A 576,716-nucleotide genomic window follows, 5' to 3' on the forward strand; every position below is an offset into this window, starting at 1 on the left:
CAGTGAAAATAGGGACATCCTATACAATTATATTATTTATTATTATTATTTATTATTATTATTATTATTATTATTATTATTATTATTATTATTACCCCACCCATCTGACTGGGTTGTCCCAGCCACTCTGGGCAGCTTCCAGCATAATAAAAACATAATAAAAACATTTTAAAAACTTCCCTATACAGGGCTGCCTTCAGGTGCCATACTTCAGACTCCATACTCTCCAACATTTCTCTAATTAAAATAGGGACATCTGAAGAGAAAGCAGGACATTATGGGATCAAATCAGAAACTGGGATGGCTTCTGTAAATCCGGGATTGTCCCTGGAAAATAGGAACACTTGGAGGGTCTGGGTATCTGCCTTGGTGGTCTTTGGGGAGACTGGGGGCCAAGTCATTTAGGGCTTTATACATTAGTATCAACATTTTGAATTGGGTGTAGTAGCTCACTGGCAGGCAACGCCGTGATCTCATAACTGGAGTGATGTGCTCTCCTCTGGCCATCTCCAGCCAAGCTGTTGAATTTTGCATCAGCTGCAGCTGCGTGATGGCTTCCAAGTGCAGTCCCATGCAGAGCGCATTGCAACAATCTAGGAGGCACAGACCGGGGCAGACAGTGCTTGTTTAAAATCAGTGTCAGTCCAAATCTAACTCCAAAGCTACTCAGTTTTTAGCTCTCCTTGGACACACCGCCCACGGTCAAACAGGCAATGCCAGTTTTCACTCCCTTCTGCTCAAGCTGCATGGCAAGATGTACCATTAGATAGAGTCAAAAATACTTCCAAACGCCCCATTCATTAATTGTTCCCTTATCAATGACCATCCCATTCTGAAGCTTAAAGGGAGGCTTTGTGCAATGGGATATAATTCATCATCACACCAACTGTTTGGAACTAAAAAATGAAATAAAATTGAGAGCTACATAAGCAATTGGCAATAATTCCTGCAATCTACATAAAACTTAAACCGTTCTACAAGTACAGTGGTGCCTCAGTTTATGAATTTAATCCGTTCTGAAGGCACCTTCGTAAGTCAAAAAAACCGTAAGTCAAAAAGCGCCATTGGAAACGCGATTTCCCATAGGAATGCATTGAAAACAGAAAAATTTGTAAACCGAAAAATACCTATCTAAAACCACCGCGGGTTTTTTCGATGTCGAGACATTCGTCAGTGCGTAAAATTCAGTTGTCGAGTTGTTCGTAAGGCGAGGTACCACTGTAGTGCTTTTCTGCATACCAACAAACTATCAGGAGTTTTTTACATTGTATTTCTCATTTTTACGTACTACCACCAATTCAGCCCCATTCATGTATTCCACATATGAAGAGAAGTCCATGGTTGTTGTTTGGCTTCTTCCACCTCTGACATTCAAACATTTGGCATCAACAACTGCAGGTGGGAAGCCAAATGTACAGATGTCAATTCACATAGGCTTTATCCATGCAAAGTGTGCAGTACATGTTGGGGAGGGTTAAGTCATACAACTTCAGGGGTGGGGCTAGCAGTGCAGTCTCACCAACCCTTGATTGCCAAGCATATGAGGTGGATTTCCATACTGAGGTGACTTGGAGTGGATCACAAACCAGGCAGTTTACGCTGATGATCACCGTGTTGCATGATAATCTGCCATGAATAGGAAGGCATCAGATAGTGAAGAAAAACATGGGGGAGCCATGAGCAAATTGTGTGAATCAGCTCAGTAGCAGCTCCCAAATATGTTCCAAATCAGTATTCTTATTATTCTTTAAACCCAGGGCAATCTTCCCAATATGCAATACTGGACCCATTTTTAATTGTATATAAGCTTTCCCCCTATTCTCCCTATTTTTAAATTTCTTCTGTGTCTTTCTATCTCTCTTCCTCATCTATTTCTTTCCCTTCTCTTTGACAACTTTATAAAAAGGAACAAGAAAAAAATGGCGGCAATGCCATTGCACTGGTCCAAATGAAATAGGTTGGACACGACCTATTTGTGGGTCCTGACACCAATGTTTTGAATGAATGGCTGGATCACTTTTCTACTTGGGTCAGAGGGGTAGTGATGTAAACATGCAATTGGGTGTTAAAGTTAGTTGTCTTCCTTCCAAGACTGGGATTGGCCTGGACCTTTGACAGAAAATTACAGAAAGTTAAAGAGCTTTGCCCCACAAAGGCTGCTCTGCCCTCCCTCCCAAGGTGATATGAAGAAGACTAGCAAGCAAAACAGGATGGATGTTCAGTAAAGAGGTCATATGAAGGAGCCCACAGAAGCTAAAGATATGTGCCAAACACCACTGTGATCAGAACTTGGCTGAAGGTGTGCAAAATGGTATCATTCTCAAAACTCAGGAAATGGAGCAAAGCCCCAGGAAATTGCAAATATGAAGTATCATCAACATCAGTTTATTTGTACGCTACAAAATTGTGACCAAAGTTGGCTCACAATAACCTGAAACTGTTCTTAACCTGGGGTACCACTTTAGCTAATGAAGCCTCCCGCTGCCGCCGCACGATTTCTGTTCTCATCCTGAAGCAAAGTTCTTAACCCGAGGGACAATTTCTGGGTTAGCGGAGTCTGTAACCTGAAGCATCTGTAACCCGAGGTACCCCTGTACAACCATTCGAAACCTATTAGAAACAATTATAAATATTCATAATTATGAGTACATACAAAAAAAGAGAGCCATGCAACATTGTATTTAAGCAATGCAAATAAGCTAACCTAATTTTAAAGCACACATGAAGCTTGCTTTTATTCCAGCCAGAGAATTGCAGAGAACCAAAGGAGCCTATCTGTAAGCTGAGGCACACACAAGAGGTTTCTCCTCGAAAAACCTGTAGTACCGCAGAGCTTCAATCTGCAGTTGGCACCTGCCCAAAAGGAGATAATGACGAGAAGAACTAAAAGCTGCCACGTGCGGCACTGCAGCAAAAGCTTCTCAAATCCCATTGCCAGAACTAGCTGGAGTATCCTGGCGTACAAGCACACAAGACAGCCCAAAAGCAAGGTGCCGTCAGTCCATAAAACGGAAAATCAAAAGCTGCCCTTTACACAGCTCCTTGCTGTAAAGTCAAGCTGCCAGCAATCGGTCCTGCTGCTTAGCAGAACGGGATGTAGATGCCAGATTTAGACACCCCAGAGAAGTGTGATCCAAGTGCAAATGCTGGGGAAACAGTTTTTGTCTCTATCTTGGGGCTGCCAAAATGCTGAAGTAAACAAGCTTTCCTCACCAAATGCATGAAATCGTGATGACGTCCTGGGAGAGCTTCTCTCCCACATTAGTCTCTACAGCCACAGCAGGCGCTGTAAACCTCCAGCAGCTTGACCTCACCCCCAAAGGTGCACTCCTCCATTGTCTCCCGAGACAGACGGATGCCAGCAGTACAGACTCGTTCAGAACCCTTGTATTGAGACAATTTCAAAAGAAAATGCAGGCAGAATAGGAAAAAAAGACTGAACTGGCCACATGTCTTCATTTGCAATAAACGCATTATATTAACTTACAAGAATGTACAAGCCGAAATAGAACACACAAATGAGACAGATAGATAATCAAAGCAATTAAATATACATTATAATTAAGCCAAATTAAAAACTATTTTATATCAATGTGTCACACAAACACACACTCGTTCTATTAATTATCTTACAAAGGTAAAACATCATGTGTGGAGTTTTTAATATCATTGGATGTCAACCTCAAACATAATACATGATAATGGTGACTATTAATGCGTTCATGTGTGAAGTGAGGGCAAATTGAGTAAATCCGTGTTTGAGCTCTGAAAAGGGATTAATGTAAGATGTAAGAGTATGGAATTCCCCTTAAAGGGGAACATGGATTCCTACTCCTTGAAATGATGGTTCAAGTGAAACTTTCCAGCATAGGCCCTTTCTGTGGTTGCCTCCACATGAGGAATCTTCAGAAATCTAAAGGCATTGCTAGAAGTGGAATTAAAGTGGTGTTTCCACGTTGCACACAATTGAAGGAAAGGGGACAGCATACTTTTATTTTTTAAAAAACAAACATTGGAAAGGACATTTCAGGAAGGATAATATCTATTGCATGTGATACCACTAACAGGAATTCCTTCCACTCTAGGAGCCCGTATTTAATTATTTAATTTCTCTACAGTCATACATACAAACGGAATCCATTCCGGGAGTCTGTTTGACTTCCAAAATGTTTGCAACCCAAGGCACTTTCTAATTGACTGATTGGCCCCCAAAACAATGCCAACAGCCGAAAACCGGAACACTTCCAGGTTTGCAGCATTCGGGAGCCGAAACGTCTGAGTAGCAAGGCATTCGACAACCAAGGTACGGCTGTACTGCATCCGAAGATCACAGTCAGTTTACAATATAATAACACAAAGCTACATAACATAGTAAGAAACGGAAACAATAACACCCGCTTAGTGTTGCTCAGGCATTACTTTTTCACCATCAGATAAAAGCAGAATGGTTGTTCCACACAGCACTTCATATAGTCTAATATCAGTCTGTGGTGCCAACCCCATATGGCCAAGATTCTATATTGTTCACTCACAAGTATATCCTATTCAGCCAAGATCCCTTGTAATACTGATTACCATCTTTCTCCTTGCAGATTCTACCACTTTTATCGTTTTCTGTTTGAGCAACATAGTGCTTTGTTATTCTTCTTACTTATTTGCGACATTCATAGCCCGCCTTTCCTCCCAAGAGCGCAAAGACACATACAGTACAGTAGGTGGTTCTCCCTTCTCCATTTTATCCTCAAATCTAATAACACTTTGCCAGTCCATATAGGACAGACCAGCGCTGCATTGGCATTCCATTGCAAATATATATTGCCACGTATTAGATCTTGAGAAAATATTGAAAGGAAATAATAGAAAACACCGGAACACAATGTTCTGACAAGAACATCACCTGAATCCTCTAGATTCTAGAAGAAGGGAGTGAGCAACAGATGGAAATTCCAGTGAAGGGGGAGACGGAGGGACCAACCTTCCACTACTCTCTGTTGTCATTCTGTTTGCAAGAGAGAGCCTCCTCTCTAGAAGACAAAGCATGAAAGAACAAACAAAAGAATGGTGTCTTCCTGCCAATGAAGAAGCAGGAGAAAGAATTTTGTACATAAAGCATATACAAATTTGATAATGGTAAAACACAGCCTCCTGAATATTCCTTACAGAAGGACGTAATGTTGGGTTGTTTGTTGCTTGATTCATGTAAGAGCAACCTATAGCTGCAAATCTAAGTGCATCCCCACGGTTTTGTAACACTTACTCAGAAATGTGAGTCTGCAAGACCACCACACCAGTTGTTTGACAAGGATGCAGAGGCACCATTTATCGCATCCCGAGACTTTGCCTAAATTTATAAAGCCACCCTTCCCGCACGTTTTACCACCGAGTGCTCCCTGACTAAAGGAGGCCCCAGACAAATTGTGGTTTGTTGATCTCAGTGAAATCTGGAAGAAATTCATTGCGAAAGAATTTAGCAGCATCAAAGGGGACTCTTTCTCAGACTTGGATCTTTGTTTGCCAAGACTTCTAAGAACAATTATTTAATTAGTCCCTTTCCAGCCCTTTGCTGACCCCGCAAGCAGCTGTGGAAGGGATTCCAGAGAAGAACCATAGACCACATCAGGAAACGTCCACAAAAGATGCAATAGAAAAAATCCTAGATTGCTAGGTTTGGCAGCTAAGCTGCCATCTATGAACCTCGGGTCATGAGTCACTCATATAGATGCCCTCGGCATTGGATTCCTTGTGAAGGAAAGTAAAGAAGCAGAAAGACAAGAGAGCATTGCAAGGGTGGGAAATAAATTTGCTTTAGTTTTCATATACTGTACTGGTAAAGGTGAACCCACCTAATACATGAGCCTAAACATTGCCCTTCAAAATTTGCATTTCTCTGAAGTAGGCAATGCTCAGCCAAGTAATGTGTACAAAAATGCATAAAATATGCGCAAACACTGTTTAGGGAAGTTTTTAATGTTTGATCTTTTATTGTGTTTTTAATATCCTGTTGGAAGCTGCCTAGAGTGGCTGGGGAGGCCTGGCCAGATGGGCAGGGTGTGTATGTGTGTGTGTGTTGTTGTTTGTGTGTGTGTGTGTGTGTGTGTGTGTGTGTGTGTGTGTGTGTGTGTATTGCTGAATGTCTCACCTTTTCTCGTGGTAATGACTCTGCTATTGCTTGTTTCTGTTGTTGGGTGGCTCCTCTCTAAACCCCAACTCCTGAGGAAGCTGGCTTGACTTCAAACCCTACATTTACTAATTTGGGGGATGATGTGGAGCACCTGGCATCCAGGAATTTTAGGGGACCATTGCCCCCTGAAAACCCATAACAATTCTATTTTTATTACACAGGGATAGTTCAACAAACAGAGTTGGTTCAAGTTTGGCTTAAATGTAGGTGAGATTTCAAACTTTTGCTTTATCTGGGCTTAAACAACAAGCTCCAGATTTACATAGAGTAGCTCCGATTTATCATAATTTACTTTTGGACCCATCGCTTTACCATACAGCTCCTTCACTATTTCTGACTGTGCCTGCATTGGATCTGTCAGCAGGAGAGAAGCTGTCCTTTCTAGAAGGAAACAGAGCTTTTTCCTCCCATCAGAGAGAGAGGAGGCGTTGACACTCCAAAGAGCTTTGCAAGCAACAAGGGATATACACATCCCCCGTTTTGTTGCCGTTCTAAAGTTGGAAGAGAACCATCTCAGAATTCTATTGGAAGTCTGGAGGCTCCATCGAAATGTCTCAAGATGCTCATGGTTTGATTCAAAGCCATGAAAGGGGGCTGGTGGCAGGGGCGTACCCAGGATCAAAACTAGGGGGGGGCAAGGGGTGGGCCCAAGGCATGGGAGGGGAGGGGCAAGGGGCGGGGCCAAGGCACAGGAGGGGAGGTGTCACAAAGTGGGGGTGTGGGTGGGGCTACAGAGCCCAGGTGAAACTGACTCCAGTCTAATAACACCAAAAGGGGAAATCCAGGGAAATAATAAGGAGGATCAGAGAAAGGTCAGGACAAGCAGCTATAAAAAGGGACATTCTCAATGAGCCTGCTGAGGACCAGCTGTGGTTACGCAAGAGCAAGGACAAGGCATATCCCATACTACGCACATGGGCACTCATATTATGAATGAACAGCATCCTTTGCCAGCCTGGCACCTTCCACGTGCTTTGGACCACAACTGCGCTGCCAGAGGCAGATGGGAGTTGTAGTCCAAAGCACACGGAGGGGAATCAGCTTAGCAAAGCCTGCTGTACAGAAATAAATTAAAGATTGCCTGCTTTTGCCTTATCCCATCTTTTGCCTTATCCCATTCTGGGCTGCATCAATAGGAGTATAGTATCTAGATCAAGGGAAGTAATAGTACCACTGTATTCTGCCCTGGTCAGACCTCACCTGGAGTACTGTGATTCTATGATTATATGAAAAGTATTGAGGGAATGGAGGAGGGGGGCAAACTGCAAGTTTTAATATTGTTCCATGCCACCCCAATATCCACAACAGTGAGATTCCAGGGGCCAAGGCACTTACCCAGAGTTCATATTTCCACAGTGGAGATAGTGGTGTCTTTATGATGTATTGCTTATTTACACATATTTATAAGCTGAGCCTACAATGCAGGCGCTACATAATTATACTTTGTCCATAATAATTTTCACACAACCATCTTAAGAAATCAATCCATGCCTAGGTAAGCCTGTATAGGATAGCAGCCTGAAGCACAGAAACTATCTACAGCCGCTCCTTTCACTTGAACCCCTCACAGAAATCCTGTAGAGCTGGCCTAAAAGGGACCCCCAGGGTCATCTAGTCCAACCCCCCCCCCGGTAATGCAGGAATCCTGCCCACAGCGAGACCGACCCCTTTCATACGTCCGGATTCCTGTAAGCCTAGCAAGCTGAATACACCAAGGTCCGGACTCTTCTGCCCTGCGAAATGCAACCCAATCGTCTGAATGGTGGACAATGTCAGCAAAACAAATAGGCAAGTTTGAAGACATGGCAAACAGTGGCAAAGTTCGTTATGAGAGGGAGATGGAAAGTTATATTCCTCCTAAAGGAGAGAAGAAGAAGTAAAAGGACTCCAATTCCCCCAAAAGTCCACCACCTGCTTTCTTCCTGTTTTGTTCTGAGCATCGCCCAAAGATAAAAAGCGACTGTTAGGGCAAAATTCTGGGTGCGAGAATGCTCAGCCACCCAGCTCATCAGGCAAGGGCCTGTGGTCGTTGCAGAGTATAAAAGGAAGGAGTCCAGCCACGATCCGGAGCAAACAGCAAGGTTTATTACTGCGCAGCAGGTTCAATGCCAGACTGAACACCATGAACAGGGCTGCAAGAACTTTTAAAAGTTCCCACCACCATCCCATAATGTACATCGAAAGCATCATACATACATCACTTGTGACAGGGTAAAACGTCAGAAAAGGGGAAGGGGCAAGGGGCATTAGCATACAGGTAAACAGGAGGTAAACAGGATTAACATAAGGTAACAATGCACGATGTCCCAGGACATTGTTAAGCAAGTACCAGTAAGTATCTGGGAGGGGATCCTTGAGTACCTGGCGGGGGGGGGGCAATGGGTCCAGGTGTGAGTATTGCCTCTGGCTTCGGAGGGTTGGGAATGGCAGGAGATGGTACCTGAATGGATTATGGATATGCAGAGGAGCACCACCCTGGCTACCTGACCTCTTGCTTAAAGGATTATGGCTGTTCCCTGCATCCCTGAGAGCCCTTGGCCAGAGTAGCAAAAGGGGGTTTCATTTAGAAATAAAGATACACGGTATTCATTCATAAAGAAATATGGTTACATAGAGTCTCAGGCAACAGAGAAAGGGTAGGAAAGGGAGCCTTTATTACACAGGGCTTGATCTTGAGGGGGTTCGTGTTGGTGCGATACTAGAGTGGTGTTGTAGGATCAAATGGGGTCCCCTTGAGGGCATTTGTGCCAATCTTGATTCCCAAATGAAGCCTCGTTTGGGTGCCCCCCCTATAAAATTCCCTAACAGTGACCACCCAGGTTTTTCTATTGGTGAGACAGCAAAGAAACTAAAAACCGTAATACATAACAACATTAAAAATATCTGTTGTCAATGCCAACATACCATCGCTTCCAATGAAGCTACATGCAGACTCTTTATAGCAGGGGTGGCCAACTTCCAAGAGTTAAAAACTGGCAGTGATTGATCTACCTCCTTTTGGGGGTTCAGGTTGAGGTTGTTGAGCTTTTTTTTAGGAAGGAAAGCCATCCATGTTTTAGGGGGGTCAGGTCAAAGTTTAGCTTTTTTTTTAGGAAGGAAAGCCCTGTTTTGGGGGCTTCAGGGCAAAGATGTAGAGCTTTTTTTAGGGGAGCCAAAGTTGCTGAGCTTCTTTGGGGGGAGCCAGTGATCTACCACAGACGTCCAGTGATCTATTAGTAGATCATGATCTACCTGTTGGACATGCCTGCTTTATAGCAATAAAGGGGTGCTGGCCCTTTAAGGCTGAAAGAGAAAACTGAGACATCCATGCCCACCCTTTCTAACACACATCTTTTAAGATCACATCACACAGTGGCTGCCCAAACAGCTTGGATGATAAAAGACACAAAGGAGGGAGGACAATTGGGAAAGATATAACACCATTGCATTCCCATGCCTTCCAAGCCTCCTTATGCAAAACCACCCAGTTAAAACGGAACTCCTTTCACACCTCATTATCGCTGGAGGTTTCATTAAACTGATAAAGATCCCCCCTCCCCAAGGACAAGAGTAAAAGCTGTGGTGCCGACCATTTGCTACCTGAAACAAGGAAACAAATTGTATCTTAAATACTGGCACAGGAGCTTTGGAAGGCTCGCCCTGTCCAGCCTCCTCTCTTTGCGAGAGAGAGAGAGAGAGAGAGAGAGAGAGAGAGAGAGAGAGAGAGAGAGAGAGAGAGAGAGAGAGAGAGAGAGAGAGAGAGAGAGAGAGAGACTGACTTCAATCCTTCAGCAGCCAGCTTCAAGTTCTCTCTCTCTCGCTCTCTTCCCCCCTCCCTCCCACCGCGATCCCTGGGAGGAACATCAGAGTGAGTGTGGTGTTTTACGTACAGTGTTTTAATCCACACCCCAGCTCTTCCAATTCTGGTTCTCCATTCCCCCCTCCTTGTTTGCTCTAGTAAGAGCAGCGGCAGAATGAGCTGAACGAGCGAAGGCTGTGGGGAGGCAGCCTGGGCGAGCTCCAGCAGGAGGGTGTTGCGCTCTCTCCCCTCCTCTCCCTCGCTGCGTCCTTTTGCTTCTAGAGAGGGGCAGCTGCCAGCTGGCTTCTAGAGTAGGGCAGCTGCCCTAACTTGCCCCATGGTGGGTACGCCCTTGGCTGGTGGCAATGTGCTCTTACTGGTAGTAATATAAGAATCTGCAGAACATATAGACAAGGAAAGGCTCAGACTGGAAATAAACACCCCTTTGGGCCTTCAATGGTAATTCCAGGAGAACTACTCAGATGGGTTAAATCAACAGAGCTCCAGTTAACTCCATGAAGCTCTTTGATTTATACCAGCTGAAGAGTTGGCTCCACACTCTCCACTTCCTGGTTTCTTTGTCTCTGCAGGAGCTGCTTCCAAAAGAGCAGCAGCAGTTGGAGTTCCTTTCTGTTTTTTTCTCTTTTGTAGGTGCTCTCCACTGTGATGTGAACACCTAGTCCTTTTAACAGCTCTCTGTTAGTGACTTTCAATAGGTACAGGCAGCATTGCACTTCTCATCTCTGAAGCTGAAGCTGCTTCATCAGTGATATCTTCCTACTGGCAAATGTGCTTTTTTTTCTGGCAGGGCACACCAAAGGGATACCTGCTGTGATTTTCAGCTCCCAGTGCTGGGAATGGTTGCAAACTGGAAACTTGTGGATTAGAGCCAACCATCCCTATATTAAGAGCAGCAGTGTGTCCTACTTCACAGAGGATAGTCCTCTATTTGGATAGCAGTCAGAGCTACTATGTTTGAAAGGTTGTCTAGTCCAAGTTTGTTTTAAAGATTTTAAAACTATAAAAAAAGAGACTAGGGGCCTTGGAGATGCCTGACAATAGCACCTGTATTGCAGACTGAGCAAACACACAGATCACCTGGTCACACACTATAGTGAGATTTGATTTGATTTAAGCTTTAGTAATTAATTACTCAATTTGCATTCATTCATATAGAATTGATATGTGCACATTTTTATGTAAATCTGTGCCTTCTGTCCTCTATTTTGGGGCAGCGAGGGTGATGTGTTAAATGGCCCCTCAACGCTAAAACAATTTTATTTGGCTGCTAGTAACTTTCAGTCAAGGTATTTAACAAAATTTGGTAGATCCAGAAGGCCTGTAAGGGCTACATGCAACCCACAGGCCATACAAGTACTAATGAGTGAGAGTATGAATAAAAAACATTAGCACTTTGGGCAATATAAGAAAAAAGAAATTTACCTTGATCCCTGAATCTCGCAGTGGTCCAGAGTCAGAGGTTTCAAGGGCACCAGATGGAGACCCAGGTCATGGTCAGGGCTCAGAGCTTACTGCTGGAGATTGGAATACCATTGCACCTGAGGGCTTTGGGTGTGAATTCGCAGAGGAACCTCCTTGACTACCAGGGCATGTAGGGCCAGAGCCTGTCAAGTGTAGGTGGGTTCCCACCAGGCAAGGCACAGTGATAACAGCAAGAACCTTTATTGAACTAACAGAACTGGACAACGGGGGCAAAGCAACTGCTTATATACATTTCTGAAGGCCTGGGCCACACCCACTCCCAACATGATTGGCTGTCTAAACTTCCAAGCTGCGAATCATGACTCAGATTTTAAGGGCCAATGGCAGAAGCTCAAATCCTGAAATGTTCTGTGATTGGATATCATGTATCAAATCAGAACACAGGGGCTCAGAATCCTTATTCCAGACTCAAGATCAGGCAAACACAGACCACAGACCCTTCCCTGAGCCTGAAGAACCAGATTTAGTAAGTGGTCCTAGATGTCTTGCAAGTCTATTGGATTTGGGGTCGCAGGTAGACAGGGTGCTGTTGTGTTCATGTCCAGCTTGCAGGCTTCTCACAGAATGATGGACTAGATGGGCCATTGGCATTATCCAGCAGCTCATCTTACATGTTTACTTTCTCGTAATATAGGAAGGTTCGTTTATATATTTCAGGGTCCATATGGAGGCTATCATAAAATGCATTGTATTGGGGCTGTTATCACATAGTTAGCTCTTTGCGTGCAGCAGTTCTCCACGCGGATCAGACAGCTTTCTCTACGGTGCCACGGAAAGGTCAGCGGGACAGATAAAATCATCTGATTCACAAGCAAACTGCTCAACAGTAGATGTGACAGCTTCCATTTGGAGCTATTTGAAGTAGCCTCCCCATGAATTCCAGAATGTGTAAAGCAGCTCTGACTTTCAGGATTAGGGTAAAATAAGCTGTCCCATTGAATCCGTCTAAACCACTTGGTCCATCTAAACCACTATCGCCTATTCTGATTGGCACTGCCTCGCCAGAGCCTCAAACGCAGGCCTTTCTCAACATTGCTATCTCAGATCCTTTAGCAGGAGACATCAAGGACTGAACCAGGGATGTTCAACATGCAAAGCTATGGTCTGCCACTGAATGATGGCCCTTTCCAACACTGCTCCCATCTTTTTTCACTGCAGCATGATTGGTAGCCTTAGAGCACAATACTATGCATGTTTACTCAGAAGTGTGGTAAGTCTTGTTGAGTTCAATGAGATTTACTCCCAGACCTTCGGGGATGGGGCTGCACCCTTAAGAACTATTGGAGACACTGCAATGAATACTCAGTACCATTATGTACAGAAGTAAAGGTAAAGGGATCCCTGACCATTAGGTCCAGTCGCGAACGACTCTGGGGTTGCGGTGCTCATCTCGCTTTACTGGCCGAGGGAGCCGACGTTTGTCCGCAGACAGCTTCCGGGTCATGTGGCCAGCATGACTAAGCCGCTTCTGGCAAACCAGAGCAGTGCGCGGAAACGCCGTTTACCTTCCCGACGGAGCAGTACCTATTTATCTACTTGCACTTTGACGTGCTTTCGAACTGCTAGGTTGGCAGGAGCTGGGACCAAACAACAGGAGCTCATCCCGTCGCAGGGATTCGAACCACCAACCTTCTGATCGGCAAGCCCTAGGCTCTGTGGTGTAGACCACAGTGCCACCCACATCCTATGTACAGAATTGATAGTACATTTAAGCCACAATGGCTACAGGATGTAACATTTAATTCTCGAAAATGATGGGCGCTGTACTAGACATCTGAATCTGTTTCATATTCTGAAATGTGTACCATCCATTGTGTTCTTTGAAACTGTGAGGTATTCAAAAAGAAGGAGGAAACTTTCAAATTAAGCCATGAGGCATATGAAGAAGAAGAAGAAGAAGAAGAAGAAGAAGAAGAAGAAGAAGAAGAAGAAGAAGAAGAAGAAGAAGAAGAAGAAGAAGAAGAAGAAGAAGAAGAAGGTTATATAAATTTTAGCGTGGAATGGGATATAAATTAATAAATTATAAACAATAATTCATTTTTCAAAAGTTTCTGTTGCATCAGTAACTTTATTAAACCAGACTCTGTTTTCCCATAGAATATATATATATATACATACACATACACACACACACACACACACACATGCAACTTTATGTAACTATATGTATGTAACTATTTATAGTGTTTATGAATTGCTATATGTATGTATATATGTATAACTATATGTATGTAACTATTTATAGTGTTTATAAATTGCATCTTCACTACGAAAACATGCCAGAGGCAATGTGCAATAAAAACATGAAGACCGTGTGTGTGTGTGTGTGTGTGTGTGTGTGTGTGTGTCTGGAGAGAGAGAGAGAGAGAGAGAGAGAGAGAGAGAGAGAGAGAGAGAGAGAGAGAGAGAGAGAGAGAGATTGCACTGGGCTTCTCCAACATGTTTTAAAACTATTAATTCCGCAGCTCCACATTTTTTTATCTGCTACACAAGAGCTCCTTCTACTGGCAGTATTATTCCTACACATGACCACCTACTATTAGCTCTCACTTTTTGGACAGGGATCTGCAATTACTTACTTACTTGCAGTTTCACCTAAGGATAAAGACATGCCTAGTTAAAAGCTTTAGTTTAATTTTTTTAAAAAATGTGGTTATTGACCACTGTGTGTTCTTTCTTCCCAACAGTCGTTGAGGCATCCTCACACCTACACAACACCTAAGAGAGCCTCATTTGAACTTCAAATATACCTCTGCCCACATTCTATCTTAAGTCTGAAATCAGGGCTGTGTACCCATGGCACTTAAAAGTGGATTTCATGCATTCCACATGTGCATATTTTGACATTGTCACCATGACGCTGCCCACATCCAGGTGATAGCACCACACCTCCCCCCCCCCCAGCATTTAATTAAGATTTTCCCAATCTGCAAATAATGCAGCAAAGCTGGGGAGCGGGAATCAACATAAACGTGCATGTCCACCAGCTGTGGATGTACTGAAGCCCATTCTGTGTGTGGGTTTGTGTTTTGCTTTAATGTGTAGTGTCATTTTGCTGCTGCCATCTATCGCCACACACCGGCTACTTGCACTCACAAGATGCTCTTCAGTCGGCTGCTAGTGCAGCCAGCTATGGCACACATGGCTGTTTCTCAAGATTCTTTTTTAACTCGCTGTTTTGCGGAAGTCTGATATAGAGGAACACCGGTGTCTCTATTAAAAATAATAATAATCAGCCATCCTGTGTCCATGTCCATAATAGACCCCAGTTTTCCTGGGAATGTGGAGAAGGACTGTTTGAGGGGAGGGAACAATAACACACAGTGTGGATACATCCCATCAAGGACTGTCTGTGAGTGTAGATGGGAAATACAGTGGTACCTCGGGTTACAAACACCTCGGGTTACAAACACTTCAGGTTACAGACTCTGCTAACCCAGAAGTAGTACCTCGGGTTGAAAACTTTACCTCAGGATGAAAACAGAAATTGCGCGGTGGTGGTGTGGCGGCAGTGGGAGACCCCATTAGCTAAAGTGGTATCTCAGGTTAAGAACAGTTTCAGGTTAAGAATGGACCTCCAGAACAAACTAAGTTCATAACCAGAGGTACCACTGTATTGCAATACAGTTCAACTGAAAAGACTTGTATGTAGATGTATATTCACAAAAGAACACACAGGGCAGCAATCAACTTAACTTACTTGTTAGCACAAGGATTACTGCTAATGCACACACACACACACACACACACACACACACACACACACACACCCCTGCTCTGGAGTGTTGTGGGGGGAACCGCGAACAGATTTAGGGGGTGTATGGTGGGAAGAAATTGGAGAAAACCCTCTTCTCTATTTAGAGGTCTCCTTCATAAAATGCAACCTACCTAGGACATCCTCAGTCAGCGTCTTGGCCTTTTATCATTTTCATCGAGTGCGCAAACTCTCCCAGCATATTGTTTCATAAAAAGACTCTCCAATTTAAAGAGAGATTAAAAGGTATTGTAGTGCAGAGGCAGACTTTATATATAATCATGAATCTTGCCAATTGCCATAATTAAGGTATAGCGCACGTTATTACAAATTGCAAAGGTCCGAGAAGAGGCTTGCAGCGAGACAAACGAACAGGAATGCAGATAGATGGTGGTGAAATCAGGTATGCATAATAGGCTGCGATCATCCTTAATAACAAAAACCCAGATGTCTCCGGCAAGCAGATCAAGCCACAACCCAAAGGTCGGGGGGGGGGGGAGAGAGAGATCTGCGTGTCCCCATCTCATTTGGCATATGCTTGAGTTGCCGGTTTATTCTTATGTTGGTAAATCTAAAGTAGCTTCTCGGGATTAGTTGGCAAGCCACAGGTGTTGTTTTTTCTCATTTAAGTGCTAGATGTGGCCACCCAGCAGAAAGGGCTGGGAGGAGCCCAGAGATACATCCACCCCAAAAGGTCACAGGGGATCTGGCCAATTTCTGACTGAGCACTGGATGCTGACCTGGTCATGCTCCTCCCTCACTGCATCCTTGGGAGAACCCACTTTTCTGGCCCTTGAACTAGCTGTCCTACATCAGTATTGTGGATACTCTGGCCCAATGAGCCTCCTGTTTTAATGGCTGTGTTGCTTTAATGGGGTTGTCTTATCTTATTGCACATTTTCACTGTCTATGTTTATATCTTCTTCTTATTTAAATGGGATTGTTTTATTGTGTATTTGCATTATGGATATTTACATTCCAAGGTCTGTGTAAAACTGGCTTTTATGCTTCGTAAACTGCTTAGAAGCCCATTTTAGTATTAAGAGATAAATTAAAGGTTTCAGGAGTGTTACTTTTGTGTTACATCCTGTACCGTGACGTGGGTGGCACTGTGGTCTAAACCACTGAGCCTCTTGGGCTTACTGAACAGAAGGTTGGCACGACGGGGTGAGCTCCCGTTGCTCTGTTCCAGCTCCTGCCAACCCAGCAGTTCAAAAGCACGCCAGTGCAAGTAGATAAATAAGTACCACTGTGGCAGGAAGGTAAACGGTGTTTCCGTGCGCTCTGGTTTCCATCACGGTGTCCCGTTGTGCCAGAAGCAGTTTAGTCATGATGACCTGGAAAGCTGTCTGTGGACAAACGCTGACTCCCTCAGCCTGAAAGCAAGATGAGCGTCCAGGGGCGTAGGAAGGGAGGGGCGATAGGGGCGCTCCGCCCTGGGCAGCACGATCCCGAGGGCACCATGGCAGCTGCCCGTCCCGCCCCCAGAACACACGCCAGCCCTCCCCCCGCTGCTGGAGCATGAAGCTCCGCCAGTGTGAGCATTGCAATCCCATAATAGCCTTTGATTGGACTTAACCGTCCAGGGGTCCTTTATCTTTACCTTTTACCTTACATCCTGTACACCAGCGTTTCTCAACCGCTGTTCCGCGGCACACTAGTGTGCCGCGAGACGCTGGCTGGTGTGCCGCGACGTGCGGCGACGAGAAGGGCGATTTGCATTGTCACGTGGTTGGCGGCCGCCAATAGACAGTGCTGACCCGCCGGAAAGGAAGCCGGCCGGGTCACTATGCGGAGCGAGCGCAGCTCTCAACAGCCACCACCACGGGAGGGTGGTTTTAGACAAACTTAAAGAAGCTGGCTGGATGAGCTCAACCTGAAACTTGCTGAGCAAAGGATTGTGCTGGCAGAGAAATCAGCGGCTTGTGAAGCCTTATTACAGGAGATTGCAACCAACACAGCAATTGGCAAGTGTTTCTTACAGTCATAATTATATAGTCAATATAGGGTAGCACAGAGTTAAATTTTTTAACTTTTTTAATGGTGGTGTGCCTCATACTTATGGTACTTTAATGGTGGTGTGCCTCGTACTTATGGTGATGCGGGGAGAGGGTGGGCACAGTCCCACTCTTCCCCCTCCCCTGCTGATAACTGCATTTACAAAAGCTGCTGAATGGGCCAGAGAGCATCTGACCTGCGAGAACTGTTGTTCTAAAGCAGGCATCCCCAAACTGCGGCCCTCCAGATGTTTTGGCCTACAACTTCCATGACCCCTAGCTAAGAGGACCAGTGGTCAGGGATGATGGGAATTGTAGTCCAAAACATCTGGAGGGCCGAAGTTTGGGGATGCCTGTTCTAAAGACTATTGGGGTGAACTATTGTTTATTGGACAATAAAACAAGGTTTTATTGGAAGATGCTTAACTTTTGCTATGATTGGTTTTGGTATCTTTGTTAGACCTTATTATGAATTCTTTGCGGGTTGTTGGATTTTATTGTATACTTACTGAATTGTTTTCATTTATGGTTTATGACTACTTGAATTTTGCTAGATTTTTGTAATTATGTAAATGTTTTGACCATGGGGTTTTCTTGGCAGGGATACTGGAGTGGCTTGCCAGTTCCTTCTCCAGGTGGATCACGTTTAGTCAGAACTCTCCACTATGACCTGTCCATCTTGGGTGGCCCTGCATGGCGTAGCTCATAGCTTCTCTGAGTTATTCAAGTCCCTTCGCCACGACAAGGCATTGATCCATGAAGGGGTGCTCACTGAGTGCTGACTGGAAGGACAGATTGTGAAGCTGAGGCTCCAATACTTTGGCCACCTCATGAGAAGAGAAGACTCCCTGGAAAAGACCCTGATGTTGGGAAAGATTGAGGGCAGTAGGAGAAGGGGACGACAGAGGACGAGATGGTTGGATAGTGTTCTCGAAGCTACGAACATGAGTTTGACCAAACTGCAGGAGGCAGTGCAAGACAGGAGTGCCTGCGTGCTCTGGTCCATGGGGTCACGAAGAGTCGGACATGACTAAATGACTAAACAACAACAAATGTTTTGGCGTTGCAAGCTGCCGTAAGCATGGTTCAACTATGGAAAGGTGGCATACAAATGAAGATGAACATAAGAAGCTCTGTTACACCAGACCAGTTGCCCATCTAAACCAGCATTGTTATGGTTAACCAGCTGCCTATGGGAAGCCCATAAGCAGAACCCCCACCCACCTCCGTGGGAAGTAGAACACAGGCATTATAGTTACTAGCCATTGTTAAGTCTTATCCTCCATGAATTTGTCTAATCCTCTTTTAAAGCTAGCCAACATTTTCACCATCGCTACCTCTTGCTTAAACTTGAAAAGAGGATCTGCAGGTTAAAGTGTAACCTCAGCCCAAAGGAAACTAGCTTATGGTGAGACATAATCATAACCTTTAGATGTCTAAAAGAAGGTTACCCCTCCCCCCAAAGTTTTACCTTGCTACTAAGGAAAGGGCAATGGGTTTAACTCAGAAATATTCAGTTAGATGATTTCATACCTGTTTATTACCTGAAAAGTATCAGAGTAAACTGTGAAGAAGAGTTTGAAATTTCTTCCAGTGGAAAATTCTGAATGGCTAAATAAATATTTGTAAAGAGTGGTAGAACTATAAGAAAAGGAAGACACAGGAAGATAGTGAAATCTTTTCTGTGACTACAAAGCAGTAGGCAAACTACGAGGTTTTCCCATCCATCCTCACTTTTCTGTTTGTCAAAAAAGAGGCAAATGGCAGAGATGGTTGCCTCTGTGTTTTGGGTGGGGGGAGACAAACTTCTAAGATTAGAAGTTCAAGCTAAAGAAATCAAATGTGGGCCATTCTAGAGAGAGAAATCCAATGCCTTAAAAGAAAATATTTAGCTGGGCACATGATTTGCTTTTTTAAAAAATCAGCAGTTTGTTAGTCCTCTTAATATCTTATGCAACATAAAACCTTGCCTTTATGTAATATTGCCTGCTTATCACTTCCAGATATTTAGAAACAAAAGCCATTGTTTGTGCAAGAGTTAAGCTGGAGGTACAAGGTGCACTTATGCAATCAAGTGTCCATCAAGATTAACTTTTTACTCTCATTTAGTCTTAAAACAATCTGAGACCTTGGCTTGTCCTTTGCCTTATGCCCAGCTCATACATCCTTGGAGATGAGCTCTAACAAGCTAAAAATGATTTCCATACTTTCTTGGGAGCATTCTGTAGGTGCTTGTCAAAAAAATATCAAGACATATTCCATGAATGTTAATTGATTTACAGCTAGGTCTTCGTATTACTCCATTAGCATCCCAAGCCATGGCTTTGTAGCGACGATACAAGCAGATTGACCCACATACTACCATGCCACACCTCTACCAACATGTCCCTGTTAGGTTTCTGTTCCGCTCACTGTGCAGGTCACATGCCTGTGTTATGCATTCCAGCAAAGACTGTTGGAATAACAGGAGAGGATGTTTGCTGTATTCTGTTTCCGTTTGTTTTCTTCGGACTTCTTTCAGCGAGAGGAGACATGTTTTCTTTTGTTCTGCCTTGCGCTTCATAAAGTAGCTTTTGGTACACAACCTCAGCCCGACTCCGTCTGTGTTTTATCTCTGCTGGACTCTGAATATGTGCTCAGTGTTTCCAAGACATGGGTCATAACAAATTGTGGAGAAGGGCTGTCAGAACTCCCTAGAGCAGCACGCTGAACGCTGATGGGAGAGACAGGCTGGATTCGTTCCTGCATTGTGCCTGTGGATCGTTCCTGCCCCCGGCTGACCCGACAGTCCCAACCCGCTCTAGATGATAGATAGAGAGATAGAGAGATCGAGAGATCGAGAGATCGAGAGATCGAGAGATCGAGAGATCGAGAGATCGAGAGATCGAGAGATCGAGAGATAGAGATAGATAGGATAGACATCCACTCATCTCCAACCTAGTGTGTTTACAGCTTCCACCAGCCCCAAGCAGCATGGCCATTGGCCAAGGATCATGGGAGTTGTGGTCCAACATACATTTGGAGAGCACCCAGTTGGAGAAAACTGCTAGGTTTGGTCCAGATTGGTGCAACTGTGAACAGTAATGGGACCAGCTAGTTTGGCCAAGGATGATTCTGGGGGGTGGTCTTTGGGGAACAGGATGGTCATGGTGCCAGCCACCTTGAAAGAAGTGATAGCATGGTTCCTCCTCAAAAGGAACCCCTTTGACCCTGCAGTATTTGACAAATACCTCCCAGTGGCCAATATCACCCTTTTTGGACAAAGTGGTCCTGTGGCATGGTTGATGGGTAGTGTATCTTCTGTTGCAGAGTGGGACACGGCCTTCTCTGTGGCTGTGGAACTATTGTGGGAAAATGGTTGTCCCCTCACTACTGACTTTAGCAGGTGCTAAAAGCGCATCTCATTACACAGGCATTTGGGGCAGGAAGGTGGTGCCTGAATCGCTTAATAATTGTTGCTTTTTATTGTTTTTGATTTATTTTGTTATGAATTGTGCTTTGTTTGTACAACACTGTGATTTTAAGGACTGATGGGTGGTTTGGAAGTATAAATGATCTATGTGAATACACAAATGTTTTGGTTGGTGGAGAATCTAACCCTTTTTCCTAGGCCCAAAGTCCTACTGAAATAAATAGAACTTCTGAGTATATCTCCTGGCTGAAGCAAGTTTTTGATGCTACTAATACTTTTTGTTTTGAATTATGGTGCTGGAGGAGACTCTTGAGAGTCCCATGGACTGCGAGAAGATCAAACCTATCCATTCTTAAGGAAATCAGCCCTGAGTGCTCCCTGGAAGGACAGATCGTGAAGCTGAGGCTCCAATACTTTGGCCACCTCATGAGAAGAGAAGAATCCTTGGAAAAGACCCTGATGTTGGGAAAGATTGAGGGCACTAGGAGAAGGGGAAGACAGAGGACAAGATGGTTGGACAGTGTTCTCGAAGCTACGAACATGAGTTTGACCAAACTGCGGGAGGCAGTGCAAGACAGGAGTGCCTGGCGTGCTATGGTCCATGGGGTCACGAAGAGTCGGACACGACTAAACGACTAAACGACTAAACAACAACAAAATACTTTTTGAAGTGTCACCCTCTGCGTGTCTGCTCCGAAGTAAACCCTGATGGGTTCAACAGAACCTTCTCCCGCGTAAGCGTGCAGGACTGCAGCCTTAGATCCGAATGTGTCACTGGTAAACATTGTTAATGTGAGACAGAAAGCAGAAAACAGATCATTTTAAATCAAGCGTACATCTGATTGCCTTCAAATTACAGATGTGAGAAACACAGAAACCAATTTACACATCACTTGGAAAAAACACCATTAGACCCTTTCTGGAGTGGATACCTGAGGACAGGCCTTCAAAGAGAAAGCATCAACAGAAAAATTGCCCTGCAGAAAGCTCATGCCTCCTGCAGTTACAAATAACACCTAAAATTACTATAATTGAGAGAGCTTAAAAGGGGGGATGTGGCTCTGTGGTTCAAAGTGGTGCATCTCTGCGCTTAGCAGCTCTATGCCAGCAGACACATTCATTGCTCCTCTGTATAGGCAGCACCTGGTTCTTTTTCGTCCATAGCTGCCCAAACAACAGGGGAGAGAGAAGCATTTAGGAATGTGTGGTTTTGAAAAAGCAAAAAGTGAAAAGGGCAGGCGTAGGGTTAGAGCAAAACTGAGGCTGCAAGCCTAACCGTGTCTACTCCCTGAATTCAAGTTATCCGTGACTCAATTCCAGTTGATTTTAATGAAAACAGACTTCAGCTAGCTTAGTCTGGATTCAGCCCATTGTTCCAAAGCCCACCTTTATATTTTATTTGGAAATTCTGTGTCTAAAATTGTTAGTGCCTCTATAATTACACTAGTAAAGCATGGTGGGAGTTCTTGAGTGAAATGTGCTACAAAAGAGCAAGCAGGCTATTATTAATGTAGGTGGTGAGCCTCCAACGACTCGCTTCAGCAGCTATTACTACACTTGAATAAGAGTCTCTAGAAGCAAGCAAGACTTAATTTCCAAGCCAATGTGCTTAGGACTGGGGTGGAGGAAGAGTGGCCTAGTGCCACGCAGCCTGGAGCTGTGCCCGATATATTGCCTTTGAGCACACCTGATAAAGGCTACTGCATTCCATTCTGTATTGCATTTGAGGACCCAGAAAGAACCAAGCAGAAAGTTCACTGCCACTGCTGCCACTATAGGGCCAGTGGTACAGATAGGAATGGACCCCTGGGCCAAAAATCAGAGTCACACAGTCCAGGGGACCCCCTGCTGCTACCTCCCCCACCACCACCACTCAAATGACAACTCAGAAAGTGGTCATTGAGATGGGGAGCAGTGGCAAACAGACCCAGCATCATTCTTTCCTCCTCCATTTTTTTAAAAAAAATAAAATCATAGTCGAGGGACAGCCAGGCAGCCATGTACACCATTAAGGATGCTCTTTTTATTTTGACTTAAAATCATAGAAAGGACCACGAGGATCATCTAGCCCAATGCCCTTGCAATGCAGGAATCTCAAACCCATGACCCTGAGATTAAGAGTTCTCCATCATGAGGAAATGCATTATCCATTTCCACAACAAATGGTGCTTATTCCCAAGTAAACGTGCTTAGCATCAGGGCAACAGAAGCAATCCCCAGTTTATTCCTGTATTCAAGGTTGTTATGTATTAGTGTATATAGTTTTCTCTCAGGTCCTTGACAGTTGTTTTAGGAGGGAACTTTAGGAGGGAACTTTGAATTATGTTTGATACATTGTTTGAGCTAGCCTCTATAAAAGCAGGCCAGCTCGGCAATGCAGTTCAGTTCTGTTCTGGCTTCTGAATAAAGAGCTTCTTGAAGAATCGCTGTGTTGTCTACCCACTATTTAATAAAAATGGTGCTAAGATTTAAGTGAGTTTAAAATGCACATTTTCAGGGTATTTCTTAATAATAATAATAATAATAATAACCTTAATAATAATAATAATACCTTTATTGTCATTGTGCAACCTGTGTACAATGAAATTAAATGAGCCTTCCTCCCCCCCCACACACATACACTCAATCTCTTATTGATCAACACACCACATCGCAAGTCAATTTCGCTATCTTATTTTCCGTTCAACAGCCCATGGATAGAAGCTATTTTTAAGCCTGTTGGTACGGCTGATTATACTTCTATATCTCCTGCTCGAGGGTAGAAGATTAAAAAGGTGATGGCCGGGGTGTGAGTCATCCCTTGCGATGTCATCTAGCGGACTCAAGGGACATCCCATGATATCATGTGCTGTATTCACCACCCTCTGTAGAGACTTTCTGTCCGTGGCTTTCTTCTTCCTTTATAGGGTTGGCGATCTTTTGTTTGTTTGTTGGCTTAAAGTATCATAAATGTAGAAGCAGTTGTAAAATAGGGAATGAGAGAAATGCGGAGGGAGGGGGATGTTAATTGTGTGTCTTACAATTTAAGTAATACACATGACTACCTAAAGGGGCTCCCAGAAGACCGTTTACTACTCCAGGTCCAAAATTACTTAGCTGCTCTGTGTATGTGCCTTCCCCCTCTCATCTTACTCTGGTGAAGAAGCCCGGAATACCCCTGCTGGAAGGAGAGATGGAATCACAGAACTGTGAATCAAAGAATTGTAGAGTTGGAAGGACCCACAATCCTCCACAATGCAGGAATCTTTTGCGCAATGTAGGGCTGAAACCCACAACCCTGAGATTGAAAGCCTCATGCTCTACTGACTGAGGCGGATATGGCCCATGATCTGAGTTCATTAAAGACCAGCCCTGGTTTGGACCTTTTCAGTTCTTAACTGAAACTGTGGAGAAGTAGGCTGGAGATAATATTGTTCAGGGGAAGGGAGGTTATTCCCAGAATCGTACAAAGGGCAAGCCGCCCATGTGTTTTTCTGTCTACAGTCCTCTCAGAAACACACACAGCATTATACCCAGCATTACACTTCCTATGGGAGGAAGACCTTTCATTGCCTACAGACAGCCACCCAATCTTAAACAACTCCTCACCCACAATAATACCACCACCAGACTTAACATGGACACTGGTACCAGAGCCTGCAATAAACCCAGATGCCAACTTTGCGGCCACATACACTCAGACAACACCATTACTGGCCCCAACAACATCAAACAAACCATCTCAGGACTATTTAATTGCTCATCTTCTAACACTGTGTATGCCATCAAATGTCAACAGTGCCCTTCAGCTCTCTATATTGGACAAACAGGCCAAACCCTACGCCAAAGGATAAATGGACATAAATCTGACATCAGGAATCACATGACAGAGAAACCAGTAGAAGAACACTTCAATCTCCCGGGACATTCTATACAAGATCTCAAAGTAGCTGTCTAATTACAAAAGAATTTCAGAAATAGACTGGAAAGAGAAGTTGCTGAACTGCAACTTATCACCAAACTTAAAACCATGGGGAGACCTGGTCTGAATAAAGACATTGGATTCTTATCTCATTATACATGATAAAGCTATCTTTAGCCATCTCACCCCTTGCTTTTCCCTGTAAGACCAATTGCAGTCGTTAACAGTCATCAACAGGTTTTCACACCTATCAGTCAATCACCCATTCCCACCACCCTTCTGAGTAATACCCCTCCCCACCCTCTCACTATATATAAGGGTCTGGTGACTTCTGTTTCAGTGTATCTGAAGAAGTGTGCATGCACACAGAAGCTCATACCAATGACAAACTTAGTTGGTCAAACTTAGTAAGATGCTACTGGAAGGAATTTTTTATTTTGTTTCAACTACACCAGACCAACACGGCTACCTACCTGTAGCATTATACCCAGTTCCCACAGTCTGCTTTGCATAGGGAATTTGTCAATTTCACTTGCTCTCAGAAGAAGTGGGTGAGTGGAACTGGGAATGAAGAAGTAGCCTTTGAAAAGCAAAAAAAAAAAAAAAACCCAGAAAGTTCACCAAATGACAGCACAACCCTGCAATTAATTATCTTGCTTGTATTTGCTCAGTTCCTCATCACACGCCACACAAGCAGACACACATGCAGAGCATCCAGCAGACATGAAAAAACAGAAGTTGTATGAAATGGGAACAAACCAATAGGTGCTGACTTTGCAATTAAAGTACTGCTGGGGGGTCTGAATTATGGTGAATATAGGAGAGTGATCACTAGGATTGCAGCTTTGTGGAGAGAGTAGCCCTGCTGACCCTGTGGTTTTAAGAGCAGCCTGATTCACAGGTGAAACTTTTTCTTTCACTCTTATGCCAGAAAAATGGCAGCCCATAGAATCACATTTCTCCAATGCCACAAATCCGATTAGCTCTCAGTTCGCAGGCTAGCTGCGAACCCACAACACATATATACCCACAACACACATTGAATGAGCAAGCTGGGAGAAGGACATCTGGATTCCCCACAACAGCTGAGCATTTGTCTGGAAAGTCCCTGAGATTGTACTTTCTGCGAACAAGGTGCCTTTTTCCAGATTCATTTTCCTTGAAAAGGTGCCATTTTCTCGATATTGTCCCCTAAACTAATAAAATGGTTGCACTACTCTTTTGAAGGCCAGCTAATAGCTTTGCACAGGCAGCTACCCTTTCCTTCTACCCACATTTTAGATCTCTTTATTAACAGTAAATTGCCATCCCATATTTGTAGGCAAAATGGCTGCACTCATACGTATGCCATGGTTTGTTTTAAGCATGCTGTGTTCAACAAACCATGAGTCTTTCTTATTCATTTATTCATTTATTTATTTATATGCTGCCCATCTGACTGGGTTGCCCCAGCCACTTTGGGCGGCTCCCAGCAAAATATTAAAAAACACAATAAAACATCAAGCAAAAACGTCCCTATACAGGGCTGCCTTCAGATGTCATCTAAAAGCCAAATAGTTGTTTATTCCCGAAATCTGATAGGAGGGCATTCTACAAGTTGAGTGCCACTACTGAGAAGGCCCTCTGCCTGGTCCCCTGTAATTTTACTTCTCACAGTGAGGGAACCCCAGAAGGTCCTCGGAGATGAACATCAGTGTCCAGGCTGAGCGGTGGGGGTGGAGATGCTCCTTCAGGTATACTGGGCCGGGGCCGTTTAGGGTTTTAAAGGTCAGGTCCAACACTTTGAATTGTGTTCGGAAAACATACTGGGAGCCAATGTAGGTCTTTCAGAACTAGTGTTATATGGTCCTGGCGGCTGCTCCCAGTCATCAGTCTAGCTGCTACATTCTACATAGAACACATTAGTCCAAGTGGGAGATAACCAGAGGATGTACAACTCTGGCAAGACAGTGCGCAGGCAAGTAGGGTTTCAGCCATCGCCCCAAGTGGAGCTGGTAGACAGCTGTCCTGGACACAGAATTGACCTGTGCTTCCATGGACAGCTGTGAATCCAAAATGACCCCAAGAATGCACACCTGGTTCTTTAGTGGTGCAGTTACCCCATTCAGGACCAGGGAGTCCCCCACACTTGCTTGCCCCCCGCCTCCCAGAAACAGTACTTTTCTCTTGTTGGGATTCAACCTCAGTCCTCTAGTCATGGCTTGTTTCTTGTCTCTGTAGCTTGGCAAGTGTCTGGTGTGGGGTGACAAAATAAATAATAGTTAAGCAAGTTTTGTGTTCAGCCATAACACCAAACCGCAGTTAAAAGTTTGTGAGCCAACAAGAAGCCATGGCTTTATATCATGGGCTGTTGCTAGGAAACAAACCACAGTCTGCAGGTTTGGGCAAACCATAGCTTGCATTTAATCTTAGATTAAAGAACAAAACATGACCAGTATCAGTATCAATGTAATCAAACTAAAACCCATCAACAATTTTAAAAAAAACAGCAGCGGGAGGAGCAAAAACAACAACAACCGGAGTGCTTTGTGCTCATGGCAATCATGTTGTCTGAATCTTTCCTCAAGTACAAAAACAATTTTTGCTATCGCTCAACCCACACTGAGGAAGATTGTGGCAGCATGAAAAATTGCACTGTGTGCTTGTGACAAATAGCTCAGACAACAGCTCAATCTGGGAGGACAAGAAGCATCTTGTCACAACAAACTGTCCCTAACATACATGCATATTAGGACATTTCTTAACTTTCCAGTTACCGGTATACTCATAAAACGGTGTGTTCAGTCCAAGCTCATCTGCAAAGTGCTGTGTAAATGATATTAGCAAACACTTCGCTTAGACGCCTCTCAAACCTGCAAATATTTGCACTCACAATTTATGTTTAATGTTCAGAACCCTGCTTGGTTTCAGTAGGACCACTTATGAGATGGCAGGCAAAGCAGACATATTTACAGCTTTATGCTGTCATTCCATTATGTCAAGATGAGGAGGAAACAGGGGGAGGAGGTTGGAGGAGGGGAGCTCTCCCCAGTGTGCCTTAACTTTTGATGCTTCAGAAGGGGGAGCAGGCATGCAAACACCTCCCCCTAATCTCCCAGCACAGCAGTGTCTCAATGGAGACTGGCGAGGGCTGTAGGCAGCTGAGTGGGGGAGAGAGGAGGCAGTGATCAGGAGCCTGAACAAGAGGATGCAGTAATGTCACCTAGGACCAGGTGCCATCTCTAGAGATGCGAGCAGACCCAGGCATCTCAGAGCAATGCACATTTGCAAACCTGGCATTCTTGCAAACTGAGTGAATATTGTGTGTGAGCATGCCAGTGCCTCCTCTTTGAAAGACAGACATGGGGGAAATGGAAACTGCTGAGATACCTTAGAGATGCTTCCATCCAGTTGTGACCGTCTTGCCTGATTCCTGAACTCTGTGTCTGCTGCCAAACCTATACTATTACTTGCTTGAAGAAAAATTGCTTTCTTATTTAAAAGTAAGAGTCTTTGTCTGTATGTGTTGTACATGAAAGAGGACATACTGTGACATTTTGAGGGAAGCTAATAATACAGATATGGTCCATGGGGTCACGAAGAGTCGGACATGACTAAACAACAACAAAAGAACTGCCTTACTGTATCAGTAAGATCTAAGGTCTATTTAGTTCAGCATTCTCCTGTAAATAATGGCTAGCCAGATGCCCCCGAGTGGTTCAAAAAAGCATTATGGTGATAATACTTCTTGGTTTTTGGAGGTGGTGAGTAGTTCCAGGGGCACAGTGCTTACCCAGGTTTGGCTTCCTTTGGAAGGAGTTCGTTACAGAAAATATACAGGTGGAGCACAATTGAGGCATACAGCTTAGAGCCTGTGACAGCTTAAAGTGAAGGGGGACAGCTTCCCCCCCCTAAATCAATACAAATCAATACAAATCTGATGTTCTGCCCCCACTAACCACACTAAAACAAAACATCAGAAACAATAATCTATTAATATGTCCAACCAAATATAAAATTTAGCAGCTTCCCTTGACTATTGTGATCAAATAGTGCCCCCAGGTGAGAGAATACATGGACCTCAGGTTGGCACAATGAAAATCACAGCTGAGGCACGATATAAAGCTGCGTTTCACACATTCAAGCTTATCATTACATACCCTGCATTACACCATGCCGGTTCTAGTAATAGCCGAGTATGCTGTTTAAACTGGCAATCTTGCTGTAATATGCTGTTGAATGGTATTACAAGGACATCGCAGGAAAGTTCGAGTCTTTAATGAACTGAGCAACTTACTAGCATTATTGCTTAGGGTTACTGCGACACCACAACATTTTTGTACAGTACTCAGAGTTATGAGAATGACTTCCTTTCTGACATAAATTTGCAATACGAAATACAGCGTCAGGGGATGTTTTTCTAAACGTGCCAACATTTACAGTATCGGATAACTTTCCTAAAAGCCAACTCGAGGAGCCAAATGCCTGCATGTCTTCCTGATCACAAGAAAAAGGTTACCCAAATGTATTTTAAATAGTTCAAATTGAAAAATAAAATAAAACACCACTATCGGACGGGTGAGGCATAATTTTGAAAGGTGTGAGTTCAGAGCGAAACCTTCCCTGATTTTGAAAGCATGGGAGATTGCAGTCGTGGGTCTGCCTCTGGTAAACCAGTTTCTGTCCACAGAAAGAAAGAAAAATCCCTTTTTCCGCCCTTGATCTGATACTACAATGGGCTGCGGTGGATCTTAGGACAGGCAGCAATGCAATGATAAACCGTAAGGAAAGAAACCTGCCCAGAGAAGCAACGGGTTTTTTTTATCGGAACGCCCTGTTAATCTCAAATGAGAGCACACTCAACTCCGCGAAAATTCTTCCAAAACTCGTCCACTCTTTATTTCATAAAAGGAAATAAACAGCGGAAGGAACGGAAGGCGAGAGTGTTCCCCTGCGGAACTATTTTAACGGAGGCTCGTGTTTCCAGCCGGAAACACAAAAACGCAGCCCGGTCTGCGTCTATGGCCAGGCTTTGTGGCTTCCCAGCGTGCCTTGCGAGTGCCGCTTCTCTTCCGGTTTTGGTCTGAACTGTGGCGGAGCTTCAGGTGAGCTTTCCCTTGCTCGATCCAGTGCCATCCTTCCGGAGGGATGCCCTAGAGCGGCGAATGGCCGGTGCAGGAGGGATGGGACGCCTTCCTGAGAGGCCGTTTCGTGCTCTGTGCCCGAGGGATGGGAATGAGAACAGCTTGGAGCCCCTGAAAGGTGGAGTGGGGTGGGTGGAAAGATAAAAAGATGGGAAGAAAGGGTGGCTGAAGCGCTCACAGTATCGCCCTTGGCACGGTCGGGGTCCCGTTTGGTTGTCCTGTGGAGTGTCTGGACTTTGTATCTTGGTAGGGCATTAGATCCAGCATCCAAGTTTATATGAAGTTCGCTCCTGTGTAACACTCCCTATCACATGTGATATTGTGGCCACTAGTAGAGATTATACGAATGTGTGCCATGCGAGCTCCATCTTCTGCGGCTACAGACCTGTGACAGTGTGCATGTCTACACTGAGGTCAGTGAAACCTACTGGTGTGTTTTGGATGGCAGCTGTAGTCTCAATTAATTGCCAGGTATCTGTGGAGTCTGGTTGTCTTCATGACTTCCCAGGGACATTTAACTGCCTGGATGCATAATACTGAACTAGGTGGCCTTTTGGTCTGATTCAGCAAAGCAGATCTTCTTAGAAAGGAGTTTAAGGTGTTAGATGGACATTGGTTTTAAAGTTTTTCTACAGAAACTTATTCCCGTGTAGCTGAAGAGCTTTGGGGTTTTCTGCTATTCTGTGTTTGAAAGGAACACTTCTGATTCTGATTCTTTTTCACAGGTTTAAGCCATGGCCAAGTCCAAGAACCACACCACACACAACCAATGTAAGTGTGCATAGAGGTCAGGGAGTGAATATTGCTCAGTAATTACTCATCAAGGTATAGTTGGAGGCATTTAGTTAGCAACTCTGAGCATGCAGAAGAATTTTAAGTAATGGTAACTGTAGTTGACCTCAACAGATATGTTGATTAAACTTTCAGTATTTATAAGTGAGGGGATCCACATCCCTTTACTAACAATTCCAAATAACTGGGCACTGAAAAGCTATCATGCTTTTCATTTGACTTGCATAGTGTGCCAGGAATAACTGGTCTGATCAAAAATAACTACTGTATAAGCAAACATTTATATTGTTGTCTGGTCCTTTCCCCTCCCCCGGTTGCCTTGATGGACATCCCAAGGAATCGTCAGAAAACCACTTTCATTCAGGAAAGTCAGGGAGTCTGCCATCTTCAACTGATGGAGGAAAGCTGATCATGCAACAGCTTCATCCTTGCCATGGCGATTGTAAATGTCAGTGCTTGGCCCTGAAACTGCCCACATTTCTGGTGCTGATCAGAGCATAGCCAGGATAATCCCCAGTTTAGCTCTTTCAGGGCTTCCAGATGATCCTCATTTGGAAACCATCCTTGAATGTAATGGTCTCCAACAGTGGTAGGCAAGTCTGTTTTTCTCTCACTAATACTACGTTGGTAGTATCCATTTGGAAAAATAGAAGAGCATGGACTTCATTGGCCACTGTGCTTGTGGATTTAATTCATTGTAGGTGTCAGAAGTTGGGGAAAGAATAGAAGATTTACAGTTTAGTCCTAACTGCATACACATTGGAGTGACACCCATTCATTTAAAACAGATTTTGAAGTTAAAAAGTAGGCAGGAATGCACCCTTTAAGAGTGCTGCTAGGATGGTATTTGTAAGGGTGGCAACAGAGAGCAGTTGACAGTATGTTGACATTTCCCGCCTCCCAATACAATCTCATGCCTCAAAGAGAAAGTTTTACAGAGAAAGTGTATGCTTTGAAAACAATATCCAATAGCATTTGTTTGTATGAGTGTTAAGTGCTTCACGTACTATATCAAGAACCCACCAATTTTGGCCATCCTTGATAGATAGCCAAAACTGGTGCTTACTAGTGACTGCCCAGATTCAGGATTTTAACTTGGGACTTCTACACTAGCTCACAGGACTTTAAAAGCCCACATGTGTGACAGGTAGATAAAGCTGGCCTGGAATGGTTATGCTCACTGGGGCTGATGGGAGTTGTAGCCCAAAATATTTGAAGGGCACCAAGTTGACAAAGGGTCATGGACAAGCCTTTATCCTTAATGTGAAAATGGTATCTCTTAACAGCTCGCAAGTGGCACAGAAATGGCATTAAGAAACCCAGATCAGATAGATATGAATCTCTGAAGGGGGTAAGTGCATTTCTTCTCATCAGCAACTGCTTTCACCCATTACTAGTGGGCTTGTAGAGGCCTTGCATGCTAAGATTGTATGATAACAGAGAATGACATTAAGTGTTACTTTATTTGGGAATTTTATGTCATAATTTTGCTTGCTTAACTTACGATAGTCTTGTTTAGTTATGGTCCTTTTGTATGATTTTGCACTTTCGGTATATTGATTTCTCTGTTTATTTTCATTGCGATGTTCCTCGCTGTAGAATTGAGAACACTGGAAATTCTGTAAATAGATAAAGTCAGTGTCATATTCAGTGAATCTTGCAAAATATAACCTGCACTTTGTACACTTGAGGCTCCATCTGCACTATACAGTACTTTTAAGGCAGTATCATACCACTTTGAATAGACATGTTTTCCCCCAAAGACTCCTTGGAAGTGTAGTTTCCTAAGTGCTGAGAGTTGCTGGGAGACACCTGTTCACCTCACAGAGCTACGGATCTCAGAGTGGTTTAACAATCAATACATCTTCCCAGAAATCTTTAGGGAAAGCCATGACTACATAAAATGGTATGATGATTGCTTTAAATCAGGCATCCCCAACCGCCAGCCCTCCAGATGTTTTGGACTACAATTCCCATCATCCCTGACCACTGGTTTTGTTAGCTAGGGATCATGGGAGTTGTAGGCCAAAACATCTGGAGGGCCGAAGGTTGGGGATGCCTGCTTTAAATGTATAGTGGAGAGGGGGGCTGAGTTTGAATATTACTGGTGTTTTGTTATATCCTTTTTCTTATTTGGCCATTCTTATTACGTCAACCAAGTTGGCTTTAAAATTCTTATTTGGATAGAAATACAGAATAATCTCTTGGTGCAATGGACAAGGGGTCTTTTCAAGGTGAAAGAACCAGCCTGATGACACTCCTAAATGTCTGTTTCTTCATTGCTCACAATGAATGGAAACGAACCTGCTTGGCAGTATCTAGAACCTAGAACAGTGCTTTTCTAATGCCTCTCTTGAAGCAAGTATTGTCTGCTGTCCAGAGTTTGTGAGCATATGCCTATATAGGAGATGTGTTCTTATTTGCCCTTCTTGCTAGATGGGCTGCTCACCTACCTTTTGTTTGGAAACTTTATCTTTTTGTTTGCCAGCTATTACCAATAGCCACTTAAATTATGGTCATAACCATGGTTCTTTATGTGGTTGACACAATGTCAGAGACAGAGATGCATAAGACTACTGGAAAAGCCGTCAGGTTTGAGCCAGACAAAGCAAGTTGGTGAGCCTGATGTGGACAAAGAGCTGCTTTATTGAAGAACAGTATTAGACCTCGGTCAGTTGTCCCACTGTAAGTACTAGGACTTGTACCTACCTATATGAGTTGCTAAACAAATTCTATCCTCCCCCCTCGCCTTCTAGGTTGATCCCAAGTTCCTGCGGAACATGCGTTTTGCAAAGAAGCACAACAAGAAAGGGCTGAAGAAAATGCGGGCCAACAATGCTAAGAATGCCAAGTAACCAGCTTGCCTCCAGATGGCAAAAGGGACTGACTTGCTTGGCAACTGACCAGCAGTTGTTTTCTTCTTTTCACTCAAGGCGTTTTGTATAAATAAAATTGAGTGTAACATGTGGATGTAACATGTGCTTTCTGTTTTGACCCTACAAAAGATTACACCTTCTGAAAGTGATTTTATTCCTTTGGGGGGGGGGAGTACTCAAGTGATTGTATCCCACTTTATTTTCCCTTATTAAAATTGCTCAGGGGTTGCTCCATATTGTGGGGTATGCCATGGGAAATTGGAGGCGGTGGGGTGGGGCAAAACAGAGGGGAGGAGAAAACCTCAGGCAGGGCAGGGCTTAGCACAAAGGATTGCATGTTGCCAGGAGACTGGGGTACTGGAAATCCTGAGCCCTACAAAACCATTGGGAAAGGGGAGCCCAGTTACACAGATAGTAGTGAAAGAATTTACAGTACATAGTTTCTTGGGACCTTGTGCAGTTGGTGGGAAGAGATAGGAGTGCTGAATTTCACATGGTAACAACGTCCTAGTAGCTGTATCTGTGTGCTACAGCAAAACAATGTCAATGTAGCTAGCACCTTAAAAGCTGAAGCACTTGTATACTGTAATTGACCTTCATCTGATTCATGAGCTGTTACATCTCAGTTGACAGTTGTGTACATGTATCACATATAAAAGCATACGGAGAGGGAGGCCGAGAAATGAGAGAATGCAAAAAGGACAAACTTTCTCAACAAGTGCCAGCTAAGCTTTATTATAGCTCAGTGCATTTCAGAACATTTCATGATGCTACAAAGGCAACGCCAGGCTGCTTGTGTGTCCAAACTGCTTCAGCTGCTATATGGCACTTGGAATTTTATTTTTTCATATAGGTTTATAATTTTCATTTATTACAAACATTTCAACAACAACAAAATTAAACAATTATCACATATCAAACTTCAACTTCCCTTCCCATCTTTCAGCAGTTCCAAAAACTTACCCTCTCTTTTCCATATCTGAATTAACTATTCTTTTCCTCATCTATGTTGTATATGTTTGGTACTTGGAATTTTAAGGTGGTGCCTGAAAAAGGAACCTTTGTCATGAAATACACTGACAAAAATTGTTGCTACTTTTTGAGAACACATTTGTCCTTTTTCTTTTTTTATTGAAAATGTAAACAGTTGGACCAAAATGACTATAGTGTGACAATTATATATGAAATTTAAAAGTATACAAGGTAAGTGCAGTGACCATGCATGATGTTATGAATGTCACTATTCATTTAAACTTCATGTGGAATTGTCAATTTGTACTTCTAGCATGTTTGTCCATGGAGTTTTCTTGGCAGGGATACTGGAGTGGCTTGCCAGTTTCTTCTCCAGGTGGATCACGTTTAGTCAAAACTCTCCACTATGACCTGTCCATCTTGGGTGGCCCTGCATGGCATAGCTCATAGCTTCTCTGAGTTATTCAAGCCCCTTCGCCACGACAAGGCATTGATCCATGAATTATGGTGCTGGAGGAGACTCTTGAGAGTCCCATGGACTGCAAGAAGATCAAACCTATCCATTCTGAAGGAAATCAGCTCTGAGTGCTCACTGGAAGGACAGATCGTGAAGCTGAGGCTCCAATACTTTGGCCACCTCATGAGAAGAGAAGAATCCTTGGAAAAGACCCTGATGTTGGGAAAGATTGAGGGCACTAGGAGAAGGGGACGACAGATGACGAGATGGGTGGACAGTGTTCTCGAAGCTACGAACATGAGTTTGACCAAATTGCGGGAGGCAGTGCAAGACAGGAGTGCCTGGCGTGCTATGGTCCATGGGGTCACGAAGAGTCGGACACAACTAAACAACAACAACACTTCTAGCATTTCATGCCCTTTTGGCCTGCAGTTAATTCGGTTTTTCACTGTGTGTGCACAGTGTCTAGTGCCCCCAAGTTAGTAAAACAACTATTGAGGATACAGAATTAATCTCCAGTATGAGATCCCTTTGCTCAATATGGAAGAATGTACCAACAATAAGTTGAGTAAACATTTAAATAGGATGGTCTATTCCCTAGAGATGTGCATGAACTAGAAGTAGGGTGTGTGTTGCTATAATGCCACTTGTCCAGAAGGTGGTGCTTCAGCATATGAGCAATGCCATCCAACTTAAAATGGGAATATGAGAATTTCTGACGGAAAGTCTTGACAACTAAGTATGAACTACCTTTTATGTCTGAAATATAATAAAGAAGGTTTGATTACTTGTAGCATGTAATCTAAGGCAGGCTTGGTTCCTAACTCAGGAATAAATGGGGCTTTCCTCAGCCCACTCCTGAAAATCTGCGGTTTGAAAGTAGTGGGAACAAAGGAACATTATATGGAAGGGGAGTTTAGCAGAAAGCAGCCCCCTCCCTTACATAAACAGAGGAGCCATTTAGGGACAAAGCTATATAATACTGCCTTTCATTTCTTTCTGTCTTTTGTATGCCACATTTCCATAGTTAAACCAATCCTCAAGACAGCTAACAAGATGAAACACAATTACAGAAGTAGTCTTAATAAAGCACATCATAAAGTACACAACAAAATCCATGTTTCCATATGTCATGATAAGATTTCCATATAAGTCATGATAAGAGCTAAAAAATAAAGGTCTAAAAATGAGTATCAGCGACAGCAACAAATGCCCCTAAACAATACCTCAGCCCTATCCTATCTGCCCCGGAAGTGACTATACATAGCAATCACTGCTTTATGGGATCTTCAGACACCATGTTGACTCCTAATAATCTTAGGACAAAGCTCTCAAGTTCCACCCTTTAGCTGAATGACACTAAGTAGGGTTCTAGAATTCTATACTTTTAAGGGATGTCCCACTCCTGTGATAGAAATAAACTTACGTACATGTGACCACTTCATTGTTCTCAGCTGAGCTTTGAGATAGCTGGCTTAATTCAGATGTAATGCTGTGATCTGGAATTATATCGAAGATGGTTAACTTACAGCCCTCCAGATGAAGGTGAGTTGCAACAGCATCATCTCTGAACATTGGCCCCTCCATTACATAAATGTGCCTCAAGCTTACGAACTTTCTCCTCTCCTTGTGTCACAAAAGGACCAGAGACTGGAACCTACAGCCCTCCAGATGTTAGTAGGTCAGCTCCTTTTGGTGCCAGCCAGCATGACCAATGGTCAGGGATGATGGGAGTTGAACAGTATCTGGAAGGGCAGCTTCCCCATCCATAACATAACCCCTAATCATGATGAATAGCACCTAGGCTGATATTTTTCTATCATTTAATTACTAATTATTTTTTATTATTTGCAAACTGTATGCATTATGTGGTAGCTGTCTTTGTGCCATAAATTGCTCAGCTAGTACTCTCTTATTACACTAAATAGTAACATATTAAGCTGTACATTTCAAATCCTGCGTTTTCTGCTCTGCTTTCTCTTATGTTCTTCATTTGCACATGTGCTGGGCCATTTTTAAATTATGTGATTAAAAAAAATAGGTGGCATGGGTAATAAAATGGTGGTGGAGTTTGTTAGAATTCCATTCAAGCTGGAGACAAGAGAACCCAGCTGTTAACAAGCTAAATACACATAAAGGCTCAATCTTCCTTTCCCCCTCCAATCAGTTGAGTATTTTCTATAGGTTGTTCAACTGGGAGGCTTTCTGCCGAAGGATATAAGTTCTTGAAAATTTAACAGTGACACTGAATAGCATTTTTGAAGTGAGTGCCAGTAGAGGACTCAAAAGGGCTTGTGTCCCTGCTTCCATTTGCAATTGGGAAACTGCCTTTATTGGAAGGCTTTTGTCATCATTGACCTTCTGTCCTGCCGTGCAAGACTTTCCCAAATATGGTCTCAACAGCTTCCAGCTCAAAATAGCCTCATGTGACACAATGCAACATGGAATAATGCACTCTAAAGCCAGAGCTTCATTGTGTGAAAAGAGAAGGCGGCTTGCTAGCTTTGGCAGTCCAAAGGGATCAGGTTGCCCTCTGCCCACTTGTCATTCTGGACACTTTTGACTCGTAGAATAACCCTGGCATGAGAACATCATCTAAATCCCTTTGAGCCAAAAGATGTCATGCTGTGTTTTTAAAAATATTTTATTGGTTTTAATAGAAACAATAAAACAGGTAAGACAGGATCAGTGATTGAAGATGCAACATTGACAGCAAAAACATGACCCACAGTCATAATACAGCAAGATATCAGTCATTTTTACAGAGACACACTGAAAGGTTTGAGTAGCCGGAGAGTTGTAAGTTGCACTTGACCTATGAATAAAACTTACAAAGGGAAGCCAAATGTTATCAAATTTGTTGTGCTTTGCCATGCCTTCTATTATTCTGGGATGATAAGTTAGATGTTCTGAAAGAGCAATATTCCACACTCTTCACCACCAGCTTCCAGCGACTTCCAGACATGTGACGGCCAGGAGTGGGGAAACTACACCTTGCTACTCTGGTGTACAATTATCTAACTGCAGCAATACTGAACGGAAATGTATGCATGCTTCTCCACTGTTACACTGCAAACAGAGCATCCGGTCAATCAACAGAAAAACTCAGTGCAATCAAGCTTTCAATTGCAGCCGCGTCCTGTAGAATGATTGGTCTTGGCAGTGACTTCCATTTTTGCTAAAGCCCAACTCCACCTTCCACCCAAATGTTAACCGTTATCCACATGCGGTACCCATCCAAGTGTGGCTCAGTGAAGATCGAGAGCCACTTCTTGTGCCAGATACTAGCAGCAGAACAAACAGTGGCATATGAGGCTATTCAGAGAAGGATTCGTCACTACAGTAGTTTATGTTTGGCAAGAGGAGGTTCTTGCTGATGTTCAGTCCACCCTCAGGGGCTACCCTGTTCGTGTTGCAGCTGACCTGGTTCCCTTGCAGTCTCTTCAGAGCTGTAGCCAGAGCTCTTGACCTACTGTACTTACTGATCGAACACTTCTGTAGGCATGCTAAGGAGGTCACAACTTTTTCTCGATACTGAAAGGGAGGGAGGGAGAAGACACAAGCAGAGCCTTAGATACTTCCACTGCAGCAGTTTGAAAACGTCTTGATTCAGAGCCATGAAGCTACTATATCAGTTCACCCAACCTAGATAATACTGTGATCATAAAGAGTTGTTCAGGACTGCCCACTCTCACAGAAGCAGAGAAGACATGCCAGTATTGTAGTAATAATAATAATAATAATAATAATAATAATAATAATAATAATAATAACATCCATTCCAGCGAACGTCTGCAGCAAACCCGGAAGTACCAAAATGGGTTACTTCTGGGTTTGCCACTTGCGCATGCGCAGAAGTGCTAAATCGCACTTCACGCATGCGCAGAAGCGCAAACCGCTCCGTGCGCAGGCCCAGACGCGGCGCTTTGCCCTGCATCCTTTTTGGCTAGCGGCCAGGGCTCTGGAACGGATCCCGGTCACAAAACGAGGTACGGCTGTAATAAATTTTTGTTTGTATCCCGCCCTCCCCAGCTGAGGCCGGGCTCAGAGCAGGTAACATCATGAAAACAATACAATATGCATAAAAACAGACATCAATTAATTAAAATACATCTTAAAATTAATTCAGACAAATTAAAATCTGGGCAGGTGGCAATTATCTGGTTGGAATTGAGAGTGGTTATATCCTCTAAATTGTATTTTATAGCACATGACTGTATGCAGCTGAACAACTGGCTACAACAGGCTCCTTTAATAAAAGAAAAGCAGCCTTTGGGCAAATATTATCAGTGGGGCAGCTTTAAATCTGGTTCAATGGCAATCTTGCACCTTCTCTATTCTTTCTTAATGTTCTCACAAGCACATCTTTCAAACTGAATGCTTCATCTTAAATACTGACCTAAAGCAGTGCCAATACTGTAAAGGAAACATTTGGCAGTGGCATTGGTCCACTTTGCTAAGGACAGAAATACAGTGGTACCTTGGTTCTCAAACGCCTTGGTGCTCAAACACCGCAAACCCAGAAGTAAATGTTCCGGTTTACAAACTTTCTTCGGAAGCCAAATGTGCTCCGTTTTGAGTGTTATGCTTCCGATTTGAGTGCCACACTTCTGGTTTGAGTATTATACTTCCATTTTGTTTGCCACACTTCTGTTTTGAGCATAGCTGCCAAGTTTTCCCTTTTCTCGCGAGGAAGCCTATTCAGCATAAGGGAAAATCCCTTAAAAAAAGGGATAACTTGGCAGCTATGGTTTTGAGTGTTGTGCTGAGGTCTATCTGTTTTTGCTATTTCTTCTGCGTTTTTGCGGCTTCTTGTTTTGTTTTTGTGACTGTGTGGAACCCACTTCAGCTACTGATTGATTGATGGATTGATTGATTGTGTGACTGCAGTACATTGTTTATTGCCTTCATTTTATGGATCAATGGTCTCATTAGATAGTAAAATTCATCTTAAATTGCTGTTTTAGGGGTTGTTTTGAAAGGTCTGGAGCGGATAAATTCATTTTGCCTTACTTTCTATGGGAAAGCATGCCTTGGTTTTGGAACGCTTTGGTTTTGGAACGGACTTCCGGAACGGATTAGGTTTGCGAACCAAGGTACCACTGTACAATAAACTTCCTTGAAGTTATCCTGCTTCCCAATGACAATATGGCTACCAGTTATCCTGCTTCCCAATGACAATATGGCTACTAATCCAGCCCAGGAGCTCAGATAGCAGCGTTAAAGCAATCTCAATCAGTTTAGTGCTCTTGTGAGCCATTTTCAGCATTATTCATAAAAGGGGCATGTAAATAAACTTGATTATGATTCTGTTTTAACAGGCTGGACCATCTAGAAATGCATTCACATTTCAAATTTACAAGTCATGCCATCAGATATTATCTCTGTTCTACAGCTTGGAAGGGGTAGTACCTCTGGTGGGGGACACATTGTGCTCTTCCTGGGGTAGTTTGCACTCCAGGGAGGTCACTTTGGTGCTGCTATCCCTTGTGGGATATCTTCAGGAGAAGATAAGGCTAAGAAGTACACCCTACACAAATCCGGAGTGGAGACCCTAAGATGGTTGGATGGCGCCTTGTATGCCTCCTTCCTGCAACTCCTGCGGCCAAGCTGGTGCCAAAAGTATTGCTCTGCTTTTCTTTGGACCACATCAGTGAGGCCCGGAGAGAGTTATTGTCATCTGGGCAGCCCAGGACCTCCAGACTTGCACCCTGGGGAGATCACCAGTGTTGCTAGCGCAGCGATTTGACCTCATCCCTGGATGCACACTCCGTTGTCTCTTGAGACAGACGGATACCAGCAGCAACAACAACTAGGAAAAGCAGGGCATGAGCTATTAACTGACTTGGTGAATATAACCAGTGCCATAATCAAGAACATTTTGCCTTTAAGCCAATCACAACAAGGTCATATTATTCTTCCTAGATAAACGACAAAGCACCCATGCTTAATTTGCAACACTGCAAGGTAGACTAGAGATTTACCTGCTTATTCAGACATATGTAAATGACTGGATTGTATAAGGTGCCTGTTTTAGCCATATACATAGGGATGCTCTGGATTTGGGGGCCCATGATCACTTCTGGATTCACCACTTTGGTCAGAGCAAAGGCAGCATAAGGCACCCAGCTGAGAAGAAAGGCCAGGATCATAATGACAACTGTCTTGGTCACCTGAGTCTCAGCCCGCTGAGTCGAATTGCTCTGGGCTGTGCCACTTTTTGCCACCTAAGAAGAGAGAGAATGAAATGTATTGTTATAAGATTGAGGGGCTGGTAGCAGAAGGAACTGCTGAAATGGTCAGATGAAGATTTAGGGCTACAGTTCAGGCTACGGGGCGATTTCTTCTTGTCATCTTCTGCATCTTAAGACTTTGCGGACTCTCCCAGTGGCTCACAGAAATGAATATGTTGCTTTCTCTGCTTTTTGCAACAGTTTAAATGCTTCAACTAAAACAACAGCAGCCATCCATGGATGTAAATGAGTCAAAGAGGAGGGACTCCAGAGACAACAATAAAGGACGGAATGTGGTGGCAGCTGCTAAACAATGCCTGCACTAAGTATTCCCAGCATGCCCTGAAATATAATGTGTCTATAAATAGCTGCACGTCATATTAGTGCAAAGGACATGCCGCCTTCAAATGCTTTAAGGACAGACAGTTGTTACTGGAGCCTAAGTGGCGCTGTGGGTTAAACCACAGAGCCCTAGGGCTTGCCAATCAGAAGGTGAGCTCCCATTGTTCAGTCCCAGCTCCTGTCAACCTAGCAGTTCGAAAGCACGTCAAAGTGCAAGTAGATAAATAGGTACTGCTACAGCGGGAAGGTAAACAACGTTTCTGTGAGCTGCTCTGGTTCGCCAGAAGCGGCTTAGTCATGCTGGCCACATGACCCGGAAGCTGTACGCCGGCTCCCTCGGCCAGTAAAGCAAGAACAAAAGTTATCCCAAACAAAAGCTATCCCACTCTTTGCAGTGTATTTTCCCACCGCTTGCCTTATTGCAACAAAACCAGTTTTGGGAGGGAGCGGGTTTGTTGGGCCAGAGCTCCACATCAACTTTATTTGCAGAACTTGAATTTGCCAGTATGTGACTGAACCTCACCTGAAAGTAGCAATGGCCTGCAAGCGTCCTGAGTATGGTCCAAAGCAGAAATTCTTTTGTTTTCTTCTAGGCCTCAGGCTACCCAACTGTGGAAATCAGTTGCAAGAGCCCTTTTGGAACATGCATTCTAGACCCTTAGCAGAACTAGTGAACGATTTCCTCTGCTGTGTGGAAGCAGGGTGGGTGACTCACCTGTTTGAGGACGTAAATGAGTTTGCCGTAGGACCAGAGGATGAGGGCCAAAGGAAGCAGGAAGCAGCACACGAAGAGAGACAAGTGGTAACTGCGGCTGTTCCAGTCTTCTCTGTGCCAGGCCAGAGCGCAGTTTGAGGCGATGCCTTCCACATCGTAGCTACTCCAACCAAAAAGCGGTGGCAGGGTCCACATGATACACCAGAGCCAGGTAAACAGGAGCGCCAGGAGGGCATGCTTCTTCCCAAACTGGATGCCTTTGAATGGCCTGCAAACCACCAGGTACCTCTCCACAGCACACACCACAACAGACCAAAGGGCCACCAGCCCTACAGCAGGAAGAGGAAGGGTTAATGTTATTCACACTGTTCTCAGGGTAAAGCTTCTCCAGAAACCTGGCTAGGATGCTGCCATAATGAAAGTGGCTGCAGGATGCCTTGCCAACCCTTTCCCCAGCGCGTTCCCTCGCTGGCTGTGTAAGCATACACTTAGGTCACATGCACACAGGCTACTGCAGAGGGAGGGGGCAGCCAGGTACACTTGCCCCCAGTCTCAGAGAGTTAAGTCGGCTAGGGGGCCTTCCGGACTGTCACGCCAAGAACAAGACTCTCAGCCCATTGCCTCAGACAAGCTCTGCACGGTCCTGCATCCATGCCATACTTTTAAAGCACATGGCTTGCCCCAAAGGATCCTGGGAACAGTAGTTTACCCCTCAGAGAGCTACAGTTTCCAGCACCCTTGACAAACTACAGTTCCCAGGTTTCTTTGGGGGGAAGCCACATGCTTTAAATGAATTTTATGTGTATGGTGTGGGTGCGACCCTAGCGTAGGGAATTCATGTTTAGGTCAGGTTCTTGCCTCATTTGATTCAGGAAAATTAAGTGTAAGAGGTAATGACTTTTTCCAAGGCCATCCTGACTGGTCCACAGAGAATCCTTACTATTATCATTGTTGTTGTCATTCATTTAGAACTTTCAGGGTTCAAATCACTTCACAAATATTATTTCACTAACCAGTGCAACTTCCTTATAAGACAGGCTGAGGGGGAAATACCAAGAAAGGGCCTTCCACCACCCTCAGAAGTTGGGGTGTCCTGGGGGAGGGTATTCTCTGTGGCAGCCCCTAAATTGTGGAATTCGCTTCTGGCACCTATACTATACAGCTTTCAGCAAATGTTGAAGATGCACTTTTTTACTCCGCCCTTTGACACCTGAGATTCGTGTTTTCAGGATCCACCCTGTTCCTGCGACTACAATTTGTTTTAACTGTTTTTAATACTGAATTTGAAATTGTTGCAACCCATCCTCTGTTGGTAAAGGGCGTGTAATAAAATAATAATAATAGAACTACTACTGGGTGGTGGTGGTGGTGGTGGTGATGCAGACAAAGGGCCCAGACTGAGGCCAAGAAACAATGTTGCTTGCTCAAAACCACCTAATAAGCTCACCATGGAGATGAATTTTGGAACCAGCAGTCTGCATGTACCCTATTTTACAGTGGACAATCCTTTATGCAAAGGCATCCGCTGTCCAGGGCAAGTCCAGTTTAAAGGGACCTTGAAGTTGACCATCAAGAGTTAGCCAAATGAGCAATCACACAGGTCACCCGATCACAGTCGACACCCTTTACAGTGAGATGTAATTCTATAAAGCATTGTAATTATTTCTAAATTAGCATATATGCAACTTGTATGCAAATCTGTGCCCTCTTTTCTTGTTGAAACATTTGCTGTTTCTTGGTGATGCATAAGAAGCAACCCTAACCATACAAAGTATCATGTTTCAGAAACCTGAATGAGAAAACCACGTTAGGTGGTCTTTCCTGGAGTGTCTGTAATGGTTGTAAAGCTAGCAACAGGGATGTGCCTTGGTCTTTCAAATTTAAGCAGCGCCCTGTGCACGGCCAAAATTCGCCCCTCTCACACCTCTCACCTTCCATTCTGCATGTGCACTACGTCATAGTTGTGACGCCCTGCAGCACACACACACACCCCCAGCTCGGCATCCGGTGCAGGGAAACCTGTCACGCTGCCCTAAATCTGCCTCTGCTAGCAGCTTGTCCAGAATGAGAAGAAGGTGTAAAATTCTAGGTCTCCCCACAGGAGAAACCACAGGAGTTTGAAGAATATGTGGTTGGTTGGTTGGTTGGTTGGTTGGTTAGTTAGTTGTTTGGTTTGCTTGCTCCATTGCTGTTGAATGATCACTGGGCCAGGGGTTTCCCACCCAGTTGGTGGGACTCCCTCCTCTTTCCACATCTCACACCACAGCAAGAGGACATTTTACTTCGGAGCTAGCATTCATCCACATACTAGCAGGCATGTCCAGGAGGTGGCTGCAGAAAGGAAGCAGATGGGTGCTGTGAGCTTCCCACAGCCAATACCCTGACATTATGCCCTTTCCATCTATGTGATAACTAACTTAAATCTCTCCAGGCAACCATCCAAATTTTCACTCCAGTGGTAGTTGAAGCTTATATATTGGATTCCCTTGAGATTCACAAATATGGTTCAGATGTGGGTTTCCGATTCAGATGCCTTCCCTTAATATATGATGTGCAGTTCAGGTACTGAGCTACATCTTCACTAGACGGTAGTGACTAGAGCTTAACAAAATGTTTACTTACATACTGAGAATTCCTCACATTCCACTTGCATACTGAGGATTCGTCAAATTGGAAATTGGAAATGTCAACATTAATATATATTTTTTACCATCTGAAATGTCAAATTGAAACAAGCCCCAAACTGATTGCCACCATCAATTTATTCAAGGAAAAAACCCCAAGCAATTATTATCTCGATTCTGACTTAATATTTGTTTCTTCACTATAGTTGTGCTCACATTATCCTATGTCTGACAATGATTTCCCACAGATTTCTATCTGCGCCTGCAACATGAGTTGTATAAATGCATGTATTGACTACTATGTATATAGCAAAACTTCCATTAGCAATGACCTACATAAATCTAGATAAGTAGGTAGGTGGGAATCACTTACCAAACAGAGCAACAGAAAAGCCCTGGAAGATGCAGAAAGACCTGTTTTCAAAGTAATATCCATGCAGGTTAGCATCCGTCGTGGGGCAGAGTCCAATGACTATACTGCCCATGTCTGCAACCGACAAGTTCACCACAGCGTAATTAATAGGAACCCTGAGAAATTTGTGCTTGATGGTTAGTAGAATGATGGTCCCGTTGAACCAAATACCCAGAAGCGTACCAAGGATCATAAGCACCCCAAGACCAAACTTGTATTTCCTTTCCCTGGCTTGATCCAAGCAGGTGATGGCATTACACGTCACGTTGGGTCCAAGGGATGTTGAAGCATTGGAGGAAAACAGAGAATGATTCATCTTTCCATTTTGTTTGCAAGAAGTGATCCCTGTGCAAAGGATAATGAGCTCTCGTAATTCTCCTATTATGTCTCTCACAAAAGACACTCTCTGAAAGATGCAATAATACATTATCCCTTTTGGCCTTGAATCCATTCTTGTTTTTACTCCTGGGGAATGGATATATAGCATGTTTGAAAGCCCTGGGCCCAAACTATTAGAAAAACACATCTCTTGGAAACCACTTAATTTTGTACCTGTTGTGCCTCTCTGCAGTGTAGCACTAATCTTTAGTGCTTGTTGTCATTTCGGATCTAGATAAATGCTAAATAAATGTGAGTTGTTTTGAAGTCCGTGAGAATGGTAGTTATGCAGTCTGCTGCTCTAGGTCTGGGAAATGGTTGGTAGAAGAACCTATCAGTCTTTTATGTCTGTCACCTTTTTCTCCAGAATACCAGCTCTTGCTTTGAAAGAAGGTCAACCTCTTGTGAATAGGATATGCTTTGGAAGTGATAGTGACAGACAACCCTGAAATATAGATGTTAAGATCATATGTAACTAAACACAAATATATGGCACTATGGGAGAAAAGCAATGACAAACCTAGACAGCATCTTAAAAAGCAGAGACATCACCTTGCCTACAAAGGTCCGTATAGTTAAAGCTATGGTTTTCCCAGTAGTGATGTATGGAAGTGAGAGCTGGACCATAAAGAAGGCTGATCGCCGAAGAATTGATGCTTTTGAATTATGGTGCTGGAGGAGACTCTTGAGAGTCCCATGGACTGCAAGAAGATCAAACCTATCCATTCTGAAGGAAATCAGCCCTGAATGCTCACTGGAAGGACAGATTGTGAAGCTGAGGCTCCAATACTTTGGCCACCTCATGAGAAGAGAAGAATCCTTGGAAAAGACTCTGATGTTGGGAAAGATTGAGGGCACTAGGAGAAGGGGATGACAGAGGACGAGATGGTTGGACAGTATTCTCGAAGCTACGAACATGAGTTTGACCAAACTGCGGGAGGCAGTGCAAGACAGAAGTGCCTGGTGTGCTACGGTCCATGGGGTCACGAAGAGTCGGACACGACTAAACGACTAAACAACAACATGGAGAGTTGCAGTGCTGGGAAGTATGAACTGAGTCTTTCATCTCCACTCTGCCACCAGGTCCCATTCACAGGAACGGCATTGGGGGGGGGGATCATTGGACACTTGCCTCTGAAGCGGGCCCATTGCCATTCTCTGCAGCCCCCTGCTACTCCAACCCCTTGCTATTGCTGCCTGCTCACCTGCCCTCTGAGCGTGCAATAAATGACAAGGGCGAGGTGATGGCGCAGCAACTCCCTCTGGGCAATAGTGCAGATTGTAGCTGGAAGAAGAGTGCAAGCAAGTGGGCAGGAGGAACACATGGCAGAGGAGGACAAGCCCACCAAGGACCCCTTGGCTCAGGGGCTCCTCAAAACCTAAGAGTCGAAACAACCCATGGATCAGTACCTTTTAAGCATCTGGAGAAATGCTCTCTGTTCTAATAAATAGAGGTCCTCTGGTGTTACATTTCTGAAAGTGTGTTAATAGCCAGCTTGGGTACAGAAGCTTGTAGCAGTTGAACAATTGGGCATCCTAAGAATCTCAGATCATGCAGTCCATTTCACCAGGCTGCAGAGCAGAAGGCAAAGTAGGGAAGGTGGCCTATCCAGCCAGCTCTGCTAAGAGGCCAGCTGCCTTTGATGGAGAGTCCACTGTCACTTAGCAGCAGCCTTTCATTCACTCTGACTGAACACTTCCATTCCAGCTGCTCATTATTAGAGCTATAACTTTGGTGCTTGAGACTGCTTTCCCCCCATCTTCCTTCCACATCCCTTATTCCTGTTCCTGTTTTGGATTGTAAGCCCGAGAGCAGGAATTGTCTGGTATGTGTGTGTGTTTAATTGATCAGTAAGCTGCTTTGTGAGTGTTTGTTTTTTACAGGGTGATAGTGGCAATGATGATGATACACCTTTAAGCGGTGTACATACATCAATTATCAATAGATAAAATCAGCCAATATCAAAAACAAATATGCATATAACTAAATTTTGCGCTTGCTGAAATCAGAGTTTTTCCGCAAGCATCTAAAGGAGTATAGTGAGGATGACTACCTAATGTTTTTGGCTGAAGAGCTGGGTAAAAATTATTGAAATAAACAGACCTTGACAAAAAAATATGCTCAGAGAATACACAACATGTTTGATGAGGACACTCCAGTATAAACCCAAACCTGAATAAGCATCAGGTTTCGTTGTTCCCGCAAGGGGACAATGACAATAAAGATATAGGTGGCGCTGTGGTTAAACCACTGAGCCTAGGGCTTGCTGACCAGAAGGTTGGCGGTTCGAATCCCTGTGACGGGGTGAGCTCCCGTTGCTTGGTCCCAGCTCCTGCCAACCTAGCAGTTCGAAAGCACGTCAAAATGCAAGTAGATAAATAGGGACCGCTACAGCGGGAAGGTAAACGGCGTTTCCATGTGCTGCTCTGGTTTGCCAGAAGCGGCTTTGTCATGCTGGCCACATGACCTGGAAGCTATACGCCGGCTCCCTCGGCCAATAATGCGAGATGAGCGCGCAACCCCAGAGTCGGCCACGACTGGACCTAATGGTCAGGGGTCCCTTTACCTTTACCTTTACCTTATTCCTAGCACCTTTTTGGCAGTGAAAGTCTTCTGCAAAACCACCAACAACTTTAGTTTTAAAATAATTTTATTAGCATTTCAAAAAGAATTTTTTTATTTCTGTACACACTGTACTTTCACATTCCGCTTGACACTGGTGGAGGATGAGCTGTAGCTCCACTGTTAAATCAGATTTTGTAGTGAATTATTAAATGTCTCAATAGTCATTTAAGCCTCATTTTTCATTGTCACCTGTACAGCACATTCATACATTAAGGGGCACATTATAATCATGGAAAGCAATAACAAGTAAGCAGGACCGCAACCTGACTCAATAAATATTCCATAGGATGACTATCTGAGGCACTTAAGATATGGGTCACGCTTTCCTGATGTTCACCAACTTCAGTACATGACATCATGCAAGTAGTAGGGAAAACAGAACTGGAGGCATCCGGGGCTGCTTTTCCAGAGATTGCATGCTTATTCAACGCCTTTCATAAACTCCAGAAATTCTGCAAAAGAAAGGAAATCCAAGATGTTTGTTTAATAAGGTGATGGTTGGAGAAGCAGGGGGTGTTTCTTGCCACTTCTTGCCCCCTCCCCAGCTTTTGTGTGCTGCTCCACAAGTGTGATTCCCCTTCCCCATAGACCTCCTGCCCCACATGATGAGCTGTACTTGGGCAAGGACTGTACGCAGTGCTTTTTTCGGGGGGGGGGGCAGTGGTACGCATGCCCCTAAACATTTTGTGACTCTAAGTTTGGTCTCATTGAGGGGCAGTATTGAGTAGGAAGTATGAGTAGGAGTAGGAAAATGAGAGTACCCCTAAACATTTTTTTAGGAAAAAAAGCACTGACTTTATGTAGCAATTGTTGCATATAAGGCATGCGTTCTGCCATTTGAGTTTGTCTTACCCGTTACTTTCCCCAAGGCAAAACCACCCTATTATCATTCCTCAAACATTTTTCAAGCAAACAATGCCTATAGTCCAAGACAGAGTTAAGCACACTTAGGACTATTTATTTCAATGGCCCAAAGTAAGCTTCTCTCTTCATTAGACTGTGACCATGGCTATGAGACATCTCAATTTGTCTTGTTCTTTTTTGAAGGGATAATAATAATAAAATGATTTTGTGTATGGAAAATGATACCAATAGCTTAAATATGAGCTATTAAGAATTGACAATGCAGTGGCCAGGCTGTGAATGCAAGATACAGTAATGCGTTCTGACCCAGAGACCAATGCATACTGCAATACACGCGAGGCTTTTCCTCCTGTATTTAGGTAACAGGATTTATATACCACTTAATCATCAAAACCTCTAAAGAGTTTACATAAAATGTACATTAAAATTTCTGATCACATCAAATTTTAAAAACAAGTTAGGGTAATTTTTGTTCAAAATGCTCCCTTGTCCAACCAGGGCTCCCCAGCTGGGGCAGCTGTTTTTCTCCCCCGCTCCCCCACACACCCTGAATGTGACTGCTCTGATCTGTAAGTCTTTAATGAGACATGAGAACCTTCTTCCCCACAATCCTGTGATAAGCTTGTAAATATGGGGGTTTGCTTTTTCACAATTCAGATCTCGGTCCCCTTGCTGTGTTTCGTGGGGTGGGGTTGGGGGGAGAAGAGGGAAATTAAGACACAAAGGACTAAAACCAGACAGAGAAGTAAATGACCCTGTGCTGTGGGAAAGGAAGTGAGATAATTATTTATATTACTGGGAAATGACTTGCAGTGTTAACGTTTATGCATATTTACTCATAAGTAAGGACCACTGAGTTCAGAAGTAAGCCCTAGGGACTAGTACCATGTCTAAGCATGATCTACTCAGAAGTAAGAATCACTGAGTTAAGAGGAAGTCCTAGTCCAGGCATCCCCAAACTGCAGCCCTCCAGGTGTTTTGGCCTACAACTCCCATGATCCCTAGCTAACAGGACCAGTGGTCGGGGAAGATGGGAACTGTAGTCCAAAACATCTGGAGGGCCGAAGTTTGGGGATGCCTGTCCTAGTCCGTGCAAGTGAAGCTTCTGGAATAGCCCCTGCTATAATGGGCACGATGTCAAAGAAACCCTCAGGAGCTGGAAATCGGAAGAGAGCAAAGAGGAGTGTGAGTGTGTGCATGTGTATGGAAACGCACTAGGGCTGGTCGATGTGAGCCTTCTACCCAGGTGAAAGAAAGCCTAGTTTTGCCCATGCTGCCTGTTATCAATCAGCAGGGAATTCAAAAGTGCCGGTGTGGCCACACTGAAGGATTCCTGGCAAGTGTGGAATGAACACTATGTAAACACTCCTGGTTCCACAGATCAAAGCAGTCAAGTGGGCATTTATGAGGTAAGTCAGCTGGTCCCAAGCTAGAAGGATTTAATTGAAAGGAGTACCTTTGGGCTTTAAGTAACTCTGAGTTGTTAAGATTATGTTTTGTGTGTGTGTGTGTGTGCGCGCGCACGCACGTGCGCATACACACACACCTCTTTTTCTTTATAGTGCTTGCTATCTAAGAGCACTGCAATTCTTGCTGTGATTTATATGCAAAATTACACTCAGTCATTTACCATCATAGTCAATCTTCCCATCGTTATTTTTGTCTCCATCTTTCATCAGTTCCTCAATGTCGTCTTCAGTGATCGTTTCTCCTGTAGCTTGCAACATGAGTTTTAGTTCGTCCAGGTCTATGTATCCATCTGTATTTCTGCGAAAAGATGGGAGAGCTCAAAAAAAGGAAGAATTCCATTCCTGTATATTTCCCCATTCTCACCAAGCATTGCATTGCATTGTAGCCAAGCACTTATTTGAACACTGTATTCTATGCAATACACCACGAGATCAACCAAACAACCCAAAAGGCATTGTTTGGCATTAATATTTGTACATGTGCAGTTTGTCAGGGATCTGAATTTTACAAAAGAAAAGACTCGCAAACAGCTGAGTGATAATCTAGACTAGTGGAACTGATAAATACACATGTGCAAATGCAACATTTGGACCCATCTAAATATTGACCCTGAAGTTTTGGATCTTACTTAATGGTTGGCCAATGTGAAAGAGGAAAAAAAATCCAAGCGCGTTGAATCATAGAATTGCAGAGTTGGAAGGGACCCCAAGGTGCATCTAGTCCAACTCCCTGCAATGCAGAAAACTCTGCTAAAGCATCCATGACAGATGGCCATCCAACCTGTCAAGATAATGATGACCAAGAGAAAGTTCTGGAACCTTCGTGCCCCTGGGGGTCAGATTTTTATCTAGCCTTCCCCCTGCAGGCCAACTTCGTCAGGGGGGTAGGACAACAATCACATGGTATCATTATGTTGTGACATTCTTGTAGTGTTTCTATGCCTAATTTTGCCTAATATATCCACCTTTGCAATGCACTTTCCCCTAATATAATGTAATTATGCATTTTAGGAACACTCCACCCTAGTATATATGCATTTTTCTGTGCATTACTTGGGCTGGAGGACTACAATGAATCCTAACCTGGTCGCGTCATCATTTGCAGTGGGAGCTATCACACTGAAGGAAGTCTATGAAAGCTAGTTATCCTCTTCTTGCATATTACTAGTCACCCGGGACCAGGTATAAGTGTTAGAAACGTTCTGTCTCCACTTAATCACTGTCTAGGTCCACAAGGTACTTACTTGTCAAACATTCTGAAGAGATCGGAAAGTTCTTCTTCTGATTTCCCTTTGCTGTCATCTTTCATACACCTGACCATCATAACTAGGAACTCATCAAAGTCTACAGTGCCACTGCCTGTCAAGGACAAAGAAAACAACAAAGGTAACTTATCTCTCACCTTGAGCATTTCCACATAAATATTCTGAATATGGCTAATAATAAAGGCAATTAATACTGTAAATGCTGTAGCAGTTGACAGAGGTTTGTTTTTCCTTCAAATTTAAATGGTTGAGGGTTTTTTTTTTGTAAATTGTTGTTGTTCGTGTTGTTAGCTGTTCTTCTTGTTTTATCCATCCTTCAAATCCACAAACATTCAAGGAGGTGTGATTAATTATTTCAATATAATGATTTCCATCTAGAAACCCAGCCATATGGATGGGGTATAAATAAAAATAATGTCGTTGTTAATTCATTAACTCTATATACGACCCTTCATCCAAAGATCTCTGGGCAGTTCACAAGATAAAAATGCAGGATATGTCAAGGGATATCTGGTTCAACTCCTCCTCATTCCTCCTCCACACAGCTCTCAAGGAAAAAAAATGTTTTACTATATTTAAACTTTCCTTTGCAGATCTTTATAACCACCCAGAAAAAAATAGCTCACCATCTTCGTCTACTTCATCAATCATCTCCTGCAGCTCCTCGGGGGTAGGATTTTGCCCCAGCATTCTCATCACCTTCCCCAGCTCCTTTGTGCTGATACACCCATCCTCTGCACCCAGGACAAATATATCAAAAGCAGCCTTGAATTCTGGAGGAAGAAATGAAGTCAGGGTTTACCACATCGAATTCAACAAGGAGGCTTCAAAGCCAAATCTATAGCAGACTTTCCAGCTGTGACTGACAGAAAATAGCTGGCAGCTTTCTACTCCTGCCGTCAAATTAGGGCAGATTGATTGTCTCTCATCCCTTCCCTTTCATGAATGGGACCAGCTAAGCTCAAAAAGTTAAAAGGGTTAAAAGATTTCAAGGACATTTAGCCTCCCAGTATTTCACAGATTGTACTCTGTTAGTTTGTATTTGGCACATTTTTTAATTAAAATATAATCTGTGGAGGGCCCATAACTCAGTAATAGACAACATGGTCCATGCACATACAGACTGGGGTCAATCCCCTCAAGTAGCAAGAGATCCCTGCTGGAGATTGTGGGAAGCCCCTGGTAGACAGGTTCAACAGTACTGGAATATTTGGAACCAGTACCTTGTCTTGGTACCAGGCAACTTCATGGCATATCATGGCCCAGTTGATCTCACAACATCAGGAAGCTTCATAGGTCTATAAATGATCCCTTTAAAAAACCTCTCTGGAATTTCTTTATATCCTGCATCTACCGATAAAGGGTTGGGAAGCATAAGGAGGAAATCCCCTGTTAAGATTAGAGTGAAGTGGTAGCAGGGTGAACTTCACAAATGGTCATCTTCCACCAGCTCTGGATCCAAGCTCTTTATTTTGCATATTGATTACTTGTCAGTGCTGGTGGCTAATTGGTTAGTCAATCACCCCAATTACAGGTTGACAATGGGGCAAACAGCCTTCTTGTGAAATAAATGGGAAGATAAATGGCACACACTTACCATTTTTCTGTTCTTCTGTCAACTGCTCAACCTGTTATTAAAATAGTTCAATCATACAGTGTAACTATTTGTATATATATATATCATCCTTGTAGTTCAGTCAAATATAGTCTTCCAGTAGCAAGACATTACAGGCTAACACAACAGATATATTAATTTCTTAAAATGTTTCAGTATCCTCCACCTGCTCTCTCTCTCTCTCTCTCTCTCTCTCTCTCTCTCTCTCTCTCTCTCTCTCTCTCTCTCTCTCTCTCTCTGTGTGTGTGTGTGTGTCCAAAATTAGTGGTGGCTTGATTGTGAATTCTCCTCTTGATGCATCACTTCTCATTATCAACATTGTATTTAATAGGCAACATAACTTCTTCACCTATCTTAAATATGCACATCTAATTTGCCTGGTTGTTTCCTCATGGGATTTAGCCAGCATCTCCTTTAATGATACTAAATGCTAATTTGTACCATTTAGCTGCTATGTGTGCAGGTTAATACATAATAGGATCATCCCCTCAAAATATCCATGCTTGTGATCTGGGCCTTGTACTTCTGATTTATCCTCTCTGTTGTCTTTGGTGAGCAGGCCTAAGTGCTTATGGTTTGCAGAATAGAATTCCAGGTTCTTCTGAAAGCTGGTGGTGGGGTGACAAGAGTGTTGGCTCTAAATTCAGGTTCAGACCCAGGGACACGCCCCCCCCAGCTCATTACTCTTCCAACTGGGCCATTGGACTCCAGTCCTGGACTCCAACTCTTGCTATACTCCTCCTACATACAAGCAGATACCACCTCCTTCGTGTCAGCATCTTCAAGATACACCTTCTGCCGTGTCCCCCTTACACATCTTTGTGTAAAGATGGCAGTTGAGAAACAATCCCTCACTCCCTTATTCTTGACCAGTCCTGTTTCCGTCTGGAGAATCTTTTCAGAATGAACTAACACACATGGATCAACCTGTAAAATCTTTCCCAACTACCTATGAGGTCAGAACCACCCCATAGAAATACTGGTCTCCCATCCGTCAGCCTCACTTGTATTGCGTTGGAAGGCTTCAGAAAATGAATGACAAGATGGGCGAGGGGGATAATCTATGGAAACAGATAACAATAGCAGCAAGATGCCAGTTCAAAATTTCATAGTGAAATCTGAACCTGCTTATATAAGCCTCTGTGATGGAAGTAGAGCAGCTGTGAGATGCTCTTTCATTGTGATGACCAAAAAGAAAAAAGAAAAAACACTTGACAACCCAAGATAGTTGGAGACAGGAAACAAATGCCTCCTGTCACTTTTGTGTGCTCCACATAACTTGACTATTTTGGCACGCTGGCTATTTTTATGCCCTAGTGACTGAGATGCTGTTAAGAAAGATAACCCTGCTGATTGTTCACAGAAGCTGACTGACATTGGTATTTATCACTGGAGGCTTTTATCTCAACCCATGGCCCTGAAAATGTTCTTTGTATATACTGGCATCTGGAAAGCATTCCAAACTTAGCTCTGCAGAAGAGATGTGAGCGGGCAAGGTGATAAATCCGCTGGATTCCTTTGAACAAGTGGTTGCAAAGTTACATGCGTTATATGAGCAGTTGCATGCATGTAACTGTACTTTGCAGTAAATGAAGGACTAATAGAACATTCTTTCGTTTCCAGCTCGGCACCCCAGTTGCTGCCTTTTAATGTTAAGATGTTAGAGGATTGGACAAGAGAGGCACCTGGGGTCAAATATAGCCTCAGCCATTCGGCCTCTGGCAAGTCACATCTCTCAACCAAACATCCCTGATAGGTTTGTTGTGAGCATAAAATGGGGGAAAGAAACCCGCCTTGAGCTCATTGGGCAAAGAGCAGGATACAAATGTTGTAAGATAAACATGTACAAGGCTTAAGCTAAGGCAACACATAAAGGGTCATCTTGTTGACCAGGAGCCCCAAATGGACAAGGATGAGGAACTCTCTTAAGTGGCTGTAATTCTATTCCTACAACATGGGAAAGCCAGTGACTTCCTCTATAATTGTTGTAAAGGCAAGTAAGTTAAAGGCTATGACAAGGAATGTAGAACCACTGCACTAAATGTAAAGTAAATTTTGCTATAAATAAATTTCCCTCAATGCCTTTATGAGCCTAGTCTCAACAGTGTTGCTCAGAAAGCAGACAGTGCTGTCTGGGGTTGACTACCAGCTTGCAGACTGCAGACCCTTTTATTAGGAAGAAAATGCAAAACATGCAGAATCCAGATAGCCCAGTGTTGTCCCATATTTGAAAAAGAATCTTCTGTATTTTAGACAGAAATGTGTCCACAGCCCAGATACATTCTTTTGCCTCAGTGGATTATTTATTTACAGCACATAGCAGCTGTTTAAACCTACTTGTAGGAGCTTAGCCATCACCAGGATATGCTCAGGCAGGAATCATCCCTTCTTCCATCTGTCTTATTAGGGTTTCTTATTAACAATCTTAACCACAGCAGAACATACGCCCAATTAGACTACAAATATAGCCGGAACTGTTCTTCCCCGATTAAAATGGAATTAGTGAGAGTATTTCTGTTATTGTCATTAATTTCTCTCCTTACCCCTTTGACTTACTTTCCAAGCTAAAAATAATAACTAATCTAATTCTCCTGAAATTTAGGCAATTGTGAGCTGGTGTTCATTGAACAGAGTGAGCATTTTCCTTCATAGTTCGTCTTGCAGAGCAGTGGTCAAAACCATAGATGCAAAAAATTGTAACTGCATAATTTCTCAGGCCCCCTTGTAGTTCACAATTACGAGCAGAAGGGGAAATTGTAGATGAATTCCGAATTAAACACACAAACAAAAACCCTTCAGCTTGTGAACTTCTGGAGAAAAACCTATATTTGCATATACAGTATAAATAATAAATTGTTTCACTGCTATCTGCATTTCCTGTAAAACATATTGGCTATAATAGTACAAAGACAAAGTAGTTTTGAAATTATGCTCAACAACAGCCTTATGCAGTTAGGCAGCCCTAAGCCATTAAACCAAAACCTAAAATATACTGTATACAGTACTCTATTTAGAGCTGGGCTACAATGAAAACAGGCTTTCACATAAAACACAGTAAGTTTCATTAGCACCAATGCATTTGTACAAGTTTTTTGTAAGGAACTGAAGCTGTATGGCAAATCTCTATATCATTTGAACAAGTTGAAGGATCTCCATTATTACATTTAACATTAATGATAAAAAATGAATCTAACATCATCACTAGCATTAACCAGAATATTAATATTTGCACCTTGTTAAGACATGTGGAGCATAATCCTATGTCCCAGCCTCAGCTTTATATCATCATGTATGAAAATCTTACTTACTGCTGCCTTGTAAATATCATCCATGGTTCGTTGCTGTTGGCCCGGTGCTGGATGGAGATGACAAACTGTACAGAGACAAAATAAAGGTCTCTGCCAGCTCTCTGTCCCTTGAAGCTCTGCTTATATAGTAGGCTGTCAGCCCATAATGTGTCAACCAGGGACTGCTGATCGTTACACAGCCCAGCATATAAAGCCATCCTATCCATTCTAAGCAAGACTCTTCACCTTGTCTCAATGAGAAGCATGCAAAGTTTGTTACAGCTGACATTTCTAAAACATGATACTAATTCCACTAATGCTTACTTTGTTTGCTTTATATTTCAGAACTAAAGTGCAACCTGATCTTTTGCTACACATACGCTTCTTTCAGGGATCAGATGGCACACGTACAGAATGATGGATTCACATTTGGGGGGCACTTTAGTTTTCTGCGCTCAATTTCATCCATATGACTTACAACACGGCTGACCGCAAAACCAATGCTTTGCTGATTTTCTACCAACAGAACATGAGTATCCTATTGGAAGACCTGTCCTTTCCAAAGGAACCCTTTCCCAGATTCCACATGTGTATCACAATGTCAGGGGCAAGAACATGGGCCTATGGTGGTCTAGCTGTACACTCTGTGACAATTGAGAAACATTTCAAATATAAACCTTCCACATGCAGGTTTATGGCACAGTCCTTCACTCCCCCCCCCCCCAATGGAACCACTTCTGTTTGCTTTTTAAGTAGTGAAGGAGCACCTTCCATCTGAATAACTGTACCACACAATAGTCCAAATGGTTGAACTGACTCTTACCAAATTCTCCGCAAGCATCTGTGGGGTTGTTGTTTAGTCGTTTAGTCGTGTCCGACTCTTCGTGACCCCATGGACCAGAGCATGCCAGGCACTCCTGTCTTCCACTGCCTCCCGCAGTTTGGTCAAACTCATGTTGTTAGCTTTGAGAACACTGTCCAAGCATCTTGTCCTCTGTCGTCCCCTTCTCCTAGTGCCCTCCATCTTTCCCAACATCAAGGTCTTTTCCAGGGAGTCTTCTCTTCTCATGAGGTGGCCAAAGTATTGGAGCCTCAGCTTCAGGATCTGTCCTTCCAGGGAGCACTCAGGGCTGATTTCCTTCAGAATGGATAGGTTTGATCTTCTTGCAGTCCATGGGACTCTCAAGAGTCTCCTCCAGCACCATAATTCAAAAGCATCAATTTTTCGGCGATCAACCTTCTTTATGGTCCAGCTCTCACTTCCATACATCACTACTGGGAAAACCACAGCTTTAACTATACTGTACGGACCTTTGTAGGCAAGGTGATCTGTGGGGTAAGCTGGTTAAATTCTTAATTCATGCTGACTCTTGCCAAAACAATTTGCTCCATCATTCACTTAGCTTCTTCAGGGACATGCATTGGTATTGAGATTATACATATGCTAAAGTGAACAATCTCTCTCTCAATTGATTCAGAGCTCCCCCCTCTGTCCAACTGTGTTTGCACACAGGTAAGTAGAGCTGGCTAGAAACTAATTCATCTGTAAATGGAAACTTATGTGAAGAATTTGCAAGTGGGCTTTACTTTGAATGAGTAGGGGGACGTAAGTATGGCACTACAATAGTCAGGATCACTTAACATGGATTTATTTCCTTTATTTATTTGTTCTGTCATATTGTGTTTTACCCCCACATCAGCCAACAATGCTCATGGAGCAGCTTGCATAAGATCAATAAGACTAATACAGTGGTACATTGGGTTACAAACACTTTGGGTTACAGACTCCACTTTGGGTTACAGACTGGAAGTAGTACCTTGTGTTAAGAACTTTGCCCCAGAGAACAGAAATCGTGAGCCGCCGGTGTGGCTAAAGTGGTACCTCAGGTTAAGAACAGTTTCAGGTTAAGAACGGACCTCTGGAACGAATTAAGTTCGTAACCAGAGGTACCACTGTATATAATTACTGTATAACAAATATTAAATATCCTCCTGCTCAAAGGGAGAGGTTTTTCTCCATTCTTCCAATGCAAAGAGTTGGCATTCTAAATTCTTCATCCTCTGCACTTGTATTCTCAGGTAATGGATGGCTTTGGGGCATCCTACCATCAAGCGGGCTGCCATGGGGTGGCTAAGAAAATGGCTGTGAGGTGGTGGTGAACAGAGCTGCCCTGTGCCCCCTAAACTAGCTCGCTCCCTTCCAGCACAGTGGAGAATGCTGCTCCAGCCCTGGTGTTCGCTTGCCAGTCTGGTGGGTTTCTGAACATGGAATGTGGGTAGGGAAGGGACCGTTTTGTCCTTCACCATTTACAGCAAACTGTCTTAGGCCGGTACTGGCTGGCTCTAGATGATGAATGAGCCAAAAAGGTGAACAGGCTCTGGTTCACACTGCTGCAAAGCTTGTTCTTGTAGTTCAGTGCATTTGGAAGTAAAATAATAAAGCATTTTTCAGGAGCTATAAGCCAAACAACAGACAACATTAATGCACTAATTCTTAAAGAGGTTACATAAATTATTAGAGATCTAAATCATACCATAAAGGTTAACGTAGACAAGTCCAAAAATAATCCTTAAAACACATGCCCCAGACAACTTTCATAAATTACATTTTAAAAAATGAAGTGTCGTGTTCAGAAAAGAAAGACAAAACTTGTTTGGGACTCATACAGTAGCTACAAAAGAAAAAGTAATTGAGTGCAGAACTTAAAAGCTCTTACTCTGACTATTTTTGGTAATGTCTCCCTGGAGCCACACGTGTTAAAAAATAGGCATTTCAAAGATCAAGAAAGACTGTACAGTAGTTAAGAGGCAGAGAAAAATAGTTGGTTAATGAGCCAGCTGAGAGCTAGCAAGGACAGAGAGATTGCCACATCCTTTGGGCCTTCCTGGATAATTGCTCTGGTGCAGGAGAAGGAAGGGCAAGTTTTCTATTAGCATTTCAGCTGATTACTTATTAGCTTAGCTTAGCATTCCATGAGGATTCTTCCATCTAAACCTCTTTTGTTTACCTTTGAATTTTGTAAGTGATAGCAAAGGATAACAGGATGACAAAGATTTACACGAAATAGATAACCCGTCCATGGGTGTACTCATGAGGTGAAGCCATTTGTTGCATAAACAGTATTTGCCTGGACATACGTTGCATAATGGAGGTTCTTTCCGTGCCTCACCAGGCAAAAATGGAGCCTCCTTCACAGGTGCAGGCTACCATTGTAACAGCAAAAGCCAGCTTGTAGGGGTGATTTGCAAGAAAAATGCAGTGAACACTGGCCACATTGCACTCTGCGGAGTCGCCTCTTCTTTTTTTATAGAAGGAAAACGAGGTCGAAAGTAACCCGGAAGCTCCGTCCTCCAGCTGAAGGAACTGCAACTCTACTTCTTTTGAAAGTCCGTGTTTCTTCCTCTCCCCACCCGATCTCCCGCGCTTTAGCCCCGCCCCCTACGCCCGGGGCTTCCTCGGCCCTTCCGCAGGCTGCGAATGACAGTTGTCTCTCGAGGCCTCCTCCTCCTCCCCCCGCCCCTCCGGAGCCAGCCGAGTTAGGGAGGCGGGCGGAGTGAAGCCGAACATGGCGGCTGTGACGGCGGCGGGTGCTGCGCTGGCAGCGGCCCGTGGGGAGGGGACAGCGCAGCAGCGGCCGCCACAACAACAACAACAGCAGCAGCAGCAGCAGCGGCCGGCGGAGCTCGCCTGAGGAGAGCGGCCGAGTGAGCGCAGCTCCTCCGCCCTAGCGGCGTCTTCCCTCCCCCCCCGTCCCTCGCGCCCTGCCCTGCCCTCTTCTTGCCTGAGGAGCGGTCGAGATGGAGGTGGTCGGGGCCGGGGAGGAGGGCGAGGAGCCCCCGAAAGGGGTCCGGATCCTTGGCTCGGAGCTGGTGGAGACCTACACGGTGAGGCGGCGGCAGGAGGGGCAAGGGAGGGGAGGCGAGGTCAGGGCGGTGGTGGGTTTCTTTTTCCAAAAGGGAAGGGTTCAAGTCTTTCCCCTGGGTCCCTCGGGAGATGGAGGTTCCCGTGGAGGCCATCCCTCTCTCGGGGAAAAGGACGGGATCTCCTGATCATGGTACACGTACACGTGCACACGCACTATGTATCTATATCGTGGGAAGGGGGGACAACGATGCGTGGATAAATGAGGAGCGGGTCGGAGAAATCCTGCTAAAGAGATGCCTTCCTGGTGCATCCAGATCCGATATTGCCCTGTTGGGAAAAGATTGCAGGCTTCACCGGTTCCGTGTTATGCTTGTGCGCTTCCGAGTTACACAGAACTCTTCCTTGGGCGGGAACACTTAAACTCCGAAAGCAAGGAAATAAGATGCATCTGAGAGAGCAAAGGTGTTGTTAGGGCAGGGGAGGGCACTCCAGCCATGAACCATCTTCCCCGGAGTCTCATCTTTCTAGCATTTGTAGAACCAGAGAAAGGAGGCAAAATGTGCTTATAGAGGTTTTTTTATGTGATAAATTAGCCCTCTCTTCCCCTTTTTAGTGTTTACATCCCCCCACGCCCCTCCCCCCCCGAAAAATTCATTCGGCACTAGATGTTGTTGTCTCTCTTAAGGTTGAGGTTTAAAATATTTGCCTTTGAAATGGGCATGCCAAATCAAAGACCAAGTTCTGGTATGAGCTTCAAATGAATTTTATTCTGCCCTCTCACTTCATGGTAAACAGATACAAAGTATCCTTTAGAAACTGGGCCAAACACATGACCTAACATATAATACATTTGGTATGTTGTTTTTTAAAATAATATGCAGAAGGGGTGTGGCAATGGCCAAGGGACATTTTCCCAGTCTGGATCAAATTCACTGTATCTTATGCAACTGTTAAAACTATGAAATGCTTCTCTTTTTGAATGGTGGGGTTAGAGAAAAAGAAGATGCTTTGATTTGCATTACAGTAGTTGTAGCAATGCTCTTATCAATACCAACAAACTTTTTATACAGAGCTGCCCATGTGGAAAAGTACATTACAGTTACCTAGCAGCTTTAGAAGCCAACATACCCAGAATCTTACAATTTAAACATCTCAAACTTCTTGGTTACATAAATGAAAATGGGTGTGCCTCCTAGTTTTGTTTTAGCTATGCCATTCTCTTATGAAGTCTGAGCCATTCTCATCAATGAATTTTTTAGTGTGAAAACACATTTCTAAACCTGTTTATGCCTATTTTAATAGTATGAAGGGGTAAGAATACTTGGCACCACATTGGTTTAAAAGTGATATATATGTTCCATTTCTAACGCTACATAGATGCATGCCTCATTGATTGCATTTTTAATACATAAAGTGTAAAAAATCAGGGTACAATGAAAATTATTTACATAATGTGAGATACTTGGCAGAGATAGAACTGCAGTGTGAGAGTTTTGAAAATATTTTCCCCCTTGAGTACATGGGCTAGCTAAAATAAGAGAGAAGGGGGAGAAAGCAGTCTAGATAAAGTACTTTCAAAACGTAATTCTTTCAATCTGTGTGCAGAGCAGATAATGATATTATAGTGACTAATCCAGCCAAAATTAGGCAAACAGTCCTCCTCACAGTGCTAATTTTAGCTTGTGCCTTGTTTTGTTAGTGAATGCTTTTATTTGCTGGTTATACCCAATGCAAAACAAAGAGAGTGGTAGGTCGCCTACCACAGCAACCTCATGATAATAATAAGAAAACCATAGACAAGAAATATGTTTACTGATTAAGTAGACTGTAGTCCAAAAGAGCATATGCCATAATAAACTGGTTTGCCTTTCAGGTGCTACAAGATTCCTTTGGGGTTTTGTTGTTGTTGTTGCTGCTGCTGCTGCTGCAACAGACTTAACGGCTACCCCTCTAAAAATCTTCACTCTGATAATAAGATCTCCCTCTAAAAAAGTAGTAACTATGTGGCAGCTCTCCACTTTTGTAAGATAATGGAGCTGCAGCATCCCAGGTAACTTGTGATGATGGCAGCGTTTTTATTTGTGAGAGTCACCAATGAATTTCCTTACACAACTATATAAGTTAAGCAAAGTAAGTGATACTTTCTCCTGCTTAAGAGTCAGCAGTGTCTGGCAGCCATTACATCAATCCCTACCCTCTCTCAGATCTGCTTTCATGACTAGTAACACAGTTCAGTAAGGGTGCAACCCCATGGCCCCTTGTCAGATCTACTTCTTTGACACTGGATATCCAAGAGGTCAGCTCCTCCAACTCCAGTGGCTTAGCGTGGTTTGCCAGTGCCCAAGTGAAGGCAAGTATTGAGCCTCCTAACCTGTAGGAAGAACCTTTGCCTTCATTGGCATGCACTCTGCACAACCTCTGTGGCTCCTTCCCTTTTGCACACCTTTCTCCACGCTTGGAGAAAAAGGTGGCGGTGGATTTGGTTTCGAAGAACAGCGCGTGGCAACAGAGTGCCGCGCTGTCGGGGCTGTTGTTGAGTGGGCACATGACCCTCCCTGCTGCAGGGCAGGCTGAAATGAGTGGGAGCATCTCTGCCGAGGCTCAGGGCAATGGGCGGAGGAAGCCAGCGGTGGGCAGGACAGGGCTGTTGGCCATTGCTCAGGCATCACAGTGCTTGCATGCAGTGCTGCTGCTGCTGCCAGATGGAGCAGTGCAGGATATATGTGCACACCTCTTCAGGTTGGGGCATTGCCACTGCCTCAAGTCTCTCCGTCCATTCACCTCTCCCACAAGCAGGAGACACTGTACAGCTGAGGAATACAAGGTCCCATCCTCTCCTAGCTCCTGTTTGGTGTCCTGCTCAGGTGAAGCGGGCAGGTGGGACAGGGAGTGCCTTTGGCCAGGGCAGCAGCTGCAGCCTCAGAAGGAAGGAGTATTTTGCATGTGCTCAGAAGGCACGTCCCTATAAATTTTTGAACCCAGAGCAATCGCCCTGGTGCCCCCCCCACTATGCCACTGTCCCAACACCCTGGGCCAAAAAAGGGGCAGTTCTAAAAGTCCTCCTGGTCCCCTGACATGCCTCCCTATGGGAAGTCAGGGACACATTCTCCATGCTTTGGTGCAACTGGGGATAGCCAAAACCCCATTTATATTATGCACATATATGTTCCCATCAGCCTACTTGGCAATACACATTCTCATCATTTATTGAACAACTCACTAGTATCTCTTCATAGGAATTAAGTTGCACTGATTAAAAATGTACAGTATTTTAAAGTTATGTTATATGGGGGGGCTTAATAAAAATTAAGAATTCTTAAACAGCTGAAGGTAAGCACATTTGAGTTGCACTTATTTCAGGTGAAATGACCCCCCCAAGTTTGTGCCCAAGGTTCTGCATGTATTTTTTCTTTGTTTCTGAGAATTATGAACAGCAAGAAGCCCTTAGGAGACTTTCCCACCCTTATCTCCCCACGACAGCTTCCTGCACCTAAAGGTGTGGGAGGCTGCCTGAAATCAAAGGGAGATACAATGCCTTAGTAAGGTGGACAAAGTAATTCCCCCTGTGTCCTGCCCCATCCCATTCTGGAGAGTTCCTTCATCCTCAGGAGCGGCTTTTGGTGGGCTGCAGATGAGACAATGCAAAGATTTCCTTTTCCAAACTTCCTTTTTAAGAGTCAATCTGAAAATGTGCAAAATTGTTTTTTATGAGAGATTTTATATATACTCTGTATTTAGTGCCCCTAATGAAATCTGCAAGCTCAAAACACATAGCTTATCTATCAACTTGGATAATAGCATTGCCCTTTGTAACTGCAGATCTTCCGATTATTACTAGATAATACAAAGCAATAGCAAGATTAGTGACATTGATGATGAAGTGTACATGCTTTGAAGCTTCATTTACAAAAGGATTGTGCTGTGAGAAATGTAAAAACAACTCTGTCTTCTCTCGTGTGTAAATAAATGCTGATTATTGTGATTCTAAAGACACAATCCAGTAAAGTGTGTGCACAGAGAAGAACTGAGTGCACAGCCTGAGCTTTCTTTGAAGTATTTGCTGCTGCAGCTCCTACTGCCATGGTTCAATTTGCAAAACAGCTTGCTGCCTCAACAGCCAGAGCTGCTGCAGTGAGAACTTCAAAGAAACCTCCTGCTGTGTGCATGGTTCCCCCTCCTCCAAGTGCACATGGAGCCTCTGTAGATTGCAGCCACTATTGTAGCTAGGTTGCTCCATATTATTTCATTTGTATTGTTCCATAGAAATAAGCAGTGAAAATAATTGATTTCGGGTAGTGGATTCTCATTCCAGAAATAGGCACGTATTCATCAACCTTCAGAATACAAGAGTAAACACTCTTTTCTATTCTCTATATCAGTGAAGGGACCCCTGACCATTAGGTCCAGTCGTGACCGACTCTGGGGTTGCAGGGCTCATCTCACATTATTGGCCGAGGGAGCCGGCGTATAGCTTCCAGGTCATGTGGCCAGCATGACAAAGCCGCTTCTGGCGAACCAGAGCAGCACACGGAAACGCTGTTTACCTTCCCGCTGTAGCGGTACCTATTTATCTACTTGCACTTTGACGTGCTTTCAAACTGCTAAGTTGGCAAGAGCTGGGACTGAGCAATGGGAGCTCACCCCGTCGCGGGGATTCAAACCACCGACCACCTGATCGGCAAGCCCCTAGGCTCTGTGGTTTAACCCACAGCGCCATCCGTACAACATAGTGGTATGTTAATCTGCCCCCCCCCATCAATTTGCTATATCAGTATTAAAATAGGACAAGCTGTGAATGAGATAGAGACAACCCTGAATATATGCTTAGTTCTGCATGAGATTTGAAAATGAAGCAATTTTTAACCACTCTTGTATTGTCTTGTTTGTAACATTCAATATTAAAAATACCAATGTAGAGGAAATGCCAATCATAGATCTGGTTATCATTAGTGATTCACAACCCTCTTCCTTAGTTGCTAATGCAGGGACTAATGCATGATTACCGTATATGATTATACTATAATTGAAATGAAGCATACAGGCTGCATTCAAACAATTGTATCTTGACTGCTTAAGCCATACTATGAGCAAACCTGATGAACTTAAATGCAGCTCCTTTGCCTTCCCTTCCTGTGAGCAAAGCAGGAAGTGTCCACTTAACTATACCTTCCCATAACATACAACTTGAGAAATGGTAATTAATGACTTCCCAACAAGCCAGAATGTTAAACTGACCAAAATTGCTGCTTTTAATATCATGCTCCTAGAAAAACATCAATATTGCTTGTTCTAATAGAGTAGCACCCATATAAATTTCGGGAAAGAGAGATCTGATGAGAAAGTATTGCTCAAAAACTCTGTATGTTAGGCCTAAAATTCTACTTTGTTAAAATACAGAATAAGTAATTATTAGTAACCTTTGTTATTAATACAGTACTTAGTAGTAGAACAACCCTCCATCCTAGAGACAAAAGAGGATTAGGAGTGCCTTATCTTAAATTATATTATGATGCCTTTCAACTTGCACAAATAATGCATATTATTAATGATTTGCTGGAGATCTTGTGGGTTCAAATGGAATTATTCTGCACCACCCCTTCAGTTAATGCTCCGCCTTTTAAAAAATCCTTATTGAGTGTGTATTGGGAAAATACACAATCCCTTTTTTCAATTGACTTTAGGGTATGGAAGAGATGGTGCTATTATTTAGCTCCATCCACATCCCCTTTAATTCCTATATTGGACCACCCAGCTGTCTGCCTTACAAACATATATGTACAATATATCTGAATTCTAAAGGTATCCAATATTTACAATTATTAATAAGGCCAGCTATGGGCTCCTCCCCAGGATCTTAGGATATCTTGGGAGGGTGACCTTAAATGTCAGATTCATGAACATAAATGGGATCAAATATGGGTGAATACTCTATTAAAAACTAACTTCTAGGATTCAAGAATCCACTCTAAAAACAATACTTACCGTAGATGCTATTGCTATTGGACTCTAGTGTGCCTTTCCAAAATCAATGCAAATATCTCTCCACTATGCTGGCAATGCTGTAATACTATGTGATGTTTTATATGGTTTTTGGATAAAGGTTTTTATCATTATCTCTCATATCTAAGCTCAGTCACTAACACCAGATACAGTCTTCGCCTTGTTTTCAATAGAAAGCAATACTGATCTCAGAGTATCTCATGACGCTTCCTAGTGGCTGAATAATGTCAATAGGCTGTCACTGGGCATGTGCTTTTGGTGCAAGAAGGGCTCTGAGGAGAGGGAGGTCTGCTTGTCTTACCTCTGTTCAGTTCTTTCTGTCTGCTCCTTTTGCCTTACTTGTCCTTTCAGTATTATGTCCAGTTTATCATAGAGCACAGCATAAATGTGATGGAAGCGTTGCAATTCATAACTGTGCTGGTTTCTTGTTGGCAAATCACAATGGCTTGCTTGATATAGGATATCATTTTTGCTGTAGGAAGATGTGTGTGTGTTCTTCAAATTAAACCAATAACTGGTACCTGAATATTGCTGGTAACAGGCCTCTGCTTTGTGTGACAGTCTGCTGTACTTGCACAGGTTTAGGTATTCTCGGCATGTGCAGCAGCTCAGAACTTAACTGGCAGCCTTTATTTAATGTTACACAAACACTGGAGGGATTTTGTGTCTGAATGTGTAAATATTGGCCATCTTAGGTTCCTTGATCAGCTAAGAGTTGTATTTTATTTACGGTAGGTGTACATCATTCAAGTGAGCATTGGGAACCATCAGTGGGTAGTCAAACATCGATACAGTGACTTCCATGAACTTCATGAAAAGGTAAATATCCTCATGTTTAAAATGTTTATTGTAATGACTCTGCTGCTGTTTTATTAACATTGATTTATTACTCTTCTTCTAACCCGGTGTCTCAATACATTTTATATATAAAATAATTATAAGCAGTTAAAACACAAAAAACAAAGATACCCAACATTGAGATTCTCTTTAAAAAGAAAGGAAAGCCATATGGGAGACCGCACCATGAGTGGGAGGGAGTTTCCCTCTCCCCCAGCATATGGCTTTGTGACATAGAATGCTAGAGTTGGAAGGGACCATGAAGGCCATCTACTTGAACTCCCAGATTTTCGTTGATGAGAATTTCACACAGAAAGAGCTAAAACCTCCCTCTTGCTATGTGGCAGTCAGAATCCAGACCCCTAGACACATACAATTGAGTGAGAGCTGTTGCTGAAAGGGAAAGGGAAAGAATAGTTAACATTTAATTGGCCAGTAAGCTGTTAGATACACACAGATGAGCAAATTCTATTGAACACAGTAGGGCTTACCTATGAGTAGAAATGTGTGGGATTGCACTGAAAGTAAATTATATTAGGTAAAATCTGCTTGGTTTTTTTAACCATTGCCTATGGAAAATAACTGATCTGCTTATGAAAATCCAAGCTCATTATTTACATGGTCATAGTAGGAACCTGGTCATTACTTAATTTCTGGTACCTGCTAGTTTCCTACTCTTAGTGGTGTTAGAGCCTTGTGAGTGATAATATGTCATCATTTGGTTCCTGAGCTCATTAATGAAGAACATTTGCTGACTTTAAAGTTCAGAATTGTTGAACCATAATGTAGACTATAACCTTTCCCCTACCCCCCCAAAGAGAAAGGCATTCACTTCATTAGGTTAAAAATTAGGTTGGAGTGGAACTCTGCTCATGCAGTGAAGCTTTTCTGACTTGCCCTCCTCTCCCCAAAGACCATTCCTGAAGATCAGCAGATCTTCTGGAATAGCATAGGATCGGATGCAGCAGGACAGGAAGCTGGGTGAATTCAGCAAAGCAGTCTTACACAAATGAAGTCAGTCAGTCAGTCAATTTTATTACAGCAAGAGCCAGCAATAAAAAAAACAACACAACTCCAAACAAAAGATCAGCAATATCATCATCGGAGGGCAGGACAAATTGTTATAATATGTTACTCAATAAAAGACACAAATGAAGTGCTATTTCACTACTGCAAGGTATCTCTGGATCGAAGCCAATGTTATTCATTTCATCAATATTAAGAACCTGCTCTCCTGGCACTATCTCTGTTGTTCTGCCAGACCTTTAAGGAAGTTTGTCTGTTTGGGGCATTTTTGTTGTTGCTGTTTGTATTGTACAAATCTTTATTGAGACCTTAGGGTTGTTGTTTTTTTCATTTAAAAAAAACTGGTTTGGAAGGTTTTAGGCATGCAAAGCAGTATGTAAAAGCTTTTTAAAAAGATCTCACTTTATATTACCTTGAGTTTTCAAAAACTATATTGGTAATTACTGACTAAAGAAATATTTTATTGCAATTTGGCCCTAATTTTTAGTGTAAAGCAGTGAACGTTAATTTCTGAAAATACTGATTCATTTAGGAACAATCTTAACACTTTGTCTTACAGCTTGTTTCAGAAAAGAGAATAGATAAGAACCTGTTACCTCCTAAGAAGATTATTGGCAAGAATTCCAAAAGTTTGGTAGAAAAGAGACAAAAAGAGTTGGAAGTCTATCTACAAACTCTCCTTCTTACATTTCCCTTGGCTGCACCCAAAGTATTGTCCCAGTTCTTACATTTTCATTTATACGTAAGTTGCATTCTGCCATTCTTCACTACGGTTTGTATGGTTTATTGTCAAATATTCTGAGTTCAGTTCTTATTTTGATCTTAAATGGCATGGGGCTGATGAGAATTGTAGTTCTCTATGTTGCCAACCTGTGTTCTCAGAAATATGCCTTGAAATGACCAGTGTGAAGTTAGGGTTTTTGTGCCTTTCATCTATTGCTTTTCATAGCTTGAGTTTCAGAAAACCTCTCAGCACACTTTCTCTTCTGTATTTGTAGTCATCCTTTTTTAAGAATCCTGCAGCAGAAGAATTTGTTTGTTTGTTTTAACCCCTTTTACATATTATTTGAACTGTGACCAGAGTATGTTCCATCAAAGACTAATGCACAGGTGCTAAATGATTACGTTTCATTGCCATTTATATATTAGATGCATATTTTGATGTTTAATGATTTCATATAGCATTTTCTGATTATGCATTTGTAGTTCATTCTTGCTGAATTTTCTTAATTGCATTTAGCTCCAAATATTGACTGATTAGCAGGATAATGTCACCGGGAAACAATTGTCATTCCTTACGTATTTCCCTTTCTTTTCTTTTTTATGGATTTCTTTTTTAATAGGAAGATTACCAAAAGTAATCTTCCTATTTTGAAATAGCTTCCTCTCTCAAGTTGTTCATTGATACACACCATCTGCATCTGATACAGCAGTTTTAATTATTCTACCATTGAGGAAATGACGCGGTTGTAACTTGTGCAATTAGAACTGCAGTAAAAGGAAATAGCTTCCTCCCTGTCTTGTGGATCTATTTTTCCAACAGTAGCTTAGTTCATTAAAAAGATTTTTAAAGAAAAAAAGAAAAATAAACACACAGCCTTCATCTCCACTGGGGAATAATTTCAGACACTTTTTCTCCCTTATTGGTCGAGCACCTAATGAGTTGAACTAATGTCTTCTGCAGAGTGCTGTGATGTACTGGGTATATAAGGGATAAGGTAGCCTCTCAGTTAATTGACTTAATTTCCTGAGTATAGCCAGCACTGAACAGCACTCAATGTTTGGATTATTTTAATTCTGTATTATTTTTTAAGATGTATTGAATCTTGTTTTATGGGTTTTTAAAAAAATGTTTAAGTTTGTGATTTTTCTTCCATTTGCTTGTTCTTTATAGGAAATCAATGGAATCACAGCTGCATTGGCTGAAGAACTCTTTCACAAAGGTATTTTTAATTTTTTTTTTTAAAAAAATTGTACTGGCCACCCAGTAACATATATTCACTGCATCACCCACAAAACAGAATATGGTATTAAAAGTACAAAGCAGCAAGAACAGCATTAAGAAAAGTTCATTTTTGGCATGCATACAATAAAAAACTAATCATAAAATTGAAAAGCCCAGATTATAAAAACACATGTTATTTAAAAGGCTTGAGTGAATAAATAATCTTTCATTGGTGCTGAAAAGACTGTAATTCCTCTAAACACGACATAATTATTGGCATGTGTGCTGTTTCTCTATAGCTAATTTAGGGACATACCTGGGCGTGAATCTATTGAAATCAGTATGGCTGTCATCGGAACTGTCATATATGGAACTGTGCTCTTAGATTTGAAGCTAGCCAAAGCAGATGTGCATGTTTGTATGTAACATGTCATCAAGCACATATAATATCTGTCTTCCTCAGTAACTTTTTGTGTGTTAGGTGATTCTTTTTATACAGTGGTCTGTCACATCACATCTTATATTGGTTGGTAGAGGTGGGGCTCTTGCCAAAAGTAAGGGATGTACACCAAAATCCAGTGTTGCTTCAGCAGACTTGCACTTGCTCAATGAGACTTGACCTTCCTCTCCTCTTCCCTGCAGCCCCGTGATTACCCTCAGAATCTGCTCCTGGGGGACCCTGGACAACTTTAAACACAGCTAAAATAAAATAAACTAGATGTTTTAAAAAGCTTTTTCAACTTTGTCTAAAATCACACCCCTTTGTTGGACTTCATTAAGTGCTTACATATGCAGCGGGTGCTCAGCTTGGTACTAAGCATTATGATATATAGAAATCCCATTAAACTTTGCAAATTCTGGTCAGAAATGGAAAAAAGACTTAGAAGATTGCAATCATCTATAAGGCAAATTGTAGCATTTCAGTTTTATTGTTCTCCCAGTAATATTGGTGAATGCTTGCCAAATCTCTCTATTTTTGTTTCTCAGGAGAGCAGTTACTTATGGCTGGCGAGGTCTTTAATATCAGACCCTTGCAGTTGTATGCTATTACTCAACAACTTCGTCGGGGAAAGCCAACATGTGCAAATGGAGATGCCAAAACTGATCTCGGTCACATTCTGGATTTCACATGTAGACTCAAATATTTAAAGGTAAATGTGTTCTTTTCAGTTTTTTTAAATTTTGAAATAAATTCTACATGTTGATAATTGCAATAAGCAGAGATTGAATACTGTCCTGAAGTTAGTTCCAGACCATCACAAATCATCTTTCTACTCATTCTTCTGTAATACAGTATTTTAATTTGGATAGTATTGCTATGTTCCAAATTCTGTTAAGCCATTCTGAAAATGGTGGAGTGATATTTCCCCCCTTGTTTGCTTCTTTACAAGTATTGCTAGTAGTAAGGAGATGAATTGTCATTTCCAAGTCAACATCAATAATGAATTCCTTTAAATAACCCAATAGTAACAGCTTTGGTTCTAATGGTAATATATATCATTTCCCTGTCTAGGCTCCAGATTGTAATTCAAACAATCTGGATTATAGGACAGTGCCAAAATATATTTAGAAAGTCTGCCCATGCTTCTTTATACGTCCCAACAATTTATTCATGCTGACAGACAAATCTGGCTCAATCTATATGGTGTCAAATTCCATTGGTTCTGAGTTTTAAAATACTTTTCTTTGTGTGTTGATAGTACATTTATTACATAAAATTTATATTCTGCTTGATTGTAAAAACAAACCTCAAAGTAGTTTACAAAAAGTATTTAAAAAAAACAAACTTGTAGCTTCCTTAATACAAATTCATTGCCATTTCTCAATGTCCAATTCTTGCCCTGCACATCTTGCCCATTATTTCCTTGTAAAAAGTACATGATAGATCTCTTAAACTCTAGTATCAAAATGAATAGTATTCCTGTCTGGTTGTTGATCAGTGCCTCACTGCAATTGCCTTCCCTTGATTCACTATATTTCCTATGCAGGAACAGTACCACCTGGGGATACTGAAATTTTGGTGGTCTTACCATGACTTCTGTAACTACTTCAGATGATATTATATTTTGCCCATTCATTAAATGTTTAATTATGTGCAAACCAAATAATTGTCGCTTTGATATATTTGCCCAGTTTTTCTCTTGGTATCTGCAGGTAAATATGTTCTAATATAAACATTTTAACACCAGGAATGGAGAAGAGTCCTCAAAGAGCCAGTGTGGTGTAGTGGTTAAGAGCGGTAGACTCATAATCTGGTTAACCGCTCCTCCACATGCAGCTGCTAGGTGACCTTGGGCTAGTCACACTTCTCTGAAGTCTCTCAGCCTCACTCACCTCACAGAGTGTTTGTTGTGGGGGAGGAGGGGAAAGGAGATTGTTAGCCGCTTTGAGACTCCTTCGGGTAGTGATAAAGCAGGATATCAAATCCAAACACTCCTCCCCCCTCCTCCTCCTTCTAAGAAAAATCTATTGTGAGTTATTGTATTGGCCAGCACAGGATATTGTTTTAACTACTCCTTAAAAATACTGAGTCAGTTTGCCCATGAAGAAGAGTCTTTTAACTCAAACACCATATGGTACAATATACCCTGTTTCTCCGGAAATAAGACGTAGCCATAAAATAAGCCGTAGCAGGATTTTTAAGCATTCAAGGAATATAAGCCATACCCTGAAAATAAGACATAGTGATAGGCGCAGCAGCAATGCCGGCCGTGGCAGGAGGAGGAGGAAAAAAATAAGACATCCCCTGAAAATAAACCATAGTGTGTGTGTTTTTAGGAAAAATAAATGGTATAAGCACAAGGTGGCAGTCTTGTTTTAGCTGCATATGTGTGCTGCATCTTTAGATGGTTGTCACATGATGTTACATTGAATATAGGTCCTGGGAGCAGTAAAATTCGCCTTTTTATTTTTGCCAGTAAACACTTGTGGATTATTCATCATAATTTGTACTTAACTTAGTAATATCTTAATTTTTGTCTTTAGATAACAGGCACAAGTGGACCTTTGGGAACCAGTAACATTCAGGAACATCTTTTGCCTTTTGATCTATCAATATTTAAATCTCTTCATCAGATACAGGTATAGTTGAAAAAGAGTTCGGTGAAGCCAAGGACCGAAACTGGGCCTTTGTGCATGCAATATATGTCTGAGTTTTTTGGTCCCAGATTTGAAATATTGCAGAACCTTCATTAATTGTCCTGAAAACTGATAGTTGAATATTAACCTGGAGATTGAGGGGTTTATTGCCCTACTCACTCTCAGTGCTATGGAGCCCATAAGCCTCCTTAATTTTCAGAAGATCAACAGGCCAGAAAGCAGCTGGAGTGCAGGGAGCACAAGTCACATAGTGAAGATACAACATTCACTCAACATTGTTGTTGAGAGGCAAATAAAATCTTATTTTGCTTTCTCCATTGCAGCATTTGAGATGTCATCTAGGAAAGTTGTTCCAGGTGATAAAGATCTTATTGAGATCAGGCTTAGAGAGAAGTGAAGTAGAACTTTTGATCACCTGCACTTAGAGGAGAAAGTTGCCCCTATCTGCTTAGACTATGATGTGGCACAGTCAATTGGGATCAGTTTCAGTCCGGAGATGTTTTCATCACAGACCCAGATATTTACACAAACATCTGGACTATATTAACTTCTTTTCAGTGCTTTATCTGCTTAGGTTGATGTTTGCTGTTGAATATTGGATTTTGTAGTATTGGGTTATAATTATGTGGAGTAATGTGTTTTTTATTGTTTATATGTTGTGGTGCTGATTTTATCCCAGCATGATAGATTGATACTGGGTGTGCTAGAGGTAAAGGAGTAGTTGTAGTAGTAGAGTAATAAAAAATGGAATTTTGCTTTTCTCTGATGATCTTCATTTTGCTTTATATTCCCTTTTTAATAAAAACTAACAGATAAATCACTGTGGCGCCAAGGTTATTAAAGGGCTGACCTCCTCAAAGCACACTTTGGCTACACTGAGTGTTCAGTTCTCAGCAACATCAATGATGGTAAGACTGAAACATTAACCATTTGCAATTATATCATGTGGCGGTTGTTTACAGTTTTTGACTGTTCACAAAGTAACAAAGTTATATTCAGAATTTGAATGTAGGAATGTAAGCATATTTTTGTGAGATGTCTTGTTGAGATAGTTTTGCAGCTCAGTCCTAAGCATTTATACTTGTAATCCCACCAATATCAGTGTGACTTATTAAAGTGCATACATTACTTTGGGTAAAATATCTTATAACTCAGGCTTTTAAAATGTAGGCTTAATCTATCTCTGCACATAATAATTCTTGAGGGGAAATGGTTTACAAGGCTAAAACTTCTTTGGGGGAGGGGAGGGGAAAAAGTAGAAATAAAAAGAATTTCATTCAGCTCAGCGTTCTCTGTGTTTCGAACAGGAGATCCTAGTTCCTGAGGCCTATGAATTTGACCAGTGGGAGCCAGAGGGTGCACCTTCCAGTTGTCCCGTGACCGCAGTTATTCCAACATGGAGAACTTTAACAACCTTAGATATGAGTCACAACAGCATAGCTCGAATTGATGAATCTGTGGTAAGACCATATTTTTAAAAATGTATTTAGACAAATTTTAAAAGGAAGTGAGTGGTGCATATTGTGAAATGATCAGGGATGCCCAAAAGCCTTCTTCATTTCATAGTATGCTATAAAATGATCGAGGCTTCTGAACACCTTTGCCAAAGATCATGCTTAGTTGTATTTTTCCCGTTGAACTGCAGAGAGCTATGCTATATTGCAAATTGCTTTTGAAATTTCCCTTACTTTCAAAAGAGGTTTGCCTTGTTGCTTTTGGGCTCTGCTTGAGAAATTAAACTCCTAAATTCCTTTGGGGTACATGGCACTAATCATGTTGTTGTTCTCATTCCAAACAGTGTTCAGTATCCACACTAAAAGGTTACTCTTCCTTTGTTTTAGAAACTTATGCCGAAGATAGAATTTCTTGATTTAAGCCACAACGATGTACCACTAGTGGAAAACTTACAGGTTAGCTTTGACATCTTTGATAATATTATACTATGCATTTTTGTTTAGCTCCTTAAATTTTGGCTTATGATTTGATATTGAACCTGCTTGATTACCTTTCTCTTGGTAAGTCTGTCTTCAGTGCAGTTGTGGAAGTGAGCTTTGCAATACTTTAGCACTTAAGAGATTTACAGTGAAATTGTATGCATGTCTGCTCAGAAATAAGGTCCATTAAGTTGATTGTATAGAATTACCGCTTTAATTGCTGTGTATAAATAGCAACTTTATAAAGCCTTGGGGTGTCAATTTATGGCACAAATGCTATTAAATTAACATATAATCTGCTTATGTTTTCTGTTGTAGCATCTCTACAACCTCATTCATCTGGATCTATCCTACAATAAACTTGCAACGTTAGAAGGTATTCATACCAAAATTGGGAATATCAAAACACTGAACTTAGCAGGGAATCATCTGGAAAGACTTAATGGCCTCAACAAACTATATTCTTTAGTCAACCTGGATCTTGGCAACAACAAAGTGGACCAGGTATTATGGAGCACAATCATATACATGTTTACTCAGAAGTCTTACTGAGTGAAAAAAGTAGTGTTAAGCAATATGCGCAACTATTTTGGGGGTCTACAAATTAGCATGATCTCATACTGCAAATCATGCAATCTGATTCCTGTTCATCTCCATGGAATCCTGAGCATCTTTATTTCCCCTTTTTAAATAAGACAGCAAAGTTCTAACCTTATTGTGTGGCTTCCGTCTACTAAAAAGCTCAGCTTATATCTCTCTGCAATGGCAATTTCTCCACTCATTTGTGGACTACATGATGTCAAACAGACAAGCCATTGCTTGTTTCTGTATCTTTCAAACATTTGTATTATGTAATAAAATAGGTAAGTAAAATTTATGGGAGGGAATGTTACTATCCCCAATGGAACTATTTTTTTGGGATTTTGAATAAAACTACACAAATTAGCTTTTGTATATATGTTTAATTTTAATGTTAATTCAGTTGTACTTTATTTATTTCTTTATTATTGTATTTTATTGAAATGTATGTCCTTTTTAAAAAAGCTCATTTTGTCTGGCTGGAATCTTCAGTCCTATTTCCACCCATTCTTCCAGTCTCCCTAGCCCCTCATAATCATAAATCTGCACTCTTTTGGTGCAGAACCAGCAAATGTCTTCTAAATATTATTGTCACAGAATAGGATTCTTAATAAACTGTTTTAGAGATACATTCTGCAGCCTCTCACTATAAAGAGAGCAATCAGAAAATAATATATGGAAGAATTTATTTTATATTCCTGTGCTTTTCAGATTGATGAAATAAAGAATATAGGAGGTCTTCCATGCTTGGAAAAGATTGTCTTATCCAACAATCCTTTGAGTATTATTCCCGATTACAGGACCAAAGTGCTAGCTCAGTTTGGGGACAGAGCCTCGGAGGTAAATGTTCTCATACTTAACATTTGATGGCATTTTGCTTTTGTATAATATACAGTGTGAAAACAGCAAGTTTTTTGAGAAGCAGTGTGACATGTGAATTGTTCTTGATAAAACTAGTAGGGCCCACAGCATATGAAAACGTAGTGATAGAGCCCAAGTTTTTCATGAAGAAGTTACTAAATTCAGTCCCCAGTATCTCCAATTAACTATACTATCAAGTAGCAGGGGTAGGAGAGACCTGTAGCTGAGACTTTAAAAAGGTGCTACCACTCAGGATTGACAGTACTGGGCTAGTTATTCCAGTGTTTAAAATCTGCTTTGCCAATTTTAACTAGTTCATACGATAAAGCAGCAATCTTAAGTTGAGATGTCTGTCTATATGTCCTTGAGTTCTAAAAGCTTTGTTTTAACTTTTGCATTGATTTAATATTGTCTGGGTAAGCTAATGGAATTCAAATGGTTTTTCTGTAGCATATTTATTATGGTTGGTCCCTTGGTTTTTCAGGTCTGTTTGGATTATACTGTGACCACTGAAAAAGAACTTGACACTGTGGAAGTGTTGAAGGCTATTCAAAAAGCAAAAGATGCAAAATGCAGAATGAACAACTCTGATAAAAAGGTGAGATATGGATGGATAATGAAACCTGTCCAATAGGATGCTTGTAAACTTTATTTAGGAAGAAGGCAAGTTGATGTATCAAATTATGTGGTGGCCTGTTTGAAGACATTTCTTTGTGTACTATACTGAAATTTCCATTTAGGCAATATCTTCTCCCTCATTTCGCTGGCATTCCTTGGTAGTGTTTGGACATAATGCAAAATCATGGTTCAATGTTATGAGAATGAGTCCCTGAAGGCATGCGTGTTTCCTGCCCCACTGGCACAGCTATGAGGAGATGGGAAACTTTCGTAGAATGTGATCAGCATGCAATATTGCAATTTCTAGCACAACTAGATTATAGTGGGGCTGCCCAGAATCTGATCCAGAATATGCACTGGTGCAGAACGCTACAGCAAGTTTGCTGCATGCTATTTCTAGAAGGATAAATCATAGAACATCAGTTCTGCCGCTTGTATGCTATCATGTTGCTTACATTAGTGTATAAAGCTTTGATTGGCTTGGAAGCAACATACATGAAGGAGTGCCCCTATGATCTATACAGATGAAGGTGTTTAGGAAATGAAATACAACTAAATAATAATAAAAATATTGAGCAATGGGTATTAGACATATTTCAATGGGATGTAAATCTCTAGAGGTCTGCATGTAAAGTACACAGGTTTTTTAGTTATCTGCTTAGTGGTAAATATTATTTTAAACTCTAAGAAGTATTGATCCTCCATGTGCAGCAGGCTGTGGTCTTGGTTGTATTATAAAACCCACATCAAACTACTCTCTACTGGAAAAAAATTGTGATATTGCAAGGTCGTCATTGTCATTCTCTTCCCCCCCCCCCCGCCTCCTGATTTTCCATTTCCCTCCACACAGCCATAACTGGTCTGCTTGTTATGACTGGGCTGTTGCTTATTAATATACAGTAACCATAAAACAACAATATAGAATATACAAAATGAATCTGCAGGTACAACTATAAAATCATACAGAACTTCACAGCTGCAACATGTTAGAATTCCTATGGATTGTACTGTTAGCACATCTGGATACGTTTTTTTGTTCCTCAAGGTTGTCCAAATGTTTTGTGTTTTTTGGGGAGTTGTGAAACTGCACATGCTTAGAGTATTGGTTGCTTATTTTTTGCATATTTGTATCTTGCTTTTCCTCCCAGGAGCTCATGATTGTGTACATTCCCCTCCCAACCCTTTCTATCTTTGCAATAGCCCTGCAAGGTAGTATAGGCTAAGTTTATATATGTACACACATAAGCAACAGATATTTTCAGTAGGTGGCATGCAGGGGGCCCAATCCACATCAAGTGTTCCATAAACAGGAAATCTTGTGGGCATCCCTGAATTTCACTAGGTCTGCTTTGAGTATGAGTAACGTTGGATATTGCCCATAGGAAGAAACAGTTACTGATGGGTTTCTTCTCACTCTTGGGTTTTACTTTTGAGTTTCTTGGGAAAACATTCCTAACATTTTCTTTCTGGTACTAACGTGAATTAGTCCATTGAAAGGTGGATAATTTACTTGCGTTCATACACTTGACTTTTAAAATTTATCTTAAGTGCTCTTAATGCAGTATTGCCAACATCCAGTATTATGGCGAAGAAGCTGTGTTTTAATTTATCACAGCCCTACTGCTTGCTAACAAATCTGTCTTTGTTTTCATTCAAGATAGGGATGCTTTGTGGCCTTTGTTCCCAGCCCTTCATTTTTTCTTTCTCAGATCCCTGAAGATTCCAAGCTTTCTGCTGCCAGTTCAAAATCAAACTGTTCTTCTCTTTCTGTACATCCTCCCTCCCCTTCTCTGCCTCGTCCTGTCAGCTCCAGTCAAGGTAATCATGTATGTATCATGCTGCATGGCCAGGCCTTTTGGTTCTGTCTTTCTAGGCTGCATTCATATACATGAATTTCTTTACAGGGAAATGGGATTTGGCAACATCAGTGGAAGCACAAAGGCAAATGATCAAATACTTCTGTATCCATGGATGGAGGCAGTATTGCTTCTGAATACCAGTTACTGGAAGCCACAGGGAGAAGAGTGCTCTTGTGCTCAAATCATGCTTGCTAGTTTCTCACAGACTTCTGGGTGGTCACTGTGAGAACAGAATGCTGGAGTAGATAGGCCAGGGATGTCCAACACATCAATCGCAATCTACTGGTCGATCCCTGTGAGACTTTGTGGTCGATCGCAGGTCCCCTTCCGGCCCCGGCCCCTCTCCCTGCGCTGGCCTCTATTGTTGCAGAAGGGAAGCCTGAGTTTTGAAACGGAGGCTTTTATGTTGTCAGCATTTGGAAGGTTAGTGGCTGCCTCTGTTCCTTCCCCCAATAGTGTGCTTTTCCCCTCCCTAAAAAAAGAAAAAAGCTCAACAACTTTGAGCTGAACCCCTAAAAAACGGGTAGATCACCGCCAGATTTTAAATTTGAAAGTAGATCGCAGTGTCTCTGGAGTTGGGCATCCCTGAGATAGGCCATTCACCTGATCCACCAGGCTCTTTTGTGTGTTCTCATCAGCCCATAACTCTCTACTGGTGGTGAAAAGGATGCAGGTGGCACTGTGGTCTAAACCACTCTTGGGCTTGCTGATCGGAAGGTCAGCAGTTCGAATCCCTGTGACGGGCTGAGCTCCCCTTTCTCTGTCCCAGCTCCTGGCAACCTAGAAGGTTGAAAGCATGCCAGTGCAAGTAGATAAATAGGTACCGTTGCAGCAGGAAAGTAAACAGTGTTTCCGTGCGCTCTTGTTTCCGTCACAGTATCCCGTTGTGCCAGAAGTGGTTTGATCATGCCACAGGTCATACAGACAAACGCCAGGTCCCTCGGCCTGAAAAGCGAGATGAGCACCACAACCCCATAGTCACCTTTGACTGGACTTAAACGTCCAGGCGTCCTTTACATTTACCTTACCTTTACCTTACTGGTGCTGATAATACTACATGAGCAGTAAATGAGGCATATACTTCAATTTATATAGGTTATTGCAAGCAAATAAAATTCAAAGTAGAAAACATTTTACCACATTTCTTCAAACACTAAGAAGATTGTGGTAGGAATTTGGAAACATCCAAATGTTGTATGCGCAAGTCCTTGCAATATCTTTCCTTGTTTTCTATCCTCTATCAGTGCAAGACATTTCCTCCCAAAGTATGTGTGCTTGGTTTTTTTTAATGTTGCTAGTTTTCACAGGTTCTTTTTCAAATATCAATGTAGCCAAAATTCAAAGTCATGGACATATATATATGGAATAGGTGACCTGCCTCAGCTCTGCATGCAGGAGGTCCCTGGCATCTCTAGGTGGAGCTGGGAGAGACATCTTCATGAAAACCGGAGGCCCACTGCCTTCCACTGTTGACAGTACTGAGCTTGATATCTGACTCAGTATAAGGTAGCTGCATATGTTCATGTGAAACAGGTGTTGGAGAAAACTGCTGCCTGAGATCCTGGAGAACCACTATGAGATTAGACAGTAAATGCGACTCTTCATTTATGTGGGAGTTACGTTCCGAGGCTCCCAGTATGTTTCTGAGCACAATTCAAAGTGTTGGTGCTGACCTTTAAAGCCCTAAACGGCCTCGGCCCAGTATAACTGAAGGAGCGTCTCCACCCCCAACGTTCAACCCAGACACCGAGATATAGCTCTGAGGGCCTTCTGGCAGTTCCCTCACTGCGAGAAGCGAAGTTACAGGGAACCAGGCAGAGGGCCTTCTCGGTAGTGGCGCCCGCCCTGTGGAACGCCCTCCCATCAGATGTCAAGGAAATAAACAGCTAGACTTAGAAGACATCTGAAGGCAGCCCAGTTTAGGGAAGTTTTTAATGTTTGATGTTTTATCACTTTATTATTATTATTATTATTATTATTATTATTCTGTTGGAAGCCGCCCAGAGTGGCTGGGGAAACCCAGCCAGATGGGCGGGGTATAAATTTATTATTATTATTATTATTAGCGAAATCACGTATATTTGAAGCACCATTTTAAAAGCCTGCGAACACCCTGTTCCGCCCACGCCCCATTCCACCCCTTTTCTGATGTTTTTGGGTCACTTCCAGGTTCTGCACGTGTCACACACATATCGAATGCGCCTAAATCAGTCTCTGCTGGTACTGAGCTAGATAGACAATAGTTTTACGTAGGCAGTATCGGTGCATGAAAACAACTGTATAGACAATCATAGATTTTCCATAGAAGGGTAAAAAGTGAAGGAAATAAATTAAAACGATGAACAACTGGTACTTGTTCAAAAATAAAATATTCTAATAACCTTATCTAACTTGGTAAAACCTGGACAGACATGCATGTTTGTAACAGTCTTCCGGGTTGAAACTTCCAAGGATGGACATGTGTTCTGCCATTTTATTTTCTGAAACAACTGCTGATGTTTTTGTGACACCATCTGTTTCCATAAAGTATTAATCATATCAAGTGTTACAGGAAAACTGCCTTTTTGCAGGAAATCCAAGATTTAAATATTTTTTTTACAGGAAACAGAAAAGCACAAATATTTCTTCAGCTTCCTTAGCTACTATCAGAATTCAGTAGATTGTTTTTCTTCATAATGAACAGGTAGACTGTAGGGGTCTTCTGTTGAAGAAATTATCAACGTGTGATGTTACACATTCAAAATGGTTTTTTTGGTTGCAAATTAATTGGAAATACAAAAGAAATTCTGAAACTAAATTACATGACACTTCTAGACTGCCATCCTAACCCATTTACTAGAGAAGCAGTTCAGCGGGACTTGCTTCTGAGTAAATGTGCTTAGGATAATTCTGTTAAGACAGGAGTAAGCTACCACATCCCACTAAAATAATTTGTCCTCACTTCTGAGCAAACACAGTCAGAATTGGGCTGTTAGCCTTACTTCATACCATAACCAAGGACCGTTTCACATGAATGTATGGCTAGGATTACTATAAAAACATTGACAGCTAAAAATATTTCCATTTGTCTTTGATTTTAACAATTATTGTTCTCTTGAGTGCTTGGGGTTATATATAGAAGATAGTTGCAAAGAAATATATATAATACCAAGTCCATTTAACTTTGTTCAGTACATGAATTCCTCCCCTGAGCGCACTCGCCACTCACAGCCCTCCTGGGAGTCCAGCCAGCCAGTCATGGGACAGTTGGGGGGAGGGGCAGTGATGGAAAATTCCAAACATGGGCTCACATGTGCAATAGGGAAAAGGATGAATGCAGTGGACAAATGGATGCCTCCCTAATTTTGATCTGAATGACATAAAATTATTTAAATGACTTCAAATCTGAAACAATCTGAACTGCAGTCCAAGCCTTTCACACATTTCAGCAGCCCAATTATTTCAGTGGAAGACTGCAGCTCCATTGAGATCATTTGCTTCTGTCAAGCATAAATGCAGCAGCCTGGGTGGGGAGTAATAAGAGTCCAAGCTTCTGATGAACCTGCGTATTCAGTAATTATTGTTAAATTATCAGTATGTCAAATAGGTATTGTCACAGTGGCCGGAGCGGACTACTTCAGAGTAACGACGCTACACAGCTCTGCATTTTATTCTTTTATTGGTGCTGCGTATTTACAGTGCTAAAGTCATTGCTATTTACACGGAGTGATGTGATCAGTCGGTTTCAGAACCTCCTAATGGCTTTTGGCACGTCTTTCTCCAACACAAAAGCTTTGGCAGACCCATCCTCTTTCCCCTCCTCTTTCTGCGTAGTTCTGGCGTTGGGGGGATGGGTCTCCCTCCCTTATTCGCCCCTTCCTGTCCCGCCTGGGACCCTGGCTCCTCTACCTTGCCTGAGCCTCGGACCCGACTTCCTGCTTCCCTACTGGAATCGGAACTCTCTCTGCTTTCCCCTGTGCTCGGTGATTGGCTTGAACTCAGGAGGGGAGGGACTTCGCGATATCCCCTGTCCCTCACATCCACCCCCCTCCCAAGCTCTCCTTCACCCCTCCCCAGGTCCCCCCCAGGTGTCGGTGACGACTGGAAGCCTAAGAACTCAGTGCTTTCCGAGCCCGTTGGTGTGAACACCTCCCCCCAGTCCTGCAAGCCCCCCCCTTCCGCCTGGGAGGATGGGAATCCCAAAAAGTCCGTGGCGTCAGAGCTGGTGGGGGTAAAAATGTTCTGCCAATCTGCTCCTTCCTCTGACTGGGTGGATCTCGGTGACACCCATACCTCATCCTCTGGTTCCTCAAACTCCGCTTCCCAGCGCCATGGTGAACTGCTCTCCCGTGCTTCCTCCCCCTCCCCCTCCCTTTCCATGTGCCAGGGCTTGGGTCTATGGGGAAAGAGGGCGTGAAATTCTTCTACCAGGAATTCCTCCTGTATCTGAGTGGCTGGGACCCATTCATTCTGGGACGGTGGAGCATCCTCCCATGCCATGAGGTACTCCAGTCCCCCCACCCCCCACCTTGAATCCAGGATGGCCGTGGCCTCATTGAGTTGCTCCCTGCCTTCCCTCTCCCCCCCTCCCTCAGGGGTTTGTTCGCTGTCTCGGAGCCTGCTGCTTTCCCTGTACGGCGACAGCAGCGATCTATGAAACACAGGGTGCACCCTCATGTCCTCTGGCAGTGCCAGCCTGTATGCCACCGGGTTGACCTGTTGCGTGACCGTGAAGGGGCCCAACCTTCTGGGCGCCAGCTTTTTGCATCGCCCTCTGATGGGAAGGCCCTCCGAGGACAACCACACTTTGTCCCCCACCCTAATGACCTCCCCCGGTCGCCTGTGGCGATCTGCCCCCTTCTTGTACGCTTCCTTGGCTCTCTCCAAGTGTTCTTTGAGCTGCTGGTGCACCGTCTCCAGTTCCTCTGCCCAATCCTCAGCCTGTGGGCCCTCCTCCTCCTCCTCCTCCTCCCTCTCTGGGAAAGATCTGAGGTCACGCCCGTAATTGGCCTTAAAGGGCGACACCCCTGTGGAGACGTGCACCGCATTGTTGTAGGCAAATTCTGCCAGTGGCAGGCGATCCACCCAGTCCGTTTGCCGCTGGCTGACGTAGCATCTCAGGTACTGCTGCAGAATGGCGTTGACCCTCTCCGCCTGTCCATTGGTCTGCGGGTGTCTAGCCGTCGACAAGCTGACCTCCACCTGCAGGAGGTTCATGAGCCGCCGCCAGAACCTGGAAACAAATTGGCGGCCACGATCCGAAATAACCCTTAAAGGTAATCCATGCAGTCTGAATACGTGATCCACAAACAGTTTGGCTGTCTCTTCTGCAGAGACCGCCCTGGCACACGGTATAAAGTGGCACATTTTGGACATGAGGTCCACCACCACCAACACTGCGGTCTTGCCCCTGGATGAGGGCAGGTCTGTGATGAAGTCCATGGACACTACTTCCCACGGCCTGTGCGGTGTGGCTAAGGGCTCCAGCAAACCTGCTGGTGGCACTCTGACCACCTTTGCCCGCTGGCAGGTGTCACAGCCCCTTACATAATCCCTCACATCCTCCCGCACCCCTGGCCACCAGAAGTGTCTCATGACTAGGTGAGTGGTTTTATCCCTCCCAAAATGACCCGCCGTTGGGTTGTCGTGCATCTGCTTGAGGACCGTACGTCTGAGCTGGGTGGTGGGCAGGTACAGTGCACCCTTGTAGAAAAGCAGCCCCCTGCGTTCTGCAAAGTCTTTTGCCTGCTCCCCCCCCCTTCTCAGTTCTCTGAAGATGCGGTTGGCAAATTCATCCGCTGCCGTCAGTGCTGTGAGTTCTGCCTCGCTTACCACTGCTGCTCCGCAGGACCAAGCTGACGGGGGGAAGATGTGCCTGGGTGCCGGTGGCGCCTCCTCCTCCATGTACTCTGGCTTGCGGGAGAGGGCATCCGCCCTGACATTCTGCTCTCCCGGGATGTAGTGTATGGAGAAGTTGAAGTTCGAGAAGAACTCTGCCCACCGTATCTGCCGCTGGTTGAGCACCCTGGCAGTTCTCCAGAACTCCAGGTTCTTGTGGTCTGTGCACACCTGGATGGGGTGCTTGGCGCCCACCAGGAAGTGTCTCCAGTGCTGGAACGCAGCGTGGATCGCAAGAAGTTCCCGATCAAACACCGTGTAGTTTCGCTCTGGCTGGGTCAACTTCCTGGAGAAGAAGGCACAGGGTCTCCACTCTCTGTTGGCGTCCAGTTGCAACAAAATGGCGCCCACAGCTTTATCAGAAGCATCTGTCTCCACGCGTAGGGGCGCGTCCTGAACCACGTGGAACAGGTTCTGGTCTGAGGCGAACACCCTCTTGAGGCTTTCAAACGCTGCTTGCGCCTCTGGTGTCCACCTGAACTTCTGCTTGCCTCTCAGGCAGTCAGTGATGGGAGCCGTAACGCGAGAGAAGTTCTTGATGAACTTCCTGTAGAAGTTGGCGAAGCCTAGCAGGCGTTGGGCATCTTTGCGCGTCCTGGGGCTGTGCCAGTCCAGGATGGCCTGCACCTTGTCCTTGTCCATCGCCAGCCCCTTGTCTGACAGCTTGTAGCCTAGGAAGTCCACCTCCTTGGTGTGAAACTTGCACTTCTCCAGCTTCACATACAGGTGGTTCTCCTTCAGGCGCTGCAACACCTCCCTGACATCCTTCACATGCTGCACTGGGTCATCGGAGTAGATAAGGATGTCATCCAGGAAGACCAAGCATTTCCTGAAAAGGAGGGACCCCAGGACGTGGTGCATGAAGGCCTGGAAGCATGCTGAGCCCCCTTGCAACCCGAAGGGCATCACGAGATATTCAAAGGAGCCCAGAGGCGTGAACATCGTGGTTTTCCATTCATCGCCTTCCCGGATCCTGATCAAGTTGTACGCCCCCCTCAGGTCTAGCTTGGTGAAAATCTTGCCCCTGCGTGCCGCTGTCAGGAGATCATCCACTCTGGGCATGGGGAAAGCCACTGGCTCTGTCACTGAATTCAGTCGTCTAAAATCCACCACAAGACGGCGCTGTTGCGTGTCTTTCTTGTCCACCCAGAAGACCGGGCTGCCCCCTGCTGCCTTGCTTTCTCTGATGAACCCCCGCTTGAGGTTCTTGTCGATGAAAGCGCGCAGATCCTCCAGTTCCTGGTCTGACATGGCGTACAGCTTGGCTGGGGGTATAGTTGCCCCTGGCACCAGGTTGATCTGGCAGTCAAAAGGCCTGTGTGGGGGTAGGTGGTCGGACTCCGCTTCGCTGAAGACCTCCTGCAGGTCCCAGTACGGCTTGGGTATCGCCTCACCCCCTTTGACGTGCATGGTGGCCACCGTGGCTATCGGAGGCCCCTCCCCTGGTTGGTGCTGCATGCAATGTTCCAGGCAAAAGTCCGATCCAAAAGTGATGCATCTCTGGTGCCAACTGATGGAGGGGTCGTGGCGCGCCAGCCAGCTCATGCCCAAGACGATGGGGGGGTCTGAGATGGTGGTGACGTTGAATGCCAGTGTCTCTGAGTGCCTCCCCACCGTCATTCTCATGGGGGGGGTTTGATGAGTGATGGCCCCTCCCAGCAGCTCTCTGCCGTCAATGGTTGCCACGTGCAGAGGAAAATCCAGCTGCAGAAGCTGGATCTGGTGCTCTTCTGCAAAGTTTCTCGAGAAGAAGTTCGCTGAGGCACCACTGTCAATTAGGGCGAGGACCGTCAGGGGATAGCCATTTGGGAGCGTGAGCGTCACTTCTAGAACCACTCCTGCTCTGGGAGGGGTGGGCTGGCTCTGCTCCTCTCTGTGCGGGTGGGTGGGCTGGGGCTGTTGTCTGCTGACTGTGCCTGGCTGCTGCCCCTTGTCTCCTGCAGCCAGGCTTTCCCGTTTCCCTGCTGTGGTGCTGCGTCAGTGGGGGAGGGCACAACCGTTCCCGCCTTTCCTTGCCACTCCCTGCGATGTGGGCAGTCTCTGACGAGATGCTGGGGGGAGTTGCAGAGAAAGCAATTCCCGCCCCTTCCCTCCTTGCGTCTTGGCGCCGCTGGGGTTTGAAAAGCCCGCGCGCGCGCGCTATCAATCTGCATGGGTTCCTGGTCCTGACTGGCCCCAGGCGTGGCTTGAAAGGGTTGTTGGGGGAGTGGCTTCTCCTGCGACCGTGGGAACCAAGCCCGCTTTGCGCGCGTTGCTTGCTTGTCGCTCCACCGGGATTCCTGTCTCACCCCCACCGCCAGAGCCGCTTTGCTCAGCTGATCCATATTACTGGGCTTTGGACCTCTTGAGAGCTCATCCTTCACCTCCTCATGCAACCCCAAGTAGAACGCCGCTTGCATTGGGGGTGACTCGAGTTCCCACCCCAATCTGTGCACCAGCATGGTGAATTTCGCCCAATACGCGCGAACTGTCATATTTCCTTGGCGTAAATTATGAAGTTCCTCCTTAGTCTGGTCCATATGACTATCGGACGAATACATCGTTTTCAAACCTTCTAGAAATAGTTTGACATTCTTCATGCAAGGATTCTTTGTTGCGATTAACGGTCTTAGCCACTCCCTGGCTGCCCCGGTAAGGTGCTCCACAATAAACGCTACCCTGTGCTCATCATCAGGGAACTCAGCGTGGTGCAGCTCAAGAGCATACACAATCTCAGTCTCAAAGCCCTGATATTCCCTCGGGTCTCCATTGAACTTGCTTACTAGGGTCCCGGCTCTCCTTCCTGGCAGCACTTGGACTTGGGGTGCCCCTCCCGCCTTGTTTTTCTCTGCATCCAGCTTGTTTTGGAGGTCTACCGCCACCGCCCTTAATTCCTGCTCTCTTTCCTGTAGCGCTCTCACCTGTTCCGCAAGTTGTAGCCGGTCGTCCTGGACCTTCCTAGTCTCTTCTTTAGCTGCCTTCAATTCCCCCTGCGCCTGCAGCGACAGCTGCTGCAGTTCTTGCTGGGCTTGCTCCGCGATCTGCCGCCATTTCTCCGCCTCTGACACGCTCATCCCGGCAACTCCAAAGTAGCCCAAAAAGGATTAGGAGGTTGCTGTCACAGTGGCCGGAGCGGACTACTTCAGAGTAACGACGCTACACAGCTCTGCATTTTATTCTTTTATTGGTGCTGCGTATTTACAGTGCTAAAGTCATTGCTATTTACACGGAGTGATGTGATCAGTCGGTTTCAGAACCTCCTAATGGCTTTTGGCGCGTCTTTCTCCAACACAAAAGCTTTGGCAGACCCATCCTCTTTCCCCTCCTCTTTCTGCGTAGTTCTGGCGTTGGGGGGATGGGTCTCCCTCCCTTATTCGCCCCTTCCTGTCCCGCCTGGGACCCTGGCTCCTCTACCTTGCCTGAGCCTCGGACCCGACTTCCTGCTTCCCTACTGGAATCGGAACTCTCTCTGCTTTCCCCTGTGCTCGGTGATTGGCTTGAACTCAGGAGGGGAGGGACTTCGCGATATCCCCTGTCCCTCACAGGTATGTTAGTTGATGGGTGTGCATTTCTCTAAGTAACCTCAAGCATAGGTTGACATTGTATACATGTATGCTTGAAATACAATGCATTTTCTTTCTCAGAGCATGTGAGAGTTAATACTATTTAGTATATTTCAAATCACATTTGCTTGTTTTTACATCAGTGGTGTTCAAGAACTTTTTTTTATCTGTTCTAGAAATAACTTTTAGAAAAACAATCCTAGCCAGCAGTTTCTCATCAAGTAGTTCGACTCCTACAAGCCATACAGTTACTCAAAGATGCTCTGAAACACCAGGCCTGAGAAGCAGAAATCAGGTAATGGCTCATTTTCTGAGACAGTGTTTGCAGTATCATAAACCAGCTAAGTCTGTAGCCCACTCAAACCTGGATGCCAGGTCTGAGAAAAGTGGAATAAGATTTCTGCAAGATGGCTGACTGCAAACGTATTTCAAATAGCTGTCCATATGTTAGATAATATTTCTGCTTTAGTGAATTTGTAGGTATGTGTGTGTGTGTGTAAAAGAGAGAGAGAGAGGCAGGCAGGTGGGCAGACAGAAAAGAGACAGATGCAAAAAATCACATGAGAAAACTATACCGTGGCTATTTTAAAAAAGCAAACAATTTTTCTTTTCCTGAGATTTGCTTGTAAACTCCTGATACAAGGAAATCGGCTGTATTCACGCATGACAAGAAATTCAGCAGGCATTCCCCAAGGGTGGGGAACTATATCTGCTTGGTGGGCCAGATCCTATCTTTGTTCAACTTCCCTCATAGGCAAAGTTCAATAGGTAGCCAATGCACCCAAGTTGTCAGTATCCTGGCATCACAATAACTGCAGGTTCCTAGGTGGATGATCAGCTAATTATCAGGACTTGCAAAGAGCTACCTGTTGACTTGCCATGTTGCACCAAAGAACAACAAAGCCTATACATGCCATTCTGCTTTAAAGGGGGAAAGCACTATTCAGAGCAATCACTAGCTACTTCAGATAGCCAAGTGATGCTTATTAAAGTCATTTTAAAGTTAAATGGGTTATCTAGGGTTGCCATATTTCAAGAAGTGAAAATCCAGACACAAACAAATTGACATTTTAAAAAAAAACGCCAAAGAACTTGACACATTCCCTTGGGGGGGGCACATACACACACCCAAAATATTGAAATCCCAGTAATGTTCGGGATAATCCGAACGTATGGCAACCATATGCCTGTTGTCTTTGTCCATGGAGTTTTCTTGGCAGGGATACTGGAGTGGCTTGCCAGTTCCTTCTCCAGGTGGATCACGTTTAGTCAAAACTCTCCACTATGACCTGTCCATCTTGGGTGGCCCTGCATGGCATAGCTCATAGCTTCTCTGAGTTATTCAAGCCCCTTCGCCACGACAAGGCATTGATCCATGCTTTTGAATTATGGTGCTGGAGGAGACTCTTGAGAGTCCCATGGACTGCAAGAAGATCAAACCTCTCCATTCTTAAGGAAATCAGCCCTGAGTGCTCACTGGAAGGACAGATCGTGAAGCTGAGGCTCCAATACTTTGGCCACCTCATAAGAAGAGAAGAATCCTTGGAAAAGACCCTGATGTTGGGAAAGATTGAGGGCACTAGGAGAAGGGGACGACAGAGGACAAGATGGTTGGACAGTGTTCTTGAAGCTACGGACATGAGTTTGACCAAACTGCGGGAGGCAGTGCAAGACAGGAGTGCCTGGCGTGCTATGGTCCATGGGGTCACGAAGAGTCGGACACGACTAAACGACTAAACAACAACATGGCAACCATATTATAGTCCACAGTTAGCTACTTATTGAGCCATATTAATCTTTCAAACTATTCTTAAGGTTGTTATGTGACTAGACCCACATTTTACTAGAATATCGTGTCTCTTGTATGTTTGTTTCTTCACTTTAATATTTTTCCTGCTCTTAAAGCAATCAATGATTCAGGCTTACAATCTTAAAAACACAAAAAGAAAAGTGATTGGAAGGGAGAAGCAAAGAGACCCTACTTCTTAGTTACAAAGTTCTTGTAAGTGTTCTTTCCAGCAAGCACTGGCAAAGCAAGCTCCCTGCAGCTGCAATGTATGGGGACCGTCTGATCTCTCTCTTGTCAATTACTCTCTACTTGGGAGTCAGTAGGAACAGCCTCCCAGCGGCCCTTAGTCCCCTGGGCGATGGCAAACGGAAGAATGTACAGCCCTTCAGTTGTGCAGTACCAGGGAAAAACTTGACAGATGCATCAGTGTGACTTACTTATTCTGATTCCCTTCTCTTTCAAGGTACCTGCTTCTCAGTTGGATTCCTGCAACAAATATGAAAATGCCCATCACATGTGGTGAGAGTGATGTTTCATTTTGATTTCCACTTCTACCTGTTGAACATTTACATGCATTCAAAACGTGTAGCTGCTAGAGATCATTGTAAAGAGAGGAGAAATAAAGTTGTGGAGACTTAAGGGGGTTCATCTGCTTGGGAGTTCCCTGTACTTCCTGTTTAAAGCAGAAGTGGGAAACAGGAAGTGTAGGAAGCAGCTCTACAAAATGCAGATGGGGCAAATTGAGATCAGGATGCACTCTGTACACACTTGAAATGGTTTGTAAGGATCAATGGAATGAATGCATACCTATGGTTATGTTCAGCAACCGTCTACTTTTATCTCAAATGCCATTGCCTCATTACACATAATAATAATAATAATAATAATAATAATAAATAATGCATATACTGTGTTTTAAATATTTTAGTAATGAAGAGAGTGAGACTTGGAAATAGGATGATTATTTTTGAACTTGGATTAATATAGTTTTCTATTTTTTTAATAAAGCTTGGGCCATTCAAAAGAAGAACCTGATGCCTTGCCCGACTCTCTTAATGCTGTCATCCTGCCTTTCACCTGTATGTCGTACGCTGCCACAAATCAGGATTTTGTGCAACATCTCTCTGCTTTGATAGCTGATGCTGTGGAAAGTGCACCCTCTTTCTCAGTGGAAACTCAAAATACAGGGAACCTTTTGAGTGATTCCAGAGTTGCAGATACCGAAGATGGCTATTTTGAAATGGGGCTTCATGAAGGGGACAATGTATTTGAGTTCATCCCTACATCAGATATTGTGCAAATAGCTTCTGACAGCACAAAAACAGAGCCGGATGACATAGTCAAGGTTCTCTGGAGCTTTTGTATTCAGGTTCATAAAGGACTCAAGCAGTTTGCTTCCTGTTTGGTTTTGACCAATAGTGTGGTAGCTGTATTTGAAATCCCTCAAGATCCCAAAGGAAACTGCCAGAATATTCTTTCTGCCTTGAAATTAGCACTGTGCTTTCCATATTCTGACCTTACAGAATTTGGCTTTTTAATACCAGAAATATGTTTGACACTCAAGGTGAATAATGGCGATACCTGCTTGTTTGTTGTTTCGGACTCTCAGAATCTGCAAGATTTCTATTCCTGTTTACATATGTCTTGCTCTCAGAGCTGTATGCCTGCTTTAACAAGTTCTGTATTGTACTGTGGCAAAGCAAGTTTGCAAGAATTTGTCTACCAGCTTATGGGATTTTATCACATTTCATCTGAAAACACAGAGATAAAGGGTTGTTTCCCTGCCTACCTTTTCTGCCGTAATAAAGCTGATGCTCAGAAAGTCTTGTGTCAGCTAGAATCTGCCAGTGATAGCAAAACTTCCTCTAAACACGTTGGTTGTTCTGCACTTTATTCAAGATTTCATAAATCTGCCGAAGAGGGCCACTACATGTTCCATCCTTGTTGGATATTTCTAACACCCCAACACCTACACATAGTTCAAGTTGACTTTAATGTACTGCCAGGTAAACACATAGACTCTGAGAACGCAAGGAGCATATTCAAGCTGAGCAGGATTCCACTAGCTTCTGTTCTCTTGCACCCTGCCAGCCATTCTATTCAGCAAGAGGGTTCGTTTTCAGATGGCCATGTGCTTGAATTGCTCGTTGGCTACAGATTTGTCACAGCTGTATTTGTCCTACCTCATGAAAAATTCCGTTTTCTAAGAATCTACGGTCTTCTGAGGACACTTTTACAAGACATCAAAACCATAATTATTTTCAAAGCAGAATCTGTAAGAAACCCTCTCTGGGACTCCAAGAGACCTGGCCAAACTGCAAGGTGAGGATAACTGTTTTGGATGTCACTTGTCGCAGCGTGGCTATAATTCTAGCCGTCTCCAGAAATTTAGCCATATACGTGTGTTTAAAATTGCAGCATGGGAGGATGGGAACAAACCTGTAGGCCCCAGGTTTCTGGCATATTTTTGTTTTTCAGCTGCATCCCCTTCTACATGGCAGGGTCTGGACTTCTGCTGCTCTTTCTACTCGTGCAGGTTCTTCTGTATGATTTGGACTCCTAGAAGATGAAGGTTCTAAATCACACAGGGAGCCTAATCTGATGTGGCAGACTCCCCAGTTCAGAACTTAATCCTCAAATGCGCAGAGGGCTGCAGAGCTGATTGACAGAAATGTGATGGAGGGGACAGGGCCAACAAGTTGGTCACCTTCCTCCCTGTTGTATGATTGTAATCGCATGTGCTGAAAAAGAGCTAGTGAGATCTTCTTGTTGGTGAAGAAGGCTTGTAGTGAACTGAGCAACGAGTATTCTATGAATTGCCAGTTTGATAACCTCTGCCTCTTGTGGTTTACAAAATGCTGCACAGAGGAGGTGTACATCTGGGGAAGAGTTCCAGTAAGTAAAACAGTTGGTAAAACTGCACAATTAATGTACCGTATGTTCAGTCGTACAAAAGTGCAGAAGGCAAAGGGATGGGTTTAAGGGTAAGCTTGTGATTTGCTTAGTCTTTAGCAACTGCATCATACTGTTGGCTCATGTTCAGCTGTGGTCAGCTAAGACACCTAGGACCCTTTAACATATCCTTTTCAGCTTGGATTAAGGATCATGATCCTGAGATCTTGATAGGAAGTATTTTAAGCAGAGGCTGGACAATCATCTTTCAGTGATTCTATAGTTGCATCCTGCACTAAGCAGGAGATTGGACTAGTTGACCACCAAGGTTCATTTCAAATCTGAGTCTGTAAGTTTGAATGAAATTGTGTTTCATTCATTTGGGTTTGCCTCTGACAGTGTATATTCATCTCTCTTTGTTCCCAGCTTTTGCAAGCCACATTTGCCATTCTCATCTCTGTATCCATCTGAATTTCTGATGCAGAAAATTACTGAAGAGAACCAAATACCTGTGCACCTTCCGGTCTCTTCATCTCTTCAGTATGTGGCTGGGTTAAAGGGGAAATCCATTATGGAATTTTTCCACAGCAGCATTGCTGAGGTATTGTACAATACACAGGGAAGGGACATTCCTGATGGTAGAGGTTCCAGATGTCTAGCCATGTTAGTCTGCTGCAAAAAAGCTAAATTGTCCTCGGGCACCTTAAAAACTAACTGGTTTATTGTGGCATGAATTTTCATGTTCAAGATATGTTTTGTCTTACATAATAGTTTTTTCTGGGGAGGGAGAAAAGGATAATAGAAATTGTGCTGATGCTTTCAGATTTTACTATCATTAGTATTGTAAGGTCATACGACAATAGATTGGGTTTTTTATTGCTCTAAAATCAGATAGACCAGACAACAGCAAGGACAAGAAATTTATCATATTTACAAGTTGCATTTTAAAGAACTAACTCCCACAACTCTCAACAGTTGTAAATATTCTATTATTATTATTGATTTGACCATTTGGGTTTACTCATCGCAGCAGCATCAAAATTGTTACTCCGCTTCCACCAATAGTGAGAGCTAAACTTTGGTACAGTATATGTATATGGGCACCTCAGTTACTTTAAAAGTCTGAAAATGGGAACACTCTTGGGTCCAGTGGTAAAAACTCTGGATGTTAAAGAATATTTCATAATACTGATGGGTGCAAACCAAAACCACAAACAATAGGAAAATGTGGATCCACAGGAATTCTTGCTCCACATGTTTCATCAGTCCTCAGTTTTTTATATCAATAGGGGAGATTTCCAGTGGCAAGCAGGCATTCCAACTCTACGATTCTATGATTCTATGAATTTCTTCCCGAACTGAAGCTATACTCTCCAGCAATTGAATTAAGTAAAGTGGGTTAGAAAGGACTTTCATTTTATAACTATTGAAGAAGAAACTGCATTCAGACACTTAAAATAGTTGATTATTGCATTGTCAATATTTTAGGTGGAAAACGAAGAACTGAGGCATCTCATGTGGTCATCTGTTCTGTTTTATAAAGCTCCTGATATGGAAGCAACAGCTTGTGTTCTACTCTCAACTAAAGCTATTTACTTCTTGTTAGACGATTCCGTGACTCATTCTAACGAACACCACTTCGGTAAGGCAGAATATATAATCCCTGGCTTCTAATAATGTTTTCACGGAGAAGTGATTTTAGATTGGAGCAACTTCCATATTCTTGACCTTCATTGTATGAACCATTTTGACTAATGAATTAGAATGGGTGGTATCCTTTGGAAGGATCCCCACTCCCCCAAAGTAAGCTCTGTGTGTGCCATGATTTTCCAGGAGTGCAAAATAAATGGCATTGGGGTTAGAAGATATGAAAAGGAAATTCATTACCTTTTTTCAGTGTTAAATAATTATTTAAGGCCACTCTTGGAACAGAACTGTATGCCATGAGGCAAGGAGGTTTGAGAACACTGTGTTTTTCTTGTAACGCTAATGCAGGGGGGGATAAGGAGGCATTTGCAAAAGAGAACTGGCAGGTGGAAATACAGTTCTTAAGTTTGCTGAGCTGTGAATTCTCCCCACAACCCTTCCCACAAGACTGTATTCAGCTATCTCACCACCAGCAGCAGCTAGCTGCAAGGGCAAAATATAATTGGGGAGTGGTCTGCAGAGGAGAGCAGGGAGTGCATGAATGGTTGCTGCTTGTTTATTTTCCTTTACAAATGCTATTACTCCTATTACCTCAGCAAACATGGGTAGGGAACCCATTTTTGCTAGGGCAATATGAAGTTCCACCTTTAGTTAGGGGGTTATTTCTATTTTCTGTAATAAATAAGTTACACTGACTAGTGAACCTTCTCTTCTGAGATCTTAAAATGACCCTTAAAACTTCTTCGCATAAAATTACCAAATTTCTTAAATACTATCCATACTCAATTTAATAGATTTTTGGAACAATGGACAATTGGACTATGAATTCAGTTCTTTCCATCTCTCTTACTGCTTGGTCCTAAAATTAAATGATCTCCACTCAGTGAACATTGGACTTTTTGATCAGTATTTTCGACTCGCTGGTAAGTAAATTTATTTTCCGTTTCCCTTTCTCTTTCTTCCTTCTGTCCCCCTCCCACCATTAAACTTAGCTCATTTATCCTAACCATTTGGTCTTACATACTCAGTTAATGAAATTTATCTATAGCGTGCCTGGCATTAGTTTAGCATTGGCACAGCTAAAGTTCTGCACATTTTCAAACACTGGCGTATTTTACTGAAAATGTCTAGTTTTAGTAGAGAGATCTTTCCGGTAAAAGTGTGATTTTCAAAGAATTGTTGCAGTATTGCCTGTACAGTGGGGCAGTGCTCATCAGAGGTTTGGTATTGAGTGTTTAGGAAGGAAACAGACAGGGTATAAATAATAAATTAATAACAACAACAACAACAACCACCACCACCTAAAATTTGGCCCAGTGGACATATATCCTCTGTTACACGGGAAGGAAGGAAGAAACCTACACAAAATGTTGTAAAATTGTAATAGGACTTGAAGCACATTTGATTCTGTCTTGTTTTCAGGGCGTTCAGCTGAACATATATTAACTTGTCTAACCAGAGACAGTTATAGCACTCATGCCTTTATTCAGCACCTTATGGCAGTGCTCTCACTACTGGCAAGGACACCATCCCCAGAGCCAGTGGACAAAGACTTCTACTCTGAATTTGGAAAGAAAAATACAGGTAAAATTGTTTGGAAACATTTTACTTAATAGGACCTATAAATAGATTTCGCCATACTGTCATAGCTGCCAAGTTTTCCCTTTTCTCGCGAGGAAGCCTATTCAGCATAAGGGAAAATCCCTTTAAAAAAGGGATAACTTGGCAGCTATGCATACTGTTCTAGAGTATGCAATATACATTAAATGTGTTAAGATCCTTCCTTTTATGGAAAATGCAATGTGTGTAGCACATTATTGGCCAATAATGGAACTTGTAATTTGAGACCGAGGAGGAGACAACTCTTTATCGGTAAATTTCATAGGGAAATAAATTGTGATTTTTAGGGAAATAATTTGTGATTGGGTAGAGTCTGGAGCAGGCATCCCCAAACTGTGGCCCTCCAGATGTTTTGGCCTACAACTCCCATGATCCCTAGCTAAGAGGACCAGTGGTCAGGGATGATGGGAATTGTAGTCCGAAACATCTGGAGGGCCGAAGTTTGGGGATGCCTGGTCTGGAGGTTTAGAGAAGGGAAGATGGAAAAGCAGATGGAAATGAATAGCCTTAATTGTCTGAGTTTTCTTTTTGCTGATCTAAACACTGTACCATTTAGATTTTCCTCTTTCTCTGTCCCTCCCTTGCAAAGAGCCCAACTTATTATAGACACAAAATTAACAGGATGGAAGGATTCCAGCCTTCTGACACAGTACTTTTCTATCCCCACCTGCTGGCTGAAGTAGTACAATCCCATGACTCCCACACCATGTGATTTCTTTGCATGTGTAGAGAGGGTATGAAGAGTGTTTCTGGGAATGCTAAACTAGTATAGAACTTAACTGAAAAGCACAAAAAATACTGGGGTAGAGGGGACCATATGGGATTATGCTGATAGCTGCATTTTAGCACTCTTCCCCACTCCCTCCTGAGTAAATTCCAAGAATGAAAGAGGAAGTTGAAAAGTTAGGCCAACAAAAAAGTTGACCATCAGCAGTTAACTTCTTTCAGAAAGCATTCTATACAATTTATTGATACTTGGCATGAGCCGGTGTAGTGCTTAGTTTGTCTGACTAGGCCTGGGGAAATTGTAATTCAGATCCCCACTCAGCCATGAAGCTCACACTGGATGACCTTGGACCAGTTGCTACCTTTCAGTATGATTTTACAGACTTGCTGTGAGGATACAGTGAGCAAGGGAATAACCATGTATACTACCCTAAGCATCTTGGAGAAAGGGGCAGGGACTAAACTGCAATCTTAAAAGTGATGTGATTTAGTAGGTTCAAAGTGCTTCCCATACATTATTTCAATGAACCTTAGTACGGGCCTGCTTGATGTGGTTATCATCACATTACATGTGGGGGACTGAGGCTGAGAGGGAATATATTTGACAAAGTATCCACTTATCACTCCAAGTTTCAGTTTGAAAGCCTGCTGTTAATATTGCAGATAAAAACATGCTGTGTGAATTTTAGCCTAACTTTTTAGTTGCTTCCTTGGTAGAATTATTTTAATAAGTGCAGACTATAAATTGTGTATTTCTCCTTACAGGGAAAATGGAGAATTATGAACTGATTCATTCTAGTAGAGTGAAGTTCATATATCCCAATGAAGAAGAAATTGGGGACCTTGCCTTTCTAGTAGCAGAGAAGATGAACTGTGTGATTAACTTTCAGTCTCTGAATATACTTCTCTATGTGCTAGCATTTCAAGTGAATGCTACAGAAGGGACTGCTAAATCCAACAGCTCACTTCAACCTAAAACGCTGATCTTAACCAGCTCGGATATGTTTCTTTTCAATGAGGATTACATCAGTTATCCACTTCCTGAATTTGCTAAGGAACCGCCAAAGAAAGACAAGTATCAACTTGCAGATGGAAGAAGGATTCGTGATTTAGACAGAGTGCTCATGGGATATCAGACATATCCGCAGGCGCTCACGTTTGTTTTTGATGACATTCAGAATCAAGATCTCATGCAGAATCTGACCCTTGATCACTTTGGCAATGTTCTCAGTTTTCCTAAAGGGCAGGTCACCCAGGAAGGCAGCAGCAGTCGAGAGGTCCTGTGGTGTGTCTTCATCCCAAGTCCAGAAAGCCGCGAGAAACTAATATCTCTCCTTGCTAGGCAGTGGGAGATCTTATGTGGTCGAGAGCTACCTTTGGAGCTCACTGGGTAGTTTCATCTTTTCCAAATATTTTAGTTACTGCAGAGCTGAGAGAGATCAGGCCGAAGACTATGACTTAAAGCACAGCTTTGATTGAATTAAGCAGGGATTGGCACTCTCTTCACAGCAACATATTACATTGAAGTTTCTTGTGTGTTGCTGTTATAGTTCCTTGTGCAGTGAAGAGGTTTTAATAGTACAACCAATCTGCTAAAACATTAAAACTGGAATTTTCTAAACTATATTTTTATGTAACAGTACACATTCAGATTCCTTATTAAGCATCCCAGGCAACTGTATGGAACAAAAGGAGTCAATACTTGGCATACTTTCATTAGGACTGTTATGTTTCCACTGTGGTTTTTGTACATATAAATCAGTCTTGCTATTCTATACAAGCTATGTAAATAATGGTAACTAAAAATGCTTGAGCTATGTCAACGTGCAATGTTCTTTGTTCAAGATGTATTTTATTGCCTATGCTGCTAACAATTATTTAATAATCCTTATAATTTTTACATTTCATTCTTTTATGATGTGTCAAATTTAATTTTGTTTGCTAATCATGAACATGATGGAAGAATTCACCTATAACTGAAAGTTACTGTTACATCTGATGGACACTTTTAAACAGTTGTGAAAAGTTATCAATTTCAGTTCACTAATGCAGACAAAGGTTGGCCAGGGTTGACAATAATTGCCCTGTTGCCAACAAATCAAAGGATACTTGTAGTTCAGAGCACTGTGTTTTTCTGTTGCCAAGTTTCTCAATACAAATAAACCAAAATTTGTGTTTCTGACTTTGATAAGAGACCATTATAGCAAATAATCCAAGTCATGGGCAGTTCCTTCCAGGGGAAGCTTTCATAAAAGGGACTGAGCCTATATGATTATTTTGTCTATCTGGCATACACAATAAAAACCTATTGCAAAATACTTGGACTTCACAAATTTGCATTCTTTCAAGAATGATTCCTTTGCGATCCACTTTTCTCTTGCGTAATCTGGCAGATGTATTAATTATGCCAAACATTATTAGAAGCATATTTCATAATGGGAAATAAAAGAAGGGAAATGTTCCCTTGAGTGAAATGATAGTTTTGTATAGTTGAAATGGGCAACATTAGGGACAACTAACTTCTTAAGTGTTCATTAAACTCTCTTTTATTTTGTGTGGAGAGGAATGTAGAACTTTTCTTGAAATAATGCTTACAAAAAGAATGGTTGATACCATTCTTGCACAACGGCCATTCCCTGACATCATTCTTAGGATAGCGCAACAGCTAAATACAAGTGTCTTGCAATTTTGAAAGGTGCAACACATGGCACAACTGCTGTTATGATTATACTTTGATAATTAAGCTTGCACACTATCTCCCATAATATATTTAAGGAGAATTTGGGAGTGGGGGAACTCTTCCACTCTAGATAGCAGGAAACTGGCCAATTGTTTCTAGTACACTTGAATTCTAGGGGATGAAGTATTTCTAGCCCAGATGCATGTTATCATAGAATTCCTTGTTTTATACACCATAATCACAAATCTGATGTATCTGAAACACAAAAGCTCATACCGATGACAAACTTAGTTGGTCTCTTAAGGTGCTACTGGAAGAATTTTTTTTATTTTGTTTCAACTACGGCAGAGCAACACGGCTACCTACCTGTAACCACAAATCTCCAGACGAGGTTAGCAGCTCTTTGGCCCACAGGGAACAGAAGGATATCCATGACAATTCAACATCTTTAGTTCCACATGTGCAGCCTTTGGGTGGCCCTGAATGAGTTTACTGGAACTCGGGAACAATGGAGTACAGGGTATCAGTGAATGTTGTCCATGTTAAGCCAAGCCACTTGCAAGTACTGTATAGTGTTAGTACTTTCAGTGCTTTTCAACTACTTGAAAGGATCACATTTCCCTACATCATTTGGTAATAGGTTAAAAGAATGGAGAGCTGGACTTCTCTCTCAAGCACAAATCATACCCTTTTAGAGGCTTGCTGTCCTAGATGAGTTCTGACACTACTGACTCAAGAGCTCAAAGTCACATGTAGTCATTCACACAATAACCTTCCTCACAAGGTTTTGTTTTTCGCTAATGAAGCTGAGCTATAATTTAGTTGGTTTACCCTTAATTATATCCTTTTCTCTCCCTGCCTCAGATAACTTATACAATCAGACTATTATGAACTGAATAGAAACGTTTCCTCAAATTTAAAATATGGGATTTTAAACATCTTTCTCAGCTGACCTTAGGAATTTGTAGACCTCAGAAAACCCACACAGGGTAATGTACATTTTATGGTATAGCTTAAGTCTTGGCAGTCTTTAATTTTTGTCAATACTACATAAACATGAGGTTTCAATTGTAGGAAACTGCTAAAGCTAATTGGAGATTGCAAATGCTTCACAAAATAATGGTTTTCTAGTCCAGTGCTTTCTCCAAGTACTTTAAAAATGAAAGTGCTTTTATGTTTTCTGGTATGAAGGAGGGAGAGGACCAAAATCCAACACACACACACACACACACACACACACACACACACACACACTGCATGAAGCCAGAGCTTTGCTTTCTGTTTCTACACCATTGCTGAAGAGACAAGCCACTAACATTGAACAGCGGCTTGTCTTGGGCTGTGGAAATACGGTGGTGGTAGCAGTATCAAACAACATTCCAGCTATGTGTGCAAAGTTGACACACTCCTCTGTTGCATTTCCTGCATATCTCAATCCATTCCTGTCAACCCCCTGCTCTGCTGTGCAAAGAATGACAAGCTACTGCCATTTGTCATAAATATTCAAGGACATCTTAGACCAGGGGTAGGCAACCTAAGGCCTATGGGCCAGATGCGGGCGGCCCAATAGCCTCGATCAGGCCCACAGACAGTCCGGGAATCACCGTGTTTTTACATGAGTAGAATGTGTCCTTTTATTTAAAATGCGTCTCTGGGCATAGGAATTCGTTCATTTTTCAAATATATTTATTATTTATTCCATTTCCCCCCCCCCCCAAAAAAATATAATCCGGCCCACCACATGGTCTGAGGGATGGTGGACCGGCCCACAGCTGAGAAAGGTTGCTGATCCCTGTCTTAGACCAAGGTGGAAACAATGAGACCTGGGTTCATAGAATTTATACAGCCCATAGATACACTTTGTTGTGATGAGAGAAGTGCCTGCACTTACCGTAGCAAGTACAGCATCTATCTCTTCTCATACCTTCTTTCTTTGCATGCTGATATACAAATACTGTCGTCGTTCCCCCCCCCCCGGACACAACTATACACTTTAGTGTATATACAGTAGGCAGTTTAGGTCTGTTAATCATTTAAATTCAAGGATCACACTAGAAGATTCACTGCAACAAATAGGGCTTTGACGTACTGCCCTATGCAAGTTTGTGTATATGCGAAACTGGGGTGGGAATGCGTGAACCAGATGTTATCTACTTCCTTCCATCAGCCCTATCCAACATGGTCAGGGAGGATGAAAGTTGTGGAGGGCCATAAGTTCCCCATCCATGCTGTTGAATTGTATTAAGTATTAAATAGGCTGTTGAAGTGATAACACGAACATATAAAATGAAGGCTGAAATTTAAAGCAGTGGCAAGGAACTTGTGACCTCTCAGATGTTGGTTTTCCAACTCTGGTCATCTTTGACCATTGACCATGCTGGTTGGGGTTAATGGGAGTTGGACTCCATTATCTGGAGGGCCACAGGCCACATGATCTAACACTAATGGTCCCAGAGCATGGTTGAAATGTACATGATGATGCTTGGAAACTAGTCCAAGTCTGGTCAGTGTCCAAATGGTAGATCATCTGAGAACTCTAGGCATGTACCATACCTAGAGTTACATGCTGGACGAAAGGCGGGGAACAAACTAAATACATTTTAAAAACCTATTTGATTTTCTTTTGTAGATCCCCACAGTACAGTGGTACCTCTACTTACAAATAACTCTACTTACGAATGTTTCTACTTACGAATGTAGCTCTGTCCGCCATCTTGGATGCGGTTTAGATAGGATTTTTTCTACTTACGAATTTTTAGATAGTGTTGCTTCAACTTATGAATTTTGTCTCCCAATGCATTCCTATGGAATTCGACTTACTTTTTTTTTTTACTTACGAATGCGTTCGGAACGCATTAAATTCGTAAGTAAGTAGAGGTACCACTGTATACCATAAACGGCTTCTAAAAGTCTTTCACAGAGGAGCTACTGTTCAATAAACACATCTATAGCCCCTTTGAGTGTTCAGAACTAGCTGTGAGGCTTTTTTGGACCCTGGTCATTATGTTCATGTGGTGTACATTCTAACTGTATAGTTTAAGAATATAATTCAGCCATGTTGCTTTGTAATTGTTCTATCCAATGTTATAATTATAATGCAATAGGAATATTCTATGTAGAAATCAACTAAAAAGAGGTTCAGATATATTAGGGAAGTTGAATGTGGGGGAGTCTGTATGTGTGGTGTCTTTGGCAGCAAGGTCCATTTCAAAAATCGCCCAAGATAACATATATTTTATTACTGTACTCCATATATTTGGGGAAAACACTATAGGGATTAATCTAGCTGTCACTAACATGTCTTAGAAATAGTTGAGACATTTTAGTGGGAAACTATCTTAAGATTTTTGTGACGATGATCCCAGTCATTTTTAAAATACCCCCCCCCCCCAAAAAAATTCTCAAATATGGCACGTAGTTCGTTTATATTTTGAACAGTGGAAGCCTATTAAATGGCAGTAAAAACACAGAGACCCTGAAACAATTTGATCATACTATATTAATTTCCCATCTGAATCAAGATCCCATCTAGTTCAGCCTTCAGCTTTACTTCACAAGAATATGATTAGCATACTCCTTTCCATACCGCTGAAAACGAAGGATTTCCTTCCTTCTGTTTTGAACTGATATGTGAGAGGAAATCCATAGACGTTTCTGTTTTGAGCAAACTTTCCCCCCCTCAGGATCATATTTGTACCTCCGCTTTCTCCCCACTTTAAAATATCTGCTGACTGACAATTCATGCTCAGTCAAAGCAATGCTGCTCATGTATACTTTGGAATAAGAGACTCTCAGCACGCGAAAGCTTTTTCTGTGTTTACTTTTAGCTTCTGGTTTTCTTGGATCTGATTCTTAGTAGGCGGTGTTATCTTGAAGAAACAGCATCTTCCACATCTCCCTTTAAGCACTGGGGTCTTTTCAATCAAGGCATGGCCATGAAAACATCTGGCTTCTTCTTTTTCTTCTATGCAGCATGCTTGATTTCTACAGCTGAAGAGAAAAGTCAGCAGGTAAGTTTGCTGCTGCAGCAGCCTTGGGTATTAGAAGGTGCTATTATATAGGCACTTACTTGGAAGCAAGCGCCGTTGAACTCACTGGGAAAGCTTGCCTACACAGGATCAGCCTGCAGTGAAATAGACAACAGCATGTCTAGTATATTGCTGTGAAGTTTTATAATTGAAACCATTAAGATCACCTCTGTAATAAGGCTTTGTGGCTGTGGCTGATGATTCAGTTTAAAAAGTGCCTGCCCCAAGTTAAGTTGGCTCTTAAAATAAGTTGGTTATTTTTAATTTGTATTAATCACAGCCACAGATAGAAACAGTCTTCTCTGCGACAGTGCTTGCTTTCTCACACAGGTGAGAATGCCTCCGGTAAATGCTTTCCTTAAAAACTATATTAAATTTGCATGTAATTTATTGCAATGTGATAGGTGGTAGATTAAAATTTATTTAACTTGGTGTCAACTGCTTGGGTGTTTGTGTGCGCCTGCATTCTTGTGTATGGAAAATAGTTTGATAAGTAGGGTTAGATCCAGACTAGCCATGAGCACAGTTAAGCTCATGGGATGCTCCCAGGGATGGAAGGGAGGAGAAGGCAATTTTTGCAGATTGCTCCCCATGCCTCCCTGCAGGCTCCTAAAAGCTGCTCCAGGTGGTTGGAACCATATGGGAGATGGCATGAATGGAGATTTGCAAGGGGAATTGATGGAAATTGTCTACACAAACACACCTTGTCCTCTAGCAGCACCCTTCTAGATTGGGGTCCCTTCCACAAACACAAGGAGCCCATTGATTAATGGAAGGGACACTCTGGATACAACTGAGGGGCACATAGATATGAGTGAGAGACATATTCCGGAAGGCATTTGCCTCAGCACCGATAGTGGGGAGGAAAATAAATTGAGTACATAGAACAAGAGGAATAGGAATGAAAATTATTTGGTATTTTCTGTAAGTAGGAAAAACTAATCAAGGACCTTTGCGTGCTTATCTGTACGCAGAATAGACTTTAGCTTGCCCATTGTGAAGTGAAAACCCCATAAACCTCAATTTATTTTTTTCATATCACACACTTCTGGAAATTGATTTTATACATGCAACTCAAAATAAATCATAGCTCGCCCCCAAAATAAAAAAAGAATCACCACATGAGGTGGCTGATAATTATAACAAATCAATAGCTCCATCCTCTCTATATGCCTGAATAATAATCACCTCAAGAACTGAAGCTGCCATGCTACAGATCAGCAAACGATGAGAGAAAGGGAAGGCCAGCCATTTCCAGTGACTCAAAAGAAGCGGCTTCCCTGTGTACACTAACACTGATTTCAATCTGTGGGATTTTGTAAATAACAATATTCAGTCCTGAGACTTCTCTAGCAATCTGGATATTGGGTTTTAAGGGGTAGATGGGCACGTCATTGACTTTGGGTGAATATTGTGAAGAGGTATTGCAGTCCGTTTATATCAGCCGGTGCTGAGGTATTACCTGAAATTATGAATCAATGACACACTGTGTATTTCTGATATAGGCTACTGCAAGAATCAGAAAACATAATAAAGTGAACAGTTTGGTCTCCCTGGCTGGTATGTGTATTTTGCTTAGGCGTACATACTTCCTTTGATTTCACTGGAATTGTACACTTGCACATATCTGCAGTGTATTGTACCAAAAATGAAAAAGAAAAAAAAGAATATGAAGGTTTGCCTGGACTTTGCACTTGTTGAAAAGTGAGATATAATATTCTGGCTGGTCACTGTAGGAAACAGATGGCTGAGCTAGATAGAAAACTGAACTGCTTGGTCGTAACAAGTAAGATGGTTTGCATGTGCTAAAGGATTACGTTCCTTAGCACAGTTACATTTTGTCACGAAGAAGGAGAGCCCCTGGGAATAAGCTATATGGGCAAACATGTATGAGAGACCCCTGGCATGTTTTCCTTGAAAGAAGTACCCACCATGGGTGTGGGTAATCTGGACAGGAAAAACTGCTGGCACAGTTGGGTGGGTGCCTGAAAGTTTTATGCAAGAGGTAACCTAAATTTTAAATGCCACTTTTTTGGGGGGTATAATTGAAATTGGAGAAACATCAGGCAGGAAAAGGATAAATACCACCGTTCCATCTTCAGCAGATTTCTCTGCTCCAAATAGCCACCTCCAAGTATCTGAAGAAGTGTGCATGCACACAAAAGCTCATACCAATGACAAACTTAGTTGGTCTCTAAGATGTTACTGGAAGAAAAAAAATATTATTTTGTTCCCCACCCCCAAGTGTTTTAATTGTGCTGGAGCTCTCCTGCCTGCTCTTGGACAGCACATAGTTAGCATCCCCAGCTGCAGTGTAGCTATCTGTCAGGGCAATCCTGTACATGCCTACTCCAAATTAGGCCCCACTGAGCTCAATGGGGACTACTGACATAAAAGTGATAACTGTATAGGATTGCAGGCTGAATGAAAGCACCAGCAAGTGGATAATCGGGGGCTCCTGCTATTGTCAGTGGACTTTTAATGATCTCCAGACAGAGATATAATAGCCACACTGCCTGATCCCATTGACAAGCAAACCACCATATAAAGTGCCACAGTGCAGGGACAAGTAGCCTGTGTGTTCTACCACATCTTATTTCAGGTGAGATGTTGAAGGGATAGGTAAGTGTGCCTGCATCTGTCTAACTGCTTCTATTCACACGTGTGAAAAAAAGGGAGGAAATTGTGTCTCATAAATGCTCTTCCCACTTTCCAGTTAAAGTCTAAGCGATGCGACCAGAAGTTTACATATACACGTGATACACCTTGTACTTCTTGTACCGTGGCTTCCTTACAGCCGTGCCCAAAAGGGTGGTCGAAAGTGCCAGGAAAGGAAGGGCAGAAGAACTGCAGGTGGGACCTTTGCTTCTTCTTCTTCTTTTTATTATTTTCAGGGTAACATACATGATGTCGAACCATTGCTTGCTGTTCCCCTGAAGCTTTTCTGTTCCCTGACTCGGGAAGAGCCCACCCACAACATTTCCCCCCCAAGCTCTAGTATGACAAAGAAGCATAATGCAGGGTTGGGCTATATAGTATGCAGATAGGAGGGGGAGGTTTGATGCTGACTGTCTGGTTTCATCAGGGGCAGGGAACAAATTTAGAAACTGCTCCAGTGGTGTTTCGGAGTGCACCCCTTGCTTTCTCCTCTGCCAGACTGCTGTCGTTGCTATTTCAGGTATACACTCAAGCTAGGCGAGACTACTCTTTTACTCCCTGGTTGTGCTCAAATATGTAAGCAGGAATTTGAGGAGAAACGCTGCTGTCCTGGTTTTTGGGGTCCTGCTTGCTACGGTAAGGCTTTAAATGCATTAGTTTCCAAACAGTCAGGGATCCTGGAGCTTAAACCATGGTTAGGGCAGGCACCTGGCACCGTATGTTCAAGCTTTGCATCCCTCTTCAAACACAGAAGGGAACAGGAGTGTAAAATACTGGCCCCTGTGGGTAGACTGAAGACTCTGGATTGGTCCAACCTACTACAAAAACGGGGAGCCAGACAGACCTTCTGCCCTGCCAGGTTGGGAGAACAGGGCAGGGCGGGCTGCACTCCAGGCTCCACTGCGGCCTACTTTTCCAATCCTATCCAGACACAGCTTCAAGAACAGTTGCTCACTGCCCCAAATGCTCCTGGGTAGACCCTTGTACTTGCAGGAGTGGAGGCTTCCCCTCCATTCCTGTTCACTCTATGAAGAGCTTGGCCTACATTGTTTGAATAAGCTTAAGAACTCAGTTGCTTTAATAGAAGTGGGGTGCGGGCCATAGTATACCATAAGTAATAGGCTCCATAATAGTGTAAATAATAGGGCTGCCATACATCCGGATGTTACTGGGATTTCAAAGGCAGAATTGACATCCAGGGGGAATTTCTGAAAAACCCCACCCATGAATTGTCAATTGAAAAATCGTGTTTGTTGGCGTTTTGTATAAAAGCTCAACAACTTTGGGGGGGGGTCTTTTTGGGGGGGTGACCTGGTTTTTACTTTTTGAAATATGACAACCCTAGGTAATAAAGGGGTGGGTGTTAGGAGAAGCCAACACTGATTTTAGTAACTGAAACTGGTCTGTAATTGTGTTTTTGTTTTCCAGAATGCCCTGTTGGATCTGGAAAGGTATGCAGTGGTCGGGGGACTTGTTTGGAAGGTTCAGCACAGAACGGAACTTGCACCTGTGAGGTAAAAGTGGAGCTATTTGCAATTAGTAACGGTTGGTGCGCATTTCCTGGGGATACGGTTGTAAATCCAGTCAGGATAAACCAGGGAACGATGGTCTTCTGGAAAAAGATGTTTGCAGGGTGAAAAACATTCCCTAGGAACAAAGCTAGGGCAACTACACAGAAAGCAGTTTCATCTACAAAGGCCAATAGGCAAGGGCAGGTAAGGGTCATTTTGACAAAGAAGTAGAAGTAGCAAAGTCATATAGGGACCCAAGGGCCTCCTTAAATTGCCAGGCTTTCTGGGTTTTTAAAGTTTTGTGTTTATTCCACTTCAATATAGCTGGTTCTCTTGAAAATAATGGCTCAGTCAGACCCTCAAAATCCCTATAGAGCTCAGTCGCTCCACAGTGTCTCTTACTGAAAATCTTGCCCCAGCCCGCCGAGGTTTCCTTCCTGTTATTCAGCTAAAAAAAAACCCATTGCTTTTGGCTGATGCAATGCCTGTATATTAACGGTGGAGCAGGCTTTGAAAAGGGTACTGCAAAAGAGCTCAAATTGCACCTAACCAGCTCTAATAGGTTGTTGTATGCTATTGAGAGAAAATTTCAAATGTAGTGGAAGTTTCTTATGTAGAGGAAAGAATTTTTGTTGGGCAGAATTTCAAAAACTGGAATATCATACATTTACAATCTGTGGGTCTCTATTTATACCTCCTCCCCCCTTTAAAAAAAAAGACCACATCTATGTAACAGTAATACAGTATTTATTTCTCCATTTGGATTAAATACACCTACAGCAGGGATGAAGAGATGTTGGTGGACTTCTATTCCAGTAACCCGTTACCGTTTGGCCCTGCTGGCTAGGGGCTGATTTGACATAGAGTTCAACAACATCTGGAGGGTTATAGGTTTCCCCATCTCAGACCTGCAGAGCACATATCACATTTTCTTGCATACATCATGACATGCCTGAGCATAGATTTAGGGAAGGATCTGCTTCCTTTTATATGGCTGTATTAGTGATGCAGAAAGCTCAGATCATGACTGTGTTTCATTTCATGATAAGTCATTAGAAGTGGAGCAGATGATCAGCGTTGTCTTGTTTCTAACCACTGAAACATGGCAACGTTCATTACAATGAAATAACCCCTGAAATATGCATAGTCTCTCTTGAAATTTCCTTTACAAACAGTGATTCCATTCTACAACTTCTCAGGTTTCCTTACTGCATTGTATGTGCATTCTTTAATTAAGGAAATGTCACCCTAGCACAGATACTGCTAATGAAATGAATTGTCATTTGCTGATTCCTCATTGGCAAAGGGAGATGGTTTGCCTCCATGTTTGTGGTACAGCATTTTAACAATATTTGAAAAATACTGGCTCTTTATTTAGGGATAGCAGTTTCCCTCAATTTATCATTTTTTCCAGTCTTGAATTCTGTTCTCCACATTTCTACACATTTTTGTGATTTTTTAAAAAAATGCTTATGGTAATCCCTCAGCATTTTAGTGTGAGTTTCTCCTCATGATTACATATATTTTTGTATGCAACTTTGACTAATGTACACATTTGTGCAAGAAATTTTATCTAACACAATGCCCTTTTTTGTTATTGTCATTAAAAAAAATCATTTATGTGAATGCTTTCTCCTAATATCTGCATTTTTGCATTGCAAAAATTAGGTAAGTGCAGATTTTGAACAATGGCTGCATTGCAGTTCTCATATTGGTTCAGAAAGGTGACTCTGATAGATTTTTCCTTTAAAAGTGAACTTAATTGAATTTCCCCTCTACCCTAATCTTCAAACACTGGCACAGACATGTATTAATTTTATAAATGCACACTTATGTTTGCAGCCCAAAGAGAAATGGCTACGAATCAACATATTTGGACTTCCCTTCAAATCATGGTTTTCATTTCTGTATGGCAAACTTATTCTCTGATCAGGCACACAGTCAATGGCTGCCAACCACAATGACTATGCTCGGCCTCCTCAGATGGAGGCAGCGGTGGTGCTTCTGAATCCCAGTTGCTGGAAACCACAGGAAGGGAGAGTGCTCTTGTGACTGGTCCTGCTTGCATGTTTCCCACAGGCATCTGGGTGGCCACTGTGAGAAGAGGATGCTAGACTAGCTGGGCCATTGGCCTGACTTATTATGTTTTTACTGTGAACAAAATATTCCAGGTTGGCCTTGATGGATTTGCGCACTTCCAAAGAATCAGCTTCAATCTGAATACAAGCCCAAAATGGGTCATTTGAATCATTCCTTATTTGTACTGAAACAAAAAAAAATTCACTTCCTTTTATCTGTTTCTGCTTGCTTCAGGAGAAATATTAGTTTCATAGATTTGCCCCCCCCCCTTTTTTTTGTCTCATGTGCATCCTGTATTTATTCTACAGTATTTATTTTCTTTAACAAAAACATTTTCATCCTGCCTTTCCATAATTGCTCAAGTCAGTCATCAATGTCATAAAAACAACACAAAGGATAAAAACTAAGAGAACCAAGCCAAACCAATGTGTAGGTCACTGTCTTCAAGTGGCATGGCAGCCCCTTGGGGCTAACTTCCCATTCATAGAATGTTTGTCAGACACAAGAAAATTATCCTAATAACAGTGCCTTCTTCTCAAGAAAAACAAACTAATTGTCGCAATTTTGGGATCACTAAGCATGCAAAACAGGTGATTGACAACATGTATAGATAGAATCTCTCATTCCCTTTGTGTATGTGATAAGTCCAAGGTGATTTTTACATCTGGATGTCAAGCAAGGCTGTTGTAATGTAAGGGTCATGGAAGTGCCAATGTAAAAAGTTGTTCTTTTTAATTCGTTTAGGAGAAGTATAGTGGTTATGCATGCCAAGACTGCCTGGATGAAACACGTTTTGGCCCTGATTGTCAATCCGGTAAGCTTCTTATTTAACTGTAATGAGTGACCCATTCTTAGCTGTAGGATAACTGCTGGGGTAGGGCAGAGGAGATCCATGTGGGCAGAAAATGACTGCAGTATTTTTTGGGTAGGATCATCTTAGTTGATTTGGGAGACAGGAACCACAAACTCAATGGGTGTGGAAATCCCTCCTTTCTCTTCCCTGTGTCAGGTTGCCTGGTAATGCCCTGGATGGGATGCAAATATACTTTAAGCTATTTTCCTATGTGCAAAGGTTATTATATATGTAATAGCCCTACCCCATATTCTCCAGACAATGTTCCTTCATCATCATTTTCTCTTGCATAGTATGTGAGTGTCGACACGGGATCTGCAACCATGGACCTTCTGGAGATGGAAGCTGTACCTGCTACGCTGGCTATACTGGCCCAAAATGTGACCAAGGTGTGTACTTTCCGCATGTCCTTTCTCACAAGATTCCTTAAAGAAAAACTCCACACAGAACAAATGTAGGGAAAATAAACACTTTATGCCATCTTGCTGCTTTTGCAAATATTTTATTACATTTATTTATTTATTTATTGTTGTTTATTCGTTTAGTCGTGTCCGACTCTTCGTGACCCCACGGACCATAGCACGCCAGGCACTCCTGTCTTGCACTGCCTCCCGCAGTTTGGTCAAACTCATATTCGTAGCTTCGAGAACACTGTCCAACCATCTCGTCCTCTGTCGTCCCCTTCTCCTAGTGCCCTCAATCTTTCCCAACATCAGGGTCTTTTCCAAGGATTATTCTCTTCTCATGAGGTGGCCAAAGTATTGGAGCCTCAGCTTCACGATCTGTCCTTCCAGGGAGCACTCATTTATTTATTTACACTTATTTATTTACTTATTTATATAAAAAATACTATTGTATAGCCTCCAGGACTGGACTACATATATTTACATTTAATAGTGTGGATAATAATGTTGGAGTCTCAGAACTGTGGTCTTAACTGGGAATTCTACACAATTGGGATGTGTATAAAAGAATCCATTTAAGTTAAATGATTAGAATGGTAGCTCTTCTCAGTTGCGATCCTTCTTGTGTTTGTTTTCAGATAATATGTCGCAAGAATATATAATATAGTTGTGCTACACTTAGGGATGTTCAAGGATTTCATTTGGTCTGCTTTTTAAGTGAGGTGGCTTAGTTAGCATTTTATGGGCTAATACTGCTGTAAATTTTGTGATCCAGTTGTCAGTGCAAAAAAGGTATCAAAATGCATAAAAAAATATGCATTTTTGGATAAAACGTGCAAAAATAATGTGAATGTGATATATTTAAATCATAGATTGTTATGGAAATGGGTCAGTACAGACTTATGAATGAATGCATGTGAAACTGACATAGACCAGAACTATGTCATAGACCAGAACCTAACTGTATCTGGGGTGAGGTCCATAAATTATGGATCTATGTCTGGTTCTCTCTCTGGATGATGAGTACAGTATCTCATCGAAGATTTACTTTCTCTACAATAATTCTGGATAGGCTTTGTGAGGAATGTTTGCATTTGCAAACTTGCTAAAATGGCAGGCTGATGCAGGAGGCAGTTTTGCCCACTCTTTAATTGGATCTGCTTAACAAAGAATTTACCAGAACTTGCCATTTGAAACTTAAAACATTGGGATGCTTGGCTGCAAGTAGACCTATCCACAATGAAGTACACCTTGCTGGAGTCCTTCTTGACCGGTAATTTATGGGCTGTTCTTGTTAAGGTATGAGGAGTTTTTTTGTGTGGATGCAGAGGAAAGGGTCAAGAAAGGGTTACATTAGGTGTACCGGCTAATTTTGGGGTGTGTTTATTCTGCACCTGCAACTAGTTAAGCATATGAGAGGGACTCAGGACAGTCTAAATCAGGCATAAGTAAACTCAGCCCTCCAGATGTTTTGGGACTACAACTCCCATCATCCCTGACCACTGGTCCTGTTAGCTAGGGATGATGGGAGTTGTAGTCTCAAAACATATGCAGGGCCGAGTTTGCCTATGCCTGGTCTAAATACACTTGAGTTTGAAGCAAGTTTGCTCTTGGCTTCTGCCCTTGGCCAGAGACTGGGTCGGAACACTGCAAGGAGACTGTATGTTGCTGGAAAGACCATAGACTGTAACTGTATGTAGCTGCTAAGCTTTGGAACTGCATTATGCTGCCAGTAAAAAAATCACACTACCTAGAAATCGGATCCCCCATCATGGAGGGCATGCGGTGAGATCACCGTAAACTGCCACCCTGTTGAGGGGAGGGACCGTTTGGATGGTCACAACACCCCATTGGTTGCCCCTCGGTTGCTGGGGCAGAAATTTGGCTGGTTGGGATGGCTATTGGCTACCGAGGGGCTATTTAAGCGGCTGCACGTCACTGGAGAGCTTCTCTTTCTTGCAACATGCAGTGGATCACCCGCCCTCCTCTCCCTATATTTAGGGCATAGCTGCCAAGTCTCCCGTTTTCCCCGGGAAAACCCCTTTTTTACTTACCTTTTCCCGGTGGTCCCCCGTATCACTTTGTCTCCCGTTTTTCTCCATTATTTTCTCCTGCCGGCGGCCATTTTTTTTCTTTCTGCTTTGCCCTTCTATGGGCACCAAAAATGGCTGCCGCCAGCTTCAAAAGTCGCATTTACGCATGTCCGGAAGTGCATAGACGTGACTTCCGGTGTTGGCGGCGGCCATTTTGGTACCCATAGATGGGCAAAGCGACACCGGAAGTTGCGTCGGCACACTTCCTGACATGTGTACAGGCGACTTTTGAAGCCAGCGGCGGCCATTTTGGGTGCCCATAGAAGGGCAAAGTAACACCGGAAGTTACATCGATGCAACTTCCGGTGTAAAATGGCTGCCGGTCCCGGATTTTGCAGTCCGGAACTTGGAAGGTAAGATTTAGGGTTGTTCTTTTGGCCTTGCTATGCCTGTCTAGGAGACGTCTATTGTAGAGCAGGGGCCCAGTAGGAATTTTGCCATTTGGCTGATTGGTTGGTGCTACTTGGTTTTTGCCTACCATGTAGCAAATCGTCACAACTTTGTAAGGTTGGCAGTTAGGCATTGGTTCACTGTTTTGAGGAGGGGCCGTGGTTGGCTGTGCCTGCCTCTCCATTGCTGCTGCTAGGGAATTCCGTTAAGGGAATCCAGGGGCTTGCCTTGCTTTTGTCCGAACCCTGTCAAGGGGCTAGGGCCACGCCAGAGCCCCTGGGAGCATCTGGGGTGAGCTGTGAGATCGAAGCCAGTTCTTGCTCCCCCAGGATACTTTCCCTTACTGACATATGGTGGAGTCCAGTGTCAGTCCTGTTCCTGCCACCGTGCAGGTTCAGGTAGTCTGGAACCAATGCCTAAGCAACCACTCACATGCTATAATCAATAAAGTTGTGGCCAAATTAATGCCAAAAACCTTAAACTAAATTCTATGTCTATTATTGTGTCTTTATTTGGGGGCTGGTTTCTTCACACGCAACTGTCTGGTTTCTTTTCTATTCCACTGGCACACTCCTTTTGCTTGTGAGAACTGCAGAAAAAAACACACACACACACACACACACACACACACACACACAAAATAACCGGGTAAGGAAGGACAACTAAGCAGGTCCTGACATAGTTGTAGCATGTATTCAGGGCATGAACTTATTTATGCTTGGAAATGCCACATATGTGGCTGATGTGTCCGCATTTATTGCATGACCTGGCTTGACTGCCGCGGGCAGTTCCTTAGTAATCAAGTACTAACTGTCATGTGAATTTATGCCTAGACAAACATCTTACAATGTCGTGATCCTGCCTACGCCATCATTTTATTTAATTATTTAGAAAAATATGTATATACGGTACCACTATTCAGTAAAAAATAATCATGTTATGTTATGTTTACAAATTCTTATTAAAAATACTGTACTGCTAATGTTGCACACCTAATCCCTCTTCTCTCCCCCTCCCCCAACACTTTATGATTTCCCTTTGACCATGGGGCCCAAGCTCAGGTCCTTCACATCCCAGGCAAGAGCTGTGTGTTTTTGTTTGTTGTTGTTTCGTTTAGCTTTTATTGAGTACTCTACCTAACAGAACAAAACTGTCCCAGGGCCCATCCCTCCCTTTTCAGACCCCATAAAAATGTGTCTGTTCCACTGATTGTGTCTAGGTGTGATCATAACATAACATAACATAACATAACATAACATAACATAACATAACATAACATAACATAACAACATAACATAACAACATAACAACATAAAACATAACATAACATGCAGCTGTGGCTCTTGGGCCTAGATGTGCCCTTAGATACTCATGCAGACCAGAATCCTGTGAGTCCTTAGTTGTGAGTGAACACATTGAGGCTTACTTATGTAAGTGTACCCAAGGGGCTGAAAGCCACATATTTTCCTTGGATGCCTAGTTTAAAATATCTCTGTTTTAAATATTTCAGAACTTCTCAACTGCGGAGGTGTAATCTGCGAAGCCAATTCCATTTGTGTGGTGAAGGGTGGGCAGTCAAGGTGTGAATGTCTGCCAGGGTACAAGAAAAATGGAATTTACTGTCAAGGTGAGAGGAAATGTGTGGCATTTGAGTAGCATTTATATAGCAGGGGTCAGCAACCTTTTTCAGCCGTGGGCCGGTCCACCGTCCCTCAGACCATGTGGTGGGCCAGACTATATTTTGAAGGGGGGGGGGAAATGAACGAATTCCTATGCCCCACAAAAAAACCCAGAGATGTATTTTAAATAAAAGGACACATTCTATTCATGTAAAAACACCAGGCAGGCCCCACAAATAACCCAGAGATGCATTTTAAATAAAAGGACATATTCTACTCATGTAAAAACATGCTGATTCCCGGACCGTCCGTGGGCCGGATTGAGAAGGCGATTGGGCCCACGGGCCTGAGGTTGCCTACCTCTGCTTTTTAGTGTTCAAATGCATCTATAGAAAATGTATACTAATTAAACCTATGAAAGTTTCAACAGTATATAAGCAGTAAAACGATAATGCAATTGAAGAAAAATAATTAAAAATAATAACAAGCCAACCACCACTACTGAAATAACAATGTCTAAACAGCTTTCAGGAAGCTGAATATCGAATTACCTCCCCAAATTTCCCCGAGGAAAGTTCCAAAGTGTGAATGCTACTGCTGAAAAAGTCCTTCCTCCTCATTCCCACCAATCTAACTTGAGGCAAGGAAGGACCTCAAGGCAGAAAGTTATTCTAAAGATTTCGAAAGAAGGGGAACTAGTAAGAGAGAAGTGTTGCCATACAGAATCAGGGCCCAAGCCATTTAGGGCTGTAAACTCAACAAAATCACTACGAATTATGCTTGGAAAAATACCTTTGGAACCAATGTAGTTGTTAAAACACTAGGGCTGATGTGTTTTCTTTGGCTCATCCATGAAAATTAACCCAGCCTCCACATCTTGAACTAACTGAAGTTGAACATTTTTCTCATTTAGAGGATATCATCATAGTCCAGTCTGGCATGTATCAAGGAATGACCAGGATACTGTAAACAGTTGCCTCAAATACTACCTGTGGATCCAGGAGCAAGGCCTGGAACAGCACTCCAAAGCAATGCACTCAATCTTTATTTAGGCTTCTGTTAGATAACCTCCCCTTTTGGATTGAGCTTTAGCTTATCCTCCCTCCCTCCCTCAATGATTCCAGTCACTTATTCAGAACTTCCACACACTCACCCAGCCCTGTTAAAAGGAAGTAGAATTGGGTGTCATCCCAAAATGGCTAGACAGCTTCTCCCCACAGTTTCACGTAGATGTTAGGCATGGGGTCAGGTTCAAAGCTTTCTGAAGATCATTGTATAAATCCCTTGGGACCAAGGCATTAGTTCCCTAGCACTGCCGCTGAGGTCTGATAGAAACACTAGAAAGTGATGTCATTGGCCAAATCAATGACTGCAGTGCCCAAATCTTGACCTAGTTGATATTGACTTGGGTGGGGCACATGTTGCACAGATGAAGGAGACACTTTCAAATTAGATCACGTCTACTGAATTTCAGCAAAAAAATGTTCCATGTACATGCTACCCCTTCCATTGGTTGACTATGTAACTATACTGCACAGCCTTTAAGTTCTGGGGGTTAGGCATCTTTATCCAGTCTATCATTTACCCATAGTATCCCTCATTTACTTTTTTTTTCCAGACCAGGATCCTTGCAGCTCCTACCCATGCTCCTCGTTTGCAGCTTGCGAGACTCTTGGGCCAAACAAGTATGAGTGTACTTGCAAAGTTGGGTACCTTGGAAATGGGAGGGTTTGTCAACCCATAAATCCTTGTCTCACTGATTATGGAGGCTGCCCTAGAAATTCTTCCGTGTGTAGCAATATAAGACCAGGAGAGGTAAGCTGGTTAATTGCAGTTAGGTTTGCTAATAATGTGCAGATATTATAGAGTCGGATATATTGGCTACCACAAGACCACACAGGTTCAGCTGTTGCTGTTCTGCCCTAAAAATGAATGACATTGTGTGCAGTTTTCTAGATAGTTTTCAAAGTGCCTGTAGATGATACTTCCTAGAAATGGAAGGGCTAAAATTTACAAAACCACTTGAAAGCTGAATTATTTATCAGCGGAGAATAAGTCATTGTGGATTACTGCAGTGGTCACACTCTACAGTACAGATTACTATAGAGTCACACTCTGGGTGACAAAGAGTAATCAGCTTGCAATAAGCATCTTTTAAGTTTGCATGTACCAAAGTGCAGAAAGTGTCCAGAGCAAGGTGGGATTAAAACTAGACGCAGTCAAGAACATTTCTTGGGCCCTTGGTTGGGAAACGTGCAGGTAGCCCACTCTACCTGTCTTTGGTGTAATTTATTATGGTACGTTCTCAAGCATAGGTTTGTCTGCAAAAAAAGCATCATAAGCACTTGTTTGAAACATTTGCACTGACATGCATGTTTATTTCATACTGAAGTGCATGTCGGTTTGGAAGTTAGTCCCACTGTCTTGATTGGGGCTTCATCCCTAGTAAGCATGTTTTCAGATGGCAGTCAGAATGGTCTTTTGAGGTTCAAAATCGTTAATCAGGACCACCAGCTGCTGCCATGTGCCCCATTACACGATGGACTATTAGCTTGTACTTTTAATAATAGTATCCCAAAACTGAAATAAGTTCACAGAATATCAGTGATATTTTATGGATGCTTTTGTTGATATTGGCAACTTACCATCTTGCTGGTGAGCGGCGGTTGTGGCTCGGGCGTGCGATGCCATTTTAGGATGTTCTTTCTGTCCTCTCTGGCTGCCACGGAGGCTCACGGGTTCCCGCCAAACCCATCCTTCAAATGAGCCAATCTGCAGTGGGCTGGGGCATGGCCATTTACTTAGCCCGGCAGCCGGGAGCGTCACCCACCCGTCCCCCTCCATTAATAGTTGATTACTGCTCTAACCATTTTTTTTCAGCTAAGAGGGCTTTGCTGTGGTCTTTTGGCAGTTGCCGTATTCGGAGCCGGAAAGGAATTTCCCCTGCTCTGCAGGTTTCACCTTCCCCATAGCACTAGTCACAACTTTGGCGGTTTAGGCCTTGGGCAGAATCCTATAGTCTTCCATCCAATCGGTGTGTGGTGAAGTGGTGAATCACCCACACCCTGTTCCCTGTGGCGGCGATAACAGGGTACCCCATTAGAAGGGTCTGAAGGGAAGTCTCTGTCCAAATAATAATAATAATAATAATAATAATAATAATAATAATAATAATTTATTTATACCCAGCCCACCTGGCTGGGTTTCCCCAGCCACTCTGGGCGGCTTACAACAGAAACATTAAAATACACTAATTTCTTAAACATTAAAAGCCTCCCTAAAGAGGGCTGCCTTCAGATGTCTTCTAAAAATCTGGTAGCTGTTTTCCTTTTTGACATCTGATGGGAGGGTGTTCCAGTTGCTTAGGGCTAGTTCCTTGTGAACTGCAAGGAAGAGATGCTGAAGAAGCCTTGTGCAAACACTCCCCCAAAGATAATCATGTAGCAACAAAATTGCTCCTCTGGTGTCTCTTTCCTTAGTCAAGTTGTCTGTGTAAGCCAGGATTCATCAGGCATGGTGATAACAGTTGCTTCAGCACCCTTTCATGTCGGTCGCATCATTGTGACAGATCTGCGAAGTGTGAGATTGACCCAGATGCTTCAATAAGGTAAGCTTCTCAGGAACACGTTAGGAAGGTTGAGGTGGGGGAAACTGTTCTGTAGCTATAGTGTTCCTTTGCTCAATTTTAACTGCTGGAGAAAAGGCATGCATATAGGATAAAATGAAGAATAGAACTCCCTCCCATGTGAGGTTAAAGACTAATGATCAGGAGGGGAGGAAAGGTGGGGGGAAGTTCCCCCCAAAGGTTCTGCAGGTTCAAAACCACTCCCACCAATAACAACAACAACAACAACAACAACAACAACAACAACACATAGAAATCAACAGCACAAGGACAATGCAGTAAGAACAAAGAAAAGCAACCATTATCTAAAGAGTCTTGAAAAATTCCAGAATAAAAGGAATAAAGGCAAAAGGAACAAAGTAACTACAGTGATATATAAGCAAGCAAGAAGCAACAAAATAACATTAATGTGAATTGAACTTTAGGATTATCTTGATTTTACTGTAGCTTTTAATTGACGCTGGCTATATTTATTGCATCTGTTATAATATTATTGTTGCGTAGTAAGTTAAATGATGTCACAAGCTACTGTGAACATTTAAAGATTGATAAGCAATGCTTAATTTAATTACAGTATTTCTATTAAGTGTTGAATGTCACCCCTATCTCTGAGCTGTGTGAGAATGAGGGACAGTGGAGACGGTGGTGTCTTTAGGATATTTGGTTTATTTACACATTTATGCAACCTGAGCCTGAGATGGAGGGGTTCCCAGCATTCACATTCAGGTGCCTCTCCCATGGCCATGGTCTTGGATTCAAGCAGGCATGGCTCTGACCTTCTGCCTTCCTAGCCTGCTGCCTTGCTTCCAGCTTCTAGCTCACATAAACGCTACTCTCAACTCTGGCCTTTGTCCTTCTCACCCACAAGTAGGTGAGGGAGGGAGGGCCACCCATTTGTAATCTGACACAGAACCACTTCCTTTGTTACCTTAGCGACCCAGACTTAGGCCTGGCTATTCCAGCAATTGATTGCTGCATCCAGGAATTGGAAGGGACTCAGGCATACAGCCTAATCCCCCCCAAAAAACCTCACAACACTATTAAAATGTCAATTGTCCGTCCCATGGTGCATGTAGCTCTGGGATTGTTAGAAATCTGTGTGACTTAGTTGCAACCAACCTTGGTAACTGAGCAGCTTACAGGGGTGGGGGGACCATTCTCATTCTTCTCTTATATTGATCTATCTGCAGATGTACCTGCAAAGATGGAGAAATTGGAGATGGCAGGAAGTGTTACAAAACCATCCTGGGGCAGATCTATTCTCTGAATGTGGTAGGAAGAAATGCCAGGGCATTGAACAATGCAATAAAAATGTTTGGTAAGTTTCTTCAGAGTTTGTTTGATTATGCTTCTGGAAGTATTTTAATTATGTATTTCAGAACATAATTAAAATATTTTTCGGTGGCCATTTCAGGTTCATTTCACCAAACAGGTCCTGTCACCAGCAATGACGGGGAAACCAAAACAGTTATGTGGGTGACTGTTGGGTAGATGGGCCAAATTATGATCAACTGCTATTATCAGAGTTATTATTTATCTTATTTACAATATTCTATTTTAATTATTTATAATAAGCATTATAGTATTACTAGTGTCATTCAACCCGTTTAATAAACGGGCGCTAGAACATTCAGCCTTTTTCGGCGGCTGGCCCCTCCCACGGCCGCCACTCGTTGGGGCGCTCCGCTGAACCCAGCTGGCCAGTGGGTGCCCAGGAGAAGGCCGCGCTTCGGCCTCTTTCTGCGACGGCGGCGCGTGGGGGGGGCCGGCTGGCCCCTCCCACGGCTGCCGCTTAGTTGGGGCGCTCCGCTGAGCCCAGTTGGCCAGCGGGCGCCCAGGAGAAGGCCGCGATTCTTCTGAGGACTGCGAGGGAAACGGTAGGCAGAGGGGTGGGGGTGGGGAGAGCGTGTGTGTGTGTGTGCGCGCGCGTCAAGTCTCTGCATCCAATCCCTGTGTCCGTGTATCCTATATAATAAAGTGCAAGTGTCTCTGCATCCAGTCCCTGTGTCCCTGTGTCCGCACTACTGCGCATGTGCCCCACGGACACAGGGATTGGACGCAGAGACTGGACGCACACACGCGCACGCTCTCCCCCCCACCTACCCTTTCCCTGTGGCTGCCAACCGCCACTCCCAGCCGGACTGAGTGTTGGCGGCGGCGGCGGGGGGGAGAGCGCGCACGTGTGTGTGTCCAGCAAGGGCAGGTCCCGGAGTTCGGAGAAGCGCTGCGCAAGCGCTTCTCCAAACCCTGGGATGTCTCCTTCCTGTCGGCGGCTGGGAGAAAGGAAGGAAGGAGGAGAAAGGGCTGCTTTCTCCTCCTTCGTTCCTGTCCCCCTGCCGCCGACAGGAAGGACAGGTTCCGGGAGCACTGGATCGAGGAGCCGGTCTGCAGAGTCAGCACCCAGCAACGCCGTGCTGGATTGAGGAGGCGATTCTCCGTGCGGCGCTGCTGGGCGCTGAGTGCAGACTGGCTCCTCGATCCGGTGCTCCGCACAGCGCTGATCAGCGCCGACCCGGCAGGCCGCCAGATCAAGGAAGCGGCCTGCCGGGTCGGCACCCAGTAGCGCTGCACGGAGCACTGGATCGAGGAGCCGGTCTGCAGAGTCAGCACCCAGCAACGCCGTGCTGGATTGAGGAGGCACTGCTCTGTGCGGCGCTGCTGGGCGCTGACTCTGCAGACCAGTGCTCCGTGCAGCGCTGCTGGATGTCGACCCGGCAGGTCGCTTCCTTGATCCGGCAACCTGCTGGGTCGGCGCTGATCAGCGCTGCGCGGAGCACCAGATCGAGGAGCCGGTCTGCACTAAGCGCCCAGCAGCGCCGCACGGAGCATCGCCTCCTCAATCCAGCACGGCGTTGCTGGGCGCTGACTCTGCAGACCGGCTCCTCGATCCGGTGCTCTGCACAGCGCTCACATATGTTCTAGCGCCCGTTTAGTTAACGGGCTGAATGACACTGTTGATAATGTTACCGCTTTACAGATTTATTTTTTTATTACGTATGCAACTGTAGGCACTTTAGAGAGAGAAGTGGAGTAGAAATGTATAAAATAAGCTCAAATAAAGAAAATTTAAACTGGGAAAATGGCACAGGTGAAAGCATTTTGATTTCTCCATTGTTCTTCACGGTAGTGAAGAAAACAAAAAGGAATCTGAGGCAATCTATAATGGGATCTCTCTTTAGTACTAAAAAAAGGGAAAGTTGTTCACCTCTGCCCGAAGATACAGTTTAACATAAAAAATTTGCCAAATCCAATCAGGTCTGTCACGATCTATTATACTAATGGTTTGTTTTTTTTGTGGGGGGTTGTCTTTTAACAGAGATGGGTTGTTCGTTTCTCCTGGAAAACCATGGGCCTTTCACTGTGCTTGTGCCAGCCAGTCTTTACTATGACAGAACGGAATTAAATGTAAGCTCTGGTGTCTGTTGGTAAATATTGCTACTTCTGAAATTGGTCTTTACGGAATAGGGGGACGGTCATCCACATTCCCTCCTTGTTTTGGTCTTGCCCTTAATGTCCTCCAGCCCTCAGCGACATCTTCATCAACCTACTAACCCCAAGTTTGTGTTCCTAGTTGGACACTGCCTGTTCAGACAGTTAATTGAATTTGCCATTTCACTTTCCATTTGCTTAGTATGGAGAGATTCTTTTGGAGCTCCTCACACTTTCCATAATGGAGATATTCTTTTGGAGCTCCTCACAATCTCTTTTTGCTTCAGCCACCCTGAACAATTTGGTATCATCAGCAAACGTGGCTACTTCACTATATATCAGGCATGTCAAACACGTAGATCGTGATCTACCGGTAGATCACTGGACGTCTGTGGTAGATCACCGGTAGATCAGTGGCTCCCCCCAAAGAAGTTAAATTTTTTTGGCTCCGCTAAAAAAGCTCAACATCTTTGCCCTGCACCCCTAAAATGACCCGAACCACCAAAAACAGGGCTTTCCTTCCTAAAAAAAAGTTCAACGTTGCTTTCCTCTTCCCTAAAGAAGCTCCACAACATTTATATGACCCCCCCCCAACATGGGCCTTCCTCCTTCCTAAAAAAAGTGCAACAACTTTTACCTGAACCCCCCCAAAAGGGGGTAGATCACTCCCAGTTTTTAAGTAGATTGCAGTCTCTTGGAGGTTGGCCACCCCTGCTATATATCATCAAGTTGAAAAGCCCAGCCCTCAGTCCTAGTCCTTGGGGGACTCTGCTTTCTGCCACCCTTCATTGGGAGCACTATCTATTTATTCCAACTCTCTGCTTCCTGTTTCTAAACCACTTAACTGATCCACAGGAGGACATCTCCTTTTACAGTCCATGACAATTTCACACGAGGGTTCCATTTCTTGCCCAACCACCACCATGTGCCCTGCCCTGTTACACCTGTCCCCGTTATGCCCTGTTCATGATGTGTTGTTGAGTGACATTTTCGCTCACTTCTGGGTTTGGTGTGTGCACAATCGCTTGTCTTTTGTACACACATTTATTGGTCTTTACCTGTATTCCACGAGTGCTAAGCTTACTCAAAAGACTTTGGTGAGGGACTTTACCAAAAGCTTTTTCAAACTCTAAATACACCCTATTCAGCAAACATACCCAGTGATATTAAAAGTTCCTCCTTCTACATTTGGCTTGTTTGTTTGCTTTTTGCCCTCCTGAAGAGGAATAAAATTACGGTGAATATCGCCTATTTTAGCTACTTAAAACATAAAAATTAATCATTCCTTCTTATTTATTTTTTAACCCCACAAGCCCAGAAATGTAAATGGATATCAGGGCAAATAAGAGAGGCTGTTCAAGAGGCAATAAAGATACCCCCTCCCTCATCAGACAGGAATAAAATGTGCTAATAATTATACCCCGCCCATCTAGCTGGGTTTCCCCAGCCACTCTGGGCGGCTTCCAACAGAAAAATGAAATAATATAATTAAACATTAGAGCCCTTAAAATAGAGCCCTTAAAATCCTCAGCACCTCGGTAGAACTTTGCCCACATTAGTAATGATGCTGCAATTGCATTTTATTACAAAAAGTCATCATCTTAAAAATAAAATAAAATAAAATAATGGGCCATTCATAAAAGTGGAAATGCAAGAGGCTAACAATGTTGAATGCGGGCAGGTGAGTGACCCAAATGATGGCAATTCCAGAGAAAAGAGCAAGTGCAGAAGCAACTCAGTGTAGGCACGAACATTTAGGAACATATGAAGAGTCTGCTAGATCAGACTCTAGTCCAGCAACCTGGTCTCTCCTCTTGGTCTCTTCTTGCAGTGAAAACTAAAAGTAATTTTTGGGCTGCAACCCTAACCCCACTTATCTGGGAGTAAGTTCCATTGAACTCAGTGGGACCTCTGAGTAGACGTGGTTAGGATTGCACTGTGAATTAGTAAAATGTTTATTATTTGTAGCCAGTGGGTGTTACAATATAAATCTCAAGAAAACAGGACAATCTAAGAGTGAGTTAAAACCTGTCATGTCAATTTTCAGAACTCCAAATTATCAGAACTTAAAACTGCAACATTCCCCAAATTATTTTGATTGAAGAAAAGAAGTTCCCTTGGCAGTCAATGCTGTTTTGGTCCAAACAAAACACTTTTTGTACTGTGGGATTGGAAATGCTATTATAAAAGACAGCGTGAGTAAACATAAACAGTTCTGGTTTTTTTATATCCCATTTTGTCTCCTCAAAGGAAACCCTTGCAAATAATTTATGCAAACTGCACATAATCCCTGGGCAGCATTTCATGGATCATACTGACAAGGACCTGTGGACATTAGCTGGTCCGAAAGTGACATTCTCCAGTCAGGTAAAATAAAATAATATAATGGGAAGGTTATTTCTAATCCTGGTTTGAAATTCTAAAAACTGGACTGTAGGTCTATCCTGACATTGCTTCATTCCGCCCGCCCCCCAGCTCCACCCAGTTATTTCTGTCATGCTTTAAGTCTTACACTCTGTTTTAAATGCCTTCAGATGCATTCCTCTAGAATTCTCCAAGTGTAGTTTTCTATTTGCTCAGTATATTTGCCACTTCTCATGGGTTTAGTGCAAAGTATTTTATTACCTTGGCTTTTGAATTGTTTTCAGATGCAGTATTTTCCCCTGTGTAAATCAACAATTCCTGAATGTTCTTTTTGCTTTTCTTCAATCATTGCACCTGTGGCTGACACAAGGCATTGAGATGCCCGAGACAGGCAGGCCCTCTTCCCCCTCTACTTCTCCTTGGGCTGCAAAAAGACTCATGGGAATAGGGATGGTTTGTGTGAAAAGGGAGAGTTGCGAAAAAGGAAGGAGGAGGAGGGAGGGGAAAGAGAGAAATTGGAGGCTGGAAATGAAACATTTCAAAAAAAAAAGGAGGGAGTAGGATGCATGAGAATGAGGGTAAAGAGGAGAATGCAAAAGGGGCTGCAGAATAGGAGGGGGTGGTGGAAAAGGTGCATATGTGTTGCAATGTGTGGGGAGAGGAAGATGCAGGAGGTTTCCAAGGGGTAGTCTCTATACAAGGGGAGTTGCACAAAAGGGAGATACATGGACATGTGGGTAAAGGTGAAAATGGATGGAAAGTTGCGCAGCAGAAACAAAGAGAGAAGTGGTTTCAGAAATGGGGTTAGGAAGGTGTAAGGGGGAGAGACTACAGAGAACCTCCCCCTCTCATCAGGAGCAGTTCGTCCCCAAGCAGCTATGAAAGCGCGGGGTCTGAAGGGGCTAGTCAGGAAGTGGGGAGAGAGAGAGCCAGGTCTCCGGCAGCATAGGAGAGCCCCTGCTCCACAGGCGGGAAGAAAGAGAGACGGAAGGGGGAGAGAGGGAAAAGACGGAGCGTAGACCCTTTCCCCCGGCACCAGAATTAAGGAGGAGGAGAAAGGGGAGGAGATTCACTGTCCCTAGGCTGTTATGTTGGTCAAAGTTGCGAAAAAGGGCAGTGCCGGATTCTGAGACGGAATGAGCGGACATGAAACTGATAACTCACTACACTGTAAATAATGTGCACCAATAAAGACTCTTTTAAAGACAAGTATGTGGAAAGTCGTTACTCAAGAGTAGCCGTAACAACCTCTGACAGAAGGTGAAGCTCAAATGTTGGAAGTGGCGAGTGGAATGAGCAGGGGTGCAGCCGTGTGTGTGTGTGTCTGCCTATATAGCAATACAGTAAACATTTTTTTCCTGAGCTTGCATTCAATCTTGCACTGTCCTTTAATGTAAAGAACAAATCAGTCCTGCCCGTCAATAAAGTACAGATATCTAAATCTGACTATTAGCTGAATTCATACTGTATTGAAATGTTCACCATAGAATGATCCTGTATTACTTTCTCAGGGGTCACCCACAAAGAACTACAGGTACTCAGATGAACCAGCACAACGATATTTTATTAGAGAACAAAACTTGCCAGCTGCTAATGGGATCATACATATCGTCAACATATTAAGGAAAAACCCCCTCTTGGACAACCTTAGCAATTCTCAGGCATGTTAAATGCTTCTTTTCCTAATAGAAAGGGCAGGAGGGTAAGATTTGAGAACTCGGAGAAGATATTATTGGGATTGTGTTTATAGCAGTGGGTGAAGCTTGGAGTACTACTGTACAAAATAACATTTGTCAAGTAGATAAATAGGAACCGCTACAGCGGGAAGGTAAATGGCGTTTCCATGTGCTGCTCTGGTTCGCCAGAGTGAAAGGGGGAGGTAAATGCTATTATCTGTTAGCTTGTGCAAATTTTCATAGCATGTTGTATCTCTCTCTGTCTCATTCTGCCATCTCTCTCTCCCTTTTTTTGCAGAAAACAATTGGGGAAATTCTTGTTTCAATGGAGATCGCCAGCCGATTTGAAACCATATTGGAAGTAAGACACTTCCCACCCAGGACTTGAAGTTGACCTGGGCACATGTTTGTCTCGACAGTGCAGCTTTTGTTTTTCATATATTTTATATATGAGTGGCATTAGGGTGCTAGAGAAGTGTGAATGTGCCGGACACTGTAGAATCTATTCTTTTCTACTGCCCATTGTACAACCAGCTACGCAAATGCCTGCTATATCCCTTTTCGCGTAGTCTAACATCATGGCAGGGACATGGGTGGCGCTGTGGTCTAAACGACAGAGCCTAGGGCTTGCCGATCAGAAAGTCAGTGGTTCGAATCCCCACGACGGGGTGAGCTCCCGTTGCTCGGTCCCAGCTCCTGCCAACCTAGCAGTTCAAAAGCACCTCAAAAGTGCAAGTAGATAAATAGGTACCACTCCAGCGGGAAGGTAAACAGCGTTTCCGTGTGCTGCTCTGGTTCACCAGGAGCTGCTTAGTCTTGCTGGCCACATGATCCAGAAGCTGTACGCCGGCTCCCTTGGCTAGTAGAGCAAGATAAGTGCCCCAACCCCAGAGTCGTTCGCAACTAGACCTAACGGTCAGGGGTCCCTTTACCTTAACCTTTAACATCACGGCACAATGAAAATATCAGATACTATCTGTCTGACATTAACCCAAAAGTAACTGCGAGGGTGGCTGAGTTTTTGTCAAACAATAGTATCTCATAGAGTGGTGAATGGTACTATTTAGCGGTAAGAAACTCCAATGAAAATCCTCATTGTTACATATTTTACATGACTTTTTGTAGATATTTTTAATGCCTAATAAAGGTTTGGCGAAGTAAGTAAGTAAGTAAGTAAGCTAGAGATGTCAACTGAGAGGCTCAAGGCTGGAGTTTCTTTTCCAAAAGTGCAGAGGGATCTTTAGGGGGAGACAGAAGTCACAAGACGAAAAGAGGCTAGCTGCAATTAGAATTATTAATGCAAAAGATAAACAAAACAAGCATTTTGATTAAATCTTTGTTGTGGGAAATGAGAGCCCTAGAATAATCCCACTCTCCAAGTCAGGGGTAGCCATCACAGTGCTTTCCATGTGTTGGAATTCAACTTCCAGCATTGCTGCCATTGGCCATGCTGGCTGGGGCGGCTGGGAGTTGGAGCACAACAGCTTCTGGAGGGCACCACATAGAGCAGCTATCCCTGATCCTAAGAGCTTTTCCTTCTAGGAAAAGATTGTCTATTAAAAAATAAATAAAATACAGGAGCAATGTGAGGTCTCTTCTGCCTTCTTACAAGACATTGAATGCAAAACTTGAAAATCCAACCAATATTTGGATTGCATTCATGAAAAGGAAAATACTTTCATTTCCAAAATGAATTTGGTTTTTTTTATGCTTTATGGCGGTTAATGTAGGGAAATTCTCCAAAATGACAAGTCTGTGAATTTAAAATCTGTTTTTCTTTATCCCACAAATTATATATTATGTATTTTTAATTATACTGTGAGGTTGATTTTAGTTCTTGCTTTCTCTCAACTGGAGTTTTCCCACACACATTGCAGTTGTTTTTATAACTGTTTCTATATATTGCATTTTAGCTTCGTGAGCCATCTAGATGATGTGCCAATGTGTAGCCAACATAAATAAATAATATTGTTGTTGGTTTGCACCTGGTTTACGCCTGGTTATGATACAGGTGCATATAAAAAAATAAACAGGTATCAGATGATAAAAACACCTCTTGAATTACTCATCCCCGTTGAGTGATTTTCATTGCAACCAGGAGAGATATATTTTAATGCTACCCTGTTCCTCCTTATGATTGCTCTTGAAATAGTTCCAGAAGAGCTTCTTCTCTTCAGAGGGCCAGTTGTTTATAAAACCTGTAAACTGTTTTTCTTGATTTCCCCCCTACATACATTGAGCCTGATCCTGCTATAGTTAATCACACCAAGTCATATTAAAACAAATAAGCCTTTATGTTGGTTATAAACATTTCAGTGGGACTTAAGTGATACTTGAACTTTACTTGGATTGGGACCAATATATAAAATGTGAGCTGCATGTGTATTTTAGCACCAAATATAGAGGGGAAAACCATCTTCAACAGTGGTTGAAGTGGTTCATGATAGTGTACACTCAATATAGTCTATATTGCTAAGCCATAATTGTTTTAGACTAGACTGATATATTGTGGTGGTACTTAATATTTCTGCAGAACTGTGGTCTGCCTTCATTTCTGGATGGTCCAGGACCTTTCACTGTGTTTGTACCAAGCAATGAAGCAGTGGACAAATTAAGAGATGGAAGGCTAATTTATCTCTTCACGGAGGTGAGGCCATCTTCACTAATTATGGCGGGGGCGGGGGGGATGCTGCAGCTTTAGAACTATCCTAAGGATATTTCCGTCACCTCATGGAGATCTATGTGGTTCTGCTTTAACCAGTATTAGATGCTTCAGAGGAAGCAGGTATCTTGTGACTGGTTTTCATGCAAGAGAGACTGGTTTCATCTCAAGAGAAGGCACTTCCTTATAGGAATTGGCAGGCAAATTCCACAAACAAGATGGTGCAGTGAATCATGATTTTGCAGAAAAGGGAAGATTCATCTAAACTGTTTTGCCAGTGTGAGCCAGTGCAAAAATTCCTGGTAGTGCAACAATATTTCAACGCGCGCACACACACACACATATTTCCCAGAGCATGCGCCACAACATCTCCATATCTGCTCTGGAGAGTTGGGGGAAACACCCCCTGCCAAAAGAGATTAAGGGAGCAAACAGTAGGAGCAGAGAGACAAGGTCCTGTTGAGAATACAAAAGTTGTTCCACTCATGCAGAGTGTTGCTTAGCACTGTGGTAACTCATTGCTTCATCTACATCCTGCCTTGCTGCTATAGGGCAGACCCACACTATCCCTTTAAATAGCATTCAATGCACATTTAAAGCACATGGGGAGGAATTCAGCATAGAACTAAAAGAGATTGTTTGGTCAGCGTAAGCATCTCTGCTTGCCTGGTGGGAAAATTCCCCTCTCTTCCCCCATATGCTGTTTTAAGGGTTCTCTCAACCCCCTGGGCCAACTTGGGGCAGGGAGTGCAGGAGGAGGGCAGGGGGAAAGCCTTGTTGCTCTAGCAGGGCCGGCTCTAGGTAGAGTCCCGGTGGCGCGGGGCGCCAGGGTGCCGGGCTGGTAGACAGGGCGCTGCGCGGCAAAGCCGCGCGGAAGCCATGCTGCACCCTGCGAGGGCAGGGGCGCCGGAGTGATCTCCGCCCCTCAGCGCCAGGGTGCGTGACCTGCTCGAGACTTCCCTGTGCTCTAGACTAGGGGAAGTCATTGCATAGGTTCCACTAGCAGAGCCATTTAGTTGAATCTGGCCCATGAGCTCCCCCAAAAGACCCTGGGTACTGTAGTTTCCCACTCAGGCCTACAATTCCCAGTAGCCATAAAGAAACTACAGTTCCCAGGATTTTGTGGGCAAGTTATGTGCTTTAAAGGTGTGTTGGGTGTGCTTTAAATGTACGGTGTGTTCTGCCCTTAATCTCAAGTACAGCAATTCTTAGATTGTTTAACCCAGAATCTGAAGTCTGTTTCAAAATATAACCTGGCTTTGAAAAATGTGGAAGGTGGGGAAAGCCAGATTCTGTTTTGCATTGTTGTGGAGGAATGCTTGATAGTACACAGACCAGAGATCAAGGAGTAAACTTTTTGTGTCCAACAGACTTCCTTGGCTCCTTGTTTGTCATATTATTATCCTTTAGTCCTTGTTAGTCAGCATCCTCCGCCCTTGCTATTTGGCCCCTTGGTCTTGCTTGAATGTCCTGAATTTGCAAAAAAATGCAAGCATGCTATTAAAAGAAAGTCTGCTTGAAGCATCCGTAGAAAGCTGTCTACTGTGCAAAATGTCAACCTCCTGGTATGTGAAATGTGAACTTTTTAGGGTACAAAGTTCCCTTTGACATATTTGTAGTGAAAACTCTGTTGTCCATCCTTTTGTATTGCAGTAAGAAACTGATTTTTTTTTAAAAAAAAAGATACACAGCACTAAGTATAATTTGCAGGCACAAGCATTTGGCATTTACATTAGCGATCAGGTGCCCATTATTGTAGCTCTGCAAAATGTCTAGGGAAAGTGTGTAATTGCTCTTTTCCTGCTTTAGGGAATAAACAAGCTCCAGGAACTTGTGAAGCACCATATCTACACAAAAGCAGCGGTAAGGCATATCTGTTTCCAGCTTGTGTGTGTGTTTTTCCCACTACTGTACATTGGTTAGGTAGAATGAAATTAAGGCAGCCTTCTATATTACTAGTTATTAAAACAAAATTTTTAGTTGTTTGGCTTTCATTTCTGCATTGTCCAGACTAGGGAGAAGTGAAACTCAATTCTGTTAAAACTTTTGCTATTTCCCAACATGGATGCTTTTGCTATTGCTTGACTTTTTCCTTCAATGACACGAACTATTTTTTATTAAATACGCTGGGGATGGTGATAGTTCCAGCAACATCTGGATGACCACAGGTTCCCCATCCCTTATGTAAAGAGATGCTGTAGGCCTAGTTCACACACAAATGGCATGTGAGAGGATTAAGCTGGTAAATCTTATCTTAAGCTATATTTGGACTGTACCATGTCGTACTGGAGGAGGCAAGGAAAAGGCTGCACAGGTGAACTTACTTTTCTTGCATGCCAAAAATTTAATGTCAAGGGCAGGCCCATGCAGAGCTTGTATGAGGGCTGGGGAGGGCATCCCCTGCCAGCTAGGTGGCACAGGGTGTTCTTGGCATGAGAGCATTAAGTCTTGCAGATCCCTGGTGTGGACCCCATCCAACGTAGCCCTCCAAGGCCTAGGGCAAGGGTACCCGGCTGCCCTCACCCCCCTGCATGAGCCTGTTCAAGGAGATTTGAGTGGAAACATTCAGCCATGCAATTACATTCTTGCTATCTTAAGTGGTACAGTCTAGGAACAGTTTTACCATCACAAGTGCTGATGGTGTGAACTAGGCATTAGTTTACCATAGCCGAACATTAACTCGGGTTTACCCTGGTATGTTACACATTTGACTCAAATTCTTGCAAATGCACAGGAATCTTTAATTCTCTTCATGTTTTATTCACTGCACATGAAATTTATTTTGAAAAGTTGGAGCTCTTTCGGCCATATGTGTCTCCTGCAGTTGTTACATGAAGCTCTTTTAAGCACTGATGTCATCTTAATAACAGGAAGTCCTGTATATTGATTTTGAAATGTTCAAAATATGCTCCCTCACTCTGTCTCCTGCAGCCTTTTCCCTTCCAAAAACATCCAGCAGCTGCTATGTGTGTATCATAGACCTATCTGCAAATCTGCCAATGACTGGCTTGGTAACTGAGCAAAATTCTTCCTCTCTAGGTGGTTGATCCAGGGCTTGGTATGAAACTTCATCACGAGATTCTAGCTAAATAAAAAATGTAAATGGGGAAGAAAATGCCCGCACAGGGGAACAAAAACCAAGACTTGTATACTTTTCCACCCTACTCTCCAAAATCAGACTTGCTGGTATTTTATTTGCGGCACTAATAAGTATGCCAAGAAGTGTAACACTGGAAATGTTGCCATAAGAACAACATTTCTGAGAGAGAAGCCAACGATAGGTGATGGTCTTGGGGCTATAAATTGTCGGGGCTGCTATGTCAGGAAAAGGGGACAGTTACCAGAAACAAATTCAACTGAGCATTTGGAAACTGACAGGAAGGGAATAACTGTACATAGTTTGGATTAGGGAAGGTCTGGGATACTTGCTATGAGGAAATATGATCTTGAGAAGTACACCAACCTGTTGCTTGAACTACAAAGCTGGATGTTTACTCATAAATAATGATAAATAATGATATGCCAGTCTGGGGAGCATATATGATTTCTATTAATCATGATGTCTAAAACTGAACAGTATTAAACTCCAGCATTCTGTCTAACTTAAACGTACCTCAACCATTTTGTGTCCCCTATATCATTTTGTGCAAGGAGATACAAATGTCTTGCTCTCAGGATAGTTTAGGAGGTTTTGATAGTTTAGGAGGTTTTGCATGTTCTGCGAAGAGGAAGTACTTTAGCTATTTTCGTCCTACCCTTCCCCCGCCTTTTCGATGGAGAGAATGATCAGATGCTGGTAGCACTAGGCAGGATGTCTTGAATGGTCTGCGTATCAGATTTTAGATTTGTGGTGATGCAGGGTCAAGGTCTCAGGTCTCTGAGATTACAAGCCAACAGATCTGTCCAAGGAAATAGTTGTGTGTTCAGACCCAGAGACCTCCCCCCTAAATAAAAACACATTTGACTCAAATTTTAGTTTGGTTTTTGGCAGAATATAGGCCACAACTTTATTGATTACAGAAAGTGAGTGGTTGCATAGGCTCTGGTTCGACTAGCTCCCTGCACCCTTGCAGGTAGCGCTGACCTAGGGCTCTATTGTAGGTCAGCCAAGGGTGAACATCTGAGGTAGGTAGGAAGCCCAGGTACAGGCTATGTCCACTCCCCCAGATGCTCCCCTGGACTCAGGCATGGGCACAACCCTATCTCGGGGGTTGACAAAACCAAGTTGAGTCCCTGGCTTCCTTTAACGGAATACCCTTCACATAGGGATGGCAAGATCGTTCTCCCATCCCTATCACCTGGACCAATGCCTATCCGCAACCTTACAAGTTGTGACGTTTTGCTACGCGGCAGGCGAAACCCAAATGGCACCAGTCAGTCAGCCAAGTGGGGAAAATTCCTGCCGTGCCCCTGTCCCAACAACAGGCAACACACGATGGCATAGCAAGGTCAATTGCAAAATGCCCTAAATATAGGGAGAGGTGGGTGGTTGTTCCAATGCACGTGCCAAAAGAGGAAGCTCTGGGTCATGTGCATAGGTATATATAGGTCCCTCAATCCATTTAGACTGCACCCCATTGGCCAGATTAAACCCAGCAATGAGGGACCTACCAATCGAGTGTTGTGGCTGTCCAGTATACCCACCCACAACACGAGGGTCAGTCTCCAGGTCTCATTGCAACACGTGCCCTCTTTTAGGGAGGACACGCTATACATGAGAGAGAGAGAAACAATATTGAGCTAAAATGGAGCGCAATCTTGAATGAGGGATTTACCAGTAGAGCTGGGTGGTTTTCTGTAGTTCTGCAAGGATTCTGACTCCAAATTATTTAGCAATCGTAAGAACAAAAAATACCCCCCCTTAGGCTATGTACACATCGCAGCTTAAAATGTATTTTAATTCGCATTTGCATGCTGTTGTACATGCCAAAATGGGAGTGGGGGTGTCTTCACCCAGCATGCACTGCATTACCTGTTTGGTTTTTGTGCCCCTGTGTTTTGGTTGCCACATGGAAGTAGTTAATGAGCAGAAAGTGTTAGTTCAGAAAGCTCCTGATGATGTAAATAAAATATACACTATATTTTCCAGGTAGACGTGGAAACGCTGATTACCTTGCCACAAATTTTGACCATGGCAAATCAGGTTCTGACAATCCATATCAGTGACGAGGTAAGTGTTTCATAACAGTTGGAATTAACTGGCTGTTAATTCATTTGGCGGGGAACTGCTTAGATAAATGCATAGGATTTTGACTTGGTTTTAGTTTCACTCCAGAGACATTAAAACAGGTTTGTGTAAAACAGTTAATTTTCTAAATCCTTCCTCTATCAAACTGTAGTTTATTAAGAGTGCTATGAATTGTAGCTCTGTAAGGGGTGTACTACAGTTCCCCGGATCCTTTGGAGGTTAAATGTATAGAGTGTAAGCAGAGGCCAGTTTACTGACCTATCTGCTTTGCACAGCTCTGTTTGGCCATTAACTTCCAAATTGTTTCTTTTTACACAGGGAAGAATTCTGTTAGGTGACTCTGAGGTTGCCTTAAACACAAGGAATATTTTGGCATCAAATGGTATCATTCATACCTTAGATGGCATCTTCATTCCTCCATCAATCATCCCCATTCTGCCGCATAGATGCAACGAAAAGGATTATAAAGTTGTAGCGGTAAGTAGGCAAATCTATCTAGACTTTGTCTTTATTCTGGGCTGATGGGGAAAGACTGCATATTTTTGCAATATGAATTCCATTTTCCATCATGGCCCGCCTGGTGCAAGATACTTGCTTGTGGCCAGTACAACCCCTACAATCATCTCAGCACAGCTTTCCTGCAAAGTTCAGCTGTTTTCCTTAGCGAGTTCCTCATTTTAACCCAAGAGTCAAATTTTTGGTTGTGTCTGTGGTTTTAATCTTCCACATTATAACCCACAATATTTCTGACTCAGGAAAGCAGTTTGGTTTTTCAGAGGCCATCCCCTTGTGATTCCTTTGAGAGCTGGCCCTTCCTGTTGACACAGCCTCTGCCAACGGGTCTGATGATGTTTCATCATTCGCTCGGAACATCTGCTTCCTGTTGCCTAGATGGAGAAGCAGTCAGGGCTTCTAGGCACGGACTTTACATTGCTCCTTGCTGCAGCTGCGGCAGCTGCAGAAGCATATACTTTAAGAGGGGCTTCAAGCTGCATTTTATTTGCTTGTTCTAAAATTAAGCCCATTGGATAAGCTCTCCCCTGGCTTTGTAAATGACTTCCACAGGGAGAGGAGACTTTTTGAGATGATTGCATGGGGTATATGCTTAGTAGGTGAGTGGTCTGCCTTCGTTGCTGCTGTTGTTACTGCACAGTCAATATACTGGGTACAGTCTATTAGTAAATACATATTTTGCTTAAAACATCTTGATATTAGCAGTGTGCACACGCACCAGGCAAAAACATTCTTCTTCTCCCAGGCCTTTGGCTAATTAAACAATGTATGCCCTTTTAAACTGTGTATGTGTTTTTTTTAATAATTTTTGTTTGTTGCTATGCCATGCGTGTTTATATTTTCAAATTGTACACTTCCAAGGTGGTATCTAAATTTAATAGACAATAGTAATAATAATATGATATCTCCTCCTTCAACTATCTGTGGTGATACTTATTTACATTACGTACATTTGTATACTGCCCTTCATCCAAAAATCCCAGGGCGGTTAACAGCATAAAAATACAAGATAAAAATGCAAAGTACATAATAAAAACAAAAACGATAACTCCCCCCCATCCCACAAAGGAATAACCACCCCCACCCCCACCCCCTGATCCCACAAACATTTAAAAGAATATAGGGTGTTAATCAGCCCAAAGCCTGGTTGAAGAGGAACGTTTTGGCCTGGCGCTTAAAGGTGTATAATGAACACGCCAGGCGAACTTCTCTGGGGAGAGCATTCCACAGACGGGGAGCCACTGCAGAAAAGGCCCGTCCTAGCATTGCCACCCTCTGGACCTCTCGTGGAGGAGGCACACAAAGAAGGGCTTCCAATTATGATTGCAGGGATAGGTCCATATGGGGAGAGGCTGTCCTTGAGGTATTGTGGTCCTGAACCATTTATGAACTCAGGTGTGTGTTTGACAGTACAGTAAACTTTTTTCATGCAGTAAGGATTCCTACTCTTGATTTATGTTACAGGGATCTTGTGTGGACTGTAGTGCCCTTAATACCAGTGTCTGCCCACCTGAAAGTACGATTATGGTAAACGATTCTTAGTTTTGTTTATGGTTATGGTGGGTTTTGGTCCTCATGAAACAAAACTTATTAAAAGCTGCTTACAGAATTGTGTTTTACTTCCTTTCTCTTTCTAAAGTAGGAGACTACCATGTGATGTTCTGGCTTCTAACCAAAGAAACTTGTTTGTGACACGGTTTCTGCTATATCTTCATTGTTCTTCCTTATCATGAGGTGAACAAGAGAGCTATCTCAGAGGGCATGATCTGTATTGACTGTCAAGAGAGGAAGTGGTTTTCCTGCCTTTTCCTGACAGACATGCTGAGGTTCCAGTTCATCTTGACTTCCCCCCAGTGAACTTCCTCTGGCTAGCACGACACGATGGATATACATCGAACATGTGTGAAAAGTGCTCTTTGTACTCACAATCTGTTTTATTTCCAAAGGCCGAGGGGCTCTTCCCAGGGGAGTGTGTGTACATTCATGACCCATTAGGTTTGAACATTATGAAGAAGGGTTGCAAAAGAAACTGCAACCAAACTGTGGTGGTAAGTATAAGGCACAGAACTAATGTGGTTTGCTCCTGTTCGGGATTTTGTGAGCCAGCCATGCTCTCTTCTAGGATATTCCCGGTTTTCCTTTTCCCACCGCAACAGTCAACCAGCATTCTGTGCTTGCTGGGTATGCCCAGTCCTCATTGGATTGTTTTGGGTTTTACTGTCTGCCTCGGGGGTTGTCCCCCCCCCCTAAATATTTATTTTGTGGTTCTGCAAAACCTGGGCGCTCCCCAAGCCACCTCCTTGTGCATAAACAACAGTGAAGATAAATACAGGTACTACAAAATACTAAATGCAAATGCAATAGCCTAACATATATGCTCAAGTCAGGCTATTGCATTTGCAGTTTGCAGTTTGTAGTATTTATCTTCACTGTTGTTTAAGTATTCATATATTTTTCATTGTTTATCGTCACGGTCTTTTGCTTTGGTTTTGTGTTGTTTGTATTTCCGTGATTGTCTGTTTGTTATTTACCTCCTTGTGCATGCCTGGTTCCATTTTGGAGAATGGGTTTGTTATTAGAAGGTAAGGTGCTGTTGTGCAACACATTTCTAGCAGGCCCACTGGACAGTGTGGAGTTCATAGCAGAAAAGCCATAGGAAAAGAGAGTTGCCATGTCTGAGGAAGGCCTCTTTTCTATGAAATATTTTCAAAAAGTTGCCAGAGATGTTGTTATGCTTGTCGGCCCACAGAATTCCAGAGGCTGGTTTTGTGGGCACTGGAGGCAAAGTTTTCTTGCTTGTGCTCCCAGTAGCAAACGGCATCAGTTCCCTGGTGAGGCCTGGACAAAGAATCCCCTTCATCATTTATACGGCCATTTGGCAGGGAACACAGGCCTCTTTATTAAGACAATAAACAAACAAATGAACAAAGACCAATCTCTCTCTGTCTCTCTCATGAGGAGAGTCAGTTTTTTAATGGAATATATGGTGAAGATCTTCCTTAGGAAGGGATGAAGAATAGGGGGAAGGGCACTGGACAGTCCAAGCTTGTGCACGTCCCTTTTCACAATCGCTGGGGGATTCCAAATGGTTGCTATTTTTGAATGGGATTCACGGGCAAAGTCATGTTGCACAGTTACAGCTGGTTGGGAGGTCTTGCACAGCAAGCCCTCTTCACCAAAAGCTTTCAATAAGGAAAGCAATGGGGAAGTTGACTGGAAAGTGTGGGGTATTACCCTGTTTCTCATATTTTAAGACATACCCATAAAATAAGCCATAGCAGGATTTTTAAGCATTCAAGGAATATAAGCCATACCCCGAAAATAAGACATAGTGATAGGCGCAGCAGCAATGCCGGCCGCGGCAGGAGGAGGAGGAAAAAAATAAGACATCCCTTGAAAATAAGCCATAATGTTTTTTTTTGAGGAAAAAATAAATATAAGACATGTCTTATAATATGAGAAACACGGTATTAGTATTATTATTATTATTTATGAAATTTCTATGCCACCCTTTGTGTGGGGTATTATTAGTATTATTATTATTTATGAAATTTCTATGCCACCCTTTGTCCGAAGATCACAGGGCAGTTTACAAAATAAAAACACAAAAATACATACCATAATAACAAACAACAACCCCCACACAACTGTTTAAAAGGCCACATAGATTGTTCATTTAGCCAAAGGCCTGAGAGAAGAAGAATGTTTTTGCCCGGCACCTAAAGATACATAACAAAGGTGCCAGGTGAGCCTCCCTCTTTCCCCAGGGAGAGCATTCCACATCACACTTGCTTTAATGCATTTTTTTTAATCTTTATTTTTAGATGTGCAAATTGTTCAAATTGGGTTGTGTTTTTGATAGGTTTTATTTATTGTTTAGGATTATTTTGTTACATTTGTAATTATGTAAATCAGGCTTCCTCAAACTCGGCCCTCCAGATGTTTTGAGACTACAGTTCCCATCATCCCTGACCACTGGTCCTCCTAGCTAGGGATCATGGGAGTTGTAGGCCAAAAACATCTGGAAGGCCGAGTTTGAGGAAGCCTGGTGTAAATCTTTTCATGCTGTAAGGTGGCTTGAGCATGGTTTTAACTATGGGAAGGTGGCATACAAATGAAATGGTGGTGGTGGTGGTGATCAACATCAACTAACTTTCCCACAAACAAATCAGAATGAATGTTCATTAAATAGCCAACACCATCTAACCTCCCTGCAGATAAATCAAATTAAGTACTTGCTGAACCAATTGTCTGGAAGCAGCCAGCAAAGCACTGTCCTATAGTTCCCTGGAATTAAAATGAAGCAAGGGGTTAGAAGTTGAAACTGCTATCAAATGTCTGTTTAATCATCAGGGCTGATGAGGTCGTCCAAGTGATGTCATTAATGTCTTGCTAGGTACCTGGATGCTGCAAAGGGTTCTTTGGTTCTTCCTGCACCCCATGTCCTAGTGGATTTACCAATCCGTGCTATGGCAAAGGAACTGTAAGTAGCAGAGAATCTCCTGGGTTGTTGGGTAGATTGGTTGTTAACTTGTCATCAGATCCCTTAGTCTTCAGCTAATTTATCTGAAGGGATATGTGTTTGAGCCATGCCCCTTTGTAATCCATTTTGATCCAGGTGCTACCTAGTAGCATCAAGAATTTCCAAAAGAAACCAAAGCTATAAATATAGTGCAAATAAGAATGTTTTCAAATGCCTCCTGAAAGTTAGTGGCAGAAACAGGCCCATCTCACTCAGGAGAGCATTCCACCAACATTGAAAAGTCTTCAACTAAACAATCAGAGCTTCCCCCAAAGAGTCCTGGGAGTTGTAGTTTGTTAAGTGTGCTGTTAGGAGACCCCTATTCCCCTCATAGAGCTACGGTTCTCAGAGCTCCCTGGGGAGAGGGATTGATTATTAAACAACTCTAATTCCCCCCCCCTGTGTATTAGGGGATTAGGGGTCTTCCAACAACTCACAGCACCCTTAGCAGATCACAGTTTCTAGGATCCTTTTGGCAAAGCTGCAACTGTTTAAAGTGTTATGACGCAGCTGCTAATGTATTGTGCAGATGAGGCTGACATGCCTATAGAGCAGGCACCCCCAAACTGCGACCCTCCAGATGTTTTGGCCTACAACTCCCATGATCCCTAGCTAAGAGGACCAGTGGTCAGGGATGATGGGAATTGTAGTCCAAAACATCTGGAGGGCCGAAGTTTGGGGGTGCCTGCTTAGGATTTCCCAGCTCCTAAACCATTGCATAGTACCCTACAATTACAATATTCTGCATTTTGTCTTGTGACATCATATCTCATTTAGCACACTGAAATCAGATTTTTCCTCTCCAGTGCAATGATGGGATTCGCGGGAACGGCCAGTGCCACTGCTTTGAGAATTTCAAAGGAATTGCCTGCCACATTTGTTCAAACCCAAACAAGCACGGAGAGAACTGTGATGAAGGTCTGTGACACTGAATCTGCAGGAAAGCAAGCCTGATGGGTGACGGGAAACCTCAGGCAGGGTAAATCAAGGCTGGGAATATTTGAGACCATGATCAGGACTTTCCCCCTAGAGAACAGTGCTAGGGTAGTGCCAAAAGGATGATTTTTAGATACAGTACATTGATGTTAGAGTTCTGTAATATTGTATATTTTTACATAGGGATGCAAAGGGGTGGGGTTTTGGGGGGGGAGGGGTGTTTGGAACATTCTGAAAGCAGCCAGATATCCTCAGGGCTTTCTTGGACATGGAAATCTGAAGGTGTCAGTGAGAGGAGGAATCCAGTTTCTTGCTGGCATGTTCTGATACTGTGAATGCTGAACTGAGAGTTCTGCGGCCTCTCTCGCCTACCTAGAAGCCATAACCTTTAACTTGGGAGTCTTTAACTTTCTTGCAATGAGTGACCTCATGAAACTTGAGAGCGAACAGCAGAGAGTGTGGACCAATGGTCTGACTCTGTATAGGGCATTTTCCGGTATTCCTTACTTGGATGCCCAGCTGCAGAGTGCTCTCACCTAGCGCGCCTGACTACTGAGTGGTAAATGAATGGACACGACAAATGTCCGGGATTTAAAAATGGCCACAATTTTATTGATTTCAGATGTAGGAAGCCTTGGCATAGGCATTGGATGTATATCAGCTTCCCTGCTGGGGACTGAGGCATGACAGGGTCTATTTGGGGGGGTGGATCCGTTGCAAAACACAGGTTTACGCGGACGGCTCCCAAATGCTGAGGGAAGCTCTGTGACCTGCTAGCCGTACGCAACTGCCTCTTTGGACACAGACTTCCCTCCAGACCCCTCTAAAGGGGTACCCTGTTATTGATGCTGCAGCGAATGGGGTGGGTGAGTCACCACTTCACCACGCCCTGACGGGATGAAAGACCAAGGCCTAAACCGCCAAAGTTGTGACTACTGCTATGGGGAAGGCGAAACCTGTATCTTGCCTCGAAAACAGCGACCGTCAAAAGACCACTCCTAGCTGAAAAGAAAATGGTTAGGGCAGTAATAGACTATCAATGCAGGGAGGGAAAGGATGGGTGACGCTCCTGGCTGATTTGTTGCCCCACTCAGGGGTTGGCTGGGCTAAGTAGATGGTGAGCGGACCTGAGGGAAGCCTGCCTCCCTCAGGTCCGCTCGCCACGCCATGCCCCCCTGGGGCCGCCATGGATTGGCCCGTTTGAATAAACAGGTTTTGGTAGGAACCCCGTGAGCATCTGCAGTGGCTGGGGGAGGGGCAACCAAAGATGGTGTGGCACACTTGGAAGGAGAGGAGGCACTGTATCAGGCAGCAACCGCTGCTCACTGTGAAGGGTGGTAAGCGGCCATTGTAGACATTCTACATTTTGGGAGCTACTAATATAGAACTGGGTAGCTTCTGTTCTGTGTGTAGCAATACTGTGTGGTAAGCTGTCAGAACGTCACTTGGAACACCTTGCTGTCAGTCAAGTATTTTCAGACTCCTAAATGACCATGGAATCATAGAATTGTGCCCACTTGGACTGTGCCAGTAAGCCATTCTGGATAGGAAAAGCTATACAAGACTTCCTGTTTGGGATAGATTTGTACCTGAGCAGCAAACTCTTCCTTGGTGTGTTCCCATATGTTCCTTGACTCCAGTGGCTCAGCCTTGATACTGCAATTTCTAGGCATCTCCTTGTGGTGACCAAAGTGGCTTGACAGAATTTACAGTTATTTAAGAAAGTATGTGGTGGAAATACAAAAGTAAAAGTTGTCATGGATGGTGGTTTAGCAGCTGAACTTATTCTCTCTGTGTCTGGCAGATTGTGGCTGCGTCCATGGAGTTTGTGATAACAGACCTGGAAGCAAGGGTGTGTGCCAGCCTGGGTCATGTAAAGGTGGCTACAGCGGGGAATTTTGTGACAGGAGCTCTCAGAAGTGTGGTTCTTCTAATGATGCCCCTCTGAATTGCCATTTGAATGCAGTCTGCATCCGGAACGATACTGTAAGGTATGCCTCTTCACTGATGTCGCCTGTTTCTTCAGGCATAGCTAGACTAGGGATTAGAACCCTTCTCTAATTCGAATTGTGGGAGATGTGTATCACTTTTCCTTCCACCACCTGCCCCTGCCTTGCCAGCCATGTCCTCTCTCCTGAAGACTTTATTGAGCAAGTCTAGAGAAAAGACCATCAGTTATATTTTCCTCTGCCCTTTGAAAAGCAATTTTCCAAAAAGTCGGAGAAGAGAGATTCAAAGTGATGACTTTAAGGCTAGGGAAAGAGGAGAAAAGAGGTATTTTTAAACAATCAGGATTTAGAGCAGGCATCCCCAAACTGCGGCCCTCCAGATGTTTTGGCCTACAACTCCCATGATCCCTAGCTAACAGGACCAGTGGTCGGGGAAGATGGGAATTATAGTCCAAAACATCTGGAGGGCCGAAGTTTGGGGATGCCTGATTTAGAATTTGTTTCCTAAGTACAGTACACAGGAATGTAGATGTTTGCAACCATTCCTCTGAACAGTATGTGCTTAAATTGAATGATGAGATGTCAATAGACATTCCTGCTTTGTGATTTAACAGTTGCCTTTACTTATTCCCAAGGTGTGTCTGCCTTGATGGATATGAAGGGGATGGGTTTTCATGTGAGCCTATTGATGTCTGCAGCAAGCCAGAACGGGGAGGATGTTCAGAAAACGTATGTTGGTAAAGCTTTTGGTACTGATTGTCTACTTTTTGTTCATCTTTAGCCTGCTTCTTCCGAAGAATGTGTCCTGAGAAAAATACTTTAGAATAAATCACTAGCGGCTGTAGCCAAGGATCAGGGGTTTTTCTGGCTTTCACTCAAACTGGCTATCAATGAAGTAGTAAAATTAAGATGATGCTATCCTTAGAGTCATGGCATGAACATTAATGATTTGTTCATAATGTTTTGAAAATCTTATGTGTGTTGAATAGCTTCATCTTATTTTTAAATGTACATGTGATAGGAAACTGTCTATATGTGTGTGTGTGTGTGTGTGTGTGTGTGTGTGTGTGTGTGTGTGTGTGTGTATGTATATATATGTTGCAATATTTTAGTGTAGATCACAAGGGGCAAACAATATTTCATACCCATTTGCCTTGACTTTTTATTTTAACAGAAAACCTGAACAAAATACTGGTAGTGATCGGTTGGGTAGGTGAGGAGAGAAGCCTAACCATTTCTCATTTGGTTATTTTCCTGTTTGAAATTGCATCCCCCACCATACTTTTTGCCCTGCAATGGAAAATATCCAAGGCTCCGTATCTTTTGCTCTTTCTTGCAGGCCCCCCAAAAGGGTTAAGCAGCAGCAGCCTGTTCTAACAGCTTCCTGTGACTGCTTTTTGTAGAAATAAAAATGGCAGAGAAAAGTTAAATATAACTGATCTTTATGGGTAAAGGTAAAGGGACCCCTGACCATTAGGTCCAGTCGTGACCGACTCTGGGGTTGCGGCACTCATCTCGCATTATTGGCAGAGGGAGCTGGCGTACAGCTTCCAGGTCATGTGGCCAGCATGACAAAGCCGCTTCTGGCAAACCAGAGCAGCACACGGAAACACTGTTTACCTTCCCGCTGTAGCGGTCCCTATTTATCTACTTGCAGTTTGACGTGCTTTTGAACTGCTAGGTCGGCAGGAGCTGAGGCCGAGCAACAGGAGCTCACCCCGTCGCGGGGATACGAACCGCCGACCTTCTGATCAGCAAGCTCTAGGCTCTGTGGTTTAACCTACAGCGCCACCTGCGTCCCTTTATGGGTAGTTTATGGGTAGTTTGGTCCTATTTCTGTTACTTCTAGAGCATTTTCGCATACTACTGCCAAAGGATGCATACAGAAGGAGGCTACTGAAATGTGTTGTTGTTGTTGTTGTTGTTGTTAATCTCTAGTGTGGGTGAGGTCTGCAAGAAGAGACTAGATGGGAATTTAGCTTTGAAGTGAGACAAAAGCAATTACCACAAACCTTGCACAAGCTGAAGCCAATCTTTTCAAGAAAGTTCTGTGCTGTCCTACTTCAGTTTTTGGATATACCACCCCACCAAAAAAACCAAAAACCTTTAATTTTGATAGTCAAAGGAAAATTGAAATTTCTTTGAAAGCATAAACAGGGAATGCATATCTCATGAAGCAGAGTTTTCTTCTTCCACATCTTAAAGTTGATGAGTTTCTGGACAATGGCCAAGAATAAAGACAGGTCAGGAGCCAGAGCTCCTTTTTGATGGAATAATAGGGCACTCTCATATTTTGCCTGTATATTTTCTGCTCCACAGCTAATAGCAGCTTTAGGAAGTCAATTTGGATCAAGGCTTGTCGCACAGGGGGGAATGTCAGAACCTCTTCCCCCAGCACCACAGCACAGTTCAATCCGAATCCAACCCCCAGCCTTCCTTGCTGCTCTGTTAGCAGCAAAAGGGGGTTGAAGGAATGTCCAATACCTCATGTAGTTTGGACCTAAGTTGGGCAGCTAATTGCTAACATGATTGCATTTTCTCAACACTTCAAAGCCATTCCTCTCTGTAAGCTAAGGCAGTGATTTGCAACAAAGCAGTTCTATTTCTATCAAGACTTTCTAAGCAATTTGGAAAATTAAAAAAATTACTCGGATCATGATTGTGATCCCTTCTTTATTTGCTCTTTTCGTATTTCTGATCAGGCCATGTGTACCAGTGCAGGCCCTGGAACAGCAACCTGCCAGTGTAATAAGGGCTGGACTGGGGATGGAAAGGACTGTATTGCTATAGACAACTGTGCAATGGAAACCAGAGGAGGCTGCCACGTCAATGCTGACTGCATCTATATTGGGCCTGGACAGGTGTAGTTGACATCCTTTGCTGTCTTGCTGAAAAATATTGATGGATACCTAGTACATTTTACTGTGAAGATGACATGAGTGGCCTTCATACCTTAACATGTGATGGGGTATAATCACACATTTGAAAGGCTCTTGGGACTGTGCTTCTGGCCTAACCTCTGAAATCCACACTTTAGTTACGAGTCACAAAGACCTATGTGTATAGACCTCCTCAGCTCAGACTCCTGACCAGTGCCAAATACAGCATTGCATTGCATTCAGAAGACTTGCAGGACAAGGCATCGGACTTCCCATACCCCAACCCATATAAATAAGAGACCAATAAGACTGGGTTTGGGGTAAAAACAGGCCACAACTTTATTGAATACAGATGAAAGAGGTCTGGCTTGGGCCCACCCGCTGGAAGTGATGCGTGGTCAATCCAGGCGGGGGTTCCTAATACTTACATCAAATAGGGTGTCCCCCACAGGCAGGCCCGGTGCGTCCATTTAGGCAGACTAGGCCATTGCCTAGGGCGCCAAAATGGAGGGGGCGCTGCCGAGCCTGCCCCGCAATACCCCCGTGCCGCCGCCACCCGCCCGCTCACTCCCCGAGGAGCTCACAGCGTCCCCTCCACAGGCGGGAGGAGCGCGAGCCAAAAGGAGAGCTCAGCGCCCTCCCGCCTATGGAGGGGACGCCGAGAGCTCCCCAGCGGCGGCGGCCACAGCGAGCGAGCGGCGGCGGTAGTGGCGGCAAGCACCCGCAGCCGAAGCCTTCAGCTATGGGCGCTGCCGCCACCGCCCGCCCGCTCGCTCGCCGAGGAGCCCCCAGCGTCCCCTCCACAGGCGGGAGGAGCGCGAGCCAAAAGGAGAGCTCAGGGGCCTCCCCCCCGGAGGGGACGCTGTGAGCTCCCCAGTGGCTGCAGCAAGCAAGCGGCGGCAGCACCCACAGCTGAAGCCTTCAGCTATGGGCGCTGCCGCCGCCACCACCGCTCACTCGCTGCCGCCAACTTAAAAACCTCAGTGTACCTTTGTTATGTTCAACATTGTTTTGTTCACTGTAGCGCTAGCCAAATATTCCCATACCAGCGTTCAATTTTTATTTCTATATTTCAAGGAGCAGTTGAGGAGACTTTTTAAAAGGGACATTTTAAAAAAAAGCAGTGTTCTGGAGAATAATTTTTAGTAACAATTGGTAACCATAGTTCTTGTTATTTCTACATTCAGAGCAGTTGTATATGCAAGAGAAATTACAATGGCGATGGCTACAGCTGTGACCCTGTTGCTCCTTGCTCTGTGGACAATGGTGGCTGCCATGAACTGGTAAGAAACTGGAAAAGTCCAAGAAATGCTGCTTTGTGAAAACTGCTTTTTGAGGATGGGTACTAGATGGGAGCAAACAGTAGCTTTTGAGAGGTGATGGTAGTTTGAGAAAGTCTTCTGATTTTTATGCACACACTTGTACTTTGTCCCAGAGCTGCTTCTGGCCAGACCAGGTTTTAAAGTTTTTAAAATTATTATTATTATTATTATTATTATTATTATTATTATTATTTACTTATATCCTGCCCCATCTGACCGGGCCTCCCCAGCCACTCTGGGAAGCTTCCAACAGAACATTAAAAACACAATAAAACATCAAATATTAAAAACTTCCCTAAACAGGACTGCCTTCAGATGTCTTCTAAATGTCATGTTTTTTATTTCTTTGAAATCTGATGGGAGGGCTTTCCACAGGGCAGGCGCCACTACTGAGAAGGCCCTCTGCCTGGTTCCCTGTAACCTCACATCTTGCAGTGAGGGAACCACCAGAAGGCCCTCAGCGCTGGACCTCAGTGTCTGGGCTGAATGATGGGGGGTGGAGATGCTCCTTCAGGAATAATAATAATAATAATAATAATAATAATAATAAACAACCGGGGGGGGGGAGTGAGCTGTGGGCACTTTCAAAACTGTCACTGTTTTCCAGTGGGATTCAACCACATACTGGCAAATTAAGGTTGCATAACTAAAGTTGATTTGGTGCTTTCGAACAGCAGACAGTTTCCACTTCCCCCAAATGTGACTTTTGCAATAACAAAAGTAATGGAGAAAAGCACAGAGGTTGTTCTCCCATCTGTAAGGTGAATGCTTGTTTGTGCTGAGCGGAATCCAGATTCTGAACGAACTTAACACTTTCATGATATTTTGGTCCTTCATCTAAATGAATGGCTTGCCCTTAGTTTTAAATTGATGGAACCACGAGGGCTGCTCATAAAACTGTTTCAGGTGTATCATCATCATGTGAATATGTGGGGGTTCATGGGTTGTGCTAAGTATGCAATGTCTGCTGGGAATAGGTGCTTTGCACATAGTATATATTTTTATTGTCAGGCAATTTAGTTTGTGTACAGAGAAAATAAGGTTCTCCAACACATGATCACTGAAGATGGAAAATGTTTATTGTAGCAAAAGCCCTAGCCTGTGTCACAGGAAATCAGGGTTTATGTCATTGCTTAACCACAAGCTTCCTGTGTGGACAGTACTGAACCATTTTTTCTTTTATTAGAGAATTATCCTGCTGAGAGTTGTTTTGCTTTGTTGCTTTTTAAAAAACCCAATAGGCAACATGCCAGTCTCTTAGTACTGGAGAGAAGGCTTGCCGTTGCTCTGATGGATACATGGGAGATGGAGTTCTATGTTATGGAAATATAATGAAGGTAAAAATGCACATTCTATTCTATCCTAAGAGGTGAGAAAGCAAAGTGAATTCATACATGGTAAGGGCCATCTAGCTCAGTGACAGAACACATGCTTTGCAAACAGAAGTTCCCAGGTTCAATTCCTATCCTCTGCAGGTTGGGTTGGGAATAACCCTCTCTGAAATCCTGGAGTATTGCTTCATTGAGACATGAACAGCTGAGTAGTACTGTTCTCAAATCTTCTGTTCTGGTTTTGTTGTAATACCCACAAGTAAAAGATAAAAAGTAGATGGACAATTTATCAAGTGTTGCTGTACGAAAAAATAGCATTCTACCAAAAAATTCCCATCTCTCTCACCACATTTCCCACTGTAACCCAGGAACCGTAGCAAATATGTTTTTGTGAGGGAGCTTAAAATGGCCATCTTGTGGGCATAATAGAGTTGAAACAGGGGAGAAGGAGGACATTGAGAGGAGGGGAGAAGAGAAGAGAAGAGGAGGAAGCCAATTCACAAACTCATCGTTTTTATTTCTGCAGCTTTTAAATTCTGGATGGCTTTAATTCTTGTTGGACTTTACCCCCAGAATTAATATCTTTCCTCTTTGCTTCTACTTAGAGCCAGTTTAGTTTTCTTCCTACATTCCTTGCCTTGTTTTCTAGCCTCTTCCAGAGTCCGTTCCCTTCCATTCATAAATTTCTGGGCACCCTTCCTCCAACGTCACTCCCACACCTTGCTCAATGCTTCTGTTCCACCCCCAGCTCACCTGTGCTTTCATTCAAGGCAGATAGGAGAAGAAAGTGACAGGAGGAAACTTGAACTGCGGCTCCTGTGTCCTCCTGACATCTAGTTTGTAAGCTTTTCAGAGGCACCTGGCTGGTTCCTATTTACATCAGGCTATTGGAACCTTGACTTGGTAGAGTAGGATTCTAAATTCAATGGGCAAAATTCATCTGTATTCATTTTTGGCCTGTCACTTAATTAAGGTTCACACATGAGTTTAACACCTTTAGCTGTATACCTTTTCATGAGCCTACACTTGTTTGTTTATTTTTTTAATTTTTAAAATCTGTTGTCTTCTCTTTTTGAAGGAGTTAGTAAGGAATTACCACTTTTCTGACTTCTATGGGTGGATTAAGGTAAGACATTTAATGTTCAAAGTAATTAAGTTTGTTTGCTGGTGGGAGAGAAATTGTATAACAACCGAAAACTACTGAGGGCTGGTGGAAGTATTCTATTTGCATTTTACAACAAGGTACAAAACAAAGAAACTGGGTGTTTATTTCTGGCTAAGACTCGGTCAGTGCATGTGCCATATAATTAGGAAAGGTGCTTGGGGCATCCAAACATTTAGATACTTGACAACGATCTGGGCATCCTTTGTGTTTCATTTAACATACTTTTCTGATGAGTAGTCAATCAGCCAACATACATTAATGAGGACAGGACAGCCTTATGGATAGGCGCTGCCCTGGACTCCAGTGTTCATACTTTTCAGTCCATACTATTACAAAACTGATTTCCGTAAAGAAGAGGATAGAGCAGGCATCCCCAAACTTCAGCCCTCCAGATGTTTTGGACTAAAATTCCCATCTTCCCTGACCACTGGTCCTGTTAGGTAGGGATCCTGGTAGTTGTAGGCCAAAACATTTGGAGGGCCACAGTTTTGGGGATGCCTGAGATAGAGCTTTGTAGTTTTGCCCTCCTCTGCTGATGAATATGAAGATCATGTTGTCAGTCAGACAAGATACTACTACAGCTTTGAGGCCTACTTATTGGAATATGCACATATTCATTAAAATAGCTAAAGATGTTGCATTAAAGATAGCTTTAGTGGCTCTGGGAAGTGCCCCCCCTTGGTTAAGTTGAATCAATTCGTTGGGAGATGGCAATATGGATAATAAATAATCTCTTCCCTATCTTTTAATTGGCAAAGGAGGATAATAAAGCAAGAATACATGTTTATGTTTTGTTTTTTGCTTTTTGCTTTGGACAAAAGAAATCCCTCTTCAGCATCCCTGAAGGAACCAACTTGACAGTTTTGGTACCAGTGAAAGAAGCCATCCAAAACCTGAGCAAGGATGAAAAAGATTTCTGGCTACAGCCAGACATGCTATTATTACTTGTCAGGTACCATTGACCCTTTGGGCTTACTTACCTAAATTGGTTTGGTGTGACTATATATGACTATTCTCTTGATCTAAGATGGTCAGAAAATACCACAAGCAGGGGCATGGAGTTGCAATATAGTTATGATTGCTCCAAGAGTTACAGAACCAGGGCCTCCAACAGACTGGTAGAAAGGGTTGGATTTTGGGTGGGGGGTCAAGGTCAGCAGGAGCTCAGGATTTCTATTTTCCTTTAAAAAAAGAGTAAGTTTCTGTGTGCTCTGCATCAAAAGATATAAGTCAAAACATGAACTCTGCCCCTCGTCAGTAATTTTTTTGTGAAATGAGGTAGCCTCGTTGGTAGTCCCCAACTTGCAGGGTTTTAGCTAATGGAGGAAATCAGAGCCGTGATTCACAAGTGATCTTTTTGGACATCACCAGGCAGAGCTAAAAAATTTATAGAGCTGCCTTTTCCTGCTTCTGTCTCACTGCTGCCCAGGCATTGCATATAATGGTATGTGTATGTGCACATTTCATAAGTGAGTTGAGTGAGTTTATGGCATTCAGCAGCACTATGCACCTGCCCACCCACTTTTCTCTCTCTGTGCACATCCACCACGAGGTCCAGAAAATCAAAGAAGCAAAGACTGGCAGCACAGCTATAAGGTAAAGGTAAAGGACCCCTGGATAGTTAAGTCCAGTCAAAGGAGACTATGGCATTGTGGTGCTCATCTCGCTTTCAGGCCAAGGGAGCTGGTGTTTGTCTACAGATAGTTTTCCGGGTTATGTGGTCAGCATGACTAAACTGCTTCTGGCGCAACAGAAGCACCGTGACAGAAGCCAGAGCACATGGAAATGCCGTTTACCTTCCTGCCACAGTGGTACCTATTTATCTACTTGTACTGGCATGCTTTCGAACTGCTACCGTGTTTCTCATATTTTAAGACATGTCTTATATTAATTTTAACTCAAGAAAATAAGCCTATGGCTTATTTTCGGGGGTGTCTTATTTTTTGCCGAGCCCCGACTGAGCGGGAACCAGCAAAAGCAGCAGCCCGCCGCCGGCATGGAGCTCGGCAAAGCGCGCGCTGCTGCCCTTGCCGGGTCCCGCTGGGTCGGGACTTGGCGCGGCGTGCCCTGCCATACCGTACGTACCAGCATGTCTTATTTTCAGGGTATGCCTTATATTTCGCCAGGTCTTGAAAATCCTGCCATGCCTTATTTTTTAGGGATGCCTTAAAATATGAGAAACACGGTAGGTTGGCAGAAGCTGGGACAGAGCAACGGGAGCTCACTCTGTCACAGGGATTTGAACCGCCGACCTTCTGATTGGCAAGCCCAAGAGGCTCAGTGATTTAGACCACAGCGCCACCTGCGTCCCTTGTACAGCTGTAGCAGGACCTTGGTAGGCATACACATTGAACTATTTCAGTGATGAAACCCCATATTTGCGAAGAATAGCATATCCAACCTTAGTGGGTCAAATTTGATAGACAAGTGTGATTTAGGGGAAATAACCTTGTGGGACAAATTGGAATCCCTGATGGATCAGGTATGGCCCATGGGTCAAAGGATCTCAACCTCCTGCATACAGCACACAATTACTGTATAGTGCTCTTAGTACAAGAATAGCCAGAGCCTCGCTTACCGTTAAGAACTCTCTCAGTGCTCAACTGAGAAGCAGTTTGTTCGCTTGTTTGTTTATAAGCTTTCTTAATGCACCCTTCATATCATCCTGTAAGGGTGGGTTACAACACTACAGTATACAGTTATAAAAACAGATAAAACCATTACCATTATAAAGCAAGTAAAACTTGTTCCAAATGGGACAAAAGAGTATAGAATCAGCAAAAGAGATATGAGTCCCTGGAGACAGTTTGGCCTCTCATATTCTGGATTGAGTGGAAAGAGAAGACCTCAAAAATAACTGTTGAACTATTTAGAGGATGCTGGTACAAAATAACTGGACAAATATAGGGAAATGCAACCTAGTTGAACTGAAAGGTTTCTTCTGGCCATTAACTCCCTAGGAAATAATATTCTGAATGCTCTTTCCTTACCCAATTGCAGGGGCCACTTCCTTCTGGGTTCTTTCACAACTGAGCAACTTAAGAAATATGTGGGCCAGGACCTGCCCACCCTCAGCCCACGGATCAGGTGGAAAATTAACAACAGCAGTGGGGTAAGAGATTTTAAAAAACAATTTTAACATTTTAAACGTATTTATATAACGTACCCTACTGCGGCCCTCCAGATGTTTTGGCCTACAACTCCCATGATCCCTAGCTAACAGGGCCAGTGGTCGGGGAAGATGGGAATTTTAGTCCAAAACATCTGGAGGGCTGAGGTTTGGGGGTGCCTGGGTTAGACGATGAAGAGACTGAGCAAGAGAAAAGAATTAAAGTATCACACTCCTGTTATATATCTCTCTCTTTCTCTCTCTCTCAGTAAAGGCCATCAGTCATGGCCGATTCATTCCCAAAGTCCAGTTGGAATCCAGACTGGAATGGGTGTACTGAATTTAGACTTGCAGTCTAAATAATGGTTAGTCATGTGGGTGACAATCAGAAGTTAAAACTGTAGGTTTAGTTCTATGAAGTGTGGGAAATTAGCAAACATAGGGCTAATTAATGCATGAAGGGGTTAGACAACAGAACTGTATTCCTAGACTTAGTTAGGTTACCCCCATCACCTTCAGCGAAGAAGGAAATAAAGCTTCCTTTGTTCACTCTCTTCCACCATGTGAAACTGACCAGGCAACATGTTTGGGCTTGACTGCTGCAAGCCCAGACTGCATGGTCAAAAGTATTTTTCTGTATTTTGTAACCAAGAATTTTCTACCTGTGTTCTTCTTGCTGCTGCTTGGAGTAACACATGAGTCTGACCTTTGGCATTTGTAAGTAAAGCATTTAAGCTTACTAACCGCTGTGGCGTGTTCATTGTGAGAGGGTAGAAACAGGGAAGTATTGTAAGTGGACTAAACTGGATATTAAAAAGGTCTGACAGCCTATATTCCTAACACTTTGCCGAGGATACACATTTTGTGACTTTTAAACTCTGCTGGGACTCTCTAACTGGATAGTGTGTTTGGATCTAGGTAGTGCTATTTTTCTAGAAAAAGGTGTCAGAACTCACGATGAACGCCTCCCTTGTTAGCTTATAATAGTGCGCACCTGAGAGGTGCCGGAACTGAGTTCTGGTGAGTTCTAGCTGAAAAAAAGCCCTGGATCTAGGAATCCATCCAAGTCTATTATTAATTAGCCCACATGGGTGAAATATCTATATCTATTTTCTACGCCACATGAAGTTCATTTTAAGTTGAGACCCATTTCCAATGGCACAGCTCCATCGAATCCCACACTGTAGTGGTTGAGTTCTACATATGGACATATTTCATGACTCTGGCTGCAGACACACCATACACTGAAAACACATTACTTTCTTGAAATTGCAGTGTGTTTAGGCTGGTGGGACATGTTCAGTTCCCAGGATTACACAGATTATAATGTGCTTTCAGTGTACTTTAAATGTATAGTGTGCATGCAGCTGGGTTATTGGTAAGCAGAATAAGTGAGCCTCTGCTACTGGGAGACTGACTGTGGTGTGTGTGTTTGGCGGGGGGGGGGAGTATTTTTTAAAAGGCGATAGGAGTTCCCACAGAAACTAAGGATAAAATCCCATGGTTAGTACTGGTAGTGAATAGATTTTGTGGAACAGAACTAGAGTGTTCCAAGACAAATGTTACACAATTTAAGGTGTGTGTCTGATGCAGCACTTTTGTGTAAATATGCATTATCCATTAATTCTTGGCAGCCTAAAGTTTGATTCTGTTTGCTTTCCAGGCCATAACAATTCAGAATGCAAGTATTGTTTTGGGTGACATCCCTGCTATTAACAGCACTATTTATATCATCAACAAGGTACATTGACAGATTGCATTTGACATGTTTCTTTCTATTTCTGGTTAAGAGGATTTATAAGGTCTGAACAGAAATGTATCAGCCCCAAAGCTATAGCGGATACTGAGATTATCTAGAGCTGTTTCACCAGGTAGATAGCAACCAAGCTGCAGAATTTATTTATTGACTTCTAAAGGTTGATCTTTCTCCTTAAATTGATCCACACACTTAGCAAACATTTCCAACGAGGTGGCAGAAGACTGGTGTGGCAATTAACACATTTGATTTTGACTGGGGACAGCTGATCTCACATCATTGATCAGCCATGAAGTTAACTGGGTGACCTGGAGCTAGTATTCTCTGAGCCTAGCCTACCTAACAAGGGGATTGTGTCCCAGGGAAAACCTGTCCTTCAACCTGTCCCCACCCCACACACGAAAAAGAGAAGTATACTACAGTTTTTGCTGTGGAAAAACTTCCAGAGCTGCACTCTCCCTATATTTGTGCTGCTCTACACCACTGAGTCTCATTTTATTTTCATGTCCTCCTCTGCTCAGGTTTTGTTGCCCACCTTGGATGACATCCCTCCAAGAGCCCCAAGTCTGCAGCAGCAACTTAATGCGACACCCTCCTTCAGTAGGTTCAAAGAGCTGCTAGAGGTGAGTACGTCAGCTGCGTTGCATTTAAATGCATCTTTCAAAAGTAATTTGAACCCATTAATTGTTGTACTGTACTAGTCTGCCTGGATACAGAAAGTGGCTTCTGTTGGTGTATGGAGGAAGACCAGTTCTAAAACAATCCCACATTGTCTTGGTGGGGGGAAATAACAGGAAACAAAGGGAGTACATTTTGATAAACCCAGAAAGTGATGGCTAATAGTGTTGTAATCCTGTCACTGCCAAGGACATCTGATGAAACACTAGAAAAATGTTTCCTTTTCCCCCTGCTCATCTTCAAAACACAAATGTTTATAATGGGGGAGCTGACATGGGGACCTACAGATGTTATGGTCTGCAACTCCCAGCAGCCCAAATCAACATGGCCAATGGTCAGGGATGATGGGAGTTGTAGTCCACAACTTTAGACGGGCATTAGTTTAACTACTGATGTATAATCTATGTAAGGGAACAGTGGAAAACTGTTGTGAAATGCAGAACTCATTGCACCAATGGGATTCCGCCCCCCCCCCCTAACCCATAGCCATGCAGCAGCCCCAAAATTTGTCCAGAGACTGATGGAGAAAGGGATAAACCTCCTCTCATTGTTTGCCACAGTACTAAGACTGACATCCCATGCCTGGAGTTAATCAAAGAAAATCTAGGATTTCCTTGTACTCTGCACAATAAGCACAGTGTGTTGTTTGGCCCTATTAAAAATAGAGAGCATGCCTTTCTTTCTCTAAATCATTTTACGTTGAAACTCTCCTAAATGTAACTAAATGTATCTGAACATATAATTGGCAGAGTTGTTTGGTTTCCCCCCTAAGTTTTCTTTTGCTTGCTTTATAATCTTTGCTGACCACATTTGCTTGTTAATTGTATTCTTCTGAAATTTTCAGCAATACCATCTGATTGCAAAGATTGAGTCATCTGAAAAATACACTATTTTTGTCCCAGGAAATGGTTCAGTTGAGAAGTATTGCCAAGATGCTAATATTACACAGCTGGTAAGAACTGTGTATGTCTGTTTGTATGTATGTATGTATGTATGTATGTATGCATGCATGCTAGCTATTACTTCTTTTTACAAGTCTCTGTACTTATTCTTTGGGGCTAATGCCACATCATCACTGAATCAGATTTTGTATACTACGTACCTTATGAATGAATGAGTAAAGGCTGATTCATGCATTGCAAAATTTCTAAATGGAAGGCATGTTGTATCTCATGTTCTTTACACATGAACTTCCTACTGCATGCATGGTAAATGGCGCCAATTCACTAACACTTTCCAGAGCAGGTGAAAAATTCACATGTAAAGCCATTCATACACAGGTTAGCATAACTCTTGTCTTCCATTTAGAAATTCCATAGCCTGCGAGGCACCTCTACCTCATTCAAACTAAGGCAATATATACACACACACACACACACACTGTGTGTGTGTGTGTGTGTGTGTGTTTGTGTGTGTATAATATAGCAAGATAGAAGTAATGATGCAATTAATCAAACAGAGGGTTGAAATTCTTCAGAGTTATTTTAATAATCATCTAAATTAATATCTCACTAATAACCAGTCATTTATAAAACATTGCCCATTTATTTATTGGTTGAGTATAGCTTTAGCATTCTCCTTCAGTATACAAGTATTCTATGAACCCTAGTATGCTCCATTGTTGGTAAGGAATCTGGCTTTAAGTCCCGCCAAATTCACAGAATGGATTTGGCAAAGGGCTGTGTTTCTGCCAGTGTTCCACAACCTATATAATAAGAATAATAACTACTTACTTCTCAGGTTGTGAAGAGGGTGACTGAGCTGAGAAATGTAGATTCCTCTACATTAACATTTTAATTAAATAATAGTAATAAAGGTGCACAGGTTAAATATTTGATGGAACAAAGCAACAGCGAAAGAATCATTACTAGATACAGGCTTGGTTATCAAACAGAATCACTGACTACCACAATGGCATGTGCTTCTAATGTTTACCTATCTCCAGCTGTTATCTCGCTGCTTTTGTTCATTTATTTAAAATGACGAAATATTTTGTTTCCTGTACACCTTGGTTTCTAGGACTTGGACACTGTACAATACCATGTTGTTCTTGGAGTTAAACTGTTGGCCACCGACCTGAAAAGCGGAGTTCACAAAACATCAATGCTAGGATTCTCCTACTGGCTGATGTTTTACAAAAACGCTACTCAGGTGAGAATGAGAGGTGAATTATGCTTCCATTCTACAATGTATGGTTTTATAGGAAGCCACTAATTCGGTCACATTTTTCAAATGATGGGGTTGCTCGTAGACTGTGGCTGCATCCCTAAAACCACTTGGTCACAAGCAGCGCATTTTACTATACCTGCTAAAGTTTTCTCGGTGACCTTTGTGGAAGAATTGCAGATCAGTGATTAATACATTGTCTCTGCTCATCATCGCAGCTGTCATCCTTTCTTACTGCAGGCCTATGTAAACAAAGTTCTCCTGAATGGTCATTTTGTTGAAACAACAAATGGGATGTTGATTGGGGTTTCTGAAGTCCTGCAAATTCAAAAGAACCGTTGTAGTATCAACAGCACAACAGTGCAAAAGGTAAAGTGTTAGAAACCTGCAATTTCTTGTTTTGTACTACATTTACATGTTTGGTGATGGTTACTGCAGAACTAATTAATTGGGCATGATAGGTTTCTTTGCCAATTGGTTTGGGTCATTCATTGAGAATATCTGCTCATTTGGGGCTCTGGGAGGGGGGTGGGCATTTGCTGCACAGCTGCGCACTGCCCAGGGAATTCTCATAGCCATGCCACCGTGATATGGCTAAAGTCACTCCTTGTGTTTAGCATGTTTATGGAAAACGAAATTTGACACGGCTAAAATGATCAATTTGATTTTATAACTATAAGAACAGTCTGCTGGGCCGGTCCAATGGCTCACCTACTCTAGCATCCGGGTCTCATAGTGGCCAACCAAATGCCTCTGGGAAACCAACAAGCAGGACCTGAGCACAAGAGCACTCCTCCTGTGGTTTCTAGCAGCTGGTATTCAGAAACATTTCTGCCTATAAATCCCCAGCTGCATCCCCTTCTTCACTTGTAATAATTATTGCCTGACATTATTTTACATAAGCTCCAGCGACTTGGAATTCAGACAGCAATGCTCTATACTCAATTACCCTAGGAGTAAGGCTTCTGAATACACATGTATGACCCAATCTTTTTACATCAGGAGACGCAAATTCTTTTCTGATACCTCTTATTGGACATCTATTTACTGGGTGGCTCACATTCCTTTCACTTGGTGCTGTCAATTTTCTCCACTGATGAGCAATGTTTGCAGTCACTGGAAGTGCTCACCATTTATTTATTTTTTAAAAAAAACTTTTGTTGCCCCAAGACACTCAAAAGAGCCCATGGACATTATCAGACATGCTTGGTGTCTCCTGTATGGTCCATAGTCCCCCTTTAACTTTCCATACAATCACAGCTTAGTGGACTGGGACAAGAAACCAGCGGCCCTACAGCTCACTTCCTGTTACCTTTAAATTAGAAGTTGTGTGTCAAAAATCGAAGAGAGTAAAGTGCAGCATAGTGTACTGAAGTGCTGGTGTGACTGAACTCAGTTGGAGCAGGTTGCCGAAGTACACAGCCTCCAATTGTGGATCCGAGGAAGTATTTGACCTTCAAACCCAGGCATCCCCAAACTGCGGCCCTCCAGATGTTTTGGCCTACAACTCCCATGATCCCTAGCTAACAGGACCAGTGGTCGGGGAAGATGGGAATTGTAGTCCAAAACATCTGGAGGGCCGAAGTTTGGGGATGCCTTTTCTAACCCATTTGAGATGGGGACATCACTAACTGTAAAGTCCCTTCCCCAAGAATCTTAACACATGCTGCTACATTGCTTTGCCTGGTCTTTTTTTTTTTAACATACTTTTTATTAATTTTACAAAATACAAAAAAACAAAAAAAACGGTACATACTTAAACCCCTTTTCCACCTCCTTCCTACCCACCCACATGGGTCCTCCCCTGCCACAGAAGTATCCCATGTTTGTGAACAGTCAGAAATGGTCCATTTTATGCTTGGATTTCTGTCCTCCTCCCCCTCCCCTGACCCCAAAGCCCCCCCCTGCCACCAGGGAGCTCCAGCAAACCAGGGCAGTACGCAGGAGGACATCCATCCAACCATCTATTGTTATACCAAAAAAAGAGAAAAATAGAAATAAGAAAAAAAGGGAAAAAAGAAAGGGCGAAGAAAAAAAAGAAAAAGAAAAAAACAATACAAAACAGAAAAATTTTTCTTGCATTCATAGTTGAAAAACCATATTTTATGGGCTTCCCCTCCCCCCCTTCCCCGGTTTTCATCCCTTTTTTATCATCTGCAACAGTTTCTTACTTTATAAAAATACACCTTTGTATCTTATACAACTTATAAATCAATTGTTAACATTTTCATCTAATATTCAAATCACTGAAAATTCAAACTCCCATTTTCTCTTCCCGTGCCTAATTTTTTTTTTTCTCCCTCTATAAGCCTCCATATTTTCACATTTTCCAAAATCCATTCACTTTTAAAACTATAACTATTCTCAATTTAACCTTACATCCCCGATTACCGGCTCCACCCCCCCCCAATCCAGCAAATTCCAAAATCAGCAGACCAGTTATAAACCTGTTAATCCATCCTTATAATCACAACATCACTTTCCCTTCACCCCACCCCCTGTTTACAGTCTCTTGCCATCCAGGTCACCATACAGGACCCCTGAATTTCTTCTCTTCTCTGCATATTTTTTCCTTCTTCCCTGTGGGCGTTCTGGAGTTCCAATAATACCAATCGTGCCCCCCTCAAAGGCAGGGCACTCCATCCAACTTTTTGTAGAGTAGAGTCATCATTTTTTTCATGGTGTGTTTCATTTTGTGTTGAATCATCACAGTCCTCATCTTCATCTTTTCCTTCCCCATCATTGTCATTCTCACATTGCTCTTTTTCAGTGTCAAAAGCTTCATCTCCTAGAAAATCATATTCCGCCATCACCTCCTGAAATTTCTGCTGTAACTCCTGTCGTCGTGTCTCCTCTTGACATAACTCTATTCTTGTTTCCCACATTAAGGTCAAAACAGACCGCTGGAACTCAGGGGAACACTTTTTTGTTGACATATTTCAGTCCTGCCAAGGTCAAAACTTATCACGTGGGGTGGAATATGATCACAGTTTATTTTCTCGACTCCATTTTAACAAGCTGGCTGCATTCTTCAAGTCTTGTTAACAATAAAGTTCGAACTCACATTTCACAAGCACTTAAGCCAAAAAAGAAATTCCACAAAGTCCAGAAATACAAAGTGAAGTAAAAATTGACTTATAAATCCTGATCAACTCACTGGATTGCCGGCTCCCGAGGGAAAGAAAGGTTTTTCTTAGGCTTTACCTCATTGCTGCAGGGCAGTCATAAACCACAGTCTCTCTCCCCTTTTCACCCTGCATCAAAGGGGATATTCTCTTTGATGCCTTTGAGGGATCCTTTTGAATTACAAATCTTCTGTTTATGGCTTCGGGTTTCTATTTACTGTCTCTTTGTTGCCGTGGGGGGGGGGTGGCTTCCTCTTTTCTCCCCTCTCTCCCAGACCAAATTGTTTTATAATCCAAATCATGAGGTTACTTACAGTCTTTTCCAATCGTTTTATTTTCGGAAGAATCCAGCGCTCTCCGCCTTCGGCTTGAAGCTTCTCCCTGCTAGAATAACGTTGCCGCTCAAAATGGCCCCCGCGACTTCTACCCTCCTCGCTCCGGAGCTCTTATTAGAGCTAACCGAAGAGTTGGGGAGTCCGGATTGGGTCTGTGCCGAGCAAATTGCCCTCGGGACGCCCTTCCCGAGGTTCTAAGGGGCGCAGCGTTGCTCTCGCTGCCCTCCCCACTCCTAGCAGAGACGGGCCGTCTCGGAGACGAGACGAAACCCCGCCGATCGACGCTGGCGCTGAACCCGGAAGCCCCCTGCTTTGCCTGGTCTTGAGCTGCAGGAACCCACACTGAGAAGCAACTTAATTTGCCAAAGAAAATGAATGAATGAATGAATGAATGAATGAGCGTATATCTGTCTAAAGCCAATTCTTTCTGCCATATGAATTCATATGAAAGGAGAACAGCAAAAACACAGACCCTAATGTCTGAGGACTAAATATCTGATGGCTGCTGGTCAATGATCCTCATGAAATGAGGTGTTATTTCTTGGCATTGCTGCTCAATGAGCAGACCCAAGAATGCCAAAACCATTGCTTTTAATTTTTTTAGAGGTATTGTTTTGCCACATTGCCAAAGGTCTATGGGTTAGGTTCCAGAGAATCATGTAGTTATAATATAAATTGAAGAGTTTGATTCCAGTTACCAAAGGTCTCATAGTCTAGGGATCCTTAGGCTGTTAAAACAAATTAGAAAGTCACACAAAAAGTTGCCATTTAAAGGGATTGACATTTCAGGAAGGAAGAGTCCTGTGACCACAACACTGGATATTAGGAGGAATAATGGGGCTTCACATAATTTTTTAAAAATTCAGCAAAGCCATTAAGAATGTACTCTACCATCTTAGCTTTTGGGAAATGGCAGTTAATGGACTGTGTATTTCATCTTCTACCTTGTATGCTCTGCATTCCTGTAGCTGAGACTGATAATTGTTAACGTGCTGTGAACATGCAACTGACTTCTCTCCTTTTTTTAAAAAAAAAATCCTCTGTACCCTAGACAAGATGTGCGAAGTGTGACAAAAAAATCAGGTGCCCAAACGGATCAGTGCTTGCTGTAAGTCATGGTTTTTATTTTGAATATTTTTCCTCACAGAATTTATGTATTTTCTTACTTACTCCTTTACCCTGCTGCTAGGGATGGAAAAATATGTTAGTATCAGTCCTCTCAGTTTCTAATTTAGCCAAACGTAAATTCATTTCTCCACATTTCTGCAGCAATTTTTTGTAAAACAATCCTTGTGAAAATTATTCAACATTTTAGTGCAAATTTCTCCCAATAAGCATATTTTTATATTCATTTTTACAAGCAGTTTAACTTTATACAATGTATTTTTGTATACTGCTTTCATAAATGTACCTTTTTTATACACGCATTCCCCTGATATGTGTAAACATTAGTTGGTTGGAGGACTGTGTGACAAACTTTGCATAAGTGTCAACTGTGGAGGATAGCTGTGTGGCAGTTCTTGAATTGTTTCAGAAAGTTCAAGTTTGAAAGGTTTGTCTTTAAATGCAAACTGAATTGAAATTCTCCCAGTTCCTATTTGCAGCATTTTTCTCCTAACCTTCATTGATAGGGTTGTATCCAACTAAGTCCTACTCAGAGTAGACCCATTGAATTGAATGTGACTAACTTGGCCCATTACTTTTAATGGGTGTACTCTGACTGGCACTTAGTTGGATACACACACAAACATACACACACACACACACAGAGAGAGAGAGAGAGAGAATTGGAGCAAGTTGCTTTGTTCATCCAGTATTTGTTTTTGTCTTTTTAAAATGCCTTAAGAGTCAAAAGAATCCCTCCTCCTTACCCCATATTTGAATTGGGCACCAGTCATCTCCCTAATGGATTTCTCTAAGCCAGTGGTTGGCAACCTAAGGCCCATGGGCCACAAGCGGCCCACAGGGGTTGTTTAACCGGTCCACGAGCCGCCCCTGAACTCAGCCGCCTGCTCAGTGAGTCCCCACGCACTGTGCTAAACCGGCGCAGTGCGGCGTGGGGACTCGCTTCCGTGGTGCCAGAAATCGTGTCTGCGCAGATGCAGGAAATCATGAGCGCGCGCACGATGTAGGCATCTCCGCTGGAGTGAACCGGCTCAGGTGAGGTAAACCTTGCCGACCCCTGCTCTAAGCTTTTTACATGAACTTAAGCCTTGATTCACTGCACGAGCAAAGCCCTTTGGCCAATAATACTTTTATAATGAGGCAGCTGAATGAGAGTTAAAGCTAAGTGTTGTCTGCTTCGAATAAATATCTGTTTATGATGTGATTGGTAATGACTTTTTTTATAATTGACAGGGAGCACCAGCGAATGGGAGTTTCCCTCACTGTGCATTAAGGTCTCAAGGCCGCAGAACAGTTGGCTGTCATTTCACCTGCATCAAAGTTTCCTTAGTAAGCAAGCTTTCCTGTATACAAATACACGATGAGCACATAGAAAATTGTTTCTTCCTGCCCCACACATGGAATTCATACTCATTTCATTATGGCTGGCACAAAAGTGTTTGCATGAGAGTTGCGAAAGCCAGCTTCTGTAGCTCTACTTCCCATTCAATGCATGCAGTTGGCTAGTGATGATTTAGAGCCCTTGGATGAAATAACATCACTTCCATCATAAAATGGAAAGATGCTTCAGAGACCTTTGTGCCATCGCTCAGAAAGTTGTGTTGCCCAGAAGGATGTAAGAGATTTCTGTGCCTCTGGGCTTGTTGATTTTCTGATTATATTGTTATTACTGTCCTTATGCTGCAGCATAATATTTATTGGGTGGTTTTATGTGTGGTTTGTTTAGGCATAACAAGTTAACTGTACACTGTCCTCTTAAGTAGAGTCCAGAGTCTCCTCTTCACTCTCTTCCTGTATTAAGCTATGAGAAACCATACTGTAAACCTGGGTTAAGGCCCCCTCCAGATAAGCTGCTGGCTCCTTTGTGTAGCCTGAGTTCCATAGTCAAGTTTCAAGAGATAACATGTTAGGGGTGTCTCAAATTTAAGTTTTTATCATCTAGTCTGTGTTTTTATCATCTAGTCTAGGCTTTCTGTTTCATAAGCTATTTATTCTGGCTGCTGATATTTGGTGATCATATGATACTTTTCATTTGATGATTTAAGGCAGGGTTGTTGGACAAGTTACATGGCCAATGGTCAAACATGTTGGGAGTTATAGCCCAGCAACATCTAGAAGGCCACATGTTCTCGTTGCCAGTTTTGATGGTGTTATTGTTTAGTGAGGAACAGAGTTTTCATTGTTGTACGTTGCTCCAGAGGTTGCAAATAAATATTATTTAAAAAATAATTGTGCACTACTTACAACCTTCTATCAGCAACAGGGCATGGGAAGAGTCAGCATGGAGGCAGAATTTGACCCATGTGCCATGAGCTGTCTTAGTGTATATGGGCCAGCTTACCTGTGTAACCAGCCAGCCTCCATGCCATGTGGTTGTCTGATACAGTCTGAAATATGGTGTGCACTGATATTGCAGGGATGCCATTGTCATTACAGGTGGCCAGCAATACCTCATGCTGCATAAGAACATTGTAAGGGCCCTACTGAGTCAGGTTAAAAGCTCATCTAGCCCAGAATTCTGTTCTTTTACCTGTTGATCATATGCCTTGGGAAAGCCCACAAGCTGGCCTTGAGTGCTATAGCACCCTTCCCACAGATCCCCAGCTGACAAATTTCTCTGTGAGCAAAGTATCAATTTTTATTTCCTGACCTGTCAACCCCCAATACCATCCAAAATATTTGAAGGGGAGGTCTCTGTCCCATGATATGACTGTAATGCTGCTGTCCATGCTGAACACAGACTCTATCATCTTATCTACATAAAAAACATGCCACAATGTCAGCCCCACATTAGAGATGTTAAGCAGTGTATTGTATTTAGAAGAATTTATTAGTTACATTATTATTTATAAATTTTTAAAAGCGATGTACAAGAATTTAAAACATCAGTATACAATAAAAGAATATTTTTTAAAGTTCTACAGTTCACAGATAAATTAATAGTATGCTTGGCGGGGATCAATCCTTCAGCCAGGTGCTGAAGAACTAAAGTTCCTGTTTGAAATTAACGTGGAGTGGACGTCGGGAGCAGGAGGCAGCACTAGCAAAGCCTTTCTTGATGACCATGGAGTAATGCTATTATGGCACCATCTCAAGCGCTAAATAAATATATAAGCTGTCCAAAAAAACAAAACAAAACAAAAATCGAAAAGCAGTTTTAAAAATCATATTTGGACTATTTGATGTTTCACATTTCCTCCAGTATCAGGGGTCTGACTGTTATTTGTTTTGTTTTCCTGAGGTCTCTGTCTGCTGTTCAGGTTATTACGGCCATATGTGTGAGATGTGCCCGGGAAAACCAGACCGTTGGTGTTCTGGAAATGGAGTATGCCAAGATGGCATTGATGGCAATGGCGAGTGCCGATGCCATGAAGGTTACCATGGAACTGCCTGTGAAATGTGTCAGCCAGGAAGATATGGAGCCAACTGTAAATCAGGTGATTCATGGCTAGAGTGATGTGTGGAACTTCTGTGATATTGACGGGGAGGGAAGATTATTCTACAATGTTATTTGACACACTCTTTTTGAATTACTCATATGTTTTGTTCCACATTTGGTTCCTAGGGTCCAATGTGGTCATTACCGATAGCTATAACAAATACGAAGGTGCAGTCACATTTAACTTTTGTCTATTGTCTGAGAGAGCATCCAGTGGGTATATCAAAAGATTAAACCTTTGATACTAAAATTGTGGTGTTAGAACTTTTCCATGTGTGTATAGTAAAAAACCTCAACCAATGGTCTTCAAAGTGAATCACAGCAAAGTGCAAAATGCAAAAATAATAAAACAGAGGGCATGGATGAATAAGTTTTGCTAATTAGTACAATTATTTAAAAATAAAAGTAATATTAATAGATGAATTAGTAAGATTAATAGATTGTAGACAGCAGAATCCCAAATTTGCAGTGGGCTGGAGTCCCTCGATTGGCTATTAGCAAAAAATTGGTGTTGAACTTTAATACACACTCAGTTTTACAACTTCATAATCAACCATTTGATAATGTATGTAATTTGTATGTTTTTTTAAAAATAGATTGTATATGAAGGATATGTATTAATATTCTATATAACTTGCTTTGTACTCATATTTAATGATGATACATCATTTATTTTAAAATGCTACAGTCACATACAGCTGATTGTGAATTTGTGGGAAACTCAGCATGCCTTAATGTGGGCTTCGGTATGTATCCTTGATAGAAGCTTAATATTTATCCCCAGAATGCAACTGCGCGCATGGGATATGCAACGATGGACTGCTGGGGGATGGAAGCTGCACCTGTGCGGCAGGCTTTAAAGGGGTTAGTTGTGACACAGGTAAGTGAATGAAAGCAACTGTCTTTGTGGATATGCAGTCATGATGTTGCTGAACTCAGTGAATTAAAAAATGAAATCTTAAAAGTGAGACCGATTTAAGAAAAATAAGGATTTGTAACAGCAAAAATTAATGTCGTACTGGCAGTGATAGAAATGGAATGACAGACAGTCATAGGATTATGCACACATAGAGATACTTAATAAACAGGATAAACTTAATAAACAAAGTATATCTGGAGTGCCACAGGTGCTGAACATGAATACAGTGCATAAATTAAGTATTTGCTGGAGCATCAAATAAGAACACCACAGTTGTGGAAATATGGTCAAGCACTTTTTCTCGGGTCAATAATTAATCTTGGGTCCCCCAAACTATGGATTGTCCAAGATTTGGGATAGCCCAGTTTAGACCTAACAGGAACCTTGGTATTACTCCCGTGATTCCTTAGATTTTCCTTTACTTTTACCCCTGCAATGGGATCTGCTTGTATCTCAGCATTCCCCTACAGGAGGATTTGGGGAAAAGTCAGAACCCTGATTTAGTGAGGCCATTATTGATATCTGTGTGCAGGCAGCCGTCCGTGTGTGTGTGCGCGTGTGTGTGTGCGCGTGTGCGCGTGTGTGTGTGCGTGCAGTAAGGCTTTTTAACTTTGTTTCCTCAGAAGCAACTCTGCTTCTTCTGTCACCCAAATAGTCACATTGCAGAAGCAGCGTCTGATGCAGTACAGAGAAGCTGGTGACTTGAGATCACAACATTAAAAGTATCTCTGCAAAGATTGATCTGGTTCAAGGTCCTGCTGTCTTGGTTCTTAGACAGATTTCAATTACTTGATGAGTCGTAGAATCATAGAATTGTAGAGTTGGAAGGGGTCCCAAGAGTCATCTAGTCCAACCTCCTGCAATGCAGGAATAATATTGTAAAAACTTTTTTTTTCCTCTCGCAGAAGTTAAAAAGGATTTCTGTAATGGCACTTGTGATGAACATGCAAAGTGAGTACAATTGGAGGGCACAGTTTAAAACATGTGATGCTATGCATGTATCTGGACATGAGTTTTTGAAATATGGAACCAAGACAGGACTTTTGTAGTGGGATGGGGTTGAGCGGGATTTGCTCTTTTATGCATATTATTGTATTTTAGGTTGTTGTGTTTTTCTCTTTATATCTGCTTTCAATGTTTTTAAGTCACTGTTAGTTCATTTTTTAAAAAAGAGTGATGAATATAATTATTAGTAATAATAATGGAAGCTGATGTTTTAATTCAACATTTTGCATTTTCAATTGCTCCATCCTTTAATGTTTCCCTGCGCAGTGGGGAATTAGTTTGTGCATGAGAGAAGGCCCTTCATAAACAAAGATTATAAAAGGATGGTTTCTGCTCATCAATATATTGTTTAATTTCAAAATGCATATTCCTCTTCTGAAAATGAGGTGTGAATAGGTAAGGCATTTACCCATTCTGTTGCTTTGTATTGGGTATTATCAACAACCGTAGAGCTGAAGATGTGACCTATCAAGGAGAAGTAATTTTGATATGGATATAAATTGGTATGTCAATAACTACAAGACCACCTAAATCTTTTGTCGGCATTAGCTTTGGGGCAGTAGCTTTCATTTATGATCAACTGGGATCTTGTGATGCACATGTCAAGGGGAGTCTGAGATGCAAAATTTCCATTTATTTTGCACAAGGAAAAGCAAACATGAATTGCTTGAGTTTCTTTCAACCCTGCATGATGTAATGTCACTCTCATAGTTCTTAACTAGCAGCCCTGTTTAGGGAAGCTTTTAATGTTTGATGGATTTCTGTATTTTAATATTTTGTTGGAAGCCGCCCAGTGTGGCTGGGGGAACCCGGCCAGATGGGTGAGGTATAAATAAAAATAAATTATTATTATTATTATTATTATTATTATTATTATTATTATTATTATTTCATTTATTTGGGCAAAGGAAACCAGGAACATCCGTTACATCTGTTTATAGAGATCCAATAATGTTGGAGTTCTAGACTGGTCATTACCACAGAATAGCATCCTTGAATATGTTGGTGAATTTGGGTTCATACATACCTTCTCAATGCTTCCCTCTTCCATTTCAGTTGCGTCAATGATTCTACCACTTCCCAGCCCACTTGCTTGTGTTCTGCTGGATACAATGGGAACGGAACCTCTTGCACAGGTATTTCTCGCAAATGTCTGCAATCATGTTGCATACATGGTAAAATCATAACCCATCCTGCACAGAAAAATCTGGATAATGGACTGAGTAAGCAACAGAATATGGATATTTGATTTAAACAATATTTTGCATTTATCAAGTGATGGACATGCATATATGAGCCAGCCCCAACCTTTTCAAAAATGAAAAATCTGTGGGTAGAAGAGAACATATGTCCTTTTCTGAGCATTGCTGTCCAGCTCTGTGAACTGCAGCTTCAGAAGGATATTGACAAACTGGAGTGTGTCCAGAAGAGGGTGGCAAAGTTGGTGAGAAGCCTGGATACAAAGTCCTGTAAGGAAAAGTTGAAGGAGTTGGGTGTGTTTTGCCTGGAAAAAAATATATGAGGGAGTGGCGATGGAGTAGCCATCTTCAAACACTTGGAATGCTGTCGCATGGATAATGAAGCAGATTTGTTTATATTCCTCTGGAGGGCTCACATTAAAAGAAAAAGGGTTTAAACCAATCATTCCTATGGTAAAAGTTGTCTGACAGTGGAAAGGACTGCTGCAGAAGCTGGTGTACGCACCACCATTAGAGGTTTCTAAGCAGAGGTTGGATGGCCACCAGTTGGGGGGCAATTGACTGCATTGGACTACGTGACCTTTGAGATTCCCTCCACCTCTGTGATTCTGCTTTCTGTTTCTTGAGAATCCTATGGGACAGGTTTTCAAAGGGTCATTTCCTATGGCCCTTTAAGATACATTTTGACCAATCATTTCATATTGACTCTTCATGCAGATGTATTTGGTTGCAATTTAACTAGAAACGGAAATGTTCAAGTTATTGCAGAGGATAAGGCAAATCTGTGAGAACTAAAGTACAAAAATTAAAAGTAAAGCTACAGCAAAATAGCTTTGCTCTCCTAACCCCTCCCTGCTTTGTCCCCCATTCTGTCACGATTATGAAAACAGCTAGCACTTCAAGTGCTTAGTACCAGGGTAATCAAATCATTATGCTACCTTGATGTATACCAGTAACAGCTTAAATAGCTCCTCTAGAGTAAGCATTACTTTTGAAATCTGCAATCAGGAACAAACCCACTTTCATTTAATCAAGCATCCTTATTTTTATGGATTAACATGGAACTTCCTTCAAGACAGGTATTTCAAAGCAATCAGCCAGAAGCTGATCGGATGCAGGTTATAAATCCTGCATTTTACCTCAACAAGAATTTTGTTAAGCATCAGTATGCCGCCCCGCCCCCCCACGTATTTAGTGATTTAATCAAAATTGGCAATGTAATTGGAACAACCTTTCTTGGTAATGCTAATCAAACCATGAAGCCAGAACCAAATGAAACCATGATGATATCTATTTTATAGCCTCAGCTTAGAGCAGACTAGATCTGGCCCCATTCACCTCATGTTACCAGCGATATTCCAGTTACATGGCATGCACAACACTAGCTTCTTATATGCTGGTCAAGTCCCAAAGCATTCCCTGTGCTTGGATGGTGTATTGGGCTTCAGACTGGCAGTCCTGTGAGATAATGGATCTTGACCCCATGCCATGCCAACCCCACTTACCTCAGCAAGCCAGTTGTGGCTTGTTATCACCCATGCCTGTATCCTGATAGTTATTCACTCTTTGACTGGCTGGGTTGTGTGTGTGAGAGAGAGAGTGAGTGTGTGTGTGTGTGTGAGAGAGAGAGAGAGAGAGAGAGTGTGTGTGTGTGAGTGAGTGTGTGTGAGTGTGAGCACAGTGGGCCTGCCACATAATCAGAGAGGCAGAAAAGAAGCAGGCATGTTCTTCCTTCTTTGAAGGAGGAGGCAAAGCCATACATCCCCTTCAGTTAAACTCTATAAATGATCCCAAATGTCTTAACTGCCACCGGAGCCGGAATTAGGGTATCCCTGTTCAAGGGATCCTGGAGTAGTGCTTTGTCCATAAGCCCAGATGGGGGCAGTAATTCTGATGGGCTGTCCCTATTTGTTGTAAGTCACAGGGCAACCCTTTCTCAGATCCTTTAGGAAGCAGTCAGCAGGTGGGCCAACTGAGCGAGAAATCACCCGATGCCTGAGCCAAACTGCATACATCTATAATCAATAAAGTTCTGGCCTGCTTTGATCCAAGAACACTGCACAATGAATCTGTCTGTGGGGGGAGGCAACAGGCTTGATGTGCCTGACCACGCAAATAGTACACCTCTCTGAGTGACTCTGATGTTCCCTCGGCAGTTCGGTTAAGAAGCATGAGCAAAACAGACTTGCAATCCTGCCTTGGTCATCTGTTCACATAAGGGGAAAATTTCTGTCAATTCCCCTCCTCATCTGACCTCCCCCCCCAAAAAAAATGTGATCACAAGGGTCACCCTTGCAGGTTTTCTGGAGGCTTTAGAGGGAAGCGAGAGAAAGGACAACCCTGTCCCTAATTTCTTTTCTTTTGTAACACAGAAATTGATCCCTGTGCAATGGGCAATGGTGGCTGCTCCCCACATGCCAGCTGTACAAAAGTTGGGCCTGGTCAAAGAACTTGCTCTTGTAAAGAAGGCTATGTTGGAGATGGGACTCTATGCCGGGGTGAGCATCCATGCTGTTTGAAGCACATGAAAGGCTGAGCAATTCTGCTTTTGAAAATAGATGCTAACTGCAAAGGCCAGTATATATGTAGATGCATGAGTGAGCATATTGGTGACATTTAAAAGTCAAGTAAATATTTATGGTATCATTAAAATGAGTTTGAGAACTTACAGTCAGCCCCATCTCCCTTGCAGACCTGGCATCTCACACCACGTTAATTATCTCATGCATGATTCAACCACCACTTTCCTACAGCAAATATCCAACTGTTCTGTGCCTAGTGGGAGTAATAAAGTTGTGATGGTTAGGAAATGGGAACTGTGCTCATCTACCTGCTACTAGGACAATAGGGCTTCTTGCAATTTGAACAAATCCCAATTTTTGCCCAAGACACAGTTGGGGCCTATTAAAAGGCAGAGGGCCTTTTGGGTGGTGGCACCTACCCTGTGGAACACCCTCCCACCAGATGTCAAAGAGAAAAACAACTACCAGACTTTTAGAAGACATCTGAAGGCAGCCCTGTTTAGGGAAGCTTTTAATGTTTAATAGATTATTGTATTTTGTTATTGTTGGAAGCCGCCCAGAGTGGTTGGGGAGGCCTAGCAAGATGGGCGGGGTAATAATAATAATAATAATAATAATAATAATAATAATAATAATAATAATAATACAGGTATGTGTATTGCCTGCTGTGGCGGTGGTCTTTCCTATGGGGTTCTGTCTTTCCTTCACAGAGCTGTGTTTAATTTTTAGCATGGAAAGGGCTTTCGTTGGGGGGTGAGAGTGAGTGGGTCAAAAATGTTGTCCTTAAGACAAAAAATGTAACTTTTTTTTCTACTGGTTCACTCTTGCTCACTTCTCCTCTTGGCAGACAGCTTCATATACATATAACAGCTCTGTTGATGCCTCCTAGCATGCTAGGAACTTGTTTTGTTAGGCAAGATGCAGTTTTACAGTGGAAACAAAATTTTGGTGCATACAATCCTCTTTCCTACATCTCTTGTACATCTAGAAATTGATCTATGCTTAGACAAGAATGGAGGATGTCACCAGTTTGCCGAGTGTGTTAAAACAGGACCAGGCCTCGTAAGCAACTCCTTTTCTCTTTATTTTTGGGGCTCTCTAACAGTACATTTCTCCCTGGGGGGAAAGAGTACCACCCTAAGGGTAGTATCCAATGAAGTCATTGAGCTTGTGTAGCAACATCCACACATGCAACAGATTTCTCCTCCCCATGACCCCCTCCCAGATCTACCCCGAGGGTTCCACAAAACCCACATTCTGGAGCAGATTTTGTGGGAGCTCCATTGCACAAGTCACTCCATGAGTGCAATACCTATATTATCTAAGGCTGAAATCTCATCACAAAGAGGGAGCAGTGCTAAAGTGCAGCAATGCATCTCCAGCTGCAGAGTTTGGTGACCATAAGGGATTGGGTCTCACTAGCTCATGAGACTATTTAAAATTCTTGAGGCTGATTGCACTGTTTCTCACTTGGAAAACACAGTGGCACACTGGTGGCTGTGCACGTGCTCTCTCTTTCTAGTACGCTCTCCTCTGTTAGAGCATCATTTGAATCCTGCAAGGTCATGGTGCGAAGGGAACACTTTCCACTTGTGCAATGGGATTTCCCCCTTTTCATCCTCCAGCCCCCCTATAATTTGCAGGGTTGGGGAAGAAGCCCAGAGCAGATGCAGGGAGCACATGGAAGGAGGAGACAAAGGAGAAGTTCCGTTGCTCAGGTAGAAGTGATTTGTTGCACGCTTACACACAACAGCAGAAACAAGCTGATAAAGACAGCTGCAAGTTTCTAGACTGAGGAAGGTCCTGTGATTTTAGTTTTCAGTATATAAAATCAATCTATTGCTGCTGTTGTCTGCAGTTTTGTTTGTAGATCCGAATTATAGAATGTTGACTGTATATTGTTGCTTTTGTTTTATTTTACATAGGTTGCCTGTAACTGTCTTCCCGAGTTCACTGGTGATGGTGTTAACAAGTGTGAGCGCATTGATCCTTGCAAGGAGGTTTGTTGGCACTGATTCTCTCGTCAAAGGATTAACAAACAATTTACATTGAGCTCCTTTCTGTCCATTATCAGACAAATTATGGGTAGAATCTTGAAATGTAAAAATAAAAATGTGTGTGTTTGGGGGAACCAATCGTGAATATCCTGTGTAGTGTGTAATTTGGCCTAAAATGGTCCATTCAGATAAGAAGCATTAAAAATCTAGAGCCCACCATGAATGTAGAGGTTTGTTCAAGAAGCGGTGTGAGTTTCAAGCATTGTGTGTTTCAAGCATTTCCAAGTAAGGCAGTATTTCAACTTTCTTACTGACTAATATGTTTTAACTTTTCTTCCCAGGATAATGGAGGCTGCAGTCCACTTGCTCTCTGTCTTTGGACTCAAAAGGGGGGTCGAATCTGCATTTGTTTAGATGGTACAGGCGATGGAATTACATGCACAGGCACTGTGTGGCAGGTACAAGACATTCTGTTGGAAAGGGGCTGCCATGATTTCTTTTATCTCAACCTACTCTTAAGTTCCCACTGGACAGCATTATATAAGCCATAATATATTATTGACATCAGGCTGTATACAGATGCACCATCACTCCTCTTTTTGAAGAAGAAGCAAACTAAGATTTTTTAAAATGCCAAGTGGATATTTCAGAGGAGGTAAGAAAGTTACAAAAGGTCCCATAAATTAAATATAGCAGTACAGTTCTGGCCGTAGATTAGTTGGGGATTAATTTTAAAGAAACTGAAGAAAAAGATTGCTGGTTGAGGAGCTTGTAGTTAAAATACAGATATTACCTAGAATTGTTCAAATCCTACCATTATAAATACTACCCAAAAGGCTTTTCTCTTCTGCAAAAGGGATGGGATTATCTCAAATACAGTGGTACCTTGGGTTACAAACACCTCGGGTTGCAAACACTTCAGGTTACAGACTCCGCTATTCCAGAAATAGTGCCTCGGGTTAAGAACTTTACCTCAGGATGATAACAGAAATCGCACAGCGGTGGCACGGCGACAGCGGGAGGCCCCATTAACGAAAGTGGTACCTCAGGTTAAGAACGGCGCTCCGGAGCGAATTAAGTTCGTAACCAGAGGTACCACTGTACCTCTTTGGACTAGTAGAGCCTTTGGGGGACTTGGAGTTGAGAGCAAGTTCACTCTGCAGGCAGGACACTGCAGTTCATTTTTGATTGTCAGATGCATGTGGGACCAGTTCCTTGATCAATTCTCTGGCCAAACAATTCAAGGCAACTGGAAAATTCAAGCCCAGAACATATGTCACAAGTCTTATCATGGGATTATTTTCACAAACCATTCCCATTTCATTATTGTACTCCTGTTATTGTGTGAAGTAGGGTATAAATGTTCTTTCTTCATTTGGATGTGAAGGATAAGGTTGTTTTTTTTAAAAAAATGAAAAAGCAGAGCCTTGTCATTAATATTAGATGGTTTTTAATTTTATTTTTTAGGAGCTCGCTAGAAGACAAGCTGCATCTAAATTCGTTAAGTATATCAACGTAAGCATCAACATCCTCTAAAAGAGAGTGAGCCTTGAATTTAGAGGGCCCCTTGTGTCACTTACACTGATGCAGGTTTAGGTTTATTAAGAGTGTGTGTGTGTTTGTGTTTGTGTGTGTGTATTGCTTCCCACTATAAAAAAAGTCTCAAAGCAACTTACAACCAAAATTAACAAAATATAATGATGAACATAATCACATAATGACATAAATGTGATTAAAACAGATTCATCAGTGTAATAGCATGTCATTGGTGGCGTCCAAATGCTCAGGTAGACCAAAATGTATTTGCTGACACCAAAAGGATGACAAGATTGCAGATGGGCAGGACTCCCTGGGGAGAGCAATCCATATACAGGGGGCTATTAGAAGTCCCTTAGATTTCTGCCAATTCTCACTCTCACATGCTACCCTACACCATTCTAGAGAGTCCCACTCACTTCAGGAGTGGACTTTGGGGTGGGTGGTGGTAAAAGGAGCTGCATCAGAATGAAGAACATTGGAAATGTCCAGCGACGTGAGCAGAGTCCTGTTTCATCTTTTCTGAGCAGTGTTTTCTTGCATAAATCATGTTGTGCTGCTGTGTGTGTTAATCTCTGGACATGTTTTTGTGGCATAGCAATTTGACACTGTTGAATTGACGGGACCTGGACCGTTCACTGTTTTTGTCCCACATGCTGATTACATAAAGAACAGCACCACGGTAAGAAACACCTTTCTGGTTGCATTTGAAAGCCTATTGTTCTGCTTATCAGTCTGTGCATGTCTTCTCTGGGTTTCTTTAGAGCTAGTTTAATACAGGGATAGGCAATGTGGCCCTCAGCCATTGCATGCCAACAGTGCCCAAAGCCCACCTCTCTTTCTTTCTTTCTTTCTTTCTTTCTTTCTTTCTTTCTTTCTTTCTTTCTTTCTCCCTCCCTCCCTCCCTCCCTCCCTCCCTCCCTCCCTCCCTCCCTCCCTGGCATTAAAATCACCCCTTCTAACTAGAAAAGGTAAAATCCTTAGAAACCACCCCGCTTCAGTTAAACCTGAGTGTTTGCTATCTAATCTAAGCAACTTTCATTTATATGAATCTAAATTTCTGCTGCATGTATAGGTTTGATTCAGTTCTCTTCAATGTATTAGTGATTATATTGTGATTGGCTGTCTTCCATATATATATATATATATATATATATATATATATATATATATATGAGAAGAATTAGGGAAGACAGCCAATGAAGAATGAAGAAGAATGAAGACTTATGGAACTATTCCTTATAGGGAATAGTTCCATAAGTGTTCATTCTTCTGTTTCTTGAATGAGAACAAGTTTTCTCAGTAGGTGAAGTGTCAAATTAATATTTGATTCGGGCATCCCATTCTCCTCAGCTAGCTTTAGTGCTTTGGAAAGGTGCTGAGCCCATGCCTGACTTGTATAACCCCGTTTTCTTCAGTTTTCAGAATGGGAAAAGAAGGGTTTCGTCAAGTATTTGCTTAACAATCACATAGTCGTCTGCAACCAGTTACGGTCAGAAGACTTGCAGTTGCAAAGTTCCATCACAGCTGTATCTGGACTCAAAATAAAGGTGTCCATGAAAGAGGTATGTGCCATGTTATTCAGTACGTGGGCAGAGCAATGGGTGTGCCTCTTACCCTTTGTACAACAGGCTACCTTCCAGCCATGTAAGTGCTTCCTATACACATACTCACATCCAGCCAGGCAAGATGCATTCGTATAAATCAAGGACACATCCCAGGCACACAAGAGTGTGGAGCAGGGTTTAAGTAGAATCCCAAGGGTTGGATAGGAAGGTCTGAAAGGTCTCATTTGAGGCCCCTGGTCCCTATTCTTTTCATAAAGGTACCTCTTGGTAAGAAACCTAACAAACTTCAGAAAGATGGGTGCAGGGTTCTTTGTTCTGGGGCACTGTTGAAGTTGATCCTTGTTTGCTTTGTTTTGTACAATTATATTAGTTTGAAAATGGCATGCATTGAAGAAGGGTCCCTAGGGAAGTAACATGTAACATTTCAGAAGGATGGAGGCCAGGGGCTAGGGAGTTATGGACACTTTCCAGCCAGGCAAAAACACTTGAGGGTGCAAAGTGGGACCAGTGTGGCCTGGGAAGAGTCCTGGGGGCCTGATAAGAGAGGCCTGGAGGGTCATATTTGGCCCCTAGGCCTGCGATTGTAAGAACATAAGAAGAACCTGCTAGATCAGGCCAATGGCCCATTTGTCCAACATCCTATTGTGGCCAAGCTGATACCTGTGGGAAACCTGATAGCCTTCTCCTCCATGAATTCAATCCTCTTTTAAAGCCATCCCTCCATCCCATGGGAGCAAGGTTCCCTACTACCGCTTTGCAATGTTGCCCATAAATTTCTGAAAAGTTTTTAGCTATACCCAGCTTGAGTAGTGGAAGGCAGGGACTGTGAGAACACGGTTGTATGTATCCAGTGGAAGGTCCATACCCTAGTTGGTAGAGCATCTGCTTTGCATGCTGAAGGTCCCTGGTGTGTCCAGGTAGGGTTGGGAAAGACTCCATCTGAAACCCTAAAGAGCTGCTGCCAGTCAGTGTAAGCAATGCTGGGTTAAATGGACCAATAGTCAAGCCTAAAACATCTATCAAGACAAACCTACAATAATTTACTCTATCTTGCGACTGTAGCCCATCCCTCACTGGTGATCATCACTCAAGAACAAAAAGGCTTTGTACATGAGAAGGTGTGTCTTACTGGGAATGTGTATTATGTCCCTTTTTCTCAGAACAGCGTGTATTTAAATGATGAAGCAAAGATAATTGAGAGTGACATTATGGGAAACAATGGTGTCCTACATTTCATTGACAAGATCTTAATCCCAGATGACCTGCAGAATATAAACATTTCATCCAACCTATCACAGGTATGTCTAAAATTATAAAGGGTTGAAATGACTCATTAATTTTTATACTCTGTATTTTTTAAAAAACAAACAAACACAATGTAACACAACGCAACACAACACAACGGGTTTTATGGTTAAATATAAAACCTTGCACTTGCTCTAATATAAAAAATAAAATAAATACCAGCATTGATGTAAATCGGTCAAAGGCACACCCAAGGTAATTTGTATGCCTTGGCAATGTATGTGAGCCCAACTTGCCCCTTTCTGTTACACAATTGTTTGATTTGCATTCCTATGTTGTACAGAAGCATTTCTAGCTTTGCATATGAAATCTCTTACCTGGTGGAAGAAAGTTTTATAAATATTGGAATGATGCATTTCACAGTTAGTATGTCTGACCAGAATAGTAGTACAGTGGTACCTCGGTTTAAGTACACAATTGGTTCCGGAAGTCTGTACTTAACCTGAAGCGAACTTTCCCATTGAAAGTACCGTAATGGAAAGTGGATTAATCCGTTCCAGACGGGTCTGCGAGTACTTAAACTGAAGCTTACTTAACCTGAAGCGAACTTTCCCATTGAAAGTAATGGAAAGTGGATTAATCCGTTCCAGACAGGTCCGCAGAGTACTCAACCTGAAGAGTACTTAACCCGAAGTATGAGTGTAATTGGTTCTGGAAGTCCGTACTTAACCTGAAGCAAACTTCCCCATTGAAAGTAATGGAAAGTGAATTAATCCATTCCAGACAGATCCGCGGAGTACTTAAACTGAAAGTACTCAAACTGAAGCGTACTTAAACCGAGGTACGACTGTATATTGATTAACTGCATTGATGATTGGCAGAAATCATAACTTGCTGCTGTTTTAAGGAGTATGAATGTCTGTGTATTGGGTGATTTCTCTTCAGTCTTCATTATAATGGACATAAAGCAACCCCCTGGGTGTGGCAATGCATTTGGGTTTCATCTTCCATGATACAGAGACTTCGTTTCTAATAACTGCATCTTTTTGTTGCTTTCCAGAAAATCATCACAGAGGTTGCAGATGCTTATGGATACAAAATCTTCAGCAAGCTTCTAGTGGTAATTTTTTTAAAAAAATCTGTAGTCCTTAAAATGAAACATTTATCTCTAATAAAAATACAAAAAAGTTAACTTTCAGATTCAGTTCAGAATTTATTTCAGAGTTTACTCCCTCCAATCTAGGCTTGGTGTTACATTCAAAGGATTGTGCAGTATATTTCTTACTTTTAAATATGGAACATGTTATGTATTCAGTGGTCTGTGTTTGCCTGAGCTTGAGTCTGGACTAAGGATTCTGAGCCCCTGTGTTCTGATTCCATACATGTCCAATCACAGAACATTTCAGGAATTGGGCCTCTGCCATTGGCCCTTAAAATCTGAGTCGTGATTCGCAGTTTGGAAGTTTAGACAGCCAATCATGTTGGAAGTGGGCGTGGCCCAGGCCTTCAGAAATGTATATAAGCAGTTGCTTTGCCCCTGTTTCCCAGTTATGTAGTTCAGTAAAGGTTCTTATTGTTATCACTGTGTCTTACCTCATGGGAACCCACCTACACTTCAAAACATTCTTTTGTTTCTGATGGCTAGTTTCACACAAGTAATTTATGATTGATACTGTGTGTATGGCATTTTGATGTGCATACACTTTGCTGTATTGTCTCTGTGCAGGAGGCAGGACTTCTTAATCTGGTTAACAGTACCTTGCACCAGCCCTTCACAATGTTGTGGCCTACAGATGCAGCATTTAATTCTCTCCCTGAGGATATGCAAAAATGGTTGTATCATAGAGAACACCGGAGCAAGTTGGCTGCTTATCTCAAAGGACACATGATCAGGGACACGCTGGTAAGTTGATAGTGTTTTGTTTTTTTTCTAAGCCACCCTTCTGAATTTATTTTTGAAGTTGTCTTAGAATCATTACTTTTGTGTGTGTCTAGTTATCGGGTTCCAGGCTGATGAATACTCATGGTTTAAGAACGATGCATGGATCACTCATCTCATTTGGCTGCAGCAAGACAAGTGCCGTAAGTCAATGTTTATCTGAACTAAATGTTGTGTATGTAGGGGTGGACTGCTCAAGTGGGTCAGCTAGGGATTGAATTGGTGACTCTTTAGTCTTTCAGGTCTTCCCACAAAGTGCTTTCCTGTCTACATGCAGCTTTGGTGTGTGTGTGGCAATTCTGAGTAGGTAAAACATCAGGAAGAGAATGAATTGGAGAGGTCCTCTTCTCCTGTCTCCCCTCTTCTACTCCCATTGGCAGCTTTCAAGATGTTGTGAGACTCCAACTGTCATCAGTGCCAGACCAGCATAGCCGATAGTCAGGGGTGATGGGAATTGCAGTCCTCAAACATCTGGAGGGCGAAAGGTTAGCTGTGCCTGGTCTAGATCTTGATAGGGCTGCTCTACCTTTTTTTTTTTTTTTTTTTGCATAGAAGGGGAATTTTGGTCAGTTAATTTTTTTTGCCTTGGCATGTGATCAGGCGATCAGGCATGAAAGTCTAAGGTGCCAGTAAGTTTCAAGAAGTGGATGAAGGCAGGGATGAATTTCACATAGTGGCTTGAACCGAGCACCTCCTGATATGCTTCTCTTGTTTTCCTTCCTTGCAGGGGGAAATTCTGGTGAACAATGGCAATTCAAGGATTGTACAGCAGTTAATGAAATTTAATGGTGGGATTGCTTATGGTATTGACCAGGTGCTGGAACCTCCAGACTTGGGATCCCGCTGTGATGAGTTTCGCAATGTTGAGCATCCATCGGTGAGTGTCAATTTCCACATGCTTGTTGATTTCTATAACCTTCCTCCTTTACAAATCCCCCCAAAATTTAAGAGTCTCTTCTGGGAAAGTGCCAACTTTAAAAAAAAATTACAGTGGAGCCTCAATTGTCGAACGTAATCCGTTCTGGAAGACCGTTTGACTCCCAAAACATTTGACAACCGAAGCACAATTGATGGTTGGCAAAATCCATTGAAAAAATTGAGAAACGTGCCTTGGAAACCATTTGTAAACGAAAGCATTCGCTTCCGGGTTGTTGGCGTTCAGGTTCTGAATTGTTCAGCTTTTGAAGCATTCGACAATCAAGGTTCCACTGTATTTTAATATTTTATTTGGTTTCAAGATTCACAATTACATTTTAACACTCGATAATTATAATCCTACTCATGATCAGCTAAATGTACTATGAGATAGCAAAAGAGATAATTAATCTGTGGAGACCCCAATGAGCAGAACAGAACAGAAAAATACAAGTAGGATCCTATAGTCCCCCTTCCCCCACCCCACTGTTACACAAATGAAAATAAAATGAAAACAATACAGTGATGCCTCGCAAGATGAAATTAATTCATTCCGCAAGTCGTTTCGTATTGCGAAAAATTTGTCTTGCGAAGCGTGGTTTCCCATAGGGGAAAAAATGCAAAAAAATGCAAAAAAAAATCGTCTTGCAAAGCACGGCCATAGAAAAATTCGTCTTGCGAGTCACCAAAAAAAATCGCGAACTCCTTTCGTCTTGCGAGGTTTTCATTGCGCGAGGCATTAGTCTTGCAAGGTACCACTGTATTGTATAAATACTAACTATAACATCTCCCTGTAAAGTATGCTCTTTGCACAAAGCTTTGTGACCAAAATACTTTAGAACAGACTCAAACACATGATAAAAGCCCACCAGAAATCAGCTGCCCAGGGCCTGGTCCTTAGAGCTCCTGAGCTTTGGGTAAAGCCTGAACTGGAACAGCTCCAGACTCTGATGAACTGAAACACATAAAACACAGCCTGGATTCCCTAACATTACACACCCAGTCCTCAGGGAGGAGCTACAAGGCAAAGAAGGACTGCGTTCACATAGCAGTTTATTCCATCTTTATGATAACTGTTAATTTCCACATTATATTTAGGGTTGTCATATTTTGAAGAGCAAAAAAGAGGACACATTTGCCGACTTCTACTTTTAACTATGGATCGACATGATGACTCATTTTAAATGGACATGTCCTAGAAAAAGAGGATATATGGCAAGTTTCACACAATGTAAAAGCCACTTCCAGAACTATCGTGGCATACAGTGCATGTTTAGCATTCTTTTCCATATTGTTTGGAAATGGATTTTTTCTGGAAGCAAATAACATGGAAATCTGCCCTATATTTACAGCAGTTCTAGAAATGGCATTTTATGTTATATGAAAGCTCAGTTATAATGCAGAACAAAACGGGAATGTCATGAAAATGGAATAAACTGCCATATGAATGGCAGTGTTCATTCATATGCCAAAGTGTTCTCAGCCCAACAATTGTGTATGTGTGTGTGTGTGTTTGTGTGACAGGGAGGGAGAGAAATTTGCAGCTGAGAATTTGTTAGAAAGTGCTTAACTCATCCCGTTTGCAAAGGCCGCCCTGCCAGCCATTTTAAGCCTGGTTCCCACCCCCTCACCTGTACTTGGAAGCCAGAAGCCCAGAAGACTGGAGGAAAAAGTCTTTGAGGAGAGAATTGCCAGATGTGTGGTGGATTAAACACATCAGGCAAAATTCACCTAACTAGCTCTGTCAGTGGAAGTACTGCACACGGACTTCAGCTGGCGCAACAGGGCTCCCCCCCCCCCAAATGGCTCCAGAGGAGTCAGGAGAATTCCCAGAACAGTGTACAGGGGGAGGAGAGGAGGGTTCCATCTGGGAAGCTGCAATGTTTGCACAGATGGAAGGACTGGAAGAGCATAATGTTGAATTCCACCTCCGTTCTGCCCACTGATTACTTCATCAGCCCTATTTAATTGAATACAAACCATTTTGAGCCTTCTGCTTCCCTTCCTTTGAGGATTTTGGGCATCCTTCCACGGGAAGAACCTGGCATAGACTTATGCAACAAAGGAATGTATAGCTGCACTTTCACCCCAATTTTGAATTGGATATTTTTTATCCAAATTAGGGTAAGTTACACCAGAAAATTTCCAGATGCCCTAGAGCAGGAACGTCCAACTCCAAAGAGGCTGTGATCTACCCATTGTCATTGCCAGGAGTTGTTGAGCTTATTTTAGGGGAGAGTTCACCAGGGTTGTTGAGCTTTTTTGCTTTTGGGGGGGATTGATAGCAACCACCCAGGCAATCACTTTATTTTATACCGCGATCAACCATAGACACACCACGATCGACCTGTTGTACATGCCTGCCCTTTTGTCATATAGTAATTTAGTCGTGTCCGACTCTTCGCGACCCCATGGACCAGAGCACACCAGGGACTTCTGTCTTCCACTGCCTCCCGCAGTTTGGTCAGACTCATGTTCGTAGCTTTGAGAACACTGTCCAACCATCTCGTCCTCTGTCGTCCCCTTCTCCTAGTGCCCTTAATCTTTCCCAATCAGGGTATTTTCCAGGGAGTCTTCACTTCTCATGAGGTGGCCAAAGTATTGGAGCCTCAGCTTCACGATCTGTCCTTCCAGTGAGCACTCACGGCTGATTTCCTTCAGAATGGATAGGTTTTATCTTCTTGCGGTCCACGGGACTCTCAAGAGTCTCCTCCAGCACCATAATTCAAAAGTATCAATTCTTCGGCGATCAGCCTTTTTTTTGGTCCAGCTCTCACTTCCATACATCACTACTGGGAAATCCATAGCTTTAACTATACGGACCTTTCTCCCATTAAGCAGGCGTCTTTTAATTTCGTGACTGCTGTCACCATCTGCAGTGATCATGGAACCCAAGAAAGTAAAATTTCTCACTGCCTCCATTTCTTCCCCTTCTATTTGCCAGGAGGGGATGAGACCAGTGGCCATGATCTTAGTTTTTTTGATGTTGAGCTCCAGACCATATTTTGCGCTCTCCTCTTTCACCCTCATTAAAAGGTTCTTTAATTCCTCCTCACTTTCTGCCATCAAGGTTGTGTCATCAGCATATCTGAGGTTGTTGATATTTCTTCTGGCAATCTTAATTCCAGCTTGGGATTCATCCAGTCCAGCCTTTCGCATGATGAATTCTGCATATAAGTTAAATAAGCAGGGAGACAATATATAGCCTTGTCGTACTCCTTTCCCAATTTTGAACCAATCAGTTATTCCATATCCAATCCAGTTCTAACTGTAACTTCTTGTCCCACACAGAGATTTCTCAGGAGACAGATGAGGTGATCAGGCACTCCCATTTCTTTAAGAACTTGCCATAGTTTGCTGTGGTCGACACAGTCAAATGCTTTTGCGTAGTCAATGAAGCAGAAGTAGATGTTTTTCTGGAACTCTCTAGCTTTCTCCATAATCCAGCGCATGTTTGCAATTTGGTCTCTGGTTCCTCTGCCCTTTCGAAATCCAGCTTGGGAGTTCTCGGTCCACATACTGCTTAAGCCTGCCTTGTAGAATTTTAAGCATAACCTTGCTAGCATGTGAAATGAGCGCAATTGTGCGGTAGTTGGAGCATTCTTTGGCACCTGCCCTAGAGTGATATAATTTGGCATGTTTGTTTTACTTGTGTTAAGGAAACACAACTCAAAGCTTCCAGTCTTGTCTAATATTGTACAGTATTTGCAATTGGCCTTCATTTCTTAATTTTTTTTTATTATCGTTATATTTCTTACCTGCCCTTCACCATGAAGTCCCATAATGACCTGATGAAATGGAAAGATTTTCCATGAAAAAATCAACCACTAGTGAACTTGAAAAAGGGCCATACTGGCAGTTACACCTGCAGTCATTGCTGGTGAGACGAACTCTGCTTAATAGAATCAGATTGATGACTTTTAATTATAACCTTTGTGGACCTTTTCTCCTCTTCCTGCTTCTCTTCCTCTCAGGCTTCTGTTTGCGGTTCCTGTGATAGTTTGCGTCCTTGTTTCGGTACCGCAAAAGACGGGGTAAGTTGAACATGGTTCCATCTAAATTAAAATGTACTAAGCCTGTTATATATATCACAGTAGATATTTGGCATGCATTTCTACCCTAAGGAATAGATTCCAATCAAGGGCAAATAAAAGTTTGTTGTTTTTCCTTACAGGGAGAGACCCAGTCTTGTTACTATTATGAAGATGGATTTCCTGCTCGTCCACGATACCCCTTTTCTGAAAGAGGGTCTCCCTGGTTGTATCGTTCACGTGGGCTGAACAGATGGCACCCACTTTCAAGGCCCTTGGTGAAGGGGTGCAGGAGAACATGCTTTGCCATTGAGTGGGTACCTCAGTGCTGTCCAAACCACTATGGGAAAGATTGTCAGGGTAAGAGATCTTAGTTGTCTGTCTGCAGGGGAATTATATACTTGTGGTTTTTTTCCTTCTTTCTTGGTGATCATAGTGATTATTTCAGCCAATAAAAACAACACAAGACTGTTCATCATAGTTTTCCTTTTTATATGGGAAAGATTCCCCATGGTGTCCTGTTGAGCTCTTTTTAGATTTACATGTCTTAGGAAGTAGCCCTCATAACTGCAAGCAGGAGCCAGTTCAGATACTCCTTTGCAACCTGTTTGTGTAGTATGATGGATTCACTTGCTTTTCCCCGCTTACAAATGTTGAAAAAATTCCTTTATTCCAACAGCCCTTACAACATACTTCTTTGCCTTGAATGGTCTGTGTCCCCCACCATCCCTTTCAAAATGATAGACTTCCTTTTTAAGTGACTTAGTGCAGGCATCCCCAAACTGCGGCCCTCCAGATGTTTTGGCCTACAACTCCCATGATCCCTAGCTAACAGGACCAGTGGTCAGGGATGATGGGAATTGTAGTACAAAACATCTGGAGGGCCGAAGTTTGGGGATGACTGACTTAGTGTATGTTCCACTTTGCCATAACATGTATACCTGAAGGAGCGTCTCCACCCCCATCGTTCAGCCCGGACACTGAGGTCCAGTGCCAAGGGCCTTCTGGCGGTTCCCTCCCTGCAAAAAGTGAGGTTACAGGGAACCAGGCAGAGGGCCTTCTCGGTAGTGGTGTCTGCCCTGTGGAACACCCTCCCATCAGATGTCAAATAAATAAACAACTATATGACATTTAGAAGACATCTGAAGGCAGCCCTGTTTAAGGAAGTTTTTAATGACTGATGTTTTAATGTATTTTTAACCTTCTGTTGGAAGCTGCCCAGAGTGGTTGGGGAAACCCAGCCAGATGGGCATTGGTAGAAATAATAAATCATCATCATCATCATTCAGGAATTTCTTGTAATCAGCCACCTGGCAATGAATAAATGCTGGAGTGCCATGGGCCATGATTGATTTAAATGAGTGAAGGCAAATGACTCTTACTTGCAGCAAAATCTTAAGCCTGTATATTCAGAAGCAAGTCCCAATGAGTTAAATGGGACTTATTCCCTAGTTAGTGTGCTTCAGATATGATAGCCCCGAACATACATTTAGCTTATTATTTTTTTTTCTTCTGATGACAGAAAGTTGACCCAGCTGGAGAAGACTTGAAAACCTAAGATTGCTGCTTGTTCCACTATATGTAGGAAAAAAGGCATAAATAATTCCCCCCCCCCAGTTTTTTCTAGCTTCATTATGTAACAGTATGATACAAATTCTCCTGAAGAAGATATGGCTGTGTACACACTCCTGTTTATTCTGCATCCAGCATGCTTCCACCGCTGGTTTGGGAAGCAGTGTACAGACATCATTAGCTATAATTTGTATCTATCCTGTCATTTCTTATGAAATACTGCATTTTGATGTGTTTCCTTCCCCATACCAACTTCGATCAGAATTGAGAAAAAGAATGACCTAGCTGCATTTTAAGCCAATGATGTGTATGCATCCATTGTAATCCGTAGTGCTCATATTATACAGTACATTCACTGGCAAATGATAGGCTTATTAGATCTTGATCATTATTAGTTAAGTGCCCAAAATAATTGTTCAGCACTGCACAAAATGTTAAAACCATACAGATCATGCTTTTAGACTTACAGTCCAAAGGTAAAGACCAAGAGATGTTAGGGAGGAAAGGAAAGGGGAGTAAAATGCAAGGAAGGTGAATCCTACTACTTTCACCTTGCAGTTCAATTGCATATGGATGTGCTTCTACTGTTCTAAGACATTAGAGAAAAGTTAATGGTTTGGTAATTAGGCTGGTGTCTTTTTAAGGAGGCTGCTAACTTGAGCAATAAGGCTTCTGTTCAAGAGTGATTATCAAAATGGTTATGGATGCTTAGTAAGAATGCCTTCTGTTGGATAACATTCAATGTGTCCTGCCTTTCAGTGTGTCCTGGAGGGCTTAAGGAACCATGCAGCAATCATGGTACCTGTAACGATGGGCAGCAAGGCTCGGGATGGTGCACCTGCAGTAAGGCCTTCATTGGGAGAGCTTGCGAGAACTGTGCCCCAGGCCACTATGGACCAGAGTGCAAAGGTACATCTTTGTTTTCAAAGACAGCAAGAGCCAGTACCGTGTTTCTCATATTATAAGTCATGTCTTATATTAATTTTTTCTTCAAAAAAACACGACATGGCTTATTTTTGAGGGATGTCTTATTTTTTAATAAAGTGCACGCGGGCGCTGTTTGCCGGGCTTGTCAAGCCCAGCAAACAGCGCCCGCCGATCTTCGGTGACAGGCAGGGGTGGGCGGAGAGCGGAGAACGATCTCCGCTTCCACCCCACCCCCGCCTGTCACACAGCACAGGTCGGCGGGCGCTGTTTGCCGGGCTTGTCAAGCCCACCTAGGAGCGCTCGCCGATCTTCGGTGACAGGCGGGGATGGGGGGAGAGCGGAGAACGATCTCCGCTTCTCCCCCACCCCCGCCTGTCACACAGGACAGGTCCGAAGATCGGCGGGCGCTGTTTGCCGGGCTTGTCAAGCCCAGCAAACAGCGCCCGCCGATCTTCGGTGACAGGCGGGGGTGGGCGGAGAGCGGAGAACGATCTCCGCTTCCCCCCCACCCCCGCCTGTCACACAGGACAGGTCCGAAGATCGGCGGGCGCTGTTTGCCGGGCTTGTCAAGCCCAGCAAACAGCGCCCGCCGATCTTTGGTGACAGGCGGGGGTGGGGGGAGAGCGGAGAACGATCTCCGCTTCCCCCCCACCCCCGCCTGTCACACAGCACAGGTCGGCGGGCGCTGTTTGCCGGGCTTGTCAAGCCCAGCTAGGAGCGCCCGCCGATCTTCGGTGACAGGCGGGGATGGGGGGAGAGCGGAGAACGATCTCCGCTTCTCCCCCACCCCCGCCTGTCACACAGCACAGGTCGGCGGGCGCTGTTTGCCGGGCTTGTCAAGCCCAGCAAACAGCGCCCGCCGATCTTTGGTGACAGGCGGGGGTGGGGGGAGAGCGGAGCACGATCTCCGCTTCCCCCCCACCCCCGCCTGTCACACAGGACAGGTCCGAAGATCGGCGGGCGCTGTTTGCCGGGCTTGTCAAGCCCAGCAAACAGCGCCCGTCGATCTTTGGTGACAGGCGGGGGTGGGGGGAGAGCGGAGCACGATCTCCGCTTCCCCCCCCACCCCCGCCTGTCACACAGGACAGGTCCGAAGATCGGCGGGCGCTGTTTGCCGGGCTTGTCAAGCCCAGCAAGGAGCGCCCGCCGATCTTTGGTGACAGGCGGGGGTGGGGGGAGAGCGGAGAACGATCTCCGCTTTCCCCCCCACCCCCGCCTGTCACACAGGACAGGTCCGAAGATCGGCGGGCGCTGTTTGCCGGGCTTGTCAAGCCCAGCAAACAGCGCCCGCCGATCTTCGGTGACAGGCGGGGGTGGGGGGAGAGCGGAGAACGATCTCCGCTTCCCCCCCACCCCCGCCTGTCACACAGGACAGGTCCGAAGATCGGCGGGCGCTGTTTGCCGGGCTTGTCAAGCCCAGCAAACAGCGCCCGCCGATCTTCGGTGACAGGCGGGGGTGGGCGGAGAACGGAGAACGATCTCCGCTTCCCCCCCACCCCCGCCTGTCACACAGCACAGGTCGGCGGGCGCTGTTTGCCGGGCTTGTCAAGCCCAGCTAGGAGCGCCCGCCGATCTTCGGTGACAGGCGGGGGTGGGGGGAGAGCGGAGCACGATCTCCGCTTCTCCCCCACCCCCGCCTGTCACACAGCACAGGGCCGAAGATCGGCGGGCGCTGTTTGCCGGGCTTGTCAAGCCCAGCAAACAGCGCCCGCCGATCTTCGGTGACAGGCGGGGGTGGGGGGAGAGCGGAGAACGACCTCCGCTTCCCCCCCACCCCCGCCTGTCACACAGGACAGGTCCGAAGATCGGCGGGCGCTGTTTGCCGGGCTTGTCAAGCCCAGCTAGGAGCGCCCGCCGATCTTCGGTGACAGGCGGGGATGGGGGGAGAGCGGAGAACGATCTCCGCTTCCCCGCCACCCCCGCCTGTCACACAGGACAGGTCCGAAGATCGGCGGGCGCTGTTTGCCGGGCTTGTCAAGCCCAGCAAGGAGCGCCCGCCGATCTTTGGTGACAGGCGGGGGTGGGGGGAGAGCGGAGAACGATCTCCGCTTCCCCCCCCCACCCCCGCCTGTCACACAGGACAGGTCCGAAGATCGGCGGGCGCTGTTTGCCGGGCTTGTCAAGCCCAGCAAACAGCGCCCGCCGATCTTCGGTGACAGGCGGGGGTGGGGGGAGAGCGGAGAACGATCTCCGCTTCCCCCCCACCCCCGCCTGTCACACAGGACAGGTCCAAAGATCGGCGGGCGCTGTTTGCCGGGCTTGTCAAGCCCAGCAAACAGCGCCCGCCGATCTTCGGTGACAGGCGGGGGTGGGCGGAGAACGGAGAACGATCTCCGCTTCCCCCCCACCCCCGCCTGTCACACAGCACAGGTCGGCGGGCGCTGTTTGCCGGGCTTGTCAAGCCCAGCTAGGAGCGCCCGCCGATCTTCGGTGACAGGCGGGGGTGGGGGGAGAGCGGAGCACGATCTCCGCTTCTCCCCCACCCCCGCCTGTCACACAGCACAGGGCCGAAGATCGGCGGGCGCTGTTTGCCGGGCTTGTCAAGCCCAGCAAACAGCGCCCGCCGATCTTCGGTGACAGGCGGGGGTGGGGGGAGAGCGGAGAACGATCTCCGCTTCCCCCCCCCCCACCCCCGCCTGTCACACAGGACAGGTCCGAAGATCGGCGGGCGCTGTTTGCCGGGCTTGTCAAGCCCAGCAAGGAGCGCCCGCCGATCTTCGGCTCTGTCCCCCGATGCGCGACGGCTCGGGGAAGCAGGCAGGGAGCTCCTGCTGGGTCCCGCGCCTTCGCCTCTCGCTCGGTCGGGGCTACACGACATGGCTTATTTTCGGGGTATGTCTTATTTTTCACCAACCCTTAGAAATCCTGTCATGGCTTATTTTTTGGGGATGCCTTAAAATATGAGAAACACGGTAGCTTGAGTCTCCCTGCTCCAGTTTGATCTCAGCAAGTTCATTGGTAATATGCTATGAGTCGGGTTGCCATATCTGGTACCTGAGGATTGCTTTATAGATGTTTTCCTACACCAGGCGGGCATGGAGAGCTCTAAAACAATGCATGGCCAGCTTTGTTCAGTACCACATTTGAAGATAGGTGGCTGTCTCCACCCCCACCCTGCTCCATCTTGTGCACATGTCGAGAAGGTGCTGCCTGGGTACAGCCTTACGATGCTTTTAGCTGGGAAAGGGTGTTTTCTTTCCTTGCAGTACTGTTTGTGACAAGTGTTAGTACTTGAGTAATAAGTACTTTAAAAGCAAGGAAGTGAGATACCTACTCAAAATCAGCTGGCACATAACCTAAGCATGTGCACATACCACTGTGTACAAAAATAGCCCTTTAATATTAGTCAGCTTCTTCGTATCTAGCTGCCTCTTCTTCTTCTTCTTCTTCTTCTTCTTCTTCTTCTTCTTCTTCTTCTTCTTCTTCTTCGATCACTCATAGCCAAGTAAGATTGTCTTCCAAAACAGGGTTTTAGCAGTGAGTTCGTAAATGACTGTGGAGGCCAATTCTGGATCCACACATCCTTCCACAGTGGGGACATAGGTTTCCTGGCGGGAGTTGATCATGGTGAGGGTTTGCCAAGCATGCCTTCCTCTTAGCACGTTTCTCCCTTTTGTCCTGAGTTCAAGTGTCTTCAAAGCCCATGACACCTTTGGTAAAGGCTGTTCTCCAACTGGAGCGCTCGCAGGCCAGTGTTTCCCAGTTGTCAGTGTTTATACTACATTTTTAAAGATTTGCCTTGAGACAGTCTTTAAACCTCTTTTGTTGACCACCAGCATTACGCTTTCCATTTTTAAGTTCGGAATAGAGTAGTTGCTTTGGAAGACGATAATCAGGCATTCACACCACATGACCAGTCCACTAGCTGAAGACGGTGACTATTACTTTTTTCCCTTTGCAGAGTGCAATTGTACCAGTAATGGGATCTGTGATGAGGGGCTGCACGGAGATGGCTTCTGCTTTTGCAGTGCGGGGTGGACAGGAGAGAGCTGCGAGACTGAACTCGGTAAAGTAGACCCCAGCTAAATCCCTAAGCAGCATTCCTCCCACTGTCTTGATAGACATCCTAGGGAAAGGATCCTGTTACACAGTTCCTGGGTGCTTCCCCGATGTTTGTCCTGTTCTTATCCCATTATTGTGCAAAAAAATCTTTTTGGAAGTTTTTGGAGTGCTTCAAAAGCTTTAAAGATCTGTAGCAACAAGGTGGAGATGAAAAAGCACCAAGTGCAGACGTCATAGGTATGTATGGGGATGGTAGGCCTTCCAAATCCATATCTTGCCCTTCCCCTACTCTGTCAAGGATCATGTGCCCCCAGCCCAGCCCAGCCCAGGAAAAATAGTTAGCAAAAGTGTTTTTGGCAAGTATGGGGAGGGTTAAATGGATAAACAAATACCGAGATTCTCAAATAATTGCATAAGCTCAGGAATGTGAGACTTGAATGACAAGATAATGAAATGCTAAATAGTGGTATGACTTGTAATAAACAAATCCAGAGAACTGGAGACAATGGCAGTTCATCAAGTAACCTCTTCCTTCCCTCTGTCTGCTCAACTTATGTCACAGGCAATTCTGCTCTCCTGCTTCTTTTTTCACAAGCACAAGGGATTTATATTGCTCTCTGAACCAGTTTTCTCAGCATAATGGAAAATTGCTAAAGAAAGTGAGCCTAGAAGCCAAATGACCCTTTATGTTGTGATTACATCTTTTTATACATTCATCAGAATAATTATCATATACACTGTGGGGGTGGGGATAAACAACATGTTCTTTCCATGCTGCAGCCCTTGAACACAACCTCCCTCGCCACTATTTATCCTGGGAAGGACGTTGCACTTGGTGAGATTTTTTTTTGTCAGGATTTAGAGGTGGAGGTTACATTTGTGTGGACAGGCAGAGTCCCCCCAACCCCAGGCGACCCCCGAGCGGAATAATGACTCAAGACAACGTGCTATGGGATTAAAATTGGCCACAACTTTATTAAGTTTCAGGTGGCTCAGGCATTAGGTGTTTATCCTTCCCAGTCCCCAGCCGAGAATCTGGGAGACATCAGGGTTATCCAGAATGTGTGGGGATTGGGCTGGCTCTGGAGAACACATGTTCGAGCAGAGAGCCCACCCCCCGTTTCGCCGCTGTCGCAGGGGAGAGCAATGACAACCTCTCTGCATATGGCCAATGCCTCCCCTAAAGACCCCTTTAACGGAGAACCCTGGGATCACCGCCGCAAGGGGGTGTGGGTCACCGCTTCAGCCCCCAGCCCCCCATTTAGGAAGATAGACTAAAGGATTCCGTCCAAGGCCTGAAACTGCCAAAGTTGTGACGTTTCGGTACGGGAAAAGCAAAACCTGCCAATGCAGGAAAATTCCTTTCCGGCCCTTCAACAGCGACCATGACGTAGCAGCACCTGCGTACCTGTGAAGAAGAGGTTAACCTGCAAAAGGCTTAACTGAGGGAGGGCAGGGTGGGAGAAGCTCTGGAGCCGACTGAGAACTCTGACCTGCCCAAGGAAGCTTTGATTCTGAGTGAGAAATTGCAGAGTGTGCAATTTCAACACACACAGTCCACTATATAGTAGCCCAGAGTGCCTTTGATGTCTATAAACTGAGCAAAAGAAGATTAGGTTTGACCAGCCTCACAGTACACAATAATGGCATGGTTTTTTTGGGGGGGGGGGACGTTGTGGGAGAAGAATGGTGCAATCTCTTGAAATAAACTGATTTGAGATGCATTATACATGTTTTGGTCACTTGCATTTTTGTTCCCATGAGAAATTTTGGCAGATGAAATGGTTTTTCTTTTTTCTTTCTTTCTTTTTTATTAAGGATTTTCTCGATTTACAGAAATATGTGCAATGTCTCTCGTAACATTTTTACAGATCAAACGAAACTTTCCCCCTAGAAATGAGAAAATTTTCCATTGTTTGTGGACATTATCTTGGGAGCTAGGGGCACTGTCATACTGTGGTTCCGCTCCTTCCTCCTGGGCCGGGTTCAGAAAGTGGTGGGGGGGGGATGAGTGTTCAGACTCCTGGGCTCTCACTTGTGGGGTGCCTCAGGGTTCTGTCCTCTCCCCCATGCTTTTTAACATCTACATGCAGCCGCTGGGAGAGATCATCAGGGGGTTCAGGCTGGGTGTTCATCAGTATGCGGACGATACCCAGCTCTACCTCTCTTTCAAATCAGAACCAGTGAAGGCAGTGAAGGTCCTGTGTGAGTGGAGGCAGTTGGAGGATAGATGACGGCTAACAGCTTCAGATTGAATCCTGACAAGACAGAAGTACTGTTTGTGGGGGACAGGAGGCGGGCAGGTATGGAGGACTCCCTGGTCCTGAATGGGGTAACTGTGCCCCTGAAGGACCAGGTGTGCAGCCTGGGAGACATTTTGGACTCACAGCTGTCCATGGAGGCGCAGGTCAATTCTGTGTCCAGGGCAGCTGTTTATCAGCTCCATCTGGTACACAGGCTGAGTCCCTGCCTGCCCGCGGACTGTCTCGCCAGAGTGGTGCATGCTCTAGTTATCTCCTGCTTGGACTACTGCAATGCGCTCTATGTGGGGCTACCTTTGAAGGTGACCCGGAAACTACAACTAATCCAAAATGCGGCAGTTAGGCTGGTGACTGGGAGCGGCCGCCGAGACCACTTAACACCGGTCCTGAAAGACCTGCATTGGCTCCCAGTACGTTTCCGAGCACAATTCAAAGTGTTGGTGTTGACCCTAAACGGTCTCGGTCCAGTACAGTGGAACCTCGGTTTACGAACACCTCGGTTTACGAATTTTCGGTTTACGAACGACTGTAACCCGGAAGTAAGTAAACCGAGGTGTCCGAGGCCTACGGAGGCCTCCGCGAAGGCCTGAAGCACTCCCAAGGCCTCTCCCTCCCCCCCCCACTCACACGTTTCTGGGCCTTTCCTGGCCCTGGGGCTTCGGGCAGCCAAGCGTCCTTGCCTCGCAAGGTCCCTCTCCCCTCAGTTCTTCTTGTTTGGAGTGGCGGTGGCTGCCTTCTCGGCGGGTTCCGGGCTCCCCTCGCCCTCTCCTCCGCTGCACCGGAGTTCCACTGAGCATGTTGCCCTAGGCCACGGGGCTCTGGGGCTCCTCCCGGCCAATGGCCGGGTGCCGATGGTCGGGCGCTCTGGCTCCGATCCCGGGCTTGTGCATTCGCTGGGGGTGTGTGACGACCCCTCAACTGAGCCACTGGGCTCCCCAAGCTCCCCCACTTCTCGTGGGATGGCGGCGGTGGACTCCGCGGCTCGGGGCCGCTTGGAGGGCGCGGACATGCCGGCTGCTTTGCTGGATGTCGGGAGCGCTTCCCCTGAGCGGCCTCGAGCCGCAGAGTTCGCCGCTGCCGCCACATCCAGCAATCCACCTCTCGTGGGGCGGCGGCAGCGAACTCCGCGGCTCGAGGCCGCTGGGGGGAAGCGCTCCCCGACATCCAGCAAAGCAGCCGGCGTGTCCGCGCCCCCGAGTCGCGGAGTCTGCCACTGCTCGTGTGGTCGCCGGGGCTGCTCGGGGGCGTGGACACGCCGGCTTCTTTGCTGGATGCCGGGAGCACTTCCCCCGAGCAGCCCTGAGTTGCGGAGTCCGCCACCGCTGAGAAGGCCGCCACCGCCACTCCAAACAAGGAGAACTGAGGGGGGAGGGACCTTGCGAGGCGAAGAGCCTCAGCCTTATCGCCCTGCTGCTGCATTGTCGCGCCAAAGACGCTTGGCTGCCCGAAGCCCCAGGGCCAGGAAAGGCCGAGAAACGTGTGAGGGGGGGATTAAATTGCTGTTTTAGGGGGTGTTTTTCATCTTCTGGAACGGATTAATCCACTTTCCATTACTTTCAATGGGAAAGTTTGCTTCGGTTTATGAACGCTTCGGTTTATGAACAGACTTCCGGAACCAATTGTGTTCATAAACCGAGGTACCACTGTATACCTGAAGGAGCGTCTCCACCCCCATCATTCTGCCCGGACACTGAGGTTCAGCGCTGAGGGCCTTCTGGTGGTTCCCTCGCTACAAGAAGCCAAGTTACATGGAACCAGGCAGAGGGCCTTCTCGGTAGTGGCACCCACCCTGTGGAATGCCCTCCCACCAGAGGTCAAAGAGAACAACAACTACCAGACCTTTAGAAGGCATCTCAAGGCAGCCCTGTTTAGGGAAGCTTTTTAATGTTTGATGAATTTCTGTATTTTAATATTTTGTTGGAAGCCGCCCAGAGTGGCTGGAGGAACCTGGCCAGATGGGCGGGGTATAAATAAATTATTATTATTATTATTGTTATGATTATTATTATTATTATCATCATCATCATCTCTAGCAGTGCGCTGTGAAATAATCCCTGAAATGTGTCTGAAAATGGAATGGAATTGACTAATGAGCCTGTCTTCTTTTATATCTAGCTGCGGTGCCTGAGTGTTCCCCAGCCTGCCATCGTAATGCTGTGTGCCGGTCCAATAATATATGTGAATGCAGCCTACATTATGAGGGAGATGGATGGACATGCACAGGTATTGAATGAATCTAGCATTTAAGAACCACGTTTAATCAGTCACTAAGACTCTTGTCATGTATCAGGGTAGTATCAGAAAAGCTTTCAATAATACAATGGTATTGCTAATAGCAACAAATTTAGATTGTGAACCATCCTAAGACCACTTATGTTGCATCCTTGGGTGTAAGGTTGCATTCTCCAAGTGACTACAGGTATATCAAGTCTGCGTGGGTTTTGGTTTCCCCCCCCAGTAATTTTGCAAGTCTTACAAACACAGAGGGCTTATCCATGCTTACCTTTTGCCCCGCTCTTTCCGGGCACAGGTCCGCACTTAAAAGCTCCATGTCCAAGTGGTTTGTTTTTTTCTTTGCCCCAGAGATTTCCTCCTGAAAACCCTGCTCTTTAGTGCTCAATCGGAACAAATATCAATTTGGGTTTCCCACGAATTGTCATTTGCTCTGAATGAGCTTTAAAAAGCATGTTGTGGAAAGGAAGGATTTGGACCAAAGAAGAAGAAGAAGGGGTGCTCGGACATGGAGTTATAAAGTGAGGACCATGCCTGGAAAGAGAGGAGAAAGGTTAGTGTGGATAAATTTAGAGACTGGTTTATTTGTCACTGCTTCCCTCCCAGAGATGCTGGGAGGGAACAGAGGATCACCACCATAGAACTCCTCTCAAATATTCCTTTGGGGAAGGTTTGTAATGAGGTGTGGACTTTGGAAAGCTCAAAAGCTGTATCTCATTACAAACAAACCTTCCCCAAAGGAATATTTGGGAGGCTTCTTAGCCTCTGAAGATAATTGTTACTTTATATTTACAGGTGGAGAACTGCTAAGGAGAATGGTTTCTGAGAGGGTTACTTTAAAGCACACTTCCCTGAATTGAAGTCCGTCCCAAACTGCTCTAGTTATTGAAACTTAGAGACAGAGCACTGGTCATGATTCCAAAAATCTCTCTGTCTCGTTTGTTTATAACAATCAAATGTTTGGATTCTCAAGGGTTTTTTTTATTACTCTTTTTCAAACATTGCAGAGCCCTGACAATGTGGTATACTTGTAGTATAAATAAAATAAAATGTAATTTACCTTTAGAAGGTCCTTGGACATTAAGGTCATCTGTAACTGCTCTTCTAAAGTACTTTCTAAATAGAGATGTTTATAGAATCACTTCTGTCAGATTCCAATCTGGATGATTAGTTTCCTCTATACCAGAATGCATTGCCGTTGTGGAGGTACATTTTTCAAATTTTGCAAGCTGCTTCCTTTTTTGCACTCTTTGTAATAGAAGCTCATCAAATGTAAATCTTAAAAATGAGCTGTCTTTCCATCATGTGGGCAGTTGCATAGCAGTGTAAAAGCACAATTGTACATGTATGTGTTTTTTAAAAAGTATTCCTATACTTCAAAAAGAGTGAGTGGTGAGTTGATGTTGCTTTTAATTTTCCCCACCAATTCTGAGTACATGTACAAAACTTGTTTCCACATTCCAAAACCTGGAAATCCTACTAGAATTCAATGTCAGAGGGATGACGGCATCTCTCAGAACAGTTGTGGAACAGTTGTGGAACTCATCCCTACTCCCCTGTGTTTTTATATTTTGTTGGAAGCCACCTATAGTGACTGGGGCAACCCAATCAGATGGGCAGTGTACAAGTAATAAATTAATAGTCTTATTCTTATTAAATGGCAAAAGAAGTACCAGGTGAGTCTTGTTCCCCAATTGGTAGCAGCAGGATTAGAGAGCCAGAAGTGAGGCTTTACTGAAAAAAGCTCTTTTTCATGCAGCGATTGACCGGTGTGGGAATAACAACGGTGACTGCAGTGACTATGCCAACTGCACACAGATTGGGATTGATGTTTCCTGCAGCTGTTTCCCAGACTACGAAGGTGATGGCTACATCTGCAGCCCTATTGACAGGTGTGCTGATGGCATGAATGGAGATTGCAGTGAGCATGCCACTTGCATCAACACAGGCCCTGTAAGTATGACCCTTGGTATAATACAGAGCGCAGCAGTCCTAGGAAAATTTTGGGGTGAAAACGGACAGTGGCTATAGAAACTTTGAGGTTCTTCACATTAGCACTTGCATTCTTGTTGTCCGCTTGCAAACCCAAGCTTCAGTAAAGGAATGTGGAATTTTCTGTGCTATACAACTGTAGCTAGGAGCTTAGTTTGCTTGTCGGAATGCTGCATATAGGAAATAACTCCCCACCACCGCCCCACCCTTACATTTCACTTTTAGCAAAATCAAGGCAAAGCACTGCCTAGCTGGTTGACTTGAAACCACTTTTGCGAGAGCAGGGAAACTCCCACGCTTCTCTAGCCTCCTGGGAAAAAAAAACATGAGCAGGTCACCACCATTTTCAGCTCATGGGAATGCATGCAAAATACAAAGCACATGATGCAGGCGAAAGATTTCTATCTGGATTTGGAAATGCAATTCAGTGAAAAGTGTCACCTAAGAATTAACCCCTCTTTGAGCCTTCCAACATGTACAGTTATCAGGAGATTTACCATGTCATTTTCCCTTTGGCTTGGTGTTCAGTTGTCTTTCCCCCAATGGTCCTTGCCTTCTGCATCGCCCTGTGTTTGGCCATAAGATTGCAGTGATAATGTGGGTTCCTTTGCCCTGCAGAATTCCCGGCGGTGTGAGTGCCATGCCGGTTACGTTGGAAATGGAATCCAGTGCTTGGAGGAAGCTATCCCACCCATAGACCGTTGCTTGGAAAAGAATGGGCAGTGCCACTCTGAGGCTCTCTGTAGCGACCTGCATTTCGAAGGTACAAGTCCTTGTTACCATTCTATAATTTCCATGGGACAATCCTTGTTTTATAAGATGTACTGTTTGTATCTGTAAGATTTTAAATAGTTTTTAGTGTTGTATTATACACAGTTGTAACCTGCCCCAGGACCTTAGAGTGAAGGGTGGGAAATAAACCCTCCTCTGCCTCATTCTCTCCCTTGTAATGTGTGTGTGCAGCAGAGGGGAAACCCCAGACCCCATCTTGGCAAAGCTAAATACATACCCATTCAGGTCCATCTTCCTCTTTCCTATTAACACTCATCCAGTTTGATGAGCTTTCCTCTGCTGCCCCTCTTGAAATTTATTGGTGACCTCTTTTGCCTGCAGATATCTACCACCTCTTTCCTTGACTATTTCGATACATTATCTATTAGATCAGAGGATATCAGCCCCCAGGGTACACTTATTCCTTGGCACTACCATGGAAAGCCTACCCAAAAGCTATCACTCAGCTTTCTTTTCCATGACCTCCCCTGTCTCCGACACAACACTTTCATTGAAAATGAAAAATCCTCACAATCCGAAAATACAATTGCAGCTCAATCTTTTGCAGGTCACCTATTGCATTTGGGTTGGAGACTGTGAGTCTGCAGAAGAAAATGAGGGGTGGGAAGCGCTAGCCCTGAGTTGCAAAGCGTTTCCCTCAGAGATGGGCCCACAGTCATTTGTGCTGGGCATGCCAAAGGGCACTTTCCCAGATCTGACCCACAGCAATGTCTAAAGGGGCCAATATTTTACGCTTGTTTTCCAGAAAAAACAGTCGGGGTCTTCCACCTGCAGTCTTCCCAGGGAAAGTACAGATTTACGTATCAAGAGGCTGAAGAGGCTTGTGCTGCTGAGGGAGCTACAGTGGCCACTCTTAAGCAGCTGTCTGCGGCACAACAGGTAACAGTGCAGCCATTCCCTCGCTAATTTCCCTTCACAGTTGGTCTGAGGAGTTCAGCTCTCCTCCCACCAAGTTGCTAAGAATGTGTGCGCACCGCGCATGCATGTTTGTGCACGCATGTGCCTCAAGAAGCCCTCGACATTCCTATTGGGTGTTGGTTCCCTGCCACAGCAGTTGCCTAACACACTCAAACTATTTCAGAAGGTGGGCCTACTGTGGGTGCTGACCTGTTCTTTCTGTGATGAAATAGGCCATGAATGAACAAGCATGGAAGGTAAATGCTCCTGGGTGGGTTCCTCCCCCCCCCACTCCTGCACTCCACCCAATAGCAACATTTGGTAAATGAGCATCTTGCCTATGACATGTGAATGAAATGAAATACTGCCCCCTCCAGCACAGGCATGGCTTCGCAGTCTGAGTGAGACAGGTACATGGTATATAAGAGCAAGTTGGCTCTCAGTGCTCATGGTCTGACAAGGACGATAAGGACGATAAGAGAAGCCTGTGTTTCTTCTCTTTCTCCAGATGGGTTTCCACCGGTGTATTGTAGGTTGGCTTTATAATAGGTCAGCAGGCTACCCAACTGTGTACCCGAGTCTGAAGTGTGGCGGCCACCATGTTGGAATTGTGGACTATGGCTTTCGAAGTAACGCCAGTGAGAAGTGGGATGCTTATTGCTACAGAGCTCAAGGTGAGAAAGTATGGCTTGATCAGTATGAGTTCAAACTAGGGATAGCCCAAGTTTGGCTAGATGGGGATATTGAAGCTAGCAAGTGCCCCAAGCTGAATCAGGGATGGAATAGAGAAGTGAAGCTAAGTGGGATGGAAGCTCTGTTGCCTGAAACTGATTTGCATGCCAAATCATGGCATACGAAAGTTCACACCATCTCTTCCTCCTCTCCCCCGTTTCAGATGTGCAGTGTGTCTGTAGGGATGGGTTTGTGGGAGATGGCTACACATGCACAGGGAGTCTTGTGGCAGTGCTGGCCCAGAAGGCAAATTTTTCAGTCTACTATTCTGTAAGTACATTAATGCTTATTTTGGCTGGAATGGAGCAGGGAGGCCTCGGGTGGTGACGTTCTCTGTGTATTTTTGCTGCTATGTGTATCTGAGAGCAGGGGCTCCCAGCTTAGGGGGTCATGGACTTATCCCAAGAGGTTCATGAAGAAGTTATTCTACCCACCTGCTTGCTCGATATTTAAAGGAGAAGGGGTGGTGGCGGCGGCTGCTTTCAAGAGCAGAGCTATTCTTTTAGGCTGATCACCACATTCCTTTCTCTGTTTCAGATGGTACTGGATTATGCCAATGCCACCCAAGAAGGATGGGAATTTTTTTATTTCCTCTCCACAGACATGGCTTACAAAACTCTTTTTGTACCCGTGAACTCTGGCTTTCGGAAAAATGCAGTAAGAAATGCAAAACGGGACTTTGCGATATTATTTTGTTCTTACACTGCGGCCTTAAAGTGGTTTAGTTTTGGTTGAATGAACGCATGAAAAATTGTATAGCTTATTCAACCAATGGTCATCACTGTCTACAAGAACTGGTCAAATATAACACCACTGAAGTAAACACATTCGAATCAGATTCCCTTAAAGCAAATGACTTGCAAAAGAAGAGATTAGATTAAATGTTTATTCCCTTTTCCCATGGAGTCCTGGGAATTTCTGCAGTCTTAGGGAATAAAAGTTAGTAGCACCTTGGCCAAATTATGTTAGAATTATTTGGGGAAAGCCATGGCAGCTAAACCGTAAATCTAATTCGTTTGTTGCATTGATAATAGCCTCAAAGTAGTTCTGAAACAAGGTTTCTATTTCAGAGGAGGAGACTTTCTTGCATTCCACACCCAAATAAAGCCAGTGACATCAACTAGCCACATAGTCCCTGTTCTTGTGTCAATTAAATGCAAATGAAAGCTTTGCAACAGAATAGCTTTGAAGAATGTCCTCAGAGCTGAGCTCCAAATTTATTTTCTGAGGTTTAAAAACAAACTCTTTGATCTGATGGCGGAAGGTATTTTCCTTTACACTGGGGTTGTCCAAACAATGAAGATAACATAGCTAGTTTTATATCACTAAACTGACCTCACTTGAACAGAAAGCAACATATTCAACTTGTGAAGGAATGCAGTATTTGCTGTATCTGCATGGCCAAGCACCAGGGGTTATATAATGGATGGCTCTTTGCTCCAGTGAAGGTTTCCATGAATAGAAGGGCACCATTTTTAAAAGTCCTTCTCAATCCTAGGGAACAAACTGGGGGTGGGGGGGGAGAGAGGTTCAGGGGCAGCAAAAGGGGAATTAGTGAAAATTGGTTTCCTCTTCCATTCCACTCACAGAGGCTTCCAAGGGATTGACAAACCTACGAGTGGAGAGATACAATTCAATATAGCCCTGTCTGGTCAATCCCTTCCAACGGCTCTGCCCCAGCTGTGCTTGTGTTGTGTATGTATATTGTGTTGTCATGCAGAGAGGTTGAAATGAAGGTTGCAACGAAGTTTGCTATGATTTTTTCTCTCCTCTTTTTCTCACCAATATCATAACTTTGAATGGAACTGAAACTTTTCTTTGTCTTACCAGTCTCTAACACTGAACGATCTGAAGCTTCATGCATCTGTGAGTGACGTGGCCCTGATGAGCTTCAATCTCACCTCTGGTGCTGTTATACCTTCACAAGCTGGATTCAACCTTTCAATTGCAGATTCCACGAATAACACCTGCTTCCCTGTAAGTATCTCATATCAATATGGATAACTGGACAGAATCAGCTTTACCTTTATGGATTTGACTCTGTAAAATGCTTTGCACCACATGCAGCAAATTTTATTCACAATCCTGAAAGTCTTTAAATTGTAATTCACTGGTTTAGTAATTCGGGTTTCTTCACTTTTATTGCACCAGGGTTGTAAAATGATCAATAATTCAGTGATAGTTGAATGGGATATTCTGGCCTCCAATGGGATCATTCATGCTATTGAAGCACCTCTGATGGCACCTCAACTTGACCAGGTTGGTTATTAGTTGGTTGGTATTAATCTTTCAGAATTATCCTGTTGCAGAATAATCCAGTTTGCATCCCATTCATCTCTGTTTTACTACATAAGTAGGAGTTAAATTCATTCTTTTAAGAAGTGATGTGCTTTGCAAATAATGATCAGCAGATTTGACTCTGTGTGTTCCCAAGTCTACCGGTATATATGGAGGCCATGATGTTTAACCAACATGGATCTGATTATAATTCATTTTTGCCATAAAATTTCAGCTTTTTAAGATTGTGCGGTTACTCATTTTACAGAGGAAGATCCTGAACAACAAAATAATCCATATCCAATTTCACAGAACCTTTAAATGAAAATTCACTCCAAAACTAAGCCATAAAAATTACCCAGTTTCTTACGTTCAAGGCCAAAATGATACTGTAACTATCAAGACTGTATTCCGATTAGCTACCCAGCAGTAACAAGATAACCAAAATTAGGATCAAGATGCAACATTATATTGATCGGAAGAGAAGGAAAGCTGCAGGGCTACTTGGGGATTGGTCAGACGTACTTCTCCTTTATTGGTTGCTTCTTCCTGTCCAACTTCTCCGGCAGTTTTCTACAGCTTCACAGCAGGAAGCATGCCAACTCATCTCTTGCTCTGGTGGCTGTTTTCGGGGACAGAGATCCACCAAACATAATCATAATAATGGTAGCATTTTCGGATTTGCTGTAGAACAGCGCGGCAGTTTATAAAATGTTAGCTGCCTTTAGCTAAGGCAGGACTCTAATCCAACATTTTGAAAACCGAACAAAATTGCTTTTCACAGGTTGTTGGTGCCGTGAAATCACCTGCTGCTGTGACCATCGGTGTATCCATTGTATTCTCCCTAGTACTGTGTGCAATGGTGGCTGGAGTGGTGGCCTACATCTACCTCAAAAGGAAGAACCAAGGATTCCAGTTTCGCTATTTCAAAGTATCTTCATCATGCATTTCGTTTATTTAAACCATTAATATAGCACCTGTCATAGTCTCTAAATGGTTTACAAGGCCTGCAGAGTGTCAGCTCTTCATTCATTACTCCCACAGACTTCCCACCTTCAATTATATGGATTAAGTGGGGAAATATCTGCTAATCCGTTGCATTATTTCTGGTCACAGGCACCTGTAACACTGCATCCATGCCAAGTATTGGGAGGAATTCAACACAGCACTTGTTAAAGTCCCTTAAGAGTATACTAATTGTGCTAGTGGAATGGCTTGAGCAGGAGAAGGCACAGGAAGCCAGTACAGTTGGATGCGCAACAGATTGTATCTAGCCCTGATACTTCCTGTTGCTCAACCAGTTGCACAACCAGCTTTTTTATTTTTACGAGATTTATATACCGCCCTTCATCATATGATCTCAGGGCAGTTCACAGAATAAAATACAGGATAAAAACAAGTAAATAATCACAATAGGCAGGACAACTCTAGCTATCAGCTGATTTGGCAGGCCATGCTGCAGGTATATACGGGTGAGGGAATCCCTTTGAGCACTAACAAAAGAGTACTATATAAATACTGATTATTAAAGTTATGGACCAAATCGATGTCAGTGGTTTGTGCCTTTTTTAATTATTAATTAATCAGCTCTGCAGTTAGAAGGGCAGACATGTTAGCCTATTTCTACTTTGCCCGTAGGCTGAGCTGGAAGATGACGAGCCTTCTCCCTGGGAGGAAAGGAGCCCACACTTGGTGTCCATTCCAAATCCCATTTATGGAGCAGACATCTCAATCTATGAGCCATTTGAGGTAAGACATCTGATCTCCATGTTTTGTTGGTACATTTATACAAAGTGTAGCGAAGTTCCATTAAACCTTAGGAAATGAGGGTTGGGTGTTTTTTCTAATTTCAACCTTTTCTACATTTACTGCCCATATATAATCAAAATTAAAATTAATTAAGAAAGCATTTCTCATTAATCTCTTAATTGAATTGTTTAGAAGCCTCCTTGATTTTCAGGCAATCTGAAGAGGGATTACTCCCCCAGTCTAGTGGCTGTAACTAGCTATCACAATAAACCATCATTTATAATGACAGGAAAATTCTACCCTCCTTCTGGACTTGACCACTCCCTTGCAGCACAGCTGCAACTTTAGCTTTCCATTCCCTTTTCAATAAACTGCAGTTAAATTGTTTGCAAGAGCCCCCCAAAACTGTGGCAAACCTTAACAATGCTCTTTGAAGGAAACCAACTTAACTATGGTTTGTAGAAGTAAGCCAGCTTCTTCAAGATTAGCTACAGTTTAGGGATGAGACTAATGTTAAAATATTATTAATTCAAACTGGAAATGAACACTTCTGCTCTCCTTGCAGTCTCAGCACAAGAGAGAGGGGAGCATGCAAGTTTGTGGGAAAGCTAGGTTGATTCCTGTGATCACAAACCAATGGCTATCTTGGCATCTGAATACAAGCAAAGTTTGTTTTTCCATTCATCTTTCAGAAGGTGATCACCAAACTGGGATTGGCAGTACTTAGTATCTTGGCATAGTGCCGTTGAATAATCTTCAATAAAAGATCTAAAATGGTTAATTTAAGGCTGCCTAAAATGTGGCGCTGTGGTTAAACCACTGAGCCTAGGGCTTGCCGATCAGAAGGTCGGCGGTTCGAATCCCTGTGACGGGGTGAGCTCCTGTTGCTTGGTCCCAGCTCCTGCCAACCTAGCAGTTCGAAAGCACGTCAAAATGCAAGTAGATAAATAGGAACCGCTACAGCGGGAAGGTAAACGGCGTTTCCATGTGCTGCTCTGATTTGCCAGAAGCGGCTTTGTCATGCTGGCCACATGACCTGGAAGCTATACGCCGGCTCCCTCGGCCAATAATGCGAGATGAGCGCCGCAACCCCAGAGTCGGTCACGACTGGACCTAATGGTCAGGGATCCCTTTACCTTTTACCCTTTAAAATGATTGCTTACATTGCTCCTGCAATGTGCACCAAGCCACAGATGGTCCACATGGCATACCCTGTTTCTCATATTTTAAGACATACCCATAAAATAAGCCATAGCAGGATTTTTAAGCATTCAAGGAATATAAGCCATACCCCGAAAATAAGACATAGTGATAGGCGCAGCAGCAATGCCGGCCGCAGCAGCAGGAGGAGGAGGAGGAAAAAAATAAGACATCCCTTGAAAATAAGCCATAGTGTGTTTTTTTGAGGAAAAAATAAATATAAGACATGTCTTATAATATGAGAAACACGGTATTTGTAGTGGACAATTGATATTGCAGTGAGCGGTTTGCTTGTACTACAATAAGTTTGCAAAAGTCAAGCTTGTTCTCTATAGAACTCTTGTCAGATTAACTGGCCTAATATGTATTTGAACGTTTGTTTCAGGATTCTCTCACCGGAGAAGATTTTTCAGATGCCTTTGGAATTCGAGGCGACCAGTAAGCTGGAAACAACACTTTTCCAGAAGCTATGTAATTCAGAATGAACAGAATGTGGCTGTTATGGACTGCTAAGAAGCCTTGCCTGCCCTTTCAATGGTGACAAATTATCAAGCAGCTTTAATTGTAAATGTTTAACATACCTCAGTTCCATTCCTCTTCTCAAATACATGGGCAGGAAATTGGGACCCATAGAGCTCCTTGCCCTTGTATGCACACAGGGACTTTGGCAATTTTCTGTTTGAATGTAGCCCCCTTGTGCTGTTTTGGGTGTCAGGAATGAGTTTTTGGAAGTCATAAGGAGTGACAGTAGGAAGGTGAAGGATGGAAAGTCATGTTGCATTCTTTGGATTCTGCTCCTAAATCTTCAGGCTGAAACTTAGGGAATATGATGACTCTTGAATGTGTTTGGATCGGTGGATGCTGTGGAGAATCTTCAGTGGGCCAATAAAATCTGAGTTCAGTTAGATTACTTTACTCTGAAACTGCACTATGGAGCCTTCTGCCGATCCCTTTTTTTAAAATGTTACTTAAAAAGGCAGTTTGAAATAATACTGCCTGAAAACTGTAGGCCCATCTTTGTTTATAATCCTACTGAATTTATGTACTGTTCCGAGAATGACAGATGTTTGTAAATGAATGGGAACAAGCAAATGTTGTCAACCTTCATTAAGCGTTTGGTCATTTTGAACTAAGTGTTATTCAACACTTAGTAAGGATACATAATGGTTAAAATATATATTCTGCCTTACGATTGAGAGCCATTATTTAGTAATCCCCACACTGCTCCCATAAGAAAAGACAATGTCAAGAGAAAATCATTATCCCATGATGCAATACTTTAATTATTTTTGTAAAAATAGTAAATAACCAACAGAAGAAACATTCTACACTTGCAAGGTCACTTAGAACAAACCACAAATTCTGTGCAGTGTGGGAAAGAAGAATGAATGTTTGCGCACTGTTATGAAGTAGGCACACAGCTGACAACAGGATTCTATGCGAGCAGACCTGTGAGCCAAAACTATTTTACCTAGCTCGGGCAAAATTTGAACAAATCATTATTTCAGTTCTTCAAGTAGTTCTGAGCCATTTGGCATTATACAGAGTAGCCTACTTGTAATAGAATGAGGATAATGCTAACTTGAGCACCTTAGGTTGGGTTTCAAAAATGTTACAATAAAATTCTTAGAAGAATTTAGATCATAAATGTGCTAAAAATTACAGAACAATGTCTGACAAGTAATCCAGTATCACTTTTTCCAGAATACAGTAAATACAATGGAAACAGTATAGCAAGTTAATTGGTTTCTCCATCATGTCAGTCTTACAAGCTTTTTATTAAAATGCTCATTCCCTCCACCTAAATGTCTAGCCCAACTGATATATTAAACAGGTAGTTTTCCTAAGTGATATATTTCATGTTCAAAATCTAGGTCACAGATGGCTTTATGACGCAGGAATCATTGTTAGTTATTCATGTTATCTCTTCTGTGCAGTATAAAGTTAACTGGCACATTTAAAGCAGGCAACGGTAATAAGGAAATGAAGTGACATCAAGTTTTATACCTTCACTTTGAATGGGAATGCCCGGCCTTTCTAGAAATTCTATGTTGGGCAGGGCTTAACCCCCCCTCCCATTTTATTCAGGTTGTCACCCCTGTAGGTATTCCTCAGTGTTATGCGTTTGCCTACACAGTGCTTATCAGTTTTTAAAAGTCATCATGTTTGAAGAGAGATATGACATAGTTGAGAACATGTCAAAAGAGAAGAGGGACAAACAACTCCATCACAAAACATAAATAACAGCCCTACGTAGTCTGCATGTGTTCTGCAAGCTAATCATAGAATCGTAGAGTTGGAAGAGACCACAAGGGCCATCCAGTCCAACCCCCTGCCAAGGAGGAAACACCATCAGTTGTCATTAAATAGTAGAAAACTTCAGAGAGGCCATTTTAAGGTATGTTTATCATTCAAATCTTAAGCAGGGAAACAAAGTGATTTTTTTGGTCACAACTAAACTTAAGTCTATTATAGCTACAGAATAATTAATCAAACCACATTTTATAAACCTTAAAAGAGTAAAAAATAAAAGATACAGTACACGAAGGCCAGTATGCTAGTCTTAAACAATATCACTTTGGTACCATATACATAAGAAAGAGCAACATACCATCTCCTAAAGCATCATACAGTGACAACAATTTCTATAATTTGTCAGCAAGGCTGCTTTGGCATCGTTAGAATGCAATTTACCATGTCAATAAACAGTTCAGCTTTATTCCAGTTTTGAACTGCCATTTGTAAGACAAATTAGTTCTTGAGTTGATTTTTTAAAAAAATTGTGCTGGAATCATTTGGAGCAGCTTTATTTATTTATTGCCATACCTAAATTATCCAGCATAAAACCCATTATAGAATTCAATCAGATTGCAATATTTTAAAAAATAAACACATATCCCCCTGCCCAGCTTTTAATTTATACACCTGCAACGCTTACCAGAGCCAGCCCAAATGGACTTTGGTGAGTCTTCCAGGGAAAGATGCTCTATTAAATGGTATGTTTCTGAGAGTTGAGTGTCAGGGGGCTCCATTATGATGAAATATAGAAAAGATGTGTCGCCAAACTAGCTTCAGCCCCAAACGTTTGACTTTACAAATATACAGGGAACTGCCTTCTATCAAGTCAGATCAGTTGCAGGATTTTAGATGGAACATTCTCAAACATACACAGAGCTTTGAACATGAGGCTTTTTATATGTGCAGAGCATGTGCCTTAGAACTGAGCCACAATCGCCCTCTCTAAGTAAAAGCTAGCATCTTGAACTGAGCTTTGAAGACAATAGGAAACCCATGCAAACACTGGAACACTTAAGTTAACATGGTCTTGATAACTCACCACTTGTGTTAGCTGATGCTTCTGAGGAGTCTTTCAATGGCAGCGCCACCTATTGCACAGTGAAAGAGACCCAGGTTTACATCTCATACAAAGGGGAAAGCACCCGTGGCTTCAGCCATTGAACCCTAGGCTCCTCTTTTGCAGCACAACTGGTGATAGATTGTGTCCTTCATTTGTGTCCAGCTAAAAAGTAGCAGATGCTTAAACAATATGCCATTTGTTTCCATATTTTGATCTCATTAAGAAATAGGTTTGACATTCAAGCTACGCTTATACAATGGTGAAAAGGAGTTTTTAGAAATATATGGGATGGTATATTTAATAGGGCTGATTGACACATGCATGCACATCATGTGACAAGTGCAGGAACTACCGTACGTTCATTGTTGAGCCATTACAAAGCTACCACATCAGCTGATGTTACCACAAACACAGTGCTTTCCAATGGTCAGGTCACACATTGTGCTATGAGTCAAAGTGTAATAATCAAGTGGTACATGTGGACCAATCCACGCTCTAGCATAAATGCACACTACCTATTGTGAAATCTCACTATGCTCTCAGCAGCAGTCATTGATCTACCGGGTGAGAAACTTTGCTTGTTTAGCCCTTCCGGGCCATGCTAACAATAAGCTCTGTCGATCACTACATTTGTACATAAAACTGAATTGGCTATATGTTGTTTATTATACTGTGCTCAGTTGTGCAAAGAGACACAAGCTAGCACCTTTGAATTTATAACCTAATCAAGTGTTAATCTAGCACATTCAGAGCTGCTGGCAGTTATGAAAGTTTAAAATTCTTTTGCCAATGATTTAGAGTGCATCACAGAGCTAATGAACCAAAAGTGATTCTGGGTTAGGTCTTAAGAATGTAAATGTGTCCACATTTCCGTAGGAATACATCCAGAGCTATTTGCCAATATAATCACAGCTAAGTCACATCTAAAAGTCTGGGTAGAGACATGGACAAATAGAGCTGTATAGTATCAACATGTTCTGAGAATATCATTGGATCACGGCTACACAGTGGACAAACTCTGGATCTGAACATTTTGGGTAGAATCTCTATGTAAAAGGAACTTCTTTATGGAGACAATGCACAGGAACCTAATTTACCTTTGGACTTCTTATCAGTGAAGCATTTCTAAGACATAATTTGTACAGCTTGTACAGTTTTCACTCATTCATCTTGAGTATCTATTAGGAAGTGCTGGGAGGCAAAGGACAGCAATGGGCACACACTGTAACCAGGTTGCAATCTAAGGCTAAGCTGTTGGGCCCTTCATATATAACAACTGTATCGCAGCAGTGGGACGTACAGATCCTTTCACCGGATATGCACCATTTCCTCCAAGAATGGAGTCTTCATGCAACCAGTGCAGAGCTGGTCCATCCAGAGGGGAGCTTCATGCTGCAGTGGAGTGCGCCGGGGGTAGAAGGTGAAGTTGACATCATAGTTCAGCAGGCAACTGATGGATGCCATGTAGATGTCAGAGAAACGGATCAGTCTTCGAGAAAAGTAGGTTGGGTTGTGGAAGGTTCGAAAGATGCTTCCGAATTGGGGGTTAAAAAGATTCTTTGAAAGTGACCTGGAAGGAAATAATCTGATATTAAGCCATGAGAACGGAAACCCTTGAAAACGTTTTGGGTTTTGGGTTAGCTACTCAGAATTCTTCTGCTGTGTTTGGCCGGTAAATTTGTCTGTATAAGGGAGCACCCAGCATCCTCTTCAGAGCTTGCTAAAAGATTTTCCTACACCTCTTTAAGTTCTGAGAGACAGATGGAGAGTGCCTGACATGTTTGTCTTGCTACTTCACTTGCCTGTAAGTAGGCCACCTGCACCCCTCCAAAATGGAGAAAGAAAACTCTGTTCAGTATAGAAGCAAGCAATATTGGGGATTAACATATTATGAAAATGCCTTTTTAGTCACAACCAGCTCCTAATTAAGTGTGAGGTTTGTGTTTGGAATTTATGTAATAATGCAATGACAGGTTTTTTTTTGAGGCGGGAAGGAGCAGACGATAATCAAAAAATATCAAGACTCACCTAATTTCCTGTCGTTCTTTCATCCATTCGAGTAGCACCTGCCTAGATTCTGCATCTTGATACATCTAAAGTAAAAAAAAAAACCAAGATGTTTGAATGTTGAACATATCTGGATATCAGGCTAAATACATGTTCTAATACTTATGAAGGTTGCAGTTTTAAATCTCCTTTCATCAGAGAAAAGAAATACGAACAAGGAAATATAGCCAGGAAGTTGGCTTAGCTAAGGTTAGGGTGATGGCAAGCCTAACCATAATCATGCTAGGCAACTACCTAATATAATCATCATTTGGTCTATTTTACCTGCATTCTCTCCAAAAGTCCTGTAAGAGCCTGCTGCCAAGTCAAAGAGTGCATATATTGTTCTGTATTAATGATTCGGATTTCTGTTTCAAGTTCTGGAACAATGGCACCTGTCCTCCAACCATGCCGCAGCATGAGATCCTAAGAGAGAGGGTGGGAAAGGCATAGCATATGATACTGGTTACAGGTAGGTAGCCGTGTTGGTCTGGATCGAAGTAAAATAAAAAAATTCCTTCAGTAGCACCTTAAAGACCAACTAAGTTTTTATTTTGGTATGAGCTTTCGTGTGCATGCACACTTCTTCAGATACAGTGAAATGGAAGTTTCCAGGCACTTATGTAGAGAAGGGGTGGGGAGGGGTGGGGATGGGGAGGGGGGATCACTCAGAAGGGTGGTGGAAATGGGTGATTGACTGACTGATAGCTGTTGATGACCGCAAACGACTGCAAATGGTTTTGCATGAAAAAGCAAGGGTTGAGATGGCTGAAGATCGCTTATCATGTATAATGAGATAAGAACCCGGTATCTCTGTTCAAACCAGGTCCCTCCATGGTTTTGAGCTTGGTGATAAGTTGCAATTCAGCAACTTCTCTTTCCAGTCTATTTCTGAAATTCTTTTGTAGTAAGACAGCTACTTTGAGATCTTGTATAGAATGTCCTGGGAGATTGAAGTGTTCTCCTACTGGTTTTTCTGTCTTCTGGTTCCTGATGTCAGATTTATGTCCATTTATCCTTCCTGATGTCAGATTTATGTCCATTTAACCCTACGCCAAAGGATAAATGGACATAAATCTGACATCAGGAACCAGAAGACAGAAAAACCAGTAGGAGAACACTTCAATCTCCCAGGACATTCTATACAAGATCTCAAAGTAGCTGTCTTACTACAAAAGAATTTCAGAAATAGACTGGAAAGAGAAGTTGCTGAATTGCAACTTATCACCAAGCTCAAAACCATGGAGGGACCTGGTTTGAACAGAGATACCGGGTTCTTATCTCATTATACATGATAAGCGATCTTCAGCCATCTCAACCCTTGCTTTTTCATGCAAAACCATTTGCAGTCGTTTGCGGTCATCAACAGCTATCAGTCAGTCAATCACCCATTTCCACCACCCTTCTGAGTGATCCCCCCTCCCCATCCCCACCCCTCCCCACCCCTTCTCTACATAAGTGCCTGGAAACTTCCATTTCACTGTATCTGAAGAAGTGTGCATGCACACGAAAGCTCATACCAAAATAAAAACTTAGTTGGTCTTTAAGGTGCTACTGAAGGAATTTTTTTATTTTACATATGATACTGTGATGCATCAGTTCATAGCCTGAAGGAAACAATTTTTCACCCAGTTCTTACTCGCCAACAAGCAGGAAAGCCACTATTTGTTGTTAGCTTTTCGCTTTATCCTATAGTCTACTCTTTTCTTTCTCACACTATTTAATTTTTAAATAAACATTAATCTTCTTTTAGGTTTATTAGTCCTTGAGGTGTCAGTCCTTAGGAGTGGAGAAGAGGGGGTGGCGATCTCTGGGTTGAACAGAATGTGCTACAGGAATGTATGGTGGTTATGTTTTATTTACAAAAAAGAGGAAAATTTCTTAATAAACAAAATGCAGCAGTGATTATGTTTGTAGATGACAGCGTCTGCAAATTGCAGGTTAGGGAGTTTACTCAAGGCCAGATCATTCCCCAAACCAGTCAACCACTCATGCAGACTTGGTTTTATTCCCCTTAATGAAATATATTTATACCCTGCCTACCAAAACATGAAGATAGCATACAAAAGATACAATACATTCCAAAAACTATGATGTCAGATACGATAAAAGTACCCAATAAAACTATTCAGTAAAAGCTCTGCAGAGTTTTTCTAATGGCAGCCTCGGCAAGGAAATCAGCTTGAGTATAACTGAGCCAGCGCACAATGTCAGCTGGCAGGCTGGAGCCCTTCAGATGAACATGCAAAGAGCTATAGCAGGATAGAATCCTATGCATCGTTAGTACAAAACAAGTTCCACTGACATCAGTGGGTCCTGGTATTTTTTACTAAGCATGCATAGCAATGGGCGCCTGTCCAGCAGAAGCACCCTGCATCCCCCCAATCCAGTTTTCTGGAATGGTTCTTGCAAGGTGCAAGGGGTTGCTGCCAGAAGGAAATAGTGCCTCTCTATTCACAAGGTATACAAGGTAGATCCTGGCCAAGCAGAAAGGCAAGAAGTGGTGGGAGGAGAAATCTCTCATTTTGCAAGTTGCCTTTAGAAAAATAAAATGAAAAATATGGTTATATATGGACTGTGGTTTGGAAATGTGCCCCAAAAGAGCAGACCAGAAGAAAGTATTTGACCTTTTGCAATAAACTTGATGTTGGTATGGGTTTAAAATCAGGACTGTCTAAAAAGAAACTACCTATGCAATGGGAGCTGAACATTGAAGAATCAAAGCCATAGTGTCTTCCACAAATACCCTGTTTCCCCTTTTTTAATACATAGTCATAAAGTAAGCCATGGCAGGGTTTTTAAGGATTTGAGAAATATAAGACATACCCCGAAAATAAGCCATACTTCCACGCCGCGGAAACCAACCCCCACAGGCACCTCCGCTCACAGAGTCACTCCATGCGGCCGGCACTGCAGGAGCGCGATCAGCTGTGAAGCGGCGCTCCAAGAGCGTCCCTACTGCTTCCGTGCTTGCCGCCACCGCTGGGCTCACTGCTTCTTCCTTGCCTGGCCCAGCCAAGGAGCTTGGAGCGCCCTGCAGCAGCGGGCGGAGCACCTGAGCCAGCGGCCTCCGCCTGGCCTGGTCAAGGACGCCTGCCGCCCCGCCACCCGGAACCAGTGGCTGCTGCAGCACCGAGCACTCAAGAGAGCCCAGCGGCGCCCTGAGCCATAAATACCATACCGGCAATAAAAAAATAAGACACCCCACCGAAAGTAAGCCACCCTGTGTTTTTTTGAGGAAAAAAAGTTATAAGACGGTGTCTTAAAAAAGGGGAAACACGGTAAATCCTAGAGCAGGGGTAGGCAACCTAAGGCCCATGGGCCGTATGCAGCCCAATCGCCTTCTCAATGCGGACCGCAGACAGTCCGGGAATCGTCGTATTTTTACATGAATAGAATGTGTCCTTTTATTTAAAATGCATCTTTGGGTTATTTCTGGGGCCTGCCTGGTATTTTAACATGAGTAGTATGTGTACTTTCATTTAAAATGCATCTCTGGGTTATTTGTGGGGCATAGGAATTCGTTCATTTCCCCCCCCCCCCCAAATATAGTCCGGCCCACCACATGGTCTGAGGGATGGTGGACTGGCCCATGGCTGTAAAAGGTTGTTGACCCCTGTCCTAGAGCAACAATACTGAAGAATGAAGCTTATCCTTGGATTCCGGTAGCAAGCAGAGGCTACTAAGTAGCACTGAGCTAAAATTCCAAGTAGGCCTGCAAGATCTTGTACTTACTGCAAGATCACTGTACAAATGGTCACCAAAATAAAGGACTTTGGACCCCCGCCAGCCTGTTAGCCGCAGAAAATCAAACAGATTGCCCTGAAAAATAAGATGAACAAAAGAATGTGAGAATAAACTTAAATATCTGGTTTCTTCTTGCAAAGAAAAACAGTGTGTGCCGGTCTTGAAAAGGTCAAAAAAATAAGTCTCACTACTTTGATTTTTCTACAGAGCCAAGGAAACAAAGAGAAAATATTTGTTCAGAATAAACTGCTTATTAAAAAAAAACATCCATGGGTAAAAGCTTAAGGAGTTCTCACGGGAACTTTGTCAAATTAGGGGAAATGGAGACTTTGGAACGCTAGATTTATAATCCCATCAGTCCTACAAATTCATATCTTTCACGTTGGTTGTATTCAAGGAAACATTCTTAAATTTATAGACTAACTGATCCCTAAGTGTGTGGTGAGTTAAATTGTTATCTTATTTAGCCTCACTGTAGCTTTGCACGACAATCCATTGCTACTCCAATACTTACAGTTAAAAAACTACAAACAAAAAGTAGTTGTATCCAGAAAGCAATGAGACTGATGTTAGTAATGATTAATTTTGGTCCCATTACTTTAAATGGGTCTGCTTTAAAGCATAGCTAAGTCATGATTCATGTTAGTGATTTGCTATGTGCAGAACATTAATTTCAAGATAGTCTGGGCACAATTTCAATATGCTATTCCCAGGGCCCTCAAAGTAGGATACAGGCTACCTTATAAAGGTACACTTATTTTTTGCAGTGACCATTATCTGTTACTAAGCTTCTCCCCATTGGCCCAACTTCTGTATGTTTTGACTTTGATCTGTCCTCAGATATCCTAGCAGCAAAACACAGGCTGCTGGGTTCCCTTCACTATTACTCATGCTTCCTAATGAATCCCTGGCATGACCAGAACTAGACTTCCATCATCACTGACGTCAATCCCAACCCATCACATTCAAATTCACGCAGGATGAATGAATGACATTTTTTGCTGTTTAAAAGATCATTCTAATTCCAACTTTAGGAAACTTTCCCAACATTGGCATGCCTGGTAAGAATGGAGAAATGTGTTAATTTCAGTGGGAATTTGTTGTCAACCACATACACACACATCAATAATCATCTCCCTAACTATGGCAACCATTCAAATGTTTGTGCTGGGAAGATTTTAACATATTGGATTCTAAGACAAGAGTCTGGTAATAAAGACATCTGGGAAAAACACAACTAGGAAACTGCGGGTCAAAATGATTTCCCTACTGGGACACTTTTACCCATGTACCCGGTATTAGGTCACATATGGTATGAGTATACAGAGCCTTCCTCATCTTCTTAGTCTCATCCACACAGCATTCTATTAACAAATCTGGAAGATATTTAGCCATACTATGCTTGTTTGGATGATGCTACAGCCATTGTCCAATTGGCACCATATTGTTATGACCAAGATCATTGACTCAGCAATGAAATGCAGTGACATAATTTGACATTACAGTATATAATTCTGAAGGTCCGATTTGATCACTGCACTGCCTCAGAACCATTTCTGAATTTTAGAGAGCTCAACTGCAAATCACATAAAGTGGGTTACTAACAATTTTTCATGGTATATTCTACTGATCAATAAATTTCTAGCCTTCCTCAAAAGATTTTTCAAGACCCTGCTAACTCCTAGTCTACCTGCGGAACACGACTACCTCGTCTACATATTAAAATAGGAAAACGAAACCTCACTCGACTGTTTTCCTTCAGAAACAATGGGATGAAATCATTTCAAAAGAACAGGACAAATATGTTTATGACTTCAGAGGGATAATTATCCACCTCAGCTTTTATCTTATGACATATTTGCACCACAGTTCTAAGAATGGGAGATTCTAAGAAAATGGAAATAAAGAAGCTATGGAAAAAGTATAAAATTACAGCTATTAAACAAGAGTGGCAAATACTTGTTTCGTACTTGCTCACATACTTTAAAGCAACCCATTTCCCCCCTCTAATATCTGTAAGCTAAGCCACAAGCCATGAAGTAATAAGATTCTGTTAAGCAATCTTACCTGTTTGTAAATTTTCCCCTTTTCCAGTTTGCTTATTTTATCCCAATGAAGTGAACCTTTTTCATCCATTTTCCTGAAGGGTCTACAAAAGTCAAACAACTGCTATTACAGGCCTGAAAATGAGTGAGTCTTGCTATGGAAACTTGGAGTAAGATGACAAAGGAGAAGTGATTCCTTAAGTCACTTCGTAGTTAAATCATTAGTTTTTATTATGTGAGCTGTTCAAAAGTGTGTTACTGAAAGCTGCAGGAGGAAAGAAATTGGCCCATTTATTCACAACAGTTTGCATAATGAAAGTGTATAGTCTGTTTTAAGAGAAAAAACGGCCACTGCATGCTTACTTTTTCTAGGATGTTAGGGACTCAATATATATAACCACTTCAACACACATGGCAGCCGGGATAGAGGAAAAGGTGTCCTAAAAATAGTTACAGTGGAACCTCGGTTTACGCCTACCTCCGTTTACGAACACCTCCATTTACGAATGCCGCGGACCTGGAAGTGTTTATATCCGGGTTCTGCGGCACTCAGATGCACAGATGTGATCTGCACAGCTCACGCATGCGCAGAAGCGATGTGCGCAGCGCGCACAGAAGCATGCCTTCGGCGAGTGAACGCCTCTGTGGAATGGATTGCGTTCGCAAACTGAGGTACCACTGTATTTGGCTTTTTGTACATGGATGCTTGACTTCAATGGCTTGGATTACACATAGTATTAAAGACCTCAAATATTCCGCAAAAGGCAGGGGATTAACATAACACATTTCTGTACAATTTGACATGCAGTTTTAGAAGAAGGAGCTTGGGTTGGTCTGGCCAGAATTTTAAAATGCAAAAAAGTAACTTGGCATCTTGAAAGGAAGCCCATTATTGCCAAGGAAACCTTCTACATGACCATCTTTAGGATTATAGCAAGGTCACAATGCTGTGCTGCATTAAAGATGAACAGCTGCTGTCAAAACATGGCAGCTGCATACTTAATTCCCCGCTTCCCTCACCCCACCAGTCAGGGTTCCTGCCCATAGCCTGACATTCCTGCCTCTGCCCCCCTTTATCATCAACTAATGATGTGGGGCAGAGAAGCACAGAATCTGCAGTTGCCATTTTCTGTAACAGCTGCAGAGTTAAATGTAATATATAGGTCTGGTATACTACAATCACAAAACATACTTGCGTCTATCAGTGAAGAAATTCGGCTTATCTGCTTGCACAATGACCATGTCGAAAAGGTCTCGCCAGTTCTTCCCAACCATGTGCTTCATTCCTTTATCACTGCAGACAAAAACAGGGAAAGGTTATTTCATTTAATCCAGTGTATGGTACTCTAGAGAAAGATTTCATTTTGATCTGATGAAAGACATGGATTATCTGCCAAGATTTTTTCTTTTTTAAAAAAAATTCTAACCTGCCTTCCTAACAGCACAGTGGGAGCTGAGTTTTCTTAGGGCTTACTGTTTGTCTACACCAGGGGTAGGCAACCTAAGGTCCATGGGCCGGATGCGGTCCAATTGCCATCTCAATCCAGCCCACGGATGGTTCAGGAATCAGCGTATTTTTACATGAGTAGAATGTGTCCTTTTATTTAAAATGCATCTCTGGGTTATTTGTGGGGCATAGGAATCCGTTCGTAATTTTTTTCAAAATATAGTCTGGCCCAACACATGGTCTGAGAGACAGTGGACCGGCCCATGGCTGAAAAAGGTTGCTGACCCCTGGTCTACACAAAGATGGGGTCCACAAAATGATTTTTCCTTCCTTTACTCTGAATTCCAGAAGCAGTCAAAGCAATAATATAAAATTAACATCATTAGCGCAAGGATTTTTTGTTTGTGCAATAAAACTCTTCTCTGCTCTCCTTCTCTGTGCCCTCTAAAATTGTTCTGGTGTTTCTTCCCAACTGTCTAGAACGTTTTGGGGAGGGCATAATTCCATTATGCAAGTGTAAATCCTTGAGTTAACGGAACAAATGAACTGGATACTGCCCCAAGCCTTCTTACTTCTTCTCTGGGTACCTCCAAAATGCAGACCAATCCTAGAAGGGAGCCTTTCTCCACGCTCAGGAAAAGGTTGTGGTTTCGTCCTCAATACTGTGCTAGGCTTCAGAAGCAGTCAAAAAGTAAGAAAGCTGCAGTCCAGTTACATGTGTTCCTTAGGGTATCTTCAATACATACACTGTTCTTAATGGTCTGCAACTTTATTATTTATGTAAGCAATTTATGTAGCAGTGTACAATGAGGTTACAAAAGAGAAAAATACTAACTATGAAAATCAGAAAAGTTTTCTTTAAATGCTTTTAAAACTGTTCACCAAGCACCTGAAGTTTGACAGGTTACACCCCTGTCAGATCTCGGAGGCATTCCAGGGAACTGGGACCACAACACTGAGCTCACAATCTCTGGCGGATGCAAACCAAGAACAGAATTCAACTAAGTCATTGTGTGCACAGAACAAGGTCTGCTAGCACAATGGGCCACCTTCTCCCTCTTCCCTGCCCTGCCCCCCCAAATTATGTCCTGGAGGAAAACCCAGAACAGACTTAGGGAGTGTGTGAGGGCCCCCACAGGAGAAACGTCATGTTGTCCCTATGTTGAATTCCACTCCATGTGTCAGAGCCACAAGGGTCAACTAACAGCAACTCCCCTGAAGACTGGGTGATCAGACAGGAAAGTTTGGAATCAGGTGGTCCCCAAGTTGTTAAGGGCCCTGTGAATTAATAAAGTTATTTTCTATTATTACAAATTATTCTCCGATCCTTCCCTGCCTGAGGTTTCCCTTGGCTTCTGAGTTCAGCTTGACCAGACCTCAACCATGTCTTTAGGCTAAAAGGTTCATATTGGCAAGTCCATTCGTGAACTAGGTTAGGGAGCCAGGACGGGTGTCACTTGCTGCATAACACATGCAGCGGCAAACATGCATTTGCCACCATATTACATGTGAAGAAGGCTTCAGTATTTTGCGGGCTCCTGCGGAGGTTTCTTAGGGAGGCACTTGGTAGTTAATTCGTGAGATAAATGGCTCCAAGTCATTTCCAGCCTAGATCAACAACAACAGAATAGTACCTTCAGTTCTGCAAAGGTATGGATGGAGAACATGTTCCATTACCAAAGTCTACAAAAAACACCTATTATGGAAGAGTTGATTATTATTTTTTAAAGGAACTTACTATAGAATCTGAAGGCTTCGGCCCATTACCATCTATTCATTAGGTTACCTATAATGTATGCCATGTTCTATTTTATTGCACAATCCTTCCCTGCAGGAAGATGGGGTGCATCCAGATATCCCATCAGAGCCCAGTTGCTTCTCACTTTGGCACGTGTGGAAGCACCACACACCAGGACATTACAGAAAACAGGATGCCTGTATTTACCTTCTCTATTCCCAGCCAGCCCTTTCCTTTGGGCTGTTCCAGTAATTCAGATCCATAGCATGAGTCACTCACAGCAGGCAAAAAGGGAGGGTCAGTTGGAATTATCAGAGGCACACAGACCATAGCGTTCAGCCAACATGCACCTATGCATACCAAGGTGGGACAACGAAACAGACCTGTGCATGCACCAGGACAGAACTGTGCCCCTAGGAATGATTACAATCACTTTTCAAATTTAACTTTGCAACCACAAAACTAGCAATGCAGTTTCTCCAGTTTCACAGTCGTGTACAATTCCTTGCTAAAACTTGTTGTACTTGTTTGTAATGGTATGATTATGTTGTTAACTGAACACCACCATCACCTTATGGAGAAAGCAGGGTAACAAATCAAATACACAAATAGATCCTCATGTTATTATAATAATAAAATCTTATCTTCCAACAATTAAAAATGTTTACATAAGAAAGCTGCTATCCAGATGGTCTACACTGAACAATTACTACTGTCATTTAACATTTGCACATAAGCAACCATTTCATCAAGACGCATAAGAGGTGATACTCACACAAAGCTAAAAGGACTGTTTGTGATAAGAAATAGTTTTTTGTTGTGGTTAACCAGTCGATTTAGGACAGCATAAGTTTCATCTCCATGAAGAATATATTTTTCTGCAAGAAACAGATTAAGCTAAGCATAATGTAGAAGTACACAACACTATGACAAAAAAAAAGAAGAAAACATTTAGGCAAATTTCAGTTTGGTGGTTCAAAACCATTAATCTAAAGCCATCAGATGCCAGACAGTGTTCATTACTATTCAAAAAAAACCTTAATCAAAGTTTAGAACTTAACTGACCCATGTCCTTTTCAATCCATTTGTACATCATTCCTTTCACATGGACATCTTTAATGGCATCCTAAAACAGCAACGAGTAGTTATGCATAAGTCTTAAACCTTGCATTGTATTATGTATACAGCACCATCAATGTATATGCCGCTTTATAACGTAATCATCAAAAGAGAAAACTGTCAGGAACTTGACATATGAGGTAGGAAATCTGCACCCAAAGCACTAACACAGTTCCGTGTATCAGTGGGCTTTGAGGGCTCTCTCTCTCTCTGTGTGTGTGTGTAACACAGAGAAACCAAATGATAAGTAATTTCCAGGAAGCCACTAAAGTCACTGATACATGGGTATATTTAAATTCACAGTCCAAAGCAACTGTGACGCTAAAGATGTATAAGCAGAGTCCTTTTGTGCAGTCAGGTTCCTATAGGTGCTGAAAAAAAAGCAGCTTAGGAGTATTACCGAAGATGACAAATAACCAAAGCAATGTACGAACCAACCAGAGTCAGGACACCTTAAAGATGAAGTGGAATCCAGTCCACAAAAGCATATGCCACAATAAAACATGTTAGTCCTTGAGGTACCACAAGACTGGCGCTTTTGCTGCAACAGAATAACATGGCTGCCCCTCTGGAAAATGCAATATAGATATTCACTATACTTCATTCTAATTTTTTTTTTAAGAATTAATGATTGCTAGATTTTTTTTTGGTCTCCATTATTTATTTATTTACACTATTTGACAATGGTACATTACGCTTGTGCAATGCAACTCTCATATAAGAGACGGGACTGCCAAAGGGAGTGTTCACCTATACCCTCAAACAGCTATACTCACACTTATATCCTTGTAAAGATGAACTTGGTCATACTCAATATTGTGAGTCATGAAATAGTCAGTCACGGATGAAAGCAGAGTCATTTCAGGAAGGGAGAAGATGTCCATAAACTGCTTAATTGATGGACCCTGTCCAAAAGAGGAAATGCAATTTTTTTTTAAAAAAATGATGTTTAACATAATGTACTTCTATATGAAGTGGGAGGTTGGACACAGTGTCTCGCATTTCAGCTGAACACAGCATACCCTCTGCGGATGCAATAATAGAGAGTTACTGAAGTTTTTGAATTGGCAGCTGTGGTTTTCCTCTCCAAAGCAAGGAATCAAACGTGGCACGTATGTACAGGAGTCAGAGACTTAACTAGGCAAGTATGAGATGATTTTAGAGACTCTGGTAAACAACACTGGGAACATGTATACTTAACTGGCATGCATCTAATTCTATCAGGATTTGTGAAAGATTAGCAAATCCCCTCTTGTTTCCATTAGCTTTGGGACTGACGTAAAGAAACACCCACCTGCTGGTGTCTGCTTTTTTAAGCTACTATTATGTTGTTGATGTTGTTTTACTGCTGACTTGGGTTTTACTTGAGCTGCCTTTGGCTCATCTAATGGTCTCAAACGATGGGATATAACACACACACATGAAAAAATTGCTTCAGCAGCAACTTCGTATGGCCAAGAAATACAGAAACAAATAACATTACCAAATTTACCAAAGTAAGTTAATTAAAAATTCCACGCAGGAAACAAAATCATTCAAGCTATTAAAAATGGCAACATTGTAAATAATTGTGTATAGAGATTCATTCCTTGATATTAATACACCTCTTTAAAGGAACTATGCTGACCCATTAACCTATGATCTATAAATTATATTCAAAATTGGATTGGGTTTGGATTGATATATAGGCCAAGTTTGTCTATGCCTGGTTTATATAGTCATTTCTGTACAGAAAGGTGACTGGACAGACTGCACTCACGTCTTCACCATTTCACTATAGAAACTGAAGAGAGGCTTGGTTTATGGAGAGATTGCACACACATAGGTACAGCAAATCTTTGTCATGATGCAAGGAGATAAACCTATTGCATGGTATTCACATGTCATCAGACATGGAAAAAACATAGTAGACACCTCTGGATAACTATAGAGGGATAAATCATTGGTTAGCTTTTGATTTGCATGAGGACATTGTGAGGTCAGATTAGTAATGGTCAGGAATGTATATGTGTTATTGTATAGAACAAAAAAAAAGTATTTCCTCCAATCTTTTGAGGCAATACAGCCCAAGTCTATTTGAAGCATTTGGATTTAGCTGTATTAAAACAAGCTAAATGAAATAAAAATAAAATAAATATAAGTACCCTAGATTGAACTGCACTGACATGCAGGAAATGAGAAAATATCAGTGATCTCAAACTCTGTGCTATCATGAACCTCCAGTGTCTTTTCTGGTCGCTAAAGGGTATAGTAAATACAGTAGTAGGATCTGAAGATTCTGCATAGATACTACTATACTTGGCGATTTGTTTATTTCAAGAACTACTTCCCAATTTCTCAGGTCTTTAAAGAAATGGGAGTCTCGTCTAGAAATGGCAACAATTACACAGACAAAAATCTGTTCTCTTTTAGCGGCTAAACAGTAGGAAACAAAAACAACAAAAAGCCAAGACTGAATTACAAATTAAAGCCATATGTGGCAGTCTGTTAACAACTGATAACTATTGAAATATGACCTTTACTTTCATCTGACTAAAGGAATAATCTGTTAAGAAACACTTTTATTAAACAGAAATCAGATACTAACTGCCATATGGCCAGGGGGCTGGTATCATTACTGATTAAGTAAAACAGCTACATCATAATGACATTAATTAGCCAAGACCTAATTCAACAGAACTCACCTTCCAACTATAATGACATAAACAAATCATTTCTGGTCTGTCAGTTGGAAGGGACTTATGTACACTGTCAATGCACACACTAGAGCAATAAACTAATCAATACCATGTTATCAGACCATTCAAGACCTACCTTCTTTTTAGGCTTCTGATTTGCTAAACTAACATTATTCCACCAATATCTTGTGGTTTTTTTTTAATGCATGTATCATCTCCAAAGCTTCCCATATTTTAATCAGATACGTTTAATTTCTTGATGAAACCCTGGCGTTTGTTCTAAAACAATGTAATAAGCAGCCTTAAATGTGTTCAAAAGACCCCAGGAGGGGAGATAATTATTTTAAATAAGATGGGCCAATGAATAGTTGCACTAGTGGGAGCCAGCACAATGAATCCCACTAACACAACAATGCGCCCCTCTTGCCACCACAACCCCCCCTGCAATAGGCTTTGTGAGAGTGCAAAGAAGGATGAGAAGTTCCTCTACTGACAGAGCAAACTCCTTAGCACTACTTTGAAGTCATCCCAAAATATATAAATGTGTTGCCAGATAATTATTATTTCTAATTTAAAAGGGGGACTTCTACTTAGAGGCACAGCTCTGTTTTGCATTCTGACTCGGAAGTTTTGTAAACTGCTTAGAAGATTTGATCGATCAGTTATATCAAAACATTACGAATAAAAAATCCAAATGTTAAAATAAGCCAGCACTTCTCTTGTGGCTCTGTAATATCTATGCTTGCTTGTATATACATACTACCACCCCACAGAAATACCTTGGCAGGTTTTGAAGTTATTTATAAAGGAGAGTTTCAATTAAACTGTAAAGTCAAATTGATGGTCCTGGGCACTATCCAAATTCATAGTCATAGACCAAGCAATCATAAGCACCTAAAAGCAGCTCAAGGGCACTGGGAAAACTTGACATTTAAACAAACAGCAACCAACTCAAGAGTAGCTCATTTGTCTGACTTTACATGTTTGAAATTTTAAAAATGTCAGAGAAATCACTTTTTGAACAGTGAAAGACGCAGCTGAATTCTTCTGGATGCATCTGGTATGAAGGCAAGATCTTTCAGAATTTATGGTTCTTTCAGAATTTATGGTTCTTTCCCACTCAGGTTGGAAATCTACATGAAAGGCTTCAGGATGACAGGAATCCACATAAAACGAGAAAAAACTAAAGGAACATAAAATATCACATACATAAAAGACTTAAGAGCATCAATGGTGGGGTAACGCCTGATAAGCTAGAAGAGCCACTGTCCCTCTCATGTCAGTGGCTCTTCTAGCTTATCGGGCGTTCCTCAAGGAGAAGATCTGTAGTGGCCCCCAGGCCTCCTTGAATGACAGATTGCCCACTATGCCCACTACTACCGGTTCCCCTGCAGTATTTGGCTGCAGCTAGTCTGACTTACCCTAGAAGTTTGAAGGTTATTGCTTGTAAAAGGAGTTAATAAAACACAGAGGCTCAATTCATGAGGGCATAGGTGTCACGTTACTATGTAAATAACTATTTCCTAGCACAGATTATTCAAGAAGTTTATTGAGGCCTGCCTGGAATGAATGGGAAGGATGAATTAATAGAAGATAGAAGCAGGACACTATTGCTAGCATCGTCTCATGCCAGTGACTTGGACCCCATTACCACTTCCTGGTCTGATCCAGGAGCACTAGCAACATATAAATACAGAGTGGGGAGGGAATAAAATAAAAATAGGTTCCGCATTTCAGGTTAAAGGTGTGTCCCATGTGTGAAAAGGGTGGAGACTACTGCTCTAGAGCAGACATAGGCAAACTCGGCCCTCCAGATGTTTTGGGACTCCCATCATCCCTGACCACTGGTCCTGTTAGCTAGGGATGATGGGAGTTGTAGTCCCAAAACATCTGGAGGGCCGAGTTTGCCTATGCCCGCTCTAGAAAGAGTTAAAAGGCAAGGGACAACAGAGCACATAAAAACAAACCACAGGCAGAACAATTCTACTGGAGAGCAAAGTAAATTTAACAGGTGATATGGGTTTGAACTGCTGGGTTTATTTTTTTATTTGATATATATTTATCCACCTTTCAAGGCAAAAGCTTTCAAGATAGTTTAGAACAAAACTCCCAACACAATAAAAATTTCAATTCATGCATACAAATTAAATGGCCTTATATATATATATATATATATATATATATATATATATATATATATATATATATATATATATATAACTGCAGACAGACCTAGAGGTTACTTTAAAGTATAGCAGAACATGGAATATCTGCTATAAGGTAATTGCATATTATCTTAATGGAGGGAGAGGTCAGGGAAAGATAGAAGTGTGGGGAGAAGCCAAGAATGATCTTTGTTAAAACAGAAGGGATTGTCCCCGCAAGCAGATCACCACCTACAAGGTTTTAGATTAAAAACAGACAAAGAATGCATAGGTATAGGAGATGTTTCTTACTCAATCCAAATGTGAAGAAAAAATGTACGCTAAAAGCTCTTTTTAAAAATCAATGTCATTTAGTTCTTTCTTCAAGCTATTATAAAAAGCCTCATGGGTCAGAATTTCCCTTTTTTGTCATCACATCACCTATCCATGGTGTATGAGAAAACAGTGTTTGCTTTAGATATGGTTAATCCACCATTGAGCAAACAATTCTCTCTCAAAACTTTCCTAATTCACAGAGCTGTCATGAAGTACAAATAAGTCATGTTTAAGCATGGTGTGTAATGGGCTTTGGGTTTTGTTTTTGTTTTTTGCAAAAAGCTATACTGTATAAAGCACCAAAAATCTGTTTACTGCAACTATGCTCTCTGTCTTTAAGATTTCACTGAACATTGCTCCCATTAAAGCATATCTCTACAGCTATTTTTAAAATGACATTACAATGCACAGGATGCTAAATACCATACATCTCTTGACTGTACAGTATGATCATGTAAAACACACATTAGGCCTGCTCCCATGAAGATAGAAATAAAACTGAATGGAAGCTAGGATGCAGGAATAATTTGTACCAACCTTTAAAGGTAAAGGTAAAGGGACCCCTGACCATTAGGTCCAGTCGTGACCGACTCTGGGGTTGCGGCGCTCATCTCGCTTTACTGGCCAAGGGAGCCGGCGTACAGCTTCCAGGTCATGTGGCCAGCATGACAAAGCCACTTCTGGCGAACCAGAGCAGCACACGGAAACACCCTTTATCTTCCAGCTGTAGCAGTACCTATTTATCTACCGTGTTTCCCCCTTTTAAAGACACTGTCTTATAACTTTTTTTCCTCAAAAAAACACAGGGTGGCTTACTTTCAGTGGGATGTCTTTTTTCTTATTACCGGTACGGTTTTTACGGGTCAGGGCACTGCTGGGCTTTCTTGAGTGCTCGGCGCTGCAGCAGCCACCGGTTCCGGGTGGCGGAGTGGCAGGCGTCCTTGGCCGGGCCAGGCAAGGAAGAAGCAGTGAGCCCAGTAGTGGCGGCAAGCACAGAAGCGGCAGGGACAGCGGTGGATGAGAAGGCGGAGTGCGGACAGGTAGGCTATGAATGTAATGCCCTTTAGGCACACATCCACCCCTCCCAAAATTCATGAGAGATTACATACAGAGGAACAGGGTACTAGTCCAGCTCAGGTCAGGAAAAGGGATTTTTGATTCTCTAATATATAGATAGACCAGGGCTTTCTTGCCAGCCATCTCTCTCAGTTGTCAGATCTCCCTCATCCTTTCAGAATCCTAGTGTTTGAGAGGGTGGGAGTCTGGTTAGACTGGAAGAACAAGGAGGGCATGTTCTCTCCCATTTAATGCATCCTCAGCACGCTGAATTGCACCAGGGAAGTGATCAGATTAGCAGAAGTCAGCTGCTTAAAGAGAGGTTTCTGCTTAAAGAGAGGCTTCTGGAATTTCACAATCTTCTACAAACGAGAAGGAATCCAGCTGAGGAGCGTACAGTACTCAAATGTTTTACTGTCACAAAATTACTTAGGGACTCCGCTGAAATGTAACATAAATAAAATAATAATAATAATAATAATAATAATATTTATACCCTGCCCTTCCCAGTCAAGACCGGGCTCAGGGCGGCTAACAACAAGAATATCAAAGCAAGCATAAAAGAAACAATTCAATTAAAATGCAGATTAAATACAATGTTAAAAATTCAATTTTAAAATTAGGAATCTACAAGTGCAACCTCATTTAAATATCTGTAGGATAAAGCCTTAGGGCAGGGTAACACCGGGGTCAGACTGAGTCAGTCCAAAGGCCAAGCGGAACAGCTCCGTCTTGCAGGCCCTACGAAAAGATGACAACTCCCGCTGGGCTCTAGTCTCCTGAGAGAGAGCGTTCCACCAGGTCGGGGCTAGTACTGAGAAGGCCCTGGTCCTGGTCGAGGCCAGTCTAACCACCTTGTGACTCGGGATCTCCAGTATGTTATTATTTGTGGATCTTAATGTCCTCTGCGGGGCATACCGGGAGAGGCGGTCCCAAGCCACATACTGTATCCAACCAAGTCACCCCATTAATGGAAGAACTTCTGCCTACGCAAAGGAACTTCCTTTACCCAAAATCTTGTTCTGGGGTCCTTCCAACCTTCTTGATCAACCGTGGAGAGGGGAACATGGGAAGACAGGAGGAGTCCTTCTTGGATGAATTTGCTGAGTACAACCCAATGTGTTACATACAAGTATTGCTTCTGTTCTAAAGGTGTGCATTGCATATCTCCCTGTCCAATGGGTGTCACGTATTGGAGAAGGATAATGCATTTCAAAAATTGGAACTAGGGAATTGTTCAAATGTTACCTCATCTGTGAACCTTAATGCATACAAAATGACGAGGAGGAGGGTAAGGCAACATTTGTACCAGAAAAGCCTGTTTATCTCAATGCACTCTCTTGTTGACCTTGAGGAAAGAGTACACAAGCCTGAGATTTGCTCATGATTTTGCTGTGCACAGAGATACAGAGAGTGACGTGTCTGAACTGTCTGCAAGTGTAACACTATTTCTGAATAAATGCAGAGCCTCAAATTACAAGTCTAGAGAAAAAATATTTTCTTTTAATAAGTTGCCGTTAAGTCCTTTGAAAACGAACACTATCCAGTGAGTTGGGGTGGCTATCTGGTAGCTTACAGATCCTATCTGGCCATTGAACAACTTCATCTAGTCCTATATAGTGCTACTAAATTGCAATAGTGTTGAAAAACAACAACAAACTTAGATTTGAAGGGGTGAAATGGTTGTAAAAAGATGCAAGAGATCTAATCTCCAAATCAACACCATGGCTGTTGGGGTTTTGTATAAATATGCTGACAGACACCCAGGCTTCTGAGATACTCATTGGAACAGCAGAGCCCCAGAGACGACCATTCCCAAGAAAGATGAAAAGATGCATAAATACTATGCAAATATATGAATAATTATTCAGCATTGCTAGTAATAATAATTAAAGTGCTCACTAGGTGGTCATATCTAGAGCCATCCAGTCAGCCAACAAATTTACGTAAGATTATTTTACAAAAGTCAAGCAGACTCACTGTCTCCCTGACAAATTGTTCATAAGCTCCTGAAGAAACAGTATGTTTAAACTGGCAAGTGCTGCCTTTTCACACTTGGAAGAAATCACTGGCATTTTCACTTAATTCCTGCATATTGGATTTCTCAGTTATTAAGAAGGGCCAACGCCCCATTTTATTAAATGGTCAATAAGGAAGCTTACGGTACCTTGCCGTAAAAGTCACTCATCTGGTATAATGGAATATGCTGGGTTCCGCCATACATCTCAATAACCTCTTCATCAGGCACTGGTTTCAGTCCTCTATAAGCAAGTTAAAAGAGCTTTGGGTGAATGTCAACCTCAAGTGAGATAAATGCCAGAAAGGAGAAAAAGGACAGACTGGAGTGAAAGTCTATTTCTATCACAGCATGGGCCTTTCAGCTTCCCCCACAATCAAAGAAAGCAGAGATTAAACTTTTCATAGGTCATTTGTAAATTGGTAGCCAGCTGTGTTCACTTCACTGAGAATCATTTCTGATTGGTTATTCTGTGCAACATTTTTTAAAAAGTTATATAATGGGTATGTACTTTGGAAGTGCAAATCATCAAACATAAACATAAAACCTCTTGGTTTTATCAACATGTTAATAAAGGTTCACTGTATTCTTTTATGGGGAGTGTTAAGTTTCAGGTGCTTCAGCAATGACCCAAGATCCTTCAATGATTCAATTCACTGCATAAAACAGTAGCTTCTGAATATTATCAAGCATCTTTTGAAGTAGCTTCTGGATCTTGCAGGACAGCTTCAAGTAATGTACAGACAACAAACTAAAGAATTTCTCTGAAGAAAATTAAGGAAACAAAGTATAATAATATGATACTGTGTAAAAAATAACAAATGAGACTTAGTTTTTTGAGAATAATCGGAAGTTTCTTTTATCCTTCTTACTGTCATTTTTTATTTCCTTTTCCTTTTTATTTATTTATTGTGTTTTTCTTGTGTAGTGTTTGTGTATAAACTGTAATATGGCAAATTGTTGTATAAATATGTGTTGAATGTTTAATAAAGATTTATAATTTTTTTTAAAAAACCCAGTAGCTTCTGAATCATGCAGGACAGCTTCATGTTTCATTGTTTTTCAGTTGGAATGCTTTTATTACAATTGTATCAAAAGTGACATTGAAAAGGACAAGGTATATGAAGCTAATAGAAGGAACAAGAGAATCTACACACACCAAAGTTATTAACAAACAAAAGGTGACTAAACAAAGAAGTGAGTCCAAACCCATGTGAGTCTATAGGATACAAAAGAAATTTAAGCTCTCCCCGGCTAAGCCAGTGTTCTTGGTATTGTATCTTACGAAGTTATTCAGCTGGATTGGACAGTCATGTGGTTGAGGCAGCTGGGTAAAGTAATGGGATACCACGACAGTTGCAAGAGTAAGTGTCAGTGGAGCCCGGGCACAATGACAGTTAATTGCTTCTCCAGAGGAGAATTTCCACTAGACTCTGGTTCAAAGATGACATAGCTTGGTACCTGCTGCCTGCCCCCTCTCCCTGCATTACTCACAAAATTAAAACCTATTCAATCTAACTGGCACATATGCACGCACAACAGGACATCATTTTTGTGCATTTTGCAAAGCAATGACTACAATCAGTTACTTTTGATGAATAAATGATTGAACATTCACTTTGAACATCATGTTCTGAACTTTTGACTCAGCTCTTAATTGACTGCTACTGGGTTTTGTTTTTATGCTCAGAAAGGATCTTTCCACACAACTTCACTAATGAATGTGGCAGTTAAGCATATTTATCAGGGCAGGATGCCAGCTTCCTTTTTTAAACTGTTGATGCAACTTGTGCACGTTTCAATTTCTTCGTGAGGGACAGTGAGATAAAGAGAACATCCGACTTCAGTAAGTCTTGCCAGCGTGTTCCGCCTGCACTGACTTAAGTCACAGATCTGGAATTCAATTGTGTAAATAAGAGTTTAATCTCTGCCAATAAAATATAATTAGGTTTTCACTCCTACTACATGTGGCCATTAAAATGCTGCATCAAAGCAACAAGCTTTAATAAGAGCAAACAAAAGGCAACAGATCCAGAAAGAGAATGTACACGTACAGAGTTTGCATTTTAATTTGCCTTATATTTGCATATATTTTAAAAGAGATGATATTCAACTCACTGATATGCAGTACCCAACTGAACATAGTGGAAAGCATCAATCTTCATCAGAAGGCTCTGAAATATAAGCAGATCTTTACTGAGAAGATCCTCTGTATATTTTACTCATTCTGCAGAACCTAACATGAAAAGAAGTCAGCCCTACCTAAACTGATCCTCCTATTGTAGCACATTCTTAAAACCACCACCACCACACCAAGCACATATAGCAAGATATATAGCAAGAGTCTTCTACTGGTTACCATTGGGCATGGAGGGAAGGGGAAAGAGGGTGAATATGGAGGGATTGTATAAGTTATTCAGAAGAATCCTACAGTTGCTTGGTGACAACCCTGGTCCTGATGGTATAATGTAACATTTGCAAAAGAGATAGCGCAAGTAAACACACTTTCAACAGAGTGTCTTGAATGGCGGCCTAGCTGTGCTCCACCTCCAAAGTCACAACAGACAACAGGATTCAAACTAATTCAAGGACCAATCTGAGCCCCAGCCAAGGAACAAAGAGGCAGCTCACATAATACACGCAGCATGAAGCCACACTATCTGGACTCATGGCTAGAGAGCAAAGAGCACACATAGGGGAATTTGGTCATGGAGACCTCGGCATACACACCTACCCAGCAGCTTAAGGGCAGGGAGGAGACAGGTAGGTGAGGATCACTTGTCTTCTCATCCCCCTTAAGGAGGAACTTTGCCTCAGAATTACACATAGCCACCGGGAACTTTAATTCCACTTCTGCAATTATTAGCGAAAGGGCAAGGGCATGTAAGCAAGGTAAGGGGAAACTGAGGAGGAAACCATGTCTCAAAGCATAACTCTAAAGGCACCATCCATTCCTCCCCAGTGAACACAACATGGAAATAAATGGGCATGCAGAACATTCAAAACACTTACGTGCTTCAGGTTCCCCCACAAGTCTGAACAGTTTACTTGCTAAATAAGCTTTTCGTACTCAGCGGGTTGGCACATAACTGCAAGTTTGCTAAGAGGGCTCCTGTTGGCAACAGCTCCCTCAATACTCAAACATATACTATGCAAATATCAGCAAAGGACACTGGGAGCACAGGGATCTCTGTTGGTGAACTCTGGGCACTTTATTCTGTCTTTTCTCACTTCGGACCAGACACACATGACTTATTTTTCCTTGCTGGATGAAAGGGTAGGAGGAGGAAAGAATGTGATATAAGCAGAAAAGTGCTCTATTGCAACTCCTTACAATACTGAACTTCAAGTTTTTAAAAAAGAAGTATGTTCAATGTTAAATCTCTCATCTTGGTAGTTTGGAAGGCATAAAATACTTTCCAAATCCTTTTTTAAAAGTCATCTTCTCTAGCCCGGAGACTCCTCAGCTGAGGGTGATTGATAGCTCTGTGCAAATATCATATGGATTTCATATATTATTGTGTTCTGTGTATTTGACAAGCTAGCTGTTTAGCCCCAGTCCAATGCTTGTTAAGTTGAAACTAATGCCTTGTATGCAGAAGCCAAAAGGATGAGGGAAGGAAATTACACCTGAATAATCCTGGCCCCATAGGAACACCATATTGTTATAACCAGGCTTTTATGATATGTTTATTTTTTGAATCTTGTTGTCAAGATTAAGACAACACAGTTGAGCATGACACACATATATCACTTTTTTAGGGTGCATATGAGGAACTTGCATGGGAAACTAGAACAGCACTGCAGAATTGTAGGAGCAATTGTAAATTTGCATGCAGTATAATGGGGCTGTCCTGTCTATCTTGTTTTCATCTATGCAGACACTCGTGCTTCACATTCCACTTGGTTTAAAGACTAAAACTCGCAACCTCACAAAATTGCCCAAGTTTCTCTTATGTATGTATGGAAATACACCCTCCCCCTTTAACACACACACACACACACATTTGCCAAGTGCATGAAGCAATAATGCGTGCAAGTTAAATGCGTGGAAGTTGCAAATTACCTGTAGCTACAAGACAAAACCTGAGGAGCCTGGATCGCTCAGTTGGTTAGAGCGTGGTGCTGACACACCAAGGTTGCAGGATTGATCCCCTTATGGGACAGCTGCATATCCCTGCATTGCAGGAGGTTTGGACTAGATGATCCTCAGGGTCCCTCCCATCTTTACGATTATATGATTTCTAGCCATGATTTTTCAGCAGTCATTAGCTCACCATGCACACAGATATTTCCAGTGGGCATACAACTCACAAGCTCCCTTATTTGTCTCATTGAATACAGCAAACTAACACATGAACAAAGACTGAAGTTGTGTATCTTACCTTGTGGACATCATAGTGAAGCCCTCTTATGGCAAATCCAGGAATATATTCATATTTTCTGAGTCCTTCTGGGTACTACAAAACATAGCACTAGAAAGCATCAGTATGTTTTGTCTCACAGGGGTGTGTACTACATTATATTCACTTTCTTTTTGTTTATGCAAAGCCAGTAGAAACCCAGAAGACCCAGAATGTTGGACTACAACCTGGGAGACTAAGGTTCAAATTCAAGCCCAGTTACAAAATTCAAAGGATGGTCTTGAAACAGTTATTGCCTCTCATTCTGCATCACTCACAGCATTGTTATGATGATAACATGGAAATTGGGGGAACTATGTACATCACTTTTAGCACCTTGCAGAAAGGTAGGATGCAAATAACACAATATAAAATTAAAATAAAACACGAGACAATGGCTCTGTTTGAATAAAATACTAACTCATGGTTAAATTAGCATTACAAAAATTATTCTCAATGAGCCTGGACTTGTGCACTCTGTCCCCTAGTGTGACTGTATGGATGACTTCGGAAGTTTCTGCTTTAGATTACCCACAGTTTAGTATGCCAACCAAACACTATATTGTGGTTTAATCTAACTACAGTTAGCTGAAATAAGAGAGATTATTATTACTGTATTTATTATATTGTCCTTCACCTGAGGATCACAAGGAGGTTTACTATATGAAAACACAAAAATATATAACAAAAACAATACCCCTCAGCTTAAAGTCCACAGATTGTTTGATTACCCAAAGACTAATTAACATAACAAAGGTGCCAGCATAGCTGCCAAGTTTTCCCTTTTCTAGGAAGCCTATTCAGCATAAGGAAAAATCCCTTTAAAAAGGGATAACTTGGCAGCTATGGGTGCCAGGCAAGCCTCCCTGGGGGAGAGCACTCCACAAACTGGTTTGGAGTTGGCTTTAACCTGTAGTAAGATTAACCACAGTGTGGATTCAGACGACATGGCAAGTGGCAATTAATTTAAAATGGAAGTGATTTTAAACACCCAGTTGTGAGTATAGGGTGGGGGAGCTTAGCATTATGTGAGTAAACCTTGAGTATGTATAGACCTTTGACACCTGAGATCTATATTATCAGGATCAACTCTATTTTTTGTGACTGCATGTTCTGTAATTGTTAAGCTTTAAAAATCGTTTTTGATGTCATACTTCTTAATTGTTGTAACATGATTTGGGCCAAAGGGTGGGGAATAAATTAAAATCATAATCCATTTTTGGGAATGGCTACAAGGGGAAGAGTGGAAGCATTATTTACTTGTTCAGCTAACTAAATTTGCTCTTATGAATTAATCTGGATAAACTGTGGTTAGGGTTAACAAACGATCTTCAAACCATGGTTAATAGTCCTTAATCATAGCCAACACTAGCTACAGTTTGTCCAGGTGTGGTCAAAACAAACACGTTAGTTTTAAAAAACAGCAAATGTTTCCAGTCTCCTTGTGGCTGTTTCAGAGGACATGGGGGAGTGCAGGGACTCAAAGCTTGTGAATATAATACTAAGCACTCGTTTATTATTATTTGTGAACTAGGCTATTATCATACAAAGTGTGGATATTTATTTTATAAGCCCCAAGCAAATGAGTAGAGAACTATGTACATGCTGGTCTAAGGATCGTTTCCATACTGTCCCGTCATGGATTGCTACAAATCAAGTGGATAAAATCAGCATTTGGTAACTAGGCAATAAACAGCAAGATTAAGGTACATTACCTTAAACTGTTCAATTAAGATGTCTCTGGCAGTGTTGAATATCATAGAATGTAACAAATTTGAATATTGCGCTAATGTGTAATCATAATCAAAGCCATAGATCTCCACATCTCCCAGACTGATCTCATTATTTGCATAAATAGCTGCTGGGTTAAGAAGACTGCAGACCCCTGGTGGGAGGAGATCTGGAATAAAATAAAGGGGGGGGCAAGAAAAAACAGCTTTTGATCTGATACCATGTGGAGTGAGGATGCTGCCCTGAACTATGAAGTTCCTGCCACTACAGTTTTCAGAGATGCTCCGGTATTTTTAAATTCAGTAGTCTATGTATCTAGAGAATTGTCGCTCTTCTCTTTCCTAAGATAGTGCTAGCACCTGTTTGGTATCACAGTGGAGCTTAACCTGGGAAATTAATAATACTCTACAATAATTGTATCCGGACAGATATGACATATAGCTGCATTGTTCCCAGGGACAATAGGAGACTCCACAGACAAATGTTTGAACCAGTTAGGGAAACTCACAACACTTAGGAGTTGAAAATGTAATGCATAGTTGAAAGATGTTTAACACATTTGGTGGAGATGCCTTTTAATAGAAACAAATGGTTGAAGCTATTTCTTAGATGACAGGAATTAACATTGATTTTGAACTCCTAAAGATTATGTGCATATGAAGATTCTCTAAGCAGCACAAGCCTAGAAATTCATGTCATTGTTTATGGTATTAAATGGCTTTGCTGGTTTTTGTTGAAGAACAGTGAGGTTGCTTGCTGAATTATCTTGAGAAATTGCTTATTTCACCTCATATTTAATAATAATAATAATAATAATAATAATAATAATAATAATCTTTTATTTGTATTCTGCCCTCCCCGGCAGAGACCAGGCTCAGGGTGGCTAACATCAAATATATAACACTGATATAAAATCAAATAATAATTACCTACTAAAAACAAATCAGGATTAAATTGTATTTGAATACATATTACAATTCTCTTAAGTTAGGATGAATAGAATTCATGTAATAATTACAGTAGGCTGCATAAAACTGAAAATCATAAATAAAATAATTTTTTAAAGAACAAAACTGTAGTAGACTGCTTGATGAATTTCCAACTTGTTTTATGATGGTGGAAGAAATCACATTCACATTTTTTATGTTTAATGTTTCCATGATGCAATGTGGAGTATCTCACAGAATTTGAAGGGGAAATCTGGATTTCCAAGAACCCTAAAGATCTGTGTAGTACTTATAAAATCACCCAAAGGATCACTAATTTCAGTGTGAAAAATTAAATTATTTTGGAACAACAAATAATTAGAAACAGTAAAAATACCCTTCTCTCAATCACATACTATTCTGAAAATTTTGACCATCACCAGCCCAAAGCCATTTAATATGTGCTTTCCTACAGAGCTGTAGCTAGGTGTGATCTTGTGCCCCTGGCAGAACCGTCCAGATTGCACCCCCTAGCCATGGACAATTTAGCTCTTCTTTCCGCCTCTCCTCCAACCTCGAACCCCCCTTCCACCCATTCAATTCACCCTCTATTTAAAACCATTTCTTATGAGGCAATAATTGATATTTATATTTATGGACACATTTTTAGCCGATTGTGCACACACCCATTGCCTGCGCCCCTGGCAGGGGTCCACCTTTTCTATTCTATATACCTCCCTTATGGACTGATAACAGAACAATGCTCTATTGATTTGGATTGAGTTATGCAATATTTGGAATACTAACAGAACCACTTCAATTACGGTATTACTGAAGCTAAAAGTATGCCAATGTCCAAATAAATATAGGTTGCCTGATACAAATAAGCCATTTCCTCAAAACACCATGCTAAATACAGCATTTAGCTTCCCAAAGAAGGGAAAACAAAATGCTGTGAAAGCAACTAAGCTTAAGCAACACTGAGACTGAAGAAAGCAACACTTCATCACACACCACATCAGCGTCACATTCCTAGTGCCCTAAAAAAATATTTGCTCTCCAGCAATTTGTTCTAAGTGGCCCTGCTTCATTCCTCAGGACTACTGCTATCTAATGAGAAAACACCCCACAAGTGGGAACATGTTAGCTTCCGAAGATGTTGCTACCATTAATATCCAAATGGTAACACTACAAGACAACGAACTTCCCAAACTCATCACTATAGATTTGCAGTTGACTTAAGTCACACAGTACCCAAGTTAAAAAGGATTAAGACCAAGCTTGTTTCGTTAACTGATGTTTTAGCATACAGTATTGTCTTACGTTTTTAATATAAGCTGCCAAGTCCATTGTGGGGAAAACAAAGGTTCCAGCAAATCAGACTTAGCATAATCCTCGGAAGGCTCAGAGGAGCACAGGGAACATTTAATTTTCTTCTCCCCTTAGTCACGCTCACGTTTATGCCTCCTTCCCATTCCTTTGGTTCCACTTCGTCCCTTTCTTTCTCTTTTCCTCCCTCCAGTTTGAACCTTACAGGCTCCTTCCCAACTCGCTCTCTAACCAACTCTCACCGGCGCCTCTGAACTATGTATGTGGAGAAGTGCTGTTAGCGTCCATTCAACAAAAATGCTGTTGGGGGGCAGGGCAAGCTGAAGTGCTGAGGGCCACTGGTGGCCTCTGGCCCACTACCTTAAAATGCTGCCCAGTCTGCTTAGAGCAAGAAAGGTAAATGCTTTGAATTGCACTCAGAAACCACCCAGGAACCAGGGGAGCTGTTTCAAAATAGATGTTACCTGCTCCCTGAAACTGATACTTGTTGATAATCTGGCTGTCACATTCTGTATTCCCTCAGCTGAAGTTTACAAAAGCACTGCAGGAGCAGTCTGAAGCAGAAACCCAACCTAGAAGTTACAAGCATGCATGACAATGGTACCAAAGCTAGGAAATCAGCCAAAGCTGGTACAAAAAAAGTCTCCAGACCACTGCTCCCACTCCACCATACTTCAGGCCACACTGGGTAGACTTCAGGTTTGGGGAACTAGCTTGTTTTTACTAGCTCTACTAACTGGAGCCAGGTGTAAAGAATTCTCAGTTCAGCAGTTTGTTTTGGATACCAGAACTGAATGGAGCTCAGTTCTTCTACAGTTTGGGGGTGGTCTACCCACATCCCCACACTATTCATTTGAGGATTATAATTTAGGGTCAATCTTAGTTAAGCAACTATGAGTGAGAAATCCTTGATAATCTACTTCAGATCACCCAGAGAACTGTCCAACCCTGTATTAAGGAGGCATGTAACCCCATGTAGAGGAGGGAAACAGTCTCTCCAAAAGGGGTCAGAACGTCAGCTTGTTTTGTGCTTATCTAGCTCACCACCAAACTGAATGGAACTATTATCTTGACCATTTTCATTCCAGGTTCTGGTCTGGCTCAGGACAGAATTCGCTTTGGTCACCCTGACAGGCAGGGCCAACCCAATACATGATTTTGGCACCTTTGGTGACCCACAAAAAGGCACCCTCTCCCCACCAGGGAAAAAGGGGTGAGTGAAGATTTCCACCAGGAACAAGGGAGGAAATAAATATATACATCGGCATCTGCTGCTCCTGTGGATCCTGCCACCTGAGCCAGTTGGCTCACCTTGCTTTATGGGTTGGCTGGCCCTGCTGATAGGTGACCTTTATTGAAATAATAATAATAATAATTTATTATTTATACCCCACCCATCTGGCAGGGTTTACCCAGCCACTCTGGGCGGCTTCCAACAGAAAAATGAAATAAAATAATCTATTAAACATTAAAAGCCTCCCTAAACAGGGCTGCCTTCAGATGTCTTCTAAAAATCTGGCAGTTGTTTTTCTCTTTGACATCTGATGGGAGGGCGTTCCACAGGGCGGGCGCTACCACCAAGAAGGCCCTCTGCCTGGTTCCCTGCAACTTGGCTTCTCGCAACGAGGGAACTGCCCGAAGGCCCTCGGTACTGGACCTCAGTGTCCGGGCAGAACGATGGGGGTGCAGGGAATTGCCAGCCCTGTTACTTTTGCTTGATCCCTCAACAACTTTCAGCTGATGACCATGGGGTGAAAGTTGAAGGCACTGTACTGTATTTCATTCTCTTCCAACCTGTGGGGTAGGTTCCAGAGAACAGTACTAGGTTATTGCCAGGTGACAGAGATACAATTATGCTGCAGGGTGCAACCAGTATCAAATATACAAATAAACTCAAGAGCTTACTTGGATTTCTCAAATTAGAACATTAAAATATTTTAATTCATGACAACTCAATATTTTATGGGGGGGAATGAAGGCAATGAAAAAATCTTAACATACTGCTTTTAGCTGCATGCCCATTATTTAATAGATGGTGATAGTCCATTAATTACAAATTTGAAACTGCCCAGCATGACTGATATTGTATCAACTCATTATGTTGTTGTTTATTTTTATGAACATGCATTTTTAGACTGCAGATTTTCTATGGAAAAATATAGCAATGTAAAATTTCCCATCCCATATCACTGGGTTTTAGAGTTAATGAATCCAGTATTTTTTACATCTGTTATCTTGAAACTGTTGTCCCAGCTAGTTTCTTCCACTAGCGTTTAACATACTTGGCAATGGTAAACTACTGATTATGACTTTGCCAAGGGGACATTTACTCACTTTGCGCATACCAGAAATATAAACTGGTTTCTGATGTAGACGTTAACAGTACATCATATGGATATGAAAGGCACTAAAGTAGGCCGATGAGAATTTAATAATAATCTAATCTAATCTATCTATTTCAAGAATACAGTATAGATGCTGATATCTAAGCGATTGAAGGAACTCAGCTATATACTAATATGTGTCCCATATGGTCCAACTTGGTTTATGCACTATTCACAAAATACCGGCAGTATTTGAAGCCATTCTAACTTTGGAGGGCTGCGGATCTAGAAAGTCCTGCTTGCTCTCTGCAGTTACAAATTAGTATCTGATGAAACATGTTGGACAAACCAACAAAAGCAATCAGATGGGATACTGGCCACACAGCTCCCTGGCGAAATTAGAACACAGCTACAGTACTGCACTCCTTTTCTTATACTGTACTGTAAAGCCAGGCTCCGGACTGCTTAATCTGATGGCCCCCAACAGGGCTAACGATCTTCAGTGGGCAACTGGGGGAGGAAGCATTGCAATTCATCACCATCAGGTTCCACTTCCACAAATGCATCAGGCACACGCTCAAATCTCCCACCCCGCGTGGGAAGGCTAATAATAATAATAGTAATAATAATATTTTGGTTACCGTAAACCAGCTTTTTCATCTCGTGGTACCTGGCCCAGAGAAAGGACTTGGTGTCGACCCCTTCGACGGGGCTGCCCAAGGGGGCAGTGGCTGCATGGCTGGAGTCCCCGGCTCTCTTGACTTTGCTGTTCAAGGAGGGCGGCGGCGGCGCGTGTCCCGCCGACTGGTGCTGGTGGGCCCTCGGCTGGCTGCAGCCAGCGCGCCCGTCTCCGCTGCCTTTAGAGGCGCAACTGTGAGTGGAAGCGGCAGCGGCCACCAGCTGCAGACCGACTCCACCGCTCTTCCACACGCTGCCGCCCGCAGCCTTGAGTCCCGCGGCAGCCATAGAGCCTCTCCGGGGCGGCAGGACGCCTCTTCCGTGGGGGGGTTAAAAGGGCATAACCTCAGAGAAGCACGAAAGGGCCACCTCAGCCCCTCGCAGTCCCCTGCTCTGCCTACCGGCCGCGCGACGCAACTTCTCCAGCCGCCGCCGCGCAAGAGCCAAGCAGCCAGCCAATGGAAGCGCAGCCAAGCTGACCAATCCCTGGCGCCCCATCAGGAGAAGACCCCCTTGCGAGGAGGAGCAGACGGCGGGGTCTCCGAACCCAGGCGCTGCGTGGCGACTTGGGATTTGTAGGCTGAGCGAATCTTTTCCACGAAGCCTCCCTCCGAGTATTCCAGGAGCCAAGGACTACCACACCCGTGAGCCCTTTCGCCCGCCCCGCTGGAGGGCATTTAAATCATTCAGTACGGCGATGTTTTCCAAAAGACTGCGCGCTCGACGATTGTGTTGGGCAGCGGTTCTTGCCGCGGGGTGTGTTCTTGGATCCAGCATTGTCATCACAGGCCCAGGTGCTCCCAGTGGCACGGACGGCTTTTTTCCAGCTGTGACTGTTTGGCAAACTACAAGTGTATCTGAACGGATTACAGTACTATAATGGGCTGTTCGGGGGGCTGCCTTTGAAGGCAAGCGGAAAGCTTTAATGAGTGCTGATGCAACTGCTAGAATTTTACCCGGCAGAGCTGGACGAAATCGTATTAAACCGATTCTGAAAAAGTTACGTTGGCTGCCTATTTACTCTCGAGGTGCTGGGTGCTCGTCTTTAAAGCCCCTAAACAACTTGGGATCATAGCTGCCAAGTTATCACTTTTTAAAAGGGATTTTCCCTTATGCTGAATAGGCTTCCTCGCGAGAAAAGGGAAAACTTGGCAGCTATGCTTGGGATGCTGTTTTACAATACCACCCCATACGTGTTTGTGCATGCATCTCATAAAATGGAACCTAGTTCACGAAAGCTTATGCTGTGAGCCGCCCTGTGCTCTTCGGCGGTTAATAAATTATTATTAATAAATATGCCATAATAAATGTTGCCCTTTAAGATGCCACATGACAGTTCTTTCCCCCCGCAACGCAGACTAATACCGTAGTTACAATGTCAGGAAATGACGCATTGGAATTGTTTTGAAGGGAAGTAACAACCAGTCGTATATGGATCCAAGTTGCACAACGCAGCGCTAATAGAGCCAACATCTACAACACTCGGCTTTTTTCTGGATCCTGTATCTTCAACAGGAGTCTTGTCCCTGCCCCCACGAGCATTCTCTGCAACACTAGACCTTCTTGTTTTGTAGTTTAGAGAAAAGCAACAAGGGGACACCTGGAAGCTTATAGCGGCGATTTGAAATCCTGTGCCCCTTACTCGGAAGTACTCCCACTGAACCCAGCGTGCCTTTAATATCGCTAGGAGCTGGCTGCCACCTTCCTCCCTTGCGCTCCCGGACCTGCCATTAGCCCTCGAGAGAGCCTCAGCGAGAGCAAAAAAAAACCCAAACCCATCTCCTCCCGCCTATTCCCCCATCTGTTCCACAAGCCACGCCCTCTAGCGCAGCGAGCCAATGGGATCCGGCTATTTCCCTTAACGCGTTTGGAGGAGGCGGAGCGAAGTTTCCTCTTCCGTCGTCTCTTGCCCGCAAGAGGTAAGTCCGCCGCCTCGCGCAGGTCTCCTCTTTAGGCTCCAAGGTGAGGGGCTGCTGCGCCTGTCCGCGCGCGCGGCAGAAAGTCCTCTGGGCGGCTCAGTGATTGGGTGAATTCGAAAACGCAGAGTGGGGATATTTGCCGTTATGACCGTTGAACCTGCGAGGGGTGGGTGGGGGTGCAGGAGCTGCAATAAACGCTCCAAAATCGGGCCCACGAGAGACTGGAAAGTGTCAATAGAGTGGCAAATAAAAGACGCGGGGGGTGGTGGTGGAACATAGGGCTAAGAGGTGGAATAAAATGATGCACCTTGCGGATAAAGTCACCCGCCCGTTCTCATAGTGCGGAAACTAAGGATCACCCAAGGAAGCTTAATAGTTAAGCTGTGGAAGAGTTTTGTACTGCAAGATGAAACAGTGGGCGGCTTCAAAAGGGGCTTGGGCCCAAGACATTTTGCCACCTGAGGCAAACTACTGAATGGCGGTCCCCTTCCTCCCCACCAGGGAAGGTGTGGGTGAAGAGCTACATCAGGAAAGGGTGGGGCATAAAGATAACAAGGGGGTCTGCTGCCCCTATGGATCCTGCCACCTAAGGCAGTCGCCTCGCCTTGTCTCATGCGTGAGCTGGCCCTGGGTTTCGACAAAATTCATGGAGGGTAAGGCTGCTTGCAATGATACTTATTGGAAATTGAGAGCCTCTGAATACTAGTTACTGGGAATTACAAAAGGAGGAAATGCTGCGGTGGTTAGGCCCTGCTTCAATCCTGTCCAGGATGAAGGACTAGATGGGTTAACAGACTAACTGAAAACAAGACTAAAATGAGTCATGACTAAGGTATTAATTTAGCCCTTTTTTCCTCCAGGAACAGGGCCACCTGATAAAAAAGCATTTAGTTGCATGTTTGTTGAGAATATGTAGCTATTTGTCTTACATGCAAAGAGAAAGCAGCTGTAAATAGTAGGCTGAAGTAGTGATCATCAAGTTTCGTGAAGGGTCTACTGGGCCTATTGACTGATACACACTATAAAATTCTGCAGGTACCTCAAATATACAATGTACTGTATTATAAAACAGGGATGGGTAGCCTGTTCCAACAGCCAATAGGGGCAGTGATTTACAAGGGGCAGGTACAAGAAAATAGGTAATGTTCCAAATATACTGTACTTAGGGACACCTGGAGAAAATGGCAAATGTAAAATATAGGACTGAAAGTTTTAATCAGATTTAATTAATTGCCCTCCTGGTCCTGTGCATATTTACTCTGAAATAAGTCCCATTGAAAGTAAAACTGGCAGTGGCTTTCCAAAGTTTTTTCACTGAGCTCCCCTTGAATAAGAATGAATACTGTAATGCAAAACTTCTTACATGTTAGCAAAGCGATAAACAAGAAAACTGGCATTTATTTACAAGTCAAAGAGTATTGGGTGGTTTTTTTTCATTATTCAGTAAAACAAATGGAGCTAAATATTGACACAGAATCTGTTAACTTTAATGAACTTTTGCAAGTTTCATGTCTAAGCTTGGCTTTTGTTTTTACTTCTCAGTATTTCTCTTTTCCTTGTGTGTGTTAGATGCTGAAGATTCTGTTTATAAACTGAATGCTGCAGAAATAATTTGATATTGCAGTGGTGTCTTTATTCCTCACTTGTTAACGTGAACCTGACTAGGTTGCATCCCAGACATAGAAACACAAATAGAAAGTTGCAAGGTCAGTGTGCTATATTTATTATGTTAATCATTGTTAGGGGTCCTTGTATTTCAGACTAAAATATACCTGACGGCTAGTGCTAAATAAATGTTTAACAGAAGCATAATGATGTTCTGCTGTCAGAAAAAGTGGTTTCCAGGGTTTTTTGGTGAGTAATTCAGGAGAACCCTCATATTAGTGCATGGGGGAGGAGAGAGGGGATCATTTCATCTGGAAGCTGAAAAGCTTGTGCGGATTAAAATATTGTCATAGCGAGTCATATGAGTCAATCTATAAATGAATGTGAAAATGATAGAATGCATATAAATTCAAGAAAACATTCATATGCACTGCCCTAGGAATAATTGCCAATTAAGTGGAATTTACTGATGAGAAAGCTTGCATAGATCAGTCTGCATAGCTCTTTATTTGCCATTTGTGTTTTGAATGTTTATTACACAGGGTCAAGTTGTGTACAAGAAAGATATGAAACCCAGTTGGTTTCATTAGCTATTTCATATAGGTTGATTAATCAATCTTATCAATTTCTTACATTTTCTAGGATCAACCACTCCCTTGCAAGGATTATAAGTTCCTATGTAAAATGCTTGTCAGACATAAAATAAAACTACTCTTGAACATGGTGCCTGGAAAGCAACGCTTTGGAATATATAGGTTTCTCCCTTTCTTTTTTATCCTTGGAGGTGGTATGGAATGGTTTATGATCAGAGTCCGAATTGGAAAAGAGACTTTTTGTAAGTATTTTCATAAAGTTATCTAGTATTTTTCTCTAAGCAGATATATCTACAGTCATTATTAAAAGCCTAGACTTAACAGATATTTCCCAGTTTGTGTAACCCATTACTACCTCTAAAATATGTTCATGATTGCCTGAATAATCATACCTGAAGATTTGCTTTGCTTTATGTTCAGCTTTTATTAAATGGAGAAATAGCCCAATATGATCTCAAACAGGTAACTACAATATGGGTAACTTAAGACTTTATGGCTAATGGTTTCAAAGGTCTCAGAACTCTCTAATGGGATGCAATTGCCCTTGTTGCTCTTCCAAGATAAGTGACATATTTCACAAAGTGCAATTTCAATGCTATGCCCAGTTCAATACCTAGACTGGTCATTTAAGAAGTTGATGGTTTAGTCATATGCTCAGTGATCTTCCCCTCTTCCTTGGAAAAGTTAGAGATGAACCTGGGGAATCCATATTTAAATAGATTTTTGAGGAGGGATGAGCCTCTAGAACAGGCATCCCCAAACTGCGGCCCTCCAGATGTTTTGGCCTACAACTCCCATGATCCCTAGCTAACAGGACTAGTGGTTGGGGAAGATCGGAATTGTAGTCCAAAACATCTGGAGGGCCGAAGTTTGGGGGTGCCTGCTCTAGAAATTTAAGGCAGTGGTAGTATATTGTTGTCTGTGAATGAATGGTCCTCAGTCACAGCCAACAAGGAAGTCTGTTTTTTTCAAAATGGTTTTACCAGCTTTGTTGAGTGTTGGTACTACACCCAGGTGGTTCTTTCTCATGCATCATTCTCCCTATCAAATGGTGAGACAGACTGAAGCTAATTCAAATAGCCTTAAGCAATACGGCCCTGGTCAAACAATCTAATAATTTTCTTGTGCGTGTAGATGAAGTTAGGTGGGATGGGGGGTGGGAAGAGCTCCCCAGGTAGTTGACAGTGGGAATCACTGCTCAAATCAAAGATAATTTTGGCATGCTAAGGCAGCTATCTTCAACCTTTTCAGATCCAGGACCCAGTTTTAATCCAAACATGTATTTGGGAACCCATTTCTTAATCTTTTACCACATACTTCCATGGTGATAATAGTGCTCCTGTTGTGACCCACCTTGGATCAGGCTTGGACCAGTTGAAGAACTGTGCTCTGAGGCATTCATAGTCAGTTTTATTTTTCTGCCTCAGTTGTCACTTCACTCCCTGCCTCAAATTGTTTGTTCAGGACAGTCTTTCCTTCATTTTTTGTCTGTTCTTGGTGTGTGGCTATTTGAGGGACCCTTGTTGTTCCTTCTGTGCTTCTGGCAATTGTTTTTTTCCTGACTTTTTCCATACTTTGCCAACCTGAAGTTCTTCGTCTCCTTCCTTCTCTCCCACCCCCAAAGCCACCTGCCCTCCCCTCCCCTCAGCCATCTTTGCCTGCCTCTCTCTAAATCTACCTTCTTCTATAGTCTGATGAAGAAGTTAAAAATCAATTAAGAGAGGACCCTCTTGTTTATTCCTCACACCAGTTTCCCTACGCTGAATACGATTTGGTCTGCAGTCTCTTTAAGCAGTCTATTGATACTTAACCTGTGATACATTCTTTTTTGTGCATGTAAGATGACATCAGGGACTCACCCTTGTTGGCTATGGGGACTGCTTGTTTTTTAATTAAAGAACTACTTGTTCTTTAATTTTTGTTCCGTATCTTCATGCTTCTCAGTTCTTTTGGCAGCGAGTGTTACGTCTTATACTTTTTTCTGTCAATGTTCTGCCGTTGGCTTATTGCACTTTGCTGGGCTTGTAATAATTAAACTGGCAATGGATGCCTTAGAGTGCCAGAAGACTCTGATTTGAACATTGATTTCTGCTGTCAACCATTGGCTGTCATCTTACATGCATGAAAAGCAATCCTTCACAGGTAAGTACCAGCAGTATCATCTCATGAAATAGGTAGCAGACGTAGGCCAGCAGTAGCCTGGCTAGTTTCTCTCATGAGGCTATTTTGGGTAAACCATATTCACCTGTTTTATGATGCCTGGTTATATAATTTCTAGTATTCTGAGTTGGAACATGGCTGGATCTGTTATCTTTGATCTAACCTTAGAGATGAGGGATCTCTTATTTCTAGTCTTTGAAGGTTAGTGCTAAGATCAGATAAGCCTCTGCCTGCTCTTTGACAGTAAACTGCCAGAGCAGGCAGCCGTTCTCTGATCATAGCGCTGTGGAATTACAGCACAAGATCAGAGATAAATAAGACTCTACCGTCTTTTACCATCAAAGAACAAGCAGAGGCTTGTCTCTTCTCTTGGTTCTCTTGTCCTACTGCACTAGGAGATGTGCTTCTACTTGCTGCTTGATAGTGAAAGGCAGTAGGAGAGGCTTATCTCCAGTCTTAGTGCTGTGGGACGAAAAGTATTAAGATCTGAGATAAGCCTAACACTTCTGCCACAGCTTAAACTTTGATTCACCAAATACAGTATATTCCTGCTTATAAGACTACTTTTTAACCCAGGAAAATCTTCTCAAAAGTCAGGGGTCGTCTTATACGCTGGGTCGTATTTCTTATACAGTGAGTATATCCCAAACTCTATATTTTAACTGGAAAAGTTGGGGGTCGTCTTATACGCCCAGTCGTCTTATATGCCGGAATATACGGGATATATAAGGTGATTGATAGGTGGATGGTCCCATTCGCCTATTAAAAAGGGCCTACTGGTGGGTCAGTGTTAGATCCAGTGCTTTGGTCAGATCACATTCACCATCCTTGTTCTAACAACCTTTGCTTCTATAAATCATTCACTCACTGCCATGGTATATTCTTCAAAATACGTTATTTGGTGCTTTGATCTGGTTTGGCATGAATCAGCCCATTCAGTTGATTTACATTTGAGGGGGGGATAGCTGTCTAACGAAGTGATGTAATAAATGTAAGATGCATTTAAAGGATGCTTTCCCAACAGTATTTTGAGTAATAAATATTTTACAGATGACGTTTACCGTAGAAAAAGGTCTGAGAGACAGCATGAGCAGAATTTGGAAGGAAGATGACTTTGACCCTGAATAATTTAGATGAAATCTGAACTTCTAAATCCTACTTGCCATTCACATTTAAATTAAGAAAATTACAAGTGTTCAGACTGAACAATGACTGTTTCGAGTCCCATGAAGTTTTTGCTACTCAGTTTGCTGGAAGAAGATGCTGTAGCTGTCTTATTGTAATCACAGCTACCCAGGAACTGAACAGTAAAGATCGGTTACAATACTTATATTCTATTTCAGAAGCTGTAATTAATTGTACATTTAAAACATTTCATCATTGGTTTATTGATTAATCATCTGTTTTTATAAACCCTTCCACGAAACACAGCTTGTAGTACTGCTTCTCTTTTAAATTTAGGGAACATGTTTGGCATGACACTGGCTGGTTCAGATGTAGCAAGCAATCGTGAGCCTTGTCCATGCATGCTTCTCTCATTTTCCTCTGGCATGGCCGCAGAGAATTCTGGAAGCTTTGCTCTGGAAAACTTTAGCACATTTCCCTCTTTTCAGCCTGTTCCAGTTGCTCTAAGCAGCTGCTGAATCAAGGGAAGCAGTGAGTGGTTCATCTATTATTAGCCTTTGCAGGGTTGGCTAATGTTTCTTGAGCCAATGACCACATTGATCCAGGGTCAGTCTTCAGTGGGCTGCATGTCATGGCCAAGTATAGAAGTGGCTTTATTATTATTATTATTATTTCTGTGTCAGTGTCCATGCCCCCCCCCGGTGTCTCTTGGAACTGGGCGCAGCCTGCACATTTGCCACACCTGCTTTAAGGGGTTGAAATTGTACTGTATAGTCTTTGATATTTAGTACAAATTACTTTGGGGGGTAATTAACCTAAGTTAACCACAATATGCCCCAAGAAATAGACATCAAGCCTGTATAAACTTATGCACTACTCACATCAAAGTCCTAATGCATGAACACACAGGTGCATATCATTCAGCTTCAGAGGAGTTACACTGCTCAAAATGGGGAGAACACTGGAAAATGTTCCTGTTGCTTATATAGCTCTATGATACCAGATGTGCTCTATACTGTAATTTGTAAAAAATAAATAAAAATGTTTTGAGATGTAGAGTGCACTTTGCTGGTATTGATTATGGTGCAAGTAGATCTAATGAAATTAAGGACATTTAACATTCCTTCTATAGGTCACATACTATATAAGCCTTACATGTACGTAGGAATTAAACGTTAAGTCAAGTCAGTGATTTTCCAGACAGGCAAAATGTGTGACCACTATCATACACCTGAGATTCAGTGGATTTGTGTATTGATTTGATGAATGACAGAGCTCTGTATTAGGACAGTTCAGATTGTTTCATATTAGCCTAGTATTGCTTTTTGGGGGAACTGTGACAGTATGTATAGCTTGCTTATCCCCGTGGTTTCTTTAAAGGACACATCTAGATTTCCAGGAAAACTAAGAATAAGACATCAAACCTGGCTAATCCAAACTGCAAGCTATTTTTATTCAAATTAAAAAGCCTCAGACAAACTGATAGTACATGCACATTGACTAGTTATCACTTTACTCAATGGAGTATACAACCAGGAGTAAAAAAATGAGGCATGGATTAACCAGGTCCAAAAAGCATATATGCTGAAAAGTATATTATAAAACATCAACTTGAATTATTACATAAACACATTTGCTCTAAGGGAAGAGTGGGGAATATGAAATAGGAGATGGAACTGCTGATCACTTCCAAACTGGTTCACTGAAACATGTTTTTTCCACTCAAGCCAACCATTTCCCATACTCTTATCTGAATATTCAATGTCCTTTTATTCTAATACAGTGCATGGCTGTAGCAAAAAAATAATGGGTTCAAATGGTCAAAAAAAGACATGGTTTGCTCTCCTTCTCAACAATTTATAGTTAGAAAAGTTTAGTTAGCTGGTTGTGCAATACTGGATTGTAGCCATCAAACATTAATTCTACATGTTACTGAAATGCCCCCAAGTAAACAGAGACATGATTTTGGAATAAATTAAATTTAAAATAATTAGGGCCAGCCTAATGGTCTAGGAGGAGTGCTCTGCACTGCCATAGAAAAGGCAAAGGCCTCATTTACAGTTCTAATTGTTTACTCCTGGGTTATTAGAAATAGTGAAGCTGCCCTCTTCTTAAATGTCTGGGAAAGACAATGCTGCATATTATTCAACACTGATCCTCCTGAATTATACAGCATTCAAAGGGTGTCTCATCCTGTTTATTTTTTAAATAAATAAAAATAAATAAATTCCAGGTTCTTTGGTGTAGTTTTTGCAATACCTAAAACAAAAAGTGATTGTATTAGTAAAAGTCTATGGTGTTTCCAAGTACTAAAGATCTAGGACTTGCTGCCTCCTTTTGACATTGAAACTGAAATGTGAGAGGTAATTTCAAACACACTGGCCACGATCCAGAAGAGCACCCATGCACTTGCCTCAGTAGCTCCTCAGTGCTGAGCTGATTTGCCATTGGCAGCTTCTGCTAAGTCGCCTAAGGAAAACTCCTGGGTGCATGCACAGATCTGTGAGGTTTTTAAAAATTGCAAAGGCCATATACTAAGATATGTGTGCCACATATGATAGAATGCTAAGGATACAAAAATCTCTGTAATATTAATGCTGTATTTTGCATTAGTATCTCATCTGAAGAACCGAAACTTTAATAGTATATTTTTCACAGGCTACTTGCTGTCATCATCATTATGCATTGTGTCACTGAAACAGATCCAGAAACATCAACTAAATATACATTTTTCTGGATGTGAGTTAAAACAGGTAATGGAATGTAATTTTCATTGGGTGAACTAAAGTTGGTCCAATAAGAGAGTTACTTATCCTGATGAACCACTCATTCTCTGAAGCCAACATGGCAACAATTATTTGTTAAAATCAACTTTGTAATAAAACATGACTTCTAACGTGCCTCCTAACTGATATTTGTGCAAGCTTTGTCAGGTGGTGGCCTCCTGAATTATTTCTTTGAATCCATGCTTGATAAGCATTCCATTACGCGTCAACATTCAAAGCTGTTTTTTCTAAACTTATAAATCTAACTTTAAAGATGAAGAGGGAGATCTAATTGTGGCAGCCCATCTTCGCAACAGGGCTCCCTCCTTCCCCTCCAGTCCCCCAACCCTCTGGAGCATATTTTGGGGGTGCACATGAAGGAGATGCTCCTCTTTGTACAAGTGGATGCCCCCTTGTTCTATGAAGGATGTCACCCAAACATTTTTTTGTGTGTAAATCATATATTTCCCAAAGGAAGGCTGTTGAACTAGAAAATCCTAGTATCAGGGCTATACTATTACACATGATGTTTATCAGAGTTTATGTGCAAACTTCTCTGAAAAATGACTAGTAGCGGGGACAGGGTTCTACATTTCATTTGAGGGGCACATGACTACAATTTGCATTGGAGAGGAAGCTGTCTTGAATTCGCAACCCCTGCCCCCCCTCTGTTTTATGGAAGAAAAAGTGTGCAGTGAAAAGCAGGCTATGCAATTAATGCCATTGGTAGTCTGGCCCTCAGGCCACAAAACAGAGAACTACACAACTAACAACTCCAACTGGTTTCACCTAGGACTTTTTACATGCCTTAAGGAGCTCTCTGCTTTGTAATTGCTGTTACTAGTAAAGACAAATGCTGTATTGTCCTATAACTCTGGTAACAAATATTAGATCAACTTTCTAAAATTTATGCAGGTTCAGGACACGAATTCCTACATATGATGATCTGCTGTGTTGGGCTTATAAGCAGTGCTGTACAGCTAGGACTATGCATATAAAAATTATCAACAGTAGAACTGCAATGCTTTCATCAGAGCAACCTTTAAATAAAAAAGTGTCAAAATACCAAGTCCTGAATAGAGCACTTATTTTAAGTTGTTAAAATACATATGCTCCTTCTGCATGCTCTGTTACTTACCTTCCAATATCACAGTTATAAACTGCATTAAATTTGCAGTGGGAACCTTAAACTACAGGAAACAAAACACCCAATTCTGATTTCTAAGTGAAGGTCTTGGAAACTAAAGCTTTGCACCTTTAAAAATACACATGTATAAATGTTCTGATCTGAGAATTCAAAGATATTATGCATCCTTCATATTAGGACAGCAAAGTAGAAATCCCTCCCTCTTTATACTTAAGCTTACTCAAGTATTTCACCAAGGAGGTGGTGCTGGTGATGATGAGCACAGGTCTCATCCTGGAGAAATAAATTAGGTAGCACACTCTCATCAGGCCAATGTCTATTGGCATCACATGCAAGCCTTCATGTCTGCAGATCTCTTAAAGCAGACTCATCAATACAAGCCCCACTTTGAACTTGTGTGTGCCAACAAAAGGTGGTCTAATCAAAAGATACAGTTTTGCTTATTTCCTTTTATCAAGTTCTGGGAACAAATAAAAAAGGTCTTACATTTACCAAGTTGATTCCATCTTCTCCCTACCCTAGTAGCTTTATTTAAAGGAAGGCTTTAAAGTTCTTGTGATGTATCTGCCAAAAGTCACTACTACACAAGCACATGGATGCTCATGCTGCCAAGATGCAAACTGGGATTAACTTCACATTTCTCTTCGCTACACACTCTTGCTGCTTAAAAAAAAAGGCATGAGAACCTCTGTGTAAGGCCAAATGATGTAACCTTATTTTGCATTTATAAGAAGTGTGAGATCATCTTCCAAGTTAAAGAACCATATGCACAAGTCTGTATATTTTTTTAAAAAGTCAACATAATATAACAAAAAGTGAAATATGCTTATTAAAAGTGTCCTTATATAAAAAAACAATCTTGCAATGTACAGTAAGATGCAATAAAACCAGTATGTCCTCCCCCACCAATAACTAAAACAGCTATTGTTCCACAAAAATTTTATATGTTGGTATCGAAAGAGGATTAAACATTTTCTATGTTGTATGCTTGACGGATATTAAGAGTATCTCTCAGCATCAAGTCTCGAAGGCGCCACAAGGCATCTGCCATTGTGGTGTGGGCCCCTTTGCTTTTCAACCAGTGTGTAGGAAGACGGCTCTCCTGTTCTTTTGAGAGATGGATATCACGTCTTCGTGCTGAAGCAGGAAAAGGACATGCAGTTACATTTCTGTACAGCTTGTCAATATGAATGGAATAAAGTTCCTAAGTAAAATCCACATCATGGACTTCAGTGGGAGAACACACTCAATTATGAACACGAAATCACAGAAATCAAAAGGATTTCACAGAGCTAGCTGATTGAAACTTTCTGCTAAAAAAACATGCACACATGCAGAGTTTTTTAAATAATCACTTAAAGCCAACTACATGAAGTTTCAGATAAATCCATAAACTGAAATAAAAACCAATACAGTGGACCCTCTAGTTACGTACCGCTCTGGATACGTATCTTTTGGGTTACGAACATGGCAAGCAGGCGTGCACAGAAGCAAGCAGCGCCTTTGCCTCCTGACTTTTTGGGTTGCAGATGGACCCCCGGAACAAATTTAATTCAAATATTCATACAAAGGGGTAAAAAGCAATGGGTGGAATTCAACATTGCACTGATTTCAACATTGCCCCCCCTGCAATATTCTGGGGTTCTTCTGCCCTGCTGCAAGTTAATTTCAGGGAGCGTGTGGGGAGAAGCTCCATTTTATAAGCAGAAGCCCTTGTGCAGGGTAATAACGAACTTCCTTAGTGATTTCAACAGATTGCTAAAAGGCATTGTGAATAACTTATCTGCATTAGTGACTACCAACAGAGGTGAAGGAGCTGTCTTCCTCCTCCTCCCTGTGGACTTACTATACAGTATTTGCTGAAACAGGCTTTCAATGGACGCTCCACAATTATAGAACTCCCTTCTCATGGAGGAGTCCAGATTCCTGAATGCATAAAACATTCTCATTTCAGCTGTTTTAAAAGCTGGAGAAAGGAGAGGTGGCGATATCAGTCAACATGACCAATGGTTGGGAAGGATGGATAAAGGGCTTTATACACAGATATGCTACTTCCACTTTAAGGGATGGGGAGGCACAAGCACAGGTCGGGGCTGCACAGGCACACCAGCAAAGACAATCCAGCACCCCCACTTGTGTAACCCAATCTTATAGCCACCTCATTCCTCCTCCCAGTAAATGGCAGCTACAGCTCCGCCACACTGGGCAAGCCGCTCATACAGTATAGTACTGTACAGTAATGGTAGAATTAAAAGGCCAGCCTCAAAAACATTTTTCCTAGGGTCTCTGTGTTTACTGCAAGTAGACTTACCTGAAAGGGTCTGGTCCCACTTGCTAATACTACTCGAATCAGCACTTAGACCCTCAATGTATTTCAGATAAGCCTCAGAATGAAGAAGCCTTTGCGTCTTTGGTGGAGGGGAGACAAACATTGGAGTTGTTGGCTGCTGCATGACTTGCTGGGCTGCTGGATTTTGTCCAGGGTAGGGGGGTGGTGCCTGTTGACCCGGTGGACCAAGGATACCCATCTAGAATAGTAAAGAACAATACTTTTAAAAGGTCAAAAATAGCCTGACAACTGTATCTCATTGAACCAAAGGTAAGTGGCGAACACTGTGTTTCTATAGACGGTTCAGTGAACGAGAAGAATAGGAAAGGGTATAACAGCAAAAGCATCTGAAACATCCTTAAGGGAATAACGGTTACCTTCAGGTGTGGCGAGAAATGTGCCCATGCCAAAAAATAAATCTAAACAAAACATGTTCCACATGGTTTATATCAAGATACCTGTAGTCTGAAATCTCCACAAAACAAATTGCTTTCACTTCCATGCACAACACATTCATACATGTCACATTTTTAACTCAAAATAAAAATCCTTCCAGTAGCACCTTAGAGACCAACCAAGTTTGTCATAGGTATGAGCTTTCGTGTGCATGCACACTTCTTCAGATACTTTTTAACTGTTTGGCTATCTGTAATCTTATTTATTTTTGGCGAAGATTACAGGGAATGGTAAAGGTAAAGGTACCCCTGACAGTTAGGTCCAGTTGCAGATGACTCTGAGGTTGCGTGCTCATCTCGCTCTATAGGCCAAGGGAGCCAGCGTTTCTCCACAGACAGCTTCCGGGTCATGGGGCCAGCATGACTAAGCCGGTTCTGGCGAACCAGAGCAGCGCATGGAAATGCAGTTTACCTTCCCGCCGGAGCGGTACCTATTTATGTACTTGCACTTTGACGTGCTTTCGAACTGCTAGGTTGGCAGGAGCTGGGACCAAACAACAGGAGCTCACCCCGTCACAGGGATTCGAACCGCCGACCTTCTGATCGGCAAGCCCTAGGCTCTGTGGTTTAGACCACAGCACCACCCGCGTCCCCACAGGGAATGGTATTGAGAGCAAAAGGAAGAAAGCAGGGCAAAAAAGCAATAGTCATGAAAAAAAGAACAAGGAATTGTTTGGAGCAGCTTTCCTCAATGTGGTGTCTTCCATACACTTTGAACAAAAACACCCTAAAATCCCTTTCCATTGGTTGTAGTCCAAAATATTTGGAGGGCTGGAGAAGGATGCTGTCCTTCCACAGGTTCTCTCTCACCAGCACCTGTTGCCTTACTTAGCTCTTCATATTTGAGGGGATAGTTTATATCCTCTTAATTCCTACATCATTAAATCACATGCCAGATGTAGTAAGGAAGCAATATCAGAAAATAAGAGGAACCATAAACTCCCTAGGTCATGGGAGGTCAATTTATTTAAAAAAAAACCCTTTGAGAGTATGATTTATAGGATTTTTCCTATGCCTGTCTAAATCACTTACCTGCTGTCCAAAAGGACTTCCTGCTGCGGGGGCTCCTACCATGGAGGAAACACTTTGACCTATAACACCTGTATTTCAAAATGTAAAAGATAAAGAAAAAGGAGTATTACAGGTATTAAAATATTATTCCCTAAGTATTGTTATTAGAAGTAGTAACGTGTGTTGACTGACAGTTTGCGGTGTTTTGGGGGCTTCCATCCAAAATTGTTTCATCTAGTAATAATCTCTTCTATAGGCTCTGAGAATAACCTTACAAAGACTGCTGCTACAAATGAACTCGTGAAGTTGTACAGTGGCTGTTTCTTCATGTTTACAATTTATTCAGCACTAGCCTTCCTGGGGATTATAAGGATACAAGTTGGAATTTTGATCAGATATGCAGTCATTTCTATCCAACAATGACAGGCTTTCCTTGTTGAATAAATGGGTCTTTATCGCAAGTATCTACTTTGTTGGGGTTTTAGTATTGCTTTTAAATGTATCTCATTTTGCGCTTCTAACTGTTTTTAAAAATCTTTTACGTGCAAATAGCCTTGAGATGTTTGCTTAGAAGGCGATTAATACATCAATGATAATCATAGTAACACTGTTTCTGCAGCTAAGGAGACATGGTCTTTTTAAAATGGAGAAACCTGGCAATGATAGTGAACATCCACAAGCACTTTATGGCTGTTCAAAATTCAACAGCACAATGAGCCATAAAGAAACTATGGCACACATCTGTCTTCCAAAGCTATAGTTCATTTCTCACTGCAAATCCTCAAATTCTTGATTGCTGGATGTTAACTGTATACCCTAGCAGGCTTGAAGAAAAAAGGGATCTTAAAGGCAATTATTCATGTTCACAGATTTTAGGGGAACACTACTGTGAAATACATACTTTGAAATAAAGCAGGCAAATCACATTAGTTTTTGCCCACAGATTAACAGCTGAGCTTATCCACTGCATGCAGAAAAGGAGTATGATGTACCGTGTAAAAGTGAAAGAAAAATTAGCAGCAAAAAGGAGAAGGGGCAATGAACAAGGGTTCCATAACAGCCCCTGCCTCCCTATAAATAGAAGTTTAATAATTGGAAACAATATACCCGTTTCTCTTAGTTAATGTTTCATTCATGGTTCTGGATAAATATTGATCCACATCACAAGAGAACATTTAAGTATTTATCAAACTTGGATGAACTGTATGTTAAAGAACAAGCCTGTACCCACATTTCAACCTCTCCAGACACCCATATTCCCCTTTGCTGAAGCTTCAGTTTGGTTTGCTTAAAAATCAGGCTATAGGTTTCATTTTTTTAAATGATTTGCTGTTAAATGAAGTTGTTTGAAATCAGGACGTGTATATTTGAACTAATGGTGCATAACTAAATAAAAAACTAACAGTATACTGGTTTAGGATCCATGCCTGGGAGTGAAAATGTCCAGTTCAACAAACAACATCACCTTCAGCAGTTTCACAAGGACTAGGAATTATGTGTCTTCAATACTCTATGTGTCCGTTCAAGCCAGATCTATTTGGCACTTTTTAAAAAAAAAAACACCTCATGCTAAAAATACAAGGGTATTTCCATGGTCAACTCCTTTGCTGCTGGATCAGTCACATTTGTTGCTCTGCCAACATGTATCAGACATGCCAGGAGGTTTGGCAAATATACTTCGTATATTTCTCAATGCACCTTGCACATCTAGAGAGCTAGACATATCTGGAGCATTCAACAGAAGTCAAGCAGTTAAGCTACAAATGCACAAGCTGCAAACATTTCCCACGGCAATTGGTTAAATGGGGTGAGTACAGAGAGGCGAGATAATGAGTGAATGAGGTCATTCTTACCCGGTGGTGGGATGCCTGGCATGCCTGGTGGAAGTTGGTGGGGTGGAGGCACCCCAGGGTGAAGTGGCGGCATGCTGCCCATGCTAATAATGCCATCAACTGGGCCCTGTAAAGTTGGCAGCCCTGGTGGATAGCCACCTAGCATGCCTTGAAGGACACAACAAATTTCAAACATGCATCAATGACATGCAAAATGATCAAAATAATAACTACATGCACTACCCACATATATGCACCTTCGGTACTGCCATACAGCACTACAATTAGTACCTTGCAAAAATGAACATTGTTACAGTGCCAGATACCGTATTCAGAACAGATTAGTTTTTAGCCTTTTGGCATATTCTTCAGGAGGAAACCAACTGAGCATTTAGAATCATTAAGTGGTTATTATTACAAGCAAATGCAAAACGTTTTGTCAGTCATACGAAAGTATATAACATTGCGACATGCACATTCAAAAATTCATGGGACAGCAATGTAGCTTAACAGAAGATGTATGTATACCAGGCATTCAGGTTGTTTTTGGCTTTTTCACTTACACAGGATGTTAACCACTTACACATATGGGAAATTAATTTAACAACACTGCATAGATTGAGCTGCTTCCCATCTCTCACCTTCATTAAGGCCAAAAGACTACCAAAACAGAAGGTAAATTAAAGAGAGAGAGACCTTATCTTTCATGTGCCATGACAGAAAAAACTCCGTGGACGTTTTCATCATTTCACTGCACAAGCATCTTAAGGGCTCACATGGCTTTTTTTTTTCAATGCCGCAAGTTACACTACTGGTAACTAAAAAAAGCAATGTATTGCACAGTACAATTCTTCACCTTCAAGGCATGTTAATTTTAGCATACTATAGCAATGTAAACAAGGAACCATGTATTGTACTGAACAGAAGGCAAAATGGACAAGTCTCTTGACAGAAGAGAATCAAGGGCACTGGAAAAGAAAGTAAAGATTGTTGTGTTTGGGTGCCTTGAGAATAATCATGGAGAGAGTTAATGGGGGGTATATGTAGGCTCTTCAACATAGAAAATTGGGAAAGGGAAGAGATAGATGGTAATCATAGGGGTAGAATAAGAGGTAATATGAGAGATAAATGTTGGTGGGTGGTTAATAAGGGGAATGTGGGGGTTGTCTTTGACTGGAAAAAATGGGGATTGTTGGGCGAGGGGGACAATGAAGGTGACTGAGAGAAGTATTCTGAGATATTATGGAGAGAGAAGAAAATAAGGATTGGTGGAGAGGAGTAGGTCAGTGCCCTGCAAAATGGGATTGTGTGGGTTTTGGGGGAGAATAATGGAAAAGCACTGAAGGTATTACGAGAAAAATATGGCAGTTATGTCTGTGAGTTGCTTTGAGGGCTGTATATGAGGTCAAAGGTAGAAATACTTTGTCACGTGATAATTTCAAGCATCATTTGATGATTTGCAAGGCTGGAATCAATATTGTGGATAATTTCAGGTAATTATTTACACCAGTGTTTCTCAACCAGTGTGCCTCCAGATGTTTTGGGACTACAGCTCCCATCATTCCTGACCACTGGTCTTGCTAGCTAGGGATGATGGGAGTTGTAGTCCCAAAACATCTGGAGGCACACTGGTTGAGAAACACTGATTTACACATATTCAGACCTACCTACTGAAGGAAAGTTAAGTTTGGAAGTAGTAGCTCTAATTTTATGCTTGTGTAATCTCACTTAAGAAAATTTAACATAAAGCTAGTAAAACAAACAAGAATAATATCAACCCAAGTGGAGATATGTCACAAATGCAGGTTTATGCTGTAAAAGCTACAGGTCTAGGAATGCTGCTGCCCTGTTATAGGAAAGAACGGGCATCTCCTTGAAACAAGACCAGAGAGAGATTTTCCTCTACAATGGTGCTGGCAATCCACCTGACAGCAAAGCGGAGGTCTGGCTTCTAAATGAACCATTAAAAATACAGATTGCATTCTGAAAACTGAACTGAAAGGGAATTTATTTATTTATTTACAAATGGAGCAACATTTTTGGACTAGATTCTCAGCAGCCTGGACGAATCAAATTCACAGCAACAAATTAAAGACTTACGAACCAAGCTGTGTAAAATTTACCGTATTTTTCACTTCATTAGACGTACTGCTCGTTCCTCCTCCGCACCCACCGACAGCAGCAAAGGGGCGGGGGAGGAACGAGCAACCCGAAAGCAGCCCTTTCGGGCCACTCGTCTCTCTGCCACCTCTGCCGCTCACAAGAGCCAGCATAGGATACGCGTTTGGGAGAGGCACAGTGCAGCGCCTCTCCCATCCGCGCCTCCTGTGCCTGCCCCAGCGAGAGGCGGCGGCGGGACTGGTTGTTTATTAAATAGTTTAGTACAACATTTGATTCAGAATATATTTTTTCTTGTTTTCCTCCTCTAAAAACTAAGTGTGTCTTATGGTCAGGTCCACCTTATGGAGCATTCTACTGTAAATTGAGATTTCGTGTTGAACGATCAGGTGAAAACAACACTGGCTGCCATTCAATCACAATGATACTAGTAACTATATTTAGCATTTATATCACACACTTCAAGCGTTCAAAGCATGTTGCAAACATTGTGCCAGTAACGTTTATAGCAGCCAAGTAAGTAGGATAGTATATGCAGAATGGGGCTGTGAGCAGAGAATGAGAGGGAGTGACTTCCTTCTCCCATCCTTCCATGGTTGATGGGAGATTTGAACTGGGGACTTTGGCTCACCGCCCACTCCTAGACAAAATGCTGCTCCAGCTCTTTCTTCAACTGATAAACTTCACTCAAGAAAACAAGAGGTGCAGTGAAACATGTTTAGCAAACCATTCATCATATCATGTAAATCAGTGGGACAACTTTCTATTAAAGACTAATATTCTCCTTTGTTACATATTCTCCTTTTACTTATTCTCCTTTCCTTTGCAGTCTCCTTACCACTTCCCAGCCTGTTTCATGGAGTCCCTCAATCCTCTGGAACAGGCTTTTGTGGAGTGCAAGGGAAAGCGGAACCAAAATCTTATAGATCCCCATTTCATGAGCAGAACGCCACTCTCAAACCTCTGAGTGCACCCCAAAGCTGCCCCCCTTTTTTGCTGCATTACATTACCCTGCAGAAATGTTGCAATTATTCCTAGAGAATTACATTAGTTGCATATTTTTGAAGATATTCTTCAGACAAGATAAGTGTCTGAAAAAAAGCTGTTTATAAACAGATTTGGATCAAAGTGAGGTAAGTTAAGATAATGTGGTGAGAAAAACTGGATATAAAACGGTATATTGCTTTTTAAAGAGACGGTGAAGAAAAATAAATTTGATAGATTATGTGCTAGGTCCTATTAACAGACAATTCTGCCACCTTAAATATTATCAGAATAAAAAGACTTGCAATTTGTTTGCATGTATTGAAATACAGAATGCCTCAGAAAACACGTACAGTATTTAGATCCTGGTGATGTATTTATTTTCAACTACAGATTCAGAACGCATGGAGACCTAAACTAAACCAAATCTACTGGTACATACACCCGAATGCAAAATATTTATTCCTGTTCTTGTATCTGTTTTGCTCAGTTACAGAACTAGGTAAGCTTGGATGCTTAATACAGGTAGAGCCTTGACAAATTTGAATACACAAAACTAGAGGTTACTTAGTTTGATAATCAAGTCCTATATGTACAATTATCTAATAAAAACAGCTAGAGTTTAAGATGGAAATGAAAGCTTCCCAGCTCCTCCTCAAGGCTATGCCTTAGGAAGAGGAGGAAGAGGGGAGACAGCATAAGCTTGACGCTCATGCAAAAATACTAAACTGTGGTTCAACATTATGCCTGAACAATATAATTGCTTTTGAAATATCAGAGTTTACAAAAGTGGATTGCAGTGTGGCATGGAAGGGCTTGCTGTTCAATTCACACAAACCCCAAATCCTGCAAAAGAAATGAAAACCCCTTTGAGGTTTTCTACAATCAAGCGGTATATGCATTTTATGAAATAAATAAATGTTTTCCGAATCTCACTAAACACTGCTGCCAAGAACCCTAGCCAGTTCAACTGATGGATAAAATCAGTTCTCAAGTTTACCCTCACGTTAAGGCATCATGTTATATTTTCTCACAGTCGGAACGTGTCTAGTGTTACTGATGACATGCCACCCGAGAAAACCATCCACTCTTTCCCAGGTGTCCAGATTCTGCAGCATTCAGAGGAAACAAAATAGAATTAACAGTACAAACCAGGAGCAAGTTTGCTGACGAGGGAATGAGCTGGCAGAGACTTCATCGGGATAAGACTGCATGCTTAGGGTTAAGGGGTGCTATTTCTACCAGTGAGGGAAACATCTGTGTTTGTTTTGAACTTAAGGTTCTATGAGGAAAAGTTTCATAAGTGCTTTTCCCCCCACTACAAATAAAGTGACCCAAGAATAGCGTTCAGAGTTATGAAGGAGTTTGGTAAAGTGGATGAAGGGAGGGGGGGAAAATGGTCAGAGCCCCTATTTGTTTTTACCTGCAACAGGTGTCAACTGCGGATTGAGCATCCCCATTGGTGTTGGTGGCGGCACCACCCCCATTAGAGCCCCGACAGGAGTGCCTGCCCGGGGGGAGGAATTCTGCTGCTGTTGCTGTGCTGCTCGTTCTCTCTCCTGCTGCTCAGCAACCTTAGCTGCCCGCTCTGCAAAAGTTTTAGATTTTAGACTTTCAGTTCTGTTTCGTAACCCAGAATTTCAAAAATGAAAATGAAAATTCTCTAATCCCTGAAAAAGGACTAGTCAACATTGGCAACAAGTTTAGGCTTCAGTTGTGGGTGGGTGGGTGGGTGGAAATACAGGCTATTTTTGAAAATGCAATACATAATTTTGACTTAGTTTGGCTGCCAACAAAAAGACGATTAGAGAATCTACGATGAAAGGGCCTCAAAAGAGTCAACGAAAAGTGGGCCTGGATCCCGAGAACCAAGGCTTCCTCCGGCCTGCAGTCCTCTGTGCCCTCTAAAAACTTCTGCTGAGGGTCAGGGGACCCTCTGATCAGAACAGAAAGTGATGCAGGGGGATACAGGGGGAAGTTGCCCCAAAACTGGTGAAGGTTTTTCAAGGAGGACGCAAAGGAGGGGAGGGTGGAATAGGAAAGTCTCCTTCTGCAAACTACTTTCCATTGGTGGTTCTCAGAATCCAAGCTATGCGATTTTAGAGCTGATGACCTTTTAAAAAGTCCCACCATCAACGGTACCATCAGATAGTAGCAGCTCAGCATTAAGAAATACGCATACCATGACAGCTTGGCATAAGACACTACGTACCACATTTGCAATTCACAGCCTGTTAGGTCTAGATTAATTCTGTACATGCCAGTGGGCCTGTTTCAGAGTAGATGAGCTACAGAGTACAGTACATGTCAACAGATTTGCTCTGATCCAAAACAAGTATCCAGTTAGACTTTAATAGGGCCAGTATTGTCCCAGTTTTTAGCTCCATCTTTAACATAAAGCCCTGTGATTAGAAGGAGGATAATTCTATTTTCCACCCATCTTGGTTCTTCCAAACAAGCTTCTTTAGCTACCATGAGAACAATACATTTGCTAAACATAACAAAATCTGTTTGGAAGGCATTTTTTCCATCTATAAAGGAGTTGTTTAAATGTAATAATATTAATAATAATAATGAATTATTTGTACCCCACCCATCTGGCTGGCTTTCCCCAGCCAATCTCGGCGGCTTCCAACAGAATATTAAAATATAATAATCTATTAAACATTAAAAGCTTCCCTAAACAGGGCTGCCTTCAGATGTCTTCTAAATGTTAGGTAGTTGTTTATCTCTTTGACATCTGATGTACACTCAAGAGGCTTGGCAAGCATTATGGTTTATCCTGAACTCCTGGGGAAAACTATCAAACAAATACAGCATCCCTTTCCAAGTTATTTCTCAGACCAAAAATGTAAATTTTGTTAGAAAACAACAAGAATGAGACAATTGCACAATTTGTCCCATCAAAAGACTAGTTTCCTAGCACAGCATTTCATATATCCCAGTTGCCCAACAGACTATTAATATTTTATGTAGACAAACAAGAAAAACATGATTCTTTTTGCACCTCCTTTGATTTAGGAACAGAAATAATGCATCCAAACTTATATTTGGGGGACATGAAATTACAGACATGATCAAAGAACACAAGGAAAAACACACATAGATATGCAACTGCAGTAGACGCAAATTATGTCTATTGTAGTATGTCTACTAGTAAGGAACAATCTAGATTACAAATGAAGGATGTGTGACAGATTCCTGTGTGTGTGCATATGTATAAAGTTTTAAGCATACAATATATGATTTATTTCGTAACACAAACCCCTTAAAAGAGATCAAAAGGCAAGGAGTTACTATATCGTCTTCTGTTTTAACTATGAAAAAGACATTTAGAAGTATTGAATTTTGATTATTCATAGTAAATTTAAAAAGAAAACACCACACTGAATCGGTTCTTAATATATACTCTTTGGATTAATATTTCTTTTATCATGTAAATTCTTGAGACTTGAGTTAGGACTACGTTCAGCAAAACAGCAGCCAATCTTTCAGCAATGGTTTTATTCTAAATGGTTTGTGTCAGATACCAGCAGACAAGAGAACAAAAACTTGTGATATTGACAGAGCAATTCAACAGTACCAAGCAGACACAGGAGCTGAGCTTTGGAATTTCACTGTCAAATCTACCAAACCCAGCCGCCAAACCTTACCTTGCAATCACTGGGTACAGTGAAATGTTAAGACATGAACCTTAATTTCTCATGTCAAAAAATTATTGCTTGTGCATATTTCTTAATTACTTTGCTTATCAGGGAAGTTTGTCATGCATAGCTTTTGACTGTTTAGTGCTTAAACATTCTGTTTTGAGTTAATAGTGGTTTAAAGCTCAAAGTTTTGTTAAAATCCATTTTCACTGCTTACTGAATGGTACTTATTCGGTATATAAACCCTGTAGGAGTCTATTCTAAGATGTTCATTAAAAGCACTTAAGGAAAGAAAATTCCTTCTAATTTTTAATGCCGCTTCATACCAGATACTTTCCCTTTTGTCCATAAATCTATTTAAACAAAACATACAAAACAAAACAAACAACTTTGCTTTGCCTCCATGCCCTCATCTACAAAAGAAAGAAAAATCTGCCTTTTGACAAAAATGGCTGATAAAATGTCAGTCTGAGAACAGAAAGTTGTAATCAAATTAAGCACAGATTTCAATACCGTAGTGTAGTCCCAAGCAAAATAAAAAGGGATATAATCATTATGGATAGGAGTGAACTTCAAAACAGCATGGTTCAAATGGAAACTCAACATTATTGCTTTGAAAAATGTCAGAGACATTGCACTGGCTTAAAAAAATGTATCTCAGCTTAATAAACTGAGGTATGAACAAACTCATGGGTGCATAACCAGCTCCTTTGCAATGGGAATGAACAAACCAAGAATTATTCCATTCACTGTAAGTTAAATGGGAAACAATGGCCAATAGCTTCAAAATGAACTCTGGCATTATCTTCTAGCTTGTTCTGAACCCATAAAACATAGTTTTCCAATACAAGCATGCTGTGAAACTTCAGTAAAGGAGACTTTCTGGCTTGTCCATTCATGGAAAGGGACTGCAGGAACAGCCAAACAACTTGTTCGTATCTTGGCTTATTAAACTAAGATATGACTGCCTGAACGTGTCCACATTTCTATGTGTCAGTACATGTAGGAAGGAACGAGAGTTTGAAAAAAAGGAAATGAAATGGAACCATCTATCATTCTAGTTCTGCAAAGAAATGATACAGCAAGTCCACAGTAAAGGAAAGTGAGATCCAATGACCAACAGCATTTACTCTGAATATCAAACTTGCTTTAAAATGACTTAGTATCATCTTCAGAGCTTAATAATTATTCCTAAATTTTCTTTTCTAATGCTGCAATAAATACCTGAAAAACATTCTAGCCTACGAGTTTAGGACTATAAATTCATTTGGAAACATGCATCCTACAAGAGACATGCAGACTTTAATGAAAACCTACCTGTGAGTACATGAAAGAGTTTGATTATTATAAGCTGGCTATATAATTATGCTGCTCAGAGAGCAGAATAACAATTTGAGTTAGGGAAACAAAAGCACATCTGTTTGGGTTAAGTAGCCCAAGACATTCTAATAAATGTATTTTAGTTTCTCTGCTCTGCTTTAAACTTCTTTCATTGCTTTGAACTCTCTGTAATCCTTTCATTTTGCTTCTATGTATCTTCACTATGCAGCATGTACTAATGCCCTGATGTTAAATGCTGGGCTAGCTATCTGAAACCAGTATTTGAACTTCACTCTTGCAGCTCCTGGCTATAGGAATCATAGAATTGGAAGGGCCCTTGGCGGTCAACTAGTGCAACTCCCTGGCTCAATTCAGGATGAAACTACAACTACCCTGGCAGAGGCCTGTCCAGCCTCTGCTTAAATACCTCCAGCAAAGGGGAGAGCTGCTCACCCCTCCAGCAATCTATTCCACTGTTGAGCAGCTTGCACTGGTAATATTAGTCAAAACCTGCTTCTCTACAATCCCCATCCATTGCTCAACTTTTCACTCTGCTACTTCTCCTTTCCAGTTTTTCTTCTTCTCCTAATTCCTCTCTCAATCTACTTTAAGCCCACTTGCTTCCTTTAGATCACTGGCCTTCAACTGGTGGGTTGGGACCCACTAGTGGGCCGCAGGCTGGTCCAAGGTAGGTTGCAAACAGAAGCACTGCTAGCATTGAAACATATGGTAAAAGATTAAGAAATGTTTGGGTTGGATGTGGGTCCTGGGTCTGAACAGGTTGAAGATACCTACCTTAGATGACTTTCTTCTTGGGGCCCTGGCTCCTCCCTAGCAGGCAGCTCAGTCGGTCTGTTCCAGAGGCATCACCACCACTACCAATTCCCTCAAGTACAGTGGTTCTCAACCCCCCCCCCCCGACCACCTGAAAATTGTTGATGGACCACTTAATGATTTTACTGCCTCTTGCGGCAATTTCAATGTGGTGTGCTAAATGCCATAATGATTTTTAATTGCACCGTATCTTTATGCTATATTTTACTGCCTTATAATTTGCATTCCATAGGACTTCAATACAATGAAATAAAATAAAATAAAAATAAAAGCAATAAAATACCATTAAAAATCAGTAGGCATATTTAGCGTCAACATGCCATGGGCCACCTGAATTAAGCTTGCAGCCCACAGTTTGGGAACTCCTGTCTTAGTGCATTATAAGTTTCTATGGGGTAAGTGCTTATATATTTAAAGCTCCAAAGACAGAAATATAAGTTGCCTGCCCTCAAAAGGACACCGAGTCTTTTCTGAAAGGGCAGAACAGTTTCACATCATTACACCTTTAATTTACCTTCATACTCAGCTTTCTTGGTTGCTTCCAAGTTTCTCCACTCTGTTCCAACAAGTCTACTGAGCTCTCCAAATGAATAATCTGGGTGCTGAGCTTTAATAACCGCTCTCATCTCACTACTAAATAGAATGTAACCACTCATGTTGATCTTCCTCTTCGATCCTTCCTTCTTTACACTGCCCTTGGCAGACTTGGGAGTGGACTATGGAGAAAAAACACACCTATGGTCATAAATGCATAACAGAAAATTCTCAAGTTAGAAAGTGAAGGCTAGAGAATCTAATCCTCAATTTCTGACCTTTTCGTCTTCATGATCATAGTTTTAATGGTACAGTCATACCTTGGTTTTCGAACAGAATGGGTTCCAGAAGTCCATTCGACTTCCGAAACGTTCGGAAACCAAGGCACAGCTTCCGATTGGCTACAGAAGCCATGCCGGACGTTCGGCTTCCGAAGCTAAGTTCGCAAACTGGAACACCTACTTCCGGGTTTGCGACGTTCGAGTTCCAAGTTGTTTGTGAACTAAGCTGTTTGAAAACCAAGGCACAACTGTATTGGATCATTTTCAATGAGGCAAGAATATTTGGCTGTGCAAATCTGGGAAGATGGCTGCCATACCTAGGAAATGGTGGTTGCCTCTAGGGTTTACAAAACTTGGGCAGCACTGCAGTATATCTGCCATTAATTAATGTTCTTCCAAATTGCTTTTAGTTTTTTCTAGAAACTGCAAACAATCCAAAAGCAACTTATTTCTTATTTGGTTACTCAAAGATTTTCATTTGCATTGAGTTGCTGCACCACATATCACAATTTCCCCAGCATTAAATAAAAGACATAACTTGAAATCACATGGGTTACAAAATTATTTTCCTCAGGTATATTATAATTCATTTTACAAAAGTATATATAATGTGTATTCGATAGAAGATCTCTAAGCAGTTTTTAAAAGAAAATAAATTGTATACTGTATTGACAAAATAATATTGAAAATTGCATTTCTGTATGTTGAGTTGAATACAGCTCACTACAGCCAAAAAGCACACATCTTTTAAGCAGAGGAGGAAGAGGATGAGGGAAAGGTCTCAATTATGTGATTTTGTAAAAGACGTTACCTGTGGCGGAGTGTATGGCATTATATCCAATTCATTAGAAAGTGGAGCCTGAAGTTGCGGCATTGTTGGCGCTTCTGTAACTTCACCTTCCTCTTCTGCAATCTCTTCAATCTCTTCATCACCTCCTTCCAGCTCAGCAAATTTGGCTTCTAGCTGCTGAATCTTCTTTTCCAGAAGGGGAGATGGCTCCTTCTGAGGAATTATGGGTTTCCTAAGAAAGTATTCCATATGAATAAAACCCCTCTCTGCACAACATAGGATAGAATTCAACGCCACACTGAGGGGCATCCATTTGTATGCCAAGCAAAAACACTTGTGCTGATGGAACAAGCTCTCCTCTCCCCCCACTGTATTCTGTTCTGGGGGTTCTCCTGACCCTGCTGAGAAGATTTGGGGAGAGTGATGGAGAGGAGGGAATATCCTGTTGCACTAGTGGGACTCATGCTGGTTTCCGTTAGGGCGACAGCTCAGTTGAATCTGGCCCATAATCCCTAAATTCTGCTTTACAGTAAGTGTTGCATCAGGAAGAAGTAGGAACATATTAAAAAATAAGTGAAATGTTTGAAAAAGGTAAGCAACTGTTGTTTGAACTCAATTTTGAAACTGCACAGAATAATTATTTAGAAATCTTCCATATAGTAGGTGCACACCACAAAGAACAGAATGGCTTTGGTAGCCAACTCTAAAATGTTTGCGAATGTTAAACTTTTCTAGCAATGAAATCAATTTTTCTAATTGCAAATCCTTCAACGAAAAGGATGTCGTTCTGTACAGCCCTTATCTAAAATGATAATATGCCTATTTTTGTGCAGTGATATTTTAAGAAATACATCTTGGCAGAAATTAAATGACAATATTCAAGTTCACCATTGCCTATTTAAAATACTGTTGTGAGTTGTTGTTGTTTTGGCCGGGGGGAGGGAAATGGCAGGCTATATGCCTGAGACCCTTCTAATTCCTGGACCCAATACAAATTCGATTTCTGGAATAGCCAAGCTAGCTTCCTGGTGAGGTAATGGCCCTCTACGTTCAATGGATCTGAAGATGCTTCAGTTTATACCACTACATTTTATAAAGGACATTTTTTCCTACAGTCAAATCAACTTAAAGATCTCTACCCCCATTATCTTTGATAATGCTTTAAAAGCAAAAACATCGTACCTAAAGTAGTAAATTTCATCATCTACTACTTTTGCTGAAAGAGAAAATCTTTTCAATCCCTTAAATTTCTTCATCTGTTTGTCACTTTCATTATAGCGGCTTTCACAGAGGAGAACATCATTTTCAGAGATCTCAGTTGGCCTACAGGAGAGGAAGTCTTTGAAACACAACACAGCACACTTTCCTGAAAGAGAGAAAAATAAATTAGCAGCGTTTTCCACACTAACAGTTTGAAAGCTAATTTTTGTTAACAGGCCTGCATATTTTAAACCACCAAAAAGTTCATGATAATATACTGAATCATCACACATAGCCTACAATGGAACACCTAAGCCTCATTCCAGGTCACATGTTGCATGTGACTAGGGGCTCCTGCTGGGAATGCATCTCCAATGCACATTGACACAGCCATGAAGTTAAATGGATATGATTACAGCATTCATACATGGAACTCCTTTGCTGGATTGGGACAGGGCTTCCTTGCCGGATCTCTTCATGACAAATACAGTCACACCTTGGTTTTCGAACAGCCTAGTTCTCCCGAATGATCGAAACCAGGAAGTGACTGTTGCGGTTTTCGAACATTCTTTTGGAAGCCGAACGTCCCATGGGGCTTCCATGGCTTCCGATTGGCTGCAGGAGCTTCCTGCAGCCAATCAGAAGCTGCAATTTGGTTTTCGAACGTTTTGGAAGTTGAACGGATTCTCCTCCACTTAACAGTGCCAATTTAATTCCACACAGACAAGAAAACCATTCATTTAAGAAAATTTAAAATAAGTGTATGTACCATTCAAGACTAGTTAATTATTTTGTTCATAAGCCTTTACTTCTAGTAATATCGGCAATAATGTGATACAGGTAGCTTGAGTCAGCAGCTGTTTAGGATGACCACAGTATTGCCAAAGGCTATATACACAACACAATGAGACGGTCCTTCTCTAGTAAAAAAAACCTACTGGATTTCAAAGCATATTTATTTTCCTCTGTTACTAGTTCTAGAAGAATGAATAGGGCTTTTTAAAAAACCCCAAATGAATTTATCATACAGAATTTATTCTGTACCAGATACTCAGGTTTAAAGAGTTATGTACACCAAATCCTAACATGAAACATAGCAAGAACATGAAAAGGAAATGGAAATGGAAATGATAGAATTGTACTGATTCCCCCAGTCCCCAACTGTACTGTTCATTCAAAACACAACAGTTATAGTAAAAAAGATCAATAATAGTTGGTTACCTAGAATGCATGTCATGGGGCAGGTCTCTTCTAAGTTACTCAAAAACACTTCCTTCTTGTAGAACATTTTAGTTGGCTCATGTTCAGTTTCCTCTGGGTGTATAAAGATTGGACCAAAGAAATAGGCAGCTCCATCTCTTACCCACATTTTTTCTATTCTGAAAAACACAGAAAAAGATTTGCTTCAGAGTATCCCAAGATGATCGCCAAGTCAAAAACCGAGCCATTTCCCCCAATTACTTTACGGTTTTATTCATCTTTTGCGTTTGTACATGAAAGACTTGAAACCGTTTTCAATGATGCAACTATATTTATAAAGCTACAAGAAAAAGGTACCTGCCAACTCGTGGTCGGACTAGACCGTGTGATTTTATGAAGACACAATCCCCAACCTTCAGCCACATGTCATTGTAACAAAGCTGTTCATAGTAGTGACACCCAGGTTCTCCATTTGCCATTTCTACTGGAACGTCTTCTTTGTCCTGTAAATAAAGGCAGACTTAAGAAATGGGGGAAGTTGTGCAACTCTTCTTAAATAAAATGGTACGTTAGGTATTCAGCCTCACCCAGGAGCTACTTGCATAAGCAGGGACTGTGACATCCAGACCCCCGGATCTCCTTTAATATGCCATTCAGCATAGCGATATGGCCATTGTTTGATCAGAGGGGTGCAAACTTTTCAGCTTGCCAGACAGAACAATCCTGACTCCTTTCCCTCCCTCACAGTTCTGGGGATTCTCCTGGATATGAGAGGTAGAGCTGAGTGTCATCCACATACTGGTGACGCTTTAGTCCAAACCTCCAAATGACTTCCCCATGTAATTTCACGTGGCTGTTAGATGTGTATATGGGAGACCCATGTACAAATCAGAACTGTCTAACTTTGAAGCAGGTAAAAGCATCAGCTATTCATTCCTAAACTGATAAACCATGTTAAAAACCTACAGACAAGCCCAAACGTCAAAGCATTTAATGGCTAGCTCTTCAAATGTGTATACCTTTTCGAGGCTAAGGGCGTTGTCTCCCACTTTGATATCCTCAGACATTTCAGTGTGCTTTTCCTCATCAATTTTGTCTGTATTCGCAAATACCGAGGCAACACGAACCACAGGCAAGGGCACGTCTCGAGGAACAAATCGTACAGAGCTAATTGGCATGGTCCATAGTTTAATCTTCTTAAAGGACTTGGTCTTCGCAGAATAACGTGATTCGCAAACGTAAACGTCTTCATCTCTAAATTTTTCTGGGCATAGCTTAAAATACTCCTAGTCAATGGGAAAAATAATTATTCAGAAAAAAATAGTTCATATTGCAGAAACATGTGCATTCAAAAGCCATTGTTTGTGATGTTTCCTGGAGCAGTGTCAGGGCTCAAATGGCCACCAACATCCTGTAAATCTGGAAGCCCACAAGTTCCTACCAGGTTGCTCTGAGGTTCTTAAACAAATGCCTTTCCTCCCTACTTTACATGCTCTATAGACCTGCAGACCTAGGTAGTCTCCCAAGGGTACAGAAATCATTCCCTTATCTTTTGGTGGCCTCCTTTCATTTCCCAACTGATAAGTATTTGATTACTTGAAGAGGGCATGATGGGGAGAAATTTAATAAAACAGAAAAATGATCTCTAACACAACAAAACACTAATATTTGATCAGCATAGTGTTCATCCAGATGCATAACAGAACATCCAGCCTATTCTCACCTTAACAAACATGACCACACATTTGCCAAGAATTTTGTTCACGGGGACTTTGTTGTAATAATCACTTTTAAATACTTCTTTCTCCAAAAACTTTCGGGTTGCAAGATGGAATGTTTCATTTGGTCGATAAAACCAGCAGCCGTACAACCATTTTTCACCTAAAAACAAGACAGTTTTGTGATACAAAACAACTGTAACAAGTTATAAACTGATCCGCGGATCTTCTGTGCCAATAAAACGGCTGAGATAGTGCTAGTTTGTGCCTAAATCTTTGTTCAGGGAAAGTACATTTTAAAGTCTAGACCCGCAAAACTGTGGGACAGTTTCTCTTTGCATATTGTGATTGCGCAAATCAAAGACAGGCTGTAACCCTTAATTTTTTGAAAACTGAAGTTCACAAAATAAGATATTTGAGAAAGGATGAGATGCTGGTTGTCATTCATGCTGCACAGAACAGAATGGTGACCAGTTAACATGGCAATTGCAACAGCAGTGCTGTGGGGGGGAAGAAAAGTGACCCTTTGTTCTTAGGGAGAGGTGCCGCACTATGCTTGCGGTGCAGATGTGGCCTTGAGGCATTTGGGCATAGTATGGCTCTGCACTTGCAGCTCAGCCACAACCACCACCTATATTCCTCCCTCAGGTTTCCACTAGTTGTCCTGAGTGCGAAGTTAGTCAGAATGAAGTAGAGCTGTCTCCTCTCTGACCCGCTTGTACCGCTGTGTCAGGCAGGAGAAAAAGCTGAGAGAAATGGACCTGCTTCCTACAAGCTTTACTCCTACCTGGGTCAGCTGACGACATGTGACCCGTGCCATTGGCTATGGTGTCCCACGAAACAAATTGTTAGGGATCACCCTACAATCAGCCAGTGCTGTCCTGTCATTGAATTATTTAAATAATCTAACAGTTTGTTAGGGAAATCTCATGGTAGTGGTTCTATTACCATTTAATGAATTATGTGTTGTGTTTACAAGAGCTGGTATCGGGATATAAGACAGGGCATATAGGACAGCTGCTACCACCAGCATTAAGAAGACAGTCTTTCTTACCAGCTGAATCTTCCCACAGTCGTTCAATGCAGACTATGTGAGGTTGCAAATTGGCTTCTGCAGGTTCAACATAGACATAATCCCCAACATGATACATGCTGTTCTTAAAGCTGCAATCCTGGCTGTATGTCCTGTGTAAACTAGACAGTCCTGATCCTCCAGAAGAATCTTCACTCTTTTCAGCTTCTTATTCAACACAAAAGAAAACAGTGGGAATGACTTACAGTCAGTTTAAAAACCATGGGGCTCCTCGCCTTGTAACACTTTACACACCAAGGATCTTTCCTGTAAAGGGTGACCATTTCCTCTTAGAAAGTATTCCTAGTACCAGCCATATCAAGCAATATCCCCCATCACCATGCAATGCAAGGGAGAGGCACTATTCTTGCCACACAAGGGGTAGGACAGATTCCATCCCCTGATCACTGAAATGGGCCTCCAAAGCGGGGTGAGGAGGGGAGAATGAGCAGAAAGAAAGCAGTTCAGACTTGGCAGTGTATTCAAAATGGTGCAGCAAGGTAGGAAGGGGGCCTGCGGCCAGTTGTACCATCAGGACTTTGGGCAGAAGTCTAGAGCCCCACATAGCAACACGAGCATAAGGGTCCCCAAGTGCAGCAGGTCTAGCTTACCATATTTTGAAATGAAGTAATGCATATTGATGTTTAAAAAGCTCCCAGCCCACATGCATATAATACCAAGAGTCTATACATTACCAGTGCTTGTGACACTCCCCTTTTACAGAGATCACTGTTGCCAGTGATACTAATACAATCACAACACTCACAATATATTTACCGTGTGCAAGACTTGCAATTTACCAGCTAACTGAGTTGGCAGTTTTGAGCTCTGCTGAACAGTACTTTACTCATGACTGAATTACATGTAGGGGCAAGCACATCTGAATAGTTCAGTGAAGGCTGTGTAGGAAATACACATGTTGGCAATCATCTGACCAATTACTTTTCTACATTTGACGGTATCTTACTGGGGAAGATGACCCAGAAGGGTAGATTGTAAACGGGTAGATTGTAAACGGCCTCGGTCCAGTATACCTGAAGGAGTGTCTCCAACACCATCATTCGGCCCAGACACTGAGGTCCAGCACAGAGGGCTTTCTGGCAGTTCCCTCACTGCGAGAAGCCAAGTTACAGGGAACCAGGCAGAGGGCCTCCTCAGTAGTGGCACCCGCCCTCCCACCAGATGTCAAAGAGAAAAACAACTACCAGACTTTTAGAAGACATGTGAAGTTAGCCCTGTTTAGGGAAGCTTTTAATGTTTAATAGATTATTGTAATTTAATATTCTGTTGGAAGCCGCCCAGAGTGGCTGGGGAAACCCAGCCAGATGGGCGGGGTATAAATAATAAATTATTATAATTATAATTATTATTATTATAATTATAATTATTATTATGTTATATTTGGCATTCTCCTTTTCCTTTGTCAGAGTGTGTCAAGGCGAGCAAGAGAGATGAATGACACAAATGTACAAATCAGCTCATTTACAAATTCATTCTTATACTGCCCATCCTCTCTCAAGCAATGCTGATAATGCTGGAGAAGGTTCACCTATGTCTCCTTTCAGTATCTACTAAATGAAGAGTGACAATGTCCAGCCGTTTAAATTAAGTACAATTACCTCTCTTCTCTTCTTCTCTTTTGAGTTTGTCCTCTTCCATTTCCTTAGGCAGCTTTTCCTTCTTCTCTTTTTCGACATCGTTATGAAGATGCTTGGTAGTGTAGCTGAGGGCTGGTGACAACAGGATCTCGCCATTCTTGCAGAGTTCGTCACGGATTTTGATAAAGAACTGTTGAAGTTCCACTGCATCCTCATAAATCTCTGAATCCGTCCTTTAAAGAAAAGAGAAGCTGCATGAAATGACAACATACACAAGGTGTAGCTGAAGCATGAATGTGTCATGGGAAAAAAAAGAAATTTCATTGTTTGCAACTGATTTTTTTTCCCTGACCCTGGTTTGGATGTCATGGAAAAGTGTGATTTACCGGGTAGTTAGCCAGGGTAGAAGTGCAGAAGGGGAGGAGGGAAAGGCAAGCAGAAAGTGTAGAGACACACGGCTCATTCTCAGGACAATAAACCATGGTTTAATTGGCTAGAGATTGTGACAATTCCACTGGGCCAAAGTATTGCTATATCACAGGCACAGGCAAACTCAGCCCTCCAGATGCTTTGGGACTAGAACTCCCATCATCCCTAGCTAACAAGACAAGTGGTCAGGGATGATGGGAGCTGTAGTCCCAAAACATCTGGAGGGCCGAGTTTGCCTATGCCTGCTATATCATCTCAAAATCTGCAGTTCTCATATCATGCAGTAGTATAAGTTGCTTTTTTTTACACTTCTCTAAAACTTGTAGCACTATTTAGTATATATATGTTAGATAACCATCTGGCTTTTAACTAACTAAAAAATACTTACATATTGCAAAATCAATGAAGGTACCTTTCTGAGACATTACCTGAGACATTAAAGGTACTAAACATTAAAAGTAACAAGCAAAAGCTATTTATGAGGCTGTTAATGGAAAGTGGTTTCATGCCCCTGGAATAAGAGTCCAATCCCGCACTAGTAACTTATAGATTCTTGTATTAGTATCACTGGCATCAGTGATCACTGTAAGAGGGGTGTGTCACAAGCACTAGTAATATTTTTAAAAATAAAAATAAAAATTGTCCAGTAGCACCTTAGAGACCAACTAAGTTTGTTCTGGTATAAGCTTTCGTGTGCATGCACATTTCTTAATTGGTCTCTAAGGTGCTATTGGACAATTTTTAATTTCTTCATTTTTCTTTTGACTGCGTCAGACCAGCACGGCTACCTACCTGAATCAAGCACTAGTAACTTATATTAACTTAAGTTACTAGAGAGGTTGATAAAGGTAAAGTTTTACGTACCGGTTCATTCTCCTTGCCCGCTCCAGCACTTCAAACATATGCTCTTGGAACAAATCCAATCTCCGGTAGCGGTTATTTTCCACATTCCTTCGTATGATATCAAAAGTCAGGGGTGGCTTGTTTGGGAAATTAGGATCAACAGCAGGAATTTCAGCTAAGGAGTCACTGTAGCACCTGCCTTCATCGTCCTGATGACTCATTACAGAGACAAAAAGGTTATGTATAAGTTCCTGGATCAGCAGTGTTACATTTGGGACATGAGAATCTTCATCTCCTTCTATGTCTCTTCTAGTTTCTAGCAAAACTTTGTGCAGCACCAGAGCATCTTTGTAAATCAAGGATTCTGGCTCGTTGTAGGTGCAGGCGTTATTGAACATCATTACAAAATCTTCAACCATGGCATCAATGTCCTGATACTTGTTGGCCATCATGTGACTTCTGATCTTCTCCATATCAACCGGCTTTTTAATTGTCAGGTAGTAGTCAGGAAGCTCTGATCGAGATGGAAGCCGCAGGAAAATTGCACTAAGCCTTCTCCCTCGCTTATCTGTGTAGTTCTTCACCGCTTCGTATACTTCATTAAGTTTCTGTTGCATTGGAGTCATATATTTTGATTTTTTAGGGGAGATGCCAGTCTTTCTACCTAGAGAAACAAAATTTAAAGCTAGACTCAAAAAACCAACATTCTTGTGACTTCAGTTACTCAAATACTAATCTGGGTATATCATGTAACATTAGACACATGCAATTTGGTGTCTTTCACATCATAACTCCTTCGCTTTTTATTTTCTCTTGTAACAATATGAGAACAGAGTTTCTCTGTCTGCCCATCTCTCTCTGTCTCTCTCTCTCTCTCTCTCTCTCTCTCTCTCACACACACACACACACACACCATGGAAAAGGAAGTGTTTTGCAGAAAGAATCTGGAGAGCAACAGTGGACTCAGAGCATCTGGAGAGTCAAGTGAAATAAGGCTAGGCTACAGGTTCTGCCAAGCAGCACGTCACATATTCATATTGCTTATGTCAAAATCAAAAGGCACACTCTCAAACCTTCATTAGAACAGGGCTTTAACAAAGAGAATTATTCAACAATAGCAAATTTAAGTCCCCCTCTCTGGGAAAAGGACAAAGGAAAACTGAACGCTAATTGCGAGACGCGAGAGGGGGAAGAGACTTAAAAGTGTTTTAAACTAAACAAAGTGCAACTGAGACGCGCGAGGGGGGCCGTAGCCAAGCACAGCGTCTGATTGTCCAAATAACATACACAGACGTTTTTTCTTCCGGATATATTGAAAATAAGATTTGGAAAGATTTGAGAATTTAACCAAGAACGAGTGAAGGAAAGGGAGGTGAGAGTCTACATACAGAACGGGACGAACGACGATACGTTCCGAGAGGTTTTACAGTATCCCCCTCATCGAGTTCAAAGACTGAAATTTAGTATCGCCGAAACAACAACTTAGTATCGTTGAAAACAACAACTACTGAAGTAATAATAACGGCAATTGAGAAATTAAGAGACTGAGAACTAATTAAGAGTGTTTGGAAAGGGATAAGAAAGAAAGAAAAGAGAGGAGGTACCTTTAAGAGCTGCAAACACCGCTGGCGCCACCGGAATTAGTGGAACTACGAGGAAGGAAGAGAAGAGGAGGCGAGAACAGTGTGCAAAGAGAGACCTCCCGCAACAGCGACACCAGTGGTGAGCAGGTAAACGACACCCAAACCAAACTCAAAACCAATAAAAAATAAAAAAAAAAGACTGTTAACCCTTGCTGGGAAAATAAAATAACAACCATCCAAGGGGTGAAATATTAACTCAGCACAACACGCCTGGAGCAGGACAACTACATTATTAAAACAAGAATGGTTAGAAATTACAATATGGACTGTTAGAGACTAACTCAAAGGGAATTCCCAGATGTAAAAACTGCCTAACCAACCCTTTGAAGTAAAACCCCCCAAAAATTGAAAATTGAAATAAAGGAAAGACACAAAGAGAGAGATAAAGCTCAAGATCAGATGGGCTCAAAGAAGCATCAAACAATAAGTGGACTTGGTTCTGCACAAAACCAACTGCGTAGAACATCAATCGCGGAGGGAGAAACCAACTCAGATATGAAAGAGCTAATAGCATTGATGGAAAGAATGGAAAAGAACCTAGGTGACAAGATAGCAAGTCTAGATGGGAATATAAAAATAATGGATGGGAAAATGGAAATGATGGGATCTAAAATTGAGAAAAACTCAAATTTAATTATAGAACTTTCAGAACAAGTTAATCAACAAACTAAAAAGTATAAGGAGCTAGAGACATCATTCCAAGAAATCCAAACTAAATCACAGAAACAGGATGAGATAGTGAAAAAAGTTCAACAGGAACAAAGAGAGCTGAAAAGGCTTCAGGAAAAACACAAAGAAGAAGTAAGTGAGTTAAAGAAAATTCAAGAAGGAATTTATGATTCCATGGCAGTGCTGGAAATGAAGCAAAAAGAGATGATTCTCCGCGTGAAAGGAGTGAAAGAATCACAGGATGAGGAAATAGCAACCAAATTGACTAAAGAGCTGGCAGCCTGGTTGGGGGTGGAGGAGGATGACCTGACTCTCGACATTGACAAAATATATAGGATAAGACCAAACAAAAACAAGACTAGAAGTGGTCCGGGAGATTGCCTGCTATTTCTGAACTCAAGATTGCTGAGGGACAAACTTTTACAAAAAAGCAGAACTGAGCCACTAATTATAGAAGGAAGGGGGGTTGAGATAATGAAAGAGACTCCGGTCCGCATATTGAAAAAGAGGGACAATTACAAATTCTTAACGACGGCATTGAGGAACAATAACATATTGTTTAAATGGGAACTCCCGGAGGGACTTTCGTTTACTTACAAAGAGAGGAGACGTTACTTTAAATCAGTAGACGATACGAAGAGCTTTTGGAGGAAGTATTGTGAAGAACTAGGCGGAGAAAATTTTTTAGAGTAAGAACTGTAGTGGTTTTTGAAATTAATAGATGACTAGTACGAATTAGTATAATTTCAGGGGGAACAGATCAGCCTATCCTTTATTTTTGATTTCCGTATTTTATTTTATAGTTGAAGTTTTTGTTTATTGTTTCTTCTCCGTTTCTTGGGTAACGTTAATTTGTTCAGTATTTTTTATTATCATTATCTTCTGTGTAGATCCAACTAGAGGGGGGGGGAACCCTTTGCCCTTGACCTTTCTGACGTGCCTCTTGAATCCCAAGGTGAGAATTAAGGTTTGAAAGTGCAAACTAATTTATGTTAATATAGTAATAAAGGTTCTGTAAAAGATGAAATGTGTATCGTGGAATGTGAACGGAATGAATGGGAAATTTAAAAGAAACAAAATAGAATATTTACTGAAGAAGAAAAAATGTGATATAGTGTGTTTGCAAGAAACACACATTTGTAAGAACCATGTGAGAGTGTTAAAGAACAGTAGGCTGGGAGTAGATTTTGTGACAGCAGGAAAGGAGAAGAAAAGGGGGGTGGTGTTATATATTAACCCAACATTAAAACCCCAGTTGCTATTTAGTGATGAAGAAGGGAGAGTGATAGGAGTGGAAATATGTTCTAAGGCCGGGAAGGTGATTGTAATAGGGATTTACGCCCCAAACACCAGAAAAGATGAGTTTTTTAAAAGTGTAGAGGAGAGGTTATGGAACTATATGGGGGAAAATATGATATTGATGGGGGATATGAACGGAGTTATTTCCACGGAAATGGATAGAACACCCAAAGAAAGGTCCAGTAACTCAGGTAAATTACCCCTCTCTTTTTTTCAACTAATTGAGAACTTTGAGCTGTATGATGCTTGGAGAACTAAAAACCCCACGGTAAAAGACATCACACATTACTCCGAAGCCAATAGGTCAGGGGGAAGGATAGATTCAATTTGGCTAACGAAAAAGTTAATGCTGAAGTTAGATAAAGCAGAAATACAGAACAGATCGATATCAGATCACAACCCGGTATTGATTCAATTGAAGTTTAGGAACAACATGAGTGGAAGGTGGAGATTAAATGACGAGATCTGGAGGGACGAACTAAGAGTTAAGAAAGCCAAAGATACCCTGAAAGAATACTTTGAAATAAATGAAAGACAGGACACAGACAAAAGAACAATCTGGGAGGCGAGTAAAGCCTATATGAGAGGGTTCAGTATTCAACAAATGACAAAGATAAAAAAAGAGAAAGAGAAAAATATAATGGAAATGAATAAACAAATTAGGGATAAAGAAAAAGATTTAACGAAAGATCCCCAAGACGAGGAATTAAGACAACATGTGAAAAGATTACAAAACCACCTCTCAGAAATAGTAAACAGGGAAGTTCGAAATAAAATACTTTGGACGAAACAAAGATATTTTGAATCCGCTAATAAACCCGGAAAAATGCTAGCTTGGTTACTAAAGGAAAAACAGAATGATAGAATAATAAATAAAATAATGGAAGAAGATCTAGAAATTACGGACCCACAACAAATTAAGGAAAGATTTATAAATTATTATAAAACACTTTACAAGGAGGAAGGGAAAGACGAGAAAGCAATACAGAATTATTTGGCCCGAAATAAATTACCAGAAATTAATGAGGAAGAATTCCAACTTTTAAATGCTGAAATTCAGGAGGAGGAAATTAGAAATATGATTAAGAAATTGAAAGAAGGGAAATCGCCAGGCCCTGACGGAATCTCCGTCAAGTACTATAAGATATTAGAAGAAGTGGTAACACCGAGATTAAAGGTAATAATGAATGGAATTTTGGAGAAAGGCGTATTACCAAAGTCCTGGCAAGAAGCATTAATAACGTTGATTCCCAAAGGAGATTCAAATGCGAAATTAATTAAGAACTTTAGACCAATATCTTTATTAAATATTGATTACAAGATATTTACCGGAATATTAGCAAATCGACTAAAGAGTGTATTAATTAGGATAATTGGAAAAGATCAAGCGGGTTTCCTTCCCGAGAGACAAATTAAGGATAACATCAGGGTAATTATTGATTTAATGGAATATTTAGATTTCAAACCAAGCATGGCGACAGCAATGCTGTTAGTTGACGCGGAGAAAGCCTTTGACCGTGTGTCTTGGGATTTTATGATAAACACCTGTGAAAATCTAAAACTGGGGCAAAGGTTCTTGAGGGGAATCAAAGCAATTTATAGTGAACAAAGAGCAAGGTTAATTATAAATAATGAACTCACCGAAGAATTTAGCATAGAGAGGGGTACAAGACAGGGCTGCCCCTTGTCCCCCCTGTTATTCATCACAACCCTGGAGACTTTACTGATAGCAATTAGGGGAAACAAAGCGATTAAAGGAATAAAATTAGGAGCCTACTGTTTTAAAACTAAAGCGTTCGCTGACGATCTAATCATTATGACCGAAAACCCGGAGGAAGGAATCGTAACAGGAATGAATGAGATAGGGAAGTTTGGGGAAGTATCAGGATTTAGGTTAAACAAAGACAAATCGAAAATGCTAACGAAAAATATGAGAGTAAAGGATCAAGAGAGTTTGGAAAAAATAACAGGGATTAAAATTGAGAAAAAAGTCAACTACCTAGGGATTCAGATAACTAACAAGAACACAAATCTATTGAAGGATAATTACATTGAGAAATGGAAAGAAGTAAAGAAAAAATTGGTAAAATGGAAGTGTATGAATCTATCCATTTGGGGTAGGGTATCTATGATTAAGATGGTGATTCTCCCCCAAATTCTGTTCCTGTTTCAAAACATTCCCATATTAATTGGAACCAAATATCTAAAAGAGTGGCAAAAAGACTTGACGGACTTCATTTGGCAGGGAAGAAAGGCAAGGATGAAGGCAGAGATATTAACGAACCCCAGAAAGATCGGGGGATTTGCCCTACCAGACTTGAAAAAATACTTTGAGGCAGCCTGCTGGACCTGGATAAAAGATTGGTTAACGTTAAAAAAATCGGATATTCTGGAACTAGAGGGGGTAAACAAGATCTTTGGGTGGCATGGTTACTTGTTTTATGAAAAAGGAAAGAAAAACAAAGAATTTCAAAGTCACATCTTAAGGAGGGCCCTATGGGAGGTCTGGGAAAGAACTAAAGATAAAATCATAGATAGGACTCCCTGGTGGGCATCACCGGTAGAAGCTAATGCCACATTAAGATGCTATAAGAAAGAGGTCTGGCCTACGTATAGAGAAATTACCGAAAAGGACAACGACAGTATTAAACTCAAAGAATACGATGATCTTAAGAGCAGAGGAATATCCTGGCTAGAATACTATCAATTAAAAGCCACATTTGAAAGAGATATAAAGGAAAGAGGATTTGGAGAAACAAAAACGAGATTTGAATCAGAAATCATCAACAGCAAGGGGAAAACCCTCTCGAAAATGTACAAACTTTTAAATGAGCAGAACTGGGAACAAGAAAGTAAGAACAAATACATGGAAAAATGGGAAAAAGATCTAGGTTATCAGATTGAATATAAAAAATGGAAAGATTTCTGGGATAAACAAATTAATTTCACAGCCTGCTATGCTTTAAAAGAGAACTTTATGAAAGTTCACTATAGGTGGTACTTAACGCCTGAAAAAATAGCCAAAATAAATAAGAATAGTAATGACAAATGCTGGAGGTGTGGGCAAACTACCGGAACGTTATACCACATGTGGTGGTCATGCCCCAAAATTAAAACATTTTGGGAAATGATACACAGGGAAGTCCAAGAATTAATTAAAGCTCCGTTTAGTAAGAAAGCAGAAGCCTATTTATTGGGAATTCTTAATAATGAAATACCTTCAGATAAGATCAATATATATCTTTATGCAGCAACAGCAGCAAGGATGATCATTGCTAAATCATGGAAGGAACCTAAGACACCTACGAGAGGAGAATGGATTGACAAACTTTGCGAATATTTAGAACTAGCAAAATTAACTGATCTGATTCGTAATAAACCTAGACATAAAATTAAGGAACAGTGGGAGTGCTTAAATGATTATTTAAATAAAATAGGATTGGGCAACAGAACATGGCTATGTTTAGAGTAACTGTGTATGAATTTGAAGACTTCTGTTTTGTTAGCAGAAGTTAGCGTATTGTATTAAGAGGACAAGATATGGAAGTATAGAAGATTGAAATTCTGTGCAAAGCGCGGTGGAAGTTATAGAAGATGTTATGTAATCAAGTGCTTAAGATATGACTGTTGAATCAGTCAACTGGGGCTTGCCTCCTTCTTTTCTTAGTCTGTTTTTCCCCCCTTTTTTTCCTTTTTTTTTTTTCCTTTCTTTTTTTCTTCTTTTTTTTTCTTTTTATTCGTTGACTTTATTCATGTTTATGATAATTTTCAGCATTAGTATTAATATAACTATTATCATTATCATTATTATCATGCCTGCTCCTTTTTTTCTCTTTCTCCATTGCTCCTCTCCTTTCCGACGCAATTGCAAGCAATAGTTTTTTTTTGGGATTTTAACTTTAGGTAAATGTTAATAGGAGAAATAAAGATATAGATTTGTTTGTATTATGTAACCGATGGATGTGTAGGAACGTAAGTGTATTGTTTTTTTTCTTGTGCGTGACTGTTTTATGTTATTCTTTGTAATAAAAATAATAATAATAAATAAAAAAAAAACAAAGAGAATTGTTGTGTGCACACCTGGAGATTCCTTAGAATACAGAAGAGAATGCTGAAACCTCTTTTCCTCACTGCCCCGAAGATACACTGGAAACCCTGGATCATTGGCAGTAACTGCTAGTCCCAGCACAAAAAAAATTCTGCATATAAAACATTCTTCATTTATTTAAAGTAGTTTTCAAATCCCAGAATAAACATCTTGCACAGCAAAACCATTTAAGTTTTTAGCAAAACAGCCGCAGAAGCTAATAGGGCTACCAATTGCAAGAAGTTGCGGTAATAATGGTTACAGTACATGTGCAGTGTTCGAAACTCCCATTGTTTTAGGCGCATTTTGTGACAGGGAATTTCAATAGCGCAAGCAGTTTCTGAGCTCTGGGTGCAGTACTGCACTTAAGATTTCGTATTAAAACTACAGAGTGGAAGGAAAGGAGGACCTTTTTCTGCCTCCCCACTTCCAGCTACTCTCTGAAGACCGGCGAAGAGACCCTCTTAGGAATATTAGGGGGGGTGGCCAAGGGAAGGAGATGTGAAAAAGGAACATAATATTTAAGCTGCAGTTCATTCATTTTCAGCTTTGCATTCTTGTTATTAAAAAAGCGTGCCTAGACCTTCCATTGTTGCACCCATAGCCTAGGTTTAAGGTGCCATTCAGCTCCTAGCTTTCATATCTCGGATTCTAACACTGTATATGTGCTGGTCTTGGATGCTTCTATACTTCTTACTATTCTTACAACCCATAGTCAACAATACATAGTATGTCAAGCATTCTAGGTTCTTTTTTCTTTGATATACAGTTTGTCTTTTAAAACAAAGAAGCACCAAAAAATCTGCAAAAAATAACCCCACCGACCATATGATCTCCAGCAGTGGAATAATAAAGCATAATGATTTGGGCCTTGCACTGTGCAAAAATACAAAATGAAAACCTTCCTGTACAAAATCAGTGCTCCTCTAGACTTGCCTCACATGGTAAGGGCCATTGCTCTATTACTAGTTCTGTGTAACATGATATTTCTGCAGCAACTTTTGCTGAGGATCATAAAGTACTTTACATCTATTAATATCACATGGCTCAGTACCAAACTAGAAACTCGGGAGAGAAAAAAGAAAGATATGTTGCAAGAGGCATACGTGAGAAATATATATTAACTTCTCATGCTGTTCCCCGAATCTAACAACATTTCAGCTTTTACTGTTTCTCATGTTACAAAAGCTTCAAACAGTGCTTTAACACTTCTACCCTATTCAGGGCAGACTGTCTCTTTCTTGGCATAAATGCTATGAGACAGCTCAGTTTAGGACACCTTTGCTCAGGACTCAATTATATTTTAAAATCTAAAAAATATTTTGGTAAATTCATTCTGTATTTCAGAAGCAGATGAAATGTTGCAAACTACTCAGCTTAATAAGACTGCAATCTGTTAACATTTTATATTTCATTTATCAGGCTTGGGAATTTACAACAGTTCCTTACTTAATTTCAATTTAGGGGAAGCAACCTCATCATCTTCAAGCAGAGGTCCCAGCTCTTTCCTCTTTTCTTTAAGAATCTTCTCCAAGATATGAGCATCATTGTAAACCTAGTCATCATGAAAATATTCATAAACAACAAACAGCAAATGGCTATTAGGATTTTTACTTTTTGTTCTAATTAAGAATGAGGAAGTGTATTTGGTAATATCTTGTTAACATGACCCAAAGCGCCTACCTAGAAGGAGCTACAACATTCACATAGCAGCAGGGAAAGCTCTATCCCTGCACAAAGATGATGTAGGATCAGGGCCATCTTTGCCATTAGGCAGAAGATAATCCATAAATGCACTCGATTCCTGAATATGTAATGAGCCCCCTAAGTGGGGCACAACCCTCTCTTCCACAACCCTCCCTTAAAGGCAGGGGAAGCTCCATGGATTAACCATAAGGTTATATAGGCAAGGCAGGGAAGAGTTTATCTCTGGGCATGCCAGCTCCCAGTATTGCTAGCTCATCAGTATAAAAAGTTATTTTATTAGCTCCTGGTGCTCTACTTTCTCAAAACTGTTTAGCACCCTGGCAAAACTACACACAAAATATCTCCAACCCACAATATGGAAACTACTAATTGATAGCTTGCAAATTATGCAAAGGCATTTCTCTGGACTCATAATCCACTCCATCTCAAGGCCACATGTTGATCATGATATGTTTTCTATGATTTCCTTTGCCACCCAAAGGCGAGTCTGGATAATATTTGGAGGCTGCTTCACCCAAAAGCTAAGGACAGATATTCATTTCTGCTCTTTCGTATGTGGATATGGACATATTCTATAAAGTAAGCAAGGAGCATGCATATAAAGAAATTGCACAGTTCATACTTTTAGAAAACCAAAACATACTGTGAAATTCATTTAATTAAATATCAGCATACGCAGAGGAACGCATGAGTGACAGCTATACAAATCTGGTTTGAACTTTCTTGAGAACGTACCTGTGAGCCTTCTTCATTATAATGCCTTGCGTTTCGAAACATTAGCCTCATATCTTCTATCATAAACTCTTCCCCAACATACTTTTCGCTGCGGATGTTGTGCTCTATTGTTTTTAAATCCATTGGCTCTAAGATGATTTTGTAATAATCTGGATAGTCTTTTTTGGAAGGTTTCACCATGAACAGCTCACAAAGTCTTCGGCCAGTGCCAGGCTCTCGTGCCTCAAGAACAACATTGTACAAAATTTTCATTCGCTGCTTCTTTATGTTCTTTTTGCTGTTAGATTTGAAAGGGGGGAATGCTTATTTATTAATTTTACCACCTATGTTCTCTAGGGGTTCACAGCCTCTTAAATTCAAAATTGAATGAAGTTTACCAATAATAATAATAATAACAAATCCAATAATACCACCACCAACAATAATCCATTACAAAACATTTAAAACTGTATAGAGAACAACAGCTAAACTTTTTACACCAGCACAAAGCCTGAAGGGGCAACTTGACTGAGAGATCTAAATTACCACCAAAACTACCATCAAAAGGCTACTGTAAAGGTATTGGTGGGTGGGAGGGACAGGAAGCTTTTCATCTGGTCCACAGCCACCAGGCAAGCATCTTTGGGGAGGGCATGGAATACATGACGTGCCACCACTGAAAAGGCCCTCTGCCCAGCAGACGCCTGCATTACCACAATTAAGCAGGGGAACCTGGAGAAGGCATTGGATGAAGATCTTCAAAGTCTTGGTGGGAATATTTGGGGAAAGGTGTTCCTTCAAGCAGCCTGGCCCCAAGCCATTACGCAGTGGCAATTGGTGGCACTCACACGACCTCCTGTTTACTGGGAGGTAGAGGGGAAAGTGCAAGGCAAGTGCAGCGCAAACAGAAGCAGGGGATTGGTTGCACAGGAGCGCTTGCACAACGTCAACCTCACCCTTCCACCTCGCAGTAAGCAGCAGGGACACAGGCGACAGAAGGTCAGATGCGTGCCACCGCCTCCTCGTTGACCACTGCTGCTGTGAAGCGCCTTCCCTCCTCTGTTAAATGCAGTGGCAGCAAGATGTAACATGGGGGAGAGGCACTTCACAGAGAGGTTTCCTAAATCACTCCGTGAAGTGCCTACCTCCACCCTGGTTACAGATCGACCGCAGTGAGATTTTGCAGAGGGCGGCGACACTTCAAAAAAAGCAATCTCTGGAGCTCTCCTCTCCTTTCAAAGGGGTTATGGGAAGCTGGGAGGACACAGGTGGCGAGGTGGGTGAGTTACAATTTCTCTGCTTCGTGACCACCCAGGCACCAGGCTTGTTGGTGCTACTATGAATACTGTGAAGATTAATATTGAACCCTTTAAAAAATCATGTTCTGAAAGATTTAATATAATGAATTTCCTCTCTCTCCCTTAAGCACAATTATCTGGTATAAGCAGTGCTTTCCCCCCTCTCATTTCCTCTCATTTTCCTACTCATATTGAAATACTGCCCCTCAATGAGGCCAAACTTAGATTCACAAAATGTTTAGGGGTATGCTTCCCCCTGCGTCCCCCCCAGAAAAAAGCACTGGGTATAAGTAACTGCTAAGCTAATGAAGTCAAAGCAATGGTGGTGGAACTAATCTCAAAAGTGAACTGTGATGTTGCATTCACAGTCATATTATTCAGAGAGCCTTTTCCAGTATTATGTGACAAGAGAGTAAAATGAAAATATGAAACCTCCTGTCCCACCTTCTAGGGTCTTCAAAGGATCCCAACATTTAGAGGTTTCCTGAACAATCAAGTAAAGCATTTTCCAACCACACTTAACCCCTTAATAGGTACACCTTTCTTTCTGATTTAACAGTTTACTTGAAAGTAAGAACTGTGTTCAATGGGGCTCATTCCCAGTTAAGTGCATAGGATTGATTACAGCCTTATCCGTCTATGTGGCATTGTACCTTTTAACAGAAAATAGGAATATTCAGATAAAATACCTATGTCAAATACTACATTTAAAATTTCTTAACACCTCAGCATATGGACCAGGGTCTAAATATTTTTTGGGCGAACTGCATATTTATATATTTGATAGATCACTTTGTCAATAAAGACACAGCTGATAACTGGCTTGAAATAACTGAAAATTAAATCAAATAATTACTAATTATTATTAACAGCAAGTGCATACCTTTTTCTTTTTGAACTTCCAGCATCAGACGTTGCAGAAGAGATCATACTGTCTTCATCCTCGATATCAGCTCTTCTGGCTAGCTCCTTCTTCTTTGCCTGAAAGAAAACAAATCTCTAGAGTTAAATTCAATCCACTGAGTGTCCCCTGAATGCATGAATATTTAACAGCTCCAGAGATAATGTTCATTCTGAAATGCAGAAATATAGCAGTAGCATCAATAGAAAGCAATAAGATTTTTTTCAGCCATTCAAGTTACATGTATAAAGCAAAATATTAAATACTGTACATAGAATATCTAAATAATCAAGCTTTTTCCAGAACAGCAAGCCTTTCATCTGAGCTTCTATTGCAAAATGTCCTACTAGGTTCCAGTTACTCTTAATACATATATCTTAAAAGCTGTATACAATGTCTTCTTCAAAAACCTGATTTCAGATTACCAGTGCAGAAAATTAGTTTAGCATGATTCATTCCTCATCCAGAATATTCATTTGTATTTCCAGCCATATGGCTATCAGTTAAAAACTCCTATTCGGAAACATATAAAATAATGCTTAGAGTTTAAACACAGAAACAGCATCAAGAAGAATTACTATCACAGCAGTGTGCCAATGCAGATATAAATGCACCAAATGCTAGCTCCTACGAAAATAACCCCAGAGACGTAGCTATTTGAGTGTGAAGTTTTACCTGCATAACCTGCTGCATTTTCAGTACTCTCTTGTAAATGGCAGAATTTGGGACATTATAACGTTTGGCATTTTCAAACATCAAGTTTAAATCGCATTCCAAATGGTCAAGAGTTTCATATTCATGGTTCTTTAGTTTTGTTCTGTAGAAGAGATAATCAGTCCCATTTCATTGGTGCAACAATCCCTGTTACTTTTTTTTAATATATAAAACGTAATCTACTAACTTAAAAGTGCTGAATTAATATCCTCCCCAGTCCCCCGTTCCCTCCTCAACTAGTGCCTGAGGAGTTAGAAAAGAAAAAAGAAATAATTCTAATGTTTCCCAAGCACTTGACAAAATCAAGATACAGGAACATCTCTCATATGACACTAGAAGGCTTGAAATGTGATTTTAAATGCCCTGCTCATATATTGAAACCACACATGGGGATGGAGGAACAACCTGTCATGAGGATGCACACACTGCCCCTACCTCTCATGCTCCCATCCTGGATGTTTAGCCCCAGTCTTCCCAAGTACATTTTGGAGGAGTATGCTTAGAAAACTTAGGGTGATCAGGAACCGGACAGTGCAGGGTTTCAGATTGCAATGAGACTTCTAGCTGAGATCACTTGACCATGGTTTGCAACTAGGCCTGGGCGATCTATCAATACATCACCCAGGACCAGTTTGAGGTCCAAAGCCTGATGGTGCCTTCATCCAGCGGTATATCACGGGTGAAACCACTGCTGTTCCTGAGCAGTTTCACCCTGGCACCTCGTGGGACCGGGCCTGATGCAGCTTGTTCCTCCTTCCGCTTTTCAACATTGCGATGTATCACTGTATCACAATGTTTGGTTGGTGATACACTGCGGTGTTGAAAAGCTGGTGTCGCCCAGCCCTATTCACAACCCCACTGCCCTCTTCACGTGCTTGCTTTGAACGTCTCATGAAAACTAAAGAGGAATGGGCATGTTAACCGTATACGAACACTAGTGCTTTACTTGAAAATAAACAGTCAGATCCTCTTACTGCGATCAAACTTGAAACAAATGTATTAGAAAAAGAATCAGGTGAATTGTACTTCTAGAGGTATTTTGGTTTATCAAATCTCAATCGCTCATATGTAGATTAAAGCATAATTAAGGCTAAAGTGAAAGAAGGGTAATGTGATTACTTATGAATTAATCATGTATCTTTATTTGGATCACCTTAAAGCTTATATATGATATTATGCTGGCATTCCAAGGGTTTAATATGTAAGGAGACTCTTCACTCTCAACTGCTAAAACAAGGAGCTTAAAATCTTGTACACACACACGTACAGAATTTAGGTAAAATCATACAATCTATCAAATACAGTCATTAGAAAAGCTGAGTGGTCTAAGATTGGTAAAGAAACTGTTCTTGAAACCATCAAACATTATGTTGCACCAGTTTTACCTGATTTGCTGCAATGAAATAGGCATTTTGATTTGTTGGTAATAGTCAGGATACTTTTTCTTCGAAGGCAAATGAAAAAAGGGTTCTGATATGAGCTGACCCTGGTTGTTCCTGCAGTTCCTAACTATATCATAAAGCTGATAGAGAGGGTTGGAAGTATCCATAAATGAAGTTATGCTCTCAGCTTCAGACTCCCCTTCTTCATAACGGGCAGCAGCTAGAAACGAGGAAAAACAATTACACAATTTCAGCATAATTTTATCTGTTTTAAATAATAAATGAAGTAATATTGGATCGTTCAAAAAAGAATGCAGCTACTTTCTGGTACCTGGCTAGTTTCATAGTTCTAATAAGAGACTGAGACCTTACACATTATATGCTGCTGATTCTCCAGCTTCAAAACAGTTTTATCTGCAGCTGACTGGAAGGATCAGGTAGTTACTTATTCATTGACTATCTACAGGTAGGATTGGACGTTAAAGGACCAATACTAGCAAATCCAGGAAATGTGGAAACAACCTTAAATCTACTAATGTGGCAGCTTCAAGAAACCAGGCAAGAAACCATGATGAAAGAAATGCAAAAATCAGCTGCCACATTACCCACATTTGTCTTTGCTGGCCCTAATCAAAATTTAAAAAATGTAAACGCATGTGGAAGAAAAGGCTATGGCCATAAGAGAAACAAAATATAAACAGCCACTGACCATCGACACAGGAATATCAATAATATAAGCAAATTAGGGAAGAGATATTTTTGTGCTGCCTTCTGTGAAAATTATATACCCCTCAGCTGCATAAAGCTGAAATACAGGAACCAAAATTTTGAAACTGACAAAGATGAATGAATAGAGTCAGGACAGAGACACTTGCAGAACAATTAGGTGAGGGGGGATATTTTAGCATATTTACTCTAAATAGGGATGGTTAAACAAGTGCTCTCTCATTCCTGAGATGAGAAAGTCTAAACGTAGGTATTTCCTGCAAATCAATGTAAGATTTAAATTTAATATGTACTAGATTGTTTAAAATAGACCCGGGATTAATTTAGTTTAGGGACAGCCAATGTGGTGCTCTCCACGTGTTACTGAACTACACCTCCCATCAGCCCCAGTCAGCATGACTAATGGTCAGAGATTATAGGAGTTCTAGTCCAACAACATGTGAAGGGCTGTCCAACATGCACTTTTATTAGATACTAACGTAAAAGGTTGTCACCCATTTTAATCTGAAAGGACAGGAGGGCTAGGAACTCCACAAATGACCTTTTTCTAAAGATATTGACCTACCAGCCAAAACGGCATCTTCATCGCTTTCAGATCCATATTGCAGTGCCATGGTTATTGCTGATAAACGATCTCCTTGGACAGCTCTTTTGTTACTGTGAATTTAAGACAAAACAGCTATTGAATGAAAAATTCCCTGGGGAGGGGAAGAATAAATCTACATTTAAAACAGTAGCTTTTATCTAAGTGATACAATAAAAATAAGCATATAGAAGAAGGTGTGTAGGGGTGTGTGTGTTACATTATATGAATTTGGTAATAGAATTAAAATTCATGAACCGGCTTTCTTCCAGCTAATGTTTCAGATTTATAGCCCATGAGTTCTTCTGAAAATAAACTCAAGCTAATTTTAATTGTGATTAAAAGTGCAGTTGATAATTAAACTAGTAAAGCAGTTTAATTATCATGCATTCGTGCTGCTGAACTAGGCTCAGCAGTAGGCAGATTACAAGACTGCAGCTTCTTTTGAGCTTTGTAAGCATGTCAACTTAATGAAACGCTTTATATGGGAAGAACTGTCTTGCTTTCAGCTGACACACTGTTTTCTCAAAGCAGTGATATTTTAAGCTTATTAAAATATCATACATTCTGTACGCTGTGACACGAATTATTTAATTTAAGAAAATATTCTGAAACTCAAATGTTTGATATGCGCAATGCTGCTGTCTTACAACAATACTATTGGCATTAAATGCCCAGGACTGCAATACCTCAAGGAGTGCCTCTCCCCATATAAACCAACCTGAACTCTGAGTTCATCATCTGAAGCCCTTCTTCATATGCCTCCTCCCTGAGAGGTCTGGAGGGTGGCAACAGGAGAACAGGCCTTTTCTGAAGTTGCTCCCCATTTCTGGAATGCTCTCCCTGGGGAAGCTCACCTGGCACCTTCATTATATATTTTTAGGCACCAGGCGAAAACATTCATCTTCAACCAGGCCTTTGGCAATTAATGTTCTACAGGTTTTTAAATGCGTTTGGGGGTGTTAATTGTTTTGTTGCTTCTGTTTTGACTATTTATTTGTGCTTTTATCTTGTGAACGTCCCCAGATCTTTTGACAAAGGGTGGTATATAAATCTAATAAATAAAATAAATAAATGAAATGAAAATATACAAAGGGAACCCCCTCTCCCCACTCAAAATCATTTGAAAACATACACACACACACACACACACACACACATACACACACACACTCCAGAAACCAAACAAGCTCATTACTTTTTCTTTTTTAAAAATAATTTTTACTTTCTTCCACATGTAAGTGAAATGGACCTTTCTGATTTAAAGATGGGAGGAAAAGAACCAAAATAATCTATTATAAAAAGTGGATGAACTGAATAACATCCAGAGCTAAGTACTCACCGATAATATTTATTAGCAGCATTTCTGTCATCGACAACACTGCCTTTACCCTGTGAGGAAGGACCTGTCAGCTTGGAAGCAGCCAAATTTGCAGTCCTTTATGAAGCATGAACAAGCCAGAGAAAGTGAAAAAAAAAGAAATCCACCAGACAGCCAAGATGATATACAGTTAGGATGAAGTTTTTTTACAGAATAAGTTTAGAAATACAAGTTTAAAAGGGTTGTGCCATTACATTTTAGTGAAACGGGTTACGTTAAATGTTACTGAGCTCCATATCAAGATGAGAGAACAGTAAAGCATTTTAGGAGCCACTATCAAATGCTAAAAGTGTTCCTTCATCTGTACTATGAGGTCATTCCCATTAATTTCGCACAAAGCAGATACAAGGAAAACTGCAGCCTCCATTTTTAGTCCAACATACAGTAGAAGCAAAGTTGTTTAAAACTGTGCTATTTTCAGACTGGAAGGAATTACACACCCAAGTGTATTACCAAATAAAAGCACCTGTTAGAGGCAAAAAGCCATATCAAGGTCAATTCTCAAGCAAAGTGCGTTGCAGAAAAGCAACAAGAGAAGGTTTCTAAACACAATAAGTAGTTAAAAAGTACAGTATTTTAAGCTCTGAAATATATGCAGGAGACACAAAGAAGAAAAATATACAAGAAAAACTGAAGAAAATTCCTGTCATTACTATATAATCAAAAACCCAGCAACTGCATAGCATTAATAAAGAGGGATGTTAAAGAATTTGAACCACAAGTTCTACTCTTGAGGTACATGAGTTTTGGGGCTTTCATGATCTCACTCCAAAATTTTGCAACAAAAAGAAATTCATATTAAAAATTACAAATGGACAGTTTTGAAACAGAAGGGAATTACAAAAGTGAGCTATGTCAGAAATTTCTGCACCAACAGCTTTGTAGCCCAATATTCTGCATGTTTTCTTGGAAGTCTTACCAATATCAATTGGATTTTCTACCAAGTGTTCATAGGACATCACATTTTATTTTGTGGAAACATGGAAATAAGTCCTCTACTGTAATTGCACCATGAAGATTTTGTCATGGTGGTTACCAAACTTCTGACTGGGATTAACTGAACTTACTTATCGTCACAAAGATGGAGGTTAGGCTAAACTGGCTCTAGATAGCATAGGCTGAATTTCTATGGTTGTGGAAATACTAGGCCTAGGCGAAAATTTAATCCTTTGGAAAGAGGAGGCACAGATGTTCCACAGTAGCATCAACTGCAAACAAGGTGCGTAGCCGTGTTGCTCTGACACAGTCGAAATAAATAAATAAAAATTTCCAGTAGCACCTTAGAGACCAACTAAGTTTGTTCTGGGTATAAGCTTTTACGTGCATGCACACTTCTTCAGATACACTTAAACAGAGGTCACCAGACCCTTATATATAGTGGGAGGATGGAGTGGGGTTTTTCTCAGAAGGGTAGTAGGAGATGGGTGACTGACTCAATGGGTATGGTAAACCTGTTGAGGATTGTTAACAACTGCAATTAGTCCTACAGGAAAAAGCATGGGATAGTATGCAGATGACCAAACCCCCATCCCTCTCCCCCACTTGGTTGATTTTGGGGCATTTGGTGCCTGGCCTCTTCAGCAGAGTCCCAACGCAAACCTTTCCAATGACTCAGACTGTTGTGAAAATCTATGCTCATTAACAAAGGAATAACCTGGCTGGATGATGTCCAGATCCAGCTGTTTCTCCACAAGTTAGGGTCAGAGATATTTGAAACCAAATACTACAACTTATAACATGAGTTAATGTGAGCTAATATTTCTCTGTAGATTTTTTTTCTAAAGTAAATAGAAAACTTGAGTAACTTTGTATACTTTCATTCTGCCCACAATACCTGATTCGGAGACTTGATTTGGTTAGTTCAGAATGCTCAATTTCTGCTTTCTTCATATTAAATATTTTCTTTATTGCATTTGCATCCTGTTAATTGAAAATGTATTTTATTTATTTATTTAGGCTAAAGATGGCATCATCAGTATTCATGGACAAATGCTCCTTGAAAGTGTATTTAAACAATATGTAAGATAAATTCATTTAGATAAAAACTTTTCATAAACAAAGGAAAGGGGGGGAAACCAATATTTATGTTGTATTAAACAGAGTACAGGACATAATACAGTTGCACCTTGGAAGTCAAACAGAATCCGTTCCAGAAGTCCGTTCGACTTCCAAAATGTTCAAAAACCAAAGCGCAGCTTCTGATTGGCTGCAGGAAGCTCCTGCGGCCAATCAGAAGCGGAAGCCCCATAGTACGTTCGGCTTCCAAAAACAGTTTGCAAACCGGAACAGTTTGTGATGTTCAGGAGCTAAAACGTTCGGGAACTAAGCTGTTTGACTTCCAAGGTATGCCTGTATACAAAGCAATCTAAGCCCCAGGTGCCAGGAGGCACTTCTCTGTTGTGGGAAAGGCCACATCTACAGTACAGGCTCCTGTTAGGTCGACAGAAAATTCCACAGCATGAATCTTCCACTGGCAGGATCCTTGCCAGCTATAGGTGACATTAAGCCCCACAAATTGGGCAAGCCATGTGTGGTGCAGAGGCAGCCTTGGATCTGGCGGACCCAAGCCCTTTAATCTCCAGAGAAGCCTTAGAAATGTCTCCCACATCCCTACCAACTTGAAATTGGCATTCAAAAATTTCCCCCTTTGGAACTAAGTTTTGGAGAGTGGAGTGAGATAAAAAATTAAGTGCTGCATGGGGACAAAAGAGAGGTAAAACACCACCCCCTGCATTCCGGCCTGGCTGGTACATGGCACCATGCTTTTGGAAATGGCAGCTAATCCACCTTTTCGTATCCTCCCCTCTCCCATACTTAGAACTGCACTGATCATTACAGATGTTACTGTTCCGAAATCTGATAAATGCATTTGAATAAAACACTTCATATTAAAATGCTAAGTTACTTTACCTTGAATACTTGAGAGCCAGGTTCATTGTAAGTTTTGGCATTCTTAACTAACAGGTCTATGTCCTTGGCCATTGCATGAATGCTTTTATAACTTCCATTCTAAGAACAAAAAATGGAACATATTATGTATGCATTCATTTTATTTACAGTATTATTGTAAAAGTTTGCAGTTCAACCTCTTTGCGGTTCTGTCAAGCTTGTCGTCGACTACTGTGTGGGAAATCATGGTACACAAAGCAGCGTGTAGACTAGGTGCAATGAATCACATGAAAAGACTACTGTCTGAAGCAGCAATAAATGAACTGTTGTACCAAAACTAGTTAAGATGCAATGACCTTGGCTTAATAAGTAATGGTTAATTTAAGGAGAAAATGAGTGTCATGCCCTCAAACTTCATTCCACTTGTGTACCAGTTTCAGGGTGCCTACTGCAGCTTGTTTAAACCATAGTTTGCTATTCTGTGCGATGCCAGATACTGGGAAACTGTGGTTTAACTTCAGCTATCCTGGTTAGTAAATCAAGATTAAATTAGTTCAAAAGGAATGGAAAACAGTGGTGTTAAAAAAAAAACTATGATAGAAGCACCAACTGCGTAAGATGAGTAAAGGACAATGATCACATGGAAAAAACATTCATTCTCAGCTTAAATAAACAATGGTCTATTAAACTTATACTGCTTAGTCTAAACCAGCTTACTTGATCAGCGATTGTCACTACTGTAGTGATATAAATGAATAATTTCAGTTTAGTCCCAAAATGCACAAGTAATATCATTTACCTAAGCATACTTTTGCCCCCAGACAACCAAAATATTGCTTTAACATTCATTCCCATATATATTTACTTTTAAATTTGCTAAATCACTTTTATAAAAGTGCCCCCCAAAGTTGTACTGCACCTGTATTCGCTGGGCAATAGTCTTCAGATCTATGGGCTCTTTAATTATTGCATAATAGTCAGGATATTGCTGAAAAACAAAATTAATTCCATCTGAAATAAGCATAAACAGTGATCTATCAACCATCCTATCACCAGTTTCAACAGAACCTTCTCAACTAGGGCTATAATCCTAAAGACATTTACTAGAAAGCAAAATACTTGTAAGAAAGGGGTTTCCTAAAAATAGTGAGGCCCATAATCTGAACTACTACATGTGTAGGTAATAGTTCTTGTACAGCATAGTGTATCATTTAAACAGTTTGTGTGTGCGATATGATTAGCCATCTTCACATATTTTAAGGGCTGTCATATGGAAGAGGGAGCAAGCTTGTTTTCCCCTGCCCTTGAGGGTAGGACTCGAACCAATGGTTTCAAGTTACAAGAAAGGAGATTCCGACTAAACATTTGAAAAAACTTTCTGACTGTAAGAGCTGTTTAGCAGTGGAAGGGACTCCCATGAGAGGTGGTGGACTCTCGTTCCTTGGAGGTTTTTAAGTAGAGGTTGGATGGCCACCTGTCATGAATGCTTTAGCGGAGATTCCTCCATTTCAGGGGGTTGGACTAGATGACCATTGGGTCCCTTCCAACTCTAAGATTCTATGAATCTAAGATTATATATGTGTGTATACACATACACACAGTTTCTCATCTCTGATTCCAACACTTTTACATGGCAGTCCCAGTGAAACTGCCTTGCAAGTTCCTGTAACTGGGATACACAGCCTCTGTACAGTAATGATTTCTTGAACTGGTATTATGAGTTGACAGTGTGTTACTCTGGTTTCGTTGGCATAGACTGCTTTATGACTAGTCTATATCATTAAGTATATAAGACTCATGAGCTTGATGGTGCAACCCAAACAGAACTACTGTCGAACTTTAATTTGAATGGGAAAAGTTCAGTATTATTACTCACCACTTTAGAGGGAAGTTTCTGAAAAAGCTCACTGATGAGGTGGCCTGTTGGGTTTGTGGCTACAACTACGGCTCCAAGAAGCTGTTCCAGAATTTCTTTTAAATAACCTGGAGAAGACTGGCACAAAAATGATATTGTAAAATGATTTTAGAAAAGATCATGACTGGGTGTTTGCTGCTGGCTTCTATTGGTACTGGATGAAGAAACACAGGTTTTCCCTTTTACAAATTAAGGAAAAGCAGTAAAGATATAGACAGCTACTATAATCTGCTGTGAGCTAGTAAGGCGCGGGCATAAATTTTAGAATAAATAAAACAGGATCGCAATGTGTTTTCAACCAAGTTTAATAATGTGTTAATACTTAAACGTTTACAAAAAAGTACTTTAATGTTTTAACTTATACTGTGCGTGCGAAAGGAAACTAACTGGCAGCATGTTTTACTGTATGATTGCATTTACAGCTGGTCACTGAAGAGCAGGATATAAATGGAAGAGATTAATAAAAGTAAATATATAAACATATACTGTATAACATATTCCTTTTTGTGGACAAATTAATAACTGAGGAAAAAAACAATATGCTACTTATCTCTCTTATTACTGATGCAGTGCCACCAGTGTTAATAACAACTTACTGAATACCCAGTCAGTGAGTTTACAAACTAAAATACTTGCATGGATGAAATACCAGGGGAATGGCAGGAGCAAACAGGGAAATAAGGGAAGCAATTTGTTATTATTTCAGTTATGCTACATTTAGGTATTGTTACAGGTTTAATTACAATAGGGCAGGGGCAGTTTGCACCCGTTTGTATTTGAAATGCTTTTATGTAGCTGGTAAAGCTCACACTTACTATTTCAGAAATTGTCCCTTGATTGTCATGGCCCTCGTCGTCGTCGTCATCATCGTCAGGATCTCCTTTCTGAACAAACTCGTTTTTTGTGCGTATATATAAATCCCACAATTTACAGGCAGCCTTATATTCAGGGGAGTCTGGCTGTGTTAAAAAACCCCAAAAGAACCTGTTTGTTAATCAATAATTTTTATGTCATTTTTAACATCAAATGAAAGGACAATTCCATCAGTTAAAACTATGCTACAAATGAGAATAAAGGCGGAACATAAAAATAATTTCCATAAAGTATATATGGTATACGCTTATGAGGAAACTTCACAGAATCAGCAGTACAGTAGAGAAGGTAAATCAGTTTTGGATTCCATTAAAACACAACTAACCGACACAATGTGGAAATGATGACTTTCAAAACAAAAGATTTTGTCACCTTATAATATGATTTTGCATTATTAAATAACAGCTGGAAGTCAGCAGTTAGCACGTTCACATCATCATATTCCTCCATTTTTAGCTTCTGTTGGATTTTCATTAAATCAATAGGCTGAGAAACCACTTCATAGTAATCTGGCTGGTTTCTATTGTAAGAACAAAGTTATTGAAAATGCAGTTAATGTAAGCAAATGTGCAGCATCTAGCAATACCCAAGCTTTCATACACACTACTGCAAATGGATAGTTAAATACACTATGAACACAATTTGAAAAAACATTAAAATACAGTTAAACAAACAATACTTCACTCCAGGGTGGCTAACTTGTGACTCTCCAGATGTTGTTGGTCTATAAACCCTGACCACTGGCTATGCATCCTGGGGCTGATAAGAGCTTTATTCTAAGCATACCTGGCCATTACCCTGTATTTTTCACAGCAATGCAACTCTGTCATAATACACAGTCACAAAAGCCAACTTATTCCCTAATGCAAGTGTGGCTAATCTGAAGCCCTCCGCACGTTGTTGGACCACAACTCCTATCACCTCCAACCACTGACTATGCAGGCTGGGGAGTCCAACATATGGAGAGCCAGAGGTTATCTGCCAATGAATTCCAATTCCAATGAGGGTAACATTGCTCAGCTATGTCGTTAACTTTTTGCTCAACACCCTAAAATAATATTGCAATGTCAAAAAAAGCTGAAACCACAAAAGAAACAAAATCTAAATTCAGCTGTACATCAGAAGCTTTGAAGCACACAGTACAAAGAGTTAAACGTATTACTATACGGTATGCTAAATGATGACACAACACATAAGAAATTCCAATCTTTAAAGTGAGTAGTAAACTGAAAAGGAAAGGATATTTGCAAATGGAAGTCCTATGCTCTTTTCTGCATTGCAGACCCTTATACAGTACAACAAAACATGTTCTGGAAGCCGAGTTACACTCAGAAATGACCTGGGATGTGGAGTTGAGGCAGCTAGTGTAAAAGGCCTTCTGGGGAGCACGGGGTGGGGGGTGCACTGGGGAGGATGGGGTAGGAATTTCCACACTTCTAAGCATATTGTTGTACTTGCACAGATTACAATCAATAGCTCTCATAATGGCAGCCTTACCTTAGATTTCTTATCAACAAATCTCACATGCTTACCTTCGTTTGGGGGCCCTAATGAAAAGCTCACATAGAAGCCTCCCTTGTTCATCTTTGTAATCTCTGATTGTGTTGTATAATTCATGGCATACAGCGATCTAAAACGCAAAGCCAAGGAATAATAATAATTATTATTAATTAATTTATTTATTTATATGCTGCCCAATTGACTGGGTTGCCACAGCCACTCTGGGCAGCTCCCAACAAGACAGACCCAAATTGCAGTAAAATTAAATATTGATACAATGGTAAAAACGCTTAATATACATTTTTGGTCTCCTTACAAGACTGCATTAGATTCTCCATATTATAGATATGAGGCTGAGGATGAAGGGCAACAACTTGGATTAAACTACCTGGTGAATTCAAAACTGAGCTAAGATTGTAAGTGGTAATGCTAGTCTTACAGCACATGTTTTTAGCCACTCCACTTGCTTTGGGCTACGGAAGCGTTGAGAAAAATCTATGAAACGCTGCCTAGAAGTGAGTTAAGTTATATGTCAACTTCTTTGTAAAAGTATAGCAGTTGTGTATTCAGTCTATTTCCATGGTAGCATGAAACGGTCCAACATTAAAAAAATACTTACAGGATCGACTGTAGGGAGGTTGGAGAGTCTTCTCCTCTTCCTGCTTGGGCCTGGTGTAGTAGTGGAGTGGTGGCCATCATCAAAATCTCCACTGGCACTGCTGGAAGGAGAGGTAGCCCTTCGCCTCTTGGAACCCATGGAATCCAACTTCTTCTATAATTAAAAAAAGCGCTCTTAAACATGAGGCTTTCTATCTTGTCACTCACAGGGTGACAATATATGGAACCTGAAGTTCCTCTGAATTCTACATAATTGAGATAGTGACACTTTTTGATGCTACACAGCGAAACTCTGCACCAACATTCTGTAAGCTTGCTCAATAAAGCAATCCATTTAGTCTGGCTTTACTTAAGCCAAGTCATCACTGTAATATCAAGGCGTATGGATGACAAAAACATAATGAAGTAATGAGCATTATAGTTAAGACATATGTGAGAGTACCAATTCTGATGCAGCATTCCTATATGTACCAGAAATACAGATTTTATTGCACATATCGCTGATACTCTAAGCAGAAGCAGAGATAACCATGAAAATCTATTTTTGTTTGCTTTTTTACTTAACAGCTGCCCACACTTCAGACAAGGCTGCAAAGTCAATTACAATTTTTACTGTGACCTACAGCCTTTGAGAATGCTAGAGAAGATATGAAGGCCCAGAAAAAGTACAAGCACGGAGGGACATCCAGCTCCCCTATTTCCCCCTGCCCCAACTGCTGGCCTTTTATATCTCTGTACTAGAGAATGGTTCCAAGCAGTAACAGGCAGTGTGCTGGGGGAAAGGCAGAGGCACTTACCTAACCTCCTGGCAAGTGAGTAACTACTGCTTATCTGGAGGGAGAGGGGCAAGGCAGCAAAATGATTGATTCACTTTGCACCATGCCACCTGCTACTGGTCCCAAGACCAAATAGCTCATAGGGTAGCCACAACAAAACCTCTCTCTTGTTGGTTAGTGATCCAATGACAGCATCAATTCTGAATGAAAGATGTCCTCCCCACCACTACCACTTAAAAAGAATGTAAGAAAAAGGTGTAAAATCTATACCTTGGTTCCTGAACACCTTGATACTCGTACATTTTGGCTCCCGAACGCCGAAAACCCAGAAGTGTTCTGTTTTTTGAACTTTCTTTGGAACCTGAATGTCTGACATGGCTTCCGATTGAGTGCAGGAAGCAGTCAATTGGAAGCCGCTCCTTTGTTTTCGAACGTTTCTGGAATTGAACGGACTTCCGGAACGGATTACGTTCGAAAACCAAAGTACAACTATACTACCACAATTATTAGTGCAAACATTTTTTCCTAAACAACTACATTATGGCCCAATTCTGTTTAGACATTAAAAAAATAATACTGTGATAATCTGGCTGTAAAGTGAATATACACAGTTTGTGAGTCACTAGATATCATCTCAATCTGGCAGGTGCAATTAATCTATTTTTGCAGGTCCAGGCGGGTGTCTCTGACCACCACAGTACACGTCTGTGACTTCAAGGACCACAACTTTTACAGCTAAAAGTGTTAAAAAATCAGAAAATTTACCATGAATTGGAAAAATACTGAGTGACATCCAACAATGTCGCCCTCTTCTCCACCCTCCTGCACGCCCCCCCCCGCCTAAATCTGTTATGGAGGGTTGGACATAATCCATTATCTAAACCTAGAATGTCCAACAGGTCAATCACGATCTACTGTTCAATGGGGGGGGGGGTGTTCCAGGTCAATCGAGGGATCAATTGATGCGATTTCTGTGGTTCTCCTGATCCCCCCAAAAAGCTCAACAACTCTGACCTCCCTCCGCTAAAAAGTTCAACAACTCTTGGCAATGACAATGGGTAGATCACTGCCAGTTTTTTTTATAGTGGGAGTAGACTGCAGTCTCTTCGGAGTTGGATGTGCCTGATCTAAACTAATCTACTACTTACAAAAAGCTCTCTCAAGATCTTGAAAAGAAAATATTATTCAAAATCACCAATATTGTTACCTTAGTTAGTGGTAGTGGAATAACGGAGAATAACATGACATTCCATACTAAAACTGCATCCCCATGGCCTTTCCCATCCTTTCAGTAATGTCTAAAGCGCTTACCACACGAAACCACATCAAACGGCACGTTTCCCTCACCCACTACCGTAGATATAGTCAGTGATATGGACTTGGGATAGAGAAACGTGAGAATGTGTCACATAGTAAGAACTTCTAAATGTTACTGCAGGAAGAAGGAGGTCTTACCAAGGTAAGCCCAAGCAACATGTAACCCGTCCCTCAGGACTATTTGTCACATAAGTCCTGATCTAGAAAAAGCACTTAAGATCCTATACAATCAACAGAGGACAAGTGAGTCAAAATTATCTCACACTATTGATTTTAACAAGATTTAGGCTGAAATTCTAATCATGTTTACCTGGGATTAAGACCAGTGTTAGAAACTCATATCAGCTAATTGCTAAATGCCACCTTAAACCTGGGTTACAGTCGCCACAACAGAATAGCTAGGCACCTTTTTTGCGGTGGGATTAGCTGTTGTTGTTGTTGCTGCTGTTGTTATTAATTCCATTTCTATACTACTTTATATTTTAAAGAAAGAATCTCAAAGTGTTTTATAACACATCAAACAATCCAATCCAGTGCTGGGGGCACTGTCATAGAAGTGGTTCCGCTCCTTCCTCCTGGGCCGTGTTCAGAAAGTGATAGTGGGGGATGAGTGTTCGGACCCCTGGGCTCTCACTTGTGGGGTGCCTCAGGGCTCTGTCCTCTCCCCCATGCAGCAGCTAACAGATTGAGGTAGAATCTTGACAAGACAGAAGTACTGTTTGTGGGGGACAGGAGGCGGGCAGGTGTGGAGGACTCCCTGGTCCTGATTGGGGTAACTGTGTCCCTGAAGGACCAGGTGTGCAGCCTGGGAGTCATTCTGGCCTCACAGCTGTCCATGGAGGCGCAGGTCAACTCTGTGTCCAGGGCAGCTGTTTATCAGCTCTATCTGGTACGCAGGCTGAGACCCTACCTGCCCGCGGACTGTCTCGCCAGAGTGGTGCATGTTTAGTTATCTCTTGCTTGGATTACTGCAATGCGCTCTATGTGGGGCTCCCTTTGAAGGTGACCCGGAAACTACAACTAATCCAGAATGCGGCAGCTAGACTGGTGACTGGGAGCGGCTGCCAAGACCACATAACACCGGTCTTGAAAGATCTACATTGGCTCCCAGTACGTTTCCGAACACAGTTCAAAGTGTTGGTGCTGACCTTTAAAGCCCTAAACGGCCTCGGTCCAGTATACCTGAAGGAGCGTCTCCACCCCCATCGTTCTACCCGGACACTGAGGTTCAATACCGAGGGCCTTCTGGCAGTTCCCTCGTTGCGAGAAGCCAAGTTGCAGGGAACCAGGCAGAGGGCCTTCTCGGTGGAACGCCCTCCCATCAGATGTCAAAGAGAAAAACAGTTACCAGATTTTTAGAAGATATCTGAAGGCAACCCTGTTTAGGGAGGCTTTTAATGTTTAATAGATTATTTTATTTCATTTTTCTGTTGGAAGGCGCCCAGAGTGGCTGGGGAAACCCAGCCAGATGGGCGGGGTATAAATATATTATTATTATTATTATTATTATTATTATTATTATTATTATTATTATTATTATTAACAATCCAGAATAAAACAAATTCAAGCTTCAAGGGAGATATTTCAGATGATTCTATAAGTGACATTTTGCTTTCCCTATACCTATTTCCCTACTTAATTTATATAGCTGTCCCTTAGCAAAAGTAGAAGCCAGTGTGTTGTAGTGGTTAGTGCGTTGGACCTGGGAGATCAGGGTTCAAATCCCCACTCAGTCATGAAGCTCACTGGATAACCTTGGGCCAGTCACAGCCTCTTAACCTACCTCACAGGGTCGTTGTAGGGATTAACTGAGGAGGGAAGTGAACCATGTACTCCTTAGAGAAAAGGGTGGGATATAATAAATAATCTCTTATGCTTACCTGTTTAAGAAAGCTGGAGAAGCTAGCCAGATGGAGATGTCAGTCACCAACCTGGCATCCAGAGATCTCCATGTGATTGCAACTGGACCCAGGCCTGGGGAATTTCTAACACTGATTAAGACCCACTGGATTCAACAGAACATACAGTACTTCTGAGAAGACATGGTTAGGATTGTGCTGACAAGTATTACTAACTTTCTCTGGATTGGAATCATCATGTCAGACATGCCACAGAAAGCCACATCATATGGAAGTTTCCTGAAGAGCTTACCAGTCAGGAGAACCCTGCCTATTTATTGCAGAATTTTGTTCTCACTATTTTGTTCTCACTGTGGCCAAAGCGGCACATGAGCACAGTAACACAATCCCACTTCTGATCACAGAAATTCAAAGGCCCATTTACTGCCTCCAATACTGAAAGTACGGCAATATGCCTTCAGGACTTGTGGCCATGGCTAGCCTTATCCTCCGAGGTCCTAATAGATTTGCCTAATAGACAAGGTTTTTTTTTTTAAAAAAAAGAATGCACAGTTGAAACAGAAGGAACAACCTCCACGTTTAAAGAAAGCAAAATCTATTCAAACTATTCTTTTGTAGTCTTTTGATCAAACTGCGGACACATTTGTTCAAAGAGTCTGAAGAACAATAACATGAAAATCATTCAGACTACAATGAACTTAACCCAATGTTTTTACTTCTGCAGCGTATACAATGCTATTTTGATGCTCCATAAAATACCAAATCCAGCCTTAAACAAGCAATCAACAAAGCATCCAGAACCATTATTCCATATTCATTCATTAAAAAACAAATAGCCGCACTCTCAATGCACAGTGCTATTCTAATTCTAATCACTAATTTTGGAAATGAAAAATAAAATAAAATCTAACTGATTTCCAAAGTTAGATTTGGAAATAAACTGCACATTCAGACCTACAACATCCCCCTAACTATATTATCCATTCCTTTTTAAAAAGGAAAGGAAAAAAAGATTGGGCTCTATCCATGGTTAGTCCTACTCAGAGAAGATCCATTGAAATTGATAGGCATGACTAACTCGTGTCCATTGGTTCCAATGGAGAGGATTCAACTAACAAGTGCCACTAGCAAAAGCCCACATCAGGAGTTCCATTAGCACATTGGGCCTCTGTCTCTTCTGCATAGCTGCCAAGTTATCCCTTTTTTTAAGGGATTTTCCCTTATGCTGAATAGGCTTCCTCGCGAGAAAAGGGAAAACTTGGCAGCTATGCTCTTCTGCCAGAAATTTGTTTTGGGGTAGTTGGGAGAACCCCCAGAAAAGTGTGCAGGGAGAGGGGGATTGTTCTATCTGGCAAGTAGAAAGACTTGCATTGAGAGAACTATTGTTGCAGCACGATGAATTTCTCCCAGTGAGTCTACTCTAATTAGAACTTAGTTGGATACCGCTCATGATCACAATTTTGTTAAACATTTGCATTCCCCCCCCCCCGAGAGCCAGATTAATTAAAAACTCATGAACGAGGTACATGAACAAGTATGATCTGTCATGCCAAATATGGAACAAAAATGCCTGAGATGTGTGAAAAAGGACAAAATGGCACACACATTATCAGTAAATTACCAGATTTACCAGAGTACAACCAGCACCACGAAAAGCCAGTCTCCTCATTATGTCTGATAGGCAAGTAAAGAAACTGAGAAAAGGCAAATCCTTAAAGCACCAATTCAGCAGTTGTATTAGTACAGGCAAAACTGAAAGAGAAGACAACAAAAGGAAAGAAAAACAAAGGGAAAACAAAGGGAAGAATAGGTAAATTAAGCAATCAAGAAGAATGGTTAAGGAAAGATATACTGCAAAACAGAGAAAATGCAGTAGCTATATTAGGCCATTGCCATTTCACAAAGACCCCATTTACATAACATTCCAGGACTGGGGAAACTGTGACCCTCTAGATATTGTTGCACTACAAATCCCATCATACCTACAAATTCAAGTTCAACAACATTTCGAGGTACATGGGTTCCTGAGCCTTATTTTAAGCTCAGAGCTAAAAGTGCATTCTTTTAACATGTAAACAAAGGGTGCAGTCCTATCCCGATGCAAACTGGAAGAGTCATATTCAATGCCACTGTTCCAATTATCACAACAGACTTCCACTAGCACAATGGAACTTCCCCCTTCTCTCCCCTGCAGCCCCCCCTTCAAAATTTGAGCAAGAGGGTTGGGGTATCCTCCAGAGAAAATTCTGAAGGCACTCAAATGAGAGAAGAGAAAGGGGAACTCCTGTTGAGCAAGTGAAACTCCCCATGCACAGTATTAGATTACGATCTTAAAACTATTGTTTTTCATAGGGCAGAACTGGAATAATCAATTCACATAATTCCAAGAATGAGGCTATAATTGTATGGGATTCACTGCCCATATAGCATAAGCAGTTCACAAATCATAATAGTTTAAATATTTTAAATATTTTATTATAAAGAATATGTTGATTGGTATCCACAGCATAGTGTGATCAAAAATAGAAAAGTCTAGTGCTGTCCGCAGCATCAAAATATGCATCTATGTTTTATTACAAGGTCAACAATTATATTTATTCTGAAAATGCAAAAACTATACAAACACACCTACATATCAACCACTTAGCATCTATATGGAGTACTGAGACATATCACTCTTTGTTTCAAATCATTACTATATTGGCAACACCCAACTTTGTTTTTTATTGTACTGTACATCCAAGCCAGGTGTGGATTCCATGAGCCAATGCTCAGATGAAGTTACAGACTGATACTGACAAATGAAATGAACCCAAAGGAACTGATGCTTGAAGATTCAAATGATTTACCTGTTGTATCACACCTCCAGAGAGAGCAGGTATGCAGTATAGAGGTACTCCTGGACCTGTTCTGCTCCTGGTTTTCTGGAGGGCAGCAGTAGTCAACAATGCTATTTACTATCACACAGCATAATTCTATGTTTTTTTCAGAAGTTCACCACACAAACTTAAATGGGACTTTCAGTTTAATCCTATACCTGCTTATTCAGAAGTAGCAATCACTGAGTAGAGAGAACTGAAACCTGATTTTCTAAGTAGAGTTCAAGATTCGAAACTTAGGGCAGTATTAAATGGGTTTCCCCCTGCTTCTCCATCTACCCCACCCCTAATTATGTTCTAGAGCAGGCATAGGCAACCTTGGCTCTCCAGATGTTTTGGAACTACGACTCCCATGATCCCTGACCGCTGGCCCTGTTAGCGAGGGATCATGGGAGTTGTAGTTCCAAAACATCTGGAGAGCCAAGGTTGCCTATGCCTGTTCTAGAGTGTTGGTGAAACCTCCAGAACAGATTTAGAGGGCCTCTGGGGAGAAGAGCAAGACAATGTTCTGTCACACAAGGAGAAATCCAAGCACTGATGAAACATTTCCTTTAGTGTTGCTTTGAATACCACCTTTAATTTTGTGAATCATCTACAATGTTTTCCTGGTAATACATATCTTCCTACTGTCAGTCATGAATTGGTAAATTGAATACAGGATTATTATAAGACAGTCTATGTGTAGCTTGCTCTGTGTCCCTTCAGGTTAACTAGATGTTACCTTTACATCAATGAACCCCCTTTTTTAGAATTCCCCACATTTTTTTAACCCAAAGCAGATGTGCCCACTTCCCTAACCCAAATCGACCCAGATCAGGCTGTGAGAAATTCTTTCCTTTGTGTCATTTTCTTGCTTAACTTTCACACCTACTTGAAGATAGCTAAGGGATGGCAATTTTCAGCAGGAAAAAAAATGGTGTTAGGGAAACAAAACAAAAACAAAAAAAACCTCAAAGCGATTTACAAAAAGATAAAATTACATAACAATATTTTAAACCATACCAAAAGTTAAAATACGAAAACAGATTAAAATCTATATCAGCCTTCTAATCATCTGGGTAGGCTTGTCTAAGCAAGAATGTTTTCAACAGCCTGCCAACCCAGCCTGTCAACAAGAGATCCAGCCCATTTCAGATTTTGTCAATAAGTTAGATAATATATGGAAATGCCCTCTGATAGTAGCCTCTCAAGGCTTTTACCGTTTGTTTCAAACAAATGCATCAAGGAATGCTTCCCTAGCAATGAGAAACATAGCACTTCTTATGTAGGAAACACTATATTTGATATCTTTCTAAAATATATGTTCCACCTAAATGTAAGCCTTTCTGAAATTTAAACACAGAAAACCAGCACTTAGAAATGCAATAGCCCTTACATCAGATAGTAGCACTACCTATATTTGCTGAAGTACCATGTGCACAATTCCTACATTTTTCATTCATCCTGTTTGCCACTTTCTCAACAGTGTAACTCTTGGAAAGGAGAAGCGCTCCACTTTATTCTTTAAGTCATGATCTTAAAGGACATGCAGTGACCACCATAAGTGCTAACTTAATTTTTCTAGACGGTATTAATATGAGAAATCGGGGGCCAGCCACCACCATATGCTTAAAATTCAAGGCGGGGTAGATCTCTCAGAGAAGAGACCATGTCGCTTTTGACAAGTGCAGCGCGTCCTGCTCCAGTACCACTGTGAAAACTTCAGATCATCTTCTCACATGCGGAAGTTAATGCTTGCAATTTCGAGAGGGAAAAGTTAAAAGTTTCCCAAAATCGCAGTTGAAGGAAAACAACAAATCAAACAAAACAAATATGGGGAGGGGGGTGTTAAGGTTTAAGAGGAGAAGGAGAACCAGCTGCGAACAAAAAACACGGAACCGTCTATAAAGTGATGTCGCGTGTGAGAGAGGTGTGTGAATTGAGAGTGGGGGGAAAGAGGGTTAGGAAGTCAAGAGGAGTTCATTCAGGGTCTCCCGAGGGCCAAGCTCTTGTCCCATTTGGGGGGCGAATGGGGACGCGGGCGGGGAGCGAGCAGGTGGGCGGGCGAAGGGGGAAATGAGGAGGCAGTGAGGAAGGACGGTCAGGGGGTCGGGGGCGAAAGCGACCCGCCAGCAGCTCCGCAGCCACACAAAGGGAAACCCGCCGCGGCCTCCTGCCTGCCCTGCCCTCCCCGAGAGCGCCCTGCTCAGCCCCGCCTCGCTCGCCCGCCGCCTCGCCTTACCCAGCCGCCGCCGCTGCCGCTGCTCCCCCGCCTCCTGCAGCCGCGGCCGCGCTCAGCCCCCGTCGAAGCCACGGCCCCCCGCGCTGTCGGCGTCGCCGCCACTGTTGCCGCTCAGCCTCGCTCGCTCTCCCTCGCTCGCAGGGGAGCCCGCCGCTGTCGCAAAAGCAGCCAACCTCGGCCGCCAAGCGCAGGCCGGGAGCGCGACAGGGAGGGGGGAGCGAGTGGGAGGCACTTTACGGCCGAGCCTCGAGTTTTCATCCTTACACGTGGAGCGCCGGGCAGACGAGGCCGAGAAAGGAGACGGGCGAGGAGCAGCTCCTGCGCGGCAGACATGAGGCGACCCAGTAAGTGCTGCTGGGGAGAGGGTGCGGGGAAAGAAGGATTGGCTGCTGCTGCTGCTGCCGCTACTCAAGGGCTTTGGGCAGGAGGGGGAAGGTCGCCTAGCCGCGCAGCTTCTCTCGTGGGCGGCCAGGCCAACGTGCGCCTTGGCGGGCCAGTTCTTTGCTAATCGCGGCCTCCATGGAGGAGCTGGGCGGGCGTGGGAAAAGTGGCTTGGGCTCTTCGGCCGCGGCTTCGGGGGTCTCAGGACGCGAGGTGCTTCCTGTATTGCGGGGTGGGGGGGAAGACTTGGAGAGGCGCTTCCGGGTCTAACCCAGGAACTTAGGTTTCCAAACTCCGAAAAGGCCTGCATGGATCAGGCCCAAGGCCCATCCAGCCCCCGCGATCTCGACTTACAGTGACCGGCCACGTGCCCGCGCGGCGAAAACCGCAAGCGGGTTTTGAGAACTGCGCCCAGTGCTTTTTTGGGGGGGGGGGGTGAACATTTTGTGAATCTTAAGTTTCGCCTCATTGAGGGACAGTATTTCAATGTGCGTAGGAGAATGAGAGTGCCCCTAAACATTTGTAGAGAGAAAAAAGTACTGATGCGCCCATCCTCTTGCTCGGGCCTCTGCAAACCCCTAACCCGCTTTTGGCCTTACATTAATAGGTCAGGCAACGTGAATAGAAGCCCCTTTGCTGTTCTCTTAGTGTGCTTCCCACCTCGCTCCTCGCGCCGTTTTTCCACCTTCCTCCAGTCCACGGGCTGGTAATGTAATGTTTTGGTCTCCCGGTGTGTGTTTTTTCCTTGCTCCCAATCTTTCCGTGTCTTTTTCGCCGTCTGAAGCCTCACTCACTGCTAAGTTCTGCCCTCTCAAAACTGATTGTTGATGCTCCCCTATATAGAGCACCGAAAAACCCCAGGTGTTTGGGCAAGACTGGGCAAATCTCATTCAGTGTCTGTGGGCAAGCCCTTGCTTTTGCTCTTTGGGTTACTATTCAGCAGAAGGGGGGTTCTTTGGAGAATTTTTGGCCTACTTACACTGGCTGGAGCTAATGGAAATTGAAGGCCGCACATTTGGAGGCTACTGTATAGGGTTCCCTTCTAACGATCCTAAACAATCCTAAAAACATGGAAAATTGTGGCTGCTACTGAAGATGAACTTGTCCGTCTGCCTTTGCTCTTATTAATATGTAAGAGAGGGAGGAGTTAGCTGTCTTTCCACTTTTGGTGAAGATTTCCAGCTGTTTAAACTGTATGCTTGTAAACCCGGAAAGGTTCTCAACAGCAAGAAGCTGAATAGTGCCGGACAAAACCTTCCCACGCAACCATGTCAAAATCTTGGGCATGTAACATCCAGACACCTTTCCTGTGCAGGCTAAACATACTCTAACTTCAGTGTATGTTTAGCCTGCAGTTCTTTGCACACTTTAACCCCCAATGAAATCAACCAAACTTAGTATCTGAGTAAATGTGCACAGCAAAGGCTGTAGCCATAAACACAGCTTCCAGGAGGTAAGTCCTAGAGATTGAGGACCCTTTCATTGGCCTATAGGTGATTTAACTCATAGCAGTATTTCCCAGGCTGGGGTCTACAGATGATGTTAGATTATGACCTCCCTCATCTCATCTCCAGCCAGCATGGCAATCAATCAGGAATGTTGGCTTAATTCCTTTTCCATTAGTACCAATGGCACCGACTTGCCACAAAGCTGGGCTCCGTGCTTGGCCTCCCCCCCCCCCCCAATGCAACATCCGTGCAGGGATAAGGAGGCAGAGCAGGGCTGCCAGGCTCCCCACTCGGCCTCCTCTTGCCCACATGATATCAGCCCTTAGAAAGCAAGTCTGATTGAACGCTATAGAGATCGGCCAGGGGTTGAATCAATACTGTACTGGTAGTGTTGGGTCACGACAAAGCAGTTTCTGAGGATGTGAGAGATGTGGGAATGGAGGTTGAGGTCTTTAATTTCTGCTTAGTGCAATCTAAGGCTGTGCTACACATGCAGCACAGAACGCTTGAGTATACCTACGACTGCAGATGGAGATACCACTTCTGAATGCACTTCCACTTTAAAAACAAAACTTGTGGATAGAATTGCATACCGGCAAGGAGAAGCCCTTTGCCTGGTATGCTGGGGTTTTTTCCTCCACCTGCTGCCTATAAGTGGTATGATTTTATACTGTGTTGTGTATATTTTATAGTGCTTTGGATCATATTTGTGGAGGAGAAGGTTGAGGCACACATTTAACCACCTGTTGTTGGCTTGGATCTGCAGGCATTTACCCTTGGGCTTTTTATATTTCAGAGTTGAAGAAAGCTAGTAAGCGTATGACCTGCCACAAACGCTTTAAAATACAGAAAAAGGTAAGTTACTCAGCAGTGTGCAATCTACTATTTCTCAAGGGAGAGGGCAGGATTGTTCTTGAGGTAAGTTATTTCCATGAGCTACAGTTAAAACTGAACCTATCTCGCAGGGTTGTTGGGAAGGCAAAGGGTAAAATCAACATCTTATTCTATCAAAAGCCTCAGGTGTGCAGATAATTTTACCTGGCACCAAAAATGCGTTAATGAAGGCACAAGGCAGACCTCGCTAGGGAGAGCATTCCAGAGACAGGGAACCACAACTGAAAAGGCCCGTTCTCACCACCCTCCGAGCTTCCACTAGAGGGGCACCTAGAGAATGACCTAAGAAGAAGCCCTGAAGAGTTTTATAAATCAAGGCTGGCACTTTGAATCAGGCTCAGAAGCATACTGGCAGCTATAGTAGCTGGAACAGCATTCTATGATCTGTTTGCCTTGTACCTGTCAACAGTTATGCCGGCGCATTCTGAACTTTAAAAGCAAAGATGACATACACAGAGAACCTTCAGTATCGGCCACATACCCTTCTTTTATTTTCACTGCCAGTTATACTTTTATCAGTTGTGTACGGTATTCAGTCCTTATTCCACTCACTACTTAATCACTGGGATGTTTAGATGCTGAATGTTTCCTGCAGTAATTCAAAACTGTTGGAGATAATGCTAAAAGGTGGTATGAATATAACTATACTAAGTAGAGGTGACTGTCAACTTACATGGGGGTTTCCTGGAATAGCATGTAAAGCCAAAATTGCATATTATCAAAGCACATTGGGTTCATTGGTGGGTGGGATTGCCAGTCTTTTTCCTGAATGCCTGCCATTATTATTATTATTATTATTATTATTATTATTATTATTAATATTAATTAGCCAAGTATGTAAAGCTAAATGCATGCAAGTTAAATGTGTAAGTTGTAAGTTACCTGTATACAAAACACAGATCACAGTGTAATGAACAAACTTGAGCATCTTTTAATAGCAAAATCTGCCCATTGTTGGTTACAGGTGCGAGAACACAACAGAAAAGTCCGGAAGGAAGCCAAGAAACGTGGGCACAAAAAGCCAAAGAAAGATCTAGGAGTTCCCAATGCGGCACCTTTCAAGGAGCAGGTTCTTCGGGAAGCAGAACAAAGGAAACAAAGGGTAAAAGAACTTGCATATTCATGGCATATTGTTATGGAACTCTTAGTGAATCACTGTCTACTTTCAGCAGTCAGTGGTTCACCTGTAACAAGATGAAGAGCCTTGGGTCCAGGGGACAAAGACTGGCCTCCAGGCATCTCTGTCCAGCTCTTGGGAAACGTCCCTGAACAGCCCTGTTTCACATCCCTACTGCTTTATGCCTGGCTAGGATGTGTACTTGAACTCTGAGAATGCCTCTTTCTTTTCTGGGTATCTGTATGAACTATCCTACTGTACGAAGACACTGTTTACAGTGTTGTCCTTGGGCTTAAAACAGATTCCCCGCTTCTGACCTACATAGTACTGGCTGGCTTTAATTTCTTACAGTATTTAATTAGTCAGTTCAGCGACATTTGTGGTTAATATTCTAATTGGAGTAATTAACCTGGGCTGCAGCACTGGCATTTCTGTGACAGTTTCAGCACAAAGTGTTGAAACGCTTTGGCATTTGCTTCTGTGTGACTTCACAAACTCAAACAGAAGGAAATTGGAACTTGGCAACTGGTTCAGCACTGTTATGGCGTTCTCCCACTGTCCTTTGTTAATATGCTTGGGTTTTCAAGGTTATAAGGTGGTATTCAACACTAAACATAGTCGAATTCTGGGTAGCCGTGGTGCTTTTCTGAATACAGTAGGAGATCCTGTATGTAACTTGGTGCCTTTGTGTGTTTGTGCATGTGAACAGCGTGAAGAACTAAAGAAACAACAGAAGCTTGATCGGCAGAAGGAGCTAGAAAAGAAACGCAAACAAGAAGCTAATAAAAAGGATGCTTCCAAAGTAAAGCTTTCTGAAAAGGTATGCCTTTCACTTAGATCAGAAATACTTCACGAAACATGAAAAATTTCATTTGTGACAACTGGAATAATGGCATCCGAGTACTGTGCCAAACATCTGTGCCAGTTGGGCTTCTGCAGTTCCCTTGCTTTCCAGTTTGGCAACATTTCCCTCCATTTGCCTAAAATGGCCAGACGTCAAATCCATCCAGAGCCTTCCAATTGCCTGCCATCCCCCACCACAAGCACACCCTACATCAGGGTCCCCAGACTACGGCCCGGGGGGCGGATGCGGCCCAATTAGCCTGCCAATCCGGCCCGCGACGGCGCACGACGCCCGCTCTTGCGGCGCGCAGCGCTCTTCCGGGTTGGGAAAAAAGCGCCGAAAATCCTTTGTGCGCATGCGTATGGGCCTCTCCCGACCCGGAAGAAGTCATTTCTGGTGCACTTCCAGGTCGGGGGAGGCCCACGCGCATGCGCACAACGGATTTTCGGTGCTTTTCCCACCCTGGAAGCGCGCCGCCGCGCCAGTAAGCGCCCGTGCGCATGCGCACGGGCGCGCACTCCCCAGCCCGCACCCTCCGGCCCGCCGCGCGATCGGCGCGGTGGGAACCGGCCCAAACGCCGGTAAGTCTGGGGACCCCTGCCCTACATGGTATGCTTTGATACAGAGTAGATGGGGGAGGCCTCAGGAGGGAGGAGGGAAGGAAAGAGAAGTCCCACTGCATGAGCAGAAGTTTGTTTTATTCAGACAGATCCAACTGAATGTTTTCCCGAAATGTAGGCTAATACTTGGGGATATATTTATTTATTTATAAAATTTGATTGATTTGTTTTTTCATTCCAATTATGATGTTTTGTAGGGCTGAAAGGAGTCTCTTCCAAATACTTACACAGAGAATGTGAAAAGTTAGAGTGCGGCTTATATTCGCGACCTTATGCCGCCAGCAAACAGCGGGCTCCCCCCCCCCCCGGAAAACATCCCAGGAGCACAGGGCAGTGGCGCGCTGCCTGCCTGCCTGCCGCTCCCAAGCCTCCCCCGAGCTGTCGGGGGTAGGGGGCACCAGCAAAGCAGCACGGGTCCCCCTCCCCAGAGAGCAGTGCGGGGCAACATAGCGCAGCCTGACCGCTTCCCCTGAGCCACTGGGGGGAAGGGGGGAAGCAGCCGGCAAAGCGGTGTCCCCCCCCCCGAGAGCAGCCCAGGTATTGTCTCCCCCCCCCTTCAATTTTAAAGGTGCGGCTTATATGCGGGTGCGGCTTATATTCGGGCCAATACGGTAATTGTCATGTAATTTTGTGTTCTTGTTGCTTTAAAAGATTGAAGCCCTGATGATCAGTGTTTCGGTTCTAAGTGATGCTAGATTCCTGTTTACTAAATGTTCATTTCTGTATCTACTTTATCTTAGAAATCAGCCGCAAAACAAAAAGCAAAGGCAAGCCGGCAGTCAGAGAAAAAGTCACAGAAATTCTTTTGCAAGGAGCTTAAAAAGGTAAAAATTTTTACAGTCATGTGAAAAACACTTTCACTGTGGCCATTTACCATCCAGGGAACCTAACGCCTTCATTTCAGCCATGTGACATGCTCTTTTACTTGGAGACCCCAGCACTGCCCAGTTTTCCAAGTGGTCCCAACTGGTTTTTGAAAATGGTTGTGTTTCTCTTTGTATTTTGACCATTGCAAAGAGAGATGTCATAGATTTTCTATGGTTCTAAAAAGGATGAGACAGCTGCTTTCAAACAGATTTTAAGATTCGGTTAGATTAGAGAAAGTGCCCTTATCTTAACTACTCCTTACAATGAACATGGCGACAACATTTGTGTGCAGATTTTAACCCTGGAATGTGTACCTTTCCCCTGTTGCTGTTCAGGTGATTGAAGCTTCTGACGTAGTGCTGGAAGTCTTAGATGCTAGAGACCCTCTAGGCAGCAGGTGCCCACAGGTGGAGCAACTTGTTAGTCAGATGGAAGGAGAGAAAAAAATACTGCTGGTTTTAAATAAAATTGGTAAGTGAAAATAATATTTTAAAAAAAAATCCTACAAATACATATCAGTTTAGTTGAACCCAAATAATTAGTGGTTTCATTATAATGTGTGATGCCTAAGAATGGAAGTAAATGTTTGTGTTTACTTAGAAGTATGTCCTCCTGTGTTTAATAATAATATTACAAGTAATGGCTTTTGTTTGGTATCAAGATACTTTTCATCTGGCATCAGTAGGGTGGGATTGACTTAAATCCAAGCATCCAAAGTTTCACTACCTAGCAGACTTTGTACAATCACCCAGTTAAATAACATTCTAGTGGGATGTGAGCTATGAGGAAAATACAAAATGATACTGACGTACCTCTGAAGACTGTCAGATCCAACTCTGAGCTCACTGTTCCGGTTGCAATAGGGTAGTTTTAGCAACAGCCACAGCAGCCACTTTCCCACATGTCAGCTGCTAGCTGGGAGCCTCAGCAAAGCTCCACTGCGCTTCTCAAGGAAACCTTCTCTGAAGCCCCAAGAGGGGCTTTGCTGAGGCTCTTCAGGTCTGAATTGAACATGTGTAAAGGGGGGGGGGTTACTGTATTATTATTTTTTTCTAATCAACTAGCAACCCTATATTGAAGGTAACAGCGTTTTATGGTGTCCATCTTTTCTATTTTGTGTGAACTGCCACAATCAACAATAAAATCAATACAGTCATACCTTGGATCCCGAACGCGTTGGTACTTGGACGTCTTGGATCCCGAATGCCGCAAACCCGGAAATGATTGTTCCGGTTTGCGAACCTTCTTTGGAACCCGAACGTCTGATGGGGCTTCCAATTGGCTGCAGGAGTTTCCTGCAGCCAATCAGAAGCCGCACTTGGCTTTCTGAATGTTTTGGAAGTTGAACGGACTTCTGGAACGTATTCCGTTCGACTTCCAAGGTATGACTAATTAAAAGGCTTTTAGTGAACTTGTTATATATATTCCTGTTATTACTATTTATTTAAGATTCAGCTGGGCAGTTTCATGAGGCAGATAAAGATACGTACCTCAATACTTGCCAAAGGTAAATGAGGTGTACCAGGCAAAATCTAAATCTAGTAGTTGGAATCTAGTTATTTTATTGTACAGTACTTTGCTGGAGACAAGACCAAAAAAAAAGCCATCTAGCAAACTTTATATATATATATAAAAAAGCATTTGGGTTTTCCTCTAAACGAAGGGAAATAAAGCAGTTCCTCGCATCTAAAGGGGATGGGATACAGTCATCTTTGAAATTGCAAAGTATCTTGTGGCATGTTTTCATGGGTTGAAATATGCTTCATCCATTGCATCAGCACTTAACAAATCCACTGAGCAGACTTACCGCAGCTGCCTTTCCTTGAAACCATTTTATCACCAGCAATGTGATCACTGCCTAATTTTTGCACATTGGGGTTTGCGGTGGTGTTATCTTTCAGACCTAATACCGAAAGAAAACTTGGAGAAATGGCTGGATTATTTAAACCAGGAACTGCCAACAGTTGCTTTTAAGTCTGCGATGCAGCAAAAAGACAAAACTGTGGTAAGAGGACCCCCCACCTTTTCGGCAATGCTGAATTATGTTGCTTGCATGGAACGTTATGGGGGGGGGAGAGAGAGACTGAAAATCCTAATATGAAAATGCATTCCCTCCTAGCCAACAGGTTGTAACAGTATATTTACCTTCTGCGTATGCCTGGTCGAGACCCTTTAGCCAATTGGTGTTCTTGACTGAGTGGGGGAATTCTGCGTGGATGCAGATTTACACGCGCTGGGGCTGTTCTTTTCCCGCACCAAACGTGCTCCCATTAGTACATCAGTGTGGGAACGGTGCCCCCACTGCCCCTTGTACATCCACTGAAATCAGTGGATTTTGATTAGTTGTGGATAGCTTAACTCCAATGTTTTTGGTGGGTCTAGTTTCTCTGCCTTTTGTTTTATTATTACTATTTTCATTTCAAAAATTAGTGTTTCCCCTCCACGAGAAGTCTGGTGGGCAGCAACTCGAGAACGGGCCTTTTCTGCGGTGGCTCCGCTTGTAGAATGCTCTCTTCAAGGGAGGCTCGCTTGGCGCCTTCTTTACATATCTTTAGGCGTCAGGCAAAAGCCTTCCTCTTCTTCCAGGCCTTTACAAAATTCTGTGGCCTTTTAAACTTGGAGGGGTATTGGCTCTTGTTTGTTACTGCGGTATGTGCTTCTGTGTTTTTATATTGTGAAGTGATCCTCGGATGAAGGGTGGTATGAATGAAATGGCTTTAATGATGGGAAGCATTTTCAGAAATGAAAGTCCAGGAATGGAGGCCTTTAACTGATAGCTATCAGTTAATTTATCACTTTTTCAAAGAGTTCTATGTACTTTTCTCCCAACGAGTAAGCAGTTGCTTCTGAAAACTGCATTGTTACTTTTGTCCTAAAATAATTTGGCCGGGAAACATATGGCAAGTACAACCAAAGGTGCAATTCGGTTGCACCACTGTGTCTTCCTCTGTCCCATGACAGATTTCTGTGCTGCAGTCTGCCACTCATTTCATAGATGTGTTTGTTGCGAGTTTGTCCTTCTCCTTAAAAGACAATTAAGGTTTTTCCATTTGGTGCACAGATCTGTGTGTAGTTTGAATTGCTGTTTTAAACACATTGCCTTATGAAATCATTTCCTCTGATGGTGACGTACTCGATCGTAATTTAAATCTACAGCAACAGAAGAAGCACACAAAAAGACGTAGTGCATATATTGATTTATCGAGATCCAGCTTATGTTTTGGGAGCGAGTGCCTGCTAAAACTCCTTCGAGAGCACAGTGCAACTAAAGACAGGGTTATTCAGGTTGGTGTGGTTGGTAAGTGCCCGATTTTTTTGTCTACATGGAGTTCCTTGGGTTGCAGTAATCTGAGCACTGTAGCAGTTTTAGTGGCTATGTGCTATCACATGGTGGCAATTCAAAAAAGGCCTCTTGCCTTTAGCTGTAGCCTTTCAGGGACGTGCTGTGGGAATGAAGTGCTTAAAACGCCGTAGTATGAGCTCAAAACACCATGCACATGCCCAGCATCCTGGAGGTGGTGGTGGTGTTATACCTGGTCTGTTTTGTCACTGGAGTGAGAAATGAGGATATATCATTTTATCTTACATTATTGTGAAGACTTCAGATCCAACTCTGATCTCGCTCCGCAGGCAGCTTTAAAATGGGTGTATCTCACACGCTTATTGGTGAAATATTTTTTTAGAGAACAAATCAATGCCAAAAATTAGAAGGTGGCAGTACCACCTACAAACATTTCTCTTGTGCTCTGCATGCCACCACCCTCATGGCCCCCTCAGCAATATTGCAAGGGGTGGGTAAAGGAAACAGTGGAGATTGAATATATACAGTCATACCTCGGTTTAAGTATTTTCAGTTTAAGTACTCCGCAGACCCGCCTGGAACGGATTAGTCTACTTTCCATTACTTTCAATGGGAAAGTTCGCTTCAGGTGAAGTACGCTTCAGTTTAAGTACTCCACGGACCATCTGGAATGGATTAATCCACTTTCCATTACTTTCAATGGGAAAGTTCGCTTCAGGTTAAATACAGACTTCCGGAACCAATTGTGTTTGTAAACCGAGGTACCACTGTACTACAATATCCCTCCCAAGTAAGCAGTCTTCCTGGAGTATAATTTAACTTGAAGATGACATTTCTACTCCCAGGTGTGTTTTGAACTTGGGATAGAATCCCACCTAAATAAACATCGGGGGTGGGGGTGGGAGAGATCTATGGACACTCACTCCACCAAGGAGAAGGAGCCATCTTTACATGTAATCTTCCCAACTGCACTTTTTGTGGGGGTGGGGAGTGTCTGTGAAATGTGGCTCACCCTTGCTCTGGCCATTTCTTCTGGGATCGTTGAATGGAAAGGAAGGTGGCTCTTAGAATTATTTGTACTAAGAGCATGAACAGTCATCTCTTCCCAAGATACTTCCAATCCAAAGTTGGGTAAAGAGAGAACTGGTAGAGGAGAGGGCAAGGGATTCATGCGAGGAACTGCAGCTGAACACACTTAGACTTCACTGGCAACATAGAGCTTAAGCAATGTCTTCATGGAAATTGTGAATCGTACAGATGGGGAAGAAAAGAGCTGTGATGCAGTGCAAGTTATGTGATTGGGGGAGTCAGCAGGGGGAGTTCCACCTCCACTGGGCAAATGCTGGTCTGGTAGCATAAGCAGATTTCCCCCCCCCCCCAAGAAAATGGAAACTTTCCTCTTCAGATATTTAGCATGCCAAATATGGTTACTAATGCACCTTTGTTCTTATTTTGTATCTTGGCCTTCAGGTTTTCCTAACACAGGGAAAAGCAGCGTAATCAATAGTTTGAAAGAGCTGCATGCCTGCGACGTGGGACCAGACAGAGGCCTCACTAAGTTAGTTTGCTTTCATGGTACAACGTTTTTCAAGGATTGCCATTCAACTTCACTATGATCCCTCCTGTGGTTCATCTTCTTCTCTCCATTTACACAAAAGAGATCCCATTAGGGAGATGTATTGTTAGGACGGGGTGGGGAACCATTCTAACAATATTTCATTTTCAGCTTTCCCATTGCATAGCCATTTTCAAATTGGTAATGAAATGGATATAATCTTCCTTATTGTTAAGCAGAGTGCTATAAAATGTTTAATTAAATTGTGTCAAGATTGCTGGTTGTGAAACTAGACCATTTGTTTTGACTTCATTGGACCAGGGCTGTTAGAAGAGATCATGGGAATTGAATCAAGAGTAAACGGGTCACATAGTGGAGAATAACCTTGCATATCCCAGTAATTGCAACCTGACATGTTCAGATTTGTGCTTTCTGGAAAGACTCCCATCTAGCCCAGATCTAATATGCTTTGATTCTGTATGACAAGGATGGGGAACTTTTGGTTTTCCAGACATTGCTGAACTACAACTCCCATCATCCCTCAGCATTGCTGGCTGATAATGATACGAGTTTGGGAGTGCCACACTTTTTCCACTCCTGCTTTATGATTTGCTTCTTTGTCAAATATTTCCTGGTGTTTGGTTTTTCTAAAACCCCTAATGCTCATTATGTGTGCGTTCTTTTAAAGGTGTCTACAAATAGTTCACATCGACAAACAGATCAGGATGTTAGATAGTCCATGTATCATTGTAGCGCCTTCCAGCTCTGCTCTTGCTCTGGCACTGAGAAGTACTGCAGACATTGATGCTGAAAACTTGGTTGGTTCAGTAGATGCTATTCTGAAGCATTGCAGCAAACAGCAGGTAAAGCTATTGTAGTTTCCATGTAATTTATTGGACTCGGGTGTGTTTAGCTTGCACACTTGTTGCAGTTATGGGGAACCAGTGGCTCTCCTGGTGTAGTTGGACTAAAACTACCACCATCCCTGTTCATTGGCCATGCTAGCAGGAACTAATGGGAGTTGACGTCCACCAGCACCCAAAGCGCTACAGGTTCTCCATCTGTTTTATTAATTGTGTTGATAAAACAGCTGTTGGTCTGCTTTCTGGCAAGGTTCGGTAGCAGTTGTGTAGCATCAAGTTCACACAGATAGAATCATCTATGTTTGCCTATCATGTCAGACTCTTGAGATTAAATCAGATAAGATTCAACAAGTTAATGCTCTTGTTTACCATATTCCTTACCTGCTCTTCACTATGAGGTCCCAGCACATACTATAATTATTTAAAAGTGCAATCTTTAAAAAGTTTAAACAGATCACAACTGAGAATTTGGTTGGGTTATAAAATATGAATTTCAAGTTTTATATGCCCCATCATTGAACAGATTCATGCTTATTGCTGTATTAGCCAAGTGAGAAATGAGGATATTTGTTATGTCTTACTGTTACAGTGAAGACATCAGATCCAACTCTGATCTTGCTTTGTGCTTAATGGTGCTTCCTAAGGAGTTCTGACCCACTTCTGCTTTCTGTTGTGGTCTAGATACATAAACTGGAGCAAGAAAACGCTGCTCTTGCCGTTAAAAGGCTTGGGCTTACGAGTGATGTTGGAGAATCTGGTGTACATATAAGAGGCTTTCTTTTTATTATTATTTCAGATTATGCTGCACTACAACATCCCAGACTACAGAAACTCTCTGGAGTTCTTAACTCTGCTTGCTCAGAAGAGAGGAATGCTGAAGAAAGGAGGTCTTGCTGATACAGAAAGTGCGGCCAAACTATTTATGTATGATTGGACAGGGTAAATATGTTCTCATTTGTCTGCATGAAAGATTTGCTGCTGAGAAATAGGTGCTGTGCTTAAAAGAACATGGTGTAGAGAAAGAGAACCTCTCTCACCCCTCCTTGCTCAACTTCTGCACTTCCTTGCAATGCTGCTACTTGAATCTTTCTCTCTGCTAGTTGCCACCTCCCCCCCTTTTTTGGGGTCAGCTACAGCCCTAGAAACAAGGTGGAAAATTGGGGGTGTACAATTAAATGTTAACTCCTGGAAGGCAAGACCAGAATGCTTTGTGCTGCTAGCCAGCCCCTTGCAATTTACACAATGTAAAGCCAGCTCTCCAGCCCTCCTCTTCTCCTGAATAAATTGGGCAAATTCCTGGTTTTTAGATCCTTTGCAAACAATTTTCTCTCCTCCCCCCCCCTTTTAGGGCCAAAGTGAGTTACTATTCGCGGCCTCCTCCAGCATGGACTCTGTCGCCACACCTTTCCCGTGAAATTGTAGCAGCAGCACAACAGGCTTTTAATCTTCAGGATCTGGAAGAAGATAACAAAAGTACCATAAAAGGTGATGCTGGTGTACCAAATTAATCTTGGGTCTTAAGATGTGAGTTTCAGAGCAGTTGGGTAATTGTTGTTTTGCTATGTTATGCCACTTCGTTTATTAGGTGTATAAAATAATGCTGCCCACTAAGAGCCATCTCCTGAAGCTTATCAAGCTTCTAGCATGAGTGGCCAGAGCTATGCAGTTGGGAGGTGGCTCAGTTTTCAGGGGCTGCTACTGTTCTGTGGGTCAAAACAAACAATGGCATCACTGTCTTAGGTGCCATGGAATCTTGATTATAGTGAGAGATGTAAACTTAATGCTCCTGAGTGTGTTGTGCTTACAAATACATACAACTAAAGCTAGAAAATGAATTAAGCATCTTGCATCTTTGATGCTTTCTGCTGCACAGTTCACTTAAAATGTGGAACCGTTTTGGTAGAAATCGGACCAGAGTATTTGTCCTTTGGGAAAGCACTTTCAAGAGTTCTGCCCATATAGCATTAATGGACATTTCTTTTACAGGTAGCAAATATCCTAGTGAGGCAAGCAGCATTGCCTTTCAATCTCTTGGCTTCACCAAGGGCATAATAGAAGAGAGTGAACTGCCAGAGGAAGTATTGGACGGGGAGAAGACAGAAGCGAGTGAAGATGAGGAGGAATTAACTGAAGGAGAAGAGGAGGAGGAGGAGGAGGAAGAGATAGAAAGTGATATTAAAGAGGTACATCTAGGAGCACCTAGATTAATCATATCTCTAGAGTCGTCAGCAAAGAGTGGAGAGGGTGGAATTCTTGGCCTCTGTCCTTATCCATGAATAAAATGGCACACTGTCAAGACAGTACAACCTACACTTGTAGGTTATTTTTGAATTTGCATGTGTTGCAAATAGCTTCCTGTTGGAAATACAGTGGTACCTCTGGTTACGAACTTAATTTGTTCCGGAGGTTTGTTCTTAAGCTGAAACTGTTCTTATCCTGAGGTGCACTTTCGCCAATGGGGCCTCCCGCTGCTCGCGCGCCTCAGGCATGCAATTTCCATTCACATCCTGGGGCAAAGTTTGCAGCCAGGAGCAGCTACTTCCGGGTTATCGGTGTAACCTGAAGCGTTTGTAACCAGAGGTACCACTGTAATGCCTTTGGCTTTTAGTAAAATGTTTAAGCACCATCAGCGCTGTCATGTTGACATTTTACATTCCTGTCACCTTGTTTCAGGAAAGCAACAGAACAGCAAACAGCAAAACAACCTCTGAAGAGCTAAAAGCAAATAATGCAGACTTGGGGAAGTTACCTACAGGTACATTGATTAAGATTAAAGAATTTCAAAATACTAATGTCACCTTGAGCAAGCAGATTATTTCAGCCTGACATATATTTTTTTCCTTCTGAAGGTAAACAACTCAACATAGAGAAGACTAGAGACCTGGATGATGCATATGACTTCAATACAGATTATATGTGAAGAGAGTATCAAAAGGACTTGAGTGCTGCTTTGATTTCTGGGACCAATACCAGGACTTTTTGGAGCCCCTCAAGTTCAGGCCATGTGAATATTGTACAGGAATATTAAATAATTCAGGAAAAAGATTTTGTTTTCAACTTTGTAAATCGTATTGAGTAATAATGATAATTTATTACTTGTACCCCGTCCTTCTTTCTTTCTTAGGTCCCACTTGTCAGCTGAAAAGGCATTTCCTTGCCTCTGTTATATGAGCTAAAGCAGAACACTTTAAGTGGCATGCTGACAATAAAGGGTTATTTGCTGATCTACAGTAATAGAATGCAGTGGGCTATGTAGGAAGGGTGGTATTGAGAAAGATGTGCTGCTCTCACTTCAGTGCAGTGACCACTAGGCTGACGCAAAGCACCCCTTTAAGGACAGGTGTGATACATGAAGAATATTTCTCCTTAAGATTACAAATATCACTATTTCACCAACCCTGATGTTGGGGGGGGGAAGCATACATATCATATACATTTTACTGGTATTTGGACAACTTGGTGAAAAAGAGCACGGACAGGCTCAAAACACAACTTGTTAAATCTCCCTTTCATCCGGGTTTCCAGAGAATATCTTCCCTGGCCAGCAAAATAGTCCAGAAGGAGGTGGATGGGCATACAGAGAAAGGATTAGTAACAAGAAAACTACAGACACAGAGAAAACTTCACTGTTTAATATACTTTTAACTGAAATGTGTGGTACTTCAATTATATACAAAAGCAGCAAGGGATTCGACCTGTCTCTACCAGGAAGGCATTATACAATTATTAATGCTGTCCATAAACCTCCATGTTTTTTTTGTTTTTCATTCCAGCGAAGCAGGAAGCTATCTTGCCACAGCTTGTAATTCCACATACTACTGAACCAATGGCAGAGGAATGATGATAATTTGTTCTCGGGCTCAGCACCACCAAGCTCATGGGCTTCCAAGCTTAGAATGTGCACATACAGACAGAAGTTAATCTGTACAGTTGTACCTCTGCTTATGTTAACTTTGGGACGCGTAAGCGGCAAACCCGGAAGTATATTTCCGGGTTTTTGCAGCATGCGCAGAAGCGCTCTACCGCCATGCGTGTGTGCACAGAAGCAGTCCCTCTGGTTGCGGAAACCTCTGGATTCAACCGGAGCTCTGGAATGGATCCCGTCCGCAACCGGAGGTACCACTGTGCTTTCCAAAATGTGGTGGTCCTAGGATTTACTAATTTTAAAAACGCATTGGGTTGCACTCGTAGTGTTGATGTAAATCAGGGGTCACCAAACTAAGGCCCGGGGGCCGGATCTGGCCCAATCGCCTTCTCAATCCAGCCTGCAGACGGTCCGGGAATCAGCATGTTTTTACATGAGTAGAATGTGTCTTTTTATTTAAAATGCATCTCTGGGTTATTTGTGGGGCATAGGAATTCGTTCATTTTTTTTTCTTCAAAATATAGTCCGGCCCCCCACAAGGTCTGAGGGACAGTGGACTGGCCCCTTGCTGGAAACGTTTGTTTACCCCTGATGTAAATGTCCCATCAGGTGCAAGGATTTCTCATCACACCATAGAACGTTCTCCTAAATTTCCCCTAAATTTGTTCTGGGAGTAGATGTGGGAATTACCCAGATAATGAATTTCCAAAAACTGTTCTCGCCTGCTAAAGTTAGTTAGTTCCTATCGTTTAGTATTTAATATGGGTTCATGTGTTAAGATTTTTTGTATCTGTTGGCTCACTATCAATCAACCTCAAGTCCTGGAAACTCACAGATTCTTAGCTTGGTGGCAGTGGGCATTCTCCCCCCCCCCCTTTAGATTTACAGGTGTTTATAAATCAGCATACGTGAGGAGCTCACTGAACACACAACCACTAACTTTTGCAGGGTGGGATTTTGCTTCCAAATTGATAGGAACTCAAGCACAATTATTGGAGGGAATGATATATTGTGAAGCACAAGTTACCATTCACATTTCAGTTGCCTGCACACAATTCATAAATCCGAATATAAATGAATTCACAAATTTCCTCATTTTTTTAAGAAATAAGGGCTGCTTTACTGTTGATGGGTAGTTTATTAAAAGAAACTTTACTATAAAAATAGTTTTTGGAATGCAGATTTTTTTAAATAAAAAAAATCCACCATCGAACTTAAAATTAGCTGTCAGAATCTGAATGGATCTTCAAGCAATAGGAGGGATCCACCAAAAAGCTTATATTCACAGGTTAAGTAACAGTAAAAAGTGGTAGCAGCCTTTTAGTACATCAAGTTGCTGTGCAACACGAGATAAAGTGCAACACAGCTGTGATAAAGTCTTGGATGCAGCGTCTACTGAAACATTTTATCCCTAGAAGGTCATTCTTTAATATCCCATCTGGTTGAAAATGCTAGTTTCGTGGAGGTTCCTGGGCTTAAAGAGGCTTCCTCCTCTTTAAGCATGCATTTCACGTACAGTACTTAAATGCGTCTCCATTTTAAAACAATCTGAATGGACGTAGCATTACCAACTTCACTCTATGGTCTTGTCTGGTTCCTGAGAAGAATGTGGGGTGTGTCACTTCCGTCTTATTTTGCCTCGTAAGTGTCGGTGTGCCTCCGAATCAAGTTGAATTTGCCACTAGGGTCAGGAATGTACCATTTTCCCCAAACATCTGCGTAGGATGCGGTCCTTCCCCAGGGTTTGAAGTGTCCGTTCCAATGGAGTAGTTTGGCAGCTTTCACAAACTGTGGAGAGTATCTTTTGCCAGCACCCGAACCTTTGAATTGAGTAAGAAACACGAGTGGATTTAGATTCCTATCCTGTCTTCTCTCAAAAGAGACTAGCTGGGTTTTATTAAAGGCTAGCAAGTCACACAATCAGACTTCGCAGCCGACTCTTAATTTTCAGCCATTGTCAAAACAACTGATTTATCTTTCGAATATCCTTTCTTACCCCATTGCAACTGGGATGGCTGGGAGAACACAGCAAGGATTCCTGAATAGCCATCACCAAAGTATAGTATTTAGAAATCTTCCTGTGTCCACATTTAACTGACCACTGAATTCATATTCAAACACCATGTTTCCAGTAAGCCGTTTCACATCAAGGTCAAACTTTTCAAAGTGTAGTAAAGAGTTCAGAGACAGGAAGAGGAAGAAAGTAAAGCATTTCGGGCAAACGAATCCACGGCTTCATTATCGCTTTAAAGGGTCCTGGAAAGGAGAAAATGAGGCCTACAGAAGCAACCACTTCAACCAGCTTAAGTCTGGCAAAGGTATCAAATCCTCTTCCATTATACTTACCAAGATGGCGCACATTCCACATAGGATCAAGGTTTGAATGTCTCTTGTAAAATGCAATGAGCAGAGGGGGTGTAGTGATACTGCCTGCAAGAGTCCGGCTGTATATTTCCTCTCTAGTCAGAGATAAGAAATAAAATTTAACCAGCTAAAGACAGAAGCACAGTTCTTAAATAGGTTAAATATTCATTAATCCAACTGAGTGCTTCTCTTTTCAAATCGTTAATCATCCTATTCATGAACAGAACGCTTCTATTTTTGTACAACGTTTTATAAAACATTTTGTTTACAACCGTCTGTTAGGCACTGTACAGCAAAAGCAACTGACATACTTTGCAATGAGCCAGAAAAATGAATGGAGGAATCATCTGAGTGTTAGTGTAGCCCAGCTAAGAAACTCGGCTGCAAATGAGTATGTACCTTCTCAGTCATTGTCCACCACATGCTTTGGCTACTCAAAAAGCTCAGTATCGAGAGTACTGAATGGTATTTCCTACGCAAAGGGCCCCAAAAGTAACAGGCAGAATAGCAGAAGGAAGAGCCTGAGAAAGAAATGTGGGTGGACCACCTAATAGCAGATGGTTAAGGTGATCATTCAGGACAAGCTTTGTAACTGTGTTGGTAGAAAGAAATAAAGACGGTTTCATGGTCTGAGATCTGGGCAGCGGCGTGTTTAAAGAACAAGATAGCTGAAGGGATTTTAACTGAAAGATGACAGACCTGAAAACAATTTATATTCAGGGCTAGTAGGCTGAAGTAGATGCAGAAAGTAGCCTGGTGTCAGTGCAAAGATGATCCACACATAAAGATTATCATCAACATGGCAGAAAGACCTGAGAAATACTTCTGGCAGTTCATCACTCTCCATCCCCACCGGCACACACAATGCTATATTATGCTAGTGCCCCAAGTGGCAGTGTTAAGCAGAAATATGGGCACACTCACACAACGTTAAGCGCCATCCATTTCTCCAGTTGCTGAGTGATGTTCTGTCGTTTCCATTCGGTTAGATTTGCAACAAAGACACCCGGATTGAAAGAGCAGGTACTTGCTTTCATGGACAGCTTCCGAACTGCTTCTTTTTTATAATCGAGAAATCCAATGTAATTGTACTGAAAATAGAAACTGGGTCTCAGTTTCAGTTACAAGAATCTTTATTGGTTACACACATCTCTCTACAGAAATTTCCACTGCCCAACCCCTCTATTTGTAGAGAAAAAGAGGTCCCATATGGAGATGCTAGCTTCACCAAAATGTCATGATATTTAGCAGTTTTATTTGTTTTTGTTTATTAGCTATTACATTTAAAATACCTTAAAATAACTATACTGTACTGAGGCAAGGTGAGTTAAATACAAAATACAAAAAGCCATCTGCACCTTTCTGAATCAGCCACATTTTGCTTATGGCCATTATGTTCCATTGCCCATTTGAAAAAAAATATGGTGGCTCCCTTCCTATCTATGCAGCATACAGATTCTGAGAAGTAAGGAACCACCTGGGACGCAGGTGGAGCTGTGGTCTAAACCACAGAGTCTAGGGCTTGCTGATCAGAAGGTCGGTGGTTCAAATCCCCACGACGGGGTGAGCTCCCATTGTTCGGTCCCAGCTCCTGCCCACCTAGCAGTTCGAAAGCACGTCAAAGTGTAAGTAGATAAATAGGTACCACTACAGTGGGAAGGTAAACGGCGTTTCCATGTGCTGCTCTGGTTCGCCAGAAGCAGCTTAGTCATGCTGGTCACATGAACCGGAAGCTGTCTGCGGACAAATGCCGGCTCCTCGGCCTATAGAGCGAGATGAACGACTGGACCTAACTGTCAGGGGTACCTTTACCTTTAAGGAACCACCTACACCTACATTTACCCAAAGATAGCCTCCTCTTCCTGGCTGTTCAGCATACCAGAGAAGGACAACCTGCTCCTCCTCAGTGCTTAGAACAGGAAGTTGAAAGGTGTTGCTTCGGATTACCCTAAGGGAGAAGCAGATCTCCTCAAGACATGAGGAAGAAAACCGCAGTCCCTGGTATCCTAAGACCACTCCACAAGATTCTGTAGCCTACCAATGCAGACAGGTACAGGCATTTACCATTCCCTGAAAATTATACAGGCTACTGACTGATATGGTCTGGCGTGGTCTGGTCCACGGGGTCAGGAAGAGTCGGACACAACTAAACAACAACAACAACTGACTGATATGGGCCAGGAATATATAGCATGCCCAGGAAGAAGCTACGGTTCCCAATCCTAAAATACAAGTAAAAAAGGGGCACTTGGCTTCATTCAATCCTTTGGAAAAACCAAAAGGCATAAAGCACTCCTGTAAAACAACGCAACCACAAGGGTAGAGGCAGCCTCTAAGAATGGGGCCTGTAACATTCACTTTCTTCTTTTAGAACTATTTGCACCTGGTTTCCTGCTCCACGAACTGCAAACTTATTTGAGGTAGAGTCACAGTCATCTGAGAATGCAGCTGCGTGACCCTGTTGCAGTGGAGTGTTGTAAAGTTCAAAGATATCATCTGTAAAAAGCAATCCAAGCAAAGAAGAAATGTTCGTTAAAAACAAATTTTAAAACCCCGTCTGCCATCCCGCCCCCCAATCATTTTCAATAGACAGCTGCAAATACAGGAAACTAAAAGTTATCTTTCAGTTTATGATGGGCATATGCCGCCAAAAAAATCTCATTTGATAAGAAAACCCCGAAACGTGCCTAAGGCAGCTCTTTAGATCCCGGACACGATCTTGCCTCTGATAACTTCATTTCATTCAAAACAGGGTTTTGTTCTCATGTATGCACAGAAGAGCAGTGTGGAGCTTAAATACATCTTTTGCAAATATAAACCATTTCATCTACAAATAAGTTATTACTTAAAATGCCAAATTCATTCCAACATGCTCTAGAGAAGCCTTACTTCAGTCTCTAAAGCTGGGAAGAGTACAGATATCATGGAAAGCTTAAATCAGGGTGTAGAGTTCATAACTCAATTTCATATTTCAAGTTAAAACAGCAGTTTTAATTGCACTAAGAAGATACTGCACTAAATAATTTTATGTTACTGTATTCCCCCCCCCCCTAAAACCAGTATAACTCCCTTGGAATTCTAACGTAATGTGTTTCCTGCATTACAGGAGTTTGGACTCGATGATCCTTGGAGGTACCTTCCAACTCTATAATTCTATGATTTTATGACTTCACGCCATTTGTTTAGGCGGGCTAAAATCTGTCCCCCCCCCCCCCCCAAGACAGGATAGGTCTACAGAAAGATGTTTCCAACTCTGAAAGTATTTGCAGGAAGAAAAGTACCTTGAACAACCACATCATCATCCAAGTAAATGGCCTTTTCTGCATTAGGGACCCAATTAGGCAGATAGAATCTTGCAAAGGTTAGCTAGGTAGAAACAAAAGGGAAGAAGAAGATGATGATGATGAATGAATGAATAAAAGAAAGAAAGAAAGAAAGAAAGAAAGAAAGAAAGAAAGAAAGAAAGAAAGAAAGAAAGAAAATCTGACATGCCAGACACTGGTTTCAAATAACCATAATCTCTCTTAACGATATATTTTGGTCTGCTTATAGTATATAAACAATTTATTGAAAATTAAGTTGCTGGTGGAATTTTCAACCGTCCCAACTTAATTTGATGAATACAATCAAGAACTCTTAGAGCATCAGGAGTTACAAGTCAGATTTTTCAAGACTGCCATATATTAAATTATCGTTTGATTTTGTGTTTTTAATGTATTATATATTTGGTGTTAGCTGCCCTGAGCCCAGTCTCGGCTGGGGAGGACGGGGTATAAATAATTTTATTATTATTATTAGTAGTAGTATTATTTTCATGAATTATCAGCAATCTGAAAGTAAGTTAAAATAATATAAATCGTACTCACAGGTTTAATTGAGTCTGGCATTTCAGACTTAACCTGCACTTTTCCATCCAGCATACGAGGGTCAAAATCCAGTATTTGGTATTTCACATTTTTCAGACTAGTTTTACTAAGCCATGATCTGTACAGGGAAGAGAGCAGTAAAAATGTCAAAGGTGGCTGCAGTGCCTATTTCCAGCTCCAGCTGGTTTGCCAGCTATGGACTAGGATAGCCTTTCCAGTGATCCATGTTATTATAATCTCACATCTAGACTGCTGTACAGTAATTTGTTTTATGCAAAGCTACTGTTGAAGACAGTACAGAAGCTGTAACTGGTGCAAAATGCTATTGCCAGATTACTGTGTGGCATATCAAGTTGGAGTCACATTACACCTATGGCCCATTATCTCCACAGGCTGACCATAAGCTTCCAGGCTCAGTTCAAACCATTGACGTTAAATTATAATTCCAAAAATGATTTGGGGCCCAAATACTTGAAGGCAGTGCTTTTTTCTGGGGGTATGCAGGGGTATGCATACCCCTAAACATTTAAGAAAAAAACACTGTTTGAACGACCACATCTTCTATTTTTCAGAGGAGCTAGATGAGGATCGTGAAAGAGGAATATTTAGTTATCAATACCCTGCAAATCAGTTCTGAAACTGGTGACGACGAGCAGCATCTGCAAGAGTAATTCTCTGAGATGTCTCTTCTTAGTCGATCCTATTTCAGTTTGGCTATATGAACATTCTGCTTGGCTATATGTAAGCAGTACAGTGGTACCTCGGTTTATGAACACAATTGGTTCCGGAAGTCTGTTCATAAACTGAAGCGTTCATAAACTGAAGCGAACTTTCCCATTGAAAGTAATGGAAAGTGAATTAATCTGTTCCAGATGGGTCTGCGGCGTTCGTAAACCGAAAATTCGTAAACCGAGGTGTTCATAAACCAAGGTTCCACTGTACTTTATTATCTATAGCTTCTTGCAGAGAATACAGGATTACAAAACAAAGGACAGAGTATGTTTGCTTCTTCAAAGTAAGCATTACTAAACCTGGAAACCTCTCGCAGATGAAAACCAAGGAAGAAATTTTCCCAAACATACTTTACCTCAGATGGTCCACTGTGTCATTCAATGTGACAATATGGAAGGCCACATTGGACTTGGTGTTCTGCCGAATACTGTTCACAGCTGCAATTACCCCACCAAGCCTATCATCAGATGCTGTGATGACCACAGGAATCTCCTTGTCGTTCCAGTCCTCTGTCAACCTTTGAGGTGCCTCGGGTATAAAATCTATCGGTTGGAGGCCTAATGGACCTGAATCTGCAGAATAAGGGCATGGTGTGCACATGTTTATTATTTAAACCATGGGTAGGGAAAACTCAGGCCCGGGGGCCAGATCTGGCCCAATTGCCTTCGAAATCTGGCCCACGGATGGTCCGGGAATCAGCGTGTTTTTACATGAGTAGAATGTGTCCTTTTATTTAAAATGCATCTCTGAGTTATTTGTGTGGCATAGGAATTCGTTCACCCCCCCAAAAAAAAAATAGTCCGGCCCCCCACAAGGTCAGAGGGACAGTGGACCGCCCCCTGCTGAAAAACTTTGCTGACCCCCTGAAACAACTTTCAGGGCATGCTCAATCTAATGTCACTCACTCTTAAGTCCTGTTAAATATCAAGGACAAAGTTCATTGCATGCTTTGAAGAGCTTAATTTTGGCTACATATGCCTTATATAATTTTTATACATTTCTTCCATCCTCCAGTTACTTCCATTAGCAGGGCCAGCCCACCCATGAGGCTAACTGAAGCAGCTGCCTCAGGCGGTGGACTCCCACAGGGTCGTGCAGCTGCAGCTTCTGGCAAGATCTCATGAGAACTTAATGAAAGCCACCACCACAGCTGGGCACCCTGGGAAGCGAGGCTTTGGCTTTGGAGCAGGGGAAGCCTCACATGGTGAACAGGAAGGCCACCCTTGTCCAGTAGCAGCCAAGGGTATTTTAAAAGGTAAAGGGACCCCTGACCATTAGGTCCAGTCACAGACGACTCTGGGGTTGCGGCGCTCATCTCACGTTATTAGCCAAGGGAGCCGACGTACAGCTTCCAGATCATAACAATAACAATAACAATAATAATAATTGTTGGGCTGCTTCCTATAGAAATATTAAAATACAATAATTTATTAAACATTAAAAGCTTCCCTAAACAGGGCTGCCTTCAGATGTCCTCTAAAAGTTTGGTAGTTGTTTTTCTCTTTGACATCTGGTGGGAGGGCGTTCCACAGGGTGGGTGCCACTACCAAGAAGGCCCTCTGCCTGCTTCCCTGTAACTTGGCTTCTCGCAGCGAGAGAACCGCAAGAAGGTCCTCGGCACTGGACCTCAGTGTCCGGGCAGAACAATGGAGGTGGAGACGCTCCTTCAGGTATACTGGACTGAGACTGCCTGCAACTGAGAACGGGTAGGATTCTGAAGTGCTTGACCCTGTATCGTCTGAGGTGCCGGCTGTTGCGCCTGACCTTGGATCTGCACATGACTAAGCCGCTTCTGGCGAACCAGAGCAGCGCACGGAAACGCTGTTTACCTTCCCACCAGAGCTATTTATCTACTTGCACTTTGACGTGCTTTCGAACTGCTAGGTTGGCAGGAGCAGGGACCAAACAATGGGAGCTCACCCCATCAGGGGGATTTGAACCGCCAACCTTCTGATCGGCAAGCCCTAGGCTCTGTGGTGTAACCCACAGCGCCACCTGCGTCCCTTTAAATTGGGTGGCTTTAAATTGGGTGGCTAATCCGTGGCACTCCAGATACAGTTGAATGTCAACTGTCATTAGCCCTAGTTACCATGGCTAGAGGTCAGGGATGTCGTGAGCAGTAGTCTAATATCCCTAGGTGATCATTGGTGAGCCATCCCTTCAAATCAAACCTTTTATCTCTTCCTAATGATTGATCATGATATTGCAATAAGATTAAACTTTCTTTCAGGTAAGATGACCCTTAAATCCTATGGCTTGATTAGTTTATTTGGATATGCACCCATGTTTTGTTTTTAATCTACCTACAGGTATATTTTGAGTTATTGAATGTTGTTCTATTTATTGTTTTTATGTAAATCACAGAGGTTTTTTATTATATTTAGCAGTATATCTTTATACATAAATAAAATTACTCTTGACATGATAGCCGCACTTCAAATGGTTTGATATTTCTGTGAAATAATTGAGATGCAAATATATATTACAAAAACAATCTATCTGAAGGACATAATTTCACCAACGCAATGATTTGTTACCTCCCAAATAAACATCATTACTGAAGCCCAGACTCATAAAAATAAGAGACATCATACCTGATAATTCCCTTTTCAAGAGATCACTGAGACCCAGTATGTTGTGATGCAGCACTAGCAAAAATATAACAACAGCCAGCACCAAAATGAAAATGTTTACTGAAAGGGAAGAAAGAAAAACATGATTAGAATAATACTTATGGTCAAGTATAACTTAGGTATACTGATTTTTAAACTGTTTTTTAAAAAATGATCCATTCAAGGAAATAATACCTTTTCTGAACGTCATTTCTTCCTTTTATTCTGGGTTAAATGTTGAGCCTCTTCAAATGTCTACAAGAAAAACACACAACAGAGAACCATTTTGCAAACTTTCAGGAAGACGTAGCTGAGAGTACCACATTCAAATATTAAAAGTGCTGTTCGGTGTCGTGAATAAAAGCTATTTCTGGGGAGAGTAAAACAGTAGACTTGCACGTATTTTCCTTAGAAGAGCACCACACAATAAGCTAACATCTATACATAAGCTAACATTTATACAATTTTAGCAATTCAAAAACCGAAGTGACAGGGATAGGTTTGCTTGCAGGGGCAAAATCAAGGGCAGTCTGGGAGCCTCATCTCTCCCAGGTCTTAGACCACAGTTAGGCAAACTAAGGCCCAGGGGCCGGATCCGGCCCAATTGCCTTCTCAATCCAGCCTACAGATGGTCTGGGAATTAGCATGTTTTTACATGAGCAGAATGTGTGCTTTTATTTAAAATGCATCTCTGGGTTATTTGTGGGGCATAGGAATTCGTTCATTATTACGGTACTTTTTCAAAATATAGTCCGCCCCGGGGCCCCCCACAAGATCTGAGGGACAGTGGACCGCCCCCTGCTGATAAAGTTTGCTGAGCCCTGTCTTAGACCCTCACGAAACCACCCATCAGCAAAGTGAGACAAATACAAAGCATTTTTGTCTACAAAGTAGGCTGCAACCCAGCTAGGGGCAGATGACTTGGCATTTAGAGAGACCAGCTTTACTAGACCCATTCACCTCCTAGAATATTTTCACCGTGTGGCTTGTTGCACAGCCAGAAATTTTCATTGGTGTCGCTACACTGCCTTCTTCAAAACAAGCAACAATTTGTCAGTTTTTATGTGAGCTGAGCTCTGCCTGCATTCTAGTCATCTATACTCCTGCTTCTCCTACTCTTGAAAAAAAACAATGAGATGCAAGCTGCTTAAGGTGTCAAAGAAGATTCCCGTGAACAGACGTCTTGATAATCAGAGTCAATCTGTTGTTTCACAGTAAAACTATTAATTAAAAAACTAGTAATAATGATAAAAAGTTTTTAGCTATTCCTATTTTATCTGTAATCCACCTTAAGTCCCTGTCAGGGAAAAAGGCGGGGTACAAATAAATAAATATATTCATTTCATACTTCATCAATTATCAATATGTATCCACCAGACTTGAAGAAATAATTGACCCCGTTTTTTGACTTTATCATCCAAGGATATCAAGACCAGACCTGGGGAACTGCCAGTCCATGAGGCTTCCTCTCCCTTGCTCATCCCTTCAATTCACAGCAACTAGGCTTGAAAAAACTTCACAATGGAGTCAAGAGGAGGATGTTTTCAAGCATAAAAAATCCACACACACAGAGAGTGCAATCATTCTTGAAACCCAATGCAGGGTTGTTTGCAAGCCTGTCAGAGAGATCGGTTGCCAGGGTCCAGGCGTCCACATTTTCCCCAGGTGATGAAGCAGAGGACTCTGAAGCAAGAAGGAGAAGGCATGCAGGGCATGCCCCAGAAGCCTTGCCATCCAATAAGCCTTCAAGGGCTAATGTCCAATAGGCAAAGAAGTGGCACTGCCGTATTTGGACTCCACGGAAGGCTCAGAGCAACCAGAGCTTTCCATCACAGGAAGATGGAAGAAGAGCTGGGTCCCTGTAAGAAAAACAGCACCTTCCAGTAGAAGCTCACAATTAGGAGACAGCAGGGTAGACTTTGCTTTCACAGAGTGCCTGTATTCAGGGTACAGTATACCCTTTTCTACCTATCTCCTCTCTGCCCAGTTTGTAGCCAAAACCTCATAATACACATATGGAGCGGGGATCACAGCTGGCGAAGGAAGGGGTTAACTCTCCCCTCCCTGTGTACTGCAACCACCACCACCCTGCAGCAATTAGCCTTGAAACCACCTTCTATTGGTGCCAATCTTTGTTAGCCCCTTCCCTACACAGCTGCAAGTTCACTAAAGATCACCCCCTCCTCCATACCTCAAGCGAATGGGTGTGCATTAGGCAGCAAAACAGACAAGTACAAATGTGTAGGGTGTACAAATGAGAATGAGTGTGCATGAGCTAGCAGTAGCCACATCCACCTCTAACATATGCCCTCAACGTATGCTCCATGCAATGTGTGGCTTTGTCAATAGCGCAGAAGACTCTTAATCTCAGAGTTGTGGATTCGAGCCCCACGCTGGGCAAAAGACCCCTGCATTGCAGGGGGTTGGACTAGATGACCCCCGTGATCCCTTCCAACTCTACAATTCTATTATTCTATGAACCCTGGAAGATCAGCCATGAGGAGAGAATGTAGCCCTTGGCTTGAAAAGAGAGAGATTTAATTCTGAAGAATTAAAGGCAGGCAACTGCTTTTGCAGCGCTCCGTTGGATGTTCGCTGTTCTGCCACCTAAGTGCGTGGCCTGCAACCTTTCCAGATCTTTTAAATAAACTGACATTTAATTCGTTTTGTCTCGCGCGTTATTCCTAACCTTCGATCTGCTTGGTTCTGCCCATTGGCTATAATAATAATAATGATAATATTCTGTCCATTCGCTTTCTCACGGTCTATGTCCAGTGACGGATGCCATCCCCGTCCCCCGGCTCACACACCAGTTATTTTGCACCCTCCCAAACGGGAGCAGCCCGAATCCTCAGGCACCAGCGGAAAAGTGGCGCATCCAAGGGGATCTGCCCCTCCAGGAAAGTGAACGGCTAGAAAGGATGGCGCGTGGGGGATGCGCGGATGGTTTGATCGACGCAACCGAGACTGCTGTTACCGTACCTCTTTACTTGCTTCTTCTCCAGAAAGCGACAGATCCTCCTGCTCCCGCTTCCCTCCGCGCAGTCTGGCACCCGCGAGAGAAATGCCAACTCAACAGCGCAAAGTTGTCAGCGGCTCAAGTAGCTGCCCTCCGCGGTGCCTGATCGGAAAACAAACAAATGCTCAAAATAGGCGCTGCCGCAGAGCGCGGCGCATGACAGCCTTGATCATCCGATGCGCTGAAACGTCAAGTTCTGTCCGCGGTTCGGGGGGGCTGAGGGAAGCGCGGGCAGGCAATCGGTTAAGACCCTTCGGAGCTCTCGAGGTCCCCTCCTCCGCGCGCGGATAGGGAATGTTGGGGTCCTCGCGCGTCTGTTGCCATGGAGACGCGGCGTTGGCGGAGCGCTCCGTAGGCCGCGGAGAAGCCTGCAGCTGTCATAAAGAGGGTTATCGCCGGATCAAGAGGCGGGTGGTTAGGGGCGCGGGGCGCATATATGTTGCGGCGGTTGTTTTTTTAAGCGCGTTTCAGGGATCGGTCAATTGCCCGCCCCGGAAGTCTGAGCAGGATGAGGCGGGGCAAGAAAGCAGCAATTCCGGTGAGTTCTGTGGCGCCCGCCTTACGGCGCAGAGCTTCTTCGACTGAGGATCCGGAAGCGCCTTTAGACGCCGCCGCCGCCGCCTCCTGCTCGCTGGGCTCTTCCGCTTCGCAGGGCGACCCTCTTCTGCTGCCCGAGAGCAAGGGGACCCCCGGCTGGGCTAAGGAACCCCTCCTCGCCTCCTCGCCTGTGCAGCCCGAAACCAGCAAGCCTCTTTTGCCCCGGGAGAGAGTCTACGACGGCTGTGGAGCGCAAGACGTGGCCTTGCAGGCAGACATCATGCTCGGCGTATTCCGATCCATCCCGACACAGATGGTGGGTGAGGTGGGGAGGCTTTTGGGGTGACAGGGGTGGGGAGACTATCCTGCGCCCCCCCAGCACCATTAGTGGGAGCTTTCCTCTCCGCTTCCAAGCCGGGCAGGAAGTAGGGATGGGGGTGCTGCTTGGCCGCCTGCCGCAATAAAGCAGACGTGTCCTAAACGGAGCGCGGGTGGCTTTGGTGCCCAGCGATAAGGGGGGACGGGGACCCTTTTCTTCTTCGTCCCTGGGGGCTTGGAGGAAAAGAGAAGAGCCAGAACTCCTGGAAACACTTTGGGCTATTAAACCGACAAATTGTAAACCCCCTATCTTGTGTTTACTTAAAAGCCCAGCCCCTTAGATTTCCGTGCGCCTTTTCTTCCAAGTAAGCTAAAGCGTGCTGAGAATTGTACGTAGTCGAGGCTGAAGTCGGAGCTTAATATTACACATGTTTAGTCAAAGCATATGTTGAGTTTAGGGATCAGTAGGGCCTCATATTTGACATAAGTACAGTAAAATGCTAACAGTAGCCATGTGGAATCTGCCCAATGAATGATTTTGCCTTGATCGTTGTGACGTGGATAATTGCCTCCCGCACGACTTTTCTGCAGCTATTTAATGCAGAATCTCAGTGCCAGGGCGACATGTTCTCCCAACTGTGTGGAAACATTTTCTGATGCTTCCACGTTGTTAGAACATTTTTTCCAGAATGTTAACATAAGTGAAGCCATGGAAATATGACGGCAAACAAGACAATGAATATTCCTGCAAAGCTGCTATGGCAGTGATGGCACAGGAAACTAAATCAGAATCTTCTTATATCTTTATGCCACCATTACAGAAACTGTAAGAAGCATGGGGAGAAATAGTGGTGCTCACAAATCTTTTTTCTATCCTCACAGGACTATAAAGGCCAAAAACTAGCAGAGCAGATTTTTCAGGGGATCATTCTTTTCTCTGCTGTAAGTATAAGTAAACCAAAATGCTATATATTTTAGTCTTGTTTTTCTTAAGTATTTTTTGTGCTTTTAATAGAAGGCAATAAATACATGATATCTGAAAGTAAAGCATGCATATAGCAATAGTGCAGCTCAGAAGTCAGACTCATTGTGTTCTTTTGGATTGCAGCCTGTACGTAGCATTAATTGAGTTAATGATTGTGCAGTGTGATCTTATGCACGTTCCTACAGAACCAAGTTCTACTGCGATTAGTGGCCTTAGTATGTTTAGGACTGCACCCTTTTGGCTTAAATACTATAAAAATAGTTCTTGAGTAACTAGGTCAGCACATCACAGTAACATTAATGTTGTTTAGTTATTGATCTATCTTGTATTTCTTTATATTGTATAAGTTGAATAAATAATAATATTGCAGTGGACCAAGTCCAAATGAATGACAGTTAAGAGACCAATGTTCTCCTGCTATCAATTTACCCCTTCAATGAGTTAAAATGTCTGCTAAAGTGCTCATTTAAAATTCTCTCCATTCTGAGTTTGGAGAGTGACTTGGAATTCTCATTGACCTACTGTTTCTTGCAGGTAATTGGCTTTATCTATGGGTACATCACTGAACAGTTTGGCTGGACAGTTTACATTGTAATGGCTGGATTTGCTTTATCATGCTTGGTAAGAATATTATTTTTTTGTATGTGTAGCAAAACTGAATTCTGTGAAGCTTGTGATAGAATGGAGCTGTAATGAAAGCAAGATAAGTAAAATATGTTTCTTAGGATGTGTTAACAGTACCATTAGCTTGCTACTCTGTTTTCCTTTGTGCTCTTTATGCTGCTCTTATTTTGCATCTGTTTGAAATAACTGCACTAGAAATAGGGCTGCTATACGTCCTGATTTTCTAGGACATGTCCTGGAATTTGCATTTGAAAATGGCATCCTGGATTATTTTTTGGAAATTGTGCAGATGTTCTGGAAAACTGGCACCTGGAGTTAAATCATACCAAAAATGTCTTTAAAAGCTCCAAAACCCACAACTTCTTGTAGCTTTGGGGGTCTTCCTAAAAAAAATCTGGTGTTTACTTTTTGAAATATGGCAACCTATTAGAAACAGAAACACTGCTCTTTTTCTTTTGCTTTGTATATACCAGGCATAGGCAAACTCGGCCCTCCAGATATTTTGAGACTACAATTCCCATCATCCCTGACCGCTGGTCCTGTTAGCTGGGGATGATGGGAGTTGTAGTCCCAAAACATCTGGAGGACTGAGTTTGCCTATGCCTGGTATATACTCTAAAAGTGAATATAGGCAAAGCTCAAACCTTTACAAAAACATTGTCAAGGAAGTTTGTATTTTTCGTTTCAGCTCACACTTCCTCCATGGCCCATTTACCGTCGCAATCCTCTGAAGTGGCTACCTGTCCAGGAATCGGCAATAGATGATAAGAAACCAGCAGACAGAAAAGTAAAAAGGCACACTAAAAACTGAAAAAATACATATCTTGTATCATTTTCTGTCATTAAATTTGATTTAAAATCTCTTACTCCTCTTCCTTTACTTGGTTTGCTATTTGAGAATACCTTGACAGTATTCTAAAATTGGCCTTGCACAGTTTGAGTTTTAACAATGTGATAGTGCTTTTTACTTACAACAGCCTGGAAAACAGATGTTTAAAACGGAGTTATTACTATTAAAATGCTAGAGTGGCCTATCTTTGGTAGAGATGTTGATTAGATCATAAGATTCTAACCCAGCATTTTATTTTATCCATTGCCAGTCTGATGCTTTAGGAAGATCACAGCAGGGTGTGGCATAATTGATTTTGCTTCTGGACCTACTAATTTACAGACACTGCTTTTAAACATGGAAAACTTAAGGTTTTTATCTATTTTCACTGTGGCCCAAGATAAGTAGATTTAGCAGCCTGTTAGAGACCATTGTAACATCCTGTAGTGTAATTCTGAGCCTGAAGTGGTGGTGGTATTGAAAATGTTAAACATATTGAAATGTCTTTTTCCCTCCTATTTAACCCTTTAGCCATTGTACATACCTACAGCTCCTGAGGGATAAAAGTTTCATGGTTTTCAAATAGTTCTGAGGTACCTTATTGTTTAAAATATCCAAAAGCAATGTTTTTTTAATCTTTGAATGACTCTTGAACTGCTTGAGAAAACTCTTCCATCCTTTTTCCACAGGAAGATTTTATTGTCTTTTCCTAACCCCAAGTTATTCCAGGTTTTGCAAACTCTATATTGAGTATACAAGTCAGTCACATGAAAGGTTATGAAAAACTTTAGAAATGAAAATAAAAAGTAGACAAGCATGTACTGTGAATAGTTTGTGTATACTTAACTCCATGGAACAGGACAAAAATGGAGCCAATAGAAAAGCAAGCAACTGATTCTACTGTGTACAAAACAGCTATGTAATGTACTCAAGGTACATCCATCTTCCAAGTCATACTAAGGTACTAAACTTGTAGCCAAATTATTAGCCCTTGGCTTTATCTAGCCAGGAGTCCTTGAAGAAACATTTGCTGTGTAATTATGGCTGAAGGAAAATACCATATGAACCATTCTTTTCTTTAATTGATAGCAGGATGAAAACCAGCTGGGTTTTTCCTAAGCAAGGAAAGTGTTTTGATAAAAGTACTTTATTTTACCAAAAGTTAGCCTCATTTTTTAAAGTTAAACATTCACACACAAAGCAACAATACAGTAGCAGGAAAGGGTTACTTCTGTCTTGCTGGTCCCAAGGGAAATTATAGGAGACAAATCATTTTATAAGACCCAATTTGTGCTGTTGCAGCAAAAAGCAAGTAGGGCAATGGATCAGCCAGATATAATAATAATAATTTTATTATTTATACCCTGCCCATCTGGCTGGGTTTCCCTAGATACTTAGGTTTCCTCAGTTGTAGGAAATTTTTATGGAAATTCATTCTACTTGAGTTCTCTGCAACTTCAAAGCTTGCTTATACCAATCTAAATTGGGTTGTATCCAGAAATCTATCCACAGAAAAGTAAGGGCAGGGCCGGTCCCTAAAGAAAGGTTGAATGGGTGGGGAAGGGGCGGATCATAGAAAATTGGGCAGAGTCATCTTTTGTGAGGAAATTCTTTTGTGACCTACCAGGGAAAGGAGGTGGTGGAGAAGTCTTCTTATGCCTATCCCCCTTGGTGGGCAAATCTCTTGAGTATAGCCCATACAACATCCTTGCGGAAGGCCTGGAGCTTAGTGGTAGCACCTGTCTTTCAAGCAGAAGGTCCCAAGTTCATTCCCTAGCATCTCCCGAAAGGTCTGGGTGACACTCCTGCCTGAAATCCTGGAGAGCCACTACCAGCAAGTGTAGCCAATACTGAGCTAGATGGACCAATGGTCTAACTTGGTATAAAGCAGCTTCCTATGTCCCTCTCATAGATAGAAATGTGAAAAGCAGCAAGAGTGTTCTCTTTTTTGGCCCCATTCTTTCAATTGAAAATCCTAACTCGCTGCAGTTGAGCACTAAAAACTAGCAAAGAGGCCATTTTTAAGGACATTTTGCTTAGAGTGCATAGAAAATACTGTAGCTACAAAAGCTGGGTGTTTGTTTTTAATCTGAGTTTTAATGATTATGGTGGCAACAATAGTAAATGTTTCCAATATCTACATATAAAGAACCTGTTCTTAGATGGCTTATTCAAAGTATGGGATACAACAGGCTTACGCTGGTGTTGACTAAACATGTTTGGCATTTTCCTAATCTTACTACACTTGCATCGAAAGCCAAGATTAACAACATACAAGACCTGGTCAAATCAGTGGGGATGGCTATTTGTGCCTTGGCAGGATTGCAACCTTAAAGAACATCATTGATGATGTTTGAGATTTATGGTAATAATTTAATATGTAAAAAACTGAAAATATTAAGATGTACTACCTGTATAAAAAAAAAATCCCTAAACACTGTTACTCACTTACCTGGAAGAAACATGTTGCTATTTATAAAGCTAAACAAGCTGTACAGCAGGTAACAAATCAGTAAAGTAAAAATTGTACCCCACAAATCAGTTGTGTGCAGGAAAATAAAAATCCACTGGGGTAAAAATTGCTGAATAAAGTCTTGCTCTTTTCTTCATAAGGAAATAGCTGAATTGAGGTTTCTGTCAAAGCTTCACATTTTCTTCCAAGAATTTTAAATGGCGGGCCTTTATGCTGTAAGAAGTATACTTTTCTCCCATGAGCTTCCGCAAATGCAGCTGTTCAGGGTGGGGAAAAAGAAGCTTTTATGTGTTGTAATTCAAAACACAAATGATTCTAGTGTGAAATATTCAGGCTACGATTAAATAACATCCTAAACATTGATATCCATAGGTTTAGGAATCCCTAACACTGAAACAGGATCACATAGTTAGGCAGAACATCCCAAAGTGAACTTTTAATTTGCAGTTTATTCAGAAGGAAGCTCCATTGAGTTAAGTGGTAAGAGGGAATAAGATTACACTTCATCCATTAATTTCAATCACTGGAATTCAATCGTAACTGGATTAGGAGGATTAGCAGACTAAAGTTACCTGCATAAGAATTGTAGGACAAACAGGCTTGTTTTCAAAATAGTACATTATTAGGAGTTGTGCAAGGAAATATATGTTGGTCATTGGGAAATACCTGGACTAGCTTTTCTAAATGCTAGACGAGAAACAAACAGTGTTGAAGAGAGTTGCCAAGTGTGCAATATGAAAAACATACTTCTCTTTTCTGTTCATCTTCCTCATCCATGACATCATACACCTTCTCTAGAAGCTTCACTCCAAGTCCTTGAACCACATCTGCTCTTAAGATCTCGACCAATCTCCTAACCTTTTCATGACCAGAGAGAACATCTAAAATAATAAGCAGAAACATATTAGATATTCTTAATTCTCTATTATTTTGTTTTAGTTGCCAGAAATCTAAATGGTAATTGTAGGAGTCTTTGTGGAACCCTTTCCCTTTTATTCTGGTGCAAACAAATATCCATCTAAAGGACTTCCCAGACTTCAGATCTATAATTTCATGATTCACTATACAAACAACTTTTCCCAGTCCAGCATCAGTACCTTGTTCTCACATGAGGCTTGGATTTTGTAGTCTTGCTAAAGGGGGCATAGCTTTTTGCCATTTAAAATAAGGGGATGGGTTAGAGGGCTCAGTTGTGTGCTTCCAGGCAGAAGAGGTGGAGCAAACAGCCCTATTTCCCCTCTTTATAAGCAAACATTTCTAATTGAAATAATGTTCCTGCAATTCAGTGGTACAACAGAATACCTAATCTGGGAATGATTACTTTCAAACATGATACAGACCTGAAGGAAACTCCTGCAACTGGAATTCATCTGGTTCTTCTGATGCTTTTCCGTGTAATTTAAGGGTGTCTTTGTATTTCCTATTAAGCCGGAACTGCGTTTCGGGAGCTAGTATTGCAGATTGTGAACAATTTTCTTTATTATCCATTTTCAGCGTTTGGGTCATTAGCTGCACCAAGTCATGCATCTCATTTGTTTTTCTGCAAAAGGTATAAACATCTTAAGTTTTTAATGCACAGTTTATGGGAACTTTTAACAGTGGGTTTAAGGCTACACAAAGAACTGTTTAATACTAATGGGGTATTTTATTTTATTTTATTTTTGGACCCCTGACCATTAGGTGCAGTCATGACCGACTCTCGGGTTGCGACGCTCATCTCGCGTTATTGGCCAAGGGAGCTGGCATACAGCTTCCAGGTCATGTGGGGTATTAGGTTATTATTCTTATAGATTGCTTGTTTCCTTGATCTGTTTCTATTCTGGTCGTCTTCCTTTTTCCTTAATTTGTCCTTATTTCTTCTCTTTCTCCCCACATTAGAAAGCCCCTCCTTTAAGAAGCCCACATCAAACTTTGAGGATACCAGTCCCCCACCCCACCCCCAGTGAGCTGGAACAACACACCCTGATCATTGGCTTACCATTACATCTGAAGTGGAATCTGTCATTGAAATTCTACTCGATATTTATCTAGAGCAGAACTCTAACGTATAGTTAGCAGAGTAAAAACTTAAACACGTTGCAGAATTCCCAGAAAATAGACCAGAGGCAATTTATTTCATCCAGCAGAGCTTTACTGCTACTGAAGGCAAATGAGCATAATAGTCACTAATCCAATACATTCAGCATTCGCACTGTCCTTAAGGAAACCAGTTGTAGCAGACTTAACTTAAACTTACAGTAACTTATAAGTCTAAAACTTAACACCTTAAACTATGTACAGTGGTACCTCAGGTTACAGATGCTTCAGGTTACAGACTCCGCTAACCCAGAAATAGTATCTCGGGTTACTTCAGGATGAGAACAGAAATCGTGCGGTGGCGAGAGGCCCATTAGCTAAAGTGGTACCTCAGGTTAAGAACAGTTTCAGGTTAAGAATGGACCTCCAGAATGAATTAAGTTCTTAACCCGAGGTATCACTGTAAAGAACACCACACCAGAAGGAAAAGAGATAGGAGAAAGTGAAACCCAGGCTCCTTCTGGCCTCTTATTTATAGTCAGCATGACCTTGAAGAAGAGAGAACAGAACCAGTTTAAGACAGCTGTACTCAGCTTCTCTGAAGGAATAACCCAAACATCATGAAGTTTCTTTCACACAGAGAAGCTTCTAATTAGAATAGGAAAGATCTCTACACATCAGATCGATACTTTCTGCACTAAGAAATGCAAACTGACAGAATCATGGGTTATTTAACTCAACCAAACAATTGGGAAGCCAAGTGCAAGCCTTGGCTCTAGTTCAGACGTAACACTTAAGTCATGGTTTCTTGCTCATACTCATTATCAGGAAGGAGCAAAATGGGATCTTCACTCTGGCTTGCTGCACAGATGGGAAACCATAGGCCTCACCCCTGTCTTGCCCTGCTTTGCATCTTCCTCAGGTGTTCTGAATTGGCTGGAATGTGTTCTTCAACCCTAATGTCTCTTGCTTGTTTGGATAGAGGATGGAGAAGGATATGTGAGTGTATTTTGAAACTAGCCACCTGTACAAAGATAAAATTCACTTTTGCTGCTCTGCGCACTTTTGCCTCAGGTCCCAGCCACCAATGGCATATGGCCCTCAAGCTGCATAGGGTTCCCACCCCTGGTTTTATTGTGTCATATAAATGGGGCCAATATCTTAAAGAGAGGATACAGTGGTGCCTCGCTAGACAAATTTAATTCGTTCCACGGGTCTTTTCTTATAACGAAAAATTCGTCTAGCGAATCCCATAGGAATGCATTGATTTTTTTTGGATTTTTTTTTGCCCATAGGAACGCATTAATTGAATTTCAATGCATTCCTATGGGAAACCGCGATTCGCTAGACGAATTTTTCATAAAACGAATTCGTCTAGCGAGGCAACCTCCGCTCGAAAAATCCTTTCGTTAAGCGGAAATTTCGTTAAGCAGGGCATTCGTTAAGCGAGGCACCACTGTACCGTGTTTCCCCTTTTTTAAGACACCGTCTTACAACTTTTTTTTCTCAAAAAAACACAGGGTGTCTTATTTTCGGTGGGGTGTCTTTTTTTTTAATTACCTGATGATGATAAGATATAGTTTGCATTTCTGTACATTACATTTCTGTACATTAATTAATGATGATGATAAGCTATAGTTTGCATTTCTGTACATTACAAAAAGGGAAGAAAAAAAGAAGAAAAACTGGCTTAGGTGGTCCGCCCGGCCCGGCAGGGCGCTCCAAGCGCTTTGCGCTGCGCCGGTTCTGGGCGGCGGGGAGGCAGGTCTCCTCGGCTGGGTCAGGCGGAGACCGCTGGCTCGGGCACTCCGCCCGGCCGACAGAGCGCTCCAAGCGCTTGGTCTTGCGGAGCGCTCGACGCGCTCCACGCTGCAGCCGCCGTATCTGGGCGGCAGGGAGTCAGGTCTCCACGGCCAGGCCAGGCGGAGGCCGCTGGCTCAGGCGCTCCGCCCGGCCCGACAGCGCTCCAAGCGCTCGGTCCTGCGGAGCGCCCGACGCTGCAGCCGCCGGATCTGGGCGGTGGGGAGGCAGGTCTCCTTGGCCGGGCCAGGCGGAGGCCGCTGGCTCAGGCGCTCCGCCCGGCCCGACAGAGCGCTCCAAGCGCTCGGTCTTGCGGAGCGCTCAATGCGCTCCACGCTGCAGCCACCGGATCTGGGCGGTGGGGAGGCAGGTCTCCTTGGCCGGGCCAGGCAGAGGCCGCTGGCTCAGGCGCTCCGCCCGGCCCGACAGAGCGCTCCAAGCGCTCGGTCTTGCAGAGCGCTCGATGCGCTCCACGCTGCAGCCACCGGATCTGGACGGTGGGGAGGCAGGTCTCCTCGGCCGGGCCAGGCGGAGGCCGCTGGCTCAGGCGCTCCGCCCGGCCCGACAGAGCACTACAAGCGTTGGGTCCTGCGGAGCGCTCGACGCGCTCCATGCTGCAGCCACTGGTTCTGGGAGGCGGGGAGGCAGGTCTCCTCGGTCGGGCCAGGCGGAGGCAAGACCGCTGGCTCGGGTGCTCTGCGCGCTCGTCGCTGCAGCAGCTGGCTCCAGGCACCGAGCCGGCAGGCTTCCTCCTGCTGCTGCTGCAGCCAGCGTTCTGAGTCCCGCTGGCTGGTTGGGGCGCTCGGCGGTCTCTCTCCACATGGCATGGAGGTATGTCTTATTTTCGGGGTATGTCTTATGTTTAGCAAATGTTTAAAAATCCTGCCATGGCTTACTTTATGGCTACGCCTTAAAAAAGGGGAAACACGGTATCTGCAGAAATGCAGTGTGTGTCAAACCCATGGGAAATTATTTGCTCAGTAAGCCTAGATACAGAGAGATTAAAAGTTAAGCAGGACATGGAAAGAAAAGGGATACTGAATAAATGGAATGTACCAGAACATTATTTCTGTGAAAATAGATTTGGCTTGCATGAACTGATAGCCTTTGTGAAAGGCTGATTTTTTCTGACTGAGGAAGAACTACTTAACATTTCTCTAATGCTTTTTTAAAGTTCAAAGCACTTCACATACACTGCTAGTAATGCTTGCAACCTTATATAAAGGTCAAACAATATAGCAGATGTAGGGAAAAGCAGATAAGGGAATAGGGAGTGGGGGCGGAAAAGAGGAAAGAATGACTTGCTTAAGGGCTGCCTAATGACTTTATATCCTGCCAACCTAGCAGTTCGAAAGCACGTCAAAATGCAAGTAGATAAATAGGAACCGCTACAGCGGGAAGGTAAACGGCGTTTCCATGTGCTGCTCTGGTTTGCCAGAAGCGGCTTTGTCATGCTGGCCACATGACCTGGAAGCTGTACGCTGGCTCCCTCGGCCAATAATACGAGATGAGCGCGCAACCCCAGAGTCGGTCACGACTGGACCTAATGGTCAGGGGTCCCTTTACCTTTAATGACTTTATAGGGAAGATGAGATTTAAACCAGGAAATTCACAACTGCTTTAATAACAACAGTTTGAGCTGTCTAATCCTTAGATCCCAGCGATGCATGTGATGGAGTGCCATACTGGGAAAAGGGTTTTCCCAGGATTAAGAGGGTTGTGTTTAAGGTAAAGGTTACCAAGGCAGATTAAATTAATTTTAAAAAATTCTCAAAAACATTTTAGTGCCAATTTTATTAATCAGCAGAAGAAAGTACATTGGCAAGTAGGGTCTTAATTCGACTAGCAATACACAAAATTATGCTATTAAATCAGGGCATGTATTTTCTTTAATGTATGTATCCCACTTTTATTGTACAACTTTTAAAAAAAAACCCACTTGAAATGTGTTCAAAAGCTTCTTCTTTTTTGAGAAGTAGGTGAATGGCTGCAAGAAGTGGGTTGGTCCTTGTAAAACACTGAAGCACATGATCAGGAGCAGTGTGATAAGCATTGGAATTCTTATTTAAAGAACAGCAAAAAGAATTATCTAAAAATCTTTTTAAAAAACCATTTTATATCAAAGAATCTTTAATGCTTCCTGAAGCTAAATTAGAAAAACATTTCCCTGAGTCTTGAAGAAAGGGCAGGATGATCTGCCATCTGTGTGGCTGTGGTACACAGATGCACAAATTGTCATGAAATTCTACTCAATATTGATCCAGAGTAGCTTCCAATGTATAGTTAGCAGAGTAACAACTTAAACACATTGCAGGATTCCCAAAAAATAGACCAGAGGCTATTGTATTTCATCCAGCAGAGCTTTACTGCTACTGAAGGCAAATGTACATAATCTAATACATTCAGGATTTGCACTGTCCATAAGAAATCTAGTTGCAGCAGACTTAACTTAAACCTACAATAATAAGTCTAAACTAGGCTTCCTCAACCTCGGCCCTCCAGATGTTTTGAGACTACAGTTCCCATCATCCCTGACCACTGGTCCTGCTAGCTAGGGATTATGGGAGTTGTAGGCCAAAAACATCCGTAGGGCCAAGGTTGAAGAAGCCTGGTCTAAACCTTAACACTAAGCATACAGAACACCACACCAGAAGGAAAAGAGATAGAGAGAGAAAGTGAAAACCCGGGCTCCTTCTGGCCTATTGTTATAGTCAGCATGACCCTGACAGAAAGAGATAACCACCAGTTTAAGCCAGCTGTACTCAGTTTCTCTGAAGGTATAACCCAAACATGAACCTTCTGCTTGTTTCTTTCACACAGAGAAGTTTTCAGAACCCTCTTGAATTAATTAGAATAGGAAAGATCTCTGCACATCAGATCAATACTTTCTGCACTGAGAAATGCAAACTAGCACAAATACACTGAATGTCTACAGTTAAGGGAGAAGCCTTACCCTTCTTTACTGTCTCCATCTGATCTCTCTGTGGAGCTGGTGGAAGAGCTTAGTTCATCTTCAGTAGAGCAACCAATTAAGCTCTTTGTCTGTTGAAGCCAAAACATGTATTTCAAGCACAAGAAACTAGACAAAACAGTAGCACAGTCACCCAATATCTCTTCTTGCAAAAGGGCATCCATTTCAGGGAGGTGTATACAATTCTTGCCATATTCTGTAAAGGAACACTGGCTTGGAACCTTTTTAGATGCTAATAACAGAATATACATTTGTGGAAAGTGGTATCCAGAACCTGTTCAAATCAGGTGCACAAAATCATTGTGATAATGGAAAAGGCTTCTCATTTTTGTAGATGTTAGTGCTACTGCTACAAGAGCAAGGTTTCTTTTTTGAGTTGCATTGACTCTTCCAACACCGATTGGGCCAAACTGTGTCACAAGCCGCATGTGCCAAATCATCTAGTGTATTTTTCAGGATAAGGTTGTTTTGCACAGGTTTTTAAAAGTGAGTTTGACAACAGTCAATGGCAATAGAATTCAACATTCCTAGCAGGAAATGCTTTCTAATACAATCCAGTCTGTTTGGAAATACCTCCATGTGAAGGCCCTTGTAGTGCTGTAAAGCATGTGAGTGACAGCTTTGAAAGCCAGCAACTTTGAATGTTGCAAATACATGATTTTTGCTTACCTCACAGATTCCAAGCTCTGAGGAAATGTGAGCAATTTGGACATGACCATCTTCTGGAAGTTTTGTTTCTATAGCTGCACTGTGAGAAGCTCTTCTTGCAGCAGGCCCTGAAAAGTTGTAAATTAAAAGCATTTAGAATCTACTCTTATTTTCACTATTCACATTCATTCACATGCTACCTTTCTGCCAACACACTCAAAGTGGTTTATAACGAAAAATGGAAAATAAAAAGTTAAAATAAGACAGCAGCATACTTGGAAAGCAAAATACACAGCACAAAGATGTTAACTTGTGAAAACCTGGGACGCTTTAAAGTAAATCAGCCCATTTCTTTAAAAAGAGGCAAGCAAGGTAGAGCACTGGACTTCAAAATGTAGGGAATTCCACACCTGAGTGGCTATGGCCAGTTATGTTAAATTCTGAGCTTGAACATGCTTAATTATTACAGTCCTAGGTCTTCACAGACATTTGCCTGGATTTCATATTGATGATATGCAACAGAAACTAGTTCAGAGTCTTTCAAAATCACCACCATTTACTGATTTAAGAAGCTAATCTCTTGGATACACTTCCTGCATCTGACTGTGAGGAGTAACAAGTAACCAAAGGGTTAATTGTTTCTGTATAGCACCTGACCACTGAGGAATATCATGTTACAGAATGTGCCAGAAGTGTTTCTGTGTGTAGCAGTTGGTTTCGTTTCTGCCTGGGAGACGGTCGCAAGATGTCTGCGCTCTCACCAGGTTGTTTGTTATTTTCTCTCTAGAATAAACTTAAGTAGTTATTAGAACACTTTGGACTCTGTGTGTTCTTAAGAGGCTTTTTATCCAACGGCTATACAAGTTTTCGCTGTGTGAGAAGAAGAAGAACTCTGCTGTGTGTGTTTTACTGCCAGCCCGGTTCTACGGAAGCAGAGAAGCGGAGAGGAAGCGCGCCGGGCGATAAGTAGTGGCTCCTAATTGAGTCATAAACAACTCAACGGAGCCCTATACCCGTCACAGGTTATGGGAAATAAGAGGTCCTGAACCTAATCAATCACCAAAGCAATAAAAGGTGATTGCAGCTGTAAAAGCCTTGGAGAAAGCCGGTGTAAAGAGCTAGCTGGGAGAAACCTGTTGTTTTGCAGTCGGCAATCAATAGATGCACTCGCTAGCAGAAAGACCCTGTACCAGAAGGCTGGGATCCGCAGTCTACCCGGAGGAGCAACGTGAGCTATTCTGAGTGAGTACACAGACACGGAGCCCGGGGGTGGACAAGATGGCGGAGCAGCTACAGGAGTCATTTGTCGTGCCGTTCCAGAGGTTGAATGGCGACAACTATGCAGAGTGGAGAGAAAGGGCCAGAATGTGGTTGCTGGGAAAGGATTTGTGGACTTGTGTGTTGAATCCTCCAACCCCTGTCGCTGATAATTCAGCAGCTGAAGCACAGAGGTTTGCAGCAGAAACCAGGAAAGACAATAAGGCTCGATGTGCCATTGTCATGAGCTGTGATGCTACGCAACTGCCCTATGTGCAAAATGCTGAAAATGCCAAGGAAGCCTGGGACAGTTTGAAAAGGGTCCATCAGAGAAAAACAGCTGGAGCTAAGCTGCATGCTATGAGGCATCTCTTTGAGTTGGAACTGAGACGCCAGAAAGATTCGGCTGAGAAGGGGGGCCGTGGGCACAGAGAAGCCAGTGGGGGTGCAGTAAAAAGCACTGAGGAATCCACTGTGAGTGCGTGCGCAACAAGGCTTTGCTATCGGTGCCAGCAGCCTGGGCACGTAGCGAGATTCTGCCCAGCTCCGGAAGCAGCCAAGGTCACTCAGCCAGGTGCCAGGCAACCCAGCGGACGTGGTCGTGGGACCAGCCAGCAGCGCCGAGGCAGAGGACGTGGGAAAACTCCAGATAAGCCTGTCAGCCGTCTTTCTGCTGCCTTAGCAACGGTTCGAAACAGAGGACAGGACAGTTTCGCTTTTATTATCGACTCAGGCAGCACCCATCATCTTGTACCGCCTTCAGGACAGATCCTGAACTGCAGGCCACTTGAAGATGAAAAGAGCCTGCATCTTGCTGATGGTTCTTCTGGAACAATTAAAAGCAAGGGTGTTTTTTATATGCAATGCTTAGACACTAACCTTGATGTTTATGTTGTACCAGGCATGGAAAATGGTCTTTTAAGTGTGTCTTGCTTATTGCGTGAGGGCTTTGAAATAAGTTTTGCCAATGGTGTTTGCAAAATTGCCAGAGATGGGGCTGAGCTGGTAAGTGTTACTGTTGGGTCTGATGGTCTGTTTGTCCTAGATGGGAGGGGGCAAGCAGGTGGAAGTAACACTGGTGATGCTCAGGCTAAAAGTGCCAATACCCCAAAGGGCACAGAGGGCGCTATCCATAAGGATTGTATTCATGCTTGGCACAGAAAATATTGTCATATGTCTTTTCCTTATGTGAAAAAAGCCCCTGATTTTGTCAAAGGTTGCAGGTTCAAGCCATGTCAAAAACACCTGCAGTGCCGCGCATGTGCGAAAGCGAAGACGAAGAGATGCTCTTATCCTAGGTCTGAGAGGAAGAGCACAAAGCCATTTCAGTTAGTGCACTTGGATATTTCTGGGCCTATGTCAACGTTAAGTTTAGGTGGTTCAAAATATGTTTTGTGTCTTCTGGATGATTTCAGCCATTTTTCCTGGGTCATAACACTGAAAGAGAAGGGGGAGGCTGCCAGAGTGATACAGGAGTGGGTAGCCGAAGTAGAACTACAGTTCTCCGTCACTGTCCAGTGTTTCCAGAGTGACAGGGCGGGAGAGTTTTTGAGTGCAGAACTACAAGGGTTTTTCCGCAGCAAGGGAATTAGGCACAGAAAAACCGCTCCTTTTAGTCCACAGGAGAATGGTTTAGCTGAAAGGAAATTTAGAACGCTGTCTGAACTGGTAGAGGCAACGTTGTTTGATGCAGGACTACCCCAGAAGTTTTGGGGGGAATGCTATAAATTTGTGAATTATTGTTCAAACCGCGCTTTTAATTCAGTTGTGGACAACACACCCTACTACATGTTGTATGGCAAAGTTCCGAAGGTGCACTATTTCAGAACTTTTGGGTGTGAGGCTTGGGTTCTAATTCCAAAGCAGAAGCGCAGAAAGGGAGGATCAAGATCCAGAAAAATGATCTTCTGTGGTTACGAACCAAACTCAAAGGCTTGGAGGTTTGTACCAGCAGAGGGGGACCAAACCCGCGTTCACATTAGCAGGAGTGCTACGTTCTGTGAACAAGAGGGCTGGAGACGCATTCATGCTAACCCCGAAGTTCTTCTTGACTGGTCTTCAGGTTTTGACCAGGAAGAGGAAACTCAGGTGGCTGATGCTGGAGTTCCAGATGCTGCAGGACCAGATCCAGGTCAGGTAGCTGGTCCAAGTGGTGTAGCTCCTAGGGAAGTGAAGCAAGTAGTCAGAAGCGCACCGACTTCACCCCAGGTCAAGCCTGGGAAGTACAGCAAACGTGGTAGGTCACCCACTTCACCCAAAGCAAGCCCAGAGGGGGCTGCAAAGCGTAGTAAGTCTCTTGACAGTGCTGCTAGTCCGAGAGAGCCACAGTCAGAGACAAGCAGTTCGGATTTAGAGGGGGAAGATGTGGGACCAAGGCGTTCAAAACGCACCACGAAAGGTAAACCACCTGAAAGGTTTTCAGCTGTCAGTGTATGGGCGAACCTAGCAATGTGTGAGCCTGAAAGCTTTGAAGAGGTGCAACAGTTGTCAGTGGAGGAAGCTAGTAAGTGGAAAGTTGCAATGGAGAAAGAGTTGAACTCCATGCAATCTCTTGGTGTGTATAGCCTAACACAGTTGCCAGAAGGCAAGAAAGCAGTCAGTTGTAGGTGGGTCTACAGGCTGAAACCCACAGTGACTGGAGAGCCTCAGTACAAGGCTAGATTAGTGGCTAGAGGTTTTACTCAGAAGAAAGGAATCCACTACACAGATGTCTTTAGTCCGACTTCGAGAGCGGAATCTTTCAGGATGCTTTTAGCGACTGCAGCGCAGAGAGGCCTAGTGGTCAACCACTTTGATGTGGACACCGCTTATTTGAACTCTGACCTCCAGGAGGAGTTGTACATGCTGCCTCCTCCAGGGTTTGAGAGTGACGTGCCAGGTCAGGTGTGGAAGCTGCACAAGTCGATCTACGGTCTGAAGCAATCCGCTAAAAATTGGAATTCATGTCTTGATTCTGTTTTGAAGAGCCTAGGTTTCAGGAAGAGTCTAGCTGACAGTTGTCTGTATCTCAGAGGTGAAGGAGAACAGCAGGAACTGTTGCTTGTCTATGTTGATGACTTGATCTGCTTAGCAAAGAGCCAGATGCAAGTGCAGAAGTTTGCAAAAGAGCTAGGCAAGAGGTTCAAACTCAAGAATCTAGGTGCAGTGAATGTTTATCTAGGTGTGCAGATAGACAGAACTGAGGATGGAAGTTTTTTGCTCAGTCAGAAAGGCAAGATTGAACATTTGCTTGAGAAGTTCAGAATGTCTGACTGTAAAGGGGTCAGAACACCCATGGAGACAAACTTTGTGAAAGATTCACAAGTGAAGGACAAAGTAGCGTTTGAGAGTCCTGAAGTGTTTCAGTCAGCGCTAGGGAGTCTGTTGTATTTGTCACAATGGAGCAGACCAGATATTGCTTTTGCAGTCAATTTGCTCAGTAGAGAAGCATCGAAACCTAGCGTGCATGCTTGGAATGGCATTAAGAGAGTGCTTAGGTATTTGCAGGAGACCAAAGAGTATTGTTTGGAGATGTCAGCACAAGGTGAGCCACAACTCACTTGTTTTGCAGATGCTGATTGGGCCAATCAGGAGGACAGGAAGTCAGTGACTGGTTTGGTAGTCAAGTTTGGAAATGCCCTGATTGGTTGGCGGTCGCGCAGGCAAAGCCTAATAGCAATGTCTTCCACGGAAGCCGAATTCTGTGCGTTGTCTGCGACATGCACTGAATTGGAGTACTACAGATGTTTGGTCCAGGAAATCTGGGGTGATTGTAGCCAGCCCATCACTGTTTGGGGCGACAATCAACCATCTTTGAGACTGGCGGAGTCTGGACAGTTCAAGGCCAGAACCAAACACTTAGACATCCGCTTCCGAAACGTATGTCAGAGCATACAGGTAGGCTTGGTGAAGTTGAGGTATTGTCCAAGCCAGGAGAACCTAGCAGATGGGTTCACAAAACCCTTGAGTTTCCAACGGCATGGGGAATTCTGTGAAGGGTTGGTTTTGGGGTAAGTTTGGATACCCGCTATCCCCAGTGTTCAGGTGAGAGGGGGTGTGAGGAGTAACAAGTAACCAAAGGGTTAATTGTTTCTGTATAGCACCTGACCACTGAGGAATATCATGTTACAGAATGTGCCAGAAGTGTTTCTGTGTGTAGCAGTTGGTTTCGTTTCTGCCTGGGAGACGGTCGCAAGATGTCTGCGCTCTCACCAGGTTGTTTGTTATTTTCTCTCTAGAATAAACTTAAGTAGTTATTAGAACACTTTGGACTCTGTGTGTTCTTAAGAGGCTTTTTATCCAACGGCTATACAAGTTTTCGCTGTGTGAGAAGAAGAAGAACTCTGCTGTGTGTGTTTTACTGCCAGCCCGGTTCTACGGAAGCAGAGAAGCGGAGAGGAAGCGCGCCGGGCGATAAGTAGTGGCTCCTAATTGAGTCATAAACAACTCAACGGAGCCCTATACCCGTCACACCATGCCACAACAAATTTGCTAGTATTTTTAAAAAGCCACCAGACTCTTTTCTTCCTTCCTTTTCTGCTGCAAACAGGCTGACATGGCTACACCTCTGTCATTTATGCTCTGACCAAATGCAAATTTGGATGTTTGATCCCCATCCCTGCCAATTATGACCTGGCATCTCTACCTTTAAAAACATACTTATAACTGAGCAGCCATGAAAATTTGGTGCGAGGGTGTTCTGTCTCAGTTACACCCATTTATTTGTTAAGATACACTTTGGGCAATGATTGCAATGAAGATATGTTATAGATAAGAAACTGCACCATATGCTTAAAAAGGGCAAAGAAGTCAGTTACCGAAAGGAAGCATGTCTTCCTGAGATTGCTTTAGTCTCCTCCTCTCTCGTGCTGACAATGGTCGATCCTTTAAAATAAGTAACAGTGATATCAGCATCAATATACGTGGCTTTGTAGTCTGTCATAATTGACCAGTGGATATCTAACTGATAACTGAAAACTGAAGTTTCCAAGACAGTCAATAGTTCACTACCTTTTCTCCACTGACTTATTCTACAAGGTTGATAAAGCCCTTCAGGAAAAGAATCCCCCGCCTTCTTTACTACAAAAGAGGTTTGCCAACCCTGTACTAAGCAGGTTTACAGATCTGTGATGGCAAAGTAAGTACACTTTAGCCTATGCATTGAAAAAATGCTGAATGTGAGGCTTCAAAGAAAAACAGGTAGCATTAATATGCTAAAAATGTGTCTGCAGCAAACCTTAGAAGCTGTCACTTCGGTGCTTCCAGGTCTGTTTATAGCCCTTGTAACTGCAGCATCCTGCTTGTCTGTGTTGTCTCCTCTTGTCTTTGCATTCATGTCAGGAGCAGCAGGCAATGGTCGAGGACCTGTATCCTTAAAGGGAGAAAAAGCAGCTATGTAAAAACACTGTTTTTTTCTGCTAAGCGGTTAGCTATAAAAGCACTCATCCTTCAAGGCTGGACATAAGGATTCCTCTATAGTAAGTATAGTATTGACTAAGTCAATACAAACAATCAGGAAGGTAGTTCAGCTCCACTTTTTGTACACCAACAATCTGTACATTGCAGAAAGCATAACAATTTACTGTATATTATCAGCATGGGTATTCTTTTTTTTTAATATACTGTATATTATCAGCATGGGTATTCTGTTACCCAGTTGACCATAGCAACACTTCTAAAAAAGCTGAAACACTTCTTTGCCATTTGAAAAAGCATACTCTTTTAAAACATAATGAATCTAGAGGTGCCAATAGAAAGTAAAAAGCAGTTGCATTTTAATTAAGGAGTGTTATCTCTTTTTCACCCTCTCTGAACATACCTCAAGTTGCTCTCTTTTTTTCTGCCGTTGCTGTCGTGACAGAGAAGGCTCGTGAACAGATCCCTGGGGCTGAAAACGGGGGGTGCTTTCATTTTGAACTGCACTGTTAGCTTCTCCCAAACTTCTGAAGGAGGCTCCAGCCTAAGAATAAACCCAAAATACTTTGTATATGTTTTCCAGATTCAAAATGAGGACACAGCTATCAATGACTATGGTACTGACTATGACAAGTATACTCTGGGCTCCACTGCCAAATACAGCATGTATGTCTGAATACCAGTTGCTAGGAATTGCAAGAAGGGAGAGCGCTGTTGCACTCATCAGGCTTCCCAGAGGCATTCAGTTGCCTGCTGTGAGAACAGGATGCTCAACCAGATGGGCAACTGACCTGACCCAGAAGGGTTCTTCTTACAATCCAAAGTATACACACGTTTGAAAAGTGCTACCAGGGACCCATAACTATCACCTTTTTCTCATCCTCATAACCAAACCTACAACATTCATTTATGTAGTCAACAGCATTTATGTAGCCACCCAGACATTTTACATTCATTTGTAGAACAATTTTCCAAAAGAAGCCACCGGTTTTAATTTCACATGCCTTGCAGAACCAAAAAAGTTGACTACTTACCAGAACTTCTACAGGCACAAATGGTGCTAGAAGTTTGTCAGTAGAATCCAGACCCTGGAAAGAGAATTTATTGCATTTTCATTAACTTTTACCAATCATGATACTAGCTAAAAGTGTGGTGTAAACATTAGGAAAACAAACGAGCAAATTATTTGAAATGTCCCATTACTGTACTGTAAAATAGAAGGGGTAGGAGGAGTGGTTGGCTACATAGTATTCAAGTGTCACTTCTCTGAGCCCAGGAAAAACACCGCTATCACTCCTCTGTCTTCTTCCCCATCTGGGCTAGATAGGGACCTGGCTTGTTCTGTTCTAACACTGCTTCCAATTGGCACCAGTGAGTCTCACGAGACAGGGACATCCTGTATAAAGACAGGCAAATAGGTGCGCAAATAACATCCTCAGACAACAAACCATTTCACTTCATTGTTTTCCAATGGGTGCGCAGCCCAAGCCAAGGCCCTCTGGATTTCCAGGTCCAAGGGAAGTGTCTCCTCCCTCCTCCCTGCCCTCTCCCCACATACATACATGCTTGAACCCCAGAAAGTGGGGATGAGCTGATGTTCAGGGGAAGGAGGACAAAGAGTTTTTTAAAAAAGACCATATGAGGTATGTCCAAGCCCTTAAGGTCACCTAAAAGAACTCTTTATAGCTTGGGTCATGTTGATTAGTTGTATCTGATGCTGTTCCATCACAACGTGGGACTTCCTCCTCCTCTCTCCCCCATGCACTTTCAAAATCTGCCCTGGAGAGTTCCCCAATGCTCTGGAGCAAATTTTGGAATAGTGGTACTGGATACATTCCTACATGACTAAAATAATAACAGGCTAAACAGAGCTACCTCTTTTCAGCTAGTTCTGTACATAAGGCTTTGGATTGAGGCCCAATATCAATGTCATTTAGCCCTTGGATCTGAACCCTCAATCAAGCCTGATGACACAGCTGGTTTGTATATCTGACGGCTTCAATCATCCGAAATACTTTTCTCCTGCTAACATTTTATATCGGGGATGAGGAACCTGTGTCCTTTTCCCCACCCCAAATATTTTTGGACAACTCCCATTGGCCAAGGCCAAGGCTGATGGGAGCTGGAGTCCAACCATAATGGGAGGGTGACCTCCGAGGGTCACAGGTTTCCCATCCCTGTCTTATGTGGAAGCAGAACTATGGTATAAATATTAGCACTACTCTCAAACACCACGATCCTAAAGATAGACAACCTCTTGCTATATCAACTATGTCTAGAAAGTGAGGACAGCCCATTCTGCAACACCAGCATGCAAACCTATCATTTGTTTAGAAGCCTTTTTTGGCATTAAATGGTATATAAAATGATAATAAATTGCAGCAGAAATGTAAAGTCATTCATGGTCACGAAAACATTTTGTCCTCCATTCCACTTCCTCCAACCGCCCTTGTGCTGTGCAAGAGTTCTGCAGCTGCTTTATCTGAAACAAAGAGCTAGTGTAGCTGCATCCTAGATCAATTACTGACAAAAGCCCAGTGCTGTTAGTTGCTGGTCCTATTTCCAATAACTTGGCAGCTTCTATTACATTCCTCTGTATTATAAGATAAAATAATTACTTTATCATTCGTGTCTGGGATCTCTGAAACAGGTTGCAGAAGTTTCATGGTATCATCACCATCAGCTGTGGTATCAATAACACCCTTTTTAATAGCTACAGTTTCCAGACATGGATTTGTAATGCTCTGCAACCTTTCTTCCTTACACTGTGGTGCGTTTATTCCTATTTCAGACTCTGCTTCACTGGGCATACTTGAACTACGGGGCTTTTTATCCCCCGTGAACGTTCCCACAAGTGGCTGTTTGCTTTCAGAGTTCCTCTTTTCCAACGGAACAATAACTATGTCCACTTTGCTCATTGTTGCCACTGACATGTCCGTGCTGTTCAACCCATTTGTGTTTGCACTTTTTTCAGGCTCGGGTGCCAGTTTGTTCGAGGAAGAAACCTGAAAGGTTTTATTATGGATTAAACATTTCTCTTCATTCTGTAATTAAAATGAAGAAACAAACAAAAATAGAATTAATATACCAATCCCATTAACTATTTTACTCAAATGGAATTTCAAGAGCCCAAAATATATATTTTTTATCCCATGCAAAATGGCTGGATCCAGAAATGCCTGAAGATGACAGGAGAGCCTGCTCCAGCTGCTGAAAGGTACCTTTGTCCAATTTTCCAGCTGCACCTCCCCCCCTTATATTCAGCCCCCTGCACCATAACTCATCCCATCCAGCAGTGTCTCCATTTAACTCTGGATCCAGCCCTCCAAGTCGAGTTAAAGACTAAAATCTAACTCACCCTTTTAGATTTCCTGGAATGTTCATTAGGAAGCTTCTGGGGTGTTACATTTCCATTTTTCAATTCAGCATTTCCTGAGGAGCTCTGGGGTTTGACTTCAGACATTTTCTTATGATTTTTGGCTGTTTTCCTTCAAGGCAAAAGTAAGAAATGCAAACATTAAGGAAACTACAGGATTAAAAGATTTGAGGAAGTATTGTCTTGCAACAAATCAAGGTTGCATCCAGTCCCTACGTATGCTTTTAGAGTACTTTCTGAAAGCACGACACATGCAACAAACACCTATACTGCTTGCCGTATATCCATATCCATATCAATATATGGATGTAGATAAGCTTTAGGTAGTCCACCTATAAGAATGTAACCAAGATCAAGACTGCAACCAGCCTAACATCCCAACGGTGACCAGATAGATGCCATGCATCACAGGACATGGCTCGCTTGTTCCTGACATCCAGCAATCAGAAGCAATCAGAACCAGTCACAAATGCTACATTTGGCTTGTCATTTCTAATATCCTTTGACGCATCTATCATCCATGAATATTTCTGTTCATTTTGGCCACAGGTTAGCCACCCCTGTGCTACACATTACAGAAACCCCATAATCAACAACAACAAAAAACCCAGCTATTCCAACAACTGCATTGAACTCCTTGCACAATGTAATTTGTCATTTAAACATTTCTTACGCCTTTGTAGCTTCCAAAAACAGAGAGATTTGGTGCTTGATGTAGGGTTGCCTTAGGACGCTTCTCACACTGGGCCTCTCCTCTGGCTTTTTACTAAGCATCGTTCTTATTAGCTCTTTCAAGTGCATGCTGTAATCTTTTGGCATGGGTGGCAGCTGTTAAGAGAAGCAAAACTAACTTTATGGGACTTCTTTGGCTGGTAATAAAGTTATGATGGGAAAACCCCCATGATGAAGTCCATTCATGTCATCATATCAGTCATTCAGATATAACGCAAGCCTTGGATGTGCCTTTCTAAAAGGCAGCGTTTCTTCAGAAAATGCACATCGCATTCATCAAGCAGCCTGCAAAGCAGGGCTGGAATGCTCCAGCTGGCTGTAGCAACCATTCAACTGGTTTCTTAGGGTAGGGAACTTCAAAGTTGACTCTCACATGCACATGGATTACTGCTGCTTTTGTCACTGCCTGTAGGCTGCTCTTTCTCAACTGGGGGACAATGTGTACTGTATTATTGCGCTCATGTGGCACTTATCCTTTGCATGGTGTGGGCCACACCTTTTAGTGTGTCATACTACAAAAATATTGGATCAGGGAGGATCACATGCATTTGAAATAGCACTGCCAGGATGCAGGATCTGGGGAGCTGCCTGGCAAAAGACAGAGTAGCCCAAGGCAGCCATTCAGCCTTCCGAAACAGATCTGGCTGGCTATTCTCCATTATTTCTCAATGATATTTGAGTATCTGTGAGAGAGAAAACAGCCAGTCTAGGAGAAAACAATGTTGTTGTTCTCCTACCATAAAACTGCAGGCAAGTAAGCTTCTGGATGGTTGTGCCTAGCGGAGATCAAGTTTTGAACACTCAGGATAGTATGCAGAGCATGAAGGAGAGGTCTAGTGTAAATTGGAGTTTTTACAATGGTTCCAGTGAATATCCACCGTGAAAACCAGAGTTGCTACACTCCTCTCTTGGTGCTGTCATGCTACCCAGGCTAAGCCATGGTTTGCATTATGGGCAAACCCATGTTCTTGGTTTGTCACACTTTATGCTTGTAGTTTGTTTGAGGGAGACAAACCAGGAACCTGGGTATGCACCTAATGATAAGCCAAACCATGGCTTAGCTCAGAGTAGCACAGCAGCACCAGGACCAGGAAACAAGTGAAGCAGCTACAAGTTTTGTTCTAGGGACCTATGCACTTGCTTCTTCTCACTAAGCCACAATTTGACATGACACACATTTTAATGATGACCTTGCAGACTATTGCTTCTATTAGTATTTATCATCAAAATCTAAAAAAATATGTTCTTATGCTTATCGCTTTCATGCTAGCAAGGTAACTTTGGTATACGTGGGTTGCCTCAGCTGATTGGCGTCACTTAAGAAAACCATCTGCATTCTGAAGGATTCAATCTTTCCTGTTTATTTATATGATCTGTGTCACTCACGAATAGTTAGGCGAGTCACTGAAAAAGAATTATTACTGAATGTGGCTTAATAGCAAAAGCTAGACTCCTTGTACAGCATCCCTGAGAACATTCCTGCTCTATGCAGATACTAATGGTACCACGGACAGTGAGGGTGAGCAGAATCATTACTGTGCTGGCTGGACTCCTCTCTTACAGTCAAAGGCAGCTGGTATTGCAACAGAAGCAATGGTGCCTTTGCTCCTCTTTCACTGCACTGCAGCCTGATAGAATGACTACCACTAAAGTAATGATTTAAAGCAGGGATGGGGAACCTGTGGCCCTCTAGATGCTCTTGGTCTCCAAATATCATCAGCCCCAGCCAGCATGGCCAACTGTCAAGCTTGATGGGAGCTTCAGGCTAACAACATCTAGAGAGCCACAGCTTCCACCTGCAGGATGTCTTAGAATGAGTTTTATAGACCAGTGAACATAACACTACTGGTGGATTTAAAAAGACGTTAATTTTCAGGTTTCCTTAACATCAGCATGCTTCATATCACACGTCAAACAACAAGAAAGCACACACACACTATCCTTACACTTAAGACTGGGTTTTTAATCAAATGGTTTTTTTTTGTTAAACATGCTGAGAACTTACTGCACATGTGGTGCTTGAGGATATCCCAGGGATTCTACACTGAAAAGGAAAGCATTTTCCTTTCTTCAGCAGTACAGTTTATATCCATTATGTCCTTAGATAATAGATTATTAGCTAGTCTACACGCAGTTTTTTGCAACATAGAAGGCGACAGGGAAATTCTTGCACATATGGAAATGTGTGCGTCTTCAGCAAGTATGGATAGTGGCCCACAATTAGCGTAGCAAAAATGATAAAGGAATGTTACCTTTCCTTCAATAATTCGATATACTAAGGAGTTCATATCTTTAGCATTGAAGGCGTGCTTCAGTGTGGCCATTTCATAGGCACAACAGCCCAAAGCCCAAACATCAGACTAAAAGCAAAAGCAGAGAAAACATGTGTTCTAAAGGTCCTTTAAAACAGAATCAGACAACACATTAGCAGGCCATTTCACAACTTGGAAAGGGAGGCACAAGCACATGTAGGCTTCTGGATTGTGGTCAATTTGTTTCACTAAGGTATCTTCTAACAGAGAGGTACAGCTTATGAACAAATGGAATCTTTGTTTTATCAAAGAAAATAGATAGTGGAGGAAGGAATTGCTTTTGCTTAGCTGGGAAAGGACACTGGATTCTTGTGAACACATGATGCATACACCAGCCAATTTTTAAATGACATGTAAAAGTTTTAAGGCAGCTGGATACTTTGCCTGAATTGTACTGTACAGTATTTCTCATATAAATATAAATGGCAATTAGTGTACTACCTTGAACCTTATTTCAAGCTCTCATTCATCAATTTAGATGTAAAGACTTAGAATTCCTGTGGTTTTAATAGCCACTCAAAAGAAGAACTACTGTAAGTTGGTTTTCAGGTACATCTCTTAGCTTGCTGTCAAATCCAAAAGTAGAAGCATCATTGAATTCATTGGTCTACTTCTGAGCAAACTTAAAACCATGTTGCAGCTTGGAGAATGAGTTCATAATAACAACACATAATATACTTTACCTTATAATTGTAAGGCTTGTTAGAGAACAGCTCAGGGCTCATGTAGTAAGGTGTGCCAATGAGAGTACTAGCCATGTCATACTGATTTTCCAACACTCTAGCTATTCCCAGATCTCCCACTTTGATGATATTTGAACGTGTCAGGAATACATTCTGAGTTTTGAGATCTCTGTGCAGAATGTGCCTTTCGTGCAAATACTGAAAAATAACATAACAGTATTTACAAATCTCTAACTCACAACCTAGGTTACCTCACGGAGTTACTGCATGCATAAAAAGAAATTCTCTTGTGCATGCCACTCTTGAGTTTTTCGGGGAGGGGGGGGAGAAGAGCAGCGGACATTAAATCAGCCTTCCCCAACTGGGTGCCTCCAGATGCTTTAAACCACAACTCTCTTTTCAGCTGACCTCTGCAGGTCTGATGAAGAAGGAATTCTTGCCCCGTCCCTTCTCATCCCCATCAGTGAGTGTGGCTCTCACCCCCTTCGGTGCTGTGTCTACTAAAGAAAAAAGTAAAAAAGTGATGCCACAGCCAAATTTTTTTGCATGGTCTCTAGATGATTGACCATGCTGGCTTAGGTTAATGGGAGTTGGAGTCCAACATCTGGAAAATAATTTAAAGTAGACGCAGCACTGAAGTGGGTGGAGAGTTTTCAACACCTTTGCACAACTTAGCTCCCTAATGGAGAGGCAAAATGCTTCCCTACTGGTCATCAGGCCCATCATTTGATGAGTGGGGAGGGAACAATGACTTCCTTCCTCAGCTAATCTGCATGGATCAACTGAGAAGAGAGCATGTGCATGTGACTGGAGGTGGCTCAACCTAACAATGGCTTGTGGCCCTCAGAGGGTTGGCAAAGGCTGAATGTGGCCCTCAAGTAAAAAAAAAGGTTAGCTACTCCTGGTCTAACTGGTTCAAGACTATCCAAGAATATTTGAAAGACTCCACACTTTTCTGCTCTACACATACGGTACTACTAAAACAGCCAGGATGTTATAGAAAAGATAGATTCTATATTTATTAGAAGCATGCATAGGTGGCAATAATACATTTACCTACTACGCTGCTATATCTTATTAAAAGATTACAATCTAAAAGAGGTTCAAGTCATGCCAAAATTCTAGGAAAGGTTTATTTAAATTTAAGAGAGAAAGTAAGAATAAACTGTTTCAGATGCAAAGTTACGTTACCTCTGAGGGCCTTCAGCTGGTTCCCTCACTGTGAGAAGCAAAGTTACAGGGAACCAGGCAGAGGGCCTTCTCGGTAGTGGCGCCTTTCCTGTGGAACGCCCTCCCTTCAGATGTCAAGGAGATAAAGAATTACACAACTTTTAGAAGACATCTGAAGGCAGCCCTCTATCAGGAGGTTTTTAACACTTGATGTTTTTAATATGTTTTTAGATATGCTGTAAACCACCCAGAGTGACTGGGGAAACCCAGCAAGATGAGCAGGGTATAAATATTATTATTATTATTATTATTATTATTATTATTACCTGCAAAGCCATTGCAATCTGAACAAACCATTCCACCACCTGACTTTCAGGCAAAAGCTTTCCTTTCTGTTCTTTCAGCTTATGATATAGGTCCCCTCCTTCACAGAAGCCCATGACAATGTATAGGAGGCCATCGTCCCCTTCCCAGGACTCCCTATAAGTGACTATATTAGGATGCTTTAGCTGAGACAGCAGCTGGGCCTCTTGTTCTGCTGATTTTCTCTCACGACTCGAGGCATGTTTAAGGTTCAGCCTTTTGATAACATACTGCAGAAATGGGAAAAAAGTTTTGAAGTTAAAAACAATCACAAGTATATTTAGTAGGCTTAAAAATCGAGCATGTAAGCCTACTCTGTAGAAGTCCAACTAATTTTAATTGAACTTTTATCCTCATACTGGCTCAATCCAGAGAATCCAATTACTTGTACTGTTATAATCAACAGAGTTTAAGCTAACTGCAACTACCGTAAGTTGTCCAACTAATGTCAACATAACTTGAAGCACTGCTAATGTTTTCTGGATTGAGGCCAAAGTGTTTTGGATCAGAATGTTTAAAAATATGTTTGTACCCTTTGATCCCAAGGCTGAAGGCATTGGCCCCAATCCAGTTGCACCGACTCTCATAGGCTGAAATCTCATACCCTTGTTATGAAGCCCCACTGAATACAGTCAGACTTGCCTCTGAAAAGAAATGCATAGGATTGCACTGTTAGAATCCATGCAATTGTTCCATAGGCTGGGCATTTCAGGGGGGAAATATATTTTTGTAATTGACTTAGAATATGTTATAAATGAATGCTACATTCATTTAATAAATCTCTGTGGTATCATCAGATCCAAGAAGGTCCCCCAGCATGGCTGCCAAGTTATCCCTTTTTTTAAGGGAAATTCCCTTATGCTGAATAGACTTCCTCGTGAGAAAAGGGAAAACTTGGCAGCTATGTCCCCCAGATGTAGCTTATGCTGAAGAGATGTTTTTGCAACTTAACCAACAAGGTGCAAGATGGAAATGAAAGTATAAAAGAATGTCAATACAGCATCCTCGAAATGCAACAACTGTCAGATTTTCAGCTGCTTAACTCCTGCGAAATATGTAATGAATCACAAATGCTCAATACAACACAACAACCCTCCTCACTGGGGTTTCCCCTCCTTTTACTGCCACTCTTGTTCAGCAACTATCTTTTGCCTTTTTGAGGAATGAGGTTACTACCCCTCTACCAGGTCGCTCAACAATTGCTACCATGTCCTTTCTTCTAGCAGATCAAGATGACAGCAAAAACTGCAAGGTGTTTTTTTTTTTAAGCGGGGGCAATTAGAATAAGATCTAATATATTTTCTACCGTATAGTTAACCTTTTACCTCTATCTTCACTGTACGTTTTATTTTATTTTATTCTTATGTCTAATGGCTGATGCAAATAAAGATTCTTCTTCTGTCTTTGCCTGACGGGTGGGAAACCTGCGGCCCTTCAGGTGTGTTGGACTCCCAACTCCCGTCAGTCCATCCAGCATGGAGAACGGGCATGGAGGGCAAGAGAGAGGCAGCCCAACACCTCCTGGATGTTCACCCGCGCTGCTTTCACCAAGTCATAGTAAAGGCCCCCTGCTGCCCTGCTGCCCGACCCCGTTTCAGACCCCCTCCGAGCCCGCCCTGGCCTGCGCCCTCCTCTCCAAGCAGGCAGGCAGGCAGACAGACCCTCCCCTCGCGCCGCTGCCCTCCGTACCTGTTTGTTGTCCTGCCGGTGCCTCACCAGGCTCACTTCCCCGTAGCTGCCTTTCCCCACGGCCCTCACGAAAGCGTACTCGCCGACGGGCATCGTCGCAGGGCCCCGCGACCGCCACGGGGGGGGGGCTACGGAAGCCGCCCCCCGCCCGCCAACCGCAAGGACGCGGCAGTCGATGCCATAGAGATAGAGCTACAAAGCCTCCGGAGACCATAGAGAGCACCCTCCTTCGGTGGGGAAGGGAAAGAAAAAGACAAAAAAGAGCGCCTTGCTTTCTATGGTAGTGGTCCTGGTCGCTGCAGCGGCCATCTTGGAGCCGGGCAACATTCCTTTATTTGCGCATGCGCCCATGCTATGTACCGGTCTCTCGCTGTTCTATTTAATTCCTTGGCGCCTGTCTCGCGCGGGTGGGTTGGTTTGAACCCGCTTTCGTCCCGCCAAACGTCTGACATGCCGCTACTGTCGCTGATTCCGGCAGATCACGGGTTCCCAAGCTTTTGTTTCTCACGGACCACTTGAAAGTAGCCGAGAGTCTTGGCTTCAGTTCTACTGAACTCTTTTGGTTGACGTTGCTTCTTGTAGCGATGGATTGTAACGGATTCTCCGATTGTAACGATTCTCAAATGTTTTCATTGCTGCTTGCTTCTTATGTTATGTTATTTTATTCCATTACAACTTTAATTCCAAAGAATTCAAATTGTAATGCACCAAAAACACAATATAAGAAGCAATAAAACTGTAGCTTTAAAAATCAATATGGATATATAATGCGGACGTGTCACAGACCACCGGAATGAAATTTGAATATTAATGCGGACCAGTTTGGGAACCACTGCCTTAACCTGAACCTTGGTGAGGGGGTGGGAACTTACTTTGGAGCATGATTATTATTTTTTACAGTTCAGGGTAAATGTCTCTCTCCTCTGCTTTGAAAGTTTAATGCTTTGATGGTGTTTCCTGCTTGGCAGGGGGTTGGACTGGATGGTCCTTGTGGTCTCTTCCAACTCTATGATTCTATGAAAGGGTTGCTCTCTTGTTCTTTGACATCATGCTGTGGGCCTTTGTGCGCATTGGATTGCACTCCAATCCTACATAATGTTTACTCCGAAGTAAATTTTGCTGCGTTCAGCAGAATGTGCATCCAAATACGACTCAATTCCTACACACACTTTGGGATTAACCCACAATTACATCAAAATTCTATGTCTTTACTAGGTGGGACTTGTAAGCAATAGTGTTGTAAATTGGATTTACGACAAAATCCAGATGAGTTCACTGTTAGTATATCACAAGTACAAACCTAAGTGCTCTTGTTTGGAATTCTAGCTAGCCAGTGGTGCCATTTTCTAGAATACTCCACTGTACAAGCACGTTCGGTTTTAACCTACTGCTCCATGAGTAACGGGTAATGTGATGCAGACATTGAGTCACTACTTTCATATGGATTTCTTTTAAATGATTTTTTAAAGTATACCCAGGAACTATGCTCCCCATGTGTCCTTGGGGAATCACCTAGTTTACCTCAGCATAAACCTTAGGTTCATAAATACTTTAAAAAAGGAAGCATAATTCTACTTTGAGAGGATATAGAGGTCCAAACCAGTCAGAGCTAGAACTGTACTAGAATATTAAATCATTAGTGTAATTTCATGTACAGTGGCACTTATCCCTGTCTGTATTCTCAGGTACTTGCTTAACCCATCAATGCCTCCAATAGTTTCCCTATGTGAATATCCAAATATATAATACAAAAACCAGTATGCCTGAAAATGAGTGTTTATTAACATGCTTTTGCAATGTTAGAATGTCAACTATGGCTATCCACGTAACTGTGGGAGTAGTATATGATGCCAAAGGAATCACTGGGCATGCAAAAAACTAGTACTGAGGTTTTGTTAGGACACTACAAGCTGAAAATCTGGTATCTTTTGACCTGGTGTCTGCTGAAAGGGATAAATGTGGAAACTGCTCCAGCTATTTGGCACATAAATATTTTTTACATGACACACCAATCGTCTGACCAATAAACATACAACATGTTCAGCAGATAGAACATGCAGCAGTGCAACCTTCCATTTGTACCAATGACAACAAAAGTTTATGGGTTGTACCCAACACTGCCATTCCACTTGTGCAACAGGTTTCCCTTTGTACAATGGATCTTTCTCCCCTCTCTCCTCTCCAGCACTCTGTGCACCTTCAAAGTGTTCCAGAGGGTTGAGCAATTTTTTGGCAGAGGGGATTGCAGGTATGCTGTTATACTACTAGAGGCTGCAGAAATCACACACACTTGAAGGTATTCATTCATTCATTCATTCATTCATTCATTCATTCATTCATAACTTGAATGGTATGCTGCTTTCCCACAAAAAGAATCATGACCTTGAAATTTTAATCACAGTTTTAATCACAGTTGGAATGATTATACAAAATGAAGTGCTTCGATACCTTTGCTTTGAACTTCTTCCTATCAACACTACATTTAAATTATGCAAATCATGGCTGCATTTAATATGAAGAGAAGAAATCAGAATGAGTGCTCGTAAAAGAAATGATTGCACTACCCACCACAGCAGTCTCTACTAATAAGAGAAAGCAGCAGCCCCAAGCTTTGTAGAGTACACATTCTGCTTCTGATAATATTTTGTAGGAACTTAGGGTGCCCGTGTTGTATACAAGCAGGAATCACAAAAAAACTTGATCTGTGGTGACATTTTTACAGGGGGTGGGTGGGTGGTAATTAGTGGTATAACATTGATATATTCTGTCACTTCAAAGTGTTGCAGCCAAAGATGAATATATCTCATCCTAAAACAAGCTAGGAACAATGTAGTCTGTGTATATGCCATCAATTAGACCTTCCCCATTGTTGTGAATAAACCAACAAGGGACATTTGCACCATTCTTTACATCTTCTGTGTAATCTTTCTGCCATCCCCTAAAAAGAAAAGAAAAAAATACACAGCAGTGAAATTAAAATCCAGAGCTTCGTGCAGGCAAAATACTATTTCTCAGATACCTGAATTGCTGTTCACCTGGTTACTGTCAGCTGGTTATTTTTCACAATCATTGTAGCATCTGGTTTCTGAGGATCAGACCCAGGATGGACTTCAAGTATATTAAAGTCAATTGGGTGGAAAAACTGCCCTAAAGGGTAAAAAAAAGCGATAGCAATTATCACTATGGGTTTGAGTTGCTTCCACACTAAGATCTTTCAGTGGTGCTGAGGCAATTGTTCTTTTGCAATCATCTTGAACTGGAATTAAAATAGTAGTTCCTCATGGCACTTAATGTAATACTAGATTCTGCACCAAAAATGTATTTAAATATCTAGTGCATAGACAGATCTATCTATAGATGTATAGTGCAGTCCTATTCAGAAGTCCCACTGAGTACAGTGCAGCTTGATTCATCCAAAGTATGTGTGAATAGCATTGCAGCCTAAATACATTTTCTCTTAAAACATGGACTTTAAAACTCATTTTGTTAAAATAAAAATGCAAAATTGAGTCGAGAACCATGTCAGGGACATTCAGAAAGCAGGAAAGCTGATGCATACCGGTAACTAAATTCCAGTCTCCATTAGAGCTACAGTTCAGGTCAGTTTATATCAGAATCTACAAATAACCAATTTCTCAAACATCCCTAGTTAGGAACATGGCCTCTGTCTTAGTTTTATTTAGTTTGTAGACTGGTCAAATACAATTGCTCTTGTGGTAGATGTAATATTATAGACTGATAAGAGATAATAGGTATCTACTGGGATGTTTTTCATGGAATGAGGCCAAATATATGGGTGTCCAGTGGTGCTGTTAGGGCAGGACCGGGAAGCAGAAGGCCAGGACCCCCCTCTGCAGAATGAGTAGGAGGCCCCTAGCCATGGCGGAACTGAGTTACTACGGTAGTAAGTGAAAGAATACACATTACATCTTAAAGAGTCACTTCCAGACCATTATGTCCAGGGTCTAAAATTGTGTAACTATCACTATGAATGGCATAATGACAGGAAAACCTGGTCATTAAGCACATTTAAGCTCTTGTTTCCTAGCTTGCAAAATGATGGCAAGGCAAAAATTTCCAATCTTTATAAGACACTTTAGAGGGGGGGAATTAAGGAAAAACACTGCACTGTTTACATTTTTAACGTTCAGAAGCTGCATTGCATCCACATAAGAGGACCCAAACTTAAAAACAAACAAGTGTTTCAGGTTTACTGAAAAGGGGGCTTTATTTTGCTCAGTAGAACTTACTAAGAAGCAAATATCTTATTTCCCCCCCATCCTTCTCCCCCTCCCATCTATCAAACTTGGTACTTTCCTCCTTTGTTTAAATATTTGTACATTGTGGTTTACTCCTTGCCCCAAAGGTTTTCAACTCAAATAAGGTTTCCATACTTCTGGAAAACGAATATTGCTTTTCATGTTCAGCATATCAGTCATTTCACAGATTCATACCTAATAAACCATGGGTTCGCCCAGACAACCTGTGACTATCCAACGTGTAAAATCCTAGAAAATTCGGATGTACTGAATTTTTGCTCCACGACTGATGCAAAACCACTATAAAGGTTGCTCCTTCTCCCATTGAAAATTCCAGGCTCTTTTTTCGAGTGATTTTCAAAGTCAAACTAGATTGGATAAAGAAATACAATATGAACAGGTGCATTCAATGGTTAACACCACAAATCGCTACAGCAACTCGAATAGAATACTTTGGGGGAGTGTATTTAAGAACAGGAAGCTGCCTTGTGTTGAGTCAGGCCTGTGGTCCATGTAGCTCAGTATTGTCTACATCAGCCTTTCTTAACATTGGGTCCCCAGATGTTGTTGGACTACAACTCCCATCATCCCTGACCACTGGTCTTGCTAGCAAGGAATGATGGGAGTTGTAGTCCAACAACATCTAGGGACCCGAGGTTGAAAAAGGCTGGTCAACACTGACTGGCAGCATTTCTCCAGGATTTTAGGCAGGGATATTCTCAGCCCCACCCAGACATACTGGGGCTTGACCCTGAGTCTGCATGCCAAGCAGATGTTCTGCCACTGAGCTACAGTCCTTCCTTATCTTTTACATCTTCTGTTATCTGTGTTTCTTTGCTTAAGAAAAAATAATAATTTAAAACATGCTTGGTGTGTGAATTTTACCTAGGATTTAGTAAGGTGACTTCATCAAGCCATGTGAACATCATTTGCTTTGTGCCATTGTGAAGAGTGATATTCTCGGGAGTTATTTCAAGTTTTACATTCAACTGTGTATTTAGAATCCCAAGTCTTCCAATATAGGTATTGTTTATTGACCCTACATCATTACTGCTCTTCTTGTCGCCAATAAGTTGCCCATTGACAGTAATACCTAAAAAGAGAAGTAAATAAAAATTCTTCAGAAAAATTAGGACTGGTAGCTAAAAGAGCAGTTTTCTATAGACAACTAAATATACAATATTAAAAACTGCCAGAAGGCTACCTCTCTAAGGAACTCCACTTTTCCGAAAGGGGATAGGATAAAAGGCCTTAGCTGAACCCCAGATTGCTGTTGGAGAAAACTCTCAGTTTGAAGATATCCAAGATCCTGTTATTTTAGCCTGGCCTTACCGATTTCCCACCCAAGCCACCTTTAGGCATCTGGCAGACCCTGCAGGTTCCCTCTTGTAGTGAGAACAGAGATAACAGGCTCCAAGTGCATCTAGCTACTGGAAAGTAGAAGAAGAAGAGTTTGGATTTGATATCCCGCTTTATCACTACCCGAAGGAGTCTCAAAGCAGCTAACAGTCTCCTTTCCCTTCCTCCCCAACAACAAACACTCTGTGAGGTGAGTGGGGCTGACAGACTTCAGAGAAATGTGACTAGCCCAAGGTCACCCAGCAGCTGCATGTGGAGGAGCGGGGAAGCGAACCCGGTTCCCCAGATTGAGTCCACCACTCTTAGCTACTACATCATACTGATGGAAAACAATGCTGGTGCATGTGTGTGTGTATGTGAGGGTGAGTGGGTAGCTGTAGGTACCAGCTGGATGGGACTGCACAGCAAACAAGAGATGAGGAGGAGCAGCCCATGTCCTTATGCAAGGCTGTTACTTAGCACTTTCATAGCTCATGGGGCTCCAGGCTCCAGTCTCTGCACACAGAGAGTGGCAAGTGGCGCTCAGCATGTGTGATAAAACCTTACCTGTAGTTGGGTCTCTGATTAGGTTTAACACAACGCCTGGCTCTTCATTAATGTTAAAGCAAAGAGCATCTTCTTTTTGGGGCACATCAATAATGAAGTGAGGATCTGCATCGACTGCAAATAGATATTTACAATTAGATCATTGATCATTCTCTGAAAGCACGAGTTCATTTCACATTTGAAGAATACAGAAAGAGTCCAGAAATGCGGAAAGAAATTATTTCTGCCTGTAATGAATGCCCTTACTGTGCTCCAGAAAGAGTTCACAATCCATTACAAAGTTTGGATGGAACTACAAGTTACTGCAGCAAATATGTGTCCTCACACCGCTATTTGCCTTAGTAACATGAACATTGGTGGGGTTGGGGGTAGAATCTTTGTAGGGCAGAACTGAACTGATATTCAGGTGCCTAACCTGAATAAATTCTCCTCCTCCTCCTCCTAGGCTGTTTTCCTCTCAGCTAGCCTTACTTCCAACCTCAGAGCCTTGCAGAAGGGAAATCGTAGGAGTATGGAGTGGATTGTTGGGATTTGCAGGGACAAGGTAGTTCTGGAAAGGTTAGGCACCACCCTCTCCCGCCTGCCAATTCTCCCTCCCCAATTAGAGTTAGGAGGCAAGCAGAGAGTTGAGAACCACTTGCTTGCTTCATAGTACAGTACGTAATTCTGCCTTAAGCATGCTAGAACCACCTATGCTCACAAAAATAGCTTTACTGTACTACGTAATTTGAATCAGACAGATACAGCCCCTCCAACTTAGTCATAGCTTAAGAAAGAGAGTTGCATTTGACAATGATTTTAATGTGATGTAATAATTATTTAATTTAAGAGTTATTGATATATATGGGGATCTAACAGGCCTGATACTTTGTTTGTTTGTTTGTTTGTTTGTTTGGCTTCAAGGCAATGCTGTCAAATTTGAATGTCATGGCATACCAAGGTTAGAGAAAACCAGAATGTAAAGAAGGAAACTTGAATTTGAGAAGAGAAAAAGGAGAGCATGAGCCTTCCAGCACATTCCTAACTCTTCAAACCCTGGCTCATCATGAAATCTGAACTGGGAACTACCGATATGTCTCTGTCTTATGATTCATATGGAATGCTGACTCGGAGACTGTAGAACTTAAGTGTTTTAGACCACATATCCCCCTAGCCATCATCTGTAACAATTCAAAACAAAACTCACCGCTAGTATATCTGTGATAGCTTGGTGGTGCATAATATGATGGAATAAGAGGACGTGATGCTATGTAGAAACAAGAAAATGTTATACCAGTAGAGGCAAAACAGAATGCAGAGAGAGAGAGAGAGAGAGATGAATTTTCATACTAATTTTAAATAAACATAACTTGATTGTATACTGTTCCTGATCGGAACAGACAAAACTAAAGTTTCAATGAATCTTATGCTACTTCACAGCTTCATTGAAAAAATGTTGCTGTTATTATGGAATAAACAAAAGAGGTGAAATAACCAAGATACAGGCAATAAAATAAACATAGATTATGGATTGTATTCTAGCACAATGGTGAATATTTCATTTCATGCAATGAAGGGTCACCCCCCTCTCAGCACCCATGTGACCCTTAGATCTGTTGTGGGAGTTTCCCCAAACCTCCAGAGCAAATCTGGGTGGTACTCTACTAAGCTTTACTCAGAGTAGACCTATTGAAATCAATGGATTTCAGCAGGTTTACTCTCACTAAAACTTAGTGGCATACCACCAAGGAGAGCTGATGCCAGCAAGTGTTGTTGACAAGACTGAGTTAGATGGCCTGATGTTGTATAAAGCCAAGTCCATGTTCCTATGTACCACAGATGTCAGTCTTTGTAATGTGCAGTTGGTTAGATACAGGTCTTACTAGATTTCTGAATAGTAGCTGGAGTTCTTGGGGTCTACGGCGTATTAGGGGAAGGGTAGTACCTCTGGTGGAGGACACTTCCTGCTCCTTCTGGGGTAGCTTGTCCACCTTTGGTTCCCACCCTGCACACTGCTCTCTTGCTAGGCTCATGTTCTGGGGCTCTGAAACATTGCACCCTATTTTCCCTATGATATCTTCTATAATTGTCTTCTAAACAGTTATCAGAACGTAGGGATGTTCGTAGGACTTCCTATAATGAAATGACATTTTGGATCAATGTGCAGATCAAAACATAGCTACCCTTGTTTTGCAGTTCTCTAAATGTTGTGACACAGTTCTCTGCAATTTAAATTTTGACAACTGTGCAATATAATATGTATCCTTAATGAAAATAAATGTTTAAATGTGTGTTGTGAGAGAAAACATGCATTTAGATTCATATTTTGAGCAAAATAAGTATTTTATATGTGTTTTTAGAGAAATGTACATTTAAAAATGTATTTCAACAAGCATTTAAATATGTATTTCAGAATAATTATTTCAAAAATTCTAGTGGAAATGAAACATAAATATGGGGGAAATTGTGTCCGAGTGGCATGGCCCATAATAGGTATGTACTGCTGTCCAGTTAAAGTTGTACCTATGAAAAAATGTTATTACGGTAGATTCATTCTGTTCTTATGGTGGGCAGATACAAAGGAGTGCATAGCTCCTGTACCTTTAACAGTTTTGTAGTAGAGCGATTTCACCTTTTATTCGTCTGTGCAGCTCCTATATAGTAGCCCAGTTATCATTTGGCTATTGTATTTGCACATCATCATCATCATTATTATTATTATTTCTGAGTTCTAGATCTTACATCACTAACATAAATAACATTTAAAATTACAGTAAGTAGCAATATTAACCATATGTGTGTGCAGTTTAGACTACTAATTCCAAACACTTTCCTTAAAATCCTTACAAAGAAATTGGGGCAGTTTTCATTACATCACCAAAGCATCCAAAGCAACGAACAGCATGGTACACAAATGACTTGGTACACTGTGTGAAATCCATCCCTGCCAGGGATCCCACATGATACCTATTTAGTATACATTTGCTCAATCATTAAAGTAAAATAATAATTAACAGTGAAACGATCAATGCAATACAACTTACCCTCAGCTGTTTTCAACATTAGAAGAAGAAGAAGAAGAAGAAGAAGAAGAAGAAGAAGAAGAAGAAGAAGAAGAAGAAGAAGAAGAAGGAGTTAAACATTTAGAAACATTCATTCTGACATAGATTACTTCAGCCTAGGACATTTTGCCACCTGAGGCAAAACAGAAAATACCACATACACCCTCCTCACCTGCCGCCTCCTCCTCCTTTTGCTCAGTGCCCCCTACCACTGCTGCCATCACCACTGTTGTGTATTGAGTCAAAGGATTTTATATCTGTATTATTATTGTCTGTGTTTGCATTGTTGTTGTTGTTGTTTAGTCGTTTAGTCGTGTCCGACTCTTCGTGACCCCATGGACCATAGCACGCCAGGCACTCCTGTCTTGCACTGCCTCCCGCAGTTTGGTCAAATTCATGTTCGTAGCTTCGAGAACACTGTCCAACCATCTTGTCCTCTGACGTCCCCTTCTCCTAGTGCCCTCAAACTTTCCCAACATCAGGGTCTTTTCCAAGGATTCTTCTCTTCTCATGAGGTGGCCAAAGTATTGGAGCCTCAGCTTCACGATCTGTCCTTCCAGTGAGCACTCAGGGCTGATTTCCTTCAGAATGGATAGGTTTGATCTTCTTGCAGTCCATGGGACTCTCAAGAGTCTCCTCCAGCACCATAATTCAAAAGCATCAATTCTTCGGCGATCAGCCTTCTTTATGGTCCAGCTCTCACTTCCATACATCACTACTGGGAAAACCATAGCTTTAACTATACGGACCTTTGTCGGCAAGGTGATGTCTCTGCTTTTTAAGATGCTGTCTAGGTTTGTATTTGCATTAGGATAAAGTAACTGCCTTTTGGTTCCAGAGGGTACAGCTACTATTGGTTCATTTAAGCTGCTTTATTTGGATCCTCTGTCTTATTGGTTTCCTCCAAAAGGCAGCACTGTGATTGCCTGATATTGTTCCCCCCAAAATGTATCCCTTTCTAGCTAGTCCCCTGTCCCTATAAATGTAGCCTTCCTGCCCTCAGAGTCAGTCTTGTTTACTTTAATAAAGAAGTGTTACTAGAGAACTGTCTCCAGCATATTACGTCAAGAGAGCTGAAATCACAAACCCCACCACATGATACCTATTTAGTATACATTTGCTCAATCATTAAAGTAAAATAATAATTAACAGTGAAACGATCAATGCAATAAAACTTACCCTCAGCTGTTTTCAACATTAAAAGAAAAAGAAGAAAGAGAGTTAAACATTTAGAAACATTCATTCTGACATAGATTACTTCAGCCTAGGACATTTTGCCACTTGAGGCAAAAGAGAAAATACCACATACACCCTCCTCACCCGCCGCCTCCTCCTCCTTTTTGCTCAGTGCCCCCTACCACCACTGCTGCCGCCGCCACCTCTTCTTCAGCCGCTGCCTGAGGTGATTGGAGGCAGCCTGAGGAAGCCCAGTGCAGCAAGGGAGTAAAAGGAGGCCATAGGAGTTGAGCAGGCAGCAGAGAAGAAGGTGGCGGCAGAGGCTGCTAAGTGCATGAGGCACCCAGTAGTCCACAAAGAGGCCAGATCTGCCACCTGAGGCAACTGCCTCACTCCACCTCATGGGTAGGCTCGCCCTGAAGCACTTTGAAAGCAAACGAACAGTAGAACATTCTCAACAGAATCTGGATACGTCCAAGGTATCAGCTATATAAAGGATTGTAGAATAACCACTTGCAGTCCCTGGCGTCGTGCTCCCCAGCCCCAATAAATCAAAGACTGATATTGCATCAACTTTATTGAATACAGATGAAAGAGCATTTAATTGGGCATGGGGCAATTAAATACTTCCAGCCCACCTGCCGGAAGTGACACCATGGTCAATCTGAGCAGGGGTTCCTAGCAGGGCCATAGCTAGGCGGTGATGGGGAAGGCCCCCGCCAGGGGCGCAGGCGAGGGGGGAGGGGCTAAATTGGCTAAAAATGTGTCCGTAAATATGTCGTCCATAAATAAAAATATCAATTATTGCCTCATAAGAAAAGGTTTCAAATAGAGGGTCTTTATATGATATGCGAGGGAATTGAATGGGTGGAGGGGGTGGGTTGGAAGAGAGGCAGAAAGAAGAGCTAATTTGTCCGTTGGTAGGGGGCGCAATCAGGGCAGTTCTGCAAGGGGCGCAAGATTACCTAACTACGGCTCTGGTTCCTGACATCAAATAGGGTGACTCCCGCAGGGACCGGCGTACGGGGGGAGTGCCGTCGGCCCTGGGCCCTGACTGGACATGTGAACATGGCCACTCCCCCCAGATCCCTTTAACGGGATACCGAACATTTGGAGGGGCAGGCAGAGACTACAACCTCCCCTCCATCCAAGCCTGAGATTGCCCCAATGCTCGGAGTGGCAAGGTGAGGCGGCAAGCAGTAGGCATCTCTGCGGGCGAAGAAGGCAAACGTGGCCACAGGGTCAGAGGACGGCTCCCAAGGTGATGAAGAAGATCCCAACGACAAACCCGGCGAGGAACGGAACAGGTAAGGGCTCCAGGTGCGAGCTGTTTAAATGGCCGGGGCATGGACCTGAGGTAAGCCTTCCTGCTCCATCAGCTTTGCCCCTCAGCCCAGCCCACATCCAAGCCTGCACCCCCATTTGCCAATCCTGGGTGCAGGCTAGGATCCGTCTCCCGATAGGTGACATGGGCTTACACCCACGCCGCCCATCAGGACAGGAGGCCGATCCTGGGATTCCTCGCTGGGACCTGGGAGGTGTCTCTGCCGTCCAGCAACACTGCTGCACCACAAGAGTAAGCAGACTTCTACTGCTACAGACTGAATCAAGCATGGTAATGACACCTGAGGTATATATATGTATCAGCCGCCATATTCTTTTGACACTGCATTGTTTTAACTGATTTTAATATTGTATTTTGCTACTGTCATGAACTTGCCCTGGAGCTTTTTGCTGAAGGGTGGGTAAGAAATCTAATAAATCATCGTAATAAATCATGATTCTCATCTAATGGGCTTTGCTTTGAGGTAGATTTAGTTCTTTCATCCCATTTAAGGCTTATACCCAATTGTGTTCTTCTGCAGATGGAGACTACTTTGATTCAGCAGAAGATTTTGTGAGTAGAAAGTGGAGGTGCAATTTTTGATGAAAACACCCCCCCCCCCCAAATATGTATCTCTTCTGCACACACACAGAACCTGTGGTAGGGATCAGGGAGTATAAAACCACTTCCTTCCCCTCTGCATTCATGGAAATCTCTGCTCTGGATCAAAGAGCCTTCTGCCAGCAGGAGTGAACAAGCTAGATGCAACCAAATATTTTATAGTTATTCACCTAGGATGGATATGTTCTATACATACAGCTGTTCTGAATATGAGGAGTCATGTCACCCAATCACCAGCTACTTAATGCAACCAGATGTAATCTCAGATTGTTGCCACAGGTTCTTTGTCACTCCTTTTACTCTGCTTTCAAACAAGGTGTGAAGACAGACCTTCCACAGCAGAACCTATTCAAATACGATTCAGAACCTATTCAAAAACCAACACAACTTTCCTTTTCTGGGTATCAGCAGAAATGCTGCTGATATTCTTTCCCACTGCCAGTTATTGGCCAGGAAACTTGTGTGTGTGTGTGTACTTACAAATCTGTTTCCTTTGGAAAAACAAGTCAATTTGCTATTTTTGTAGTGAATAAAATCTACACTGCAGTACCATGGACTTTTCAAACTTTATCTTCACCTTCAACAATGAAATTGAGAGTCAGGATCACAAACCCCTGGTAAAATAAAATAAAAACGGTATAATATATCTCTACCTTCCAGAGGCTTGTCAGCAATTGCAGTCTCATTCACTGTGTCTTCTGGCTTTGTAACTACCATAGATGTTAAAGGAGTCACAAACTTGTATTTCAGAGACAGGTCCAAGATTTCAGCAGTCAGATTAGTCTTTTCGTCTCCCTTTGCTACATTGCTGGATGAAAGGACAGCATCAAGTAAATTGGTTGCCCCCATATGTTGCATTACATCAGAAGCGGCTAGCCTGGGGCCCTCCAGATGTCATTGGGACTCCAACTCCCATCAGCCCTATCTAGCACGGCCAGGGATTATGGGAGTTGTGGTCCAAAACATCAGGAGGGTCACATATGAGCCACCTCAGTGTTGCAGCCAATCACACACATGGTTAAAAAAGAATTGGAGAACTCCATGTAGGATAGGTCTGTCTGTGGCTATTAACCATCATAATAACTAAAAACAGAATCTCTGTGTTTTAAATGCAACATAACTGCATAGAAGTATTTGTTCCTTGATGGGAAATAAGATATAATTCTAGAAATGATAAAGGGTGCCTGTACTGGTGATCTGCATTCACACTGCTTCTGCAATAAACCTCTGCTAGAGAACAAAGGGCCTTTCTTATGAGCAGCAGCTTAAAGTGCAAATCCTGCATCCAACTCTGGCAACAATTTTGAAAAATTTGGTGGGCCGAAAAGGGAATATATTTGTGTTAAATGAGAACATCAGCTGAGGTTGGAGAACAGAGGAGGCAGAGTTCTTTGTTTTAGGGAACTGCCATGTAAGATGATTAAAGGTAAAGGTAAAAGGACCCCTGACCATTAGGTCTAGTCGTGACTGACTCTGTGGCCAGCATGACAAAGCCACTTCTGGCGAACCAGAGCAGCGCACGGAAACGCCGTTTACCTTCCCGCTGGAGCGGTACCTATTTATCTACTTGCACTTTGACGTGCTTTCGAACTGCTAGGTTGGCAGGAGCAGGGACCGAGCAATGGGAGCTCACCCCGTCACGGGGATTCGAACCGCCAACCTTCTGTTCGGCAAGCCCTCGGCTCAGTGATTTAACCCACAGCGCCACCCGCAACCCACATAGCATTAATTAGAGCAAACTATTCTGAAATATGCAAAATAAAAAAGTTCCTTCAGTAGCACCTTAAAGACCAACTTAAGGTGCTACTGAAGGAACTTTTTTTATTTTACTTCGATCCAGACCAACACGGCTACCTACCTGTAACCTGAAATATGCACAATAGTATGGTTGAAAGAAAACACAATTCCAACGGCTTCAAGAGAACATTGGATATACATTGGTACCTCTGGTTACGAACTTAATTTGTTCCGGAGGTCTGTTCTTAATCTGAAACCGTTCTTCGCCTGAGGTACCACTTTAACTAATGAGGCCACGTGATTTCTGTTCTCATCCTGAGGTAAAGTTCTTAACCCGAGGTACTACTTCCGGGTTAGCGGAGTCTGTAATCTGAAGTGTTTGCAACCCGAGGTACCACTGTATTTGTTAGGGGTAGATTACAATCTTTAATCTGATGCCTCTTTGGTAGCTTGTTGGTCAAGACACTATTTCCTCCCACCTTGGAAAAGGAAGACTTTTAATCAAGTGAGGAGACCTCTCTGTGTCACAAGCATTTACGTTTTCGGCTACGGAATGGCTGAAACTGAAGAGCTAGATTTAGGGTTTAAGGTTCACTGTACTTGAAATGCCTTCACAAAGCACAAGACCAGTGCTATTTTTATGGAAAAAAGAGGTGCCAGAACTCACCCTTGTTCTCTTATAATGGCAGTAGTGCCTACCTGAGAGGTGCCAGAACTGAGTTCTGGCTGAAAAAAAAGCCCTGCATAAGATTGATCAATTACAAGCGTGCTTTTATCCCATTTAAGACAAATGCCCTTCTTGAAAAATTGCCCCTCGTAAGAAAAAATGGGGGCAATTCCAGAACAATCCTATGTATAGTCCTACTATGTTCAATTGTCCGCACTCTAGGAAATTTTGCATTGGATTTCAGCCTTATTCAATTAGATGCGGGATATTTCTCCAAATTTTTGCTCTTATTCATGACATCAGAAAGCACTGTCCAATACCGTTTTTCCAGAAGCTGTTGAATGGTGAGATAAGCCCAAAGTCTCTCAATAAAATCCCCAAATATGTATTTCTGCTCTTCAGTAGCTTTAGCTGTTTCTTCAACATCTGTTTGTTCAGCGTAAGTCACATCTTGTTCTGCCTGTTAGGCATTTTAAAGAAATACTTCATTATACTCATTATCTTGCTTGCAACACATGTATGCTACCTTTTTCCAAAGCCAGCAAGGTAATTTACAGTTTAAAATAATAGCTTGCAAATAAAAGGCAAAAGTAGCAAGAAGGGAAGTGAAAAAGAAGCAAGGTTGGGTTCCAAATATTTCATACCTCTGCATAATATTCATAGGGAATGGCTGCTCATGAAGGCAGCTATGGAAGTTGGTTAGCCAAGTAGCCTTTGGCTCTCATTTTGGTAACTTTTCAGACAGAAAGCTGAAGAATAGGGCTCTAAATGGCAGTGACTCAAAGAATGAAAATTCTGGAGAAGTTCACTTCCATGTTGGTCAGGAATGGGTTAGGGCAGTGTTTGGAATGGGTTAGGGCAGGAATGGGTTAGAGCAGTTGGTCAGGAATGGGTTAGGGCAACCAGTGTGCCTCCAGATGTTTTGGGACTACAACTCCCATCATCCCTAGCTAGCAAGACCACTGGTCAGGAATGATGGGAGTTGTAGTCCCAAAACATCTGGAGGCACACTGGTTGAGAAACACTGGGTTAGGGGTAGGCATAATGGGAATGATAGGCAGCTACAGGATCAGAGGCAAGCATCTCTCTCACACACAGAAGGAAACATGAACTCATACAACAAGAAGCTCCTAACTTTATCTACAAAGCTATAGTCCTACCTTGTAAAATGGCAAGCACTGTCAGGAAAGAAAGTTTAACCACACACACACACACACACACACACACACACACACACGTTATAATTGCCAGACCTAACAAGACACTTACCCCATGAGCTTTCACCTCTGCAGTAATACTGTTTAGGTCATTGTCTATAATACGTCCAGCCACTACAATTTCAGAACCAGCATAATAGTGCTTAAAATTATTTTGAGTCAAGTCAGAGATTGCATTTTCAGGGTACTTAAACTCTACTTCTGTAAGTAAGGGATTGGCCACCTCATTATAAAAGTCCTAGAAAATAAAAATAAATAAACCAACACTTAAACAAAGCATATTTTCAGTGCACACTTTTGAAAAGAGAAAAATAATGCATATATACATGTACAAAAATGTAGATAATAAAATTATCTCCTGATGATCTTGTTCCATCAAATGTTTTGTGCCTGCTTCAGAATAGTATCTTGGCTTTGTTTATTGTGCCCCACTTTGAGATTACTTATTCATGAAGGAAATGTTTAAAATGCTCTTAAATAAAAATAATGAAATTTACTGTAGGCTTAATCTGACTCATAGAGTTGTGGGGGGTTTGCTATAAGGCCAAAAAGCTGCTTTAATTTCCTTGTAGGAAAAGCAAAATGATAAAGAAATTCAAACACAGAACAAGGCAAGCTCTCCAGTACAAGATTGCTACTGATCAATCTCTGCACATTAGAAGTAGGAGAATTTCACCTCTGCACGCTGAACAAAGGCCAGAAAATCATAAAATGTGGAGTCAGCTGGAATCTCAATGGTCATCTAGCTCAATCCACTATAGCTGGATTGGGAAGCCTTTGGCCCTCCAGATGTTGCTGGCCTACAATTCCCATCAGCCTCAACTGAAGGCCAGGGATGAAGGAAATTGTAGTTCAGCAACAACTGGAGGGCCAAAGATTCTTCATACAGGTACTACGGCATCCCTCATAGGCAACCATCCGTTCTCTGCTTTAAAATCTCTACTGAATCGAAGGAAATACACAATATTATATTCTTGGTATTCCAAAGCACGTGTTGTTCCTAACATTCTAGCTTAATTTTGCTTCTGTCCTTATAAACAGAAAGAGTTGAGGAGAGGTGGCCTTGCCAGGGCAGATTAGGAACAGTTTGGCCCCTCTCTATAGGGCTGAGCAAAGCAGAGCAGGGTTGTTGTTGTTTTAGCAATACTGTTATGAATTTGCCAGGGGGGGGGCACTCTGGGCTGCTTCCAACAGAATATTAAACAGAATAAAACTTCAAACATTAAAAACTTCCCTAAACAGGGCTGCCTTCAGATGTCTTTTGAAAGTCAGATACAGTAGTTGTTTATTTCCTTGACATCTGGTAGGAGGGTGCTCCACAGGGTGGGCGCCACCACCAAGAGGGCCCTCTGGCTGGTTCCCTGCAACCTCACTTCTTGCAGTGAGGGAACCGCCAGAAGGCCCTGGGAGCTGGACCTCAGTGTCCAGGCTGGATGGTGGGAATTGAGATGCTCCTTCGGGTATACTAGGCCGAGGTCGTTTAGGGCTTCAAAGGTCAGCACCTACACTTTGAATTGTGCCCAGAAACGTACTGGGAGTCAATGTAGATCTTTCAGGACCGGTGTTCTGTGGTCTCGGCAGCTACTCCCAAGTCACCAGTCTAGCTGGATGGGCCAGTAGCAGTGCACAAAGGTCAGAGATTGTCCATCAAGGAAACCGTCAGAGGGCAAGACTGCCAGGTAAAGAGAAGTGGGGCCCCTTATTTGCTGGGGTGCTAGTGGGCAGAGACAAATACCAGGTTTAGGGTTTCAACTTTAAATGATGTAGGCTGTGGGGTGGTCCTGGGAGTCAGTTAGCTGTGACAGGGAGAAGGAAGGACAGAACTCCATGTGAGATGGGGATGGCAGGCTGGAACTAAGGGACACAGGGGGGTGGCTTTTTGCTGTCCTTTAAATCTGGGGGGAACCAGACTCTCATAGGATGCTCTGAATGCTCTGCCATCTTTCAATCTAGATGCAGCTTGTCAAGAATCCAGCCGCCCTCATGAATTACGATGACTCTTCTGCCAAGACTAGTCCCTCCCCTTCCTCCAACTTAAATGGGATTTCTGCCCCTTAGGTTTCTGCTTCTGCCTCCTATCACACACCCTCCCCCAGCGGTGACTCCGTGGGCTCATCGGATTCCCTTCAACTTATTCATGAGAAGACAGACAGTCAATCTTCTCTTCCTCATCTTTTCCCTTCCACTGAGAGACCTGGCGGAGATCCTGCTCCATTACAGATAGTTCGATTGGCAACCTGCATTCCTGAGGGTGGGGAAGTTGGCGCTCAGCTAGGCTCCTCTCTTCTGGTAAAGGTAAAGGTAAAGGGACCCCTGACCATTAGGTCCAGTCGTGACCGACTCTGGGGTTGCGCGCTCATCTCACATTATTGGCCGAGGGAGCCGGCGTATAGCTTCCAGGTCATGTGGCCAGCATGACAAAGCCGCTTCTGGCAAACCAGAGGAGCACATGGAAACGCCGTTTACCTTCCCGCTGTAGCGGTTCCTATTTATCTACTTGCATTTTGACGTGCTTTCGAACTGCTAGGTTGGCAGGAGCTGGGACCAAGCAACGGGAGCTCACCCCGTCACAGGGATTCGAACCGCCGACCTTCTGATCAGCAAGCCCTAGGCTCAGTGGTTTAACCACAGCGCCACCTGGGTCCCTCCTCTCTTCTGGTAGTTAACCCTATCTCTTCCTTCCTGCCTACTTCCTCCTCTGAAAGCTGGCTGGGCTGGCTCAGTCGTGACACAGGTTGTACATATGTGTAAATAAAGACACCACAGTATCTGCTCTGCCTCATTGTCCCAAAAGGGAACACAGAGCCTGGTTAAATATGCCTGCAACCCCTGGAATCTTGTACCAGATGTGGAGATTGGGGTGGTGTGTAACAATATCATGCTGCGGTACTAAAGTGGATGAGTCTTCATTCTGAAAATAACAGCAGCATATCTGTTTTAACCTTAAAAAAATATATCAATTGTCACCTAATGTTACCATATTTTACCTGTAACTGTAGGGCTGAATCGGAATCTTCATAGATACGACGAGCCACTCCATTGTTCTCCGTTGCCAACTTTTCTAAAAAGCCATAGTCAAGGTCATAACCAAACCCAAGATTATATATGGGGAATTTCCCTTGAGCTGCATTTTTGGCTCTGAGTAAAATTTCTTGGGTGTTACTCACTCCTGCAAGAAAACAGAGACAATAATTAAATGTTGAATAAGTTTCTCATTTATACACACATTTATAGAAAAAAGCAACAAAAACCCTGTTGTACTTGAGATACCAGTATTAATGTTTTTCTCTTCCCAAATAGGAAAAAAGGTTAGAACACATTCAGCAGGACCGCACTGTGCGCATGCGCAGAAGTGGCACCTCTGGTAGATAATTCCTCGGGATGCGGCTGGAGCTCCGGAACAGATCCCATTCGCAACTGGAGGTACCACTGAATACTGTTCAATTTATGAGTTCCTTCCTAGATATCTAGTTTCTCCCTCTTCTAATATCTAGTTTCTCCCTCCTCTTCTTCCCCCTTGTCACTTTCCGAGTCCTCTCTAGGTTTCCCCTTTCCCCACACTTCCCCCCCCCCCTCCTAATGTCTTACAATACTTCCTCCAAAAATTTTCTACCTCAGTTACCACTGTCAATCTTTTTTTAATTTTGCTTCAGGGTAAAGAAAATCCCTTTTGGGAATTCCCATCTGAAGGGGGTGTCATTTTTTTCCAATGCATCAGCTAAGTATTTATATTTTACCCTCTTCTTCAGCAATCTTGCAGGAATTTCTCTTAGTATTATAATGTCTTTATCATCAATTCTCAGTCTCTTTTTCCTGTTAGTTTGTAAGATTTTATCTTTTCGAATTCTTGAATTCAGAAACACAAGACAATATCCTCGCCATTTATTGGACCTCACAAGCCTTGACTTGACCCTGAACACTTTGTCCATACAAATAGAGAAATATTCTTGGATTTCTAGCCATTTTGCCAGCTCCTTTATTATCAGTTCCTCAATATTCTCTTCTTGTCACCCTCTTATTCCTCAAAATTTCAGCGTCAGTTCTCTCTCAGGCAAAAATTACATCTCCTGTGTTGCAATTGCATCAAGCATTGTTTCTTGCATCTTTTTGAATTCCACAAAATCTTCCTTCATTTTATCTTGGCTTTTCTTCATCTCTTTGCTCTTGTTCTGGTTCTTTTTCAACACTTCATCCTGCTTAGTGGATTTAATTTTTAATCCTTGCATATCTGTGTCTAATTCCTTACTTTTGTTGGCTAAATTTTTAATCTGAACAGTGAGGTCCAGAATTATTTGTGGTTCTGCTCTATCTTATTTCCCATTATATCTAATTTTACATCTAATGCTTTCATATTTTCATTCATCTCTTTTTTCATACCCAGGATCAGTTCTTTACTATCTAAATTGGGCTCGATCTCTATTGTGGAAGGTCTTCTTGCTTGTGTTCCAGGTGTTGCCGAGGTTATACCTGCTGTTACCTGGTTTTTCTTTGTTGTCATGTTGCTTTTAATGTATTATCTATATGTTCCCCTCATGGATTGGTTCTTTAATACCTTATTCTTTTTGAGGTAGTTTTATAATTAAGGGGAATAAAATGAAAAGGTTTCTTCAAGTTCTCATCCTATGTCTCTCTCTCCTCCCACCGATACTCCGCGGTCGCAACAAAGAATCAGTGTGTCCGTCACTTCTTCCCGCCCATCTCAGAGATGTCTGCAACAGGTTCCAATTTTCTGTATTTCAGTATCCTTGACTCGCAAATTAGGAATTAAGTCCTTAAGTTCTTCTTTTCGCAATTTTTAAAGCACAGTGTAAGAGCTGTTCGACAGTGGAGTTTGCTGCCAAGGAGTGTGGTGGAGTCTCCTTCTTTGGAGGTCTTTAAGCGGAGGTTTGACAGCCATCTATCAGAAATGCTTTGATGGTGTTTCCTGCTTGGCAGGGGGGTGGACTGGATGGCCCTTGTGGTCTCTTCCAACTCTATGATTCTATGATTCTAAATCGCATTTGAGGGTGACCTCCTTCCTCCCCCTCGTAACATTAGACTCCTTTTTTGCTATCAAATTGTCTGCCGATCATTGTACATACCTTCGTAGGTCTTTCTTCTTTGTCTGCCAGCCAGCAGTCTTATTATTTTAGTCTCAGATTATGGAGAGATCTGTCACTGAATCACTCAGGCTTTCAAGGCATCTCATAGAAAGGGAAGGCACTGTATTTAGCGCTGGGTTCTCCCTCCCTCCCCGCCACTTTACTAAGTGCAGGAGCTGTTGGGAACCCCCTTTTTGCGCTGCTTGGCTCGGTCAGAGCTCAGATCCCTTTCCTGAGCCTTTTTATGGGTATTGCATTGCCTTTGCTCCCCGTTTTACCCTTTTCTATGATTGAGTCATCCTGACAAGCTCCCTGGATGAACTCACGACCTGAACGCAATCGCGACCATTCCGGGAATGTCCCTGTGGGTAAATGCCAGGATCTGTCCAGGTCTTCTTAGGCCCCTATGCCTGGGCAGGACGTCTGGAACACCTTCAGCATACACCCGGGAATCATGGACTCATAACTGGGCTTTATGAGCACCAAATCAGCAGTAAACAGCAGAAGCATTTGTAGAGGTTTCAAAACATTCCTCATTTATTTCTATTAACTACTGCATATTTACAGATCTGGCTTTGTGAGTGTTACAGCCTCTCACTTAGCCATCTTGTCTACAGAAGATATTAAACTGCACACAGCACACGGCAGAGAGCAGAGTCAGGAATGAAATACAACAAAGTAACAATTCCTAACTGTTCCCTCCCAACAGCAGATATCACCAGATTTTCAGAATGGGAGGGGTGAAAATGCTCACAACCTCCCCCTTTTCATTCTGACCATTATGAAAATCTAGCACAAAAGCAATTTCTTTACATATATACCAAGTTGTTCCTTATTAACAGCTTTAGTCAAAGCATCAGCAGGTATTTCTTTCCCTGGCATATATGAGACTTTTACAACTCCTTTCTGAATGCATTCTCTGGCACGGTGCAATTTGATTAGCAAATGTTTTGTTCTTTGCTTGCACCCTTCTGAATGGATTAGTTCTATGCAGGCTTTGTTGTCCTGATAAACTTGAACTGGACAACAAATTTTTACTCTCATATCCTCACATAGTTGCAATAACCACTCTACATCCATGAGGGAAAAATTTAAAGCGTTGAGTTCTGCTTCACATGAACTCATGCTTATTGTTGCCTGTTTCTTACAAGACCAATCAAATAGGCACTGATTGTACAAATAACACACACCTGAGGTGCTCTTGCCATCAGTTGTATCACTACCAAAACTGGCATCGGCATAGATCTCAAGACCTCCAGATTTTTGGCTAGTAAGCTTCAACCTGTAATGCATAGTGCCTTTTAAATACCTAACTATGCGTTTCAGTGCCTTCCAGTCTTGCACTGTAGGTTGATTTACATATCTGCTGAGCAAATTTACGCTAACAGCAATGTCTGGTCTTGTGCACCTTGCTATAAAACTAAGTTTACCCAAAACACTTCTGAACAATGTAGTGTCAGGAAAAACATTAGCATTAGTATCATGTTGGTACCCTGTGACCATGGGGGTGTCTACAGAATTGGCATCTGTCAGATTTAATTTTTCAATCACATCATTGATCTTACGTGATTGATGCAGCAAAACATCACCTTGCTTATTTCTCTCTACTTCCAGTGAGAGATAATTGCTGACTTCCCCTAGGTCTTTCATATCAAAATGCTTTTGCAGTTTTGCAAGAGTGGTTTTGTAAATATTTGCATCCTTCCAGAAAAACAAAATATCATCCACAAAACAAATGCAGTACAATTTGTGCTGGTTAGATTCTTTAACAAAAACACAAGAATCAGCCTTTCCTTGCTGGAAACCTAAGGAAAACAGCACTTCTGTCAGCTTAGTGTGCCAGCATCGAGCACTTTGTTTTAGACCATACAGGGATTTTTTTAATTTACACACCATTCCCTTTTTTATCTGCACTCCGTCTGGCGGTGACATGTAAATACTCTCATTGAGAATTCCGTACAAAAACGCAGTATTTACGTCGTGATGAGATATGGTCATGCCCTCTTCTGCAGCAATTTTCATCAACAGCCTAACTGTCTCAAATTTGACTGTCGGTGAATATGTCTCATGATAGTCCTGATCAGGAACTTGAGAAAAACCACGTGCAACTAATCTGGCTTTATATCTGACCACTTTACCAGTCTGATCAGTCTTGGTTTTGTAAATCCACCTGCTGTCTACAAGTTTCATGCCTGGTTCTACTGGAACCAATTCCCACGTGTCATTTTGCTTTAGGGAATTCAATTCAGCTTTCATGGCATTAAGCCAAGGTTCGGCATCTTTTTCAGGTAAATTTTGAACCTCTTTGTAGTTAGTTGGTTCAAAAACTGAGTTTGGATTGCTAGTGGCAGCCATATCTGAAATAGCAGCTTTAGCAAATTCTTTAGAAAATCGTTTAGGTGCTTGTCCCTTGGTAGTTCTCTCAGATCTACGCAATACTCTGGGATCCTCTGGGTCTGGTTCCTCCTCCTTGGGAGAATGGTGACCTGTATCTGGCAAAGATTCTACCTCTAGATCAGTGTCAGACCCATCTGATTTCTTAAAAGAGGTCTTTTCATTCTGATCATCTGTATCAGTGTCAGAATCTGTGCTACCATCAGCATCAATTACAGGTTTTGCCTCTTTGTTAATTGGTTTCACCACCTCATCATCTGAAATGGGATGACATTGAAAAATGCCAACTTTGTCCCATTTTGGATTACAATCCATGCTTCTGGTCAGCCTAATTGTGTTTGTGTCTGTCATCAGCACACGATAAGAACCTTTTTCATAACCTAGAAAAATGCCATGTTGACCAGATTTGCTCAGTTTGTCACCTTGCAGAGTGTGCACCCAAACTTCAGAACCGAAAATTTTTAAATGTTTTACAAACGGTTTCCTTTTGAACAGCATTTCGTATGGGGTGCAATCAATGGCTGATTGATATCTGCGGTTGTAAATATAGGTGAAACACGATAGAGCTTCAGCCCAAAAGGGGTTGGGTAGGCCTGAATCATGCAACAGAGTTTTAATTCCTTGTTGCAAGGTCTGGTTTACTCTTTCACATAAACCATTCTGCCATGGAGATCTGGGCGTGGCAGTCATGTGCTCTATGCCCTGTTCTGCAGTAAAGTTTTCAAACTGTTCTGAACAAAATTCTCCACCCCTGTCAGTGAAAAGACAACGTACATGCTCATCGTGAACATTCCTGAGCCATGCACAAAATTTTTGAAACTTAGAGAAGGCTTCAGACTTCTTTTGTAACATATAGACCCAAACATATCTAGAATAGGCATCTATCAGAACCAAAAAATAACATGAGTTTCCTCTAGAGAGCGCTAGAGGTCCAACCAAGTCTGCATGCACAATCTCATAAGGTTTCTTAACCTCCCTCCCAGATTTTGTACCTTTGGGAGCTTGCTTAATTTTGTTCTCTGCACATGAGACACATTTCATATGATAAGGACACTTTTGAACTTTCATGCCCTCAACCATATTTTGCATTTTACCTACTGCCTGGAAATGCAAATGACCAAACAAACGATGATAATCATGAATACAATGGTTATGCAATTTCTCATTCTTATCTACTGATATATTACAGCACGCCTTTTCAGTTTCTTTAGTTGCTCCAGCAGCTGTACCTGTAACAAAAGGCAATACATATAAACCATCAACACACTTAGCATAAAGAATGAGTTTGTTGTCTCGAAGAATTTCACACCGAGAGTTTGCAAACACCACTTTAAATCCTTGAGCGTCTAGCTGAGAAACACTCAAGAGATTATCCTGCAAATGAGGAGCATACATAACATTTTTAACTGTTGCATTAAGGCTCTGCAAAGAAACCGTTCCCTGAGCCAAACTTTTAATAGTCGTTCCATCCGCTTGATGAATTGCTCCTCCCTGTTTCTCAAGATGAAGAAAGAGATTTTTATCATTGGCCACGTGCCTTGTGGCTCCTGAGTCGACAACAAAAACAGAACGTGTGAGTTGATTAGAACTGCGTGAAATCAAAGCCTTTGATGCAGCTGGCCCTTGGGGTTTTCGGCCTCCTCCCCCTTTGCCTTTGAAGTTGCCCTTCTTCTTTGAAGAGTTTTTACACTGATTTTTAAAATGGCCGACCTCTCCGCAAGAAAAACAGCGGCGCATTTTAAGAGCTTTTGCAACACTTTCACTTTCCCCTGTTGAAGGCTTGTAGGCATTTCCAACAGCCTTGTCCCTGCTTTCTCTAGCAGTCTGTCTGCGATCCCACTCATTCAAGAGCACGCTAGACACATAATCTTCTGTTAGACGGTCATTGGGCAAAGACGACAATTGAGCAGCTACAGCATCATAAGATTCATCCAAACTGTTTATGATAAGCATTGCAAAAACAGCTTCTGAAATATTTAAGTCTCGCTGGACAAGATCCTGTCTGAGACGTTTTAATTGGGCTAGATGGCTGGGCAAATCACCATCTTTCTGCAATTCCAGCCTACACAGCTTTTTAAAGAAAAGCACACTGGATCCTGCATTTTGTCTTAGATGCATATCTCGAAGTTTATTCCAAACAGCCCGTGCAGTCTGCTGGTTCTCCAAGTTGACCAACAACTGGTCCTGGACACTCAGAATAATTGTCCCCCTGGCTCTCATGTCTGCCTCATGCCACGCTGGCCATCCATCATCATCCTCATTGGGGGGGTCATCTTCTATAGTATGGTAAAGCTTTTCCCTTTGTAAAAGTGCTTTCATTTTGACCTGCCACGTAGGATAGGTCTCTGGTGTAAGGAGAGGAAAAGATAGAGACATCTGGCCAGAATGTGCAGAAGCCATGCCTGTGTTTAGTTAACAGCAAGACACTTCCCTTCATGCACCCCAAATACTCTTGACTCTTTCAGCAACTTCTCTCCCCACTCAGCACAATTAACAGGCAAACTGGAAAAGCGTCTCTGCTGTCTTCTTGGCAGCCAGCAACATACCTTTCTGTAAATCAAACAGCAGCTTGAAAAACAGCTTCAGCTCACAGCTCAACTCCGATGTGCAGCATCAGATGGAAATGGATCAGAAACATCCAATTATCCAACCATCAATAGCCATCTGCAACCACCAGTCTGCTACCAGCAACAATCCGCCTGCTACCATATGTGGGTAAATGCCAGGATCTGTCCAGGTCTTCTTAGGCCCCTATGCCTGGGCAGGACGTCTGGAACACCTTCAGCATACACCCGGGAATCATGGACTCATAACTGGGCTTTATGAGCACCAAATCAGCAGTAAACAGCAGAAGCATTTGTAGAGGTTTCAAAACATTCCTCATTTATTTCTATTAACTACTGCATATTTACAGATCTGGCTTTGTGAGTGTTACAGCCTCTCACTTAGCCATCTTGTCTACAGAAGATATTAAACTGCACACAGCACACGGCAGAGAGCAGAGTCAGGAATGAAATACAACAAAGTAACAATTCCTAACTGTTCCCTCCCAACAGCAGATATCACCAGATTTTCAGAATGGGAGGGGTGAAAATGCTCACAGTCCCATGGCTTTGCTTTTGAAAAATAGGGGGTCCTCAGTAATTAGTTAACCACTGCCCTAGAGAAAACCCCTTCAATGAAGAAAGGCTTACTTTTGGACTCAGACTAATAATATTGACAGTTTCAACAAAGTACCAGACTTTTGAAATACATACATGTTTTCACAATACAGTTTTGAATGTCTCAAAGGCCTTTGAATGTTGTGAATCTTGACCTTTCTATTGAAAATTCCTTACTCCTCCGATCTGCACCAATTGAAATCCAAAATAACACCTCTGCTATACATTTCTGTGAATATTTATCATTTTCCATAACAATCTTATCACCATAGCTGCCAAGTTTTCCCTTTTCTCACGAGGAAGCCTATTCAGCATAAGGGAAAATCCCTTAAAAAAAGGGATAACTTGGCAGCTATGCTTATCACACATGTCAATGTTATTTGCTTGTCAGGAAACATACCTTCATTGGGTAAGCCATCGGATAATATGATAATTAAAGAAGCACTTCTTTCGGGCAAAGTTCCAGCTATCTGAGCTTCCTTCAGCATTTCAATTCCGGTTATTAATCCACCAAATAAATTTGTCACTGGAATAAAGAGGAGCAAATTATAACAACAGAGTGTGACTAGAAAGCTCTTTTGATCACTAATTGTGGATTTTCTTCTGTGGGATGAAAGAGAAGCCACAGTAATATGCCAGAGCCAAATAGACTTTTAGAATGAATATTACATTATCTGAAGGATCGTCTTCTCCTGTTCCTGTCTACCTCTTCAGATAATCTGAATAGTGTAACATCTAAAATTCACTTCTTTGGGAATATGGAGAGGACTTTTTCTGTGGCAGGCTGTGAAACTCCACCCCAATGAGGCACAGCTCACTTCTTGCCTTCCAGACATTATACAAAACCTTACTTTTCTAGACAACTTTTGGGTTGCAAGCAACTGTTTTATTAAATTGATTTCAAACTGCAGAATGGTTATTTTTAATGTATTTTTTATTAAAGATTTATTGGTTTACAAAAGTATGTGCAATGTCTCTTTTTTCAAGTTACATTTTCTACAGGTCAGTTTCATTTGTTGAGACATTAGTGTTACATTAGGAAGAAAAGGGGGGAAGAGGTAGAGGGGACCATGTGGCGATGTTTCTATTTTCCTTAATGTATGTGTGGGGTTTTTGTGTCAGTGTCATTTGTACAGGTTCTCTTCGCTATTCGCTTGTGTTCCTTTGGTGGTGAGAGAGGTTGGGGTTTGCCTAGGGTGTGGTTGCTTGTTTGTGATTGGCTGTGGTGAACTTTGTTTTCATGTGTGAGTGGGTGTTTTTGAATCAGGTAAGCCATATTGATTTGTATGCTGTTGGTGGGTTATTGTCGTTTTCTTGTTGGGCTGTGTATGTGATAAAGGGGAGCCATATCTGGGTGAAGACATCTTCTTCTATTTGTCCCCATGTCAGTTTCAGTTTATTGGTTAATTTTTCTAGTAAGGCTGTTTCCCATACTATTTTGTACCATTGGTCCATGCTTACTCCTGACAGGTCTCTCCAGCGTCTGGTTATGATGTTTCTGGCTGCTGAGAGTAGGTGGGTTATGAGTTCTTTGTGATGTGAGTGGGCACTATTGTCTTGGAAGATGTTTAGTAGGGCCAGTATTTTATTTAGCCATTTGTTCCTTGCCTTTCTACAATGAAAACCAAACTCAATACTCTAATAAGTGCCTGAAATGTGGCATGTGACCCAAGACCCCGTGACCCAGTCGCTCCCTATGTAATCAAATAATGAGATGCTATAGAGTTTTGCGGTTCAAAAAGACCACAGCTTTATTGGTTACAGATGTGAAAGGTTTGACATAGGCACTGGGTGAAGCCATTAATTTAACTCCAGACGGTTTGCTCGGAGTGTATCTAGGGGTACACCACATCATGCGTGGGCCCTATGACTTACATCAAATAGGGGTATCCCCCAAGGGGTCCCTGCTGGAAGTGTTCTATGGCTCTAGCCCCCATCTGGGTGTTGGGCAGAAGCAACTCCTCATGGATACCATTAACTAAGGAGGGGCAGGCAGAGGCTACAACCTTCCCTCCAACCAAGACTAAGGCTTACTCAATGCCCAACCTCAGAAAGTTGTGATGATTGTTATGAGGTAGGTGAAAATCAAGTGGCCAGTGCCAATTTGCCAAGTGGAAAAATTCCTACCCGGCCCCCAAATATGGAGGCCAACAATGTTCGTAGCAAGGTCTCAGCATAAAAGAAGCAACATTGGGGGGGGGGAAGGGTGGGAGACCCAATGGAAAAACAGATGAGTGTTGGGCAGCCTCAATTTATTTTCCCCAGGGATGGACCCAAGCAATGCCCATTGGCCAGTTGGGCCCGCCCTATCGGGAATCCCCAGACCCAGGCCTGCCTGCTGTTGCCAAATCACTGATGTGGATCTATAGCCAGGACACAATGCTGCCTGACTGTTTAAGGTAAGCAGACATCTCACAGGGATGGGTAGTAAAATACCTGAAAATGTTATGTTAATTGCATGGAAAATAACATAAATTACAGGCAGGGGAAGAGCAGCTGGGCCATTCACTGAAACAAATGGGAATAAAAACTTTAAGCCTACTCATCACTATTGTGTCAGTGACCTGCTTTTCAGCAGAGGGTGGGTTGTTTTTTTAGCAGTTCAGAGCCTCCACAACCCTTCTCTGTGCTGGCATACCGTGTTTCCCCTTTTTAAAGACACCGTCTTATAACTTTTTTTCCTCAAAAAACACACAGGGTGGCTTACTTTTGGGGGGATGTCTTATTTTTTTATTACTGGTACGGTTTTTACGGCTCAGGGCGCTGGCTCAGGGCGCTGCTGGGCTCTCTTGAGCGCTCGGAGCTGCAGCAGCCACCGGTACCGGGTGGCAGGGCAGCAGGCGTCCTTGGCTGGGCCAGGTGGAGGCCGCTGGCTCAGGCGTTCCGCCCGCTGCTGCAGAGCGCTCCAAGCTCCTTGGCCGGGCCAGGCAAGGAAGAAGCAGTGAGCCCAGCGGTGGCGGCAAGCGCAGAAGCGGCAGGGACAGCAGTGGACGAGAAGGCGGAGCGCAGGGATGCAGCCAGCAAGGCGGGAGCGCGATCAGCTGTTAAGTGGAGCTCTTGGAGCACCGCTTCACAGCTGATCGTGCTCCTGCAGTGCCAGCCGCATGGAGTGACTCTGTGAGTGGAGGTGCCTGTGGGGGTTGGTTTCCGCGGCACGGAAGTATGGCTTATTTAAGTAAGCCATGGCAGGGTTTTTAAGCATTTGAGAAATATAAATTTCTCAAATGCTTAAAAACCCTGCCATGGCTTACTTTATGACTACGTATTAAAAAAGGGGAAACAGGGTAGATTAGGCAACTATACACTTTTTGTTGTGGCAACCTATCTCTGGAATATTGTCAGCATGGAGGTTGATGTTACACCAGATATTACAACTTTTTAAACCATGTAATGATATTTTCATTTACTTAGGCTTTTTAAAAATGTTATATTTTTTATTATAATACAACTAATAGAACTGCTAATAGAAATATTGTCCTGCTTTAGAATAATTATTTTAGTGTTTTATTGCCAAATATTGTTTGTTTGTTTTTTAAAATTAACTACAAGCTGCTCTGAAGTTCTTCAAAGGGAAGGGTGGAATATTACATTTGTTATATAAATAAAACCCAATTCCTCCTGCAACTTACTTCCTTCAGTACGAATAATCTGAACATAGCGTCTGGCTTCATCCAGGTTTTCAGGAGTGGCTTGTATTAAGGTGCCTTTCCATTTCTGTACATGACTCCCAAACAACACAAAATTCAAGTGGTCTTCTTCCTTTACGTCTTCTAATATTTTTAACAATGCCTCCTTTGTCTAAAGTACAAATAATGAATGGCAAACAATTAAAGCCAGAGCACTGATGAAGAAACAGAACCTAAAGGGGCTCAGAGTCAAAAGCCCTTGTAGGAATGTAATTGGGACATACAGATGGATGACGAGCAGAATAAAGGTCTGTGGGCCAAGTCTCCATTCAGCTCAAACTTGAGATCTCTCTCAAGTTAGTACATGACAGGTACCTTACTCTGTGACTGCTCTGTTTTCTCTATCCTGATACATCTTCACTGTGTTGGAGGGGCTGTCAAATAGTTGGTACATATAAGCATGTCTGATGGGATTGTTCAAAAGTGGCTGAATTTTGGAGTAAGCTGATTGCTGAGATCTCTTTGGTAACTAAACAAACTATCACAGTCATACCTCGGGTTACAGATGCTTCAGGTTGTGCGTTTTCAGGTTGTGCATCGCGTCGAACCCAGAAGTACCGGAACAGGTTACTTCCAGGTTTCGGTGCATGCACAGAAGTGCTATATCGTGCTTTGTGCATGCGCAGAAGTGCCGAATTGTGACCTGCGCATGCACAGATGTGGTGCTGCAGGTTGCGAGTGTGCGTCCCACACAGATCATGTTCGTAACCTGAGCGTCCACTGTACTCCCTCTTTCCACCTGGCACTTTTGAACCTGTATACAGATATAGAATGGGACTCCCTCAACTGGAGGACTCAGGCTTGCCTCCCTCCTCTGAATCAGAAGAGGAGTCTCTCATGTTTGCCCAGCCACGAAAGGCTGCATAACAAGCTCTTTTGGAGAGGTGGCGTTTATGGAACTCAAGGTCCAGAAAACATATAAGGCTTCATGTGGAGCTCAGTGCTTGCAGAGACAACAGCTTGCAAGGCATGACCCTGGGAGCTCTCAACGGTTCTGTAGGAACTCTGGATACCCTGGATTCTTATATAGAGTCCCTGATGGGGAACTGCTGGGCATCTTCTGTGAGCATTGAGCTCTTGTAGAATAGGAGAATACCACCAATCAATTGTTTCATGGGCAAGGGAGAGTTGCGGTGGGGAATGCTCTTTTTTCTACCTCTACTGGACAATCAGTGATTTTTTAAAAAATAAAAAAGGCTTATCAAGTCTTTAACAATAAGAACAACAAATATTTTTTCCACGATAAGAGTTATAAAACACCAAGATTGGAATTTCCATAAGAGTAACATGCTCAATAACTGATTTGGTGTTACACCAGTATAACATACCAAAGAATAAAAGAATACAACAAACTAATCAAACTACAACTAATATATAGTAAATCACGATTCACATAAAATGGGGGGGGGGGAACCCACTCCCAAATATAGTGCAAAATCTTAAAATAAATAATACTTTGAGATGAATGGAAGTAATAGAAATGATTAAACCTTAATTCAAAATAGTAATACAGCTAGAGCACCAGTGGTATACGTGATGTTATGATAAAGAGGTTTTATAAAATAAATCTTTCCCTTTCCCCCAGTTCACCAAAGAAAGGGGAGGTTATACAATTTGAAAAGCTGCTGCCATAAGATTACCATATATGGCTGTGCTCATAAAATCTATAGTTAACTCAAATTGCAGTAAAATTATCTTTTTAAATTTGTCCCTGTGGAAGTCTCAATCCATTTGTCATTTTTTTCTAATAGTGAAGTCTGCCATACCTTTCTATACCAGTTTATAACATTTACTTCTTCTAGTTTCTTCCAGTGTCTTACTATAACAGTTCTCGCTGCTTGCATAAGCAAGCATATCAGGTCATTATTAATGTGGACAAAGTGTTATAGTGCTGTTTAGTAATTTTGTCAATTTCCACAAAGATGAAGAACCAAAATTGCTGTATTAAGGCATAGTCTCCCTCCCAAATGATAATAGGTACCAGTTATCTGACACCCTCTCCAACATATCCCAACATATGTTAGGATTCATTCCCCGTGTTGCAGTCATGGGATTGTTTATATCACACTAGCTGACCCTGCCACGCGTTGCTGTGGCTCAGTCTGTTAAATGGAGGCTCAGCGCCCCCCTTCAGACTCCCCTCACCTTCAGAGTCCCCCTGTTTTATGCATGTTCTGTTTACACAGGCGCAGCCCTGTGATTCACCCCACCCTGTGCCAATCCATGACGTATCCCGCCCCTCCCCCCCACCCCAGGTTATCCCTGTGGTTCCCTCCACCATGTCCTGACCCATGATGTATCACAACTCTTCCTGCCCCCATTCCCGGCTCATCCCTGTGATTGGTCCCATCCCCCCACCCAGGCGACTCAGTACCTCAATTCGGCCTAGTCTGTAAAGGCTTCAGCCTAGTATTTAAACAGGAGCTGAGGTGCTGTTGAGAGGGATGTTTTTATAGGTGCAGTACCAGTGTAGCCACTGCTAGAGGGCGGTGGTTTGCAACCTGGTTCTTTTCCCAGCATGCACTTTTGTCTGATTTGTGAGTTCTGGAGCACGTGGGTTTGGGGTTTTTTCCTGGCCCAGGTGTGGCATCTGTCTTTAAAAATGGTACGGGGTTGGTTTCATATTCGATGCGGCATTGTGTCAAAATTTGAACGCAACCGGTCAAGCGGTTTTGGTGAAACATGGATACTATATTACTGTGTTTCCATGATGTAGGATTTTTGTCCTCTGTTCTTTCTCTTTGGTGTCTGATGCTGAAGAGGAAGGAGCTGAGTTACGATGCGCCAAGTGTATATATGTAAACGTAGTTTAGCCAAATTGCTGCGCTACTGAGTATGAATGCTGACTGCCTATACTCTGCTGATCCTGAAGTGTGCTGATGCCTCTTGGTATCAGTCGCTGTGATGTTCAGGCTGGAGAAAGCTTTTGAATCTCCTGATCGACCAGGAGGTAGAGAACATGCCAGTTGGGCATGTGTCTCTGCCGGACTCCTACTCGTGTGTAGGTAAAGGTAAAGGGACCCCTGACCATTAGGTCCAGTCGTGACCGTTATCCAGTCGTGACCGTGTTATTGGCTGAGGGAGCCGGCGTACAGCTGCCAGGTCATGTGGCCAGCATGTCAAAGCCGCTTCTGGCGAACCAGAGCAGCACACGGAAACACAGTTTACCTTCCCGCTGTATCAGTACCTATTTATCTACTTGCACTTTGACGTGCTTTCAAACTGCTAGGTTGGCAGGAGCTGGGACCAAGCAACGGGAGCTCACCCTGTCACAGGGATTTGAACTGCCGACCTTCTGATCAGCAAGCCCTAGGCTCTGTGATTTAACCCACAGCGCCACCCGCATCCCTACTCATGTGTAGGACCTCCTGACAATTAGGGTGCATCAGCAGCAGTCTTCTGGGAGTTAAATAAATCTATATATTTTTTTAAGAGTATCTCCCAATTCCTTGCCAAAGTTGAATAGAAAGGAGGTTTTGTCCAAAGGCTGTTCATCTTTCATAATGTTGTCCCACTACTATTTCACAGTGTCTATAGCACTGTTAAAAGGGGACAGTAATAGTTTATAAATTAGTAAAAGAATATCTTTTCTACCATTTCTCCAGAAGACAATGGTTTCTCAAATAAGGTGAGCTGTCTACTATCAATTGCCCTTTTTGCCCTAATCACAAAAACTTAATATCCTGCAGCCAGGCTCTAAATGACTTAAGTATATACTCAGCAAAAGCACCCACTAAACTCTGCAGGCATTCTGTCTAAACTGCTTGGAATAAATGATTATGGGATATTCTCTCTCCATTAACTTAAGGGTTGGTTACATTTCGAGTTGATTTTAGAGTACTTGGTTACCTGATCTAGTTTTCGTCCGGACATTGAGCCACTGATATCTATAATGAAAACAACATTCTTGGGCAAATGTGAAACATTTTGTGGTGCAAAGAAATGTACAAAGTACCCGTTGACCATCTGAAAAACAAAAACAAAAACAAGTGTTGGATGACATTACACTCACATCCACTGGCACATCAGTTCAAATCAGTTCTGTTTACCTGTAAATTGCCTGGGGTTTCTCTGTTCACATCGTATTTTATGACAAAATCTCCACTCAACAGTGTTGTTTGACAATCTACACAAGTTCGCTGTTGGTCCATGGTAGGCTTGAAAGAAACATGACCCTGAAAGCACAAGCATCCATCCATGTGAAATTTTAACAAACAATTATGAAAGTTTTTTTGTTCTTCACCTGGCATTACTGTCGAAAACATGAACAATAACATTGCAAGAGAGTAAGTACCTTGAAGATTAAATACTCTGAAAGTACAAGGCAAAGCCACAAATAAACATCTAGCCCAGACCTCCCAATTAATTATTTCTGTCTCAAGTTTGGTGAACATTTTTAGTGCTGTGGAACTGTCCTTATGTATCATTGTAAAACATACCCTTTTCCCCGAGAAAGACTTATGTATGACTGGTAACAAGTCATTGGTGATGAAAGATCCTTCTGCTTCCAGAAAGCTGATGCCCTGGGGCTCGAATATGTTTGCCTCGATCTGAAATGTTAATTTGAATAATGCTATAATTGACAAAGTCACAGATATTACAGTTCAGAGGGAGTTAAGCATCTTAACTACAGCAGACACCCTTGCAGCAAGGAGAGGTAACTCAGAACCAATCACCTATCTTCTTTAACAAGATGCATCCAGTTCTTTGAGCTTTTGTCACTCATACAATATAATTTTGGCAAACTTTCACAACAGTTCCATTTAATATAATAGGTACATTACCTCAAAGTTATTGACAAGCTGCTTTGGGTTTACTTTTAGAAACAATTCATATTTTCCAAAAGATCTCTTCAATAGCTCCTCGTATTGCATCTGAAAAGTGACTTTGCTGGCTGCTGCAATGTTGACTGAAACAGTGAATTTTTCAGTTTTTCTTCCAGAAGCCCTTCACAGGTTAAAAAGAAGCTTGTTTATAAGGTTAACAGTATTAATGTTACAAAAGTAACAACCCCATTGAAACCCTTAGATCAGGCATCCTCAAACTTTGACCCTCCAGATTTTTGGACTACAATTCCCATCTTTCCCGACCGCTGGTCCTGTTAGCTAGGGATCATGGGAGTTGTAGGCCATCTGGAGGGCCGCAGTTTGGGGATGCCTGCCTTAGATTTGTAAACTTAAAAAATAATAATCCAAATCTCCAGGGCCTGATGAGCTGCACCGAAGGGTACTAAAGAAGCTTGTGGGTGTAATCACAGAGGCTCTGTCTATAATGTTCTTGGATAATTATTGGAGAACAGGTGAGGTCCTTGTGTGGCAATATGCCCTCCTTCTCCAGAATAAAGACTCATGACACCGGGATTAAGATTTAATTAATTGGGTGGTTAAGGCCACAACTTTATTAATTATGCATGTAGAGCGGAATTGGCTTAGGCGTTGGAACATAACAGACTATATCCGACTCCAACCCGTGTGTTGAAGTCTGTGAGAAGTTAACCACCAGAAAGGAGCCCCGTGACGTAGATCTACTAGAGCTCCTCCTGTGGCCACCGAAGGGGCGTGCCTTACGGCCCAGGCAACTCCAGGCTCAGGACCAAGCCTCGCCCCCGGAATCATTTAACGGAATTACTTCTCCAAATTAGGGCAGCTGATGACGTAACTTGCCCCTCCTCCATCTAATTGGCCAGTCGGGGGTGACGCAGGCGGGAACATACCATCACGTAGGGGCTGAGCTCCCAGCCCCTACGCAATGGTTCAGTCGGGCAGCCCACAACCCCACCTGCGGCGCAGGCGCGGAAGTGGCTCTGCAGACTGGAGATGGACAAATGTTGTACCTATCTTCAGAAAGTTGGGGGGGGGGGAAGACCCAGGTAACTATCAATCAGTCAGTTTGGCATCAATATCAGGAAAGGTCCAAGAACAGATAATTAAACAGTTAGTCTGTGATCACTTAGAAAAGGATGCAGTGATCGCTAAAGCCCAGCATCGGTTTCTCAAAAACAACTTGTGGCAGACAAATCTAATTTCTTTTGATACGAGTTACAAGCTTGGTGGATTAGGAGAATGCTGTGGACATAGATCTCAAGGAGGTTCACAAAATAAGAATAAAAACTATAAACACAAAAACCACATAGATGGCCCTCAGGTTCCCTTCCCACTCTATAATACTAGGATTCTATGAGTGTAAATAAACTATCAGGATATGGAAGGGTCTCACTCTCACTTTACAAGACCTGCAGTCTGTCCTCTTGAAACTGCCGTTTGATATTGTTGCTGGGCAGCCTCTTTTTCCTTTATTATTCCAGGGTAGGTGACACCATCAATAGTCCTAGAGAAGAAACAGCAGGTAAATAAATACCTGAACTTCTATGGAGATATCTGAAAATAATTTCATTGGCCTTCTTTGTGACTTATCAAGTGAATCACATTGCCTCCCTCCACATTATAGTTTACAGGACTTCGTCTTTTTCTGGGTACATTGTACATTTGTTTAAACGATGAATGTTTTCAACTGTCTTAAGCGTTAAGCCAGGGGCATCCAGTGTGATGACTTTTCAATGTTGTTGGATGCCAACTGTCATCATCTCTGACCTTTGGCCATGTTGTTGAAGTCCGATTGGAAGCTGAGACCAGCAACAATGCTGTTAATACACCCAACACCCCTGGGTTAGGTGTACTAAGTACCATGTAGTAGAATATCAATTGTTTTGCAAGGTCAAAGAGGAAGGGTGTGAGCTCAGAGTACTTGCTTTCCATGCTTAAACCCCAGGCTCAATCCCTGGCAACTTTAGGGTGCAATGAGACAGAGTCCTGTCTGAAACCCCAGAAAGCTCCTGCCAGCCACTAGACAACACTGGGCTAGATGGAAAGAAGCTTCCTGGGTTGCTCTGAGATGGAAGGGGCGGCTATACCCCAAATAAGACTTTGATGAACTCATCATGTGCCAATGCAGCTGAGCAGTAGCAGCTGGTGTGATGGGACACACCCACAGGGCCACCCTCCTAACACTGGCACTGCCACAGCACTCCTGAACAGTGCTTGGGCAAGGCAGGGCAGTGGCAGAGTTTTGCAGTTGAAACAATTGAGGTAGAGCAGCCTTCAGATGTTTTTTTTCTGACTACAGCTTCCATCATATTGGATCATTGTCCATGCTGGCTGTAGCTCATGAGAATTGCAGCCCAAAACCTCTGGAAGGCACCAGGTTGGTAAATGTTGGGCTAAGTATTGTATTGTATGAGGAAACTGTAAAGGGTAAAGGGGGCCCCTGACCATCAGGTCCAGTTGTGTCTGACTCTGGGGTTGCGGCGCTCATCTCGCTCTATAGGTTTGTCCGCAGACAGCTTCCAGGTCATGTGGCCAGCATGACAAAGCTGCTTCTGGTGAACCAGAGCAGTGCACGGAAACACCGTTTACCTTCCCACCGGAGCGGTCCCTATTTATCTACTTGCACTTTGATGTGCTTTTGAACTGCTAGGTGGGCAGGAGCTGGGACCGAACAACGGGAGCTCACCCCATTGCAGGGGTTCGAACCGCCGACCTTCTGATCAGCAAGCCCTAGACTCTGGTTTAACCCACAGCACCACCTGGGTCCCTTTTATGAGGAAACTGTAGTTTTTACCAAATATGCCCGTCATGAGGAAAACTTATTACACAAAGTGGGCTTGTTGATATATTTTCAGAGCCACTGAGCCTATTTGTAAACTACCCATCACACTTTAGCTAAAGAAATTGGATGGAAAGCAAAGAAAATAATGAAACACCAAGTATTTTAAGTCTACGAAGAATGAGTTGTACTCAATTCCACAATACAGTTGTTTAGAAAGTAAGTTGTACTCACATGGTGAAGTTGGTAATGAAAGCCGTCTTTGGAAGCTCCACATCAAATAAAGCTTCCTTGGACACATTGGCACGATTGACAGCTCGACTAGTGATGACATTGTGGGAAAATCGGGAGGTAACAAAGCACTCAATTTTCAGGCTGTAAATATCTATTCCATCAGTGATCTGGAGAGACAGAGAAACTAAAAATCACCACCATTTGTTTGATGCGATAGTGAAACAATAACCAATCAGAATTTGAATGAGCAAGATATATATACAGTGGTACCTCGACTTACGAAGAACTGTACTTACAAAAAATTCGGGGGGAAATTGGCACGCGCTTACGAATTTTTTTGACATCCGAAGGCCAAATCGGGTCCTCGCCACCACCACCGCTGGCCTTCCGCCAGCCTCCCCACCTGCCGATCCAGCCATAGGGCCAGATCGGGCCCATCGCCACCGCCGGCCTCCCCACCTGCCGATCCAGCCATAGGGCTGGATCGGGCCCTCGCAGCCACCGCCGCCAGCCTCCCACCGGCCTTTAAAGTGCCTTTTTTTAGGTCCCGGAACGAATTAATCCATTCCCAATGCATTCCTATGGGAAACATTGTTTCGACTTACGAATGTTTCTACTTACGAATGTGCATTCGGAATGGATTAAATTCGTAAGTAGAGGTTCCACTGTAAATAAAACATTAATTTTAGTACACCGTTTAAATCCCTCTATGTGGAACAGAAATGAAACAGTAGATAGAGTTATTATTCATTTTCTTGATATTTTTGATAGAAATGATGGAATAACATGATCCTCACTACTATATTGGCAAAGTGCTACTGTTAGATTTTTATTTTTATTTATTAAATTTGTATACCACCCTATACCCATAGATCCCATGGTGGTTCACAACTTAAAAATACAATATAAGATACACAAAATACAGGTTTTTCATTATTACCTTTACAGTATTGAGACCTTGGAAATCCCCTTTAACTGTACCCATTCTGTATTTTGTTTTATTCATATCTGATTGACTACCATAGGAATGTTATGCAGACTTTCAACTTAACAGATTGTATTACTATTGCACTTTCCTAGGAAGCAGAGAGGTGTATTTGAGCGTCTTCAAAGTCCATGACACCTTTGTTAAAGGCTGTTCTCCAGTTGGAACGCTCGCAAGCCAGTGTTTCCCGATTGTCGCTGTTTATACTACATTTTAAGATTTGCCTTGAGGGAGTCTTTAAACCTCCTTTGTTGACCACTAGCATTACACTTTCCATTCTTTAGTTTGGAATAGAGTAGTTGCTTTGGAAGATGATAATCAGGCAACCGAACAACATGACCAGTCCAACGAAGTTGATGCTGAAGAATCATTGCTTCAACACTGTTGATATTTGACTAATGCACAGTCTTTGCAGTGTCACGATGACTGGTAGATTATTATCTGCTGCAGCCTTTATCTACCTCCACAGCCATTGTAACATACCACTTGCTATCTTTCGCCTGTTCTTCCATTCAGGACTTCTTGGATCATTCTTTGACTAGCTCTTTCCCTTTTACCTTACCAGCTTGGGTGACTCTGCTGGGAGTACTAGACTCTTGACGGCTTTGCTCACAAGGGTCATATAGGAACGGGCAATCCCACTCACCACAACAAGGTGATGATCCAGTGAGTGAGTCATTATTGGTGCCTGTTATTGGACCCAGAAACATTACAGTGTGAAGTGGCCCTGAGGAGGAGAGGTATGTCTTTATTGTCAATATTGTTAACTAATACCTCAGGGAGGAATTGTAGAGACTACCAGGAGTCAAGTGACAAACTTAACATTGCTCTAGAGTGCTTATTCTATAAACCAGGCATCCCCAAACTTCAGCCCTCCAGATGTTTTGGACTACAATTCCCATCTTCCCCGACCACTGGTCCTGTTAGCTAGGGATCATGGGAGTTGTAGGCCAAAACATCTGGAGTGCCACAGTTTGGGGATGCCTGCTATAAACTCTCCTAGTATAGAAGATTCCTTCATTGGATTCTCTCCACTCCACTCCACTCCACTCCACTCCAGTCCACTTTTTATTTTTTATTTTTATTTTACTTCAAAATCATTGTAGTGGCTCAGATTTTGATAAGGAAAGGGGGTGTCGTTAACCTTTCATCACTTTCCAGTTGCCCAACAGGCACAATACACATGTGTACTTTTGCTCCTGAACATGCGGCAAGCCCCCAACCTATTCCCAAATGAAAAGGGAAGTTAGTGCTGATTTTTTTGTTATTCCTGCTTGTTTATTTAACCCCGTATTTCTACATACCCTTTCCCCTGTCCTTGATTTATTAAGCAAGTTAGGCAAATATGCTGAACAAAGTTTGATTGCAGTGTTACATTTTCTGGGACTCGAAAACATGCGTTCTTTCCACAATTCAGGTAAACCCAAATTTGACCACTGACCATGAAACTTTCCTATCTTGCATTGCAAATTCCATATCTTGAAATAATTAGTAGGGCTAAGAACATTAAAATTTAAAACAGAACCAATGTAATAATAAAGAGTTTTGTCATTAATGGGATGTACCTATAACTAAGGGGTTAACTAGCCTTTCTTTGATCAAGGGCCACAATGCCAGCAGTGGGAGTAGCCATTGTATGTATGTGCATCTCCACATGCATGCACGACACATGCCGCATACATGCAGACCACAGACACTCAGCACACATACAACACACAAACTCATGAGGCATGCAGGCATAGAGCACTCTCACAACACATGCATAGTCACACACTTATACATACACTTTGCACACAAACACAAACATACATGCACTTACAAACAACCAGCATTTTCTGCCGTCCCTACTGAGGTGGAGATGGCTGAAAAATGCTGCCAAGGGCAAGCAGAGGGCTTGTCTCTAATATGAGTGCTGTGCTGCTTAGCACTGAGATCAGGAGACAAAATCCCTCTGCTTGCTCTTGAAGAGTAAAAGGCAGCATCTTCCCCACTCTCAATGCAGGGGTGGTGGTAAAGATCAAGCAGAGGGCTTCTCTCTGATCAAAGCGCTGTGGTGCTTTGCGCTGAGCTGGGAATCCCTTTGCTTGCTCTTTACAGAGGTTTTCTAAGGAGTGTGCAGATGGATGGATATTTTTATTTTTTTAAAAAAAACTTTTATTGCTTTTCAGACTTACATCCTAGGACATATCATTGATTGACAAGCAGTACAAAATACAAGAAAAGGGGATGTAATATTAAACATATTATCTTCACACCAGATACTGAAGGTGGGGGGTCACAACCAAATGGTCTGTGGAAAGGCAGAGGGATTTTGTGTCCTGATTTCAGTGCTGAGATTGGGAGATTAAACACTAAAAACCAGGCGGAGCATGTTATCTCCCCTCAGGCTATCCTCCCCTACGCCAAGAACAACCTAAGTTTAAAAATAAGACGAGTACTTACAGTATTTGCAACATTTCTTTTCTGTAAAGAAAAAAAACAAAATAATAGATTTCATTATTACCATATTCATTTGGAAATGCTCACACTAATAGGTGCATTTCAGTTTATTAGCCCTCAGAAAGCCCATCACTGACTCCAAGCATTTGTCCACTTTATTCTGAGGGTTCGCTCTGATCATTCTGGAGACTAGGTGCAGAAGAGATGGGAAAATAGGAAGCTGTCTGTCTTACACCAAATAAAAAAATTCCTTCAGTAGTACCTTAAAGACCAACTAAGTTTTTATTTTGGTATGAGCTTTCATGTGCATGCACACTTCGTCAGATACACTGCAACAGAATCCACCAGACCCAAGTCAAAACAGTACAACGCATCATCAGAGATCTACAGCCTCACGAAAGCTCATACCAAAACAAAAACTTAGTTGGTCTTTAAGGTGCTACTGAAGGATTTTTTTTATTTTGTTTCGACTCAGACCAAGACGGCTACCTACCTGTGTCTTACACCAAGACAGACCATTGGTCCATTTAGCTCAGTATCGTCGATCCTTACTGGGAACAGGTCTGCAGGGGTTCAGACAGCAGTCTCTCCCAACCTTTCATCACTCACCATGGTTTTGCTAGACAGAGAACATGGGCTTTGCAAGACAAGCGGCAGGGCCTCTACTGATCTGACATACCCATTATCTGAATTGTAACCTACAGTGCAACCCTATCCTCTCAGAGGTAAGTCCCATTGAATTCAATGGGCCTTACTGGCACAGAAGTGTGTATAGCATTGCAGTCCTAGATGCTTATAGTGCCAAGGGACATACCTGGCATCTAGGGATCCTTTGAGTACAAGAGATAATATCTAGGATATCTAGGAGTCTGCTTTGAAACAAGGAGAAATAACCCATACATCACTCAGTTTTAGTCCTAGGGATATTCATCCATTGGAAGAAATACATTTACATTCGCAGGGCCTTGCCAACATGGGATTGTTTGTATCAATCCTATTATTTCGATCGCTGCTTCGTTGTATGCTTACCTTGATGTTTCTGATATCAGAGATTAAAAAATCGGATGTTCCAAAAGCAGGAATCAGTGCCAACAGAGTACAAAACAGGAGCTGGTTCCCCATGGTCAAAGAATGAATAAGAAAACAGGAAGGATGGGCAGCCTTATAATCCATTTTGCAGCATGTTAATAGGTAACCAAAGCCGCAAATATTTATATACGGCTTTTGTCAACAGCTTTGTCAAGGATTGCTGGGGCTCCAGCATCGCAAGGTCTGAGGTTCATATCCTGGTGGCACTTGACACCAGTTAAACTGGCCAAGATTTATAAGAAAAGAGATAAAAAATGCTGGAAATGTTTGTTGGAGGATGGGGATACATACCATATATGGTGGAGGTGTGATATAATTAAATGTTTCTGGGAGCAAATGTACAATGAGTTAAAGAGATTACTAAAGTATACATTTCCAAAAAAAACGGAATTGTTTTTATTAGGATTAATGGGGAAGGAGATCAAAAGGGAAGATCAAAGAATATTTATGTACGCCACCACAGCGGCCAGGGTGCTACTGGCACAAAAATGGAAAACAACGGAGGTTCCAACTGTGGAAGAGTGGAGGGTCAAAATGGTAGAGTATATGGAATTGGCCAAACTTACTGGAAAAGTCAGAGAACAAAAAGACCAGAAAGCCCAAAAAGAATGGTGCAAATTTACAGAATATTTTAAAAAATATGGTAAACCAACAATAACACTAATTGGCATGAGTTAATACCTACAACTGTAATAATGGAATATAAATGAGTTTTGGAAAAAGAGAAAACACAAGGAAATGAAGGATAAAGAGCAGGTAAAAGATAAAAGAAGATAGAAAACCAAATGTGAAGTAAGGTGGAAGTCTGGTTCGGCGGAACCAAAGGAGATAGAAGATAAGAGAAGATGTTAAGATAATAAAGGGGAGTGGGTGGGGTTTTGGGGGTTATATTTTGGGAGAGAATGGCTAGTGGTATTGTTAACAATTTTATTTTTTGAGTGTATATCGATATTATTTTATTGTGGACAGTTACTTTGAATAAGAATATATAAGTTTGTATAAATGATTATGTATGAATATATAAGTTTGTATAAATGATTATGTATGAAAAACTAATAAAAAGCATTTTTTTAAAAAAAGGTCTGAGGTTCATATCCTGAAGCTGACAAAGGCAAAAATCTGAGCTGGTGTTGGGACAAAATTTAAGTGCAGAATCTTGAGGTGTCTTTTCAGTGCAGATTTTTGGGCTGTGCCCACACATGTCAAAATTTGGCTGTCTACATTTAATATAAGCACAAGGGTCTTCATGTATAGCTTTTCAGAAATACCATTGATCAGAAGTGTGCTTGGGAAAAGGAGCTGTGTGGGGATTGTTTGGAACTCTATGTGAGTACAGTCTTGGATCAGGAGGACTCTTTTGAACATGTAGTTTTGCACCCCTAATGCTTTGAAGCTGTTCCAGTGGGTTGGGGCAAAGTCTTTCTTAAATGTTGATTTAATGGTTCCTTTGGCAGCAATGAATGACTGTACCTTGGTGGCAGAGTCCCAAGTCCAGTCTCTGATATCTGCAACTAGAATCATAGAATCATAGAGTTGGAAGAGACCACAAGGGCCATCCAGTCCAACCCCCTGCCAAGCAGGAAACACCATCAAAGCATTCTTGACATATGGCTGTCAAGCCTCTGCTTAAAGACCTCCAAAGAAGGAGACTCCACCACACTCCTTGGTAGCAAATTCCACTGTTGAACAGCTCTTACTGTTGAACAGTTCTTCCTAATGTTTAGGTGGAATTTTCTTTCTTGTAGTTTGAATCCATTGCTCCGTGTCCGCTTCTCTGGAGCAGCAGAAAACAACCTTTCACCCTCCTCTATATGGCATCCTTTCATATATTTGAACATGGCTATCATATCACCCTTTAACCTTCTCTTCTCCAGGATAAACATACCCAGCTCCCTAAGCCGTTCCTCATAAGGCATTGTTTCCAGGCCTTTGACCATTTTGGTTGCCCTCCACTGGACACGTTCTAGCTTGTCAGTATCCTTCTTGAACTGTGGTGCCCAGAACTGGACACAGTACTCCAGGTGAGGTCTGAGCAGCGCAGAATACAGTGGTACTATTACTTCCCTTGATCTAGATGCTATACTCCTATTGATGCAGCCCAGAATTGCATTGGCTTTTTTAGCTGCTGCATCACACTGTTGACTCATGTCAAGTTTGTGGTCTACCAGGACTCCTAGAACCTTTTCACATGTACTGCTCTCAAGCCAGGTGTCACCCATCCTGTATTTGTGCCTTTCATTTTTTTTGAAACTAAATGGATCAGACCTTCTTCCTGAGACCCTGGAAAGCCATTGCTAGCTGGAGTAGCCATTAAAGAACTAGATGGAGGAATATTATACTGACCTAATCTAAAAACAGATTTCCATATTTCTAAGTGTATACTTTTGGAAATGAATGGACAATACTGGTAATGTGAATTTGAAGGCCCTTTAGGGTGAAATGGTATGGTAAAAATGAAAAAGGATGAAAAGTTTAAGTCAACTGTTTCTTATCTTCTTTAAATATAGGATGTGTGAACCTGAAGAGTTTGGATTTGATATTCCGCTTTATCACTACCCTAAGGAGTCTCAAAGCAGCTAACATTCTCCTTTCCCTTCCTCCCCCACAACAAACACTCTGTGAGGTGAGTGAGGCTGAGAGACTTCAGAGAAGTGCGACTAGCCCAAGGTCACCCAGCAGCTGCGTGTGGAGGAGTGGTGACGCGAACCTGGTTCCCAAGATTACGAGTCTACCGCTCTTAACCACTACACCACACTGGAACGTAGAAAGACTGCTGGGGCATTTCTGAGAGTAATGTTGCAATACTGTGATTGAAGTGAGCTAGGCACCCTAATCACAAAGTGGGCTGTGAGTGCATTTGAGTTAATGGAGCAATGTTTAACACCTCATAATGGAATAGGAATACAGGATTTCCTTGGACTGTCTCTAGCCCCCTTCTCATGTTATGCTGGTGTTATGGGAGCTGATGGGACATGGCATCATCAAGGTAGCATGGCCCATCCTAGTGAAAGAGCCCATTTTCCCCAATGGTAGCAGTGTGACCCTCCTGCTGGAAACATAAGGATACTTGAAATGTTGTGAAAACATACCATTAATCATATATACATGGCAGGTGCTTACATTGCAATTAGTTTGTTCCAAAATCCATCTAGATCTCATGCACTGCCATAACTGTATTTAATACATGATATAATAGCACATTAAGTGAAGGGGACTTTCTCCAGCACTTTCTCCTTAGGAGATTGGTTTTTGTGTGTGAAATAAAGGTGAAAACAAGAGCCTGAACAGCAGTAGATTTCAGAATATATTTAGTAACCGTATTATAGATAGTGTACAACCCCACCCCACACAGTGTCTTTGTTAAACTGGTTCCCTCCATATGAATCTTTTTGGTAACCATAAATAATAATTTTTTGTTCCTTGTCTGTGTTGCCAAATTATCAAAAAGCGAAACAAAAACCTGCCCTGAAATTTGTCCAATTAGATGATTAGATTTAATGACTCCACATTTAAAATTCTGCATTAAACATTTACATTTTAATAGTTATTACTGGAATGAAATGTAATAGTTACGCTTAATACAAAATATGGACATTTTTACTGCTTTAAATGCTGTTCTTCAAGGAGTTATATCCAGTGACCAGCAGCTAAAATTGACAATGGCTCCCAGTCCAATCCTGTAATCTTTCTTGTTTTGCCTTAAAAATGAAAGAGAAAAGAACAATAAGTTCCAATTGAAAGTAAAAGCCCCCTTCGAAGTCGCATGGTCTTCTCAGTTATTCCCCTGAAAATGGTTTTTGTTTTAACATGACTGCATGTAAATTCAGCCCTCCACGTTTGTGCAGCAATTCACATTAAAAAAATTGAAAATCCTCATGAAGATTCATTGACATTCAATGCAGATTTCTCCTAATAAGCACTTTTTGGGATGTGGTATTTACACATTTTTGAAAGCAATTTCCTCTAATATAATGCATTCTGTATGTTATTTTCACTAACATTTGTATGCACATTCCCCCCTAATACAGTGGTACCTCAGGTTAAGAACTTTTTTCATTCTGGAGGTCCGTTCTTAACCTGAAACTGCTCTTAACCTGAGGTACCATTTCAGCTAATGGGGCCTCCCGCTGCTGCCGCATGATTTCTGTTCTCATCCTGAAGCAAAGTTCTTAACCCGAGGTACTATTTCTGGATTAGCAGAGTCTGTAACCTGAAGCGTCTGTAACCCGAGGTACCACTGTATATGCATTTTTGTAAACATTGATTGCTTGGAGAACTGCATAGCAAAATTCATTGCTATGTGATACTGTACAATGGTGATGGGATAAAATCAGGCCAAATCTTTATTGACAGCAGCAGGCAGGGTAAGGGGTGGCATGACATTGGGTCCAAGGACCCAACAAGCCATTGATGTTAACCCCCTGCTCCTTCACAAAAGGTAACTTTTTGCCGTTGGCAAAGACTGGGGGAACTGGCCGAGGAAAGCTAGTAACAAACGGGAGGTTAATGAATGTGCTGAAGACCTGAAAGGCATGGGGTTGACTCAAAAAAATTGAGTGGGGAAAAAGTTGCATCTCAAGCATAAAATACATATATTTTTATATGCATAGAAAAGATGTGGGTTATTTCTCGAGGGTCCTCTAGGGCCACAAATACTTTGCTGATGTGAAAATTCATGGCAACACTGTTTTGAGCTGCGTTTGCAGATAAACACTTCCAATTTACTATATTTTATTATCACTTTCAACATTCTTATTCCTGTAAAATACTCCCCCCCCAAAAAAAAATTGCAGAGCAGTGTAGGGTATGTGGTGAAAGAGAAGCTCAGGGTACCTGGGCATTTTTAGCTAGAGAAAAGAAATATATCTATCTATCTATCTATCTATCTCTATCTATCTCTATCTATCTATCTATCTATCTATCTATCATCTATCTATCATCTATCTAATCTATCTATCATCCTGTTTCTCCGAAAATAAGACGTATAAGCCATACCCCGAAAATAAGACATAGTGATAGGCGCAGCAACAATGCCGGCCACTGCAGGAGGAGGGGGGGGAAATAAGACATCCCCTGAAAATAAGTCATAGTGTGTTTTGTTGAGGAAAAATAAATATAAGACGGTGTCATTCGAACCCCCGTCCTTCTGATTGGCAAGCCCTAGGCTCCGTGGTTTAACCCACAGCGCCACCCGCATCCATATATATATATATATATGTTGTTGTTGTTTAGTCGTTTAGTCGTGTCCGACTCTTCGTGACCCCATGGACCATAGCACGCCAGGCACTCCTGTCTTGCACTGCCTCTATATATATATATATATATATATATATATATTCTACAAGTTTTTTTCTGTGCCTTTTACCTTCTGAAAATATATGATTGTCCTCGTACAGTCAATGTCTTCTTTCTATTCCCTTGTTTTTGGAGACGTTTATTAGAGTAAAACTGACCTGCAGAACACAAAGAAAAACACAGGAAAATAACTGCAGTTCTCAAAGCTATGCTGGAGCAGCTGCAACACGCATTCCCCCCTCCCCCAAGACAGGCTCATTCCTTTTTGATTTCGGGATACAATTGACTACTGTCTAGTCTAGTATTTATCTTGATGGAAGTATTTTTTGTTTGGGAGCTCACCATGGCCTTTGACAGGCCTATAGCAAACAAAATGTATAGACTGAATTACACTTGTGTCTACTATGAATAATAATAAATAATTAAACTGGAGCAGGTAGTTTTACTCATAAAACAAGCTCAGTGGTCCTCCGAGTTTTCTCTACACATTTATTCAACACTTATCCACTTTTCTGTAGTGGAGCTGCCTTGTACGTGAGGAACGGTGACCCCCCAGGCAGGAGGCAGCCATGGCCAAGAAGCTGACATTTGGGTTCCCTCTCCAAAGATAGGAGAAAGAACATGGGCCTGGAAACTGATGAAGATCATCAGTGACTCTCCTGATGATCATGTCAGCACTACCACCCTAATTCTCCCAAGTATTGGTGTAGTGACGAGGGGATTGAGCTGTGAACCAAACAGTTGCCAGTTGAAACATAACTTAAGGTGTCATGAACTGACTAGGTGACTTAGGAAAGCCACTACATCAGGGCTCCCCTTCTTATCCCCACTCCACCTGAAATGTAGAGACAATAATGCTAATTTCCTATCAGCGTTGTTCTAAGGATATAAGGTATACAGTATTAAGTTATAGTGCTACATCAAAACCAAGCTTAGATAACATGATGATTGCTACTTCATTGCAAAATCTGAATACATACCAAAAAATCCAGCAATGTTGTTAGAAAAAAGTTGACTATTATTCAAGTGCAATCCAAGGAAGTTAAGAGGGTTCTTCATATAGTAAACTTGTATTGTGATACCGTCTGGTCCTGATAGTGAAAGACTCCTTTCCTTTTCAATAAGAAAGCTCAACCTAGGAAGGAAGCGATGCTGTTGTTCTAATATATACATGTTGAAATGAATGAATGAATGAATGAATGAATATTAATATATAGAAATATATACATTATTACCATAGAATAGCAAATGTTTGTAGAGTTGTGTCACTATATGTATTATAACAATTCAATATTCCCTGAATTACCTCTTGATCTGCAATCCCAATTTCAAGGGGGCATAATTTAATAGGTATTTCTGCAGTGTGTGTGAGAGCCAGTGTGGTGTAGTGGTTAAGAGCGGTAGACTCGTAATCTGGGGAACCGGGTTCGTGTCTCCGCTCTTCCACATGCAGCTGCTGGGTGACCTTGGGCTAGTCACACTTTTTTGAAGACTCTCAGTCCCACTCACCTCACAGAGTGTTTGTTGTGGGGGAGGAAGGGAAAGGAGAATGTTAGCCGCTTTGAGACTCCTTAGGGTAGTGATAAAGTGGGATATCAAATCCAAACTCTTCTTCTTCGTCTTCATTTGGTTCTTATTGCATTTCTTATTTTTTTAAAAAAGATATTTACACTCCTCTTATGAAACAGTAGTTTCCAGCAACAGGTAAAAATTATTACAATCAGAATAGCAAGTGAACACCAAGGAAAAAGCAATAGAAGCCTGTATTAGACTGAGAGGCTTAAACATTGAAAGACGAAGTCATGATTAGGGAAAGCATAACAAAACTAAAATAATGGAAGAGACCATGTAAAAACAACCAAAAAAAGGTGTCTTGCAAAGATCTTTAGGAGGAGATTCCATTGATGTGGGGCCACTACTGAAAAGATTCTGTCTCTGGTGGCTACCATCATGCTTCAGCAGGTTTGTACGGGTGTAAGTGTTCCTGCAAATAACTTGACCCTAAACTATTTAGGGCTCTACATTGAAAGGTAAAATCAGCTCCTGAAATCGAAATTGTTTGGTTTTGATTTGGACACTCTCCAGACATCAATTCAGGGTTCTACTGTATTTTAAAATTTTGTTGGAAGCTGCCCAGAGTAGCTAGGGAAACCCAGCCAGATGGGTAGCCTATAAATAATAATAAATAATAATAATAATTATTATTATTCCTAAGATTAGCTTCAGTTGTTTCACATAGGTGTTAAAAAATATTGGGGGGGGGCAATATATAATCTCATGATCGGTGCCACTGTAACTCTATGCCCTTAACACCCACTCCAGTAAGGCTGTCCAAAACAGCACCACTGCCAGTTGTCAAAAGCTGCTGTGACGTGCAAGCCATAGAATCAGAACAGGGCCGGCGCTACCATTAAGGCGAGCTAGGCCATCGCCTAGAGCGCCAACATGGAGGGGGCGCTGCGCTGGCCAGCCTGCTGCCTGCTGCCTGCTGCCTGCCTGCCGTGCCCAGAAGGGAGAGCGAGGGCTCCAGCAGCGCCTTCCCTCTCCGCCAGCACGGCGAGCCGCCGGGGCTGCAGGCAGGCAGGAGAGTGAGCTGCAACAGGCGCTCGCGGGGCCATGGCAGGAGAGCAAGCGGGAGATGAGGGGCGCGGCGCTGGAGCAGCCGCCCTGGGGAGGGTCATGCCTTCCGCTTCCGGGTCTCCTGAGCTCACTGCCTTGGCGGCCGTCTCCTCCTCCGCGCTCTGCCTCCTTGAATGGGGCCGGGGGCTCCGTGAGGCCCCGGCAGCGCTGCGCGCCCAGAGTATGGCGCCGCCAACATCTGCCTGCACCGGGACGGCGCCGTCTCCGCCTGCGGTGAGTTCGGCGTGGCCAGTGAGTGGGGCACGAGCCAGGTGGCATTAAGGAGCTGGGCCAAACGAGCCACAAGGGCGGCTGCGGGGTTGGAGCGAGGGGAGCTCCCTCCCCCCCGGGACTCGGGCAAAGCAACCTTCTCGAGTGCTTGAGGGAGGGAGAAGAAGCAAAGAGGGCTTCTGTGTCCTGCAGTCCCGTAGGAGGAGGCCGCCGGCAGGGCCGTGCGGCTCCCCAGCTTGCTGCGCTCGCTGGGGCACCCCAGTGTTTGATATATGATTGGCCGGGGGGGCGCCAGAAGGTGATCTCACCTAGGGCGCAAAAAACCCTAGCACCGGCCCTGAATCAGAACAAAGGTGAGTGGGCACAATTCACTGAAACATTTCAGCTTGAGTTACTGAGTCAATTTCATTGTTTTCTGGCCAACTAACTGCTTCTCGCCAGCCTAAGCTAACATATATTATGAAGCATCTACCTCAATTCATAGGAAATTAAAATGCTTTGTTCAAAGAGAAAACCAATTATTTTTTAAGGTCCCAAAATGAGGGATTCCACTGAATTTCACATGAATGCTGTTATTTGGATGCATGAGCAATTTAGCTTGTGCTTTGAAAAATTATGTAAGTTTAGGAGTTCAAGAATGTAAAATTAGCATGAGGTATAGCCTCAAAGTCAGACCAACCAACACTGAAAAGAAATATCAGATGTTACCCTCTAGTTGTAAAAGATTCACTCTTTGTCCATGGGAAAGAGCTCACATTGCCCTGATCATTCAGTAGAATTTCTCCCATTGACACATTGATTTGCACATTGGGTGTCTGATAGATTACGTTGAACTCCACAAACTTTCTGTTTTCTCCAAGCTTGCCAGTCACTTGGATCCCTGAAAATATAATAGTCAAAATAAATATAAGGATCATACACAAGAAACATATTGCTGTTTACTAAGCAACAATTTAATATAAATAAAACTGTGATATAAGCTCAAGAGCAACAAAATCCACGTGTTGCCACCATTTCTCGTCCCCTTTTTCGAAAGCCTACTGAAATCACACAACTGGCCAGAATTGCAAGAGCTACAGCTAGAACCAGATGACACAACTAGCCTGTATTTATAGCTATCCATCCATCTCTCCATGCATAGTGCCATTACTGTTGGTTAAAAGTAAGACATGTGATGACAGAGAGAAGATACAGGCAGGTATAAAAGAAGTAAACTCTAAAACTGGACCCTCCACTTTTAAAACAAATACAGTGGAACCTCAGTTTATGAACACCTCGGTTTACGAAGTTTCGGTTTACGAACACTGCGGACCCATCTGGAACGGATTAATTCACTTTCCATTACTTTCAATGGGAAAGTTTGCTCCAGTTTATGAACAGACTTCCGGAACCAATTACACCCATGCTTCGGGTTAAGTACGCTTCAGGTTGAGTACTCCGCGGACCCGTCTGGAACGGATTAATCCACTTTCCATTACTTTCAATGGGAACGTTCGCTTCAGTTTATGAACAGACTTCCGGAACCAATTGTGTTCATAAACCGAGGTACCACTGTAGTACTGATTAAGTACTATGTTGGCCTATGGACCATGAAATAATAACAATAAATAAGAATAAATAACAATATTAAAAAGTGAGACATGTGATTCAATGTTGCAGGGAGGATTCCTACAATGAAATATGTGAAACACTTTGAACAATTGGAATGAGACATGTAAAACCACGTATTCTGACTAATGCATGATATTAACAACAGAAACATGTCAAAACAACAGAAACATGTCAAAACAAGACCAATAGTGTTGAGAATTCCCTGGTCAGCGGTTTTAATGTATTTCATTGTCAAATAGAAAACACTCACTCAGATTTCTGGAAGCAACCAAAATGCTTGACATGAAAGTTGGGGAGTTGATAGCAGTTTACTTTAGAAGACTTACCTTTGTCTGGGTCAGTTAGCAGGGTTATGGCTGTTTGCAACTGTCCATTGATATTTAAACAAATGGGATTTTTTTCATGAGTCAGTTGAAGAATGAAACTTGGATACTCATTAGCAGTGTCTGGGAGAGACTGAACGTTGCCTAGGAATCAGTAGAAACCAAAAAATATTGTCATTTTTAAAAGGATGGTGCAATTTGTGAGTTTGGACCTGTCTTGCCAAACCTTCAGTGAAGTCATGCCAAAGCTACATTTGGGTCTTCCATCTTGATGCAAAATGGTGGCCGGTGGCCCAAAGTCATCCTGCTCATGTATGACAAAGCCCTCGTAGAGTGGGTTTAAAATTAAGCAATAGGAATGGCACTAAGGAAGGTGACACTGTCACAGAGCTGCCAGAGGAGTTGCCAGAGAGCAGCCTGGGGAAGAGGGAAGGGTTGGACCTAGGGGAGGAGGAGGCCCCAGTCAGTGACAGGGAAGAGAGGGGAGAACCAGGAAGCAGGGGGTTAAAGGAAGTAGGCTCTGTGATGGAGGGGGGCTCTCAGCAGTTCCGGGACTGATGTGGAGGGGCTGGCCATCCCCACTGCTCAGGAGCGATGGGGTCTGGAAAGGCGTGAGCAAAGGAGGAGGAGGGGACTATCCAAACACTGCTCTGCTGGCGTAAAAGCAGGAAGCCAGCACTGCCGGAATCTATGAGCGATGGATCGGACGCATGATGAATGACTGCAATCTGTACATATGTACGTATATAATAAAGACCTTTGAAAATACCTCCTTGTGAGCAGAGGTATTTCTTGAGGAAAGCTTCCTAAGACTAGACACCTTGAGTTTTCTCAATTCCCAAATCACACATACTACATATTACTCTCTCTCTCTCTCTCTCTCTCTCTCTCTCTCTCTCTCTCTCTCTCTCTCTCTCTTAACAAACCTGAAAAGGTTGTGTGTGGTTTTTTAAAAAAATGAAAAGCAACCTCAGAAGGTTGAGAATTCAGGAAGAGCGGAGCTGCTTTCTACTGAGTGGGACCATTGATCCATCTGTCTCAGGAGTGTCTACACTGACTGCAGAGGTTCTCCAGGGTTCCAGGCAGAAGTCCTTCCAAGTCCCACCTGGGGATGTTGAAGGGTTGAATTTGTTCTGAGGAGTGGCCTGGGTGCTGCTTCACCTGTTCCTCACCAAACACTTTTCTACCTAGTCTTGAATGCTACTCCCCTCCACCTTACCAATGGGATTCTAAATACAGTCATACCTCGGGTTAAGTACGCTTCAGGTTAAGTACGGACTTCCAGAACCAATTAAGTACTTAACCTGAGGTACCACTGTACATGTACCCATATCTGGAACACCTTGTGGAGGGGAAAACATACGTATTAATAGAGAATAAAGTGTGAAATACTCACCTGGGTGACTCCCCACCAACCTGTATGAATAATCCGCATAATCTAAATAACCAAAAAATATATCAATTGTTAATTTTCTGCTGTTATGCTACATAAGTACTAGATCAAGCTTCCATAATCTGGTGTCCTCCAGAGATTTTGGACTATGAGTCCCATCATGTCTCATCACTGGTCATATGGACTGGAGTTCTATTTTTTCTTTTTTTCTTCTTTTTTTCTTTATTTAACATGATTCATTTTATTTAACATGATTTTTTATTTAACATTGTTTCCTGCTTGGCAGGGGGTTGGACTGGATGGTCCTTGTGGTCTCTTCCAACTCTATGATTCTATTTTTTTTTAATTAGCAGGATTCTTATTTTTTTATTTAACATGTCCCATTTAAGGTATAGGGACACATTGCTACCCCTAATTTTTTTTCCTAATACAGTACATTTTTAAAATCACAATCACTATGCAGCAAGCAATTTAAAAGCAAGTGGCTTTTAAATACTGTATATCAATTGCCAACTACTTTTGGCTGAAAGATTAATCTAGGAGAAATGTCACTTGATGTCCCTGAAACAGGGCAAAATCTGCTAGGCAAAAACATTCAGAAAGTGAACACTGACAGCTTCATGCATATTTATTCTTAAGGAGAAAAAATAAGCATTCCTCCTTTCCCCAGAACCCTGAAACATGTGAGTGTCATGCTATTTCACACTGACAAATTCAGGTTGCACAACTAAAGCATATTTGATGCTCTTGCACACACAGAGAGACTTTTAGCAATAAAGACTGTGGCAGGAAAAAGCACTGGAAATTGTGAGATAACAAATGTCTGATGCAGCACTGCGCAACCTCCCTACAAACAAATCAGAGTAAATCTTCAGTAAACCATAGACATTATATATAACCTCCCTGAAAACATTCTGCAAAGAAATGAGGATGAATGCTCAATAACTTGTCACCAGGAAGCACCGCTAAGTCAATTATAAAGCAGCTATTCACAATCCCTTACCCATGAAGGGAAAACAAAAACCTGGAAGCTGTGGTTGAGAGCAAGGACCTCAGGACCCCAAGTCACACAAAACTGATTAATCATAGAATCCTGGAGTTGGAAGGGACCCAAGGGTCATCTAATCCAACCCCGTGCAATGCAGGAATCTTTTGCCCAACTCGGGGCTCAAACTCACCACCATGAGATTAAGAAAGACAAAAGGGATTATTAAATTAGTAGTAGTTTTCCTCTGCCTCCCATACCCACCTGTGGGGAGCAGGGAGAGGAAAATGGTGAGTGTAGCACTCCTCCAAGAAAGCAAAAAGGAAACAATCTTTAATTCTTAAATATTGTGTATTGAGTGTGCTAAGAGTGTGTATTCCATTGATTTGAGAGGAAAGGTCCATTTTTTTGCGTACACCAAATTACAAGAACACTGGTGTTTTCCTGCCTGCATACTTGTGGCCAAACCCATAGCACTGGCACAGAGAGGCTCATACATGCAAGTGCTGTACTTAAAAGTAGGAGGCGGGCCCAACCATCTGTGGAAACAGAAAACTCTTATTTTTACATCCATGATAACATGCCACCATTGGCTCCCAGGGAACAACTGTTTTACAATGGCTGCAGAAGAAGGCAAACAGAGTGCAAGATAAGCCTAAACCATGCAAGAATGTGATGGACCATTACCTTGAAAATCGGTTGGAAGCAAATCGATTTGGGGACTGAAATAGAAATCACTACCTATTTCCCCGAAAAAGAAGGGTTTCAATATGCTTCAGTACAGAAGCAAAGCACATTCTACCCTAATACAATTTGTGTCCATACTATCCCTGACATAAATAGAATCCTTCTAGTTCCCTCCCCTCCTTTTTCCAACTGCACATGAGCAGCTTTCCAACTGCACACATTGTGTTTCCAACTTCACATGGCTGCGTCCAATGGCACACAAAGAGAAACCCTGCTTCTGGCTCCACGTCTCCAGAGGGAAACAGAGCCACTCTAACGCCATACGACTTCAGCATTCCTGTTGGCGGATTTTAAGTGACTCTGCAACTTCTGTACAGGAGAGAGAGAGATAGGTGCCTCAATTCTCAAGACTCCAGAAAACAGGCTGTGGAGCTGTAGCTGAATAAGTCTGAATTAAGAGTCACAGCCAGGAGAGTGAGTAACTCACTCAGTGCAAGAGGAGGAGCCATCTGGCTGGAGTCCAAGTGTCTAAGCAGCCAACCTTTCAGCTTAACTTCTCTCTCATCTTGACAGGGTGTCACTCCTAAAGCCCACCCTCCCTTAATGATGGACAGATGCAAAGGCCACTGCCTCCCAAGTCTGGCTCAGCCAACTACAGGCATTCTTCCCCCCCCCTCTTTAAAAACACTTTTAATTCATTTATTTGTATGAATATTTACTAGGGGCACTGATCACCAACCTTGCATATTATCCCCCTGCAAACTCCCACCCTCACATCAAATCCCTCCCCTTGCAAGTCGTCAACCGCCTCCCCTCCCCCTCCTCTTCATGAACCCCTCCCCTCTCAGGGAGATAGGAGTGGGACCACTGCAAAGTGGAGCCCCCTATTCCTGGGTGCCATGGGTATCCAAACAACACTGGATATAAATGGCTGTTTATCAAATCATCTTAATATACTTTTTGCATAAGCATATGTTTGTCCCGTAGTCTTTGTTTGAGATACAAGCAGGATAGAAATACCTTGAGAAGCAATTGGGTCACTCCTAGAGTTGTCGTAAAGCTTTCGCCCTGCTGCAGTTCCAATACTTGAAGATATAATCATCCTTTCGTAACTCCTGGAGTTGTCAAGTGGAGTGCTACCTCCTACAATTCTAGACAACATCTGCATGCCTATGAGAGAGTCTCATGGTTAGATCATTTTAATCACAGTATATAAATTATTAGGAATAAGTTACTGGTATTTAATTGTAGAATTAGATTACATACCAGACGTTCGAACTGCAACAGTGTTTACATTCTCATTATCTGGACAAAGAAACAAGGACAGCTTCATTGGACTGTAAGCTCCCTCTGTATTTTTATTTCTCCTGTGTTTGCACCCACTGAATTATGCCATAGCCTTTTGGTGCTAATGGGAATCATGTGTGCTAATTTGTCACTTTTCTCGAGTGACCTTTTTAAGCAAACTATTTCATAACAATAGTACGATTTCACAGTTTGGGGTTACCTAAATTGCTCAGTGGAAACCAGAAAAGATATGTCACCAACGTTACATTAGACTTACTGTAAGTTACTTATTAGTGAAGTTATTGGATTCCAGTGGGTCTGAGCATGACTTAACAGACAATCACTCATACCGTGTTTCCCCTATTTTAAGCCGTAGTCATTTTATAAGCCGTAGCAGGATTTTATGCTTTTGCGGATTATAAACCATACCCCGAAAATAAGCCATACCCCTAGCCAGCAGAACCCAGCATGCCGGCCGTGGCAGGAGGAGGAGGAGGAGGAGGAGGGCTGCTGGGTTGGTGCCCGGAACTGGCTACTGCTGCTGCTGCAGCGCCGCTTAGAACGAGACCGCGAGCGCCCCAGCAGCGGGACCGACAAAGCGCCCAGCAGCGCAGCACGGAGCGCCCCAAGCCACAGCAGCAGGAGGAGGAGGATTCAAAGTGCTACAGAGCACTGCTGGGTCCCGGAGGCTCGGGGCGCTCCGTGCGGCGCTGTTCCGCACCAACCCGACAAGCCTCCTCCTCTTTCTGCCGCGGCTTGGCACCCGGAACTGGTTGCTGCTGCTGCTGCTGCTGAAGCGCCGTGCAGCTCTCTACCCGTCCTCGCCCTCAACTGCTAATTTCTCCCTCACACACGGGCGGGGGGGGGGGAGAGAAGCAGGAGGAGGCGCAAGCACTGCGTGCTCAGCCCTCTTTCGGCGCTCGCGCTCACCGGGCTGTTGACCTGACACCCAAGCATTAGAAGCACAGAGGAGGCACGCACACGCACACAAGAAAGGATGGGTGGGGGGAGGAGGAGAGCGGCGTTTGAGACACGCTCGCGAAAGAATGGCTGAGCGGCCGTGTGCACGGAACGGTGCTCTCCCTCTCTGTGTGTGAGAGAAAAGGCGGGAGGGAGGAAAGGAGACAACCGGGGCGGGGAAGGAGGCGGAGGACTGAGAGACGCTACTGAACAGGAAGCGCTGCCACCGAGCCAGGAGCTGCTCTGCACTTCCCTCAGCAAGTGAGAAGAGGGCAAAGTCTGGGCTGGCGGAGCACCCCGAGCGTGCTACTGGGCGACGACCCGGCAAGCCTCCTCCTCCGGCTCCCAGAGGCTCGGGGCGCTCCGTGCGCGCTGCTGGGTGACCACCCGGCAAACCTCCTCCTCCTGCTGCCGGCTCCCATAGGATTGGGGCGCTCGGCAGCCCCGGAGCCGAGCGCCAGAGCAAGCGGCCTCAGCTCCATCCAGCCGCCGCCGCCCCGCCGCCCGGAAATGGCTGCTGGAGCGCGCGGAGCGCCCAGCAGCCCCGGAGCTGAGTGCCAGAGCCAGCGGCCTCGCCTCCACCCGGCCGCCACCGCTCCTCCGCCCCGCCGCCCGGAAACGGCTGCTGGAGCGCGCGGAGCGCCGAGCAGCCCCGGAGCTCAGCGCCAGAGCCAGCGGCCTCGCCGTCGCCGTCCCGCCGCCTGGAAACGGCTGCTGGAGCGCGCGGAGCGCCCAGCTGCTCAAAGCGCCCAGCAGCGCTCAGACAGCCCAGCAGCATGGCGCGCAGTGCCCAGCAGTGCCTCGAGCCAGCAGCCTGGCCCGGCCAAGAAGACCTTAAGGTGCTGTAAAAACTGTAATAACGTAAAAAAAATAAGACATGCCACCAAAAATAAGCCACCCTGTGGTTTTTTGAGGGAAAAAAGCAATAAGACGGTGTCTTAAAATGTGGGAAACACGGTAGTCTTTAACCAAATTCTATTGCTGGAAACCACAAACCAGATCAGGAATAATGCCAAAGAGTCTGCCTATTATCTCATTCTAAGCATTTCACACTATTTTCAATTGTCAGACCAAGGGAAGTAATAGTAGCACTCTGTTCTGCCTTGGTCAGACCACACCTGGAGTACTGTGTCTAGTTCTGGGCATCACAGTTTAAGAAGGATATTGCAAGCTGGAACATGTGCAGAGGAGGGTAACCAAGATGATCAAGGGTCTGGCCACCAAGCCTTATGAGAAATTATTGAGGCTATTGGGTGTTAAGACTGGAGAAGAGAAGACTAAGAGGTGATATGATGGCCATCTTCAAATATCTGAAGGGCTATCACATGGAAGATGGAGCAAGCTTGTTTTCTGCTGCTCCAGAAACCAACGAACCAATAGATTCAAATTACAATAAAGGAGATTCCAAATAAACAACAGGAAGAACTTCGGACAGCAGTGGAATGGACTCCCTTGGAAAGTGATTGACTTTCCTTCATTGGAAGTTTTTAAACATGGGTTGGGTGGCCATTTGTCAGGGATTCTTTAGTTGTGTGTCCTGGCATCCCTTCCAACTCTACAGTTCTATGATTCTATGAAAGGTATATTCAGCACAAGTAAGATATCAGTGCTACCACATCAGTGACATCACCTTTCTTCACATAATTATAAGCTACATTTATCATTATCCTTGTCTCTATAGCTATCCTTGTACCTGACTGTTTTACCACTCTCCCACATAGCCAGAGCTCTCAACTCATTCTTCTAGCACTGAACTTGAATGAGATTCAAAAGATAAATGTGCGTGCAAACTGTTTTATCACTTCAGTTTGACATGGGAGGGATTCGTTCTGATTTACCTGCCTCTGTAGGCTTGTTTGCCACCTCTTGAGCATCGGGTTTGGTGACCACCATGGAAGTGAGGGGTGTAACAAATCCAAACTTCAAGGAGATGTTCAAAACTTTAGCTTCCAGGTTTCCCCGCTGTTCTCCATCAGCTGAAGCACTAGGATACAGAGGCAAAATCTGCACCGTCTGCTTTCTACACATGATCCAGTACAACAAAATATGCTTCGGGTTTTATATTAGGAATGTTGGCTTTTATCCAACTAGATAACTGCACACACAGAACGCCCACAAGTATAATGGGGCTTCCCCTCCTTCTCCTATCCCGATGGGGCCCCTACACCACCCTCTAACCTGCTCTGAAGGGTTTGGGGGGACCCATAATAGATTTGGGGGGGGCAAGCAAGGGGAGAAGATGGGGAGGAGTTGTGCTGTGCTTGCAGACATTATTTCATGTGCACAGTTATTTAGTTTGATACAACCTGCTATGATTTTCACCCTATCACTGAAACAGACATATTCACACAATACATTTAAAGCACATTTATACAGTCATGGCTTCTCCCAAAGAAATCCGTGAATGTAATTTTCCTCACAATTCCCAGAACCTATAACAAACTATGTTCCTGGGATTCTGTGGAGGAACCTATGTGCTTTAAATATATATTTACATTAGTATTAGGACAATAATATCAAATTTATAAAAGAATGTATAGGTTAGTGTATTTTTGTATGTATTCATGTAATGTTTTTTTCTCCTTTAACAGTTCTGTGTTCTTTGTTCTTTCCCCCCTTTTTGTACCACTTTATTGTTTTGTAATTGAAATTTTTTAAAATAAAATATCAATTTTTAAATATATGGTGTGGATGTGACTGCAATAATGAAAGCCAAGGGATTGTCAGCATGAGCCAAGATCTTGCAGAAGGAAATGTTTCTCAAGTCACTAAGCAACTGTTGTTGTTTAGTCGTTTAGTCGTGTCCGACTCTTCGTGACCCCATGGACCATAGCACGCCAGGCACTCCTGTCTTGCACTGCCTCCCGTAGTTTGGTCAAACTCATGTTCGTAGCTTCGAGAACACTGTCCAACCATCTTGTCCTCTGTCGTCCCCTTCTCCTAGTGCCCTCAATCTTTCCCAACATCAGGGTCTTTTCCAAGGATTCTTCTCTTCTCATGAGGTGGCCAAAGTATTGGAGCCTCAGCTTCACGATCTGTCCTTCCAGGGAGCACTCAGGGCTGATTTCCTTAAGAATGGATAGGTTTGACCTTCTAGCAGTCCATGGGACTCTCAAGAGTCTCCTCCAGCACCATAATTCAAAAGCATCAATTCTTCGGCGATCAGCCTTCTTTATGGTCCAGCTCTCACTTCCATACATCACTACTGGGAAAACCATAGCTTTAACTATACGGACCTTTGTCGGCAAGGTGATGTCTCTGCTTTTTAAGATGCTGTCTAGGTTTGTCCACTAAGCAACTATTACTCACTTAACATTGTGTTATGAGTTGTGAGGGAGTAGGCCAGGGGTCCCCAAACCAAGGCCTGGGGCCAGATGTGGCCCAATTACCTTCTAAATCCGGCCCGTGGACGGTCCGGGAATCAGCGTGTTTTTACATGAGTAGAATTTGTCCGTTTATTTAAAATGCATCTCTGGGTTATTTGTGGGGCATAGGAATTCGTTCATATTATTTTTTTCAAAATATAGTCCGGCCGCCCACAAGGTCTGAGGGACAATGGACTGAGGGACCCTGCTGAAAAAGTTTGCTGACCCCTGGAGTAGGCTGTATGCCGAGACCCTTCTAATCCCTGGATCCAGCAAGTGTTAAAAACTAATCAAGGATTCAAATTCCTGGAATAGCCAGGCTAGCTTTCTGGTGAGATCATGGACTGTTAAGGTAACAAAAGAAGTGGATATGTGCCAGATAGCAAATGGGTGCACCCCCCCCATCCCTCAACTTGCTGGTAGTTAGAAAAATAAAGGCCATGGTTGGGAGTTAAATTATGGGAGCTAGAATCTGGAAGCAAAGCTGCAGGTTGGGAAGCCAGAGAGAGAGCCATGCCTGCTTTCTGTTGGGATCCAAGGTTATGGCCATAGGAGAAGCAGGGGTGTTGCAATGGGGGGGGGCGGTCTGCCCCGGGTTCCACTCTGGGAGGTGCCACTTGGAGCCCCCACCCCCACGACTCCCAAGCTGAGCCTCCAGCCTCCTGGTAAAAAGTCCGCTCGGCGCACCGCAAAGCAACTTGGGAGTCGCGGGGGTGGGACTCAACCCCGCTGCGCTGAGTGGGCTTTCTACCTGGAGTTTGTAGCTGGAGGTGCACGGACTGGAGTCGTGGAGGGGGGGCGATACCCGGCTACGTAACACGTAAGATGCTGCACCACCCCGGGTGCATGGCAATTTGCCGCCCCGGGTGTCGCAGCGGCTCGCTACGCCCCTGAGAAGAATGATCCTCTTGAGATTCAAATGCGCTGAACCCCTCCATCAGAGGCTGTGTTTGTATGCACGTGTAAATAAACCATATACAATCATACCTTGGATCCCGAACGTCTCTGTAGCTGAACGTTTTGGCTTCTGAACACTGCAAACCTGGAAGTGAGTGTTCCGGTTTGCGAACGTTCTTCGGAACCCAAACATCTGATGTGGCTGAGTGCAGGAAGCTCCTGCAGCCAATAGGAAGCCGTACCTTGGTAGCTGAATGTTTTCGGAAGTCGAATGAGCTTACGGAACGGATTCCATTCGACAACCAAGGAACGACTGTATCATAAAAGACATCACAGTCTCATTCCAAGGGAAACATGAACCCTAGGCAAGCACACAGAACCTCTGGAATCTCACACTGCTCAGAGACTGGGGTAGCTTGCAACACTATTATTAGCTTACGATTTTTCTAGTAGCTGTTGAATTGTCAAGTAGGCCCATAATCTCTCGATGAAATTTCCAAAGATGTATTTCTGATGCTGAAATACTTGCTCCTTTTCTCTTATATTTGCCTCTTCTTTAAGAGTAAGTTCACTGGAAAGCTGGAAAGCGAGCAGGGAGTGCGAGTTATTTAAAGTAACTCTCAATCTGAATATAAGCAACACATACTGTTTTCTACACAAGCTGATGTTAGAGGGAAAAACCTATTTAAGTAAACTTTTAAAATTGGAGGGGAGAGAGAAGACAACAAATGATGAATAAAACAATAGAAAGAAGACAATTGTGAGCTCATGTTTTCGCTGGAGAGGCTGGGATCCGAGGGTGCATGGCTGCCATGTCCCCCTCATGCTGCCCTCCCTGAGGGGTCTTGCAAAGCAGTTCAGGGCTGGCTCAGGGAGGGAGGCTGGAGCAGCCCCCACCCCAATGTGCCTGGAGCGATTGCCCTTTCTGCCACCTCCCTGCTACGCCCCTAGTTGCATATATTTAGGCACCAGGCAAAAACGTTTCTTTTCAACAGGCATTCGGCTGAATAACCTCCTATGGCTTCTAAAATGTGTTTGTGGGAGGGAGCATCATTGGTTTGATTTTATACATAATAAAACAATTATGTATTTTGTATTCTCATTTCATATTTTTCTATTGTGAACCTCCCTGGGATATTTGGATGGAGCATTTCTTTTCCCTTAAAGAATTTCAAATACTTTAAAAAAAATCATAAAATGAAAAGCATAGATTTTTTAGTTTCAAAGCCGAATGTACCACAGAATGTTGGAGACAGAAAAATGACTATGCAGCCCAAAGTTGTCCATACAAAAGAAGCCATTTTTTTTTAACTCAGTACTTACTGCTTTAGCCTTAATTTCCACAGGAAGATCATCAACATCATTGCCGAGCTTTCCAGCTACAACAATTTCAGAGCCATCAAAGAGCAGCTTGAAATTATTCTGAGTTATTTCCAGTACGGCATTGTCTGGGTACTTCATTTCAATCTCTTTCAGGATAGGCATAGCTACCTCGTGATAAAAGCCCTTGAATGAGACAGACAGAAAAGGTAACCATAGGAACAAATCTATTGTGCCAGTCTAAAAAATATAGGCCGAATTCAAGTAATTGGTTCTATTGGCAGAAACCTGCACAAATACTTCTGTTAATGCGATGGGACTCTTCCCCACTCTCCTTCCTCCATGTGCCCCCACACCCTCCAAAATAGGCTCTGGGGTGGTCAGGAGAACCGCCAGAACAGCATGCATAGGAAGCAGAGGGGAGAGCTAAAAGGCTCTGTGTTGACAGAATGTTTGCCATAGCACAACAAGGGATGCAGGTGGCGCCATGGTCTAAACCACTGAGCCACGTGGGCTTGCCAATCAGAAGGTTGGCGGTTCGAATCCCTGTGATGGGGTGAGCTACTGTTGCTGTATCCCACCTCCTGCCAACCTAGCAGTTCAAAATCACACCAGTGCAAGTAGATAAATAGGTACTGCTGGGGCAGGAAGGAAACGGCGTTTCTGTGTGCTCTGACTTGTCATGGTGTTCCATTGTGCCAGGAGAGGTTTATCATGCTGGCCACATAACCCGGAAAGCTGTGTGTGGACAAACGCCGGCTCCCTTGGCCTGAAAGCGAGATGAGTGCTGCTCCCCATAGTCACCTCTGACTGGCCTTAACCATCCAGGGGTCCTTTACCTTATAGCACAACACTGAATTCCTCTCCATACAGAAATATTTTGGCCTACCTGGAAACAGTTTTGAGATTCTTCATTTAAAATATATGTATATGTTTTGATTGTTGTTTCTTCCCCTACCTGGAGCTGCAAGGCTGCATCTGAGTCCTCGTATATACGGCGAGCCACTCCTCCATTTTCTAAAGCCATCTTCTCCAAAAATGTGTAGCTGACGTCAAATCCAAAGCCAAGGCAGTAGATGAAGTATTTTCCATTATTAGCACCCCGTATGTTTCTTTGAATCCTATCAATGTTTGTTTCACCTGTCATATATAGGTATACAATGTGAACACACTGCAGCCACTGAGAAAAAAATTAAATATGTTGCATTTTGAAAGAAACAAGCAGATGTTGGGAGTATCAAAAATATTAATGAGTTTACAAACACCCACTGACTTTTCAATTAAATAAAAAACTTTTAGAAGCAAATATTGGATATTTGTGTTCAACTTTGATACCGGTACATATTTCTTCTGTACCTAGAAAAATGTTTTGTATTTAGAACTTCCTGTTTCTTATTGTGAAACTGCAGGAGTACTATATTGTAGCCAGATACCGCAGATCCTAGGGCTTAGAATCATAGAAGAGGTGGAAGAGACCACAAGGGCCATCCAGTCCAACCCCCTGCCAAGCAGGAAACACCATCAAAGCACTCAGGACAGATGGCTGTCAAGCCTCCTCTTAAACACCTCCAAAGAAGGAGACTCCACCACACTCCTTGGCAGCAAGTTCCACTGTCGAACAGCTCTTACTGTCAGGAAGTTCTTCCCAATGTTTAGGTGGAATTGCCGATCAAAAGGTCGGCGGTTCGAATCCCCGCAACGGGGTGAGCTCCCGTTGCTCGGTCCCAGCTCCTGCCAACCTAGCAGTTCGAAAGCACGTCAAAGTGCAAGTAGATAAATAGGTACCGCTACAGCGGGAAGGTCAATGGCGTTTCCGTGTGCTGCTCTGGTTCGCCAGAAGCGGCTTTGTCATGCTGGCCACATGACCAGGAAGCTGTACGCCAGCTCCCTCGGCCAGTAAAGCGAGATGAGCACTGCAACCCCAGAGTCGTTCGCAACTGGACCTAATGGTCAGGGGTCCCTTTACCTTTAAAGGCTATATTGTTTTTTCCCCCATCTGACACTCATGGATAGAACTTCAGACAATCTAGTGAGTCTGAAGTAAATCAAGGTATGAAAGGAGTTATAAAACATGTCTAATTAAAGTAATTGTTGATAACTATGCATTAAAAAAAAAATGAAAATAACAGCAGAATGTGTGGCTTTGCTGTTTCTAACTCACCAGTAGTAGGTTGACCATCTGTCAGCAAAATTATCATGGAAATGCTTTGGTCTGGCAATACCTCAGCTGTGGTGTCTTTGTCCAGCGAATTTATTGCCGCCTGAAGAGCACCATTAATATCTGTTGCTGTAATGGGAAAGAAAACAGGTCAGTGGATTTGACCACAGATTTATATTGTTCTTCAGAGATCTAGAGAGGAGGCTTCAAAGGTATGGAGGGGGAGAGACAGCCAGGGCCATCCCAACAGTTAGACAATCTTGAAAAGGTAGCCAGTTAACGGTTATTCCATTTCTTATTTCCAATATTGTGAAATCCAGTCCATAAACTTTGAACATACAAAGACAAACACAAAAGAAATCAATGTGAAGTTATTGAAATCACTGGGTACACAAACAGTCAAAAGTTTCACAACTGAATTAAGAGAAACAGGCAAGTTAATTTCATTCAATCTTAATGTTGCTGTTATATAAACAAACAAACAAACAAAGGCTTTATTTTAACCAAGCCCATGTTTTATGTGTGTTCCAGTTTGCCAAGGTCTGGAGGAGTTTGCCAAGGCCTTAGGAAAATGCTCTAGAAACCAGGCGCTGGGGGCACCTTGGTGGGCATTTGCTCCTGCATCGAAGGCAAGATGTTGCCCTGGGGATATGGGGAAAGAAAGTAAAAAGACACAGACTAGTAGAAATCTATGACTTAACACTAAGTACACAAAGAAAAATCAAGAGACAGGCAAGTTTAAACTTTTGCAAGTGTGAATTAATACACTGAACGGTTAGTAGCAAAGTCTGAAATTGAATACAGAAAGGAGAAAGTAAACAATGATGATAAAGGAATAGAGGAGGAATATGGTCATATTTCTGAGTAGCAAAAAAATTAGAAGCTTTTGAATGAAAAACGGAACACCTGAGAATTAGGTATGAATTTTAAAAAAATATGCTGCAGTGAGCAGTCCTGATTAAACTCTGCTGAAAAACTTGACAAGTCTGTTCATTTGACAAACTTACATCCACCAGCAGAAATGGTCTCAACGTGTCGTTTAGCCCGTTCCACATTCTCCTCTGTAGCTTGCAACAAAGATGAAGTCCATACAGTCACAGTTCCACTAAAGAGAACTAAGGTAAAGTGGTCTTCAGGATTAAGGTCTTCCAAAATCTTGTTCAGTGCCTCTTTTGTCTATAGAAAGTAATAAAGCAATGTAATTTCCAGCCACAGAATCAGAATCAGAAACTTAACATTAGACTTGTATTTAAATAAATATTTCTGCAGAGCATGGGTCTAGCAGCCTAATCCTTGGCATGTCTGCTCATATAGAAGTCCCCCTGTGTTTAGTGCAACCTAAGGCCCGGAGGCCGGATGCGGCCCAATTGCCTTCTCAATCCAGCCTGCAGATGGTCTGGGAATCAGCATGTTTTAATGTCTTTTTATTTAAAATTCATCTCTGGGTTATTTGTGGGGCTTGCCTGGTGTTTTTACATGAGTTGAATGTGTGCTTTTATTTAAAATGCAGCTCTGGGTTATTTGTGGGGCGTAGGAATTCGTTCATTTTTCTCCTTCAAAATATAGTGTGGCCCCCCACAAGGTCTGAGGGACAGTGGAAAAGGTTGCTGACCCCTGGTTTAGTGGAACTTTTGCCCCAGTAGGTGGACACAGAACTGCAGCCTAACAACTACGGTATGTATTTTTCTTTTTCTTTTTTCCCTATATGGAAGTGGTTTTGTGTAGGGAAAAAATGTAGCCCATGATGCAGGTTGAAGGACCCTGCCTGTGCAAGTTGCTGTGGGCAAGATGTGTCCCAGAACAACTGCTTTGTTGTGACTGTGATTTCATTCCCATTTTAAGATTAATTAATCTAGGCCATTCATATCCCTCTTGAATATTCTGTGCTATGGTCTGGAAGGGGGGGGGGGAAACAAGACAAGAGATGATGTCCTCTTTTAACAGCATGCTTGTGGCCTTCTCTTAAAGAAATGGATTTGACAGGAAGCAAATTAGCCTGGAAATTTACTGTGATAAGGTGGCGATATGTGGCTGGTTTCAGCCTGTAGTAGAATTTGCATGGTCTGCTGCTGGTCTTCTAAAGTAAATTCAGTCAAGAGAAGGTGTGGCAATGTGCCATTACACACCATGCACTGCTATACCTCTCTTGCCCCTTGAGCAAGGGGGCAAGGAGCAGTTGGTCCTGCTGTGGGATAGCAGACTCCATAAAGATTCATTGTGATTGTCAAAGAGATACTGCTATTGTCACTGGTAATTAACATACAGTTGAGTTAGCATGGCACAAACACCAGAACCTTTTCTATCTGGAAACAAATTACCTGCTGTATTTTCTTGCCACCCATAGATCCACTCTTGTCTATGACAAAGACCACATTTTTGGGAAATGCTGGCATTTGGCTAGGCGCAAAATAATGCACAAAATATCCATTAACAATCTGAAAACAAAATAAGTGGTATTAATGTATTACACATTCATATCTCAACACAGCAGCGTATAAAATAGTGGAATTAAAATTAGTTAAGGTGCATAATAATTTGCATGGAGTAGAGCTTCTCAATATCCAATGAAGTTGAAGATCAGGGTGGATTAAAAAAACCTACTTCTTCACATAGCGTATAGTCAAATGATGGAACTTGCTCCCATGGGAAGCCGTGATGGCCACCCACTTGGATGCTTTTAAAAGAGGATTAGACAACTTCATAGAGGATAAGGCTATTGATGGCCACAATGGCTATTTTCTGCCTCCACGGCTCCAGAATGGCAGAATGCCAGAAACCACAGGAGGGAAGAGTGTTCTTGCGCACGAATCCTGCTTGCTGGTTTCCCACAGGCAACTGTTCAGCCACGGTGAGAACAGAAAGCTAGACTAGATGGGCCATTGGCCTGCTCCAGCAGGTTTTTTCTTATGTTCTTGCTTTCTTATGACCACATGTCAATTCAACTATATCATGTGCACAAAAACCCACTGTATGAGCAGTACAACCAACCCTTTAAATGTAGGCTAATCCCGCCTCATATAACCAGCATGATTGAATCTAATCAATTCATGAAGGGGTTAAGGTCATAGAGTAACCTGTCCTAGCAGGTTTAACCCACGTAACTTCCTCTCACCTTGGAAGGAAATAGGTAACCAAGCTTTTGTTCCCTCAGCCTACATGTGAACATGGGTGTGGGAGGAGCTCTGAACTGCAGCATCTTTTGTTTGAGACAAGTATGGAGTCTGAAACAAATGTTTTCCTATACCAATAGTTTAGGAACTTTTACCATTTTGTAACCAAGCTTCATTTTGCTGCCTTTGCAACTTTTCTGAATGTTGTATGGTAAAGCACATTTATTTGACCCAAGGAGAGTTTGTAAGCAAACCATTTTTGTTGCTGTTGTTGTTTAGTCATTTCCGACTCTTCGTGACCCCATGGACCAGAGCACGCCAGGCACTCCTGTCTTGCACTGCCTCCCGCAGTTTGGTCAAACTCATGTTCATAGCTTCGAGAACACTGTCCAACCATCTCATCCTCTGTCGTCTCCTTCTCCTTGTGCCCTCCATCTTTCCCAACATCAGGGTCTTTTCCAGGGAGTCTTCTCTTCTCATGAGGTGGCCAAAGTATTGGAGCCTCAGCTTCAGGATCTGTCCTTCCAGTGAGCACTCAGAGCTGATTTCCTTCAGAATGGATAGGTTTGATCTTCTTGCAGTCCATGGGACTCTCAAGAGTCTCCTCCTTCATGGATCACTGCCTTGTCATGGCGAAGGGGCTTGAATAACTCAGAGAAGCTATGAGCAGGGCCACCCAAGATGGACAGGTCATAGTGGAGAGTTTTGACCAAACATGATCCACCTGGAGCAGAAACTGGCAAGCCACTCCAGTATCCCTGCCAAGAAAACTCCATGGACAAAGACAACAGGCATATAAACCATTTTTATAATTTACCAAATGTGGTCTTTTTCTATGCCAGGGGAAGTGGAAAAATTAGGAAGGACATTTTAAAGGGAGACATTTCCTGCTTTACTGGTATGCCAACAGGTTTGTGTCCCTAGAGATAAAATTAGAGATTAGAGACCCTTTGCCATTGCAGTTAGTTTTCTGTGGTGAAATTACTGTAGGGGTGTCCTTAGACTACATGAAGACTAGGAAAATGAGAAGCCAACAACTGTTTGTCTAACTCTAAAGGAAGTTCCTCTTCTCTTTCTTACTAAAGAACATAGAAAACTGACTAATGTCTAAATCTCAGGAAGAAGATTATGCAACAATTGAGTTCTGGTTCTTTTTCAAACAAAAGTTTAGGGATTGCTGCCTGAAACTAAGATTGTACAATTTGTAAATAGGTCTTTTCCTATTCTCCCCCCCCCCTGAATTTAGCTAAGTGGTTCCTATTATTCTGAATTCTCAGTAATCTTTTACCTGTATATCACCTGCAGTCTCACTCCTTTTAACATCATAACGTATGAGAAAATCTCCGTCAAGGAGTGTGTCATCCAGCCCAGGGGTTTTTCTTTGTTGATCTATGGTTGGTTTAAATGAAATGTGGGCCTAAAAATGAGCCACAAAAGCAAACAATCAGTCAAGCTAGCACAGGAGGGCTGGTGGTTCATTTTTTTTACAAGCATGTTAAGTCTTTTAGTCCATGTAATACATACCTTTGTCTCATTCTGTACCTTTGTTAGAGCATTGTTCAGTTCATTGGTTATAAAAGTGCTCTCAGTTTCCAATGCACTTATACCTTGTGGTTCAAATATGTGGGTGTCAATCTGACGAAAATAAAAAGATGCTTCAGAGTCATAACCTTCAGCTACAACATGGGGCCAGCAATTGGTGTCATTTATAGGAAGAGCCTCTTCCAAGAATTTACCTGAAAGTGTTTAACAAGTTGTTTGGGCTTGACCTTGATCAGCAGTTCGTATTTTCCCAGCTTTCGCTTTAGAAGTTCCTCGTATGTGAGTTCAAAGTTAACTTTGGCAGCAGCTGCAACATTGACTGAAACACGAAACTGTTCTAGTTTTCTTCCAGTTGATCTGAATGGAAATGAGCAATTTAGGCTTTATGCAAGAATTTGGCAGCTCATCCTCAAGTTTGTATGGGAAATGAACTCTTGAGTGATTTGGAAGATAAAGGGGCCAGCAAGGGGCAGAAGAAGAAGTCCCACTGCATGAGTAGAAGTCAACTCACATGGTACTGGATTTTGAAGAAATGTATTGGCCCATTATAAAATGTTGTCCAAAGACTTTAGCCAACCATGTAATTGACGTGTGCTGTTTTTTTAAACCCATTTGACACTCGTTCTAATTCTTTTAAGTTAAATCTCAAGAAGCCAAAGAATGGAAGGAAGCACATCTAAATAATTGTACACATTCATGCTTAATGTTGGAGCTAATCTGAAAGGGATGATCCAAACAGAGGATACTGAACAGGAACAATAAGTAGTATAAACACTGACAACTGGGAAACACTGGCCTGCGAGCGCTCCAGTTGGAGAACAGCCTTTACCAAAGTTGTCATGGGCTTTGAAGACACTTGAACTCAGGACGCAAGGGAGAAACGTGCTAAGAGGAAGGCACGCTTGGCAAATCCACACCGTGATCAACTCCTGCCCGGAAACCAATGTCCCCACTGTGGAAGGACGTGTGGATCCAGAATTGGCCTCCACAGTCACTTATGGACTGTATTTATGGAAGACAATCTTACTCGGCTATGAGTGATCGCCAAAGAATGAGGAGGAGGATACACTTCTATCCCCTCTATGGCTTTACCCATGACTGGAATGGCGGCAGCGGGGGGAGTTGCTTACTTGACAAGTCCAGCACTTTGTCCTCGTGAAACCGCAGTGTCATACTGATCTTGTGCAGATTTCTTCTCCTTGATTATTCCAGGATATGTTACTCCATCTATTGTCCTTAACAAACAGTGTTTTGAACAGTTAAAATCATTAGGAGGCGAACATATCCTCTTATGCAGCCCACCTATTCCTCCCCAAAAAACTGCTCTGGAGTTGGGGGACCCTTCAGAACCATGTGGGAGGTGATGTTGGGGCTGTTGGGGGAAGGTGAATTCAATTCCAGTAAGATTCTGCTTTTATAAATTAAAAGGTGGAAATTGCCTCCTCCTTCCACTCATTGGGACATTCAGTTGATGGCACTGGAACCGCTTACTGGTTGCAACTCACTTCCTCAGATGGAAGAAGCCCTTCCATTCACAGAATAGCTCAGCTGGAGCAAGCCCTCTAACCTTTAAGAGGCCCCAGACACAAGCTTACAAAGCCTTACATGCTAAAGTTTGTGATGAAAGCTGACTTGGGTAACTCCACTTCAAAAAGAGCCTCCTTGGATTCATTCGCTCTGTTGACAACTCTGCTGGTGATTACTGTGTGGGCATAACGTGAGGTAACTTTGCAGTCCACATGCAGGCTGTAGATTTCGATGGCATTCTAGAGAAGAAGAGGAAAAGATTCTCTGAATTCAGACAAATGTCTTCCTCACCAAATGTATTATTGTAGAGAGAGCAAGATTTGATCAACTCATTTAGTTGTCAGAGCAAGGAGAGAGTCCATTAATTAGGCTTCCACTCTGACAGATGATGTTCATGTCCCTACCCTAACCCCCCCCTCCACTACGCCACTGGTCAGAATCATAAGTCCACCTAGCCCACTGTTGTCCTACACTGACTGGCAGGCTCTCTAGTGAACCTGGAACCTTTGGCATGCAAAGCAGATACTCTAACACGGAGTTATGCATCCTCCCAGATTATAAATTAAATTAGTAGTTTATATACTCCCATAAGTATTTAAGACAACCAGTTTAATTGATTAAGTTAATTAACTTAATTAAGGTTAAAATCATACATGAATTAGATTCCCCTCCCCCTCTTTTTTCAGGTTACCAAACTGCATTCACTACTAACCTGTATATTCAGTGTATGATTACCTTGACTAGCTTCCTTGGGTATTTAATTGCTCCCATGAGTAGTCTACTGATGTGAATAGTGCATGGTCAGGAAAAGTAGCCATGGAAATCTGCTGCCCAAAAATAAGGACTTCCCATTACGTGCCATCACCTCAAACCCCACATGAAACTAAGTTATTTTTTAAAATTGGATATTGCAAATTCATGTACATTTTCCCAATATGTAAACGAGACATGTCTAATTAAAAAAAAGGGACAATTACCTCAGGTGCCGCAGGTTCCACAAATACTTGTAATGAAGAAAAAAACAGCCAAGTGATCAAAAAATGCCTTTCCATTTTGGATGTGACAAATCCCCAGAAGTGAGGTCTTTTATACGAGAGAGTTAATGAACAACTAACGTCTGAGGGAGTTTGTGGACTGATGAAGCCTAATATTTACCCACTGAATCAGAACAATATTCTTGAAACAGAACATCCCCCATCCGGCCAACGTCACCAACCTTATCAAGCAAGTGAATGGGACATCTGTGTTCTACCCAATATGCCTGCAAGCCTTTCATAGATACCAAAAATATATGAGTGGCTTCTCCCTTTCCTGTAGTTTTAAGAAAGTCCTTAAAACTTTCTTTGGTCTATAAAAAAAAGTCTATAAAACTTTGCAGAATGTAAATCACAGAATATAATAATGTTTTTTAAAATAATAATTCCATAAAGAAAATTTGATAACATGTATACAGTATACAGTCAAACCTCGATCTCAAACGGCTCCATTTTGGAAGATCTGTGCAAATCTGAAGAATTTGCTCCTGGAGGTAATCACCCCGAGCTTTTATTCTGTTATCTTTAGCGTTAGGCCAGTGGCTTCGGTGATTTTTTTTGGGTTCCGGCGGTGGCTTTTGTAATATTGCTTCAGAAATGTTAGTTGTATTAACCTTTGTGACATTCTCTGCTAAGGCAGTTCTTGGGCCAGACTTATTGAATGGTTTGTACTCTCATGGTCTATTCGCAACTCCTTGAGCTGTACTGACCAGTCCAGCACAGTAGATGGCAGGGGAATAACCTCATCTAAAATGCCTCACTCTGGGCTCTCTTGCTCAGGTCTTTTTGAGGAAAGTAGTTGGTAATTTTGCTTTGCCTCCTTCGATGCTCCTTAGAGCTAGGCCATGGCGCGACCCTCCGGTGATTCTAGGGGAAAGCTTCCAGTTTATTTGCATCAACAAGTTCCCCCTACAGGTTGTTAACCCTGCGGAGCGGGCAGGAGTAAAGTATAGTCTGTTCGGATCCAATGCCTAAGCCAGGGGTCAGCAAACATTTTCAGCAGGGGGCCTGTCCACTGTCCCTCAGACCTTATAGGGGGCCGGACTATATTTTTGGGGGGAAATGAACAAATTCCTATGCCCCACAAATAACCCAGAGATGCATTAGGACACATTCTACTCATGTAAAAACACGCTGATTCCCGGACCGTCCACAGGCTGGATTTAGACAGCTATTAGGCCGGATCCAGTCCCTGGGCCTTAGTTTGCCTACCCATGGCCTAAGCCAATACCACTCACATTCTGTAACCAATAAAGCTGGGGCCTTTTTTAGCCCATTAATCTAAAATACTTGTCCCATGTGTCTTATTACATCACAAAGCTGGGAGCAGGGCCTCGACTCACAACCAACATTTCAGGACAGTGAACAACTGACATCCACACCATGTACAAATTTATTCTGCAATAGAAAAATGAAAGGGCATATGTTGTTCTTAGAACATCACCAGCTTTAAAACTGAATCCCTAGCATATGTTTCTGGGCAAACTTGAAAGTGTTAGTTTCATCCTTGAAATATATTGTATCACAAGGACCACTTGCTTACATAAAGACTCACCAGGTAATTGAAGTCATAGGGCAAGTCTCTTTATTCTGTTGTCCTGCTGGCAGTGACTAAAGGCTGGACATGCTTCCAGTTAATTTGCACTAGTGGTTTGGTTTTGGAATGCCCACTCCAGGGCAGTTTACCAGGTGCATCCTTCCTATGAGATTTAGGTGCCATGTCAAAACCATTTTTATTTGGGAGGTGTGCGTCCCATCCTTTTAAGGAACCATAACTTGCACTGTTTCATTTCTGCTAATGCTTTGCTTGTTTTCTAAGCCACTCCCAAAATGTTCCGTTGAAAGGCAGGATAGAAATATATCTGCTAAACTAAACAATGTTGCAGGACGTGTCTGGGTACACATAGTGGCTGGCAAATCTAACATCCTCTAGGACTGATGCCATCCTTTGCCCAAGACCCTGAACTTTGTCACTGATAGAACTTCTGCCTGCATTGATAAAAAAATGATTTTTCTGGGAAGAATGGACTTTTACTGACTACAACCGATGTTTGTCCTCTGTTTCGTCGTATTTCAAAATGTAGTGACCCTTGACAAGCGTGGGAGGTTGTAGCAGCATGCAGGACTTTCTTGAATGTGTCTGTGTAACTTACTCAATTTCTGATTATGTAAGCCCCAGCATTACCTAACTCTCCCTTCCGGAGTAATGTTGCTGAGTTCAGTAACACGACATGTCAATAACATGGCAGCATCACCCCTTTGTGGCCCTGTGCTCTTTTTTCACCTCTTGCATTTGAAAGCAGTGGATTATATACAGTTAGCGTCCCTCTACTGATGGAAGCCTGTTTGAGCCTTCTGAGAGTGGAATCCCCTCCAATACACAGTCTCTCCTGCAGCCCCCACCCCACTCCCTAGTCTGTGCTGGAGGGTCAGGAGATCCCTCAAAATAGCTTGGGAGGTGGTGTTGGGTTACAAGGAGGCAAGGGAAATCATAAAAAAGCCACAGGAAGGTCAAGTGCTCAACAAACAGTATTGTTAGGATAATTGTTCAACTGAATTGCTTTGCAGCATACAACATTCTGAATTGTATGTGCCACTATGAGTTAATCAAATACTCTTCTGTTGTTGTTGTTGTTGTTGTTTAGTCGTTTAGTCGTGTCCGACTCTTCGTGACCCCATGGACCATAGCACGCCAGGCACTCCTGTCTTGCACTGCCTCCCGCAGTTTGGTCAAACTCATGTTGGTAGCTTCGAGAACACTGTCCAACCATCTCGTCCTCTGTCATCCCCTTCTCCTAGTGCCCTCAATCTTTCCCAACATCAGGGTCTTTTCCAAGGATTCTTCTCTTCTCATGAGGTGGCCAAAGTATTGGAGCCTCAGCTTCACGATCTGTCCTTCCAGTGAGCACTCAGGGCTGATTTCCTTCAGAATGGATAGGTTTGATCTTCTTGCAGTCCATGGGACTCTCAAGAGTCTCCTCCAGCACCATAATTCAAAAGCATCAATTCTTCGGCGATCAGCCTTCTTTATGGTCCAGCTCTCACTTCCATACATCACTACTGGGAAAACCAAATACTCTTCTATTGTTATAGAACTGAGGGATTAATTGTGCCTGGGGGTCTCAACCACCTACAAAATTGGGGGCTATACAAGAGGAACCAGTCTCCTTGTAATATGATAGCCCTGGCTGGCCCAGCTAAGTACAGTGGTACCTTGCAAGACGAATGCTCTGCAAGACGAATTTTTCGCAAGACAAATGCGTCTTGCGATCTGATGGTGACTCGCAAGACGAATTCGTTTTGCAAAAAATTCGTCTTGCGAGTCGCGGTTTCCCATAGGAATGCATTGAAATTTAATTAATGTGTTCCTATGGGCAAAAAAGAAATTTCAATGCATTCCTATGGGAAACCACGATTCGCAAGACCAATTTTCCGCAAAACGAATTGACTCGCGGAATGAATTAAATTCGTCTTGCGAGGCACCACTGTATCCCCATTTGCATTACCATGTTCCATGGGGACAACTGAGGGGTTATGTCCTTCACAGCTGACCATTCGGTCCTCTCCCAGCTGGCTGCTTTAGATGGCAGGATAGCTTGCCAACACACCCCAAAATTGAACTGCCCAACCATGAGCAGGCAAGGAGCTGGAGTCTAGATGATGGACCAGAGTCACGAAGTCTTCATTCCGGTCCACTGCCTGGGAATAAAAGCTCACTGTGCTCTTGTCACTCGGCGCAGTCAGATAAGGCATTGGGTGGGATACTAACCCATTAAAGGGTTTGGAGTGAATTGGTGCATCATCCCAACCTAAAGCGATCTCAGGATACCCTTTTAGAGGGGTCTAAGTGGAAGTCTCTGTCCAAAAGCCAAGTCTGGGTCAGATAGCTTCCACTTAGAATTGAGGTATTTTCATGCTGGGCACCAATGGGCAAAAACACAAATTCCTCCAGTTATTTGTGTGAGGAAGTTGTTTTTCTGCAAGGGAAAAGAGGTACTTAGCCAAAATCAGAACCATCATGCTTTATTGGTTTTACAGCTCAGAATTATAACCACATTTGGAACTGAGACACTGTTCTGGAACATAAAATAGAAGAGAGCCATGTACGTTTGTAACAAAATTGGTCATTATAATACAAGCCTGCGCTCAGTAACTACTGCTCTACTTGAATCATCCACTACGTTGCTAAGGAAGGTCAAAAAACAAACAAGCCCCACAACGTATAAAAAGAAGTGCCTTTTTTCAATACAAGTTCTCTTGTTAATTAGGAATTAAAGGAATTAACAGCACAAGTAATAAGACTGGTGCATGTGAAAGCAAAATAAGGGGTTAGGTACTCCATGTATATTCGTTGCAGATCTTGAAATTGGCAGTCAGCCAAAGACACTCTTCGGAGGCTCTTCTTTGGGTTTATCAAATACTGTTTCCCCCCCTGTGCGGTCTCGGCTGAATACGGATGGTGCGGCAGAGCCAGCTTGCTCTGGAAAAAGAACAGGAGACAATTAATACCGCAGCAATAATGCTTCGCAGTCAACAGCAGCTGTGAAAAGGTCCCCTGAAATATACATAATGTGCACTTGAAAAGGGTCTGTCTGTCACACATTTCAGTGTGTACAGAAGTGCTGGATACTTGGGCCTCATAGGCAGATGCACTTTTTAAAAAATGCAATACAGTACATTTATCTAAAGAAGGCACCTATCCTCTCCATCTTGAAAAGCTTCCTCTGAGAAGATAAGGCTGGAATATTTACCATTTAGGGTTTAATGTAGATGACCAGTTGTGGTTTTTTTGGGTTGTGTGCGCCCTGGGAGCAGTTATGCATAGTGTTATGGCAAAAGTAGCCTAATCCTGCAAACAGCATTATGATCACTGTATAAAACCTATCAGGGAGGGGAGAATCTTGCTGTTGTGGCCGTATCTGCTAGGAAAGATAGCCCATGTGTGGGGTAGGGGATGTTTCTTTTAATGGGGAAAGAGAAGGCCTATAGTCAGTTGGTCAAGAAAACCGTGTACCACACACAACACAAACCTAGGTTACGAGTAGCAAGTATCAATTATACAACAAGCGTAACCGGCTGCTATAATCAATCACTAATTTATAAACATATAACGCAGAATAACTTAAAATAACACAACCATAAACGCCATATCACTTTTGCCAGGCAGAAACTAATGCAGCAGGAAACCAAGTTTATCTTTCTATTCAATACCTTACATCCAAATGGTTCAAATACTGACATTGATTATAATTGTTATCTGTAATTTCTCTGTATGGGATGATAATTGTTTCGATTCTATTGAGCATGTAACCTTTTGCCATACACTGTAAGCATAATCTGGAAAGTCCCTTTAAAAGTTATCCGTGTTAGCTTTGATTGATCACACCTGTTAATGTCTGCAGCCAGACCTTTATATGGACTAGAGCCTTATCTGGTAATTGGAGCGTTACTTACCTGGAGTTTTCCAGCCAGTACTTTATTGTGGAAAGGTATGTACATACATTGATACGAACATTACTCACGTTTTTGGTGGTAAAAAGACTGACTTTTTATTTCCTTATAACATGCAGCAATTCGCTCACTGAAGAAGCCAACTTTGGTGAAACAAGGCACATACCCTGGGTAGCCTTGTCTTTTGCTTTTGGATACTTTTTGCTTTTGGATACTTTTTGCTTGTGGATACTCCCTTGCCACCTTCATATATACGTCTCGTCTTCACCTGGATGTTCCACTGCCACCTATACTTGTCACCGCGCTTGGACAATCCATTCTGTGGAATAACCGCTAACTGCCATCGTCAGACACAGTATATTCCAAACTATATATTCCTGGTAGCGGTGAACAAAAATCTCAAATACTACACATCCATTTGGAAGTACTTTTGAACCAATTTATATGCCATATGGATACCCAATATGAACTACAGCATATGACTGAATACATTGAACTGATGTTGGTTTGAATCACGAGTGATATGACGTTTATGGTTGTGTTATTTAAGTTATTCTGCGTTATATGTTTTTAACCTTGCCTAATGTTTCTATGTTTTGACCTTGCCAAACACAAGCTCGTACTGTTCTCAAAAGATGTTGAAGCATCTTTTGCTGGTGCTATTTATGTACATGTGTATTTGTATATACAGAGAGCCTAATTATTTTTTAAAGGGAGCCAGTGTGGTGTAGTGGTTAAGAGCGGTAGACTCCTAATCTGGGGAACTGGGTTCATGTCTCTGCTCCTCCACATGCAGCTGCTGGGTGACCTTGGGCTAGTCACACTTCTCTGAAGTCTCTCAGCCCCACCCACCTCACAGGGTGTCTGTTGTGGGGGAGGAGGGGAAAGGAGATTTTTAGCCGCTTTGAGACTCCTTTGGGCAGTGATAAAGCGGGATATCAAATGAAAATCTTACAAAGAGAGCTTTCAGTATTAGTGGGGGAAGAAATTGAAAATAAAATAAGATGGAGTAAGCAAAAAACATTTGAATGGGGAGGGAAGACAGGGAAATTATTGGCATGGAAATTAAGGAAAATGCAAAAGGGAAGATTGATTACGGGGATAATAGATAAAGGTGAAAAACTGACAAGAATCGAACATATTCAGAAACGCCTTATACAGTATTATAAAAAATTATATGAGAAGGGGAACATTAATGAAAAGAAGCTAGAGGATTATTTTTCAAAGAAAAAAGAGAAAATAATTATGAAAGAAGAAATAGATTTATTAAACAAGCCAGTGTCTCTGCAAGAAATCTATGATGCCATTAAGAAAGCAAAAGTGGGTAAGTCCCCGGGGACGGATGGCCTGCCCAGCCAGCATTATAAAATATTCAAGGAAGAGCTCGGAGGGGTACATCAGAATTTAGTTAATAGAATTATGGAAGGAGGGCCAATACCAAGATCTTGGCAAGAGGCCTTTATTACTTTGATCCCGAAGGATGAGGAAGAATTTAAACAAGTCGGAAATTTTAGACCCATCTCGCTCCTCAATGTAGATTATAAATTATTTGCTGAGATCCTTGCGAGTAGATTAAAAGGAATTTTGAACAGGATTATAGAACAAAATCAACAAGGATTCTTGCCAGGTAGGAAAATGGCCAGGAATGTGAGGATTCTCTTGGATTTGGTAGAATATTTGGATTGGTTGCCGGGCAACGGGGCAGCCTTTGTTTTCCTTGACATAGAAAAAGCCTTTGATTCTTTATCGTGGGAATTTATGAAGAAATCGTTAGCTAAAATGGGAATTAAGGGGAATTTTTTGGAGGTAATCAATTCGATCTATGATAGCCAATTCGCAAAATTAATTTTAAATGGGGAGGTAATGGAGGAGTTCGAGATAAAAAAGGGAACGAGGCAGGGGTGTCCCCTATCCCCCTTATTATTTATATTGTCTATTGAGTTTTTATTGGAGGATATTAAAGAAAACAGGGAAATTAGAGGAATTAAAGTTAAAAAGATAATATATAAAATTTATGCCTTCGCCGACGATATGATAGTGATGACAGAGGATCCAAAAGAATCAATCATGATTTTAAAAAAGGTTTTAAAAAGATTTGAAGAAGTATCGGGATTGAGAATTAATGGGAAGAAAACTAAAATATTAGTCAAAAATATAAGAAAGGAAGGAATTGAAAATTTAGGGATATCAGTGGATTGGGAAATAGTCAAAAAAGTTAAATATTTGGGAATTGAGATTAGCGCAAATAATATAGAGCTTTTTGAAAATAATTATGGGAAAGTCTGGAGGGATATTAAAAAGGAGATGGAAAGATGGAAAGACTTAAATTTATCACTATCAAGTAGAATAGCTACGATCAAAATGGTAATATTGCCTAGGATTTTATTCCTATTCCAAATGTTGCCTATAGTGGGAAAAAAGGAGGTATTTAACAACTGGAGAAGGGATCTGAGCGATTTCATTTGGCTAGGGAAAAAGGCAAGGATTCAGTATAGATTGCTCACCGACGTTAAAGAAAGGGGAGGATGGGGGGTCCCGGACTTGAGGATCTACTATGCATCCGCATGTTTTTGCTGGCTTAGGGATTGGTTGGTACTAGAGGACGAAGAAGTTCTAGAAGTAGAAGGTTTTAGGAATGTTACGGGGTGGCACACATATCTTTTGCAGGACGACACAAAGAAATTTAAACAATTCCCAGATCATGTAATTAAAAAATCAATCCTCAAAGTTTGGCGAGAATTCAAGGATTTATTAGAACCTAAAATACCCTGGTGGATCTCCCCCTTGGAGATGACATCAATGGGAGGCAGAAGCAAAAACGGGAGATGGTTAACGTATAAAGACCTAATAGAAAAAGATGGAGAACAATTAGTGTTAAAGCCCTATGATCAAATCAAATCAAGCTGTACGAGCTGGCTACAATATATGCAATTACAAAGTCTATTTAAAGAACATCAAAAAATTGGCTTCGGGAAAGAGGAATCTAAATTACAGGAGTTGTTATTGGGGAATATAGTTAAACCATTATCGAAGATCTACAAATTCCTTTTGGAATGGGAATTGAAGGATGAAGCAATCAAATGTGTTATGGTTAAATGGGCCCAGGACCTAGGAAGGCCAATTTATATGGCCCAATGGGATAAATTATGGAAAGTTACAATGAAGTTCACGGCTTGTGCTAGAATAAAAGAAAATATGTTTAAAATGGTTTACAGGTGGCACCTAACACCAGATAGGTTGTCTAAAATATATAAGAATGAAGAAATAAATTGTTGGAAATGTCAAAAAAAAGGGGGGAAATTATATGCATTGCTGGTGGGGGTGTGCCAAGATCAAGGAATTTTGGGGGAAAGTTTATGAAGAGTTGAAAAAAATGTTAAAGATCACTTTCAAAAAGAGCCCAGAATATTTTTTATTGAGTCTGGTACCTGAAAACCTCCCAAAGGATAGGATAGATATTTTTCTTTATTCCTGCGCAGCGGCAAGATTACTGATTGGGCAGAAATGGAAAAGAGAAGAGATACCCACAATTCAAGAGTGGCAATTAAAATTAATTGAGTTTATGAACCTTGATAGAATGACAGCGGCAATTAGGAATAAATCGAAGCAAAGGTCCAAAAAGAAATGGGAATATGTAGAGGAATATTTTAAGAAAAAAGATATTAAAACAGAGTTGGCGATCTGTTTTGACTAGCTGACCACAAGGATTTTGAGTGGGAAATTTGATAAGGAGGGAATCTAAATTTAATGTTTTGTTTCAGGGGAGAGTAACGCAAGTAATAGAGAAAATTTAAATGAAAGTGATGTGTTAAAGTTTTGGAAGTTGTTTTTTATTGACTATGGTGCAAATGAAATGTATATTTCTTTTTTTGTATAGATTTTAATATTAATAAAGATTTTTTGCTAATAAAAAAAAAACAACGGGATATCAAATCCAAACTCTTCTTCTTCTAAATTAGTGATTGAAGTTATTCTGTGTTATATGTTTATAAATTAGTGATTGATTATAGCAGACAGTTACGCTTGTTGTATAATTTAATCTATACTCAGTTGGCACATGTTCTGGAGAAAAAGAAGAGAAAGAAAAATGTTTTTGTAACCGCAAGACGTTGTTGCATGCAAAGGGGCACCCGTTCATGGTTTATGTTTCGTTTCTAATGGGATACAGCCTAGCTTTCCACGTCGCGGCACGTGAGTCTGTCAGTTGCAGTGTGTAGGTGTGTCTTGCGAACGCTCCCCATGCTCCTCCCGGGGCTGGAAAGGGGTTAGCTTAACCTCCGGTTTGCTAGTAAAACTGAGTTACTGTGTTGTAAAATGATGCATGTCTAAAAGGTGAAAACATTAAACATGAAAACATTTGTATTGCAGCAACTGGCCTTGTAAGCAGAACTTTGATTCACATGCAGTTGGAAACATGTGCCCCTAGTATCTACTTAGCGTTGGATGTTGAGTAATCTGCTGTTTAAAGGCACCCATTCTCCCAGCTCTCAGCTCAAGGTTACATTATATTGCAGAAAGGATAGCGGTAGAAACTTACCACATTGCTTCATGACTTGGTAGGTTTTGGATTTGATTTCCTGGTTCCCAGAAAGCTTCCCTCTAGCCCCTTTGAGATCTTCTTCCTTTACTGGAGGGCGCTTCTTTTTCACAGGAGCTGGCTAAAAAGGAACACATTTGTATAAAAAGATGGAACAGCATAACCGCAACAAAGGTAACTTGCTGTCTTATAAATTTTTAAGCTGCTCCATCCTATCACCTGGCCACATACCTTCAGGTAACCACATGAAATGCTTAAGATTTTTTTAAAAAAAATAAAAAAAAACCTCTGCTGCATTAAATGTGCATTCTGTAGTTGACCGCCTTTGTAATGTTTCATTTAGAAATCTTTAAAATAACATTTTAGTTTCCTGTTAGTTGTGTTTGTTTTGGATATATACCGTATAGATTATTCAGTAATGTTTTATTCTGGATTTGTTTTATTTGATGTTTTAATGTAGGTTGTAAATAAACCACTGAGATTCCCTCCCCCTTAAAAATATAAAGTGGTATAGAAATGAAATGAATACTAACACGAATAATAATAATAATAATAGATTTAAGCTCATTGGGCAAGGAACTTTATGTTAATTTAGGGGACTATGTAAATTGATGGTGCTGTATAATGAGGAGAAGGTGATAATGCACAGGGGTAGCTGTTGCCCATGTCCTGTCCTTAAAGATGTGTGTACAGATTGGACACTGTGTTCTACACACTGGGAAGCACCTAATATAAAAATAAATGCATTGATGCATTTTAACTTGTTCCAGTTCAGTTTTCTAGTGTAATTACTTTGGAAAACAGAAGAAAGATGCCACCACTTTGTGTGCACATTTTTTGGGAAGTAAATCTATTTTTGGTTTCGTTTAACTTGGTGGTCCTGAACATCTCCACTTTAAGATGTTCTCGAATGCACAATTATTTCTCTTTGCCCATAATATGTGTTAGGTACTCTTTTTGCTAAATCAACAATAAGGCTGGCATGTTCCTCTTGGTACAGAGTAGACATAAATTGGTATGGGCACAAAATACCTCAAATTAAATGGCTTGCACAATAAAGACCTTTAAATAAAGGTAAAGGGACCCTGACCATTAAGCACAGTCGCAGACGACTCTGGGGTTGTGGTGCTCATCTTGCTTTACTGGCCGAGGGAGCCGGTGTTTTTCCACAGACAGCTTCCGGGTCATGTGGCCAGCATGACTAAGCCGCTTCTGGCGAACCAGAGCAGCGCACGGAAACGGCGTTTACATTTCCGTCGGAGCAGTACCTATTTATCTACGTGCACCTTGATGTGCTTTTGAACTGCCAGGTTGGCAGGAGCTGGGACCGAGCAATGGGAGCTCGCCCTGTCACGGGGATTCGAACCGCCAACCTTCTGATTGGCAAGCCCTAGGCTCTGTGGTTTAGACCACAGCTCCACCCGTGTCCCTAAAGACCTTAAAATACAGCAAAGCAAAAGATTTGTAGCAATGGAGATGTCTACATATTTAAAGAATGCATGGGAATAGCTTGCTTCTAGTTTACTGTGGGAACAAAAATAAAAAAAAATAAAAAATCAGACCTCTGGGGAAGCAAACAACAGTGCCAGGCAAAGAACAAATTAAAGGCTGACTATTAAAAGCTTGCTTTTCAAAAACTGTCCAGCAGCAATGGGCAGACAGTGATGGTATTCAAATATATTGTGTTCCCCAGAGCCAGGAGGACCTATTGAAGGCATGAACACTTGGGGAGGAATATGTTGTCCCGCTATTAGGATAGTTCCATCTGGCAAGCAGAAATGCTTAGGCTAAGAGAATGATTTCCCCTTTCCTCTCCCACATGCTGTTCTAGGGGATCTCCTGACGCACATGCAAGCCAATTTGTGGGGGCACATAGGGGGAGGAGAAGAGGAAGCCTTGTTGCACTAGCAAGACTCAGTTCATGGCTTCTGCTAGTGCATCTGTTTAGTTGAATCTGGCCCAGAATAGGGAACAGCGTATTTCACACTATGCCTGTAGCTCAACGGTAGAGCATTTGCTTTGCATGCAGAAGGTCCCAGGTTCAAGTCCCAGCATCTGCAGGTGGGGCTGGGAATTTTCACTGCCAGAAACCCTGAACAGCCACTGCTGGTCAGTGTAGAAAGTGTACTGAGTTCGATGAACCAATGCTGTGACTCAGGTCTAGTCTGCCCTTTAAAGTTGCCAAATGGTGTCTATTTTCAAAGCACTCTGTGTGACAATTATCATGTGACTGACCATTACTGTAGCGCAGGCATCCCCAAATTGCAGCCGTCCGGATGTTTTGGCCTACAACTCCCATGATCCCTAGCTAACAGGACCAGTGGTCAGGGATGATGGGAATTGTAGTCCAAAACATCTGGAGGGCCGAAGTTTGGGGATGCCTGCTGTAGAATCTTGTGGCACCTTAAAGATGAACAAATAATTGTATAAGCTTCTGTGGACTAGGGGTGCTTTCAGGTGGTCAGTTTACTGAGTATTCATCCTGATCTTTTTGCAGAAAGGTTAGGCAATGTTAGCTGTTTAATGAGCATTTATTCTGAAGTGGTTGTGGGGAGGTTAGACAATACTGTATCAAAACAAGTAATAAAATAATAATAATAATAATAATAATAATAATAATAATAATAATAATAATACCGGTAATAATAATATATTTATACCCCGCCCATCTGGCTGAGTCTCCCCAGCCACTCTGGGCAGCTCCCAATTGAATATTAAAACAATACAGCATTAAATATTAAAAGCTCCCCTAAACAGGGCTGCCTTCAGATGTCTTTTAAAATTAGGATAACTGCTTGACATCTGATGGAAGGGCATTCCACAGGGTGGGTGCTGCTACCGAGAAGGCCCTCTGTCTGGTGTTTTCTCACAGTTCTCCGGGCATTTTCCAGCCACCTTTCTTATTACAAAAGGGAAGTGAGATTGCGGCACAAGACCTACCAAGAATTGTGGAAAGTGAATTTGCCAGTATGTGGTTGTACCCCCAAAATAGTGACAGCCTGGAATTGCCCTAGAGTCCACTTCACCAGGCACAGGAAGTGTGATCCTCAGTTGCTAGTTAACAAATGCATGCATCCAGTAGCATGTAATCGATGGCCTAGGGGGATTGGCTAGTCTCCTAAATGTTCCTGGTAAATCAGAATATTAAAGTCTGGCTCCTCCTTTCCAAAGCCCAGGAAGCTTCTGCCCAGATCAGGGAGGGAATTGCGATGCCCACATGCCAGGACATTCCCCCCCCCATTGCCCTTAGAAGCTGGTGCCTCTGGCCTTAACTGTCCCCCTACAAAAAAAATTCACTGCACGCCACTGCATGCATCATAATAAAAAGGGTGTCTTTTAAAGGTGCCATGAGACTCTTTGCTGTTTTCGCTACCACAGATTTATAAAAGGTAAAGGTAAAAGTAAATGACCCCTGGCATTGCGGCACTCATCTCGCTTTCAGGCCGAGGGAGCCGGCGTTTGTCCACAGACAGCTTTCCAGGTCATGTGGCCAGCATGACTAAAGCACTTCTGGCACAAGAGAACACTGTGATGGGAACCAGAGCCCACAGAAACACCTTTTACCTTCCCGGCACAGCGGTACCTATTTACTTGCACTGGCGTGCTTTTGAACTGCTAGGTTGGCAGGAGCTGGGACAGAGTAACGGGAGCTCACCCCGTCGCGGGGATTCGAACTGCCGACCTTCTGATCGGCAAGCCCAAGAGGCTCAGTGGTTTTAGACCACAGCGCCACCCGCGTCCCCACAGATTTATAATGCCTACAACTGAAGTACTTTTCTGCAGATCTGCCGACATCTGGTTGTTTGTCATGCTGGCACAGCCATTCCACAGAAGCAACTCACCATGTTATAAACAGCCAAATGAGTTAAAAGCAGCCCCCATGAGGTCAGGGAACTTGCAGACCTAGCCCTACCTCCTCTCCCCCCATGATAGAAAAGCAAGCAACAAGCACTACAGACCAGAGAGATCAGCAGTTCTGCTGGCATCAAGACCATAATACGATTCCTGCCAGTGAACACATTATTTCCAATGTTATTGACGTGACAGATTTAGTCATGGGCAAAGCTTTCAGCCTGCAACCATTCCTGTGCTTGCTGTACAAACAATCTATCCTACCATTTATCTGAAACTGTGGCAGGGAAGTGAGTGCTTGTTTAGAACATCTCTAGTATTCCTTCAGTGAATATTTACTTTGAACAGACACTAAGCAGAACAAAATTCCTAGGCACAGCCTCCTAAAGCAGCTTCTGAATAGTTGCTGCCTGTGTGCCAAATCTGCTCCAAAATTCCCTTTTGTCCTAGCCCTGACATAATTGATTCCATTAGGAAAGCATGGTTTGCTTCCATATGATGAAAACTCCCTATCTTGCCGTATTTTGAAGAGCAAAAAAGAGGACGCTGTGACAGCCATTCAAAGCAAATAAGTGCAATTTGTCTCAATTTTTACCCTTGAAAAAGAGGATGCGTCCTGGAAAAAGAGAACACATGGCAATCCAACATACAAGCTCTGCACTCTGAGCCCTTGTTAGCATAATGTTTCCCTGCAAAAAAACGCCCACCTCATCTTGAAAGGTGGATAGGAAGAAAACTTCAGCTTTACAGATTGTCCAACCAATTGTTAACTCAAATATTGTAAAACATTTGCCTCAACAGCAAATTTTAGTCTGTTGTCAGAAGTTAGCAGAACGTTACATCATTTAAGATCATTGCTCAAGCAAAGCTGAACACGCACATAACCCTAAGATTAAAAAATTCTATAAACAATATTAGCATGTATTAAAGCACTAGACCTATATCCTTAAATGTATTCATTGATACTGGAAGGGGGAAAGCAGGATAGCAGGAGAAAGCTAAAAACACATTTTTTCTTAGTCCCCCAAACTTGCTAGAATAGTTAATTGCTGAACCCAAGATCCCAAAGCTGTGCAGCACCAACTTTGCCGATTCAGTTCACAGCTATAGCACTGACAGAGCTGGAGATAAGCACAATGCCAACCGGTATTAATGCTAGAAAAACAAAGGAAAAAAATAAAAGCTATACCTGTGACATCACTGCAGCACTTGCACTAAGAGTACCAGTAGTCTCCTTGCTTAAAATCCAAAGGCTGAAGAAGTAGTCTGCTACCTCAAACTTTTATAGACTCTTGTGTGAGGTCAGTCTACCGGGTCATCTTCCCAATCCAGTTCCTGGAGTGTTTGAGGTTGACACAGCCTTGATGTTGAGAGGTTTATTCTTAGCGGTGACTGAGGTTCACAGCATTTACTGAGCTGCGTGGCTGCATTGAGAAGAAGAACCACACAAGTGACAAGAAAAGACAGCTGGGCCAGCAGAACTATGTGGAAGTCTTGTCCTTTCTGCTTGAACAAGTACTTGTTCCAAGGGAACCCTCCGAGCCTCTATTTATAGCCTTAAAGGGCAGGGCTTTGTGTTGCAAATGCTCAATTTAGGCTGCAGCATTAGGCATATATAAATCTCATGGAAAGCCAGTAGGGCAGAACTAGTTGTAATGAAGGTAAAAAGGAGTCTTTCCCCCACTGCTCCATAATGTTGGGGTAGGGACACTCACTGTGGAGAAAATTGAAGTGGGGAAAATGAGGTGCTTGAACTTTCTAGTTGCTAATTCTCCTCAGCAAAAAGTCAATCTTCTGGGCCATTTTAATATCAATTTCTACTACTCTCTCCAGCTGAATTCCAAAAGCAAGAAGTAGCCCTTGCTAAGTACAGCTGAGGGGAAGGAGATATGAATGAAGGCAAACAAGCTGAAGCTTCATCTAGACAAGCTGTTGATTAGGAACTCTAATTCTGGATGGAGATATTCAACCTGTCTTAGATGATGTTATACCAGGCACCCCCAAACTGCGGCCCTCCAGATGTTTTGGCCTACAACTTCCATGATCCCTAGCTAAGAGGACCAGTGGTCAGGGATGATTGGAATTGTAGTCCAAAACATCTGGAGGGCCGAAGTTTGGGGATGCCTGTGTTATACCTTTCCTGAAGTACCAAGTACAGGTTAGGGGGTTATCCTACAACTGACACCATCTCTGTGTACACACATGGTCTCTGTGGCTGGGAACGCCTTTGTCAGCTTCAACTGCTTTACTGACTGCAGCAACCCTACCTGGAGAAAGGGAACCAGGTCTCAGGTGTAACTCATGCACTGAGTCAATTTACATTGGACTCCCTCACTGCTCTTCATGTGGGGCCATCTTTAATAAAATAGTTAAGAAATGACCATTGGATGACCAGATTCAACCCCTTTGCAGTATCTGCTCCCGCCAGTTAACTGTACTGTATCTTAAATAAATCCAATATGCAGGTAATGAAGTGAAGAGAGCTAGGGACATTTCTTTATTAAGTCAAAACTTTATTGTAAACCATGATTTAGGTACATAACATTCTTTCCATTTTAATGAAACACCATAAGTTAAACATGATCCGGAGGACATCTTGACTTGCATTTTTAACTTCAAGGGACCTACTTTTTATTTAGAATCCCAGATGCACCCAAAAATCCTAATTGCAAAGAGTATCCCTTTAAAAAAAACACCACATTTGCTTTGTAAAACCATAGTAATTTCCTGTCATTTAACTGGAAACTTTTACAAAAGTTTTGATGTATTGCAAGTTTCCTATCGGCCGATGTGGCTGGTTTTGTTGCGTTCACCACCACACTGCTTTTGTACGGATGCCGCAGAGCTGCAATTAGCCATGCACAGGGGCGAAGATGCCCAGATTTCAAAATAGGAAATGTTAAGGCTGAACAGCCCTCCTCCCACCGCTCTCCTTCCAGCAAGGCATAGCTGAAAACCAAGCACATGCTTGTGAGGGGAATGCCTTTGGAACACTTTGCATTGCTGTAGTTCAGTTCACAAATCAACGAGTATGAGGTCTTTTCCCTGAAGAGAAGCTTGGAACACATTTTTTCCCAGCAACATTAACACACAGCATTTCATTTAAACATAGTATGGGAGACACTAATATGTTTAAAAACAGAAAATGATGACTACATAACCACCACAGGATGTCCCAAATAAATATGTCGGGCACATGATATCATGCACAGTCAACGAGGCAAATCATGGTCTCTTTCATTTTTGGATCTCATCCATTTGGCAAGGGGAAACTCATAGTCTCTCCATTGAATTCAGCACACGGTACTATTTTTGTTTTACCGGTAAGCGTAGAAAGAACTGGATCACATTAGAATCAGGTTTCTCAAGCACAGACTGAAGTAGCCTACACTTTTTTTGTGACGAGATCTTTACAAATTGACCTTCAGAGTTCGACTTAGGTTTCGCCTACTTCCTCTGCCCTCTTCAACCTGCCACAACTCGCTGAAGAGCAAGCCAATACACCCAAAATCAATCTAAGTGCAAGCAAAAAGGCAGCACTGTAAAGAACAAAACATAGCCTATTTCAGCTAGGCTGGATCCTGCCCCTGCCCCCATTCAAAATTATTGTTCCTTTATTCTATTGCACCTTTACAAAAGCAATTAGTTTCTTTTACAGAAGAGCTTACAGCAAAATTCAAGCCATTCTCCAACTTCTTCACCTGTTAACTCTGATGTGATGTAGCAATGACCACTAGCTTTGACAGCTTTGTGGATGTTTACAGACAACTGATCTAATAGCCGTGACAACCATGTCCCGCGTAACAGCTAGAGCAGCCTTTCTCAGCCTTGGGTCCTCAAGACATTGTTGGACTACAACTCCCAGCATCCCATGCCAGGAGGCCCCTGGTCAGGGATTATGGGAGTTGTAGTCCAACAACAAATGGGGAGCCAAGGTTGAGAAAGGCTGGCCTAGAGGAATCTGACTGCTGCGGGAAACACAGACCTAGATGCGACCCACAAAGGCCATTTTTATTGTTCTTAAATGTGGTCCATGCACACTTACTGACATATGAGCATTTTAAACCCATCTTTGGCCAGCACTGCTTCATCATGTCAAGCTGCAAGAGGCAAAAAGCACCATGAAATAGAACAATGCAGCAAAAAAGCCGAACCTTTTATTCTTTAGGTTTTTGAATTAAGCTGCTCTCCGATGCCTCATACTGTTCAATAAAATGGTAAATCTGAGGTCTCCTCTAAGTTGGAATATTTAACACAATTAAGGCTTTGGGTTCATTTTTTACAATTCCCCATCCCAACACTGTTTAAAACAGACATTTCATGTAACTGAAGCCACAGGAAGAAATGAATAAAGTTAAGCTTTTGGATTTAGTCAGCTACATAGGTATTATTAGAACTGAAAAGTAAATAAATGGCCTATGGTTTCATCTCGGTTTGTTTCACTACCTCAGATAAAGTAAGTTAAATTACCGTATCTGCCATTCTGATGCCATCCACACAATTCTGAGTCCCTGAATGAACTTTTAAAAATAGATTACAGGTGTGGACCACCCCATCTGCACAGGGACCCAGGCATGAGGGAGATGAGAGGTGCTTTAATCCTTTCCCCTCTGCTTTGGCCCCAATTCAGAGGAGGCCCATACATGTTATTTGCATATAAATCTTACTAAGGATAAGGATGTGGATGTATTGGGGAGGCCTCCCCAAAACATCTAATTTGTCCCCAAGAATCTCACAAAGGTGTGATGGAACCTGCCTTCAGGTGTGATTCTTGAGAGAACAGGCATTTCCCCGCCTCCTAATAGAGGCTTCACTCAACTTTATATTGAGATAAGCATTGTTTCCCGTTGTTTTCAGCCTGAACACCAACATGTAACAACGTATTGCAGATACGATGCTGTGCAAAAGAAACAACCCCCACCATTCATTATGTAGTTCCGAAATGCATCACCCACTAAGATGCTTCTTATGGGCAGCAGGGCAAGTGAGGCAAATGTCACTCCCCTCAGAACTACCGCTGTCAAGCTAGCAAAAAGCAACAATGGAGCCTTGTATTGTACATCCCAAAGTCCAGTGATATCCCACCACACCAGCTGCTTGTGTAGCCGACCACATTTAAGACAGACTACACATATAAAAACTGTAAAAAAATATATCTGAAAAGTCCGAGCTCCTGTCGTTGACAGTGTTGTAAGGCTTGAAATACAGTCTGATATTCAGATACCATAAATTACAGATTTGCATTCCCCCCCCCTTCTTATTCTGAAAACACTTTTGCTGTTTTGTTGCATCAAAGATTTAAATGAGCATGGAAAACTGCCAAACAGTAAGTAACTAGCATCGAAATAAGTTGTGGGCACCATATCAGGTAGGCAAGTATTCCATTGACAAGAGAGATATTCTCAGTTACCATAGGATAGCAGAACAACAAAAGCAGCAACTACCATGATGTTGTTAATGGGTGAATATACGTATTAGGTGCTGTTACTTCTGGCCTTATTTTGTTCTTAGGAAATTGAGGAATGAGTTACTGCTAGAAGTGATCAGCACACTTTGTAGCACTAAGAAACACTCTAAGGAAGAACAGAATTACAAATCCTGTTACATCACTATTCATAGTTGTCGATCACATGAAGGCCCAACTGTTATCGTTTCAAGGAAAGATTGTAATATCATATATATAGAAAAGGAATGTTGCTTGAGATTTGGAATAGTTGAGATATGGGCTCAGAAGACTTGCAAGTACTTAAGAAACCAACATTGCTGAGGTCTCTAAAATGTTCGGTGACAAATAGAATTGCCAATTATTGTTGCTTTTATGCTAAAGTGCACAGGACCATGTATACACCAAATGGTCTTCAGGTCACAGAAGTGACCAGGGACTTAATCTGCCAAGTACTTGCTGCCTTTCACTGTGTTTTGGTTTAGCCAGGCTTGTGCAGATCTCCCATTCAAGGCCATGTGTAACTAGTAGCCACTTGGCCACCATTTCCCTTTGTCACATGACTCTCCTTTATACGACAGACACAATGAAAAATAATATATTTTTTTGCTGCACTTTTTTGACCTTTTCACCACGCACAGAAAGTAACAACATAATTTTCTTTGACAAACACAATCCTTAAATATCCCAGTATGAAAATATAACTTAAATATAAAAGTTCAAATAGGTTAGAGGAGCTTTGGGGTAGGAGGGTGGGGCAATTTTGACAGCCAAAAGTACCCTTAAGAAGTAAAGTTACATAAGAATATTACAGGGTAAGTTACGATTTGTAACTGCAAAACTATTCTGTCCTAGGAATATGTTGCAAAAGCCTTTGTTTTTTTAAGTAATAAAACATACTGATTCAAATGTTGCTAATCCGACGTCTCTCTCATAATATCGTTCAGGAACCATAGTAGAAACAATGGTGCTCTATGGCGCCTTTTCCGAAAGGGTTGCGTACAAATCGCCTTGGTAACAAGAATTTTTCCACCCATGATGAAAAGGTACTCTTGCATATTTGGTCAGTGTTTCCATAGTGCAACTGAACAGGTAGCTTTCCCAACTATCCATGTTCTGTTTCTTCTGAGTCAGTTTCCAGGCAATAAGCATAGTGTTGCCAAGTGAAAAATCCACTGTCCATAGAAGCATCTGTCATAAAACCCGCAAATGTGCAGGCCACAGAATCTGTCATACAGGCAGACCAAATCGGTGCTTCTTTTTCTTTACAGACTTTAAGTTAGTCAGTCTCCGAAGATCCTCTTCAACATCTGATTCTTCCATTTCATCGTCTGCTGAAATTAGGATCTATAGGCAAAATATTGATATGCAATTAGACAGAACTCGTGTTTGTTTTCCCTCACTCACCCAAAAGTATCTTCAAATGCAAACACACCTTTAAAAGGGGGAGAAGGAAGTGTCGTAAGCTAAACAAGTAGCATGTATGACTCACTTGGGTCTTTAAGTTACTATTAACATTGCCCTTTATCAACACCGCAAAAAGGAGTAGATACCATTACTGGAATAAAAGCAAAAACTAAAGTTACAGAAGGTTGCGCCATCACTCCCTCCCCATTTGCTTACTGTAAACGATATGAATAGCAAATGCAAAACTTGCCTCTGACTCAGACTCTTCGTGCGAGGCTGCTCTTCTGTATCGAACTTTGCTTCCATTCCTTGAATCCTGCCCAGCTTCTTTTTCTTCAAGTTTAGCTTTTGTTTTTCCTTTCTTCATAAGGAAGTTATCAACTACCCAGAACATGAATGCCTGTTACGATGGAGAAGTCAATGTTAAGTGCCACCTGTCATTCAATCTATAAGACAGCAGTCATATTTAAGGGACTTACAGTAAAGACTCTATATCTAATCTATCTATCTATCTATCTATCTATCTATCTATCTATCTATCTATCTAATCTACACACACACACACAGTTAAATGAGCTACTAAGAATGCTGAGCACCTTAAACTTGTGTTCAGCAGCTTCAATTCTAAAGAAAACGTGAAGGAGATGTTTCAAACAGTAGTCAACTTGGTGCCCTCTCAGATGTCATTGGATTCCAAATCCCATCAGCCTCAGCTTTCCTGGTCAATGGGCTAGGGATGATGGGAGTTATATCCAACAACATCAGGAAGGCACCTCGTTGACAACCCAGGTGTAGCACATTTCACTACATGCTTAGAAAATAAAAAAATGCTTTTAGTGGATTAGCATATTCAACAAAAACTCATTTCTATATGAGAATTCTTATACCCACAGTGAATGTTCACATTTAATTACTTAGCAGGTAAGATAATGCAAAGAAAAAAACCCAGAGTGCTACCAAGACAACAGAAGTACAAAAAAAAACCTATTCACTTTTACATTTAGCAAACATTTATTTAAATTGTGTGCCCTCTGATGTGGCTCATGACTGAAAAAATAAAGAGTGGCAGACAGATTGACTGGAAATAAGTGCCAGCTTCAGATTTGGTATTCACTGACGACTCTGCGTTAGGACTTTGCTGCACTTTGAAGTGTCTTGCTGAATATTGATTAGATGATCCTTTAAATGTTTTAATCACATGTTATCAGACGTGAGATACATGAGATGGTGACCCATCTATTACAAATGCTGCTTCTGAAAAGATCAGCCCGCGACAAGGCTGCACCTATTTTCATTTATGAAAGTTATTTATGTGAGTGCAGCAATGGGAGCACAGTGGTGTGTAGAAGCATCCTGTTGTCCTCCTGACTTGAGGCAAGATCTTAATTTTGACATACGAAACCTTATTCAATTTGTGCCTGGTGCAAAACTGCTTCCTCTTTTAAAATATTTCAAGAGTGAAAAGCCCCATGTCCAACTACACTGTACAAAGTTGTTCCCTTGGGCCACTTGAAAAAGTCAAATGAAAAGTCAAATTATTTCATAAGTTAACCAGCTGTGTTTTGTATTTCATGTGCTTCTCCGTTACAATTACATAATTACAATTCCATAATGGCATCAAATAACAAAGTATCGCAATTATTTATAGCTCCCAATGTTGTGTAAATATAAGTGCATATTAGCAGTAATATTTAATGCTGTATTGTTTTTAACACTCGATTGGGAGCCGCCCAGAATGGCTGGGGAAACTCAGCCAGATGGGCGGGGTAGAAATAATATTTTTTTACTATTAATTATATTATTATTATTATTATAGAGTTCCAGCTATGGACAGAAACATACTGTTTGGCACAAAATGCAAATAGTGCTACACTTAGCAATGTGGTCATTGTTTAGTGTGCATCTGCACGTACTTCCAACGGAATGTGTGCAGATCTTCCGGAGCCTTTACTTGTGTAAGAATGCCCCTATAAAATCAGCAAGCTTAGCTTCATGGAGTAGTTGAACACAGTTAAAGAACAGACAAGCAGCTCAAATCAAGTTATGTGCCTCAATCTGAATGGGATTAAAACCAATTTTTAAAATGATTTCTGATTATTCCCTTCTTTTGAAAGCAGTGTGTGTGTGTGTGTGTATTGGGGGGGGGGAGGGTTTCCCACTTATCCATTAATGTTCTTACAATCACCATCATGGAACTATTTCTTTGAAGTGGATTTAGAAATGATAAAAAAATTGATACCTGTCCTACAACTAAATGCTGTGTTCAAGAGCCAATTAACCTTTTACATTTTTATGGCATCAGCTTTTTATGTTCCGTCAAGTGCCACTGCAATGTATTTGCACTCCCAAGTATAAATATTTTTAAACACACTAAATATCCAGAAAACGTTCGTTTATACCAACATTTACAAAGAAGGGGACTATTAGCATGACAATAGCCAGCTCCAATTGAGGATTCTTTATAGGATTCAATACAGCTACCTGCAAAGAGAGAAAGAAGCACATTAATATTATGGAATTACATACATGTACAACTGAGTTTTCAGGTTATCTTTTTTCACTGTATGTGGTATTACCGTAAGTTAAAGGGACATGGTGTTGGGAATAGCTGAGGGGACAGAAATGAAATAGTTTTTACTGAGTGAAATCCAACATTATGTGACTGAACTCTTTTCAGAGCATGGGAGAGCTGCGAGGTGAAGCCCTCTTGCAGGAGTGAAAGTCTGTTCCACTCATGCACAGATACCATCGGATACAACCTATTGTATAATGACGATATTAGGCTTGTTCTTAAATGATGTTAAGATGTGTACCTATTTCACTAGGGCTTGAAATAATAAATTGAACATTAAACATATCCGGACATTTTATTGCTTTAATCTGCAATGATTAAAACGCACTGTTGGTCAGCAGCAAGTGTATTTTGAAATGAATGGCCTAGGAAATACTATTCAAAGCCCTGAACACAGTGTTAGCTCCAAGAACCAGAGACCTCTGCATCTGGAACTTTATACGAGGCAGATCGATAGTTGCAGGCCTTGCAATTTTCTAGTCAGCTTCATGAAAGCAGAATTCAGAAAAAGGATAAAACTTGGGAAAGAGGGGTGGTGGAAACTGTATGTGGTTGCAGAACACATAGGCATGTTACCTGCTTCTAGATTACCGTGTGATCTTTTAATTTTTCAGCACTTTAATATTTAGATGCTTGGCACTGCCCTAGAGTCTATGATATGATCCTACTCACTATTTGGGAGTCTACCATCACATATACAGATTTTAGCCGACAATGTCATACCTAGGGTCAATGGACTTAAGTTTGCCATTGATTTCAAGTGGTCTACTCAGAGTACGACTTAGTTGAAAGAACCCGAGAGAATAAATTGTAACTGAAGCATCTACTCAACAGGACAGAAGGAAGGTTTATGAATAAATGGTTATTCATACCCTACAAATGCAATATGGTATCTTACTATTAAGGCTTAGCCACCACAAATATTTTCATTAGGTCAGTTGTTAGCACTGGACTAGTCTCATTGAATTAAATTAAAGCACTGGTTACTATATGGTCTCTCTCTCTTAAATATATGTATATCAAGACTCAAACCTCTTTCCACTGAGGTATTAGGAGAACTATGATGATGATGGTTTTCTCAAACATCATGATCACTATGTACAATGCACACTGGCCCACCCAAGCACTGCACTGAAGGGGGTCACCTGCAAAACAAAACACAAATGGTTAGCAAGCAAGCAAGCTTAAATCGCATCTGAGCAGCTAGGAAGACACTATGAAATCTTTAGCAAAACGACTAGATACTTGGTTATCCCTTATTTGTAAACAGAACTGTTTAATCTCATTCTAAAACAGATTTACACGATTTCAGAGGTTGAAGCTGAACACACACAAAGGTGGAAGCATTCATTTCTCATGTGCCCTGAGGGCTCCTCTAACATTCTCTGTTTACAAAATGAACCCACCCCTAAACAAAAACCTCCACCGCCTTTCATGTTGTGTCGTGTGTGGCAAATGGCTGCATCTTCTAATCAAAACTTAAAATGTAATACACACACTGTCTCTGGATTAAGCAAACGAAAACCAAAAACTAACCTCCTGTAATAGTGTCTGTTACAGTGGACCTGTAGATGTACAAAACACCAAACAGCTAACTGCAATAGTACTTATAACAATTTTTTGAAAAAAGACTCTTCACGTTGTCCATGCCTTCTTACGACACGTGTGTGTTCAGCCTCATTCTGAAACCTTTCACCAAATCAGTGGTGCTGCCCATTCCTTCAAAGTTGTTAACAAAAATACTGAAAGGTAATGGACCCTTCACTAAACTTCTGTAAAATGTCACTGGGTAGCTTTTCACAGTTTAGTGCCCATACAAATGAGTCACTATTCTTCCTCTAAGGAGGTCAAATCCGGCATTCGCAGCCATGACTTCAAAAGAGATGGCTTATAAGAAATGAGGGGACTAATAAAAAGAAAGTTCAAAAGAGTCAAAGCTCTCTAGAATACTTGAAGGTTATCCAAAGCCATAATAATTGAAGCTCAGCTACAATGTATGCCCTAGATGTGGAAAGTGCCATCAAGCTCAGGAAGACACCAGCCTAGTGAATGAGCAGCGTCAATGATACCACAGGGCATTCCCCCAGAAAAATGGAAGCCTTGACAAAATCAGAAGAAAAAGGAAGTGGAAATGCTATCAAACAAAAAGTGATGAAGAAAAAAACAGGAGAGAAGGAAAAAATGGAAAGAGATACCAACCAAGGAAATTTGGCAGAACAGATTGCAATGCTGTCCTCTCCTGACTTTAGCTCAGAAGCCTAGTGCAGGGGTAAGCAACCTAAGGCCCGGAGGCCGGATGCGGCCCAATCTCCTTCTAACTCTGGCCCGCAGACGGTCCGGGAATCAGCATGTTTTTACATGAGTAGAATGTGTGCTTTTATTTAAAATTTAAAATGAATCTCTGGGTTATTTGTGGGGCATAGGAATTTGTTCATTTTTTCCCCTTCGAAATATAGTCCGGCCCACCACATGGTCTGAGGGATGGTGGACCGGCCCATGGGTGAAAAAAGTTGCTGAGCCCTGGCCTAGTGGAACCACAGTTGAGAACGGTATATGGCATTCTAAGCTTCGTATATTAATTTAAATTAACAAATCAGGACTGAGATGGTATCCACCCATGAATTCTTCTTTTTTAAGTGAAATGGCTCATCTTCTAACAAAAAATATTTTAACTTTTCTCCACAAGCAACTTATATACCTGAAGACTTGAAGGTGGTCCGGGGGGGGGGGGGAGGGAGAGAGATCCTGGTATTTAGAGGCCATACAGCAAATTGAACAAAATATTGCTGAAGAAGAATCAATATGGCTTTTGCAAAGGTTAGGTCCTGTCTCACTAAACAGATAGAGTTTTTTGAAAGTGTTGACAAGCATGTGGGCGGGAAGAAGGAGCTCCATGCTGATGCAGCGGCTGATGTCTCTCTGCAGATAGAGGCCAGAGGGGCTCAGCCGAGAAAAACCTCTGCCCAATCAAACTCCCCCAGCCCAGCGCCAAGGAGGTTCAGGGGTGGGGCTAAGCAGCCTGAACCACTGGATCGCAAACAGGTCCCCTTGCTGCCACGTGTCTACATTGGGTCCAGTTGTTGTACCAGCTCCAGGTTGCCACAGCGACCTGACTGTTCCCCCTTACTGCTCTGGCCAACATGCTTGGCAGGACTGTGATTGTAACAGTGATCCTGCGGCTCCATTACACTCCACTGGACTGCACCCTGAATCAAATGCCTTGTCTAAGTCCTTTCTATACCAACTAGGAGTTTTGGCAAGATAGGTGAACTAGACTATGACATATTCAGTTTTAATTAACCTATATTAACTGCGACAAATTTTGCTCGGGGTATGCCCAAGCAGCTTTCTTATTTGCGTGGTTGTTTTCCCACGTACAGAAGACAAGCTTGTTAAGATTGACACTCTTCACTCCTCTCTAGTCTACTAGGATCATATTAATTTCTCAAATATAGCTGGAGGAGACTCTTGAGAGTCCCATGGACTGCAAGAAGATCAAACCTATCCATTCTGAAGGAAATCAGCCCTGAGTGCTCACTGGAAGGACAGATCCTGAAGCTGAGGCTCCAATACTTTGGCCACCTCATGAGAAGAGAAGACTCCCTGGAAAAGACCCTGATGTTGGGAAAGATTGAGGGCACAAGGAGAAGGGGACGACAGAGGATGAGATGGTTGGACAGTGTTCTCGAAGCTACCAACATGAGTTTGACCAAACTGCAGGAGGCAGTGGAAGACAGGAGTGCCTGGCGTGCTATGGTCCATGGGGTCATGAAGAGTCGGACACGACAAAACAACTAAACAACAACAACATAGCTGCTGTACAACCCATCACATTCTCAATACTATTTACAATTATTTAGCTGAAGCCGCAATTGGATTCTTTGGCATTTTTAATTATCTTACCGCTCTGGAAGGAAATGGACTACCTGAAACAGGCTAGTACAAATGTGGGTTTTTTTTTAAAAAAAGCAAACAAACCCGGTGGAGTTGAATGTTCCTGTTTACTCACATATGAGAATTGGATAAGAGGACGAAGCACGGAAGCACCAGCAAAAATACGAGTTTTAAAAAGCTTTTGCACATGATCTGATTTGCTGTAATGGTTCTCAATAAGCAGTGTCAGCACAACTAGAATGCAGCTATTTCTTTTGATATTTCCCTCTTTGCTTTCAAGTCAGTTTCATGGTATCTTCAAATACAGACTAACAGCTGAGCCTGAGAACACTGCAATGGAAACTCGAATACCTTCAAACAGCTGAAATGTGGAATGGGCCCTGGTCATTTCCTTTTCTGGCATGGCTTTGAAAGACATGCACCAGATATTTCACTTGCTGGTCTTGATGTTTATAATCTTTTTTTATGTCAGTGCTATATAACACTTGAGCACTTAACGCTTTGAAGTCTATAGATTTCTAATAAAGAGCATTACTGAAGTATACCCCATGCACCGCCAATTAAATATATAACTCTGTCTAGAGTTAATTACAGATTATTAATACAGCCATACCTCGGTTTAAGTACGCCTCAGTTTGAGTACTTTCAGTTTAAGTATTCTGCGGACCTGTCTGGAATGGATTAATCCACTTTCCATTACTTTCAATGGGAAAGTTCGCTTCAGGTTAAGTACGGACTTCCAGAACCAATTACACTCATACTTTGGGTTAGTACTCTTCAGGTTGAGTCCCCCCCGGACCGTCTGGAACGGATTAATCCACTTTCCATTACTTTCAATGGGAAAGTTTGCTTCAGGTTAAGTACAGACTTCCGGAACCAATTGTGTACTTAAACTGAGGTACCACTGTAAACATTTCAGCAACAAAAATTCAAGCCTCTTTCTCCAGTCCAGATTTTGAACTGGTATATTGGGAACCATCTCTCTTTGTTCAGCGAAATTTGAAATATACCCACAGCTCTCTCTATTTGCAGGTTAGCAGCCCGGAACAAACAGATGCATTTTAAATATATATTAATGGTTAATAGTAACCTTTAAAATATAAAATCTTTGTATAGGATTTCTCTCATTCCCCCCCTCCAATGCAGCATAGTTCCCTTTTTCTATTGCTGTTCCCCACAGAGACAGCGGAAGAGACAAACATTTCTATGTGGCTCCAAATACCCTCCTGATCCAAGATCCTTCAGATCCCTTTTTGGTGCATCTTGCCAGAAAAGAAGTCAGTCAGAAGGATATACAAACTGCAGACCAACTCACTCCCAGCCTCAATTTTCTTTTCCAACTGACACTCAATATTCTTAGCGGCTACTGGAGGCAACTGAGCATGCTCATTTCTCAGGGGGCAGTGAGGAATTCTGTGCACTCCTGCAAACCTTGAAATTCTCCCACACGAAGACAACAATCCTTCGTATATATTTTCCTGGAGTCAACGAGACTCATGTTGAATTACATGCGTGCACTGTCATGTATAAATTTATGGGTGCCTCCTGTAACCAATGTGGCAAATCTCCATTATTCCACAGATGCACAGAGATGTTCACACATCTCACAATTCCTATCTAGAAGTCATGTCTACATACGAAACTGAGCAAAGTGTGAAGCAAGAAGAGGAGGCACACTTTTTTTTATATATATAAATAAAGTTTATTGTAGATTTGAACATATACAACAATTAAAATAAACCCAACTAAACAGGACAAACACAGAAACAAAATCCCCCTTCCCCCCTACCTCCAAAGTCCCCCCTTCCCTCACAGGTGTGAAGCAAGAAGAGGAGGCACACTTAAAGGACATACTAAGCTGCCTTTCCTTAGCCTCTTTCCCCTTCTTTTTCTTCACGTGTACTAAAGACACATTTTGGCAACTTGCAAGTTACAAGGGATTCCAACTTCCATTAAAAAAAGAAGAAGCAAGATTGTGTATTTTGCTTTGGCAGAGCTCAGGCTTTCAAATGGTACTACAAACCCAAAATTGTGTTTCGTGGCCCCTTCCATTCTGTTTGCTCGCACTACAAGCCTGGTGGGAAGCGGGTTGTGTTTTTATCTGTTTTATATTGTATAGGGATCTTAGGATTTATCCAGGTGCTTGTGAAATAAAATTATTATTAATTAGTCACGAGAAACTCATTATCTGTATGTCAAATACTGGTTGAAAGCTATCCCACCATTTTCAGAGGAAATAAACAGCTTTACTTAAATACCATGGGAAGAGAACCAAAACTGGAGGGCTGTTTCTCTTTCTACACTACATTCTACACTGTGTGTCTCCCTTACCGCAGGAATTCCCCCACCAGAGAAGTGTCCTGATAAACAGGTAGGGAAGCCAAAGCAGGAATTAGTTTCTCGATGCTGGCGTCAGAATAGAAAACCCTCACTTATATGCCCAACTTCCTCATTACAGATACATGCAAGTATGAATGGACCTGTGTACAAAAGATAAATGCAAAAGTCATTGTTGCCACTGCTTATTCTCAAGTTGAAGCAGGAATAGTAGTAAGACTTTCAAACAAATAAAAGTATTTCCCACCCCCAATAAACACACCAACTGCTAAGCTATTATAAAAAGGAGGCTACTAAATTTCTGTTCCAGTCTTGAAATTTACCTTAATCGAATGGTAAATTTGGAGGGTAAAAGGAGGCCAAGAGGAGAAGACAACAACCGATAATCCAGCGGATGCTGCCTTTCCATTCAAAGCATTGCTCAATTGCAAGGACTGACCTGCTAGGAGCCTGAATGGCCCTGCCCTGCTTCTCTTCACCTGGCTTGGGGCGGGGTCTGACAGATTCCATAAAGGGCTGCTGCTGCTGGCTAGAGAGGACTCAGTTTTTGTTTTTTAAATTGCTTTTATTTTTATCTATGTCATTTTAAATTGTGTTTGCTATTAATGCTGTATTCTAAGTTTTAGATTTTATGATTTATGTGGAAATTGTTTTCCATTTGGTTGTGTACTTTTGGTTGTGGTTTATTTATTGCTTATGATTTCTGTTATGTTGGTAATTATGTAAATCTTGTCATGTTGTAAGCCGCCTTGAGCATTGTTTTAACTATGGAAAGGCGGCATACAAATAAAATGATGATGATGATGATGATGATGAAGAACCCAGATATAACGCTGCCAGTCTTTTAAATAAGGTTTAAGAGATTGGAAGATCTCTTCCACCTCTTATGCTTATTACATATGCTGTGCGATGGTCTTAACCATCGTATTAGCATTACATCTGCACCAACTCCTGGAGTACTGGAGGATCAACTTCAAGTTGTAAGCTCTGCTTGAAAGCTGATTGATCAGCATTTGTATAGCTGCAATGCTACACCACAGCTAACACTGACAAAATAAAGGAGAGCTGAATTTACATGGAAGAGAGTAGGAAGCTTGCAAGGCTACAGCCCATGCGATGCAAACTACACTTGCCATCATTCCTGACCACAGGTCATAAAATGCACACATGCATTTTTAGCAGTTTCTTGGTTCTCACCTACTATGTTACTTTTGTTCTCTGTTGAAATAGTAGCGCCCATATGTAATATAACTATCAATCAAATGAGGCTGTGAAAGTGCCAGCGTTTAGACTCAAACTTCCCTCACTCTCCCCATGCAACTTAATCTGCCATATCACCGGCAGCTCCTCCTGCCTATGTTGAGGTATCAATTCTCTTCCCAAGACACTATCAAATTAAATCCATAAAAAGACAGGCTTTTAATATGAGAACAGAGTTGTTGTCCTACTGAAGTAATGTCAAGCTATCGCTAGGGCTCAAATGATACATCTAGAAAAGTGGATGAGCTCATAGGAGGCAATCTGAAAATGCAAGAAAGGTCAAGGAGTGTTTCATTAGTTAATTCGGGGTGTGGGAGAATGCTCATTTTCCTAATCCTAAACATGAATTAAAATACTCTCTTCCTTTAGTCTACTTCCCACGTGGCACTTTTGAAACAGAGGAAGCTTTGCAGAGCAGTTTGTGATATTGCAAGAGATTTCTGTGCAGAGTCAGAAATCCCACTGGGCATGCCTAAATTTCATCTTTGGAACTTGGCCAAAACTACACTGCTGAACCTCAGCAATTCTGACTTATGATCTCCAAGGCATCCTAAACACTTTCATGACTTAAGTGCAAAGACGTTTATTTCTCGATCTAATATGAGCAGGGAGCAAATCTCTTTGCAAGGAGGAAGAGTTATCCAATCTGGCATAATACTGGATTTTATTTTATTTTTTGTATCTGGAGTCTCCCTGAATCCACTACCCAACTGAAAGTGGTGGGGGAAGAAATGAATACTGGGCTGTGAGACAAAGATAAACCCAGTAACTGTACAAAGCCATTTCACCCGTGGAGACAAGCACACCCATGAACGCAAGACTCCCTATTGGGTTAAGAAAAGAAGGACTTGCCAGGATCCTCCTAGATGCAGGATGCTTTGAGGGTGGCTAGTAAGAAATTCAATTTAGACACGATTCAGCATTGAAATATTCCTACCAAAGTCCACCAAGGCAGGGAGAGGCTTCACATGAGCCTGTGATAGTCTTCTCTTTTCCTTATGCAATACGGGGAAGAATGGGGATGTGCTGGGTAGTTCTTCCCCACCTGCAGCAGGGAGCCTGCTCTGTTTGTGGACGCTGCCTGTAGAATTTAGAATCTTGCGGATTTAGAGTTCTAAATTGTATAGGATGCTTTACCAGATACAGCAAGTCTCCTACTGCAGATGGGTATGGAGATGAGACAGAGGGGGAGAACCCGTGAATAGGGCTTTGCTGGGTCCAAATTATTATTTATTTCGTGCTCGTAACGTGAGTGGTGTTTTACAAAAACACAAGAGGATAGGTCTTTCAATCTAAAATTTGACGTAGGAGACAAAGGAAGGGAAATGGACGCAGGTGAAAACATAATTATTATTTTTTTACTATTTCAATTAAATACGTAGTCTTAATGACACTAGGGGTTGGGGACCAGGGGGTGAAGGCTTCACACAGCAGGTGGGTGAAGGAAGTAAGAGAAGGGGGCATTAATGTTTGTGATTCTGGGAGGCAGTTCCAATCCTAAGGGACAAAAGGTGGAGTCATCTGAGAGAGCAGAAGACTAAAGTCCTTCAGTCTCAAAGCTGGGGAAAACCCCCAGATCTGTTGCAGACCACAGCCATCATTCTCAGCCAGCTGATGTGCTGCTTTCTGATTGCAAAACAATACTGCATTGTTAGGAGATTCACTCCAGCTTGCATCTTGGCAATGTGTAGCGATCAAATATCTGCACCTTTGGTAAAGAAACATGCTACACAGTTGCAAGTGCTGATATGCCAATTACATTAAAATTGCCCGTCTAGTAAGTTACTAAAGCAGCTCAGCCCCAAAAGAATTCCTTTCTAAGGCATCAAAATCTTTACCATATTCACCAAAGCGAAGGGAATCCCACTGCTGCCATTCAACAACTCTGTTTACTGCCCGCACACCAGCGTAAATTAGCAGCATTCCCAAGGTGGCATCCAGCAGAAAGTTGATAAGGTACCTAAAGGGATAAGAAAAATACACAAAAGAAATGGGACATATCTCAGGCCTATGCAGCTGCCATAATCAAAATTCCAATCCATATGACTCTCAGCCATCACCACCACCTAGATCTTTGCCTTTGACAGCGCTGTCACCTATTCAAAGATGCCTAGCAACTTAATCACACAGTAATTTTAAGATATGCTACTCTTCATTCTTCATTTTTAGTGGTCAAGTAGCAAGCATAGGCACGCAGGGACACACTCAAGGGCTAGTGCAGTACAGTGGTTACCATGTTGGACTAGGACCAGGGCAATCCAGCTTCAATCCCTGCTTAGTCATTAGGCATGCTTGGTCCAGTCACTCATTTCAACTTTAGTCTTCCTCATAGAGCAGTTGCTAAGATAAAAATCTATGTGCATGTAGATGCTCAAATGCAAAAGCCCAAGCAAAAAAGTCAATAGAAGTTCTGCTTAAAGTGGATGTTTTTTTTTTGTTAAAACACTACATGAATACATTACTGTAGAATGAGAGGCTAGATGGATTAAGGCATTTGACTCGATCAACCTGGATGCATAAATTTGAGCTATTATTATACTAGAGCCCACCAGAGGTCACTATTGTCTTGGAAAACAATCAAGCTGTGACTGATTATCTCTATTTCCCAGCTTTTTTGACAGAATTGCTCCATCTAGAGGAATATTAGCGTTTCAAAGTTAGGGTTTATCATTTGAAGGGACTTGTGCATTGCAGGAAAGAACTAGCTTGATGCTGTTCTGCACGACAAGGATGTTTATGAAGCATTTGACTTGCTGGCCTGACCAAGCAGGATCCTACTTCACTGATTTCTACCTTAGTTTGTTGGGCAGGGATCTAAATTTAAATTTTGTTGGACCAATATTTCTAAACCTTGTTGGCTATTATTCTAAAACAGCACACAGGATGGTTCTACAAAGCATTGTGTACACACGCACGCACACACACACACTACTTACAGTGAACAAGGGTCCTCTTCAGTAAGGTCTGATAAATACACATTGGCAAAGTGGATGAACAACATCCCTATGGCTTGTTTGGAAGTATCCAAAAACCTACAGGAAGTTAAAAAAAAAGTGGTCATCACATGAAACACAGACCATACAGATCTCCTCATCTAAAATTGCAAGTTCTTAGAAAGATACCAAGGGTGCAGAAGCAGTTTTGAACTTCCAATATACTTCTCAGTTTTCTAGACCCGTGTGTCAAATGAGCTGGAGAGCTAAATTTCCTATCTATTTTTTCTTTTTTTTCTTTATTAAATTTTTTATTTTTACAAAACATAGCAAAATATCCCAAAATAACAACACAAAATAAACAAAACACATAGAATAATATAATGACAGGATATTCCCAAGTAAAATACAATCCCTCCTCTCCTGATTTTTGCCCTCCCCCTCCTGACTTCCCTCACCGATATACGATCTCATTTAATCTTACCTATAAATTTTCTGTTGCGTTATATGAATTATATTTGAAATACTTTCCCTTCCTGTACAATATTTTCCTCCTTGTGAAATTTCCTATCTAACAGATGCCCGGGTTCACTCAAAGCTCTGCTTTTCTCTGCCAGTAAGCCCTGTTCCCACATACTGCACCTTCCCCTCCATTCCTGCCAGCTGAACTTCCCTTGTCACTTAAGTCTCTGCAGGCCAGCACCCATTCCATACCTCTCTGGATTGGCTACCAATACTGGATAACTGCACTCTGCACTTCTGTTTCCACAAAACTTGACCCCTGCACTGCTAATTTATGTGGCAAAATTTATATACCACTTGACTCTCTAAGTGAGCTGCAAAAATGCAAAAAAATGTCAATAAAGGGTCAAGTTTAAAACACATCATTTAAGACAAATAAAAATATAATTAAAATCAACTGTAAGCTAACAACAGATCAAAACACCTGCCAACTCTTGCCTGCCTGTATAGGACGGCCTGAGCAAAAATGTTTCTAGCAGGCACTGCTAGATGTCAATAGGCAGCAAGTTCCTAATCTGGGAGGGGCAGGGAGAAACAGCTAATGCTAAATAAATCCTACTAAGGGCACCGACTTTCAAACTCAGAAGATTTCTCTGCAGTATGAGAAAGATGTCGTGGGCAATTAAAATTGATGGGAGTATGCAGAAATGGTGGAATTTACTGGAAGAATAAGAAACCAAGAAGGGAGACTTTTTAAAAACAGAATGGAGGAAATTTATTGACTATCTGAAGAGGTAAACAACTTAAAACATTAGCACGATAAACACGTGCAGTAAGAAATATGGGAAAGGAAATACAAAGGGAAAATAATAATAATAATAATAATAATAATAATAATAATAATAGCCACTCTGGGCGGCTTCCAACAGAAAAATAAAATAAAATAATCGATTAAACATTAAAAGCCTCCCTAAACAGGGCTGCCTTCAGATGTCCGCTAAAAGTCTGGCAGTTATTTTTCTTTTTGACATCTGGTGGGAGGGCGTTCCACAGGGCGGGTGCCACTACCGAGAAGGCCCTCTGGCTGGTTCCCTGTAACTTGGCTTCTCGCAGCGAGGGAACCGCCAGAAGGCCCTTGGCACTGGACCTCAGTGTCCGGGCAGAGCGATGGAGGTGGAGACGCTCCTTCAGTGAATTAGTGAATACTGTAGGCTTGAGCTGGATATACAGTAACAAAAAGATATACACTATGTAACCGCAGAAAGGAGGGGAGGGGAAGTCAAGGAAAATGCAGGTTGATTATGTAAAGACTTTGGTTTTTTGTTAAAATATTTGTAAAATGATAAAATTGGGGGGGGGGGAGATGTCATGAACCCAAAGGGCCCAATAAAGGTCCCTGGGCTTTTTGCTTGACAGTCTTGCTCAGGGGTCAGCAACTTTTTTCAGCCGTGGGCCGGTCCACCGTCCCTCAGACCATGTGGTGGGCCGGACTATATTTTGGAAAAACCCCCAATAACGAATGAATTCCTATGCCGCACTAATAACCCAGAGACGCATTTTAAATAAAAGGACACATTCTACTCATGTAAAAACATGCTGATTCCCGGACCGTCCGTAGGTCAGATTGAGAAGGCGATTGAGCCGCATCCGGCCCCAGGCCTTAGGTTGCCTACCCCTGGTCTTGCTTTTGCATAACTGTGCCTCTACGGCCATGTACTCTTACAGTCTATACAAGGAGAAAGAAGCAGGCAGCTTTGGGTTGAGTAGCGAGTGCATTACAGCAGCACTGAAGCTAAGGAAGCTTTTAAAGGGCTTTTGGAAGCCAGACAAATGTCTTAAGAAAAAGGAATATACTTCAGAACTTATAGCAAATTGGCGGAAGGACAAGGGAAATTATCAACATGTCACCTATTAACAGTATTTCTTTGCTCTAACGAACAGGCTTTAAATTTAAATTGATTTAAATTTCCAAATGACCTGCTGCTCCTGCAGTTTGATGTTATTTGCCCCAGGTTTGCCTGGCACAGGAAGACCCTGTAACGCAACTGCAATCTTCTTTAAAAAGGACAGAGTTGAGTGCAACATTCTCAGACATCCCTGCCTTGGTGTTCCTATAGACTGAAAAAAAAACCCGTAATCTGACGCACAGTAGCCAGGTCGCAACTGCCTGCGCTTTGTAATGCATCGCCAAGGTCCATGAGCGGAACATCTAGGAAAGGTAAGGCACTCTAGGAACAATACAAAGCACTTACCAAATTCTCCAAGGACGCCTTTCATGCTTTGGTTCTCTGAAGCGTTTCACTGAAAAGAGAATTGAAGATAATCAGTGGACTGGCAAAGCTGTACCAACTAAAGTCCCCCCACCCTGTTCAGCTGAATTTGCATGCAAAGTTGCTCATGAATAGTAGGGTATATTTCATACTCAATCTTATTAAATCTAGACCACTATTCAAGAGCAAACTGCAATTGACCACACTGAACACTCTTCATAGGTTTGCATCTACGTTCAGTTCCAAGATTTTCTTGGTACTTATCCACTATATATTTTACCGCACGTTAACATGCTCCCTTTCTTCTGCCCTCCCCTTTACATTAAATACTTGACTCAAGCAACCCAGTAAATATAATAGCCTTCAAATCCAGAGTTGCATAGCTCCTTTAGGGCAGTGCAAAATTGCTGAACTAAGTCATTAAAAAACAAACAAGGAAATATTTAGGTAATTTAAAACGACCGAACAATTTAAGGCCATTTGCCGAGAGAGAAATGGAAAGCTCACAATAAAAGCCAAAACCAAGTGTACATATGGCTTGAAGTGGTGTGTTCGTTTTATTGGGGACATGCAACCATTATGGTTATAGCTTGAAATAGTAGCATGAAAATGAGAGCAACCAGCTCAACTTGCTTTGCAAGTGCAGGACCCTGGGGAGAAGGAAGATTTGCCTTAATGCTATTTTCCACCAGCTTAGAAATACTGTCAGTTTACATAAGCTTACCAAAATACAAGCTACAATCAGGCAACAATAACTCATGCTACAGTATTAACTTTTACAGTTAAAAAAGGTAATCCAGGTAATTCAGAGCCATCATGCTCCTTGCAACAGAAGGGAATTCAGGAAAGGACGAGGAATTTGTGCAGCTAGCTCTTATAAAACAAAAAAAAAGAGAGAATTGCAGGGGTGAATGGTTTACTTGAGCTATATATGGAGATAAATACTGCAATTAAAAGCAGAAAGCGCCAGTAAACAATGATGAAAAGCCAACATCCAAGGAACTGCACAACAGCTTGACAGAATGCAAGGTAACCCAGAAACAAAGGCACCACATCTCACTGCATAATTATTCTTTGCCTCTTATAACAGGCCAAAGGTGGGTATGGGAGCTGTATACCAGGGGCAACCAAAGTTGGTGACTTCCAGAAGTTGTTTGGACTACAACTCCTAGCATCCCTGATTATTGGCTAGCTTGCCTGGAGCTGATAGGAATTAGGGTCCAACATCACATGGAGGGCAGCAGGCCATAAAGGAAAACGACAAGTTACACGCCCTTATGAAACAACCATTTTTATGGCTGTATTTATTAAGATGCCATAATAAAAGATGGGTCAAATTTCTATGGCGGAAGAACCATGTTATTAAGCAGACATTCTCTCATGAGGATAGAGGAAAAGGAAGTGGTAGAATATTAACAGAGGTGGTGAAGTCATAGCTGTAATGTTTTATCTGGTTCATTGGCTTTATATGACTGTTTTAGGGATAATTTAAGGTACTGCTACCTTTCAGAGCTCTCGGGGATCAATTATTGAAAAAAGAAAACGTAAGGAACTTCATGATCTGATGAAGTTGGATCTAATGTTCAAGGAGTCTGTGCCACAACAAATCTGTTAGCCTTTAAGGTGGCATGGGACTTCCTTGTCTTGCCTCCCTCTGAAGCCCACCCCTGTCACTTGCCCCCAGCATCTGCTCTGGATGGTTGGAGGACCCTCCAGAGCAGCTTTTTTTTGGGGGGGGGAGAGAGGGAGTGTGATGGCCTCACGAGGAGAAGAAGAAGAAGGGGAAGCGCTGCTGGATGAGTGCAGCTCTGCTAGCAGCAGCCACTTACACCTCACAGAAGGATCTAGAAGCTCTTCCAACTTTGGGGACAGGTTGCCAAAGGACGCACTGGAAGGGGGAGGCTGAAAAAACCCCACAGAGAGACAGTGCAAATGGCCCTTTGGATTCTGACTGCCATATATAGCACTGCCTAGGAAGTGCTTAAATTTAAAATGCTACATCATGTGTAACACTTAGGCCCCCTCCAATTTATCTGCTTATTGATTATTCATCCTGATTTGTTTGCACACAACTTGCAGAGAGGTTATGTGAGGCTCAGACTTTATTGAGAGTATATTCAGATTTGTCTGCAGGAAGGTTATACAACAATGAGGATTATTTCAGGTTTGTTAGCAGGGAGGGCATATGATTGTTATCCAACTCTTTTCAGCACATGTCCCTGTTACTTTCCTAACTGCAAAAGTCTCTGTTTTAGACAAACAACAACGTGGATTTTTTGTGCTAGAGCGTTTTAATCCACTTTAATTGCACAAACCGAAACATACAGTATGCAGTTGGATTCTTCCTGCAAAATACTGGTAGTGACCAGACATTATTTTCACAATGGGTTTTAAAACTGCTAATTTTGAAGCACGGTATCAATTAACTGGCAGACACTAAAAAAATGTTGTTTGCATACAGAGCACCAGAATTCTTCAAAGTAGTAAGAGGAAATTGAAGTTGAGATTTGCCAACTGGCAAACTGTAGGCTGTCAACTGGAAAGGAATTAGAAAATATAATCTGCAAGTTGGAAAAGATTCTCTTTTTTCCCCCTGGAGAGAACAAACATTGAGTCTATTCCAGTTCTCTAATGCTGCTTCATTTAGAGAAAAGAGCCCAAGAAAATTGCAGAAAGCTGTTTAAAGAGACACCAGCTTGCAATACATCTAGCAGGAAACTGATAGCGTAAAGTCCTGGAAGTGCAGGGTGGGGTGGGAGAGTCTCCAGAACAGTAACAAGGATCAGCCAGGAGATTAAACATTTCACTATTGTGCACTTAAGCCATTTCTTTAATTGGCATATGTTTTCTATAATTTGAACAAGGCAAAGCTTTTTATTACTCATTAAGCCCTAAATGTCTTGGGAGCAGGTGATCTAAATGATCACCCTCCCTCCTTGCACGAACCTGCTCATGCTCTACGGTCAACATCTAAGGTCTTGCTTTGCGTTTCGCCGCCTTGGGAGGGTGTGCTTGGCAGGGACAGGAGAGCAAGACTTCTCAGCAGAGCAGCCAGATGATGAGAAACACCTTCCCAAAAGAGGCTGGCCCCTTGTCTTGAAATTTAGGAAAGCAGCAAAAACGTTAGTATCCCACTGTGCCTTTGATACATTTTTAAACCGCACTAATGCTTTATGGTCCTCTTATGCTGCATTTTATTTCTTAAACTGATAGGATTTATTAAACCACACTCCTCTGGCATACCCTAAGTTTTGAGTCTTTAAAAAATGAAGCACAATTGAAAGTGGAGACAACAGATGTGGTACTGCTTCTTGTTTATCTGTTTGCTATGATGGCTTTCTGCACAACTGTCAGGTCACAGCCTTTCCCATGATTGTGATTCCTACTGAAGCAGACTGAGAGAACATTTAAATTTTAAAGGCTCAGGAACCCTTTGCAGGTGTTATGGATTGAATAGCTAAACACTATTCTAATTTTCTGAGATTGTGGATTTGGGGTTTTCTTCAGCTGTACGCCATAATCATCACAATTACAACAAATAAAGGCTTGACATATCTCGCTTTGCATGTCATGAGTCTATCTCCTATATTGGTTTCACCTTTTAAGTTGAATTACTGAAATAAATGAACTTTTCGACGATATTCTAATTTATCGAGTTTTACCTGTATATAGCAATAAAGATGTCTGAGATCCTACAAAGATGCCTTCCTATGGCATCTGATGTAAGTCAGATATGATATGATCTCAAATGAAAAATGTTAGATTTAAATTTGCAGACTAATAGTTTCTCCAATTTGTTTGTTTAGTCGTTCAGTCATGTCCAACTCTTCCGTGACCCCATAGACCAGAGCACGACAGGCACTCCTGTCTTCCACTGCCTCCCACAGTTTGGTCAGACTCATGTTCATAGCCTCGAGAACACTGTCCAACCATCTCGTCCTCTGTCGTCCCCTTCTCCTTGTGCCCTCAATCTTTCCCAACATCAGGGTCTTTTCCAGGGAGTCTTCTCTTCTCATGAGGTGGCCAAAGTATTGGAGCCTCAGCTTCGGGATCTGTCCTTCCAGTGAGCACTCAGGGCTGATTTCCCTCAGAATGGATAGGTTTGATCTTCTTGCAGTCCATGGGACTCTCAAGAGTCTCCTCCAGCACCATAATTCAAAAGCATCAATTCTTCGGCAATCGGCCTTCTTCATGGTCTAGCTCTCACTTCCATGGATCACTACTGGGAAAACCATAGCTTTAACTATACGGACCTTTGTCGGCAAGGGGATGTCTCTGCTTTTTAAGATGCTGTCTAGGTTTGTCATTGCTTTTCTCCCAAGAAGCAGGCGTCTTTTAATTTCGTGACTGCTGTCACCATCTCCAGTGATCATGGAACCCAAGAAAGTAAAATCTCTCACTGCCTCCATTTTTTCTCCAATTACATCTAACCAATTACATTTAACAAACTCTAAAAAGAAAGAAAAAACAAACTTGGCTTCAGGTATACTGGTAGGGTGTCTTCCCATGTTAATAGCTGAAGCAGCCCCTGAACCAATCTATTTTCCTTCCCTCCATGGAGAGGAACAGCTGGAGGAAAACAACAAACAGGCTAGAACTGAAAAGAATCCTCTGCTTCCCACTGGAACAAATAAGGGAAGCAAGATGAGCAAAGGCCCACAATTGCCCCAATCAGTCTTGAAAGAAGCAGCGCTGACATAGAAAAGGATGGTTGCCGTAATAAGGGTTGGACAGTGTTCTCGAAGCTACGAACATGAGTTTGACCAAACTGTGGGAGGCAGTGCAAGCATAGCTGCCAAGTTCTCCCTTTTTTAAAGGGAAATTCCCTTATGCTGAATAGGCTTCCTCGCGAGAAAAGGGAAAACTTGGCAGCTATGAGTGCAAGACAGGAGTGCCTGGCGTGCTATGGTCCATGGGGTCACGAAGAGTCAGACACGACTAAACCAGTGTTTCTCAACCAGTGTGCCTCCAGATGTTTTGGGACTACAACTCCCATCATTCCTGACCACTGGTCTTGCTAGCTAGGGATGATGGGAGTTGTAGTCCCAAAACATCTGGAGGCACACTGGTTGAGAAACACTGGACTAAACGACTAAACAACAACAAGCTTCCATCCCAGGATTGCTTTGTTATAATGAATGACTCAGTTCCCAATGGAAAGGTAACGGCACACCTGAAGTCAAAGAGCAGCCCCCAATCTCAGCATCAAATAAAAGCCTGTGCTATCCAATCTCACTGCAAGTTGTCCCAGAATCTGACAATCACACTCCAGGGTGGACTCACTTAAAGGTATCTGTTACACCTGAATGCATGAGTGTCCATAAAACTATGGGCTGGTGGAAGTGAAGGGCAAGTGAAGGAGAAAAATTGTTACATAGAATACACATCTAAGCAGCTTTCAGGTGACTGGAAACACAGGAACTGTTATGGTGGAAAGAGTCCTGTTATGATCTACCGTGTTTCTCCGAAAATAAGCCATACCCCGAAAATAAGCCATACCCCGAAAATAAGCCAGTGATAGGCAGTTTAACCTTGTAGGTTAAAATGTACCATACTTAATTTTAAAAAAAGAAGACATCCCCTGAAAATAAGCCACCGTGTTTTTTTTAAAGGAAAAGTAAATATAAGACGGTGTCTTATTTTTGGAGAAACACGGTATCTATCTATCATTGTAGAACCACATGGTTTTTAGTGATTCCCCTCCCCAAAGCACCCTTCCACCTTGTTCAGGAAGTGATTTGTAGTCCAACAACATATGGAGGACACAAATTCGCTATCTTTGCCTTAATGCATTCTAACTGTATCACAACAGAAAGGATAAGAGTTCTGAAAGCTATAAAAGCAAGTTTGGCTGTTTTCAAACAATGGAAAATGAGCTATACTAATTTATTTTTAAACGGAAGAGAAAAAAATCTCTACTATTTTCCAGACTATGCTTACTGCACACTCAGAAAATAATAATAATAATAATAATATAATATACCCCGCCCATCTGGCTGGGTTCCCCCAGCCACTCTGGGCGGCTTCCAACAAAATACTAAAACACAGAAATCCATCAAACATTAAAAGCTTCCCTAAACTGGGCTGCCTTGAGATGCCTTCTAAAGGTCTGGTAATTGTTGTTTTCTTTGACCTCTGGTCGGAGGGCATTCCACAGGGTGGGTGCCACTACCGAGAAGGCCCTCTGCCTGGTTCCCTGTAACTTGGCTTCTCGTAGCGAGGGAACCGCCAGAAGGCCCTCAGCACTGGACCTCAGTCCAGGCAGAATGATGGGGGTGGAGATGCTCCTTCAGGTATACTGGACTGAGGCCGTTTAGGGCTTTAAAGGTCAGCACCAACACTTTGAATTGTGCTTGGAAATGTACTGGGAGCCAATGTAGGTCTTTCAGGACCGGTGTTATGTGGTCTTGGCAGCCGCTCCCAGTCACCAGTCTAGCTGCCGCATTCTGGATTAGTTGTAGTTTCCGGGTCACCTTCAAAGAGCGCATTGCAGTAGTCCAAGCGAGAGATAACTAGAGCATGCACCACTCTGGCAAGACAGTCCGCGGGCAGGTAGGGTCTCAGCCTGCGTACCAGATGGAGCTGATAAACAGCTGCCCTGGATACAGAATTGACCTGCGCCTCCATGGACAGCTTTGAGTCCAAAATGACTCCCAGGCTGCACATCTGGTCCTTCAGGAGCACAGTTACCCCATTCAGGACCAGGGAGTCCTCCACACCTGCCCGCCTCCTGTCCCCCACAAACAGTACTTCTGTCTTGTCAGGATTCAATCTCAATCTGTTAGCCGCAGTAGATAACACTCAAGAACGTGAGGGAGCCTATTCATTCTTCCTCCCAAGCCATTTCAGGTTTGCAACATAGGTATGACTGTACCTTTCTAAACACACACACAATCATAGAATTGTTGATTTGGAAGGGATCCCGAGGGTCATCCAGTCCAACTCCCTGCAGTACAGGAATATCTATTAAAGCATCCAAGACAGATGGCCACCCAACCTCTACTTAAAAACTTCCAATGGAGGAGAGCTCACTGCATACATTCCAACTTATCAATATCCTTCTTAAATTGTGGACACAGTATTCCAGATGTGGTCTGACCAAGGCAGAATAGAGTGGGACTATGACTTCCCTTGATCTTCTGTTGATGCAGCCTAGAATAGCAGTTGTTGTTGTTGTTGTTGTTTTTGCTGCTGCTGCATCACACTTGTTGATTCATGTTAAGCTTGTTGTCTACTAAGACCCCTAGATCAGGGGTGTCAAACTCAAATTCATAGGGGGCCGCATCAGCAGTTTGGTCACCCTCAAAGGGCCGGTTGTATCTGTAGGACTATGTGTCCACTCTTTATTATCATAAATTATTGTCACTGCATTCAATTATTACTGTTTTTGTAATAATGTAAGTAATAACTAGCTCTGAAAGCAGAAACATAGTCAGAATAATGGCAAGTAGATATTCAAATGTACAATTATTGTACAATTTATTGAAAAATGATTTTTGGTAACTGCACTGGGTGGTGGAGGCTCGCTAGGGTTTCATGCAGGACCTTTGCAGAGCTGCTAGTACCTGGAGATGCTGGGGTCCTTCTGCATGCAGGACAGATGTTCTGCCAGTGAGCCACCACCCTTCACCAAAGGGACTGGCTGAGGTTGACTCACTGGAGCTGCTCTCCTGGTTCCAGGGTTTAAGGGCCAGAAGTATAAAGCAGCATCCTATGTTTCTGAGGAGAGGGAGAGGGAGGGGAGGGGAGGGGGGAGGGGAGGGAGGAAGGAAGGAAGGAAGAAAAGAGGGAGTGGGAGGGAGAGAGGAAGGAAGGAAAGAGGGGAGAGAAAGAAGAGTCGAAATAAGGAAGGGAATAAAGAAGTAAAGAAAAAGAAAGAGGGAGAGAAGACGGAAAGGGAGAAAGAAGGAAGGAAGTAGAGGGAAAGAAAGAATAAGAATGAGGGAGAGGAAGAAAGATGGGAAGGACGGAAGGAAGGAAGAAAGAAAAGAGGGAGCAGGAGGGAGAGAGGAAGGAAAGAGGTCCCGCTGCTGGGTCCTGCTGGCTGGGGCGCTCGGCGGGCCACATGACAAGGTCTGGCGGGCCAGATTTGGCCCCCGGGCCTTGTGTTTGACACCCATGCCCTAGATCCTTTTCACATGTACTGCTGGCAATCTTATATTTGTGCAGCTGGTTATTCCTGCCTAAGTGTATAACCTTAAATGTGTCCCTACTGAATTTCATCCTGTTAGTTTGGACCCAGTTCTCCAATTTGTTAAGGTCATCTTGAATTCTGATTCTGCCTTCAGCCGCATTGGCTACCCCTCCCAGTTTGGTGGCATCTGCAAATTTGATGAGCATCCCCTCAGTTCTTTCATCCAAGGCATTTATAAATATGTTGAGCAACCGGCCCAGGACAGAACCCTGCAGCACCCAACTTGTCACATTTTTACAGGATAACGATGAACCATTAATGAGTACTCTTTCAGTTTGGTCAGTCAACCAGCTATAAATCCACCTAACCATTACCTCACCCAGTCCACATTTTACCAGCTTCTCCACAAGAATATCATGGTGGACTTCGTCAAAAGTCTTAATGAAGATTCACTATGTCCACAGCATTTCCCTGACCCACCAGCCTGTAACTATCAAAAAAAGAAATGAGACTTGTCTAGTATGACTTGGTTTTGAAAAACCCATGCTGGGTGTTAGTAATCACAACATCCTTTCCTAAGTGCTGCAGACTGACTGTTCATCTATTCTAGGACCTTTCCTGGTATTAATATCAAGCTCACCGGTCGGCATTTACCTGGGTCTTCTTTTCCCCCCTTTTTGAAGAAGGGGACATTTCCCCAGTCTGCAGGGACCTTATCTATTCTCCAATAATTCTCAAAGATTATAGACAGAGGCTCTGAGATGACATCTGCAAACTCCTTTAGTACCCTTGGGTGTAGTTCATCAGGCCCTGGATATTTGAATTCATTGAAAGTAGCTAGATGTTCCATTACCACCTCTTTTCCTATCTTGGGTTGCAGCTCCCTCCTTGCATAGATTACTCTGTTCTCATCAGGTTGGGCAAAGTAAGTGTTGAGCAGTTCCCACTTCTCTCTGTCACTCAATAGCATTTCTCCATCATCTCCAAGCAAGGGACCTACTACTTGCTTGTTCTTTCTCTTGCTTCAAACATAGCAGAAGAAACCTTTAAATTTATTTTTAACCTCTCTTGCATGTCTGAGTTCAGTCTGAGCTTTGCTCAGAATAACCTTCTCCCTGCAACTGTTTACTACTCGTGTATACTTTCGTGATTTCCCTTTCTTCCCTTTCTTATACATGTTAAATGTCAGCTCATCTGTAAGGTCCTTATGCAGCCACACTTGAGGATCCCAAACAGCAGACCTGGGAAAGGTTTGAAGTCTTTAAGTGGTCAGAGTAGACACTGGGGTAGATATTGGTCTTCAACTGGAGAGTTGGGACGTGCAGTCGAGCATTAGTCTGACATAAGAAGGATCATAAAAGGGGCATCCAATATCCAAATGTATGGCAAAACTACACACACCAAGAGGTCACCAAATATATGTTTGGGCTAAAGATGAGTGCCAGAAAAGTTGTAAACCTACTTTGCTAAACACAGCAGAAGTTTAAATAATGCTCCTTCCAATGGTGAACAGCCAGCTCATGGGTCTCTAAGCAATACTGTGCAAATGATTAACACAACACTTTGCAAGACAGATCAGTGATAATAAGAGTAGCACTTGAATAGAGAAGATGACTGTCAATGGCATAAAGAATACACATACTGTATTGAGAATCAAATATGGGAGGGTTCCAAAATCTGCAACAGAACACCACCTTTATTAAGCCAACCAAAATATGACAAAATAGCATGCAAGTTCTGAAGCTTTTTTCACCAGGTTAAACACAGGAGGAAGGGAAACTAGTTGACGTTGGAGGGTGCAACTCTTCTCTGAAGAGCTAAAAACAGGCAATAGTGCATAAGCCATTAAAAAAACACCATGATCTAGTTGGTAAACATAAGCCACTCTGTGAGATTCACAGCATTTGGAATCTCAAAACAAATTAACATGTTTCCTGCACACAGCAGCTGCAGAAGGCAGACAGCTATTACAACCACACTTCTCAGAAAGCCAATTCATAAGACAAGTTGTTATATTTACTCTTGCAGAATAAGCGCTAGAACACACTGGAGCTTTCATTTTTAAACATACTTTCCCATGGATTTTAAGCAGCTAAAGTTTAGAGCGACATGCTCCCTAAACTCATGTTTGATAAGCAGGAAGCTGAAAATGAAAAGAAACGGAAGGTCCACTTGTCTCCCTTCCCACTAACAAAGTGAACACGCAGCCTCAACTAAACCATAGTATCAGAAGTAATTAACTCCAAGATATGAAAAAAGCACTTAGTAAAGAAAGCTTGAACAGCATTCATCTACAAATGTGACAAACTTAAAGAATGACGACCATGGTGTCAATACAGTGGGCATGGGGTCACATCATGGGAAGCCAATGAAATCTTGGCAAGACATAACTCCATTTGGGGGGTGGGGGTCAGTGAATCAGGGATTAAGCAAACTTGTCATATAGCTGATACAGGGGAAGTTAAAAGGGCCCTGGAGCAGGGCGATTTTGGCAACTTAATGAAGTGCATTTAAAGAAACCCACACCCACCAGTACTGGACACCAGTAAGAAAAGCGCCCATGCTCCGAGGCAATCTTTATTACTTCATATTGAAAACACGTCTGAGGATGCAAGCAAAGCAAGGAGTGGGGGGCAGAAGAGGGACTCCGCTACCAAGTCGGGGATGCAGCTGGAGACAGAACAAAGCCACAGAGGCGGCGGCGGGTTTTCCTGAGCACATTGTTCGAGGGAAGAAGAGGGAAGCCAAGAAGGAGGAGGAGGAGGAGGAGGGAGGAGACCAGGAGCGATGGGGGTTGTAGGGGGCGGGAGGGAAGAGTACAGCTGAGCACTTGAGAGACCCGCGCGGCCACAAGCACAGAAAGGAGAGCCGGTCCCGGGGAGAGTGAGAGTGAGAGAGGCAGTCATGCTACATCTCGCAGACGACGGGCTACGACAACCGAAACTCGCAGGAAGTTGCAGGGAAGGAGAGCAGGGAAAGGGAACAAGGGAGGGACGCGGAGGTGGGGCTGGGGCGCCCCAGGGAAGCAGGATGGAGAGGCTGCCTGGGGCCGGGTTGCCTTGCGAGGCAGGGAAGGCGGCGGCGGTGGGTCTTTCTCTCTCTCTCTGGCCCCGGGGGAGAAAGGCGCAGGCGGGTGGGGAGGAGCGCCGGCCAGTGACTCACGCATGAGGAGGCTGAAGGCCACGACCCCGAGCAGCCCCTGCAGGAAGATGCCGAAGCTGTCCATCAGGGCCCCGTTCTCGCAGCCACGGTAGCCCGGCCCATCCCCGGACGGAGAGGAAGCAGCGCCGGGCCCGCCAGCGCCGCCGCCGCCCTGCGGAGAGCCCGGCCTGGGCGTGGCGAGGAGGGAGCTGTTGGGGGCCAGGGAGCCCCCCATGGCGGACGGAGCGCGCCGCGGAGCAGGTGCGCCGCCGGGGAGAGGGAAGGCGAGGGAGGGTCGCTTCCTGGGGACGGGGGAGGAACCCCACGCGCCGCGTCACCGGCAGCGCGTGACGTCAGGCGCCGTGGATTGGCTGCGCCGTGAGCTTCGGGGGAAGGCGGGGCCAAGGGGGCGTTCGGTGCCACGGCCGCTGCTCTCTCTCCGTCAGGTGAGGAGGGTCGCGGGTCGTGGAAGATGCTCTCTTCGTCGACTGAGGAGGGAACAGGAGGCTGGGAGAGCCCTCGTCCTCCTCTCCGCGCCCCCGGGAGAGTCGACGCGGGGCGAAGGGCTCGGCCCGGTCTGTTTCTGTGCCGAGCCCCGAGGACGGAGGTTGGGCTTTCTTCCGAGGAGGAGTTTCGCTTCTGCCTTCGCCTTCCCAGCGCACGTTGGACTGCGGCTCCTGCCGCCACAACCAAAACCACCAAGGAGGCAGCCTTACTTCTGAGGAGACGCGCCTGCCTGGGTCGCCCCTGGCCATTGCAGGAACTCAGCGGGAAACGGCCCTTTCCCGTCTCCCAGCCTAATGGATCTCGTGCTGTGAAAAGTAAGCGCCTGCTGCAGGAAGCTGGCTATTGCTGTTCTTGTCTTTTTAAAAATCATTTAATCCACAGGCCCAGGGCCGGATTTAGGTTTGATGAGGCCCTAAGCTACTGAAGGTAACGGGGCCCTTTGTCAACAGGAAATTGTCGCCGTTTTTTGTGTTGAATATATGCTGTATGGCAATTTATGGACCTAATAGGTATCTAAAGCCATTTGCACATAACAAAATATGTATTTTATCAAAGTAATCGTTGAACTGAAATACAATTAAGTAGCATATTAATAGTGAAATACTGTGGGGCCCTAAGCTATAGCTTGTTTAGTTTATATGTAAATCCTGCACCGCACAGGCTCATTTATTATTTTATCTATTTCATAAGATTTATAAACCGCCAGATTGTAAAAACGACGTCGAAGCGGTTTACAGAAAAGGCAAAACAATAAAATAAAGAGCAATTTAGGAGCGATAAATCCAGCATTGCACCAAACCTGAGATTACTTTTTACAGCTGCATAAGTGCAACACAGGACCCAGGTGGCGCTGTGGTTAAACCACTGAGCCTAGGACTTGCTGATCAGAAGGTCGGCGGTTCGAATCCCTGCGACGGGGTGAGCTCCCGTTTCTCGGTCCCAGCTCCTGCCAGCTCCTGCCAACCTAGCAGTTCGAAAGCATGTCAAAATGCAAGTAGATAAATAGGAACCGCTACAGCGGGAAGGTAAACGACGTTTCCATGTGCTGCTCTGGTTTGCCAGAAGCGGCTTTGTCATGCTGGCCACATGACCTGGAAGCTATACGCCGGCTCCCTCGGCCAATAATGCGAGATGAGCGCGCAACCCCAGAGTCGGTCACGACTGGACCTAATGGTCAGGGGTCCCTTTACCTAAGTGCAACACATGCCATTTGTTTGAGAAACAATGTCTTGGCAAGGTTTAGAAATGGCAGCTTTCAGGATGCTTTGGAGATGGCTAATAGGGAATTTAGTTTAGACTTTTTAAAACTTTGGCACAGGGACTTGAGCTCAAGACTTGTGTCTCTTGTCTTAGCTGGTCTTAAGGCTCAGAGCTGGATACTGTACAAATAGCACTGAGAAACACAGGTGCCTGTTAATTTCTGTACGTACTGTATTAGACTCTCAAGACTAGTTTGACATTTTGTACTTGCTGCAGTGTCGTGGATTTCTTAATTTTGCATTTAGGATGCAATCCTAATCCTACCTACCTACCTGGGGGTAAACCCCTACAGAACTCAGTAATTTTCTTGAGTAGAAATGGTTAAGATTGCAAAAAGACATTCTATTCATTGCTGACTTTTGTACTCTAGTTTTATATAACACAATTTAGTAATAAATGGATGCCAGCAAAAATATATTTATGCCAGGAGTCAAGTATACTTAGAATGGGTTGAATTTTCTTTTGATAGAGGATATGTCACAAAACTAGTTTGTGTCACTCTCGTGTCTGTAACCAACTGTTTTCTCATGATTTATAGCTGTAATTGTGAACTGGGATATTTATTAACATCACACTGATCTCAATACTGTATATAATAAAATATCTGCTGTATTGATTTGTACAATGAAGGCTTATCAATACCTGAGAGCAAATATTAGTATCTTGTTGCATACTAGAAGATAAACTTCTACCAGGCCATTGGATATCAACCCCCATGACATGTCTGAGCCATGACAATTCTCTACCCAAGAAGGAAATAAAATGTTTTAAATGTATAATGAGAATGGTTCAATTGCATGTGCTTTCAGCTATATTCAATTGCATGTGCTTTCAGGCTGGAGAATGTGGATTGAAGTTTTTTCATTTCTTTGTTTTCAACTAAACAGTGCATAAGTGTATGCAGCACAATGTTTACTTCTGAGTTTATACTGAACTACCGTACTGTATTTTTCTGCTTTAGGCTGCAATCCTATTCATTTACGCCCAAGTGAAGTCCTGCTCAAACTAGGCTTACATCCGAGATGATGATTTGTATAGGATTGTACAGTATTGTAAATGGCAGAACTTTAACACTACATGTTATGTTTCTTGTAGCTCAAATGAGTTTAACTCTAGCAGGAGGCAATCTAGAAAAAACAAACATTTTAAATTCCAAATCTTGAAGTTGTGTATTTTAATTACAAAGTTTCCTCTGGTGCTGAAACAAATATTGAACCACATATAACACAATAATTAAGATTATTAAGATAATTAATAGTTATTAAGATTAGGGTGTGCATCAAATATGTGCTTTGAGTAATACTTTGGTAAGTGAATTGATGCAGCTCGGCAACTTTTGAGGATACGCATTTTGACATGTGTCCAAAGCAGAATTTCCCCTGTGGAAAAATCTGAAGTTTCATATGTCTTCCCATTGACTTATCCAAGCTCCTCCTCTTTTCCCAGGAGCTCACTTTGTTATGAGATTTATCAGAACCAGATTTATCAAACCTAATTAAAATAGGAGGTGTCATCTTGAGCTTTCATCACCTTACACTAGTAGTTCTCAGCATGCAATACTGTTGGGAGATAAGGTGATTGCTGGTAATTATTTTTACATGTTTAAACATTAATGCAATAAAACATTTTCTTATTTCTAAGATCACTACAAAGTATGGAGTTTGGCCGGAGAAAAAATTGCTTGTAGGTTAATCCTATCTATGCATGCCTGTTCAGAAATAAGCTTCACCTATTGTGTTCAACAGATGAGTGTCTTAAGAGTGCAATCTTAGTTTGCTGGCCACAATACAAATTGATTCATTATATGCTAGTAACACTACCTAATTTGGTTCTGGTGTTACTTTAATCAACCCTTCTCTAGGAACCACCGGGAAAAGAAACATCAAGTGAGGTTCTGAAATCTACTTCAATATCCCTTTACAAACTGAAGTGGACATGGGAAACTATTTTTTATTTTTTGCAGGAAGGGGGTCCCAATATAAATGCAACTTAAATTTCCAACCATGATTTACTTTTTTAAACTGAAAATATACATGTCTCTGTATTTGTTTTGATAAACCAATAAAACAGTATTAAAAAAAACCCCACTATTGGTATATTGCCTCCACTAACAAGAGTCTGCATGCTGTTGAACACATGAGAGTTACTACTGGACTCAGTTCCTGTTCGTTTCATGACCGAGGCCCTGGATTGGCCATTGTGGACAACAGAATATTAGGCAAGAAAAGCTTTTGGTCTATCTAGCAGCATTCTTACCAGCAGATTTTTTTGCAAAAGTTCTTTCCTAAAACGGTCACAGGCAAATAAGCCCAGCGCTAAGAGCATATGATAATGTTTCTTGAACCATAATTGTAAAACACTTGGAAATTCACCTTTGTGCCTATGAACCCTCAAGTGCTTCTTATGTATTACCAGTAGTAATGTAATCCAATTTCCCCTCAATGACACATATAACATGGAATTCTGAACACTCAAGCAATACTTAGCTTATTGACACAAAAGTAGACCAGCAGCAATTTAAGTATTTTTTAAAATTTACTTACAATCACTTTAAACGGTAATGAAGTACCACAAAATTATGTACATTCATTTACAGAAAAAAACAAGCAAAATAATCCATTTAAAATATTTTAACCCTTTAACTGACACATCTATCCAGTAAAGGAGGAACTTCAATAGGCATATTTTATGTGCATATTTCTCCATTTTTGAATTTTACCCTCAGTTCACACATATAATTTATATATATTAAATCAAAGAAAAATACAGCAAGCAGGAGGAACAACACAATATACATCTTTAATTTTTATTTTTTTAAAAGAAAGAAAGAACAAAGCGGGGAAAGTGCATGTTCAATGATTTATTACAACAAAACAGATCTACATATATGCTGGCAGTACCTGCCCTAGAAGGCTCTTTCAAGAGATTTCTGATTGTCTATAAACACTAACAGAACTGGTTCAGAGGTCAATGGAAAAATCTGTGTGCAGTGGTGCTGTATGAGAGTGGACTGGGTGATTAGGTAGCAACAGCAGAAGCTGACAAACATGAAGCCTCTATGATATAGATAGTACTTACGGTTTCTTAGAAGCTGCAGTTAAAGGAGTAAGTTCTTCACAAAAAAATTATTTAAATCACTTCAACTCATTACTTGAAGTTCCAAAGTTCTGGTAAATCCAGTTTCCACACTCCTGAAGTTTAAGACAAGAAGCTGGTGGAACATTGCATTTAATTCTGGAGTCTGGGGAAAGCCTTGTGCTGCATTCCATGGTTCAATCTTGATTTTATTCTTTTAAGTAATTTAATCTGGTCAGCAGCAGTGCAATAATTAGGTTGATCCTCTAACAAGCAAGTAACTAAATAACTGCTGTACTTCTAGTGTCTTCAATTTTTACCCTTTTCAAAAAAGAATTCACACTAGCAAGGTTCACTACAGATCTCATCAGCACTAATCCAGCCTGCAGTGGCTTAGCTTACTGCATACACAAGGATCCAGAGATCTACCCACGAAAGGCGCTGGGCAGAAGTAGACTTACTTTCTTTCTGCAAAAATATATATGGGCAGACACAATTGTAGCATCTGCTTGGAGCATCTCTTTTCTATTACTTCCCCTTTCATCACATCATACCCCAATTATGCAGCATTCCTAGTACCTTTTCAATGGGGCTCCTCTGGAGAGAAGAAGGGTGGGAAAGTTACTCCCACCACCCTGCTTCTGGGTTTGGATCTATGGTTTATATAATGGATTATATAATGAGCTTTTAAAATTGCATGCTCAAACCCCATTGCAGCCTTTTGGTTAAAAGGCTACCTTTGACAACACAGTTCATATATGAATGATTTAGGGAAAGTTAATACTAGCATGAGTTCTCAGCAAACAGTCAAATTTACACTCATGAAGTTTTCAGGCAAGTCCCTTTGTGCTTAGCAAATCTTGGTATTTCAGATATTACTTTCACAGTAGGCAAAATCTTAGGCAAAACTGAAAATCGCAACAAAAGCTTTATTTAAAACATGGTTTTCTTTCCTCTGGTAAAATTACTTTTGGCAACACGTCTGATGAATTCATAAAGCCTCACAATGTGTGCAGAAAGCAAGCTGCTCATGTGAAGATGTGCATTGCCTAGGTAATCTGGCATGCAAAATTTTCCAACAAGACAAACTTTTGAGCTGATTAGGCTTTGGCTAGTAATACATAAAAAGTATCTGCAAATCAGACAAAAAGTGTGTGCTCATTTCACTAAAGGGTAGAGTCATCCAATGAGAATGGAGGAGGGGGAAGAGAAGGGTCTGTGGCAGCAGCACTGCCAGATGCCAAGCCCTGCTGGTCTCACTGGGATCAGGTGCTCCAGGACCATACTGCATCCCAGAAGGTGTGTTGGGAGAACAGGAGGGCCTTGGATCCTGATCCATCCCGTTTCCCCCCCGACGCTGAAGCACCAATGGTAGAGGGGCAAAGATGCCAGTCCTATCTGTGGCAGCTGGTAGAGGGGTTCTGAATGCTGATTTCCTTCTTAGCCTGTAGATAGGGAGGTCTGCAAAATCCTTTGCTGCTGGTATTGTACCCTAATTGACACACTGCTATAGATTTCATATTCAACTTATTCTGCCTTACTGTAAAGCATTCGTGGCTAACCACTGGGTCCAGGTGTCTCACCAGCTCCATCAAGGCAATTTTTTGGCAGTGGCAGAAAAAAGGGAAACATTTATAAATTAGACATTGATGGAATGGCTGTAGAGGTTTGTGAGTTAGCCCTTTGTGCTTGCATAGCATGGGGTGGCCACACCCAGCATGGGCATGCTAGCTAGATCAAGGGTAGCTAAAAACCCACCTCTGGTTAGTCCTTTCACAAACCAGAAGTGGGTTTGTGAAAGGACTAATAATGTTTCCATTATCTTAACAGGATTGGCAATTGCATGGCAGGTACATAAATTTTTAAAGCACTGTCATTCCCCACCCCAACCCCTGTCTCTTTCAGTCTGGAATAAGCCCTTCATGGCACAGGCTTCCCACCTTCATTCAAGTTTCTAGCATTATAGAAGTGGTAGCTATGCCAAGTAAAATTAGACCAGAACTATCTCAACTATCTCACGTTTTATTAGATAGCTGTGCCAGTTACCAGGAGGCAACTTAGAACCTTTAAGTGTAAACCAAAATTATGTACTGAATTTATTTTGATGATAGCTTTATAAGCTGCTGTTTCCCACCCTCAAAAGCCAATCAAGTTGAAAACCTATGTTGTTTAATAAGAGTACCTATAAATCTATTTTCATGTAGTCATTGTATAGCAACTAGCCCCCATAGATCTAACAATTATGTTTATCTTTTTCACTCTCTGCTTTGGGCACATGTACTTTATCCTAGTTAAGAATGTCATTAGCATAGTTAAAATACACAATGTTATCTAACTTTTCAGACTCTCTCCCACTCTACTACAGTAGTACAAGAACCTTTTGAAGTTTTATCAGCATTAAGTCAGACAAGCTTCCAATTGAACCGATTTGGGCAGTAAATGGAAAGAAATGAAGGGTTTGTAGATGAGGTTACATTTCCATGAAGTTGGAAAATATTCCAGGGCTATTTAGGGGATGAATGCTTTGCAGATGGCTTCAAATTCAGCCCACAAGATATGCTTGAATTGCCTCAAGAAATGAAGTGTACAACTACTCATGTGTTGCATAGAAATGACTTAAAGTAACAAACAATGGAAAACATCTCTCTTTCTGACAGCCCCAAATGGATCCCACTGGGATCAAACTCCTAAAATAGGGCAGAAATATTAGCTTATAAATATATCACAGATAGCCAGCACCTACTCCACTGGCTTCAGAAACATAAGTTGACTTATTTACAGCAATGCATGGAGTATGAAAGTTTTACTTTAAAAACTCTGAAAATCTCAAGACATACAAGTTTTGTACATATGCCATTCTTATGATTTTTTATTCCCCCCCCCCAGAAGGTACCCAATAGTTACCTTTTTAATAAAGCAAAAGATGCACTGAAGCTGGATAATGAAAAAACCTGGATCCACACAGAGAGGCATTCAAACCAACACATACAAGTGCATTTGTCATAAATAAATGGACCAATTGAATAGCACTCATTTCAATATATAAATGTAATAGCAAACTTGGTCCATATGCTCATTTACACAGCATTTAATATACTAACCTACTTTGGTTGAAACCTGAAGTATGAAAGCTCTGAGTAATCATTCACTGCATCCATACTCTTATCTAGGGTCTCATAAAGCTAGGAAGGTTATTCATTTCTTTTAAGACACCATACAACCCTCTTCCTAAACAGCACTCATATATATCCTGGAACGTGACTCTGCGGGAAGACAATGTTTCAAACTGTGAAGATCAAAAAGATCCAGTGACGCGGATATACTTCAAATTTAATAGACACATATAATGGGTGCAGAAGCCCACTTGGTGCATGGCTGGATCCCAATGAAGCTGGATTCACTCTGCAGAAATTAAAACCTGTAATTGTTCAGCAATGTGCACCAACAGTTGTTGCAGTTGTGGGCAGTTGCTGTATAGATAAGCATTAGCTAGCACATTATTAAGTTGACCATAGCTGAATTTTCTCTACATAAACCCACAAAGTTATGTAGAGAACTATGGACCCCATCTCTTAAGGTGTACACACAGTACAGGCTGCATGAACTGTCCAACAAAAAGGACATCACAAATCATTTCTGTTATATACTTAAGATAGAAGAGGGAAGACGACATTTCACCCATGCATTTACAAAACAACTACAATTTTCTGGAGAAACCCTTTAAACATTGGAGAATTGATAGGAGCTCAACATTTCTGTTTGTTCTTCCTCTACAGATGGAAGGTCAATTTCCAAAAACAAATGAGAATACGAGAAGACTTAAGCCCAATCTCATACCATGCAATATTCTAGTAAATATTTCCAAAAAGAGAAATTATACTAAAGTGTCAATATTTCTGTGCAGCTTTCAGTTAAAAAATAAAATAGGTTGCAGCTTATCTGTAAAGCAGAGCCACATGTTAACATTCAAACCTCCTGTTCTACAATTCCCAAAACTTGTCCTCTCTGTGCCTTGGCAGGCAGAAATTCTGTCACCACCTTGGCAGGCACAAACTTCACCACCACTCCCTCTCCATGACAAACAGCTCTAACTTTTTAAATTTGTAACTGTCAGATAACTTTTGGAGGCCCAGAACCATTTTTTTCAGGTGAAAAAATGTTGGCATTCCTATTTTGACTGCAGAAAAGCATGTGTTGCATAGCCATATATGACCTTCCCCGGAAAATGTAATTCCCTCATAGCTTTTTTTTTCAGGCTGTGGAGGTAGAAAGCAAGTTCCAAAATAAAAATCACAAACAAAAAACATCTGGCTGCACTTCAGTTTTCAAGCTTTTGGCCACACCACTTAATCTTGGCAATCAGCGATATTAATGTTTAAAAAATAATGTTTAAGACAAAGAAAATGAAGTAGTTCTGCAAATGGCAAGGAGATGTCCATCAATCTGCATTCCCTTCCATGTGCCGCCAAGTCTGTCCATTTCAGACCAGAACTACAGGAATTTTTTCTCCCCTTAGAGGAGAGATTACAACCACCTTTATTCATCAAAAAAAGTCCTGATGTACAGAACAAGCAACTACTACATTCTTAAGCCAATAGACAGCTGTGAAAATAGCTGGGATTGCATTAATGTTTTGCTCCAAGTATTTTTTTCCCTCCCCTCAAAGTGCAAGACTGCAAATGCCAGTTTATAAGCAGTTTCCGTCTGACCTTCCTCGCCTCACCCTGTTGAAGGAAGAGCAGGATGCTGCAGTTGTGCTTTAAAAATTCATCTTCCAACTCATCACTCCCTCCCTTTAGTTAGCAAACTGTTGGTAGAAGGCAAATTTAACCCTTTCAATGTGATGGCAAAGTTTAATGGCTGGGCCAAGTTTCAAGTCCATACACTCCTGAACAGTGGGAAGAGTTAGCAGGAGAAGTGCCTGTCCATCTATTTCCTGTTGAGAGACAGAGAGAGAACAGGATTCAGAACTGATGAAAAAAAATGCCATTAAGATGCATTAAATGGTCTGATTGAAAGCTAACATATCAAATGGGAATACATCCCTCGACAAAGTATAAGGATAAAAAAGCCAAACTATTTGCAATGCTAGAAAGTTATTGAGACAAATACTAGAGATTTCATGTGCTCAGTTAACAATTGCCAACAGTAAAACAATAGAATACCTGATCCAGAAATATTCTAGCTAATGGGGCACAGTCTGTAGATTTGAGGAACCGCACAACATCAGCTACACTCCACTCCAGAGGGTTGCTGTCCAGCTGCAGCTTTTCTCCAACTTCTATCTTTATTTCCTATCCCACAAGTCCCAAAACAAAGCAAAAATATTACATTTGCCCTGCTGAAGCATATTTACTCTTTTTGTATATTCCCACCAATTCCACCCAAGTTAGTGTTATCTCCTGAAAAGAGCCACAGATCATGACATTTGGATTCTCAGTGTGTGCTGATCAAATTTAATTCATCAAGTGTGAACCATGTACCGGTACTCACGAACAGAAACCATCCCCTCTCTCTGCCCCAACCCCAAGTACTCACGAACAGAATCCAGAAACCATCCCCTCTCTCTGCCTCAACCCCAAGTTGTATATTCTTGAGACTGTAGCAAAAAAAATCTTGACAGGGCAGCACTTGGAGGGGAAATCCCCAAATCCCAGCAACTAGATGAGATCTATACATGGAGCTTCTAGCAAGAATAGGTGGAATTTGTATACAGTCATACCTCAGAAGTCGAATGCCTTGCGACTCAAACATTTTGGCTCCCAAATGCCGTAAATCTGGAAGTGTGTGTTCTGGTTTGCAAACGTTATTTGGAACCTGAACATCTGATGCGGCTTCCGATTTGCTGCAGGAGCGCCTTGGTTTCCAAACATTTTGGAAGTCAAACGGACTTCCAGAATGGATTCCGGTTGACTTCTGAGGCATGACTATATTTTAATAAATAATAATAATAATAATAATAATAATAATAATATATTTATACCCCGCCCATCTGGCTGGGTTGCCTCACCCTAATCATTGCAGTGTTGATGTTGATGTTGTGGTTAGTTAGGTAGGCAACAGGTTGCAATAAGTGCAAATTATATGCAAGTTTATATGTCGAACTATACAATAGGTTAAATTGTGTACAGTGGTATCTCTACTTATGAATAACTCTACTTACAAATGTTTCTACTTATGAATGGAGCTCCGTCCGCCATCTTAGATGCGGTTTAGATAGGATTTTTTCTACTTACGAATTTTTAGATAGGGTTGCTTCGACTTGCAATTTTTTTCTCCCAATGCATTCCTATGGGATTCTACTTACAATTTTTTTCGACTTACGAATGTGCATTCGGAACGCATTAAATTCGTAAGTAGAGGTACCACTGTATATGCATTTAACACAACTGACTGTTGCTATTTCAGTAGAGAGTTTATGCTCTGGATGCATGATATACCAGGAAGAAGGTATTGAGTCTTCCCTAGTGTCCTGGGAGGGAAATTTCTACTAATGCAACTACCAGAGCAGCAAGGGAGGGGGGGGGTTAAACCTGCCACCCCTGCACTCTCCCAATCTATATTCTGGAATTGTTATTTAAATAACAAGTATCAGAAATGTATATAATTAGAATGCAGGGAAATGGATTATTTTGCTTCTAAAGAAAACCTCAAAACTACTCTCTTAATAATCCTTCCTTAACAGGGTCTGTTTCTTCTTTGCTAGGTCACAAGTCAGTACAAATATTTCCTCACATGCTCATTGGAGCAATTATTTTGCCCCTTTTGATTTTAGTACTAGGTCGACCTGACAAATATGAGCATTTATTTCCATTTAATAACAATGGGGGGGGAGGCCTCAGCCTTCAAGGCTCATCATTAGATGGCTTAATGACCTTGGGTTGCATCCAGCTAAACCATTGTGCACATGGAAAGACTTCTGTGAGCTCAACCTTCCCTTCCTCTCCTCCCCCTGTGCACACCCCATATCTGCTCTGGGGATTCCCAGAGATTTAGTTAGAGACAAACCCCGATGAACAAAAATCTCTCTTTCTGAATGCTAGATGCTCGCTGCTAAGGTATTCTTTAATTCCTCCCCCCCCCCCCCCGCTCAAGACTTACCTTTGGTGAAGGAGGCTTATTTTCATCATCTGAGAAAGAAAAGGTGCGTAGTTTCCTTTTCCGTTTTTCCCGGTCCTGAGCTCCAAAATGGGATCGCTCACTCTGTGTGGGGGAGGATGACCGTGATTTCTTTTCTGACACTTCAGACTCTTCAAGCAGTTCCTCCTGGTGCTCAGAGGTGCTGTCTTCCGTAAGGGACTCTTCATCTATGTCATCCTGATCATCATCCTCTTCACCCCCACTGCCCTGAAATGGTATGGAAAGGAGACGGGGAGACTCAGAGCAGCATGGTAGACAGTGAAGACTGTATGTAGCAAAATACCAAAAAACCCACTTATCTAATACCTATGGAACACAGAGTGCATTAAATAAATTGTATGTGTTATCTTACCTGGGGTGAGCCAGCAGGTGTGTTATCTACAGAGGTAGAAGAGCGTTTCTTCTTATGAACAAAGAAGTTTTTCCGTTTCTTTCTTTTCCTGCTTGCCTTCTTCATGCTTGTCTCTGTGTTGCTGTGGATACCTGGTGGACGTCCAATCCTTTTGTTTCTTCGCTTCCCATAATAATGGGCTATGAGAAATTAATAGAAAAAGGATTCTTACTGTGAAATGTCATGATGATTCATCTTTTGCTAGCCCTACATGTATCAAGAGTGCCTCTAAAATCTCCTTTTATCACCATGTTTTATTTATGATATTTATACACCACCAACAGGGGATAAATGGTGTCCATCTATATGACCTATTGTTGCTGTTTGATACCTATGGGTATGTGCCTTAGAAGAAAGATGACATATTCTGCGGTACATAAATTCAACTTGTGCTGGCTATTGGACTCTAGTAACTCAACAAACAGCACAGTGATTCAAAGGGTTGGAGTGGCAACAGTTTTGCACATCAAACTGCTCTACAACTATCAAGAGTCCAGTTTCTCAACATGTTAAGTGGTGACCAACCTGCAAATGAATTCCGCCCAACACACACCCACAAATATATCAGCATTGCTTCCCATGGGGCTATCAACAGCTTCCCAGAGGGTAGTTTAGATTTAATTTCAAATCCCATATGGCTCCTCCAAATGAAGATAGAAATGTCAGGAAAGGCGGTACATCACTCACATAATAGGTAGGTTTGTCCTGAGATCAATAGGAACCTCAGTACAATCACAGGTTGGGTTTACTAATATAGCATGAGTTTTCTGCGCTGCTAAACTAACTGTAGAAGGACTCAATGGACACTTTTCAACCCAGGGCAAGATGAAATGCTGATGATATGGTCACAGTACAATGGTATTTTGAGCATATATAAACCAAGATGAGCATGATCAGCAGCTCATCTTGGAAAGTGCATTTACTGGAAGTTGTGCTTTGCAGCCACTGACCTACATTGTAGAATAGGTCAGTAGTGAATCAGACAATTCCCTTGTAGGGCCAACCACCGCAATTACTCACTGTATTTGGTTTTTGTCAGAACAGAGCAGTTCTCTGAACACTTGTCTAGCACCATTTGGGGGCCAAAGAGATTTGGACAACATTCAAGTTTGATACAGGTCTGCCTGCAGAACTCTGCAACTCGATCAGCTGTTCTTACAACTTCCACTGTGGCACGGTAGCTCTTTCCTTTATACCTGAAGCAAGGAAGAAAACAACAACATGTGATTTGATAGTCATTTTTACAAAGACAATATTCTGGATGGCATGGAATTTCTTATGTTGACAGAAAACATTTTAGGGTGAGGAAATGTTGTGCATCACCATTCTCAAACCAAGACACACTCCTACTGTACTGGTTATGGTGCCTGGACCAAATGCTGCTATAGGAGCATCTCAAACACCAAAGGGTCCTAGAACACGGCTGCATGCATTCCACCAGGGAGAAAAGACGAACCTCCTCCTTTACAGAGCAGTGGTCACATTCATTAGAGTCATGACAGCCAGGTAAGGGTGTTTGGGAACGCAGGGCAGCAACAGCAGGCAAGCTCAGGGGATTAGCATTACAAAGGCTGAGAAATCCTTCCTTGGCAATGTCTACTTTGGCCTAAGAGCAAAGGACCAACACACACTACAGAACAGAGCCCATTTACTTTGCTTTCAGGGTCTCTCCGTATCCATGCCATGCAGCTTCCTCATCCAGCTGTATTTCTCTAAGTACACGGCTAGGTTTATAGGCAGCATTGATCAGCAAAGAAAGAACCTGAAAATGGAAATGGGGAGAGTGTGTTATGAAAGCAGTAGGCAAGTAAATTTCTTTTAACATGTTAATATGACTTAGTAGATTAGTTCTATTCATCTGAGTTAGCTACTTGAGAGACTGAGCATTCAACTAAAATGTATTAGCATAATATGTTTAGAAAGGACAGTACCTGTGAACCAAAAACAGACAACATGTAAGGATTTATCTGACTGCCTAAGATTCCCAGTTCAGTGTTCAGTATAGCCTAACTCTCTTTCCACATTTCCCTCAATGTTGTTCAGGGTAAAGTACTGTTATCTAGCAAATGTTGCTACTTTATTTTATAAAGGTATGCCAAAAAATTGGAGAATACTCCCCCCCACACTTCATTTCTGAGATTATTCATTTTCTCACTCCAGTTCCCTCCACCTCCCAGTCAAGAAAGAGGATTCTTAAGGAAGGATAGCTGGAGAATGGCAGAAGATTAACGTACCGATCAAAGGGAGCTTGTAATAAGATTTCACAACATTCCATTCAGGAGGGGATATTTACTATGGGAAGGAGGTAAAGAGTGCTAGGAAGGTTTATCACAATGGCTAAACAAAGTGGAACAATGAGCTAAAAAGCAGGTACTGGAGGAAACAAAAATGCCAGTATTAGGTTTTACACATTTATGGGGTGGTCTCATTTGAAATAAATGCCCAAGGATACATTAAAAATGAGCCAGATTTTGATCAAATATATGAGGTTTGATAACGAGCTTCGAGCCAACTTGCTTTCAAAGTAAATATTTATCCTTGCATTCAAATATCTGGGAAAATTATTGAGTGGTAATTGCCCCATTCAATTTATTCCGAGAAGTAAGACGGCCATGTAAGAAACATGCCTCAATTTAATGAGCAAATAACCCAGAATAGTGAACCCTTATTAAAAAAAAACTCATACAAAAAAGGATTTGTTAGACCATGGATACTGCACAGTATCTGACAAAGCTGCCACTATGAAGAATAACCCATGGCGTTTAACATGCAGCAGAGACCCCCAGAGGCAACTCCTATAATCTAGAATGTTCTCAAAGGACTATAGATTTGTCACAACAGATCAAATGACTGACTCATCAACTCTAATATTCTGTCGTGGGCAGTTTCTACTGCTGTTTAGTGACAGGTGTATATTCTCTTCTCCATATGCCACTGAGGCATTTCTGTAATACAACAAAAAGTACAGAGCCCTACAGATATCTTATGTGCCCCAAAGCCTTTTCATTTGTCACTGGATGTCCATTCTTGCCTTTCCACTTCAAAAATGCACTCAAGGCAGGGAACATAATACATTAAAAACAAATAGCTTTAAAAAAGTAAAACACAATGAATCAGACCAGGAGTAGTCAACCTTTTTTATACCTACCGCCCACTAATGCATCTTAATGCTGCATTAATGCATTTCTAGTCTACAATGATACAGAGGGGGTGCTTTGACAGAGAAAGGGAATAAATTGTGCCACAAGCATATAGCCATGTTTTCCAGATGCCCTTACCTCTTTAAGAACAAGGACACAGTTTCCTGGTCCCACAGACTGTGGCAGTTCTGCAATTCTACCTTTGTTAAGATATGGCCCTGAGAAGCAGCGATGATTAAAGTAGATCTTTGGACAGCAGTATTTACCATTGGTTACAACTAGGGGAAAAAAGAATAATAATAATCAGAACACCCTGTGCAAACGTGCTCTAAATACCGTGGAACCTTGGTTCCCTGATGGCTTAGTTGCCAAACAAATTTAAACTATAGGAATGAAACCAATAAATACAGGGCCACATCCAACACTGCAGCTCCTCTGGTGCAACACACTTCCATGCATGCAACTGCTCCCACCCTCTCCTGTCCCCTCTGATCTCTGTGTGCCTGTAAAATCAACTCAGGGGAGGGGGCTTGAGGGACCCTCTGGTGTAGATGTTTTCTAGAAGAGCCTGGGCAGAGGAGAGGGAAAGAGAAGTCCCAATGCACTAGTGGAACTACGAACACAGAACTCTGGATACAACCCAGAGTTTCACATATATGCACATTTATTTTTGATACCCCTATCAAGGCCAGAGGTAAATAATATACCTTGCGAAATTTATTCTGCCTCCCCATGGCAGAATTATAAATTCAGTGAGTTGGATCCAGATTAACAGGGACTCTGCTTGCACACTAGACTCCAGTGGCTCCTCTTCACTGCAGCCCCCTGCAACTCACCCCAAGCTGGACCTGAGGGATGAGGAAACTTGCCCAAAATTCAGGGAGCTCATTTGCACAAGGGCCTTTTTGCTAGCACAAAACCCCCTTGAACAGCACACAGAGGTTTGGATCTAAACCACTAAAAACTGGGCTAGAATCAGCTACGTGACAATGTCACAAAGCCCAATCAAACAGAAAGCAAGGGCTTGTGGCCAGTGCCAATAACCTGATTTTCTGGTCTCTTCCCTGCCCCAACTCCATTCTAGTTTATCCCATTCTGCAGTGTGATTGGGGTGCCCTCAGAGGACCCCTTTGAGAAGCTGCTGGGGGAGCAGAGAGAGGGAAAGTCAACTTCTGCCATCCTGTTATGCAGACTTTTTTTTGGATACAATTTATTATGTGTTAACACTGAAGCAAAGTTTATGGTTATTTGCTTTAGCGTGCAAAATAAGTTAGCACCCTCCGTGATGCAAGATAGTTAAAGATATCAATATACCAATAGTCATTTCATTCCAGCTATGCTTGGACTAAGCGCCGCTTTCTTTTAAAGCCCTAATTCCAGGGGTTTATAATTGGCACATATAGAGATTGTATTGTATTGACATAACATCTTTCCATTTAAAAACCAATTAAATCCCAGAATGAGCAGCAGCCACTTCTGCAAAGCTGACATTACGTAGTACCTCAAACACACATTTTGCTGCATTGCAAGTCATGCAGTAAGATTTTAGAGAGTATTAACTGATTTGTTCAGCAGCAGATGCACTTATTCAACAGTCATCCATTCAACAGTTTAACAAATGATTAGATTTCACCATCTGGCACATATGGAATTCTACTGTCAAATCGCCTTTTGTCTATAGAGGTGCCAGAGTTCCCTGCAAAGCAGAGCATGGAAACTCACTGCAGAACGGATAAAAGTTCAAAGGAAAAGTAGGAAGTGTTTGTGAGGAAGAGCCTCATCCCAGCAGGATAGGTCTAGAAAGCTAAGCCAGTGCGTTTAGCCTCATTCTCCAACTACTACACACACAAAGACACTTCTTTCTTACCGGTATCAGCGGAGTTGAGTTCCTGGCTCTTTAGTCCCTCATGGACAGTTCTTGAGGATAATATTCTGACCAAGGAAGAGATATGAAGCAAAAAGAGAGAGAGATGGCATTATTCATACATGAGTCTTTGCTCTTGTGCTCCTCATCCAGTTTGGGCTTTTGTTTTTGTTTCTACAGTAGAAGGGACTTGTGCCTCTAGCAAGGTTTCATATTCTTTGTCTCCCTTCCCCTGCTTCTCTCCTCTTGTCCCCTCTGGAATTGCCATTCCCTCATTCTTTCCTTAGTGCCCAAGCCCTATTATAACACAACATTGAAAAAAATAACATATACTTCCCCTGCCCAGCCCTGCATCCATTGTTTCCCTCTGTCTATTTTAGATTGTAAACCTCCCAGGGCAGGTCATATCTGTTCTTTATAAAGCGGTATAAACATAGGTGGCATAACAAATGACAACTACTGCAACATGGGACCTGCCAAGTGAGTTAAAGAACAGGAGTTTTTAAACTAATGTATTAACTGTGTGTAAAACGGGTGGGGATTCTCAGGCTTGGGGGCCCCATGTGGCCCTCCAGGATTCTTTGATCCTCAGGATTTTCTATAACCCATGACTCCTCCTAGGCACCCTCATCACAGAACCTGCTCCACAGGCTCTGCTGGTTGGAATGTATCCTTGGACTGGAATAGTGTCCCTTTCTTGCCCAACTCTATAAAACCAGCAAGGGGGGCAGAGATGTAGGCACTGCTAAAGAACAGCAGCAACATGTCAGGTGAAATAATGTCAAGTGAATAATATCCCTCCTACCCTGTCCGACATGTTGCATGCGTGTGAGAAAAATGCACCAGAAGATGGAAAGCAAAGCTGGCCATCACTTCCAAGAACTGGAGGACAGAGAACTTGCTTAAGGGACTAACCCAGAGAGTGTTCATGCTATAGATTCTATAGCATAACATCTATAGCATCTGGTGAGTCTATAGATCAGGTGTTGTCAACCTGGTCCCTACCGCCCACTAGTGGGCATTTCAGGATTCTAGGTGGGCGGGAGGGTTCTACGGCACAAACTGAATCCTCCTTCCACCGAGCACTGGTGGGTGGTAAGGAAATTTTACCATCAAGAAAGATGCATTAGTGGGCGGTAGGTATAAAAAGGTTGACTACCCCTGGTATAGATATTAACATCTCAATCCAACTATTATATGACAGGAAGATCCACTGATGGCAGGTCACTTCCAGAGAACTGCAGTGTATCAAGCAAAGTATGGGATTATTTCTTCTAAATTAACCGGACTTCTATCTACTTTTCTAACGGAGTTCATCTTCTGCTATTGCAATCCAAATGCAGATTTGTGAGGCTAACTATCTATGTGACTCATGGGACATTTGGGGACCTGAAGTGAAAAAGAATTAAGTAACAACCTTTCAAGCAGCACTTATGAAAGGGAGGTGAGGGTGAATTTTAAAAAGTAATACCCAAAGCCATTCTAACTAACGAAAAAGTGCACACCTCCAATATGACCTGAGAACAGTTCAGAAAGATGCAGCTGATTTAGAAGAGAAGTAGTTATGGTATATCCAGAGAGTATCGTAGCATGACAGAGCTACAAACATGCATAATATTTCCAACTACTAAGTAAGTGAGCTCTAGTTAACTGCATTCAAGCTTCTCAAAAAAATAGTCCATTGCTAGCAATGTGCAATAAGTTCAATGCTTACGGTTTCTCTGGTTGGACCACTGCAATTTTCTTTTCCTTGTTCACTGTAAGCCAAGGTGAAAGTCAATGAATAACCAGTGTATCATTTAAAAAGTTTTCCAATGATAACACACACTTTTTATTTTATAATCTTCTGTAAGCAGAATTTCAACATTTACATGGTTAGGCTACAGATTCTAGTCATGTTTCATCACCGCCTGGGGAATTGAGACCCAACTTTCTTATGAAATGTGAAGAGATGAGCAAAGAACCAAACATGGGGAAATCCCTGAACTTTCAAGTGCAAACACACAGGCTTTTCAATTTCCTAAGCTTACAAACATGCATTTCTCCAACTTGAAGGGTACTCTAAATCTACATGCAAGGGCTTGCGCATTGCCCATCTATTGCTGCTCCAAGTATCCCCAAGGGTTGCCTTGCTGCTAAGTTCTAGTGAGATTCGCAAAGTATTAATTAAAAATGTCTTAAAACCTTCCACAGTCCTTCCTCTCTGGGGACTTGCTCCTGTGCTGTTTGATAGAGCTACAGAGCGAGTGTTTTACCATTGTTACGTAACAAATGCAGATATACCATAGTACTGTGTGAAGTACAACAACCAATTCTGCAATACATTCCACTCCATCTTGTAGTATAGTAATTGTATTAGTCGTACCTACTGCCCTGCGAGGAGGTCTAAGCTGATATCCATTTGTTTCGCACCAGCCTACTGGAAATATATTCATAGATTCCACACTCACTATGCATTCAGGGACTGGCATTTTAGAACCTGTTAAAATAAACATGGAACACATAGCCCAAATCAATGGTTTGTTGCAACTGGACTTGCAACAGAACACAACACAACACTTGCTATAATACATGTCTGTGTACCTGCACATTTGAATCAGACATAAGTAACATGACAGGCCCTGACAGGCATGTTAGGAAACAAGCCTTTGATTGTTGCCTATAAGGGTTTTTATCACGAGTTGCAAAAAACCGAAAACAAAACCTTGGGCTGGAACAGCTGTTTTCAGAGCCATTTTTAGGAGTAAGACTGTGGGCTGGTAAAGATTTATAATGTTCAGATACGGCAGTGGCATTAACATGCTACATGGGGAAGGCGAACAAAATTCAAAACATCTGCCTTTCAAAATACACGGTAACTTACTTTCCAGCTGTAGCCAGAGATAGGAATCCTTCACCTTTGTAACAGTAGCTACACAAATTTCTTCAGGATCTTGTGAGTTTACTGCCTCAAGTTTCATGTTCTCCTTAAAGCCATGGTCAGAAGTCAGCTAAAAAAGAAGAAGAAAACACTTAGGCGGAACATGAAATTTTAAGGGTACCCAATTCATATACCAAACAGGAAAAACATTCAGAACAAATTAAACATAGACCATTGAAGGGAATCACCAGGGATTTAAATGGTAAGTTCAAAACAATAATCAGCAAGCGGCTTCTTGTAGATTACCAAGGGAATTTCAACCTGGCATTCAAAAAAAGTATTACAAGAAGAAAAAATAATTGAATTTACAGTAGAACATGCAAGAGACTCTGCTTCAAACCCAAATCTTGCAATACTCAAGATCAAAATTAAACTGCAATAGTGGAGATATCATATGCAAAATAAGAAACCTACTTCCTGAACAAAGGATGAATTAAGGGCCAACAAGGGGGTGAACTTGTGTCTGGGCTGTGCCACTTCAAGCTAAAGTGGGAACCTACATGGTTTACTCTTCCATACATTAAGGCAGGATCCAAAAGGCTGCATGCAATGTTCCATGCATGTACCAGGCTTCCCCCTCCCATCAGAGTCCCTTACCAAAAAATTGCTCCGACAGGCTGATGACTCTCTAGAACAGAATACCACATGGCCTGAAGTGCTTGCTGTCGGAAAGCAAAATTCACTAACCCTCCCCACCAAAGTGCTTCCCACGTGTGCAGTAAAAAAAAAGCAGTAAGAATCCCGGAACCTTGAAGACTAGATTTCGGGGAGAAGGATACTAGTTGAGCCATCTCTCTGATATTCTAGGGGCTGAATTCAGCTGGCCTCCCAGAAACATTTTATCAGGTGAACCCTCACCTACACTTCAAACACTTCATATCCTGTTTGTGGCCAAAGATGCATAATGCCATTGCGCGACATCCAAGCCTTGAGATACCATCAATTCTTGCAGAATAAGTTGAATATTAAACATCTCTTTAGACTATTTGCTGATGCTTTGCCCTAAAAACACCAGTTACTTTAATTCTTATTTTCACTATGTGATGTAGTTAACAAGCTTTACAAACGAAGTAAAATATTCACCATTGAATAAACACATTATATTGTGAATGCTTACCGAAGGAAAACAGTTTTGGGGAGCAGCCTCTGCTCCACACTGCTTGAGATAATCTGCCCAGTCAAAGTCTTGCCCAGGATAACCTATGAATGAGCAAACAATTGACTCTTATTTATTAATGCATTTTTATTTTATTCTTCCTAGAAAGAGGTCAGTGTAGTAGCCATGATCCTCTCCTCCATTTTATCCTCACAGCCACCTTCTTAGGTAAGATAAACTGAGACAGTCTGCCAAAAGACACTCACTGAGCATAATAGTTGTGTGGGATTTATGCCAGGATCTCTCTACTCCTTGTTCAACATTTGTCTATCCTATACTGGCTTAAGGAAATTTGAGAATGATATGAGTAGTTCCTGAGGACACACAAATGCCCTCACATTCTCAAACTAGGCTTTTCACACTACCTGAAAAGCCTAGGGCCCAATGTCTTTCCCAGACCACTTTCATAGTCATTATAAGAAATCTTGCTGTTAAATTGTCCCAGTCTCTGCAATATGCGGAATAGAAGTGTTTTCAGAGATAAAAGATTAATGTTTCCAGTTCAACTGTTCATATGAGAGCAGGCAAATAATAATAATAATAATAATAATAATAATAATAATAATAATAATAATAATAATAATAATAATTTATTATTTATACCCCACCCATCTGGCTGGGTTTCCCCAGCCACTCTGGGAGGCTTCCAACAAAAATTAAAATACAATAATCTATTAAACATTAAAAGCTTCCCTAAACAGGGCTGCCTTCAGATGTCTCCTAAAATTTGGTAGTTGTTTTTCTCTTTGACATCTGGTGGGAGGGCGTTCCACAGGGCGGGTGCAAACTACTGAGAAGGCCCTCTGCCTGGTTCCCTGTAACTTGGCTTCTCGCAATGAGGGAACTGCCAGAAGGCCCTCAGCACTGAACCTCAGTGTCCGGGCAGAACGATGGGGGAGGAGACGCTCCTTCAGGTATACTGGACCGAGGCTGTTTAGGGCTTTAAAGGTCAGCACCAACACTTTGAATTGTGCCTGGAAACGTACTGCATAGGCTACACACCTGGTGGAGGGCTGAGATGCAAGCCATTTTTTAGACTCCACTGCACAGGAAAAATACCAGGACTGTTGACATGACAGACGTAAGACCGGCTTGTGGTATATTCGGGTCGCAAATAATCTATTTCTACCAAAAAGTATTTATCGTTGAAAACCTGCAAAAAGACAAAGGAATGACTTTGAAACAAAGTTCACTTTACTAACATATAAAACTTTCTGAGTCACTGTCCTACTGCTAATAATGGGTTGTATCGGCCACAGCTCGGCCACAGCTGGAGCGTCTCCCCCTCAGTCTTGTCGCTGCAGAGATCCATCAGTCATCCTCCTCCGACGTTTGTCAGCGACTCAAGCTGCAGTGCATGCTTGAGCACACATTACTCAGCAGTGTAAACTGCACAAAAGATGAGGTTTGAGGGGTGGATACGATACTAAGCTACGCATTTATTATACATAAATCAGGACAAAGAAAACATGGCTTCTCTCCTTGCCAATCTTCTTGAAGAGAGAGAAAACAAAAGCAATACAGAGCAGAAGTTCCGCTCACGCCAGCAATCTGTGCTGGAATGTAAACAAACATGTGACAAGAAACAATCCCACATATCTGCAGCAAAGGGTGGAATGGAATTCCCAAGATGTTAGTCTTATTAAGAGCAGACACATTGAAATGAATGACCATGACTAATTAAGGTTCATCAATTAATTTCAGCGGGTCAACTCTGAGGAGGACCTAGTTGGATACTTTGTTATTCTTTGTTATTTATTGGCTAGGATACAGAGCTGTGTTCAATGTGCCCAAGGACCGAGCATGCTCAATGGGGAGTTAACTAGTTTTCTTTGAACAGCCCGTCTACCCACATGAAAGACTACACACTACTTTTGAAAGTCACGTCAATTTCAAAAGTAATCTGTCATGAGGAATGGGAGAAATACAACCCTGGAAACCTCTTTGAGCATGCAGAACCTCATGCTTGTAAAGTACCTCAAACATGGTCAGAACCTTGAAGGAGGATATAGCGAAATGGGAACACGCTCGGGACAAACATTTATATAGAAAGAAGCAAGACAAAACGGGCAACAGGAGATCTTATGCTTCTCAAGAAATAAAGTCAGAAAAATCAAAAATTTGAATTGGATTACTGAGACACCAAGAAAGTTTAATAAACAGAAATTAACACCATTTTATAGAAATAAAACAAATAAATAAATAAATAAAAATTGACTGATTAAAGCAAGGAATTCCCCCTGTGCTAGCCATATAAAGTAAAATTAAGAAGGTGGGAAAGCACAGTTGATCCTTTAATTCCGAGGACCCATCCCATGACAAGGATGACTGATATGAACTGTAATTAAATAAGATAAACACAATAATGAGCTGCTGAAGTTGATTAGATTGTGGGCAGCAGAGGGACTATGTTAAATGTGTAGTTGATTAGAAGGAGGAGAAAAATGTACCTAGACAGGAATGGGACTGAGAGAATGCCACCCGAATTTCTCAAATAGATAAGCTATTTTATGTGAAAATTCTGATGAGCCATCTTAGAAGGAATAAGATATAGAAACGTAAGGCATGTAAGATAAAGGAAATGTTGGTTAGGCAGAAAAAGAAAGGTTGATACTGTTGACAGACCTTATAGCTGCTCTGACAGTTTACTGCTGAGAAAATGACAAGAATTGTGCATCTATTCCAGACATTGTTATGACACCTAGACTTGTAAGAGTTCTAAACTGAAAAGAAAGTTACTTTTACAACAAAAAACTGAGGGGGGGTTGCCTATGGACATATTTAATTTATAGCGGGTACTGCATATGGGTCATTCATTGCAATAAATCATGAAAGAATAGAAGGCCCAAAAGTGGGGACCTCACTAAGGAACTCGAGGAAACATGTCTTGAGCACTGAGTATACACAAAATTATATTAAAGCGAACAAGACCAGAAAGTTACCTTGCTGATGCCAAATGGGAAGATGAAAAAATAGAATATGTTTAAAATGTTATATATTGGAGCCAGAAAACTTCAAAATATAATTGGGTACCTTTGTAACTGTGGCTGGCGAGATGACGAAAGGAGCTTTGGGATCAACAGCTTCTAACTTCATGTTCACAGAGAATGAATGAGTTCCAACAACAGGTTTGTCCTAAAAATGACAACACGAAAATTTTATATTATCATTGAGGCCCTTTATCAGAAAATTATTCAAAGTAGAAGAGATGCCTAGTATCTTCCACTAGCACAAGAGACGTCATAACTTTATCCTTTAATATTTCAACAAGAATTACACTAATAGTTCACCCTGGCATTTCAAAAGTTATTTCGCTTACAGGAAGCCAGCAAATGAAAGTTGGCAGCAATTGCTCTCTTACTAAAATGGACATTACATTTTCAGTTCAGCAAGACTGGGATTTGACATAATACTTTTCACCCAGTAATTTCTAATCTGCAGCATAATGAAGACATTTAGAAAACTCTCCTGGTTCGCAGAGACCATTTAATGTAAAAACAAAAAACTTGTCCAGGAAACTCTTGTCACTTGAAATTGAACAAAATGAACTAGATCTCTAGCACAGAATAAAATAAGTATAACGTCACAGGCAATCAACCGTAACTTTGCTTGGTTGGGATAATCTTATTTCTGAGAGGTCTACAATTGATGATGTTTTTGAAAATGTGGGAGGCCACTTAAGGCAAATGTAAGTTAATGGGAAAAAATACCACAGAATCAGCATTAGCTCTATACTGCCTTCTAGTCAAAGGACCAAATCACAGACTTCCTTTCCCCCTTTGACCTAGCAATCTAAGACCAACCTAGAGTGTCATTTGGACTGTGCTACTTGGAAACCAAGCTAAGACATAAAGAGCATGCAGTGGTACCACCTCTCTCCACAGTTAGGGAATGTGGTACCTCTGAAAAACATGATGAAGTCAAAACACCTTTAAGAAAGTGTTGCATAACTCTTATTTGACTACCTCAGCCTATAAGACCCAATGTGCAAAGAACTTCAGGCAGCTTGCGCAACAGAAGGAACCGAAACCCAGTGGAGCCTACTGATGGAGGAAAGGCGATGATTTTCACTGATTCCCACTTCCCTCGCCCCCTCCCATACTATTCCAAAAGGGACCCCAACCACCCAGAACAGCTTCTCAGCGGGCGCACAACAAATGACTCTGAAAATCACCATCCTTTCCTGCTTTCCTCCAGCAGGAGCATTCTGTGGGTGTTCAACTGATGTGAACTCTGCATCTAGGTCTTTATATTTAACCATACCATTTGTTAAAAGCACTCAGGCTGGGTGTAGTGATCCAATAGCAAATTCCTGCTCTTGTACCTTAAATAGATCAGTGGGAACCAAAGATTCTTCTTCCTCCTCTTTTATTTTTTCTAGGATATCCTGCCATTCTGCTTCAGTCTTCAAATGCCTAACAGCTTCAATAAAAGAATGGTAGTCTGAATAAAGTGCCACACTTTTTAAAATGAGTCCATTACAGTACATGACGTAGTCAACGATCTGAAAATCAACTCAAAAGTTACAGAGAGGGTGCCATTTCCCCTCCCCCATTGAACACTCCCTATGAGCCCCACATTGAATGGTTTTTAAATTGCCCACAATGCATGCTTGCATTTCCCACTGAGACTTCCTTTTAATAGTTCTTATGCAAAACCTTTTAATTGCTTTTTTACATAAGCAGTTTGGAGATGGAATTGGAGGGGAGGGCAAATTGCTGATAAGGAATCCTTAAACTTATCTCCAGTGCACTATTTATGTGTGCCCTTGGGTTGCGGGCCTAAAAGTGCATCTCCATGCCCAGAGTGTGAGCAGAGCAGAGCATGTGCATTGCTCCAAGTTTATTCTCAGACAACAAAAGAACTACCAGACTCTATGTATCTAGAGCAATTTGCCTGTTTTCATGGCAATTGTGTCTGCAGCTCAGATAAACTTTAAGAAGAAAATGCAAATCCTCCAGGTTTGGAACAGTCCCATGCTATTCATGTGATGTCTGTGAAGACACAGTATGATTTCTGTTTCGACTGAAAGTTCCTTAAACTGAGACCACAGAATACTGTTCAAGGCTAATGAAAACAAGCCCAAGGGAAGACAAAGACAAATTCATGTATGCATGCATTCTCTCTTTTTCCTTTGCCTGCTATTTTTCCTTATTGTATAGCTCTACGTTGCATAGCATACTAGGTAAAGGTAAAGGGGCCCCTGACCATCAGGTCCAGTTGTGTCCGACTCTGGGGTTGCGGCGCTCACCTCGCTCTATAGGCCGAGGGAGCTGGCATTTGTCCGCAGACAGCTTCCGGGTCATGTGGCCAGCATGACAAAGCTGCTTCTGGTGAATTAGAGCAGCGCACGGAAACACCGTTTACCTTCCCGCCGGAGCGGTCCCTATTTATCTACTTGCACTTTGATGTGTTTCCGAACTGCTAGGTGGGCAGGAGCAGGGACCGAGCAACGGGAGCTCACCCCGTTGCAGGGATTCAAATCGCCGACCTTCTGATCAGCAAGCCCTAGACTCTGTGGTTTATCCCACAGCGCCACCTGGGTCCATACTAGCAAATGCCAAATCCCAGAGATTCTCTGTTTGGTCTTGTCAATATACCCCAAACAAGAGACAGGGGTACAATATTGGGAAATTTACATGTTTTTCTATTCTTTTAAAATAGCTGCTCTGAGCAGATGAGTCTTGTTGGCAATTCCAAAAGCAAGTACGTGTGTGTGTGTACACCTCAGTTTTTGAGCATCTTGAGGTCAAACGTTTCGGTTTTCGAACGCTGAAAACCCAGAAGTAAATGTTTCCATTTTCGAATGCACCTCGGAAGTCGAACTTCTGAGGCGGCTTCTTCTTTGAGTTTTCCATATGTTTTGAGGCTTCCGTATTGAGTTTCCATTTTTCAAATGGCCTCCTGGAATGGATTATGTTCGAAAACTGAGGAACCACTGTGTGTCTGTGTGTGTGTGTGTGTGTGCGCGTGTGAAAACACCAAAAGTTTTTCTTCTTCAAACCTTGCACTCCAAATTGAAAATGCAGTTTTATACCTAGTGGAGGTTCAAGGATGTATCCTTGTTGAGTTGCCCAGCCCACTGGATGGAGAAAGGGATCCAAATAGAACATCCATAAGTCATACTGATCTAAATCTCCGAGTCCTTCGTAACGCAGTTTGAGCCTTCCACCAACATTTTCCGAAACATTGACTATCCAAGCTCCTAGAGAATCATTCAGGTGCTGACATTCTAGTCTTGAACCGGGAGCAATGAGATCCAAGGGATTCTTCCCTCGATGGAGCTGCGGAGGAAAGTGGAAAAAGGAAGATAAATGGTAAGCTGTCCAGTCACCTGCCTTGAAAAGCTATCAAGACAAAATATCCCTCTTCATTGCTCATGCTGAGTTATACACAGACATCAGCTATGAATACTGTTGGGTCAGCTAATGAGTTATCAGGAATTCTGGCAAGATGTGGAAATGTAGTCCTATTTCCTATTCACGGCACCGCAGCTTCCACTTAAAACCTTGATAGCCACACAGCTAAGATCATGGTAATTTGTAATTCATATAGATAGTAGGAACCAGCATTTGTCTTCATGCTTTCTTGTCAAGCAATTTCAAAAACAAACTGGGGCTGGAAAAAATGACCTTCTGTTTCCTTTAAAAATGCTTACCCATCTTTATTTATAAGGGAAAGATGAGCAAATACTATTGGTCGCATTTGTTTTAGGAAGCCCACCTCTGCCATATTGACTCTTTAAAAATATATTCTTATGCACTCTATCCATACCGTCAGATCTACTTTCTCAACCGTCTGTCTTTGTGATGCTAGTGCCTATGACACAGCCAGGTTGGTGATTACTGTGGAAGGACAAGGAATCTGCCATTTCCTACCATCCTTCCCATTCAGACCTTGAAATCATGTCGGTGGTTATAAGTAGAATGGTTGGTTATGTGGGTTATCAACCTTCTCTTTAAGCATGTACCCTTTTGAACTGGAATCATTGGTGTTTCACCAGTGTCCTCTCTTCCAGGAGTAGCTGAGTGTCTTGTGTTTCAAATAAATTATTATGTTTTAATACTTGTATTATTTCACTAGGTATCGCTGGTAGGCTGTTTTGCTGAAAGATTAGCTTCCCAAAACAGCAAAAAAAGTACAAGAAAACATAGTAATGGAATCTGAACTCTCTAATTAGCACACATAATCATATATATATATATATATATATATATGGGGTATAGTTTATACCCCATCTCAGCTCCCAACAGAATATTAAAAACACGATAAAACATCAAACATTGAAAACTTTCCTAAACAGGACTGCCTTCAGATGTCTTCTAAAAGTCAGATAGTTGTTTATTTCATTGACATCTGATCTCTGGCTATCTTTGGAAGTATGGGGGAAAGCTTTTCCAGTTAGTTCTACCATAACAAAATATTTTTCTTTTACATAAAAGCAAGAAAGCAAAATAGGTCAGCTACATCAAAGGACCTCCACCGGAGGAAAAATAGCATTTTGAAAGTGTGTGTGTGTTTTTTAAAATCATTAAAGTATATTCTAAGAAGGGCTGTGTCCCATTGAATTTAACTGAATTTAGTTCTGAGCAGATATGGTTAGGATTGCTGCTCAAACTATATGTTTACATTTTATTGTGCCCTTTTAAATGTGAATCCTCAGCTGTCATAACATTCACTTTGGTAAAGGGAAAAATGAAGTTGTTCCAGAAGACTATTGTAGCCGCAAAGTCTAACACAAAGGGCTTTAATAGATATTGGTTTAAGACGTAACAAGGGCGAAGTATTTTTATTGCTGCTGATCCATGTGCACACTTACACCTTCAAGAAGAGTGGCAGGAGCACTGCAAGCTCCTTTCAGAGTCTGCTGAAGGAATTCCTCCTGGTTAGAAATTTTATCTTTGATGCCTAAAAAGAAAAGAAAAAATGTTGTTCAGTATTTACTCTTCCTATCTTATCATAACGTATCATAGAGTTACATTTATGCTGGGGAAAGTCAACAGCAGGCCCCATGTCCAATCCTAAGAAGATTTGCAACTTTTGCCTTGCTCAGCAGCAGAACTTGAAGTTAGTAAGATTTTTTTGTGATCTCAACCATCATTTTCCTAGAGGTCAAGCAGAGGAATTGAACTATCACAAGCACAGAGACAGATAGTCGTTACAAATATGAATGGGTCCAACAGGTGCATTAACAAATAGCCAAGTGAAAAACAGATTCATCTACAGCTGTTTCAGCCAAGTGATGATAGTGTTTGCAGGTATAATAGACTCAAAGCCATTCTTAGTAGTTTATGGACAGCTGAGCACAGAAGATTATGCAAAAATCTTAAACAGGGCTTTGTCTCCTGCAATATATATAATCTGTAGGAGGTTTATTGAAACATTCTTCTCCCCATGGTGGACTGTTACCTTCAGGCACTTTGAGGGTCTTCTTGTTCTGCTCACACCACCCAATTGGATGCAAGTCAGCTGTCATGATGTCACACCAAAAGTCTGCCTTCCTGTCCTCTCCATACCCATCATATCGCAATAGCAGTAATGGTCCACAAGTGGTAATGATTGTAGCAATCCAGTACGTATCAGGGCCAGGTTTGACAGCAACCTCTAGTTTCATGCCTGGTGCAAAGCCATTTTGCAGGCTAGTGTCCACCTTAAAAAAAGAAATCAAGCAACACATCAATGCATGGCTCCATGGTTGCAATTTGATCACTTAATTTTAAAAACATTTTGCAGGGATCTGGAACAACTTCTTTTAAAAACACAACAACAACAACAACAACAACAACAACAACAACAACAACAACAACAACATATTATTTATATCCTGCCCATCTGGCTGGGTTTCCCCAGCCACTCTGGGCGGCGTCCAACCGAATATTAAAAACAGTACAGCATCAAACATTAAAAACATTCCTAAACAGGGCCGCCTTCAGTTGTCTTCTAAAAGTAGAATAGTTGCTTATTGCCTTGGCATCTGCTGGGAGGGCGTTCCACAGGGCGGGTGCCACTACTGAGAAGGCCCTCTGTCTGGTTCCCTGTAACCTCACTTCTCGCAATGAGGGAACTGCCAGAAGGCCCTCGGTGCAGGATCTTAGTGTCCGGGCTGAATGGTGGGGGTGGAGACGCTCCTTCAGGTATACAGGACCGAGGCCGTTTAGGGCTTTAAAGGTCAGTACCAACACTTTGAATTGTGCTCGGAAACGTACTGGGAACCAGTGTAGATCTCTCAGGACTGGTGTTATGTGGTCCCGGAGGCCACTCCCAGTCACTAGTCTAGCTGCCGCATTCTGGATTAATTGCAGTTTCTGGGTCACCTTCAAAGGTACCCCACGTAGAGCGCATTGCAGTAGTCCAAGCGGGAGATAACTAGAGCATGCACCACCCTGGCTAGACAGTCTGCAGGCAGGTAGGGTCTCAGTCTGCGTACCAGATGGAGCTGATAGACAGCTGCCCTGGACGCAGAATTGACCTGCGCCTCCATGGACAGCTGTGAGTCCAAAATGACTCCCAGGCTGCGCACCTGGTCCTTCAGGGGCACAGTTACCCCATTCAGGACCAGGGAGTCCTCCACACCTGCCCGCCTCCTGTCCCCCACAAACAGTACTTCTGTCTTGTCAGGGTTCAACCTCAATCTGTTAGCCACCATCCATCCTCCAACCGCCTCCAGGCACTCACACAGGACCTTCACCGCCTTCACTGGTTCTGATTTAAAAGAGAGGTAGAGCTGGGTGTCATCTGCATACTGATGAACACCCAGCCCAAACCCCGATGATCTCTCCCAGTGGCTTCATATAGATATTAAAAAGCATGGGGGAGAGAACAGAACCCTGAGACACCCCACAAGTGAGTGCCCAGGTGTTTGAACACTCATCCCCCAACACCACTTTCTGAACACCGCCCAGGAGGAAGGAGCGGAACAGTGCCCCCAGCTCCCAACCCCTCTAGACGGTCCAGAAGGATGTTATGGTCGATGGCGTCAAAGTCCACTGAGAAATCCAGCAGAACTAGGAAACAGCTCTCACCTTTGTCCTTAGCTCGCCGGAGATCATCGACCAGCGCGACCAAGGCAGTTTTAGTCCCATGGTGAGGCCTGAATCTCAATTGGAAGGGATCCAAATGGTCCGCTTCTTCTAGGCGTGCTTGCAGTTGTTCAGCAACGACCTGCTCAATCACCTTTCCCAAGAATGGTAAATTTGAGACTGGGCAGTAGTTGGCCATATTGGCCGGGTCTAAAGATTTTTTTTTTAAGAAGTGGTTTAATGACCGCCTCTTTCAGTGGGTCTACAATGATGTAGAAACCAAGGCACAAACTTTTTTTTTATTTGCTTTTGTTCAATGAAGAACCAACTGACAATGGGGTACCTTGGGAAAAACTGGCCACAAGATCTGGCCACAATGATAAATTGCAAAGCAGAAGTAACATTTATTTCAGAAGATTTTATCAACACCCAAAGGTAAGCTAACACAGCTAGATAACACCAATGACAGGAGTGGGCAATTTAAAAAATAATTCTAAAATATCCATTGTGTGCTATCCAAATTCAGGAGAACAGATTAAATTTAACAGACCAATAAGGATGCAGAAAAAGCTTTTTAGTGAACTGGTAACCAAGTGAAAAGTGTATAAAATGGATAGAAAGGTGTTACTAAGGATTGGTAACAAACGAATCTGTGCTTGTCAAGACAAAACCAAATGAATGTGGATTAGGAAGGAACATCAGAAATAAGGCGTTTCAAACCTATTCCAAGAGAAAGGCGATTAACGTTATATGACAAACATAATTTAGAAGGCAACTGTGATGCGAAAAAATGTGAGAAAAATTCAAGCCTGCAGCTTATGATGAAAACCTATCAGTCAGTCCTTGAGTTCAGACACTGCATAAAAAGTAAAGGAGACTGAGAATAGTAATTTACATCCTATAATAAAACAGGGCAATGTTAAAAATAAACAAAAAACCAGCTTAAATCTACAGCCAATCAACAATACATAGACCAAATTACACAATTTGATTCGTAAGCATGCAACAGATAATATGCTGCTTAAAGCCAAAGTGAATTAATTTTAAATTAATTAATTTTAAATGATCATATCACATGAGTTACTTTCCTCTTCAGCTGACATTAACAAGGCCAATCTTATGTACATAACCAGCTCCAGTGCTTTAATCTCATTTGTTTGGGGGGGGGGGAGTAGGAAGAAAAGAGAAGCTTCCCCTTGCATTTCAGTGTCAAGCATTCAAACCTCTCTCTTTGCATACAATATGTGTAATAAGGAAGCCATTATTAACTAAATAATGACCCTATATATAAGAGGCCTCTCTAACTCCTCTCACTGGCTCATATAAATGCAGTAGCTGAGCCTGGTGAGTACCTAAGGTTCCCAACCGCTATAGTCATAATTTGCTGGTTGCCTTCTGATCTTATTTGATTTTAAGCAGTATTTCAGTCAATTGCTGAATTTTATGTTTTAATGTACATTATTTATATTTTGATGTTAGCTGCCCTGAGCCCAGTTATGCCTGGGGAGGGGGGATATAAATAAAATTATTTAATAATGATGATGATGATGATGATTCCATTACAGGGTTAAACAACATAATAGTAATAGAATATAAAATTCTGGTGCTTTTAAGCTTGGCAGAAAAACTTCAATGCTTTCTCAGCACAAAATATAATCTCCCTTTCTTTTACCAGACAACCCCTCCCTTTCCTTACCAGACAACAGATCAGTGCATAGCAATTTTTATTTCTCTGTGTGCCACAGTACAACATACTACCACATGATTGCCCCCAACTTGAATTACAATTTTACTTGAATTAAAATTTTACACTTGTAAATCCTACTTTCCTCTGTATAGGAAATAAAAATGGCTATGCACTGATCCTTAACAGGAAAGCATGTTCAATAAAAAAACTATTTGCATCAGGAGTAAAAACAGCATGTAATCCTCTCCCCAAAACAGAACCGAAGCTGGTGTCCCTTTCCATTAGATAAGCAAATGAAATTACTTTGCAGCATGTCATACGTCTTCAAACCCATTCTACTGTTGTATTTTACACTGTGTTAAAGGAGAAGTGTGCCTGCTAACATATATTGCCCTCCCCTTCTTTCCTGCAAGCATGGCATGAGATGCATCAAGCAGTTGAGGCAGAATTTGTTTCCTAGTATGTCATCCACTACAGTGCAAAAAAGGAAAGAGAATGAATCCCTTTCCTCCGAGGACATCAATGTGGCAAACATGGTAGGAACAACCAATAGCAAGAGAAAGAAAAACAAACAATTATCAACACAAAACAGGATTCACATCTTATTTGGTACAAATATTTGTGGCTGGAATATTCGTGGATTAGAAACAAGATACAGTACTTATTATAAACTTAAAAAAAATTCCTTCAGTAGCACCTTAAAGACCAACTAAGTTTTTATTTTGGTATGAGCTTTCGTGTGCATGCACACATCACTCATGCTCAAACAGCACCCTCTTATGGCAGTCTAGTAAGACTGCAGTGGGATGAAGAGTGAAGGGAACTAATTTCGTTCTTTTTTATTTGTGAGGGCATTCACTATGAAAAAAATAGTTGCAGGTGACCAGCTGTCTAGGAATGCAGGCATCCAAAATATAATCTGTAGGTGTGATTACAGCAATTATAATACTGATAGATTAGTTAATTGATAGATTTATAATATTTAACTACAGTATTTATAACTACTGTATTTTAAAATAGTTAATTAAGCACACCTCTTTCCTCTTGCTTCTAATGGTTGCAAACTTCAGACCAGAAGACACATGTGAATAAGACTAAAAATAACTTCCTGATGTAAAGTGTGGTGATTTAGACAATTGTGTGTGTAGCTATTTATCTATCTGCATATTACTCTATAGTGACCGTGTTCACATGTACAGTGGTACCTCTACTTATGAATTTAATGCGTTCCGAACGCACATTTGTAAGTCGAAAAAATTTGTAAGTCGAATCCCATAGGAATGCATTGGGAGAAAAAAATCGTAAGCCGAAGCAACCCTATCTAAAAATTCGTAAGTAGAAAAAATCCTATCTAAACCACATCCAAGATGGCTGACGGAGCTCCATTCGTAAGTAGAGTTATTCATAAGTAGAGGTACCACTGTAATTGTAAATGAAAAAATTGGTTAATAAACCATACTGTCCTCCCCTAGCACAAGATGGAAGAGGCTTAATTCTACACCAGGAAGCTTAATTTTGCACCTGAGCTCAGGATCGTGGTGTCTTTCTCAACAAGCCATGACTGTTAATCCGACTTGTTGTTGCCTTGCACATCAAGGCTTGCTAAGGAGCAACAAACTACGATCCCAGGTTCAGGTATTACACTAAGCACACACCCTCTCAGTTTGTTTGTCTGTTCATGCCAGCGGGGAGCAAAGCAGAAGCAATCAGGCTACATGCACCAGCACACAGCACATGCACAATTCTGTGGCTTATTAAACTAATAAGCAAGTGGAAAAGCAAATTGATTAAGGGGAAAAAAATATCTTCAGAATACACCCCTAATAGAATTGCAACCCCAGTTGCATAGAAGACTGCAAAGGTATTACGTTAAGCCTGCCACAGGTTAATTACAGGGCAAGTATAGTTTGCACAGGTTCACAAAAGGCATTGATTTAGCCACAAGAGGGCAACCTTAGTTCTGTAAGGATGAAGCAGAAAGGTGCCGGTATGGATACTGAATAATTTGTGAACATGCAGAAACAGTGTTCCAATTTGGCTTAAATCCTTGAAGCAGCAAAGGCTTTAAATCTGTAAAGCAACAGTTTAGCTGAGGAAAATTGCGAGTGATATCCCAGCTTGAACTTTGCCAACTTTATTATTTTTTAAAAAAGACTCCCTTGGATAGTCTGCAGACTGCAGTTGTGATGGACTTTTAAACAACAAAATAAAAGAGCAACCGGGCAACCCAGCCAGAAACTGAAGTCAGAAGCTTCTTCACCATACTTCCCAAGTGAAATATATTTAAATATTTACTACAAAAAGAAAAAAGAAAAAAAAAGGAGCCATGCCAAGAACAAAGCTCTATATTGCTGGGGAACCACAACATACTTGAAATAAAAATACTTTATTGTCACTGTACCACTTGTTTACAGTGAGATTAAATGAGCCCCCCACAATCTCTTAGTCCTTGCTACACTCTGTGTGCTGTTGTACGACCACCAACCCCGAACGTCAGCTGCAATGTTGCTGACTTCCATTCAGCACCCTCACGGCCCATGGGTAGAAACTGTTCTTTAACCTGTTGGTGCGGCTTATCATGCTTCTAGATCTCCTGCCCGAGCAGCACAGAGCAGCAGATCGCCAACTGGTTTGAAGCTAGCATTAAGGATTTAGAATAGAACCATGTCTCTGGTAACAAGTCACTGTTCAGGGTGTCATTGAAAAAGTGATGCAGGTGGGGAACTAAAAGATCTTTAAACTTTTTGTAAAATAACCCTGGACCTGGCGACTTGTTATTTTTAAGCTGCCCAATATAGCTTCTACAGTCAAACCTCGGATCCCAAATGCCTCCGTTCTGGAACGTTTCGGCTCCCAAACGCCAAAAATCCAGATGTAAATGCTCTGGTTTTCAAACGTTTTTCAGAAACCTAATGTCCAACGCGGCTTCAGCTTGAGTGCAGGAAGCTCCTGAAGCCAATCAGAAGCCACGCCTCAGTTGTCGAATGTTTCAGAAGCCAAACAAGCTTCCGGAACGGATTACGTTCGACAACCGAGATTTGACTGTACGACCTCAACAACTGTTATTTGCATATATAAGGAGCTACTGGTTTCTTATTCCAGGAGAGAAAGTGGCACAGAATGACTAGCGCTGGATACAACCTGTTGCCCGTATAGGGCATTTGTACCAACTGCAAGAGATCTTCTTCCCTGCCAAATCATAGAAGGACAAATAATCAATGGCCACTCTCTTTGAAAGTATGAACATTAGCCATTATTTGGATTGATCTCTAGCACCAACTGAAAAAACAAGGGCTGCCTTGTAAGGCAAAGGACAGAAGCTCCCCACTAATGGCATATCCCCCTAATGGGACTTGTGAAGACATTTCAGAAGGAGCAAAAAACCTAAACAGCTGCATTTTGATTTCTCAAGCATACGAAACCAAAAGAGCTTCTTCACATTATGGCTCTCTGGGGATTAGAGCTCAAATAATGCATAAAAAAGAGAGGAGAGACTGACCAGATGCTCACTTACGTGTTTAAACGAGCCATGAGGTGCTGCTGTTGCTCCTGTATCTTCCAAATACTCCTCCCAATTGAATTCTGCTTCTTCCACACCTGATCCTGCATCTGTAATAAACCAGAAAAAACACACAGAAGCTTTTAGGAGAAACACCGGTTTGCTACTTTAAATTCCTTACTTGTGAAGGGGTTGCTTTGGAAATATACTAAATGAGTGTATTAAAAAGCCAGATGGACACCTTGTTTGTTAATACAGGTTGAGGGAACCTAATAAAACTATGCAAATATTCTGATGTATAATGCAACCAGAGATAAGGATGTCAACAAATTCCAGAATACTGGGAGTGGGAGACTACTTAAGATTGTACAAAGTACGGTGAGAAATTTGATGCTGCAGGTGCCACCTGTCCTGATTCTGCCACTTATGTTAGCAGCCAGTGTGAATTACTGAAGTCCCCATGTTGTTTCGGTGTCCTTGACACCCAACATGTACCGAGGGCACTTCTGTAAGAAAAACCGCTTGAAGAGGTACAACACGTATCAAAAATAATTGGAATTCTGTGAAAAATAGGAACTATTTGCATGTTAAATTGGCTGAAAGCTCAGCCAAAAACACGGAACAGCAATCAAGAAAATGGCAGGAGAAAAAAAGAACATTACAGTAAAAGCTTAGGTGGTGGTCACTAAGCAACTTGCAAATACATGAGGAGAGGGCAGCAGCTCCTTCACAAACATATTTGATTTGTGACTTATGTCTGTAAGTAGTACACCCTTGATTTAATATGTGACAGGATCAATCCTTAAACAGATATATAGCTCACGAGGCCTGGCTGCGCTCTCTTTCCTTAACAGCTATATATAACGCTCTCCACTCCAAAAGTAATGCCTCAAGGATGAGTAGATGGGCTTCATTAGCTAAGCTCAGACTGACTATACAGTTGGTGTCAGATTTTGCAGTTGCCATTTCAATTTATGTAGCTAGTTTGCTCTCACCAAAGAACAACTTCTGTCATAATTTTAAATGCACATAGACACCTTATATACAGCAGGTCAGGTGCGTGCTGAGGTGTCTATATGGAAAAGATGGATGGCATTTTACAGCACAATCTTACACCCCCACCCATTAACAGAACTCATTTTTTTAAAAAATACATTTTGTTATATGAAATCAGATCTGAATTTGAGAGATTGTAAACTCCTGCATTTGCTTATTCCTTTTGTTTTTGAGCCAACACACTAGTCCCCAATCAGTATTACGCTAAAATGCTGGATAATTGAATTGATTTCTATGGGGCGCCAATCACTTCCCCATTGGGGAAGACCAACATAAAAGGCTTACAAACAAGCCAAGAAGCTCCTTCTCTGAACAGGGGGAGTTTCACTCCAGACTTCTCTTTGCGTAACTGGCTAGAGCTGCTTTCCTAAATGTCAGTCACTGCCATGACTTCATTCATTGGTTAGAAACACTGAGAAGACTGGAGTAGGCTAGCCTTTCACAAAACAAACGAGACTATATGTTTTGCTTTATCTCCTGTGTTCCATAAATGCTAGAAACATTTTGTTTAATGGAATCTGAGAGTTGTGGCTCAAGTGGGTGGCAACTGCTCCCCCACAGACACCTATAGGGACCAGGTGGGCCTATGAGCATTCTCTAACATTACCCTGCACTGTGTGACTTCTCCTGCCCCTTTGAGTGACTTGTGCTCATAAAATAGTGACTATTTTATGTATAAGTGGGTCCTGCCTGGAGGTGTGCCTGAAGATTGGCAGGAGAGGTGTTGTTGTAGCTGTGCCACTGGGGTGGATGGAAGGTGGGGCCTTGGAGTCATATTGTATGCCGAGTATGAACACGCAGAGGGTGTACCCCCATCGTTGAGAGTTCATGCTCTGCTTCTGGATGGGTAGCATGTGGGCATCATTGCCAGCATAGGCACTGATGGGTGGGCTATGGCAGCATTTCCAGAGACAATGAACATTTCTCGCTTTTTGGTACTTTCTCATTGTGCATCTCCCCCCTCTCCTCCTGGGCTGAGCATACACTGGAAACTGCACAACTGATGTAGCAGTAGCGTATCTCCTGTCCTGACATAATGAGACTATAGGATTGCTGTTAGTACATAACCAGCTTCACATATAATTCCTTTGTGTAGCCTGAAGTCTCCTTAATTGCATCTTATGTAACTGAAAAATATACACACTTGTCAGAGAAGAATTTCAGGAAGCCCTCTGTCAAGTTTGCAAATTCAAAGGCATGTTGTAGTAAGAAATTAAGCTGCATGTTATTATTTATAATACCTGGGCAGTAAACACTGGGTTGGGCTGGTTATGAAATGCAGAATAGCAATAGTACTGCCCATGCCGTACTCAATTCTTTAAGGACTAACTCTTCCTCTCACAGGAAGTGAAGTGGGTAGGAGAAAAGCCAAATTTCAACATTAATGAAAGATTCTAACACTTCCAAGTCTCTATTTATGGCAGATTGCATCACCCACATTCAATATACTGCATGCAATGTTACTCGCTTTGTCAGCATATTTATTCCTTGAAAGAGAAAAGGCCACACACCCTCAAAATGTACAGCTCACAGCATTTGAGGCCACAGAATATGAAACCACAATAAGCATTAGCAAAGTTCCACATTCTGTACTTACGTGTGGTTTGTGATTATATCAAGAAGAATCACACAATTCAAGCTCTTATGTGAAAGAGCTCATCACCTATGCTCCATCTAAACAAGGTCTGTGAAGTGGGCACAAACTTTAAGAATAATTTCTGCAAATTCAAAGAAGCGATGGCTGTAAACTCTATACTTGTTTAAAATGCGGCAGCAGGAGGACAGAAATGAAAACGAAAACACACTGGCTGGGTTTAGACATGACAGAACAATGAGTTGTGGTTTATGCACAAGCCTTGGGCTTGTGTGCCCATCCCTCCCTGTTCCTCTCTAGTGTGAGGAGATAAGCTTTTGCTTCCACTTGCAGAAACACAAATTATGTCTAAATCCTAAACTCTGGTTTATCACAACTATGGTTAGTTGAGACAAGCCAGCTTTGCAACCTTGCAACCCATAGTTAGAAGATGGCTTGTTTCAAATACCTATAATTAGGATGAACCACAATTGTTTGGCTTCTGACTCAATGATAAACTGGCTAGTCTACATCAGAATCAAAGCTTCCAAGTTATCATGGAGGAAAAGAGGTGAAGGAAGAAGTATGTGAGCCCAGAGGGAGGCTGGGCTCATTCTTTTAATGATAAGCCTTTATTATGCTGTACCGAAATGTTGCCATATAGTCACAACAAGCCAGAGGTGAGGCACAAGGAAACTCTGCATGAGATGAGAAGCTGTTTAGATCAGCTGCTGCTGGAAGATGTTTTTGAGAGCTACAGGCACACTGCAATGTTAACACAAGTGCAGAAGATACTTAACTGAAGAGGAACTTCAGCAATGGTCTTCATAGCCCCTGCCTTTGAACTTTAAAGCAACTTTACCCATGGCTTATCTTTTTAATCATCTGTGTCGCAAGTATGCAAAACGAGGTTAATTTGTCCAGAATAGATTTACAACTGAGAAGATACCTGTTGGAACCCCAGGTGCCATAATTGCAGTACCTGTCTCATGCTGCTGTTCTCCATTCATCTCCACAGCAATCTGGCAATAATCCTTGGGAGCAGGAAGTAGAGAAAGCCAACCAGTCACTGCCTTGATCTCATCTGCTCTCAGTGTCTTCGCTTCTACAGGCTTGCAGGATGATCAGACAAACACTGCAGAGGGAAAAATTAAAACATGTTTTTGTTTGTTTATAACTCCGGAACAACTAAACGTCTTCTTCTTCCATTTGTGGAATAAGAACACATTTTAGGAAAAAAACATCAGAGGCCACATCTATTCCACTTCCAAAAGACCACCTCCAATTTTAAATACAATGTAAATTATCTTTATAGATGTGCTGTGATATATTGCCCATGCCTGAAAATGGCAAAAAAGCAAGGTTAAAACAAGTTGATTATTGCTGTGTACAGGAATCATTTCACTTACATACATCTTTCTCTTGCTTACCGTACATAAATAACGTCTCACATCTATTCTGAATTTTCATGTGCCACTAGAGTTCTGACTAGATTGTATAAAGCAGTTTTATTATAGACAGAACTCAAGTGGTGGTACAAATAAAGTGCTTTTTATGTGAGCAACATCGACTGTACAGTATCTTTAATATCTGCCAAATTTTTGTATGTGGAAATCTGAAAATAATTCTAATGCCTTTGGTATAGAGAAATGGCTTTAATTTGCTCTGTAAAACAGCATGTAAATTTTCAGCAATATACAAGTAGTGTGGTTATTAGCAATAAAGAATGCTTTGCCAATGATACTTTCCTGGCAATAAGGCCTTTTGCAAAACTGTGTGCATTTCTCTTGGCAGAGATATGCCAGAAATTGCTCAGTTAGCCCTTTTCAGAGGGAAGGTGTTAAGCCCTCTCTTTTTAAACAGGTCTTCTGAGTTGTAGAATCCTGCAAATTGTTTTTTGTTGCTGAATTCTTCATGAAATTCATATTGTGCTAATAGCTGAGCTTGAAAAGCATACGACAAACCCATAAAATTAATACATATTTAAAGAGCCAAAATATCTTAACTCAATAAATTTATAGTTTCAACACCTGGAACAGAAATACTCAACTTGCTTTTATTCTGCTCTTTTAATTATGCATTCAAGCCCCATCATAACAAAAATGTAAGATATAGAAATCTGGAATGCTATGACAGGTACAACATCATATTAATCTCTGCTAGTCTCAAATTATCCTTCAAGATCCTATTAAGCGGGATTGCCTCCAGACGACTCTTAAGCACCACCTGCTTTTGGAGTTCCCTGCATCAAGGAACACTGGACCAAGCAACACCAGGACTGGTTTGATGAGAATGACAGGGAGATTGAACGCATTATTGACAAGGAAAGTAAGGCCTTTCAGATCTGGCAAAGAGTTGGAAACTGTGCCACTAAGAAAAAACCAAACTATGCCAACACTAAGGCTGAGGTTCAAAGAAGAACCAGAAAACAAAAGAAGTCCCAGTGGATAAAAAAGCTCGAGAGATCCAGCACTTAGCCGACACTCATGATGCACAGAGTTTCTTTAAAGCCACAAAGACCATCTATGGAACAATAATAGCATGTGCCCCCTACGCGCAACAGACGGTACCACACTTCAAAAAGATAAAGAAGCTATTGCACTGTGTTGGAAAGAACATTACCAGCAACTCCCCTGTAGCTGCCGAAGTCTTCTCACAAATGAGCTTGAAGTATCTTCAAATCTGGGAGAGTTGTGTACAGCTATTAACCAAATGAAAAACAACAAAGCCAGCAGACCTGATGGGATAACTGCTGAAGTCTTCAAAGTGGGCAGCAGTGAACTTACACAACAACCACACAATCTCATCAAAAAAATCTGGGAGAGACAGGAGATCCCAGCAGACTTTAGGGATGCCAAGATTATCAATCTCTTTTTAAAAACATGATTTTCACTTCTCAACAGCTTCAGGAAAAATGCAGAGAGCAAAACCAACACCTGTGTATGGCGTTTATTGACCTGACTAAGGCCTTCAACACTGTAAATCGTACTGCCCTGTGGACTGTCCTTCTGAAAATTGGCTGCCCAGATAAATTAGTGAACATCCTTCGGCTCCTCCACGATAATATGAGAGCAACAATCGCGGATAACAATGGCTCTCAAAGTGAACCATTCACAGTGGAATCAGGTGTTAAACAGGGATGTGTTATCACACCAACTCTCTTTATTATTTCCATTGCCATGATCCTACACATTGTCGAAGGAAATCATATATCAAACAGATGGAAAGCTCTTTAACTTGAGCAGGTTGAAAACAAAGAGTAAGGTTACCACAACTTTTGCCGCAGAGCTTCAATATGCTGATGACAACGTAGTGTGCGCAGACTCAGAGGATGACCTCCAAACCATCCTAAATATCTTCATAGAAGTTTATGGCTCAGCATCCAAAAGACTAAAGCACTTCACCAACAAGCATGTTATTTTAAAGCAGGGGATCTCCAGATGTGGCTGATAGGAGTGTGAGTCCTACAATCTATGGAGAGTCACAAGTTCCTTGCATCCAGGTTCTAGAATGCATTATATAAGGGTTTTATTTTTTTTAAAAAAATATTTTATTTGTTGAAACAGACTCCTTCGGGAGGTTGTGGACTCTCCTTCATTGAAGGTTTTTAAGCAGAGATTGGATGGGCATCTGTCATGGATGCTTTAGCTGAGATTCCTGCATTGCAGGGGGTTGGACTAGATCAGGGGTCCCCAGACTACGGCCCGGGGGCCGGATGCGGCCCAATTGGCCTGCTAATCCGGCCCGCGACGACCCCCGCCGCCCGCTCTTATGGCGCACAGCGCGGCAGCGCTCTTCCGGGTCGGGAAAAAAGCGCCGAAAATCCTTTGTGCGCATGCGTATGGGCCTCTTCCGACCTGGAGGAGGTCATTTCTGGTGCACTTCCGGGTCAAGGGAGGCCCATACGCATGTGCACAACAGATTTCCGGCGCTTTTTCCACCCTGGAAGCGCGCCACCGCGCCAGTAAGCGTCCGTGCGCATGCGCACGGGCGCGCACTCCCCCGCCCACCGGCCTGCACAGGTGCGCGCTCCCCCATCCTCCGGCCCGCCGCGCGATCGGCGCGGTGGGAACCGGCCCAAACGCCAGTAAATCTGGTGACCCCTGGACTAGATGAACCTTGGGTCCCTTCCAACTCTAAGATTCTCTGATTTATAATCCATACTTTCATAACAGCTACTGCTTTCAGTTTTGGTTTCCATTATGTAGTTTTTCTGCTGCTGGATTCTTTCTACTGCTCTTTGTATTGTTTGTTAATTTGGTTTTATATTACTTTATTGCAATTCATTTTATGACTGTTGTTAGCTGCCTACAGATTCCAGAAGAGCAGAATATAAATTTGGATATGGTATTCAGAACCCTGAAGCAAGTAGGGCCTGGAAGCACTGGCTAAAGAAAAGGCATGGCACCAGAAGTGGTTTCTGTTTTCATGTCAATAGAGCCAACATAAAAAACTGTTTATACAGTATAGACTTCTCAAAAATTACTCCCTAATTGTGCCTAATTTGGTCTCAACTCAGCCGAAGATGGAAATATCTAGGGTGATATTCACCATAGAGCTAAGTAGTGCTATGGCTTCTGCTGCACAATGAAACTTCCCTTCCCTTCCCCATGTGTCCCCTATATCTGTTCTGGGCTCCCCACAGCCTTCTGAGAGGCAGGTTTGGGGACAGGGCAGTACATGCAAGGGGGAGGAGGGGGAAAGTCACATCGCACAAGCAGAAGTTGTTCTGCTCACACTTTTTAAAAAGTTGGATACTGCCTCTAGCGTTTTCTTATTTTCTGATTCACAAATTTGGTATAGCAAAAGGGCAACTGAGTACAGTGGTACCTCGACTTAGGAAGACGATCCGTTCCATGGCCGTCTTCGGCTGTCGAAGTCTTCGGCTGTCGAAGCGCCTGTTCTGCACATGCGCAAAGCGCGATTTTGCACTTCTCTGCATGCACCGACCGTGCACGGGGCGAAAAGACTTCTGGGGTTGTCAACTTTGGAAGTCGAAACCTTCGGTAGTCGAGTCGTTCGGATGTCGAGGTACCACTGTATGTGGCTAACTGCTCACTCTTATAAGCAAAGCAGCATGCAGGACTGGATGTAGGATGGACTGCAGCAATGCAACATTCACAATGATGCCTTCATTGCCCTGAGCACAGCAGCTTTGATGAACATAGATAGGTGCAGGTATTTTGCAGCCCTGCACACAACACCTAATACAGCAAAGGAAAAGGTATGGAAGGCATATCCATCCCCAGAAGCATCGCTTACAACTAAAAATACAATGTCAGTGCCTAGAATTCGAAAGATGTTTCCAACCACACAAGGTACTCTTTCATCTTTGCAACTATCTATGTACCTGAAAAACCAGGTTGCTTTGATATTTTTCTTCTTCTGCTTGAACTTAACTAGCTAATTGTCAGCCCAACTGAATAAATGACTTCAAGTTTCCCGAGACAGTTCTGTGTTAGGCTGATCATAGAGCAAACATGGGAAGTAATTACAGTGGCAATAATAAAAAGTAACCTCTCTTTTTTCAAGAGTGAACTCCAAGAAAGCAGAATGGATTTAAAAGTACTTAAAAGCAAGACTTGACCAAATGTGTTTTTAAGTTCTAAATCTTAACACCAACAATAATGTCACTTTGATATTTACATGCCACTGTGAGCAAGTGTGAATGAAATTATAGATTATTTCATAACAAAGTGCCGTGCTATAAGCCTCTGACTAGAGTGCATTGAAAAGTTAACCCCGATAAAACTGACTACACATGCTATTCTAGGTAAAAAAGAAAAATCTTTATTTGGAATGTATATTATTGTGCACATTCTTGTTGCATAGCAAGATAATCATTACGGTAACTACCATGAACGACAACAAGGCTAAAAAACTCAACCTAGAGGTATTACATGGAAGTAGGTCTATGTTCCAAAAGACATAGCCAAAGATTCTAGGAATGGGTTTTTTTCCACCAAGGCAAAAAGCAAAATTGATCTGTTTTCCTGTTACAGTACTCACAATACATATCTTTTATATTCATTTCCTACATACATCAGCAGATAACATGATAATTTTATGGTAAGATAACTCACCATGTGCTTGCACCTAAATGTAGGAAATTAATACAGCAACGACAACTTCCCATTACATTGTTCTGCATACTCCAACCCATATAATTTTACACCAGATACCTCCATATACAAGTTGTTGGATGATCGCTTGATGGGAAAGTTAAAACACATTTTGAGTGTTCCACTGGGAGTCTCAACCAGAGTTTACATTAGCTTCATAATCTTTCGAAAGAAAGAAAGTAAAATATGAGACTAGTTATATGGTATATTTGTGAACAAAACATTAATAGAAGTGTTCTGGGTTTTCTACTATTAAAATTAAAATTGGCCATTTAAACAGTTGGGCCTCAACGAATCTGGAAAGAAGCCTGCATTTTACAATGGCAATAGTTCGTGTTGAGCCCTCGGTTCTCAAACAATTTGAAAGAGTTCTAGTTTATCATTTGTATTTGAAATACATTTTTAAAATGAAGTTTGTAAAGCCATGTAAAATGCATTAATAAAAAGAACTTTTTTTTAAAGTGCTATTTTAGAGTTGGGTTATCATCCGAGAGCTCTCTCTCTCTCTCTCTCAACAGAAGTTGAGTCCTGAACAGAACAGGGGAAGCAGACCAACAAGACTGAGAGACTGGCGTGGGGGCAAGGGGGCTTTAACCCTTTGCCCTTGCCATGGTCCCAAGCCAAATCTCCCCTGATTCAGATTAGGGGCACAGAAGGGGCATATAGTTAAAGCCCCTCCTCAGCTAAGATCCCAATGTGCCTCTCCCCATACGAATGATTAAAAACACACACAAAATACTAGTTGACAAGGCCAAATGACATGAACACCACATCATCATGTTTGGTCGTGAGAAATGTTACTCAGAAGAAATAGTGGGTGGTTGTTACATTTTTTGCCACAATAAGGAAGCAGACATAATCCTCAAACCAGAAAAGCACACAGAATACTTTAGATTATCTTCTCTTACTTATTTCATAAAATCAATATCCCACTTGTCAAAAATGCTCATGTTTACAAAAAGAATAAAAATAAAAATTAGTAGAAACAAAGCATTCAAACAATTTAAACCAGCAATAAACTAAAAACACACCAGCATTCTAGATACCTGCATAATCCTGTCTAAACACAAACAGAATACAGTACAGTATAGTGACGCCTGTAACAGTTCCAGTTCCGCAGATCAAAGCAGTTGATATATTGGGCATATATTGATTGGGTAAAGGGAGCTCACACATAAACTGGCCCCAAGTTGTAAAGGGCTTTGTATATTAATATTTATTTTAAAATATATTAGCAGGGAGTAGAGAGAAGGAAAGCGGGGTGGAATCTGAGATATGGACTCTTAAGAGGTGGAGACAAAAGGACAGCAGTAGGGATAGTGTGGAAAGATACCATGAGAAGCATCTTTCTATCTCTGAAGTCCTCCAGGTGCTCGCCATAGGCAAAGGACTCTTCATACAATGCAAATGCAGTCTCCCCCCTTGCAAATGGTTTGATAGATCAGGGCGGAGGCAAGTCAAAGGCTTAAGAGCAGTGCATTTACTTGGGATGCTGGAATTCCCCAGAAGGGAAGAGCTAGAATGTTCTGTGACAGTTGATGGAGGCCAGGAATGGGGGAGGGGCATCTAGCTAGGAGCCTGGTGGATGCGGCGGCCATAATCCAGTTTATTTTCAGTGCCCTAGTAATCAGGCCCTGGTACAAATAAACCTAGCCTTGCTTGAACAAATCAAACCGCTTTGGTTTTAATTTAAGCCTCGATCTATTTAAGCCTTTAAAAACACAGTCATTATAGTCTAAAAGGTGGGCACCTCATGTTTAGTAACCAGCTCAGATGCCGTTTCAATTGTCCACATTTCATAAGGTAGAGATGGGGAGACTGCAAGTTTGCAGGGGCGAATATGTTCTTTAGTAGAACCCAGAGATCTACCAACTACTAGCTGGATCTGCTTTGGATCTGAATTGATTTTATATATGTGTGTTGCTGTTTTAAAAATTGTTATATATGTGTGCGCTTATCTGAATTGTTTTTATATAGAGCAGGCATATCCAACAGGTAGATCGTTATCTACCGGTAGATCACTGGACATCTGTGGTAGATCACCGGTAGATCAGTGGCTCCCCCCAAAGAAGCTAAAAAACTTTTGCTCCCCCCAAAAAGCTCAACATCTTTGCCCTGCACCCCTAAAATGACCTGAACCACAGGGCTTTCCTTCCTAAAAAAAAATTCAATGTTGCTTTCCTCTTCCCTAAAGAAGCTCAACAACATTTACACGAACCCCCCCCCCAACATGGGCCTTCCTCCTTCCTAAAAAAAGCGCAACAACTTTGACCTGAACCCCCCCAAAAGGGGGTAGATCACTCCCAGTTTTTAACTCTGTGAGTAGATCGCAGTCTCTTGGAAGTTGGCCACTCCTGATATAGAGAAATGTTTTAGCTGATTTTCTATATACAATTGTTCTGTGTATGTTTTATACTTAGGGATGGCTTATGGGAAGCAATTAAAAATGGAATAAATATTAAAAAGAAGAAGATTATTGTGCAGAAGACACCCCTTAGCATTAAGTCCAGGAATTGTGTTGACCATGACTACTAAATAGAGCTCAAAGTTCTTCCAGAGAAAAATCTTAATTTCAGCAGGATAATTCAGGGCGAGGTAGGGGAGTAATTCCGATGCTGCTATTGTTAAATAATCAAGTTCTACAGCTAGAAATCCTTATCTCCTGCAAATCACCCAGACATCTACCAGTAGATGTGTATCCACCCCTCTCACCATCCCTGATTGAATCATGCTTGCTTTAAGCAATTTGACATTGCTTTTTCTGTGCAACTCTGAGGAACAAAATACCTGAGTGTTGCTAACTTAGTCAAAGATGTCCTGGTATGTTATTGTGATTTAAATACTCTGCCTAAGGTTTCTATACAATTTTCAGCTCTTAGACTTGAAAGTCCTGATTTGCAGTTACTCTGAGCAGGAACGCAGCCCGAAAATAGAATTCCTTACCTAGGAATTTTTTAATGCAATAAATGTAAAATAAAAGAAGGCAAAGGAGGGGAATCATGATTAAAAACCGAGGCAGTATTTTATTGCTTAGTATGTATAGCTTTTATTTACTCTGCAACTTGGAGGAAGTTTATCCCATGGAAGAAAACCATTGTACTGTCCATGGACTGCAATGCATTCTTGGTTAGCTGTTTGCAAGATTCAACTTCCCTATCCCTTTATTTAAATCCCTTCTAAACATAAGAACAATGGATAAATTGAAGCACTTTAAGAAAAAGACTTAAAATGAATGACTAGATTTTCAAAAATTTTGTACTTTCAAATAATTTAAGCAGCTTCTGCTGAGTGCTTTACAGTCAAATATCTGAACATTTAGCCAGCTAAATGCTGGCTTCAAATTTTAAATACCCAGGCTCCTGTTTTTGAACACATCTTCTTCAACAATGAAAGGGAAAAAATACTGAGTACATTTATGGTCCATTTCTGCAGTTTTAGTGTTTATTTCAAATTGATGTTCCTGAACAGGAAATGTTCTTCAAATTATATCCTCATCTCATTCTGCTATTTATTCCTACAGCACTAAGGCACCACTCAGGTGTAACCCTGCTGCTATGAAAATGCTGCAAGACTGCAAAAATAATTTAGGGGAGGAAATCACCAAAGAACTTGTTAGGCAAGCAATTCCATTACTCATAGCTAAAATAGAATTGGGGATAACAAATGTTAGATAAAACCCTTGCAAAACAAGGTGCTCTTTGAAGGTTTTTAATGGGGCTGGCAACTCTGTAGTTGCCACATATACTACCAGACACATATTTTGTATAAAAGATAGGTTCCAGCCATACAACAGCAAGCGCTTTAGAAATCAAAATGGCAAAGATTGCAGTCAGTTTTATCACAGCAAATTATAACCAGATATACAAGTGGGAGGAGGTAGCTACCGCGTGGAAACACCGTAACAGACAGGCCTTCTAAAAATGTGAAAGGTAATGCTGATTTGAATGGAAAACATAAGCAAGCAGAAGAAATGAGGAAAAGGACCAAATACTTGAAAGGGATTCAGGTTTGTTGTATTTTTTTTTGGGGGGGTTACAGTTCCAGGGAACTTGAACTCAATTTGATGTCATTTGGTTCTGTAACTGTGCAGAGTATCTGGAACCAAAGATTAAATGGCTTCACATTTTCCCTGCAGCTGATGAAATTCTGTGGGCAATCCATTCTGACTGCAGTATTTGATCACTCCCTCTACCCTGCATTTTTAACTTTAGATATGATATAAATTTTTCATTGCTTCTTACAACTGAAGCTAGACTTTAGCCTATCAAGTTAGTCCCCCTGAAGACAAGCTCAGTTACTCATGTAAATAATTGCTGGGTAAACTTGGAAATAGGGGGCTGAGTAGATTTTAACTGATACAATGCCATAGGAAAATAGGCGAGGTGAGAAGAAAGTTCTACCAATGAGATCTGTACTACTGGAAATCCCCTTTAAAAAGGCCAGAGTGTTGGTAAACTGACTGCGTGCATGGTGACTGTTAAGTTTAACCAAGAGCTGGGCTGGAGACAACAGAGTGCGACCTTCTTGTGGGCCCAACCAGTCATTCAGAAAGTTGGCAAGGCATGCACAGAACCTTCTACTCAAAAGATTATGTCACATCTCAGTAGAAAGCAGTGGACATGCATTTTTATCATCGCCAGGTTAGAAGGCATACAATAAAGAATTCCTTTTCCAACTTCTTCAGGACACCTTGATTTACCACTTAAGATACAGAAACAGATTAGAACTGAAGTAAGTTTAGGGGCTTGTTATCCCAGGATAAAATACGGTTTTGTAAACAGATCTTCCGTCACACAGGAATGGGCAAAATCAACCTGGGTATACTACTAAAGGATTTCTTGGCAAACTTTCAAACTGACCTAACATGGGAATCCCCCTCGTCATTATATTTGGCTTGCCTACCTCCATTCCCTAATTCTTCAGGGTCTATTTACATCACCACTTATCACAAGATTGCAAGCACTTCGGTTAAAAAAAGATCCCCTCCGCCAAATAAACAAGTTGGATGGTAACTGATGTTAGTCATACTCAGAGTAGACACACTGAAATCAATAAACTTAAGTCTTCTTCCAAGCTGCTGGACAACAGCTGGTACGTATAAGGGGCATTCAAAACACACCCATTCACCACACAAAAACAGATACATTACGGTCACCTGATAGTGACATGACCATGTTAAAAGCAAACATGTACTCAAATGTTCTAAATTTACTGAAAGTTGAAAAGACAGAAAACTATTTTTGTTAGCTGCCTTAGTGGTTCTGAAAAGCTCCAACTAAGTCACAGGAATTCCACCCCGCCCCCAGCACGATAATTTCTGTCATTTGATTTACAAAGCTCTGCCCTTTATTTATAGATGTGGTATTTGCTCCATAATAACTGATTAGTAAAGGCTGCAAATGAGCATCACTGTGTGCACATGTGAGAGATGCACAATGAGACAGCAGTATCAAAAGCTGGATTTAAATAATATTCAAATGAGGCAATCTGCACCCCCTCCCCCTCCTCCATTCTTCACCTGAATTTTAATTCTGCAGCACTTGCAATTTTATGCTTTGTGTCAGTACAAGAGAAAGTGAATGCAAACTACTTCTGGGCACATTCATTTTTTATCAACCATACAACATGTCAACAAACTAAGAAAGGTCAAAACGATCAGTGCTATCCTTACCATTTTTTAAATAAATAAATAAAATTATATCCTGCCCTTTCTTCCAAGGGAGCCTAGGGCAACAAACAATTCTTTGATAATAAAAACACCAAGCCAACAATTAAAAAGTATACAATGTATTTAAAACATTTAAAAGCTGTTAAGGATACACCTAAAAACAATTAAGCACTTAATTTAAAAACAAGTGTAACCAAATCATGTGTCTGGATAGGACAGCTGAAACAGAAGCAAGCTTTTCAAAGAGTAGTTTGGCCATCAACTATTCCTTAATATTAAAGGAAGAAAAATTAAAGGTGCAATCATGTGATATGAGAAGCGACCTCCGGTGCCAGGCTGCCCGTGTCCGCATGTCTGGGCACCAGAAATCGCCCAGGAGCTGCAAATCCAGGGGATTTATGGTATATTTTTCAATTCAGGAGACCAGTGGGAAATGGAATTAAATCTGGGGGTTTCCCGCGAAAAACAGGAGACTTGACAGCTATGGTTGCACATCACCTATATGTTGAGGTGCTGCACAAGTTCTTTAAAAATTATACACAGCAATGCAACTGCTAGTGCAATCGCTGTTTCATGGAAACATTGCAAGCTGTCATATACCAAATCAGATCACTAGTCATCTAGCTCACTATTATCCCCAGAGATCAACAACATCTCTCCAGGGTTTCAGACATGATACTAAACCTGGGACCTAGAATAGCATGTGCTCTACCACTAAACTAAGCCTTTCACCCAAGGAAGCTACATTAGAACTGCAACAGCCCCATGTCATACCCATACCACCATGTCTTGTTGCACATGAATTGTTTTTGTCCATGTTTCTCTCTAGCTTCTTTGTGGCTCACCTTCATATATTGGATGAAAATATATATACATATGAAGATACAGTTGCAACAAGGGAAAAAGCTAGGCTGTAGGCCTTATCCGTAAGCAAACCTATTCATGAATGACACCTTGCTCCAAAACTCCTCATGACCACTCTGAAGAGCTTCACTCACTCATGACTACTCCCCCCCCCATTTTTTTATTAAAGGTTTTCTTGATTTACAGAAATATATGCAATGTTTCTCGTAACATTTTTACAAATCGGTTTCATTTGTCAAGACATTGGGAAGAAAGAGGGGGATAGAAGTAGATGGGGGGGTCAGGTGATGGTGTTTCTATTTTACTTAATATACGTTGGGGGGGGGGTGTCAACGTCGCATGTGCAGGTTCTCTGTTGTTCCCTTGTGTTCCTTTGGTGATGAGAGAGGTTTGTCCACTAAAGATAAGAGTAAGTGTCCCATCCCACAGAGTTGGTCCAGGAGGATACCATGGTCAATGATGTTAAAAACCACTTGAGGGGTCAAGCAGAAATAATATGATTGCACTCCCTGGCTTTCTTTTTCTCAATAAAGCTCATCCATCTGGTGGACCAAGGCCAGGTCTGTTCCCATATTGTAGTGGACCTAGGTTATCAGTCTCATCCAAGAATACTTGCTGTTGCTTCATAACCATCCTTTCCACCCCTTCACCAAGAAAGGGGTGCTGGTCCTATAGTAATTACACTCCACTGGGTCTAGAGTGAGCTTTTAAAGAAGTGAACACTACACAACCTCTTTAAGGACAAAGGGCAACACTCCATCATGCAAGGCTGTGTTTATCACCCATTCCGTCACCCCACTCCAGCTAGCTTTCATAAGGCAAGATGGACAAGGCTCTAACTAGCAGGTGATCAAGTACATCACTGCAAGTATCCCGGCCACATCATCAAGGCACCTTAACTGGAACTGATACCACAATGCTGACCTCGACATTGCATTGGACCTTGGCTCGCCCTGCCACAACAGCAGCATCTAAATCACTGCAGAGTTGAGTGACTTTATCCTGAAAGAGTTTAGCCATTTGGTTACAGTTAGTCACCATGTGCTCCAGAGGTTTGCCCCCAGGTTCAAGTTAAGCAACCTCCCAGCCACACAATGCAACTCCACCAGGCAGTTCCTTCAGAATGCTAAGGAGACACAGCCTCCCACAGCCACTTAGTAGGCTTGATTATGACCCTGAAGATGTACTCAGTTGGCCCTGCAGCAAGATCTACGTCACTTATACTCCAGATAGTGGCAGGTAGTGCAACTTTTGAGGCACTTTCACACTCATGCTGTTGGGAGCCTTTCAATCCGAAACACTTACATCGGCATCAGATGAGCATTATTCCTTTCTATGACATGCTTCTGACACTTTTATGAACACTCTTAAGAGCTGTTGTCATTAAATTGTCAGGCAAGTGTTAGGAAGAGTGCAATGTTCACATGACCACCTCAACCCAGGCTGCAGGCTTTCAACTGCCATTCATGTCAACATCTTAATGCCTACACTTGCAATTCCCCCCCACCCCCACCCCGCAAATACAATGGCAAAGAGTGGAACACCAAATACTGGAAGAGAAGTAAAAGCCTACCTAAAGCCTGAAAATAATTAATTGCGAAGTCATGATGGCTAGACTTGCCAATATAAACTTCTGAGGTTAAACACAGTTCCTCCAAAAGGTGGCAGAGTAAGAGATAACTTTGGAAACGATGGGATGAGGGCAGGCTTGAGACACATATGATATGGAACTTTCCTGGGTGAAGGCTATGAAACAGCAGCACAAGTACTGGCTTGATGGAGTGTTTTTTCCCCTTAAGACAAAAGACAAGATGGGTAGCAACAGAGTTGGTGAGATTTTCCTTTCCCTAGCATAGGTGGGCAAGTGGAGGTGCATAATGTTGTGGCATCCTTTTGAGTGCGAGTCCCAAACCTTAATGGTTTGTATTTAATATATTATTTTACCAGTACATTCCTTTCTCTATGAAGCTGTCCCTCTTTAGGCTCCTAGAAAGCCAATCGATAGGTGTGTTTTCATTTATTTGTACAGTATTTATTTCAACAGTTTATACAGTTATTGCTTAATTACCACAGTCTCTAAGCAATTCACAAGAAAGGCTTAATTAGACTGCAGATAGTAGAGGGTGTACATATTCTAGAGATCCCCAACCTGCTAAATAGGAAACACTCTCATGGTCTATGTTTAATAGAGAACAGCCAGTGGAAGCTTGCTGTTTTCCAGCCCTTTCTGACTAGTCCAGTACTAGCTTTCCTTTCCAGACAAACTGGAGACATTTGGAACCAAGGTGCTGGGGGAGACACTTGAACGGCAGGGAATTGTGCTTCCTTGGCCACTGTGCACCTTGTTCTATCAAAGAGGTATTTTAAGAGTGAATATTCTGTACTCAGCATTAGGATTGATCTAGAGAGTGCATTCCTCTGTCAGGTACAGCAGACCTTAAAATGCCAAGCAGACATTTACTAGCGGAGCTAGCTGGGCAGACACTAATTTATGCTGGTGCAAAAGTATAGGCTGATTTTCAGTGTTTTGCACTGCGCCCCATTAAATCCAGATCAGCGGCACTCACTTTTTATTACAGTTTGTTAACTGCAATGCTCATAATAACAAAGAATTCTGAATGTCCTTTATCAATGTTATGTTGAGATGGGTCAGTCCTCAAAGCTCAATAAGAGCTTCATCTCCTCTCTGGTTAGTAGAAATCTACAATGAACAGAAAATGCAATACATCCAGAGATCTCTTTTCATCGTTTTCAATGGAGTGAGGAAAGGAAGATACTGAGGGAAGGGTTCCATTACAGCTCTGATCCCTACATTGGCTCCCAGTACGTTTCCGAGCACAATTCAAAGTGTTGGTGCTGACCTTTAAAGCCCTAAACAGCCTCGGTCTTGTATACCTGAAGGAGCGTTTCCACCCCCCATCGTTCTGCCCGGACACTGAGATCCAGCGCCGAGGGCCTTCTGGCAGTTCCCTCACTGCGAGAAGCAAAGCTACAGGGAACCAGGCAGAGGGCCTTCTCGGTAGTGGCACCCGCCCTGTGGAACGCCCTCCCATTGGAGGTCAAGGGTGTAAACAACTACCTGACATTTAGAAAACACCTAAAGGCAGCCCTGTTTAGGGAAGTTTTTAATCTGTGATATTTTAATGTATTTTGTTATTTGTTAGAAGCTGCCCAGAGTGGCGGGGGAAACCCAGACAGATGGGCGGGGTAATAATAATAATAATAATAATAATAATAATAATAATAATAATAACAACAACAACATGTGCATGTGGTGCCTATCAGTTGTCCATTTGCCTGATCAGGCACTGCGTGAGTGATTAAGCATTACAGCAGTCAAGCTTAACTTTTCTCAGGCCAAGGGCCACATGGAGGGAATGTCAAGGTGCTGAATGTCAAAATAGACATGGCCATTTAAAAAAAATATATAGACAAATGGGGCAGAGCTGGGAGACACACACAAATATTTTGGTTTCACAGTGCAGTATCCATGGAACCAGTCAGTTAAAAAACCAAACCCCTAGGTTTTTGGTTTTTTAAAGAAAACAAGCCTGAAGACTACACTTTTTTGGGCACTGCAGCGAAGAGCCACATTAAAACTCTTAGGAGCCGTATTTGGCCTGTGAGTTAGCCACCTCTGTATTACAGGATCTATAGCTTACAAACTCTAGTACCCATCCAGAGACTAGAATAATTATTTGCATGTTGCTGGTGATATTTTTTAAAAATATTTTATTTATAAATTTACCAAATTACAGAAAAAAGAAAAAGAACATTTTAAAAATTCTTCAGCAGGTTGTTAGTGATATATTGTGCTGTTGTTCTGACAATAATAAATGCCAGAAATAGCAGCTCCTGTTAAATGAAGCTATTACTATTTTTTTAGAAAAAGAAGAAAAAAGCAGCAGCGGCACAATGGATATTTTCCCATCGTTCCTGCTATACGCTTGTACAAAAATGGCACTGGTTAACATGATCAATTCCTCACAAAACTTAAAAAAAATGAGGTTGCTTGTGTTTTTTAACACACACGGCTTTATGTATGGCTCTCTGTACAGCCTGTGCATTAAGTCTAGGAAGCATAATTGAGAAATGAAGTACTGCCTAAGCATTAAATGGCTTTGAGTGACACGCTATAGTTTGTTTAAAGTTGTGTGACTAAAATAAGTCTTCTGATCTGTAAACTGCAACAGCCACAGAGCTGCTTTAAAATTGGAATCTTTAAGATGTGCAAGAGCCAAGAAATAAAGTCTCAGCTCAATATGACAAAGCTGGAGTTGCTCCCAATCGCACCAATTAATAAAGTAAAGTACTTTAGATAGAAGGCAGCAGAATTTGTATCCTTTGGCTCCTGCCTTTCAACAGCCAACAAGCCATCCACCAGGAGCTCTGCAATTTTCTACCAGCTGTATGGGGTCCTCTGTGGGGACTGCTTTATTAAAACTAGAAATACGTTGGAACTGCCTTCAGCTTACTGTTCCATCAAGGAATGAGGAGGTAAAAAAAGAGATGGGATGGGAGATGCAAAAGCCTGGTTTTTGTACATCTAGCTGGCAAGCAAAAGCTGAGCAAAAGCCTGGTTTTTGTACATCTAGCTGGCATGGAAAGAGCACAGTTGATTTTGGTGGCACAGGCGTAGAACTCTGCACACAACTTTGCATTGACTCTTGAAAATGAGCTTCCAGCTTTAGTAGCTTCCAACCAAGGAGTTATGGATTATCTATAATGCACCACTGTCCTAGAGCAGGGGTGGTCCAACAGGTTGATCACGATCTACTGATAGATCCCCCGTAGGTTTTGGTAGATCACGGTTGATCGCTGGGTCTCTCTCCAGCCCTGCCCCCTCGCCCTGCTCTCCATTGTTGCACGATCTGCAGAACAGAAGATGGACTTTCCCTAAAGAAAGCTGAGCAACTTATCCCTGAACCGCTAAAAAACGGGGCTTTACTCCTCCCTAACAAAAAGATCAACATCTTTGACCCGAACGGGGGTAGATCACTGCCAGTTTTTAATTCTCTGAGTAGATCACAGTCTCTTGGGAGTTGGCCACCCCTGTCCTAGAGTAACAATCCCTTTACAACACTTTAGCTGCTGGTTTGTTTAATTAAAGGATGAAAGTTGCAAGTTAGTGAGGGCCTCAATTCAACTCTGCCTCCTCTTGAGATAAGCAAAGTTTTAGCATTGTCCCAACAACAACAGAAACCATCAGCCTGATGAGCACAGCCTAGTGCTTCTAGAAGCCTCACCAGTAAAACAGGTTACTGTAGAATCCCTTAATTAATTCATTTCATCCCACCAGCAACAGCCATGAGATCCAGCAAAAGGGCACAGAGAACTGTGAATGCTTCATGAGAGCAACCATGCCTACACAACCAGCATCCTAAGATTCTCCACCAATGTAAAAACATGGGCTGCTTGTTCACAAGGCCATTCTGAACTACAGTGGCACCCTGGTTCTCGAACTTAATCTGTTCCGAGAGTCCATTCAACTCCTGAAACTGTTTGAAAACCAAGGCACAGTTTCCAATTGGTTGCAGGAGCATTGGACGTTCGGCTTCCGAAGATCATTCGTAAACCGTAACACTTACTTCCAGGTTTGCAGCATTTGGGAACCGTTATGTTCAACGACAAACCTAGACAGCATCTTAAAAAGCAGAGACATCACCTTGCCTACAAAGGTCCGTATAGTTAAAGCTATGGTTTTCCCAGTAGTGATGTATGGAAGTGAGAGCTGGACCATAAAGAAGGCTGATCGCCGAAGAATTGATGCTTTTGAATTATGGTGCTGGAGGAGACTCTTGAGAGTCCCATGGACTGCTAGAAGATCAAACCTATCCATTCTTAAGGAAATCAGCCCTGAGTGCTCCCTGGAAGGACAGATCGTGAAGCTGAGGCTCCAATACTTTGGCCACCTCATGAGAAGAGAAGAATCCTTGGAAAAGACCCTGATGTTGGGAAAGATTGAGGGCACTAGGAGAAGGGGACGTCAGAGGACAAGATGGTTGGACAGTGTTCTAGAAGCTACGAACATGAATTTGACCAAACTGCGGGAGGCAGTGCAAGACAGGAGTGCCTGGCGTGCTATGGTCCATGGGGTCACGAAGAGTCGGACACGACTAAACGACTAAACAACAACAACATGTTCAACGATTAAGCCATTCGGGAACCAAGGTACCACTGTACTAGTTTAACTAACAATTGCTTAATCAGATCCTTACATGCAAACCCTACAATGAAGAGGACAGGGGCCCTCCTGCAATTGTCAGCTATTGGTGTGAAAGAACGAAAGTCCCTAACCATCATACTATAAAAAGAGTTTCAGATGTTTAGCATTAATATATTGGAAGTATATTCCTCTGGTTTGGGAAAATATAGCTATAAAATGAGAGAAGGAACTAGAGTTATATTATAAATGAAACTAAATTAGACTAGCAAAGAGCTATTCTCGAAGCACTTTTGCTGTATAAACACTTCCATCTTATTCAATGGCCTGGTTTACACATCACACTAAGCCAAGCCATGCATGAAGAATACCTGTCCCTAAAGTATATTTTTGGTCTACAATTTTCTTGCTGTGGCAAGTACTTAGTCTTAGGCTTCTTCCCAACTCTAGCAGGGAGAGGGCAGGGAATTCAATTTGTCTCTGGCCCCAAAGTTGTGGTAAGGAAGCCTAGGATTTGCTTATGGGTTCTGCCAAACCCAGAACCAAAGCAAGTCTCTACACTCCTTCCAGCTCTAAGATGGAGGGGAATTGGGACTTCTTTCCAGATTGCATCAAATCTTCCACTTCCCATCTTATCAGGCTAGAGCAGGGAGCAGGGGTTAGTCCAGGGGTCAGCAAACTTTTTCAGCAGGGGGCCAGTCCACTGTCCCTCAGACCTTGTGAGGGGCTGAACTATATTTTGAAGGGGGGAAATGAACGAATTCTTATGCCCCACAAATAACCCAGAGATGCATTTTAAATAAAAGCACACAAGTATTCTACTCATGTAAAAACACCAGGCAGGCCCCACAAATAACCCAGAGATGCATTTTAAATAAAAGGACACATTCTACTCATGTAAAAACACGCTGATTCCTGGACTGTCCACAGGCTGGATTTAGAAGGCAATTGGACTGGCTCTGGCTCCCGGGCCTTAGTTTGCCTACCCATGGGTTAGTCTCTGGTCTCATGCTGTGTTTTGGAGATGCAGCACAAAGTCAGAGACAAGACCCACATATGGGTAGGCACTTTTTTTTTGGTTAGCTACCAAAGGTAGGCAAGATATTTGTTACTTAAAAATGACAATCTAATCAATCATTAGATAGCCATTAAAAAGGTAGCCATCTCAAGTGACAACAGACCAGTATTTTCACCTTTCTTAAGTGTTATGACTATTGGCACATGTGTATAAAGATGTTAGTGGTGTCACAATCGTCCAAATTTTTACAGGAAGCCAATACCACAGTATGCCCTTTCATGTTCTTCCTCCCAAGTTCTTTGTGCACTCTTTCATGAGTGCAAACAGATTTCTGGTAGTAGCGCTGACAGTGCTATGTTAAAATAATCACTGCTTCTCAATACGTGTGTGTTTGTGTCTTCACAACTTGAGAAGACTTACAATTCAACACCCAAAATTACATGATAAAAAAGGAAACCCAAACTGCAAGAAAATATAAGACTGACAGCTACAATTTTAAAACCCCAATATTTCAACTCAGCAAATTAGACACAACATCTTCCTTCATGCTCACCCATGTGACAGGGAGAGAGGCTCATATCCATACCCAAGTACAGAGAGAAAACAGTGCATCAAAAAATGCAATTTTTACAGATGAAGAGAGATCAAATGGAAATAGCAGTGTTAGAAGCTCCTCTACCAACAATGGCACAATGACAGGCGAGGCTTCCTCATCCACCACAATTTAACATCACATACAAAGCCAGTGATTAAAAAGTAACACAGCTTACATTTGAACTTGGATCATTTGCAGCTACACTTACTGCTGACATCTGTTCTCACAAGCAATGTGCTTTTCTTTTCTTTTTTTACTGTGGAAGTCCAAACGACCAGCAGCTATTTAAAATACCCATATATTTCTAAGCACGTTAAAATAGGAATCCCTGGTATATTAATGAATTAGCAATTTCAGGTGAGACTGCAGGGCTCTATGCTACCTTTAGCCATCAAAATCGTTACCTAGGCTTGTTCATATTCCTACCCTGCAGGGGTTGAACTAGGTGACCCATTGCGTCCCTTCCAACTCGATTCTGATAGAGGTGACTCATTTAAAAGAACTACAGGAAACACAAAGCTACTTTTGCAGTAATCGCAGTATAGTGGTTCCTCTGGTTAAGAACTTAATTCGTTCTGGAGGTCCGTTATTAACCTAAAACTGTTTTTAACCTGAGGTACCACTTTAGCTAATGGGGCTTCCCGCTGCTGCCACGCTGCCGGAGCACAATTTCTGTTCTCATCCTGAAGCAAAGTTCTTAACCCGCGGTACTACCGGTACTTCTAGGTTAGCGGAGTCTGTAACCTGAAGCGTCTGTAACCCGAGGTACCACTGTACATGTTTTTCCCACAATTATGCTAAGTCTGTTTTCTTTGGAGTGTGAACACACACAGATTTACCCAATGTGGGGCTCGAACTCACGACCCTGAGATTAAGAATCTCATGCTCTACTGACTGAGCTATCCACAAGACATGACTATTTAGTATTCGTAACTCACCATCACAGCACATACAGTATACCGAAGGCAGCCACTGTTAACATGCCAAGATGACCAGGTATGAAGGTGTGATAAAATTCTCCTTACAGGTAAACCAACTTACCTGGTACTAAACAAAATAAAAAAAATTCCTTCCAGTAGCACCTTAGAGACCAACTAAGTTTGTCATAGGTATGAGCTTTCATGTGCATGCACACTTCTTCAGCATGCACACGAAAGCTCATACCTATGACAAACTTAGTTGGTCTCTAAGGTGCTGCTGGAAGGAATTTTTTAATTTTGTTTCGACTACATCAGACCAACATGGCTACCTACCTGTTACCTGGTACTATTTACATACTCATGGTGCTAAATGATCACTTTCTTAATTGACTGACTGTACTCCTGAAACTGTAAAATCATGAACACAAGACAAGCTCTTTTTTAAAAAAAAGAAGAAGCAAAAATGGAAGAGTGAAGATTTGTAATTGAAAAAGTACGCTTGCATACGCTTTCAATGAAATTAGGGAGGATAGAAAAAAGTTATTGCCACCTTCACCCAAGACTTCCCTTGAGGATTTAGAGACTCTATGAAGAAAAAACGGAGACACCCCTTCACGAAGATAAAAGCCGTTAAGCATACTGTGCCCCTTTTGAAGAGGGGACCCTCGTGGCTGCCCTCCGCTTCTCCTGCCCTTCCCCACCATCAGCCTCTCTTTGTCTTTCTCTCTTACATGAGCTGGTGCCAAAAGAATCATCTCCAAATAATTATTCTTTGGAGCTCTAATTTTAGCAGCATGTTCATCATTTCTCAGTAAACACAATTAAAGGAAATTGAAACAGAAAGAGGACATTTTTAGATGGCTGGGGAAAATGTGCTTCTAGGCCTACAGTGGTACCTCTGGTTATGAACTTAATTCGTTCCGGAGGTCTGTTCTTAAGCTGAAACCGTTCTTATCCTGAGGCACACTTTCGCTAATGGGGCCTCCGGCGCACGACTTCCGCTCGCATCCTGGGGCAAAGTTCGCAACCAGGAGCAACTACTTCCAGGTTAGCAGAGCTCGTAACCAGAAGCGTGCGTAACCAAAGGTACCACTGTACATGCTTCCCATTCCGAAAGAAGGGCACAAACTAGGATCCCGAGTTCTATCTTGGCCATTTCCAGTCCTACAAAGTTACTCAGAATAAAACTAGTGGGACTCTCACGTTCATCCTCACATAAGGCTGCCAGTTTCAATATGGGTTTGGGCAGTCAGTTCTTGTGCATTCAGGATATCATGTTACTCTTCCTGATGTTGTAGTATTATTAATTCCCATCACCCTCAACCACTGGCCCTGCTGACTGTGGCCGATGAGAGCTGGAGCCCCAGAACATATGGAGAGTGCCATGTCAACTACCCCTGGCTTATCAGCTGTAAAATAACAAGAGCTGTGGCAGCCACCAGTGCAATGGTGGTAGGGAGAAGCATACCTAAATAAGTTTGACCTCTGCAGTATCTGCCACATTCTGCAAACTTTGTGGTTTCCCCAGGCACACTGATTTCTCTTCTTTCTCAGCCCCATTCTGGCTACACAGACACTGTAATTCAGCACCTGAGTTTGCTACTAATGTATATATGATGATCATGTTGCTCATGCTGCTCCTCTTATTTTCCCCAATTACCTACCGGTAAATACCTTTTTAAAAAAAATGAGAAAAGAAAACAAGTTTGCAGACAGCTTTGCAGCTGGTACAAATAAAGGAAAATTTAAAGTGACCATAGCCTAGTGAGTCCCTAGTAACATCTAGAATGGGATGAAGAAGAAAGCAGAGGACTTAAAGGAATTGGGTACTGTGATACTCTAATTTAACTTATATGAATTCACATACAATTTAATTCACGGGATTCATTGCCATTGTAAAAAACCCTGAAAGCATTCATAGGTAAAAGTAGCAAGGTTTAATAATTTTGTACTAACAGTGCCAAAATACTTTTAAAGGGGGTGCCCATAAAACCTTTGCCTGCAATTTCAAACATGCAGCTTCTGTTTAACTCGAAACCTCCGGTGCAAGCACATGTACAATCCACATGTGCCCTGAAGTCTCAATTTGACTGTTATAAACCCAGAAACAATCCTTGATCTTAGTGACCTGGTGTTTCTAGGATGTGCACCCTAGAAGCTGCACACTCAACTCTAGATGGGAATATAGTTACTTAACTGAAGGGGGTACGAATAATGGAGATAAAGAGTTATGCAAAACACCAGGGAGAAGGCAGCCTATGGTTAGGCAAGGGAATGTTACCCAAGAGTGAGTGGTGGTACCTGTGCTAATGGCCTGCATGGAGAGGACACAGAAATCAATGAGGGAGAATTGGTGAAGCTGGAGAAGTTAAAGATGACTTTGTGGAATGAATAAAGATACCACTCCAGTCCTGGAAAGGCTGGACACCAAGCAGTGCTTGGGAAAAAGAGACTGGTGCCAACATTCTATAAACTGGTCTTTAATGTGGGGTATATGCTTCTCAGCTTTACCTTCTGGATTTGTGAGATCTTCAGAAGCACTCTCTGTATACTGAAGAAACTGTCTTCTACAGAAGTGATAAATGTGGGGAATGAAGAACAGCAACAAAAATCACCCTATCCTTCCATGAGCTTGGCTTCATGGGAAGGGCATGGGTGGGGTGGAGGCAGCCTTGGATTCATCCCACATTAGCATTTTGGCCTGGGAAGTGTGTGCAGAATACTACAAATGCAAGTACTTCTATAGCATGGTCCTGCAGGCAATGCTGGACAGCAAATGATAATTCATGGATGCATACTTTGGTGTTTCTGGGAGAAACCACAACACTGACATTTCTTGGACATTCTCCACCCTTGCAGATAAGCTTGAGATAGGCACCATCTTCTCTAGGTTGGTGGCATTACACAATAAAGTTCCTGTGTGTTCTCTTATCCGTGTAGACCAGGCATTTCCTTTTAATCCTGGCTGTTGCCTCCCTAAAAGTCTCCGAGAACTGGCATTGATGGGAACTTCCAACTGCCATCATAGTAGAGCAGGGCTATTCTGGAGGAGTGGAGATCCATTTACAACTTGCTAGTCATAGAGGAAGACCTTGTTTCTGATGTCATCTTTGGTTTGCTATACCCTCCACAGCATCTGCTAGATGACATCCAACTGGAGAAGTATCCAGACCTACCTAGATGAGGGGAGGGATGCAGGGTCCATAGACTAGAAAGTAGTGTAATCCTCCTCCTCCTCAGTCATTCAGTTGCCAGCAAGTGTGAACAGCAGGACCATCTTTAGGCCAGGGTCATTTGGAACATGAGATCCCAGTTCATTTGGGACCATCACCTCCACTTTCCCAGAAGTTCTAGCTGCTACTGACATGTCTTTGCTCATACCACTGGGAAGCACCACAAGATTCACTCCCCATTCTGACTACTGAAACCTGCCTTTCTTCCCACAGCACTCCTCCCTTTTGTAATTCAATCACATGGATTGCTGCTTGCTTTCTCCTAAAATTCTTCTCATTTTGTAAATCAATAAAATTTGATCATTAAATCAAAGGATGGGGTTTCGCAGGCAGCGAGTACAGTTTAGCTGGGAAGAGGAAGGGTGATGCAACTATCTGGTTGGGCTTTCTGAAAATGCTTACTGATTATTAGAATTCTGTACAGGTGGAGTTGTTTTCTTGGTAATTTCCTGGGGTATGTTTTTCATTGGAAGCTGAAAGGGAACGTTCTCAAAATTAAGTGGTTACAGTGATACCTCTAGTTGCGGACTTAATTCCGAAAATTCTGCAACTAGAGCGCCTCTTCTGCGCATGTGTGCAGCGTGATCGAGCGCTTCTGCCCGCGTGCAGGTCACTTCTGTGCATGCGGCGAACCTGAAAGTAAACACTTCCGGGTTTGCCGTGTTCATAAGCTAAAAGTCCGTAACAAGAGCGGAACGCAACACAAGATATGACTGTACTACTATTCAAACAAGGTTTCATAATAAGCATATTTCATTTAATCTGTAGCCTGTTAATGATTTATACAGCTCACAAAATATTATACACCTTCACTGTTGCATAGAAGCCAAGACATTTGTGCTGCATCTTTACCCCAATTGTTTGGGGTCTGGGTGAAAATGATTCCTTGCTCCCAGGTTGCCAATTAGCCTGAAAAACAAGTGATTGACTTTCCTGCAATCTTATCTATAAATATAGCATATGTTGGTGTTGACACTTTAAATCACCTCAATAAATAAATAAATGCTTATTATTATTATTATTATTATTATTATTATTATTATTACATGGCAACCACCAGATGACTTTTCTCTCCTCATGGAGAGCTGATCATTTACCATCATTTTGAGCATGGTCAAAAGTACAAAAAGATTTTGGAGAACAGCAAGATGAACTGTGTGGAAAAAGCAGTAATTTGCAATCATCTATTTAGTTCTACCTGTCTTTTTAATTTGGCTGATTAATTATGTCTGGTGATTAAATCACTTTTCATGATGATTAAGCTAATAAACCAGGGTGTGTGTGACTACATTTTTTGAGTGTGCCAGCTTTCTGAACCTAAAAGGTGCTCTCTAATAACTAATCAGCGACATTTAGCTTTGATATCCAATGCTGCATGGCAAACCCATCAAAGCCCTTAATTTAAGCAGAGTTTAAGCACTGTATTTTCTTTCCATGCAATCACTGAGTATGTGTAACAAGATGTAATACACCCCAGCATGCATTCATATGTACCCAATTTAAGGTACAACAGCAGCCTAAAGCTATATTTATGCTAGCAACTGCTGGACTTCCTGTGGCATTTACTAGAGGACACACCCCTACTTCGGGGCTGTTCACATGAGTCCTGCAGTAAAAATTACTCACTGGAGCATTTTAAACACCGTAGCTTAAAAATACTTCCCATTTCATTGCTAGTGCAAAAGCACCCATAAATGCATCTGCCGGTCTAACCATAAATTATATGGTAACAGGATATTCTGTGGATTTGTAGAATAAATCCAGGTCCCTTTTTTACCTAGGGCTTGCCGATCAGAAGGTCAGCAGTTCGAATCCCCGTGACGGGGTGAGCTCTCGTTGTTCGGTCCCAGCTCCTGCCAACCTAGCAGTTCGAAAGCACGCCAAGTTCAAGTAGATAAATAGGTACCGCTCCAGCGGGAAGGTAAACAGTGTTTCCGTGCACTGCTCTGGTTTGCCAGAAGCGGCTTAGTCATGCTGGCCACATGACCTGGAAAAACTGTCTGTGGACAAACGCCGGCTCCCTCGGCCTATAGTGCAAGATGAGCGCCACAAGCCCAGAGTTGTTTGCGACTGGACCTAACGGTCAGGGGTACCTTTACCTTTACAATACCTAAAATTTGGACAGAATCAAAGGTTTCCTCTGTAAAAGTGATTAATTGTACGGTAGATATTAGTGAAGGAATCGCCTCCATTAGAATAGTTCTTTAAAATACATTTTTTAGAGCACTCAGAGATTACAATACAGACAAATCAACCACATAAAAGCAACCAGAAAAAATGCTTTAAAACCTGCCACCTCTATTCTGGATAGAGCTCATCTACCCCATAAGGATCAGTCATACAGCCTAGAGGTGATCCTAAATACAGCTGCAACAAGCTCAATGCATAAACTTTTTCACTTGTCCAGGGTACATACTGCATATTTACAGCATACATCCACGAGCCCTGTGAGAAGTTACACACACATTTTAGGATGGGGACAAGCAGGTTCCCTATTCCATCCTACACGCATACTTTTCTATACAATTAGACCATCAACATAAGGCTCATCTCATTCAAAGTACATTAAACCTGCTGCCAAAAATAACCATGAGACACAAATTAGTACTCTCCATCACTGTTATACTGAATAGAATGTATGTGTCTATTTAGTCCAAAGCTACTATACCCCAACGCTATTGTAAAGATGAAAAAATGTAGTTTGCATTCCACAAATATGTCCTTGTCCTCCTCTATTTGAATCTTTCAGGCAGCTATGGAGCTAAAATGATAAAATGTTTACAAAGACTGAAAACAAGAGCAAAATAGGCGGCAAAACAAAAGCAAAGAAGGAAGCAAAACAAATCCTAATTGCCACAAAATTTACTCCAATGCAAGCCAATTGATAGAAGCATCCGGGTATCAAATATATATAGTTTATATAAGGGTTTAAAAGCAATCGGTGCAATACCTAATCTGAATTGCTTAGATAAGTGTATTCAAATGTAATTCAGACAACACCACATCTCTGCTTGAGCGGCAATAAAAAGCACCTGTGAGCAACAACACAACTTTGCCAACCCCACTGCCATCCTGCAGCAGGCACTGTTGCCCATTTTCACTGTTTAATTTTTAACAGATTATTCAACAGTGGGTGTCAGTAACTGGTTATCTGTGCTGAATTCTGAGGAGTCCCAGTTTAACACCTTAGTCACTACCACAAACAGCCACCCAGTGCATTATCAAGTCGAGGAACATGAGACATGGACTACCACCGAAGTGCCCTTCGGGCAGCAGAATAACGATACTGACAGCCTTTTTTTATCAGCAGCTATGCTACTCAGCTATGCCGACAAAGGTCGGTATAGTTAAAGCTATGGTTTTCCCAGTAGTGATGTATGGAAGTGAGAGCTGAGCCATAAAGAAGGCTGATCGCCGAAGAATTGATGCTTTTGAATTATGGTGCTGGAGGAGACTCTTGAGAGTCCCATGGACTGCAAGAAGATCAGACCTATCCATTCTGAAGGAAATCAGCCCCGAGTGCTCACTGGAAGGACAGATCCTGAAGCTGAGGCTCCAATACTTTGGCCACCTCATGAGAAGAGAAGACTCCCTGGAAAAGACCCTGATGTTGGGAAAGATGGGGGGCACTAGGAGAAGGGGACCACAGAGGATGAGATGGTTGGACAGTGTTCTCGAAGCTACCAACATGAGTCTGACCAAACTGCGGGAGGCAGTGGAAGACAGGAGTGCCCAGCGTGCTCTGGTCCATGGGGTCACGAAGGGTCAGACATGACTAAACGACATGCTACTCAGGGAATTACATAAACACAATGGGATTAGACTCCATGGTTGACACATCCAAGCCCCACAGTCACAAATGAGTGGCATCAAGTCCTGCGTTGCTCACACTCTAAAACCTATGAGTATTAACTTAAAATGTGGTACACTTTGGCCCAGTCCAGGTATCAATGAAGTCAAAGCAAAGTTGGCCGTGTGATGAAAAACTTCCTCCTCTCCTTGTGGATACCTACTGCGGTTACCATTTGATACAATTATTTGAAGTGAACTTCCGGTTCTGGTTTGCCCAATTCAGATGGCAGACAGAGCAGGCTGTGGTTAGTGTGAACCAGGATGTGGAGGAAGGAATCTGCACACAAATGGGGAGGAGGAAGAAAAACAGGCAACACATCAGCTTATGGCAAATTCCCTTTTCTGAAAGGTCTAGGCACAGAGTGTACTCTGCTTGTGCTGATATAGATGCATACACTAGGATCCAGATAAGAATGTGTACATATTAGGAAATTGCTGGTTTTTTCTAGCCCCTACACACACATAGAGGGGGGGGCAGCATAAAGGGAGGAGCTGAAAATTCATTATGTGTACACACTGCTTTAGATCCCAGACAATTTTTCTTCCAAGATAACCCAAATCCTAAGCCATTTATATAAGTGTCTTTTTAAAAAATGCTTTAAAATCTTATTTGAATTTAACGTATCTCAGAATAAAACTATGAATTTACATTAAGTTTTAGCCTACTTTCTATATAAGACAACAGGATAATATAGCCAACTATTGAAGTCAAACATTAAAGGTATGACCCAATGTATTTATTGTTGTTGAGAAGTATGGATACTTATGACAAACCAAAAAGATTGTACATTAACTTTCCATCTCAGAGAAACATTGCACTGCCCTGTAATTCCTAGCCCCTACACCTGCAAGTTCTGAAAAACAAGAGGTGTATTTACAGCACCATCTTTTTACATGTATACAGTGAAATGAGACCCCTTGAGTTCCATGGTGTTTACTGTCAGGCAAGTGAAATTGCAGTCCTAGGCTAACATAACTGTCTTCCATTAGCCAAGTGGAATTTTCTTCTCTCAGCCATGTCATAGCACAACCTGCTCTGAAAACTCCCCTCAGAGTTTTAAGAGATAAGTTTTTGATGTGGTATGAGAACTACTAATAAAAACAGCAACACCCTAACCCAGTACCCTTCAGTTCCCAGAACTAGTTTCATAATTCTCTGAATCCTAGTTTTGCAGCTTTAGAGAGCTTCTTTGGTCTCATGACATCTGCACAAAAAAGACCCTCAAAGACGTCTAATCTGTTTTGTGATTGCCCTTCATATCTATGCAGATAAAAACTCTGCAATGCAACAGGCATGTGGGCTACATGGTCCAAGGTTTTACCGTGTTTCTCATATTATAAGACACGTCTTATATTTATTTTTTCCTCAAAAAAACACACTATGGCTTATTTTCAAGGGATGTCTTATTTTTTTCCTCCTCCTCCTGCCACGGCCGGCATTGCTGCTGCGCCTATCACTATGTCTTATTTTCGGGGTATGGCTTATATTCCTTGAATGCTTAAAAATCCTGCTATAGCTTATTTTATGGGTATGTCTTAAAATATGAGAAACAGGGTAGATTGTCTCCAAGGTAGCAAAACTGCAGAAAGCCCTGTTTAGTTGCAAACAAGGGCATGTTCCATCTGTGCATGGACCAGATACCCTCACACAAAAGGCTCGCAGTAGGGATTAACAAAGCCTACTTCTCCTTCTGGGTGCTGACAGGCATGCAGAACACCTCACTGTTACACCAGGAAGCCTGTGGGCTTACCATGTCCCAACCAAGCTCCCTCTCCCCACTTTAGTACAAATTACTCATTATGAGATCAGTACAACATATAGTAACAGCATTTAGTGACACCCCACTCCCCATGTCCAATTGGACAGTGAATGCAAAGCAAGAAGTTATTTATTCACTATCACTTGCTCCATTATTTGCTAGGCAATTATATTTAACCTTCTTGGTAATGTATTATTATATACCAAACTCTAAAGGGAATGCTTCTACGGTGATTTTTTTTCCTACTGAGATTTATGTGATGTTGCCATGCAGTAACAGCTGAAGCTCAGCAAAGTAAACCCTAGTAAACACTTAGATGGCCACTCATTTATATATACTTAAGGGTTATATTAAGCTTTTATGTCTTTATACTACACTATGACGCAGTGTTTTCGTGCAAATTTATTGAAATACAATATGTAATAAATATTTCAGTTTAAAAGTACTATTAACTGCAGAACCACTTCTTCAGTTAAACACCGAGTGATCTGTAGACAGTTTGTGTAGTTCATTTCTATTCTTCTAAATGCCTACCAAGGCTGTACTCCTCAAACAAGCTAAATTGGAGTACTGTACTTTGAATACAAGACTCTTAATCTTCGTTATTTTGCTGCTGTGGTAGAAATCCAAATGCGGCAGCTGGTTTGTGTATCAGGTTGTGCTAGTGACCTCCTCAGGAGTTGTTTGCACAATGTGATATTCCACACATAAACATTCAGTTTTGTTGCTGCTTTTTGCAGTAACCATAATTTCCCATCAGGCAACAAGAACATATCCTCTTTGATGTCCATATTTAAAATACTGTTAGTTGCACAACACTTGAACGAGCTTGTAGAGATGATCAGTGCACTGAAAGTACTCAGTCGTCTTATAAGTTTGAACACAAAGTAGACCTGATAGGATGTGTTGTTGTTTTTTTAAAAAAACGAAAACATGTCCCAACAGCTTAACATGAAATGGAGATACTGTACTAAAGAAAGTGTGTGCATCACCACTTATGAAAGGCATTGTAAGGGTTAGTGGTCCCAGGGTATGGTCTGAGGGAGCCACAGGAGACCACAGCCTTGCAGAAGGTAAGTGAGTCTGGTCAGTGCGTGGATGACTGACCAGTGGAAAACCACATGTTCACTGCCTTGGGTTCTATGATGGAAGAAATCCAAGGTATAAATATAAGGAAATAAATAGTACTGGGCATGTTCTTTCTTGATAAAAACAATAGCTACAGGGGGCAGGGGAGCAATATGCATCAGCACAGGAAACGCAGCTAATATTTTAGGAACAAACACAGGAAGTTTCCTCATACCAAATCAGACCATTGGTCAATCCAGATTTGCATTGTCCACATGGGCAATGAACCACTAAACTATGGCCCTTCCCATGCCCTTTTCTCCACTGAAGATCAGTTTCCCCACAAAGCTGCTATAACCAGTGTTCAAAACTAGCCAGGTGCCAGGTGCATTTTGCTACTATCGCAGGTCCAATTGTGACTATGTAGGGATTTCTGGGGGCCAGATTGGCGACCAGAGTTTAAAAATTACTGCCTTAGACTATAGTTAATACCATTTCCATTTCCTCTGTGTGTGTTTCTCCTTCTTGCATACGGGGGCAAGGGAATTGTTTTAAGAGCAAGCTACGGTCAGGCAATGTAGTTGAAATCAGAGAATCATAGTGTTGGAAGGGAGCCCGAGGGCCATCTAGTCCAACCCTCTGGCAAACAGACATTCTGTTGTGGCGACCATAATCTAGATTTAAGGTGTCACTTGGCACCTAGTTTATATACCTGAGTTTCTAACACTGGCTATAGGTCCCAATACAAATCACACCACTACCTGCAATTGCTGACTTCTGTCAGAAAAGAACATTCCCAGTATGAAGCACGCAAAAGGGAACTGAGAGGAACTTGAGCCCAAAGCATCTGGGGGGAACTAGGCTGACGTTAACATGTACCGTGTTTCTCATATTATAAGACATGTCTTATATTTATTTTTTCCTCAAAAAAACACACTATGGCTTATTTTCAAGGGATGTCCTGCCGCGGCCGGCATTGCTGCTGCGCCTATCACTATGTCTTATTTTCGGGGTATGGCTTATATTCCTTGAATGCTTAAAAATCCTGCTATGGCTTATTTTATGGGTATGTCTTAAAATATGAGAAACAGGGTAGTTTGGGCCCTGAGTGCTCAATTCACTGGACATACCCAGATCAGACAACCCCATTATCTGCCTCGGGGATACATGCAGGGAGAAGAAGCAAAAGTTTATCAAAAAACTAAGTTCAACTATTCAGGAACAGCTGTATTTATTTGCTATAAATTTCTGGATCCTGCAAGATCCATTCTGGAAGGATCTGAGAAGCATCACTTCAAATTTACCAAAATACTCGTTAAGGCTTGCCCAGCACTGCATATAGTGTTTCATTAGATCATCAAGAATTCATCTCCTCTATCTTTCATCACCAAAACACAAAGAAAATATCAAAGCATTTTTAATAGCCACATCATTTTGAGATACTATCAGTTTCAGCTATTTGCTATAATGGGAATTCCTTATAACCGATTTCACTAATGAAAAATGGTTTATTCAGCTCCATAAAGGAAAAGGAGAGTCCTAAAGAATAAACAGCAAATAAATGAAAACAGATTAAGTGAACAAGGACAAACTATTAATCTTCTAAGCCAGCAAGATCTTATCAAGGGTGGCCCAGAATGCAAAGGAATAGCAATGATCCATTTCACCACAATAAACTGCCAATATTAATTCAGGACTCTGGTGCCAACCATTAACAATCAAGGAATCAGTCCACCAGATACTGCAGCCGTTCAGCCTCCATTCAGTTCAACGGGGGGGTTGTAAGCTCCATTGAAACTAACAGAAGTTAAGCGGCAGTGTGTAGTAGATTTAATCCGATACCCAGTAGTAGGCCTACAAATCCACTGAAATGAGAGATTTCCACAAGAATAAGTGGGTGCAGAACTAGAGTTTAACAGTCTAATCAGAATGAAGTGCCAATCGCCCAGCAGGGATTACTTGCATTGACTATTGCCAATTATATTGAACAGTTTAGTTAACAGAGGAAAAGGAACACTAGTACCGTATTAAAATCATATTCTCTAACATTCCATGTGTGTGCATGGTTTATATGTCACTTCTGACTTTGAAAAATAACAAGTTATGTACTTATAAAGTACAAACCCACTCTTAATTTGAACCAAGTTTAATTCCGACTAAGCCCTGCATCCCATTCCTAGACCTATCTAATTAAGGTCCTACAGCACTACTTTTCTCCTAGAAGTACAGGGTTGCAGCTAATATTTTTCATTCTTACAACAAAAATATATGAGCTTTCTTATGCTTAACAAATTGAGGCTGAAAGATGGGTGACTTGTTCAAACTCACCTAGCATGCCCATGGCTCCGCCGGTAGAGAATAAGACGCTTAATCTCAGGGCCGTTGTGTGTTTGAGCCCCATTTTGGGCAAAAGATTCCTGCATTGCAGGGGGTTGGACAAGATGACTTTTGGGACCCCTTCCAAGTCTACAATTCTATGATTTTATTATTCTTCCCATTCACTACACAAGCACATCTTGCAGAGATCTAAATGCCAGGTCCAAGTTTAAAAGGCCATCTAATGAACAATGCTGGTTCTTATCAGATACTTGCTTTCATTTATTGGGCAACCTGAGCCATCATTTCTCATCTGCACAATACCTGAACACCTCCTATGCTTTTAGCGCTGGCACAAAATATTCTCTTTAATTGTTCACATAATTTAATTTCATGGAAGACAACACTAAACTTCCCCCTACAATTTATCATCCATAAAGAAAGATCAGCTTGCTCCTATACTGCGAGTCAGAAGTGTGGAATGCACATATTACAGAAGCTACTGTGTGATCTTCTAGCCATTGATCTTTGTCAAAACTTTAGGTACAGAATACAGTACTGAAGTAGAAACATATTTCTGAAAGAAATGGCAGAGCCACTAAAAACCGCCAGTTCTCTCTCAAGTTAGCAAAAGACACCCTTAAGCCCATGATAACTGCTTTAATTATGAAGCTGCACACGATTCAACAAGTCAGGATACATAAGATTATGTACGGCTATCTTCACTGAATGCCTTTTGACCTGTTCTTGTACAGGTGAGGTTCCCATTGTGAAGGGGGGGAAAACTCCCTGGAGGCAAAGTGAAAAAACGAAGTGAGCCTGGGCAAAGAAACAGTTACATTCAGACAAGGGACTTTGCGCTAGTGTAATTGCCTGAAAGACCCCAGGGAGTCGGTGAATGCTGTAGTAAACATTATTCAAGGACCCTGCAGACTTTTATGCTATCACAATACATCCCCTTTCTCCTCTGACAGGGGAAAAAACCACATGAAGCAGCTTCAACTTTCTCCCATGGAAGTAGAGGTAAATGCATTGTCAATACCCAAGGACTGGAATAACAGCATTTTTATATTGACTAGAAGACGGAATAATCATGAAGATTTCTATCTTTTATGTCCATTCTGTAGCAAGGTCATAGCATAGGGAGCTTCCTAGCATTCAAGTACATACAATGAAAGTACAGTTTCCTGAATTTTATTTTTCTTTGTCCTTCATGAGCTAGAGTTCTACTCTAAGGCAATGCAGATTATTCATTACAGTGGATTATCATAGTAGATATTTGTAATAATCATCACTGTGCACCTCTCAAGCCACTTGAAAGAAATAGATCTGTTTAGCTCAATTCATTTGAAAAGTCTTAGTTGAGGATTACAATAAAGAGTTTCATTTTTATTCCCAGATTTGCTATGAAGCTGCTGAATAATAGCCAGCAACAGCACTACTTTTCTGAGGCAGACAAGTATTATGATAGTCTAAAGAGCTGCAATTTCAAACTGAACAAGCTATGAAAATGCAAGGAATTAACAATAGCAACAGTTTAGCACATGTTTATTTTTAAACCAATGGAGAACTCAATTTCAGAATAAAACTAAACTCTTTCCATGTCATCATTCCTGAAGCCAAAACATGACGTAGTACAAATAAGCAAATGTGCGGTCTCCAGGAGAGATTATGGCTGCTTTCTTTCTCTCCCTGGTTGTTTCACAGCTGCACTGAGCCACAGTTTTTGCCTAGTGTGTCATCCAAACCCAGAATTGAAATTTGGCCCTCCCAGACAAACCACAAGCTGCAAACCTTGACTATGGTTTGCCTGGAGCGCAGCAGACAACACACTAAGTTTAACCATTGCTTAGTGCAGTGCAGCACTACAAAGTGGCTGCAATCTCCTCTATGAGGACATGTGTGTTTGCTCATTTGCACTAAGCCATGCGAACTGGGCCTATATCTGCCATAAAGCTTTCACATTCAAAACTTGGTAGGGGTTTTAACCTTTTGATAAAAAATAACTTGTTTTTCCCTTAATATTGAATAAAACTGGTACATTCCTATGGAAAATAGATTAATTTTCATTTACTTGTAAAAATATGTTCTACATCCTCTCTTCAGCATATCCTCCACATGCAGTAGAACTATTCAAACAACTGTTTGCTAAGGATTGTTATTAATAATAAAAGGAGATAATTCCACACTGCAATTTGAAAGGAAGTGTGATGGATCAGTTACTAAGTTAGGTGCCCTTGTTTACCCAGCTCATCTCGTTTTTAAGCAAGGTTTGCCCTGTAGAGAAATCCAGTGTCAGCTTCCGAGCCTTTCCTATTCCTGAAGTTGTTCTGTTGCATATGCATAGTGTCACCCAACACACAAATACACAGAATCAATGAGAATAAATTCAATTCTTTTCCACCTTTTAGTACACTAATTAAACCATCAGTAAAGCCTGAAATTGAAATGAGCTGCCCTCTCAGTTTCACTTCAGCTGAAGCAGGAGCTGCTTTATATCCACTGAACAGCATCCTTCTGCTGTTCTCTAAGGCCTGGTTCACACATAATGTGAAAGAGCATTGCTGAAATCACAGGCTCTTCACTCCTCCTCATCCCTGCCAGGACACAAGCCATGGTTTGGCTTGCTGTAAAACCCAGACTCATGGTTTGTTCCCCCCCCCCCAACAAACTACTGCTCATTCACCATAAACCATAGTTTATTTTAACTGTGGATTCATGTGATGTCTGTGAACCAGGTTACAGAAGTACTGAGAAATAAGATTATATGCCTATCGTTCAATCTGAATTACAAGAAGTCTCAAGGTAAAGCATGAATGCTACCCTGAAAGTGCATTAATTCCATAAATAGGAGAACTCTGAACTCTTATTTTTATTCTAAACTCTCGTCACAGAAATCACACATACTTGGCATAGATGCAATAGTTAAATCTGCTCCCTATGTGAAGGCATATTTACACCCCAGTAAGAGACAACTCAGGTGGCGCTGTGGGTTAAACCACAGAGCCTAGGGCTTGCTGATCAGAAGGTCGGCAGTTCAAATCCCCGCGACGGGGTGAGCTCCCGTTGTTTGGTCCCAGCTCCTGCCAACCTAGCACTTCAAAAGCATGTCAAAAGTGCAAGTAGATAAATAGGTACTGCTACAGGGGGAAGGTAAACGGCGTTACCGTGTGCTGCTCTGGTTCGCCAGAAGCGGCTTTGTCATGCTGGCCACATGACCTGGAAGTTGTATGCCGGCTCCCTCGGCCAATAACACGAGATGAGTGCTGCAACCCCAGAGTCGGTCACGACTGGACCTAATGGTCAGGGGTCCCTTTACCTTTAAGAGACAACCCAAATGTGTGCAGATTACAGATAGTGCAGCCCTTCCTGTAGGTGAAGGAGCTGACAGCTTTCTAGCATTCAAGTTAAGATTTCAACAATGTTGTCATCTCACTTCTTAACTGCCTTATATGCCTCTGCTGTCCATGGGTCCTAACCATAGCTGCCAAGTTATCCCTTTTTTTAAGGGATTTTCCCTTATGCTGAATAGGCTTCCTCGCGAGAAAAGGGAAAACTTGGCAGCTATGGTCCTAACTGAGATATGAACATACAGGAATAACACTATACTGCAGGGATAATATATAATCCAGCCCTTCCTGTGCTATAAACCTTTTCACTAAATGGGAGAGGGAAGAGCACGGCATACCCACAACCAAAATAAAACACATTCCTGTACTTGCTGTGGAAAGGCAAAGTTTAAAGTCATTCTCAACATTAAAATGTTTTGTTTTGGCTTTGGGGAAAAAACACAAGTGGAATCATGCAATTCCTACACTTCCAGTCTGAAATGACACAATCCAGGAAGAGCTGTAGCACACATGTGAAATGACTTTTATGTATGATCCCATGAGGTATATAGATGCATTTAGGAATGAGGCCTACAAAGAGAGCTAAATCATGGTATGTCATAAGACAACAGTTTTGCAGGAATCCTAGTCTGGTTACTGCCTCTACTGTAGTCAATCCTGAAAATATAAACTACTCATGGATGACTCATTGCTGCCCAAAGAGTTCAAGAACCAATCTTAACTTTACTTGTTAAGCCCCAGACTAAACACAGTATCCAGAGACAAGTTCCCTTTAAAGACATTTGGACAATTTCCATGTACTGTAATGTGGTTTGAAGTTTTACGGTCTCTTCATGCGTATCACAAATTAATGTTAACACAAAGCTACAGGTGTCTACTGCACTGTGTGTGAATATAGCAGGGAACCGAGTGCCCTGCTTTTTGAGCCAGTGTACACCTGTGTTTAGTGAAACAAAAGTTTATTTACTGGTTACGTTTCTATACCACCTATTCCTCCAAGGAGCTCCATGTGCTGTACATGACTTCCCCTTCTCATTTTATCCTCACAATAGGTTAGGTAGGTTAGACTGAGAGACAGTGGCTGGCCCAAAGTCACCCAGTGAGCTTCACTGCTGAATGGGGATTAGAGCCTGGTTTGCCACGTCCAGTCAGACACTAACTACTACACCACACTACACATCTGGTGTGCTCTCAGTAACATGCGACATTACTCTAAGATGCCAAGCCTAAACCAACTACAATCTTGGGTGATGTCCATATTCTGTAACTGCATGTTCCTCAAATATTAAATGTGCATTTTTGTTACAGGAAAATGGGATTTTTAAAAGCCTCCATCTATGAGAGGTACTGTGTTGAACTAAGATATACTGTATTAAAAAAAAAAGCTTAACCTTGTTCTCACCAGCATGTGCAGTACAAATAGATTAGCCTGATGCATGAGAGTAAAAGCTATTATTATAATTCAGCGAGAACGTATCAGTTCTTACATGAATGTTAGAGTTGTGCACCTTACCTCTGCCTCCCTCCCAGCAGTAGTAAGCCCAGAGAAAGAGGCAGAAGAAAGAGAGCCAACCTAGCACCACAGTCTTATCAGTAAAGAGTTTTATATCAGAGCTTTACTTCCAAGTGGATAAAGGTAGAGGCAAAGCTACGAATCCTAAATATTACAGACTCTTACACTTTTTATGATGGCAGGAAATTTCTTTCCAAAGCAGATATAATCATTCCACGAAACCCACGTGAGACCATTAAATAGACACCACTCTGGCCTAGAAATAGAGTAATAGAGTTGCTTTTTAAGAGCGGATGAACTGTAAAAGGGAGAAACTGTAAAAGTCTAAATTCTGGACTCCTCTTTCTTTTTCATTAAGTAAGAAGATTCTACAGTTTCATGCACAGAAATGCATCTAAATGGAGTCAATTCCCAAACTGTCTTTCCTGCACAATCCCCTCTTTGACTGCAAGAGCATTTCCCCAACTTGACTCAAATTTGTTAAGGCCTTCTTCTCCTTTCCACTGCAGCCAACTGTAGTGTGTATCTCTAATTTAGGATTTATGGGTTCAAGCACATCCTCAGCTACAGGGCAGAAGAGGGAGGACAGAAGAGCAGAGAATGGAAACTAAGAAAGCGAAGGGTACAGGAGCAGAGTTGTTTTTCAACTGAAAGTAGAGTCCCACAGGAGGAGGCATCAATAGCACTGGCAAAGGGGCTCCGCGGAGTGCAATTTGGTGGCACTGTAATCTCGCGCAATCAAAACAACGACGGACACCAGCTGCCGATCCGACCCACCTTCCTACCCCCATCCACAAAAAGTCGCGATTTATGGGGCCAGGTTGATGCGAGGAACACGCAACTGCCATCAACATCGCAGATGGGTAGCAAACCGCATAGCGGTCTTCAGAGAAAGTGTGCGCTCCCGACGGACTTCCCCTGCGCTTGGGTTGAAAGATGACTTCCCCGCTAAGAGGAGGGGGGAGGATGGGGGAGAACCATAGCCCAATTGTTTAAGAAGGCCTCATCTTTTCCAAATGAAGCCATTTTAGAGAAGATTAATAATCATAATAATGCTTTTATCATCACCATCACCATGCCAAACGCCACTTCGGGAAAGACAAAATACATGGCCTCAAAAGTTCAGAAGTTCCCTTGAAATGACTTTTCTTCTAACCTATCCAAGTTAGAAAAAGAAAGTGCATCAACAACGTTCAGTCGCCCAGTCAGAGATTCTAGAAACCAAGGCGAGGGAAGGAGAGGCTTGGCTTTCCTTGGGCACATAATAACGGGCTCGGGCAAACACCCACCCTCCCACCCCACCCCCCCAAAAAAGAGAGAGAAGGAGCACCTTCAAGTGGTCTGCGCCTATGAACTTTTTACAAGTACAGCAGGAAAACAAATGCGAAGGGAAACGGCAGGCGAGCAGGCGCCCCCTTTCGGGCCCGGAGGTGCGCGGGCGCAGAGCGCCTTTCTCCCGCGTCGCGGGAACTTGCGCGGAGCGCGAGAAGCGCGCGCGGAGTTGGCGCTCGTACTGCTGCTGCTGCTGCTGCGGCTGAGGCGGCGGCGTCTCCCGGCTGCACATCCGAGCGCTCGCCGCTCGCTCGCTCCCCCTCCCCTAGCGCTGCGCTCCTCCTGCTCGCCTGGCTGCTGCTGATACCGCCCTCCCTCGCCGTCTCCCGCATCAAACTTCAGGAGCCGGAAAAAAGCCTTTCCGGCGGCCGCGCACGCAGCAAAACGCGCCCAGCAGCTGCGGCGGGCGCCCCCCGACCCGCGAGGCCCCGCATCCCGCGCCCGCCTTACCTGCGGGGAGTTTTTCCAGCCCCGCGCCGCTGCCGGGGCTCGGGCAAGGCTCGCCGGCGCTCCGCTCACCGCCTCATATCCAATATGGCTCGATCGGCCCAGGCGCATGCGCCCGCCGTCTCCCTCCCCGCTCCCCTCCCCTCGCTTCGGAGGCTTTTTGGGCGCTCGCAACGCACTCCCGCGCCCCTCGCGCTCGGGCGCGCCGAGCCTTGGCGCCGGCCGGCGGCTGGGGACGGACGGGCGTCCGCGGAAGGGCTCAGTCTGACCCTCCCCCCTTCGGCCCCTGTCCAAGCCGAGCCGCTACCGCCGCCGCCGCCTCAGAACCAAACTTGCTCCTCCAGCACTTCGGGGCGCCGGGAGAGGCGGCGCGAGCCCCCGCCTCCGCCCGTCGCAGCGCCGCCCCGTCCCCGAGGATTTCCCGCGGGGCGCGCACCTGCCTCAAGTTGTTGGGCGCGCAATTCGGGAGGCTGCGCGGCGGCTCGAGCCCGAGTGGGGGGCGGGGGCGGGGGAGAGCGAGCGAAAAAGAGCCCCAACCTCCCGTGTGCTGGAATGAAGCGGGAGAGGCAGCTGGAGGGGCTTTGCGCGAGACAGGCAGGCGCTGTCAGCTTAGCTCTCCATCCAGCGCGCTGGCCTGGCGAGCTAGCAAGTACTTGAGCCTGCTCCCTTGCACTCAAGCTGCAGCGCCCGGCTGGTTTCAAGTGCCATAAATACACCGGCGGAGTCATGCCTTCTCCTTTGAGAACCAAGTTAATTATTTTTTTTTGCGAAAACTCGCGACTTCCTTTCTTCCACCCGCCCCCCTCCCCGTTTTTTGTGTGTGTTTGGCCCAGAAAGGCCGGCGCCGTGGGTTTCCTGACACGATCGTAACCCCTGCCTTGCTTTTTTGTTCGGTTCTCTCGATCCCGGCTCCGCTGCCGTTTGCTGGGGATCCCGCGCCCCTTTGGCCTCCCCCCCTCCACGCCGCCCCCCCTCCGCCGCTCCCCTCCCCCTGCCGAAGATGTAGGACGGAAGCGCGGCCCAAGTGCGTGCACGCTGGAGGAGAGGATGGCGGCAAAGGAGGCGGCTGGGTGGCTGCAGCTGTTGAGACATTTAAAGGCGGGATAAATTAAAACACCCTCAACCGAAATTAAAATCTGAAGACGGGGAGGGAGGTGGAGTTGTGGGGGGGGGGAATAGATGGGGAAAGAAAGGAGCAGGATTGTGCAACACCGAGAACCTCATGACCACGCGTCGGTGCAATCAGAGAAGAGTAATAAAAGCGAGCGAGTTTCACGCAGCTTAAAGGCGACAGGAGGCGAAAGAGCGATACCAATTGAGCCGGGAGCCAACTGGATCCTTGCAAGAACCTCGCTATGCAGGAGGGGGTGGGGACAGAGATATAGTTTCCAGGATCCTCCGTGTTCGCGCCTTCCTCAGCCAGCAAACCATCGCCGCCGCCTCCCCCCCCCCCCGGGATTTTCGCATAGGCTCAAACGTTTTTTTAACTGTAGATCTCCGGCTTGTATCCCTCCTTTAACCCGTTCCATCCACACGCACACGTCCCTGTGTTGGCGTGCCGGGATTTAATGGCTCATGCTGTACACGCCGACTGCTTGGCGCGTCGCAGACACCAGTTGACAGCATACGGGGATAAGCGAGCAGCGTGCGGAAAAGTCATCTGGAACTCGAGGAGCGATCGGCGTCGCCGGGCTCGGGTGGAAGCGAAAGGGATGCGCCGAGAAATATATAGAAACGCCAAACACTGCGAGATTTCCAGACAGGAAGAAGGCATGTCGAACACGGAGGCGAATAATAAACCCAGCGCAGGGAAATCCTCGCGCTGCAGCTCAGATCTGACCAGCTGCCTGCACCTTTCCTTTGAATCATTTCCCCCTCTTCCATCGAAAATACTGGGCGATGCAACTGCGGGCAAACGGGAGGGGGGAGGGTTCTGCAAATAATTAAAAGGATTAAGAGATATCGCGACTTGGGTCGTGAAGATGTGGCATCTACCGTGTTTTGAAGAAATGATCGTGTCGGATTTGTTGGTAATTTTCAATCGTGCAAAACCTATGTAAAATCCCTTCGGTAGTGAGTGTGAGAGACGTGTACTGTATATGGTGGCTTCTTCCGCTTGGGGCTTCTCGTATTTTTGCACTGACCGAACTTAAAACGAACTCGACCTGAAGAACGAAGACTGTGCAGCCTTACAAGGACTGACAGCGAATGAGCTAGATGATTTTCCGAGTCTGCCTCCTCCTAAGCCAAAAGTGCGCTACAGTCTGCATGGAATTCTCTGCCTAAAGAAAAAAAGAAGAGGCGAGCAACTTTAGAAAGGGAAATGCCTTGTTGGACCGCTAGAGGGTGGTCCATTCATACGCGTTGTAAGGAAAACGAATGAACGGAGCATCCCGGAGTATAGTACTGTATAGGCTGCAATCCCATGCTCGCTTCCTTGAGAGAAAGCCCCTTTGAACTCAGCGGATCTTTCTAGGAAACATCGTATAGGCTGAGGCTGCAAGAATATCTTAAACTTACTTTCCATTCTCTCCTGAGTTGTTTTCTTTTGAGGCATTCTGAACAATACAACCCCCACCAATAAATAAATAAATCACAAATCCACAAAAGGAGGCTTTCCTAACTGGGAAAGTATCATTGTATTCTTGTAGATGTAACACTCCCATGGTCACTGGTTCCATTTTCTTTTATTTAAAATTATTAAGGAACAATTGTGTTTTACATAATCACTGTAGTCAAGCTTTTAATGCAAATCTGTGAATTGGTAGTCAGCTAGAGAACAGCACTTCAAATCACCATAAGCAGTACACTGTGAACAAGCTTCACTACTTCAAAGTGAAATGTTCTTACATAACTCTCACTCTCATATTATTCTTGACTTCTAATTTCTCCCAACCTCCTCCCTTTCCAATTAAGGCTACAATCCTACAACATACCTCAAAGTAAAGCCCATTGAACTCAGGACAAACTTCTGAATAGGCATGCACAGAGTGTATTGTAGTGTAGGCCTTTGAACAAAAGCCCCATTGAGTAGCTCTTAAATTGTGTCAATAATAATAATAATAATAATAATTTATTCAGATGTCTCTGATGGGGCAGTGTGTGCTGGTCCAGCTTCCCTGCATTCCAAATCTTCATTTGAGGTCTGAGGTCTGAAAAGCGATTGTAAGCTTATTCAACTGAATGTGATTACAGTCCTCCCACAATCAGGGAATCCTGCCCAAGTGTATTCAATCAAAACACACTTAAAAGCTACCTTCAGATTTTCCCAGTCATCGTGGGAAGGTCAAGAGTGTGGAGGAGTGGGGCTAGCACATGTCCCTCCTCCATGGATACAATTTAAATTTGCCTGAATTATCAAAATAAGGCATGCCCTTTCTGTGCAAACTCCCCCACCCCCCGCTTTTTAAAAAAAATACTGCAGATGCTCACTTGGCATTTTCATTCCCTTTTCTCTTCATTAATGCTAACAAGTTGTGATCTCTTCAATAAAACTGAACACAAAGACTTCTCTGGAAATACACCAAATGTTCTTTTTTCAAGGCTGTGAAGAACATATTTAGCAGAAGCTGATTAGCTGAGCTAATTATTTTAAGTGACTAGAAAGTATCTCATTTCTCTTAACTCTGCAGGCCTTAAGTACATTAGATAACAGAACACCCACAAAAGCTTTGGTCTTTTGCTTGTATTAATGAGGCCTTTCCTTTATAAGATAACATGCTCTTTATTGCTCATGGTCCGTATTTCTGGCTGGGGAGGGACAGGAAATCTTAAAGCATTCTTCAACCAGCTTACTGCAGTTTGTACTTTCAAATTGGTCTTAAGATAACAGTGTTCATTAAAGCCAGTCTTATGATAAGAAAGCTGTTGAGACCCAAAGACCCGGTATTCATATAACCTCACCACTACTCCCCTGCCAGAGGCCATCTTCAGGCTCTTTCGCTAGGCCCCATTGGGTGAGGCCAAGGAGAGAATAGCTATGTTCCAGATGTACCCAGCCCCCTTCCTCCACAGGAAGCTGCAGGACTCCTGGACTTAAGTCTGTCGTGGCCAAGAGCCCAAGAGAGGGGGGCCTACAGAAGGACTGTGCTCCTGACAGTAGTGCTAGACAGTAACCTGAGAAATAATGAGAAGCAACGTGAATGAAATAAATCCATCCTTCCAGAATGCCAGATATGCATTGCTTGGCCCTCTTGGCCAGGTGTGGACCCATAGAAAATGGTGCTGTGAGAGCTGCTGGTGCAACACCAATGGGGCAACTTAAGAAACCCCACACCACATGGGAGAAGGTAACGCTATGACACAACACTGTCAACCTTTGAAAAACTGGATAGCTGGTAATGGGTCAGAGCCACAGCATGGGATCAGCCCACATGGTCTTGTACCTCTTGAGTTACCTGGCAGTGAAGAAAGGATCCGTGGTGGTGTAACATGGGCCGAAAGCTGCAGTCCTTCATGCTGGGTTAATGAAGCAGCCTTGTACAAGAATACAGTGGTACCTCAGGTTAAGTACTTAATTGGTTCTGGAAGTCCGTTCTTAACCTGAAGCGTACATAACCTGAAGCGAACTTTCCCATTGAAAGTAATGGAAAGTGGATTAATCAGTTCCAGACGATGAAAAACACCCCCGAAAACAGCAATTTAACATGAATTTTACTGTCTAACAAGACCATTGATCCATAAAATGAAGGCAATAACCAATGTACCATACTATAAAATAAATAAGACAGTATTGTAGATGAAAAAAATAAACATTTACAGTGGTACCTCGGGTTAAGTACTTAATTGGTTCCGGGGTGCCATTTGCACCCCGAAAAGTACTTAACCTGAGCGGCGATAGCGTGCGTGCGCAAAGCGCCGATAGAGCGCTTCTGCACATGGGCGAAGCGCGCAGATTGATTTTGCGCATGCGCGCGCAGTGGAAGCCGGAAGTAAACACTTCCAGGTCTGCGGAGTACTTAACCTGAAAGTACTCAACCTGAAGTGTACTTAACCCGAGGTATGATTGTACCATGTAGCCCCCCTTTTCCTACAGCTTCCAGTGTGGCGTAATGGTTACAGCATTGGACTATGACTTGGGAGACCAGGGTTTGAATCCCCACCCAGCCATGAAGTTCACTGGGCAACTTTGGGCTAGCCAGCATCTCACAGGGGTGTTGTGAGGATGGAATGGGGAGGGAACCATGTACACCATCTTGAGCTCCTTGGAAGATAAAGGTGACACGCGTGCGCACACACACTGTGCACCTCTGCCACATGCAGAACAACCTCCATTTCAAGGACTGGAGGTGCAACAGCAGCAAACCAAGCAGGGAATCACTGTGGTGAGCTGGCTTCTAGGTCTGCTGCAGAAACCAATGGAACTGACAGACGCCAGGAAAGTTCTGTCTCAAGAATATAACAAACAACAATTTATTTAGACTGCAGTCTTAAGCCCCCAAAGCCACAGGGGGCATTACACCTGACAACCTAGATTACTGCAAAAACTACCACAGAGTGTCTAGGACTGGGTGCCCAATTAAGAGCGATGCCTTAAATGCTGGAATGCCGCACGGACAGAGTTGTCACTTAGGAAGAGGAGCAGGTGGGGTCTGATGTGGAGAAAGGATTCACAGTTTTTCAGGAGATGAGGATTTACTTGGGTAGCGCTAGGACAGGTTGATGGCTCCAGTCACTCCTTTAGCCACCATTTTTTGCCACCACAACAAATGTTGATTTCTAGAGATGAGTTTGAGTTGGATCCTCAAAGCCCGTATAGTGATGACACAACTAAAACGAAATCATTGGGATACTTGCTGATGCAGATGCTTTGAGGTTTGGACTCTTCCTCCTGGATGTTAAAATGCATAGGCAGATAACATCCATCTGCTCCAGGATCCTTCTTTAATGCTAATAACATCCAACTGGAAAATCAACAAGTGAAATTATTGAATTTTATGAAAGTTAGAGTGTATAAAATAGCATAAAGCTAGTCATGCACATACTATTGCATGGAATATATCATAAGCTTGTGTTCAGTATGTTACTCTGGAAAGTCTAATGCATCATTTAAATGTATTTATTCAATACATCCTGTCCCAAAACCTCTTGCTAAGGATTTTTAATATGCAGTTTCTCTCTGTCACTTCACAGCATTTGATTGAAAGTCTAGATCTCTCTTCATTCCTTGAAGGACTATTGTTAGACATTGCTTAAATCATCAGCTTATTTGATGTTACCCAATAAGTGTGTCTTGCCAACTAGTTTAACTCAATACATAAGAAATCTTCAAAGCTACCAAATCACTTTTTCATCCTGTTTCTTTGTTCCCCATATCTGGAATTTGTTTTTCCCCCATTTTCTTTTTAAGCTAGGTAAGTCGCTATAGTGTTCAAAACTTGTTATTCCAAAGGTAGTGAGATGGACTTCCTACTGTTCAGGTACAGGAGGCTGGAAAGCATTATCAGGTCTATACTGTATGTAAATAGCAATGGGTTGTATCCAAGTAAGTCATGCTTAGAGATGACCTGCTGAAATCAATGAACTAAAGTTAGTAGTTTATTTCTGTGAGTGCATTTTGAGTATAGCTTATTCTTATTATTGGGATGGGGGTGGCACCGTGGTCTAAACCACAGAGCCTAGGGCTCGCTGATCAGAAGGTCGGCGGTTCGAATCCCTGCAACGGGGTGAGCTCCCGTTGTTCGGTCCCAGCTCCTGCCCACCTAGCAGTTCGAAAGCACATCAAAGTGCAAGTAGATAAATACCGGTAGGCACCCCTCCGGCGGGAAGGTAAACGCCGTTTCTGTGCGCTGCTCTGGTTCGCCAGAAGCGGCTTTGTCATGCTGGCCACATGATCTGGAAGCTGTACGCCGGCTCCCTCAGCGAGTAAAGTGAGATGAGTGCGCAACACCAGAGTCGTCCGCAACTGGACCTAACGGTCAGGGGTACCTTTACCTATTCTTATTATTAAATAGATTTATATACTGCACTATCGTACATCAAAAGATCTCAAGACAGTTTGCAAGATAAAAATACAAGAGAAAAGCACAAATAAGTAGTTAAAACAAAACTAACAAGATAACCCCCTTCTCACTTAGTCAGATATAACCTAATAAAATTGTTTTGGAAACAACAGAAATGACAAAATTAAGTAGGTTTTTTGAGTGCACCAAGCACTATAAGGATTTTTACTTCTTTACAAGGACATATGCAAAATTTTGAATTAAAATAATAGGACTTCAGGGTAGAAAAGTTGAGCGGATAAGGAGACTAAGCTGGAATCTGCATGGCTCTGCACCTGCCTTGGATCCCAGCCTTTTATTTTCTATAATTTATTTATTGTGTTTATATCCCACCTTTTTCTCCATGGAGGTCCAAGTGGCATACGTGGCTCTCCCTCTCCTCATTTAACCCCCAGAGCAACCCTGTGAGGTAGGTTATGCCAAGCCCATGTTTCTAGTGGTGATTCAGGCTTTTTAAAATATGACCCTAAGAAATCCAGCCTTCTCTGTGAACGAGCTTGCTTTTTTTTTTTTTTTTGCTCTTCATTGTTGAAAGGAGTAAAATGAAAGCGGTGAATGATGTGTGTGAAAAGCCTCAGAAAACAGAAAAGGGAAGGGTGGGGTTCTTCAGTGGTCAGAAAACAGGATGTTTCTGCCCTGCAGTGCTGTTTCTCTGTAACCCAGCACACCACGGTCTTCCTGGCTGCACACGAGCCCATTGTCTCCTGTACCCAATCACTTCCATTTCTCAACTAGTTCTGCCAAAAAAAAGCTGCAATAAACCATCAATATAAATTGAACACATGAAATTAAGCTAAGCAAGTGTAGCTAGAAGCAAATGCTCAGTTTAGATTTTTCATGTGGGAGAATTTGGCATGTGTGGGAGGATAGTACTGGTTTAAATGTAGAACCCGAGACCATCTATTGGTTGAAATGGGCGCCATCTGCTTCAGAGCAGTGCATGGAAACTGCATATAAGAGGCAGTGAAGTGTACTGAGGCTGCATTCGCACCACAGTTTATTCTGTTTCCCTGCCACTTCCCAAACAGCTAATCCCCACATTATATTTGAGCTTTTAAACAATGCAAGAACAGCTTTCAGAAATATAGCGGAATTTTATTTATTTTTATTTATTTTATTTATTCAACTTATACATCACCCTATACCCGGAGGTCTCAGGGTGGTTCACAACAAGACCACAACATATAAAATCAAACCAAAAGCAATAACCCAAAAAAGCCACATTCTAAAAGTGTGTTGGATGTCAATAAGATCAACCAAAGGCCTGGTTAAAAAGGAACTTTTTTCCTGGCTCCTAAAGGTGTATAATGAAGGTGCCAGGTGAACTTCCCTGGGGAGAGCATTCCATAGACGGGGAGCCACTGCAGAGAAGGCCCGTTCTCATGTTGCCACCCTCCAGACCTCTCGAGGAGGAGGCACACGAAGGAGGGCCTCAGAAGATGACCTCAGGGTCTGGGTAGGTTCAAATGGGAAGAGGCGGTCCTTGAGGTAATGCAGTCCTGTGCCGTTTAATTTTCTGTGTTATCTGCTTCCAAAAATATCCATTTGGAAATACAGTGGTACCTCGGGTTGTGGACCCAATCCATTCCGGGGTGCCATTTGCACCCCGAAAAGTCTGCAACCTGAGCCGCGCTTTTGTTTTTTTATATATAACTATTTATTAAATTTTCCAATTAAACACATTTAAAACATTATACAAAACAAACAAACAAACAAACATTCAAAATACATACATCACTCTTTTAACAATTCTCATTACTCCTAACCAAAAAATACTCCGCCGAGTTTGACTTCCCTCCCTCCCCTCAATAGGTTTTCTAATCAGTTCTTATCTCGCAGTTCCTTTATATCTAGTCTTTAAAGTCAATTCGTAGGATTTATTTCAAGCCTGCAAGTGTCTTTAAACCTCTACAGTTCTTTTCCATATAATCCACAAATTTACTCCAGTCTCTTAGAAACCTTGTCTCCCTCTGGTTTCGAATCCTGCTAGTCAGTCTCGCTAATTCTGCATATTCAATCATCTTTGTCTGCCAGT

At 42.4% G+C, this 576,716-nt stretch overlaps 17 protein-coding genes and 3 non-coding genes across 39 annotated transcripts; 9 read left to right on the plus strand and 11 right to left on the minus strand.

The window, feature by feature from the left end:
• Window positions 1-29,566: 29,566 nt before the first annotated feature.
• RPL29 (ribosomal protein L29) lies at window positions 29,567-33,409 on the plus strand. The gene is made up of 4 exons (XM_088663191.1): window positions 29,567-29,610; window positions 30,375-30,420; window positions 31,728-31,792; window positions 33,198-33,409. Exons 2-4 carry the CDS (start codon window positions 30,384-30,386, stop codon window positions 33,294-33,296), a joined length of 201 nt encoding a protein of 66 aa, XP_088519317.1. The 5' UTR covers window positions 29,567-29,610; window positions 30,375-30,383; the 3' UTR covers window positions 33,297-33,409.
• A 4,652-nt stretch (window positions 33,410-38,061) lies between these two features.
• On the minus strand, window positions 38,062-45,388 carry LOC148686915 (parapinopsin-like). The gene is made up of 4 exons (XM_088662454.1): window positions 45,034-45,388; window positions 42,037-42,365; window positions 40,731-40,973; window positions 38,062-38,280 (listed from the first exon to the last, which is right to left on the minus strand). Exons 1-4 carry the CDS (start codon window positions 45,386-45,388, stop codon window positions 38,062-38,064), a joined length of 1,146 nt encoding a protein of 381 aa, XP_088518580.1.
• A 2,695-nt stretch (window positions 45,389-48,083) lies between these two features.
• On the minus strand, window positions 48,084-56,692 carry TNNC1 (troponin C1, slow skeletal and cardiac type). The gene is made up of 6 exons (XM_035106123.3): window positions 56,598-56,692; window positions 53,272-53,302; window positions 52,301-52,447; window positions 51,654-51,768; window positions 50,571-50,707; window positions 48,084-48,528 (listed from the first exon to the last, which is right to left on the minus strand). The coding sequence occupies exons 1-6, from the start codon at window positions 56,619-56,621 to the stop codon at window positions 48,497-48,499; spliced, it is 486 nt and encodes a 161-aa protein (XP_034962014.1). The 5' UTR covers window positions 56,622-56,692; the 3' UTR covers window positions 48,084-48,496.
• A 3,418-nt stretch (window positions 56,693-60,110) lies between these two features.
• NISCH (nischarin) lies at window positions 60,111-99,609 on the plus strand. The gene is made up of 21 exons (XM_035106124.3): window positions 60,111-60,461; window positions 67,177-67,260; window positions 68,864-69,046; window positions 70,199-70,247; window positions 71,237-71,400; window positions 73,235-73,330; window positions 74,161-74,256; window positions 74,656-74,808; window positions 75,190-75,258; window positions 75,601-75,786; window positions 76,573-76,701; window positions 77,207-77,320; window positions 79,050-79,158; window positions 88,795-88,913; window positions 90,871-90,926; window positions 91,416-92,729; window positions 93,726-93,900; window positions 94,788-94,941; window positions 95,741-95,869; window positions 96,369-96,530; window positions 98,058-99,609. Exons 1-21 carry the CDS (start codon window positions 60,375-60,377, stop codon window positions 98,684-98,686), a joined length of 4,257 nt encoding a protein of 1,418 aa, XP_034962015.2. The 5' UTR covers window positions 60,111-60,374; the 3' UTR covers window positions 98,687-99,609.
• A 4,110-nt stretch (window positions 99,610-103,719) lies between these two features.
• STAB1 (stabilin 1) lies at window positions 103,720-205,599 on the plus strand. The gene is made up of 69 exons (XM_035106132.3): window positions 103,720-103,982; window positions 106,717-106,853; window positions 107,179-107,294; window positions 108,087-108,172; window positions 110,993-111,062; window positions 111,395-111,490; window positions 115,499-115,615; window positions 117,226-117,422; window positions 119,087-119,214; window positions 120,423-120,550; window positions 122,549-122,637; window positions 124,912-125,028; window positions 126,537-126,686; window positions 127,000-127,062; window positions 129,235-129,348; window positions 131,173-131,226; window positions 134,453-134,533; window positions 134,870-135,028; window positions 136,529-136,591; window positions 137,011-137,112; window positions 139,461-139,547; window positions 140,393-140,504; window positions 142,327-142,513; window positions 143,107-143,200; window positions 145,174-145,332; window positions 146,538-146,633; window positions 147,914-148,009; window positions 149,082-149,129; window positions 149,990-150,120; window positions 152,169-152,280; window positions 153,941-154,018; window positions 154,555-154,656; window positions 155,556-155,663; window positions 156,731-156,862; window positions 157,118-157,246; window positions 161,389-161,445; window positions 162,696-162,791; window positions 164,704-164,899; window positions 165,686-165,781; window positions 166,726-166,771; window positions 167,882-167,961; window positions 170,397-170,522; window positions 171,535-171,608; window positions 172,472-172,546; window positions 172,885-173,001; window positions 174,011-174,058; window positions 174,678-174,761; window positions 175,498-175,644; window positions 176,808-176,945; window positions 177,953-178,012; window positions 178,619-178,795; window positions 178,888-178,974; window positions 179,559-179,708; window positions 183,721-183,780; window positions 183,921-184,137; window positions 186,109-186,258; window positions 190,178-190,282; window positions 194,655-194,762; window positions 196,531-196,724; window positions 197,382-197,526; window positions 198,301-198,434; window positions 198,961-199,126; window positions 199,348-199,454; window positions 199,722-199,841; window positions 201,015-201,161; window positions 201,336-201,443; window positions 202,246-202,392; window positions 203,100-203,210; window positions 204,796-205,599. The coding sequence occupies exons 1-69, from the start codon at window positions 103,902-103,904 to the stop codon at window positions 204,850-204,852; spliced, it is 7,749 nt and encodes a 2,582-aa protein (XP_034962023.2). The 5' UTR covers window positions 103,720-103,901; the 3' UTR covers window positions 204,853-205,599.
• A 67-nt stretch (window positions 205,600-205,666) lies between these two features.
• On the minus strand, window positions 205,667-239,927 carry NT5DC2 (5'-nucleotidase domain containing 2). The gene is made up of 14 exons (XM_035106133.3): window positions 239,496-239,927; window positions 234,260-234,444; window positions 232,527-232,601; window positions 230,260-230,315; window positions 228,292-228,385; window positions 220,687-220,815; window positions 219,857-219,917; window positions 219,567-219,669; window positions 216,799-216,900; window positions 215,629-215,710; window positions 213,550-213,636; window positions 210,100-210,240; window positions 209,797-209,861; window positions 205,667-209,338 (listed from the first exon to the last, which is right to left on the minus strand). Exons 1-14 carry the CDS (start codon window positions 239,818-239,820, stop codon window positions 209,077-209,079), a joined length of 1,767 nt encoding a protein of 588 aa, XP_034962024.1. The 5' UTR covers window positions 239,821-239,927; the 3' UTR covers window positions 205,667-209,076.
• Window positions 239,928-241,421: 1,494 nt separating this feature from the next.
• On the plus strand, window positions 241,422-247,239 carry UQCC5 (ubiquinol-cytochrome c reductase complex assembly factor 5). Of its 4 annotated transcripts, XM_088663198.1 has the most exons (5): window positions 241,422-241,451; window positions 242,312-242,486; window positions 243,021-243,157; window positions 243,699-243,891; window positions 246,860-247,239. In XM_088663198.1, the coding sequence occupies exons 4-5, from the start codon at window positions 243,741-243,743 to the stop codon at window positions 246,919-246,921; spliced, it is 213 nt and encodes a 70-aa protein (XP_088519324.1). In that variant the 5' UTR covers window positions 241,422-241,451; window positions 242,312-242,486; window positions 243,021-243,157; window positions 243,699-243,740; the 3' UTR covers window positions 246,922-247,239. The 4 variants fall into 4 exon arrangements, with proteins under 4 accessions (XP_088519324.1, XP_034962051.1, XP_088519325.1 ...); XM_035106160.3 differs by lacking the exon at window positions 242,312-242,486; XM_088663199.1 differs by lacking the exons at window positions 242,312-242,486; window positions 243,021-243,157 and having other exon boundaries at window positions 241,422-241,494.
• Window positions 247,240-248,363: 1,124 nt separating this feature from the next.
• PBRM1 (polybromo 1) lies at window positions 248,364-309,152 on the minus strand. 10 transcript variants are annotated; one of them, XM_035106139.3, is made up of 31 exons: window positions 308,993-309,152; window positions 299,942-300,091; window positions 299,355-299,452; window positions 298,195-298,342; window positions 297,765-297,908; window positions 296,911-297,027; window positions 295,954-296,022; window positions 295,056-295,154; window positions 293,980-294,065; window positions 292,107-292,202; window positions 290,747-290,838; window positions 289,459-289,675; window positions 288,035-288,176; window positions 287,342-287,439; window positions 285,182-285,458; window positions 284,189-284,294; window positions 275,063-275,705; window positions 273,791-274,002; window positions 272,154-272,339; window positions 271,105-271,262; window positions 270,401-270,667; window positions 269,739-269,884; window positions 269,403-269,560; window positions 268,164-268,347; window positions 267,003-267,213; window positions 265,891-266,092; window positions 260,999-261,163; window positions 256,495-256,641; window positions 254,663-254,730; window positions 253,158-253,374; window positions 248,364-251,983 (listed from the first exon to the last, which is right to left on the minus strand). In XM_035106139.3, exons 2-31 carry the CDS (start codon window positions 300,077-300,079, stop codon window positions 251,811-251,813), a joined length of 5,064 nt encoding a protein of 1,687 aa, XP_034962030.1. In that variant the 5' UTR covers window positions 300,080-300,091; window positions 308,993-309,152; the 3' UTR covers window positions 248,364-251,810. The 10 variants fall into 10 exon arrangements, with proteins under 10 accessions (XP_034962030.1, XP_060127482.1, XP_034962029.1 ...); XM_060271499.2 differs by having other exon boundaries at window positions 272,154-272,336; window positions 299,942-300,094; XM_035106138.3 differs by having other exon boundaries at window positions 299,942-300,094.
• A 120-nt stretch (window positions 309,153-309,272) lies between these two features.
• GNL3 (G protein nucleolar 3) lies at window positions 309,273-323,927 on the plus strand. Its single transcript, XM_035106153.3, has 15 exons — window positions 309,273-309,336; window positions 311,618-311,676; window positions 312,680-312,817; window positions 313,542-313,652; window positions 315,037-315,120; window positions 315,499-315,634; window positions 317,065-317,168; window positions 318,320-318,461; window positions 319,935-320,022; window positions 320,708-320,882; window positions 321,679-321,821; window positions 322,231-322,367; window positions 322,869-323,065; window positions 323,556-323,637; window positions 323,732-323,927. The coding sequence occupies exons 1-15, from the start codon at window positions 309,324-309,326 to the stop codon at window positions 323,800-323,802; spliced, it is 1,680 nt and encodes a 559-aa protein (XP_034962044.3). The 5' UTR covers window positions 309,273-309,323; the 3' UTR covers window positions 323,803-323,927.
• LOC118081647 (small nucleolar RNA SNORD19) lies at window positions 315,940-316,016 on the plus strand. The gene has a single exon (XR_004692114.1). It is a non-coding gene; the product is annotated as a small nucleolar RNA SNORD19 (small nucleolar RNA).
• LOC118081649 (small nucleolar RNA SNORD19) lies at window positions 318,720-318,792 on the plus strand. The gene has a single exon (XR_004692116.2). It is a non-coding gene; the product is annotated as a small nucleolar RNA SNORD19 (small nucleolar RNA).
• LOC118081648 (small nucleolar RNA SNORD19) lies at window positions 321,435-321,508 on the plus strand. Its single transcript, XR_004692115.1, has one exon. It is a non-coding gene; the product is annotated as a small nucleolar RNA SNORD19 (small nucleolar RNA).
• Window positions 323,928-324,494: 567 nt separating the features above from the next.
• Window positions 324,495-337,384, minus strand: GLT8D1 (glycosyltransferase 8 domain containing 1). Of its 2 annotated transcripts, none has more exons than XM_035106154.3 (10): window positions 337,304-337,384; window positions 334,517-334,576; window positions 334,304-334,402; window positions 332,065-332,281; window positions 330,978-331,095; window positions 330,393-330,477; window positions 329,495-329,607; window positions 328,036-328,202; window positions 327,094-327,206; window positions 324,495-326,567 (listed from the first exon to the last, which is right to left on the minus strand). In XM_035106154.3, exons 2-10 carry the CDS (start codon window positions 334,530-334,532, stop codon window positions 326,377-326,379), a joined length of 1,119 nt encoding a protein of 372 aa, XP_034962045.3. In that variant the 5' UTR covers window positions 334,533-334,576; window positions 337,304-337,384; the 3' UTR covers window positions 324,495-326,376. The 2 variants fall into 2 exon arrangements, with proteins under 2 accessions (XP_034962045.3, XP_034962046.3); XM_035106155.3 differs by lacking the exon at window positions 337,304-337,384 and adding an exon at window positions 335,760-336,180.
• Window positions 337,385-337,558: 174 nt separating this feature from the next.
• On the plus strand, window positions 337,559-340,670 carry SPCS1 (signal peptidase complex subunit 1). Its single transcript, XM_035106156.3, has 4 exons — window positions 337,559-338,193; window positions 339,078-339,137; window positions 339,715-339,801; window positions 340,493-340,670. The coding sequence occupies exons 1-4, from the start codon at window positions 337,849-337,851 to the stop codon at window positions 340,613-340,615; spliced, it is 615 nt and encodes a 204-aa protein (XP_034962047.3). The 5' UTR covers window positions 337,559-337,848; the 3' UTR covers window positions 340,616-340,670.
• A 782-nt stretch (window positions 340,671-341,452) lies between these two features.
• Window positions 341,453-367,867, minus strand: NEK4 (NIMA related kinase 4). 3 transcript variants are annotated; one of them, XM_035106151.3, is made up of 16 exons: window positions 367,518-367,867; window positions 365,792-366,058; window positions 364,296-364,493; window positions 363,553-363,660; window positions 361,242-361,396; window positions 360,551-360,680; window positions 359,811-360,236; window positions 358,227-358,280; window positions 357,596-357,736; window positions 357,014-357,148; window positions 356,595-356,661; window positions 350,563-350,669; window positions 349,876-349,964; window positions 344,447-344,646; window positions 343,854-343,987; window positions 341,453-343,363 (listed from the first exon to the last, which is right to left on the minus strand). In XM_035106151.3, exons 1-16 carry the CDS (start codon window positions 367,608-367,610, stop codon window positions 343,271-343,273), a joined length of 2,397 nt encoding a protein of 798 aa, XP_034962042.3. In that variant the 5' UTR covers window positions 367,611-367,867; the 3' UTR covers window positions 341,453-343,270. The 3 variants fall into 3 exon arrangements, with proteins under 3 accessions (XP_034962042.3, XP_060127490.2, XP_034962043.3); XM_060271507.2 differs by lacking the exon at window positions 358,227-358,280 and having other exon boundaries at window positions 367,518-367,848; XM_035106152.3 differs by lacking the exon at window positions 363,553-363,660 and having other exon boundaries at window positions 367,518-367,835.
• Window positions 367,868-369,906: 2,039 nt separating this feature from the next.
• On the minus strand, window positions 369,907-410,222 carry LOC118080630 (inter-alpha-trypsin inhibitor heavy chain H3). The gene is made up of 22 exons (XM_088662456.1): window positions 410,076-410,222; window positions 409,050-409,070; window positions 405,623-405,789; window positions 404,009-404,113; window positions 402,571-402,733; window positions 402,226-402,336; window positions 401,836-401,961; window positions 401,636-401,752; window positions 397,730-397,898; window positions 394,501-394,626; window positions 386,452-386,633; window positions 383,517-383,702; window positions 382,568-382,707; window positions 380,426-380,651; window positions 377,902-377,907; window positions 376,705-376,789; window positions 374,868-374,927; window positions 373,682-373,795; window positions 372,662-372,869; window positions 371,972-372,144; window positions 370,553-370,664; window positions 369,907-370,455 (listed from the first exon to the last, which is right to left on the minus strand). Exons 1-22 carry the CDS (start codon window positions 410,217-410,219, stop codon window positions 370,326-370,328), a joined length of 2,871 nt encoding a protein of 956 aa, XP_088518582.1. The 5' UTR covers window positions 410,220-410,222; the 3' UTR covers window positions 369,907-370,325.
• A 3,204-nt stretch (window positions 410,223-413,426) lies between these two features.
• LOC118080631 (inter-alpha-trypsin inhibitor heavy chain H4-like) lies at window positions 413,427-440,506 on the minus strand. The gene is made up of 21 exons (XM_035106149.3): window positions 440,423-440,506; window positions 439,524-439,684; window positions 439,049-439,153; window positions 438,113-438,275; window positions 437,901-438,011; window positions 437,665-437,793; window positions 435,585-435,701; window positions 434,274-434,442; window positions 433,270-433,395; window positions 432,067-432,248; window positions 431,112-431,294; window positions 430,228-430,367; window positions 427,365-427,510; window positions 424,546-424,584; window positions 424,300-424,449; window positions 421,611-421,652; window positions 420,218-420,358; window positions 418,989-419,160; window positions 416,411-416,565; window positions 415,501-415,588; window positions 413,427-413,833 (listed from the first exon to the last, which is right to left on the minus strand). The coding sequence occupies exons 1-21, from the start codon at window positions 440,495-440,497 to the stop codon at window positions 413,755-413,757; spliced, it is 2,673 nt and encodes an 890-aa protein (XP_034962040.3). The 5' UTR covers window positions 440,498-440,506; the 3' UTR covers window positions 413,427-413,754.
• A 3,980-nt stretch (window positions 440,507-444,486) lies between these two features.
• MUSTN1 (musculoskeletal, embryonic nuclear protein 1) lies at window positions 444,487-455,574 on the minus strand. The gene is made up of 3 exons (XM_035106165.3): window positions 455,509-455,574; window positions 450,468-450,588; window positions 444,487-444,959 (listed from the first exon to the last, which is right to left on the minus strand). The coding sequence occupies exons 1-3, from the start codon at window positions 455,515-455,517 to the stop codon at window positions 444,853-444,855; spliced, it is 237 nt and encodes a 78-aa protein (XP_034962056.1). The 5' UTR covers window positions 455,518-455,574; the 3' UTR covers window positions 444,487-444,852.
• Window positions 455,575-456,811: 1,237 nt separating this feature from the next.
• STIMATE (STIM activating enhancer) lies at window positions 456,812-488,516 on the minus strand. Of its 3 annotated transcripts, none has more exons than XM_035106164.3 (8): window positions 488,194-488,516; window positions 476,880-476,928; window positions 474,169-474,264; window positions 473,071-473,192; window positions 464,774-464,886; window positions 463,573-463,650; window positions 461,420-461,569; window positions 456,812-461,109 (listed from the first exon to the last, which is right to left on the minus strand). In XM_035106164.3, exons 1-8 carry the CDS (start codon window positions 488,405-488,407, stop codon window positions 460,993-460,995), a joined length of 939 nt encoding a protein of 312 aa, XP_034962055.2. In that variant the 5' UTR covers window positions 488,408-488,516; the 3' UTR covers window positions 456,812-460,992. The 3 variants fall into 3 exon arrangements, with proteins under 3 accessions (XP_034962055.2, XP_088519323.1, XP_060127491.1); XM_088663197.1 differs by having other exon boundaries at window positions 460,339-461,109; window positions 473,080-473,192; window positions 488,194-488,501; XM_060271508.2 differs by lacking the exon at window positions 463,573-463,650 and having other exon boundaries at window positions 460,339-461,109; window positions 488,194-488,501.
• Window positions 488,517-495,801: 7,285 nt separating this feature from the next.
• Window positions 495,802-568,137, minus strand: SFMBT1 (Scm like with four mbt domains 1). 3 transcript variants are annotated; one of them, XM_035106166.3, is made up of 21 exons: window positions 567,684-568,137; window positions 528,442-528,594; window positions 524,846-524,940; window positions 518,035-518,275; window positions 517,445-517,533; window positions 515,663-515,909; window positions 513,950-514,047; window positions 512,659-512,760; window positions 510,628-510,778; window positions 509,587-509,669; window positions 508,413-508,539; window positions 507,915-508,028; window positions 507,264-507,306; window positions 505,553-505,617; window positions 503,824-503,963; window positions 502,198-502,307; window positions 501,566-501,741; window positions 500,507-500,685; window positions 500,116-500,361; window positions 498,180-498,308; window positions 495,802-497,950 (listed from the first exon to the last, which is right to left on the minus strand). In XM_035106166.3, the coding sequence occupies exons 2-21, from the start codon at window positions 528,467-528,469 to the stop codon at window positions 497,810-497,812; spliced, it is 2,604 nt and encodes an 867-aa protein (XP_034962057.1). In that variant the 5' UTR covers window positions 528,470-528,594; window positions 567,684-568,137; the 3' UTR covers window positions 495,802-497,809. The 3 variants fall into 3 exon arrangements, with proteins under 3 accessions (XP_034962057.1, XP_034962058.1, XP_034962060.1); XM_035106167.3 differs by lacking the exon at window positions 567,684-568,137 and adding an exon at window positions 567,232-567,356; XM_035106169.3 differs by lacking the exons at window positions 528,442-528,594; window positions 567,684-568,137 and adding an exon at window positions 519,648-519,798.
• Window positions 568,138-576,716: the final 8,579 nt, after the last annotated feature.

Source organism: Zootoca vivipara, chromosome 2 (genome assembly GCF_965207765.1).
Source record: "Zootoca vivipara chromosome 2, rZooViv2.hap1.1, whole genome shotgun sequence".
Taxonomy (NCBI): Eukaryota; Metazoa; Chordata; class Lepidosauria; order Squamata; family Lacertidae; genus Zootoca; species Zootoca vivipara.

Bases quoted from the DNA above. Each gene is read 5' to 3' on its own strand.
- RPL29 (XM_088663191.1), top strand. From the start codon at position 30,384: ATGGCCAAGTCCAAGAACCACACCACACACAACCAAT. The intron at 30,421-31,727 runs GTAAGTGTGCAT...ATCTCTTAACAG, and splicing joins CCACACCACACACAACCAAT to CTCGCAAGTGGCACAGAAAT. The intron at 31,793-33,197 runs GTAAGTGCATTT...CTCGCCTTCTAG, and splicing joins GATATGAATCTCTGAAGGGG to GTTGATCCCAAGTTCCTGCG.
- LOC148686915 (XM_088662454.1), bottom strand. From the start codon at position 45,388: ATGAATCATTCTCTGTTTTCCTCCAATGCTTCAACATCCCTTGGACCC. The intron at 40,974-42,036 runs GTGAGTCACCCA...CTCTCTTCTTAG, and splicing joins TCATTTACGTCCTCAAACAG to GTGGCAAAAAGTGGCACAGC. The intron at 38,281-40,730 runs GTAAATCTCTAG...CCTCCCTTTCAG, and splicing joins ACATATGTCTGAATAAGCAG to TATCGAGAAAAAGTTGTGAC.
- TNNC1 (XM_035106123.3), bottom strand. From the start codon at position 56,621: ATGGATGATATTTACAAGGCAGCA. The intron at 53,303-56,597 runs GTAAGTAAGATT...TTTTAATAACAG, and splicing joins ATGATATTTACAAGGCAGCA to GTTGAGCAGTTGACAGAAGA. The intron at 50,708-51,653 runs GTAAGTACCTTG...ATCTTTTCGCAG, and splicing joins CTCTTCAGAATGTTTGACAA to AAATACAGATGGATACATAG.
- NISCH (XM_035106124.3), top strand. From the start codon at position 60,375: ATGGAGGTGGTCGGGGCCGGGGAGGAGGGCGAGGAGCCCCCGAAAGGG. The intron at 79,159-88,794 runs GTAATCATGTAT...TATCTGTTCTAG, and splicing joins TCCTGTCAGCTCCAGTCAAG to AAATAACTTTTAGAAAAACA. The intron at 93,901-94,787 runs GTATTGTACAAT...TCAATATTTTAG, and splicing joins TCCACAGCAGCATTGCTGAG to GTGGAAAACGAAGAACTGAG.
- STAB1 (XM_035106132.3), top strand. From the start codon at position 103,902: ATGGCCATGAAAACATCTGGCTTCTTCTTTTTCTTCTATGCAGCATGC. The intron at 111,063-111,394 runs GTAAGCTTCTTA...TCTCTTGCATAG, and splicing joins TGGCCCTGATTGTCAATCCG to TATGTGAGTGTCGACACGGG. The intron at 120,551-122,548 runs GTAAGTTTCTTC...GTCTTTTAACAG, and splicing joins CAATGCAATAAAAATGTTTG to AGATGGGTTGTTCGTTTCTC.
- NT5DC2 (XM_035106133.3), bottom strand. From the start codon at position 239,820: ATGGCTGCCGCGGGACTCAAGGCTGCGGGCGGCAGCGTGTGGAAGAGC. The intron at 219,918-220,686 runs GTGAGTATAGCT...TTGCTGTTTTAG, and splicing joins ATCTTTACAAGGATATAAGT to GATGCCATTAAAGATGTCCA. The intron at 209,862-210,099 runs GTAAAATAGACC...TTTTTACTTTAG, and splicing joins GACTTTTGGAGAGAATGCAG to ATGTATCAAGATGCAGAATC.
- UQCC5 (XM_088663199.1), top strand. From the start codon at position 243,741: ATGCTTGTCAGACATAAAATAAAACTACTCTTGAACATGGTGCCTGGA. The intron at 243,892-246,859 runs GTAAGTATTTTC...AATATTTTACAG, and splicing joins AATTGGAAAAGAGACTTTTT to ATGACGTTTACCGTAGAAAA.
- PBRM1 (XM_035106139.3), bottom strand. From the start codon at position 300,079: ATGGGTTCCAAGAGGCGAAGGGCTACCTCTCCTTCCAGCAGTGCCAGT. The intron at 289,676-290,746 runs GTAGGTCAATAT...CCTCGTTTCTAG, and splicing joins TGAAGATGCCGTTTTGGCTG to CTGCTGCCCGTTATGAAGAA. The intron at 256,642-260,998 runs GTAAAAACAAAT...GTGTCCTTCAAG, and splicing joins GCAGTTGACACCTGTTGCAG to GCATGCTAGGTGGCTATCCA.
- GNL3 (XM_035106153.3), top strand. The intron at 320,023-320,707 runs GTTAGTTTGCTT...GTTCTTTTAAAG, and splicing joins CCAGACAGAGGCCTCACTAA to GTGTCTACAAATAGTTCACA. The intron at 323,638-323,731 runs GTACATTGATTA...TTCCTTCTGAAG, and splicing joins CTTGGGGAAGTTACCTACAG to GTAAACAACTCAACATAGAG.
- GLT8D1 (XM_035106154.3), bottom strand. The intron at 332,282-334,303 runs GTATGATGTCTC...CTTATTCTGCAG, and splicing joins CTTGAAAAGGGAATTATCAG to ATTCAGGTCCATTAGGCCTC. The intron at 328,203-329,494 runs GTGCAAATAGTT...TTCTATTTTCAG, and splicing joins TTCGTGGAGCAGGAAACCAG to TACAATTACATTGGATTTCT.
- SPCS1 (XM_035106156.3), top strand. From the start codon at position 337,849: ATGAGGCGGGGCAAGAAAGCAGCAATTCCGGTGAGTTCTGTGGCGCCC. The intron at 339,138-339,714 runs GTAAGTATAAGT...TGTTTCTTGCAG, and splicing joins GGATCATTCTTTTCTCTGCT to GTAATTGGCTTTATCTATGG. The intron at 339,802-340,492 runs GTAAGAATATTA...TTTTCGTTTCAG, and splicing joins GATTTGCTTTATCATGCTTG to CTCACACTTCCTCCATGGCC.
- NEK4 (XM_035106151.3), bottom strand. From the start codon at position 367,610: ATGCCCGTCGGCGAGTACGCTTTCGTGAGGGCCGTGGGGAAAGGCAGC. The intron at 349,965-350,562 runs GTAAGCAAAAAT...TGGCTTCAACAG, and splicing joins CAGAGCTTGGAATCTGTGAG to ACAAAGAGCTTAATTGGTTG. The intron at 343,988-344,446 runs GTCTGTATCATG...TTATTATTTTAG, and splicing joins GTTGCAGGAGTTTCCTTCAG to ATGTTCTCTCTGGTCATGAA.
- LOC118080630 (XM_088662456.1), bottom strand. From the start codon at position 410,219: ATGGATTATAAGGCTGCCCATCCTTCCTGTTTTCTTATTCATTCTTTG. The intron at 404,114-405,622 runs GTGAGTACAACT...TTTCTTCTCTAG, and splicing joins TTCATTACCAACTTCACCAT to GACTATTGATGGTGTCACCT. The intron at 373,796-374,867 runs GTGAGTTTTGTT...ATCTATTTGCAG, and splicing joins CTATCACAGATATACTAGCG to TCGATGCAGATCCTCACTTC.
- LOC118080631 (XM_035106149.3), bottom strand. From the start codon at position 440,497: ATGGAAAGGCATTTTTTGATCACTTGGCTGTTTTTTTCTTCATTACAA. The intron at 438,276-439,048 runs GTAAGCAACTCC...ATTTCCATTCAG, and splicing joins CAAAGTGCTGGACTTGTCAA to ATCAACTGGAAGAAAACTAG. The intron at 427,511-430,227 runs GTAAGCTAATAA...TCTGTATCCTAG, and splicing joins CAACAGCTACTAGAAAAATC to TGCTTCAGCTGATGGAGAAC.
- MUSTN1 (XM_035106165.3), bottom strand. The intron at 444,960-450,467 runs GTAAGTTTCTAC...TTCTTTTTCCAG, and splicing joins CCAAGTCATGAAGCAATGTG to AGCAAGCTGGCTCTGCCGCA.
- STIMATE (XM_035106164.3), bottom strand. From the start codon at position 488,407: ATGGGGGGCTCCCTGGCCCCCAACAGCTCCCTCCTCGCCACGCCCAGG. The intron at 464,887-473,070 runs GTAAAGATTTTG...TTTGTTTTGCAG, and splicing joins CCTTCGCTTTGGTGAATATG to GTGACCCCCTTCAGTGCAGT. The intron at 461,110-461,419 runs GCAAGTTTTGCA...TTTTGCCTATAG, and splicing joins ACGAAGAGTCTGAGTCAGAG to ATCCTAATTTCAGCAGACGA.
- SFMBT1 (XM_035106166.3), bottom strand. From the start codon at position 528,469: ATGAATGGAGAACAGCAGCATGAGACAG. The intron at 515,910-517,444 runs GTAAGTGTGCAC...TTTCCTCCGCAG, and splicing joins CTGCCACTCTTCTTGAAGGT to CTCCATCGAGGGAAGAATCC. The intron at 508,540-509,586 runs GTAAGCATTCAC...CTTCTTTTTTAG, and splicing joins CCCAAAACTGTTTTCCTTCG to CTGACTTCTGACCATGGCTT.